Here is a 513,561-nt window from a genome sequence, read left to right as displayed (position 1 = left end):
AAATGCTTTTCTGAGCTGGAAATGCCTTTAAACGACATTTCTCATCATAAGATTGCCCCTGAAGGCATTTTAGGCCGAATTGGGCACTTTTGCATGAAAAGTCACAGTCCAACCTGAAATGCTGAAATCGCTTGAAAATGCTTTTCTGAGCTGGAAATGCCTTTAAACGACATTTCTCATTATAAGAATGCCCCTGAAGGCATTTTAAGCCGAATTGGGCACTTTTGCATGAAAAGTCACAGTCCAACCTGAAATGCTGAAATCGCTTGAAAAATGCTTTTCTGAGCTGGAAATGCCTTTAAACGACATTTCTCATCATAAGAATGCCCCTGAAGGCATTTTAGGCCGAATTGGGCACTTTTGCATGAAAAGTCACAGTCCAACCTGAAATGCTTGAAATCGCTTGAAAAATGCTTTTCTGAGCTGGAAATGCCTTTAAACGACATTTCTCATCATAAGATTGCCCCTGAAGGCATTTTAGGCCGAATTGGGCACTTTTGCATGAAAAGTCACAGTCCAACCTGAAATGCTGAAATCGCTTGAAAAATGCTTTTCTGAGCTGAAAATGCCTTTAAACGACATTTCTCATCATAAGAATGCTTCTGAAGGCATTTTAGGCCGAATTGGGCACTTTTGCATGAAAAGTCAAAATCCAACCTGAAATGTTGAAATCGCTTGAAAATGCTTTTCTCAGCTGGAAATGCCTTTAAACGACATTTCTCATCATAAGAATGCTCCTGAAGGCATTTTAGGCCGAATTGGGCACTTTTGCATGAAAAGTCAAAATCCAACCTGAAATGTTGAAATCGCTTGAAAAATGCTTTTCTGAGCTGAAAATGCCTTTAAACGACATTTCTCATCATAAGAATGCTCCTGAAAGCATTTTAGGCCGAATTGGGCACTTTTGCATGAAAAGTCAAAATCCAACCTGAAATGTTGAAATCGCTTGAAAATGCTTTTCTCAGCTGGAAATGCCTTTAAACGACATTTCTCATCATAAGAATGCTCCTGAAGGCATTTTAGGCCGAATTGGGCACTTTTGCATGAAAAGTCAAAATCCAACCTGAAATGTTGAAATCGCTTGAAAAATGCTTTTCTGAGCTGGAAATGCCTTTAAACGACATTTCTCATCATAAGAATGCTCCTGAAAGCATTTTAGGCCGAATTGGGCACTTTTGCATGAAAAGTCAAAATCCAACCTGAAATGTTGAAATCGCTTGAAAAATGCTTTTCTGAGCTGGAAATGCCTTTAAACGACATTTCTCATCATAAGAATGCTCCTGAAGGCATTTTAGGCCGAATTGGGCACTTTTGCAGAAATAGTCACAATCCAACCTGAAATGCTGAAATCGCTTGAAAAATGCTTTTCTGAGCTGGAAATGCCTTTAAACGACATTTCTCATCATAAGAATGCTCCTGAAGGCATTTTAGGCCGAATTGGGCACTTTTGCATGAAAAGTCAAAATCCAACCTGAAATGTTGAAATCGCTTGAAAAATGCTTTTCTGAGCTGGAAATGCCTTTAAACGACATTTCTCATCATAAGACTGCTCCTGAAGGCATTTTAGGCCGAATTGGGCACTTTTGCATGAAAAGTCAAAATCCAACCTGAAATGTTGAAATCGCTTGAAAAATGCTTTTCTGAGCTGGAAATGCCTTTAAACGACATTTCTCATCATAAGAATGCTCCTGAAGGCATTTTAGGCCGAATTGGGCACTTTTGCATGAAAAGTCAAAATCCAACCTGAAATGTTGAAATCGCTTGAAAAATGCTTTTCTGAGCTGGAAATGCCTTTAAACGACATTTCTCATCATAAGAATGCTCCTGAAGGCATTTTAGGCCGAATTGGGCACTTTTGCATGAAAAGTCAAAATCCAACCTGAAATGTTGAAATCGCTTGAAAAATGCTTTTCTGAGCTGGAAATGCCTTTAAACGACATTTCTCATCATAAGAATGCTCCTGAAGGCATTTTAGGCCGAATTGGGCACTTTTGCATGAAAAGTGAAAATCCAACCTGAAATGTTGAAATCGCTTGAAAAATGCTTTTCTGAGCTGGAAATGCCTTTAAACGACATATCTCATCATAAGAATGCTTCTGAAGGCATTTTAGGCCGAATTGGGCACTTTTGCATGAAAAGTCAAAATCCAACCTGAAATGTTGAAATCGCTTGATAAATGCTTTTCTGAGCTGGAAATGCCTTTAAAACGACATTTCTCATCATAAGAATGCTCCTGAAGGCATTTTAGGCCGAATTGGGCACTTTTGCATGAAAAGTGAAAATCCAACCTGAATTGTTGAAATCGCTTGAAAAATGCTTTTCTGAGCTGGAAATGCCTTTAAACGACATTTCTCATCATAAGATTGCCCCTGAAGGCATTTTAGGCCGAATGTGGCACTTTTGCATGAAAAGTCAAAATCCAACCTGAAATGCTGAAATCGCTTGAAAAATGCTTTTCTGGGCTGGAAATGCCTTTAAACGACATTTCTCATCATAAGAATGCTTCTGAAGGCATTTTAGGCCGAATTGGGCACTTTTGCATGAAAAGTCAAAATCCAACCTGAAATGTTGAAATCGCTTGAAAAATGCTTTTCTGAGCTGGAAATGCCTTTAAACGACATTTCTCATCATAAGAATGCTTCTGAAGGCATTTTAGGCCGAATTGGGCACTTTTGCATGAAAAGTCAAAATCCAACCTGAAATGTTGAAATCGCTTGAAAAATGCTTTTCTGAGCTGGAAATGCCTTTAAACGACATTTCTCATCATAAGAATGCTCCTGAAGGCATTTTAGGCCGAATTGGGCACTTTTGCATGAAAAGTCAAAATCCAACCTGAAATGTTGAAATCGCTTGAAAAATGCTTTTCTGAGCTGGAAATGCCTTTAAACGACATTTCTCATCATAAGAATGCTCCTGAAGGCATTTTAGGCCGGATTGGGCACTTTTGCATGAAAAGTCAAAATCCAACCTGAAATGTTGAAATCGCTTGAAAAATGCTTTTCTGAGCTGGAAATGCCTTTAAACGACATTTCTCATCATAAGAATGCTCCTGAAGGCATTTTAGGCCGAATTGGGCACTTTTGCATGAAAAGTGAAAATCCAACCTGAAATGTTGAAATCGCTTGAAAAATGCTTTTCTGAGCTGGAAATGCCTTTAAACGACATATCTCATCATAAGAATGCTTCTGAAGGCATTTTAGGCCGAATTGGGCACTTTTGCATGAAAAGTCAAAATCCAACCTGAAATGTTGAAATCGCTTGAAAAATGCTTTTCTGAGCTGGAAATGCCTTTAAACGACATTTCTCATCATAAGAATGCTCCTGAAGGCATTTTAGGCCGAATTGGGCACTTTTGCATGAAAAGTGAAAATCCAACCTGAATTGTTGAAATCGCTTGAAAAATGCTTTTCTGAGCTGGAAATGCCTTTAAACGACATTTCTCATCATAAGATTGCCCCTGAAGGCATTTTAGGCCGAATTGGGCACTTTTGCATGAAAAGTCAAAGTCCAACCTGAAATGCTGAAATCGCTTGAAAAATGCTTTTCTGGGCTGGAAATGCCTTTAAACGACATTTCTCATCATAAGAATGCTTCTGAAGGCATTTTAGGCCGAATTGGGCACTTTTGCATGAAAAGTCAAAATCCAACCTGAAATGTTGAAATCGCTTGAAAAATGCTTTTCTGAGCTGGAAATGCCTTTAAACGACATATCTCATCATAAGAATGCTTCTGAAGGCATTTTAGGCCGAATTGGGCACTTTTGCATGAAAAGTCAAAATCCAACCTGAAATGTTGAAATCGCTTGAAAAATGCTTTTCTGAGCTGGAAATGCCTTTAAACGACATTTCTCATCATAAGAGTGCCCCTGAAGGCATTTTAGGCCGAATTGGGCACTTTTGCATGAAAAGTCACAGTCCAACCTGAAATGCTGAAATCGCTTGAAAAATGCTTTTCTGAGCTGGAAATGCCTTTAAACGACATTTCTCATCATAAGATTGCCCCTGAAGGCATTTTAGGCCGAACTGGGCACTTTTGCATGAAAAGTCACAGTCCAACCTGAAATGCTGAAATCGCTTGAAAAATGCTTTTCTGAGCTGGAAATGCCTTTAAACGACATTTCTCATCATAAGATTGCCCCTGAAGGCATTTTAGGCCGAATTGGGCACTTTTGCATGAAAAGTCACAGTCCAACCTGAAATGCTGAAATCGCTTGAAAAATGCTTTTCTGAGCTGGAAATGCCTTTAAACGACATTTCTCATCAAAAGAATGCCCCTGAAGGCATTTTAGGCCGAATTGGGCACTTTTGCATGAAAAGTCACAGTCCAACCTGAAATGCTGAAATCGCTTGAAAAATGCTTTTCTGAGCTGGAAATGCCTTTAAACGACATTTCTCATCAAAAGAATGCCCCTGAAGGCATTTTAGGCCGAATTGGGCACTTTTGCATGAAAAGTCACAGTCCAACCTGAAATGCTGAAATCGCTTGAAAAATGCTTTTCTGAGCTGGAAATGCCTTTAAACGACATTTCTCATCATAAGAATGCCCCTGAAGGCATTTTAGGCCGAATTGGGCACTTTTGAATGAAAAGTCACACAGTCCAACCTGAAGTGCTGAAATCGCTTGAAAAATGCTTTTCTGAGCTGGAAATGCCTTTAAACGACATTTCTCATCAAAAGAATTCCCCTGAGGGCATCTTAGGCCGAATTGGGCACTTTTGCATGAAAAGTCACAGTCCAACCTGAAATGCTGAAATCGCTTGAAAAATGCTTTTCTGAGCTGGAAATGCCTTTAAACGACATTTCTCATCATAAGAGTGCCCCTGAAGGCATTTTAGGCCGAATTGGGCACTTTTGAATGAAAAGTCACAGTCCAACCTCAAATGCTGAAATCGCTTGAAAAATGCTTTTCTGAGCTGGAAATGCCTTTAAACGACATTTCTCATCATAAGAATGCTTCTGAATGCATTTTAGGCCGAATTGGGCACTTTTGCATGAAAAGTCAAAATCCAACCTGAAATGTTGAAATCGCTTGAAAAATGCTTTTCTGAGCTGGAAATGCCTTTAAACGACATTTCTCATCATAAGAATGCTCCTGAAGGCATTTTAGGCCGAATTGGGCACTTTTGCATGAAAAGTCAAAATCCAACCTGAAATGTTGAAATCGCTTGAAAAATGCTTTTCTGAGCTGGAAATGCCTTTAAACGACATTTCTCATCATAAGAATGCTCCTGAAGGCATTTTAGGCCGAATTGGGCACTTTTGCATGAAAAGTCAAAATCCAACCTGAAATGTTGAAATCGCTTGAAAAATGCTTTTCTGAGCTGGAAATGCCTTTAAACGACATTTCTCATCATAAGAATGCTCCTGAAGGCATTTTAGGCCGGATTGGGCACTTTTGCATGAAAAGTCAAAATCCAACCTGAAATGTTGAAATCGCTTGAAAAATGCTTTTCTGAGCTGGAAATGCCTTTAAACGACATTTCTCATCATAAGAATGCTCCTGAAGGCATTTTAGGCCGAATTGGGCACTTTTGCATGAAAAGTCAAAATCCAACCTGAAATGTTGAAATCGCTTGAAAAATGCTTTCCTGAGCTGGAAATGCCTTTAAACGACATTTCTCATCATAAGAATGCTTCTGAAGGCATTTTAGGCCGAATTGGGCACTTTTGCATGAAAAGTCAAAATCCAACCTGAAATGTTGAAATCGCTTGAAAAATGCTTTTCTGAGCTGGAAATGCCTTTAAACGACATTTCTCATCATAAGAATGCTTCTGAAGGCATTTTAGGCCGAATTGGGCACTTTTGCATGAAAAGTCAAAATCCAACCTGAAATGTTGAAATCGCTTGAAAAATGCTTTTCTGAGCTGGAAATGCCTTTAAACGACATTTCTCATCATAAGAATGCTCCTGAAGGCATTTTAGGCCGAATTGGGCACTTTTGCATGAAAAGTCAAAATCCAACCTGAAATGTTGAAATCGCTTGAAAAATGCTTTTCTGAGCTGGAAATGCCTTTAAACGACATTTCTCATCATAAGAATGCTCCTGAAGGCATTTTAGGCCGGATTGGGCACTTTTGCATGAAAAGTCAAAATCCAACCTGAAATGTTGAAATCGCTTGAAAAATGCTTTTCTGAGCTGGAAATGCCTTTAAACGACATTTCTCATCATAAGAATGCTCCTGAAGGCATTTTAGGCCGAATTGGGCACTTTTGCATGAAAAGTGAAAATCCAACCTGAAATGTTGAAATCGCTTGAAAAATGCTTTTCTGAGCTGGAAATGCCTTTAAACGACATATCTCATCATAAGAATGCTTCTGAAGGCATTTTAGGCCAAATTGGGCACTTTTGCATGAAAAGTCAAAATCCAACCTGAAATGTTGAAATCGCTTGAAAAATGCTTTTCTGAGCTGGAAATGCCTTTAAACGACATTTCTCATCATAAGAGTGCCCCTGAAGGCATTTTAGGCCGAATTGGGCACTTTTGCATGAAAAGTCACAGTCCGACCTGAAATGCTGAAATCGCTTGAAAAATGCTTTTCTGAGCTGGAAATGCCTTCAAACGACATTTCTCATCATAAGAGTGCCCCTGAAGGCATTTTAGGCCGAATTGGGCACTTTTGCATGAAAAGTCACAGTCCAACCTGAAATGCTGAAATCGCTTGAAAAATGCTTTTCTGAGCTGGAAATGCTTTAAACGACATTTCTCATCATAAGAGTGCCCCTGAAGGCATTTTAGGCCGAATTGGGCACTTTTGCATGAAAAGTCACAGTCCAACCTGAAATGCTGAAATCGCTTGAAAAATGCTTTTCTGAGCTGGAAATGCCTTTAAACGACATTTCTCATCATAAGAATTCCCCTGAAGGCATTTTAGGCCGAATTGGGCACTTTTGCATGAAAAGTCACAGTCCAACCTGAAATGCTGAAATCGCTTGAAAAATGCTTTTCTGAGCTGGAAATGCCTTTAAACGACATTTCTCATCAAAAGAATGCCCCTGAAGGCATTTTAGGCCGAATTGGGCACTTTTGCTTGAAAAGTCACAGTCCAACCTGAAATGCTGAAATCGCTTGAAAAATGCTTTTCTGAGCTGGAAATGCCTTTAAACGACATTTCTCATCATAAGATTGCCCCTGAAGGCATTTTAGGCCGAATTGGTCACTTTTGCATGAAAAGTCACAGTCCAACCTGAAATGCTGAAATCGCTTGAAAAATGCTTTTCTGAGCTGGAAATGCCTTTAAACGACATTTCTCATCATAAGAGTGCCCCTGAAGGCATTTTAGGCCGAATTGGGCACTTTTGCATGAAAACTCACAGTCCAACCTGAAATGTTGAAATCGCTTGAAAAATGCTTTTCTGAGCTGGAAATGCCTTTAAACGACATTTCTCATCATAAGAATGCCCCTGAAGGCATTTTAGGCCGAATTGGGCACTTTTGCATGAAAAGTCACAGTCCAACCTGAAATGCTGAAATCGCTTGAAAAATGCTTTTCTGAGCTGATAATGCCTTTAAACGACATTTCTCATCATAAGAATGCCCCTGAAGGCATTTTAGGCCGAATTGGGCACTTTTGCATGAAAAGTCACAGTCCAACCTGAAATGCTGAAATCGCTTGAAAAATGCTTTTCTGAGCTGGAAATGCCTTTAAACGACATTTCTCATCAAAAGAATGCCCCTGAAGGCATTTTAGGCCGAATTGGGCACTTTTGCATGAAAAGTCACAGTCCAACCTGAAATGCTGAAATCGCTTGAAAAATGCTTTTCTGAGCTGGAAATGCCTTTAAACGACATTTCTCATCATAAGAGTGCCCCTGAAGGCATTTTAGGCCGAATTGGGCACTTTTGCATGAAAAGTCACAGTCCAACCTGAAATGCTGAAATCGCTTGAAAAATGCTTTTCTGAGCTGGAAATGCCTTTAAACGACATTTCTCATCATAAGAGTGCCCCTGAAGGCATTTTAGGCCGAATTGGGCACTTTTGCATGAAAAGTCACAGTCCAACCTGAAATGCTGAAATCGCTTGAAAAATGCTTTTCTGAGCTGGAAATGCCTTTAAACGACATTTCTCATCATAAGAGTGCCCCTGAAGGCATTTTAGGCCGAATTGGGCACTTTTGCATGAAAAGTCACAGTCCAACCTGAAATGCTGAAATCGCTTGAAAAATGCTTTTCTGAGCTGGAAACGCCTTTAAACGACATTTCTCATCATAAGAGTGCCCCTGAAGGCATTTTAGGCCGAATTGGGCACTTTTGCATGAAAAGTCACAGTCCAACCTGAAATGCTGAAATCGCTTGAAAAATGCTTTTCTGAGCTGGAAATGCCTTTAAACGACATTTCTCATCATAAGTGTGCCCCTGAAGGCATTTTAGGCCGAATTGGGCACTTTTGCATGAAAAGTCACAGTCCAACCTGAAATGCTGAAATCGCTTGAAAAATGCTTTTCTGAGCTGGAAATGCCTTTAAACGACATTTCTCATCATAAGAGTGCCCCTGAAGGCATTTTAGGCCGAATTGGGCACTTTTGCATGAAAAGTCACAGTCCAACCTGAAATGTTGAAATCTCTTTGGAGAAATGTCGTTTAAAGGCATTTCCAGCTCAGAAAAGCATTTTAGAATGAGATTTCAACATTTCAAGTTGGAATGTGACTTTTCATGCAAAAGTGCCCAATTCTGCTTATGCCTTCAGGAGCATTCTTATGGCTTTTCTGAGCTGGAAATGCCTTTAAACGACATGTTTCATCATAAGAATGCTCCTGAAGGCATAAGCAGAATTGGGCACTTTTGCATGAAAAGTCACATTCCAATTTGAAATGTTGAAATCTCATTCTAAAATGCTTTTCTGAGCTGGATATGAAATATGCTTTAAACGACTTGTTTCATTATATGAATGCTCCTGTCAGTGTTGTGTGTAACGCGTTACAAAGTAACGTAACAGTAACGTAACTACTTTTTTGAGAAAAAAGTAGTGTAACGCGTTACTACTGAAAATTTGGTAACGTAACGTAGTTCATTTTCCAATTCAGCGCAACGTTACTTTTGGTTAGATTTGACATCGACACTGCCGGCTCGTATCAGTCTGCAAAGAAATCATGGCAAGCAAGAAGCAGCTGACGCTTACTTTTGAGGGATGGAGGCATCTTAATTTTAATCAATGTTTTATCAACCAATTGCCTGATTTTAATAAATAAGAAATAAATTAAAGAAAACGATTCAGCTTCATATTTATGTTTAAATGAAATAATTTTTTTAAACATAAATATAAAACTTAATCGTTTTCTTTTATTTATTTCTTATTTATTAAATTCAAGCAATTGGTTGATAAAACATTGATTGAAATTAAGATACAATTAATACAAAACGAAACTCACTTTAGAGAAAGGTTTCTACGAAAGAAAACTTAATAAAGTGGTAAAAATCATGTCTACCCACTCCGTTTGAAGTGAATTTCGTTTTGTATTAATTGTATCTTAGCATAGTATCTCGGAAGATCGTGCTTGTGAAATAGCTCTGTGGCTATACTGCACTGAAGCGGCAGTTTAAAATATAAACCCAGAATTCAGCGAACGTCAAGAACAAGAAAACGGAAACAACAATCAGACAGAGACGCGGAATTTACATAATGTTACACAGAGCATGTTTAAATTTCAATGTTTCTGCACAGAAATACCTTGTTCACTTTGTTTGGTATTAATAAGCTGCGCATTGGAGTGCTGGCCGCGGTGCTGAAGACGCGCTCGGACGGAGTACTGGTGGCAGCACAGATATTTACGTGCAAACTATTGGAAACTATTATTCGTTATTATATAATTATTATTCGTTATTTTACTTTATTACTTCCACTTTAGAAGAGTTCTGCACTTTTTTATTTCAATATTTCTCTTTATATAAATACTATTTTGTACTTAAGTCAATAATTTCATTATTTTACTAACCCAACTAACTCATCTGGGCTTTCCGATAGGTTGCACGTAAGGGGAAAAGTATAGCTTTCTTCCCCTTGAGAAGAGTTCTGCACATTTAAACTTCAAAAAACTTTTTTCTTCTATTTAAAAGCTGTAATTTCGTTATTTTACTAACCCAACTAATGACTTCTCCACTTTCCAATAGATTGCACGTAGATATCTGTGTATATGTGCCATCACGCGTCTTCAGCACCGCGGGGAGCAGCCAGCACTCCAATGTGCAGCTTATTAATACCAGACAAAGTTGGTATTTCTGTCCAGAAACATTGAAATTTATACATGGTCCGTGTAACGTAATTTAAATCCCGCGTCTTGGCCTTATTGTTTTTTTCTTGTTCTTGACGTTCGCTGAATTCTGGGTTTATATTTTAAACTGCCGCTCCAGTGCAGTATAGCCACAAAGCTATTTAACAATGAGCACAATCTTCCGAGACACTACAACATGCTACTAATAATTCATTAATAAGAGCTGTTTTCTTGTACACAATTAAATATTTTAAGTTAAATGTACAGTGTTAAAACATGTAAAAAAGACTTTAACAATGTCAAGATCAAATGCCTGAGTAACAGGGTATTGTGTGTATGTGTTCGTGTGTTTGTGTGTGTTTCCAAAATATTTTCAAAATACAGGCAACATAAAAGTAACGTAAAAGTAACGAGTAACGTAAAAAGTTACTTTCCAAAGGCAGTAACTAAGTAAAGTAATGGATTACTTTTTTTAAAAGTAACGAGTAACGAGCAAACACTACTTTTTTAAAGTAACTTCCCCAACACTGGCTCCTGTAAGAATTTTAAGCAGAATAGTCACTTTTGCATGAAAAGCCACATTCCAACTTGAAATGTTGAGTTCTCAATCTAAAATGCTTTTCTGAGCTGGATATGCCTTTAAACGGCATGTTTCATCATAAGAATGCTCCTTTAAGCACTTTAAGCAGACTTGGGCACGTTTGCATGAAAAGTCACATTCCAACTTGAAATGTTGAATTCTCATTCTAAAATATTTTTCTGAGCTGGATATTCCTTTAAACGACATTTCTCATCATAAGAATGCTCCTGTAAGCATTTTAAGCAGATTTGGGCACTTTTGCATGAAAAATCACATTCCAACTCATTCTAAAATGCTTTTCTGAGCTGGATATGACTTTAAACAACTTGTTTCATCAAAAGAATGCTCCTGTAAGCATTTTAGGCAGATTTGGGCACTTTTGCATGAGCAGTCACATTCCAACTTGAAATGTTGAAATCTCATTCTAAAATGCTTTTCTGAGCTGGGTATGCCTTTAAACGACTTGTTTCATCATAAGAATGCTAATGTAAGCATTTTAAGCAGAATTGGGCACTTTTGCATGAGAAGTCACATTCCAACTTGAAATGTTGAATTCTCATTCTAAAATGCTTTTCTTAGCTGGATATGACTTTAAACTAATTTTTTCATCATAAAAATGCTCCTGTAAGATTAAGGTGCTTGTATTTACATAGTCAGTACCTGTCATGCAGTTACATAAAACCTTTACATGGTGATCAGATGTTATCTGTCATGCAGTTACATTAAACCTTCACAATGTGATCAGATGTTATCTTTTGTGCAGTTTTATTAAACCTTTAACTGTCACGGTTACATAAAATCTTTACATTGTGATCAGATTTTACCTGTCATGCAGATGTATATCAAACCTTTACAATGTGATCAGATGATTTCATGTAGTCCAGTTATATTAAACCTTTACACTGTGATCAGATCTTACCTGTCATGCAGTTATATTAAACCTTTACAATGTGATCAGATGATATCCTGTCATGCAGACACATTAAACCTTTACAATGTGATCAGATGATATCCTGTCATGCAGTTACATAAAACCTTTACAATGTGATCAGATGTTACCTGTCGTGCAGTTTTATTTAACCTTGTAATGTAAAATGTGATCAGATGTTACCTGTCATGCATTTGTATGAAACCTTTACAATGTGATCAGATTGTCGTGGATTTTTTCAGGAGAATCAGAGACGGTTGAGATGTAAAATTCTCTTCAAAGTATTTCATTAAGAATTGTGTCAGACAGCTTGAAACACAATACTGGTCATAGGGTGTACACCTGGTAAAATGATAATGACCCAGCCCAGCTATGGATAATGACCCCGTTCTGAGTTTTTCAGTATATTATATAGTGGTCCAATAGTGGTCCAGTAGTGTTGGACTTTAAGGCGTCCATTGCATGTTCATAATTTAGAGGAAAGGCACAAAATACAAATATCTAAGTTCAAATATTTATTGATCAGATATGAAAAAGTTTTACAGCGCGCTGGGTCGTCTCAAGGCCACACTCGGCAAGCGGCGAACCACCAGCTCAGGAAGTAACATGCATATTTATAAAATATGTGACATCGATCTTTCTTCAGAAAATCTCCTCTCCAACTGGTCTTTCTGTATATCTGACTCCATTACCCCACCCATCTGTTAGGAAAGAAATGACACACACACAAAGAACAAACACAGGAGATTCTGTTCTTCAAGGTTGAGCTGCCATGCCCCCATTAGGTTATTCTGTATGCAACCTTTATTTCATTGGTTAATACACATTTATCAAAGACAACATCTTATATTTATTACATCAATTATTCAGTGATTAATACTGATTAAGTAAGAAATACATTGCATATTTTATCCTGTGAATATTAAAGCATTGGTTAATAACAAAGTTGTCTGTTTGCTTTTCTCCCTCAGACCTTGCTCTTATCTTGACCATTAACAGCTGTACATTCCTAGCTAATCCAACTGAAACCACGACCTTGCAGCTTTTACACACACACAAGCTGTTTCCTCTAAGTAACTTTCCACTCTCTTAGACAAACACAAATAATCTTTTACTTCAGCATGCTATAATGATTATTGAAAACCCTTCTTAAGTAAAATATTAATAAAACATAACCTAACCCTAACCTTAAAATCCCACAGTAGCCCTGCCTTTCTTTCACTCTGTACTATCCCAATGCTCAGCAGACTCCTGCCTTTAGGCCCCTTAGCTTCTTCTCATAACTCATGACAACTTGGTGATGCTGTAGCTTTATCTCTATAACATTCCAAGACATACAAATATCCTCACACTGGTGGTCAAACAGTGTCTTTGTTCTCTAACACATCATACAACTATTTCGCTATCCTTACCAAGGACACCCTTATCTCCTCCAGGCCCAGCTATGGAATAACACATATATATGCAAGCAACAGAGAGACAACTTAAAACTTAATTCATGTAGACCTTAACCATGAAACATATTAAAAGCATACTATATAAAACATAATACTAATCTGTAAGATAAAACAGTCAAAATTTCTCTACCATATATCCCCCCTTCGGAAACTAAACGTTTTCGATAACCACCCGGCAAATACGACTGCTGATACCAGAGAAGCCGGGCTAGGTACTTTAAAGAAAGAAAACATATAAAAGAATAAAATACCCCTGACAGTTCGGGCCAGACCCTCAGTCACTTTTCTAATTTTAACAGTCATTTCACACGGGTTATCCTTTAAATGATAATTAATAACCTGTAAAAAAAGAGTAATGATTAACAACACGTAAAAAAAATAACATAACATTCAATTTTAGATCAAAAGCAAGCATATCATCTTTTCAAAAAATTATTTTCACTTTCTGGTAAGCCGTGCTAGGTGGATGTTTTACCTCCACCCCCAGGAGATTCCTGGACCATCAGTCACTTACCAGGTTTGTTACACTGTCATCACACCGTGGACAGTGATGCTTAAAACCATCCCTTTCCCTATTTTACACACACTTCAGGTTTGCAACTTGCATTACTAATAAAAGATTATAACTTGTAATGAAAATAATAAATGCAAAAGATAATACCTTGTTAAAAAATGATAACAAATACAAAAAATTATAAATGTTAATAAAAAATAAAAAATTAATTAGTATAGGTGACACCCTATGTCCAGTTTAACAGTACCAGTAACATAATGATTCTCACATGAGAGTGTTTTGCTCTGGTGGGCAGTCCACACAGAGTCTTTCTAAGAAACATGAATTCTATATGTATACGTGTAGGGTGCATCTTCCAGCTTTCGACGGTCTTCAACCCATGCGGTTTGCACGCATAGAGGGCCGTGTGAGGGAGGAGGGTACTAGAGCCTCGTTGGTTCCCCATCACACATGGATGTTGTCCTCAAATTTATCTCCCTCGTCGTCTTCATTAATTTGTACCCGTTGGTACATTATCTTACCCATTCCTTTGTCGATAGTTTTCTCAATCAAACCCTTGATACATGGTGTGCAACAACAATCACACAATGCCAGGATATCAACAGCTACAGCAGCTGACATCAGTAAAGAAGTTATCAGTGTACTTCATTTCCCAAACCATTTTTGTAAACGGATCATCTATCCCAGAGTTCTCAGCCAATTCATTTGACAAGTCAGTCAAACCTTCTAATGCCCTTATAATGCTCTCATCAGGGGCAGTATTATCAGAAATAAATTTTCTGCATCCATCATCTATAATTTTTTTAAACACCATCAGTCACTGATGGTGTTTAAAAAAATTAGTCCCAATTGTGCAGTCCCAATCCACATTTTTATTGAGGGTTGACCACCAGAAAATAATTGACTCAAAACTTGCAACAATCTGATTTCTCGCTTTGTATTCATCTGGCACCCCCCTTGGAACCCCTATGGCATCTATACTGTACACTCTATATACACATATTATCATAAGATCCACCAGGCAGATTTCTTTTCTCCCTGTTTATACTCTTACCACTTATTTTATCATGTAGGCTCCCAAAATCAGGTAATGAAAACATTTTTAATGGCATTATTAATTGTACAAGGGTACAGGTTCCCTTCCAATTTACTCTCAAACTTGGCCTTAAATTCATGTCAACACACATCCACCATACGTCTGCCCTTTCTGTGGTCTGGCCAATAAACCAGTTTGCCTTGTATCCCTCTTTATCATTTGTAACATCAATTTCTCTTTGGCACCACCCATCTGTAAAATGGTTATCTTAAAACATGTATAATTACCCTTATAAGCCTGTACATTTGGTGGAAGAAACATTTTCATTATTAGAAACAAATAAAAAACAGTCATACAATCTTCATCCTCCATATCCTTAAATGCTTTGATCATACATTACCCATTCATTGTGATCTCCAAATCCAGTTTCTATGGTTCATCACATCACTAAATAATAAGAATCTAAAAAATAAGGTTACAGTGTTTATTAATTATATGGTTATTTCAACATAATGACATGGAGACAGTCGCCGGGGGTCGTCTTCTCTGGTACCTGGAAGCAATGAGTATTATAATACCACAATTTGTAACCTTTTACCTTAACAGCTGTTGGGCTAGCTTCTGTGACCTCATACGAGCCTTCTCGTCTTGGTTCATCCCACTTACGCTTGTAAACTTTAATATACACCCCGGTTTCTACAGGACAAGGTGTTGTAGTCTCGTCACCAGATATCTCTTTGTGCCTGCTTTTAATCTGTAAAATAGCTTTATGGTTTTTCATTAGTTCAGCAATATATTCATTAATATTCATTAATATATTATATTCATTAATATTCAATTAATTTTTTAGATCCTCCTCATGCTCCAAATTCATTTCATTTTGGTTAGCTTTGAACATTGGTCTCCCAGTTACCATTTCATGAGGGGATAAACGTGTTTCCCTGTTAGTACTAGATCTTATGGCCATGAGTGCTATTAAGGCCTGAACCCAATTTAGTTTAGTCTGTGCACAGATTTTGGCTATTTTTGATTTAAATAAATCATTACACCTCTCAACCGCCCCTTGAGACTGTGGATGATACACTGATCCAAATTTTTGGGTTATTCCTACCCTAGCGAGTGCTTTTCTCAACAGGTTGGCCTGAAATCCTGGTCCATTATCTGACTGTAATACCTTGGGAAGCGCAAATCTTACGACCACTTCCCTCTTAAGTGCTCCAGCCACTGCTTGCGCACTCTGCGTTCACACTGGATTGAAGCTTCTGTCCATCTCAAAAAATGTAAAACATTTTCTCCTTAATTGGGTGGATCATATCTACAAAATCCATCACTAGACGCACAAATGGTCCTTCCACACTTGGAAACAGACGCATTTGGTGTACTGCTGGTTTGACATTTCTATAAATGTCACATTCTGAAAAAAATTCGCTAATTTTGTTTTGCATATTGATGTACCAGAAACCCTGTTTTCTCAAAATCTCATCTATCATCTCCCCCCTCGCACAATGTTCACAACGCGCGTTCATCATCACCATTTTCTCCATTCTAGTTGGAATTAGTAATTGTTGTTGCTCTGTTCTCCACAAACCTTTTACATTGACAACACCTCTGCTTTGCCACTCCATCTTTTCAATTTGTGACGCTGTATTTGCATGTCTCTGATTTCATCTACAGTTACGTCTGCTGAAGTATTCACCTGTTTACTGTCAGTCTTTTTACCTGACCTTGTCACTACCATGGTCATGGTTTCAGCTCGCTCTGGTTTTGCCGCGCCTAATTTTGCTTCCTCATCTGCTTTTTAATTTCCTTTTTCATAAAATTAGTCTCCTTTTGTGTATGCTGCACACTTAATTACATTTACTTTTTTAAGCTGGTTTTTGTATTCCCTCAAATAGTTTTGTGATCTCTGTAAGATGTTTAATTTGGTGGCCGTTACTTCACTTAAACCCATTTTCAAGACATTTTCCCCCAAAATAATGCACCATGCCATTTTTTTTTCCAATTTCCCTATCCAATATACTTCTGGTCTAACTAAAAGGGTTAGCTCCTGTTTAGTTATTTTGGTTAGACACTGCAACGTTAATCCCTGTGTTTTGGTTTTGATGGTAACATCTAATTTACACAAAAAATTTCCTTCCAATTAATGTGATCGGATAATAATGTGCCATCAGAAATTGATTTACAACAGTTTTCTCTTCTATCTGAACCATAATTGGTTCTGACAGACACATTTGTATAGGTTTTCCAGAGAATCCTATTGTTCTAACAAATGATTGTGATGCAGCAACCCCAGGTACCAATTTTGGATCAATTGAGCTACATGTAGCTCCGGTGTCAATTAAACATTCAATTTTCACTCCATCAATTATGCATATTAATTTAGGTTCTTCCCAATCATTTTCGGATAATGCTACCTGTTGGTTAATGGGACCCTCCGAACACCCCTATTGCTTCCATGGGTTTGTTGGACAGTCACGCCTAGCATGAGTATTCTCCCCACATCCCCAGCAAACATTGTTTTGCCTGAAATATGGACCCAGATCAGCGGATGCCCTGTTCTGAAAATATCCCCTTCCTCTGCCTCTTGACCATTTTGAACACTAAACCCTCTACTCTGTCCATTAGGTGCCATCACATTCACAACTACTGGCTGAGACGGGGCTGCGCCCTGGGGATGCTGCCATAGGTTCCGATTTTGGGTTTGAGCTGCAGCTTGTTTTGGCAGATCAGCTACCTGTTCAGACTTTTTAGGAGGGTGTGTTGCAACCTTTTCGCCCTGAGAGTGGCTCGCTGACTCGTATGACCCTGCCCATCCCACTACATAGGTTCCCCTGGGGGCCTTACTAATGTCTTTGTGTCTTTTCTTTTCCTCCAGTCTAACTTGAGCCAGCTTTCGTTCCATCTCTTTAGCTTGTTGCTCTAAGTCTCTTTCGTGTTTCTGGTCTTTGGAAGCATGGTGTTTTAGGGTCTCCACCCACTGGCTGTGTGGAATTGCATCTAGCCCTGGGGTGTCACTTAGTTTGTTTTGCACAGACACTGGCAGTGCGTCCAGCAGTTCCTTTCTGAAAAGTCTGGTTTCAAAGTCTCTTGGGTCGGTGGGATCTTTTGTCAGCCCCTGCCCTCTTCAAGTTTGCATGTTTTTAGCAATCCACAGTGCACAGTCCTCCTGTCCCAGTGCAGCGGGGTCAGTTTGGTGCTGTCAAACTTGACAGGAAACTCAGTTCTCAAGGCACCCCAAAGTCTGCCTCTGTAACAGTCAATAGCCTGGCCGTCAAAATCAGATGAAACCACACTCTGTCCCATACCTGCTAACCACAACACATCCTCCATTTCTCTTAAATTTGTAATTTTTGCCAGTAAGGCTTTTATGTCACCCACCGCCAATCTTGTACCTTGCGTCTCTTTCTCCAACGTGCCAATCCAGGGACCAGCACCGTCTCTTAAACTTGGCAATAAGTTTATTATAGTCTCTAAATCTCTATGAGCCCATGGAACATACACAGCTGTTTTTCCTTCAATACGCAATGGAAATACACTCACACCTGGCTCATTCATTCCACCTCTAGGGGTGCTTTTCAATAATGGGGATCTTTCCTCTGTTGGGTCAAAGTCTAAAGCTAATGTGTCCCTATACTCCAAATATCTGTTTCTCTCCTCTACCAACATCTTGGCTCTGTAAGTTCTTAATCCATCAGGTCCTGACATTTTTGTCATATCTATACCACCTTTAGAGGCTGGGTACTCTTGTGTCATTTTCATATTTAGCCAGTCGTCAGTTTCTCGCTTTCTCTGTTCCATAGCATGCACTGCCCTAACCTTTTGTTGCTTAAGCACCCTTTCTTTTGCTCTCTCTCTATCCTGCCTTTCTTGCTCCAAAATCATCCTTTCTTCCTCTTGTAATCTTTTATTCTCTGTCCTGTGATAGCCCTGCTAAACCCAAAGACTTCACCTCTTTAGATAATTCTGTTATTTCCTTTGCTCTCTGTTCAATTATTCGGTCCAGATGTTCTAACTGAGTCCTGGTATACTGACTAGCTCCTCCTTCTGCCTGACTTTGTTCACTGAATGATCCTTCCTTGCCTCTATCCATCTCATCATACAGTTCCACATTTCCCTCAACTTCTAATTCCCCTTTAAGCTGCATAGTTCCTTTAATAACTGGATCCAGTGTGCTAGCATTTGGTGAAGCAACAGGAGTGGTTGAGGCTGGAGTGAGAGCTGTAAAGGGAGGGCCACTCTCAGAGAAAGTAGTGAAGGGAGGGCAGTTTGTGTGTGTGGTAGAGGGAGGGCATGGATTGAGGGAGGCAGAGGCAGTGGGCGGTGCATAGGGCGGTGGCTTAACTGTTGTAGTTACCACAGGTAATTGGTTTGCAGTGTCTAATGGTTGTTCTAGCAATCTTGTCTTTCCTGTTGTTTCGTTTTGCTTTGCCATCTCTCGAGCTCTGACTTCTTCTCTATCAGCCATCACTCTTTCAGCTTCCTTACTCCAGCAACCTCTAGTTTTTTCCCACAATTCCATTCCATCTAACAAAGCTTTACTCTTTTCTTTCTTTCCATCCTTCTTTGCTTTCAACTCCTGATTAGCTATGTAATTAGTCATCCAAATTTTCATACTCTTTGTTTTTTCTTTATTCCATGTTCCCTGTTCTGGCCAGTGAAAGGGAGGTTGCTCTCCTTTCTTATATTTGTTACTTCTGGTATACAATTTTAGATCATTACACCACTTAGCCAATGCTTTACCATCAAAGCCTTTGTCTTGTAAGTTACACCATTCCACCGGGGCCACAGTGATAGCACGCTCTTATTCTTTTGTTGCTGCTTCCGTGTTACACTGAATGGTTGTTTACTTTATTTATTTACCAATAAGTCAATGCACTGCTCTGCACTATAAAATGTTCCAGTTAGGCGATTGGGATAAATCACAAAGGGTCCCACAAGTTGTAAATGATCTCTTCTTCACCTATCACTTTATTTGTCACACAACCACTTTTAAGATTTGATTCAAATTTAAACTTAGCACTTACAATGCTCAGTTCTTTATATCCTACAATTGTCTTTGACACATTAATATTACAACTGTAAAAACTTCTTATCTCAGGCCAACTAAAACTAACACAAAATATCTCTCTGATTAATTGGGCTATTTTATATGCAGACATAACTGTATTGATCTCAGAGTCTTCTGTTTTAATTGTTAAACTTCCTTCTGTTAACCTTTCTTTTGTTAAATCACATACACTCAATAATGACTTTTCAATATTAGATAAAGATTTCAGGTTCCACCAAAATTCAATGTTTTCAGTAACAACTGACATTTAATCATGGACAATATTTTTCACACAGGATTTTTTTTTAAACTATTCACTTGTGGTAAGTCCTTACCATGCAACAATTAATAAACACTTTCTAAACTTTAAGTTGGACAGAAGCTTTTTCCCTTGTCTCTCCCGAGTTTATTTGATAGAGTAATTTATAGTATCATAGTTCATCGATAAATTACCCTTAAACACTGTGTTCATCTCAAAGAATACTTTATAGTATCAAAGTTCATCGATAAAGCACCCTTGAACACTGTGTCCATATCAGTGAGCTCTCTATAGTATCACAGTTCATCGATAGAGGCACTCATAAACACTCACTCAAGCAACCCACTGGTTTTTCCCTCACTCCAGTCTCTCTCGCTCACCCTCGTTTGCACACTCTAAGCACCTTGGTACACAAACTATGCAAACTCTTCATATTTGTTTCATAGAGCAATTTATAGTATCAAAGTTCATCGATAAATTACTCTCAAATACTCATTTAAGCAACCCACTGGTTCTCCCTCAACAAAAATCTCTCTCTTATCTCACTTTTGTTTCGTAAACTTAACCAATTACATCATAAAACAACTAACAATCAAACCCACTGGTTTTCTTTCCTTTAAAAAGATATATCCGTACTCATCTCAGATACTCTTATTTAAATCAGCCCACTGGCTTTACAAAATTTAGTTTCAAAATTAATGTTTTAGTTTGAGTCCATAAAATCAACAAAATTTAGTATAATTAAATGCCCTCTTGGCTATTAACAGTCAACTTGGCTATGTTAATATTAATTTCCATCAACTGTTTCACAGCTGGGTCCTCTTGACCCTCAGATAAGAGTACACCTACTCGGAAGACCAGGTTTCCCTATTAGAGATAATTTATCTTGTAAAATCATCCCCAAGTCCCTTCTCATTAATCGCAATCAGTGTTGGGAACGTTACTTTAAAAAAGTAATTAGTTATAGTTACTAATTACTTCTCACAAATAGTAACTGAGTTAGTAACTGCGTTACATTATTATAAAAGTAATTAATTACCAGGAAAAGTAATTACTGCGTTACTTAAAAAAAATTTAATATTTCAAATAACTTGAATGCCCCTTACAAAATTAAATATGTTAAATGACTAAAATGGATACTAAAGAGAAATCACTAATTTTGTGGCAGCATGTGACGATGTGAGGTGCTTTATTAGATCAAAATTACTTGCCACAGACGTGGAGAGACTTTTTCTTCATGGGCATAAGTTGCACATTACACAAACATTCTTGACTTTCACCTCAACAATGGAAAAGTACTGCTTTATACTTCGTGTTTGCGACCGCTACCTTTGAGCTTGTTGTACTTGCCATCGCCCTGTCGCCGGTGTTTTCGGAGTGATTGATGCGCGATGACCGGGCTGCATGTCAGTGCTTTGAGATGGGCAGGGCCGCCTTAACCTAATGTGAGGCCGTGGGGCTGAGAGGTTTTGGAGGCCCCCCATACCCTCAATTTATAGTCTTATTAAAAAAAAGTGTAATATCTAGGTAATCTACATCACAAAATGCATTAGTTTCTTTCAATACATCCAACAGTGAGTTTTCCCTCAATGACCCAGAAACCACCATAATATCACTAATTTAACATATCACTGAGCCACTTGAGCATAAACACAAGACAGTTTATTTAACAACCACACACAGCAACTTGTGGTGAAAATAAAACCAAAATGTGTGAGAGTATATATGTTTATAAGCTTTATATCTATATAGTTTTTGGAATATACAAATTTGCAGAAAATTGCCACTCACTCACTAAATGCTCAGCACAGTTTTAAAAATATAAGAAGTTAAAGTTAGTTTTAAAGTGAAAATGCATTAATGATAACAAAAGATAAGTCTTATAGACAGAATCTTGTTTTTTAATCAGTTATTTATTTTGTAGGCTATTAAAAATATAGTATGCATTGTATTTAGTATTTATGCATACTACGCATGTAAAACTAACACATATGAATATTTACAAAACAGAACAGAAGGGAACATACATGTATATAAGATCTTTAGATAAGGAGCTTATAAATATAAATGGTGCGATCAGGGGATGATCATTAGAGATGGTCTTGTCGCGCTTTGACTTGCACATTTACCGTTGCGTCTTTCTTAACCAACAGATGTGTACTGTGAGCTAACATCGCGTCAAACTACATCGCAACAGCTGCGCACGCGTCACTGATATAAACGCAAGTAAACTTAAACTTTATAACAACGAACAGCATTAATATGTTCGGGTACTCTTTTCTTTATTTGGCAGCACAGTATCTTGCGCACAGTTGGAGAGACTTCTGCATGCCAGAGACTCAGCTGCATGAGCACAGAGACCGAGCGCGCACACGAAAGAGAGAGAGACCTCAGCACCTCAGTGCTTATTATGAAATTTCAGAAATTACTCTTTCATTTGTTGGTGGATTATTTCCCGTTTCTCTGTCACACTCAGTCTAACATGTAGGAATGCCAAGTTGAAAACGCGCACATTACGCGGAATAGAAAAATCTGTTACGTCTGATATTTTATTTCACGGTAAGTTACCACGGACCAGTCAGCACCCATGTAACGTGCAGTTAGAGTGATTGACAGATAACCTGACGAGTTACAAAACAATATGAACGTGAACTTGGGAGGCCCCTGAACTTGAGAGGCCCCTGGGCTTCAGCCCAGGTAAGCCCGTGCATTAAGGCGGCCTTGGAGATGGGGCACAGTCAGCAGCAGCACCGCTGCTCGTTGAGAAGAGAAAATGACGCGTATTTTCATGTCAGTCTACAAAATTCTCCAACCATGCCAGAAAAGATAGCTAGATTTGTCCTATAAAGTCGCTAAAGTGATAGAAAGTTGCTAAATCTAGCGACAAAGTGACCAAGTTGCTCAGTTTTTTAACACTGCTGCTCGCTCCTCGGACTGCGTGTGTGAGCGGTGCTGCTGCCTTTTTGTGAACTCTGCCTCTGGTTGGCTACCGATGGAAATTAAGCCAATCATCATCCGTTATGTTTCTCAAAACACACACAAGAGAAAAACAGTGTTTGGTTGAGAGAGTGAGCATACACGGCTGAAAATCACTACAGTAAGATCAATTTTAGTAACGCGCAGCATTTTAATGTCAGTAACGATAACGGCGTTATAACGGGGGAAACAGTAATTTATTTGATTACTCGTTACTGAAAAAAATAACGCAGTTACTAACGCCAATTACTTATAACGCCGTTATTCCCATCACTGATCGCAATACTAGTTAATTTATGAGTTACAGAGAGTGATAATGTCGTGGATTTTTTCAGGAGAATCAGAGACGGTTGAGATGTAAAATTCTCTTCAAAGTATTTTATTAAAGAATTGTGTCAGACAGCTTGAAACACAATAGTGGTCATAGGGTGTACACCTGGTAGGGCTGTCAAAATTGCTCAAAAATGACATTCGAATATTCTCCCTAAAAAACCCATGAATATTCGAACTATTCGAATATCTGGTTGTCCATTTTTTCAACAACGTTTAACGATGCATTACGTCAATAACAGGACAAATTCATATAAAGAGACATAACTACTTCTATAGGTACTCTATTTAAGTTTAAACATATTTGACAACGTATATTACAAACACAAAACAAGTAAATCAAGAGACATCAAAATGATATGGTACCTCGGTTGCATTGCTTGACAAAACTCCCTGAAGCCTGCTCCATCCACGACACTGATCGGTCTCATGTCCTTACAAATGAACGAAATTAATTTCTCCGTTATGACCTCTTGTGTTGCAGACAAATAGCTTGTGGCGGGCGATGCAAAGTAAGTGTTAAGACGTGACTGTTAAGCTGGAGTTCCACACATTGTGGTCTCGTACACACTGCAAACTTTCAGGAGTGACAACCGCATTTGTGAAAATATGATGATTGACACGGAGATAACCATAGCAACGGTCTGCCGTCTTGCTTATCACTCAGAGGGAGTAGTAATTCCCAAGGAGAAGGATGCCTCAAACATCGACCAATTTCGACAAATCAATCTCCTGAATGTTGAAGGCAAGATCTTCTTTAGCATTGTTGCTCAAAGAATGAATACTTACTTGAAACAGAACAACTTGATTGACACGTCGATACAGAAAGCAGGGGTGCCAGGTTTCTCAGGATGCCTTGAACACACAAGCATGATTTGGCATCAAATACAATCTGCAAAAAGGGAAGGAAGGGACCTGCATGTTTTATTCCTTGACCTGGCCAATGCTTTTGGATCTGTCCCCCATTCGGTCATATGGGCAGCATTCAACTTCTTTCATGTGCCTGAGACTATCACAAATCTGGTTAGGAATTACTTTTAAGATCTGCAATTCTGCATAACAACCGCAGACTACACAACATCATGGCAATCATTGGAAGTGGGTATTATGACAGGGTGCACCATATCTCCTTTAGCCTTCACCATGGCAATGGAAGTGATCATCAGGGCATCTAAATGGGTAGTTGGAGGGGAGCGTCGGCAAGATGGACAGCGGCTACCTCCGATTTGTGCCTATATGGACGATATGACCACCTTGACCTCAACCATCGCCTGTACCAAGCGCCTGTTAGCGAAGCTTCACTCCAACATTACATGGGCAAGGATGAAGTTGAAACCCAATAAATCCAGGAGCATATCCATTATCAAAGGAAAGCTTACCGACCATAGGTTCAACATCAATGAAACACCCATTCCATTGGTATCAGAGCAGCCGGTCAAGAGCTTAGGACGGTGGTACAATGCAAGTCTCAAAGATGCAGAGCAGTGTGACCAGCTGAGGGAAGAAGCCCTCAAAGGCCTTGTCAGTATTGACAAGACTTCGCTTCCGGGAAAGTTGAAACTGTGGTGTCTGCAGTTTGGGTTGCTTCCCTGCCTAATCTGGCCTCTAACGGTGTACGAATTTCCTATTTCCAAAGTTGAGAAGCTGGAGAGAACAGTAAGTGCATACATCAAGAAATGGTAGGGACTCCCACAATGTCTCAGTAACATCGGGTTGTATGGAAACAGTGCACTGGAACTGCCTATCTCTAGCCTCACAGAAGAATACAAGTGCACCAAAGTGAGGCTAAGCATGACCCTGGCAGAGTCTCAAGATGAAGCCATACGAACAGCTCCTCCAAGACTCGCAACTGGGAGGAAATGGACCCCAGCTGAGGCTGTAGAGCAAGCACAATTTGCTCTCAGACATGGAGACGTAGTGGGACAGGTGCCGCAAGGAAGAGGCGGGCTTGGACTTGGGACTTGTCGACCTACATGGCACAAGGCAACATCTGCAGAGAGGAGAAGGTTACACTTTATTTTGATAGTCCACTTTAGACATTCTACTAACTATAAATAACTTTGCAACTACATGTCAACTAACTTTCAATAATTTGCAACTATACGTCAACTAACTGTCATTAGAGTATTAGTAGACTGTAAGGGTTGGGGTTAGGGAAGAGGTTTGGGTTAGTGGAATAAGTTGACATGCACATGCAAAGATACTTCTAGACAGTTGAATGTCTGTTGAGATATCATCGCAATCAAGTGTTAGTAGATATTAAGCAGACAGTTTACTAATTATCTAAAGATTGGTAGTTGATAAGTAGTTGATAAGTAGTTGCAAAGTTTCTTATAATCAGTAAAATGTCTAAAGTGGACTATCGAAATAAAGTGTTACCAATTATTTTCATCAAAGCTGTGAGTTCAGCTCATAGGACTAGATGTTACTATCCCTAGTAATCAGCACTTTCTAATTTGTGGGAGAGGGGTAAGAACGTCATCAGGGTCTTCAGGTGGGCACCCTCCTTCATTGGTGTTTCGTTAATAGGCCCACGACACCTCCAGAAAGCTCAACGGCACCACCTGGCGTCCCAGGTGAGTCCCCTTCTGCTTTTACCCCTACTTATTGTTCTTTGCAGACCAGTTGGGGTCCTTCCTCTTTATCCAGATCCACCTGCTGCTTCGCTCTGCTGCATCTGACAGTGCTCTGATGGCTTTCCTGAAGGCCTGCCCCCGAACTCCTACCCCCTTCAGGAGCCTGACTATGGATGTAGCCACAAATCCTCTGCAACCAACCTCTATCGGAAGTACCTGTGTATGCCAGCCTAGTTGTTTTGCCTCACAAGCTATATCGGTGTACTTCAGCTTTTTCGTTCGTACGCTTCTCCCACTGCAGCCTCCCATGGTACAGTCAGTTCCACGATTAACAGGGACTTCTTTGAAGTTGACCACAAAACAAGATCTGGCCTGAGCTTGGTGTTTAAAATCTCAGGTGGAAACTTGAGTTGCTGATCTAGTTCCACTTGCATTTTCCAATCCCGTCACCATCCAAGAAGGTCCTATCCACTTTTGTGGCTGGATTTGCTTGGTTACTTTGGCTGATGGTTGAGGGAGGGCATTAACGGAGGATCGTCTTCTTTCCAGAATGACTGCCTCCAGGTGTAACGACCTTGGGACAGACTGGTTTTGCAGCCGGTGAGGATGTGCCTGAGATTTGCTGGGGTTTGGCAGAGAGGGCATGCTGGATCATCACCAAACCACTGGTTCAGATTCTTAGGTGTAGGAAGAACATCGTAGGTGGCCCTTATGAGGAAGCTTATTTGGCTTCCTTCCATCTCCCAGATATCTCTCCACGTGATCTTATGGTGCTCCAGGTTTTCCCAGGTAGTCCACTGGCCCTGCTTGGCTTGTGCCACCGCCTTTGCGCATCTCTCTGCTTCCTGTTGATGCCGGATCTCAGCAACTACCAACTTTCTCCTCGGTAACACTTTATTTCGATAGTCCACTTTAGACATTTTACTAACTATAAGTAACTTTGCAACTACTTATCAACTACTTATCAACTACCAATCTTTAGATAATTAGTAAACTTAGTTGACATGTAGTTGCAAAGTTATTTATAGTTAGTAGAATGTCTAAAGTGGACTATCAAAATAAAGTGTAACCGAAATTTTTGCTTGAAGTGTTTAAGAAAAAAGAAATCTTATTTCACAATTTTTATTCTCACCCCATTGGCAGATAATTTTGCTTGTTTAAGGCCAATTTCACTTAAAGTGTATATTTTTTGTCTAAAAACTAGTATTATTTTCTTAGGTCATTGTGCTCATCAAGAAAAAACACCTTAATTTAAGACTTTTTAGATATTTCTATTGAAAACAAGACAAAAATACTTAGTAAGAAAGTCATTTTTTGCAGTGCATGCATTTATATTAAACTCGTTAAAATGTGATCGGAGGATATCCTGTCGTCCAGTTATATTAAACCTTTACAATGTGATCAGATTTTACCTGTCATGCAGTTATATTAAACCTTTACATGTCATCAGATGTTACCTGTTGTGCAGTTTTTTTTAAACCTTTACAATGTGATCAGATGATATCCATTCATGCAGTCATATTAAACCTTTACCTGTCATGCAGTTACATAAAACCTTTACAATGTGATCAGATGTTATCTGTCATGCAGTTACATTAAACCTTTACAGTGTGATCAGATCATATCCTGTCATGCAGTTATATTAAACCTTTACCTATCATGCAGTTACATAAAACCTTTACAATGTGATTAGATGATATCCTGTCATGCAGTTACGTGAAACCTTTACAATGTCATCAGATGATATCCTGTCAGGCATTTAAATAGACAGTGGTTCATGTAGGTTGTCTACAAATCGGAAGGTTTGTGGTTCAATCTCCGGTTCCACCTGACAAAATGTCGAGGTGTCCTTGAGCAGGACTCCTAACGAGCTGGATGGCGCTTTGCATGGCTGATGCCGCCGCCGGTGTATGAATGTGCAACTGATACGGTCATTACTCTTGTTTAGATGCTCAGGTCATCAGTTAACTATAGAAACGGGCAAATGGAGTAATACACCAGTTGTAGAAAGAATCTGTCATTATTGTAATTTAACAAAAATTTCTGTGATAGAAGATGAGAAGCACTTTTTGTATGTTTGTATTTTGTACATAGATTTACGTGAGAAATATTTAAGTTAACTTACTCTTGTAGGTGATGTCTGCAAAGATGTCTCAAATATTTGTGATTCTGTGTATGCATGGCGATTTGCACTGTATATATATCAAGGAATGAAAAAGAGATTGTCTGCCATGGTATAATATCTGGAATTTTGGGCCGAGAGGCCATATATTCTTGAAAATAAACCTTGATAAATCTTGGGGGGGGGGTTCTTGACAAACAAAACTTTTTATTACTTTAAATAATTCTTTATGCAAGTGCTTTACATAACAACAAACATAAATAAAAGTATTTCAACTAAATTAGTTAAATTTCTACACTGAAAAAAATTAGTCATTCAATTTACTCAATTTTTTTAAGATAAGTGGTTGCAATCAATTTTTTTAAGCTACATATTTATATTAATACAGAAAATATGTTACCATTTATTGGGCAAGAATTTGCACAACATATTGCATCAACAAACAGTTTTAATCATTTCATCAATTCAAACATTAACACATACTTAAAACCGAAACCACAGTGCACAAAAAATAGATGAGTCAGCCTGTCAGTAAAAAGGACTGACAACCATATTTACAAATATTTGTAAGACTGCTCACGCAGCAGCTTACAGTCGCAGCTGCATGAACAATTATTTTCACAATGGACTTTGATGTTATCATTGTACAACAGGTGTACGATTGTATAAATGTGAGTGCAGCAATGTTAAATGTGTACTTTTAGCTTATTTGTATGTTTTCACATGCTTTTAATGTATCTGTGTATTACAGAGCAAAGAACTAAATTTGTAAAGTACTTGGTTTACAGTGAATTTAGACCTAACAGTTCCAAATTTATTGTACAAATTCTTGGTGCTTAAGAGACTGGTTGCATTATGTGCTGCATTCTTACCAACAGTTACTTTATACAAGTTCACACATGCTCACATCTTTGCAGATGTAAGTTGTAATATTATATTGATGTTAAAACATTGAAATATAATGTAATGTTATATTTATGCCAAAAAATGTTTGTCTGATGCAGATGTATCCAGTGTTCGAATTATGTCAAAGCTTATGGGGGGCAGGGCCGGCGTCAAGGGGGGGCATTCGCGGGCAGTGCCCCCCCGAACAGGTTGTTGTGCCCCCCCTACAAAGTTTTTTATTAGTTTAATATATATCAAGAATAATTAAAATAAATTAAACATTGTATGTTTCATGACTTATAATGTAATCAAATGAGGAAAATATAGTTGATATATGTGTTCTTTAATTAAAATAGACCAGTTTCACTGATTGGATGTATTGCCACGTCTCACCCGTCTTACGTCTTTAGCATATGTGACTTGATACTATCAACGTGATTTTCGCGGCATTTTATGGATCGTGTAAAATATGGATATTAAAACATTTAGAACGAACCAGCACCGCCTGCTTCATCTTCATGCAAACACAGACTGGCTCAAACTCAGAGATTAGAGGTTGAGGTGGAATTTACAAATCTACAGGACACTGTTTTAAGGAAGTTTAATGTTCTTACACGCCGTCTTCAGCTATTTCAAAGGTAAGTTAGCGTTGTTTTAAATTACGTAAGCTTAAATGTGAAGTGTGGCTATAGACCGTTAACAGCATTACGACGTGATTATGGTAAAGCGGCTTTTTTTAAAGCTAGGACGCGGTGTACGCTGCGCTATGAAACCCGTTCATTTCAATGGCTTGCGCCGCGCGAGGGCGGTTTGTTGTTGCGTCGAGTACTTGCGCTCACGCCGCGGTAGAAGTTCAATAGTTTTGCTCATAATTTGTGGTCTTTTGCACTTTATACGGGAAATGAGCTGACAGTCTGTACCAGTTGTATGATTGTGTGCTTGCTGTATTTGTTGTTTTAATGTCTTGTTTTTCCAAGTTATTGTTGCTATTGCGTGCCCCCCGTTGGAAGCCGAGTCTGTCAATTCCTCCAGAAAACAGCAGGAGGCGCACTTGCGAGTTTATATTTATTTCAGACAGAAATCATTTGAATTTGTTTATTGCAAGATTGGAACAAATAATGGACAGTAGCCTATTGCTTTGTGACAGGGCAACATGAGAATTTTAAATTAATGTTGTATTTTAATTTTAATAAAAAAATATATTTTTGTGTTTTATGGGGGTCCCTCGAGGCTTATAGCAGGTCTGGGACCCCAGACCCCCTTCAATTCGAACACTGGATGTATCACAAATTTGTACCTCCTTGCCAAACAGGTGTTTAAAGCTTAATGTTTTGCAATGTACTGATATTCTTTTTCTGCTTAAAGATTTGTTTTACTTCCAAGGTTTGCCAGTTTTAGGATATTCAAAGACAACTGTGTGGCTGTGAGTTTATTATATGCATAACTTTTACATTCTCCATATCCATGTTTAATAGATAATACAAGAAAAAAAGTTTATTTTTCATTGTCAGCTGGACTTTTTTGAGGTGCACAAGGAAAATCTAGAGGGAAGGGGATGGGCTAAGCCCCCAGATCCAGCCTTGATAACAAATGAGTAAAATCGAACAATTAACTATCCATTGGCTAATTAAAGACATTTTTAGATGCCTGGTGTGAAATTTGTTCCCATTATTCAGTGTTTTACTGTGGAGAGCTTAAGATGGAACAAATTAATAACTACCAAATTCACATCTAACAAAAATAGTTGGCATCACTGCAAAGAATCCTTTATGAAACCGTTACATTTAAGAGTGAAAACATGGGAAAGGCCTTTCCAATGCTTTATTTAACCCGAACTGATGGATAAGCTTATTAATAAAACTTTAAAATTAAAAAATTAGGTAATTTTTCAACTGCAGGTCAAGGAATACCCCTGCTTAAAATTTTTAAAGTGCCCATATTATGAAAAACTCACTTTTTCTGGGTTTTGGGGTGTTCTTTTGTGTCTCTGTTTTGAGTGAGATACAGGTTTCTGAATGTCCTCTGCCTTGAGTCTCAGATTGCACGGTTTTAAAATCAGCTCCGTTGTGATGTAACTAGCCTTGCCGTCACATTCCTTTTGAATTTTTTCGCGATCGTTATATCAATACAAAATGTAAGAAGTCACGTTTATATTTTGCGTGTTGTCATCTGGACTTCTGTCACAAAATACTACATTTATGATGCTAGAGCAGCGTAGTTTCTCCTGCAAAGCCAGTGACTAGCTACCGTACTTTTCGAAAGTTAAAAGATATATTTAACTGCTTTATTTTACAATTCTACATGAACTTACTAAGTAATAGTGTTTTGCAAAACTAACCAGGACCAGGCCTTACCAACCCGGCTTTTCCAACCAGCCTAATGTACCCCCAAGTCTCTTATCACTTTCCCAAGATACGGTGTCATGAGTAATTCGGTCCCCCCGGGCAATTCGGACTCCCCTAGGACCCCGATTGGTACCTAGCACTAATGCCTGCTCAAAAATGTGTGATTGCGATATCTCGTCTGCGTAAGCGGTCTAGCAAGCTAATTACGTGGTACAAAATAGTAGCATAAAATTTTTTTAAGATAAAAGTTAACCAAAAAATTATATAATAAACTAATATTCATGTTGCAGACACATCAGTACTTTTGTGTCATCATCTGCTTTACAAAAACCATACTTTTATTTTTACAAATTAAAAATTTACATACCTTACGGAATATATTTTTTCAATAGTAAAAGTGTAGTAATCATGGCTTATAAATTATAATTTAAATGTGTGATTCAATTATGTAGTAATCATGTTTTGTATAAGTAATTAATAAGTAAGTAATTGTAGAAGTAGTCGACAGTAAAAAGTAGAAATGGTACAGAATATAATATCTAAATAATATGACACAAGCAATGTGTAGATCTCCCACCTATAGCCTCATTTATATACTACTATATGAAACATCATTTAAAAGACATCAATTGTAATTTTAACAACGTTCAAACTACATAAATCATAACGCGATTTTGTAGGAATTGTAATAAGGCGCTAAGAAAACTACCCATGAGGAGTTTTTCCAGCCAATGGAATCTCGCGGGGTCCTAGGGGAGTCCGAATTGCTCGGGGGGACCGAATTGCTCATGACAACGGCGAACCTCCCGCTAGCTTCTAGCAATTAGCATGCTGTCCACAAGCAGTATACATCCCCCGCCGGGTCTTAAATAATCGTTTGAAAATGTTTTATAACTGGAATTTGTTAGCATTGTCCAGGGCAAACGAGTTGTTGAGACTGCTACATCTCAATTTACCCTGGAATTATTATGTGTCTTGAGTTTCTTCTCCTGGATTGTACTTATTAGTGATACTTTTATGCTTGATTTGTCTGTTGGCAATACATAAACCGTTAGTAATAATTTGTAATATATAAAAATAATAATACAGTCTTTACTGCTCGCGATACCATTGCGCATGCTCGCACATGACATTAGTAGTGGGGCGTCATCAAAGGAGCAGCAGCTCATAAATATGTAAGACTAGCTCAAAACGGCACAATCTAAAATGCACTAAAACAGAGGCTACTAAAGATGGGTAACAATCTTTTCCTACAAGCTATTTCGAGCAAACAACTTTTAAAACATGCTTTATGGAACTCATACACCTATTTAACTTGTAGAAAAGCAGTCATAAGATGGGCACTTTAAAAAGCGATGTCACTTAAAAGATGTTAGAAAAACCCCATGTGTTCCATTTTTGCCTTTTACCTTTAAATGTTTTAAATGTTAAAAAGTTTAAAATCACTTCAAACAAAGAATGCATATTCTCTTCTGTCATATATGTAGATACTAAGATGTATATATCATTTTTTTATAATATTGTTTTATTATACTTCACAAAGAAAACATTTTGGGTAAATAAAATAAGTGCAAAATACGTTTTTAATGCATTAAAACATTACGTAATGTGTGGTAGGTAGTAAGTGTTAGGGGAATGTCACTAAAAACACAACACCTAATAACACCTCACAACCAGCAAAAATGTACACTTAACTCGGACTGGACAAACAAGTCGAAAACTATAAGAAAGGTGTGTTGTTTGTCTGTTTGCATGCATGCATGCATGAGACATCAATATATTATACATTTTGGCTACCCTCATCATCTCAAACACCTCTTGTTTCTTATCCTTTTTTCATACCCCTTTCCCTTCACTGGTCTGGGAGGGAGATCAATCTATATTTGCAAGAGTGTCGTTTATCTCTTCTTCACTGGGACTGGGCTCTGGCCCCACACCTTCTGTTTTGGACAACTCATCAAGCAGCTCTTTTCCTGCCTCTCCAGCCTGAGACGCCCACAGCACAGCTCCCTGTTTCAGGCCAATAGAGTGAAGCAGTTTGGCATAGTTGACAAAGACTGCACCTATGAGCTTATGTGGAAACGGCTTGGTTAAGGAAGAGCACTGCCAATAAGAATATGATGTTTTGGATAAATATTAGAGCTAATACAAAAATGATTACTGATATATTTATAAATTTCAAACAAATGTCATTTTTAAACAAATGTTGCAACTGGGTGATTTTTAGATGTAAAATGTCAGTCCCTCTTAAGTTCACATACAATGTTACCTTTCATATTAAGGACACTTATTTTTTATTTACAAACATTTTTAATGCTGTATAAAATAATATTTTTTAAACATGAAACAAAACATTTGCAAATGCTTGAAATGCTTTTATTATTTTCATTCTTTTTCAGTGTTGTTGCCATATAAAGGACTAGTCATTTTATACAAATTGCTAAAAATCTTAAGCTTATATCACAGTTCAACAAAATTATGATTTGCTAGTGGGTGGTTTAAGTGGCATAGGGTGATTTTATTATAGAGAGTTTTTGATTGGAGAAATGAATACATGCCCCTATAGTACATTATATACAATATGCCATCCCTGTTCTTGTTTTTTTCCCGAAAAATAGAAACTGTATTTTACTGAGCGAACTTTGATGACAGCATTAATATAAAAAAGCCATAGTATTACGTAAATGAAGTTACATTATTTAGAGAATTTGTAATATTACAGGAAAAACATCAAAGTAAGAAGCCTATCAATGTGAGAAAAGGATTTTAAAGATTTGGTAAAATCCTACTTAAGGATAAGATTTAGCAAAAAAGAAATCTTTAGTCTCTTTACAATTTATAATAATTTGTTACTGGTACATAGTTAATTTTTGCTCTTAAAACATTAGTACAAGTAACAGATTGTTACTATATACATAACACATTTAAATAGACCTATACATTTATGTTTGTAGTTTCAAGCCTTGCTTGTCTAAAAATTATTTAAACTTAATTGGTTAATTGGAGCATGGCAATACCAATTCCAGATTTTGATTCTTAGGGAACCCACAAATACAATGTATACAGTACCTGTACAGCACCTTAGCACCTGCAAGTGTCTGCCAAATGGAAAAATGTAGAAGACCTTAAAGCTAACAAACAGAACAAATGTATTCAAACAAATGGTATGCATCATTTACATTTGTAAGAAATTATGTATAAATACTCAAGCATTTTCGCCTTTGAGTCTTTAAACATGCTTTCAAAAGAAAGAGAAATACTTTCAAAGGATATTAACATCGTCATTGACCTCCATCACTCCGTATTTCAAACAGGCGTCGATAAAGAGTGCAGCACGGTCAAAATATCTCATGCTGCAAGGAAATTCAAAGAAAATCAAAATCAGAGACACATCTAATCCTGTACATGCAAATGATAAAATTTACAGAACATCTGGTTTTATTTCAAGAAAAAACATATAATCAAGAACGTAGGAACCACGCAAAAAATTATACCGCAAAGGAGAAAAATATCTTATTTTGAAATCTTTAACTTGCATGCTTTTATTTTGAAAATTTGCGACAGGTCGTCAGAGGTTAGGATGAAAAGACAGCAGCAGCTCAGTTTAAGTGTTGTTAAGTTCTTTCTCATGGTGAAGAAAAGAAAGAAAGAATATGGGAGCTGGTAATAATTTTGTCCAGGAGGATAATTATATTTTCTGTCTAACGTTAGACCATGGATTAAAGTTTTCTGTCGCACAACGGATTTCTGCCAATTGCAAAATTCTTAAATTCACTTTTCATAAAGACGACTTGTGAAACACTCCGGGTTTTCTGATTGTAGCATGTTAAACTGAGGTATTACTTAAAACATGGACATACTTTTAATGCAGGAAGGCTCTGATGTATCAGAGGTCAATAAAGGTGTAAAAGACAGATGGAGATTCACATGGCTCAGCGAAATGGGGAAGATTGGCAAGCATTTTAGTTCAGGGGATAAAAAAATTAAACAAAACATACAATTCAAGAAAACATACAGAGGAGACTGCTATCGAAATGCTCTCGCGGTACTTTGATGTCATCTGCCTGTTGTTTCCAGCAGTGCTGATCACGACACATAAGAATGATCACCTGTCATCCATGATCAATGGCATGAACGATCAATTGCGGGAGGCAAGATGGCGCCAGTGTGGAGTTCTCTGTATGGATTATATTTGTCTTGTTTGTGTCTTCGTTCGCACATAAAGTTACTACAGTGCTTGCTTATGATCGCTCAGTTCTTCTTAATTTATGATGGTCGGTAGGAACTGTTTCTGATTTTAATCACGGAGGTTTTAAGACCTATGAACCCCCGTTCCTCTCTTTGTTGCTCTACTGTGAGAGTCATCGGAGGAGGAAGACAGGGATCACGCAGCGGTGTGTTGATACGCGTGAGGAGGTACCTCCACGCATCTTCGCCTCAAGGTCGGAGTCTTGTGGTCTCTCGGAGTTTGCCGTTCAGTTGTGACCGCGGCCGCATTTCGTATTAATGGTCTCTCAAGCGTGACGCTGGGCCTGTTTATCCGAAACAACTAGGATCAGTGCTCTCATTAAGGAGTACTTCTCCTAGACTACGCGTCCGCAGAAGAGGAGTAAACCGCTGTAACCTTCGTTTATTGGATTATTCTTCATTGTCGTAATCTCAACATCCTACAACATCTTATCACCGATCTACTCATCACGAAACGGACTCCACTGAAGTGAAGATGGCGCTGTTAAACGTAAGATCAATTTCAAACAAGACATTTGCAATTAATGAACAAATTTTATCTCATGAGTTGGACCTTCTGTTTATGACTGCGACATGGCTAAGTGCCGGTGAACTTGGTCCACTCTCTGAAACTTGTCCTAAAGACTATAACTTTTTTAACACGCCAAGGTCAGTTGGCCATGGTGGGGGCTTAGCTACTATTTATAGAAATAATTTAAATTGCCGTCTACTCACCTCAGTTTTGAAGTTCAGATATTTAAGATGGATGGCTGTAATCCACTGCTATGCTTACTTGTTTATAGACCCCCCAGGTATAATAAGGATTTTATAAGTGAGTTTCCATATCTTTTATCATCTGTCGTGCCACATGCCGATAGACTCCTGATACTGGGAGATTTTAACATACATGTTTGCTGTCCATCAAAGCCCATGGTCAAAGAGTTTCTTCAAATTATTGACACTTTTAATCTTACACAATCTGTTGTTGGTCCCACTCATAACCAAGGGTTACTTGATTTGGTGTTATCCTGTGGTTTTTTAGTAAATGGTATCAAATAATTTTTTTTGGTCAGATCATAAGTCCATTATTTTTAACATAGCTGTTTCTAGTCTCGTAGCACGTACCGCATCGGTTGGTCGGTATGTTCGTTTTTTAACTCATCTACATCGGAACAATTCTTAGATGCCTATATTACTTCCCCAATAACCTATGTTATAGAGTTTAATTGTCTCATTTAGTGAATAAGTTTAATGGTCTATGTTCAAATATACTGGATGCAGTCGCACCTTTTAAATTACAAAGACCTAGAAGCTGTTGGTTTAACCTTGGTTTAACTCTTTCACCGCCAGCGTTTTTAAAAAAAGTTGCCAGCCAGCGGCCAGCGTTTTTTCATGATTTTCACCAAAGTTTAATGCCTTCCAGAAAATGTTCTTCTTTAAATATATAAACATACAATATACCAAATGAAAGAACAGACCCTCTGCTTTCAAAAAAAAAAAAAAACGTTTCATCCTACCTTTAGTGGTTCTTTTGTAATCAGCTTCTGAATATGGGTAGGTTTTTGCCAAAACACCACATTTTGAGCAAAAAGCAGAGATAATTCAATTTTTGTGACGGACTTTTCATAGAGATCCCATTCAGAGCGATCTTTAAAACAGACACGGACATGCAGCCGCTTGCCATAGGGCAATACTTCCGGGTTTAAAAAGTTGCGCAACCTGGTGGATAATAGCGGTATTGCGGAAAGACGGAAAATCTTGTCATTGGCGGGGAAGCGTTTTCTCTTAATTGACGAGATATCTCATGCATTGTCCCCTCCTTTTTAGACATCCCTCTGTCCACCTTCAATTCTACACAATTTTCCAAATTTACTCCAGTGTCTCACAGTTATATGGTGGAAATTATTCATAAAATGAAGCCCATCTCTTGTTCGTTGGATGTCATTCCTACTTGTCTCTTATTAGAGACACTTGACACTATTTGTCCTAATCTACTCTCAATAATTAATAGTAGTCTAATTAGTGGAATAGTTGCATCCTATTTTAAGCATGCCACCATACAGCCATTACTTAAAAAAACAAATCTTGATCAGACAATCTTAAAAAATTACTGTCCAATTTCTAAATTGCCGTTTTTATAAGTTTTGGAGAAGGTTGTTTTTAATCAGTTTTCGTCTTTTTTTTACTGGAAAATGGTTGTTTTGATAAATATCTGTCTGTTTTCAGACCTCAACACAGTACAGAATCTGCATTGTTAAAAGTTTTAAATGATTTACTGTTGATTGTTGACTCTGCCAAGTGTGCTGTTTTAATTTTATTGGACCTTAGTGTGGCATTCGATACTCTTGATCATGGTATTCTTATAAAACGCAAACAGCTTATTGGAATACAGGGACATGTTTTAGATTGGTTTGTTTCCTATTTAAAGGATCGAACCTTCTCCATACAGACTGAAAAATATAAATAATCATGTGCACCAGTTTTGTATGGGGTTCGACAGGGCTCAATTTTGGGTCCTGTTTTATTTTCCTTATACATGCTTCCTCTGTATGCTATATTTCAGAAGCATCATGTCTCATACCACTGTTACGCAGATGATACTCAGTGTTATGTCCCCTTGCATCCAACGGATGTTTCTAGTTTATAGTTTTGTATGATTGTATGAGGGATGTAAAAGAGTGGATATCTGATAATTTAAAGCTGTTAATTAACAAACTATTAATAAACCTATCATATGTTGTAGGCATAAAGTTATAAATAGGAGATTAGCTATCTTTTTGACAAATGGCTTAAATCAATTCACTGTATATTCACACAAAACCATACCCGCACTGTTGCTGTAGCCTGTATTTTATAGTGACAGTTGGCAACCTTTTATATATATATAGACTTCAATATTATTGCATTAATGGCAAAAAATGTATCTCAAAATGCATCAGATGGATGCTTTTAAATATGGAATTTTCAAAATTCTCTTTCGGGGAGCACGACCCCAGACCCCCCTAGAGCGGTAATATCCTTTTCATCGTTTTCATCCCTGGCCATTTTCATGCCTAAATAAAGTAGAGCATACTGATGACTTAGTAGATACAGTGGTGGGCATCATAAGGAGGTAATTTTCCTTACTGTTCCTTATGGTTTTTTGCTAGTTTCAGCCCAGCGCAGATATAGTTTTCATGTTCAGCACCACGTTGTTTAAATAGTAAATGCATTTTTGCACGCATGGCTTTTAAAGGGGATGGGAGATGAGACTCTCATTGGCAGTGATGGGCAATAATGCATTAGAAGTAACGAGCTACTGCAATCAGATTACTTTTTTGAAGTAACAAGTAAAGTAAGGGATTACAATTGCAAAAACAGTAATCAGATTACTGTTACTACCCAGTGGCGTGTTTAACCACCACGCAAACCACGCAATTGCCTAGGGCCTCGCGGGCTTGCGGGGCCCTCTACTGACCACAAGGTGTGCGAAAGTATGTTACGTTTATTCAGACCCAAATCTAAGGCACGAATAAAGCACGCGCGAGCAAGAGATGTGCAAGTATACACGCAGAATAATATATGCACATTATAATATATGCACGCATCCTCGCGAGGGCACATATAGTATGGGAAGCCGAACTCATCAAAAGAAGGACGAAAATGCGCCACTCGAGTGATCTGCTCTGCGCGAACCAATTATATGCGCGGCTATGGCGTTTAATCAGACCCAAAAGTCACGCGCACAAAAACCACGCGTCCTCGCGAGCGCGCAGATGAGCGAACTCCACGGGACAACGCACCTCTGCACAGCGCGCACAAAAGCAGCCACACAAGTGCTGGAATGAGCGCTCGCTCGACTCTCTGTGCTCTCGTAACTGCACAACATTCACTCGATGGTCAAGTTTACTTTAAAGACTTTGGGCTTCACACCTGTGATTGGTGGTTTGGTTTGATCGGTGACACGCATCTTTTGTTCCACACTCGTACAGGTATAAACATGATAAAGACACCACGCAGGGGTTTAAATCATGTCTAAAATACATAAATCATATTCTGTATCTCATCATTGTCATTAAAATCTCATCTTTAGTGTATGTCTAGTCTATATGCTTGTTGTATCTCACAGTAAGTTTGTTTTTACAATATGAACATGAGAGCTATGTGATTCCCATCCATAAATTCAAGCAATAACCAACTTACAATGTTGTTTGCTGGTGTTTGTTAGTTCAGTTTGTTAGATCAGTAACAAATAATAATCTAATGCTTCCTCTTTTTCCTGATTTAGTTTTTTTAGTAAGATGTAAGACACTGTAGTTGCAGTATTAATTACATTGTTTTAAATACATATATCTCACTTAATTCTATATACTGAATATTTTTGTTGTGCAATTCAATTGAAAAACCTTGGGCAATGCTGGGACATGGGGGGCCTTGGTGCTTGGACTTTGCATAGGGCCCCCAAAATGGTAAACACGCCACTATTACTTCCCCATAAACATGATACATTACTGCATTATTTAACCTTGATTTTGTTTTGTGAGACTGTCTCATGTCTTGAGTCGAGTGACAATGACTAATGACTCCGCGCCGTCAGTCAGTGTAGTGTTGAACATGAAGAGACAACATGGAGCGCGGAAGAGAACAACCATGCAGCGTTTAATGCTTGGAAGTACCGACATTACTGAGTTTAACTCAGTTAAAAGTGATAAAAACATCAGTGTCCGCTGTACACTCTGCGCGAGAATAAAACTTTTATCTAGAGCGAAAAATTCCACCTCAAATCTGAGCAAACACTTAGAAAGCCGGCACAGGAATGTGAAACTTACTGAAAAAAAAACATGAACCCCCAGCTGACATGAGGGCTGGGGCTCCATCTCATATATAGTCCTCAGATTGCATATTAAATTCTATTACAAGACGTTCACGCGAAATCTGATGTAAACAACAGACTTTATATCTATATTTTTTGGATTATACGCATTTGTGGACAAAAATGGTCACTGGATGTATTATATTAGACTGTTTTCATGGGTTATTCACACATCTGAAACAGACTGGATTCGACTCGCTAACGTTATATCAACACAAGGTAAGAAGTCCCATTTGTCCAGTTGTCATCTGGACTTCTGTCTCAAAATACTACATTTATGATGCCAGAGCATCTGTATCTCAAAACAGAGACCATACACTGATACTAAACCCGTAGACATTTTAAACAATGTAATGTTAATAATATTAATGTTTGTAAACAGAAGGCTATATAGATGTTGTTAGCAGCGTTAAAAAAACAGATGTCATCACGCCCACGAATTAGTGCCGGGAGGTTAAGGCGGAATGCACAATGTTTGAAAAGCAATGTTGACATTTGAAATCACCGAAACATACATGCCCCTACCCCAATACAATCTGGACCTTCTTTTGATAGACCTGCCCCACACATACGCAACCCCGGCAAGGATGTCGGTTAGTAGACACGACCCTTACTGCTGATTGGCTACAAATGTGTTTTGGTAGTCAGCCTGACTCCCTTTTTCAAAGCGTTTTTCAAACATTGTGCCCTCCTATGGAATACATTTCCTGCCTAATGTATTGAGGTCACGGATCAAAAAATAATATGCATGAATAAAATAATAATAAGCGCAAATCAGAACTTTAAACAGATTTAACGTTATATTCCACAAAACTGAAAAACGAATGCAAAGTTATCCAAATTGCATTCAAAATGACGTTTGCTTTGTTTATATTTTTCTTTTTTTTTCTTCTCTTTAATATATTCTGCTCATATAAAAAAAATTGTATGCTTGTGCTGTTTTTCCCTTGCTCTTATTTCCACAATCTGCGCTTGCATTTTCAAAAGTTGCCGTTAGAGTTTCATGCAAATCAGGGCAGACTTTAAGTGTTGCCATTGGTCCGCTAGTTTTAGATTGACAGCTCCTCCTCTAGCCAATCAGTCGAAGAGAGGGTGTTGACGTCAAAGCTGCAACTCAAAAGCTGGTGATCGTGCAGGTGAAGATGGATAACTGTCAGATGGGCTTTGATAATTTCAGATAACTTTTTGTTTATTCACAGGTAGTGAAGTATAAATGTACAGTTTCTTTAAGTATAATTATTGGCATTTATAGTGTCAGTTTTGAGAGAAAATGTAATTTTTTTTTACTGTTATTGAGCTTATTTAAACTTAGCGGTTAGCGCTTAAGAAAGTGTATTTACCTCAAAGTTTACTTCAGTAATATTACCTTTATTTAAGTAATAATAGTACAGTTTGCATATCAATCCTGCTTCTTTATATGTTTATTCATGAATTTATGCTGTTATGTGAAGTCATGAGAGCTATATTTATTGTAATACGAGACATTAAATGCCGTTATATGAATACTTTTGCTTTTAATGTGCTCACTCACAGTGGCATTTTTGTGCTGGATTTAAATGCATGTTTATATATTTGTTTTTACGTTTATATTGCAAACTTTTTGGCACAATATAACGTGGTCTTATTGCAACAGGTCCTATAAAACGGTACACTGTACACGTGCCTTCCCGTGTACAGTTTGAAACACATGTAGCCTTTCTACAACCCTGCCTGTCGCCTTAGTAATCCCTCGGATGAGACGTTAAACCGAGGTCCTGACTCTCTGTGGTCATTAAAAATCCCAGGATGTCCTTCGAAAAAGAGTAGGGGTGTGCCCCGGCATCCTGGCCAAACTTGCCCATTGGCCTACTAATCATCCCTCATACTAATTGGCTATATCACTCTGTCTCCTCTCCACTAATAAGCTGGTGTGTGGTGAGCGTTCTGGCGCAATATGGCTGCCGTCGCATCATCCAGGTGGATGCTGCACATTGGTGGTGGTTGAGGAGATTTCCCCCGTTCATATGTAAAGCGCTTTGAGTACTGAGAAAAGCGCTATATAAATGTAAGGAATTATTATTATTATTATTATTATTATTATTATTAATATATGTGGAGATAAATAAACCTTTGCACTAAATCTGGCTACTTTGATCCAGTTCTGTAGTGCCCCAGCTGTGTTTACCTCCGCTTCACAAATGCAGAAGTGTGAAAAGGGTTAATATTTTCAGATCTATCAGGTGTTCTAATCATTTTGGCGACCAATGTAAGTAGTAGTAAAATACTTCAATAATTTATACTTCTGGATTAAACCACAAAACCCAACAGAGTGAGCAAAAACAATGTTTAAAGTTAGGACTCCTAAACATTAGATAATTCACCCTTTAAAGCAAAGTTTTAATTAAGCAGAGTATGTCAAAATTATTATCCGTCATCATTTCAATAACATTAACATAATTTCATTGTTAATGAAATGATGACGAATAATTTTGACATAAGCCCTATTTGGACGGGATTAGTTTTACAAGGGGACCTCTGAAAAAAATCGAGCTTCTCAGAGGTCCTCTGTGTTTTTAATCCCGTCCGAATCGGCCATGTCTGTGTTTTTCTCTGACGACCTCCGTAAGAATTCCAGAGCAATTTACCTACTGTTTTTTGCCGAACTCAGAGGTCCTCTGAGAAATTTAATCCCGTCCCGATGCAAATGTCTGTTTACCCGCAATATCTTTTGAAAACGCGGTTCATTTCGTGTATACAAAGAGAAACTGAGAACCTCTGTATTGTGTGGAACTACTATTTGATTGCTGATAGCGCACGTCTTAATTTTCTGTTTGTACATTGTTTGCTCTATTGTTGAGCAAATTGTTTGTACATTGTTGTACATGGGTGTGCTTGTGTCTTTTTAAAGATGTCATTCCACCCATGTGTTTCTGGATGCAGTTGAGATTTGGCCTGGGATGGTCAAAATAGCTGAGGCACTGTTTATAGGTGAGATACGATCCCACTGCAAACTGGACACTTGTGCCCCGCCCAGGTGCCACATTGCGTGTGCATCTGTAGTACCATTGGTCCTGCTGGTTTGGTGTGTGGGAGCGTGGTTAACAATTCCCTGCCAACGTCACAGTCAGTCTCGGCTATGCAATTCAATTCGCCCGGTGTCCTCCCAAGTTCAAGGGCATGTACTTCACTGCAATAAAAAACTTTAGAAGCTCATGTCTTGCATGCGGAGAACGCAAGAGCAGTTGTGTGAACACAGGGACCTGGTGCTCAGGCACCTCACCTGACTGGATCTTTTGGTCAACAGGGAGAACTTGCCACTGTGCAGCAGATCACTTAATTTTTTATGGAACTGGACTAGATTTCGCAGACAGCACACCTTATGGAGGAGCGTGTTCAGTTGATGATTCATTCAAATGCAGGACAGTGGGGGCCCACTGAAATTATTTTAGAGGCTCCTGGGGCATATGGCAGCTGCTGAGGCAGCAGTAGCACCACTCGGGCTGCTCCATTTGAAAACGCTTTAGCATTGGCTGCATGGCTAAGTGCCAGAGATGGCCGTGGCTGCGCGGCACTCACCGAGTGAACATCACACCAGCCTGTCTGTGAACCTTTACCCCATAGTCGGAACCCTTGCTTTGGACCGATTTACCCTTAGAACAGGTGTCCAGGCATACTCTTGTATTCATGGATGCCCCTCGCATATTTTCACAGACATTGTGCAAAGTCATGGAGGGTGAGAAGCAGGTCACGCAAGTAGCACCCTACTGAACCAACCGGACCTGGTTCCTAAAACTTTTACTTCTTGCGACAGCCCCTCCCTAGTGGATTCCTAGTTTAGCGCTGGGCCTGTGTTTGTTTGTATTTTTGTTAAGTGGGTGTGGTCCAGAGTATGTGAGCATTGTGTAGTGGGAGTTGAGCGAGGAGTGGCGTGATTTTGTTCCAAATGCTCAATCACAAGAAAGATCCAAAAACACTGTGGGACAAGGGAGGGGCACTGAAAATGTTTCTAAACATATATTTTGGCCCCAATTAGGGTTAGCATTTGTTTTGTATTGTTTAACTACACAAACATTAATATAATATCATGTTATTTTTTATGTTTTTCATTATATTTTACTGACCCCCTCGTGATTTCCGCCTTATTCATAAGTTATTAATAAGAAAAGTTAAAGGCTCTCTAAGCGAATTCACACGTTTTAGACCATAAAACATTTTTTGTTACATACAGCACACATCTCCTCACTATCTGCTTGCTGCCTGTCCGCTGATCAAACTGTAAAAAACCGCGATCTCTGTAGACAGCCCAGGCTCTACAAACTTCAATATAAACACAGTGGCCAAACCTGCACCACAAAACAAAGTGTTCCAGCCAATAAACGCCAAGAAGGATTTGGGGGTTGGGTTTGGGCGCATTCATGAAAGCACGGAAGGGAGGGGAGGGGGAGAAGTTAACTACGCTCAGTTTGTTTGAAAACACATTTCAAAAATCAACACACCGATTCGCTTAGAACGCCTTTAAAGAAAGACAGAAATAAAAAGTTTCTGAAATACTACAGTGCAAGCGGGGAAAATACAAAAATACTATTTTAAAAGGTAATGATGACAAAGAAGAACGCGAGTGGGGGAAGGTAATTACAACATCAAAAGATTCCTTGTGTAATCTTAAAAGGCACGTGTCAAGAAAACACGAGTTTTCTGCTTACACTTGGAAAGAAAATCTAAAGGTCGGTATTTATACAGCTTTAATAACCTAAACCACCAACACAGAAAAAAAGAAAAAGTCTAATAATAATTTGCGGCATTTACCTTGATACAGCGCGGTCCGTGACACACTTATGCCATATGCTTTATTAGAGTTGAACAATAAATTGCGCATTCTGCTACAGAGCTGCAATGGACTCTGATATTTTAATGAGCCAATGAGGTTGGTGTTGTTTCAAAAGAGAATTAAAATTTACAATGGAGCGAACGCGGAGCGAGGCGTTCCTACGGAAGGCGTGGGGAAGGGAGCGAGGAGTGGAATATTGTACATCCGGAGCTTGAGCAAAGTTATTATGAAATGCTTTGAGTGCGGAGGGCAAATTCTTGCAACGATGTGACTGCACCTGACCGAGCGGCTTCTTTTGTGTTCTTATGATGTGTTAACATTCATGCAGACCTTCATTTTACAGTCCTATTCCATGCACTCTTCACTACTGACGTTCACATACTGATTAGAGATTGTTTGGTTATCTTTTGTTAAATTTATTTAGTTAAATAAAATAACTTCTTTTTCTATTTACCCGTCTGTGTTGCCTCTTGTAATGTTGCACCCACGAGCCGGTTGTAACATATGGGGGCTCGCCGTTCGTTTCTTTTAAGAGGCACATGGTGATGATGATGAAGCTTTATTTGTCATTGTACAAGTACAACGAAATTACAGCCATCAATCTGCCCATACATACACTACATAAAAAACAAGGGGGTAGACAGAACAGGTCGACAGAGCATTGAGAAGAAATACAGCATTACATGAGGGAGGGGAGGAGAAAAAAACAAACCCCCAGACTATGCTGCAAAGGGAGTACAGTCTGGGAACAGGGAAAAAACACCTCAGCAACATAAGCACATAGTACACCTTACATCATGAACAACACAACTTGCAACACGTAAGGGGGGAATGGGGGTGGAGATAGCCCAGCAAGGCAAGCAGCCATCTGGTCCTGCAGCCATATTCGGCGCTGATCACAGACCCGTCTGTCAGGCTGGGGGGTACAAAGCAGCGAAGGCGAAGGATTTTGGTACTGGGAGGTGATTGCATATTTATATGTGTGTGTAAGAGTTCGTGTGTGTAGGCCTTGAGAGAGTCGCTACCCGGCATCCAAATCTCGGTGCCTCAGTCCACAGCAAATTGCCATGGAGACAACCTTGATTAGGTCCAAACAGAGTCAACAATCGTCAGGTGTCTGTGGGAGAGGGGGTAGGGAATGCAAGAGCGTCTCGCTGCAGTGCTCGTCCGCGGGGGAGTTGTTGTTCCAACAGCGGCCTTGGCCGAGGCCTGTGCTGGATAAGGGGGGCCAAAAGCAGATAAGATTGGAATTATTTGGTCTTCGGGCGAGTAGCCACATGCCTTTATACAACTACTCTCTTAGTCCATTCTGGTCCATCAGCTTTTTTAAATCCGTGAGCATCTCCATGATGTTATCCATATTGCGGGTCATTTCCAAGTTGTTATCAAAAATGCGGTTAATAGTCCCAGCCTGAGTGCTGACCGCTCTGCCCACTGCTTTAATCATCCAGGGCAGCTTTTTTGGGCTTTGGACAGCTGTCACAGTCTTCTTAATTTCATGATAAACCAGGGCAATGCCTAATCCAGTCAGCAAACCCCATCCGAATAGATAGATATCTTCAATGTCGTCCACGGAAAGAACCGCCAGACACACGACCCGCCACCTCCCCCATGTGTCCATTGTGTAGCCAGCTGCAAACGTTCTGGCAGGGCAGACAGGTTCCCCCGAACCCAAGCTTCTCGTCGAGAAGATGTTGTCAATTGCGTTGAAAGACCAGTTGATCAAATCCATGATTTTTAGTTTCCAGAGCAGTGCGGAGGGAGTCTCTCAAAGTTAAGACACAAGACTATACAACACGAGTGGAGCAAAGCAGGGAAGGTTACGTGGAAGAGAGGAGATAAAAAGGTGACCGCCTTCGCTGAGAGCCAAACGAGAAGAGGTGTAGTAATTAGTGTAAAAGAATCAGGTGCACACAGGTAAGCAGTTTGTTTGTGTTTGGCTTCGGGCATTTAAGTCAATGCGGCTCAAAAATAATTAGTTATGCTCCCCAGATAGGTTGTAGTGTTTTTTTTTTGGTGTATTCCTGAGTTGAGTGCAGGGCCGTGGTTGCAGGTCTGGACTGATTGTTCAGCCCTGTACCAGCGGTATTGGTTGCTTAAAGAGGCTTGACTTTTGGGAAAACAAAGATGAGTTAGGGTTGAGTTAGCTGGGGTTATGGGATGTTAGGGGGAGATTTTGGTTATGAGTCGGATTGTATCTTATCGTGTCTGATGTTTGTTAATGACATTGCGTCTTATTTACCGGTCACTGTGTTTTGTTGGGAGTTTGTGAAAAATGACTTTGCTAGAGGAGTTCATTAATTTCCCGTCAGAAGAGAATTTGTGTTCAAAGAAACATTTGTGGGGGATTGTAGGAATATTTTGTTGGAATCGATAAACATTTGCGATATGGGTTTCAAACAACATGAAAGTAAGTTTCTAACTACAGAATTTAACCAGAAGTTACAAAGAGCTGCAGGATATAAAACAGTAAACAAAAAAGGGATAAATGTCTACAGTAAATGAATGAAAGAAAGAGAGAGAGAGAGAGAGAGAGAGAGAGAGAGAGAGAGAGAGAGAGAGAGAGAGAGAGAGAGAGAGAGAGAGAGAGAGAGAGAGAAGGCAAACCTGTGAAGAATCTCGCCCACTTTATAAAAGCATCCCAGCGATAACAGGACCAGGATGGCCTTCGACTTCTGATTGACCTGAGGAGAACACAGATGCTCTGCCCAGCGCTTCAGCACATCTGAACTCTCTGCTGGGTTCAGACGTACCTGAGACAGAGATCAAGATAGTTTGATACATTACTGAGTACATTATTTTATGTAAAAAGATTGTCATCTGGAAAACATGTAAATAACTTCTGAAAGGCATTGCTTAATGAACAAAAAAAGTTAATAAATGTTGAAATAAAAAATAAAATAATTTTGGCTGATTATTCCATTCAAAAGTTTATATGGCTCTCAACTCTTTCCCTGCGATTGACGAGTTATCTCATAAATTAAGAGAAAACGCTTTCTGCTAGGTGGTGCTCTTACCCACCTTATAAAACACTATAGCATCTATGGATCCAAAAACAGTAAATAATCTGTGTATTAGTGATTTGCAATGCATCTCCATAACTGAGTCCGATGCAACACGCATCTCAGTGCATAACCTACGATGCGATAAATCAAAGATACATATGAAGCAGCTATCAATGCGATTCACCCCTATGTTGCCGTGCAGTCCAGCGCAATGAAACAAAAATATAATGCTATGCAATTCAATATGGTACACTCTTAAAACGGTACACTCCGCAAAAAGCGGAGATAATTACATTTTTGCGAAGGACTTTTGATAGAGATCAGATGCAGATGAATCTTTATAACATACACAGAGTTCTTTCTCTTTCAAGTGAGGCGCTGCTTCCGGGTTGTATAAATTGCGGAAATTATTGTCATTGGCAGGGAAGTGTTTTCTCTTAATTGACGAGTTGTCTCATCAATGGCAGGGGAAAAGTTTAAACAACACATAATGGGGCAGTTTCCCAGACAGGGTTTAGATTAATCCAGGACTAGGCCTTCGTTAAATTAGGAAATTTAAGTAGTTTTTACAAAAAGAATCTTACAGAAAACATTACTGCTGTTCATCTTAAGACAAAACAATGTTGAAATATTTGTTTATGAGTCTTTCAATTGTCCTCAGTGTGCAAAAAAAAAAGGATCTTGACATCATATAACACTGTATAATAATTAAAAAGCGTCAAATATGTAGATGCTAAAAAGCAAAAAATGTGCAGGACCTGGACGAATTTCTGAACAACAATGGGCAGTTTAATGGCTCAGAACAAATACTGGACTATCACAAAACATAAAAACTGTTGTTGATAGTCCACGTAACATCCCTCAGTATTAAGAATCAAGCAGTGGCGGCTGGTCAAGAGGGGGCGCCGCCCCCCAAAGTTGACCAGAGAAGAAAGCTATTTTAGCATGTTACACCAAAAAGTTAAATATATACTGCCAGTTAATAGAAAATATAATCAATTAGTTGTAATATTTCACTGTTAGTCATGTTATCATTTATTTAAAAAAAATAAAAATTAAAACAGAGTTAGTTGTGTGTGTCATGTTTGTGTGGTGTCTGAGGCGCACCCTAAACAAGTGTCTATGTAGGTTAGAAAAAGCGTAAAAACATATGAGAAAACTTTGCAGTAAAAAGTGAATAACATCACAAAAAAACCCAACAGTTTTACATCAGAATTAAAGCACACTTTCAGTTGTGTAGACGTAGTTACACTAATCGGTAAACAGACACAATGTGCCGTTGAACTTTTGTATAAAAGCAATTTCGCTCTCGGAGTCGTGTGATATTGCTCTATATTATCACGGTTGTGATTGCCTCTGGCAAAAATTTTCATATTTTTACACATTTGTTGCCATTTTAATCGCAATCGTATTTTGTGATTAGATCATATTTGTCTGTTCAGCACAAAGTTTGCGTGTTTTTTTGCCTCAGCTGTCTGTCAATGCGAGATCATACATTTATCTGCTTCATATGATGTTGTACATGTAAAATGATGCACAGCCTCTGCTTATCTGTTCTCTTCACAAAAAATAAACAAACATATTTTAACTTGCTACTATGCTTGTCTTGTAAGTTCATGATTAGAAATAAACATGTGAACAAAAACAATTATTATCAGTAAAACATGAAATGATGGAAAATAATTGATGGCAGAATTTTTGTGAAAACATCTAATGCAACCTCTGGTGTGTTTGTGTGTGTGTGCTTGCGTGTGTGTGCGTGTGTGTGTGTGTGTGTGCGTGTGTGCGTGTGTGTGTGTGTGCGTGTGAATGATTACATTGATTAGTTCATTACTGATATACTGTAAACCCATATTAAACACAAATACACAGATTCATAGTACATTTATTTCATGCTTTAAGAGTTGACTTCAACTGTAACATTTTTAGCGTTTTAGCTAAGCAGTATGATATTCATCACCTGATAAATGGCTTTTTACAGTCATACAGTTAAAGTTTGATTTTAAGTTTATTTGCGCCCCCACAAATAGTTTTAGTACCAGCCGCCACTGGAATCAAGTGTACATAAGGAAGGCATACAAACATTAAAATGGCCAGTGCTGGGCAAACTACTTGGACAATGTAGTTAGCTAAGCTACCAGTTACTTCACATTAAATGAAGCTTCACTACACTGAAGCTACCCCCCTGGGAAATGTAGCAAGCTAAGCTACATCAATAGTAGCTTGCTACATCCAAGCTACTTTTTTATTTTTAACCAGTTTTATTATGTAATTATTTATTCAGTTTCAATTTATCACTTTGGTAATTATAGGCTATACAAGCATAATGTAGGCCTAGGTACTTCACATTCTGGGGCTGTTTGCTGGACTTATCCTACTCCCAGAGTAAAATGCATGTTTGAACTGCCTTTATTCAAAAACACCTGGCCCTGACATATCTTAACACAAGGGTCTCCAACGTGGGTCCGCAGGCAGCAGGTAGCCTGCACAGAGTCTGTGAGGTGCCTGCCAAAGCACATTCTATTAATAATTTCAATTGTAATATTTATTACATGTTTTTATATTAGCTTGGCTTGGTGACATAACCCAATCAGAGGTAGAGTACAAGTCTTCACAGAATGCGAGTGGTAATGTTTTGTATGAATGAAGGCTGCACAACTCGAAAATACGGAACAAACGACGTCCTGTGTCGATTCAAATGACGGGCTTATTCTCAAATTCAGGACGACTTCAGAAATGTTTGGAAAATTGTAGCTTGTGTGGAAGCTACCTCACTACTTGGTCAAAAAATGAGCGTAGCTACTGAAAAGCTATTTGATTTAGAAAGCAGCTAAGCTACCGCCAAGCTACTGAAAAATGTAGTTAAACTACTAGCTTCGCTACTTGTAGTGAAGCTACTGCCCAGCACTGAAAATGGCTTATTTATGTAAAATTAAGTATAATTTAGTTTATATGTAATTATATGTAGAAAAATGTATTCCACCACACTTCCTGTCTGCCATATTGAATTATTTACAAAACATAATTTTTCGAACTCCTCATACAAAAGTTGTCAGATTTACCCAAAATTTGGTTTTAAGCATCTGAACACAGTCCTGACAAAAAGTTAATAAAAGCTTTTTTGGTTGATCAAATGGTTCTGGTATACAGCGAATTCTAAGGCCTATATATGCGACACTTATGAGAATTGGCACAAAACTTAGTATGTATCATCACTAGCACATCTTTTCTTCCTCATAAAAACTGGTGACAGACCCAGTGGTCAAAAGTTATACACAAGTTTATTTCTTTCTAAGTGCCTTTCCCTGTGTTTTTAAACTTGATTTTCAAAAGCTGATCATCTGACATGCCCCAAAGATTTCAATTTGGGCCACTGTTGGGCTTGACCCTGTAATTGCTGCTTGCAGCTCTGTAGTTACAATTACAGTCATGTGAACAAATTAGGACACACCATTACATTTTCTGTTCTTTATTAAGAAATATTTACATATCACTGGTTTTCATCTTGTTTTTATTTTTGTCTGTAAAAGAAAGTGATTAAATTGCAGGTAATGAGTTTTACTCATTAAACAAAAGATTGACAAAAATGTGAATTGTCACGAAGGAAAAAGTTAGGACATCCCAACAATTATTCCCACGTATATTGGCTAAAATCACACATAGGTGTATCATAACAGGTACACATGATTAGAACATTGATACGAGGAGGCTTGCCCTATTTAAATCTACTACATTTGGTTTGGTGTGCTCTTGGCTGTTGAAGTGAGAGTGGACACCATATTGAGATAAAAAGAGCTATCCGAGGCCTTCAGACAGAAGATTATAGAAGCTTATGAGTCTGGAAAGGGATTTAAAAAGATCTCCAAAGACTTTGAAATCAGTTATTCCACTGTCCGTAAAATAGTCTACAAGTGGAGGACATTCAAAGCAACTGTCAACGTGCCCAGGTCTGGCCGTCCAAGCAAGTTCACCCCGAGAGCAGACAGCAAGATGCTAAAAGAGGTCACCAAAAACCCTAAAATTTCATCACAGGACCTACAGCAGGCTCTTACTATTGTTGATGTGAAATTGCATGCCTCTACAATTTAGAAAGAGACTACACAAGTTTAACTTTCATTGTAGGTGTGCAAGGAGGAAACCCTGCTCTATAAGAAAAAACATAAAGGCCAGACTGAAGCATGCAAGAGAGAATGTAGACAAAGACCATGACTTCTGGAATAATGTTCTTTGGACAGATGAGTCTAAAACTGAATTATTTGGACACCACAACAGAGGACATGTTTGACATAAACCAAATACAGCATTCCAGGAAAAGAACCTCATACCAACTGAAAAACATGGAGGTGGAAGTGTCCTGGTTTTTTTTTTTTTTGTTGCAGCAGGACCTGGCCTGCTCACCATCATGAATTCTACTGTGTATCAGGGGTTGCTTGAGGAACATGTTAGAGCATTTGTAAAAAATAAAATTAAGCTGAAGCGTAACTGGATCCTGCAACAGGACAATGACCCAAAACATACCAGTAAAATCCACCAAGAACTGGCTTAAAACAAAAGGGAGAGTACCGGTTGCATAAAACTTTAAGACTAGTCTTAAAAGTTAGTCATGATTTTTTTTCTTCAAGACGGATCATAACTGTTTTAAGTATGTTACATAGAAAGGTAGATTGGTCTAATTTAAATCCAAATAATAAGACTGATTAGCCCTAACTAATTGCTAGTTAGTAAGAATCATTCTTAAGACGGAGTCTTAAGGGGTTTTCACACTGCGCTTAACCCTGGGTTATCTTCATTCTAAACCCCGCTTTTAACCCTGGGTTAAGGAGCGTTTCACACCTGTAATTTGAAAGCGGTGTTAGCACCGCTTTTTACCCAGGGTTATGAAACCCTGCTCCGGAGCAGGGTTAGCACCGCATTTGTGGTGTTAACCCCGCATTGCGGTGCCAAACGCATGCAGTGTGAAACGAAGCAGGGTTAGAATGTTATGACCCTAATTAAACACAGCTGAAGTAGCTAATCAAGGTGTTCAGGGTTGCTTGATAATTACAGACAGGTGTGTTGGAGCTGGGTTGGAGACTCCTGACCAGGGTTTAGGAATGCACAGTGTGAAACGTCAAATTATGAATACCCAGGGTTACCTCTTAACCCCTGGTTAAGTTTGAACAGTGTGAAACATGAAAAAAATATCCCAGGATTCCGTTAACCCTGGTTTTAGAATAACCCAGGGTTAACAATTTCAGGTGTGAAAAGCCTATTAATGTCACGGCTATGTTTATGCAACTGGCCACGGCCGAGCCAAAGCCCAGATCTGAATCTCATTGAGATGCTGTGGGCTGACTTGAAACAGGCTGTACATGCAAGAAACCCATCAAATATCTCACAGCTAAAAAATGGCATTGAGGAGTGGAGCAAACTTTCCTCAGACCAATGTCAGAGACTGGTAGATGGCTACAAGTAGCGTCTCACTGAAGTAATTTCTGCCAAAGGGGGTAACACTCGCTATTAGAGGGCAGGGTGTCCTAACTTTTTCCTCTGTGACAATTCACATTTTTGTTAATCTTTTGTTAAATAAGTAAAACTATGTCAGTTTTTCTGGTTTACCTGCAACTAAATCACTTTCTTTTCCAGACAAAAAATAAAAACAAGATGAAATCCAGTGATATGTAAATATTTCTTAATAAAGAACAGAAAATGTAATGGGGTGTCCTATTTTTTTTCACATGACTGTATATGAGATTAGATTTTATATATCCAGTGAATTCACTGCAAATATACAGTGAATATTTAGCATATCATACAGCCTTAGGTTGAAGCCTTCTGTGTGAGGTACCTTTGCCAGCCAAGCAGCGCGGTTCCACTCTCCATATGTCTGCAGATAACGACAAGCATCTGCAGCTTTGTCAATCAGGCACAGCAACTGCACACCCTCTAAGAGACAGATGCACAGACAATCAGTGGGGAACCAAAAATATGAAAAGCATCTCGTCAAAAACATTTGTCTAGAACAGACTGGATGTGGGGTGTCAGCTGCTGGCACTATTACAAGCCGTTTTTCTGTCTCCGTTGTCTACCTAACCTGTACAGTTAATATTTTAAAAAGTATGTCATTAACCTCCGTCTCTCATTGGCTATTGTAAAATTACATACGTAATAACTTGATTTTAAATCCTAAATATCAAACATGTTTAGTCAAGCGTGCATATGAACAGAAGTGTGCTTAAAGTTTGCGTATGAACGCAAAGTGTGGAATTTATCAAATTGCACTTATACGTAGAAATGTGTGTAAATATAACCTCGGAGCACGCTTTTCTTGTCATCCCTAAGTGAAACAAACAGTATTTGTTATTAGGATTTAACCTCATCCACCAGTAACTCAATTTCTGTGTTGGTAAAGCTCCTCTTTTTCGCTCTCTTTGCCATTATTGCGTTGAGGGAAAAAGAACAACCATGTGACTTATAAAGGGAGGTGTTGTCACCATATATGGTTTATTGGAGGCGTTTCGGAATGCAAATGACCATGAACGTGCATGAGCATGGTGCTAAAAACACATGGGATTTATCATCAAGTATTACTTACTGATGTTCGTACGAACCACATATACACGTTTGATAAATACCAATTTTTTTTTGTACACACGCACATACAGTACTACATTTCATTTGTAGGGCAAAATATAGAACATTTCTACGCACTGTTGAATAAGGGCCCGTGGACTAGACCTGTTTGAGTCGTGACTCACTCGGATCTTTCACCCGGATCTTTAAATTAACTCATGAGTCACGAGTCTCTTTTGTTGGCTTTTGTTGTGGATTTGCTTTTGAGGAGACTTCACTCGCTCTATAGATCCACTGAATCAGCTGGAGTCGGTTAGTGGATCTGTAGAGCGAGTGAAGTCTCATGAGTCCCATGGTCTGCTAGTCTGCAATGTTTCCGCCTCGGAGAATCTCGCGTCGCGTGGATCAGCCGGTTACAAGTGGGTCTGTACTGAGTTTCCTTGGCGATTTACCAATACTGACTCAAGTGACTCACACAACCCGGATCACTTTAGTGAGTGACTCACAATAACCCGGATCCTGAAAAGGAATCGAGTTTGCCAGGCCTACCGTGTACCTTATTTTCTCATGGATTCTATGGAGAGGAAAAATTAGGTAAATTTGGGCCCAAAATCCTAGTGTGAGCACAGCTTAACTGAAATTACCATGGTTACCAAATAGATCAATTTTGAAGTTAGTATCTTTTGTAGTGTATGTTCATTGCTCTATTAACTAATGTATAAAAAATGCAATTAAATCAGTTATGAGCATAAATACAAACTGTTTGCATGACAACAAAGTGTTTAAAGAGTAACTAAACCCTAAACCAACTTTTTTAAGTTAATGGGGCTTTACTAGTGCTGTTCATTGATTTGAGTAACTTTTTTGACATTTTGACATTTTTGGCGCCCATGTTAACAAGTTACAGCATGTACACCGCACGCGTGAGCAGCGCGTACTCGCGTGGCAGGACTGTCGCTGAAGCAGCAGTGCTACGATCGTTTCGGATCTATTTTTGCTGCGCTACTCACGCTCAATTAAAGTCACAGTGCATTGTTTATGCTTTAAATAGTCGTGGATTGACGCGAAAAAGTGAAATTTTACAATAAAATCATGAATGTGAGGCCAAGTGTGTTTCTTGAACCCCATTCACACAGACCTTTGGTCCCAGAAAATTTCCCGTAAAATTGCCAGACAAGCGTCAGTGTGAACACAAACCCATCCCGTTAATCTTCTGGGATCGTTGCCGGAAAGAGGACCTAGTCAGATATACGGAAAACCCTATGTGTGAACAAGAAGCCTAAAGAATGCCGTAATGGGCGTGTCGTAGTAGACAAGTTATGGTTCAGCTCCTTACAACGAGAGATAACATGCATATAAACATTCACCACGAGAAATGTTGCAAACTAGATTGAAGCAGTTATCAGGAAAATATCAATGAGACGCTTAAACAATGACGCACGTGCCGTAGTGAGGACACGCGTGTCATGGCAACATGAAGTTGGTTCAACTCTTTAAAATGAGGGATTTACAACATTCACGACGAGAAATGTCAGCAAACTGGACTGAAGCAGATATCAGGTAAGTTAATAGCTCGTTACTTACTGCGTTGAAACGGATCATTCAGCATTATAAAAGAATATCGCGTCACATGCTCATTTGAGCTATTATAAACGAAAAATACCCGCGCGTCATCCCAACAAGATATATTGTTCAGCCAGTTTTAAATGCATATAAACAATCACAATGAGAAATGTCTGAAAACTGTATTAAAGCAGAGATCAGGGAGCATGTCAAATATCCACTCAGAAGCTGAGATCATTCACCAGCATAGAACTGTGCGTTCACGCGCTCCTTCATAGTCTTATCATAAACAAAAAATGCACGCGAGTGGTTTCTGGAGAGAGAAATAATAAATAATTTGCAAACTTCAGAGGCTGCGTAGAAGAGAAGGCGGGACTTTCAACAGGTCACATGTCTTTCCGGGACCATCAGATGCCGGGTAATCATGTCAGTGTGAATGAACAAAAAATCAAGTGGTCCCGTAAAATTCCAGGATGTGTGTCCCGTGTATTTTACGGAATGTCTGTGTGAAAAGGGCTAAACAGTCATGACTTTGAGCAATTTTTAAAGAAAAGCAAAAGCAAAGCTGTCATTCACTCTCTGCCCAGCACTGCCTCATCTATCTTAATAATCTTCAGAGAAATAGATACATCTGTAAATCTAAATCTTATGCTTAAACTGTTGAAGGGAATCCTGGATTAAACAAATCACAGTTTTATAAATTACACTGACCAACAAAAAGCGTCTTGAAGAGGTTTTGCTCATAAAGGCATGTTAAATAAAGTAATGTGAACTTGAGATTTTTATACTGTTATTAAACTGCACTGTATGCGGTACAAACGCAGCCGGTGTGAAGGCACAATGGCCACGCGCAGCAAACGCTCTCCTGACGCGCTGCTCACACTACGTACACACGCTGCTCACGCTTGCGGAGTAAAACCGGCGTAAAGTGTTTCAATGCTACAATATATGGTGTTAAAACATCTGAGTGCTGCCCTCTTCAGGTTGAACAGTGGCTACTGCAGTTGAATTTTCCTGTTGGATGTTACGGTACTGCATGATGTAAGCGGTACAAACCTAAGTAAGCAGGTTCAAGCTCACCACACTCTTGTTATGATCTCACCACACCCTTGGTAAGAGCTTGGTTCATCCCCTCTATCTCCGTTGAGGTCTGCCAACTTTTTTGCATTTTTCAAATGTTGCCAGTGGGTGGAGTCAGTTACTCTTTAACATTTGATTAACATTTCAAGTGATTTAGAAACTACCTTTGCCAAAATATTTTTAGTTTTACATAGGGAGGTGGGGTAAAGCCATTTTTTTATCAAAGCTTCTCAGTGATTTTAGTCCCATCCGAATGCTCCATGTCGGTAATCATTACAGACAATGTCAGTAAAGATTACGGCAACTTTTACCTTCTGTAAAAAAGGTCCAGAGAAATTACCTCAGGTAATACTAATCCAGTGTGAATAGACCAGCTGTTTCCATGTACATTTTGCACATTTTTTTTCAAATACTGACGTTCTCCCGACACTGAAATTAAACAGAGTGTTTCTTCTCTGGTCCAATTTCAAGTTTTTCTCATTAGCGCCGTGTTGCGTGTTTGCACATGTGATGATGAGGGAGTTGACACGGTGCGTAATCGAGTTACCCCTCGCACTTCTGAATGTTTTACTGATATTTCTAATCCTGTGCGAATTGACCATAAATATTACAGACGTCCTGTGGTAAAATTACATTACTCCACCTACCCCCGTAAAACTAAGGCCGTCCGAATAGGGCTTAAGATGTGCTCCAAATGTCAAGCAGTAATAAAATGCATACTATTTTAAGGACTACAAAGACCTTTCACATTTACTTTCTTGTTCTTGCTAGACATTTATATATTATCCCCACTTTAAATTCAGGGTTATTCAAATAAATATAAAATGCAGTAATTACTAATTTAACTTTCAGTAATGAGAAATTAATGACAATTATCACTGATTGGTCTGAGAATATTAGCATTATTTCATTGTATGGAAACCAACAGTGTCATTATTCTAAAAAATATCTTCCGTGTTCCATGAAAAAAAGAATGTGGCTAACATGTGAAAAATGTTCGTTCAATGTAGCACTACCTGCCAGTTTGCCGTTGGCAATCATGTTGGTGGCCACAAGTTTAATGGTGCTCTGAGAGGGGCCAGAGGAAGTGATGGTGGTTACCAGACAGGCTTTAAGTGAGTCACAGTAGTAGCTGGGGTTATCGGCACTTGTCTCCAGAAGCAATTGCACGGCGCGGTCTGTCTGCGGAAACAACAATTTTAACAAATCTTAACAAAACTTCAGCTATTAATTCTGATTGGATTTAGATTGTATGGTTAGGTGCTTGATTTTATACACCTGTGGCAAAGGGTCTGGTTAATTATTGAGTCGGGTGGTTCTGAAATTTTATTCCTGCACCAACTCAACCACGAAGTGAAGGGCCACCAGATCAGAGAGGAGTAAGAGTCTTAAAGTCACCAAAGCTCTGCTGTTTCCATAGCTCAAGTCTGTCATTAATATTGGCACCAAAACTGTGCCAGGGGTTTCATTGAATGAGTTTTCATGGCTGAGCAGATGCATGCAAGTCTAACATCCACAAATACAGTGCCAAGCATATGATGGAAAGATAAAAGGCGGTTTAACATAACACAAGGATGAGTAAGTAATGAATACATTTTAATTTTTGGCAAACAAACAATTATAGTAAGATATTGGGCAACAACCAGACATTTGCTGAAGGGTATGTTTAGGTAAAATCAATAAATATTGTATATTTATTATTCAGACAATATATTAGGTTCTAACACACAAAAGGTTGTTTTGTGGTTTATGAGGACTTTACACAAACAAAATATTTAGTTTGCTGACAATACAGTGGTAGGAAAAAGTATGTGAACCCTTTGAAATGACCTTTCTTCTACATTAATTTATCATAAAAAGTCAAATACAATGTGCTTAAGCAAACAACATGTAAACAATTATAATCTTTTATGTCTTATTGAACACCCTATCCCATTAAACAGTCACAGAGCTGTGGAAAGTAGGCTTACACTTAGGCACTTCTGTTGAGTTCGTCAGTTGTCCTCAGTGTGAAATGATGCATTTTAACATCATATAGTCATCGGGAAGGGTTAAAATATGCAGTAAATGCTAGAAAAGCAAAAAATGGGCTATCCACTACAGAAGCGTGGAAGGAGGAAATGGCCCAAATGCATGGAATACAGAGTCAAATACTCTCCCATTAGATGACTGCAGAACACAGTGTAAATAACGACATGTTTTTCTTATTTACTGTCTATATATCATCAAATGTCAAAGTATGGAAACACAGACATTACGCTTTCATAATTTTTACTCTCAATTTCCCTGTTATCAGTCCTAGTTACTATTATGTTACTATTGTGTTCATAACAAAACAAGCATGAAGAATTTTACATTTTCTGGCGTACATTTTATCTCAGGTGAAAGATACCACTAATTAATTCTGTGATTTTGGCAAGGTGTTAAATTCAATTCAATTTTATTTATATAACGCTTTTAACAATTGTTCATCACACCAAAGCAGCTTCAAGCAATAGAAACAAAGAAAACAGAGAAGAGAACAACAAATCATGGCAGTATTGAAATACATTATAGGATGGCGTATTTGAAACTACATAGAGTCATTTCTTATTAAGTAAGTAATGTAATAAATAGTAGGCTACTTAATTTCAGGATATTACCAATATGGAGTACATGGAGGTATTCATTAGAACAGTGTAGCACATACTGTAATACTCCAGCTATATACTAGTATTAGCGTGCTCATAAAGAAATTTGTAGGTTAAGATACTATCACATCAAAGGACAACATGAGTAGGGCTGTGCAAAAAATCGCCTGCAATTCTCATGCGTGTCTCATCAGTAAAGCCGGTTCCGTGATTAGAACTAAATTGCCATCAGCTGCTTTCAGGTGGAGCGGCATTTACTACACAGAGCCGTAGTTCACCGAGAAGCTAGGCAAAACCGTGTTCATAATCGAGGAAAATCGATTCCGATAATCTATGCAATTTTGCCTTATACGTCAAAAGCCTCCAGAGCTTTATTGATAAACACCAAATATTATCTGATTGTCAATATGGGTTCAGGGAGAATAGATGTACTCCACATGCATTAATTGATTTACTGGAAGAAATTACAGATGGTATTGAAATAAATAAATTTGTTTTAGGAATCTTTATAGATCTCCAAAAGGCCTCTGATACCATTGATCATCAGATTTTAATAAAAAAGTTGGAGGACTATAGCATAAAGGGGAATAGCAAAAAAATGGTTGGAGAGCTATCTAACCGAGAGGAGACAGATTGTTGAGATTTTTAAATTTAAATCAGGGTTCTTGGATATAACGTGTGGAGTACCGCAAGGGTCAATACTGGGGCCTACACTATTTCTAATTTATGTTAATGAAATATGTAAATTATCAACGAAATGAAATGTATTCTTTTTGCTAATGATACTAATATTATATGTACTGATGACAACTTGGAACAACTTTTGGCCTTGGTAACTGTGGAATTGGTAAAGTTAAAAACCTGGTTTAATACTAACATACTGTAATTGAATTTGAATAAGACAAAAACTATGCTGTTTAGTAATTTTACATGTAATATACCTGTTAAAATGGTTATTGATGACACTCTAATAGAAAAGGTTCAACAAAATACATTTTTGGGTGTATGAAAAGATCTCTTGGAAACCCCACATAAGTTACTTGTGCACAAAAGTGGCTGAAAGTGTTGGAATGATGAAAAGAACTGTAATAATTTTTTGAAGTTAAGGAGAGGGGACTTTTCATTCCTCCCGCTGGGTTTTGTAAATGCACATTTACCTTTTCTTTTTTATCGTAGGCTATGTGTAAACTAGAAGCATGTCTTTGATAGTTGAGGATTCCATTCGTTTTCCTTCTGAAGCTTTGCTTTTGAAATTGGAGATAGGAGGGTAAAGGATAGTACTGTGTGTTAACTGTGTGCTCTCAACTTGTATTATGTTTTTGTTTTGTTTTTGTTTTGCTTATTTGATTGATTGATTCTACACAGACACCTGTGAGTGTTAATGTGGGTGTGTACTAAATGTGATTGGAGTGTTAATAAAATCACCTTGAGTGAGCGCACTGCTGCTGTGCGTTTGAAGTCAGTCACATCGTTGCGTCTACTCTGTTAACAGGTTATGGGCCCAGAGTAAGTCAAGATACACCGCGTTTTTTGTTTTATAGTGTGCTGAAGTAGCACCATGAGTAACGCGAGAAGATCGTCAGAACATAACGGTCGCTGGTCGCGGCTTTTGTTCGATGGGGACGAGAAAAATTATGAACTCTGGGAGACAAAGTTTTTGGGTCACCTCCGGCTGCAAGGACTGAAAAGGATTATCACTTCGGAGCCCGAGGGTGTTGAGACACTGGCTATTTTAATCCTATTAGACCGCGAGTGTTGGCACCAACAAATTCCTTTATGAAGAGACTTCTGACAATGGACAATGTTTGTCAGTCACATGATTCATAGAGACTTCAGTTAGTTCCTGGAAGCTCATAGTGAGCCATTGAAATACATTGAGTTAGAGGCAAGGGGCCGTGATTTTTCTTAATTAACTCTTTCACCGCCATTGATGAGATATCTACTAAATCATGAAAAACGCTGGCGCTGGCTGGCAACTTTTTAAAAAAACGCTGGCGGTGAAAGAGTTAATAGTCAAGAAATGCATTGATTTACAATATCTATAAACACACTAATATGTCTAAGTAGTATCTTTATAAAATTCTATCAACAATGTTTTTTGACATATAAAATCCACTAATATATGATCAGTTAGTATGTTCAGCTGCTGGTTTGTGCCCAGTTTTACACTGCCTAATACAACTTGAAAGCTTTAAAATGCATCACACTGTGTATTACGTAAGCTTATGGGCCGGTTTCCCAAACAGGGATTAGACTAGTTCTAGACTAAAATAAATGTAAGAGCTGTCCAAACTGAAAACAACTTGAATTGGCATATCTTAAAATACATCAAAATGCACACAAGTAATGTTTTTTTTTGTAAGGCATGTTTGTTAAAACAGTTATATTTCATAATTGTTATATTATATAACAGTTATATTTCATAACTGTTAAAACAGTTATATTTTTATAATTAAACTAAGGCCTAGTACTGGTTTAAGCTAATCCCTGTCCGGGAAACCACCCCATAATGTTTATGCATGTTTATAATGTGCAACCAGGGGCGGAGTGGCAATCGGGAGAGTCGGGACTTTTTCCGGTGGGCCGGTAGTGTTTTAAGGCCGCGAAGGCCGGTCTGATAATAGCCGTGCTTTCAGTCTTTAGTCGTGCACTCCAGCCACACTAAAAACTACTTATCATATATTTAATATGCTTCAGCGCTCAAAATGTATCTGGCCGCACCGGTCTCTCTATCAAGCCCGTCTCCCCTGGAGTTCTATCAGCCAATCAAAAAAAAAGAAACAAAAGAGGCTTCACAATAGCCAATCAGAAAATAGGACTGTTGTATCTGGGTAATATTTAATGCAACAACCAATAAAAAAGCATAGCCTCGCACACCCATCGAGGAATGGAGCTCCGAGCATCACTTTGAGCAGCACAGAGTAGCCTAAGTCTGATCTCCTGTTTTAATGTTACAACAAATGCACAACTTTGACACAAACAATGACAACTTGACTGCTGTTAGAGAATGTTTCCCAGATAATCAGCATCAGTTTTTCACGAGTATATGTAACTTAGCCAACAGTTTACAGCCTGTTCACTGACAACACCTGCTCAGAACATGTAAGTTGCGTTATATTTTCGTTATCACACGATGACTGACATTTTGTCACATAAAACATCTCTCTCCAAACAGGCTTAATAATTTTATAAGCAACTGCTTTGCAACCATAGTAAGCTTAATCTTACCTAAAACTAGGGAACTGTTGACTTTAAGATCTTTTAAATAATAGTTATTACACTTGGTATTTCATGTTGTTGTGCAGTCATTTTATTGTAATTTTAGATTTCAGCATTTGCTTATTTTTTTTTTGACCATGGAGGGCTGGTGGTCTATGAAATTTCCCGGTAGATTTTTGGGTCCCACTCCGCCCCTGTGTGCAACTGACTGTGTGCCGTGTATATATCTTGTGCCTATTTGATTTATAAATATACAAAGAACAAAATATTACTTTCAATTATTATTAATCCCTAAAAGCATTAATATATGCATTTTATTAATACAAGTTAATAAATTAATTTATTGCTTTTAACGTTAATTGAATACAGAATCACAGAGCCAAAAACACTCCATCCATACGTTTTATGTATAAATATGCACTATATACCGCCATCATGTTTATTTGCCTCTCTAATTACACAATAATGGATTAATGTGCATTAAGAAAACAAAATTTTCCATTTAAAGGCTGTTCGTGGTTTGTTAAGGCCTCTAATTCTACCGCTATTCATTTAACCGTAACTCCTGAAGCATTTGCCCCATTAAAAAAGTTTGAATCGTTCCTAAAAGAAGACAATTGCGCTTTTTGGAAAGCTACCGTGTATTACGGTACTTTCTTGCTTTCCGTCCGCCAGTCGCTGCTGTTTGTGGAGAGCTGAAGGGGAAGCGCGTTAAGTTCGAGTGCATTGCAGCAGAGAGCAATATTAAAGTCTAAAATATAAACTGTGTAACATTAAAGTTGACAAGCTGTTGGTGGCTCGTGACTCGACGGCCTGACTGTTTAAGTTGATTTTCAATAAAGCAGTGTTGATTTTTTTTTCGCTTCTGGGTCCTCTATGTTTCAGAGCCTCGCAAATGCTTAGATAAACCACGGGCTAGTTGGTTAAATTACGTTACCCCGAAAGATTTTGCTTATACAAAACTAAATTTAAGGATTGTTTCTCGCCAAACCCACAGTATACAGTCAGATCACAACACCTTAAATATAGCTTATGGCACGATTTGCGTGGATTATGACAAAGTGCGGAACGTTTCTTTTTCAAGACCCACCATCACACTGATTAAGTTAATTCTTCAGCATTTTAAATTACTATTTTATTTTCTGCGGACAACGCTTTTCGGGAATGAACGGAGGTAAGAAATTTAACACTTGGGTAAATTAAATTTAAGACCTAGGATAAAAATCTGGCTGTTTTTAAGACTTTTTAAGGCCTTAAATTTAACATTCTGAATTTTAGACTTAAGACTTTTTAAAGGGATAGTTCGGCCAAAAATGATATTAAACCCATGATTTACTCACCCCCAAGCTGTCCGAGTTGCATATGTCCATCGTTTTTCAGACAAACACATTTTTGGATATTTTAGAAAATGTTTTAGATCTTTCAGTTGTGAAGTTGTTGTTTAAAGGTGAAGTTACGGGGTCCACAACCTTCAAGTCCAAAAAATGTGCATCCATCCTTCACAAAATAAATCCAAACGGCTCCAGGATGATAAACAAAGGTCTTCTTAGGGTAATCCGCGGGGTGTTGTTGTAGAAATATCCATATTTAAAACTTTATTAACGAAAATAACTACCTTCCGGTAGCGCCGCCATCTTAGACTCCTCTGTATTCAGGAGAGAGTATTAGCGTAGTGTATGCACTTTTCTTAGTGACGTATGACAAATTCGGAATCGGGGGCACAGAGCAGCAGCAGAGCCGGCTCCGTAGGCTGCGTAAGCTCTCATCCTGAATGCGGACCCGACTAAGATGGCGGCGCTACCGGTTTATAAAGTTTTAAATATGGATATTTCTACAACAACACCGCGCGGATTACCCTCAGAAGACCTTTGTTTATCATCCTGGAGCCGTTTGGATTTATTTTGTGAAGGATGGACGCACTTTTTTTGGACTTAAAGGTCGTGTACCCCGTAACTTCACATTTAATCAACTGAAAGATCTAAAACATTTTCTAAAATATCCGAAAATGTGTTTGTCTGAAAAACGATGGACATATGCAACTCGGACAGCTTGGGGGTGAGTAAATCATGGGTTTAATATAATTTTTGGCCGAACTATCCCTTTAAGACCCTGCAGGAATTCTGTATAAGTTTCAATTTTCAAAATAAGCCCAATATAACATTATACTCATCAAAACTGACAATGATTGAAATTATATATATTTTGTTCTGTTAGTATTTTAAAGTTAATAATAAGTCAAGTGCTGTTTTGTGCACTTATATCAGAATCATTGTCAATAATAAAGTTTATTGTTAACTTGTTAAACACACCTGCCTATATATCATATCTTTGTCATCACATTTGTGAGTGATAATTGCAAAAAAAGTATTTATATATAGTAAATTCTGTTAATGTATTATATTTACAGTAGCCTACTGTAGTATAATATACTGTTGTATATGTGTACTGTACTATAATATACACATAAAGAATATCAGCCGATATATCGTTATATGTCTTTTTTACTCCCAAATATCTGTATCGGCACAAAAAAAAAAATGCATATCGGTCGGGCTCTAGAGGAGAGTATTACTTTTTGCCAGAGGAACATACCCTTTTTTTTAAAAATATCGTTTGCCAATCCATGCTATGTTTAATTTGCTGGAAAAAAGAGGAGGAGAAGTCACGAGGAGAAGTCAAATCAGGTGTTTCAAAACTTCTTTTACCCTTTATCTTTCGTCCTCCGGTTCTTCTTAGTGTACTTTTACTTTGCATTTTCATTGCGATGTCCTGCCGAGGTCTCTTATTTGCGACCCTGTACTAATTTTCACTGCTCTTAGGAGATTGCAATGGTCATTATGGAAATTTGCTTTGTGCCTTTTTTTTTTTTTTGCACACTTGTAGTAAATCACACGCAAATTTTTCACTCCGTCATTTTGAAATTGAGCTCTCACATCCTTTTTAGTTAATCTAGCCCTAAATTCTCAACTAAAATCTCAATTTAAATTAGTGATGTTCTAGCATCATATGTAGTATGTTCGAGCATCATATGTAGTTTTTTGTGACGGAAGTCTGGATGAAAAATAAACAGAACTTTTTACCTTTGTGGGGATCACAAGTCGAATCCAGTGTGTTTCAGATGTGTGAATCATCCAATGACCATTTTCCCACAAATGCGTATAATATAGACATATAGTCTATTGTTTACATCAGATTTTACATGAACGTCTGGAAATAGAATATAATATACAATCTAAGGACTATTTACATCGTAACATGTAAGGGTATATGAGATTACACTCCGGTAATTTACTTTCCGTTAAACACATGAACCCGCCTCCAAAGTTTGTATTTAAAATAGGGCGGTAGTATATTAGGTAATCCAAACAGTGCCGTCGAAAACGTGACGTCCTTTAGAGATGTTACCAATCGCTCGCTCGTTCCTCCATCAGCCAATGACTTCATGGAAAATATTGATGGACAAAACATGTAGCCAACTATATAAAGAATTCAACGATCTCTGTGTGACTTTGTGTGTGTGTGTTTGACTTCATGCTGCGCTGCAAGAACTGAGAGACAGATGACGTCAAAATACCGGTACTTTGGCGCCGCATAAAGTCAGTGACGCGACTGACTATTATCTGTTCCGCCCCAGCTTCTTTTATTTTTCTTTTGTTTTGTGCGCCCGAGCTTCGTTTACAGTCTGGGGAGACAAACGCTGTAAATAAAAAAAATTAAAAAACTTAGCAAACATGTCTAAGGAACAGCCACGTCACTACAGTCACGTGACTTCACGTGGTTCACAACAGAGCCGGAAAAGAAGACAATGCTGAATAAAGTCGTAATTCTTGCTATTTTTGGACCAAAATGTATTTTTAATGCTTCAACACATTCTAACTGACCCACTGATGTCACATGGACTACTTTGATGATGTTTTTATTACCTTTCTCGACATGGAAACCGTACATAGACTTTGTACACTTTTAAATGCACAAAAACTGCTATCTCAAACATGGAGAGGGTTCTTCGTGATCTCAACTAACAGATTCTGCAATAAAATGAAAATCACAAATTTTGAAAAAAAAACCCTTTGTTTCTCATTATCTCGAAACTTGTGCTGCCGACTTGTGTCACTGGTTTCCATGACGGGTCACATATAGAGAAACAAAATGTGTTGAGACATTCACTATAAATACAAAAGACATCATACGGGAAAAAAATATGTTAGCAACTTTAAAAACAATGCAAATGTTTGTTTGCGTCATTTGAAAATGCAATAGCAGCGGGAATGAATATCATTATTTGAACATTAATTATAGTTAATAAACTTTTTGTCTTTAGAAACTATTCAGGTTCATTGAAAATAGTCAGATCGTTCTTGAGGTGGACATCGTTATTGCGTTTTGAATCATGCAGCGCATTTACTCACAACGGCTAATAATATTAATGATAAGATTAAAATGACATTTAAAGCAGTGCTTTTTACAATGCTTTCCTCACAAAAATCAATCAATGACTGGACAAAAGAAAGACATTTTTGTTAAAAGTTAATGAGATCAAAGCAAAATCTAAATCTTTTCACGTACCCCCTGGAAACTCTTCACGTACCCCCGGTTGGAAATCACTAGTCTAAACAATGGCACAAGTGACGTTTTTTCGGGTGCTTCCCAGGTGTTTGACACGGCTGGAAATTTGCGGTTGGTTCCTAAATTTAATGAACGAGACCCAGACACTTTTTTACATTGTTTGAACGAGCGGAAGCTAGAGGATGGCCTAGTAAGGAACATACATTACTTATACAATGCATACTCATTGGCAGGGCTCAAGAAGCTTATGCAGCTCTTTCACAATTTGATTGTGAAGATTATGATACCGCATACTTGATACAGCAACTTGATGTTTCTCGCCAGAAACTTTTCGATGATGTGATGTCGTCAGATGACATTAGACATGTTACTCATGGTTACTTTTTGCAGGATTGAGTGTTGGTGAGAAAATGGGTTCCACATGGAAATGATTTTGGTGGTGATCCTATTATACAAATAGTAGTACCTGAAAAATATCACTTTCTGGTGTTGAAAATTACTCATGACAAACTTGCAGGTCATTTGGGGGTTAAAAAACCTATGAAATAATCCTTCATCATTTTTTCTGGCCAAAATGGAAGAAGGATGTGTCAGACATGTCATACTTGTCAATTGACAGGCAAGCCAAATCAAAAAGTAAAGCCTTCTCCGTTGTTTCCCATTCCTGTGGTTAGTCAACCATTTGAGCATTTAGTTGTTGATTGTGTGGGCCCATTGCAGAGGTCAAAATCAAGTAGTACGTATTAATTGACTGTTGTGTGTGCGTCGACTCGCTACCCTTCTGCTTATCATCTTCGTACCATTACTGCTGAGTCTATTTATTTCTTTTTTCCGAATTCTAAAGATTTTGCAAAGTGATCATGGTTCTAACTTTACCTCTCACCTATTTTATCAGGTTTTGAAGTTGTTGCACATTAGGCACAATAAAGCTAGTGCTTATCACCTTCAAAGTCAGGGGGTGTTGGAACGGTTCCATCAGTCATTCATTTATTAAAACCATATTATTGCCGTTCTTGTCCAGATTCCAATTTTGAGACTAAGGTAAAAACAGCCTTAGTAGTTGAAAGAACTTCACCTGTTTTTTTTGGAGAAAATAGATGAGGGGGTTTCTTTTCCAGAGGATACAGTACTGCTGGGACGACAAAAAAACTCTGAGACTCTTAAAATTTGCATATCATGTTGGCCCATTTGCCAGAATGTTAATGTGCTGATTTGGTTGCTCTTATTGACCACCATTGTCTCTTTGTTTGGGGATGTACCTTCCCGTATGCACTGGTTGGAGCATGATAATTGATGTTGAGAATGCTGTGCCCATTCGTCAACATTTTTATCAGGTGTCTCCAAATAAACTTGCGCATCTCAAAAGTGAGTTTCAGTATATGCTGGATAATAATATTGCACGGCCATCTTTTTCTAGTTGGGCCTCTCATTGCTTGCTTGAAAATAAACCTGATAGAACTTATCGTTTTTGCACAGATTATCGGAAGATAAACAGTGTGACTAAACGAGACTCCTTTATGCTTCCTCATATTGGGTTGAATGGGTGGGGTCAGCCAGGTTTGTAAGCAAATTCGATCTGCTAAAAGGTTATTGGCAGGTCCCCTTGTCCCAGAGATCTCAAGAAATGTCTGCCTTTATTACATCTGAAGGACTATTTTCCTATAACGTCATGAGTTTTGGCCTTATAAACGTGCCTGCAACCTTTCAACACTTGATGAATATGGTTGTTTCTGGGTTGCAGGAAGTTGCAGTTAACTAGGATGACATGGTAGTGTTCAGTGACACTTGGGAGAAGCACTTGGTTTGCATAGCAGATCTGTTGTCACGTTTTCAAAAAGCTAACCTCACAGTAAACCTGGCTAAGTGTGAGTTTGCTAAAGCCACTGTGACTTAATTGGGCAAGGTTGTTGGACAGGGCTGTGTGCGTCCAGTTCGAGCAAAGGTCGAAGCTATTGACCGTTTCCCTACTCCTGCTACTAAGGAGGAGTTGGTGCGATTTTTGGGTTTAGTAGGCTACTATCGAGGATTTTGTAGAAATGTTTCTACTGTGGTATCCCTGCTTACTGATTTGTTAAAAGCTAAAGTAGCTTATGTCTGCACTGTAACAAATTGCTGTAGTTTCTACAGCTAAATTTTACAGGAAATTCCTGTTTTAACATTTTACAGATTTTTACTGTAGTTCACAATGCATTATGGGTAAAACAAAGTATTACAGCTGTTAACAGTATATTTTCATTTAAACTGTAATTGAATTTACAGGCAGGAGGTGTTGCCACTGTATATCTAGTGTTTTTACAGTAATTCATTGTGAAATGGCATCATGGGATTGCGTGGGTGTATTTATGTTTGAAATGGACAGGAACACTGAAGAGTCATCATTCAGAATTGTTGGTAAGTTCACGTAAATCATTAAAATATAGTAAAATATTAAACTAAAATACGCTATTACAGTATGGTCATTTAAATAAATATTGATATCTGGTATAAGCGACCGCTATTTCAAAAATAACAGATGTTAATTAATTTGTATTTCACAACAGTGTGTCATTAAGACATGTAGCAAAATATAAAAGTCAATTGTTTACATTATTTTAAATGTTACATTTGGTAGTCATGTGTCATTAACTTTAAGATGTTTGTTTCAGGCAGGAGCGAGGCAGCAAAAAGCGCGTTAGATCTCGTAACGGCTGGACTGCAAGGTGGTGAATCTTAAACGAACTTAAAGGTAAAAAACATTTAAAAACATTGTACATGCTGTGCATTTTATCATGGATGCGTGCTAAGGTGTTTTTAATTGAACACGACATTGAAGTGCTTGTAAAAGAAAATTATTATAAATAAATGCGCACGTTATTTGCTGCCAGTTTAGAAAATAAGATATTTGGATGGTGCGAATTTCTAGTTTATTTTGCCAACGTATAAGTAACTTCTTACTAAGGGCACGTTAAGGTGTTTAACATACAATACTCGCGTTATATCTGAGTTTAATGTGCAGCAGTTTGGTGCCTGTGAAGTGTGATTGCCTGATATTTCGACCAGAAACATTTCATAACTGTAACGTTAGGATATTGTAAGATGTAATTACATTTCTGTTTTAGTTCAATTTTCTTGTGTAGTAGTGTGTAATGGTGCTTGCTTAGTATGTTATTTTTGTATGTTACGCCTTGTTAAACGTTGTTAAGTTCGAATCCATGCGTCGCTGCAGCCGAATGACGTCAAAGCACCGCGAGAGCGAGACGAATTTACACTTACACGTATTATTTCTCGAATTGTTCTCGCGGTACTTTGACGTCATCTTGCTGTCGGTCTTGCAGCGCCGCATGAAGTCGATCAAGCCTAATGTGTGTTTCAGCACGAGACAGCAAAGAGCGTCGCGCCATATCGAGTGAACTTCAGGTTGGTGAGACTAACAAAAAGCACCAACAAAAACATCATATATGGCATTTTAACTTATTTTTTAAGTTTTGTTAAAGTATTTTTAGAGGATTGCTGTTAAACGAACGTGATATTTAGACGGAATTGCTTGTGAAAGAAAACGATCTTGGGTACACGATAAATGCGTATTTGCATGGTTTACATGGTTGGATGCTGCGTTTTTTTATTCTATTTTATTTCGTCAGTTTATTTTCCTTACTTGAGGTAGTGTTTAACACATTACTTGTGTCATGCTTAAGTTAATGTGAAGCAATTTGATGCCTGTTATTGCCTGTTATTTCGACTAGAAATATTTCATAACATTAGCCAACATAGTCATATGTAATTAATTTTGTAGTTCACTTTTCACACGTAAGTATAGTTATTTGCTTGCAGTGTTATTTTAAACGTGAAATTTTGTTTGTTTGGAGTGTAATTAAGTTTAACATTCTTTTTTCAGGCACGTGGCAGCAGAGGTCACAACAGCTTACTGCATAGGACTGGTGGTGTGAGACAAATGAGAAAAGGTGAAAAACCTACTGAAAACCCACTTTGTTCATGGATGGATGCTATACTTCACTGTTGACTTTGCTACTGATAAAGTATTTTTAGACATGTATCACTGTAAGTTGTGTCAGCATGAGAGCAATACTATTATAGGCTTTACTCAGCATATGAAAGTACACAGTAATGTTCCAAACTGTTCCTTTACATGTGGTGTACCTGACTGCTCCCGTGCATTCAAAAAATTTTCAGCATTCAAGTCTCATCTATACAGAGACCATAGAGGGTATCAGAGGTATCATAGAAGTGTCATATTTGACCAAACAGACACCACATTGACTTGCCAAATTGAAGTTTGTCATTTCACATGTACAACCCTGAAGGACTTCATTAGACATTTAAAAGACCATATAGATGAAGGCAGGGAGATAAAATGCCCTTTTAAGAGCTGTGAGAGGACATTTAGGGTTAAATCCACATTTGCATCTCATTTCTCAAGAATACACAAAAACAGTAAACCTGAACATCTACATGAAACTGTTTTTGCAAACCCATCACAACATGAGTGTCAGCCCTGTACATCTCTTGATGACAGTGAGGGGCCTGAGCCAGGTGAGGTCTTTGTAGACCTCGAGAGTGTAGATGAGGATTTGTTTCTAAAGAATTTGACTTTGTTTTACTTAAAACTGCAAGCAAAGCTTCTTTTACCTTCATCTGTTATTCAGACCATCATTGAGGAAGTCCAAGGAATTCATGATCTGGCCCAGACATATGTATTCTCAAAACTCATAGACAGATTGTCTGAACTTGGGGTGTCTAGTGACACAATAAGAAATATAACTGAGGAACTAAAAAAAAATGATATACTTAAGGCAGGCAATTCTGTGTTGCGTACAGATCAATGTCGCAAGACAGTGTTTAAGAACTCGTTTAATTATGTCGAGCCAGTGTCTGTGTATTTGGGTACTAATGACTCGGGGAAAGAATGCTTTGCGCAGTACGTGTCTGTAAAGGAAACACTCAAAGCCCTTTTTGAATCAGAGGCTTTTAAAAAGCAATATGAACAATCTCATTCTCGCCTACCAACCACTGATTTGTATGAGGACATTTGGGATGGAGATAATATCACCAATAGTACCTTATTTAAAACACACAAATCATCTCTAGCCTTGATTCTCTATCAAGATGCATTCGAGGTTGTAAATCCTTTAGGGTCAGGCCGAAAAAAACACAAGATTTTGGCAGTATATTTAACACTTGGTAATATTTTGCCATACAACAGATCTAATATTGACCATATGCAGCTTGTACTGCTCTGCAGGGAACAAGATTTCAGACATTTTGGACAGGAAAGAGTTTTTAATCAATTGATTAATGACCTTAAATTTCTAGAGGAGCATGGCATTGTACTGAAAGATGGTGAAGCTTTTAAAGCAGCTTTGTGTGCAATAGCAGGAGACAATCTGGGGTCACACGGCATCGGTGGCTTCCAGGAAAACTTCAGCAAGAGCACTTTTTTTTGTAGATTTTGTGACATAGATAGACAAACATTTGAGTCTAGTCCAATGTCAGCTGGATTAAAAAGAACAAAGCAGTCATATCAGCAGCACATTGATGACCTAAGAGAAAGCAATGCAGAATCAGTGTGTGGAATAAAATGTGACTCTGTATTCAATCAACTGCAATACTTTCATGTCTGCCAGCCTGGTCTCCCACCATGTTTAGGACATGACCTTTTTGAGGGCATTGTTTCCTGCGACTTAGCATTATGCATTAACCACTTGGTAAACACTGAGAAACACCTCACATTTAAAGAACTTAATCGATGCATAATGAAGTTTACTTATCTTGGAAACGATGCAGATGACAAACCTCCTGAGTTTTGTCCAAACAGTAAGAAGTTGGGTGGGCATGCTGTCCAAAATTGGTGCCTGTTGAGGGTCCTTCCTGTACTGATTGGAGACCGGATTAAAAGCCCACGTGAAAGCAGTGTCTGGAAGTTGATTTTGCTCCTGAGAGAGATAGTTGTGTATGTGTGTTCTCCAGCCATTACTGCTGATCAGGTCGCTTATTTAGGTGTCCTCATTGAAGAATACATCCAGTCTAGAGTGGAGATATTTCCAGAGTTCTCCCTTAAACCCAAACATCACTATCTCTGTCACTATCCAGAGCTTATAATCAAATTTGGACCTCTTATACGTCTCTGGACTCTCAGATTTGAAAGTTAACACACTTATTTCAAACAGTGTGCACGAAAATTGCACAACTTTAAAAACCTGTGTTCTACTTTGGCAGAGAGACATCAGCTCTTACAGTCATACTTAAGTGCCGGGACTCTCTTTCCACCTGTAGTTCAAGTGGAAAGAGGAAATGATTTCCATATTGGTGACTACAATGAGAGCATAAAGGCAGCAACTGCAGCATTTAGTTTCACTCATAGCTCCACTGTAGCTGCAAATGAAGTCATTTACAAAGGCACAAAGTACAGAAAAAACATGTACGTTGTACTAAAACATGATGAAGAGGGTCTACACATGGGTGAAATTAAACTGATTTTGATTCACTCCAATGAGTCTGTCTACTTTGTTGTGAGAATGCAGCAGGCTGTGGAGCTAGTTGATATGGGCATCCATTGTCTTACAGAGACCGATCAAGAGTCAAACTACATTTGTGTAAAACAAGAGAATCTCCTTGACTATTATCCATTAGTGCAGTACAAGATGAATGGCTTACCAGTTGTAGGAGCCATAAAATTAACTAAACATTTAAATATTGTAAATATAGTGTTTAAAATCTCAATGTTCATGTTCACTTGTTTTATGGTGTTTTGTGCTCCCCCTGTGGTGAATGTTAAGAATTGTACCTGCCTTGGCACTTCCTGTGGGTAGCCATATTAGACAGGAAGTGATGTGGCAAGGGTAAGTGGGAAGGGAGACAGTTTTTTGACCTACATACACAATATGGAGTTGGATGTATTTTTCACTTGTATTTGAACTCTTTCAATAAATCATCCTCATTTCAGCTATGGAGTAGTGTCAATTTTACTTTCCCACCAGAAATGGCTAGATTCAAAGGGAAGTCATTACATTAGTCAAAAAACTCCCAAGAAGGACATGCAAACATGCATGAGGTAGGCCCAAACAAGGCCTGGATTCGAAATAACTAAGCCATCTGTGAAAGTTCCCGGACAAGGAATTCATCAAGTTTGTGAGTAACCACTGGGATATTTTTCTCTATCAGAATGCTGTCACTGTTGAGTATGCTGGCTTTGATCAAGGAAATGCATATGATATAAGAAGCTGATGCTTATGTGAATGCCTGATGCCTGCTGTTTCAATGGATTTCATGTTTAATTGAATTGTCTGTGTTAAGTATGGATCACGAAGGGTCTCAAGGCGAGGTTCCTATCCAAAATGTTGCATCTCTTAGTGCTATGCGAAGAGGGAGGCTTGGTGTTTGTACTCGAAGGATGAATGAACTGAAAGCATTGTTTGTTCACTGTTACGATGCTGAATTGATGAGAAGCACTGTGGAAGCATTTTATAGTGCACTTGAAGACTTTAAGAATGCTCATAGGCTTGTGCAAGAGAACCTGCCTGATGACATTAGAGAGAATGAACGCATTGATTGGTTTGAGCCCAAAATGGCTACGTTTGAGATTTTTACGAAGGAATTGGAGACGTGGAAGTGTGGAGATGTTCAAAAGGATCCACAAGCGTTCATAGGGCCCAATGACAGTGCTTCGAATGTGTCCAATAGGTCACATAAATCTCATAGATCCCATTGTTCGAATGTGTCGTCATCAGTGTCTTCATTGAAGATTAAGGTAGCTGCTGATAAAGCAGCCCTTCTTGCCCGTAAAGCTGTATTGGAGCAGAAGCATGCTCTTGAAATGGAAAAGGCTGCTTTGAATATGAAACTGGAGACAATGAACTTGGAATGTGATCTAGCTGCAAATGATGCTAAACTAAAGGTTCTGGAGAACTTTGACATTTCTGCAAGTCCAAGTCAACAAATCAGATCTGATGTTATATCACAATCATCTGAACCTAAGGATGGAATGAATGAGTATTTTGGAAAGCACTGTATCGATCATTCTAAGCAGCTACTAACTCAGGATCAAACGTTACCTGGAACATCACCGTCCTCTGAATTTGTCCAACTTGGAGCTATTCCAAAAACTCCGTTGCAAAGAATTCTTCAAGCCCCAAAACCTATGGTTTCACAAAGAAATTATGATAACAAGGCAACAACATCCAATGACTCTATAATGAATGAGCCAAAACAATCAAGCTGTAATAATGATGTGGGACTTACCAATATGAATCTTTCAAATGTGATGCAGAGGCAGGATAATATAGCAGAACTTTTGATCCTTCAGCAAAAGCACACTTTACTACCCTCCAGAGAGATTCCGGTGTTTGATGGAGACCCGCTAAATTTTTATTCCTTCATGCAAGCCTTTGAATATGGCATAGAAGACAAGACGGATAATTGCAGGGATAGACTTTACTATCTGGAACAATTCACTTCTGGCCAATCAAAGGAACTGGTCCAAAGTTGTTTACATATGGATGCCAGAAGGGGTTATGCAGAAGCTAAAAGGCTCTTGAAACTTAATTTTGGTGATGAAGTGAAAATTACCAGTGCTTATATAGAGAAGGCCCTAAGTTGGTGCAATATCAAGGGTGATGATGGAAAGGCTCTTAATGCTTATGCACTTTACCTAAGAGGCTGTTGTAATGCTGCAGAAGATCTTCCTAATATGTTTGACCTTGATTTGCCATCCAATCTTAGACAGATTGTATCAAAACTTCCATATAAATTAAGGGAAAAGTGGAGGAACACAGCCTGTGATCTTTTTGAACGAACACACAATAGAGCCAAATTCAAGGATGTCGTTACCTTTATTGAAAAACAAGCCAAGATCCTTCAAGATCCTCTTTTTGGCAATATTCAAGACCTCACAACCATGACAAAGGGACCCAAAGCTAGGACTGAGTTTCGTCCCACAAAGTTTGGGAGCAAGAAAAGTTTTGCAACTGCTATATCACCATTGACTTCAAGTACAAGAGACATTAAGGATGTAAAAAACTTAAGTGCAGCACTACAGACCCCTTGTATGTTTTGCTCTGGTAATCATGCTCTGGAATCATGTCATCAGATAACTTTAAAGGCTCATGAAGAGAAGGTTGATTTTCTGAAAGGAAAAGGATTATGTTTTGCCTGTCTTTTGAAGGGGCACATGAGTAAAATGTGTAGAAAACGTTTAGAATGTAAGATTTGTCATAAAAGACATCCAACAATCCTACATGCTGAGAACATGAACCCTAGAGAGCATCAAGCTTACAAAGACAAAGGCAGCAGTGAGACAACTATAAATGATGAAGGTATTCCTGTTACTATTGCTGTGGTGTCAACAGAACAGGCTGGTTCCCTTGACTATAAACTGGCCATTTTGCCTGTGAAGATCAAAGCCTGTAATGGCAGTAAAATCATTGAGACCTATGCTTTTCTCGACCCGGGAAGTTCTGCTACTTTCTGTACGGAAAAACTCATGGAAGATCTTCAGGTAAGAGGAAGAAGAACAGAAGTTCTTCTTAGGACAATGGGACAAGAGAGGCCAATTTCTACATTCAAACTGGATGGGTTGGAAGTAAGCAGCCTCAATAGTAATAAATTCATGCCACTGCCAGAGGTTTTCACTCAAGCTTCTATACCCGTTGGTAAAGAAAACATTCCTACCAAGGATGATATCAAATGTTGGCCGTACCTTAATGATGTTTGTTTGAATACCATTGATGCAGAAATTAACCTGTTAATTGGAGTTAATGCTACAAAGCTTATGGAACCATGGAGAGTCATTAATAGCCAAGGAGATGGACCTTATGCAGTCTTAACTCAACTAGGATGGCTTATTAATGGCCCATTAGGCAAAGGCCTTCGTGTTACTAGAAACGACAGACGAAAGGTGTTCTGTAATAGGATTTCACTCACTAATTTAGAAGAGCTTCTTGTGAGTCAGTTTAATTATGATTTTCTCGAAAAGGCATGTGATGAGAAATCTGAAGATTCAGTTGAGGATAAGATGTTCCTCAAAATTGCAGCAGATTCTGTAATCAAACAAGATGGTCACTATCAATTGCGCCTTCCATTCCGTCAAGATAACATCTATTTGCCTAATAATCGAAGGATTGCAGAACAGCGAGCAATTAATCTTATGAAGAAATTTCAAAGGGATCATGTGTTCTTTGCTGACTACAAGAAATTCATGAGTGATCTTTTGGAAAAAGGGCATGCTGAAAAGGTGCCACAAGATAATGTACCTGGAATCCCTGGTAGAGTGTGGTACATACCCCATCATGGTGTGTACCATAAGAGAAAAAAGACGATTAGGGTTGTGTTTGATTGTGCATCCACGTTTCAAGGTACATCTCTTAACCAAGAGCTTCTTCAGGGTCCTGATCTCTCAAACAGCCTTATTGGAGTTCTCCTTAGATTCCGTCAAGAACCTGTAGCAATCATGGCGCATATCGAAGGAATGTTTCATCAGGTTAAAGTTCCACCTGATGATGTTGACTTTCTGCGGTTCTTGTGGTGGCCTAGGGGTGACACTAGTCAGCCATTGGCAGAGTATCACATGTTAGTCCATCTGTTTGGTGCTGTCTCTTCGCCCAGCTGTGCAAACTATGCACTCAAGAAGATAGCAGAGGATAATGAAGGTAAAGTTTGTGAAGAAGTTCTCAGCACCATTCGAAACAACTTTTACGTTGATGACTGCCTGGTTTCCTTACCCAGTGAGGATGTAGCCATTGCCAGGATTCGAGAATTAAGAATGATCTGTGCTACAGGTGGATTTAGACTGACAAAGTGGACTAGTAATAGTCGATCCGTTCTAGCTTCAGTTCCAGAAGAGGAGAGAGCCAAAGATGTTAAGGAGTTAGATCTTGATAGAGATAAGCTCCCTGTTGAAAGAGCTCTCGGTATTCAGTGGAGTACTGAAGTAGACTCCTTTTCTTTCAAGATAAACTTGAAGGACGAAGAACCTACTAGAAGGACCATACTTTCTACTGTTAGCTCCATCTATGACCCCATTGGATTTCTTGCCCCATTAATTCTTCCTGCAAGGAGGATTCATCAGGAACTCTGCAGAGTTAACTGTGGATGGGATGATAAGATCCCAGACAGGTTGATGCAATCTTGGGAGGAATGGTCTAAAGGCTTAAACAAACTGAACGATTTGAACATCTCTAGATGTTTCAAACCACTGGATTATGGCAAGGTACAGGAGGCCCAACTGCATCATTTTAGTGATGCTAGTGAAACGGGCTATGGTGTTGCTAGTTACCTGAGATTTACTAATATCAATGGTGCTGTTCACATTGCCCTTGTAATGGGCAAGGCCAGAGTTGCTCCATTAAAACCTGTAACCATTCCCAGGCTTGAGCTGGCAGCAGCAGTCCTTGCTGCACGTATTGATAGACTGCTCAAGAAAGAACTTGAGATTCCACTTTCGGAATCTGTTTTCTGGACCGACAGTACATCTGTTTTAAAATACATCTGTAATGACACTACGCGATTCAAAACCTATGTTGCAAATAGGGTCCGCAGGATACGTGACTTGTCTGAGAAATCACAGTGGCACTATGTGAACGGCTCACTTAATCCTGCAGATGATGCATCACGAGGCCTTTCAATCGACTTCTTTCTTGCTTCAAACAGATGGTTTAATGGTCCAGAATATCTTTCATCACCTGAATCCAAATGGCCCTGCTTTCCTGAGGACCAAATGAGTATAGCATGTGATGACTTGGAGATAAGGAAAGAAGTTATGTCCTTTACTACAGTCTTGTCAGAAGGTTTCGATTCAATTCGGACCTTCATTGAACATTTTTCTTCATGGAACAGCCTGAAAAGGGCAACTGCATGGATCCTGAAGTTAAAAAATGTACTTTGGTTGTTGTGTCAAAGAAAAAGGGATGTTAATTCAAGCCTTCATTCATCAGACCCTAATCCTCAAGAGATAGGTAATTCTGAAGACAGAAAAATAAAGGTTAAGACTCTGCTTGGAAGTGAAGATTTATCACTAGAGGATCTTAAGCATGCAGAAAAGGCCCTAGTATGTTTTGTCCAGCAACAGTCTTTCAATTCTGAAATTATGTCTCTGAAGAAAGGACAAACTGTTAAGAAAACTAGCAGTATCTACAAACTTGATCCTTTTTTGATGGATGATGTTTTGAGAGTTGGTGGAAGGTTACACAAAATATCGATGCCCGAGGATTTGAAACATCAAGCAATCCTACCCAAGAATAGTCACTTGTCTACACTACTCTTGAATCATATTCATCAAACAGCAGGTCACTGTGGAAAAAATCAAATCCTCTCAAAGCTTCGTCAGAGATACTGGATAGTTCATGCTAATTCGGCTGCCCGGAAACTAGTAAGGAACTGCTTGCTCTGTAGACGTTGGAATGCCCCAGTGATGAATCAAAAAATGGCCGACCTACCCTTAAGTCGTCTGTCCTGTGATTCACCTCCATTTACATGTGTAGGTACTGATTATTTTGGTCCAATTGAGGTGAAGAGGCGCCGGAGTTTGGTAAAGAGATATGGTGTACTGTTTACTTGTTTGGTGAGCAGAGCAATTCATCTCGAGATGGCCTATTCACTGGATACGGATTCCTGTATTCTGGCCTTGAGAAGGTTCATAAGTAGGAGGGGCCAAGTCCAGGAAATTGTGTCTGATAACGGAACTAACTATGTAGGAACAGAACGGGAATTAAGAGAATCTCTGACCCAACTAAATCACAGTAAGATTAAACATGCAATGCTGAATGTAGGAATTAAATGGAGTTTTAATCCTCCTTCAGGAGCCCATCACGGAGGAGCATGGGAAAGGCTTGTCCGGTCAATTAAGAAAACTCTGTATTCTGTTCTAAAGCAACAAGCTTTGGATGAAGAGGGACTACAGACAGCTTTGTGTGAGGTAGAGGCCATATTAAATGATCGTCCTATTACTTCCATATCCGATGACGTGAATGATCCTGAGCCCCTCACACCAAACCATCTCTTACTGTTAAAGGGAAAACCGACTCTTCCACCTGGACTCTTCAACAAAAATGACTCGTATTCAAGGCGGAGATGGAGACAAGTCCAGTATATTTGTGACCTCTTTTGGAAGAGATGGGCAAAAGAGTACTTTCCATTGATGCAGGAGAGACAAAAATGGAATGAAGTGAGAAAAAACCTGAAACCAGGAGACATTGTTCTTATCGTAGATGAAACATCACCCAGGAACTCTTGGCCTATAGGAAGAATTACAAAAACGTTTCCTGATGCAAAAGGATATGTTCGTCGTGTACTTGTTAGAACAAAATCCAGTACCCTGGAACGACCTATTACCAAGCTGTGTCTTCTTAAGGAGTAACTTCATATCATCTCCAGTACTATCATCCTAATGGACCGAATTACGTAATATTTGGAACTGTCTTGTACATGACCTTGAACATTTTCTATCTGACTTTATTCTGATTCATGCATGGACTATATTTGATGAATTTAATGGACATTGGGCTAAGCCATTTTCTTTGGCTCCTTTATATGTATTTTATAATTGCCCTAATATAAATTATTGTCAATTAAGGGGCCGGGATGTAGGAGCCATAAAATTAACTAAACATTTAAATATTGTAAATATAGTGTTTAAAATCTCAATGTTCATGTTCACTTGTTTTATGGTGTTTTGTGCTCCCCCTGTGGTGAATGTTAAGAATTGTACCTGCCTTGGCACTTCCTGTGGGTAGCCATATTAGACAGGAAGTGATGTGGCAAGGGTAAGTGGGAAGGGAGACAGTTTTTTGACCTACATACACAATATGGAGTTGGATGTATTTTTCACTTGTATTTGAACTCTTTCAATAAATCATCCTCATTTCAGCTATGGAGTAGTGTCAATTTTACTTTCCCACCAGAAATGGCTAGATTCAAAGGGAAGTCATTACACCAGTGATTACTTTTCATCACTCTTTCCCAGATTTGTAGAACCATGTCATCATTAGGGGAGGAAGTACGAGATGCTGTGTTGGCTGTCCTACCTGGGCTACCAGATGATAAACTTTCTTCTCTCCTGAACACTTTGGCAAGCATAGGAGTTGAATCCAAATCTGACCTGCAGTTCATTAAAGAGCAGGATCTCCCTGATCACATCACACCAATACAGTGCCGTCGACTCCTCAGTGCATGGAATGCAGGAGGTATGGCTTTTGTGAAACACAATTTTCTGGGATTTTTCTTACACTGTTAATGTGGACCAATACTTAAAGGCACCATAAAAATATTGCATACAGTGGTGGGGTTTAATCACTGTTTTTTAGAGCAGTGCTTCTCAATCCTGTTCCTGGGGCACCCCTGTTCTGCTCATTTTGTATGTCTGCTGTATCTGACACACTTAGCTCAGTTAATGAAGCTCTCCTCTAACAAGCTGATAATCAAGAGTCAGATGTGTCAGGTAAGGAAGATACAGAATATGCAGAGCAGGGTCCCCCAGGAACAGGATTGAGAACCACTGTCTCAAGTAATATAATCGGTTTATTTGTGAAGTCAGATTAAAAACAGAATTCTTTGCACACTGTAAATATTGATATCAGTAGTTTTCTTGGCATGATCATATATAACATTTGAATATGCTTCAATGCTTCCCTGTACAGGGAACTCAAATTAAGGATTATCCTCGCTTAACATAGTACAATTATCAAAATATCTTTATGTTCTAAGAACACTCTCTCTTGAATTTAAGACAACCATAGAGAAATGAATGAGTGATATGCTGAGCTATATTAGGATTTACAGGCTGACTTTATTTTTCAGATCAAACAAGTTGTGTCAAAGTAACATCTCGAGAAACCCCAAACCTGCTTTCTGATACCACAACGGAGGTCTTCTTATCAAAGTCTAGCTCATCAAGCACACCAAGTGTGTCCAGCACAGACAGTTCCAGTACAACTGTGGATTTATCTGTATGGCCGGAAAACTTTGAAGTTCCCTGGAATAGGATGTCTTCTGATATTAAAACAGCCATTGCACTGAGAAAACGCCCTACAGCAAAGGATCGCAGAGAAATGGTTAGAATAATTGTGGATGAGATGAGACTGACAGAGTTAAATCCATCGAAATCACAGTGCCTGATTGTGGCTAAGAAGATAGTTAGACAATATCCGGAATGCTTTGCTGATGTCCTGCGAGATGGCACAAAGATTGGCACTGGTTATGGATCTCTGTTGACTCAAATTAAAACACGAGTAGAGCATGTTAATCGTGGCTGCTCACTGTCAAGACGCAGGACACAGAAAATTACCTCAAATTCACCAGTGGAACACATTGCTCCAGGACCTGCTGACCAGTACGGTTGTGTGAGATGGCAGCCTGAGTGTCCTGTAGAAGAAACTGAGGAGAGTCTCAAAGATAAACAAAAAGAAATGAAAGACCTCTATAGTACTGAGGGACCAGCTGGAGCAGAGAGAAGACATCTCAGTCAGTTAATGGAAGCAACATACTATCTCCAAAGAAAATCAATCAATGCCTGTCCACCACCATCCTTTGCTGAGTTGAAAAATGACTGGCCATACCTTTTTACACCCAAAGAACTTTATAGCCACTTTAAATCACTCACAAACATAAGCATTCTGGAAAAACTTGAGAACTCCATGGAAGAGAAGGGAAAGATGATCATTCAGTTCTTCCAACAAAAGCAAGCAGGGTGTAATGCAAATGAGATCCAGCGCATACTTGTCAAGTTTGATGATAGTGGAGCATCTTGTATCATCCCATGCGTGATCCTTCTACTTCTATCCCATTTCAAAGAGAAACCTGAAGCACTCATTCTTCAGGCTGATGTAATCCAAATATAGTGCTTTATTATTAAAAACTTGATCTCATATATGTAAATTCATATAATGTTTCACATCATGTTTTTCTCTCATGTTATTACTTTTAGGTAGCGGCAACAGAAGCTGATGTTGAAAATAGTTTCACTCTTCCAGACTCACCAAGACTGATCGTCCAAGGTAGTGAACAATGTTTTGAACTCTTCTGTAATTGTTCAGTAAATGTTGACTGTTGTATTTTCTCTTACATTTTATATTTCTTATTTTTTTAAATATTTCTTTTTAGGTGAAATCCTCACTGCAACTCAGTGGATGCTGAGTATTGAAGGTCAGGTGGTTGTGAATCCACACCCAAACCTTGTGGCTGGATTTGCAGCCTTGTTTGCAGCATACTACAACTTTAACCTGGTTTACCAGGAGGAGGCATCCTCCACACTTGAATTTGTTCAAAGGTAATTATATTCAAATATGTAGCTATTTGTTTTATAGCAGTGTTTCTCAACCAGGGGGATGGGACCCTCAACATATTTCCAAGTAGGCCTTAAGACTTTTAAATGACAGTTATTCAAAATACGACAAAACAAGCATGATAAGCTAAAACAATCAAAAATTCAAGAGATTTCTTATTGTTTGGATGTTCTTGTAACAAATTTACATTGTGTAGAGATGCCAAGCTCTAGTGTAATTTATTTGGTACAAATAAGCCTTTTGATATTGTTGTGGACATTAGGTTGAAAAGAGAAAAGGTTGACAACAGCTGTTTTAAAATATGTGTACTTTCCTGGTGTATATGTTGTATTTATTGATAAATATGGTAACAATGTTCTTACTTTAGAGTATGGACAGGTTAATTAAAAGAGACCATTCATGTTCCTCGGAGAATCAAAACATCAAAATAATTTTTTTTGGTAAAAAACAGGAAATATGCTTTCTAAAATGTAAGCATTTTAATACTAACTTCTTCACATTTTTAGTTATATTTTTTCTTACTGGATTTATCATGTTATGTGGGCACTCTGTAGATGTTTTTTACCCGCATTATACTTGTAAATAATGTCAAATTGCACATCGTTGAAACAACATTTCCAATATTATCGCAGAGAATATAAATCGACAGCCTGATCTAACAAAATACATAAAATAGTCACAGATTATTTTGCTCAGTTTTGCGTGGCATTGTCATGTATTTCCACCATTTTACGTGCCCGTGCCACACATTTCTTTACCGTGTCAGTTTCACGAAATTTTTTTTGAGATCAGGTTGTAAATCGCACACCTATGGAAGTAAATCTGTGCCGTTGGGTTTTGAATTCTAATTCTTAGCACTGAATTTTTTTACATCAAATTTTTAACACTGAATTTTATTTTGCATCTAAATCAGACTTTGAATTTTAAAAGCCATCGAATATCTAGCACTGTTTTTTTTGCCTATGACATTTTTTTCAATGTTTTAAAAAAATTAAGTGTAAAAAAAATTCAATGTCTAAAAAAATTCAATGAAAAAAAATTCAATGTGTTTTAAAAGATTCAGTGTAAAACATTCAATGTTTCAAAAGATTTGGTGCAAAAAATTCAATGTCTCAAAAAATTCAGTGCAAAATAATTCAACGTCTCAAAAAATTCAGTGTAAAAATATTCAGAGTCAACATCCGGGGAAGCAAGGAGAAGCAATCGATCCCTGTATCAAATCATTCAACATCCAGCCAATCATTTACGCTCCATTGGTCACGTGACACCGAAACGGGAAGTGGGTGAAGTTCAGGCAAAGGGTTTATTTGCATTAACATACGAACACATTTTTCACATCTGGCAGATCGTATCATCAGTATATCAGGACACAGCCGTTTACATTTATCAACATCAAAGTGGCTTCTGTATCTGGATGTGTGATCGATCCCGTCGGGGGGACGCGCTGGATGAATAGCTGTCAATCACAAATGGCTACAACTGGCTTTAACCATGATTTAGGGTTGTCGCGGTAACTGCACTCCCGTATTGTACAGTTCTACTGAGAAGCAAACAGCAACCCTAATAACCGTGATTCACCTTTTTAGCTTTATATTTTAAGCTTTAAAGGTTTTATCTCTGCTTATTAATATTTGCAGCGTCCGCACCGCGTACTTTACCTGAACTCGACTTTCACCCACATGCTTTTTACCAACAAAATTAATGTGAAACATGAGGATGACCATCCCGACTTCCCTGTTTTAGTCTGCCTTAATAACGTGCTTTAGGCTCTGTCTGAACTTATACGTTTTTGTTCTTTAGCCTACTTTGTTCACTCACATATTTCTATATCAACCATAAACTGTTGTTACCTTTGTTTCCTGATAAGTTTAATATGATTTATATAAAAGAGCTAACAATTTCCTAAATTTCCTGTTCATGTCTCCCTCTAGTCTAGTTCGTAAGAAGTGAAGTAATGTAATTTACAAACACATTTAGGTATAAGAAACTTACTTTGCATAAAACCAACACTGAGCAAATGTATTTGGTCAATGTTATTATTGTTTGTACGTGTTTAACCTAAAACGTGTTAAATGAGATTGAAACTACTGACTGAGCAGCGCAACATTCACATAATGACCACATATGTCGCCATGGAAACTCAAACATTAAAACGATCCATTAAATTCTGCTACTAAATATTAAATCTCTACATTAATAGTTGGAACATATTAAACATATGTCTGAATAACTTAAAAATACAAGCAGTGTTAAAATGCTTTTGTATATCGATTTATTTCAAGATACTTTCAAGCTTATATTGCTCCACAAATATGAATAGTATAGACAGGATTTAAATTGAATTTCTTTATCTAACTTTTGCGAGTTTGTCCATGGTTTACATGTAGTTTCATATTGATTAAACAAATGATTGGTTTGCTTATTTTAAATAAATCTAAGGATCTTTAGATGTATTTATGTATTAAGGCAGGTAAAATATTTTCCATTTATTCGTTTTTGTTAAACCTTCTCCTTTATATAAGTGAGTCATTTTAGTAATTTATTGTTGTTCTGTTATAATAAAATAATAATAAACAAACACTAAGCATTCGTAGCAAAGGAAAATTATGTCTTTCATTTATTTGTGTTAGAACGCATACCATCCATCGAATTTGTTTTATTAATAAACAAGCTGTTTAGCGAGTTTGTCATTGTACTATTTTATTGGTTTTAAGTTTTTCGTTCATAATAATAATAAAGAAACATTTAAAAAAACTATTTTAATTCAAGAAATGGAAATATTTAATAATCTGACTTTAAAAGCAAAAGTGATCTACAGATGAACGTCTTTGCCAAATATAGGCTATTTCCTATAAAAATATGCGGTTTGTTTAGTTCAGAAGGGGTGAAAAAATCCTTACCTGTATTTCCCTAATAATAAAAATACAACACATCTATGTAAGAACGTAAGTCTCCGTGTTATTTTTACATTATGACTTAAAAGAACAATTTGGAAAATTAGATTAGAAGCGCGTGAATCCGCAATTACACTTGCTTTAAAGGCAGCTTATTTTTCCAGAGAAAGATATGGTAACATTTCTTCAGAAGAATTGCTGAAACCTATTAATTTACTGATGTTTTTATTAGTACTCCAGCTGTTTTATCGGCCTTTGAGATGGGACACGGCAGTCAAGTTCATGCTGAAACCGGGGTGAATTCCAAATGGCGTTTTAGCGCCCTTGAAAGGCACTTCAGGAAGGGGATGTCACACAGTCGATCCAAATAAAGAGAAACTGATGTGCGTTTTTCATTGCTCTATTCGCCAAGTCTATTTGAATTGACCACACCATGAGACAATTGTGCAACTTTCTCTAGAGTTTATACATCAAGTGTTCTGATCTTCGAAGGGAATATAGGGATAATAAGCTTTTGGAATACGCCCTTTATTTTTTCGTGAGCGGCAGTCGCGTAGGCTTTAACCAATCATTGAACAGATTATTAACAACAAATCATAAAATATTTTACTGACCCTAAAGTGTTAAAAAGATTGCGGGAAAATGTTTTGGAATTTCTTTTAATTCAAACATTAAAAATCTCATACATATAATTAAGAAACTAAGAACACAGGGCTTTAAATGTGATGGCGCTTTAGGCAAATCATTAAACAAAATACACAGAAGAATTTTCGTTGTGTGTGCGCAAGAATGGATAACATTCCGATCACCAACGCAGCCGAGGACGGATCTCACTCAATCCAGCAATTTAATCTGCATTTACAGGTCAACGTCACACAAAACACCGCTTACTATCATTAATCTTCTCCCTGACAGCTGTCAAAAATAAAGGAGGTCAGGTAATGGAGCGCATTTTAACACTCCTGCTCGTATTTTTAAGTTATTCAGGCATATGTTTAATACGTTCCAACTATTCATGTAGAGATTTAATATTTAGTAGCAGAATTTAATGGATCGTTTTAATGTTTGAGTTTCCATGGCGACATATCAAGGGTCATTACGTGAATGTTGCGCTGCTCAGTCGGCAGTTTCTATCTCATTTAACACGTTTTGGGTTAAACACGTACAAACCATAATAACATTGACCAAATACATTTGCTCAGTGTTGGTTTTATGCAAAGTGAGTTTCTTATACCTAAATGTGTTTGTAAATTACATTACTTCACTTCTTACACACTAGACTAGAGAGAGACATGAACAGGAAATTTAGGAAATGGTTAGCTCTTTTATATAAATCATATTAAACTTATCAGGAAACATAGGTAACAACAGTTTATGGTTGATATAGAAATATGTGAGTGAACAAAGTAGGCAACAGAACAAAAACGTATAAGTTCAGACAGAGCCTAAAGCACGTTATTACTGCAGACTAAAACAGTGGAGTCGGGATGGTCATCCTCATGTTTCACATTAATTTTGTTGGTAAAAAGCATGTGGGTAAAAGTCAAGTTCAGGTAAAGTCCACGGTGCGGACGCTGCAAATAAAAAAGATAAAACCTTTAAAGCTTAAAATATAAAGCTTAAAATGTGAATCACGGTTATTAGGGTTGCTAGTTATTCTCTGCTGTTTGCTTCTCAGTAGAACTGTACAATACGGAAGTGCGGTTACCGCGACAACCCTAAATCATATAAAGCCAGTTGTAGCCATTGTGATTGACAGCTATTCATCCAGCGCGTCTCCCCGCACGGGATCGATCACACATCCAGATACAGAAGCCACTTTGATGTTGATAAATGTAAACGGCTGTGTCCTGATATACTGATGATACGATCTGCCAGATGTGAAAAATGTGTTCGTATGTTAATGCAAATAAACCCTTTGCCTGAACTTCACCCACTTCCCGTTTCGGTGTCACGTGACCAATGGAGCGTAAATGATTGGCTGGATGTTGAATGATTTGATACAGGGATCGATTGCTTCTCCTTGCTTCCCCGGATGTTGACTCTGAATATTTTTACACTGAATTTTTTGAGACGTTGAATTATTTTGCACTGAATTTTTTGAGACATTGAATTTTTTACACCAAATCTTTTGAAACATTGAATGTTTTTAAACTGAATCTTTTAAAACACATTGAATTTTTTTTCATTGAATTTTTTTAGACATTGAATTTTTTTTTATACTGAATTTTTTTAAAACATTGAAAAAAATGTCATAGGCACAAAAACTGTGCTAGAAATTCGATGGCTTTTAAAATTCAAAGTCTGATTTAAATGCAAAATAAAATTCAGTGTTAAAAATTTGATGTAAAAAAAAATTCAGTGCTAAGAATTAGAATTCAAAATCCAGTGGCACTGTTTTACTTCGATACACACCCCTACTTACAGGTGTGAGTTAAGTGCTATAATGACAGACCCTTAAGGTGTACTTGTAATAACTAACAGCAAACACTACTGTTCTTACAAATGTTATACAGATGTGTAGTACTCATAGGTGTCATTTACACTGGGGATGCTGGGGACATGTCCCCACCACTTTTTGAAATGGCTGATTTTGTCCCCACCACTTTTTGAAAGCATTTGGTAAATATGTTCTGAAAAATAAAACAATACCTGTGCGACTTACACTGCAAAAATGACTTTCTTACTTAGTATTTTTGTCTTGTTTTCAGTAGAAATATAAAAAAATTCTTAAATCAAGATGTATTTTCTTGATAAGCAAAATGACCAAAGAAAATAAGTCTAGTTTTTAGACAAAAATAAACAATTTGAGTGAATTTGTGATTAAAACAAGCAAAAATATCTGTCAATAGGGTGAGGAAAAAAAATCTAAAAATAAGATTTATTTTTTTCTTAAACACTTAATTTAAGCAAAATTTTATCACCCCATTGGCAGATATTTTTGCTTGTTTTAAGCACAAATTCACTTAAATTGTATAGTTTTTATCTAAAAACAAGACTAATTTTCTTACGTCATTTTGCTCATCAAGAAAATACATCTTGATTTAAGAATTTTAAGATATTTCTACTGAAATCAAGACAAAAATACTAAGTAAGAAAGTCAGATTTTCAAGAAAAAAATCTTAGTATTTTTGCCTTGTTTTCAGTAAAAATATCTAAAAATTCTTACATTTTAGATGCTTTTTCTTGATGAGCAAAAAAGTCAAGTTTTTAGACCAAAAATATCAAATTTAAGTGATTTTGTGCATAAAACAAGCAAAAATATCTGCCAATGGGGTAAGCAATTTTTTCTTGAATTTTTCTTGAATTTAGTGTTGAAGAAAAATGTTCATGATTTTTTGCTTACCCCATTGGCAGATTTTTTTGCTTGTTTATGGACAGAATCACTTACATTTAGTATTTTTGGTCTAAAAACTAGACTTATTTTCTTAGGTCATTTTGCTCATGAAGAAAATGCATCTTAATTTAAGAGTTTTAAGATATTTTTACTGAAAACAAGACAAAAATACTAAGAATTATTTTTCATAAAAAATTTTTTGCAGTGTACGACTGGTTTTGTGGTCCAGGGTCACATATGTTGTGTTGTATAGTGTGTTTTCTTTTACATAATAATGAAATTCATTGTAATCAGTGACTTTACGCGCTGCTGTTTTCTACAGTATGGTGCTTTGGCACTGTTCGGTTGAGCTGGTGTTTTAGGGACTGTTACATGTACAGTCAACATTGTTGAGGGTTTTATGCTGAGTATTTTTGTGTTGTTGACTGGCCTACTACGCTATGCCCATTTTTGATGGGCCGTTATTCAATATTTTTCCCATTCTGCTGTAATGTTTTTTTCATCTGATCTTTTGTCCCCACCACTTTTCAAAACAAACTGACGCCCCTGGTAGTACTTACAGCGCATATGTCCAAACTTGGTATTGTCAACATACACATAATTTTCTTTTCATGAACTGTCAAAAATGACAAAGATGTAAGGTATTATGATGACATGATGATGTAATAGGGCTGCACGATAAATCGCATGTGTTTGTCACGCGCATCTCGTCAGTAATGCCGGTTCCTTGATTAGTATTAAATCGCCATCAGCTGTTTTCAGATGGAGCTGCTTTAACTACACAGAGCCGTAGTTCACTGACAATCTGGGCAATTTCGCATTTATTATCGCGGATGTATCGCCTGCGATATGTATGCGATATGGCCCAGCTTGTCAGGGAACTACGGCTCTGTGTAGTTAATGTTGCGCCATCTAAAAGCAGCTGTTGGCGTTTTAATACTAATCAAGGAACCGGCATTACTGACGTGATGCGCGTGGTATCGCATGCGATTTATCGTGCAGCCCTATGATGTAATATATATAAATCATTGGTATGTACAGTTTTGGTCTTTTTAATTGCCCTATTCATACTCCAAGGTAAGTACCACTCATTAACTCTTATGTATTTACAACATATTTACCATTTTATATATATCAGGAAAGTGCACATGCTACCATATTATATTTAATTGTTAATATGTACATTTGTATGTAAATGTACATATATGTACATGTATATTCTAAAATAGATTTTTGCTTGTTCTTTGTGCAGATGTTTTGTTGGAATCAACCCTACCACTGGAACCAAGACAGCCACAACAAAGGTTGGAGGCAGAAAAAGTGGAAAAGCCTCTGAGAAGAGAAACAACACCGTAAACCCTCATGTGTCTACTCTTCTCAGAAAATTAATGGACTTTGAATGGTTACGCATGTAAGTTCTTGTTCATGTATTTAGACCTTACTGGTTCTTACTGGTGACATTCCTTGTGTATATGTTGTTTTTATAGATAAATATGGTTACAATGTTCTTACTTTAGAGAATGGACAAGTTAATTAAAAGAGACCATTCGTGTTCCTCAGAGAATCAAATGGAATTATTTTTGTTGGTAAAAAACCCGGAAATATGCTGTCTAAATATGCTTTAAGCCTTTTAATACTTACTTCTTCACATTTTTAGTTATATTTTTTCTTACTGGATTTATCACATAATGTAACGTTATGTGGGCACTCTGTAGATGTTAATTTTTTTCCGCATTATACTTGACAATAATGTCAAATTGCACATCGTTGAAACGCAACAATTCCAATATTATTGCAGAGAATATAAATCGCCAATGTGAAGAAGTTGTTCATGTATTAAGACCAAAACATGTTTTAAATAGGCCAGTTCTGTGAATAAAGAATTGTGTTTTTGACATACAAGTTATGTTATGTTCCAACACAGATTTAACACTATCTTAAATGTAACACAAACTGTGTTTAAAAATTTTATAGATGCCATTGTTTTATATTGAATATTCAGGATTGAGTGGAAGATTTGCTGAAACAACAGCATATGTTTGATTGTTTGAAAGAACAGAAACTGCTGTCAGTTTTAATAAATGTTGTTATTGAAGCAGCTTTGACTTTCGTTGCATTATTCTGTAAATTACATTTCATTCAGTTTTCATTGTCATGTATTTAAAGAAATATATTGGTAAATATATTACAGTATAATGTAGTAAAAATTCTTTACAGCATTTTAATGTAAAACTATTACAGTATCATCTTGGGTTTTGCGGATTTTACAGGATTTTATTGGCAACTCTAGTTGCCAACTAAGTACTGTAATTTATTGGAATTACAAAAAAGTACTGTAATTCAAAATACAAGTTTAAATCTATATTACTGTAAAAAAACAACAAAGTATTGTATTTTACAAACAACAATTAACTGTAAATTGCTTTACAGTATAATGCTGCAGTCCATATTACAGCAATTAATAACATTTTTACAGAACTTTACTGGCAACTTTTTTGCCAGCTAAATCCTGTAAATTCTACAGTCAATTTTTTACAGTGTGGACATATGCCTGTCAAAAAGCGTTTGATGCAGCAAAGTCATTACTTACTTCCTTTGACCACCCCTTTAGGTTGTGTGTGGATGCTAGCAAGGTGGGTGCGGGAACAGTCTTGTTACAAGCTGATGATGTTATTTTTCTAAAGGTTTTTATTGTACCAGTTAAACTATTATGTTGTGGAAAAGGAATCGATGGCTTTTATTTGGGCCTTGCAACATTTTGAGGTGTATGTGGGATCCGTGTCAGGCCCATTGGTTGTATATACCGACCACAACCCACTGGTTTATTTACAATACTTGCATTGTCCAAACCAGTTTTTGACTCGTTAGTGCCTTTTCCTACAGTCCTATGCCCTTGAGATTAGACATAGTAAGGGTGCTGATAATGCGGTGGCCAACGCCTTTTTAGGATTCCTTAATCCTCTTAACTGTCGACTTTCCGAGTTTTTGTTTTAGTCTTCTTAATTCTCTGAAATTGCTCCTACAGGGCCCATAGTTGCTGGGAATACTGGGAGTCATGGTTGTTCTGCAGGATGTAAGGGTGTTTTGAGTTTTTGGATTGTGTGTGTCTTGTGTAGACACCCTTTTCTATGGAGGAGGGTGTTATGAACCCAGTGCAATACTATTGACTATCGCCATTATTTCTGGGGCAACTAACCGACCTATGAAAAGTAGCTACTATGACCAAAGTAGCTAGCCGCTCTGTGATAGCGAGGATAATGGAAAGAGTTTAATTCGACTCGCTCTCGCAGTACTTTGACGTCAGTTCTTGCATCACAACATGAAGACAAACACATACACAAAAAGTCACACAGACATCGTTGAATATGTTTATATAATTGGCTACATGTTTTGTCTATCAATATTTTTAATGAAGTCATTGGCTGATGGAGGAACGAGCGAGCGATTGGTTACATTAAAGTGTAATATCATATACAGTGCTACATTTTGCTGTTGAAAATGGGTTGTTTTTCCTGAGATTCTAGCGTGCAGCGGGGGGGCGTCATTGTCTGTGTTTATTTACATACAGCGGCTTTTGATACTTTAGTTATGGACCCGCCCCCCAAGGGAACAGCGTGGCTACTTAAGCAGCACTCTGTCAGGCTCAATCTGATATCATCATTCAATGAAGATGGACACCGCAAAGACTGTCGCAGACAGAACCGTTGATGTTATGCCGGAAGTGTTTTGAAGTACTTCTTCGACAAGCCTGATGCTTATGAACAAGGGCTCACTGATTCTGAAGACGATTTGAGCGACGATGAAAGCGACATGATATGACTGAATAATATCCCTAATCTACAACTGAGCGAAAATGAAGACGAAGATGAGGAAGAATGTATCGGGCTGGCGTCAGATGAGTTGGACCATAAAATATCAGAGGCTATATTGGTTGTAACATTTGAAGGTGATGAAGACAGAGAAATGTTGAAAATCCAAAACTTTGACTGTAAATGCTTCACGAGGAGAAAGGAGAACTCTCTGCATGGGAGACATTCCTGTAGCCAGAAGCTTTCTCCAGACATTATGTACAACATACGGCTAGATTCTTTCGCTGTGGAAAAAGAGTGGCAGGACATGCGAATAATTGGACATTTAGAGGCAAACAGACGCACAGTGCAAACTTCGGAAATGATAACATCCACAAAGAAGACACCGACAAAGAGAAGGTGTGCCCAAACGACTTATTTCATTAGAGGGAACGAGATCTGCAAGAACACTTTTCAGTTTCTTACGGGATGAGTTACCATAAACAGTTTGTCATTTTTTGTTCATTGTAAGAACATGAACATGTAGACCTTCACATTAAGTGCAATTGTTATTAGCTAGCTCAGGTTTCGATTGCCAAAACCCAAAGTTATTGTTAGCTCAGGACTGTGGTTTCCATTGCCAAAACCCAAAGTTATTGTTAGGTCAGGACTTGGTTTTGATTGCCCCCATTAGTATAATGAGCTTTTAGATGGCAATGTGAGCATCTGCTATTAATTTGAATAATGCCTGAATTGACTGATGTTAATGACTTAGCTCATGTATAAAGTATGTGTAGCCGTTAAATATGCATTATAAGTCAAAACTAAAAATATTTTTAAGGTTTTTTTTAATCAGACTTAAACCAGGTCTAACCACAAACTTTTACAGTGAATTAAAAGTAAAAGGTATTGTTCAAAATTTACTTAAGTAAAATTACCTATAATTGGCAAGACCATGATGTTAAACTTTTTTATTTCTTTCTTTCCTTTTCAGCATTGGGAAAGACACCCTGGCTGATAAAGTCAAACACTATGAGGAGAATGGGGCAAGACCACGTTTGAGGAAGAAGCATTCACTGCCACGTCCACCAGTCAGGTTCATCAGCCCTGAGGACATCAACAGAGTTGTGGACTTCATAAAAAACTATGCAGAAGACAATGCCATGTTGCTGCCTGGCCGACAGCCTGGCCATAAGGACTGGCATGTGAAGTTGCTGCCAACTCATGTGTCCAAGGCTTCAGTGTGGCGTGTCTATGTGAAGTCTGCTAAGGTACTTGGTATGTGTAAACATTGATTTAGAATTGAGTGCTTATAATGTGAAATGATGCAAAGCACTATTAGCAATTAAAATGTAACCATAGGCAATCTGTTTTTCAAGTGAGTGTGCCGTTTGTAAAACCAGCTTCAAAGCACTGTGGAACCGACTTCTCCCACACATCAAAAGTTCCAGTGCCAAAGCAATAACGAGCAGCTGATACGAAGTGCAAACCTCCCAGATGATAGAAAGTCTGAAGCAGTAAAGAAGCAACAAGATCATCTTTCCCTTGTACAGAAAGAGAGGGCTGTATACAACGATTTGAATGCTGCCTGCAGAAAAATTCTAACCTGTCTTTTGGACCGTCCCTACCAGCTAGCAAGAAGATTAGGATGCATTACAGTTTTGATTTTGCTCAGCAGGTAATTCAAACACATTTACTTCCACATATACTTACTGTTTATAAGTTTACAGTTATGAATAAATAAATAAAAATTAATCTAATCCAAGTTCCCTCTGTCTCCTACAGTTACACTTTCCCTCAAACCCTCTCCAGCCAGGACCAATGTACTTCCTGACCCCACGGAAATGTGGCCTACTTGGTGTTTCCTGTGAAGGGCTGCAGAAACAGGTGAATTACCTAACTGATGAAGGCATACAATCTACTAAGGGAAGCAAGAAGTCATCAGCTACTTGCATCATTTTTTCTGCAACTTTGGAGTTGGAGAAACAGAGGTGGATCTTCATTGTGACAACTGCAGTGGGCAGAACAAGAACAACTTCACGCTCTGGTACCTTGCCTGGCGTGCTGGACACAAGCTTCACGAAAAAATTGACATCCACTTTCTTATTGCTGGTCACACCAAGTTTTCTCCTGATTGTGGCTTTGGACTCATCAAGCAAGCCTACATGAAGACAAGAGTCAACACTTTGGCAGACATCGCTGAAGTACTTTAACTTTACTTTGCTTCAGTGACTTCAGTGCTGTCTTCTGTTCTGCTTCAACTGAAGACCTTTTTTTTTCTCCCTCGTTTCTTTTTTTGACCTCAGGTTGTGGAAAAACAGCTCTCCTGTAAGCCACCTCAATATCCCACAGCTTGTTGAAACGGCAGAGGGCAAAGTTTTAATCCAAACATTTAACTGGCAAGCACCATCTGACTCGCCACTTTCGTAGACTCCCACAGATCAAGAGTTATCAGCACTTTAGGTACTTAAATTAAAACTTTCACATTGTGTACATACAATATAACACAGCAACAAAACACACACAACACAGTTTTTTATGAGAAAATACTTTGCCATGTTTAAAATGTCTTATATGCTTATTCTGTCACAGCTTTGACGCCAAGAGACCAGGTGTGGTGCTTGCAAAAACTGCCCGTGATGCACAACATGTTGAATTTCAGCTACTGCGCAATGGAGAAGATCTGCCCCCTATTGACGGTGTTCTTGTCCTGTCCCCACCTGTACTGAACATTGACAGGCAGACATACCTGTATGAAAAAATCAGGCCATTCTGTGCTGACGAGGAAAGACACATTACATGCCCAGCGCCAAAGGTCACAACACAGAAGAAGATGCGGATGTGATTGTGGACTGTTGACTTAAAGAATTCTGCTTCTGAAAGTTTCAGATAAGTGTAGATAATCTTTAAAGTCAGTTAATGTTAATTAGAGTGATTATGTATTAATTTTATTTAAAGAAAAACTTATAATATACATTTTAAGTAGCCTAAATAAAAAAACGAATATGGTTTGGCGGCATCCAATTGGAAGGCGGAAACATTTGGCAGCAAACCAATCGGAAGGCGAAAACCTCCGCTTGAGAGGATTCAAGATAATGCATTTGAGCATCATAGCATCCACTACAATTTGTCTATAGCCGTCGTTGGCAGGGCAGCCAAAGCGTTTTTTCGTGAAAATCCATCAGGTGAATAAATCTACATGCCCTGCTTAATCTTCACGCCCACTACAACACTTGGGCCAAATACAGGAACACGTCATGTAAGTAGTCAATTGGTCAAGTACAAAGACAGCAAGGGTGGTTATTTGGACGTTTTCCCCTGTGCTAAAACCCTTTCGGAAGGGTTAAGATCCAGAATAAGATCTTTTTGGTACTAAAACAACGTCAAGGTTCTTGTCAGACGTACCTGCGCATTGAACTGCCCCACTCATTCTCTTTAGTTTCTGTTTATTTCTGTCTAACTTCTCTGTGAAAGCATCCGCTGTACTGGTGGAGCAAACACAAGCACAAGCATATCTGGTTACACCATAATAAATGAGACGTCAATACGTCATCGCGACCGCTGTTTGATTGTGTGTTGTCGCGAAAACTGACGAGACTGCATCTTTCCTCCCTGAAGATATCCCTGCTGAAAAATCCAGCATCAAATCAGCATGGACCAGCATGGGAATTATGCTGGTCTATGCTGGTTTGATGCTGGTTTAGCTGGTGGTCACCAGCTAAAGGAGTGATTTAACTCAAACTGCAACAAAAGTCGCTGTTTATTTACTTCCATCACTGCTGGTCTTCTCAAAACATACACAACGAGTAGCTGTTTCTTCATCGTTTGTGGGTTAACTTGCCAAGCTGCTTCTTCATTGACGGTCGCGCTGATACTGTGGTTACATGCGTGGATACTGCCTACCAGGGGTCTGCACGTGTTTGCACGTCAACGCGGAGGACGACGCAAAAGTATGAATGAAAACCGATGCGGAACCTATGCCTTCGTGGCTATGCCGTAGGACCTACGCACAACTATAACGAGCCCTTAAGCGGCAGCAGGGTTAGTTCACATCAAGTCACAGCTTCTAATGGAGACAGTGCATAGGGATGAAGTGCCCAGGTTAAGAAAAGAGGAAATATGAGGAGAAATGTAAAGAGGATAAAAGTATGTATACTGCTATATATAATGAAGTATAATATCCAAGTAGTTTATGTAACACTGACTACCCAATCAAAATTTAAGGATCACTTTCACTTATTAATATTTTTCCACATATAATAGCAAATTCATTAAAACTGTGGAATAACAAAGATGGAACACAATGAAGTCAATACTATGACTGAAGACAATCCTAAATAAATTAAAACAGAAACACTTAGTGGTGGTACATTTTTTATAATAGTTTATAAATGTATACAGGAATTAATTATTAATTTGTAAGTTTAGTGCAAGGTTTTAATAGGCCGAAGTTATTTAAGATAAGGTTAAGAAAAATGTGTATATGTAAAAAAAAGTATATTAAAAAGATAAAAAACACTGCTTATATATTTCATAGTATTATTATACATTAAATAATAGAATTTAAACAGTACATTTACAGAAATATTGTACTTTTTTGAATGTTAAAACAGCTCTGCGGCCCTCTGATGAAATGTCAGTCTGAGAAATGGCCCTAAGCTAGTTTGAGTTTGAGAGCCCTGTGCTTTGGTATGATGGACAATTGTTAACACAGGAGATGGTGAAGTGGTTTTATTACACACAATGAGTTAAAAACAAAACCAATCACACTTATAAATAATGAAAAATGAATAATAATGGAATACTGTATTTATGGGTGAGTAGGTGACAAATGGAGAAACCAGGAGAAGATCGCTGGAGGATTTCACGATAATAGTCCAAGAGAGATTATAGTTTATATACATGACAAGCACAAACCGTGGTAGTCTAGACAAGGAGTGCAGGCAAGTGGTGTGCTTATATGTGTGCAGGGTGAATATGTGATGAGGCACAGGTGGTGGTAATTAGGGCCCGAGAATGGCCTGCACCGAAAGGTGCGAAGCCCTATTGTTTTTGCTCGGATTTATTATTATTTTTTTTATTTTTATTTTTATTTATTTTTTTACATTTTGGGGCATTTTGGGTGCCTTAACATACTCGAAAACTCTTGGAATTTGGCACAGACGTCAGAGTCGTCGGCCATTAGGACCTGGCAAAGGCTGGAACTCGGGCGTGGCAGGGGGGATCTGTAGCGCCCCCTGTAATGCAAAAACAAACATTGTTGCACAGATCGGACAAACATGTACGCACATGTACGAGAGTTGGTACGCATATAGTTCTCATCAACCCGAACAACTTTCGCACTCTAACATTTAAGCTCCGCCCAACAGGAAGTCGGCTATTTTGGATTGTTTAAAAAATGCATGCGGTGTACTTTTAAATACTCCTCCTAGGGGATTCATGCAAATGACACCAAACGTGGTGATCATGATGCCGAGACATTGTACTTGCTAAATTGCGAAGGGATTTTTGATATCTCGAACGGTTCTGCCATGGTGAGCCGACAAATTTATGGCGAAATCAGAGAAACAGGAAGTGTCTAATATCTAAGGCAAAAAATATCTCATTGTGATGCCATGCGGGGTGTTTGTTCGTCTGAAGATTCCGATCGCATCGATGTGCCTATTGTGACTCCGGGGTATAGCGCCACCACCAGGCGCCAGGAAGTGTGTCAGTCACAAAGCTGGATTTTTTTGACAGTTCCATGCGATGTTCTTTTAAATACTCCTTCTAGGATTTTCATGCGATTGACACAAGAAGTGGTCAACATGATGCAGAGACATTGTAGATGATAAATTGCGAAGGGATTTTTGATATCTCGAACGCTGTTCCCATGGCAACCTGTCAAACTTTACTTTCATTTTAAAGGCATATTTAAGCCTTACAGTTCCATGCGATGCTCTTTTAAATACTCCTTCTAGGATTTTCATGCAATTGACTCCAGAAGTTGTCAACATGATGCTGAGACATTGTAGATGATAAATTGCGAAGGGATTTTTGATATCTCAAACGTTGTTCCCATGGCAACGCGTCAAACTTTGCTTTCATTTTCCAGCATATTTAAGGCTGACAGTTACATGCTGTGAACTTTTGAATACTCCTCGCATGGGATTCATGCGATTGACACCAGAAGTGGTCAACATGATGCTGAGACATTGAAGATGTTAAATTGCAAAGGAATTTTTGACACATCCAACGCTGTTCCCATGGCAACGCGTCAAACTTACTTTTATTTCAGGCATATTTCAGGCTCTTGGCAGCGTAGATTAAGTTTAAATTTGGCACACACATCTGATTTGTCGGCTGTTAAGTGTTGACAAAAACGTCAGATAAAGGCGTGTCTATTTAGTGACTGACTAGCGCCCCCGTTTGTCTAAAATATGGGGTTTCTTTAACCTACTGTACCTAAATGGGTCAGTAGCAACATGAAATAGTACACTGATATATACCCACTTGATGCACATGCCCACCGTGCATCGTTTTCTCGGAGGCACCGTGTAGCGGTAAACAAACGTGCGAGGGGCCGCCATCGCTGCTTGCAGCTATATTTAGAGTAGTGTTTGCACGAGGGTGGAGTCTGGCGTTTCTGTGACATGCTGATTTTATGTACAGTGGCATAATGCATTGCGTAAATATTAAATTTAGTTTAATATTTCCCATCAACTATGGTAAACAGTTTTACAGTAGCTTGTGTCTTACTGTTTTTTTGTAATGACATTGGAATTCAGTAACTAACCTGACCCAGTAGAAGGAGCTGGTCGGCACACTTTTTAGTGTGTTCATAACTGGACCTCTTAACTTCCTGTAGATGAACACGTTCCAGCTGAAACCTCTGAATAAGAGAACAGAAATAATGTTTTTAAAAACTTCAAGTACACACAACAACGCCAAAGCCTCGAAATTATTGGTTGTTTTTGCTTAATACAAAACATGGTAATTCTTTCAACACATAAAACCAAAATAAAAATACAAAATTTTGTGACGCAACAGCAAATGTCTAATGGGCCAAGTCACATTTCTGTCTCAATGCTTTTAGCTTGTAGTTCTCTATAGAACACAAGGCTGACAATCTGCTTCTATCTTGTTCTATCATTGGCAGCATGTTGAGCTCTACCCTAGGAATGATGTGTAAATTCTTTTAGTTTAGCTTTTTCAGTGTTCTGTTTTCAGTCCTTATGTAACTCCTTCTCTAACTCATTCAAGTTACTCTCTGGCCATAATATAAACGTCTCTACCACTTAAATTCCTACAGACAATTGTTAATACGTTTAATTTCAGAAAAAAATTTCATAAAGGTTTTTTTTACAATTTTACATCTTTTAGATTCTATACTCTTTAATCCAATGTATTTAAAAATTTAGTTTTAATGATTGATTATATTATTAAAAATGTGGAAGGTGTACAGCTGCATTGAAACAATGCAATATTCAAGGACAAGAGGTGTCAACAGATCATACCTGGAAAAAAGAGCTTTCACAAAGGATGTCATGGCAAATGTCCAGATGGCTGGTAGGGGCACTTTGGGGGTCCTCAGCTGGTGCTTGGTCTTCTGGGGTAGATCCGTTGGGTTGGCGAATCTGAGCAAAGAATTGTATGTAATGGGCTGCTACTGTCCAGAACTGAAGGTCTGATTCATCTCCAAATAGCCTGATAAAACAATGCAAAATTAGATCACCTCAAATACAAAGATGTTTATTTATTTTTCTTGTGGCTAATAAGTTAAAAATGAATAAAATGTTATGGTGAAGAAAGGCAAGGGAAATCCGTGCACACACACACACACACACACACACACACACACACACACACACACACACACACACACACACACACACACACACACACACACACACACACACACACACACACACACACACACACACACACACACACACACACACACACACACACACACACACACACACACACACACACACACACACACACACACACACACACTCAGATACAAATGCAGCATGCAGCACACAAAAAAATCCCAACTTAACACCCCATACCACCACGGTTTGACAGATTTTTTTCTCATCAAAGTGGAATCAACTTAAAATACTCTTCATTTGTGATCATACAATTACCTGTAAAACATCATTCAAAACTCTAAAGGGTCTATTTTTATTTGTTTATATCCATAATAACCAGTGGTTAAATTGGCTTTTGTAGGGAGGGGGAGCACTTATTTACAGTAAATAGTCATCATTCAAAATCACCCCGTAAAATTACTTAATGTGTTTTACACTAAAGGGGCTCTTTTTTCAGTATTAATGTGTAACGTAAGGTTGAGTAGTTATTCAAACAAAGATAAATACTTTACAATTCACTTACAAGTTTCAGCTTTAAAGCTGTGCCAGAGGTTGATCCAAACTTTAAAACCTGAACTTTAAATTATGCTAATCTATGAGTCTGACACCCTATATGCATTTGTAGCACATGTTATTATGCACAATTGATCAAACTTTGAAAGAAGGTATAAGACTCAACCTCCTTGACTAATTCTAAGCATAAGATAACCCAAAAGATTAACTTAACAAAAAATATGACATACTGAATCAGCATCAGTATGTCTTATAAATTAGCCATAGAGATAAACTGGTCAGCAGTTAGTAAAACAATCACTATAGTTAGGTTGTAATTGATTTGTATAACCAAAATACATTATTTTATTAAACTATACAATAAGTTCAGTCTTATCTTTTAACATATTTTAATGAGATGAGTGATATGGCTATACATACTTTAATCATTTGTTTCTAGACTTCTATTAAGTTTTCTCGACGTGTGCACCACTCTTACCTCTCTATCTCTCATCTCTACAATGTCTAATGTCATCCTGTGAGAATGCGCATTCTTGAGGATCTGAGTGAGACGCAGGGCTGCGTACCAGTGATGCGCGGGTCAATGTATAAACAACCGGCACCCGCCCGCAACTTGGACAGCAAAAAGACGTCTGTGATTTTGGCCGATTCGGACTGGATAAAAATTATCATCACTGTAAAAAATTGCCGTAATTATGCAGCTGGTTGCCAGTAACTTACTGTAGAAGATAAAGACTCATGTTCATTTAACTTTGAACAAACTGTTGCCAGTAAATAACATGAATGTAAAATCTACAGTAAGTTACTGGCAGCTAGTTTCCAGTAATACTGTCATTTATACAGAATTTTTTACAGTGATGCTATTCCTGAGATAGGAGCGTCTGTTTCATGCGTTTTGGCGTTGCAGATGATCACGTGCTCTGGATATGCGTGTTTGATGCCTAATGTTTGATATTTTGCTTTAAATGTAAAATTATTAGCCTACAGAACATGTAATTTATTAATTTAATTTTAACAAATCAAAATAACTTATACAAATCATATAAAGTAGCCTACGTGTTTTATATAACTGGCTGCTAATAAAAAAACAAATAAATTAAGAAATAATGATTAGTAACAATTTAGTATCTTTATTAATTAACATTACCATTCCAGAGTGAAACAAAATAAGGTTGAGTTCATACCTTATAACGTTACTGATATTACAGTGTTTAGTCTTAACAGATATTCAGCCCGTCTTGATTTAATTATTTTATTCCGCCAAATGGAAAAAATCATCCATATCTGAATGAATGGGACTCAAGACATATACAGCAGATTGCGTTGGCCAAAACACCAAAAGAACCGCTTTTTCAAAAGATATTGCGAGCAGACACAGACATTTGCATCCGGGCGGGATTACATTTATCAAAAGACCTCTGAGTTTGGCGAAATACAGGAAGTAAATTGCTCTGGATTTTTTACAGAGGTTGCAGAGAAAAACACAGACATGGCCGATTCGGACGGGATTAAAATCACAGTGGACCTCTGAGAAGCATGATTTTCTCAGAGGTCCCCCTGTAAAACTAATCCCGTCCAAAATTACAAAGGTTTAAATGGCATCTTTATTTCAAACGACCCGACCGACCGACCGTGACCCGAATGTCATTACAAATATTTGGCCCGGCCCAATTTAACCCTGTTGCTGAAGGAGACGGAGCTGAGCTCCAGCAGGGTGTGTTGTGGACCTGAGAAGGCGGAGCTGCGCTCCGGTGAGCTCCGGCCCAATTTAACCACTGATAATAACAACCATTGTGCTTTTGTCAAATAAACAAAATAAATACAGTGGCGGAACCAGAGGGCAAATTGGGTGGCAATTGCCACCCCAGATGAAGTCCTTGCCACCCCTGTTGCCACCCCGCTGAAAACATTACACTGTTTGATTTTTACGAACATTTCTCAAATCTCCCAGCGGACGTGAATGCACAAGCGTGCTATTGCTGCTACACTTTTCATTAGGCTTGTTTGACTTCATGCGGCTCCACAAGAACCGACAGCCGGTGACGTCAAAGTTCCATGAGAGCGACTTAACAGCAAACTCCTCCATATGATTTCGCGAATCGCTCTCGCGGTACTTTGACGTAATCCAGCTGTCGATTCTTGCGGCACCGCATGAAGTCGAACAAGCCTATTGGTTAAGCTGACACGCAGCTCCTTCGTGCTCCAAAACATAACGCGGCAGCACACACAGGATCGATGAAGAGCGTTTTGCTGGTATGTATGGCTTTTATTGGTATTAAATTAAACAACGTACTGGTTTAACGGCGAGTAAGGGAGACGTTGCACTGTAGTGCTTAGCATTGATACTTCAATGAGCCTTACTAGTCTTGTGAAACTGACTAATACTGTCACGCCTGCGTGAAGATGCTTAAAACAATAAAAACATGTTGTTAGCAAATGTTCAGCAACAATCACAGACATTAGGTAGGCTTATTAATATTGGCACGTGTAATGCAGCATATTGAACTTAATAAAACCACCGTGGACATAGTACAGGGATGTAAACAGCGCACTTTTAGGCGCCTCACGCTTTTTTCACGCCAGTTTGGGTGACTTGGGTCTGAGAGGGTTGGATTATAATTTCACAAAGTCATCTGAAGCCATTCCATAGCTTAATGTGAGGGACAGAAGTCTATTTACATCATTAAATTAATGATTAAATTAAATAATCATTAAATGAATCCCTTCTCCCTTAAAATAACATGTCTAGACGTCTTGAATGAATTTTCCTTGTGTTGTCAAATAGGCTAGACCTCAATACTCAGATCTTTGTAATGTATTACTTTAGTATTTGTATTATTAGTATCGGTGTACTTATGGTTAACAAAAACAAGCAAATTGTTCCAAATTTTGGTTTCTTCATGAGGTGTGTAAACAAGTTTTCCTTTAGGGACAGCAGAATGAAGAGAAAAAGCGATATTACCAACTTCTTTCTAAAGAAGCAAAAGTCAGGTACAGATCAGGGCCAAACAGATCCCAGTTGTTCTATTTTTGCTGTATACTTAATACATATAGGCTATAATTGTGTACATTTTGGAAAATAAACAACTTTAATTTAATCTATATACATTTTGTGGAAAATAATTTATTTTTAGTGTAATTGAACACTTTGTATATTGACCCCCCAAAATAATACCTTGCCACCCCTTTGCCACCCCTGTTTTAAAAGTCTAGCTCCGCCACTGAATAAATAGGGTGCGCTTTCAGATGTCTCTTTCTCTGCAAACATATTTCAGAAACACATAAAAAAGTCAATAGATACTCCACGAATACTTGTCACACAAACATGATACAAATATTTAAAGAAAGCATGAAATGTCTACTTTTAAGCAAACTAATTACAATGACAAACATTGAATGTGTCATGATCCTGTTCTGTGTTTCCCTAGTCTTGTCTCTTATTTTGAAGTTCTGTTCTGTATGCCATGTTTGTAGTCCTTTTGTTAATTGGTCCTTGTGTGTATTTTTTTCCAGGTGTGTCTTGTTATCTTGTTACCCATGTGTATACTGTTTAATCCCAGTGTCTCAGTTGTCTGTTGTCGGACGTTAAATGTGTTTGTAATGTGTAAGTTCCCTGTTATGATTCGGTCTGTTCCCGTTCTGGATTATATTGTTTGTGATTTAGATTTACATTCATAATAAATGTTTTGCACTTGGATCCTCTGCCGTTGACTGCTTAATGCACCAGCAATACAGAATGTAATCTGTATGAAAGTATAGAGAGGTACGGTTTCTTCTGTCTGACCTCATTATCTTTAATGTGATCACACCCACATAGAGTGCATGCTATTCATCCGGTAATAAGCTGACAAGCCATGCAAACAATCCATGACGCCCCCAAACATCAACAACAGAGAACAAAGTTTCATCAAAGACAGAGACTTTACTGCACGTTTGTATGATAACACATATATACATGTGAGGTAGATCTTCAGTTGAGTTCATCTTTACATCAAAAAAGCATTGCAACTCTGACAATTAGATCCACTGGAGGATATTATTGCTGACATGTCATTTATTTATTTGTTAAATTTTCTATCATGTTGTTCTTGATGGCAACTTTAAGTAACTTTTAAATGTTGTACAACAGGATATTTTTACATTGTGCTATAATAAAATTCCAAGATTAGATTGCGTATCCTATTGTTTACACATGGTGAGATGATGAAACACGCCATTTGGGCATGACATGTTAATAGAATAGTTGCGTGTGTTTTACGACGTTTCAATCAACACATTGGTTTTCCTGTGCATGTGTTTTGTGTCACACAAATTTTTGTCATATTTATTGATGTGAAAAAAAAGTTTGTTGTTTTGGATGTCCAGTTTCTGGATTGTCAGTTTTTACGACCGGTGCTTCTCCATCTTGTGTGCTCTCCCCACAGACCTGCATTCCTTCACAGCGGGGTGTTCAGCGAATTTGTTTCTTTAGACTAAAGCCTATTTATTTTAAAGGGGCCATGGCATGAAAATCTGACTTTTTCCATGTTTAAGTGCTATTATTGGGTCCCTAGTGCTGCTATCAACCTAGAAAATATGAAAAAGATCAACCCAGTAAGTTAGTTTTGGTAAACCATTCTCTACAAGCACATGAAAAAATAGGTCGTTGAAATTTGGCTCTCCTTATGATGTCATAAGGAGCTCTTATTATAATAAAACCACCCCTTAATCCAACCACAGCACTGCCATTTAGTGCAGAGAGAAAATAATTCACAGAACAACTGAGTTTCAATTTCAACAAACCACCATCATTGTGATCAGTGTTTGAATTTCATCCGCTCATTTGCATTTTAAGGACACACCCAAAACGGCACATTTTTGCACACACCTACAAAGTGGCAATTTTAACATGCTATTATAAATTATTTATATGGTATTTTGAGCTAAAACTTCACATATGTGCTCTGGGAACACCAAAGATTTATTTGACATCTTAAAAAAGTCCTGTGACATGGCCCCTTTAAACTAAATAAAAGTATAATTGTTCTACGAACTCCGTGAGGCTTTTCATGCCCCGCTCTCTAAAAGTTTAATCGCTTCACGAGCTCCGTAAATCTTTTCATGCTTCGTTCTCTATGTCCACTACATTAAACTCGCTCAGCAACGATGGTAGAGAACATACGCGGATGCTAGCTCATATCTGTGGTTTTTAAAGAAACTTTTAAATGTTTAAGACATTTTTATCCCATCTTCTGGTTTTTATTTATTATCTCTCCTAACCCCAAGTGTGTATATACGATAAACGAAAATCTGTCCGCATTTTAAATTTAGATTAAGAACCATGCCTCTGATTTAAACATGTCATTTTTTAAGGTTAAGGGCCCCAGCGTGTATTTTATGACAAATACTGTTGGATCTAAACTTTTGTTTGTAACATCAAAAGTTTCTTATAGACAATCAAGAATTAAAAATTTCGACGTGTCTGAGTAAACTTATATCTGATGTCACAATAACAGCACCGTGTCACGAATAAAACTTTAATAGTTATTTTAGTTTCTAATCAGACATGTGTTTAGGCTATGTGTGCATGCGCTCGTGTCTGTGTGTGTCATGTGTGTGTGTAGTATCCACTTTGACAAAAGTAAATATTTATCTTAATGTCTCGTGAACCCCACATAGATCGTGATTAAAACATATAAGCTACAGGCATGTTTTTTTAAGGGTAAAGAGCCCGTGCGTGTTTTATGACAAATACTGCGTGTTATAAACTTTTGTTTTGTAACATCAAAAGTTTCTTTATAGTCAATCAAAAAAATAAAACATTTAGGTGTGTATGGTCAGATACATATCCGATAGATGTCAGCTATGCTGCGGCCCGTTTTTAAAACAGATGCGGTGACCAAACACTGGTCTGTCAAAACTGTTTTCTTTAGGCTAAAAGAGCTATATACTTTAAACTAAATTAAAGATGTGAATAGCAAAGACCCTGACCAAAGTACATCTCCATTCTCAATGCTAGGTTTTCAGATTCTGATTAAAACATACGGGGCCTGACATGTCCTTGTTGCGAAGCGCGGCCCCCAAGCTGTGTTCATGGCTACCCAACAAACATTTCTTTAAAGACAAAACATTTAACAAATTTGACATGTCTCACAAAGACACACTAGGATTTTTTTGTGCAATTATTATGGTTCTTGTGTTAATCGTTATACTAGTCTTAAACATTTAAGAACATGAATGCTATTTTTAATTATCCCTTTAGGGAACAATAAAATGTTTGCAAATATTATTTATCAAAGATGGCATTATTATAATCTAGGTTTTCACTAACTGAACTACTCTACAGACACTGCTCTAGATGCAGTCTTGTTAAACATGATTGTGTGCTTCCAAAAAACTATCTATAACCACAACATCAGCTAGGATGTGCCTCTACATAACATTAAAATCATGTACCTACATTAAATAGGTTATGTAAATCTTAATTTTTTACTAAATAAAATAAAAATATACTATTTGAACATCTTAACCTGATATTAGGTTAGGTTTAAGATTAATCACCGTCTATAGCTTTACGACTTACAGCACAGACCCCCATGGGGTTATGTAAGGGTGTGTGTGTGTGTGTGTGTGTGTGTGTATGTATGTGTGGTTTGGTAGTTATCACGTGGTGGGGCCCAAATGACCATTGGCATGGGGTTTGTGAAGTGGAGCAGGCCCTGCTCAGCCTGTTGGGTTAGGATCAACTTAGGTTAACATGTATCATTGCGTAATAAGCAAACATGAAATTATATTTTACCTATGTTTTTTTCTGATTGCTTCAGCATTAGTATGTGTATGTGGTTAGATTTACATTCCAACCTATGACTTCATTATATTAAAGACAACAGGGTACCATTAGAACAGACTCTGCAGTCAACTTATGTCGATATTTTGTAAAATCATTAGATGTTCTTAGTTGTATTTTCTTAGACAAACTTTTGTTTTCATACTTAGACATTCTTCATACTTTTGTCTTTTTTTCATACATTGTTCATAGGTTTTCTGTGTTATTATCAACTTATGTCTGAGATTTTGTAAATTCATTAGATGTTCTTAGATATATTTTCTTAGACAAACTTTTGTTTTCATACTTAGTCATTCTTCATACTTTTGTCTTTTTCATACATTGTTCATAGATTTTCGGTGGTATTGTCAACTTATGTCTGAGATTTTGTAAAATCATTAGATGTTCTTAGTTGTAATTTCTTAGACAAACTTTTGTTTTCATACTTAGTCATTCTTTACACTTTTGTCTTTTTCATACATTGTTCATAGTTTTTCTTCGTTAGTGTCAACTTATGTCTGAGATTTTGTTAATTCATCAGATGTTCTTACAGTAGTTGTATCTGCTTAGACGATCTTTTGTTTTCATCATTCGTCTTGTTTTCTTTGTAAGTGACAACATATGTCTGTGATTTTTTTGTGAATACAGTTTGTTTCATTTCAGGTTATGTAACATTTGTCAAACTCTTAAAAAATAATACTAGTTGTTTAAAACAAGACTGCAAAGCAGTGGCGGAGCTAGACTTTTAAAACAGGGGTGGCAAGGTATTATTTTGGGGGGTCAATATACAAAGTGTTCAATTACACTAAAAATAAATTATTTTCCACAAAATGTATATAGATTAAATTAAAGTTGTTTATTTTCCAAAATGTACACAAGTATAGCCTATATGTATTAAGTATACAGCAAAAATAGAACAACTGGGATCTGTTTGGCCCTGATCTGTACCTGACTTTTGCTTCTTTAGAAAGAAGTTGGTAATATCGCTTTTTCTCTTCATTCTGCTGTCCCTAAAGGAAAACTTGTTTACACACCTCATGAAGAAACCAAAATTTGGAACAATTTGCTTGTTTTTATTTACCATAAGTACACCAAACTAATAATACAAATACTAAAGTAATACATTACGAAGATCTGAGTATTGAGGTCTAGCCTATTTGACAACACAAGGAAAATTGCTTAAAGACGTCTAGACATGTTATGTTAAGGGAGAAGGGATTTATTTAATGATTATTTAATTTAATCATTAATTCAATGATGTAAATAGACTTCTGTCCCTCACATTAAGCTATGGAATGGCTTCAGATGACTTTGTGAAATTATAATCCAACCCTCTCAGACCCAAGTCATCCAAATTTGCTAACAACATTTTTTTATTGTTTTAAGCATCTTCACGCAGGCGTGACAGTCTTAGTCAGTTTCACAAGACTAGTAAGGCTCATTGAAGTATCAATGCTAAGCACTACAGTGCAATGTCTCCCTTACTCGCCGTTAAACCAGTACATTGTTTAATTTAATACCAATAAAAGCCGTACATACCAGCAAAACGCTCTTCATCGATCCTGTGTGTGCTGCCGCGTTATGTTTTGGAGCACGAAGGAGCTACGTGTCAGCTTAACCAATAGGCTTGTTCGACTTCATGCGGCGCCGCAAGAATCGACAGCTGGATTACGTCAAAGTACTGCGAGAGCTCTCGTGGAACTTTGACGTCACCGGCTGTCGGTTCTTGTGGCGCCGCATGAAGTCGAACAAGCCTAATGAAATGTGTAGCTGCAACTGCACGCTTGTGCGTGCTGCGCATTCACATCCGCTGGGAGATTTGAGAAATGTTCGTAAAAATCAAACAGTGTAATGTTTTCAGCGGGGTGGCAACAGGGGTGGACTTCAATTGCCACCCCAATTTGCCCTATGGCTCCGCCACTGCTGCAAAGTATGTTTTAGATTTACTTACTAAATCTTTCACAGCGAAACAGTAAGGATAGCAATATGTTTGAATCTGTTTACTTGTAAAATCATCAGTATCATGGTGTACATAACAAAGTCTGCAAAATAATAAAGATTGATTAGGTTATTATTTAGTAAACCTTTTAACATAAAGTGGAGAGTCTGATGTATGTAACAGCAATGACACCATGAAACACCTAAAAACAAGAGAGGCTACGTTTGTTAAACCACATATAAATTAAGATGCAAACATATTCACTGTTTCGCTGTGAAAGATTTAGTAAGTAAATCTAAAACATTCTTTGCAGTGTTGTTTTAAACAACTAGTACTAATTTTTAAGAGTTTGACAAATGTTACATAACCTATAGAAATGAAACAAACTGTATTCACAAAAAATCACAGTCATATGTTGTCACTTACAAAGGAGACAAGAAGAATGATGAAAACAAAAGATTGTCTAACCAGATACAACTAAGAACATCTGATAAATCACAAAATCTCAGACATAAGTTGACACTAACGAAGAAAAACTATGAACAATGTATGAAAAAGTGTAAAGAATGACTAAGTATGAAAACAAAAGTTTGTCTAAGAAAATACAACTAAGAACATCTAATGATTTTACAAAATCTCAAACATAAGTTGACACTAACGAAGAAAAACTATGAACAATGTATGAAAAAGTGTAAAGAATGACTAAGTATGAAAACAAAAGTTTGTCTAAGAAAATACAACTAAGAACATCTAATGATTTTACAAAATCTCAGACATAAGTTGACAATAACACAGAAAACCTATGAACAATGTATGAAAAAAGACAAAAGTATGAAGAATGTCTAAGTATGAAAACAAAAGTTCGTCTAAGAAAATACAACTAAGAACATCTTATGATTTTACAAAATCTCAGGCATAAGTTGACAATAACACAGAAAAACTATGAACAATGTATGAAAAAGACAAAAGTATGAAGAATGACTAAGTTTGAAAACAAAACTTTGTCTTAGAAAATACAACTAAGCACATCTAATAAATTTACAAAATCTCAGACATAAGTTGACACTAGCGAAGAAAAACTATGAACAATGTATGAAAAAGACAAAAGTATGAAGAATGACTAAGTTTGAAAACAAACGTTTGTGTAAGGAAATACAACTAAGAACATCTAATGAATTTACAAAAATCTCAGACATAAGTTGACACTAGCGAAGAATAACTATAAACAATGTATGAAAAAGACAAAAGTATGAAGAATGACTAAGTTTGAAAACAAAAGTTTGTCTAAGAAAATACAACTAAGAACATCTAATGAATTTACAAAATCTCAGACATAAGTTGACACTAGCGAACAAAAACTATGAACAAGGTATGAAAAAGACAAAAGTTTGAAGAATGACTAAGTTTGAAAACAAAAAAAGTTTGAAGAATGACTAAGTTTGAAAACAAAAGTTTGTCTAAGGAAATACAACTAAGAACATCTAATGAATTTACAAAAATCTCAGACATAAGTTGACACTAGCGAAGAATAACTATAAACAATGTATGAAAAAGACAAAAGTATGAAGAATGACTAAGTTTGAAAACAAAAGTTTGTCTAAGAAAATACAACTAAGAACATCTAATGAATTTACAAAATCTCAGACATAAGTTGACACTAGCGAACAAAAACTATGAACAAGGTATGAAAAAGACAAAAGTTTGAAGAATGACTAAGTTTGAAAACAAAAAAAGTTTGAAGAATGACTAAGTTTGAAAACAAAAGTTTGTCTAAGGAAATACAACTAAGAACATCTAATGAATTTACAAAAATCTCAGACATAAGTTGACACTAGCGAAGAATAACTATAAACAATGTATGAAAAAGACAAAAGTATGAAGAATGACTAAGTTTGAAAACAAAAGTTTGTCTAAGAAAATACAACTAAGAACATCTAATGAATTTACAAAATCTCAGACATAAGTTGACACTAGCGAACAAAAACTATGAACAAGGTATGAAAAAGACAAAAGTTTGAAGAATGACTAAGTTTGAAAACAAAAAAAGTTTGAAGAATGACTAAGTTTGAAAACAAAAGTTTGTCTAAGGAAATACAACTAAGAACATCTAATGAATTTACAAAAATCTCAGACATAAGTTGACACTAGCGAAGAATAACTATAAACAATGTATGAAAAAGACAAAAGTATGAAGAATGACTAAGTTTGAAAACAAAAGTTTGTCTAAGAAAATACAACTAAGAACATCTAATGAATTTACAAAATCTCAGACATAAGTTGACACTAGCGAACAAAAACTATGAACAAGGTATGAAAAAGACAAAAGTTTGAAGAATGACTAAGTTTGAAAACAAAAAAAGTTTGAAGAATGACTAAGTTTGAAAACAAAAGTTTGTCTAAGGAAATACAACTAAGAACATCTAATGAATTTACAAAAATCTCAGACATAAGTTGACACTAGCGAAGAATAACTATAAACAATGTATGAAAAAGACAAAAGTATGAAGAATGACTAAGTTTGAAAACAAAAGTTTGTCTAAGAAAATACAACTAAGAACATCTAATGAATTTACAAAATCTTAGATATAAGCTGACTGCAGAGTCTGTTCTAATGGTACCATGTTGTCTTTAATACAATGAAGTCATAGTTTGGAATGTAAATCTAACCACATACATAAACTAATTTATTTATTTATTTAAATTTAGATCCCCATTTTGCTACTGCATAAAGACGCAGCTTTTACACATACTAATGCTGAAGCAATCAGAAAAAAACATAGGTAAAATATAATTTCATGTTTGCTTATTACGCAATGATACATGTTAACCTAAGTTGATCCTAACCCAACAGGCTGAGCAGAAGCTGCTCCGCTTCACAAACCCCATGCCAATGGTCATTTGGGCCCCTACCACGTGATAACAACCAAACCACACACACACACACACACACACACACACACACACACACACACACACACACACACACACACACACACACACACACCTACATCCTACATAACCCCATGGGGGTCTGTGCTGTAAGTCGTAAAGCTATAGATGGTGATTAATCTTAAACCTAACCTAATATCAGGTTAAGATGTTCAAATAGTATATTTTTATTTTATTTAGTAAAAATTAAGGTTTACATAACCTATTTAATGTAGGTACATGATTTTAATGTTATGTAGAGGCACATCCTAGCTGATGTTGTGGTTATAGATAGTTTTATGGAAGCTCATAAAATAAGTATGAGTTAATTATGGGTGAGAAAAGACAGATGGACCTGTCATTTTGTAATGTTTTTGTTCTAATGTGTACAAATAAGTTTAAGAGGTATACTGTTTAATGTACATATGTCTATAGATGCGAAAATCGCTATGTAAAAATTTGTTAAAACTTTAAAAGGCATCTGATAACATAGCCACATGTATCACTGAGGCACAAACCATACACTCAGATACGATTCTGATGTGGCAAGTCCTATGTTCATGGTAAAAATTTTAAAGCAACATTTGTCTTCACATTAGTGAAAACTTAGATTACAATAATGCCATCTTTGATAAATAATATTTGCAAACATTTAAAAGTTCCCTAAATGGATAATTAAAAATGGCATGCATGTTCTTAAACAGGGGCGTCAGTTTGTTTTGAAAAGTGGTGGGGACAAAAGATCAGATGAAAAAACATTACAGCAGCAAAATATTGAATAAGGGTGCATCAAAAATGGGCATAGGGTAGGCCAGTCAACAACACAAAAATACTCACCATAAAACCCTCAACAATGTCGACTGCACATGTAACAATGCACACATAAAACAGTCCCTACAACACCAGCTCAACCAAAAAGTGCCAAAGCACCATACTGTAGAAAACAGCAGCACGTCAAGTCAATGATTACAATGAAATTCATTACATATGTAAAAGAAAACACACCATAAGCACACAACTCAACATATGTGACCCTGGACCACAAAACCAATCGTACACTGCAAAAATGATTTTCAAGAAAAAGATTTCTTAGTATTTTTGTCTTGTTTTCAGTAGAAATATCTAAAAATATCTTAAAATAAGATGCTTTTTCTTGAGCCAAGAAAATAAGTCTAGTTTTTAGACCAAAAATGTCAAATTTAAGTGATTTTGTGCTTTTTAACAACCAAAAAAATCTGGCAATGGGGTAAGCAAAAAAATCTCGAAAATTTAAACACTAAATTCAAGAAAAATTCAGATTTTCAGATTTTTTTTTGCTTGTTTTATGCTCAAAATCACTTAAATTTGATATTTTTGGTCTAAAAACATAGACTTCATTTATCTTAATTTAAGAATTTTTTGATATTTTTACTGAAAACAAGACAAAGATTATTTTTCTTGAAAATCATTTCTTGACTTTCTTACTCATTATTTTTGTCTTGTTTTAAGTAGAAATATCAAAAAAATCTTAAATCAAGATGTTTTTTCTTGATGAGCAAAATTACGTAAGAAAATAAGTCTAGTTAAAAAAAGCAAAATTATCTGCCAACGGGGTGAGGAATTTTTGCTTGAATTAAGTGTTTAAGAAAAAAGAAATCTTATTTTATGATTTTTTTCTCACCCCATTAACCCCACTTAAATTGTATATTTTTTGTCTAAAAACTAGACTTATTTTCTTAGGTCGTTTTGCTCATCAAGAAAAAGCATCTTAATTTAAGAATTTTTAGATATTTCTACTGAAAACAAAACAAAAATACTAAGTAAGAAAGTCATTTTTGCAGTGTAAGTTGCACAGGTATTGCTTGATTTTTAAGAACATTTTAACCAAATGCTTTCAAAAAGTGGTGGGGACAAAATCAGCCATTTCAAAAAGTGGTGGGGACATGTCCCCAGCGTCCCCAGTGTAAATGACACCTATGTTCTTAAATGTTTAAGACTAGTATAACGATTAACACAAGAACTATAATAATTGCACAAAAAAATCCTAGTGTGTCTCTGTGAGACATGTCAAATTTGTTAAGTGTTTTGTCTTTAAAGAAATGTTTGTTGGGTAGCCATAAACACAGCTTGGGGGCCGCGCTTCTCCCCAAGGACATGTCAGGCCCTGTATGTTTTAATCAGAATCTGTTTTAGAAACGGGCCGCAGCATAGCTCACATCTATCAGATATGTATCTGACCATACACACCTAAATGTTTTATTTTTTTGATTGACTATAAAGAAACTTTTGATGTTACAAAACAAAAGTTTAGATCATGTAGTATTTGTCATAAAACACACATGGGCTCTTTACCCTTAAAAAAAAACATGCCTATAGCTTATATGTTTTAATCACAATCTATGTGGGGTTCACGAGACATTAAGATAAATATTTACTTTTGTCAAAGTGGATACTACACACACACACACACACACACACACACGCACACGCACACGCACGCGCACGCGCACGCGCACGCGCACACACACACACACACACACACACACACAGAAGCGCACGCACACATAGCCTAAACACATGTCTGATTAGAAACTAAAATAACTATTAAAGTTTTATTCGTGACACGGAGCTGTTCATGTGACATTAGATATAAGTTTACCCTGACACATCTAAAATGTTTAATTCTTGATTGTCTGTAAGAAACTTTTGGTGTTACAAACAAAAGTTTCGATCCAGCAGTAATTGTCATAAAATTCACGCTGGGGTGCTTAAAGGAACAGTATGTAGGATTGTGGCCAAAACTGGTATTGCAATCACAAAACTTGTGGCTAAAACTGGTACTGCAATCACACAGCTGGTGGCCAATACACAAAATGACAAAATAAACATCAGTTGAGGGCTGCAACTCCACTTTTTAAATGACAATATCCTGGCCGGACCACTGTTGTCAGTGATATAAATATTTGAAATGAAAATGATTTCTTAATGTCTAGTGACATATCAGGGCCATTTTATGATTAATTGATATAAATTTCTTACATACTGTTCCTTTAACCTTAAAAACATGACATGTTTAAATCAGAGGCATGGTTCTAAATCTAAATTTAAAATGCGGACAGAATTAAGTTTATCATAAATACACATATACACACTTGGGGTTAGCAGAGATAATGAATAAAAACCAGAAGATGGGATAAAAATGTCTTAAACATTTAAAAGTTTCTTTAAAAACCACAGATATGAGCTAGCATCCGCGTATGTTCTCTACCACCGTTGCTGAGGGAGTTTAATGGAGTGGACATAGAGAACAAAGCATGAAAAGATTCATGGAGCTTGTGAAGCGATTAAACTTTTTCGTTTAAAATAAATAGGCTTTAGTCTAAAGAAAGTAGTATTGACGGTTCCGGAGTTGTGGCATATGGTATATACACGTACTGAATATTTCATTAAATAAATTTGTGATGTTACAAGCAAAAGTTTTAATCAGAGACACGGTTCAAGAAACCTTTTATTTTGACAATGCGGACCGTGTTACATTTATCGTAAATACACATATACACACCTGGGTTTAGGAGACATTAATGAATACAAACCAGAAGATGAGATAAAACTTTTACGTTTCTTTAAAACGGCAGATATGAACAGGCACCCGGCACGTTTTCTGGCACTGCCGGTGAGCGAGCTTTAATGGCATGAACATAGAGAGCGAGGCATGAAAAGCCTTGCGGAGTTCGTAAAACGATTAAACTTTTATTTAGTTTAAAATAAATAGGCTTAAGTCTAAAGAAACAGATCCACTGAACACCCCACTTTGAAGGAATGCAGGTCTGTGGGGAGAGCACACAGGACGGAGAAGCACCGATCGTAAAAACTGACAGTCCAGAAACTGGATGTCCAAAACAACTAACTTTTTTTTCACATCAATAAATATGACAAACATTTGCGTGACAAAAATCCAATGCGTTGATTGACACGTCGTAAAACACACGCAACTCTGGACAACCGGCTAAAAAACATAAAAAATGTCACTGAAAACTGGACAGCTTGCACAGCTGCTCAGCCACTACCTGTCAAAACGTGATTGACAGGGGCTCATAAATCATATTTTGACAGCAAGCGCCCTCTATTACTACTAAAAAGTGTCCTACAAAGGTTAAATACGTATATTGTTAGATCTTTTTGTAGAAAATTCTCAACTTTATTAGATCCAGTACTCAAAAGTCTTGTGAATTTTTTTTTAGTATTCGGTATATCTTTAGTATATATGTTTAGTGTTGCTTGGTATTATTTTAGCAACTTATAAAATATTTTTACTAACCATGCATATACATAATTTACTTAAAATACAAACATGTACATACATGTTGCTCACATATTATTGTAGCACAGTTTGTGCTGTATAGTGTTATGTGATATTAGCCATTAATATGTTTTAAGCAATTGAAAAAAGGCCAAATCTCAGAGCATGTCAAAACTTTACCAGGGTCCCAAAACACCCTCAGAGCCCAGAAGGTTAAACAACCTTCAAGCAATACCATTTAGTGCTAAACATCACCTATGTAGAACCATACACTCTAAAAAAACAAACGGTGCTATATAGCACCAAAACAATTGCTTTGGATCGTAACGATAGAAGAACCATTTTAGTGCCATATAGCACCGGTGAAGAACCAGTGAAGCACCAGTGAAGCACCAGTGTAGAACCATATAGGGGCCATATAGCACCACATATGGTTCTACATAGCACTATATGGTTCTACACAGGTGCTTCACTGGTGCTTCACTGGTTCTTCACCGGTGCTATATGGCACTAAAAATGGTTCTTCTATCGTTACGATCCAAAGCAACTGTTTTGGTGCTATATAGCACCGTTTGTTTTTTAGAGTGTATTGTGCTATGTTGAGCCATAAGTGGTGCTATAGTCATGCTTTAGCACCACTTATGGTTCTACAGAGGTGCTATATAGGTGCGCTTTAGCGCTAAAAATTGTTCCCCTATGATTACAAGCTTTTAGTACAATTTAGCACCATTTTTAGAGTGCACTTACTTGTGAAAAGATATGAAAAATTGCTTAGCAAGTTTGCTTACAAACCTTCAAAACATTGTCTTAAATTAAAAGCGGTGTGCTAGGGTCATACCTAGTGAAATGATACCCAATGTTTCTCGGTTGACAAATATGTGTGTTACCTATTTTGAATATTGTTGTAAAATGCTGTATTTTACTAAAGCAATTGTGTATTGCTACGAAACTTAGTATGGCTCATCAGCAACATGTTCTGAGAGTACATTCAATAAGATTTTTCTTTCTTTAAGAAATTTGTCATTATCAACCATACTTCCTATCTACCGTATTGCATTTTATTTTAAATGTGCTCTGTCTAACTTCTAGAGTATTTGTCCAATTTGCATAACATTTTGTATGTACAATATCATCTACAGCAGGATTCCTCAAATTTTATCCTGGAGGACCGATGCACTATAGAGTTTAGCTCCAACCCTAATCAAACTTAACCACCTGTGATTTTCTAGTGATCATGAAGACCTTGATTAGCTTCGGGCATGAAAATGGGTCCGGGGTGAAAAATCTAAGAGGGGTGCTTGAGGGGCGATGTGGCCTCTTATGGGGCAGGGAGGTGGGGGGACTCCCCAAAATAAATATTACGGCCTCATTAGGGGACATGCTGTAACTTAACTTGTTTATTCTTCAGCATGATTGGCCAAGGACAAAAAGAAGGAAGGAACCCAACATCCCCCCCACACCCCTGCACATGCGCAGAAACAAAATGCACACCATAACATATGCAAAAAATACATTATGACCATTATTTCAATTATTTAATTTAGATACATTTAAAATGTAAACATTTGACTAGTAACCAAACCCATGTTTAATTAAATGTTTTTTATGTGGAAAGCTGTAACAAGTAGGATTCCCTTTACTATTTTATAACTGCAATCATTTCATTTTGCCATAATCTGACCATCAGTAGCAAGGCTATACATACATTTTAACTGAGTTGGTCTTGGAATAGGGTGGATCTGAAGGCCTATATTATTTAAAATTACTTAATTTTACGGTATAGTACTGGAAGCTTACCTGCTTCCTATCAGCTACCGTGTCTATATATATATATATAAATATTAATTTCTCCCTAGGGTTTTTGTCCTTCTAGGATTTTTTCCCATTGGGTTTTCTCCTAGGGGGTTTTTTAGTCCCAGAGAGACAGCCAACTTTGGCTTAACTTAGCACTTTACTGTATACGTTACATTAATAATACGCTCACTTACACGGTTTATCCTTAGCCGCTATATTCTACTTCTTATACTATGTATTGATTTTCAGTGTTCTCCTCTACATCTACTCATTTAAAGCTGCTTTGCAACAATTAACAATTGTGAAAAGCGCTATATAAATAAAATTGAATTGAATTAAATTAATTACATTATGGTTTTTGAGTCATGGGTTGAATAATTATCAGATCACCAAAAAAGTAATGTGGGGAAAAAAAGAACAAATCTAGAAAGAAAATAGAAAATAGAAAAGAACAAAGTTACAAATAAAGTAAGATCTAACAGTATTGATTAGAGAAACAGTATCAAATTAATATAACACTGTTTTCATTCTATAAATTAAATGTAATTGATCTTTTTAAAATATAAAAGTGATTTTCCTTTTGTCTTTTGTAGTTTGATTAACATAATGACTCAAACGTAAGCAATTCTTATAAGAAAAACTGTCCCTTTAACACGGGAGAAGCGCTGATCTATACACTAGACACATATAATCAACTGCTTACTTATAATAAATGTTTTTATGAGAATACTTGCATAGACTGTGGTATTACAAGATAATTTGGGCATATATCTTCTGTCAAGCCCAAAGAAATTATGGGCCCTATTTTAACGATCCGAAACGCAATTGCGAAGCGCAACGCGCAAGTGAGTTTGTGGGCGGATCTTGGGCGCTGTTGCTATTTTCCCGGCGTGAGAAATAACTCATGCGCCGGGCGCAAATCAATAAGGGGTTGGTCTGAAGTAGGTTCATTATTCATAGGTGTGGTTTGGGCGTAACGTCAAATAAACCAATCAGAACGCTATCCAACATTCCCTTTAAACGCAAGGGCGCAAGTTCCATGGCGGGTTGCTATTATTATGACGGATTTACCAGGCGCACGCCAGGAGCGGTTTACAGCCGAGGAGACCGACGTTCTTGTAAGAGCAGTCAAAGATAGAGAAGTTGTTTTGTGTGGGGATAGGAGAAACCCGCCCAAATCAGCGTAGGTTAAACAGGCGTGGGAGGAAATAGCCACAGTCTCATCAGCTGGCATCCCCATCATTGCGCCAGCATTAATCGGGCACGCCGTGTAACGGGAGGTGGATCTGCCTCTACACAGACGCCAGCAGAGGACATCGCTGCGTCCACCCTCACCGCTGAAAGGGTTTGGGGGCTTTGAAATCGGACCCAAGAAACCCAAGCAAGGTCCAACCCCAAAGTACTCTTACAAATCAAGTTCATATGGTTTCTTATGAAAACATTTTAATTATTATTTACATAAAACAAACGTAATACAGCCACACAACAAACTTATGAAAATATTTTAATCGTTATTTGCATGAGAATTTTTTAACGCAGCCACACAATAAATAAAAACTCACCACAATGCTCACCACTATGATTCCCCTTATCTCGTGTATTAATATTTTTAACCTCTTCAACCCTGAGGACCCTGTCCCGGGTCCAGAATTTCGTATTTTGACTTAATATAAAATATTCTTTTAATCTTTGATGCTCCGTCATGGACCCCAGTAACACATATGAGATACTGTTTGAAAGCTTAGAGTCTCTACTTTCTGCAGATATGCATCACTTTGACACATCTTTTACTGTAAGAAAGTTATTTACACTTAATTTACACTATCACCCCCCCCCCCCAATATTTTATTATATCATTTAATATTTACATATTTCATATTTTTCAAAAATGACAAACATGGGCAAGTCTTATATCAAATGAAAGCTCTCACTCTCAGGAATAAGGCTACAGCGTTATTTTTGTTCTAATATCAACACATATCCAACAATCATCGAATGAATAATAAGGTAAAAAATGGTCTTTTGTAAACATATGGGAAACTTGAGTGTGGACTGCCTCAGATAGCACAGATAGCCACAAATGATACACCATCTTTTATTTTAGGTCCTACTCTAAACAATGAGTCCATTCACAGCATTTTCTTTGGTTGTGTGCATATATAATCCCTTGCTATTTATTATATGTGCAAAACAAAAAATTCATATTTATATGAAAAATGTATTTTCACACCCTTTAGTAAAATAAGAATAACTTTTGAATGCGACATGCTAAAGAGTTCATTCTTTTTTTGGTTGTTTACTGTCTGCTGCTGGTAACAACCAGAACTGTCTGCAGTCTGCTAGAGCATCCAGAACCAGAGTTATACACTATCAAAGACAGTGTTTACAACATAAAAAAGAAAATTTGGTGTTTCATCATATGAAAAACAACATAAATAACAATATTTGTCACAAACAGCAGCTTTTTATGTAACTTCAAAGGGTTTTCTTTAAAATGATATAAAGAAATTGCATTTATTCCACTGTATGTGGTTATGGGGACACTTCAAATGTTTTTAGGCAGAAATTGTATACAAAAAGGGTATTATTCCTCCCTTCAGTTGGAGTAAAATAACTTTTGCATAGATTATGATAGAGAAAAAATTCCTTTTTCCTCTGTAAGCTGACAATTGCTGGAATCAAACAAAACTGTCTGCAGGGACCTGAGATACCCAGGGCCAGAGTTATATACTTTCAAATAAAAACTTTAGAAAAAAACATCAAAAAGCGCCTATTTATTTTTGTGTTTATTAGAGGACTGATATCACATACAACCATGTTGAGCACTTTTAACAGTGTTTTATGTAATTTCAAAGGGTTACCTGTAAAATGATACCAAACTTTTGTATGTAAACCTCTGCATGTGGGTATGGGATGCTTTTGAAATTGGGTAGGCCAAATCCAGGCAAAAATCCCCAAAATAGCTTCAGGGTGTTAAGTGTAACAATTTATGATTTGCAAAAATGACTTGCATCTGTGTAGATTAGATGCAAAGTGTATGCGCGTTGTGCACACTATACATTATGGTCAAGCATGCGCCCTTAAAATAGCATAATGAACGACGCACAACGCACCACTGACTTTGAACTTTTTTTTCTGGTCAGTGGCGCAATTGTTTTTTGAAACTGCAAAATAGCATCAGGGATGGTTTGCGCCGGAACACGCCTCTTTTTTTGCGCTGAACCGCCCAGGGAGCGCAAGTTCATTCGCTAGTTTGCTGACGTGCGTCTGTGGAGGGAAAAACCTGCTGTGCGCCGGTTCAAAATACGAATGATACATGCGTCACTGACAAAGTCAATTGCGCTGGGTGCAAGATAGGGCCCTACAATGACTTACAATGAGGAGTATGTCCATCATTTGTTCCAATCCATTCCAATAAAAAATCTTTCAGGTCACTTTGCCATGTCAGTCTATGTATATATCTCGTTTTAATTGATATCATTGACGCCCTCAGAATTCTACAGTTACAGTTTTACAGCGTTTTGTGTCTTACACTTGACTTTACGTCCCGAAGGCAGTCGCTCTTTCTTCAACAAGCATGTGTATGACAAAGAACACAGAAAAGGCAGATGAAATCACAGTAGCGCGAGAACGTTCCGACAGCAGAGTCCTTATGATTTCTCGATTCACTCACGTGGTACTTTGATGTCACCTGCCTGTATCGATTCTAAACAATTCACGTGGGTCACCTGTTTTGGCTTCAAAATGGTGAATTTCACTGAAAGGTGAAGGATTTTCATGCCTGTAGCTTGCTCAGGTGTGTTTGATCAGGGTTGGAGCTAAACTCTGCAGTGCTTTGAGGAATTTGAGGAACCCTGATCTAGGGGCACTCCAGACAAAATTGTAAAAAAAGCTTTTTGAAGCAGAAATCCATTCTTGTATACAGTGTCAACAAATTCTAAGGCGAGAACACCAAAATGGGTGTATATATGTATATATATATACACAGTAACTTCTGTGTATTGACATGAAACTTTACATTTGTCATCACAGTCATGATCTGAGGGTATATTTATATGGATGGTATATATTTTGTTTTGTCCCCTTTGATGTCTTGACCACATAATTGTTGATTGCAGCTATGTGTTAAACGGACCTAACAGTTTGGTACTGTTTTTGTTAGCCAAAAGCATATCAAATTATGAAAGCAAAGTTGCCTCATGCATCATGTTTTAGATTGCATTAGATTTAAATTTATTGTCATTGTGCAGAGTACAGGGACAACAGTTAGTATCTGACCTAAAGTGCAACCAGTGATGTGTTAGGCCAGTGGTCTCAAACTCCCGCCCGCGGGCCATTTGTGGCTAGCCCTCCCCCTCTCTGCGGCCTGCATCAGCTTTCAACAATATAGCATAATCTGGCCCGCAGAAAGATTTTTCATCACTTTGTTGCATAATTGTTTGATTTTGATTCAAAAGATTAAGAGTTTGTTTACATGTCCGTTCCAACAACGCGTGTTAAAACGAGTCAAGGCGTTTCTTACTTTCCAAAGTGCTCGGGAGCGGAGGTTGCGTTCCGTGGCGTCACCCGTGATAGCAAGGATAATGAAATGTGTGATCGGATTTTAATTCCTTATCTGCGTCGTCAATCATATCATTGTCACCATGCGATAAGTTAATCTGGTCGGGACTTTGTAGCGTTTGTCCAGAGAACATTTGATTTGTTACTTCCAGGTGGATATCGGCTGTTACTCTGAGAAGAGCTGCATCATCAAGTCACACCTTCTAATGGAGACACCGCAAAGGGTAGATGTAATGCAACACATATTAAACTACAAATAATAAAAAAAGCCATCAAGTGCCCAGGTTAAGAAAAGAGGAAAGATAAGGAGAAACGTAGGCTACAGAGGATAAAAGTATGTATACTGCTACATATAATAATGAAGTATAATATATTATTATTATGTAGCTTGCTATGCAATTACACACAGAGCAGTATTATTATTTTTTTCTGTCCAACAACTAGCTTATGTAACATTGACTACCCATTCAAAAGATTAAGGATCACTTTCACTTATTCATATTTTTCTACATATAATAGCAAATTCATAAAAATTGTGGAATAACAAAGAAGTCAATACTATGACTGAAGACAATCCTAAATAAATTAAAACAGAAACACTTAGTGGTGGTAATTTTTCATAATAGTTTATAAATATATACAGGAATATAATTTGTTAGATTAGTGCAATGTTTTAACAGGCCTTAGTTATTTAAGATAAGGTTAAGAAAAGATTTACTTTAATAATGTATATTAAAAATATATAAAAAATATATGAGCAGTGTTTTTAATAAGTATTAATATATATTAAATAATATAATTTAAATAGTACATTTACAGAAATATTGTACTTTTTTAAAGTTCAAATTGATCTGCGGTGCTCCGATGAAATGTTATTCTCAGAAATGGCCCCAAGCCAGTTTGAGACCCCTGTGTTAGGCAGTATTGACAACCTGTTGGAGGGCCTTTTGGAATGAGACAGTGCAGTTGTTATACCACACCTTGATGCAGTTTGTTAAGATGGTTTCAATAGTGCAGTTCAGCAGAATTGTGGGTTCAAAGATATTATTTCCTTAGTTTCCCAAAAAAGTAAAGGCATTGTTTTACCTCCTTGACCAGAGTAAATATGTTGAAGTTCCAGAAAAGATCCTGAGAAACGTGGACCCCTAGGAACTTAAAACCAACAACAGATACACTTCAGCCCCATCAATGTAGATTGTTTTTTCGCCTTGCTGATCCAGCCTACCACCGTGGTGTCACGTTCAAGTTTATAATATCTAGCCCTTGACTCCAACCAGATTACTTTTAGGTAATGATAATTAGGTTCTGAAATAATTTTTTTTTGCCAACAAAAGTTCCTTTTCTGACGTCGACTTGACAATGTGTCAAGGACGACAGTATGGGATGTGCTCTTGAGAGCCAATCTGGTCTGACTTGTGTGTAAAACGCCAATGAAATTGCGCAAATGGTATTTGCATACCAGTCTCTGCCCACACTTACATCTATGAAAGGAGACAGCATGCACCATTCAGATGCTCTTGTTCTATGGAGCTTGTTGGTCATATCTCTCTTCTCTTTAGCTGAAATCGAAGATCCTGTTTCACTGTTGGCATGGCAGCAGTTTGGCTTGTAACACTATTCCCTGGGTGCTTCAGCAGTATAGTCAGAGTTTGTCTAAAAGAGCGAATTTCCACACAGAGTGAGTGTCATTTTAACGATGGCTTTTCGTCTCTGTGTCCTTGGATGTGGCATGTTTCTCTCTCCTGCTGATGGGGACGATCCCTGTCTTGGCTGTCTGGGATGCCTGCATGCTGAGGTGGTGTTCGTAGAGGCGACATGTCCTCATTGTGTCTATGAAGACATAGCGCGTCTACTTCCCACGCTGCCAGATCAGCTGTTAAATCAGCGTCTGTCAGTGCTGCGAGTGGCGTGGGTGATATGGGGACCAGTGTGAGCTATTTGTTGCCGGATAGATACCTGCAACCCACTCGCCCCCTGCTACGCTCGTCTTCCCCCGTCAGCTCGGAACAAGAGGCGGTGTTTTAGCCTTCGGTCAGTCTCACTGTCACTATTCCGGGCAGACCAGAGGACGAGTTATCTGTTGTCAACCGAGGCTCCCTTCCAAAGCCTGTACGTTTTCTTCGGCACTCGTGTCAAGAGCTTACATTTCTCAAACTCGTGGGTTGTTACATTGTGCATCTGTTTATATACTACAGAACAGAACTTGTGTAGGTATTAATGTTTATACCTAAATAAATGATCAGACTGTCCAATGTGGGGGGAGGGAAGAAGCTTTGGGTATCAAAGACATCTGTATAAACATAACCAATTGTATTGTATTGTTGTAATGTATTGTTTCCTCTTGTTGGGCAGGAAACGTTTGAGGAAATTTGGGAAATGATATACTCAAGTTGGCGTGATTGAAATCACCATCAATGATAAAGACTCCAGTTTGCGACAGCAGAAGAAAGTTTTTTTTCCGATCAGTCAGATGTGGCCTTTAAAAATGCGCGTCTCAGAGAGCAGAATGCAGCGAGCACTTCCGAATGCTGCGGCATTCTGCAGAATGGGTGTTCGGTGGGGGACGCAGGAAATACAAAAACCTGTAGAGGGTAGTCGTGTTTCATGTAGGCCATACTGACGACAATTAGTGTGCTCGACTTCATGTTGAGCGTATACTGTATGATATTGAAGTAACATGACACGGATTATCTGTGTTTAAGGCAAAAGACTTTGATGTCATACAAATGCAAGTTTTTTGGCAAACATTTCATTGGCGAAGTTTCTTTTGCCAGTTACATAAACAGTCACATATTCTTCATAAAAATCAGACTCAAACACGCATCATTTTGAGAAGAGACGTGATATATGATAACTGAGTCTTATAACAAAATAATTTGCGAAGACCTTTGAAGAGAACGAGAGCATTTACGCAATATCATTAACTAGTTTATCTAATTTTACATTTAGTTCATTTTTGCATCTGAACGTTTTAATAGTTTTAACATGGTTGTGATGCACTTTTCTGCATTACTCTACAGTAGGCTACTTTTTATATTATCATGTTTCCCTTTATATGGTATGAAACACGATAAAAAGTATGCAATGGTGTTGAATAAATTTCACTGAGAATTTGTATAATATGTTATACTTTTGTAGTAAGGAAATAAAATCATATTGTGAGTGTAAATATTTATAAATTCGAGGAGTTTCTGAGGTGTTTGTCATCGGCATTTTTAATGCGTATACATAAAATCAAATATGCACATTTTACACAAAATTTTTACACAAAAAGAAAGGTATAATAAAGGTATTATAAATATAAATATGTAAAACTAAATAAAGATATCATATGCCCACTGTACAGTATGTATATGTTTTCTTGTTCGGTCGGGTTTAAACACAGTTTTTCTAAAGAATAATTTTTAAACTTTATTGGTGGTGGTTGAGAAGAATTCCTCTTCCATATGTAAAGTATTATAAATGTATCATATTGTTATTCTTAATATATAAGAATACTAATATATTTTTACAATTTTTTTTAACTTTAAAACATATCTTTTATACCACATTAATCTCTTTAAAATATTGATACTTTTAGAAAAGCAAAACATAATTATAAATATTATGAACAAACAATGAAACGATATTAAAATTCGACAACACAAATAATTATGATATTCATTGTAAATAAAGTCACGTGTATAAGGCTCACACTAAATTCCCCTTATGAAAATTAACCATGGTTTTACTACAATTAAAACCAAAAACCATAGTTACTGTAGTAAAACCATGGTAACCACAAAATAACCATGTTTTTGACAACCATGGTTTACAAAAACCATAGTTAGGCTAAACCATGGTTGGTGTAGTAAAACCGTAGTTTTGCCGTAGTAATCAATACACCAAAAAAACATGATTACTACACTTTTACCACAATAAAACCATGGTTAATTTTCGTAAAGGTCTCTGTTGCACTTTAGTTTAAATGCGCATTTCACATCTTATTAGTTGTATGCATTGTTATGCTGGCAAGAAGGGGTTGATGTCACTTTACTGTTTTAATAGCAATGTTAAATATTCAGCGATGCCCTTATTAACTTCTGAAAACAACCGCAATGACAAAGAATATAAACATTTAGGGCTCTATCTTACACCCGGCGCAATGCAGCGCGATGCGCGACGCAAGTGTCTTTTGCTAGTTTACACCCTGCGCAATTATAATTTTCACGTTTAGCGCCACATTGTTTAAGTAGCAAATGCATTTTGTGCCCATGGGCGTTCTGGTCTGAAAACGAGGTGTGTTCAGGCGCATTCTTGGCGCGTTGCTATTTTGAGGCAACTAAAATAGACTACGCCATTGACCAACAAAAACCTGGCGCATTATGTTTTTTTTGTTATTTAAAGAGCGCATTAGTAATATGCCCTTATAAACTGGACGACAACGCGGGTTTGCTTAACACATACATGAATGCGCAGCAGCACAAACATACTTTTAAATTTGAAAGTTTAAAGGATTGAAGATTATTATTGAGTCTCTTGGACATAAATGAGGACCGATTATGAGACGTTAGAAGGCGTAAAGAGCTGCTTCACCTGTAGCCTGGTAAGTAAATAAATGCTTTGCTTTACACAAATGCATCTGTTTTTAAATGTTTTTTTAACTCTTTCACCGCCAGCGTTTAAAAAAAAAGTTGCCAGCCAGTGCCTGTCATGACTGCTGGGTGATCGATGGCTGTGTGTGGGGTATGTGTGTGTGTGTTGTTTACCTGTGGTGCCGGTTCCTCGTGTGTTCACTACTCCGCCCCCTTGTTTCAGTAATTGTTCACCGGTGGTGTCTCGTTTACCTTTTCCTTTATATTGCACGTCTTGTCTTTCGTTGCGCGCTCATTTGTTTTTATCACAGTCTTGCTGCTCTGCCTTGTCTTGTCGGACGCTTTCTGTCTCCTCCTCTTGTTACCCCAGGTTTGGTTTTCGGCGTCCGGAGACTCGTCTTCGCCCGGACCGCTCGCTTGTGGATTACTGGAACTCATTGACTTTATTTGTCTCTCGGAACAGCTGGTTTGCTTCGTTTCTAGGCGGTACACCAGCTGTCTCTGTTTCTCATCGGTTTGCATCATCACCCGTGAGTGGAGTACACCATTTCACCATTGTGGATTACATTGACTCTAATGACTGTTGTTTCTCGGAACCGCTGGTTCGCTTCGTTTTTAGGCGATGACCAGTTGTTTCCGGGTGGCTTCATCTACATCAGGATTTCACAGTGGATTACCCCGTCTGAGAACTTGGATTTTCCACCTTCCATCTCCGCCTGTCATCCACCTTCAGGGCGGCGTGTTTCATCCCTCTGTTGCGTGTGGTGACTGTGCTGGTGTTCTCGACGGAGTGCGTGGGTCACTCTCTCTCTCTCTTCGGATCTGTACTGGACTATTGTGTAGCGCCGACTCACTCTCTCCTACTGTGGGAGTGCTTCATTCACAGTGGATTACCCCGTCTGAGAACTTGGATTTTCCACCTTCCATCTTCACCATCAGGGGGCGGCCATCGATCAACATTCCTCATTATTGTCTGCTGCGGCCAGAGACTTCAGTATTTTGTCTGAGCAACTTAAGAAGCTCAGTAATCACTTGGACCAAGTGACTCCTCACTATGAAGCTCTAACCACATCCGGAGGAGCCGTTTCGACTGAACGGGAGCCACACACGGCAACACCTCCCACCTACAACGGCGATCCCAACACCTGCAGATCCTTTTTGCAACAATGCTCTCTCGTCTTTGCGCTCCAACCCCGTCGATTTTCTTCATCCACTTCCAAGGTGGCCTATGTTCTGACGTTACTCACGGGAAGAGCGAGAGACTGGGGTATGGCCGCCTGGGGGGGTAAAGCTCCATTTACATTTTCATTCGAGGCTCTTGAGGAGGAGATGTTAAAATTGTTTGATCGGTCACTCAAGGGAGACATGGCAGCGGCTGAGTTGGTGAGATTATGGCAACATAATGACTCTGTTACTGACTTTGCTATCAGATTTAAGACTCTCGCTATCTGCTGCAATTGGAACGACGCGGCATTAAGAGTTCAATTTCTCGAGGGTCTCACACCGGGCATTCAAGACGAGATTGCACTGAGGGAGCCACCCACGTCACTGGAAGCTGCCATCGATCTGGCTCTGAGGGTTGAGTCTCGCCATCGGCAGAGAGATCTGCGTCGCTAATTTCGCCATCTGATGTCGGAACCAGGGGAGACCGCTTCAGAGACGCCCTCCGAGGAGCCTATGCAGCTGGGCAAGTTTCGTATCTCTGCTGGTGAGAGAAGATGTCGTCTGTCAAATGGTCTCTGCTTATATTGTGGCAAGCCGGGGCATCTGGCGGCTACATGTCCGGTAAAAGCTCACGCCCGCCGATGAACCTGGGAGTCTCGGTGGGCGCATCGTCATTTAAATCTCCCGTAAGCAGCACTACTCTACCTGTTATTATTAACTCTTTTCCGTCACAGGCGTTGCTGGATTCCGGTGAGGAGGCGTGTCTTGGATGCTGGGTTGGCCAAGTCCTGGGGTATTCCATTCATCTCTCTCCCCTCTCCTTTGTCTGCCTGGACATTGAAGGGCCAGCATATGGCTGTGATCACGCACCGTACACCCTCTGTGAGTTTGTTTGTTTCTGGCAATCATCGTGAGGAAATCGAGTTTTACATCTTAGAGGATTCTCAATCACCAGTCATATTAGGTCATGACTGGTTATCCAAACATAATCCTCACGTTGATTGGCAGAACAATGTTGTGTTATCTTGGAAGTCTTCGTGTTATGTTTCTTGTCTTGGTCCTGCTCCTTCTCTTGTCTCTTGATCTGTCTCGCAGGTTCCAGCTGTCGATCTCTCAGGGGTCCCGGCGGAGTACTCGGATCTGTATCAGGTTTTCAGTAAGTCCCGGGCCACTTCTCTGCCTCCTCATCGGTCGTATGATTGTGAGATCAAACTTCTTCCCAACACTTCTCCGCCTAAGGGTCGCATATTTTCTCTAGCTAAACCAGAAAGAGAGGCTATGGATAAATACATTAATGACGCTCTTAAAGCCGGTCTCATTCGCCGCTCCTCGTCTCCAGCTGGTGCTGGATTTTTCTTTGTAAAGAAGAAAGACGGGTCCCTTCGTCCGTGCATTGATTATCGAGGGCTGAATGACATTACTGTTAAGAATAAGTACCCCTTGCCATTAATGTCATCAGCATTCGAGTTGTTACAGGGAGCGCGCGTATTTACCAAGCTAGATCTGCGCAACGCTTATCACTTGGTACGAATTAAAGAGGGCGATGAGTGGAAGACAGCCTTTAATACACCCTCAGGACACTGGGAATATTCCGTTCTGCCGTTCGGTCTTTTTAACGCTCCGGCTGTCTTTCAGACCATGGTCAATGAAGTGCTGGGTGACATGATTAACAGATTTGTATTTGTGTATCTCGATGACATTCTCATTTTTTCTCCCTCCATGCAGATACACACTCAGCACGTTCGCATGGTTTTACAACGGCTTTTAGAGAATCAACTATTCGTTAAGGCGGAGAAGTGCAAGTTCCATAGGAAGTCGGTTTCGTTTCTGGGTTTTGTTATTGCCGAGGGAGAAATTCGTCCCGATCCCGCTAAGGTTAAGACGGTTGCCGATTGGCCAGTACCCGACACTCGGAAGGAGCTTCAGCGATTTCTGGGGTTCGCCAATTTTTATCGGCGTTTCATCAGAAATTTTGGTCAGATCGCTAAGCCATTTACTGCTCTCACTTCACCTAACGTATGTTTCCGTTGGAATAGAGAGGCTCAGGAGGCCTTTGATGTGTTAAAATCCCGGTTCATCTCTGCGCCTGTCCTCTCTATTCCCGATCCGGCTAAACAATTTATAGTGGAAGTGGATGCATCTGATGTCGGGGTAGGCGCCGTTTTATCACAGCGATCGTCTATTGATGGGAAAGTACATCCGTGTGCTTTTTTCTCTCACTAGTTAAACCCAGCAGAACGTAATTACGACATAGGGAATCGGGAGCTGTTGGCGGTTACTCGCTTTGGGTGAATGGCGTCACTGGTTGGAGGGAACCTTGGAGCCCTTTCTGGTCTGGACGTATCATAAAAATCTTGAATATATCCGTTCGGCCAGAAGACTAACATCTAGGCAGGCTCGTTGGGCACTCTTCTTTGATCGTTTCAACTTCACCCTCTTGTACCGGCCTGGCTCGAAGAATACCAAACCTGATGCTCTCTCCCGTCTGTTCGAGAAGTCCGATTCGGAGAGGGCGGAGACCATTCTCCCGGAGGGGAGGGTGGTCGGCGCCCTCGTATGGGGAATCGAGCAGCAGGTGAGAGAGGCCGGTCGGGAGGGGGAAGTTCCGGAGGGGTGTCCAGCGGGTCGCCTATGGGTTCCTGAGCAGTGTTGGGGAAGTTACTTTAAAAAAGTAGTGTTTGCTCGTTACTCGTTACTTTTAAAAAAAGTAATCCATTACTTTACTTAGTTACCGCCTTTGGAAAGTAACTTTTTACGTTACTCGTTACTTTTACGTTACTTTTATGTTGCCTGTATTTTGAAAATATTTTGGAAACACACACAAACACACGAACACATACACACAATACCCTGTTACTCAGGCATTTGATCTTGACATTGTTAAAGTCTTTTTTACATGTTTTAACACTGTACATTTAACTTAAAATATTTAATTGTGTACAAGAAAACAGCTCTTATTAATGAATTATTAGTAGCATGTTGTAGTGTCTCGGAAGATTGTGCTCATTGTTAAATAGCTTTGTGGCTATACTGCACTGGAGCGGCAGTTTAAAATATAAACCCAGAATTCAGCGAACGTCAAGAACAAGAAAAAAACAATAAGGCCAAGACGCGGGATTTAAATTACGTTACACGGACCATGTATAAATTTCAATGTTTCTGGACAGAAATACCAACTTTGTCTGGTATTAATAAGCTGCACATTGGAGTGCTGGCTGCTCCCCGCGGTGCTGAAGACGCATGATGGCACATATACACAGATATCTACGTGCAATCTATTGGAAAGTGGAGAAGTCATTAGTTGGGTTAGTAAAATAACGAAATTACAGCTTTTAAATAGAAGAAAAAAGTTTTTTGAAGTTTAAATGTGCAGAACTCTTCTCAAGGGGAAGAAAGCTATACTTTTCCCCTTACGTGCAACCTATCGGAAAGCCCAGATGAGTTAGTTGGGTTAGTAAAATAATGAAATTATTGACTTAAGTACAAAATAGTACAACCCCAAAACAGAAAAAGTTGGGACACTGTAGAAATTGTGAGTAAAAAAGGAATGGAATAATTTACAAATCTCATAAACTTATATTTTATTCACAGTAGAATATAGATAACGTATCAAATGTTGAAAGTGAGATATTTTGAAATGTCATGCCAAATATTGGCTCATTTTGGATTTCAAGAGAGCAACACATTCCAAAAAAAGTTGGGACAGGTAGCAATAAGAGGCCAGAAAAGTTAAATGTACAAATAAGGAACAGTTGAAAGACCAATTTGCAACTTATTAGGTCAATTGGCAACATGATTGGGTATAAAAAAGCCTCTCAGATTGGCAGTGTCTCTCAGAGGTCAAGATGGGCAGAGAATCACCAATTCTCCCAATGCTGCGGCGAAAAATAGTTTTCTGAGTTTCTCAGGGAAAAATTGCAATGAGATTGAAGTTATCATCATCTACGGTGCAAAATATCATCCAAAGATTCAGAGAATCTGGAACAATCTCTGTGCGTAAGGGTCAAGACCGGAAAACCATACCGGATGCCTGTGATCTTCGGGCTCTTAGATGGCACTGCATCACATACAGGAATGCTACTGTAATGGAAATCACAACATGGGCTCTGGAATACTTCCAGAACACATTGTCAGTGAACACAATCCACCGTGTCATTCGCTGTTGCCAGCTAAAACTCTGTAGGTCAAAAAAGAAGCCATATCTAAACATGATCCAGAAGCACAGGCGTTTTCCCTGGGCGAGGCTCATTTAAAATGGACTTTGGTAAAGTGGAAAACTGTTCTGTGGTCCAACGAATCAAAATTTGAAGTTCTTTTTGAAAAACTGGGATGCCATTTCATCCGGACTAAAGAGGACAATGACAACCCAAGTTGTTATTAGCGCTCTTTTCAGAAGCCTGCATCTCTGATGGTTTGGGGTGGCATGAGTGCGTGTGGCATGGTCAGCTTACACATCTGGAAAGGCACCATCAATGCTGAAAGGTTTATCCAAGTTCTAGTTACATATGATCCCATTCAGACGTCGTCTCTTTCAGGGAAGACCTTGCATTTTCCAACATGACAATGCCAGACCACATAGTGCATCAATTACAACATCAAGACTGCATAGAAGAAGGATTTGAGTACTGAAATGGCCAGCCTGCAGTCCAGATCTTTCACCCAAAGAAAAGATTTGGTGCATCACAAAGAGGAAGATGCGACAAAGAAGACCTAAGACAGTTGAGCAACTAGAAGTCTGTATTAGACAAGAATAGGACAACATTCCCATTCCTAAACATTGGTCCTCCTCCAGCTGTTCCTTTATATGCACATTTAACTTTTCTGGCCTCTTATTGCTACCTGTCCCAACTTTTTTTGGAATGTGTAGCTCTCATGAAATCCAAAATGAGCCAATATTTGGCATGACATTTCAAAATATCTTACTTTCAACATTTGATATGTTATCTATATTCTACTGAGAATAAAATATAAGTTTATGAGATTTGTAAATTATTCCATTCCTTTTTTACTCACAATTTCTACAGTGTCCCAACTTTTTCTGTTTTGGGGTTGTATTTATATAAAGAGAAATATTGAAATAAAAAAGTGCAGAACTCTTCTAAAGTGGAAGTAATAAAGTAAAATAACGAATAATAATTATATAATAACGAATAATAGTTTCCAATAGTTTGCACGTAAATATCTGTGCTGCCACCAGTACTCCGTCCGAGCGCGTCTTCAGCACCGCGGCCAGCACTCCAATGCGCAGCTTATTAATACCAAACAAAGTGAACAAGGTATTTCTGTGCAGAAACATTGAAATTGAAACATGCTCTGTGTAACATTATGTAAATTCCGCGTCTCTGTCTGATTGTTGTTTCCGTTTTCTTGTTCTTGACGTTCGCTGAATTCTGGGTTTATATTTTAAACTGCCGCTTCAGTGCAGTATAGCCACAGAGCTATTTCACAAGCACGATCTTCCGAGATACTATGCTAAGATACAATTAATACAAAACGAAATTCACTTCAAACGGAGTGGGTAGACATGATTTTTACCACTTTATTAAGTTTGTTTTCGTAGAAACCTTTCTCTAAAGTGAATTTCGTTTTGTATTAATTGTATCTTAATTTCAATCAATGTTTTATCAACCAATTGCTTGAATTTAATAAATAAGAAATAAATAAAAGAAAACAATTTAGTTTTATATTTGTTTAAAAAAATTATTTAATTTAAACATAAATATGAAGCTGAATCGTTTTCTTTAATTTATTTCTTATTTATTAAAATCAGGCAATTGGTTGATAAAACATTGATTAAAATTAAGATGCCTCCATCCCTCAAAAGTTAGCGTCAGCTGCTTCTTGCTTGCCATGATTTCTTTGCAGACTGATACGAGCCGGCAGTGTCGCTGTCAAATCTAACCAAAAGTAACGTTGCGCTGAATTGGAAAATGAACTACGTTACGTTACCAAATTTTCAGTAGTAACGCGTTACACTACTTTTTTCTCAAAAAAGTAGTTACGTTACTGTAACGCGTTACTTTGTAACGCGTTACACACAACACTGTTCCTGAGCGGTTACGTTCCGATGTCATCCGGTGGGGTCATGAGTCCAAGTTTGTCGGCCATCCAGGTATTCGGAGAACGTTGGCTGCCGTCCGTCAGCGTTTTTGGTGGCCTTCTATGTCCACAGACATCAGACAGTTTGTATTAGCCTGTTCGGTTTGTGCTCGTAACAAAGCATCTAATTTACCACCCGCTGGTCTGCTTAAATCTTTGCCCGTGCCCTCCCGCCCCTGGTCTCATATAGCCCTTGATTTTGTCACCGGCTTACCGGCATCTAGTGGTAACACTGTTATCCTAACTGTGGTGGATCGCTTTTCGAAAGCGGCTCATTTTATTCCCCTGCCCAAGCTTCCTTCTGCAAAAGAGATGGCTCAGGTTTTGATTAATCACGTCTTTCGGTTACATGGTATTCCGACTGATGTAGTGTCAGATAGGGGTCCTCAGTTCATCTCTCGTTTTTGGCAGGAGTTTTGTAGACAGATTGGTGCTACAGCCAGCTTGTCTTCTGGTTATCACCCGCAGACCAATGGGCAATGCGAACGGGCTAATCAGGATCTCGGTAGAACGCTCCGCTGTCTGTCGTCACAATATCCGAATACCTGGTGCGATCAGCTTCCGTGGGTTGAGTATTCTCATAATTCTCTTCCCGTTACCTCTACCAATTTGTCCCCGTTTCTAACGGTTATCAACCTCCCCTGTTTCCATCACAGGAACCCGAGGCAGCGGTTCCGTCTGCGTTAGCTTTCGTGCGCAGGTGCAGACGCACTTGGAAGAGAGCTAAGACACTCTAATTATCCAATTCCAGATGAACCAAAGCTGCGGTTGACCGTCATCGGCGACCTCCACCTCGTTACGTTTGTGGTCAAAGGGTATGGCTTTCTACCAAGGATTTGTCTCTCCGTGAGCCTTCTCGTAAGCTGGCTCCGAGATTCATTGGGCCATACAGCATCTCTAAGGTCATTAATCCGGTGACGGTAAAGCTTAAGTTACCTCCTTCTCTTGGTCGGGTTCACCCTGTTTTTCATGTATCCAAGGTTAAACCTGTGATGTTTGCTCGCTATAACCCTCCTGTCTCTGCCCCTAATCCCCCCGCCCCTCGTCTAGTGGATGGTGCCCCTGTCTATACTGTTAAGAGGTTACTAGACTCCCGCCGCAGGGGCAGAGGATTTCAGTATTTAGTGGATTGGGAAGGATACGGTCCTGATGAGAGGAGCTGGGTTCCGGCTCGGGATATACTGGATCCTGGGTTGATCGAGGACCTCCGGCGGCGACAGGGTGAGTCTCCCGGTCCGTCTGGTGCCGGTCGTGGAGGGGGGGCTACTGTCATGACTGCTGGGTGATCGATGGCTGTGTGTGGGGTATGTGTGTGTGTGTTGTTTACCTGTGGTGCCGGTTCCTCGTGTGTTCACTACTCCGCCCCCTTGTTTCAGTAATTGTTCACTGGTGGTGTCTCGTTTACCTTTCCCTTTATATTGCACATAGTCTTGTCTTTCGATGCGCGCTCATTTGTTTTTATCACAGTCTTGCTGCTCTGCCTTGTCTTGTCGGACGCTTTCTGTCTCCTCCTCTTGTTACCCCAGGTTTGGTTTTCGGCGTCCGGAGACTCGTCTTCGCCCGGACCCTCTGTTGCGTGTGGTGACTGTGCTGGTGTTCTCGACGGAGTGCGTGGGTGGCTCTCTCTCTCTCTTCGGATCTGTACTGGACTATTGTGTAGCGCCGACTCATTCTCTCCTACTGTGGGAGTGCTTCATTCCCACAGTAGTGTTGTCCTCCAGAGTGAGTCGAGGGTGTGTGCCGTGTGTGGATCTACCTGTGACTTTGATATCCAGATCTCTCATTCTATTTTTCTCAATAAATATTGTTAACTTGCACTTGACTCCGAAGTTTTTCCTGACAGTGCCAGCGTTTTTCATGATTTTCACAAAAGTTTAATGTCTTCCAGAAAATGTTCTTCTTCAAATATATAAACATACAATATACCGAATGAAAGAACAGACCCTCCGCTTTCAAACAAAAAAAAAAACGTTTCATCCTACCTTCAGTAGTTCTTTTGTAATCAGCTTTTGAATATTGGTAGGTTTCTGCAAAAACACCTAATTTTGAGCAAAAAGCAGAGATAATTCCATTTTTGTGAAGGACTTTTCTTAGAATTCCCATTCAGAGCGATCTTTAAAACAGACACGGACATGCAGCAGCTTGCCATAGGGCAATACTTCCGGGTTTAAAAAGTTGTGGATAATAGTGGATAATAGCGGTATTGCGGAAAGACGGAAAAACTCGTCATTGGCGGGGAAGCATTTTCTCTTGATTGACGAGATATCTCGTCAATGGTGGGGAAAGAGTTAAATGCTACATTTATTTTATATGATGACCTGTGGATATGGTGAGATGAGAAACATTTTTAAGTAATGCTTTTAAAAACTGTTGCTGTCCAAGTGCTGAAAGGTGCGGAGTCCCGTTTGTAAATTCTTTATCTCTTGTTTGTTACAAATAAAGTATTTTTAGAGTACAAACCCTTTCTTACATACTTGTGTAGCGTAGCCACATATGGAGATGACTATTTATACGCTGTAAATATTAGCGTGTTGTTAAATGTCTTTATTATCTCCACCTGTACTGTTTTTGTCCCTTCCGTTTAGTGTTTTGTCCCGTCCCTCGCTATCGCGAGAGTTTGCACGGCGATCTCACGTCACGTGTGAGGTTGCTGGTGAGACTTCCGTTATGTACATATATGGCGCCGGTTCCGGCGTGCGGGACAGCGTGTTTGATGGTTGGCAGGCGATCGCTGATTATACAGTATACATTTGCTGTCATAAGTGAAGATACCTTTCTGGAAGAAGCTCCGACAGCGAAGCAACAAGCTGATGAAATTCAGATGAATATTAATATTATGTGTTCAAATAAAGCTTAGACAACATGTGTGTGAATGGTCAATATAATAAATGTATTTACTCATTCAAGTGTGGCAAATATTTCAGAATAAATTAATAAGAGTTAATATTCATACGATTCAATACTGTATTTTATTGAATAATGTTCACACCCACAAGTATATGTTAGAGCCCGACCGATTTATCGTTTTGCCGATTTTATCGGCCGATATGAGCATGTCGCAGATATATCTGTATCGGCGTATAAGCCGCAGATATGCGCCGATATGAACGTTTGTTACAGAACACATTAAATGCATTTGAAAGATGTAAGTACTTGTTTGTCCAGCAGAGTGCGCCATACTGGTTGCTAATGGCGACCCAGATCACTCACTGTAGTGACACCAGCCAATCCCCCACCCCCTTCACTTCAGTTCAGTCAGTCAGTCTCTCAGTTCAGGTGGCTGCAGTCACGCAGTGTCTTCTTCACAACATTTTTACACCTGGTATTAAGACGCGCTTTGGTCGATTGGATTATAAATGGACAAGAGAGACGCATTCCCGCTTACATTTGGTGTTTTTAATCCGTCTCTTTGTCGACTTGCGAGTTAAAACGCAAGCGGGAGAAATGACGCGAGACGGAGAAATGACACGTTTAAACTACGCGCAGTCGTGCACTTATATATCACTATATGAGATTACTGCTGCTTGTGTTGTTAGTTAACACGCTCATTTCAGAGCAATTGATTCAATAAGCTAGCGCAACTCTACACCCTTGCTAAATAAAAGAGGCGGAGCGAAGACGCATTAGTTTTATTAAAGTCTAAAGTTTGCACGGAACCCTGGGTTTGTGTTATAAAAACGTTGTGCACAACATTAAACATAGTGTACATTAGTATATGCTCCGTCAAGCATTGTCTTCGTAACTGTGAGTGGCTAACTAATTTGTGAAGAACACAACTTACTGTAAAGCTAATATTAATCAATGACTTCATAAGTTTCTCTTTATAACGTTATTCTTGTCAAAACTGCAAATGATGCAAGTTTTATGTATTTTGTTCTCTTTGTGTTTTAAAGTTATTTATAATAAGTCAAGTTTACTGTTTAGTGCACTGATATCCAACTAATTTTGGATAATAAAGTTTATTGTTAACTTCTTGCCTATAGTACATATCTTTGTCACATCAATATAAGTGTTGGATCACCACATTTGTGAGTGATCATTGCATTGCATTGTATTTATTCATAGTATATTATGTTAAAGTATATAGTGTATTCTATGTACAGTACTTTAGTATAATATACTGTAGTATATACTGAACTATAATGTACACATAAAGAATATCGGCCGATATATCGTTATCGGTCTTTTTTACTCCCTAATATCTGTATCGGCATCGGCCCGAAAAAACGCATATCGGTCGGGCTCTAGTATATGTACATACAATACTATCTATTCAGTATTATGTGCGACTAAAATGTGAATAATGCAAATAACTGCTAAAAAACCTCTGGGGTTCGAACGTTCTGACACGCAAAACGAAGCGGGCACGTGACTGAGCAGAAAGTGAAGCTTCGTTTGTCACTGGTCACGTGATTTCTACGTTAACAACACAAGCTTCAAATCGATGCTTCATCTGGCACGCCCACTTTTGCTCGACACAAGCTCCGAAGCCTCGCTTCAAATGTAACATCACTGTTATTCACCTTGGAGGACACCTTCACACTCACTCTGTTGGATTATGCTGCTGGTTGCTATCATCACCGGTGGGACTTATCCGCACTTGTAAATATGCTGAACTTGAGACTTTCACGCACACACATCCACGCACATTCACGGTATTACTTGGAAATCCTTGTTTGTCTTGTATATATTTTGTTACTGTATATATTTGTGTCTGTTGTATAATACACTTGGGGAAGTTAAAAGTTATTGATGTCTGACTCATTGTATTCTGCTATCATATTTTACTGTTTTAAAGGAGAGCATCTTCCCCTTTATTATACTTTTGTACACTCAGTGATTTAAAAGAATAGCGGAGTGTTACACTTGTAAATAATTTTTTTGCTGATAGCCATACATTTGAAGCATTAAAGCCTGCTATTTTTACTTCCATAACTAAAAGAAAACAGGTTTTAAAGGTTTTAATAAAAAAATAACAATTTCAATACAAGTGAAAACAACACAATTATTTACCATTAATCTTAAACTGGGGATCTTCTTCCTCCTCTTTGTTTTTCAGTTTACAAAGTCCATCATCTAAATAGGGATTAGACATAGCACCAGCACAGCTGGCTTTTAAAGGGGATGAGAGCTGAGACTCTCATTGGTTTATTGGACATCACGCCCAAAATACTCCCATTACTCATAAAAAAAAACGACCAACCCTTTTCGACCATGCGCTCGGCGCACAAACCATTTTTCCCGTCGTTAAACTAGCAAAAGTGGATTCGGACACGCCCATTTAGACAATGCGCTTAGATCGTTAAAATAGGGCCCCTAGTTTTTTATGCGCCACCTGGTGGATATTCTGTGAAGCAAAACACATTAATATATAAAGTGCTCATTTGGTTTGGTATATTTTGAGTGTGACAGTGCCCCTATTAGCACCAATCAATCACAAATCATCACTTTATGCTTCTCCTCTTTTTTCAGTGGATGAACTGAATCAAATCTGCTGTAATCTGCAGTTTTACAGAGACCAGTATTCTTTAGATATTAATAACTTTTTTGGCACTTTTATCAGGAGAAATGTATAATAGAATGGGATAAATAGACTATAAGCTTAGGCATATAAACTCAGTAAAATATTTTATTTCAATTTATGAATAGAAGTGATATGTGCTGAGCTTACTGAAACTATGCTAAGCTCAAAAGAAGTAAATCAGCAGACTGTGGTCACAGTCGGAATAACAATATTAGGATTGTATATATTTACCGTGACACAAGGAGGCAGCGCTGCAACAGTTTTAGATTTGGATCCTGGAGAACAGTCTTGATGTCACTAAACAAGAAATGATTTTATGATGCTCATGGATAAATACATAAAAGAGAATGGCAAGCTCTTTAATAAAGCTCATACACATAACACATACCAACACATAACTCTAAGTTATCAAAGTAGAATTTTGCCCTTGCTTTATATAGTTACTTATTATACTATACTATAAATATATTATACTATAGGTACTATTTGAAGAAAATTAAATAGCTCTAAAATAGCACCATTTAATAATCTGTGTAATATTATTTTTTGTGTACATACTTTGAAAGAGAGTTGAGCTGTTCCTGGATGAGTCCCTTGATTTCGTCCTTCTCTATGTAATTTCTAAGGATGCAACCACAAAACACGACTCACCAAATAGTTTGTGACTTAAAAACAGACAGTGAAAACAAAACATTAGAATGCATTAAACATCATTTATCAGAGTTGCTGTTAAGTGGATTTCCAACTATTTCAATTAAATTAATTAAAGTTTCAAGTTTAATAAAAGGCAAAAATAAGAATAATACTAAAAAGAGAGAAAAAAATACATAAAATAATAATAATAATAGTAATAATAAAGTTAAAAGATAAAAGGTAAGGTAAAATAATAATTAAAAAGAGAGTAAGCATCACACAGTAATAAAAGCCAGAAAGAAAAAGTAGGATTTTAACAAGGTTTTAAAAATTGTTAAGGATGGAGCAATTCTGATGTGGACCGGAAAGCTGTATCATAATTTAGGGCCAGCAATAGCAAAGGCTCTGTCCCCTCTATTTATTAGCCTTGATCTGGGGACCAGGGGGCGTATTACAGAAACATTCTATCTTAGGTCTTAACTTAAGATATGATGTGTTAAGTTAAGATTTTTCACAAATTCATATTACAGAAGCAAATCTTAAATTGATTTAGGATTCTCATCTTATTTCACCAAATCTTATCTCATCTCTAGTTAGGAAATCCCAAATCGCTTAATCATGTTCGGCTATCAACTGTCATGTCTGTTACCAAGCAACCAGCAATGCGTGAGCTGCTGCTACAGTAAACAAAAGAATTGTCCTTTTAATTTCAATGGACCAGAAAAATACATTTTATTAAATTCATAGTAATCATAGTCTGTGTCTTTCTGTATTAGTGTTTTAGCACATCATCTATCAGTTACCATTCAATTTAAACATTTAGCAAATGTGACTTACAAAAATTAAAAAAAAATATTCTTCCTAAGTGCTAGGATACTATTGTACATTTCAACATTTGATAGAGACATGACAAGAAATAGATGCTGAGTCAAGTGTGTACTGTATTCTCCCGCAGCTCTATCATAATGTGATTGTTTCAGCTGGCTCTTAATAATAGTAATCATAGTCTGTGTTTTTTTGTATTAGTGTTTTAGCACATCATCTATCAGTTACCATTCAATTTAAACATTTAGCAAATGTGACTTACAAAAATTAAAAAAAATATTCTTCCTAAGTGCTAGGATACTATTGTACATTTCAACATTTGATAGAGACATGACAAGAAATAGATGCTGAGTCAAGTGTGTACTGTATTCTCCCGCAGCTCTATCATAATGTGATTGTTTCAGCTGGCTCTCATTAAAGTTTTAAGTTAGGACACCTGTGAGGTTACCCTAAAGTTAAGACTGTTTTTAGGATGTTTTGTCAAGTTAGGATGCTTCTGTAATACCACTTTCCTATCTGCAGTTAAGATAAGATAATGCATTAAAGCAACACTATGTAGTTTTAATGTAAAAATGACTTACAGCTCCCCCATGTGGTTGAAAAGCGCAACAGTGCCTGGTATCAGACACTCTTTTGCAGGCAGGGGGAGGGGCCGGGCTGTGTTTCCTACCCTCCACCGCCACTTTCAGAGTGTGCTTGTAGCAGCTAGGAGGCTGCTTGGGTTGCAGCAACAGTACAATTTGTCCAGTTAAAAGTTGTTCTATCACTGAAATAATTTTAGAGACATTATTTAAAGGTAAAAAAACTACATAGTGTTGCTTTAAGGAACATCATTCTGTAATAGCTTTTGTCTTAAATGAGGTCCTAACTGAAATTACCATGGTTACCAAACAGTTAAGATAAGATTTTAAAGTTAGGACTTTTCTGTAATACGCCCCCAGAAGAAGATTCTGATCTCCAGATCTCAGTGTACGGGATGGGCTATACAGTTGAAGGAGTTCACACAGATAAAAAGGTGCTTGATTATTTAAGGATTTGTAGACAAAAAGTAACAGCTGGCTGTGATTTAAACCAGACTTAATCGATTGTGAATTGGGGAAAACTGCATGGCTATTGACTCTACTAAAATGGTTCCCAACCTTTTTAGCCCTAAGTACCCCAAACAGCCCTATCAGTAAGGGTCAAGTTCCCCCTTCATCAAAACTAAACCAAAGTGTTTTAAATACAAATTATTAGTTATATTAATTAATTAATTAATTTTAAACATTAAAGTAAAAAGCACTGACTGATGAAGCATGTTTATTTCAACAAACCACCATCATTGCGATCAGTGTTTGCATTTTATCAGCTCATTTGCATTTTAAAAGACACACCCAAAAACGGCACTTTTTTGCTCAGGCCTACAAAATGGCAATTTTGACATGCTATAATTAATTATCTGTAGGGTGTTTTGAGATAAAACGCCAAAGACTTATTTTATCTTTAAAAAAATTTATCATATGACCCTTTAAGGGCCAGATTTACTAACAGCTTGCGCAAACCATAATTTTGGCGTTAAATAATGACTGAACTAACTAAAGACACACAGTAGATATAAAGCTCTGAAAAAGTGTTATTTTTGCGACCTTATTGCATATAGATTTGTAGAAGTTTTCATTTTAGAAGCAACATTAATGGGAGGAGAGTAGAGCCTGACTGATTTATCATTATGCAGATTTTATCGTCCGATATGAGCCTGTCGCAGATATCTGTCTCGGCGTATAAGCCGCAGATATGTGACCAGTCACGGAAAGTAGGGACACAAGTCGGATCTGGGCATTTTGAGTTATTCACAGATTCTGAAAGTGCAGTTTCTAAGCTTTCCAACGATGTGTAACACATGGAAATCTGATAAGATTTGGAGAAGTTGTGGCCATTTGAATATAGGAACTCAGAAATACTCAAACCGAGAAAATCGAGACGAAAGGGACTCTTCTTTTCAGCTGGGGGAGACAATACAGGGCTCATTTACATCTCATTTAGCTAAGCCATACCCCCTTTAAAACCCTTTTTGAGATGTTCTAGCATCATATGTAGTATTTTATGACCAAATGACAACACGCAAAAATAAACATGACTCTTTTTACCTTTGTGGGGATCACAAGTCGAATCCAGTCTGTTTCAGATTATCCAATGACCATTTTTGTCCACAAATGCGTATAATCCGTGAAATATAGATTGTTTACATCAGATTTCGCATGAATGTCTGGTAATACAATATAACAGGGGTCGGCAACAGGGGTCGGCAACAGGCGGCCCGCGGGCCAAGAGTGGCCCGCCAGCAAAATTTTCTGGCCCGCCGGATTATTTTGGAAGTCCGTTTTTTTATCAGACTATTTTTATTTTACAATAACAGTTTACAAATATGGCTCCTATAATTCCTTCATTCGTTTTTTTAAATTTAAACCAAAAAGAAAATAAAGAAAAACGACTTGTTTTTCTATTATTTATTTTCTGAACTAAAATGAAAAAAACAAATATGTCCAACGACTCGTTTTCCGATTTTCTGATTGTGCGCTCAGATCAAAAATAGAAAAAAATAATGAAACGGGTTAAGACTAATTTTTATTTAACACCTTAGCAGACATATACCAATTAAATAATTTTAAACAGATCAGGTACTATTGTGGTAACAGATTACAGCCGTTTTAATAATGGTTTGAATAGCAACCATGCACCAGTTTTATTCTATTACAGTCCGACTTTTGAACTTTTTTCATTATTATTTATTCGTAATAAATAATATGTATTACCTGATAAAACATATTTGCACTAAATGCTGCACAAAACTCTTCCACTAGCCTACTTGAGAAAAGCCTTAGCCGCGCGGCGATTTCCCCGCTGCATACTGTATGAAACGCCCAAAAGGATTCATGCGGCGCATGATGAAATTTTAAAGTATAAAGACGGTAGCGGAATACTTTGGACGGAGCGGGTGGTCTGACTGACAATAGCCCTCCTGTGACAGCGTATCCACACTTCATTCTGACCACCTGTACAGCTTTAGGAGCTGTTTGGTACTGAAACCATTGTCAGCCAACAACATTATTTTTGTGCAATTATGTTTGAAATAGTTTGTCAGAAAATAGCTTACTTCATTTGTAAGTAGGGCAATATGGTTTCCGTTTATGTTGGTTAGATATTTGAGTGATAGGCTTTGTCCTATTTAATTTATATTATTTATATTTCATAATTTTTTCTGTGACATTTTTTCTCTGCTGACAGTACAATGTTAAAATAATATTTATATTGACACGAACACAATTTTTGTATAGCATTTATAATTGTTATAGGCTACTTAATCTCTCTCTTCCAGTTAGAGACATTTGAATTTGAGATTCTGGAAATGAGATTTAGGTTTTGCGGACCCGTCAGGTCAGGAAATAAAGCGTGTGAACACAGAGTGTATTTTAAGCGTTGCTGAATAGAAACTTGTGGGAGCTGGACAAAAAAAAACAGTCCCGCGCAGACCTCCTTAAACCTTAGGTGTGTATGTGTGTGTCCCGAATAAATGATAATTAAAAATGGAATAAAGTTCAAAAGCCGGACTGTAAGAGACTTTTATGGGAGCATAAATGCCTGTAGGCTAAAATGTTACCACTATAGTACTTGATCTGCTTAAAATGATTTCATTGATATATGCCTATAAAGGTGTTAAGTTCAGGAATAAATAATGGAAAAACAAGTTTTTTTTTTTTTTTTTTTTTTTTTTTTTAATTTGAAAAAACGATTGAATGAATGATACACGGACCCATCATATTCCATGATTATAGGCCTATTGCGGGTGCAAACAGACAAAGAAACAGCAGAACAACCATGTTTTAAGCAATTTTAAATGCCGTCTTTCGTCTTTTAAATAGGAAATAAAAACAAAATTAAACAAATAACAAAATTTGGCCCGCGGCCAAAGTTACTTGCCGACCCCTGCAATATAATATACAATCTGAAGACTATTTAAATCGTAACATGTAAGGGTATATGAGCTTACACTCCGTTAAACACATGAACCCGCCTTCAAAGTTTGTATTTAAAATAGGGAGGTAGTATAATAGATCATCCAAACAGCTCCGTCGAAAACGTGACATCCTTTAGAGATGTTACCAATCGCTCGCTCGTTCCTCCATCAGCCAATGACTTAATGGAAAATATTGATAGACAAAACATGTAGCCAATTATATAAGAATTCTACGATTTCTGTGTGACTTCTGTGTGTTTGGACTCATGCTGCGCTGCAAGAACTGACATAGAGATGACGTCAAAGTACCGCGAGAGTACTCGCGGTACTTTGACATCATCCGACTGCGGCGCCGCATAAAGTCAGTGACGCGGCTGACGTACGATGCGGCTGACTGTTATTTGTTCCGCCCCAGCTTCTTTTATTTTTCTTTTGTTTTGTGCGCCCGAGCTTTACAGTCTGGGGAGACGCACGCTATGAGTTTGAAAAAAAAAAAAACTTAGCAAACATGTCTGAGGAACAGGGCAGCCGCGTCACTACAGTCACGTGACTTCACGCTCGAGCCGGAAGAGAAGACAATGCTGAATAAAGTCATAATTCTGCTATTTTTGGACCAAACTGTATTTTCGATGCATCAACACAATCTTACTGACCCACTGATGTCACATGGACTACTTTGATGATGTTTTATTACCTTTCTGGACATGGAAACCATACGTAGATTTTCAATGAAGGGGATAGAAAGCTCTCAGACTAAATCTAACGATAAAACATCTTAAACTGTGTTCCGAAGATGAACGGAGGTCTTCCGAGTTTAGAACGACATAAGGGTGAGTCATTAATTACATTATTTTCATTTTTGGGTGAACTATCCTTATTTAGTAGTCACGCTGTTCCCTTTGGGGGCGGAGGCAAAAACACAAGCTTATACAGTATGTAAATATACACACAGACAATGACGCCCCCCGCTGCACGCTAGAATCTCCGGAAAAACAAGCCTATTTTAACCGCAAAATGTACGCTTTTAAATATACAAAAACTGCTATCTCAAACATGGAGAGGCTTCTTCGTGATCTCAACTAACAGATTCTGCAATAAAACGAAAATCACTAATTTTGAAAAAAACACTTTGTTTCTCATTTTCTCGAAACTTGTGCTGCCGACTTGTGTCCCTGGTTTCCGTGACGGGTCACATATGCAGCCGATGTGAACATTTCTTACAGAACACATTAAATGCTTTTGAAATATGTAAGTACTTGTTTGTCCAGCAGAGCACGCCCTATTGGTTGCTAATGGAGACCCAGGTCACTCACTGTAGTGACACCAGCCAACCCCCCTTCACTTCAGTCAGTTGTCTCTCAGTTCAGGTGTGGCAGTCACGCAGTGTCTACTTCACAACATTTTTACACCTGGTATTAAGACGAGCTTTGGTCGATTGTATTATAAGTGGACAAGAGAGACACATTCCCAATTACATTTGTTGTTTTTAATCCGTCTCTTTTGTCCACTTGCGAGTTGTTAAAGCAAGCGGAAGAATTGACACGAGGCAGAGAAAGGACACGTTTAAACTGGCGCACAAGTCTGTGGGTGTAGCTGCTTGTGTTGTTACTGAACATGCTAATTTTTAAAGCAATTGATTAAATAAGCGCACACAACTTTACACCCTCGCTAAATAAAAGAGGCGGAGAGCAGACGCTTAGTTTTATAAAAGTTTAAAGTCCCGGCAGAACACTATGGGTTCATAAAAACGTTGTGCATTACATTAAACAAAAGCCTACTATATATCAGTATGTTGTCAGTAAGGCATTGTCGTCTTAACGGTAAGTCGCTTATTAATTTGTGAAGTACACAACTTACTATAAAGTTAATAAACAATGACTTTATAAGTTTCCATTTTCAAAATAAGCCCAATATAACATTATTCTCGTCAAAACTGACAATGATTCAAATTATTTATATTTTGTTCTGTTTATGTTTTAAAGTTATTTATAATAAGTCAAGTTTACTGTTTTGTGCACTTATATCAGAATCACTTTCAATAATAAAGTTTATTGTTAACTTGTTAAACACACCTGCCTATATAACATATCTTTGTCACGTAATTTTAAGTGTTTGAGCACCACATTTGTGAATGATCATTGCAAAAAAAGTATTTATATATAGTATATTCTGTTAATGTATATGTATTATATTTACAGTAGCCTACTGTAGTATAATATATTGTAGTATAAGTGTACTGTACTTTAACATACACAAAGAATATCGGCTGATATATCGTTATCAGTCTTTTTTTACTCCCTAATATCTGTATCGGCCCAAAAAAACTATTTGAAAGTTTTGAAGCATGCAGCGGATTTACTCACGACGGCTAATAATATTAATGATAAGATTAAAATGACATTTAAAGTAGTCCTTTTTACAATGCTTTCCTCACAAAAATCAATCTTAGGTCAACTACTGGACAAACGAAAGACATTTTTGTTAAAAGTTAATGAGATCAAAGCAAAATCTAAATCTATGCGTACCCCCGGTTGGGAATCACTGGTCTAAAGTGTAATGAGCTAGATGAAAGACCATCAAGGCTGCAGTAAGTAAACCAGCCAGACATACAAAATTAATGTACGGAAACTTGTTAATGTCCTGCTTGCCACTTGTGTCCTGCTTGACAGCTTAGGTAGGCCTCATTTATCTGGAATACGTTTGTTACTTTTCCCACTATCTGGCTCTGGGAATCTACTCTTCATCTGTCTAATCACATTTGAAGTAAGTAATTGCTTCCTCTCTGGTTATTGTAACCTGCACTTTATGCCACATAGACAGTTTTATCAGCTTTCTAAGACAATTTTATTTTCCGGACCTGTCTAAAATGCATCATATAGCAAGAAAATCTAAAGCTTTTTCCTGTACCTTAGAAATTGTTGCTCCCTTTAGGTTAAAAAGGATAAAACATAAAACACTGGCACCATGGTGTAATCATCACACATCTGCACTTAAAAAGGCCAAAAAATATATATTTTCCAATTTTATAGCCTATCATAGACAGGCCCTGAAAACCACAAAGTCTAAATATATTAGCAAAATTATTAAAGAATGTAACTTTTTTTTAACACAGTTGCAAAATTGACAAGAAATAAGGGTAAACAGAAACAGATATGAAACTACATGATAACATTAATATGGAAAATATCTAAACTATGAAACCAGTCAACAATGTATCCTTCAGTACTTTAATTAAAATAATGCTATATTGACAGATTTAATCATTTACCGCAATTTGACTGGAACTATCTAAACTAATAAAATAATCTTAATCATCATTGTGTATATTAGATCTACACACAATCTAAATTACTGATAAAGGTTTTTCCTGTGGTACCACAGCCTTTGCTTAATAATTTTAACTCATTGTTAGTTTTAGGATATGTCTGAACAGCCTTCAAACTGGCAGTTACAGTATTAGCTTGCTCATTAAAAAGCCAAACCTCAAGCAGCAAGCAAAGTTTAGACTACCGTAAAACTTCACATAATAGCCCGGGCTTTTATTTTCCCAAACCTATCGTCACACCAGGCGTCTAAAAGAGACAGGCTTTTAATTTAATTGTTCCAGCATGACAGCAGGAGGTTACCACATATTACGTTTTATTTATAATTTGAATGTGTTTAACAAATTAGTTTGTGTAAGAATAAATTATTGGCAGCATAAATAAAGCGAACAAGGATATGCTTTTTATTGGTTGTTGCGTGAAATTTTACAACAGATACAAGAGTGCTATTTTCTGATTGGCTATTGTGTAGCCTCTTTCTTTTTTTTGGTTTGGCTCGCTCGACTAGAACTCCAGGGGAGACGGGCTTGATATAGAGAGCAGTGCGGCCAGATACATTTTGGTCGCTGCAGCATATAAAATATGATAAATAGTGTTTGCGCCATAGACTGTAAAAAAAGATGGACGACGCGAAGTCGCCTTCCACCATTGTAATGAATTGAAGCCAAAAATGTCCAACCACGGTCGCCGCCATGTTACGTAAAAACGTCAGTTTGGAGCCAAGGCATGCGCAGAAGGAATCGTCCATGGAGCCAGAGGCGGAGCCGCGGTATCAAACTTCCGCCCAAACGCCCGCTCGACCAATTCAACCACGCCAATCATAACGTCACGCCCCGTTTCTATTGCATCAAATTACATGCTAAAATGGAACTTACCACAATAATGAAGACTTGAACATATACAAGCGTGATAAAAACTACTTGAAAGGACCAAAACCATCTTTCGGAAACTTTTATTGGAAGTGTAAATATTTTTTTATTTAGAGCAGAGTCCCATTCGTTTGAATGGAGAGGGCGGGGTTTATGACTTGTACTGCAGCCAGCCACCAGGGGGCGATCAAAGAGCCAGAGGCTTCACTTTTCAAGGCTTATGAAGCACACCCGGTTTGCGCGTGATATATACAATGTGTGGCGGGAGTGCATTGATGACAAGCCCAGCTATTATCAGCGGCCTCAAAACACTACCGGCCCACCGGGAAAAGTCCCGACTCTCCCGATTGCCACTTCGATACTGTCATCTTCACTTCAATCCTGGACAAACCTTGTTGTGTTGTCATAGTGATGAGAAATGGAACGACTGCGTCTGTCACGTGACATCTACCGGTAATCAAAACTTTAGCGTGACCAATCTCTTCGATCTGACGAATTTGAGAAGATTTCATACAACCCGAAACTAAAAGAACAGGCCTTTATTTGAGACAGGGGTTTATTTACCCAAACCTGTCATCACAAAAGAGACAAGCATCTATTTGGGACTCGGCTATTATTTGAAGTTTTACGGTATTTCAAATCTCCATTTTATATAAAAAAAAATATTGGAATAGGTAGTGTCTAACCAACTGTGCAAGTAGAATTTTTTTTGAATGTGTGTCAGTGGCGGAGCTAGAGGGCTATTTGGGGTGGCAATTGCCACCCCAGACGAAGTCCTTGCCACCCCTATTGCCACCCCGCTGAAAACATTACACTGTTTGATTTTTACGAACATTTCTCAAATACATGAATGCATCCTTCAGCACGCACAAGCTTGCTGTTGCTGCTATCTTTTCATTACGCTTGTTCGACTACATGTGGCACTGCAAGAACCGACTCCCAGATGACGTCAAAGTTCCGCGAGAGCGATTTAAAAGCAAACTCCTCCGTATAATTTCGCGAATCGCTCTCGCGGTACTTTGACGTAATCCAGCTGGCGATTCTTGCGGCGCCGCATGACGTCGAACAAGCCTATTGGTTAAGCTAACATGAGCTCCTTGGTGCTCCAAAACATAACGCGGCAGCACGCACAGGATCGATGAAGAGCGTTTTGCTGGTATGTACGGCTTTTATTGGTATTAAATTAAACGAAGTACTGTTTTAACGGGAAGTAAGGAAGACATTGCACTGTAGTGCTTAGCATTAATACTTCAATGAGCCTTACTAGTCTTGTGAAACTGACTAATACTGTCACGCCTGCGTGAAGATGCTGACAACAATAAGAAAAATATCGTTAGCAAATGTTCAGCAACAATCACAGACATTAGGCTTATTCATATTGTCACTTGTAATGCAGCATATTGAACTTAATAAAACGACCGTGGATATAGTACAGGGATGTAAACAGCACGCTTTTCGGCGCCTCGCGCTTTTTAAACGTCAGTTTGGGTGACTTGGGTCTGAGAGGGTTGGATTATAATTTCACAAAGTCATCTGAAGCCATTCCATAGCTTAATGTGAGGGACAGAAGTCTATTTACATTATTACATTAAAGTTAACGGAAACTCGTTCCTTCCTCCCTTAACATAACATGTCTAGACATCTGTAAGAATTTTTTCTTGTGTTGTCAAATAGGCTAGACCTCAATATACTCAGATTTTGTCGTAGTGTATTATTTTAATATTTGTATTATTAGTAACGGTGTACTTATGGTAAATAAAAACAAGCAAATTGTTCAAAATTTTGGTTTCTTCATGAGGTGTGTAACTATAGGGACAGCGAAATTACCAACTTCTTTCTAAAGAAGCAAAAGTCAGGTGCAGACCAGGGCCAAACAGATCCCAGTTGTTCTATTTTTGCTGTATCCTTAATACATATATAATTGTGTACATTTTGGAAAATAAACAACTTTAATTTAATCTATATACATTTTGTGGAAAATAATAAATTTTTAGTGTAATTGAACACTTTGTATATTGACCCCCTCCCATAATAATACCTTGCCACCCCTTTGCCACCCCTGTTTTAAAAGTCTAGCTCCGCCACTGATGTGTGTATGAAATAAAAATGTATGAAAATGTAGGCCTCATCATAGCACAGAAATGGTATGTATTGGTTATTAATGACCTTCTGTTAACAGCCTACCGCAGTGCAATTTTGCTTCTTGTTTAACAATTAAACAATTGTGAAAAGTGCTATATAAATAAAATTGAATTGAATTAACTGGACCTATGTGCAGCTTTTACACTGCAAGCAGCGATGGCGGGCCTTCTCACGTTTTTTTTATCACTATACAGATGTGGCCTTTAAAAATGCGCGTCTCTGAAAGCAGAATGCCGCGAGCACTTCCGAAATTCTGCGAGATCCCGCAGAAGGGGAATTCGGTGGGGGACGCAGGAAATAAAAACCCTGTAGAGGGCAGTCGTGTTACAAGTAGGGCATACTGACGACAATGTGTGCTCGACTTTGTGCTTTAAGCATACTATATGATATTGAAGTAACATGACAGGGATTCTCGGTGCTTTGGCAGTACTTTGATGTCACATGCAAGCTTTTTGACACGAAGTTTTCTTTTGCCAGTTACATAAACAGTGAAATATTCTTCATAAAAATCTGACTTAAACGCGGATCATTCGTCTTTTTTTGTGTACACTTACAGTAGAAGAGACGTGATGATAACGGAGTCTTATAACAAAATAATTCGCGAAGACCTTTGAAACCGAGAGCATTTGCGCAATATCATTAACTAGTTTATCTAATTGTACATTTAGTTCATTTTTGCATCTGAACGTTTTTAATAGCCTGAACATGGTTGTAATGCGCTTTTCTGCATTACTGTACTTTTTATATTATCATGTTTTCCTTTACATGGTATGAAACTCGATATAAAGTGTGCACTGATGTTGAATACATTTGTATAATGTGTTATATTTTGTAGTAAGTAAATAAAATCATGTTGTAAGTGCAAATATTCAATTCGAGGAGTTTCTGAGGTGTTTGTCATCGGCAAAAGGCGCAGTTTCTCTGTTGCTGATTAAAACCCGTTGGCTATATGGGATTTTTTAAAATTAACATTTGTTCTACTTATTATTTAATTTTTTTGCCTACATTTACTCAAATAATATCAATGTAAAAATAGTAAGTAAATCATAGTTCAAGTTAGGCGTAAAACGTACATTTTTTTAAGTTGATGTTAAATACAAATAATATTAATTTGAAGAAAGCAATTATTACAGGTTTAAAAACTTAAATATATAATTCTGACATTATCAAATATATTGATTAAAATAATCTGTAAATTAAATACTTATATTATTAAGGCGTATACATCAAATAAAATATGTACATTTTAAACCAAATATCTATTTCTAGTCATTAATTTTGGTTTGTCTAACTAAAAAAAATCACATAACTGACATTAAAAGATTTTATTAAGTTACTTTAATCATTTATTTTAGATAGCCTACATTTACAAAGCCACTGAATCATTTTTACAGTGTATACATTGTGATCTTACGGTATTATTAAATGCATATAAATAAAAATATGTAAAATTAAATAAAAGAGATGTCATACACGGACTCCATGAAAGGATACGTTTTCTTGTTCGGTCCACGTGGGTTAAACGGTCACATAGCCTATTCTCCATAAAAATCCGACTTAAATGCGCATCATTTGATTCATTTTTTTCTGTGCAATTAGAAGAGACGTGATGTATAACTGAGTCTTATAACAAACCTCTATTCGCGTAGACCTTGAAGAGACCGAGAGCATTTGCGCAATATCATTAACTAGTTTATCTAATTGTACATTTAGTTCATTTTTGCATCTGAACGTTTTTAATAGCCTGAACATGGTTGTAATGCGCTTTTCTGCATTACTGTACTTTTTATATTATCATGTTTTCCTTTACATGGTATGAAACTCGATATAAAGTGTGCAATGGTGTTGAATAAATTTGTATAATGAGTTATATTTTTGTAGTAAGTAAATAAAATCATATTGTGATTGTAAAAATTCATAAATTCGAGGAGTTTCTGAGGTGTTTGTCATCGGCAAAAGGCGCAGTTTTTCTGTTGCCAATTAAAACCTGTTGGCTATATGGGATTTTTTAAAATTAACATTTGTTCTACTTATTATTAATTTTTTTTTTTGCCTACATTTACTCAAATAATATCAATGTAAAAATAGTAAGTACATCATAGTTCAAGTTAGGCGTAAAACGTACATTTTTTAAAGTTGATTTTAAATGCAAATAATATTAATTAGAAGAAAGCAATTATTACAGTTTCAAAAACTTAAATATATAATTCTGACCTTATCAAATATATTGATTAAAATAATCTGTAAATTAAATACTTATATTATTAAGGCGTATACATCAAATAAAATATGTACATTTTAAACAAAATATCTATTTCTAGTTATTTATTTGCGTTTGTCTAACTAAAAAACACACAACTGACATTAAGTTAATTTAATCATTTATTTTAGATAGCCTACATTTACAAAGCCACTGAATCATTTTTACAGTGTATACATTATGATCTTACGGTATTATTAAATGCATATAAATAAAAATATGTAAAACTAAATAAAGGAGATGTCATACACGGACTCCATGAAAGCATACGTTTCTTGTTCGGTCCACGTGGGGTTAAACGGTCACAAAGCCTATTCTCCATAAAAATCCGACTTAAATGCGCATCATTTGATTCATTTTTTTCTGTGCAATTAGAAGAGACGTGATGTATAACGGAGTCTTATAACAAACCTCTAATTCGCGTAGACCTTGAAGAGACCGAGAGCATTTGCGCAATATCATTAACTAATTTATCTAATTTTACATTTTTTTGTGATTTGTGAATTCATGTTCTGCTTGCCCCAATTCCAAATATTCTGTTGTATTATTATTCCCATTTTTTGTTAAACCGAGTATAACTCCCAAGCTAAACACCTACAAAACTAACCGTTTTGTCCAGTCTTAACAGTGTATGATATTCAGCTCGTCTTGATTTAATTATTTTATTCCGCCGAATGGAAAAAAATCCATAGGCTATCTGAATGAATGGGATTCATAAATTAAGTATAATAGTCTATACGTGCGTTAGTGAGACCTGTCTGCAGTTCACGTTTGCCAAAACATGAAAAGAAACGCGCTTTCAAAACATATTGCGAGCAAACACAGACGTCTTCATCCGGACGGGATTACATTTCTCAGATGACCTCTGAGTTCGGCGAAAAACAGTAGGTAAAATGCTCTGAAATTTACAGATTACAGAGGTCGTCAGAGAAAAACACAGACATGGCCGATTCAGACGGGATCAAAAACACAGTGGACCTCTGAGAAGCATGATTTTCTCAAAATGATTTTTGTCGAGGGTGCCCCGCAAGCACGAGTTTGAAGCCTATGACTGAAAACCTTATTATTCGCTTTGCGCCAAACCCTGTTGCTGAAGGAGACGGACCGGAGCTCCGGCAAGGTGTGTTGTGGACCCGAGGAGGCAGAGCTGCGCTCCGGTGCGCTCCGGCCCAATTTAACCTATTACTTCCACTAACTGAGGTATCCTTCCTCCTTTGCTGTCTGCCTGGTATGATTTTATTGGTCATCTAGGAATAATTTTCACTTTATCTTACTTAATGGGGCGCAGCGCAAACCCGTTGGCCTGTGACATCACACTACCGCGAGATCTATTCAAAAGCATACTGTAGGCCTCCTGTCTCGCGGTGCTAAGACGTCACATGCCGTCCGATCGGGCTGCGTGGCGCCGCAAGTCGTCAAAGGAGCGCTGAGCATTGAGTCAAATAAGACACGCGTCAGAAAATTACCGAGGTCCGGACGGCCATGCCCTTTTTTTGCCTCAAAATGCAGACAAATAATGTTTTTAGTAAGGCATGTTTGTTAAAACTAGTTACATTTCCTATTTAAACTAAGTCCTGGCTTAAGCTTATCAAGACCCCGCAAAAACCCTGCTACAGCTCCTGAGGGGGTGCTCTCACTATTCACATGTAAATAAAATGGTTAGAAACCGGTTTTTCTGGTTCTCATTGCAGGACTGTGCAGGGGGGAGGGCATTCCGTTTCCATGTGGAGACATTTAACAAACACATTTGATATACACCAAGTTCCAGATTACAACAAAAACCAAAAACACATCACGTTTGATAGCAGTGCATGTAGGCCCTACTTATTTGAGTATAATGATAGAGTAAGTATTATGTTGGACACTATTTTGGATATCAAATTGTCCTTTTCTCCAGACAAATAAAACACTGATGTGCATGTCTATAGATCTTATCTAAAGAGTCATTGCTATCATTTTCCCTTTTGTGTTGGGTTAATTCCCTGACCAGACCTCTGTCATTTTCTTATGCTCGTCTTATAATTTGACTCAACGCTCAGCGCTTGTGTGGCTTCTTTCTGCGCCGCGCAGACCAATCGGCATGTGATGTCTATAAGCAGAGGTGGGACAAAGTCATTGTTATGCAAGTCACAAGTAAGTCTTTGCCCTCGAATCCCGAGTCAAGTCGAGTCAAAGATGAGGCAAGTCCCAAGTCGAGTCAAAAGTCAAAGCCAACAAGTCTCAAGTCGAGTCCAAAGTCCTACCATTTTAGTTTCGAGTCATGTCAAGTCCTCTTACCACAGAAATAAAATGCATGCTGTGGACAGGTGGAGGGAGGCCCCTATACTGCATTGCATTTTCAAAAGATCAAATATGCCATGATGCCACCATGGCTGAAAACTCGCTCCACTGTAGCACTAGAAGCAGGCACTGCCAAGGCTACTTGAAAGAGTGAAGGAAGAGTGCCCAGAACAAAATGGCATTCTGTCCTTCTGCCATGTCAATGTAGTGACTTAGCTGCAGTGGTATAGATCAGTGGTGTAGTCTAGATTTTTGTAGTGAGTATACTGTGATTTTTCCCTCTCATCCTTATGCTCACTCGTCCCAGCGCGACACCTCATAAGCACCACAACACTCACAGATGCATACAGTATGGATCTTCATGTAACTAAGAGCATTCTGAAAGTGTACTCATGAACACATAAACTGAATGTGTTATCAACATGTCAGTTTATTATAAGAAAAAAAAGACTTTAACAGCCAATGGGTTTACAGCTGGGGAAACTGGACTGATTTTTAGACTGGTTTAGTGTTAATCAACATCTAACTCAGGGACAAAAGTTACTTAACTGTTAATTAAAATTAAATTAACTGTTTACAATCTTCAATTCGTGGCAAACACATGCATTGAAGGTGAAAAAAATATCCACTCCTTCAATAGCTATTATCTGACAACTATTGATAACATTACAATGTGTTATTTAATGGTGTAAATGTTTTTAATTAATACACATTTAAGATGACCATGAATTAACTCTTATTTGCATAGTCATTGATATAAAAGCTTATTTTTGCATATAATATAAGCATTGTCTAAAACTGAAAATAGGCTTATACTTAATTATTATTACAAGACCATCTAGCCTAATATTTGCAAGTCTGAACTGAACATCAACGCAGACATGAATTTCCTCACAGAAGTTTAAGATCATATACATCTTGAACGTAGATATATAAAGTAACACATAGAAGGGAAGTTTAACACTGTGAAGCACAAGCAAACATGCAGAGCAACTGAAGGCAGCTAAAAACCATCAGGATATAATCACGGGCTTATTTTATTGCATTTGGAGCCTTACCTCCAGATAAAGTAATAAACTGGACTGATGATTTAAATGTTGTTTACTCACATGTGCGTTGTAAACTCTATGGATTTTATGTTGCAGTACTGCTTCACTTGTTCACTTCTTCACATGGACTGTTTGTTTACAGTGTCGCGTGAGCAGCTACACTCCAGGTTCGACTTCATTTGGCGTAAAGCAGACCTCTTGGTGATGTCAAAGTACCGCGAGAGCGATTCAAAGCAGATTTCTCCATGTGATAACTGGAGACTCTCTCGCAGTACTTTGCTATCACTCGCTTGTGGCGCAACACCAGTCTGCTCCCCAGTCACTTTCGCTTTACTATAGTAATTTGATTTCATAGAAATTAATACGCCGATCGGATCGCGCAGTTCGACAGGAAGTATATAGCCTATTATGTATTTCAACCAACCCGCTAAAGTAGCAAGTGTAGCATGCTAATGGTCAGTGCTTCACATGTATATTATGACTAAAAGTTTAAAAATGTCACAAAACCATGCTGTTCGCGCTATTTTTAGTAGGTATACGGAAATCCTTGACAATTTCTAGTGGGTATACGGCGTAGTCCTGCATATCACGTAGACTACACCACTGGTATAGATCTCTTGGTGATGTCAAAGTACCGCGAGAGCGATTCCAGTTATCACGTGGATAAATCCGCTTTGAATCGCTCTCGCGGTACTTAGCTGTCACTCCCCTGTGGGTTTTTGTAGCGCCACACCACTCTGCTCCCCAGTCACTTTCGCGCCGCTATAGTGATTTCATATGCCGATCGGATCGCGCAGTTCGGCAGAAAGTCAAACACACCACATATATAGCCTAATATGTATATGCATTTCAACCCGCTAAAGTAGCAAGTGTAGCATGCTAATGGTCAGTGCTTCACTATTACTAAAAGTTTGAAATGTCACAAAACCATGCTGTTACGCATCCTCACGCTATTTTTAGTGGGTATATGGAAATCCTTTACAATTCCTAGTAGACTACACCACTGCTGAGCTGTACTGGTACGGTCCCAACATCCAAACCAACGTGGGACTGCAGTGATTGGATGTCGTGCAGGCAGCGCGCGTGCTCTCTGCATGCAGGTGGTGCACATTTTTTTCATAGATGCAGACACACTGAGAGCGGCGCGGCCGTGTGCATTTTTTGTGTAATGGGAGGGTTGCTTCACTGCTGATTCTTGCCATACCTCCGTTGCCTAAATGCGCACGCATACGGTGACATGTCATCATGGTGTACAAACAGTTAAAGGGTCTATTAAGTAAGATAAAGTCAAAATGAAACCGAGATGACCAATAAAATCAAACCAGGCAGACAGAGGTGCAACACAGAGGTCAGATGCGCAGTTAGTGGAAGTGCAAGAGAGATGTAAGTAATCAAACACTGACTATTATACAGCAGTTTATTGACGAGAAAAATGAAACCGTAGTGACTGTCAAGGTGACAGGACAAGAAACATTAATGCCGCTGAGCACTTGGGTGTCCAAATTTAATGCGCTGCTTTCTCTCCCTCCAGTAATTCACTTTCCGTTATTCAGCATGTTTTAATGCATGTTAATTGCCAAATATGGTCGGTTTGCAATTTTGGCCTTTTTCCCATGGCCTTAAAATAGTATGTCATACAGAACCGTTTGTCACTGTACGTTAGTATTAACGACGGCAGTGGGGCCTCTGGCCTTAGTCAAACGAGTTCTGTTTCTGTTTCTAAAATCATCAACTATATGTAATACACTTATTTCCCAATAGCTAGCTTGTACAACCTAATAAATAAATAAATAATAAATTAATGAATAAACTAAAACCTTTTTTTCGTCAACATTCCAAAACATGGTAAATGTCATCAATACTCTTTAGTAATATGCTGAAACTTTGCATTGGTTGTCGATTGAGTCTTAATTGCCAAATATGGTCGGTTTGCAATTTTTGGCCTTTTCCCCTGGCCTTAAAATAGTATACAGAACCGCTTGCCACTGTACGTTAGTATTAACGACGGCAGTGGGGCCTCTGGCCTTAGTCAAACGAGTTCTGTTTCTGTTTCTAAAATCATCAACTATATGTAATACACTTATTTCCCAATAGCTAGCTTGTACAACCTAATAAATAAATAAATAATAAATTAATGAATAAACTAAAACCTTTTTTTCGTCAACATTCCAAAACATGGTAAATGTCATTAATACTCTTTAGTAATATGCTGAAACTTTGCATTGGTTGTCGATTGAGTCTTAATTGCCAAAGATGGTCGGTTTGCAATTTTTGGCCTTTTCCCCTGGCCTTAAAATAGTATACAGAACCGCTTGCCACTGTACGTTAGTATTAACGACGGCAGTGGGGCCTCTGGCCTTAGTCAAACGAGCTCTGTTTCTAAAATCATCAACTATATGTAATACACTTAACCAGCAATAGTTAGCCTGCCCGGAACCGAGCTGACTAAAATCCACATTACTGTGTAACACTTGCTTTTTATGTGAACGGCCCCTACGCTAATAAGATTTTGTTTCTCTCTCCCTGTCTCGTCCTCGATCACGAGGACAATAAGACAAACAGATCCAGTTCCGGTAAATGTGAAAGTCGGCACACCACTGATCTACTGGCTGTTCTTCAACGTGATGTCCAGCTGATGCCTGACCAAAGACCACCGGCAGAACCCGCTTAATCTCCGCTTAATCTCCTTCCGTTTCAATGTGTATATATATATATCTCCCAAGGGTTTTTTCCTCCTAGGACTTTTTTTTTACTTCCCCGGAAAAAAATTCCGGGGATTTTTTTTTTTTCTCCTAGGGGGTTTTTCAACCCGGGGAGGCAGCCTTTTTGGGCTTAACTTCTATACGTTACATTAGTAATACGTTTGCTTATAATGTTGATTTATAGCCGCAGCAAATTTAGCTGCTTGTGCTATCGTGTATTATGTTATGCTATCTGTCGATTTTCTGTGCTTTTCACTACATCTATTATGTAAAGCTGCTTTGATACAATTACCAAATTGTGAAAAGCGCTATATAAATAAAATTGAATTGAATTGAATTGTTTATTAACAACATTCAACGCCACCCTTTAATTCTTGAAGATATGTTTTTAACTGTATAATGATCCCTGTGTTGCACTGGACTTCTGCTAAGCTTGAACTTGAAAACGCGATGCATCACGTGCGCGGTACAACGCTTCATCCACCCGTAGCGCACGTGCACGGAGTTTAAATGTTCATATTTTGGCTTGAACATTTTATTGCATTCAGTCTTAAAGCCTAATAAACAGTACCTGTTGAAGTCATTAAAGTTAAATAAACAAATAAACAAAAGAAGAGAAAGTGTGCAGCAGTGTGCCCAGGATGGTAAAATAATTATTACAATGTATTCCTAATGACCAACACAAGTCTTCTGCATACTGACATGGTTTGAAATCTATAGGTATTTGATTCTTTGGTTTTCTGATGTATTAAAATTCATATATGTAGAGCAGGGAAATAAGAAGCTTTTTTTCCTGGGGTGCATGCCCTGGAAAATACTTATATGGACCTCGGTATTTATAAAATCATGCAATGCGGCGTGTTTGTCTTTACAGTTATGAAATTTATTATTTTAAACACACATTTAACAAAGTATATATTGTAAGTGTAAATATTCATAAACTCAACACTTCGGAGGCGTTTTTCTAAAGAATAATGTTTAAACTTTATTGGTGGTGGTTGAGAATAATTCCTCTTTCCATATGTAACGCATTTTAACGCAATATAAATGTATCATATTGTTATTCTTAATATATAAGAATACTAATATATTTTTTACAACATTTATAACATATATATATATATATATATATATATATATATATATATATATATATATATATATATATATATATATATATATATATATATATATTTATATATATAAAGATGCTTAGTACAATAGCTTTGCTTCATATAAGTTTCTGTAATAAATCATTAAATCAATCACAAAACGTGTTGACAGTGGCAAATAAAATGCTTGTTAATTTAAACAAGGCAGAAAGGTGTATAAAACAACTTTAATTAACAATATCTGAATTGGCTCTTTTGCACACTTCTAATTTTCTCATGTCATAATTTATAATTATTAATTAGATTGAATATAAATAAGTTTTGAAAAGTGTTGAATGCGAACGTGTAAGATATCTGGAAGGCGATGCGGCGTGTTTGTCTCTACAGCCACATGTTATAAAATTGATTATTTTACACACACATTTCACAAAGTACATATTGTAAATATTCATAAACTCAACATTTCGGAGGTGTTTTTCATCCGCAAAAGGCACAGTTTCTCTGTTCGCGTCAATTATTTTGGTTTGACCAACTAAAAAAACACATATGTGACATTAAGACATTTTATTAAGTTACTTTAATAAATTATTTTAGTGATATTCTATTTTACAATAATATTTTTTACAATTATGAATTACGTAGAAACACTGACTGCATATGCGCAAGAAAGGTAGCCTATTATTAAAGATTTTATAAATATAAATATTTAAAAACGAAATAAAAAGATATCATATGCCAACTGTACAGCCCGCATGGGTTTAAACGCCTTTTTTCTAAAGAATAATTTGTAAACTTTATTGGTGGTGGTTGAGAAGAATTCCTCTTTCCATATGTAAAGCATTTTAGCGCAGTATAAATGTATCATATTGTTATTCTTAAAATATAAGAATACTACAATATTTTTAACAAAATTTTTAACTTTAAAACATGTCTTTTTTATACCACATTAATCTCTTTAAAATATTGATACTTTTAGAAAAACTGACAATTATAAATATTATGAACAAACAATGAAACGGTGTCAAAATTCGACAACACAAATAATTAAGATATTCATTGTAAATAGAGTCTCGTTTATTAGGCTAAAACTAAATTCTCTGTTGCACTTCCTATAAATTCGAATTGCACGTATCTTAATAGTTGTATGCGCTGTTATGCTGGCAAGAAGGGGTTGACATATCACTTTGCTGTTTTAATACAGTAGCAATGTAAAATATTCAGCAATGCCTTTATTAACTTCTGGAAACAACGGCAATGGAATATTTTTATGCGCCACCTGGTGGATATTCTGTGAAGCGAAACACATTAAGGGAAAATGGAAAGTAGCCCCCCCGAAAGCACTTGCAGAATGCTGCGAGACTCTGCGAGACGAATTGGCGAATGCCGCGGGAGAAAACGCGCATTTTTAAAGGCCACATCTGTACGGTGCCTCAGAGAAAACGATGCACGGTGGGCAAGTGCATCAAGTGGGTCAATTTCAGTGGGCTATTTAATGTTGTTACTGACCCATTTGGGTACTGTAGGTAAAATATATCCCACATTTTAGACAAATGGGGAGCTAGTGAGTGACTTAAGAGGCACACCTATGTCTGACCTGTTTGTCCACACTTAACAGTCGACAACTCTGATGTGTGTGCCAAATTTGAAGTTAATCTAAGCACGCCAAGAGCCTTAAATATGCCTGAAATTATAGTAAGCTTTGATGCATTGCCATGGGAACAACATTCGAGATATCAAAAAGCCTTCCCAATTGATCATCTATAATGTCTCTGCATCATGTTGACCACTTCTGGAGTCAAATCACATTAATTCCCTAGGAGGAGTATCTAAAAGTTCACTGCATGCAACTATATGGCTTAAATGTGCCTTTAAAATGAAAGTAAAGTTTGACGCATTTCCATGGGAACAACGTTATCTATATACGTACCAACTTTCAAACATGTGCATTACAGGGGGCGCCATTGGTTCAAGGGCCATGGCATTCAAGAGTTTAAGACTCCAGCTCTACACTCTGAAAGTAGGTACCTTCTGAATGTGGAAAACAAGGACAAGCATACAGTAGATGATCTCATCCAGTGTTGTGCCTGAACGGTAAATGGTACAGACACTGTAATTCTTCAGCAAAAACGTGCAGACATAAACAGTCAAACACAATGTGGAACAGACTTAAAACAATGACAAGAAATATTGTGATGCTTTAATATTGTAAAATCTTGTGACACAGATCTCGTCACCACCCCTAACTGCTAACACAGTAGAATGATAACAAAACCCCGGTTAATCAATATGCTCTACAATACTCGTCTGACTATCAATGAAGAACCCTCTGACAAGACACCCTGGATAACCAGGACCTTTAAGTCAGATAAAAGTCATGCTAGAACCCCAACAGATATGGCAAACAAATTAAATGATATACTTAAAGTTAAGCTCAAACGCTCTCTCAAAGTTAAGCTCACTATGACAGTTAAAGATCTCAAACAAACCATGCACACTCAAATGATCTCTCCTTGAGAACTTGAGAATGACAAAGACACACACCATGTCATTAACTCCAGCATATTTCCTTGCATTGCCCTAATTCGTAACGGAAAGCTACATTTGACTTTAACCCACATAAAGAAAATAACTATGCAAACAACTCTCTATAATAAAAAACAGCTAAAAACCAATCTTCTCAGGGAATACTTGACAGAAACATCTTGAATGTTCACTTTTCCCTCTTTTCTTTCACAAGTACTTTCTCCCTTTGTAACTTAACATAGCACTTTTTATATTATTGTTTTGAACGATAAATCACTTTATATAGAAGCAAAAGTTAGAGAATGCATTGCAGCTAATACTGTCTGAAACCGAGTACACCTACAGTATAGTAATGAATCACAAGTAACACTATACACTTAATACTGCACAGAACATTTAACTTGTACATTATTGATGCACCTCTGCTAATAGGTAATGTGTTTAAGTGGAAAATTTTGATTAGAAAGGTGTGTGTTTAAGTGGAAAAATTGGATTAGAAACCTGAGGTACATGTGATGCGGGTAAAATATGTACTTTAATAAAAAGACTTTCACGCACATTTGAGAAATGTCCATGGTAAATGTTTCAGACCAGGGTTGAAGCAACAGAAAAGCCTTAAGCGTGAGAGCAGCACGTGGTAGAAGAAGATACGGACACCACACCGGATCTGAAACACATAATAATGTCACACATACCTGTCTGGAAAAAATCTTACCATAATTTTTTTTTGTTATTTTAGCTGTTTACCAAAATGTATTCCAGTTACAGTCATATTATGAATATTGCCTCACTCTCAGCTTTATTTTGAGGGTATTCACATCCAAATTGGCTGAAGGATTTAGGAATTACAGCTGTTTAATATGTAGCTCCCCCTTTTTAAAGGGGTCAAAAGTAATGGGACGGTTGATTTTAAAGCTGTTTTATGGACAGGTATTGTCTATTTGTTAAATAATTTCCTCATGAATGACAGATGTTAAAGGTATGGAGTTGATTTTAAGTGTGGCAATTGCATTTGAAAGCTGTGGCTGTAAACCCAAATCATTTGGTTCAGGGACATCTCCATGCAAGTAATACTGACGATATTTAGCTTTCAAAAACACAAAAAAATCCATCAGAGGGATAGCAGGAACATTAAGAGTGGCCAGATCAACAATTTGGTACATTCTGACTAAAAAACACAAAATACTGGTGAGCTCAGCAACATAAAAATCCTGTATGTATATATAGGATAACAGTGGTGGATGATCGCATTATCCTCTCTATGATGAAGAAAAGCGACTTTACAATGTCAAGACAAATGAAGAACACTCTACAGGAAGTAAAGATGTCATTGTCAATCAAAACAATAAAGAGAAGATATTACAAGGAGAAATACAGAGGGTTCACCACAAGATACAAAAGCCACAAGAATAGGAAGGGGAGATTAGACTCCAAAAAAGTTAGACAAGCTCTCAAAAAGCTTTATTTGGAGAGATTAAACTACTATCAACCTGTATAAGCCTAATAAAAATAAAAATAATGGAGAAGGCCAAGAACATCTCATGATATCAGCAGACAACATCTTCAGTAAAATACTGTAAAAAAGGCAGTGTGATTGCATTTCCATGAATGGTTTCCTACGACACTGGGTCGCTGGTGTTTCTTGGTGATGTAACAGAAGACAGAAGCATTCAGATTAATTTTCAGATTCTCTGGACTTTGTGAAGGGGTTTTTCTTTATCATGGAGAGGATAATGCGATCATCCACCACTGTTTTCCTATATAGACTTACAAGATTTTTATGTTGTTGAGCTCACCAGTGTGTTCTTCTTTAGTCAGAATGTAACAAATTGTTGATCTGGCCACTCTTAGGGCCCTATTTTAACGATCTAAGCGCATTGTCTACAGCGCACAGCGCAACGTCTAAATGGGCGTGTCCGAATCCACTTTTGCTAATTTAACGACGGGAAAAATGGTTTTTGCCCCGAGCGCATGGTCGAAAAGGGTAGGTCCTATTGTAATGGGAGTATTTTGGGTGTAATGTGCAGTAAACTCATTTGTTCAAAGCAAAGCATTTATTTACTTACCAGGCTGCAGGTGAAGCAGCTCTTTGCGCCTTCTAACGTCTCATAATTAGTCCTCATTTATGTCCAAGAGACTCAATAATAATCTTTTACATTCAATCCTTTAATCTTTCATATTTAAAAGCATTTTTGTGCTGCTGCGCATTCATGTACAACCCCAAAACAGAAAAAGTTGGGACACTGTAGAAATTGTGAGTAAAAAAGGAATGGAATAATTTACAAATCTCATAAACTTATATTTTATTCACAGTAGAATATAGATAACATATCAAATGTTGAAAGTGAGATATTTTGAAATGTCATGCCAAATATTGGCTCATTTCGGATTTCATGAGAGCTACACATTCCAAAAAAAGTTGGGACAGGTAGCAATAAGAGGCCAGAAAATTTAAATTTGCACATAAGGAACAGTTGAAAGACCAATTTGCAACTTATAAGGTCAATTGGCAACATGATTGGGTATAAAAAGAGCCTCTCAGAGTGGCAGTGTCTCTCAGAGGTCAAGATGGGCAGAGAATCACCAATTCCCCCAATGCTGCGGCGAAAAATAGTTTTCTGAGCTTCTCAGAGAAAAATTGCAATGAGATTGAAGTTATCATCATCTACAGTTCATAATATTATCCAAAGATTCAGAGAATCTGGAACAATCTCTGTGCGTAAGGGTCAAGACCGGAAAACCATACCGGATGCCCGTGATCTTCGGGCCCTAAGACAGCACTGCATCACATACAGGAATGCTACTGTAATGGAAATCACAACATGGACTCAGGAATACTTCCAGAAAACATTGTCAGTGAACACAATCCACCGTGTCATTCGCTGTTGCCAGCTAAAACTCTGTAGGTCAAAAAAGAAGCCATATCTAAACATGATCCAGAAGCACAAGCGTTTTCCCTGGGCAAGGCTCATTTAAAATGGACTTTGGCAAAGTGGAAAACTGTTCTGTGGTCCAACGAATCAAAATTTGAAGTTCTTTTTGAAAAACTGGGATGCCATTTCATCCGGACTAAAGAGGACAATGACAACCCAAGTTGTTATTAGCGCTCAGTTCAGAAGCCTGCATCTCTGATGGTTTGGGGTTGCATGAGTGCGTGTGGCATGGTCAGCTTACACATCTGGAAAGGCACCATCAATGCTGAAAGGTTTATCCAGGTTCTAGATCCATATGATCCCATTCAGACGTCGTCTCTTTCAGGGAAGACCTTGCATTTTCCAACATGACAATGCCAGACCACATACTGCATCAATTACAACATCAAGACTGCGTAGAAGAAGGATCTGAGGACTGAAAGGGCCGGCCTGCAGTCCAGATCTTTCACCCAAAGAAAAGATTTGGTGCATCATAAAGAGGAAGATGTGACAAAGAAGACCTAAGACAGTTGAGCAACTAGAAGTCTGTATTACACAAGAATAGGACAACATTCCTATTCCTAAACATTGGTCCTCCTCCAGCTGTTCCTTATATGCACATTTAACTTTTCTGGCCTCTTATTGCTACCTGTCCCAACTTTTTTTGGAATGTGTAGCTCTCATGAAATCCGAAATGAGCCAATATTTGGCATGACATTTCAAAATATCTCACTTTCAACATTTGATATGTTATCTATATTCTACTGTGAATAAAATATAAGTTTATGAGATTTGTAAATTATTCCATTCCTTTTTTACTCACAATTTCTACAGTGTCCCAACTTTTTCTGTTTTGGGGTTGTACCTTGTGATAAGCAAACCCGCGTTGTCCTCCCGTGTATAGGCGCATTTTACTAATGCGGTCTTTAAATAACATAAAACACATTGCGCCATTGACTTTAGACTTTAGACCAGGTTTTTGTTGGTCAATGGCATAGTCTATTTTAGTTGCCTCAAAATAGCAACGCGCCAACAATGCACCTGAACACACATCGTTTTCAGACCAGAACGCCCATGGGCGCAAAAGGGGGCGCAAATGCATTTGCTATTTAAACAACGCGGCGCTAAACGTGAAAATTAGGGTGGAAACTAGCGAAAGACACTTGTGTCGCGCATTGCGCTGCATTGCGCCGGGTGTAAGATAGAGCCCTTAATGTTCCTGCTATCTCTCTGATGGATTTGTTGTGTTTTTGAAACTTAAATATGGTCTGTATCACTTGCATGGAGATGTCCCTGAACCGAATGATTTGGGTTCACAGCCACAGCTTTCAAATGCAATTGCCACACTTAAAATCAACTCCAGCCCTTTAACATCTGTCATTCATGAGGAAATTATTTAACAAATAGACAATACCTGTCCATAAAACAGCTTTTAAGTTAACTGTCCCATTACTTTTGACCCCTTTAAAAAGGGGGAGCTACATATTAAACGGCTGTAATTCCTAAATCCTTCAGCCAATATGGATGTGAATACCCTCAAAATAAAGCTGAGAGTGTGCACTGTAAGCCAATAGTCATAATATAACTCTAACTGGAATAAATTTTGGTAAACAGCTAGAATAACACAATATGTGCCTCTGTCTTAACTCTTTCCCCGCCATTGACGAGATATCTCGTCAATTAAGAGAAAACGCTTCCCCGCCAATGACGAGATTTTCCGTCTTTCCGCAATACCACTATTATCGCAACTTTTTAAACCCGGAAGTATTGCCCTATGGCAAGCTGCTGCATGTCCGTGTCTCTTTAAAGATCGCTCTGAAATGGATCTCTATGAAAAGTCCGTCAAAAAAATTGAATTATCTCTGCTTTTTGCTCAAAATATGGTGTTTTTGCAAAAACCTACCCATATTCAATGCTGATTGCAAAAGAACCACTAAAGGTAGGATGAAACGTTTTTTTTTGTTTGAAAGCAGAGGGTCTGTTCTTTCATTTGGTATATTGTATGTTTATATAATTAAAGAAGAAAATTTTCTGGAAGGCATTAAACTTTGGTGAAAATCATGAAAAACGCTGGCGCTGGCTGGCAACTTTTTTTAAAAACGCTGGCGGTGAAAGAGTTAATATTTATGCACCTGACTGTATGTCAAAGTTCGCCCGCCTCTGGAGCAACTATGGGTTAAGTGTCTTGCTCAGGGACAAAGTGGTGTATCTCAGTGGATTCGAACCCAGGTCTCTCACACTGAAGGCGAGTGTCTTATCCACTGCGCTATCACCACCGCTATACCCATTTGCACAAACCTGTCAGGTCCTGCTCATCCATTCTGTAACTGGCAGACTTCATGGCCATCTCTAGCACTCTGACACAGCCATCATCTGATGCCAGCACCACTTTATCTGATGTGCACCAGTCAATATCCAGAATCCTGTAATTTACATTCCGGCCTACTCGGATGCTGCTTACCATCTGCACCTGCAAGAGTGTGGGTAAACAAAAATTATTTATGGATTTTGAGCTTAATTTGATGCAAACAATTGTTAACTTTTTACTGGTAGTGGTGTCCTTAAGGAAAACGTTTGGCAACAATAGGTTATCGTAATATCTAAACCTTTTGGATCTAATGCAATGATTGGCAAGGTAATGGTTTGGCAAGGTACAAGTTTATTTATATAACACATTTCACACACAAAGATAATTTGGTAACACTTTACAATAAGGTTCATTATTTAACATTAGTTAACTACATTAGTTTACATTAGTTAACTACATTAGTTAACATGAACTAATAATGAACTGCACTTATACAGCATTTTTTAATCTTTGTTTATGTTAATTTCAACAATTACTAGTACTTTATTACAGTGCATGAAAATGCAAAGCAAATTTATGAAGAGCATCACTATTATTATTCCTCAGGGATATTATTATTATGTTGGCTTGAAAAAGCATGAAAAAGCCAACATACTGTTCTTCATCTTAATCTTATTATTAGTGGTGCTTGCATGTATGCAAAGAATCACTCTTACTCTTCCTCAAACTCTGGACACTTTTTTTCGGAACGTAACTTGTCCCGCACGCTTTGTCATACACCCCTGAAAGACAGCTCAAATCACCCGGCTTATTGAGAAGAGGTTTGCTATGACTTTTTTAAGCAATCGGGTGCAGGATTTCCGAAAGTGGGGCGTAAAACCACCCGAAAAATCCCACTGACTTAACTTTGGGCCCAACTTTGACTGGTCATAGCTCCGCTCGAGAATTTTGTAGAAACATGTGTGTTACAACATTTAAAGAGGATGGTAGATCTGTAAGAACATACATCACATTGGGGTGTAAAAGCTGTACCTATAGGTCATAGGTCCGAGCGAGGATTTTGTAGAAACATGTGGGTTACTAAATTTGAAGAGGGTGCGAGACTCTGTCAGGATGTCCCCCACAATGCGGTGTAAGGTTACCCTAGCAACCATTTTGGGCACCCTAGCAACCTATCCCATAGATTATAAAATGACCAGATGGATATCTTTGCACCACAGTGTCATAGAGACATGGGGGTGGGCTTATTTTACTCAGGCATCCAATCAGTCTCTTAAGATCCTTATTGAGGTATTAAGCCATGCCCCTAGCAACCACTTTTGAACACCCTAGTACCATAAAATTCAAAAACTTATATTTTGGCATCAGAACATTGTAGAGACACGGGGGTTGGACCGTTTTATTTGTGACTCGGAGTGTAATCACTGGCCACATCATTGGCCACTCCCAAGCCACGCCCGTAGCAACCAAATATGAGCGCCCTAGCAACCGAATAAACAAAGCCTTATATCTCCGCATCAGAACGTCGTACAGACACGGGGGTTGGACCGCTTTACTCGTGATCCGGAGGGCAATCACTAGTGGATGCCAAGAGGTATTAAGCCACGCCCTTAGCACCAAATTTGAACACCCTAGCAACGGAATAAACAAAGCCTTTTATCTCTGCATCAAAAAATCGTAGAGCCACGGGGTTTGGACCGTTTTACTCGTAGCTCGGAGTGTAATCACTAGTGGGTGCCAATTTTCTCCATATACAGTACCCTAGCAACCGAGTAAACAAAGCCTTATATCTCTGCATCAGAACATCGTAGAGCCACAGGGTTTGGACCGTTTTACTCGTAGCTCAGAGTGTAATCGCTAGTGAATGACAATTTTTTCCCTAGCAACCATATACAGTACCCTAGCAACCGAGTAAACAAAGCCTTATATCTCCGCATCAGAACATCGTAGAGACATGGGGGAAGGAACGTTTTACTCGTTGCTCGGATTCTAATCACTAGTGGGTGCCAATTTTCTCCCTAGCAACCATATTCAGTACCCTAGCAACCGAGTAAACAAAGCCTTATATCTCCGCATCAGAACATTGTAGAGACACAAAATTTGGACCATTTAACTCGTAGCTAGGAGTAGGGCTGTAAAGGATACCAAATCGAATCGAGGTAAAATGTAAATCGATAACCATGATAAGCTCCAGACATTTTTACTCAATATGGATTGATCAGTACTTTTGTGTAATGTTGGACTTACGTCTGTTTCTCGTCATGGATCGCAAACAATGATAAGCGCCTTATTAAAGCACAAGCAGATTGCATTAAAGTCTGGATCATAGCAGACAGAAAAGGTACAGTACTTTTTTCTCGCATCCATCTTGCACGTGCACATGTCTGCACTGCTTTGAAAGTATATTTACAGAACATTTACAAATTTAGAAAAGATGAAGAACAGTAGCCGATCCACCGCTGCAGTGAATATACTGTATATGGGGTTGTGCACACCAAAACTTTTAAATGCGGCTGAAAACGCCTGGACAATGCCGAATGCCAGGTGTTTTTTCAGCTGAGTGCCAGCGCTTTGGTAGCTGTGATACTTCAGCTGTGAGCTGGTTAGTTGTTGTGGTAATGTCCCGCCTCTCCTCCACTGTGATTGGACGGCCGTGTGAGAACTGACATTGACGAGCGGAGCTTTTCACTCGAAGTTAAATATTTTTCAACTCTCTGCGCTCAACAATTAAAAACATGCTCTGAACGCGGCCGTAAAAGCTTTGGTGTGCACGCGAGTGTGTGACTATGCATTTCCACAACGCGACGCGCTTGACATCTGTTTACCAGCGTGTATAGCTCATATATGTTCCTACTCTGATACGAGGGCTCACGAAAGCAGGCAACATATGGGTGATCAATAAACTAGGTTTTCTTTCTAGTTTAAGTGAATATAAACAGCTGTATGTTTATCAGTATATTCAAACAGTGCAGTCTTAAAGCTGTCTTGGGTCTTAAAGTGACAGTAGCCTGCTGCTTTCTGTGTCAGAAATGTTCATTACACACAAAAAATTAAAACTCATTCAGTGAGGACTGTGCAGTGTATTATTTGTATTTATTGCTATTGTTAAATCATGTTGACAGACAATTTCATAACTAATATATTTACATTTAATACAGATGCCTGAAAAGTAAAACAAGATGAATAAAGTATTATGATTAAGTGGAAAAATTTAAGATTTAGTTGCTTGTCAATAGCATTGATGTAGTGACAGCCAAATTACATCGGCCTATATGTAATACATAATTATCCAAAAGATGATTAAATTGTTGACAAAAAAGGTAGCACAAATTCTGTTATATGGAAGTGGTCTAAAAAACAGACAAGGTGCAGATTAAAATTTGATTTAATGAACCCTCTTATTTTTGTGGCTTGAGTCATTGTTGGCATACTCTTTTAAAGCTGGAAGCATTAGCATCTTATATCGAAATCGTATATTGTTATCTGTCAATATGGATTTTTTTCGAGATCACATTTTTGCCATATCGCCCAGCCCTAGCTAGGAGTGTAATCACTAGTGGATAGCAATTTTTTCCTTAGCAACCAAAAACAGTACCCTAGCAACCGAATAAACAAAGCCTTATATCTCCGCATCAGAACATCGTGGGGACACGGGGTTTGGATAATTTTATACGTGACTGGGTGTATAATCATTTTTAGAAGTTTTGTCCCCCGAAATTTGCCACGGCAAGCACCACTTCACATTTTCTTCAGGAAATGTACCTATCTGGTTATTATTATTATTCTTCCAACCAAATTTCTGCATAATACAGCTTCAAACTGTTTAACATAGAAAATTCATTCAAACTTTAAAACGTGCGGATTATTGGGGAATAGTGTGCAATGACTTTTATAAGCGATAAGGGGTACGATGTTCGCCCCAAGGGCGAAAAAGCAGCCGAAAAATCCCATAGACTTAACATTGCGACAAACTTTGACGAGTCATAGCTCAGACCGAGGATTTCACAGAAACTTGTGACTTGCAACATTTGAAGAGGCTGGCAGGCTCTGTAAGAACATACCTCACAATGGGGTGTAAGTTGTACCCCTGGCGTGTAAGAGGCCCCCAAATTTCCCCATAGACTTGTGATGAGGCAGGAATCATGCCCATATATGGAAATAAAAAAATTCAGATGGGTTATCTTTGCAGCACAGTATCATAGAGACATGGGGGTGGGCTCATTTTACTTTGCATCCAATCAATCCCTTAGGATCCTTATTAAGCAATTAAGCCATGCCCTTAGCAACCATTTTGGGCCCCCTAGCAACATATCCCAGAGACTGCCATTATAAAATGCCCAGAGTGATATCTTTGCAGCGCAGTGTCATAGAGACATGGGGCTGGGCTCATTTTACTCAGGCATCAAATAAGTCTCTCACCATCCTTAATGAAGTATTAAGCCACACCCTAGCAACCAAATATGAGCAGCCTAGCAACAGAATAAACAAAGCCTTATATCTCTGCATCAGAACATCTTAGAGACATAGGGGTTGGTTTAGCTTCATGCTAAATCATGCTGAAACCATGGTGGCTTCATGTTAAACCATGCTAGCTTCATGCTAAATCATGTTAGCTTCATGTTAAATCTTACTAGCTTCATGTTATCCTCATGTTAACATAATTCTAGCTTCATGTTTAATCATACTAGCTTCATGTTAACATGCCTAGCACCAGAATAAACATGCTAACGTCATGCTTAATCATGCTACCGTCATGTTAAATCATGCTAGCGTCATGCTAAATCATGCTAGCTTCATGATAAATCATGCTAGCTTCATGCTAAATCATGCTAGCTTCATGCTAAATCATGCTAACTTCATGCTAAATCATGCTAGTGTCATGCTAAATCATGCCAGCGTCATGCTAAATCATGCTAGCGTCATGCTAAATCATGCCAGCTTCATGATAAATCATGTTAGCTTCATGTTAAATCATACTTGCTTCATGGTAAATCATGCTGCATCATGTGAGCTTCATGCTAAGTCATGCTAGCTTTATGTTAAATCATGCTTGCTTCATGCTAAATCTTGCTAGCTTCATGCTATCTTTATGCTAAATGATAATTATGATAATTCCTTATTGATGTAAATGCTGCTTGATAATGACTTCCGTTTATGCTTCTTTATCTTAATATTAAGTATTACTTTAATTTAGTAGTTTTTTTTCCTGTATTATTTTATGTTTGATTTATTTTGTTTGATTGTGAATTATTTTAGGCAGTTACTGGGGCTAGGTCTTGATAAGCCTAGGGCTTCTACCTATCCCTTTTGGAACAGGGTGTTTATTATGCAAAATTTGTTTTATTTAATTTTATGTATATTTCGTACGCATTGCTGTCTTTTTAATTGTTGATTGTTCGAAATAAAGATTTCATTCATTCATTCATTCTAAATCATACTAGATTCATGCTAAATCATGCTAACTTCATGTTAAATCATGTTAGCTTCATGCTAAATCTTCCTAACATCGTGTTAGCTTCATGCTAACATCATGTTAAATCATGCTACCTTCATGCTATATCATGCTACATGTTAACAGCCAGGTAGATTACTAAACTAAAATTATTTTACATTTCTGTCATACATTTTTTTAAACTTTCTTAAATGTTCATGCAATTTCTAGTTAAAATCTTGTTAATTTTAGTTAATGCATTGTGAACTAACATGAACAAACAATGAACAGCTTTAACTAGTTAATTAGTTAATACATTAACTAATGTTAACTAATGACCCTTATTGTAAAGTGTTACCAATAATTCAAAGTGCTTTACAAAGAAAGAAATTATTTTAAAGTAAGAAAAAATAAAGAGGAAAAACTGTAAATATAAGATTTAAAATCACAATAAAATGTCACAATAAAAAACAAAGATACAAAAGAATTTAAAATAACAATTAAAAATAAAAATAAATTTGATTTCCTAAAAAAATGAAACTGTTTACACAAAGAATAAAGCAGAAAAAATGCCTGGGATAAAAGTGGAGTACGTGGGAAGCAGTTGAATGCTCATTCAATAAATGCAGTGTTAAACAGACGTTTTTAATCTAGGTTTAAAAATGTCTATTATTGAAGCAAATCTGATCTCTTCTGGAAGTTGATTCCACGATGAGTGGCATGATAGCTAAATGCTGAATCACCTTGGTCTGAGTAAACTCTTGGTATCTCTAACTGACCTGGATCCTAATAATCAGAGTAATCCCCACAAATACCATTGATTCCCAGCCTCTTTCTCTCAAATGCCAGATCTGTTGTCAATAAGATCGGCAATCTGGAGTTACTGTTAGCCGCAAATAATTAAATACAGAACTGCAACTTAATGATAATCACTGAAACTTGGCTTACTTCTTTGATCCCTGATAACGCAAGTTGAATGACAGGAGTCTGCACAGATAGGACAGATCCAGAGACACCAGTAAGAAAAGAGGTGGGGGGCTATGTGTATATGTGAATGACAATTGGTGCGAGCAGAGCCACGTTATAGACAGTCACTGTTCCCATGATCTGGAGTCTTTGTCAGTGTTAAGCCTTGTTTATGGTCACGATTTGGTCCGCAACGCAAGCCTCCGCAGATCGCGCGCGCGTCTCACCAAACGGACGAGGCATTTATAGTTGACGCGCTTGCTGTTGCACAATTTTTTGAACCACCAGGGGGCTACGCGAACAATTAAGTCAAAAACAAACACAAAGAAGAGGATAGAAGAAGTTGTCCGCTGGAACAACCCTGGTGCTTTTAACATTAGAGTTTGATATATATAAATATGAGAACACGAATAAAACAACAATCTTTTAAATATGTCTTTATTAAACATTATCATTTCATTAACGTTTTTACTAAACAAACAGTACAGACATCTTAAGGTTTGTATTTTATTCCTCGTCCAGTGGTTCATTCAATACAAATATAAGCCAAACGTTCTGAATCATGTAAAATAATTTGTGTTTTAAACTGCAAAGTTTCCATACTTTACTTCCAGAGTGTCAGATAAATATATACATTGTTTTGCTTGGATTGATCAAAGAGATACGTCACAGGCTTGCCTGCTCGGACAGAATCGCCTCGAGTTCGGTCATTTTCGGATGCGGAGCCGCGCAGAAAGTTACAAAAAATGCTGTGCACAGTGCCACGCGAAATGGGGTCTTGCACACCAAACGCGCGTGACCGCCCACTCCGCGTTGATGTCATTTTTGCTGCGCGCACCAACGCACTCATGCGGACGCAGCGAGCATAAACATAGCTTAATGCAGACCTTTCTACCTACCGAGAGAGTTAACTGCAGTAACTGTGACAGCCGTCTATATTTCACCGGATGCAAATGTTAACTCATCTTTGGCTTACCTTTACCAAACCATCAGTAAGCTGCAGAAATCTTACCTGGAATCTGATCTCTTCATGTGATTGCGGATGATTTTAACCAGGCATGTTTAAAGTCAGTGCTCCCCAAATTCACTCAATATGTGAATTGTGCCACCAGGGGAAACAACACTCTTGACTATGTCTACTGCAACCTAAAACATGCCTACAGGGCAGTGCCCCTTCCTCACCTGGGGCTTTCAGATCACCTCTCTCTGCTCCTCCTCCCTGCCTACATCCCTCTTAGGAGGACAACAAAGCCATGTATCAAAACCATTACAACTTTGCCAGATGGGGCATTGTCACAACTCCAAGACTGCTTCTCAAGCACTAAATGGTCCCTTTTTGAACAAGGGGATCTTCAGGAGTATACAAAAACAGCATTTTTATATATAAAAACCTGCATTGACAATGTTACTGCAAATACACCATAAGGGTATTTTCTAACCAAAGCCATGGATGACTTCAAAAGTACACAAACTTCTCAAAGCACGGGAATGGTCCTTCAGGTTAGGGGACTTAGCCCTATTGTCATGCACAGTGAAACGGGTTAGATCCAAATGCAGGTTTATTGAAGGAAATCCACATACAAGCAAGTTGCAAAAAAAATTGCAAAAACAATGTCAGACAATGTAATATGCTCTGGTCCCCTTCCCGCCTACCGGGGGGATGAAACTTACAGTAGATTAGTGTCTCTTCATGGCTGGATGTCAAAGTGGTGCCCTCAGCATAACGTAGGGTTTATAGACAATTGAAAGGAAGTGCTATACTCTCTAGAAATCTGACCAATAGTCTTACTTTGATATTGTCTGACTATCCATGGCCCAGGTCAGGAAACAGACAGATCAGCTTACCCATCAGTCTGTTAGCTGCCTTGACATGTCAAGATCACATATATCCCAGCACATAGAGCCTTTTTTACCAGAGTATCAACACATTTCGACTGTGTCTGTTCCTCGAACAAAAAAATTCAGAGCACCGTTTACCTCGTCTCGTACAAATCTTATTAACATAAAATTAGAACACAATACATTAACAGATGAAACTCAAATGTTAAAATTTGGCCTTCTTAACATTAGATCGCTTACCAATAAAGAACCTATTATCAATGAAATAATTACAGACCAAAACTTAGATGTGCTCTGTTTAACAGAGACCTGGCTTAAAGCAGATGACTACATCAGTTTAAACGAATCCACCCCACAAGACTATTATTATAAACACGTACCCCTTTTAAAGGGACACTTCACCCATTTGCATTAAGCTTTGTATAGTTAGAACCCCAGTCATGTTTTTGAATGGTCATGCATCATTTCCTCAGTTGCCGCTAAGACAGGAGAAATACAAATTTCAGTGTTGCACTTCCTTCTTTCAATGATGTAAAAATCATCATTTTGCATCATTGAAAGAAGGAAGTGCAATGTCTTTGTTGAGGGAGTGAGACTACAAACACCCCTTTTCTCTGTCAAATAGGCACCAAATTCTAAATGTATGGTACATTTCGACTACAAATATGACACACTTTCAATAAAGATTAATGTTTCTACGGGTGAAATGATCCTTTAAAGGGGAGAGGGGGTGGTGTAGCTACAATATACAACAAAACATTTTAAGTAAACCATAAATCCGAACTAAAATTGAATTCATTTGAAATAATACTGTTAAATATGGAAATAAATGATCGTAACAACAAACAGCTTTCGTTCGTTTTAGCTACCATCTACAGGCTTCCGGGCCACCACACAGATTTTCTTAAAGAAATAGCAGACTTCCTTTCTGAGCTTACAGTCACTGTAAATAAAGCTCTTATCGTTGGTGACTTTAATATCCATGTGGATAACCCAAAAGATGCATTAGGACGTGCGTTTATGGATGTTCTAAATTCTCTCAGTATTAAACAAAACGTGTCAGGGCCCACGCATACTCGTAAGCACACATTAGACTTAATTCTGTCACTCAGACTCAATATTAATGACATCGAAATATCACCCCAGAGCGATGCCGTTTCAGACCATTGCCTTGTGTCATACACAATACTTCTAGATAGGACCGCTCAGTCTACAACATGCTACAGATGAGCCAGAACAAACATGTAGCAGATAACCGTGAAGATCTGGATATTATAATAGACAACTTGAACAACGTTTGTTCTAGCACGCTGGATGCCATTGCTCCCATTCGAAAAAAGAGAATCAAAGAAAAAACGCCAGCTCCATGGTATGACCATCATACTGCAGCCCTCAAAAAAGTAGCTAGAAAAATGGAACGAAACTACCGAAGCACAAAGTTAGAGGTATGGCGTGCAGCCTGGAAAGATAGTGTTCACGACTACAGAAAGGCTTTAAAAACCGCCAGATCTACCAATCTCAGTACGCTTATCAAAGAAAATCATAACAACCCACGTTTCCTATTTAGCACAGTTGCGAAACTGACTAGAAACAAAGAACAAACAGAAACCAATAGTAAACTCCAACACAATAGTAATGACTTCATGAACTTCTTTACTAACAAAATTACGGTTATTAGGAAAAACATAGAAGCTACGCAAACAGCTACCACTCTACCCAATAGTACATTTAACACTAGATTACCATATGAATAGCTTGACTCATTTAAACCTACTACAATAAAAGAGCTCTCTAAATTAGTAACATCTCCTAAATCATCATCCTGTATATTAGACCTCGTTCCCACAAAATTACTTAGAGGTATTTCCTGTAGTGTCAGTGAAGAAGTTTATTTTAATCCCAATCTACATGAATATTAATTTACCATTATATATTATGTGTATCAATCATTTTACTATTATATATTATGTATCAATCATTTTACCATTATATATTATCTGTATCAATTAATTTAACATTATATATATTCATTGCAATCATGTGTGGGAAAGTTTGGCATACATTGTGAAAGCCTACTGCATAGTTTGGGGTCTTAATATGAGTAGCCTGAGGGGGGTCTAAGTATAATGAGTAGCCTAGGGTCAAATAGGTCATAGGAAGGAGACACTGGTCTGAGGAGCAATGACCTATGGTGACCCTTACAAAAGTGATGTCATGTGGTTCTTCATGTTACAAGCCTGAACAGAAACATATTGTATGAAGCATGGAGGGGGGGCAAAACCTATATATTTACAAAGCCATGGCTCAGAGGGTCAAACTGATTTTGCAGGATCCTCCCAGGACCACACTCTGGTTCTGGGGGGATTCACCAGGGTGGTCTCGGCTTTTTATTTGTCCGGATAATAAAAGTCTATCTCTTGAAATCAAAACCTAAGACTGAAGATTGATTCATTTGAGGAAAAGGAAAACCACAACATTTGGTGCCGAAACCCGGGATAGAAAAGAGCTGGACAGTTGCACCACCTGGGCGATATTATAAAAGGTAAACAAGAAAAAGCAGTGAGAATAGAGAAAAGAAGTAATTAATTATTGTAACAAACTTAGCATATCAAGCAAATAAATCTAAATTGTATCTAGTCTACGATTTAAGAGCAATTAATGACAAGAAAAGATTGATGTTCCAGAAACCACATACTTTGCTGACAAGTGTTTCTCCATTTGATAAACATTTTTACTGTGAATTATGATTTGCATAAGAAGTAGATACTTGCATTTACGTATTTACTTATGAGGGAAAACATTATACATGTTTAGAATGGATGAACTACCATTCCAACATGCTGAAAGGTTAATTTGGTTGATTAACACTCTGGGGTCGACGGTGGCACGGGCGCCGCAAACTCTTTATTTTTCAATCACTCCGCAAAGAGACTTAAATTACTCTGCTGATTTTTGACATACAGATATGATTTATACATCATTTCAAACGTTAAAGTGTCTAGTTTTTTTCTGTCCACTCCCAATAAAAACAGAATGTTGTGCTTTTCGCAAAATTAAGAAAATAAACATGATGCACGTTCTGTTCTCTCTCCCTCAGTGAAGTCCTTTCAGAAACGCGTCAGAAAAATAAACTGTAACTTAACGAATACTTGGTGTAGAAACAAAAGATAAATGTCTACATAATGCTTGGAATGTCTCCTTTTAAATGATATAAGTGAAATTGAAAACAGATATTGTCATTCGGTGTAAACTGTATGAGAAGGAGGAGAAGTACCGTATTTCGCCAGTTACCTCATTATCTGTAATGAGATCGGATCGCCACACCCCCGCGCCATTGAAGTGAATGAGCAGAAACATCCATATACATGACTCGTGCCTCCTGCAGTCAATGGATACGCAATCCACAATCCAGTCTCTCCATTCCTTGTTGTTCCATCCGATTGCACCAAACATGACATAAATCCTTATTTCCTTGCGTATGTGTGTCAGTATCTCCAGACGCGAGTGTTTTCTTTGTTCTTCCGTCAAACAGTTCACGCGATTGGAACACACATACACAAACACGCGAGTCAGGAAACTCGACGCGCTTTTTGGTATTCTTATATAATGCGCGATTCCAAACAGTACAATCCTTATTTAGTTGCGTCTAAGCGCATATCTCCGCACAGCAAGTTTATTAAACACAGGATCACTCGCGTGTGCACACATTCACTGCTTTCATGATCAACACGTGAGGTAATGGCGGTGGTTGTAAACAAACATTGATACGTTTACCACGCGTGTCCCTTGTTGTGTTTCTACTATAATGATTACAAATACACAAATAAGAGTCCAGACAACGATAGGCAGTTGTTCTTTTGAGCTTTTTACTGCACAGAAGTAAACCTCTCGCTGGCCAACCAAACACTAACCCTGGGTTGAAGTGTCTTCATGTTAAGATGGCCAAACAGTATCTTTACCATGATTAAGCTACTATGGTTTTTAAAAGGTAACTTATACTTGTGAAATTAATAGAAAATATTTCAATAGAAATATATATAAATATATATAATGTGTGTGTGTGTGTATTTACATTATATTGAAAAGTAAACCTTATCATGGTTTTACTACAGAGAAAGTTATTCCTGTTGAACATCCACACAAGGCTCATTAGTGGCTCATTATTCAACTCTTTTGTCTCTCAGCTGTCAATCACTGATTATTCAGGAGCTTTCCCGCCTCCATGCATACAGCCTTTCCCAAGCAAAAGTGTCTTAGAAATTGTAAATCAATATCTTGCTTTATGTGATTGAGTAGGCCATATGATTTTCACATCATTTTGAAGAAAAAACTCTAGACTACTAGATCCAGTTTGGAAAGTCTTGGGAAAACATGTTTAGAATGAGTTTTGTGGAGTTATATCAGTGACTTAAAAATTTTGCTTTTTCAAAAACCACGCATAAACATTTTTCTCTCAAAAATACAAACATGTACATACATGTTGATTATATGATATTGTAGCCCAGTTTGTGATGAACACAGTGTTATGAGACTTTTGCCATTAATATGTTTTTAAGCAACTGAAAAAAGCACAAATGTCAGTGCATGTCAAAACTTCCCAAGGGCCCTAAAAACCCCTTAGACCCCAGAGGGTTAATGCTAGAAGGTTGATCAAGTGATTGGTTGTCATTGAATAATAGGCTCACAAGAGAACAGTTGATTTTGCCAGCACGGGAAAACAGATGTGGAAGCTAAAAAGGGCCTCAGAGTGTCAGGAGATCTTTTTAGATTGTATAGAAGTGAAAAATCTCAGTCATAAATATTACTATCATAGATGTACATGGGGTGAATAAGTGGAATGAAAATGTAGTATTTGTTTCGTGATAAGAATGAAGATTTTGAGTTCTGATAAGAACGAAAAAACTGATTTGACGGATAAGAGTGAAGAAAAATTTGACTCATCTATAATTGCAAGGGATGGTAGATAAAAAGGTATAGAAAAGGAATTATCATCAAAGCCATACTTAAGAAAATGTGTGAAAATACTAATCTTAACAGAATTGATGTTTTACCTTGTATTAATGAGCATGTAAACTAACAAAAGTACACCTTTAACACTGCATGAAATAGTCGTCGATCGACCTATGTGTATTGAGGAAATATGGAGTTAAGTGTTATATAAAGAAACTAATTGTCTATCTATAGAGCTATTTGTGTACAGAAAATAAAAGGAGCAGGAGGAGGAGGAGATGAGACAACATGCCTTATTGTGCGAGATGATCTTGCTTATCTGAGGGTCGATAGGTCGGAGGAGCCTAAACACGACCACAGGGGCCTAAACGGGGGGAGACAGAAGGATGAGAGCAACCAGAGAATGTCCAAGTGGGAGGAGCAACCAATGCATCAGAGCTCGAAGGATGGCAGTGGGAGAGAAGGAGACGGACTACATTTTATGAAAGAAGAAACATCAAAACCAAATCAAATCAAAAGCAATTCAAGTATACCGACGGATGGAGAGCAAAGTTTTGAGCACCGAGAGGAAGAAGTGAAAAACAGAAATTGTCAACGGAAATTGAATTGAAAAGAACGAAGCTGATTACTACAGAAGATTTGCATTGCTACAGTCAATTAAACTTCCTGGCGATGGACTTTTGCCTTAAACGAGGCCCAGTGAAAGATCTGCAACAATATCAAAGGAACAGAATCTGAAAGAAAGACTGAAAACATAGAGACATTGAACTGAGAACATAAGGTGGACATTTTATGGGAAACATTCCAAAGATAACAAATGATACAAATGGGGACTATTTAAATTCAAGGAAATAGGTTTGCAAAGTTGCTTTTTATGCTAAAACTAAACCAGATTTTAATAAGGTAATAACATTTTCAAGTCCACATAAATATATAATAAGGGTTCAATATTCAGAATTCAACAAAAATTCTAATGGATAAGAGAAAAAGTTAAGGTCAGAATAATATTTAGGTCTTTTGGGAAATTCTGAGTTTAAAAATACATTTGGCAGGCCACAATTTAGAAATTTGTGTCAATGGTAGTATGTTCACAAAACATTAAAATAAAAAAGGAAGGATAGAGATTTTTTAGAACGGTACAGTAGGATTACAATCAAGAAAATTTAAGCCTTATGGAATTATAGACTTAAGAAAATTCAATAGGAAATGCTTTATAACTCTACATCTATTATGAAGACATCAAAGAGTCTAACTTAAGTGTAAAAGTGAGAAGAGAAATGCTATTAGAAGAATGCTATAATCAAATCAGAGCAACATATAAAATGAAGATATTTGAAAATCAAACAATATCGTTTGGAGAATAATTTTGGATTTGTAGAAAAAGAAAATGTTTGACCTCGTTATCATTAGGATGGAGAGAAAATGTATTTAAATATGATGTAGACATGGAAATCACTACAATAGAAGGGAATTTAGAATACTCATTAAAGGATGAACAAAACAATTAATCATAAAATTATATGTAGATTCTGTCGATCAATCAAATGGATATCAAATTAGATTAAGGCATGGGATTAAGCTAAATAAAGAATTTAATAAAGTTTTGTCAGAATAAAAATACAGAATAAATAAATTATGTACAGTACTACAATTAAAAGTAGATTATTAAGTTTACCAATAAGGCATTAATTTATCTTAGAATAACAACTAGATGCAGCCAATAGAAATACATGACAACATATACTGAATCAATTTTAATTAGAGGTTAGTGGGTAAATAAGTTGTAGGTATCTTTTTAGAAAACCAAATGTAAGTTAAAATATTAGGATTGTACTGTTCTCATTGCAACTACCAATGCAATTTAACAGCCAGCCAAACTCCATCCATAAAGTACAGACGAGTCAGGATTCATCTTAGTCTTTGACGTTTAATAAGATGCCAGGTACATTATGAATTAAGAGTAAAACTGCAAAAAACAGCAAATAAACAACAATCAGAAAAATTAACCAATGACTAAAGAGCATTCATGCAAGTATGTCTGAAAATAGCCCAAATTAAATCAATGTCATCAATTCACTTAAATGGCATTATCAGATGACCAAGAAATTGATAAAACATACAAATATTGACTCATACAAAAGTTATCTTATCAAAGTAGATTGAGATTAACACATTGAATGCTGTCAAACAAAGGTAAGCTAATAGCTAAAGGCTGTCATCACAAAAATGACATTAAATCAAAGCCCTGAATAAACTTATCACAAATATATGAAAATATGTATCATCAAGCATTATGTCAAGAAGAATTAACTTACAGATGATGCTTTTACAAACACAAAACAAAGGATGGCATCTGAAGATTCAGGAGCTGACTGCATGAGAAATGTGATCACTTATTTTATCTGGAGAACTGCCACTAGGGGGCTCCAAACTAAACAACTATACATACAATACAAGTGACAAGTAAACTTGGAGCAGAACACTCCCCGCCAGACATCCTAAGGATGTCTCATTTAAGTATTAATTGTCATTAGACAACAGAAGAATAACCTCTGTAATTGGTCTAAGATACTTTACATCCTTTCCAGATCTACTTTTTGTAACTTTCAACTGAACTTTGCGTACTCTCCCATCAGCGCTAGGAAAAACTTTGCACACAAGAGCCATAGGCCACTCATTACGAGGGCTCTGATTGTCTTTAAGAAGGACAAGATCACCTTCTTTAATGCCAGGTTGAGTACTAGTCCACTTGCGACGACTTTGTAGTGTTGGGAGATACTCGCGTCTCCAGCGATACCAAAAGTTGTCAGCGAGGCTCTGCACCTGCCTCCACTGTTGCCTGAACATGTCACTACCTGAGAAGTTGCCAGGAGATGGTGGAACACCGACCTTCTGAGTCAGAAGCATTGCAGGAGTTAGAATGAGAGGAGAGTCAGGGTCTGAGGAGATTGGAACTAAGGGCCTTGCATTAATTATTGCAGAAATTTCAGCCATGAAAGTGCATAGGACTTCATGTGAAAGGGGACGAGATTTGTACTGCAGCAACATTGAGTCCAGAATCCTCTTTACTACACCTATCAAACGCTCCCAAGCTCCCCCCATGTGTGAAGCATGGGGCGGATTGAATTCCCATGAGCAAGAACAGTTTGTGAGGTATTCTTGGATCTTTGGGTCCTTCATGATTTTGGAGAATCCCATTTCTTTGCTTGCAGCTACAAAGTTAGTTCCACAATCGGACTGAAATTGTTTCACTGGCCCTCTAATGGCAAAAAATCTCCGTAGTGCGTTTATACAGCTGGAGGTGTCAAGGGATTCAATTATCTCTATGTGAACAGCACGTGTGGACATACAAGTGAAGAGAATGGCCCAGCGCTTGCTCTCTGCGTGACCTCCTCTTGTACGACAAGCTGATACTGAAAAAGGACCAAACACATCCAAGCCAACATAAGTGAAAGGTGGGGATGTACTGAGACGTTCCTCTGGAAGGTCAGACATCTTCTGAATTTCTGTACTCCCACGTAACTTCCTGCACACAACACACTTATGTATGACACTACTAATAGATCTCTTTCCATTAATCAGCCAGTATCCTCCAGTGCGCAAAGCTCCTTCAGTGAAAAGACGTCCCTGATGCTTCACTTGATCGTGGAAATGACGAATTAGTAAGGTGGAGATATGATGACGTCCAGGTAAGACAATGGGGTTTCTCTCATTACTGACCACAGGTGCATGTGTTAGACGACCCCCGACTCTGATTAGTCCATCTTCACCCAGAACAGGATTCAACTTGATCAGAGGACTGTTCTGAGAGATTTCAACATTTTTCTTAAGAGCACTGTACTCTTTAGGAAAAACAGACTTTTGGACAGATAGAAGAATGACCTTTTTAGCTTGGGCTAACTCACTCTGGCAGTAAGGCTGATGACACTTATGCCAGCCTATATGTGTGCATGTCTGTCCTTTAGACTCAGAGTGAAAGGAACTGGCAACGTGGATCAAGCATGTCACTCCTCTCAACAGTGACTTCCATGTTGAAAAGCGTTCAAAACGTTCTGGGTTAAGTGATTTCTCAGTTATACTAGTGGCGGCAGTGCTTGCTTGAGGTAAAGGACGAACCTCTGAATCTGTCTCTGGGTTCACCAGCTCAAAGTTCTCTTGCAAGGTTAGCTCACTTTCCGAAGGTTTAGAAAGAAAGTCTGGTCCTGTCAACCACATGGATTCTGTAAGAAGAGAAGCTGGAACAGACCTGGACGCACAGTCGGCTGGATTGTGCTCGGTAGGCACATAATGCCATTGCTCAGCCTTTGAGGATTGCCTGATTCTTTGAACACGATTGTGCACATACACGTAAAACCTCCTACTTTCATTGTGTATGTAACCCAATACGACTTTGCTGTCACAGAAGAACTTTACAGAGTCTGGTTCGAAATCAATCTCGTCCAAGATTAGATCTGATATCTCAACAGCTAATACAGCTGCGCAAAGTTCTAATCTAGGAATTGTAGGTTTGTCTGGAGGTGTCAATTTAGCTTTACCCAAGACAAAACCAATGTTGATCTGTCCATCTTCATGGATTATCCTAAGATATGCTACTGCTCCAATAGCCTTGAAGGAGGCATCTGAAAATATGCACAGCTCCTTAAATTTTGCCTTTGAGAGTGACTTCAAGCTATATGTCCTTTGAACATGAACTCTTTCCAGGTCTTGCAATGAATTTCTCCACATTTCCCACTCCCTGCATTTCTCTTCAGGGAGAGGCTCATCCCAGTTTTCTATTCCCTTTGACAGCTCTCTTAACAAGAATCTACCATGAATTGTGACAGGCGCTGCAAAGCCCAAAGGGTCATACAAGCTATTAACAGTGGAGAGAATGCCACGACGTGTCAGAGGTTTGCTGTTATCTGGTGAGTGAAATGTAAAGGTGTCTGTTAATATTTCCCAGTTCAGGCCGAGACTACGTTGAGCTGGTATGGTTTCATCTCCAAAATCCAGATCTTTGACACCTTTAGCGCAGTCTTCAGGTGGAAAGGCTGCCAGCACTAATGGGCTGTTTGACATTATCTTGTGGAGCCTTAAGTTCGATTCTGCCAGGGATGCTTGTGTCCTGCGAAGTAAGTCGACAGCTTCAACAGCAGTCGGAAATGACCTCAAACCGTCATCCACATAAAAATCTCTCTTCACAAAGTTGTAGGTGTCAGTTCCATGCATAAGCTCTCCTTCTTTGGCAGCCCGATGAAGTCCGTAAATCGCCACTGCAGGGGAGGGGCTATTTCCGAACACATGGACTTTCATCCTACATTCAATTACATCCTTTTCGAGATCATGATCACGGAACCACAGGAACCTCAAATAATCTCTGTGATCTTCTCTCAGTGTGAAACAGTGGAACATTTGCTGTATATCGGAAGTCACAGCAACAAGCTCCTTTCTGAACCGAATCAGCACACCTAACAAACTGTTGTTTAAGTCTGGTCCTGTCAAAAGGACGCTATTTAGTGAGAGACCCTGATATTGAGAGCTGGAATCAAACGCCACTCTAATTTGGTTGGGCTTTTTTGGGTGATAAACCCCAAAGTATGGTAAATACCAGCGTTCCTGGTCAATGCTTAGGGGAGCAGCATACTCTGCATGATCGTTTTCAAACAACCTTTGCATGAAGTCTATGAACTGCTGATTCATCTCTGGTCTTTTCAGCAAAGTCCGACGAAGAGAGTAGAGACGAGTAAGAGCATGCTCTCTGTTATTGGGAAGAAGAGGTCTAGGGTGTCTGAAGGGAAGAGGACCCACCCAGCTATTGTCGCTGTCTCTGAAAAACTCATTGTCCATTATCTCCAGGAAGATATGATCCTCAACAGACAGAGCAGGTTTGTCGTCATCTCTTGTGCGTTTAAACACGGAACAGCCAAGGAGATTTTCTCTGCTTGCACATGCACCCTTGTAGATATGAGGGATACCTTGTGCTTCAGCTGTGAGACATAAGCTATCCTTCAAGTTGATGTGACTTTGACATGGGGGAAAGTACGAGGTTCTACCTAGGGCTGGGTTTCGATTCAAATTTCAAGAATCGATTCGATTCCGATTCTCAAGATCTTGGATCGATTATCATTGTTCGATTCGATTCAATTCGATCCGATCCGATCTGATCCGATCTTCGAGATTTAGATAAGTGTTTTTGAAAAAAGCCCGAAATGGTGCCAAATAGGGGTGCATGGCATGACCAAAAATCTATTCCATGAGTCATTTTATCAGTATATTTCATGCTATACATGTTTTTCAGTTTTTTGGATTATAAAAATGTGCAGTTATTTGCCACTCACTATAGCTTTTAACTGCTCACCACAGTTTTAAAATATGGACAATTTAAAGTTAATAATGTTAAAGTGAAAATGCCCAGATGATAACAACAGATTAAGTCTTGATAGACAGAATCTTGTTTTTAATTGAGTTATTAATTTTAAAGACTATTGAAGCTATAGTATGCATTGTATTTTGTATTTATGCATACATTACATTAAAAATAGGCAGTATGTAAAATGAACAGGTATAAATTTATGCACAAACCTACAGACAGGATAAATACCTGTATATGAGAGACGGACCTCTTTATAGATATTATGACGGGTGCTATGATGTGATGAAGTCTGTTTTGACGCTCTTTACTTTCTATTACACGTTAACATTTTCGTCTCTTTCTCGTCTTTCTGAACAAAGATGTTTGTACTATAAGCAAATTAGGCGTCAAACTACAGCGCACGTGTCACTGATATAAACGTGAGTTTTGTAATTAGCTTGCTTAAAGTTCAGAAACCTTTACAACTATTAGCATTATTATGTGTAAGAAGAACTCTTTATTTGGCGACCCGTTGCGCGCGCCTCAAGAAACCTCTGCCCGTCAGAGACCGGCTGCATGAGCACAGAGGGAGGGAGAGAGAGAGAGAGAGAGAGAGTTTCACTGGAGACCCGCGGTGGATTCACTGCATGGCGCTTATTATAAAAATTACACAAATAACTCGTTCAATTGTTATGAGTGGATTATTTTACATGTAGATCGCAGCTTTGAGCGTTTCTAGAGTTTTCAAAACAACCGCTTGCTTAACGTTCCTGACGGCTACGTTCGTTTTTTTAATGTCCTTCCACCTCGCGCGCATGCGTAAATTCAATGACGCGGCAAGTTTAAGTTATTAATTATTAAATCGATTCTTTGAGTTACGGATCGATCTTTAGAGATTAACATGAAAATCGATTCAGAATCGGTGAATCGATTTTTTCAACACAGCCCTAGTTCTACCATTGTCCAGCACATGTGTCTTGCAACTTAACACACTTGGCTTGTGAGAATTACCCAAGCACACATCTCCTATTATAAAGCCAGCCTAAATCTGTCTTAATGGCAAAGGGATCATTGTGAGGCCCATTTATCTGGCGTCTCACCTTATGAACAGCATGAGGATCTGGGCACGATCATCCATTTCTGGAATCTCAGAGGCTATTCTTCTTAGATGAGGATGATTTTGAGCAACCTCTGGAGTAGGTATTTCTGCCCTGTTATCTGGAATATTGTTGCACTCGATTAGAGTAGGTAGTGTCAGGCTAATATTACCACTAACAGGCTCTATCTGAAATCCATCGGCTCTCCGTCCAGAAGCTTCAATAGTTCCGGCACAGGTTTTGAGGAGATATGGAGAAGTCTGACTATTTATGCTGAAAAACTCGAAAAACTCTGATCTTACTAGTGACCTATTGCTCTGGTCATCGAGCATTGCATACATTTTTACAGCGGCTTCTGGACGGCCCTTGGGATACACTCTAACTAAGCATATCTTAGAACAAGATTTAGCTGGCAATCCTTCCCCACAGACTTTAGTACAGGCACTGTTCACAGGAGGCGATGAACGTTCTTCTTCCTCCCCGCCATGATCTGAAGAGCTTTTGGAGACCCATGGTGCGGGTCCTGGATGGAGAGCAGTGTTGTGGTCTTCACTGTCACATTCCATACACTTTACTGCAACTTTACAATTGCGTGCGATGTGTGAAGAAGATGCACAACATCGAAAACAGATACCACGTTCCTTCAAATAGGCCTTTCGTTCCTCCATTGGCTTCATTCGAAAACCACGACATTTTTTCAGTGGATGTGGTTTATTATGTATCGGGCAGATCTTGGGGTTTTCATCACTGGTGCTCGAGTCCTTGCTGGGGTAGGCCTTTTGAGAGACGTCAATTTTATGAACAAAAATGGGCATCCTCTGTGCTTGTTTGCTCAAGAATTTCTCACTTTTAGGAGGACCAGCAGTCATGAAACTTGGATCATTTCTGGCCTTTGCCTCGTAACAGACAAAGTTAACAAAATACCAGAAAGGAGGAAAGGTAGCATCATACTGTTCTTTATATTTCATGCCATGAGAGAGCCATTTCTCTTGAAGGAAGTATGGTAGCTTTTCCACTATGGGATTTATTCCTCTAGCAGTATCCAGATAGCCATCTTGCTTGGCCGCCTGTAGTTCAGTCAGGAGATCGCCTAACTCTCTCAACTTGATAAAGTCCTTATTAAGAACTCTGGGAAAATTTTCCAGCCTTTGCAGAAGTGCATTTTCAATTATCTCAGGTGCACCGTAGCATTCTGTTAATCTTTCCCAGGCATCGTGTAGTGCTGCCTTGGGATCACTGACATAAACTGACCGTAACCTTTTCACGTGGTCAGATGATTCTTTGCCGAGCCATCTAATAAGCAGGTCCAGCTCTTCACCGGCTGTCAGGCCCAAACCATCTGTGGCTCCAACAAAGGCTGATTTCCATGCTCTAAAACTCTCAGGTCTGTCATCAAACTTGACGAGACTTGTATTTACAAGCTCACGACGTGCTAAATATTTTGCTAAGTCTAGCATACCTGAGGATTCTGGCTGGTGAAACGGAACTGAATGTGACCATCCTGGGATAGGTGTCCTCTGAGAGAAACATGATGCATGAGGATTATATATTTCCTGTTTAACTTCATCTCTAAATGACTGATCAAGCGGCTGAGATGGCAGTTCAGTGAAGGCATCCTGTTCAGAATTCATTTTAATGAGACTATGAGCAGAACAGTTGGGGTCTGAGGTCTCAGGATACAGTTTGTTGCTGCAATTTGAATTCTGAATGTCTGTTTCTTTTGGCTTATTTAGTTCCACCCCGCTTTGCATTTCAACATAGTCTTTGGTGCGCTCCACTTTGCTATGTGAAGACACAGAGAAGCTAGCACTTGAAATACTATCCTCAATTGCTGCTACAGCTGCTTCTAACACTTCTGCCTGGGCCAGAGCAGCAGCTTGTTCTTTTTCATGTTGGAGGACCTCCAAATCTGCCTCCATTTTGGCTTTGTCCAGTTTATGGGACATTTCTAATTTAATCTTGTCCAGTTTGATTGCATTTTCTTTCTTTACAAACGATACACGAGTTCGTGCCGCTTCTGCTTGAGCCCGTGCAGTGGCTGCTGCCATGCTAGCTGACATTCTTGATGACCGCGATGATCGTGAGAATTGTGATTTTCGTGACGATCGTAATGAATGGGAGCGTTTTGAGCCCGCCTTAGAAGCTCGGTCTACTACGCTCATGGTTTCCTCTGCGTTTTCCTCTGCAGAGGCTGTAGGCTTCTTGTCGTGGTTCATGGTACAAATGTGACTGCAATCTTCTGCCATGTAACTTGATTTGCTTGTAGGATTAACATCTTTTTACTGTACTGTTCTCATTGCAACTACCAATGCAATTTAACAGCCAGCCAAACTCCATCCATAAAGTACAGACGAGTCAGGATTCATCTTAATCTTTGACGTTTAATAAGATGCCAGATACATTATGAATTAAGAGTAAAACTGCAAAAAACAGCAAATAAACAACAATCAGAAAAATTAACCAATGACTAAAGAGCATTCATGCAAGTATGTCTGAAAATAGCCCAAATTAAATCAATGTCATCAATTTACTTAAATGGCATTATCAGATGACCAAGAAATTGATAAAACATACAAATATTGACTCATACAAAAGTTATCTTATCAAAGTAGATTGAGATTAACACATTGAATGCTGTCAAACAAAGGTAAGCTAATAGCTAAAGGCTGTCATCACAAAAATGACATTAAATCAAAGCCCTGAATAAACTTATCACAAATATATGAAAATATGTATCATCAAGTATTATGTAAAGAAGAATTAACTTACAGATGATGCTTTTACAAACACAAAACAAAGGATGGCATCTGAAGATTCAGGAGCTGACTGCATGAGAAATGTGATCACTTATTTTATCTGGAGAACTGCCACTAGGGGGCTCCAAACTAAACAACTATACATATAATACAAGTGACAAGTAAACTTGGAGCAGAACAAGGATGATGGAAACATTTGAAATCAACAAGAATGTTATCAGGACTTACGTTACAGAACAGTATTGAATTTACAACTAGTAAATGAGAATTCAGGCACCTCTGATGATGATGATGAAGAAGAGGAATAAGTTGTATTTGAATTTAAACAAAAATTTAGCAGTATGAATGATTTACTTTTTGTTTTATTTTTAGTAATTTTAGTTTTTGGGTTTCTTTGCTTATATTTTGTTTACTTTTACGTTATTTTATTATATTCTACATAATGGTTACAACCAACAGCAGGTGCAGAACCAATTGCACACCAATTGTTTTACTTTTACAAAATGAGAATGGAAAGATGTTTGTTCTTATTGTCCATAGTTCGAAGTGCAGTGGCATAATTTGGTAATTAGTAATGTATAGTGGCTTTCTTTAGTCACAAGTTAGTAATAACTGAGAAAGCTGAATTATGAAACTGCACTCCGGATTAAAATAAACAGGAAAAGTGAGGCTAAATTAACCCTCAGAGCGGGGATTATGAAGAAGTTTATTTTAATCCCAATCTACATGAATATTAATTTACCATTATATATTATGTGTATCAATCATTTTACTATTATATATTATGTCTCAATCATTTTACCATTATATATTATCTGTATCAATTAATTTACCATTATATATATTCATTGCAATTATGTGTGGGAAAGTTTGGCATACATTGTGAAAGCCTACTGCATAGTTTGGGGTCTTAATATGAGTAGCCTAAGGGGGGGTCTAAGTATAATGAGTAGCCTAGGGTCAAATAGGTCATTTGAAGGAGACACTGGTCTGAGGAGCAATGACCTATGGTGACCCTTACAAAAGTGATGTCATGTGGTTCTTCATGTTACAAGCCTGAACAGAAACATATTGTATGAAGCATGGAGGGGGGCCAAAACCTATATATTTACCAAGCCATGGCTCAGAGGTTCTGGGGGGATTCACCAGGGTGGTCTCGGCTTTTAATTTGTCCGGATAATAAAAGTCTATCTCTTGAAATCAAAACCTAAGACTGAAGATTGATTAATTTGAGGAAAAGGAAAACCACAACATCAGACCCAGTACTAAATATCTTTAACTCATCGCTAGAATTAGGATACGTTCCAACAGCTTTCAAACTAGCAGTTATTAGACCACTCATTAAAAAACCAAACCTTGACCAGGGAGATCTTAATAACTTTAGACCAATCTCAAACCTACCTTTTCTTTCTAAAATATTAGAAAAAGTAGTGGCAAGCCAGCTACGCACATTCATAGTGAATAATAGTACATATGAAAAGTTCCAATCAGGATTCAGGCCCCACCATAGCACAGAGACAGCATTGCTTTGTGGTGAAATCTCAATCCTTATATTACTAGACCTGAGTGCAGCCTTTGACACAATAGTTCACACAATCTTACTTAATAGACTAGAAAACTATGTTGGCATCAGTGGTCAGGCATTAGCCTGGTTTAGATCGTATCTAACCAATCGATATCACTTTGTTTATGTAAATGAGCAAGAGTCATATCGCTTCCTGGTTAAATACGGCGTACCACAGGGATCAGTTTTAGGCCCTATCCTATTCTCGTTATATATGTTACCTCTAGGAGACATTATCAGGAAACATAACATAAGTTTTCACTGCTATGCGGATGATACCCAGCTTTACATCTCATCACATCCTAGCGAAACCCACCAGTTTTCTAAGCTAACAGACTGCATTAGTGATATTAGGGACTGGATGGCACATAACTTTCTTATGCTAAACTCCAATAAGACTTATTATTGAATGAACCAAATCGCTCCAAACATAATATGTCAGACTACAGGTTGCCCATAGATGGCTGCACGGTGATGCCATCTTCCACTGTTAAGAACTTAGGCGTGATGTTCGACAGCAATCTATCTTTCGATAGTCATTTTTTCCAATGTCTGCCGCACAGCATTCTTCCATCTTAGAAATATCTCAAAAATACGCCATATGCTGTCTGCACCAGATGCAGAAAAGCTTATCCACGCTTTTATGACCTCTAGAATAGACTATTGTAATTTGTTACTCGGGGGATGTCACGCAAAAAAATCAAAAAAGTATGACCACATAACTCCAATTCTGGCATCTTTACACTGGCTGCCAGTTACACATCGCATAGAATTTAAAATATTACTAATCACCTACAAAGCCTTAAATGGCCTAGCACCCTTGTATATTAAAGAATTACTGTCAGAATACAATCCATCACGTACACTGCGATCACAAAATTCTGGCCACTTAATTATCCCTAGAATATCAAAAGTGTCTAAAGGTGGTAGATCCTTCTCCTACTTAGCCCCTAAACTCTGGAATGATTTACCAAATACTTTTTTTGAGTATCAGACACAGTCAATCAATTTAAAACTAAACTTAAGACATTCTTCTTTAACAAAGCATTCACATAAAATGTCCAGTAAATATACTTATACCGCAATAGTTAGTTTGTCTAGAATAAAGCACTCACATACCTCATATTGGGTAATATACTTATGCCACAATAGTTAGCCTGTCTGGAAACGAGCTGACTTAAACCACTACACTTTATGACACTTGCATTACATGTGAACAGCCCCTACGCTAATAGGATTCTGTTTCTATCTTCCTGTCTCGTCCTCGACCCTGAGGACAATGAGACAAACAGACCCAGTTCCTGCAACCGTAAAGGTCATCACACCGTTGATCTACTGACCATCCTTCTACGAGATGCCCAGCCGTTGCCTGACCAGTGACCACCAGCGGTTTTTTCATCCCCTGGAGAGTCCGCAACCTTTGGCTTAACTTACTACTTTACTGTATACGTTACATTATTACTATGCTCGTTTTTCTATGCTATTAATGTAAAGCTGCTTTTAAACAATTAACTATTGTGAAAAGCGCTATATAAATAAAATTGAATTGAATTGAATTGAATTGAAGGGTCATACACCAGGCAAACAACAACATCAGAGGCAAATCTAAAACCGTAGTCAATATCCAGGCAAAGGTCAGGGCAAGCAGCAAACAAACATATATGGTAAACAGGCACGGGTCAAAAACAGAGAGACAGAACAGAATGACTGGAATAAGTGCTCGGTAATGCAGGCAGGCTAACAATACTTTGTAAAGAGTCTTGAGAGTGAGCATGGTTAAATAGTCCAGATTATTACAAACAGGAAACAGGTGTGGTGCTGATCAGACTAGTGAAATGGATTCTGAGTGATGGAGTCCTGAGGGAGATGTAAGGGAGAAGCCTCTGAAGGGCAGCAGAGGAAGCCATGATGGCTCTCATTACACCTATATTCCAACTTAAAAACTTTTTTGCACACTTTGAGACAAAGAGCTCATTTAACTCACTCCCATCTGTGGTCTCTGCTTTGCCTGTCCAACAGCACGAGGTGAGACAGGTACTTAAAACAGTGAACCCCAGGAAGGTGGCTGGCCCTGATGGGGTATCCGGGAAGGTACTAAGAGCACGTTGTAATAAACTTTAGGCTGTCTTTACCACCATTTTCAACGTATCTCTCACTCAGGCCATTGTCCCTTCCTCTTTGAAATCAGCAACTATCTATCTCATCCCTATCTAAGAAATCAACATCAAATAGCCTTGCAGACTACAGACCCGTGGCTCTCATTCCTCTCATAATGAAGTGCTTTGAGAGACTGGTACTCAAACATGTGCAAGCTAGTCTACCTCACTCCCTGGATAATCATCAGTTTGCATATATGCCTAACAGATCTACAAGTGATGCTTTATCCATTACTCTCCATACTGTCTTGAGGCATCTCAAACAAAAAACAGCTATGTCAGGATTTTTTTTGTGGATTATAGCTCCGCCTTAAATACAATTTTCCCCGACATCCTGATAAACAAATTGCTGACTCTCGGCCTTCCCTATCTACTTGCAGCTGGATAAAGGATTTTTTGTCAAACCGCCCACAGACTGTCAGAATTAGACCTCACTTCTCTTCCATCATCACACTTAGCACCGGCTCACCCCAGGGCTGTGTGCTGAGCCCTCTCCTCTATTCATTATACACCTTTGACTGTTTACCATCAACTCCCACCACCTTCATCATAAAGTTTGCAGATGACACTACTGTGGTAGGGCATCCATATTACAGAACGATCTCTCATGGACAACTAACACCATTACAGTTGTAAAAAGGCACAGCAGCGCCTCCACTTTCTGATAATATTGAAGAAAAACAACATGAATTATAAAGCCACTATTGAGAGCACTCTATCTTTAATACATCTCTGTGTGGTTTGTTGCATGTTCTGCTTCTGACAAAAAGGCTCTACAAAGAATTATAAAGATTGCAGAAAACATCAATGTTTGCCCTCTCACCTCCTTGTCAGACATTGCACTTAGTCGTACTCTCTCAAGAGCTAAGAATATCACCAAGGACAATACTCATCCTGTACACCATCTGTTTGAATTGTTGCCTTCTGGTAGGCGCTATAGGTCCATACAATTGTGGTGCTATTACCCACCTTATAAAACAAAGAAGCATCTAGGGATCCAAAAGCAGTAAAAAATTATGCATTATTGGATCATGGTTCTGAATCTAATTTTTAACTAAGACTTTAACAAAAATTGAATTATATCAGCTTATATCAGCAAAATATGGTACTTTTGAAGAAACCAACCCATACAGGTGCTGGTCATATAATTAACCATCTGGGGTCTAAGGGGTTTTAAGGGCCCTGGGGAAGTTTTGACATGCACTGACATTTGTGCTTCTTTCAGTTGCTTAAAAACATATTAATGGCAAAAGTCTCATAACACTGTGTTCAGCACAAACTGGGCTACAATATTATATAATCAACATGTATGTACACGTTTGTATTTTTGAGAGAAAAATGCTATACGTGCTTTTTGAAAAAGTGAAATTTTTAAGTCACTGATATAAGTCCACAAAACTAATTCTAAACATGTTTTCACAAGACTTTTCAAAACAGGATCTAGTAGTCAAGACAAAAGTTTTTTCTTTAAAATGATGTGAAAATCAGTCGGCCTACTCATTCACATACTGTACTGTTTGGCCATCGTAAAAATAAACACAGGGTTAGTGTTTGGTTGGCCAGCGAGAGTTTTACTTTTGTGCAGTAAAAAGCTCAAAATAAGAACTGCCTATCGATGTCTGGACTCTTTTTTTGTGTTTTTCTAATCATTATAGAAGAAACACAACAAGGGACAAGCATGATAAACTTATCAATGTTTGTTTACAGCCGCCGCCATTACTCCCTCACGTGTTGATCATGAAAGCAGTACAATGTGTGCCACGCGAGTGATCCTGTGTATAATAAACTTGCTGTGCGGAGATATAAGCTTAGACGCAACTAAATAAGGATTGTACTGTTTGCAATCGCTTATTTTTTAAGAATACCAAAAACCGTGTTGAATTTCCTGACTCGTGTGTTTGTGTATGTGCGTTCCCGTCGCGTCAACTGTTTGACGGAAGACAAAAAAAAACATTTGCGTGTGGAGAAAGAACAAAACGATCATCATGTTTATTTTCTTAATTTTGCGAAAAGCACAACATTCTGTTTTTATTTGGAGTGGACATAAAAAACTAGACACTTTAACTATTTAAATGATTTATAAATCATATCTGTATGTCTAAAATCAGCAGAGTTATCTAAGTCTCTTTGCGGAGTGATTGAAAAATAAAGAGTTTGCGGCGCCGGCGCCACAGTCGACCCCAGAGTGTTAAATTATCATTAAAAAATTGGGGGGAACCACAAAGAGTGGACTGCAGCTGGAGTCAGTGCTTTAAGAACAACTACGCACAGACGTATGCAAGACATGGGTTTCGGCTGTCACAATCCTTGTGTCAAGCCACTCAGACAGCTTCAGAAGCGTCTCTCCTGGGCTGAAGACAAAAAGGACTGGACTGGTGCTGAGTGGGCCAAAGTTATGTTCTCTGATGAACATAACTTTGGACAGCTCAGCACCAGTCCAGTCCTTAGCATTTCCATTGGAAATCAGGGTCCCAGAGTCTGGAGGAAAAGAGGAGAGGCATGTTGCTTAAGGTCCAGTATAAAGGTTCAAGGTCCACGCAGTTGTATACCAGGAAGATTTTGAATACCTTATGCTTCCTGCTGGTGATTTGTTATTGTAACAAAGGCTGTTGCTTACACAAAGCGACGGAGAACGAGAGACGAATCAATGTGCAGAGAAGTTTACTATAAAATCCCAAAAGGGCAGGCAAACAAATCCAAAATAGGGAAATCCAAAAACGTAATCCAATAAACAGGCAACAGGTCAAAATCCAGAACATCAAAACAGAAACAATGAACAAGAGACAGGATACACAATAAAAAAAACATGAACGCTTGGCAGAGATGCTCACAAGTCTCTCAGCCGAGTCCAAGTCAAGTCTCAAGTCTTTGAGCTCGAGTCCAAGTCAAGTCTGAAGTCTTTGAGCTTGAGTCCAAGTCAAGTCTCAAGTCTTTGCGCTCAAGTCCAAGTCAAGTCAAGTCTCGTTGTAACAAATAAAACTCTAATAACAAATAAAGAAATTACAAACAAAGTTGCACATTAAGTAAGGTCTAAAATTAGCATTAGGTACAGAAATCGAATTAAATGGATAATAACACTGTCTTTATTGTATAAATTAAATATTATTATTATTATTATTTTTAGAGCAATAGAAGTGATTTTCTGTTTGTCTTGGGTTGTTTGATTAACATAAATGACACAGACTTAAGTAGGTTAATTGAGGTTACTGTCTCTTTAAGAACAAATAAGCCCAGACTGGTTTCTGACTGGTTTCTTAAGACATAAACAAATGTTTTTATTAGAAAAAGAATACCGTGAGATAATTTTGTGTGTATGTGCCCTGTCAAGAAAACAAAGATTTTATGTTGGCTTACCTTTTGAAACACTTCTCTCTGTATGTGCACTACTGAGGGCACTTAAACGCGTGCTCACACAAAGGCGGATGGCGAATTCCAAACAGTGCTTCAGGAAGAAGATGCAACAGTCGCTTCACATAAAAACGTTACGTTGTTTTTCATTGCTCTATTCAGCAAATGTATGTTAATGGACTACAGTATGACACAAAGTAGCGCAACTCTGGACCTGACTGGAGCTGGACCGGACACATTTAACCGCATGTGCGTACAGAAACCTGCTCACTTGAGTGCCTTTTTGCGGTTAAATTGTTTAACCATTTAAACAATTGCAAGCCTTAGAAACACGTAAATGATAAACTTACCCTATTTAAATAGCATATTAATCCGCGAATTGCATGCGAGCCGAACCGCGGATCCGCCCACAGCACTACCTAAAGCTTCAGATGAATGTCACAGCAGCGGCCGGCGCAGTCGACATGTCTGTTTGCTAATGTGTGGCCGCGCATGCGGAGCAGATACGTCAAGTGTTACTTCGTGGGCAGGTTGTAGGTAACGGAGGGAGGAGAATAACAGCAAGCTCATCAGACGTTTCCTAAAAATAAACATTGTTCACGAGTCATGCAGCTCGAGTCCGAGTCGAGTCTGATGTCTTTGAGGACAAGTCTCAAGTCGAGTCTGAAGTCAATTTGTGTGCGACTTAAGTCGCACTCGAGTCCGAGTCTCAAACTCGAGTCCCCATCTCTGATGCTTGGTAAGGCAGGTATACTGACAATACTTCGCAGTGTGACATGGTGACTGTATAGGCTTAATACAAGACAAACAGGAAGTGAGCCGTGAAGTGTGACATGACATTATATCGAAATAAAGGACCAGAAACATGACTTCAAAATAAAAGACCAAAACAAACAGAACACAAGACAAAACTATTACAGAACCCCCCACCCCCCTTAAGGGTGACTCCTGGACCCCACAAAACAGAACACAAGACAAAAAAACATACATACAAAGAGTCCATTTCTGGACCTTGAGGTAGGGCACCGACAAATAACAGAGGCGGTCCCGGAGCTTGGAGCGCAGAGTGAGGCAGACGTGGACCTGGATCGTGAGGCAGACATGGACCTGGATCGTGAGGCAGACGTGGACCTGGATCGTGAGGCAGACGTGGACCTGGATCGTGAAGCAGACGTGGACCTGGATCGTGAGGCAGCAGCGGACCTGAATCGTAAGGCAGCAGCGGACCTGAATCGTGAGGCAGCAGCGGACCTGGATCATGAGGCAGATGAGAGGGAGGCTGGCATAGCCAGGTTAGAAAAAAAGAGGTATATGAATGTAATTAATTCAGTGAGTTCATTGATGTCCATTTTGAAGCAGGCAGAGAGTTCAGGGTTGGTTATCTTGGGCAGGACAAAGAGTTCAGAGTTGGCCATTTTAAACAGGGCAAAGAGTTCAGAGTCGGCCATCTTAGGCAGGCAAGGCATCTATGGGAGTCATGCACCGCCATTTTGGAAAGGGCAGAGAGTCTATGGAGCTTAGGAGTGACCATCTTATCTGACCTACAGGACACAGGGAAATCAGGAGTAAACATCTCTTCCACTACAAAAAAACTCAGGGAACTCAGAAACAGACTTTATGGTCAGGACAGGAAATTCAGGAAATATAGGCTCAGCAGACTTGGTTGAAACAGATAGCTCAGGAGACTCAGATTCAAACTTGTCAGCCATAAAAGAAAGTGCAGTGGACTCAGATGAATCAGGTGAACCAGGCGACTCAGGTGAACCAGGTGAATCAGGCTACTCGGGTGAAACAGGCGACTCAGGTGAACCAGGTGAAACAGGAGATTCAGGTGATTCTGAAAACAGCAATTCAGGTGACTCAGACGATTCACTTTAGACAGAATGTGCAGGAGACACAGGTTCGAACCTTCTAGTCGTGACAGGAGTATCAGATGATTCAGATTCATGGGCTTGAGAATCTTCACATGAAACAAAAGAGCAGAGAACAGACCACGCACACCATAGGGCCATTGCAAATACAGGAAGCACAGAATTCAAAGAAAATACCTCCGTTGCCATAGGGACCATGGAAATGGACATAACTGGACTTAGATTCCTAGCTGTCCATACAGACATCAACTGGGCCTCCATCAAAGTACACATCAATCGTCGGGTCTTGGAATAAACTAGAGAGGTTGGTGAGGCAGCCATTTTGTGAAGTGGCTCGGGTGTGACAGCCATCTTGTGAAGTGGCTTGGGTGTAGGCATGGTGGCTGCCTTGATAGCAGGTCCAGGGATGATAGTGGCCCTCTGGAAGACAGGTGTGGTCGTTGTACCGGCTCTTTGGACTACAGGTGCAGCTATGGCGGTAGCCATCTTAAAACAGGTACTGGCATAGTGACAGCCATCTTGGGCACAGATACAGGCTTAGTGGTGGCAATCTTGGAAAAAGAAACAGGCATGGTGGCGGCTATCTTGGAAACAGAGACAGGCATGGTGGCGGCCATCTTGGAAACAGAGACAGGCATGGTGGCGGCCATCTTAGAGACAGGAATGGTTAGTACTGGCTTAGGCAAAACAGGCATGACTTTAGCTGGCTGTAGTGCTCCTCATCTACAGCTCCCACAGTGAAGGGAGAGCCACTCATTTAAAATGCAAAGTCTATGTACCTCTCCAAAGTCCAATGTGAGGCATTATGTGGCGGGCGTAATATGGTTTTGTATCAACTAGTTTATTAAAAGTAGAGAGATTGATACATGTATTAGATAGAACAAAGCTTAAGAGATACATAACGGTTTAAAGCATGATTTAAAGCGTAACTAAACCCCTGGTCAGAGCCTGACTCCACCCACTGGCAATATTTGAAAAATGCAAGAAAGGTGGGCAGATCCTAGGGCTGTGCCGGTTTCAGAATTGGTGATGACGGTTATGACGTGAGTCAAATGTGACGGTTCGTAACATAACCGTCGGTGGTTGGGGGGGACGTTTTGCTCGTTTAAATGCTCGTGGATTGACGCGAAAGTGTCATTTTACCATAAAATCATGAATGTGATGCCAAGTGTCTTTTAAACAGTGATTACTTTGAGCAATTTAACAGAAAGTAATGAAATATTTTAACAGCACACTGTTGCCAGAAGACTGCGCTGTCACTCTCTGGCCAGCATAAATTACTGTAATCCTTATCTATCATCTATCTTAATAATCTTTAGAGAAACAGATTTGTGCCATTGGCTTTTTATGTCTGTAATTGTGTCTATATCTGTCATTACACGGACCAGAACAGCACGAAAACAATGTGGATTAAAAAGCGTATTGAAGAGGTTTTGCTCATAAATGCATGTAAAAGAAAGTAATGTGAACTTGAGATTGTTATACTATTATTAAACTGCACACTATGTGCTGCAAACGCAGACACGCTGCTCAGTGCTCAAGCTTGCAATGTGAAACCGGCGTTTGAATAAACTACACACTGATTAGCTACTTGCTCTACGTTTATTTAAAATTAACAGCAAGACAACTAGCAGTGAATGTGGTTTCAGGAGAGTTCGTAGATTAGCAAGGGAGGATTTGAACTTGAAAAGCGGAGTGTACTGACGCCTTTCCGCGGTTAAAACAACATTCCTTCTTATGGTCGTTTATTTGATGCTATAAATTAACTAGAAGGAAGAGATGATTTCATCTGAAAGGTGAGACTTTGTTTAATATGTTTAATCTCAAAAGTAACCAAAAGTAAACCTGTTCTGTCCTGTATGTCAGCGCGTTGTCAGTGTCTGCTCCGCTCTGTATATTTCACTGCGTGAGAACATGGTGAGGCGTGTAACACAGACTGTTAACAATTGTTTTAAATAGTATTTTAAAATTCTTCATGATAAAAAATGTTTTAAAAAATATTTTAATAACACGGTTTTGGCGGTTATAGAGTTCTAATGACGGTGTTCAACTATAACCGTCGGTCTCAAGGTTATATAATGACCGTCACACCCCTAGCAGATCCCAACAAAGATAGAGGGGGCGAACTAAGTGTGTGGTGAGATCGTATTAAGGGCGTTGTGAGCTTGAAGTCACAAGGCATTTTTTGGACCCAACATCCAATAGGAAAATGCAACTGCAGTAGCCACTGTTCAACTTAAAGAGTGCAGCACTCTTTACATGTTTTTACACCATATATTGTAGTATTAAAACTTTATATCCAAATGTCAAAAAAACTTACTCAAATCAATGAACAGCACTAATAAAGCCCCATTCTTACAGATCATCAACTAAAAAAAATTGGTTTAGGGTTTAGTTAATCTTTAAAGACCTGTCTTCGTTGGAGAAATCACAGAAATCGCAGAGTTTGAAGAAGAAGAACAAAGAGACTTTGTTGTATATATAAGAAGATGTTAGGGGAATTCCCCAGTAAACATAAGGATCGAAGGCGTGTCATGAGGCTTTGAACATGATTCCTGGAATTTGGCCTTGAGACCTTGCCTATAAATTGATGCTGCTGCAGAACTTATTCAGATCTGGATGCCGCAGCCAGCATCTCCATTGTCTGTAAGCACTGTAAGCCAATATATGACTGTAACTGGAATACATTTTGATAAACAGCTAAAATAACACAAAATGTGCCTTTGTCCCAATATTTATGGACCTAACTGTACATATCTCGCAATAGTTAGCCTGTCTAGAACCGGGCAGATATTAAACCATAATACTGTATGACACTTGCTTACATGTGAACGGTCCCTACACCCCTATAATATATATATATATATTTTTTTTTAATTAATTCCCATAAAATTGTATAAATATTATAAATTATAAATTATATCATCTATAAAATTAGCTATGTCTGGCTCTATCTCAAGGGTTTTTTCTTTCCAGGACTTTTCCTCCTGACTAAAAAGCAATTTTTTTCTCCTAGCAATTCTTTTCAACCCCTAGGGAGTCATTCTGCACAACCCACTTCTCATGCATTCATCATTCTGCACAACCATCAAGCAGCAACATGGTACTAGCTCAAGCTACAAGTAATTTGATATTACAAAATCAACCTCTGTATGAAATTCTGAAAAAACAGGAAGAGTTAACTGACTATTTGGTACATCAAGTTCAACCTAATACTCTTCCTAAGAGAGAAATCCCAATCTTTGATGGTAATCCTCTTCATTATGTTTCTTTTATAAGAGCATTTGAAGATGGAGTGGAAGATAAGACTTTCAACGAAAGAGACGAAAGAAAACGCCTTCTGAAGGACCAATTTGGTGATGAATATAAAGTAGCTACTGCTTATATGGAGAAAGCATTGGGATGGCCATTAATCAGAACTGAAGATGCACAAGGTTTAAATGCATATTCATTATTTCTACGTGCATGTTGCAACATAATTGATGATGTCTCATATATGCAAGAGCTTAACATGCCAAGCAACATGAGAACTGTGGTTATGAAACTACCTTTCAAATTGAGAGAACAGTGGAGAGAAAGAGCATGTGAAATAATGGAATTGAAGAACTGTAGAGCCAAATTCTCTGATATTGTAGAGTTCACTGAACGTCAAGTAAAAATGGTGTCTGATCCTATATTTGGATGCATTCAGGATAAACATCAGTCTGTAGTTAAGACACCTGTTACTAAGACACCAAGGGGAAAAAGCTTTGCTGCAAATGTTGTTGCTCAAATCCCAACTAAAAATGTACAGCAACAGGGAACTCAATTTGTACCTAAGACGAATGCTAAGAGAACATGCTTGTTCTGTCTGGGAAATCATGTCCTTGAAAGGTGTTATGCTTTAAAGAAGAAGTCACAACGAGAAAGGATTGAATTCTTGAAAGCAAAAGGCATTTGTTTTGGTTGTTTAATGTCAGGAGGACATGTAAGTAAGGAATGTGAAAACCGCCTTGTTTGTGAAGTGTGTGAGCAAATGCATCCTACAGTTTTACACATACATCAGAAGACACCAACTGTAAATCCATCTAAAGAAGATGCTGAAAGGAGAAGCAACCAAGTTTCTGCTCAAACTTGTGGACAAACAGGGGCCGGTAATGATAAATGCTTAATGCCAATCGTTCCAGTTCAGGTGAAATCAGTCAAAGGTGACAAATTGATTCAAACGTATGCATTCTTGGACCCAGGGAGTTCAGCCACATTCTGCTCTGAGAAGCTGATGAATGACCTGAACATCAGAGGAAAAAAGGTTAACATTTTTTTGCGCACTATGAGTCAAGAGCAATCTGTGTCTTGTAATGCTGTGACCAGTTTGGAGATACAGTAAGTGGTATTGGCAGTAATCATTTCTTTGCCCTTCCTGAAGTATACACACTGAAATGCCTGAAATGAAAAAAAAGAAATGCCTGTCAATTCTGACAATATTGTAACTCAAAGGGAGTTATCCAATTGGCCATATCTGGACAGAGTGAAAATTCCACACATTGAAGCTGATGTTGATTTACTGATTGGAGCTAATGCATGGCGAGTAATGGAACCTTAGGAAATAATTAATAGCCATGGTAATGGACCATATGCCTTTAGAACCCTAGTAGGATGGGTAGTCAGTGGACTTTCTGAAAGGGGAAATGACTGTGGGGATGAAATTGGTTCACCTTCTGTTGCAATCAACAGGATTTCAATCAGAAAGCTTGAGCACTTGCTTCACAATCAGTATAACCAGGACTTAATAATAATAATGAAGGACTCTGTCAAATTACAACATGGTCATTATAGTTTGAAGCTACCATTTCGTAATGATGTCAAATTACCTGACAATTTGTGTGTTGCTAAACAGCGTTGTAATGGTTTGAAGAGGAAGTTGGAAAGGAATAAAACACTTCATGAAGAATACACAAAGTTCATTGCTGATGTTCTGGGGAAAGGTTATGCAGAAATGGTGCCACCCGACCAATTGAAACGTGATGATGGAAAAGTCTGGTATGTTCCTCACCATGGAGTATTTCATTCAAAGAAAGGAACCCTAAGAGTGGTATTTGATTGTGAGGCAACATTCAAAGGAACATCATTGAACAATCAGTTATTGCAAGGTCCCAACTTTACAAATTCACTTTTAGAAGTTTTGCTACGATTCAGACAGGAGCCCATAGCCTTAATGGCTGAAATTCAAGCTATGTTTCACCAGGTCAGGGTGGCAGAAGTCGATGTAGATTTCCCTGCGATTTCTGTGGTGGTCTGATGGAAGCCTAAATCACGAACTCGCTACTTACAGGATGATAGTTCATCCATTTGGAGCTGTGTCTTCTTCAAGCTGTGCTTGTTTTGCATTAAGGTGAACTGTTGAAGATAATCAATCACTTTTCCCATCTGAAGTAGTTGAAACAGTCTTTGATTGTTTCTATGTGGATGATAGTTTAAATAGCATATCTTCTGAGGGTGAAGCTATTGTTTTGATAAAGGATCTTATTGCCTTATGTCAGAAGGGTGGGTTTCTGCCTGACTAAATTAATCAGTAATGATCGTAAAGTGTTGCAATCAATTCCAGAAGAACACCGAAGCAAAGACATCCGGTGCTTGGATTTAGACCGAGACAAATTACCAGTGGAAAGAACTTTGGGTCTTCAGTGGGATGCAGAAAATGATACGTTTCAATTCAAGATGCAGTTATAAACCATGACCATTCCCCGTCTGGAATTAACAGCTGCTGTGCTTGCTGTTAAGGTAGATGAAATGTTGAAGAAGGAGTTAAAGATTCAGTTAGACAACTCTGTCTTTTGGACCGATAGCATGACTCTGCTCAAGTACATCAAGAATGAGGATAAACGTTTTAAGACTTTTGTTGCTAATAGAGTGTCATATGTAAGAGAAATAACACTGTTTCAGCAATGGAGATATGTTTCCACAAAGGAAAATCCTGCAGATGATGCTTCTCGTGGAATGCAGATCAACACCTTTATACACTGTAAAAGATGGATTGAGGTTCCCAGTTTCCTATGGAAAACAGACGACTATCAGATGTCTCCAACAGAGGAAAGCATAATTCCAGCAGATGATCCAGAAGTCAAACAAGATCTTAACACTCTGGGGTCGACTGCGGCGCGGGCGCCGCAAACTCTTTATTTTTGCAATCACTCCGCAAAGAGACTTAAATTACTCTGCTGATTTTTGACATACAGATATGATTTATACATCATTTAAAACGTTAAAGTGTCTAGTTTTTTTCTGTCCACTCCCAATAAAAAGAGAATGTTGTGCTTTCCGCAAAATTAAGAAAATAAACATGATGCGCGTTTTGTTCTCTCTCCCAGTGAAGTCCTTTCAGAAACGCGTCAGAAAAATAAACTGTAACTTAACGAATACTTGAATTACTGCATTCATGATCAACATGTGAGGTAATGGCGGCGGCTGTAAACAAACATGTCATTATATATATATATATATATATATATATATTATGTGTGTGTGTGTGTGTGTGTATTTACATTATATTGAAAAGTAAACCTTATCATGGTTTTACTACAGAGAAAGTTACATTCCTGTTGAACATCCCCACAAGGCTCATTATGTGGCTCATTATGTGGCTCATTATTCAACTCTTTTGTCTCTCAGCTGTCAATCACTGATTATTCAGGAGCTTTCCCGCCTCCACGCATACAGCCTTTCCCAAGCAAAAGTGTCTTAGAAATTGTAAATCAATATCTTGCTTTATGTGAATGAGTAGGCCGAATGATTTTCACATCATTTTGAAGAAAAACTCTAGACTACTAGATCCTGTTTTGAAAAGTCTTGGGAAAACATGTTTAGAATTAGTTTTGTGGACTTATATCAGTGACTTTTATCATTTTGCTTTTTCAAAAACCATGCATAAACATTTTTCTCTCAAAAATACAAACATGTACATATATGTTGATTATATGATATTGTAGCCCAGTTTGTGATGAACACAGTGTTATGAGACTTAGCCATTAATATGTTTTTAAGCAACTGAAAAAAGCACAAATGTCAGTGCATGTCAAAACTTCCCCAGGGCCCTAAAAACCCCTTAGACCCCAGAGGGTTAAGGTAAATGCTGTCATCCTGCAGGACAAACAAAATGCCACTAGCCAGTTCATCTCTTATTTTTCAGATTGGAAGAGAAGTTGCAATTGCTTGGATTCTTAAGTTGAAGAAGCTATTAAGGAAGTTATGTCTCAAAAGGAAGGAGTTATTGGGTACAAATTGCACTGCTTCTAAATCCTCCATGGATGCACAAATGAACATGTTCAAAACAACTCTGGATAAACAGTCATTGTCATTGGAAGATCTCTTAGAAGCTGAAATGGCTATTGTTTGTTTTAGTCAACAACAACAATTCCAAGATGAGATTGAAGCATTAAAATGTGGATCAAGTGGAGTCAGAAAAGGGAGCAGTCTATACAGGTTAGACCCTGTTCTGGATAATGACATCCTACGAGTTGGAGGGAGACTCCGTAAGGCAGCTATGCCTGTTCAAACTAAACATCCAATCATACTACACAATGATCAGCACATTTCACGTCTTCTACTTCGTCATCTTCATGAACAACTAGGTCATTGTGGGAGAAATCATATGCTGTTTAAACTGAGACAAAGCTACTGGATTACAAATGCTAATGTGGCTGCAAGAAAGGCCATTTCTAAATGTGTTGTCTGCAAGCGTTACAGAGGAATGGCAAGTGAGCAAAAGATAGCTGATCTTCCCCTTGAACGAATAACTCCTGATCATCCACCATTCACAAATGTTGGAGTAGATTATTTTGGCCCCATCAAAGTCAAAAGAGGTTGTACTAATGTAAAACGCTACAGAGTCACCTCGAGGTGGCTTATTAACTGGACACTGATGGATGTATAAACGCTTTAAGGAGATTAAGAGGTCAAGTTGTACACATCAGATCAGATAATGGGACAAATTTTATTGGTGCCAACAGAGAACTAAGGGGAGCTATCTCTGCATGGAATGTTCACCAAATTGAAAAGGAATTACTTCAAGCAGGAGTTCAGTGGAATTTCAATCCACCATCAGGTTCCCATTTTGGAGGCGCATGGGAGCGCATTATTCGTATGGTCAGGAATATTCTATGTTCTGTACTTCGCCAGCAGACTTTGGATGATGAATCCTTCCATACTATTCTGTGTGAAGTGGAATCTATTTTAAATGGCCGTCCTATTACAAAGTTATCTGACGACCCCAACGATCTTGAAGCTTTAACTCCTAACCATCTTCTACTCATGAAAGGCAAGCCTGCTTTACCACCTGGTCTGTTTGAAAAGGCAGACATGTATGTAAAAAGAAGATGGAAGCAGATACAATATATAGCTGATCTTTTTTGGAAAAGATGGCTGCGTGAGTATCTACCTCTTCTACAAGGGCGTCAAAAGTGGACAAAAAAAGACCAAGTCTTAAGCCTGGGGACATTGTACTTCTACTGGACCAAGCTGCCCTACGTGGTTCATGGCCACTTGGCAGAGTACTGGAAACTTTTCCAGATGAAAAGAGACTTGTGCGTACAGTAAAGATTAAAATCAAGAGCAGTGTTCTAGAAAGGCCTATAAGAAAACTGTGTCTTCATTTAGATTCTAATGACTGATTTGAATGGTGTGTAGCCATATACTGTTTCTGTAAAAGGTCATGAATTTGAAACTAATTAATAATTAAAATGTCGCCTTTATGTGAGTTTGTAATTGTTATGTTATGCTTCCATAATTAATTAAGGGGCTGGTGTGTAGGAGCCATTTTGTTGATGTCCACTAGGTGGCACTTGGTGAGCTATATAATTAAGCACAAGTCTAATGACTGACAGGTGTGTAGTTGGGGAGGAAGCATACGTTTTTTTACCATGACAACTGGTAGCGTGCGAGGAGATAAGTTACATTGTTTGTTTTTGACGAAATGGCTTTTTGGAAGATATGGATTATAAATTGCTGTTCTCGAAGAATGTTTTGGATGAAGCAATAAAGAACTGTCTTTAATTTTATTCCAGACTGCATGGACCTTTTAATCACGCGTCAAATACCTTCTACATTCCCCAACGTTACAGCTTATTCAAAGCCGTAACAACAAGTATTCGCATTTTGCGCTAGTGGATCATAAGCAGGTTATAAGTACTTCTTTAAAATCTTAAAAGAAGAAACAGGAGCAAGAGACAAAAAGTATAGAGTATGCCATTTATTGAAAACTGCATTTAAACTCAAATAGGCTGTTTATCAGCTAATCAAAAGTTTATGACCATGACTTAAAAAAGTTTAAAAATGCACAAAAAATGTTTTTTATGTCAATGTCCTTCAGACAGTCAAAATGCAATGACAAAGGCAAAAAGGCTATCTGACTTTGAGCATGGCAAGATTGTTGAGCTGCACAGGCAAGGGCTCTCACAACGTGCCATCGCTGCTGAGGTTGGACGCACTAAGACAGTAATTTTAAATTTCTTAAAAGATCCTGAGAGTTACGGGACAAAAAAGTGAAGTGGTCCAAAAAAAATTCTCCTGCACTGAGCCGGAGGATCCGACGGGCTGTTCGTGAAGACACAGGCCGATCCTCAACCCAAATTAAGACCCTTACTGATGCTGACTGCAGCCCAATAAACATAAGACGGCATCTGATGGCTTCAAAAACAAAAAGCGTCTTCAAAGACCACGTCTCCTTCCCCACCACAAACTTACTCGCACCAAACATGGGAAATTGAGAGGTGGAAGAAAGTTTTATTCTCTGACGGGAAATTTTTTTACCTGGATGGTTCTGATGGCTTCCAACGTTACTGGCATGACAAGGAGATCCCACTGGAGATACTTTCTATGCAGCACAGTGGAGGAGGCTCCATCATGATCTGGGTTGCTTTTTCCTTCAATGGGAAGATGGAGCTTCAGGTTGTGCAGGGGCGTCAAACGGCAGCTGGCTATGTGGACATGTTGCAGCGGGCATCCCTCTTGACTGAGGGACCTCGTCTGTGTGGTAATGACTGGGTCTTTCAACAGGACAACGCTACAGTTCACAATGCCCGCCTGACGAAGATTTTCTTCCAGGAGAATAACGTCACTCTTTTAGACCATCCTGCATGTTCCCCTGATCTAAATCCCATTGAGAACATTTGGGGATGGATGGCAAGTAGGGCTGTCACTTTTGAGAAAAATCAAATTCGAACGGATTTCGAATATCATGCAATGTATCCGAATATATTCGAATATCTAGTCACCGCCCCCCCACGCGCATCAAAAACCCACCGTAATTGAGATTCAATCACAAAATTATTAACAGTGACAGTCATAAACAGGGTTGTGTGGATTACTTTCTTACTTAATGTTTGAAACAGCAGGTTATCAACTTATGAATAACAAACTTATATATATATAAAAATGATTCAGAACAGTTACAAACAATAACGTGACAACTTAAATAGCAGCAGGAGTACATAGGCAGACGCAAACGGAATTCGCGCCCGCAGATTTCGGCAGAAAACTCCACGGAATTCCGAGGATTTATTGCCCGTCATTGACAAGCACACATATCCTGCGCTTGAGCGTGTTTGTGACCAGAACTGTCATTGACAACAAGCACACATACAAAGCCTATCCCGCGCGTTTGTGAGCCGTCATTCACAAGTACATTAACCCTGCGCGTGCTGTTTGCTTGCCCGTTTTCAATGATAGAGAGCACAAACCCTTTGATACTTGAGATGAAATTAAACTTACCGCTGAGTTAAGCAGATCTCACTTGACTCTGTCGTCTATGTGACGCGCGACAGTCAGCACATGATCATTTCAAATCCGTTTACAAGACAAATGCTGTTGTTGTTTAATATAAAGTTTACATTGCGTTGTAAACATGATGAAATGATCTTCATACATGCTAATTTCATAACGCGAACGTATTAACACAAGCTTTTTATTCTGCTATAATAATTAACACTCTAAACAATATGTAATTTTATATACAAACTATAATTCTATCTTGACATGCACATGAGGTTCATTTTGGTCCCATTTGATTCCCTCTCTTGCGCACAGTTGCCGTCGTCGGTCTCACTCTCAGCCTCCTTCCTATTACGAGGTGTTACTGTACAAAAACGGACGTCAGTTCCCGACTGTAGAGGCCCTTCGTGAAGCCGACTTCACCAACTGGAGCAATGTTCCCACAAGCCTCTTGGAAACAGTCCCATCAAGCATTCCGAAAAGAGTTTTTGAATTGATCAACAAGAATGGTGGGGCTACTCACTACTGAGTCCCTTTTGACACTTTTAGTTTTGTTATGGGGTATGTTTGGGTTATGGTCTTAAACTTTTGATCAGCTGATAAACAGCCTGTTTGAGTTTAAATACAGTTGTCAATAAATTGCTTACTCTCTACTTGTTTTCTTTTGCTCCTGTTTTTTCTTTTGGGATTTTGAAGCAGTAGTTACTACCTGATTATAATCCACCAGCGTAAATGCGAATACTTGTAATGTTTTCCCTGGTCTTAAGATTTTGTTCAGGAGTGTATATGATCATAGGGTTGCTTGATTTCTAAGGTTTTGTTCAATTATAACACCAACTAGTAGTGCAAGCAATCAAACAATCAAATCAAATTTCTTTGTGTAGCCTCAGACTGTGGTCGTACATCATTGTATCATATCTGGTAAAAAAATTATCTTTTCGTTGCAAAGTTATAACAATTTATGTGTAAAAAAACATTGAATTGAAAAACAAAATTGAATGCTAATTTTTAGTTTTTTGCAATTTTCGGCCATTTCTGATGAAAATTTTTATATAACGCCAATAGATCTTTTTGTTCAGAAGGTAATGTCATGTTCTTCCTATGGTGTGTTCGAGTCGATCGGAATTACCCTCACGGAGATATTCGCGCGTGTATTTTAAGTGCTGTTTTGCTGCGCAGGGCTAACCGTAAGGCAAAACCTGGCATGTTTCGTATTGTTGGACTCGGCAACTATTCAGGACATCAAAGAAACAGGTCTCGTGAAGGTACGTCGATCGGAGCCAAGGTTATAGGCATGTAAAGCATAAGTCTGACCACTAGTCGGCGCTGCGACGAAACGGTGCATGCACACTCAGTTCCTGACTGGGATCACAACTACCAAGTGTTGTGTCAATAGGCATAAGATTGCCGAAGATACAGACTAAAACCTGTTTTTTTTTGCACTCTATGTAAAATTTGTTGATGCGCTATCCGACAACGGATTGGTTTATCAAAATTCTTTTAATAACTTTTCGCCTTGAGTGTTTCTAGATGCTACATACCGATTTTCGTGGCAATCGGGCAAAAGCTCTAGGACGAGTTCGCAAAAGTAGGTTTTACAAATTATTCAAAATGGTGGAAAATGCCGTCCAATCGAAGAATTTCGTTTCTAGGACTTACAGATCAAAAGTTATAAGCAAAAACGTAAGTGCAACTTTGGACTGTTGGTGGCGCTAGCGGGTTAGAGATAGAGACTCCAAATTTGCTGTGGGGACACATTGGACTGTGTGCCAAATTTCATAACTTTCCTACATACGGTTCTATGGGCTGCCATTGACCGCAAGGGAACAGGAAGAAGAATAATATGAATGAAACAGAAAACTAACAAATACATGAGAAAACTTAACTGTGACACTTGTGCAAAACAGAGAAATAAAGACGCACCTCTTTGGTATCCCAGACCTCAGCCCCATCTGTGTACATGACCAAGAGTTTTTGGTTACCTTTCCCTGGAGCAAAACGAATCTTTTTCACCCATCCACGGTGTGTAGGTACACCCCTGGACAATACAGAAAACACATAAATCAGACATAAAGTACTGTAGCATTTTCTTAACCTAATGAGCTGGATTCATATGTGCATTTCCAATAAACTTTCTTTGGGATGAGAAGACAAATTCAGAATGCACTGTGACAAAAATAGGAATGCTGTAATGGGGCCTTTCACACTATTCCTACTATACCAAGAGTTTTAAAAATGGTTCTACATTAAAGAGATTAGTCGAGTTCACACCACAACTATAACAATAAAGATACAAGGAACAATATTGTTGGGATCACATTCAAAGGGTTTTTCTTTTTTAACTGGTGAACAAATTTATTTGAATTTAAAGTGCTCACGTATTTAAAATGGCTGATGCCACTGTGGATAAGCTTATAGCTGAGGTATATAAATATGACAATAGATTAGATTAGATTAGATGATAGATGAACCAAATTAGATTCACTGTTTAGAGATACACCCAACGTGCTGAGAACATCTGCTGAAACACTATTTTATTGTTTTAAGTAGCCTAATGTTTTAAAAGTACACATAAATGCTGCGGAATATCACGTGACCCCATTAACATTACCTTAATAATGCGTGTTGCCATTGCCTTGCTATTTCATGTTTCTGTGAGGAGAATCATGTGATATAAGAGGTAATTATAAGACATGAACTTGAGCACAAATGTTCTGTGCATGTTAACAATGTATTTTTGCATCCTATTAAGAAAATACAACGATTCACACATTTAAATCAGGCATGTGATTGGCCAAGGAAAAAAAAAGAAGAACCCAAACTGCCCCTGCGTGCAGAAATAAAATGCACACCATAACACAAACAAAAATACATTATAACCAGGGTTCTAAATTATTATTAACACCCGCCAAAATGAATTTTAACCCGCATTTGTTAATAAAAACTTACTAGCCAGTTTGGCCGGTGATTCAATTCAATTCAATTCAATTTTATTTATATAGCGCTTTTCACAATTTGTGATTGTTTCAAAGCAGCTTTACAGTAATAGAAGCAGTGGAAAGCTTAAAAAAAACGACAGATAGCACAACATAATACACAATAGCAGCTAAATTTGCTGCAGCTATGAATCAACATTATAAGCGTGCGTATTGCTAATGTAACGTAAAGAAGAGGGTGCTAAGTAAAGCCCAAGAAGGCTGCCTCCCCGGGTTGAAAAACCCCCTATGAGAAAAAAAAAACCCAGACTCAGCAGGGGAAGTAAAAAAAAAGTCTTAGGAGGAAAAAACCCTTGGGAGATATATTTATATATACATTGAAACGATTAAGGAGATTAGGCGGAGGTAAAGCGGGTTCTGCTGGTGGTCGTTGGTCATGCATCAGCTGGGCATCACGTTGACGGTCTGCCGGTGAGTCAGAGGTGTGCCAACTTTCACATTTACCGGAACTGGGTCTGTTTGTCTCAAGTGTCCTCGGAGACGAGGACGAGACATGAAGAAGGAAAAACAAAACCCAATTAGCGTAGGGGCCATTCATATGTATACACATGTACATATACACAAACATACATATATATATATATATATATATATATATATACTTATACATACATACATACATACATACACACACACATACATATACGTATTGAAGATACGTCATCCCAGTGACAGACTCTGCACAGTTCGGTTTAGGGAGAACGAGAAAAATGCACGGGACGGCGAATGTTTTTAGGAAATGGATGCAGTGACGCCCTTTTAAGGACTGAAGTCCCGCCCCCGACTAGTGGGCTTAACACCACAAATCTATACCCACCGAGCTTTATTAAAATCCGGACGAGCAAGGGAGTAAAGGGGAGACGGGGACGTGACTGCGCCAGTCATCTCCCTGATGCCTGTCTAGGCTTCACAGTACTCCCCTACTCGACTCAGAAACCTCAGGTGGAGGGCCGAACAAGTGATAACATAATTCCATACATAATTTTCAATCACTCCTCTGCGCTTGGCAATTAATGGCCCGATTCGGGGTTTTATTGGTCTAGTGTTGAAGTTTTGGCCTTGTATTGTGGTTTGTATGTGCACAAAGTAGCGTTTCTTTTCCTTATATGTAGCCTTTTCTATTTTATACGTGAAATTTGTTTTTGAAAGTTTATGCCTCGGCCCATGGTTTGCTGCAAATATGTAAACAAGTAAGGAGAGATTAAACATTTTCTTAAGTTTATTAATAGCATTTACCATGCTTTGAAATGTTGACGAAAATGAGGATTTAGTTTATTTATTTATCAGGTTGTACAAGCTATCTATTGTGAGATGAGTACCATTACTAAAACAAATTATGTGAATGCCTTGTTAAAGAGAAAAGTTTTAAGTATAGATTTAAAGGTATCTATTGTGTCTGATTCTCGGACAACGGTTGGTAAATCATTCCAGAGCTTAGGGGCTAAGTAGGAAAAGGATCTTCCACCTTTAGACACTTTTGATATTTTAGGGATAACTAAGAGACCAGAGTTTTGCGAACGCAGTGCACGTGATGGATTGTATTCTGATAGTAATTCTCTAAGATATGAGGGTGCTAGGCCATTTAAGGCTTTGTAGGTGGTAAGTGATATTTTAAATTGTATGCGATAATTAACTGGTAGCCAGTGTAAAGATGCTAGAATTGGGCTTATGTGGTCATACTTCTTAGATCTAGTAAGCACTCTAGCAGAAGCGTTTTGAATTAGCTGCAGCTTGTTTACCTGATTTGCATGGCATCCCCCAAGTAGCGAGTTACAATAGTCTATTCTAGAGGTCATAAAAGCATGAATAAGCTTCTCTGCGTCAGATGTAGACAGTATATGGCGTATTTTTGAGATATTTCTAAGATGGAAGAATGCTGTGCGGCAGACGTTGGCGATATGACTATCGAAGGATAAATTGCTGTCGAACATCACACCTAAGTTCCTAACTGAGGAAGATGGTACCACAGTGCAGCCATCTATGTGCAACTTGTAATCTGACATATTATGTTTGTAGCGATTCGGTTCAATAATAAGCATCTCTGTCTTATTGGAGTTGAGCTTAAGAAAGTTATATGCCATCCAGTCACTAACATCGCTAATGCCGTCTGTTAGCTTAGAAAACGTGTGGGTTTCGCTGGGATGTGAGGAAATGTAAAGCTGGGTATCATCCGCATAGCAGTGAAAACTTATGTTATGTTTCCTGATAATGTCTCCTAGAGGTAACATATATAATGAGAACAGGATAGGACCTAAAACTGATCCCTGCGGTACACCATATTTAACCAGGGAGTGATATGACTGTTCCTCATTTACATAAACAAAGTGATAGCGATTGGTTAGATACGACCTAAACCAGGCTAACGCCTGACCACTGATACCAACATAGTTTTCTAGTCTATTGAGTAAGATTGTGTGGTCTATTGTGTCAAAGGCTGCGCTAAGGTCTAGTAATATAAGAATTGAGATTTCACCACGATCGGATGTTAATAGGAGGTCATTTGTAACTCTAAGCAACGCTGTCTCTGTGCTATGGTGGGGCCTGAATCCTGATTGGAACTTTTCATACGTACTATTATTTGTCAAGAATGTGCGTAACTGGCTTGCCACTACTTTTTCTAATATTTTCGAAAGAAAAGGGAGATTTGAGATTGGTCTAAAGTTATTAAGCTCTCCCTGATCAAGCTGTGGTTTTTTAATCAGCGGTTTAATAACTGCTAGCTTGAAAGCTGTTGGAACGTATCCTATTTTTAACGATGAGTTAAAGATATTTAGAACCGGGGTTGACACTACAGGGAATACCTCTTTAAGTAGTTTTGTGGGAACGGGGTCTAATATACAGGACGATGATTTGGATGATGTGACTAGTTTAGAGAGCTCATCTATTGTAGTAGGTTTAAATGAATCAAAATGTTCATATGGTAATCTAGTGTTTAGTGAACTAATGGGTAGAGTGATGGCTGCTTGGGTAGTTACGATGTTTTCCCTAATAGCCGTAATTTTGTTAGAAAAGAAGTTCATGAAATCGTTACTATTGTGTTGAAGTTTACTATTGGTTTCTGTTTGTTCTTTGTTTCTTGTCAGTTTTGCAACTGTGCTAAAGAGGAAACGAGGGTTATTATGATTCTCATTTATAAGCTTGCTAAGATATGTAGATCTGGCGGTTTTAATAGCCTGTCTGTAGTGTTTAACACTCTGTTTCCATGCTGCGCGCCATACTTCTAACTTTGTGCTTCTATAATTTCTTTCCATTTTTCTAGCTGCCTTTTTAAGGGCTGCTGTGTGATGGTCATACCATGGAGCTGGCGGTTTTTCTTTTAATCTCTTTTTTCGAATGGGAGCAACGGCATCCAATGTGTTAGAACAGACATTGTTTAGGTTTTCTATTTCAATATCTAGATTGTCACAGTTATCTGCTACATGTTTCATTTGGGACAGGTCTGGAAGAGTGCTAATAAAGCTATCTTTAGTGGTGGAAATTATTGTTCTGGCTAGTCGGTAGCATGTTGTAGATTGAGTGATCCTATCTAGAAGTACAGTGTATGACACAAGGTAATGGTCAGAAACTGCATCACTCTGAGGTGATATTTCGACGTCATTAATATTGAGTCCGAGTGACAGAATTAAGTCTAATGTGTGATTACGAGTATGCGTTGGCCCTGTCACGTTTTGTCTAATATTGAGAGAATTTAGAACATCTATAAACGCACGTCCTAATGCGTCTTTTGGGTTGTCCACATGGACATTAAAATCACCAACAATAAGAGCTTTATCTACAGTGACTACAAGCTCAGATAGGAAATCTGCTATTTCATTAAGGAAATCTGCATGGTGGCCCGGTGGTCTATAGATTGTCGCTAAAGCAAAAGAAAGCTGTTTGTGGTTACGATCAGTTATTTCCATATTTAACAACATTACTTCAAATGATTTAAATTTTAGCTCAGATTTTTGGTTTACTTTAAACATTGTGTTGTATATTGTAGCTACACCACCCCCTCTCCCATTTAATCGAGGTTCGTGTTTATAATAATAGTCTTGTGGGGTGGATTCATTTAAACTAATGTAGTCGTCTGCTTTAAGCCAGGTTTCTGTTAAACAGAGTACATCTAAGTTTTGGTCTGTAATTATTTCATTGAGAATAGGTTCTTTATTGGTAAGCGATCTAATGTTAAGAAGGCCGAATTTTAAGATTCGAGATTCATCTGTTAATGTATTGTTTTCTAATTTTATTTGAATCAGATTTGTACCAGATGTAACAAGCGGTGCCCTGTATTTATATGTTCGGGGAACAGATACAGTTGAAATGTGCTGATATTTCGGTAAGATTGACTCGAAGTGCTGGGATATATGTGATCTTGACATATCACGGCAGCTAACAGATGGACGGTTAAGCCGATCCGTCTGTTTCCTGACCTGGGCCCTGGATAGTCATACTATATCAGAATTAAGACTATTGATCAGATTTTTAGTGAGTATAGCACTTCCTTCCGATGACGGATGAAGGCCATCTCGGGTTAGGAGAAATGGTCTTCCCCAGAAATGCTTCCAATTGTCTATAAACCCTACGTTATGCTGAGGGCACCACTTTGACATCCATCCATTGAGAGACACTAATCTACTATGTGTTTCATCTCCCCGGTAGGCGGGGAGGGGACCAGAGCATATTACATTGTCTGACATTGTTTTTGCAATTTCACACATCTCCTTAATATTATCTTTGTTGATTTCCGACTGGCGGAGCCTAGTGTCATTCGTGCCGGCGTGAATAACAATCTTAGAAAACTTCCGCTTAGCATTAGCCAGCACTTTAAGTTTGGATCTAATGTCAGACGTTCTGGCTCCCGGTATACAGTCGACTATGGTGTTTGGTGCCTCAATGTTAGTGTTCCTGAGTATAGAATCTCCAATGACCAGGGCACTTTTAAAAGGTGTTTCAGCTGGTATACTCCTTAGGGGATCGAATCTGTTAGAAATTGTCGTTACGTTATGGGTCTTAGAAGGACGCCTTATATGACTATGCCGTCTAACAGTCACCCAGTTTGACCGCCGACTTGACTCTGATGACGGAACCGAGCCATGTGTATTTTGATAAACACTATGCGCGCTCGATACAGTATTTGTAATATTTATATTAGCATCTGATGTCGGAACCGAGCCATTAGTCTTTTCGCTCGATAGATTATTTGCGACAGTAACATTAGCGGTTTTGCTATCCTCAACTAGCGTTCGGATGCGCGATTCTAGTTCAGCAACCTTCTCAGTTAACCTTAATACTTCAATACACTTAGTGCATGTAAACCCCTCTATGCTAACAGCAGAAGCTAAACTATACATGTGGCAAGTAGTACATGTTACAATAACAAGCGGAGTCTTACCGCTTTCATGCTGGGCGATGGCGTCTTCGTTTACCCGAACGCGGTCCCCGGAGCTGCATCGCGTGGGGTGTTCGGTTGTGACATGCCTCGGTCGCCTGCGAACGTCTGGGGCCAGGGTGATGTTTGGCTTGCCGAATCTGCGAAGGCCGGGCAGCGGTTCCTCCACAGCTTCCCGATCGCTTTCATGTCGTTCACGGTCCGTGAAGCTGCATCGCGTGGAATGCATGTTTGTTGCTCGCTTGTGGACGTCGGAAGGCAGGGTGAAGTGGGCGCTGTACCTCGCCTTGGATCTGCTAAAACCGGGAAACAACTCCTCCACAGCTTCCCGCTCAGGTGAGGATAGGTCAGAAAAGCATATATCAGATGAATCCGCCATTAGATCGGAAAATGCTAGCTTCAGCCTCCACCGTGTGGATGCTAGCGGGCTATATGCTAACAACACTGGGTGTTTATTAGTGATAAATAGTTTCACGTGGTAGTACTGCTCAATAATCGTCACGGTAAAGTATTCCTATGTAAAACTAATAAGTTATATTATATAAATAGGAATAAGATGGTAAAAAAAAGCTTTTAGATGATGCAAGAGGCATTGCCTGCATGATACATAAAGCTCTGTTCTCGGTCATTTATCCCTCTGGCAGTACTTCCTACATTTCTTATGAACACTGTGCCGTAATGCTACGTGATGATGTTTCATACGGCAATTGGCTGTGCGCAGTTTGCCGCGAAACCAGCGCGAGAAACCATGGAAACGAACTGAGCGCGTCCACCAGAAAACTAGGAAGAATGAGAAAGAACGGGCAGACTGAGCAGGGAGGATAAACTAAAGACAGGGGTGTCGCCAGACGCCTTTACTGAGGCACATGCCCCAGTGTAAATCTTTTGTGCCCAGGTGTAAATCTCAAGTTTAAATTTTAGCAGTTAACTAGTGTATTCCTTTACAAAGATAATAGCGGCAAAAGCAGATCTATATGCAATGTAGTTACCCAATTTACGCTTGTAAAAGCGACGAAGCAGTCGCACTGACGCGTGCACTGATGTATCCATGTCCACGCGCGTCTTTCATCCGTGCGGGAAACTGGATCCAAAAGGGGACGCCACGCAAGTGAGTAATTATGAAAACATGACGAGAAGTAAGTTTCTAAATAATAATACAATTTTATTTTGACTCGATCATTATTGGCTTCTGTAGATGGACATCAGAAATGTTTTGTGCCAAGCAGGGAAAGGGAATCAGAAAGGAGAGATGATGAGTTTAAGGGAGGTAAGACAAACTACCGATATATCTTCACCCTGTCAGGTCTCAGACATTAGAGGAAAAATCTCAGGAAACCTCTTGTCAAGTCTATAGAATTGCATTATTGCTGAGAAAATCAACAGATGTATGTATTATACTGTTCTGTATTTTCAGATATGAAATTAATATTTAGTTTACTAAAATTTAACTCTAGGACACTACATAAACAGTTAGCAGTAACTGTGACTGAGATTATTCAGTATAGCACTCATAAAAAAGACTGGTTTCTTGTAATATTCTTTTAAAAATAAGTTATTAATCATTGCTATCATTGTGTAGTGTAGAAAATATTTCTCTTTTGTCATTATTACCAAACATTTTATGCCATTTATGCCTCCAAACATGTTAATAATGTTAGGTATGATGAAGATCATACTTAAATATTTTTAAAGACATATTTAATCTTTCGCAGTACCTGTTGCACTGTAGTATAGTGGGTTAAGCAAAGGACATTGTATAGAAGTGTTGCACACTTCTTGCACACAGCAGGCTTTCAAAAAAAGTCAGCAAAAAATGGGGGGCCTGTGCCCCAGTAAATTTTCTATTGACAGAGAAACGAAGAAAGCTTATTTCATCATTGGCACTCATAATTTCTCTTATTTTCACTTGAAAAAATTTGGCTAGTGGAAATGCTGATTAGCTGGTAACTTTAGAATGTTTCCAGCCACATTGGCTGGTGGTCAAAAAAGTTAATTTAGAACCCTGATTATAACCAGTGTTGGGGAAAGTTACTTTTAAAAGTAATGCATTACAATATTAAATTACTCCCCCAAAAAGTAACTAATTGCATTAGTCACTTTTTATGGAAAGTAATGCTTACGTTACTTTTAAGTTACTTTTGCGTTACTTTTTCTTACTTGGTTGAGGCTTGATCTCTTTCAGGTCTTGCAGGTGTTTTTTATGATCGCAAAAATGTCAAGCTCTGGCCTGCCATCTGTGTTTCTGATTTAAACTGTTCCCACTCAGGCGCACAGAGTGCGTAAATCTACATTAATATGTTCAGTTTAGTTCAGTACATTATTTTATTTTTGAATTGAATTAATTAAACTGAAAAGTAATTCGCATTACTTTTTTTAAAAAGTAACTCAAATATTAATGTGTTCATTTATAAAGTAATGCGTTACTTTACTTGTTACTTCAGAAAAGTAATATTATTACGTAATGCACATTACTTGTAATGCATTACCCCAACACTGATTATAACCATTATAGTTATTTAATAATCTGTCCATCAGTGGCAAGGCCTTACATTTTTAACTTGGAAAATAAATTACTTAATTTTACAATATAATAAAATAATAACAAATTACAAACAATACAAGAAACAAATAAAGAATTGTTTATGTGGTAGCATGCTACACTTGCTACTTTAGCTGGTTGAACTGCATATTGCATATTGTTGATATTAGGCTATGTATTTGCTGTGTTTGACTTCCTGCCGAACTGCGCGTTTCAATCGGCGTATGATATTAAATTACCATAGCGGCGCAAAAGTGACTGGGGAGCAGACTGGTGTGGCGCCATAAGAACCCACAGGCGGTGACAGCAAAGTACAGCCACAGTGAGTTATCACACTGAGAATTCTGCTTTGAATCGCTGCCACGGAACTTTGACATCACCAAGCGGTCTGCATATTGCCAAATGCAGTCAAACCTAGCTCATGCGACACTGTAAACCAACAGTCCATGTGGAGAAGTGAACGAGTGGAGCAGTGCTGGAACATAAAATCCGAAGAGTTAACAACGCACATTTGACTAAACAACATTTAAATCATCAGTCCAGTTTATTACTTTATCTGGAGGTAAGGATCCAAATTTACTAAAATAAGCCCATGTTGATGCCCTAATGGTTTTTAGCTGCCTCTAGTTTCTCTTTCAGCATGTTTGCTTGTGCTTCACAGTGTTAAACTTCCCTTCTCTGTGATAATTTATATATCTACGTTCAATATGTATAGGATTTTTAACTTCTGTGAAGAAATTCATGTCAAGTTGATGTTCAGTTCAGACCTGCAAATTGAAGATCATTTTCTTCACTTTGGTTTGGGTGTCTAATATTAGGCTACATGCTGGTCTTGTAATAATAATTAAATAAAATATTAAATATTTTCATTTTAGACACTGCTTGTTTTATATACAAAGAAGAAGCTTTTTATATAAATGACTATGCAAATGAGAGTTAATTTATGGTCATCTTAAATGTGTATTAATTAAAAACATTCACACCATTAAATTACACATGGTAATGTTATCAATAGTTGTCCGATAATAGCTATTGAAGGAGTGGATAATTTTTTTTATCCTTTAATGCATGTGTTAGCCACAGATTGAAGATTGTAAACAGTTTATTAAATTTTAATTAACAGTTGAGTAACTTTTGGCCCTGAGTTAGATTTTGATTAACACTAAACCAGTCTAAAAATCAGTCCAGTTTCCCCAGCTGTAAATGACATTGGCTGTTAAAGTCTTTTCTTGCTTATAATAAACTGACATGATGATAACACATTCAGTTTATGAGTTTATGAGTACACTTTCAGAATGCTCTCAATTACATTAAGAATTTTAGTGTATGCACCTGTGAGTGTGGTGGTGCTTAGGGGTGTCGCGCTGGGTCAAGTGACCATTAGGGTGAGAGGGAAAAATCACAGTATACTCACTACAGAAATCTAGACTACATCACTGCTTCATGGCAACTTTCAGTTAGGCTGCACTACAGGATATTTTAAGTGTGTGCGTTAATATGATTGCATACATTGCGCTAAACATGCAAAGTTATTGTTTACGTGTGGGGAGACGCGATGCCATATGCAACAAGTTTTTAAACAGTTTATATGTGCTTACAGAAACACACGTAGTCAATGGGCATCTGAAAACCGTAATCTGAAAACGCTTAGGTTACTCACGTAACCCCGGTTCCCTGAAATAACGGGAACGAAGCATTGCGTCAGTTTGCTGACGCTATGGGGGAAACTCCTGTTTACTCCGTGATTGAAGCCTATTGGTTAACGTCTGTAGAAAATACAGACCAATGACGTTTGAGCCCGCGCGGGGGCGTGGCACACGTCCCTATATAAGCCGGTGAAATACGTCAAGAGCTCATTATTATTCGACTGAAGCGCGCAGCCGAATAACACTCGCTGCGTAGACGTTTGTAGCACGGCCAGCGACGCAATGCTTCGTTCCCGTTATTTCAGGGAACCGGGGTTACGTGAGTAACCTAAGCGTTCCCTTTCAATACGGTTCACTTCGCATTGCGTCAGTTTGCTGACGCTATGGGGGAACGTAATCCCATCCCGCCGTGCATACACAACGGACTGAGGTGCCCTTACCGGAGAGACACTGCATGTGGCCCTAACCCAGCATATACATAGCTCTAGCGAGCGCAAGTGTAAGCACCATATATGAGACAGTAATACGCATACAGTGAAGTTTCTAAACGCACCATGATGCATATACAATAGAGCACGAGACGGCGGGTTCCCTGAGCGCGCCGCGAGCTGTGCGTGAATTATTAATAGGTAGCCATGACGGTGAGCTAGCAACGCACCGTGAAAGCATACAGAAACGCAGTCGCGTGAATCATTAAGCCGATAAGACCTGTGCTTGTAAGGCAGGGACATCCAGGCTATAAAATCTGACAAACGTAGACGGCGAGGACCAGCCGGCCGCGTTACAAATGTCAACGATAGAAATCCCTGTAGACCAAGCCCAAGATGAAGCCATACCCCTTGTGGAGTGAGCTTTTAAACCAACTGGACAATGTTCATTCAGGGAGGCGTAAGCCAAAGCAATGGCTTCGACGATCCATTTAGATAGCCTCTGTTTAGTGAGCGGCATACCTAAGGAATGTTGCGCGAAGCTTACGAACAGCTGATCTGACTTGCGGTATGAGGCAGAACGGTCCGTGTATATTCTTAACGCTCTGACGGGGCAGAGCGTGTTCGGGGTTTGTTCGCCGTCCGCCGTCGGAAGGGCGAGAAGTGAAACCACCTGAACTCTAAATGGCGTGGTCAAAACTTTAGGAATGTATCCCGCTCTCGGTCTAAGGATCACTTTGCTATCGTTAGGACCGAATTCCAGACACGACGGGTCAATTGAAAACGCGTGTAAATCGCCCACTCGTTTAACCGATGCCAACGCCAGGAGGAGAGCGGTTTTAAACGAGAGAGCGCGCAGGTCAGCCTGTTCGAGGGGCTCGAAAGGGGGGCCGCGCAGCGCTTTCAGGACCGTGGACAGATCCCAAGACAGGACCGTGTTAGGTCGCGGTGGGTTTAGTCTGCGAGCGCCTCTGAGGAATTTAATGATGAGATCATGTTTTCCCACGGTGCGACCGGCGATAAGGGCGTGATTCGCCGTTATCGCCGCCACATACACTTTAAGCGTCGAGGGCGCGCGACCGCTGTCCAGCATTTCCTGCAGAAAGGAGAGAATATGCTCCACTTCACAGGTGTTTGGGTTTAAGTCTTTCGTCGTGCACCAATCAGAAAAAATAGACCACTTTTGAGCGTAAAGGCGCCTGGTAGATGGGGCCCTAGCTTCAGTTAGAGTATTTAACACTCGTCCTGAAAGGCGTGATGGTTGCCGTTCAGAGACCAAACGTGTAGATTCCATAGCTCCGGCTGTGGATGCCATATCGTCCCTCTCGCCTGAGATAGGAGGTCTTTCCTCAGCGGTACTGGCCATGGTGCTGATGTTTTCAGCTGCCATAGGTCGGGGAGCCATGGTTGATTGTGCCAAAACGGGGCGACCAGAATTATCGCGCATTTCATCTCTCTTATCCTCTGAAGGACCTGTGGTAACAGGGCCACCGGAGGAAAAGCATACAGAAGACACGCCGGCCATGCTTGCGACAGGGCATCGTGATGTCTCGAGAAGAAGATCGGGCAATGTGCGTTCTCGTCTGATGCAAACAGATCGATCTCCGCCCGGCCGAAGACGGTCCATATTCTCTCGACCGTCTGAGGATGCAGTCTCCATTCTCCCGGCGGCGGACCGTTGCGCGAGAGAATGTCTGCACCTGTATTGGCTACACCCGGTACGTGAGTCGCTTTTAACGAACGTACGTTCGCGTGAGCCCATAATAAAAGCCGTTTCGCCAGCCTGGATAGGGAGCGAGATCTCAGCCCTCCTTGGTGGTTTATGAACGAAACCACCGTCATACTGTCCGACCGCACTAGAACGTGTTGATGTTGGAGTTTCGGTCGAAAGTGTCGTAGCGCCAAGATAACCGCCCACATCTCGAGGTGGTTGATATGTAGCTGAGACAACTGGTTGTTCCACGCACCGAAGGCGAGCTCGCCGTCGCAGTGAGCGCCCCAACCCGTCGCAGACGCATCCGTAGTCACCACTTTCCTCCTGCTCACGGAGCCGAGCTCCGTGCCCGAGAGGAAAAGGTGAGGGGATGTCCATATCAAAAGCGCTTTCACGCAGCTGTACGTGATTTTGATTAATAAGCGGCCCGACAACCAAGCACGGGGCGGAACTTTCGCTTTCAACCAAAACTGAAGCGGCCTCATGAACAGCATTCCCAACGGTATTAGTGGGGATGCTGCTGCCATCAGACCCAACATTTTTTGGAATCGTTTGAGAGGGAGATGTGAACCCGCTTTGAACGATGCCGCCTCGCGTCTGACCGTGAGCGCGCGTTCCTGTGTAAGCCATGCCCGCATCTTTAATGAGTCGAGCGTCGTGCCTAAGAACGCGATTCGCTGCGTGGGGGTGAGCAAACTCTTCTGGAGGTTGATTTTGAACCCCAAATTCTCCAAATGCTGGAGTACAACGGTCTTGTGCGCAGTAATTTCCCTCTCTGACTGTGCTAGAATAAGCCAATCGTCGAGGTAATTCAATATGCGGATGCCGCTCTGTCTGAGAGGGGCGAGAGCCGCATCCGCACATTTGGTAAATGTGCGTGGTGCCAGAGATAATCCGAAGGGCAGAACTTTGTACTGGTATGCTGTCCCGTCGAGCGCGAATCTTAGGAACGGCCTGTGACGTGGCGCTATCGGAATGTGAAAGTAAGCGTCTTTCAGATCCACTGATATGAACCAATCGCCCGGTCGAATTAACGCCATGATTCGTCTGGCTGTAAGCATTTTGAACGGCCGTTTGGCAAGAGCGCGATTCAAAACGCGTAGATCCAATATCGGTCTGAGGCCGCCGTCTTTCTTTGGAACGAGAAAATAACGACTGTAAAAGCCTGATTCGCTTTGATCCGCCGGGACCGTCTCTATCGCGTCTTTTAGTAATAAAGAGCGCACCTCTTCCCTGAGGATCTGCATACGATCGTCTGGGACAGTGGTGTAGAGAACGCCGCGAAACCGGGGTGGTCTCCGGGCGAATTGGAGTGAATAACCGTATTGGATTACGTTTAGAATCCAGCCCGGCATACCGGGGGTGGATTGCCAAACGTGAAATTTGACGGCGAGCGTCGATATGCTTATGGACGTTAAGCCGTGTGTGTGTGTTTGTGTGTACAGAGGAGGAAATTTGCTCTTTTTGTGAAAAGGTAAAAATTTGTGTTTCGCTGTTACAGCGAGGGTGTGTCCAGCGCCCGAGGGGACTGAAACACGCAGAACTTTCGAGGGCGGGCCGGCCGAAGCGGGACCAGAGCCTCTTTTCCTCCTCAGACTCTCTTCAGGGAGGCGGCGCCGGCGTCGGGTCCAGCGTAATCCGAGGACGGGGACCGCGGCGTCGAGGCGGGCCAGTCGGTCGTGCAGGACGCTGGCGCTTGACCTCCGGTTCAGCTCTCTGCTGGGGCTGAGCTGGTGCTGGCTTAGGGCGTTGAGCTGGCGGCGGTTTTGGGCGGCCGGTCTCAGACGCTGAGGCAGATCGTTTAGGTAGAAAATGCCGCATAGCCTGCGACGATTTCTGTGCCTCAGTGAAGCGCTGGGTGAACCCCTCCACAGCGGAGCCGAAGAGCCCCGACGGTGACACGGGCGAGTCAAGAAGGGCAACCCGATCCGTGTCCTTTATCTCCGTCAAGTTCAGCCACAGATGTCTCTCCAGAACAACCAGGCTGGCCATGGCTCTTCCTACAGCCTGAGTGGCGACTTTAGTGGCGCGAAGGGCCAGATCAGTCGCGCTGCGCAGGTTCTGAAAGGTCGACGGGTCCGGACCTGTCTCGTCCATGTCACGGAGGAGCTTTGCCTGGTATACCTGCAGCACCGCCATCGTATGGAGAGCGGATGCAGCGTGGCCGTCAGCGGCGTAAGATTTTGACGCCAGGGTCGATGTCAGGCGACAGGGCTTTGATGGATGGTTCAACTTCGCCCTCCATCCGCCGGCTGAAGACGGGCAGAGATGGGCGGCGACAGTTTCCTCGAGCGGCGGCATCTTGGAGTAGCCGTGTTCGTCGGCGCCGTCCACTACGGAGAGGACGTGGGAGACGGCGCTCTGAGCTCGGGTGGAGTGGGGAGCACGCCAAGATTTGGTGAGCTCCTGGTGAACCTCAGGGAAAAACGGCGCCGGCCGTTGGCGGGACGATTGACGGCGCCCGGGCTGCAGAAACCACTCGTCCAACCGGCTGAGTTGAGGCTCTGACGGCGGCGACCACTTGATGTTGAGCTCCGCCGTAGCTTGCGTCAAGATGCGGATGAGCTCAGAGTCGTGAGGACGCGACTCTGTAGGTTCATCAGCGGCGGCTGCGTGGGCGTCGTCATCCGAAGCCGCCCAATCCTCTAACTCCTCAGAGGATGACATCACTTCCAAGTTGTCACCGGACCCAAAGGAAACCATGCCGCTAGCACTCGGCAGGGGGCGCAGGTCTTCATGGGCGAAGGTGACAGGGTGACGGCGGGGAGACAGAGCACGCGGGGGATGAGCCGGCGTGGACTCGGTCTCAGGGCGTCTTCCAGCTTCACGGCTCCGCTGCTGTTTAGGCGGGAGAGCACGGGAAGCCTTCCGTTTAAAGATCTCGAGGCGGGAGCGCAGCACCGCGATAGGAAGGAGCTCGCAGTGGGCGCAGCCCGCCTCGGCGAGTACGGCCTCGGCGTGGGCAGGACCCAGACAGATGACGCACTCCTTGTGGAAATCCTCCACAGGCAAAGGGGCTCGGCAGGAGCCGCAATGCCGAAGCGACATTATCTCAACGCGCTTCTGCTCTTTTAGATACTCTCTTTTAGGCTCACCGGAAAGCGGCAGGGGAACACGCTGGTGTGTTGTAGTCCGCTGCAGTGCTTGGATCGACGGCGAGTAAGGGCTTCTTCTTCGGAGCAGCGAGAAGGTTCGCGCTGAAGGAGAAAAGTAATGAGCTCTTGACGTATTTCACCGGCTTATATAGGGACGTGTGCCACGCCCCCGCGCGGGCTCAAACGTCATTGGTCTGTATTTTCTACAGACGTTAACCAATAGGCTTCAATCACGGAGTAAACAGGAGTTTCCCCCATAGCGTCAGCAAACTGACGCAATGCGAAGTGAACCGTATTGAAAGGGAACCGCTTTTTATATAACTAAGCACTCCAGATGTTCATCTCAGGAGATGTTCTGTATTTAGTTTATGTACATGATAGTTTATCTAAATTTAGTGTTATCAGTGATATTTACCCATCAGTTATGCATGTAAGCTTATGTGATAGTTCTATGGACAATATTTGCTAACAACTGTTTGTAATTTTCTTACAGGTCTGCAGATCTCAGCTGTTACATTACTAAAAAAATTATTAAAATTATTAAAACTTTCTGGATATTATGTTATAATGTAACTTTATATGAACCATATTAAGTTTACTTAACAGCTCATAGCAGAGCTCGTTGTGTATCGGTTTCTTAGCATTGATTGGGAAAAAGCTTTGCAATTGCCAGTTATGTGATGTTTACTTGTATCTTCAGGAACTGTTTTCCAAACTGACAAAAAAGTTGTCTGCTAAAATGTATGTGTACAAAATGTACATTTGATACTTATAATTTATATATTTTGCTCTTATTGTACGATATTTTGTTATTAAACTACAAGCAAAACATGTTCTCTTGAAGTCTCCTCAAATTCATTCTAGCACAACATTCCAGATAGAGGCATAAGGGGGTTGGGTCTTTATCTCCTCAAGTGTGAATCACATCAATATTAATGACCATTGACCCTCCCTTGCATATTGTCTTTACACAACAAAAAGTGTCTTACAAAAGTTAAATTGTTTCATGTGAATGAGTGTCTAAATTGGTTTTTACATCTTTTTGTAGCAAATTCTCAACTCCCAACAAGATCCAGTACTTTTTTGATTGTGAACAAATGTTTAGTATGCGTTCCTTGGCCTTATTTGAGCATTTTTTTTATACTTTTATTTTTTACTAACCATGCATAAACATCATTTACTTAAAAATACAAACAGGTACATGCATGTTACGCACATAGGCCTATAATTGTAGCACAGTCTGTGCTGAATACAGTGTTATGTGATATTAGCTAATAGGTTTAAAGCAACTGAAAAAAGACCACATTTAAGAGCATGTCAAAACATCTGCAAGTGTCCTAAAATGGTCATACCCCAGGGGGTAAATGATGGAGTATTTTAAGTTGATTCTGCTTTGATGAGGAGAAAACACGCCAAAACGCGGGCACCGTGATTTTGAACCCTGGGGAGTAAAACATTCTGTAAGATTCAGAACTGAAAACGTCCTTGTTACTGAAACATCAACTGTTATTTACACCAAGCCCAGCCAACGCTAGGTTCTGGAATGTCAAATTTTATACACTGCCTCCAAAGAAGAATATCAGCGTCTACTTCGGTAGCCCCGCCCACTGGTTAGCACAAAAGAACACAGTCGCTGCATAAACTTCCATCGGAATCTAATATTAGGAGTGTGTGGTTGAAGTTTATTTTTTAAAGAAGTTCCAGTATTTGCAGAGAGAGTGGGATTTAAAAGCAATGCTGTTTCCTCAGTATTGGATCCAGACAGGAATGCCGCAGTAGTTATGCGAGTAAAACATTTTGGTACTACAATAAGTGACACTATTGCTTTGTTAGAGATCGCTTGATGTGTTAACAACAGATAATAGACTGTTTAATTGTACTAAAAACGTTGAACAAATAATAAAAGTCCAAACCTTTTTAAAATATAATTGTAGTCAGTAACATTATGTGTTATTAAAAACAACCTCACAAGTAATAAGCACATTAGTAATATACAAAGTTAGTGATGTGACTTACCATGCTGGAGCATCCTTGGTATTATCTTGCACTTACTGCTTTAGCACTTCTGGTTTGATGTAAACTGCATTTTGTTGCATTGTACGTGTGCAATGACAATAAAGTTAAATCTAATCTAATCTATCACTGCGATCAAGCCAGTATCGATTTAGAGTCTGATGCGCGCTTACAAGGGTTGCCCCCCATGTCTGATAAAAACCTGGACATATCAATGACGCGACCAATTGGTTTGCTCACAAACAAGATTTAAAAAAATTGCTTTATAAGTGCAGTTCATTATTAGTTCATGTTAACTAATGTAGTAAACTAATGTAAACTAATGAGCCTTATTGTAAAGTGTTACACAATTATTTGTTAATTATATTGAAATATTTAAATCACTTTTACAATTTATATAAGCTGCTTATACTATTTATGTAAACTGCTTTTTATTTAAATTCTATTAAAACAGGTCTAAATAGCAACTAGTCGGCCTGAAAAATGCACATGAAATTAAATTAGTTGAACTCACCTCAAGGGCAATGCTGAAGTCTGTTACAAACTGTACACCGTGCAAGATTGGCATTATTTTTAGCTCTTATAAGACATGGGTACACTCGTGTAGTCTGGCGTAAAATGTGTCTAATATCGTTTTTGGGGCGCTCCTGTTTCTAGATAATTCGTTTCGGGAGAAGAGATAAAAGCCTGTCCACACTGACAATTCAGTGTCCTGGGAGAGTTTATATATTTCCTGGGACAGGTTATTAAAAAGAAGGACAATCCCGGTAAAACCAGGACGAGTGGCAACCCTAGCGCTTACTGTGTTGTTAACAGTCATTTCTAGGCATGTCGTGTGTTTGAAGATTTGTTGTTTGGTACTTCACCAATACAAATTGTTGTTTATCTGCATCATCTCTTGTGCTTGCAACCTCTTGCAGCTCGAAAATATATAGGTTGATCCTTCCAGCTGCCATTTTTCCACATTAGAAGTTTTCAAAACAATTCCCCACATGTAATGACGAAGACGTTAAAAGCTAGTTTACTACTCAAAACTGTTATCCATCACAGAAGAAACCAGCCTCAAAACCAGGGTACAAAATTGCCTTTAAAACTACTTTTTGCTTTTAATGTTTTTGTATGTAAGTAGACCTCAGACAACAGTATAACATTATAAAAACGGTGGATTCACCACACTTTTAAAGATAAATGAATTACACACGCACTGCAGCGTGCGATTGGATAAACAAAATTATCATTATTGTTCAGTGGTGGAATGCTAATATAGTGGTAATAGTTAACAATATGGTTATCATTAAAGTGTGAATGACCCTTAATCATGACTACAAATATAATTATATATATTATATATACACAATGGGTGTAACGGTTCAAATTACTCATGGTTCGGTGCGTGTCACGGTTTTAGGGTCACGGTTTTGATACGTTTCTGTGTTTATGCGGATGTCTACTGTCAAATTCAAAGAAAATAAAAGTATTCATTGGGTTACAAACACCTAACACTTTGGTCACAACAGGCTTCTTTACAAAAATAAAAACCTACTGTAAGCGGTTTTTAACCTCTGCCAAAATCAACATTTTCACTTAAGAGCACTTGCATCATTATACCACATGTACAAACATTACTGTGCACTTCAAAATGAACATAAAATAGCTTAGCACACTGGGTAATTTTTTTATATACGAGATTTTTAGATTTGAACCATTACACCCCTTATATATATATATATATATATATATATATATATATATATATATATATATATATATATATATATATATATATATATATATATACCCTTAATCATGACTACAAATATAATTATATATATATATATATATATATATATATATATATATATATATATATATATATATTATATATAAACTATGAGTGTTTATAAGATATACTTTGTACCTTGAAAGGCGAGCTTTTAAGTCCCAAAAATTGAGGTTTCCGTCTACATCTCCCAAGACTAGAGTGTCTCCTTTCCAGGCAATACAGGCGATACTCCCCATACTGCCCTAAAAGAGAGTTCAGTTTTAGGGAACTTCATTTTCTTGTATGCAAGACACACAGTCATTACATTATGACTACCATCAGCCTAGAGCAATTACCGTACCTGACAAACGAACAGGTAAATGCACGCTCTCAACAACACCGCATGAAAGGCCCCAAGATAATCAAGATTTGACCATGGATGATTGGAAAAAAGTGACATGGCCTCATTTACCTGATTACCAACAGAATCTATTGCACATGAATAAACTTTTGGGCAGACACATGTGGGTGGTGGTAGTATTATGCTGTGGGCGATATGAACTTGCTGATGTCTCCCCGTCAGGAAGTCCCGGATCCAGTTGCAGTGAGAGGTGTTCAGACCGAGCAAGCTCAGCTTATCAATCACGTGGTGAAAGATGATGGTGTTAAATGCTGACCTGAATTCTATGAATAGCATTCCTTCATAGTTTTCTTTCCTGCTGAGGTGGGTAAGGAAGAGATGGAGGGTTATGGTAATGCCATCATCTGTGGAACAGTATGATGATACGGAAACTGGGCCATACAGTAGGGTCTAGGCAGGGACGGATTGGCAATCTGTGCGTTCTGGAAAAGTCCAGAACGGCCGTTCAACGGAGGGCCGTCGCCCGGCCGATGGCAAAAAAAAGTCTAATAAATATGAACAGCCAACAGCAGAGGCACTAATACGATCACTTATATGCTGCTACGTGTAAAAAAACGAGGGAGAAGAGTCGGCCTACTAGTCATGATTGGTCCACGGATTCCCGGAATTCGCGAGCGTCTATGTTTGCGAGCCTGAGCATCCACAGCCTGGTCATGATGAGGGACAGACCGAGTTAACTTCACATCAGCAAGAGCTAAGTGCCAGTAGTAGCAGGACACGTGACATTATAATATAATATACACGATATAAAAATAAATAAAACTCGCGTGAAAATTAACGTAATGCGCAACTAGTGTTAGAGAAAGATGTGATGTGAGTGTGCGCGCACGCGCGCGTGTGTGTGTGTGTGTGTGTGTGTGAGAGAGAGAGAGGCGCGGGCACGATTGAACAGTGGAAACATAAAAACAATACATACTCTGTCATTTTGTTCATATGGGACATAATTCAAACGGCAAAGTGTTTGCTTAAATTTGTATACAGTCGCAATAAAACAAAACATTGTGCTTTTGTCAAACTGTAAACTCTTGTCAAACTCTAACCTACTGTACAACCAACTGTCATCTAACCAAAATCACACACATCAAAGCAAAAAATATTTATCCAACCCCGTTTAAAAACAGTCTGTGGGTGGACATTAATCGTATTGCATTGGTTTTCATTTCTTTCATTGACTTTAATGTATATGAGAGGTTGTAGTGAGCTCACATTTTCTGCTACAATGAAGACTAAGGTATTGAATTAAATGGGTAAATATCAGGCATGCATTGCAACCACTCTAAACGTGCTAATAAGAAAGGGGGCTAAATAATTGACCAAATATTAGTTTAACAAAAAAATCCTAGCTTGCCCTTTCTGTCTGTCTTGCATCAGAGTACAGTTTTTCCTTGTCTTTCATATGTGTTTAGTATTGTGGAATTGGCAAAGACCTGGTGGTTGTTTGTGAAAGCTGTACAGACAAAATTAATAGGCCTAGCTATTTTCATTATTTCACAGCCTTATTATACATCAAAGTTTAATATGACATGGACAAAATATTAAATATCCTTGTCTAATAGTCTGACAGTATTGTGGCATAGTATCAGGACATCCTTGTGTCTGTTGTGCACGGCTAGGGCGAATGGCCGGATGATGGGCCTATTTGGGAAAAAGTCCAGGGCTGTTTTTTAGTCCCAGTCCATCCCTGGGTCTAGGGAAGGTGGAAGCAGGATTTTGATGTGCCTCACCCTATGAACACTTCATCTGTAAAGATATTTGCTTACCGGTCTGCACATTATCGGATCACAATTGTCGGGTCCAGCAGGCTACCGTGAGTTAACTTTGAGTAGAGTTTCTCTCGCATCAGCTGTGGTTAGACAGAGCAACTTGTATTTTTGGAACATCACACTTTGTGTTTTTTTAACACATCTTGTGTTTTCCCATTTATTTATTTAAAGAATTTCTAAGAACTAACCAAGAACTTTCTTCTATACGTTACATTATTATTCTGCTCGTTAGTACGGTTTAATCGAAGCTGCTGTCCTTTGCTACTTTTGTTGTCCCGTGATTTTTCTTTGTTTTCTCTTGCTTTTATAAAATGGCATCTATTTCATTGCTAAATAACAACGTTTGTTTGTATATTTGGTATATTACAATGTGTTTGGGTGGTAAATGGTTCAAAATACACATTCTTTTCCACATAATGTACATTTTTGTAGCTCCAGATATCCCTGCCTTCCTCAAATGCTCTAATTTTGTACAAAGCTCACCGATATGAAAAGCGCTGTGTCCCTGATTGGCCAGCTTATCTTTACATTGTGATTGGCCTAAATACCTCTAACAGCAGCAGGAAATGTGACACTCCATACCATGTTTGAAAGATTAGCTCAAAATGCAATGCTGACAGGAGTTAACTTACAGGCTGTATTTAAGAAGTAAAAATAATAATAATAATAATAATAATAATGTTTATTTTTAAAGCGCCTTTCAAGAACCCAAGGTCGCTTCACAGTGTGGACCTAATAGAAAAAATAAGACAAATATACAGGCCAACTGCTTATTATGACAGACAAACAACCAGCAGGCAGATGGAGACAAGCAAACACTGATCAACATAAATCAAAGAAAACAAATAACCTATTTGTCGAAACATACATTTTGATGAAGTATTGAAAAGTAGAGAAAAGTAGAGAAAACTGTGTTATCTATTGAGCATTGTGAAGAGATGAGTTTCAAGTTGTTTTTTAAAGGTCTGGAGGTTGTCGGACGCACGAAGATTAGGTGGCACCTTATTCCATGCCGTAGGGCCTACAACACTAAAAGCCCTACCACCCAGAGTCGAGTTTGAACCTGGGTACGACGAGCAGATTGTCAGTGCTAGATCTAAGGGCCCTAGTCGGAACATATGGTTGTACTAATTCAATGAGGTATTTGGGTGCCGGGCCATGACAAGCTTTATATACCAGGACTAGTGCTTTGAACTGGACGCGATTTACGACAGGAAGCCAGTGAAGTTGGTGAAGGATCGGAGTGATGTGGGCAGATTTTTTATTATTTGTGAGGGCTAGTGCAGCAGAGTTTGTACCATTTGAAGTCGATGGATTTCTTTGGTGGGTAGGCCAATGTATAATGAGTTACAGAAATCCAATCTTGAAGTGATGAAAGCATGAATGACAGTTTCCGCATCTAGAAAGGTAAGAGAGGGGCGTACACAAATAATATTCCGCAGGTGAAAGAAACATGATTTAACGATCTGGCTAATGTGGGAATGAAAGCATAGCGTGGGGTCAAACAAGACTCACAGATTACGCACAGTTTTTGAAGGCCTAAATTGAACACCATCTATATCAATAAAATTGTCATGTTCAGGTGATCTCAATGATTTGGGGCCAATCAACAGGATTTCAGTTGTGAAGTGAGAGGAATTGTTGTGTCCATGCAACGGTCCCAGGAAGTTAACTGTTGCCTACAATCGATGTGTTTGTTGTAGACCAAGAAAAGAGATTCACATTGAAAATGATAACTTGCGTCATCATTAACTTTAGGGTTTGTACCTTTTGCATATCGTTAACGTGCTAACACACACTTTCACACCATAGAATGTAAAATCGTGAATCGGACCATAAAAGCGCTATATAAATAAAATCGAATTTAATTATTACTCTGCACGATAAGTGCCAGCGATGTTTGTGAAAACAAATTCAATGTGATAGCTCGTTTTGTTGCAAAGTCCACATTGTGCAGCGATGAAAAACGTCGGGGTGGGCAATATGCAGCCAGCTAATAGCCCATAGAGTTCACAAAGTGCCTTACTCGCCTTAGAGCTGGGGGAATGTACACTCCGATGCTAAAAACATTGTGAGTTTCCAATGGTTCTGCATCTAACCATCACAAACTCTACTAACAAAGAGTTGCATTTCTGCTTGCAAGAAACAAGGTTAGCCCATCTAGTTGAATAGTGGCATCCAGAACTCTGTCGCGAAGCCATATCTGTAATCTGCTGGAGTTGGATGCAGTCCAGTTTCCCAGGGAGCATATGTTCGATATTAAGATGGACGGGAGAGACAGCCAGCTTGGGTTTGTTTTTAACCTCCACTTCCTCGCTCACTATTTTCACTGCCCTTCCTCCTGCCCACTGGCATCAGACGACACTGACGACTGAATGCCTGGTCTCTATAGCAAGCCAAGATTTTGTACATTATGGTGATTATACCACTTTCAATTTAATGGTCCAACTATATTCTTAACGATTTCACTACTTCACTTTCAGTATGAACTGTTATTTATGGTCCTACTGCAAATGCCACACTCCTGTTCTTAGTAGATTTCAACATTATTTATTACATATTTATTACATTACTCCTTGAGGAAATACATTTGCAATAGTTAATCAAAAATTAAATGTTTACTTTTTCCCTTTTCTTTATTCCATTTAAAGCTGCTTTATAACAATTCCAAAATATAAAAAGCACTACATACAAATTGCATTTAACTACATTAATATGATAGATACTACACAATGTACAAAGATGTAGTAGAAGAAAAATTTGTGAAGCACACTTACATCAGGTGGGATACGTGCACCGTCCTTCACGGTGTTACCTTCTACGGTGATGTGATATACCTGGCCATCCGTGTCGGTAAACACAAAGTGCTCACGGGCTGAGATGCCCTGACACATTTCAGACTTGCTTTCAGCATCCTGCAACAGACTGGGAAAAAGAGCAAACATTGTTTAAAACAGCACAAGTGCACTGTAGCGCCAATATCAATTTAACAGTGATTAAAATATTGTTTACATGACTAGAGAAACTGCTCCAAATCTTTTACACTGCTGAACAATTCCTTTAAACTTTTAAGTCAAACCTGATTACGGAGGACTCTACGCTGCTCTGCTCTGCATCAGCGAGGGTGGTCTGTCTTGCCATGGCCTCTCGTGCTGCAAGCTGCTTTTTTTTCAGGCTTTTAAGGTTATGTGATGGAGACCACTCCTGTTTACACACACACAATGTCAAACCTGAGGGAGTCATCGAACAGATTTAGTCCAAGACATACATAGTAGGGGTGAATTAGGCACAAACTTACGCAGGGTTAATTGTAAAAAAAGCAATTTTACATAAGGTGTTTATCAATCAACCCACTTGCCCCCGAGGTCGTGAATCAGTATATCATGTACACAGGTTTGAGCACTGGTAAGGACACTAGCTTCCTTCACAGTGAGCTCCTTTACATGTACACCAATAATGCGATTATTTCCAATAATCAGAGTAAGGACTTAATCGCAGTAAGATGTTTACATGACTGGAGCTAACCTCTTCACTCCTGTTTACATGCAGTTTTTATTTTCAAATTATTCATATATAGCCCAATGCAGAGCACGAATGATGAACTCACATATATGGTCCACTGTTTTAATTTACTTACGTTAAATTACAAACACGTTGTTATTGACGTTTTTCATTATCCGGTGCGTGATGAAGACAGAATATTATCAGTGCCTGTAAGGGCGTTCACATTATAATGATAACTATAACTATAAAAATTTAGTTTTGAAAATCTTTTTATATTAAAGATATTAGCGGAGTTCCACAACAACTATCAGGGTTCCCACACCTTAGTTAACTTCAAATTCAAGGACCTATTAAGGGCTTTCCATGTCCAATACCCTCAAATTCAAGGACTTAATGTGGAGACACATTTCAAGTAAGAGCAAGGTTACATCGTGTTACCTTTTAAGATAGATTGTTACAGTTCCCTTTCGAGGGAACTTGTGCTGCGTCACTGCGGTGACCCTTTGGGCATGCCTCCAGCAAGAAATAACTAACAGCAGAGTTCATGCGTTTTGACAGAAGTTGTGGCTTTGGAGAAAGCTCTGAAGGGAGGGTTCAAATCAATTGTAATGTTGGTAACTAAAAACATCCAAAAAAACCAAAACTCATTTTATCAAAAAGCTTCTTAAAGTTTTAACTTATGATGATTTTTTAAGAATATCGAAGAAGTTCAAATTTAATATGGGCTCTAATGGGCAGCTTTTCCTTCAATATTCAGACTAACAGACAGTAATTATAACTATGCTAATTCCCTTGCGAGGCGCAATACATTTACATTCAATGGCAATAAAGTACAACCCCAAAACAGAAAAAGTTGGGACACTGTAGAAATTGTGAGTAATAAAGGAATGGAATAATTTACAAATCTCATAAACTTATATTTTATTTACAATAGAATATAGATAATAAATCAAATGTTGAAAGTGATACATTTTGAAATATCATGCCAAATATTGGCTCATTTTGGATTTCATGAGAGCTACACATTCCAAAAAAAGTTGGGACAGGTAGCAATACGAGGCCAGAAAAGTTAAATGTACATATAAGAGACAGCTGGAGGAGGACCAATGTTTAGGAATAGGAATGTTGTCCCATTCTTGTCTAATACAGACTTCTAGTTGCTCAACTGTCTTAGGTCTTCTTTGTCACATCTTCCTCTTTATGATGCACCGAATGTTTTCTATGGGTGAAAGATCTGGACTGCAGGCTGGCCATTTCAGTACTCAGATCCTTCTTCTACGGAGTCTTGACGTTGTAATTGATGCAGTATGTGGTCTGGCATTGTCATGTTGGAAAATGCAAGGTCTTCCCTGAAAGAGACGACATCTGAATGGGATCATATGGAGCTAGAACTTGAATAAACCTTTCAGCATTGATGGTGCCTTTCCAGATGTGTAAGCTGCCCATGCCACACACACTCATGCAACCCCAAACCATCAGAGATGCAGGCTTCTGAACTGAGCGCTAATAACAACTTTGGTTGTCATTGTCCTCTTTAGTCCGGATGAAATGGCGTCCCAGTTTTCCAAAACGAACTTCAAATTTTTATTCGTTGGACCACAGAACAGTTTTTCACTTTGCCAAAGTCCATTTTAAATGATCCTTTCCCAGGGAAAACGCCTGTGCTTCTGGGTCATGTTAAGATATGGCTTCTTGTTTGACCTATAGAGTTTTAGCTGGCAGCGGTGAATGACACGGTGGATTGTGTTCACTGACAATGTTTTCTGGAAGTATTCCAGAGCCCATGTTATGATTTCTATTACAGTAGCATTCCTGTATGTGATGCAGTGCCGTCTAAGGGCCCGAAGATCACGGGCATCAAGTATGGTTTTCCAACCTTGACCCTTACGCACAAAGATTGTTCCAGATTCTCTGAATCTTTAGATGATATTATGCACTGTAGATGATGATAACTTCAAACTCTTTGCAATTTTTCTCTGAGAAACTCAGAAAACTATTTTTCACTGCAGCTTTGGAGGAATTGGTGATTCTCTGCCCATCTTGACTTCTGAGAGACACTGCCACTCTGACAGGCTTTTTTATACGCAATCATGTTGCCAATTGACCTAATAAGTTGCAAATTGGTCCTTCAACTGTTTCTTATATGTACATTTAAATTTTCTGGCCTCTTATTGCTACCTGTCCCAACTTTTTTTGGAATGTGTAGCTCTCATGAAATCCAAAATGAGCCAATATTTGGCATGACATTTCAAAATATCTTACTTTCAACATTTGATATGTTATTTATATTCTATTGTAAATAAAATATAAGTTTATGAGATTTGTAAATTATTCCATTACTTTTTTACTCACAATTTCTACAGTGTCCCAACTTTTTCTGTTTTGGGGTTGTAATAGTCTACCCTTTTGCCATATTAAACTATGTTATTACCTCAACCTAGATTAATTAATACATACCTATATTTTTTCAATGCGTGCACTGTACAGCGTGTCGTGAATGTGTTAGCATTTAGCCTAGCCCCATTCATTCCTATGGTACCAAAAAAAAAGTTTTATTTTGTAACTAACTATAGTGATTGTTTTACTAACTGCAGACCAGTTTAGGGAATCTCTATGGCTAATTTATAAGACATATTGATGCTGATTTAGTATGTTGCTTTTCTTAATTGAATCTTTTGGGGTATCTTATGCTTAGAATTAGTCAAAGAGGTTGAGTCTTCCTTCAAAGTTTGATCAATTGTGCATAATGACATAATTAATAACTAATGCATATAGGGTGTCAGACTCATAGATTTGCATAATTTTAAGCTCAGATTTTAAAGTTTGGGTCAACCTCAGGCACAGCTTTAAAGCTGAAACTTGTGAAAGTGAATTGTAAAGTATTTATCTTTGTTTGAATAACTATACTCAACCTTACCTTACACATTAATACTGGAAAAAGAGCCCTTTTGGTGTAAAAAACATTAAGTAATTTTGTAAGCGCGATTTTGAATGATGACCATTTACCGTAAATAAGGGCTCCCCCTCCCTACAAAAGCCAATTTAACCACTGCATATCATTAAATAAATATGTAAACATGCTGTTATTGTTGCATTTACAGCAGCTATAACCAGCAGATGTCCTCAACACACTGTGTTTGTGTAACTCTAAACAGTGTATCTAGTTTGTGTATCTTACCTTTTGGTAACTGAACTGCGACTTAAAAACTGAGGTACGTACTGAATTGTAATTTTTGTGTGTACCATTACACCCCTAATGCACAGACATCATTTGTGGGTGTTAAGTGTTGTAGTACCAGGGCAGTAACAGTAGGGAAGTTCTTGGCCATCTCACGCAACAAAGTTCCTGTGCGGACGTCCCAGAGTTCCAATGGTTTGTTTTGGAACACCACAACCAGGTACTGCCTAAAGAAAAACATACACAAACCATACAAAATTCAAATGTGCAAATGGCATGTGCATACAGTTTACAAAGCACTGCAGCTAAATAGGAAAAAAAAAAATTATGGCATATGACCACAAAACACTCCTGATTGACAACTAGGACGACCAAAAGTCTTGATGATCCACCCGGAAAAAGAAAATCCTCCACAATACCTTAAAGTACAGTGCCAATAAAAGGAAACCTTTCAGTAAATATCACCTGAAAGTCTCCGAAACATTAATCACAGCTGAGGGAAAGACCTAAAACTAAGCCATTTAGGTGCTCACCGTGTGGGTTGAAACAAAGGAGAAAATGTGTGTTACTTACTTGAGATGTGATACTTTAATCATTTCAATGGCTGGTTCATCATTTCCACGCTCACCACGAAATGCAAAGCTCCGCCCTGAAAGACAGAGAACCCAAAATATTCAATTAATGAACAAAAGCTAAAAAGTAGAATTGGTATACATCCAATTGGCAAAATTAGCTTGATGTTTGTTGACAGCTTTGGTGTGCTCTGGGTGTGGTCATAAAATTGGTGTTTTCTTATTTTTATTATGCTCCCTGATATGTTTGTTTTTCCCAAGATAAGCAAACAAACATATAACTATTTGTGCACCATTGTCATTCTCTGACTGAAACATTTGTTTTTGTGTGTTTCCTCTTTAAGGCTTCAATGTATCTGCCAAATTCTATGATTGAGACCAGGAACTTTACTAAGTTTTAAAAACATACAGGGGCTGAGCCAAAATCACCAGGGGCTGGGGGTTTGCAAGAAATACAAACCAACACAGATTGTTTAACTGTATTTATTTATTTAGTTTTGCTTCATGTTTATTACCCATCTATCATTTTGCTGTCTTTTTTTTACTGGGAAAATTATATTTTCTCTTGCTCACAAGATAAGTTACTGCATGTGCAGTTACTTTACTAAAGCCTCTCATCTAAAGTGCAAGTTATAGTCATGCGTAAGGTCTATGCCGTAGCTACGCCATAGTTATTCATAGGCTTTGTGAAGCTTCGCGTAGCCTGACGTGCACCTTGCCAAAATGTTTAAAGTGCATCAGTTCTACAGTACGTGGACCACAAGCACTGTGATTGCTCCACTAGAACCCCTCCTGTTAGGTAAAAAACTGCTTATATATGACGTATATATGAAAACCCACACATAGGCTACGGCATCGAGGCTTTGCCATAGGACTTTAATGAGCCCTTAATGGGGACATATCATAAAAGTCTGTGTTAAAGTGCCATAATTGGGTACCCAGTGCTTCTATCAACCTAGACACCATAAAGAAGAACACACCAGTAAATTAGTTTGCACATTGCGTTTATTACTAACGTTACCTCTGTCTCACATGACAGTTTCTGTTCAAACATCGCGGCGTCAGTCGACAGTGCTCCGCTGAGCCTCATTGAAGTTGCATGCAAGCATAAAATGCTGCCGTGCTCGTCGCGAATGTTCCGCCACAAACTGCAAGTTTGGAAAAAACTGTTATGGTGTCCCTGATTCTCAACATGTGGATGTTGTTCGTGAGTTTGGGAACTTATAGCAGAGCACAGATAACAAAATTTTTCTCAAGACAGCGCAAGCTAGCACAGATAAAGCTAATCTACATTATAGCGATGTAGTGACGATTCTCTCAGAACAATCAGTGACCTACAGTGTTTTCGCATCACGTTTGGTATCAGCTCGGGTCGCTTGGAACCCCAACCAAGGTGGTACGAAAAAAGTATCGGGTACTACGTACTGCACCCAATGGTAAAGCTCCCAAAAGTAAGCTGACCCAAACCAAACTAAACCAAACCGTGGAGTACTATGCAATGGAAAAGCACCAAAAAAAACCCCTGGCTATATTTAAGCGACCACTTTCCAATGACGCGAAGCGAGTGTTTCATACCTATGAAAGGTAGGATTCTTGCTCTTGAGTACGGAACTGCAGACCGGGTTTTTACCGCTCATTTGCACGACGCTTTTTTAATACCATGCGCATTGTCTTCCGAGGTCTAGCAGGTTCCCGTCAAGTTAAACACAACTTAGGAACGTCCTCGAGAATGAGCAGGTCATTACACATTGCAGAGAGAGAGAGGGCTGGAGAGGGAGAGAAAGAGAGAGGGAGTGAAAGAAGAATAAAGGTCTTAGACATCAGGTACCCAGTCAGGGAATCTAGAAGACAATAAACGTGTAATGGATAAAAGTATATAGCCATGGCACTCATATCATTATATGCTCATTTAAACTATAGTTTAATAAAATAATGTCAATACATCAATTACAACCTTACTATAGTGATTGTATTTCCTAGCTGCTGACCTCATATTATTTTTGCTTCAAAAGTGCATAACTCACCTGTAAAAATCATTCAACAATTCCATAAATTTTTCTTAGTTTAAAAAAGCTTTTTATTGTATAAACTTTTTATTATTGCACTTTAATTGTAAAGATGTTCCTACAATTTAAAACAACTAGTTTGAGATTTATAGTCCCTTGTCGTTTTTTGAACTATATGCTACTAGAATCCTCCACCGCCTCTCCCCGCTGTAAAAAAGTGAAGTTAAAATTACTTACTTTTTTCTTTTACTTGAGTAGATTTTTAGACCAGTAAATTTACTTTTACTTGAGTACAATATTTTATTACTCTTTCCACCTCTGGGCAGGTTAAATATATATTTTTTGTTTTCTTAAAAGTTATGCAAAATGATAAACAATTCATAATGCGACACTGGGAAACGACAACTCCCATAAGCACTCGCAGCACCCAGCACAACGTGCAGTAGGGGTTATTTACCATAGAAAGCTGGAGCGCATACATGCACACTTCAGGAAAGATAAAACAATTGCATGGAAGTGATTAAAAAGATTTAAAGTGTGTGAACACTCTCTGGGCAAGAGCGCACACATCCCAGTTTTGTCTGAAGTCAAAGGATACCTGCAAGCGCCCAGGTTCGCATATCATAAAGGCTACTTTTTGGGCAACAATAATGCTCTCTTGACATTTGTCAGTAAAAGAGCACCTTGAGTTCTTAAATCACTTTTAACAGAAACCACAATCAAGCTTATAAAATACAATCTGCATAAACAAGTTGACAGTAAAATTCATGTACATGTCTTGACAGTATTTACTTCTGTTGCTAATAAATATTTAAAGGGGAAATTCCACAAGACGATTTTAAGATATTAAATAAATCTTTGTCCCCAGAGTACACATGTGAAGTTTTAGTTCAAAATACCCTATAGGTATTTATTAATACTTTATGGGGCTGAGCAATAATCCACCGTTTTTGTGTGTATCCCTTGAAGTCCAAATGAGCTGCTCAGGTGGGCGGAGTCATGACAGAGCATCGAGGGAGATTCTCTCACGAAGTAAGTTACTAAGCGATGTTCAGCATTATATATTTTAACAAGTTTAAAAATTCAATCATCTGTTTTATGCATACTAAATACATGTTTATCAGCAGATGGGGAACATTGTGGAATAAAAATAAAGACTTTTAGGTCTTATGCTGCCAGTGTTTTAAACAGGCACAATGATTTTCATGCATGTTACAATAAAATACACTTCCACAAACACTCAGAAGTTTACTTTTTGACCAAACCACACGAGCACATTTATATGATCTGTAATAAAAGAACACGTTTAATACTTAAACTTTAGAGAAACAGATCAAATGACATGTTTAAGTTTATTGTGTACACATATTAAACACATTCATGTTTCTGTCAGTCTCTCACTCTCTATCTTGTAACTCCTCGTATTCATTTGAAACTTCAGAGAAACATTAAACAACATATTTACGCTTATTGTGTATGAAAGTGAATACACGTTGTTCCCTCACTCTGTCTCGTGCAGTGCATTAATCCTCGTGTTCATTCATATAAACTTTAGAGAAACATATTAAACAACATACTTGTATTGATGAAATTGAACCGTCACGTTGCTCTCTCTCTCTCTCTCTCTCTCTCTCTCTCTCTCTCTCTCTCTCTCTCTCTCTCTCTCTCTCTCTCTCTCTCTCTCTCTCGCACTAAGGTAAAGTTAATCCTTCAGAACGTTAATTCAACCTTTAGAAAGATTATTAAAACTACAAGTTATAAGATTGTATGCTACTGTTTGTGTTTGAGGGAATACAAACGTGTCGTGCTGTCAGTCATTCTTTCTCTCTGACTCTCGCACTCGAGGCAGTGTCATGGTTGGATAGCACAGATGAAGGGGCGGTATCTTTATAATAAGTCATGGGGGAGCGAAATCCGAATAACCTATATATTCACATGCTTGCAAAGAGAGCCTTACCAAAACAAAGTTACAGGGTTGCTATTTTTCGTGTTTTCTGGGTTTTTAGAAGCACTGGGCACCCGATTATAGCACTTAAACATGGAAAAAATCTGATTTTCATGGAATGTCCCCTTTAAAGTGTTTGTCTAGGGTTTTTGTGTTTATCTTTTTGGTTAATCTTCTACACCCCTTCACCACTTTTAATATAATCATTAGAAGTTAATTCAGCATTACTAGCATGTTTTTCATGCATCTAAATATATGATATGATTTATACTGATATCCCTGCTATATACATCTGTTTTATACATATTAAATACATGTTTATCAGCAGATGGGGAACATTGTGGAATAAAAATAAAGACTTTTAGGTCTCATGCTGCCAGTGTTTTAAACAGGCACAATGATTTTCAGCATGTTACAATAAAATACACTTCCAAAAAAAAAAATCAGAAGGGAAAAATATATGATATGATTTATACTGATATCCCTGCTATATACCCAGCTAATAAATGTAGTCTTGATTTGGGTGGTCAATCTGCATTTGAAAGTCAAACTGCATCTAATCTAGCTAAATCAAGTAAAATTACTCAAATTGAAGTTATTTTAGGATGCCAAAGTCACATTTAATCATATAAAATTTATTTTACCAACAACAAAATTGTTCCCAGTAAAAATGCTGAGTGGCTAGTAACTTTGGAAAACAAACAACTAGCCACTTTGGTTGGTGAATAAAATGTTAATGTCAAGGCCTGATCCCTAGAATATCAAAAGTGACTAAAGATCCTTTCCTACTTAGCCCCCAAGCTCTGGAATGATTTACCTAACAATGTTCCAGAATTAGACACAGTCGATCAATTTAAGTCTCAACCTATTTAAGTATAAACAAAGGGATATACCGCCCCTTCAATCTGCTAATGATTTTATTCACACATTTTTGGAATTTGTGGGAGAATAAATCTTTACAAATTATGACCACTTCCTCTTGGTTGGTGATTTTAATGTACATGTTTGCTGTGAGTCTAAGCCCTTAGCGCTGGATTTTGTTAAATTTATGGACTTTTAATCTGCTGTGGTGGGTAAAGGACCCTACACACACTAATGGCCACATACTAGATCTGGTACTTTCGTATGGTCTTTCAATCTCTGATGTGGAAGTATTTGACACCCTTCTTTCGGACCATAAACCTATTCTATTTAGCCCATCTCTTACACAAATAAAACCTAAACCTATTCCTGCTGCTAAACTGGGTCGATCATTCTCTTAAATTTTAATGAAATCCTCTCTGCTACTTTTAGTCGGTATACCATTGTCTCTGGAGACATCTCAAAAGGACTTAAATGCCCACCAACATCTAAGGTTACTAAGTTCTACGTGGTTGATGTACTAAATACTAGAGCTCCCCTCAAGATTAAAAAATCCAAACGTGAACCATGGCACAATGTCACAAAGTTAATAGCTCAAGTCTTGAGACAACTATGCAGGAAAGCTGGACGGAAATGGAAAAAGGACAAACTGCAGATATCTTATGAAATCTTCAAAGACTCTCTAACAACCTATCAAAATGCTTTAAAGCAACACCATGAAATTTTTCAACCTTCATAATACATTTTCAAGACCCTTGTGATAGTACATCGACTTTAAATAGGTTGAATGGCATGTCTACCATAGCCTGACGGGGTCTGTATCGCTTTTACTCGTACTTTAAAACTTAGGGTTTCGGGTAGTAACCAGAGCACAAAAAAAACTACAAAATTCGACTGCTTTACGGCATACGTCACTTCCTCCACACAATTTTTTTTTTACGTGAATTTTGCTGGAGGCTACTTCAGGAGAGTAGAGAGCAACTTATATTATGTGACTCTGTGGCACCATGTTACAGTCATAGACCTATGACACGGGCGACCCGAGTTCGATTCCCCTTTAAGGCAATTTTTTTATATAAACTCACAATCTTGATTCATACATAAATGGACCCCCTCGAAAAAGAGATGGATCATCTCAAGGGGCTATCCTTAAATAAATAAATAAATAAATAAATGCGATCTTCTTTATAAATGATGGCCATTATCTTGCATATTGTTCCCTGTATTCAGATGCTGCATTCACGTGTGCATTCAAGTATTTACCTTTCTTTTACTGTTTATGGTATTTACATTACAATCCAGGATGCTATAGCAGTCAAACTTGCTCAAACTCACACAGTGTAAAACCAAACCCTATTCATTCACCAATCAGATCCGAGCGTTTCTCTCTTCTCTCTTCCTCATTTGCTGCGTGACGTATTACAAAGCGGCAGACCTAAACACATCGGTTTACTTGGATTTGGAGCGACAATTTTCACACAAAAGAGAGGAAAAACATGCGCCATTGCGGAAATTCCAGCGGCAAGGGAGAGAGAGAGACGCTGCAACATTATTTGTTTTGAAAAAGGCAAGGAAATACTTCTGATCGTTTCTCAATTGGAAGGCTGCAGTTCTGAAAAAAGTTCTGCGGTGTGCCTTTAAAGTCTGCCAAGTCGAATTATTATTCCACTCTCATTGTGAATAACCATCAGAGACCTAGAGTTCTGTTTTCTGTTATAAATGCTGTTTTGAATCCCTCTGTCAAGATCTTTTCTGAACCCTCTATGTCACTATGTGAAGGCTTCTTGAAGTTTTTGTTGAGAAAACATCACTGAGGTATCAGATCCAGCCATTAAATACTGTGCTGTCTGAGTCTCCATGCCATCAGTCTCATGGTGCAGTTTTGCACTCCAAAAGATAATAAACAGCCTAAAACCATCCTACTGCCCATGTGATGTTACCCCCCCTCGCTGTCTTAAAGAAAACTCTTGCACTATTGGGCCCAGTCTGTTGTCTTTTCTAAATAAATGTTTGATTTCAGGGACTGTCCCTGATGATTTAAAATTGGCCACAGTCTCCCCTCTCCTTAAGAAGCCTTCACTCAATGCTTCTGATTTTACCAATCTTCGACACATTTCTATTTTACCTTTCATCTCTAAAGTATTATAAAAAGCTGCATTTAATCAACTCCAGTCCTTTCTCAGTAATAATAGTATCTATTTAAAATTTTAATCTGAAGTCAGCACTTCTATGGGTTTTAAATGATATACTGTTAGCAACTGACTCTGGTGAGTCTGTGGTGTTAGTACTTTTGGATGAAATGAAAACAAAACTGAAGCTATTATCTTTGGTCCCAGTGATAAATCTAACTCTAGCAATTTTGATATAAATAGTCTTGCTGTTTCCATCACACCCTGTGCAAAAAATCTTGGCATGCTACTTGATAATAACTTGAAAGTTGATAAACAAATCAATGCAGTAGTTGGTTCCAGCTTTTCTCAACTACGCCTTCTTACAAAGATAACGCCATTTCTTACAGAAAAGACACTGGAAGTTGCCACCCATGCTTTCATTACATTACGTTTGGAAATCCACAAAAAGTATCCAAGCAAATTGCCAGGGGAATCCAGGTGCTGAAGGAAAAGATGCAGCAGGAAGTAGTAGGAGTGGTCGGTTGTGGTTAAGCTCCTTGGGCTGAGGCTTCTTAGGAACAGGGATTATGATGGACATTTTCCATATGGAAGGTGTGGTGCAGTAATTCTTCAGCACGTGTCGTTGGGACAGGGGTCCTTTCCCAGCTTACATCTGCTAAGCGGACAGCTCACATTTTCCATACTGAAGGGTGGTGATTCATCAGGGTCTGGAGGAGGGATGGCTCTCAGATGTTTTCACATTCAGTTGAAAAATCCTCCTTGTCTAAACAAGCGTAAAATGCTTTAAGTTCTTCTTCAAATGATGCAACTCAGGTATGCGTCTGCAGGGGTTAAATTGGGATTTGTTATGTGGGGGTGCTCTGCGGGGAGGGGTACTTCAAGGGGTAACATGTTTAATACTGATAATAGCAAAGCCACTGGTGTGTTTCAATGACATTCTGGACCTCTGATAGGATTTGATAAGTTTCAGCTTTAAAGCTGTGCCAGAGGTTGACCCAAAATATTTTAAAAAGAGCATCTGAATTTTAAATGATGCAAATCTATGAGTTTGACACCCTATATCCATTTGTTGCACATGCCATTATGCACAACTGATCAAACTTTAAAGGAAGTTAAAAGAATCAACCTCCTTGAATAATTCTAGGCATAAGATAGGCTACCCCAAAAGACTAAATTAACAAGAAAAGGTACAACACACAGTACTGTATCATCAACATGTCTTATAAATTAGCCATAGAGATTCCCTATGCTGGTCAGCAGCTAAAACAATCATATAGTTAGGTTTGATTTGTGTAATCAAAATACATTATTTTATTAAACTATACAATAGTTATATCCAGCAAACACCGAAAAGTTTATAGGATTAGATCTGGAAGTAAGATTATGAAGAAAACAGCGGTCTTGACTCCTGGCTTTTTTCTATAAATTGGGCGCACGCAACATTGCTGTTTGGGGTTACATTCAAATAATTTTCTTCAAAAGAATTATGGTCTGGCTCTGACTGGATTGTAAGAAGCTCATTACCTAATTCCGTCTACGGGTTCGGACCAGGGCTGATGTGACGGGAGGTTGATGTCAGAGCATTGGTTATGATCTTCGGACGGATCAGGCATTAACTTAACATTCTTAACGAAAAAGTTGTCAATCGTTCTTTTCCTCTTCTCTTATCATCCGCGGCTCTGTTAATCTGACGGACCAGGCCTACTCAACTCTCTCTCTAACTCTAACCCTAACTCGCCACAGATTCTCAATAGGATTGAGGTCTGGGCTCTGTGCGGGCCACTCCAGTACCATGGTTTTGGTATCCTTCAGAACCAATTTCGATGTATGCTTTGAGTCATTGGCTTGTTGGAAGACCCAACGACGACCTATGGCTAGACTACGAGCAGATTTCTGCATATTATCCCTTGAAATGTCAACATAATTTTCTTTTTTCATGATGCCATGCACCAGAACAAGGCTCACTGTGCCTGAGAAAGCAAAACAGCCACACAGCATGATGCTCCCACCACCATGTTTAATTGTGGGAACTGTGTTCTTAGGGTTGAAGGCCTCACCCTTTTTTCGCCAAACATAAGCAACATCCATGTGCCCAAACAGTTCCAGTTTAGTCTCATCAGACCAAAGCACAGACTTCCAAACTCATCTTTACCTTTCAAATGTTCGCGGGCAAACCTCAGTCTGGCTGTGATGTGCCGCTGTTTTAGTAAAGGGGTTCTTCTGGGACGATGACCCTGAAGCCCACCACGATGAAGAGCACTCACAACTGTGTTCCTTGAAACATCAACTCCAGAAAAGGCCAAGTCAGCAACAATCATCTTGGCAGATGTCCAGGGCATCTTGCTGAGATCTCTGACTATTTTCCTCTCCAGAGTTCTTGAAATCTTGCGCTTACGACCATGCCCAGGTTTGTTTCTTACAGAATTTGTCTCCTTGTACTTGGCAATGATGCAACGAACAGCGGTTCTAGACACTGTGAAATGCTTGGAAATGGCAGTATAGCCTTCCCCCTTATCATGAGCCTCCACTATCATCTTTCTGAGCTCAAGACTGATTTCCTTAGTCTTTGGCATGGCGAGTAAGTAGTCTCTCCCAATAATGTGTTCAAGTGCCCTGTTCCTTGGAGTTATTTTATGCTGATTGAATGTTCAGGTGTTGTTAGGAAGCCAGTTGACTGCACAGGTGTGGTTTGAAAGCTGATTGATTAATTAGGTGTGTTTTGAAAGCAAAACTTCACATGGGGGCTAATATTTTTGACCACCTCATTTTCACTATATTTGATATAAAGCAAGCCTTAAAATGTATTTTATATTCCCAAATGTTCCAAAAGCTACCAAATAGCACTGGTGAATGTTTGATTACATCAAGTTTTATGCTGCAAACATTGAAAAGATCTTTAGGAAAATGTTCAAAATTTCATGGGGGGCTAAAATTTTGGCCTCAACTGTAATCATGTTAGTACAAACACAACAAGGGATGAGCGTTGTCAACTTATCAATACTTCGTGTTTGTTTATAGATGTAATACTCAGTTGCGTCTTGTTTGTGAAAGCAGCACAAAGTAATGCCTGGCCAGACATAAGATTGTTTGTCTTATAAAAATGCAAAATGTACACACATATTACTTACATATTATTTTAGCACAGTTTTTTGCTGAATACAGTGTTATGTGATATTAGCCATTAATATTTTTAAAGCAACTGAAAAACGACCAGATGTAAGAGCATGTCAGAACCTCTGCCAGTGTCCCAAAATGGTCGGACCCCAGGGGGTTAAGAAGGTTGTGGTCGTGACAGTGATGCCAGCTGCCCCTACAGTAAATCAGCTTTTGTTTTTTGTCCACCAGTGGCTTGTCATATATGAGTAAAACATTTAAAAATAAATAAATGGGTAAACTATTGCCCCGCCCTGTGTACTATCTCGTATCAATAATTTCACAGGCTGACAATAGGACAATTTCACTATGGGTCATATCGCAGTAACGACATGGCAGCAGTGGCAACACTAACTAAAGCTGTGCCTTCTTTCGTTTGGATTGCATTTTGTAAATATTCCTACATTGTGACCTATTCACGTGGGGGTGTGTCTATCACACTTTTTTAGGCAGGCCTGGATCAGCAATCTCTTTTTGATAGAATTAGTTGTTTGGTTTGGGGGCTTTGAGCTTTGTAACTTTGCAGATATTTTACATGCAGTAACAGCATGGCAAGCTAAAGAGAAATGAAAACATGATATTGCATCATATGACCCATATGATTTTATAGGAACGTTTTAGTAGCTGTATGTACATATAAAACTTGCAACACCTATTCAGTGCGTCTCTTTATATCAGTGCCAGCTGGTGACAGACATATTAAAATATGTACTGTAGGCTGTCAATAATACATTGGGTACACTTCATTCCTAAAGGGAGACATGTAGTAGGGGTGAGCGGGGCACAAAATTATGCTCGGTTAATTGTAACACATATTTATACAGGGCCGAGCAATCTGTGCTTTTGGTGAAAAGAGTGTTTTGGAGGCATGAAAGTAAAATTCTTTATCTTATGATTTTATAAGATAGTAAGTCTGTTATTAGGAAGTTATTAGTTTTAGCCGAGTCTTAAAGACAGCTACAGTGTCAGCAAATCGTGTCACGACCGGCAGATCATTCCACAGTTGTGAAACAGCTCCTGAGAAGGTACGCGCTAGTGTTTTTTTCCCTTTTTGAGATGGCATCACAAGCCGTCACTCGGTGGCAGAGCTTAGGGATCGAGAGGGTACATAAGGCTCTATAAGTAAGTGAAGGTAAGGGGGAGCTGATCCAGTGGTGGTTTTAAAAGCTAGGAGCAGAGCCTTAAATTTGATGCGAGCTGCTATAGGAACCCAGTGTAACTTGACAAAGAGAGGAGTGACATGCGCCCTCTTTGGCTCATTGAAGACTACTCTTGCCACTGCGTTCTGAATATCAGGAATAGTGTATTACATGTGTTAGGTCCTAGTTTAGTGCTGGGCCTGTGGTTGTTTGTTTTTTTTGTTGAGTTTTAGGTACAGTATGACGTTAGTGGGGGTGTGGTCTTTTCACCTGCATCTCATCAGCGGCCCTATAAGAGCTCCAGTGCTGTGGTTTGCCGGGCGCACAACTATGGCGTTTAATCAGACCCACAAGGGAGAGATACGAGCGCGCAGAACACTATTCACGTGCCAACAAGCGTCCTCGCGAGCGCGCAGAACACTATTCGCACGCGGAAAAGCGTCCTCGCGAGAGCGCCCCACCGCTCAGCGCACACAAATGCAGTCACGCGAGCAAGGGCTTGGATGAGCGCTCCCTCGACTCTCTCTATGCTCTCAAAGCTGCACTACACGCGCTCGCTCGATCAAGATGACTTTGGGACTTTGGGAGCGGGACATTGACTGATGTCTCCACATCTGTGATTGGTTGTTTGATTAATTAGTGACACGCATTATCTCTTGTACCACAATCCGTCTCCAGTTAATCTAGGTAGAGAAGACATGTTTTAATATGACCATTATGTCAGAGTAGGTAATTTATGTTAAAGCATTAGTCTTGTTTAAAGCATGCAATAAGCTCCCCTTACAAAAATTAAAAATGCTTTTACTACAGTTAAAAAAAACATAACCAAACAATAATGCTAATTTTAAGGTATTCATTTTGTTTGTTATTTAATATGTGGATATTTTAACAACCATATTATGGCAAATGAAACAGAAACCACTCATTGGGAAACTCAAATACAACAACAAAGTAAAATTAAATTCTATTGTGACCCTGAAAAGATACAGAATGGCTACAGAATTAATTCAGAATATATATTTAAAAAACTAGTATCTAGTTTTTTTAGTCCAGTTTTATATATATACATATACACATACACATTTATACACACCAACACAGAAGTCCATGATTTCTTTATAGTGAGTTTGTATATGTATGTATTTATGTATGTATGTATGTATGTATGTATGTATCATTTCTGGTAATCTTTGTTTACAAAATACTTTTTACACTATTTTGTTTTGTATATTTCAAAAAATCTTACTGTTCCATTTGACATTTTTAACTATCTTACATCTATTTCTTCTTATTTTATTTGTACACAGCCCAACTGAAAATGTTATACATGTACAGTTTTGTCATGCTGATAAGGTACACTAAAATTACAATTGTTAGATAATATCACCTTTTTTTGTACAGGACTATACTAAAGTTTAGAACCAACTCTGTGACCTGACAATGTCAATATGTAGCCTACAGTATATATTGCAAGATGATAAACAGTAAACAAAATATATAATAAAATTGGCATTATTGTTTGGTTTGCAGCCTATTGCATGGATCAAACAAGACTAATGTTTTAAAATTACGTGCTCCGATATAATAATCATATAAACGTGTCTTCTCTACCTAGATTGACTGGATAGGAATTGAGAACAGAAGATTATGTGTATCACTGATTAAATCAACCAACCAATCATAGGCACGAAGACATCAGTCAATGTCCCGCCCCCAAAGTCCCAAAAGTCATCTTGATCGAGTGAGCGGGTGTAGTGCAGCTGTGAGAGCATAGACAGAGGCTGTTTCTCAATTCCAAGAACGCAAAGAACGGACTTGCGTTCTCGTGGAGATCGGTCTTGCCAGGCGACCTTGGAAGAATGAACTCAGAAGGTCGCAAGAGAACACAGAACGCACCTGTGACAATTGAGATGTGTGCGATCTTCCTGCTGGTCACCTGACCTCCCCAGATTTCAGTGCGCAAGTCTGCACTCGATGCATCCTCGATATCAAGAACCCATCCGGGTATTTTCATGCGTCCTCTGTACTTGTGTTCTTGAGAATTGGAACTGAACTTCGACTGTTAATGATGACGTAGAGCGAGGACACAAGGACGCAAGATCGCTGAAGAACGCATATTAATAAAACACTTAAAATCCTCCTTATTGCCCCTTTAAATATATTATTTTGTTAAATAAAATCAATAATCTTTTTCCTACTTGCCTGCCTGTGTTGCCTCTCGTTAATGTTGCAACTCTGAGCCGGTTGTAACACATAACTTAATTCATCTTCGCTGTGAAACCTCTGTGAGATCTACCAGACTATCACTTGTGAGTAATTTTCTTTTTCCCTTTCGTCGTTCTGTATTTGGACTATCATCTTTCGCAGTGAAAGCCACTAAACAGCAAAATGCCCTACCAGAAGATATAAAAGGGTGTAAAGCTCATGGTCTTTTTAAATTGAAGTTAAAATCTTTTTTTAAATTGATCCAATTATGTAACCATTGAGATTGTAGTAGTTAAATTGATTGACTGATCTATTTATTTATGTTTTTTTATGGCCCTGACAGTATGTGTGCATGTATGTATTTATTGTATGTGAACAAAGGTATTGTCTGTGTAACGTTATGTTAGCATTGATCTGTCTGGGGGAATACAGATGAAAATAATCAAGTACAATACATGAAATGGAAATTTTATGTTAAAAATTGTGCATGATCCTATTATAAATAAATAAAACCACAATGATAATGAAATGAAAACAATCTAAATACTATTAATCAAAATCATAACTGTTAATAATAATTGTGCAGCCCTTTAAAAAAAATCTATTAATATGCATATATTTCTACAAAATGTTTAGTAAATCACAAAAATGACTTTAGCTGGGTTTTCACTGACTGGGTCACATATACAAATCTAAACACAATAAGGTGTTTTTTTTACCTGTGCATAGGTCTACATGCTGTAGTTCATTTCTTACAAGTCCAAGGTTGTTAGGAACAGAGGTGGCGAAAGACAGAAAACTAGTTAAACTGACCCATTCAATCCCTCTGTGGGAGACAAGAATAAAGAAAGAAAATAAGAGAGACCAATTATATACCAATTTATAGGTACAAATTCCTACTTGATACTAAATGTATACAATGATTTTTTATTCTGCATAGTAAAAACTACATTCATTTTCATTATAAAGCCCTTTTCACAATTGTTCATTGTTCGAAATCACTTTTAGATGGAAACAAAGAAAATACAGACAATCAAGAAACAACAAAAGCATGGCAGTTCTTAAATCTAGTTTAGAACGGGGTACATGGAGTTATTCAAATGCATTTCTTCTTATTTGAATAATGTAATATGCAGTAGGGGAAAGCATGGGCGAAAGTACCATTTTTCAGATAAACTTAATTTTAGAGTAGGGATGCACATATACCACTTTTTTTCATTTCCAATCCAATTCCGATACCAGAATCTGAGTATTGGCCAATACCCATACCTACCGATCTGAAACTACTGTAATTTTCTTGAAAAATTAAAAAAAAATGTAAATGTATAGTGCTTTCTGCTACATCTAGTATCATTTTAAATGTAAAAACCAATAATTTAAAATGATTTACAAGTTACAAGAACATTATTAATTATTAATCATGACAGTGTTTAAGAGAACATATAATAGGTATGTTTGATCATAAGTATGCTTAATAATAATATTATTTTCCTTAATTGCGCAAAACTGTCACAGTAAAAAGCTTTAGTGTGCAGATGGTTATTTTGGGATTTTGAAAACAATATCTTTAAATGTGCGTTTGTTCCTGCACCTGAAGCTATCCAGTGTATTAAGAAGACATTGAATATAGTGCATAAAAAGGTTTATGGTGTTTTATAATCAGTGTTGGGAGTAACGCATTACAAAATATAATATATTACAGTAATATATTAGTTTTTGCTGTAACGCAGTAATATAAAACATTACTAATAAAATTTGGTAATATTTTACTCGTTACAGTCTTAATAACGCGCGTTACAACAATGCATTTCAAAATTATTTTTACTTATTTATTTTTGACCAATGTGCGCGACCAGCATAAATACACACTCTAAAAAATATTGGGTTGTGTTTAACCCATGGCTGGGTAACTATTGGACAGAACACATTTCTGGGTTAAAATGCCCCAAATAATGGGTTGTTTTAACCCAATTGATGAGTTGTTTCAACATTGTTGATTAACAATAACCCAGCAGTTGGGTAAAAACGACCCATTATTTGGGTCATTTTAACCCAGAAATGTGTTCTGTCCAATGGTTACCCAGCCCTGGGTTAAAAACAACCCAACATTTTTAGAGTGCAGGAAAAAGCTGCGGGTAAAGTAGTATATCTGTTTCCGGGTGCTGTATGCAGCATGTTCACTTTTACTTTAATTTTGTATTTGAACTGCGATTTGGACGCGGTGCGCGTCAAATCTAGACACGTAAATTAAACAGCCGAATCTGGGAAGTCCGTGGCTGTATAAGCACTGACTAAAGTGGTAGCAATCAGGTCCGGTAGCGCCGCACACGCATAATTCTGCGAATGAGAGCATTAAGTAAAAGCAACAGATAATTCCTATCGGTCTCCTTTGCTGCTTGAACCTCAGAAGTAAAGAGACTTTTAAAAAGCTTGCCAGTAAAATCCATATAAACACCAGGAATGACAAGGTAAGCTAACGTTGCTATGGTTACACTCCATATACATAATAGATTGCTAGCCTATTCCTATGCTATCTACAGTTTTATTACAAACAGCAACCTAAACTACAACGTAACATTAGTGTAGACTTAAACATGGTTATCTAAATAGTACATTTAAACATCACTGTTTAAAGTTTTTACCAGCCTTTGTATAGGAGCTGTGAATCTGAATTAAAATTGAATTAAAGAATAGAAATGAAAAGAGGTTGCATGTCTTGCCATGTTATTAGTCTATAGGTTGCATTATAGTGGGCTCTAGCTCTATTGTGTTTGGTATGTGTAACATAATTTACCAGGGCCAACACATAACTTCTAGATTTATAAGCAGCAATAAACTACATTTTAACATTTTATAATGTCTAGTCATACTTCTGTTATTTTGATGAAACTAACTCAAAAGTAACGCAAAAGTAGTGTAACTCATTACAGTTCAGAGACAGTAATATTGTAATGTAACTAATTACTTTCAAATGACAGTAATTTGTAATATATAATGTATTACACTTTGGAAGTAACTTTCCCAACACTGTTTATAATACTTTGTCCTTTTAATAGCTTGTCAGTAACAACCACGGGTAACACACAGTATCAGAATTAGATCAGTCCTGTTAGTTCAATATCCGATCCAGCAAAAAAAGCCTGGATCGTCCCCGATAACGATGCAAAATATCGGATCAATGCATCCCTATTTTAGAGATGGATGATGTTTTACACAGATATAAACAGCTTAACATTAGTAGAAGCAAAGAAAAGCACAGAAAATCAACAGATAGCAAAACATAATACACGATAGCAAAGCAGGTAAATTTGCTGCGGCTATGAATCAACATTATAAGCGAGCATATTACTAATGCAACGTATAGGAGAGGGTGCTAAGTTAAGCCCAAGAAGGCTGCCTCCCCGGGTTGAAAAACCCCCTAGGAGAATTTTTTTTTTAAATAATCTTTAATCAAAAATGCAAATCTCCTCCCCTCCTTAAACGATCTCTCTTTACTTCCGGTCATATGGTATGGCAGGTTGGCGGAGTCCGGGAAAAGATCGCAGCGTTAGCAATTAACAACATGACACAGGTGGTGTGCGCGCGAACCAGTGGGCGGGGCTACAAAGTAGTCGTAGATATTCTTCTGTGGAGGCAGTGTTTAACCTATCAATTATAGGTACATTCCGGGACCTTCCGTTCATTTAATATTTGTTAAAGGAATATTCCACTTTCATAAATCAAAAATCCTAATAATTTATTCACCCCTATGTCATCCAAGATGTTTATGTCTTTCATTGATCATTCGAGAAGAAACTAAGTTTTCTGACGAAAATGTTGAAGCTGCTTTGAAACTGCAATTTTAAACTTCCATTGAAGCTGTAAACTGTTGAGTTCCATTAAAGTCTATTAACTTGAAAAAAATCCTGGAATGTTTTCCACAAAAAAAAATTTTTCTCGACTGAACAAAGAAAGACATAAACATCTTGGATGACATAGGGGTAAGTAAATTATCAGGATTTTTGTTTTATGAAAGTGGAATATTCCTTTAATATTTGTTGCAAATACAGTTTTATAATGCAAATTCTGGTGTTTATTGTTTCCTCACTGCTTCACTGTGTGTTACTAACAGCTGAAATTATGATGAAATAAATCACGATTCACAAGCACATGTATGAATGTATATGACTACAAAATATAAAGGTTTCTTACCTGACCTCACAGGAATGAACACTTAGCTCTTTGTGCAGTAGACCACTGGTCAAGTTGTACACCAGCACAGACCCATTGCTTGTACCTAATGGGCAAAACACAAATGGATAAGTCATCTAGGAATTGTGCTCAGAACGGATAGAAAGTACTCAGGTGCGTAAAACAAAAGTAGAAAGTTAAAAGGTACCCCGACTATGAAGACTTGTATGATTTAATACTTTATATTTGCCTTCAACTACTAAAATTAATTGTTAGAAACAGTTTTCATTGTCGGAGCCGATGGTGTAGTGGGCAGCGCTCCGACATATGGTGCAAACGCACTTCCGGCGACCCGAGTTCGAATCCCGGCTCGAGGTCCTTTGCCGATCCCATACCCCTCTCTCCACCCTCTAATTTCCTGTCGTCTTTAAAAAATCTACTGTCTATCAATAAAAGGCAAAATGGCCCCAAAAAATAATTATAAAAAAAAAAAAAAAAGAAACAGTTTTCATTACTTAACAAAGTAATACTCATTGTAACCTATGGAGGCTGCCATTATGTTTCGCGTTTTGAAATTGATGACGTGTAATGGTTGCTGTAAAATATTACTACAGTTTACTATAGTAAATACTATGGTATCATCTTAAGTTTTTCATGTGATTTTTTTTATTTTCCACTCACACATTCTTACCTCTCAGATCACTTTTATTTTGATCTTCTTTCATTAGTATGTGTTCTGTATTATTCTTAATTTATGTTACTCTCTGTGAAAGGGCTGAACAGAAGACCTGATTCTGTATTTTTAATGAATTGCGGACCAAATAACACCACCTGCTGTCTGTGTGCATTTATAATATAAAAAAATCTTCTGTTTCACATCATTTTATAATCTACTGATTGAAGACTTGTTTATCACATTTACCTTGCCATGATTACCTTTTAAAAATGTAAAATGTAAGTTTATTTAAGTTTATTAAAACTTTGAAATTTGTACTGTTTTCATTTTCACATTCATATTTCTAATCCTAGTGTGAATCTATTAGTAATTTAAGCGCCACATCTGAGAACCTGGGACAAAACCAGTCACGGTTTGTTATAGAGAAGAAGATACAAGGCTGCAGACCCCAAGTAAAGTGGCCAAAGTCCAGCAGCAAGAATGAGTGGGCAACAGTCGATGCAGACCTAGGCGCAATCCTGGAAGGAATCCGAGGAACAGAGGAGAAGCAACTGCAGAGAATGAAACCCCATTCACACAGACCTTTGGTCCCAGAAAATACCCATAAAATTGCCAGACAAGCGTCTGTGTGAACACAAACTCGTCCCGTTAATCTTTTGGGATCGTTGCCGGAAAGAGGACCTAGTAAGATACACAGATAACCCTCTGTGTGAACAAGAAGCGGAAACAATGCTGCAATGGGCGTGTCGTAGTGAGGAGGCGCACGTCATCACAACAAAAGTTATGGTTCAGCTCCTTTAAATGAGAGATAACATGCATATAAACATTCACCACGAGAAATGTTGCAAACTAGATTGAAACAGTTTTCAGGAAATGATAAATGAGACGCATAAACAATGACGCACGTGCCGTAGTGAGGACGCGCGTGTCATGGCAACATGAAGTTGGTTCAACTCTTTAAAATGAGGGATTTACAACATTCACTAAGGGAAATGTCAGCAAACTGGACTGAAGCAGATATCAGGTAAGTTAGCTCGTCACTTACTGCGTTGAAACGGAGATCATTCAGCCGCATAAAAGAATATTGCATCAAGTGCTCATTTGAGCTATAATAAACTAGATGCCCGCACGTCATCCCAACAAGATATATCGTTCGGCTCCTCAAAATGCGGGATTTTAAATGCATATAAACAATCACAATGAGAAATGTCTGAAAACTGTTTTAAAGCAGAGATCAGGGAGCTTGTCAAATATCCACTCAGAAGCTGAGATCATTCACCAGCATTAGAACGGCGCGTTCACGCGCTCCTTTATAGTCTTATCATAAACAAAAATGCACGAGAGTGGTTTCTGGAGAGATATAATAAATAATATGCAAACTTCAGTGGCTGCGTAGAAGAGAGGGCAGGACTTTCAACAGGTCACGTGTCTTTCCGGGACCATCAGATGCCGGGTAATCATGTCAATGTGAATGAACAAAAAATCTAAGGATTCTGGAAAAATCCAGGATGCCTTTTCCGTGTATTTTACGGAATGTCTGTGTGAAAAGGGATTGAGTGATCTATTTCTATGGGATAGAAAGATTCTGAACAAAATAGTAAAGAAAGGAAACACCAACCCCTTTCAAGTCTAGAAGGCAACAGGAAATTGAGCACCTTATCAAAGAGAGTAGGGATTTGAGAAAACAATGGAAGAAATCATCACTGGAAGAGAGAGAAGGTATTGACCTCCTGCAAGCAGAGCTAAAGGGGTGCCTGGGAAGACTGCAGAAAGAAGAAAACCTCCAAACTTAACATAGGAAAAAGGAGAAGACAAGAACATCCTTCTACAAGGATCCCTTCAAATTAAAAAATGTATAAAAGGGCTTTTTACAAGGAAAAAGAACGGATCTCTTAAGGTACTTAAGAAGGAGCTGGAACACCACCTGGAGAACATCAACATAGTAAGGAAGGCAAGAGCAGCCTCTGCACCAGGACCAAATGGAGTTCCTTACCGGTTGTATAAGAACACCCCAGGTGTCTTGCGGTTTCTGTGGAGGCTTATGAAGTTGACATAGAAGAAACAAAACATCCCAAAAGCATGGCAAAGAGCATGGGGAAGTAGTAATTCCTAAGGAGAAGGATGCCTCAAACATCAACCAATTTCGACAAATCAATCTCCTGAATGTTGAAGGCAAGATCTTCTTTAGCATTGTTGCTCAAAGAATAAATACTTACTTTACACAGAACAACTTGATTAACATCTCGATACATAAGCCAGGGTATCAGGTTTCTCAGGATGCCTTGAACAAACAAGCATGATTTGGCATCAAATACAATCTGCAAAAAGGGAAGGAAGAGACCTGCATGTATGGCTGCACGATTCGGAGAAAAAATCTAATTGCAATTTTTCTGATCGAAATTGCGATTCGCGATTTAAAGTGCGATTCATTAGTTTATAATAAAAAAGCTACATCCAGGTTTGTTGTGGTGGTTATAATAGCACCAAAGAAAGATGCTGTGCTACTGTTTATTTAAGACCTCTTAAACATTGTACCAAGGTGTCTGCAGGACTTTGCTCTTTTGCAGACACACTTTTATTTTTAAATCTAAGAACATTAAGAAAATACAGTTTAACAAAAATGTATTGAAAGTTTTATTTAAAATAACATATAGGCCAATGTATTTTGGCTGTCACTACAACAATGCTTCTGACAAGCAAATGTTTAGTTTTTTCTTTTAATCATAAGACTATACTCATCTTGTTTTACTTTTCAGGCATCTGTAATAAATGTAAATATATTAGTTATTAGAATCTATGATTTAACATAAGCAAAAAATACAAATAAAACACTGCACAGTCCTCACTATACGATTTTAAATGTGGAGCTGCAGAAGCTTGTTCAGTTAAGAGTAAGGAGTGATTTTAATTTTTGGTGTTTAATAAACATTTCTGACACAGAAAGCACCAGGTTACTGTCTGTCACTTTAAGACACAAGACAGCTTTAAAAATGCTCTGCTTTAATGTACTGATAAACATCCAGCTGTTTATGTTCAATTAGACAAGAAAGAAAGTTAAGTTTAGTGATCACGCGTGTGCTGACTGCTCTCTGTGTGCGCGCTTCATGAACCCTCGTGCCTGTAAATATTCAAAGCGGTGCAGATGTGCGCGTCCAAGAAAGTATACTGTACGTCTTTCGTCTGCTTTGTTCCGGGCTTTAATGAAACCTGCTTATAGTCTGATGAGGCGCTTGTCATTGTTTGCGATGCATGACGAGAAACGGACGTATATACACCTTTCTTCAAGTCCAACATTACACAAAAGGGAAATGTTTTCGCGCATTTCTGTCCTTTCATTTGCCGATTAATGTGTTATAATGGGTTTTTAAAATGTCTGAATCCAAAATCTGCCAACTTCCATGACATTCCGCGTTGTGCAGTTAATTCCATTTGTATGCTTGGATTTCGCGATTCTGTACGTGTTTTCCGCATCGTGGAAATCATATGGCCGTACACTTTGTTGGGGAGTTGAACTGCTGCTCGCGCAATGGCGTTATCTGACATTTCAGTCAGCACCTCAGTGTTAATGCCCTCTATTGGTTTAAACGGCATCAAACGTAAAATGTGCATGAAGCGAACTGTCAAAAACTGCGTACTGGATGATTGTTATATTTGATAGTTCTGAATCGAAATAATCGCCGCTTTTGCGATTCGAAAATCGCACCCATCCAAATCGCGATTTCGGTTTAAAAACGATTAATCGTGCAGCCCTACCTGCATGTTTTATTCCTTGACCTGGCCAATGCATTTGGATCTGTCCACCATTCGGTCATATGGGCAGCCTTTAACTTCTTTCATTTGCCAGAAACCATCACAGATCTGGTCAGAAACTAATACAAATAATTGCAATTCTGCATTACAACCACAGAATACACAACATCATGGCAATCATTGGTAGTGGGTATCATAGCAGGGTGCACCATATCCCCTCTAGCCTTCACCATGGTAATGGAAGTGATCATCAGGGCATGTAGATGGGTAGTCGGCCTAGTTGACCTACATGGTACAAGGCAACATCTGCAGAAAGGAGAAAGTTGGTAGTTGCTGAGATCCGGCATCAACAGGAAGCAGAGAGAAGTGCAAAGGCAGTGCCACAAGCCAAGTAGGGCAAGTGGACTACATGGGAAAACCTGGAGCACCATAAGATCACTTGGTGAGATATGTGCCCCGTCATGAAAACCAGTGACACAAGTCGGCAGCACGACTTTCGAGCTAATGAGAAAGAAGCGTTTTTTTTTTCTCAAAATTCACGAAGAAGCCTCTCCATGTTTGAGATAGCAGTATTTGTATATTTAAAAACGTATATATTAACACTCTGGGGTCGACGGCGGCGCGGGCGCCGCAAACTCTTTATTTTTCAATCACTCCGCAAAGAGACTTAAATTACTCTGCTGATTTTTGACATACATATATGATTTATACATCATTTAAAACGTTAAAGTGTCTAGTTTTTTTTCTGTCCACTTCCAATAAAAACAGGATGTTGTGCTTTTCGCAAAATTAAGAAAATAAACATGATGCGCGTTTTGTTCTCTCTCCCTCAGTGAAGTCCTTTCACAAACGCGTCAGAAAAATAAACTGTAACTTAACAAATACTTGTCGTAGAAACAAAAGATAAATGTCTACATAATGCTTGGAATGTCTCCTTTTAAATGATGTAAGTGACATTGAAAACAGATATTGTCTTTCGGTGTAAACTGTATGAAAAGGAGGAGAAGTACCGTATTTCTCCAGTAACCTCATTATCTGTAATGAGATCAGATCGCCACACCCCCGTGCCATTGAAGTGAACAAGCAGAAACATCCATATGCATGACTCGTGCCTCCTGCAGTCAATAGCCGTGTTTGCACTATCGGGCTTCAAGCGGGCGTGCTAGTGCCTGCCGAGGCCTCTGGCGTTTGCATTGTCACTTCCGGGGCATGATCGCACTTCACTGGTGCTTCGTTGGGGCTTAAGGCCCGGCTTTTCTGGCCCGCCGAATTCCTTGGGCCAGAGCGGGCTTCTCGGGGCTAGGGGAGTGGTAAAGGTCAAAGGCGGAGTTTATCTGAGTCTCTGGCAAGATGCGCAACCATCTGTCTGCAGATTTAAAACTTTTAAAAATTATCGGGATCACCAGTAATTTACTGTTTAACGGAAGATGCCTGCTATGTTTGTACTTCGGACTGAAGAAAATGATCTGCATATGTAAAAAAAAACAAAGACGCGTTACAACGCCGAATTTGCCACGCTAAGGATCCGGCGCACACCGCTACCGGTTCGGGAGAAGTTTATAAAGTTTCGGGCACAGAACAAAGTGTTTAAAGTGCAACAGTGCTGAGAAATTAAAGATGTGTGTTGGATCATCATTTCATCGTCCATGTATTAAAGAAGCGATCACTCGAGTCACGATGGTATCTACAGTCGGTGAGTTAACATGCTACATAACGGTTGGAATTAACGATTGCATAAGTGTCTTACATGGGTGTTTGTTGTGTTTTTTTGTGTTATATTGTCATCTCTGTTGAATTTTTTAGTCAGCCCTTAGAAAAAGTAACCATGGTTTTATTATATTAGTCATAGCCATGCTTTCTGGTATTTTGGAGATTAATTTGACTCTTATATGAATGTAGCAAACTTATGTGGGTATACTGTATGTGTATTTACAAACCCTTTATACAAAACATCACATGTGCTGCTTTCTTTTGTGTCCGTTTTACAGAAAAATGCCAACGTAAAGCTTTCAATTTGTCATCCAGCAGTTTTTATTTTGTATATGAGAGATGACACAGCAACAGATGAAAGAGCAGGAGATGAAACGAAGATGATGATGATGATGAGACGACAGGAGCCATGGATGTTGAAATCCGTCCGGAGGAGATGTCTTTAAATACACCTGTTTGTGCACTGATATAAACTTCATATGTAAATAAAGTACCGCGCTATTATTACTACGGCTGCTTGTCAGTTTATTGAAAATGATTGCTTAATAAGGATCACATCTGAAACACAGAAATGGTATGCAACAATATGGTAAATATACAGTAACCATCATTAAAGGGATACTTCACCGATTTAACATTCAGCTTTGTATCTGTAGAAACCCGGCAGTATTACTGAATGACCATGTTTCCCTCCATCATTTCCCCCTGAGAGGAGAGATATCTGCATTTTGGTTCTGCAAAAAAGTCCTCCGATGATGCAAAATTCGTCATATTACATCATCGGAGGACTTTTTTGCAGAACCAAAATGCAGATATCTCTCCTCTCAGGGGGAAATGAGGGAGGGAAACATGGTCATTCAGTAATACTGCTGGGTTTCTACAGATACAAAGCTGAATGCTAAATCGGTGAAGTATCCCTTTAACTTAACCACTGTAATATAGCTTTTTAAATACTTGTGTATATTCAGAGTTGATTCTTAACGAGTACATTTTCTAATGATTTCTCAAACGTTTTGAGATGCAAGTAAAGTGATTTTCAGTCTTATTCAGCTATTCGAGGCAGTTCTTTATAGACAAGTATTTATTGATTGACACATTATTGAAATAGCTATTAGACAGTTACCTTGTGTTTCATGTGATGCTCAACTATTAACGTTTTCATGATTAAAGATATCACACCTCTTATAATGTGTAAGTATGTTTACATCGCCATAGAACTATAATTACAAACTTAACGTTACATATTTAGACACACGTGCATATTTTAAAATAAGATTATTTTATATAAATGTAAAACTATGACTCGTTATATTCTTTAAAATATTGTGTATATAGTATAATGGCACATTAGGTAGATGAACGCTTTATTTGTAATTATCCTACTTCATAAAGTTTACTATTGCTTATTGATCTGATATTGTCTCGTCGTGAGATCGCTCGTGTGCAGCCAACATAAACTTGAAGAGTAACACCGCGGATGGAGCAAACATCTCTATCTTCTCATCTTGGCTTTCACCGTGCAAACAGCCTCCTCAGTTATGTTCTTTATGTTTGTTGTATGATGATGCGATCTCACTCCCGTCTCCTGTCAGATTGAAGTGACTTCCTCACGGTAAAACAGGGGGGTTGTGTGACGTTACATCCAGGTAGGCGTATTAAGGGCGGGGTTTTCTGAAGCGCTGCGGCGCTATTGGCTTGACAATGCAAACGCGTCATGATTTTGGCTACACAGCTGGAGGTCTGAGGCTATTGGCTCCGCGAGGCCCGTTTGAAGCCCTGGCTCGCACAGGCCCGATAGTGCAACTGAGGCAACCCACAATCCAGTCTCTCCATTCCTTGTATTTCCATCCGATTGCACCAAACATGACATCTAAATCCTTATTTACTTGCGTATGTGTGTCAGTATCTCCAGACGCGAGTGTTTTCTTTGTTCTTCCGTCAAACAGTTCACGCGATTGGAACGCACATACACAAACACGCGAGTCAGGAAACTCGACGCGCTTTTTGGTATTCTTATAAAATACGCGATTGCAAACAGTACAATCCTTATTTAGTTGCGTCTAAGCGCATATCTCCGCACAGCAAGTTTATTAAACACAGGATCACTCGCGTGTGCACACGTTCACTGCATTCATGATCAACACGTGAGGTAATGGCGGCGGCTGTAAACAAACATTGATAAGTTTACCACGCGTGTCCCTTGTTGTGTTTCTACTATAATGATTACAAAAACCCAAATAAGAGTCCAGACAACGATAGGCAGTTGTTCTTTTGAGCTTTTTACTGCACAAAAGTAAACCTCTCGCTGGCCAACCAAGCACAAACCCTGTGTTCATTACGATGGCCAAACAGTACCTTTACCATGATTAGGCTACTATGGTTTTTAAAAGGTAACTTATACTTGTGAAATTAATAGAAAATATTTCAATAGAAATATATATAAATATATATATATATATATAGTGTGTGTGTGTGTGTATTTACATAATATTGAAAAGTAAACCTTATCATGGTTTTACTACAGAGAAAGTTACATTTCTGTTGAACATCCCCACAAAGGCTCATTATGTGGCTCATTATTCAACTATTTTGTCTCTCAGCTGTCAATCACTGATTATTCAGGAGCTTTCCCGCCTCCACGCATACAGCCTTTCCCAAGCAAAAGTGTCTTAGAAATTGTAAATCAATATCTTGCTTTATGTGAATAAGAAGGCCATATGATTTTCACATCATTTTGAAGAAAAAACTATAGACTACTAGTCCTGTTTTGAAAAGTCTTGAGAAAACATGTTTAGAATGAGTTTTGTGGAGTTATATCAGTGACTTAAAAATTTAGCTTTTTCAAAAACCACGCATAAACATTTTTCTCTCAAAAATACAAACATGTACATACATGTTGATTATATGATATTGTAGCCCAGTTTGTGATGAACACAGTGTTATGAGACTTTTGCCATTAATATGTTTTTAAGCAACTGAAAAAAGCACAAATGTCAGTGCATGTCAAAACTTCCCCAGGGCCCTAAAAACCCCTTAGACCCCAGAGGGTTAAGATTGAAATCTGCTTGTTTTTTGCAGATTCTAGCATGCAGTAGGGGGTTGTCTTTGTCTGTGTTTATTTACATACTAGATAAGCCGGCTATTGTTTCTTTTGTTATCGCCCTGCCCTCCAAGGGAACAGCGTGGCTACTTAACCTCTTGAAAAGCACCACCACTGTAGCCCAAACCATTAAAATACCCACTTTTAAAGTGTTGTTTTTACTAAAGAAAAACTCACGGTTAGGAGTCCTCATCGTTTCATATTGCAGAATAGTCCGCTAATCTCCGATATAATGTCATCGTTACATGATGAAATACAACCCCAAATCAGAAAAAGTTGGGACACGGTAGAAATTTTGAGTAAAAGGGAATGGAATAATTAACTAATCTCATAAACTTATATTTTATTTACAATAGAATATAAATAACATATCAAATGTTGAAAGTGAGACATTTTGAAATGTCATGGCAAATATTGGCTCATTTTGGATTTCATGAGAGCTACACATTCCAAAAAAAGTTGGGACAGGTAGCAATAAGAAGCCAGATAATTTAAATGTACATATAAGGAACAGCTTAAGGACTAATTTGCATCTTTTTAGGTCAATTGGTAACATGATTGGGTATAAAAAAGCCTGTCAGAGTGGCAGTATCCGTCAGAAGTCAAGATGGGCAGAGAATCACCAAATCCCCCAATGCTGCAAAAAAAAATAAAAAATAGTTTTCTGAGTTTCTCAGAGAAAAATTGCAAAGAGTTTGAAGTTATCATCATCTACAGTGCATAATATTATCCAAAGATTCAGAGAATCTGGAACAATCTCTGTGCGTAAGGGTTTGGGCCCTTAGACGGCAATGCATCACATACAGGAATGCTACTGTAATAGAAATCATAACATGGGCTCTGGAATACTTCCAGAAAACATTGTCGGTGAACACAATTCACAGTGTCATTCGCCATTGCCAGCTAAAACTACATAGGTCAAAAAAGAAGCCATATCTAAACATGACCCAGAAGCGCAGGCGTTTTCTCTCGGCCAAGGCTCATTTAAAATGGACTGTGGCAAAGTGGAAAACTGTTCTGTGGTCAGAAAAATCAAAATTTGAAGTTCGTTTGAAAACCTGGGATACCATTTCATCCGGACTAAAGGGGACAAGGACATCCCAAGTTGTTATTAGCGCTCATTTCAGAAACCTGCATCTCTGATGGTTTGGGGTTGCATGAGTGCGTGTGGCATGGGCAGCTTACACATCTGGAAAGGCACCATCAATGCTGAAAGGTTCATCCAAGTTTTAGAGCAACATATGCTCCCATTTAGATGTCTCTTTCAGGAAAGACCTTGCATTTTCCAACATGACAATGCCAGACCACATACTGCATCAATTACAACATCATGGCTGCGTAGAAGAAGGATCCGGGTACTGAAATGGCCAGCCTGCAGTCCAGATCTGTCACCCACAGAAAATATTTGGCGCATCATAAAGAGGAAGATGCGACAAAGAAGACCAAAGACAGTTGAGCAACTAGAAGCCTGTTTTAGACAAGAATGGGACAACATTCCTATTCCTAAACATTGGTCCTCCTCCAGCTGTTCCTTATATGTACATTTAACTTTTCCGGCCTCTTATTGCTACCTGTCCCAACTTTTTTTGTCTCACTTTCTACATTTGATATGTTATATATATTCTATTGTTAATAAATTATAAGTTTATGAGATTAGTAAATTATTCCACTCCTTTTTTACTCACAATTTCTACAGTGTCCCAATTTTTTCTGATTTGGGGTTGTAGTTCCTGCAACACAACCTTCTCAAAAATAAAAACTTTTTCATTCAACAAGCATCCATTCTGTACCAATTAAAATTAAAAGCCACTAAAGATAGCTCTGGACAAAAACAGACACATATCCATGTGAACTAGGAAATAGGCCTGTTCAGGTTTATGCAGCGCCGCAAGAATCGACAGTCAGGTTATGTCAAATTACCGCAAGAGCTATTCACGAAATCTTACGGAGTAGTCTAACTTCGACACTCTCTTGCGATACTTTGACGTCATCCACCTGTCAGTTCTTGCAGCGCCACATGAAGTCTTAACACACCTTATAAAACGTCACACAAAGATTGTTGAATTCGTTATCTAATTGGCTACATGTTTTATCTATTAAAAAACAACAAGGGAAGCAGGTGGCGGACCTGATGAAAAGACACCAGATCGAGTGGTATTTAAATGTAGTATTTTGTGACAGAAGTCCAGATAACAACATGCAAAAAATGTATGTGACTTTTGACCTTTGTGTTAATATAACGATCGTGAATCGAATCCAGTCTGTTTCAGATGTGTGAATAAACTCATGAAACCCGTCTTATAGAATACATCCAATGACCATTTTTGTCCACAAATGCGTGTAATCCGTGAAATATGGATACAGTCTTGTTCAAAATAATAGCAGTACAATGTGACTAACCAGAATAATCAAGGTTTTTAGTATATTTTTTATTGCTACGCGGCAAACAAGTTACCAGTAGGTTCAGTAGATTCTCAGAAAACAAATGAGACCCAGCATTCATAATATGCACGCTCTTAAGGCTGTGCAATTGGGCAATTAGTTGAATTAGTTGAAAGGGGTGTGTTCAAAAAAATAGCAGTGTGGCATTCAATCACTGAGGTCATCAATTTTGTGAAGAAACAGGTGTGAATCAGGTGGCCCCTATTTAAGGATGAAGCCAACACTTGTTGAACATGCATTTGAAATCTGAGGAAAATGGGTCGTTCAAGACATTGTTCAGAAGAACAGCATACTATGATTAAAAAGTTGATTGGAGAGGGGAAAACCTATAAAGAGGTGCAAAAAATTATAGGCTGTTCAGCTAAAATGATCTCCAATGCCTTAAAATGGAGAGCAAAACCAGAGAGACGTGGAAGAAAACGGAAGACAACCATCAAAATGGATAGAAGAATAACCAGAATGGCAAAGGCTCAGCCAATGATCACCTCCAGGATGATCAAAGACAGTCTGGAGTTACCTGTAAGTACTGTGACAGTTAGAAGACGTCTGTGTGAAGCTAATCTATTTTCAAGAATCCCCCGCAAATTCCCTCTGTTAAAAAAAGGCATGTGCAGAAGAGGTTACAATTTGCCAAAGAACACATCAACTGGCCTAAAGAGAAATGGAGGAACATTTTGTGGACTGATGAAAGTAAAATTGTTCTTTTTGGGTCCAAGGGCCACAGGCAGTTTGTGAGACGACCCCCAAACTCTGAATTCAAGCCACAGTACACAGTGAAGACAGTGAAGCATGGAGGTGCAAGCATCATGATATGGGCATGTTTCTCCTACTATGGTGTTGGGCCTATTTATCGCATACCAGGGATCATGGATCAGTTTGCATATGTTAAAATACTTGAAGAGGTCATGGTGCCCTATGCTGAAGAGGACATGCCCTTGAAATGGTTGTTTCAACAAGACAATGACCCAAAACACACTAGTAAACGGGCAAAGTCTTTGTTCCAAACCAACAAAATTAATGTTATGGAGTGGCCAGCCCAATCTCCAGACCTTAATCCAATTGAGAACTTGTGGGGTGATATCAAAAATGCTGTTTCTGAAGCAAAACCAATAAATGTGAATGAATTGTGGAATGTTGTTAAAGAATCATGGAGTGGAATAACAGCTGAGAGGTGCCACAAGTTGGTTGACTCCATGACATACAGATGTCAAGCAGTTTTAAAAAACTGTGGTCATACAACTAAATATTAGTTTAGTGATTCACAGGATTGCTAAATCCCAGAAAAAAAAAATGTTTGTACAAAAAAGTTTTGAGTTTGTACAGTCAAAGGTAGACACTGCTATTTTTTTGAACACACCCCTTTCAAATAATACCCCAATTGCACAGCCTTAAGAGCGTGCATATCATGAATGCTGGGTCTTGTTTGTTTTCTGAGAATCTACTGAACCTACTGGTAACTTGTTTGCCACGTAGCAATAAAAAATATACTAAAAACCTTAATAATTCTGGTTAGTCACATTGCACTGCTATTATTTTGAACAAGACTGTATATTGTCCGTTGTTTACACCAGATTTCGCATGACCAGCTTGTAATAGAATATAATATACAATCTGAGGACTGTTTATGTCGTAACATTGTGTATGAGATAACACTCGCGTTCAAACCCGTGTTCAAACTTTGTTTTACAAAGTAGGCGGGAGTATAATACATAATATCCAAACGGCGCTGTCAAATAGGGTGACGTCATCTGACTCGCTCGTCCCTCTCCAATGATTTCATGGAAATAATGATAGAGAGAACGTGTAGCCAAGTAGACAACGAATCCAACGATCTTTGTGTGACGTTTTATTTTTGTTTTATTTTTGTGGAAACTGCATTTTATACGTGTATGGATGTAAACAAACGACTTTTAATTTGGGGCTGAATGGCACTTAGAAAAGGCACTAGCCTTACAAAAACCCTTGCAAGAACCTCATTTTTGGGCCCATTGAACTCAAACGTGAAACAACTTCTTTAGACTTATGGCCTTGGCATCATTACATTTTTAGGTTTCATACACATATTTATCATTAAGATTTTTAGTATTAAAAAAGTATAAAAAAAATATTACAATGTACTTCAGCCTCTCTAATTTTTTTAATTTTTAACTTAAAGGTCACGTTCTTCCTGATACCCTTTTTTAAACCCTAGATAGTGTATAATGTTGCTATAATAGCATAAATAATACCTGTAAAAGGATAAAGCTCAAAGTTCACTGCCAGGCAATATATTTTCTTCAATAGAATTCCTTTTTAAAAGGCTACAACGAACGGCCGGTTTGGACTACAACCCTCTATTTCCTGCTTTAATGACGTCAGTAAAACAGTTCGTTGACTAAACTCCGCCCACATGAATACGTCAGTCACCAGCTTTGGCTCAAACGGCTCTGCTAAGCTAAGCTGCTATCGAATCACAGCACACTAAGCAAACTACACAATCAGAACTTGTTACGTATTTCTGAAGGAGGGACTTCATAGCACAAGGAAGACATCAGCCTGTTTTGAGGACAGTGAAAACAGCGCTATACAAATAAGTAAATTGTGTGAAAAATACCGCGTTTTTTTACACGTGAAACATGAACACATGTTATATTGCCCACTATAAACACAATCAAAGCTTCAAAATCACAAACAGAACGGGAGCTTCAAATAATTTTGAAACATGGAAAATGAAGCTCAAAGTGTATTCTTTCTAATGATACCATAGTTATGCTTATACTCTAAAAACAACCCTTTTAATGAAAGTAGGTCTTTTCATGGTTTGGGCCAGGTTGGGGGTGCTTTTCAAGAGATTAATAGTTACATTCTCTTGATATGTTGTCTTATAGATAAAAAAAAGTAAAGTGTTACATTTTGGTTACAAAAATGTCTGCTGTTCTGGTGCAAAACTAAACCCTTTGTTTAACCCTCAAAAGTTCCAGGGGACATTTTGTGCATTCTGATTCTTATTTTTAAACCATCTTGACTGTGATGATTGAATATTGCCCAAAATTGCCAGCGGTTAATAATTTTTGATAAATTTTAGCATTTTGGCTTCAGTTTTTTTATTTAGCTTAAAATGTCTACGCTACGCATATTGAAAACCATTATAACTTCTATTTTTGACCCCCCCCCCCCCCATTTATCTTAATATAAACTTATGCATACCTTTATGTCAGTATATAATTTTGAACTACTAGCCTTTAAGTTTTAAGGATCTGCCCTCGACTTCACACGTTTGATAAGGTTCCCGGCCTGAACACATCAACATGGCATTATTCAGTAACAGTTATAGCGCCACCTATAGGCAGCAGGAAATGCCATGTTTAATGCTGTGACTTACTGCTCTTAGAGATTGAACCATATCAACATCATATTTCATCAGTCTAATCTCAAGACCTTGTGTGATGTTAAAAAGCAACTACCTTGACTTTTCGTTAAAGGGCGTGTCCGTTGCGGCCTCGCAAAGTATCACTAAATGAATCACATTTTTGACAGCCTAAACGGGCTCAAAAAGTCATGCAACGTTGCACACGTGTCAAAGGTGGCGAACATTGTAATATAGGCTTCAAAACTTGGGGTGTTAAAATGGCTCTATAGCGCCACCTACAAAACTTCAATAGAGCAGCCCCCCCCCCGCTACGTTAATCGTACAGATACAAAATGCAGTAGGATCATGTATCACCCCAAGACCTACAAAAAAGTATCTTGGAGCAAAGCTCTAAACCCCACAGGAAGTCAGCCATTTTGAATTTTCTCTGTATTTGAGTGCAAATTTTGCCATTTCTGGCCTTCGTATTTTGACGAACTCCTCCTAGAAATTTAATCAGATAATCATCATATTTGGTCCGTGTCATCTAAAGGGCTTTGCAATGCTAAATTGCGGAGATCTTGACATTTCAATGGAGGGTGTGTCCGTGGCGGCTTGCCAAATTGCTGTGTTTCTCAATGAAACAGGAAGTTGTTCTAACTCAGGTTTAAAATGTCCAATCTGACCCACGCTTCACAAGTTTGATAAGTGTCCTAGCCTGAACACATCAACATGGCAATATTCAGTAAAAGTTATAGCACCACCTGCTGTAAGCAGGAAATGACATGTTTTACACTGTGATTTACTGTTCATAGAAATTTATTCAGATCATCATCATATTTGGTCAGTCTGAACTTACGGACTTTCACAATGATAAATTGTGAAGATCTTGAGATTTCGTTAAAGGGGCGTGTCCGTGGTGGCCTGGCAAAGTTTGATGTTTCGCCATGAGAAAGGTGTTGTAACTCAGTAACTCCAGCTATTTCGAATTATTTCTCAGATTTTGGCTCAGTTTTTATTATTTCAGCAGTCATACTTTAACAAACTCCTCCTACAGTTTTCGTCGGATCATCTTCATATTTGGTGAGTGTCATCTTAAGGCCTTTGTAATGCTAAATTGTGAAGGATTTGACTCTACGTAAAAATTTGTGTCGGTTCTGGCCCAACAAATTGGATGTTTTGTCATGAAACAGGAAGTTGCTGGAACTCAGGCATACAATGTCCAATCTGTCCCAAATTTCACATGATTGCTAAAAGTCCTGACCTGAACACATCTACATTCCAATTTTAATTTATAGTTATAGCACCACCAGCTGGCAACCTGAAGGGGCACGTTTCAGCGCCACTTTCAAATATTCAACGAAGCAGCCCTTGGACTGTGTTTAACGTACATGTACGAATTTCGGTGTGCTCATGTATTATTGCAAGCCAAACAAAAAAGTATCTTGGAGCAATGCCCTACACCAAACAGGAAGTCAGCTATTTCTAATTATTTCTCAGATTTTGGCTCAGTTTTTATTATTTCCAGCAGTCATACTTTAACAAACTCCTCCTACAGTTTTCGTCGGATCATCATCATATTTGGGGAGTCTCGTCTTAAGGCCTTTGTGAAGCTAAATTGCTAAGGATTTGATTCTATGTTAAAATTTATGTCTGTTCTGGCCCGCCAAAATTTGATGTTTCGCTATGAAACAGGTTGCTGGAACTCAGACATACAGTGTCCGATCTGTCCCAAACTTCACATGATTGCTAAGAGTCCTGACCTGAACACATCTACATGTCAATAGTCCCTTATGGTTATAGCGCCACCAGCTGGCAACAGGAAGTGACAGGTTTACAATGATTATGCAATGTCCGATCTGTCCCAAACTACACATGATTGACAACAGTCCTGGACTGAACACATCTACATGTCAATAGTCACTTATGGTTATAGCGCCACCAGCTGGGAACAGGAAGTGACATGTTTACAATGAATATGCAATGTCAGATTTGTCCCAAACTTTACATGATTGACAAGAGTCCTGGACTGAACACATCTACATGTCAATAGTAACTTATGGTCATAACGCCAACAGTTGGCAACAGAAAGTGACATGTTTACACTGATTATGCAATGTCCAATCTTTCCCTAACTTCACATGATTGATAAGAGTCCTGGACTGAACACATCTACATGCCAATAGTCACTTATGGCCATAGCGCCACCAGCTGGCAACAGGAAGTGACATGTTTACAATGAATATGCAATGTCAGATCTGCCCTACATTTTACATGAACAATAAGAGTCCTGGACTGAACACATCTACATCACTTACTCAAACACTCACTCACTCACTCACTCACTCACTCACTCACTCACTCACTCACTTTCGCTCACACTTGCTCGCACGCACGCACGCTTGCTCGCTTACTCACATTCTCTTACTCTCTCACTCTCTCACTCATGAGATACATGCTTAAATGCCTATTTACTACTGTTCCCTTTAATTCTTATGCCACGGCGTGGCGGTGTCATGTGTGCGAGGGCCCTTCCATCACTGCTTGCAGTTTTAATGATTTTTATTCTTGTCCACCAGGTGGCGCTACTTTTTACCATTTCATGCATGCATTAAAATTTCGAAATTTTTGCTGTTTTCTGCAGGCCGCATTGCTACTGAAAAGATAAACCTTTGATGTTGAAAAATGGTGTGTGTGAAAAAAGTTGTGTCTGAGGGGTAAGGGGTGGGGGTGATGTCGGGGTGGGGTCAGTGTTGAGTGGGGCAGGGATATCCAAAATATCCAAAGTCTTCTCTCTTTGAAAGCCACATTCTGCGTTCTAAACTAATTCAGTAATAAAAACGATGAGAGGCCAGAACTGAAACAAAATCTAATTTATTTTGGTTCTCACTCATGTTGTTTATGGAGGTAGAGCTGTAATCGGGCCTTAAAAGTTAGGCCCGAAATGTCCGGAGCCCGACAGAATGCAGCCCGAACCCGAACGTACATTTAGATTGACAGCTATTTAAAAGCCCGAACCCGTTTACAGCCCGACATTATTTAAATGTGCGCACACACACAGCTTTTGTCAAGAATGAGAAATTTACACAGGTTTTAACATTATTTATTCATGACTAATAATCTACACGCCACTTGGAAGTTGAAACAAAGAAATAAAATAAGTCATCTGTAACATTGTAACATCTCATTCTAAATAGGCTTATGCAATGCACTATAAATATGCCAATAAAATTATTATTTCTTAACGAATTAAATTAAGATAATACATTCTGAATTAAGATGGGTATTTGGCAATAACGAAATTAAGATAAAGGCTCCGCGGGATTTGCGTCGGCACTTCTCTCCATTACTGCCAACATTAGTCTATATCCTCTGTCTAAATTATGTATTTAAGACTCGATTCATTTTTAGTTATACATTGAAAAACCTACTCACCAAGATTGGGCTACATGTTTTTGATGAGGAAAATCATTAAATCCAATCCACTGTAAATGAATTCAGCGCGATCCTGCGCTACTGATTGAACTTGACCGCTCATTTACCTCACAAAGCCGGAGCGTAAGCCCGAGCCCGCCCCGAGCCCGTGTAAAATGTTAGAAAGGAAGCCCGAACCCCCCCGAGCCCGAGATCTTCAGCTCTATATGGAGGTACACTGTTATAAGCATGAGCAGAATAGCAGGAGTAGTGAAAATGGCAAGGCATTACAGCACACATAAGGCACTAGAAATAATCATGCACTCCGAGAGCGAGGATGGCTCCTCATCTTCCTCCGAGGTAGAAGTAGACTAGCTGAAGTCTAATTCATAAGAGGGATCTTCAGAAGACAAAGTTGTAAAGTTTGTTGTAAAGTTAAATATGGAACTGATCAAAACAACAAACAACTTTCTTTCATCCTAGATCCTATCTACAGACCTCCAGGCCACCACACAGATTTTCTTAATGAAACAGCAAATTTCCTGTATGAGCTAGTAGTCACTGTAGATAAAGCTCTTATAGTTGGGGACTTTAATATCCACATTAATAACCCAAAAGATGCGTTAGGACTAGCATTTATTGACTTTCTTAATTCCCCTGGGTATCAGACAAAACGTAACAGGGCCCATGCATACTCGCAAACACACATTAGACTTAGTTCTGTCACTTGGGCTCAATATTAATGACGTATAAATATTACCTCAGAGTGATGCTATTTCAGACCACTGCTTTGTCTCGTACAAGGAACTTCTAGATAAGGGTGATTATACTGCTGGAAGTACCCATCAGAGGATTGTTGTAAAAGGACGGACATGGTCAGAAACAATACTCAGGTAGGCCGTGGCATTTTAACGATGCCCAATTGGCACTAAGGGGCCTAAAGTGTTTCAAGAAAACATCCCCTACACCATTATACCACCACCACCAGCATGCACAGTGGTAACAAGGCATGATGGATCGATGTTCTCATTCTTTTTACGCCTAATTCTGACTCTACCATCTGAATGTCTCAACAGAAATCGAGGCTCATCAGACCAGGCAACATTTTTCCAGTCTTCAACTGTCCAATTCAACTGTAGCCTCTTATTCCTATTTGTAGTGGAGATAAGTGGTACCCGGTGGGGTTGTTTGTTGTTGTAGAACATCCGCCTCAAGGTTGTGCATGTAGTGGCTTCACAAATGCTTTGTTGCACACCTCGGTTGTAACAAGTGGTTATTTCAGTCAAAGTTGCTCTTCTATCAGCTTGAATCAGTCAGCCCATTCTCCTCTGACCTCTTGCATCAGCAAGGCATTTTCTTTCCCATTCTGAGATTCAGTTTGGAGTTCAGGAGATTGTCTTGACCATGACCACACCCCTTTCTCCTAGGGGTTTTTTCAACCCCGGGAAGTCAGCTGACATTGGCTTAACTTAGCACCCTCTTCTATACATTACATTATTAATATGCTCGCTTGTAAAGTTTATCCATAGCCGCTGTATTTTGTTACTTATGTGGTCTGTCGATTTTTCTGTGCATTCCCCTGCTTTTATTAATGTAAAGCTGCTTTGAAACAATTACCAATTGTGAATATAAATGCGCTATATAAATAAAATTGAATTGAAAAAAAGTCATCAAAGATTACGCAGAGGTTTCTGGCAGTTTTGGAAGGAGTAATGGTTGTGTTGCCCAGTTGAATGAATAGAGCATGCTTTATCTTGGGTTTTGTCAGAAATACAAGCAGCTCTATCTTCCCAAGGTTCAGCTGAGGAGGTGGTGTTACTTTATCCAAGCCGAGATGTGGGCTAAGCAGGCTGTAATGCATGCTGCTATGGTGGTATCATCTGGGTGAAATGAGAAGATTTGAGTGTCATCAGCATAGCAGTGGTAGGAGAAGCCATGTACCTGTATGATAGGTCCTAATGGTGTCATGTAGATGGAAAGTAGTGAACCAAGCACTGATCCCTGAGGAACCCCAGTGAGCATCTGGTGGGCTGTGGACAACGTGCCCCTCTATGACACACTGAAGAGAGATAGGATCTGAACCATTGAAGAGGAGTACCTGTGATCCCTAGCGACGAAAGGTTGGCTAGTAGGATCTGATGGTTGACTGTGACAAAGGCTGACGACAGGTCTAGCAGGATAAAATGTACAAAATAAAACAACGGGTCACAAGTAAAACAACACGTGATATATATAATTTTGTGATCCTGACCTTTACTGTATGTTGGAAAAACAAACATGCACTTTATAACATGCACTAGATTTGTTAAGCGTTTGAGTGCTATCAGGAGACGGGATCACATTTCTCATTTTTTCGTCATTTTGAGTCTGCAAAAAAAAAATGTTTTACGATTTTAAATTCCTAGGCATTGAAAGGGTTTATTTGCATAAGAAAGTTGGTAACAGTGATGAAAATTGTAACAAAGAGAGGCTTCTTGGATGTTTGAGCTGAAACCATTAACTCCTAAAGAATTAAATGAAGAGATGGATCTTGCATGATTTTGTAAAGGGAAAAAGCTCCCATTACAAATGTTCTTTATCGATTTAGATATTGTGCCTATATAAGTGTGATGTTGTTGCTTACAAATTGTAATTGTGCCTATATAAGTAAAATTTCTGTTTTTGAAACACTTTGCACTTTTGCAAATTTGCATACACAAAATAAATATATTTTTTGACAGACCTTTTCTGGTCTGATCACATATTTTAATGTGGACAAAACACACATAGAAAAATGTATCCCCCATTGCTTAGGCACAAGTTATAGCACAATTTCTACTGGTTAAGATAAAGTGCCCATCCCATCTTTTAAGCATGCCCTTTAGTGAACCTAAAAAAATAATTCTTGCATTCATTTGCCATCCATTCCTACACTTTCTCATATAATGATTTTCAGAAACCACAGAAAAATACATCGTTTCCCTCACAACATAAACCAAAGCGGTCTCAGAAACATATATTCATCTAGTTCCTCTCTGGTGGAATGAGCTATCACCCTCTTAGTCATTTTGAATAAAAGTTTTTGCTACAATAATTGAAGTAATGTACATGTAAAATAGTACCATTGTCTGGTTTTAAACATCACCCCAGCAGAGTCAACAAATGGTTTTCACTGAAATAGTATCATTCATCAACATATTTTTTTTTCTTTAAAAGCTTACGTAAAACACGCTGTTTCTGCATTTCTGATGTTAATCTGGAGTACCTATAGAGTAGTATGACATACTTTATATCTCCGAAGAGTCTTTATTTTAATCAGATTTATAAAAGAAAGATTAGCTTTACCGAATCTTTCCGATAACATACGAAAAAATGAAGAAGGAGGAGTTATACTGCGGGAGGAGCGAGTACGAGTCATGCAACACTATACAACACTGTTTTAACTTATGATTCACTACATGTTCGTGTCATTTATATAATATGCACGCGACTATTTACAACATAAGACAAAAGTCTTACTTACCGCGTGCAACTCGTGACTCGGTTGGGAAAATCCACCGCATCAAACACACACACAAAACTCCGCTGCTATCCCAGATAATAAACTATATCCATCGTTTTCATAAGGCTGGATGTCTTCTCCTTACATTCAAAAACACACTTAATCTTTCGTGCCATTGTTGACTTTTGAAATTAAACAAAGCTGAGTGGCGTGATTAGCTGTTTGCAAGCTTTAGCGTTTCCCGCTGATTGACGGCCGGGTGGGCGGGGTTTTCCGGGGGAAGTTTCCAAAAAAGAAGTGATACGTATAGAAAACCCCTGAAACATCCGTTGGACCTGTAATTGAAAAAAACTTTCCGAAACTTGTACGAACCATGGCGAAGTGCATTCGGCACAGAAATACTCTGTAACATGTCCAACTGCTTTTTTGACACTTTGCCTACGTTTAGCATGAGGAAACAACTCTATAACTGTGTTAATCAGCCAGAATACCATTGAACCCCCCCTTTAAGCAGGTCTCAATGATTACATATTTATTTAGGAGCATGTGTCATCAATAATGTAAAAAAATATTGGATGTAAAAAAAGGGGCTTCTGTATAGCTCAATTTTAGAGCATTACATTAGCGACGCAAAATGTAATGGGTTCAGACCCAGGAAACACATGAAGAATTGAGACGCAAAACCTGCTAAGTGCATCTGGAATGATTTCTTGTTACCTGTATTTAACATTTTTATCAGACTCTTACTGGATTCTGCCTAAAACCTGGTATTTCTGAATGGCCTTGAGGGTGGGATTAAGTGGATTTGACGCAAACGTATTTGATGAACATACTGTATAGTACGTGTTGAAAGCATTCGGTTACAATCATTATCTCATTTTTGATGGAGGTGGTGTGTAGCAGCTGTTGCATTGGAATTCTTTAAACATTACTGATAAAAATGTATACCTTGTAATTTACTGTAAGTTGCTTTAAATAACAGCATCGGTCCAACTCATAAATGTAATGTAACTAAATAAGAGATCAAAAACAAATTCTTGTCATATATTGTATGCTTATTAATTATAAGTAGCCTATACTTGTATTTAGAAACAGAAAGTATAAAAACTACTGTCTGTCATATTTATAAAATCTGTTGTTTTAAGTAGAAAATAACGAAAAACAAGAACAAATACAAGTGTGTGTCGCCGTTCTGACTCCACTCAAGACAGACATTTCACTTTGAAACATGAGATATTGCAATTTGGCAAGGTTTGAGTTAACTGGGTGAATAACGTACACAAATTAGAGTGCACTGTAGGTAAATAAGAGTGAACAAATACAGGGAATTAAGTTGTGTCCCTCAGCTTTCAGACACATGAGCCCATGGCAGCTGAGGAGCCACCAATTTCAAATAGTGAATAAAAAATACTGAAAAACTATGAGCCAGGCAGCAATTTTTAAGTGTATGTGAAACATGTACTGGTTTGACAACACCAGAGTAAATTGTGTTTGCTGTTGTTGTTTCTTTCATAGGATCACGTGAGTATGCATTATGCATACTGCACTCACATATATTACACCGTGTGCACAATTATTAGGCAAGTTGTAGTTTTAAGGATTACAGTACACCTCTCTGAACAGTGTCTGGGAGGCTGTAAAAAATGTTGATTCTGACCAAATCAAGAAACTGACTGACTCTGTGAATGGAAGACTTGTGACTGTTATCGAAAAGAAGGGTGGCTATATTGGTCAATGAGGTTTTTTTTAAAATTTCAGAAATGTTTATTTGTAAATTTAGAGTTTGTTTATTATTCTCACTTTAACAGGAGAAAATAAACAAGTGAGATGGGAAAATCTTTGTTTTTCATGTAGTTGCATAATAATTCTGCACAATAATAGTTGCCTAATAACGGTGTACATATAAATATTCTCTTAAGAAAGCCAAAACTTTACGTTTACTACTTAATAATTCATTACATTTATATAGCACTTTACCCCACCACTCAAAGCGCTTTACATATGAATGGGGGAATCTCCTCAACCACCAACAATGTGCAGAACTTAAATGTTCATGTTTGAGGTTTGTTAACATTTTGAATTGACCAAGAGCACTGTAGTTGTACAATAACAAAAGTAATCCTTAAAAACACAACTTGCGAGGCTTCCGGTTATGGCCGCCATAGAGTAAGACGCGTAAAGCATCGCTCCCGCTGAAAATCCAGTTTATATTGCATTAACTTAAAGTAAAACGCGGCTACACTTGTATTTTTCGCTTCGAAAAATATGCAGTGAGGTCTATTAATGCAATACGTCGAGTTGATAATACTGTTATCAGAGACCCTATTCTTATTAATCAGGAATTTATGCAATTCTATAAATTGCTATATACCTCCCAAGGTACGGATACTGTAACAATACACACCTTCCTGGATAATTTAGATATACCATCTCTAACTGAAGTTTCCAGGGACTGTTTAGAGGGGGAAATCACTGAGGTTGAAATACAAGAGGCCATATCATGCCTAGCTGCTGGCAAGTCGCCTGGTATGGATGGTTTCTCTATAGATTTTTTTAAAGCATTTATACCCAAATTAATTAGGCCACTGAAGGACATGTATGTGCAGGCTATAGAGTCTCAACGTTTACCAGATTCCCTTGAACAAGCTATGATAATTCTCCTGCTTAAACCTGGTAAAGACCCTTATTTGTGTGGCTCATATAGGCCAATTTCACTACTCAACTCAGACTACAAGGTTTTTGCCAAAATTATTGCCTTAAGACTGGAAAAAGTAATTTCACAGTTAGTACATATGGATCAGACAGGATTTATTCAGAATCAATGCCTATTTGACAACGTTCGCAGGCTTCTAAATGTCATCTTTCCGCCTCTCAGGTGGCCTATCCTGTTATTGCCGTCTCTTTAGACGCCGAAAAGGCCTTTGACCGAGTCGAGTGGCTATATCTGCTTTCAGTCATCCAAAAAATGAATTTTGGTCCCAAATTTATTAATAAGGTTAAGATGCTTTATAATCACCCAACAGCAGTCATTCAGACAAATAGTGAAATCTCAACCCTATTTTCCTTGGAGCGGGGCACGAGACAGGGTTGCCCACTGTCTCCCCTTTTATTTGCCCTAGCAATAGAGCCTTTAGCTATCGCAATCCGCTCGCATGATGTCATTAGGGGTTTTACAACCCTTCAATCTCGGCATGTAATTTCTTTATACGCAGACGATATCATGTTATATTTGATCAATGTAAACTCCTCTATACCAGCACTGACGACTCTACTGCAAGATTATGGAAATATATCTGGTTATAAAGTTAATGTAAATAAGAGTGTCTCCATGCCCCTTAATATAGCTGCTACTCAATTACCCCTTAGAAATTTCCCCTTCACCTGGAATATGGATACATTCACATATCTAGGACTACAAATATCCAGAGATCTATCTCAGTTATATAACTTAAATTATGTTCCTTTACTTAAAAGAGTAGAAGGGGATTTAGATAGGTGGAAATCTCTCCCTATTTCATTAATTGGCCGGGTAAATTCTATCAAAATGACTATACTACCAAAGTTTTTATATTTGTTTCAGGCACTTCCCCCTGTTTTACCAAAGTTTTTTTTAAGGACCTTAATAGAATTATCTCGAGGTTCCTATGGAAGGGAAAAGTCCCACGGGTCAAGCTAAATTCATTATTTATGACATTTCGGAATGGAGGACTAAAGTTACCCAATTTTTATTTGTATTAGGGGTGCTCCGATCGATCGGCCGATAACGGCATTAAATGACGCGATCAGCATTCGCTAAATTTGCCGATCTCAAGAGCCGATCTTTCTGTTTACTTTTGTCATCATAGCGTTCCTGATGCGGCTGCAATTAGAAACCATTTTACACAGTGCGAGCATTTTGTAACCCGTTGCTCATGTGTGACGTGCAGATTTGGATCTCTCTCTCTGCCAGAGATATGCATATTTTCTATGAGGACGCGAGCCAGTCCTCAGCGCGATGCGTCTTCACATCCCTATCAAACAGCGTATACAACACATATCTATCGCTGACAATTGCATCCTCATGACGAAAGTTTATTACTTGCATTCGTTTTAAAGTTATGAAGGTTTAAACTTCCATTTTCCTCACAGCTGCTCTTGTTTGCGGACACCCGCCGCACGCATACACAGCAGCCTGTCATCAGTGCACATGAAGAGAATGATCTCTCCCACGTCTTAAAGCTACAGTATCCTAATTCATCTCTCAATAAAATTACTCTCTGCTCATCAGTGAAAACTGTTGTACTTCATACGAATGTGTGTATATGTAATTCATACAGTAAAGGTTGTGAATTGTTTTATTTTAATTACTTTTAACATACATAAACCATTTTAAAGGCATATTACATTTCTCTTTGCAAGAAGAAATATTTGCTGTGCTTATTTATTTGATTCTCTATTAAAACAATAATATACCTAATTTACAGTTAGTTTCATTTATACAAATGGTGCAAACTCTGCTAGATTATAGATAAAAGATTCCCATTCCACTGCCATTCTGTGATCGGCACTGATCGGCGATCGGCAGATCATGATCTTGGTGATCGGTAATCGGCCCCAAAAATGCTGATCGGAGCATCTCTAATTTGTATTACTGTGCAGCTCAGCTACGCTCAATTTGGATTTGGAGATCAGAATGCGCCTCTCCTCCGGCTTGGCGACAATTAGAGGAAACACAAGTACAGGGTATAACTCTTGCTGCAACACCTTTTATTCCTCTGAAATCCTTAAAGAAATTGACCTCTAATCCTCTGATCGTTGGTACCTGTAACATTTGTACAGACCTCTATTTAGATCCACTGCATTTTATTATAATCTTTTCCTACCCCCAGTTCTTAAAGATGGCATAACCAACAATGGTATGACCGCGGTATTCAGACTTTCGATAAACTTTATGAGGGGGATACACTCATGTCTTTCGAGCAGCTACAACAGAAATTTGATCTCCCTTCAAAATTTTTCTTCAAATATCTACAAGTTAGACACTATATTCAAACTCAGCAAGGTGGTCGCTTATCCAATCTCCCCCTCTCCCCCCTGGAGGACATTTTATCTGGTAAAAGCAACCCTAAGGGTCTCGTATCATTTATCTATGGCAAGCTATCCCATTTGATGGCTGGTGATCTTTGCAATGCTAAATCTAAATGGGAGAAGGACTTGGAGTGCTCGTTCGATGATAATGAATGGGAAATCATATGTGAGAAAGCTCAGACTTTATCTATCAATAGCCGGCATAAACTCATTCAATTTAATGTAATACACAGAGTCTACTATAACCCAGTAAGACTACACACCTTTAAAAGTACCTACTCGGAGCTATGTCCCAGATGTAAAGTGCAGAGAGGGACACTTTTACACATGTTGTGGTCTTGCCCTGACCTAGAGGTATACTGGGAACGAGTCTTAGAGATCATTGGCACAGTTGTCGGTACTAATATTCCCAGGGAGCCCAGGCTAACCTTATTGGGGGACACTTCATTACTGGATGAACACAAGGGGATAAATCTGAGGTTTGTTAGACTAGCTCTTTTAGCAGCAATAAAATGCATAACATTGAGGTGGAAGGACTCTAAACCACCTACTACTTCTATGTGGACTACAGAAGTATCATCATATGTACCTCTTGAAAAAATAACATTTTGTTTGAAGAAACGTCAAGACCTGTTTGTAAAATACTGGGGCAGTTTTCTTTCATATATGGGTATAACAATAGCAGGACAAAATACTTAAACCTCATGTGACTTTAAATTCCTTTTTCATATTTAATTTGTTTATGGTCTCTCAGTGGCATTGTGGGAGGGAGGTCTGGGGTGTTATATTGGGTTGTGATATGGAAAGAATTATTCATTTTGTACTTTTTTATTTTATTTGATAGAAAAACCCAATAAATATAATGTTCCAAAAAAAAACACAACTTGCCTAATAATTGTGCATGCAGTGTATACTTACCTCTTTTAAGAAGCTATCTACAGTATGTACTTCATTTAATATACTATATTCTGTCACAGTATATGTGTAAGAATGGTAGGAGACCATTTGTCCTGCCACCAGGTGGCATAGTCTTCACTAGCCGGACTATGGACTCTCACACACTTCTTCTGCATTCACTTCCTTTTTTGTATGTATTTAACCTTGCCATTTACTCATTCACATTGCTAAGTATTGCCAGCTTACCCCTGTCTTTACCAAGCGTTTCTATTTACAATAGTCATTGCCATTGTTTCATGTTTCTGTTCCTGTTATGACCTTTTTGACTGTTCAATGTATTGCTGATTTGGATTACCCTTGTGTCTTGTTTGCCTGGTTTTGCTAATAAAATTCTGCACTTGGATTCTACCACAGTCTCAGCACAGTACAAAATGATTTAGGATGTTGGACTAATTACCTCAGACCACACAACTCTTCACTTTAATGTTTATTATCATTTCCTTTCATCCAGGGGTCTTCCACAATGTTCCTACACTGTAAAAATATCCTTGTTGCCCTTACATTTGTAAGTAAAATCAACTTAGATTTACAAGGAATTTTAACTTATTTTTCATCTTGTGATGATTTGCTGTAACTTATAAAATAAAGCTGAAAGTTAAACTAATTCAAATTTATTTTCCAGTTACAGCAACTAAAAACTGGAAAATAGAATAGTGAAAAACAATGGAAAGTATGTAGTACATTTTTAAGTAAATCAGTAATTTTTTATAAGATAAAAAGAAAACGTCTCGGTTACGGATGTAACCCTCGTTCCCTGAAGGAGGGAACGGAGACGTCACGTCGTGACCGACGAATTGGGAACTCGCTTAGAGAGACCAATCTGCTTCGAATACTACTAAAACGCCAATGAACTTGGCATTGAGATATTTGCATAATGCTGGCGCCGCCCCGCCAGGTGCGTATATAAGCAGCAGGTGCAAATAGGGAAATTAGCTTCTTTTTCGCTGAGAAAGCCGGAAAGCGTGACCGGCCGTAACAGCAGGTGGCAGCACCTGTGGCGACGGGACGTGACGTCTCCGTTCCCTCCTTCAGGGAACGAGGGTTACATCCGTAACCGAGACGTTCCCTTTCAGTCGGTCACTACGACGTCACGTCGTGACCGACGAATTGGGAATCCCTATCAAAACGCCACTAGGGGCTGACCTCTTCCAGTGACTGCGTAAAAGCCCTCCGGTTCCACTTAAGGAGGAGGAGGTAGGTTTTAAGGCAGAAGGCCGGGCACTAGATGTTCCTTTAACCCCACAGAAGTGCCAGCGACTGGGAAGCGCCCTACCTGAGCGGGATAGGAACGCTGCGGAAGCCACCACCCGTCTTAAGGGCTAATGGTGGGCGAAAGTCAACCGTAGTTGAGAATAAAGACAGCCGTGGCTGTGTAAGCAAAGCAGTGCTCTGCTAAGGGAAACGTGGGCTGGTAGGATTAACCCCACGGAAAAATACTCACAAAGGAACCCGGTGGGACACAATGTGGAGCCCGAGCCAGACACGTAGGTTCGCGAGGATACAGCTAGTGAAAGGCTGACAGCCAATGCTCCGCAACAAAGGCTGCCAAGGCAGCGGAGGAAGAGCAATTCAAACCATTACGCATTTTTGCTCTGAAGGCCTTCCATACTGACACAGTTATGAAGCATCAGTTGGAGGCTGCAAGCCGACATGCGAGTCTGCTCTCCGTGCCCTCCCTGGTGAGGAAAGAACACGAGAGGATACAGGCTCGATACGAACACTGTAAAATCTAATGAACGTATTAGGTGTCGCCCAACCAGCAGCTCTACAGATGTCTGTTAGCGAGGAACCACGAGCTAGAGCCCAAGATGAGGCAACACTCCGTGTGGAGTGCGCTCTCAAATTAAAGGGGCAAGGAATACCCTGAAGATTATAAGCCAGGGCGATAGTATCAACTATCCAATGAGACATCCTCTGCTTAGTGACAGCTTTCCCTTTCTGCTGGCCACCATAACAAACAAAGAGCTGGTCTGAGGTCCTGAGGCTTTGCGTGCGATCCACGTAGAGTCGCAGTGCGCGTACGGGGCACAACAAAGCCATGGTTGGGTCTGCGTCCTCCGGAGGCAGCGCTTGCAAGCTCACCACCTGGTCTCTGAAAGGAGTGGTGGGAACTTTGGGCACGTAGCCTGGTCTGGGCCTCAATGTTACGCTTGAGGCAGCAGGACCAAACTGAAGGCACGAGTCGTCAACAGAGAATGCATGTAAATCCCCTACTCTCTTTACTGAGGCCAATGCTAGCAGGGTCAGAGCTTTCATTGATAAAAGCTTCAGACTCGCAGACTGCAAAGGCTCGAACGGGGGGGCCTGAAGGGCTTTCAGCACCATGGACAGGTCCCAGGGAGGAATAGAAGGAGGGCGCGAGGGGTTTAGCCTACGAGCGCCTCTTAAAAATCTAATAACCAAATCATGCTGGCCAACTGTTCTGCCGTTGATAAGTGAGTGATGAGCAGAAATAGCAGCGATATCAACTTTAATGGTGGAGGGTGACAGCCCACCGTCTAACCTATGTTGAAGATATAAAAGCACGATGTTAATAGGGCATTCTCTGGGGTCCTCGCGTTGCGAAGAGCACCAGGTGACGAAAAGGTTCCATTTAAACGCGTAAGCCCGTCTCGTAGACGGGGCTCGTGCCGCGTTGATTGTGTTAGATACCGCTTGCGGTAAATCACCTAAACCTTGCGCGCGCTCAACGACCACACATGGAGATCCCACAGGTCGGGGCGCGGGTGCCATAATGTGCCCCCTCCCTGAGAAAGAAGGTCCTTCCTCAGGGGAATCCGCCAGGGAGGGGCTGTCGCGAGGAGCATTAACTCTGGAAACCAATTCTTGCTCGTCCAATATGGGGCGATCAGTAAAAGGCTCTCCTCGTCCTGCCTGACTTTGCACAGTGTCTGCGCGATTAAGCTCACTGGGGGGAATGCGTATTTGCGCATCCCCCGAGGCCAGCTGTGTGCCAATGCGTCCACGCCGAGGCTGCCCTCGGTTAGTGAATAAAATAGGCGACAGTGGGTATCGTCCGGCGACGCAAACAGATCTATCTGCGCACGACCGAACTTCTTCCAAATTAGCTGGACCGTCTGGGGGTGGAGTCGCCATTCGCCGGGGCGCGCAGCTCGAGAAAGCGCGTCCGCCGCTGTATTGAGCGAGCCCGGAATGTGAATGGCACGAAGGGACCTCAGATGCTTCTGACTCCAAAGGAGGAGATGACGAGCGAGATGCGACAGGTGACGGGAGCGCAAACCGCCTTGACGGTTGATATACGCAACGGTCGCAGTGTTGTCGGTGCGTACTAGTACATCCTTCCCTCGCAGCTCCGTAGCGAAGCGTACAAGTCCCAGATATACTGCCCACAACTCTCGGCAATTGATATGCCAGTGCAACTGGGGTGCTGTCCACACCCCTGAAGCTGTAAGCTCGTCGTACGTGGCACCCCAGCCCGTGTCGGACGCATCTGTATGTACAACAGCATGCCGAGCGATCTGTCTCATGGACACACCGGACCTGAGAAACGCGGGGTCCGACCACGGGGGGAATGTTAGGCGACACGCAGGTGTAATGGTTACACGATGGATGCCGGCGCGCCACGCTCTCCTCGGGACTCGATCGTGAAGCCAACGCTGAAGCGGTCTCATATGGAGCAGCCCGAGCGGTGTCACGGCCGCTGCTGCTGCCATATGCCCCAGGAGCTTTTGAAATTGTTTCAGCGGGACCGCATTCTTCCCTCGGAATGAACCGAGGCAAGTCAGAATTGACTGGACGCGCTCTTCTGTCAAACGCGCCGATAAATCGATCGAGTCCAGTTCCATCCCGAGAAAAGAGATCCTCTGCGTGGGGCAGAGTTTGCTCTTTTCCCAGTTGACCCGAAGACCCAAACGGGCGAGATGCCGAAGCGTTAAATCTCTGTGTTCGCAAAGCGTCCGTCGAGAATGCGCTATTATAAGCCAATCGTCGAGGTAAGCCAATATGCGAACGCCGCTCTCTCTGAGGGGTTTTAACGCCGCCTCCACTACTTTCGTGAACACACGGGGAGAGAGGGATAGCCCGAACGGTAAAACTTTGTACTGGTATGCCCGTCCCTCGAATGCAAACCGGAGAAACGGTCTGTGACGAGGGAGAATGGACACATGAAAGTACGCGTCTTTCAGGTCTATAGCCGCAAACCAATCTTGGGGGCGAATTGAATTGAATATTTGCTTCGGTGTTATCATCCTGAAAGACCTCCTCTGCAGAGATTTGTTCAGAACGCGCAAATCCAAGATCGGTCGTAACCCCCCGCCCTTTTTGGGTACTATAAAATACGGGCTGTAGAAGCCCGATCTCATCTCGGTTGGAGGGACCGGCTCGATCGCGTCCTTCGCCAGCAGGACTTCGACCTCTGCACGCAGTACATGTGCATCGGACGCTTTCACCGTGGTGAAACGAATGCCCGAGAATTTGGGTGTGTGCCGGTTGAATTGTATTTCGTAACCGAGGCGGACAGTGCGTAAAACCCAACGAGACGGGCTGGGAAGCTGAAGCCAAGCCCCCAGGGACCGTACGAGGGGAATTAACGGCACTACCGGGGTACCCGCGGGGGGGCGGCGGAGCGGGACAGGTGGTACTGCCGGTACGTCTGCTGGGACAGCATAAGTATCTACAGTATGTGTGTGTGTGACACTGACCTGAGCCCGCTGAGGGTGACGGTCGTCTGGTCTCCTCAGCGGAGAGCACAGACTCCGAAGAGGGTGCTGGTGGTCCCGTCTCCTCAGCGGAGAGCTGGAACTCCTCAGAACACCCGCTGGCGATAGAGGAGAGGGAGGAAGAGCATGTGAATGCCCGCTCACATCTCTCTCGATCCTCTGAAGACCTGGAGAAGGAATAGGAATGCACTCTTCTTGTGGTTTTGTGGGTGCCGGCTGAGAAGCCGGCGGAACAGAAACAAAACGAAACCAAGGATTCTCCATCCGGCCCTCTACCGGTGGAGGGAGCGATGCCGTCACCGTCTCCCGAAGAGTGATCCCATCCAATTCCAGGTCGCCCGTCTCAGGGCCGCTTCGATTTCCGTTTACCACGGGAAGCGGGTGGGGCGGGCGGGGCGGGCTGCCGACGGCTGTTCCCCCTCCGTGGCCTGGAAGATGTTCTAGTGGGGGGGGTGGAGGCAGCCGCCGCAGGGCGCCCTCGGCGAGGAGCAGACGGGGCCGCCGGCGCTGGAGGGCGAGATGCAGGTCGCTTGCGCCGGGGCATGATCTGAGCGATCGCCTCCGTCTGCTTCTGGGCGGCGGAGAACTGCTGGGCAAAAGACTCCACCGACTCACCGAAGAGACCAGCCTGGGACACGGGAGCGTCTAAGAACTTGTTCTTCTCCGCATCCGACATATCCGCCAGACATAGCCATAAGTGGCGTTCCTGGACCACCATCGTGGACATGGCACGACCAATCGCCTGCGCTGTCACCTTCGTAGCGCGAAGAGCCAGATCAGTGGCAGCCCGGAGCTCCGAAAGGACAGGCGAGTCGTGTCCTCCCTCGTGCAGATCCCTCAAGGCCTTCGCTTGATGAACCTGCAGCAACGCCATTGCGTGCAGGGCTGAAGCCGCCTCTCCACATGCCTGGTGGGCAGCGCCCGTTAAACCGGAGGACTGTCTGCAGGCACGAGAGGGGAGGGTTGGGCGGTCCTTCCAAGAGGGAGCGTGTGCCGGACACAGTTGCATCGCGACAGCGCGCTCCACGGGAGGGATCCCCGTATAACCCTTAGCGGCTCCGCTGGTGAGGGAGGTGAGGGGGGAGGGCTGAAACGGCCGTAATCTCGTGGAAAACGGCGACTTCCAGGTTCTAGTCAGCTCCTCGTGCACCTCGGGGAAGAAAGGCACCGGTGGAGAGGGTTGTGAAACCCGGGCAGCTCCAAAGAACCAATCATCCAGGCGGGACGGCTCGGGCTGAGGGGGGGGAACCCACTCTAACCCTACGGTCTCCGCCGCTCGAGCGAGCACGGCCACCATCTCTGGATCGAACTCCGGCGTCCCAACCCGACCAGAGGGAGGAAGGGCGTCGGGGTCCACGTCAGGGGGAGGAGGCCCACCCTCGGATGCTGCGGCGTCGGTGGACCCGGAGGGCGGCGCGATGGATTCTAGAGACATCGTAGAACACGACGCTGAAGTCTCCATCGGCACATCAACCGGCTGTGGATGAGGAGGCTGAGAGCCTGAGGACGAATCCCCCGCTCGGCTCAGCACAGTGATGCGCAGGTCGTCCTTAGAGAGCTTCACAGCCGCACCGTGGCGGCGTTCAGCACTCGCATGACGAGGGTTGCGTTTTTCCCGGAGGAAAGACAACCGTCTGCGCAAATCCACAAGGGACATGTTCTCGCAGTGAGAACACTTACCCCCAGCGAACGCTGCCTCTGCGTGCTCGATGCCCAAACACGAAAGACAACGCTCGTGACCGTCCTTCGGACCCATGTATTTGCCGCACCCAAGATCGCACGGACGAAAAGCCATCCTGAAAAGGACGCTGATGTCCGGATATACGAGAGAGTGGCTGCCTTTAACAAGGCACAAAGCTCTCTCGTATCACTCTTTTAGGGAAATTCACTCAGATGCTCAGTTGATGATGCGCACAGGGAAAGGCAACGCACACACTAAACTCAAAACAAAAAACAGGTGTAGAGTCGTGGAATTAAGCGAAGCGTCCGCTGTGGTACTGCTAGTCCAACCAACTTCAGCAATCGAATCCCACCAGAGTAAAGTAGCTTCTCAGTAGCAGATACTGCCGGCTTTCGAAGCGATAAAAAGCTAATTTCCCTATTTGCACCTGCTGCTTATATACGCACCTGGCGGGGCGGCGCCAGCATTATGCAAATATCTCAATGCCAAGTTCATTGGCGTTTTAGTAGTATTCGAAGCAGATTGGTCTCTCTAAGCGAGTTCCCAATTCGTCGGTCACGACGTGACGTCGTAGTGACCGACTGAAAGGGAACAACCAAAGCTCTCCTGGATTTGTTTTAAACATATAATATTGAAAAATACCATGTTTTTATCCCAGAAATATTGAGACTTCTGACCTAGAATCAGACCAATTCCTGATTGCTGAACTCCAAATACAGTATAGAGACAACATGTCAAAACCTCAGACAGAGTTGAATAAGGTTTAAAAAGCATTTGTCTGGTCTTTTTCACAAGAACATTTATTCTATACCAACGCCGGTTAGTGTGTAAATGTCAGGCATAAAATGGGAGAAAGTCTGTCTGGTCTTTGCATTAGCAGTACTCACCCACGGCTAGTAAAGGCTGGTAATGGTTGATGTTCTTAGTAGTGAGTGGAGGGCACATGCGGAGGGAAAATGGAGGCAAGGGCAGGCCAGACAGTAGCCCTGTCAACAGGAACTTTAGGTGTACTTCTTGCTGACCTGCTGGTCGTGGCGGGTCCACCCCATAAATCAAACTATGACCTGAAACAAAGACAGATCAAATTACAGCTTGAACTCCATACAGAATGAAATACTACTGAAGTTCTGATACGCTGTAACAAAATTATGTGTTAATTTTTTACACATTGTGTGTGTCATGCCATTTAAGGCGTTATTTCATGTTCAACTAAATGAAAGGGACAACACAAGTTGTGTTAAAAACAGTGATGGGAGTAACGCGTTACAAAGTAATTCCGTTACTGTAATTTGACTAATTTTAGCGGTAACGAGCATGTAACAAGGTTTTTTTTAAAATCAAGTAACGCAATTACAATTACTGAAATTTAAATGAGTTCGTTACTCGCGTTACTCTATTTTGTGAAAAATGAACACTTACCGCTAAAAGTAGTGGAATTACAGTAACGGAATTACTTTGTAATGCGTTACTCCCATCACTGTATTTAACACCACTTGTGTTGTCCCTTTCATTTATTTTAAGATGAAGTAACGCCTTAAATGGCATGACACACACAATGTGTAAAACATTAACACATAATTTTTTACAGTGTAGCTTTGATAAGAGAGAAGGCACCTGCTATGTAAATATTGGATTTTCATGTTCTTTTAAAAAATTGAAGGGTTTTGTATATCATGTAGGTAAAGCAAACTCTAAGCACACATTAAGAACCCATAAATATACAGACTCGTGAAGCCACCACGCCACCATATTGGTATGCCCAGACATTCTATTAAATGAACAGGACCTTATCAGATTTTCATGATAAAACATATTTTACTAGTCTTCGTTTTTAAATATGAAGTCTCCCTATACATTATTACAATGCAAACTTCATAATCATGTACATAGTTATTTATTGAAAGTTGTACATTTTACTTTTTAAACAATTAAATACTATACATTCATCTTCATTACAGTATCAGATAAGCGGACAGAAAGCAGCATATGTATTCCCTACTGAAAAATCCAGAAAATACCAGCATAAGCTGGTACCTGGTTTCAGCTGGTTTAAGGTGGCAATAGCTGGTCTAAGCTGGTGGGTCAGCTGGTCTTCCAGCTAGACCAGCTTAAAAAGTTACCAAAACACAGCTAGACTGTTGGTTAAAGCCTGAGCCATCTACCATTGTGCAATGGACACAAAAGAAAAGACAAGTTTATTTAATAGAACGATTGACAGCATGGCCCTGTCCCAATATTCACACTAAGCCCTAAGGTCTTCCTCGAAGTGGACACTTGTTGAAAGTGCACTTAGCAGAGTAAGCGGTGAAGAGCAGAATTGGGACAGTTTGGCACACGTCACTATCTACGTCACTTCTGTCGTGATTTGGGGCTGGATTCACGAAAACATTCTTAAGACAAAAAAATAGGAAAGTAGTTTAGATAAATTAAAAGAAATTTGTAAGAATGTTTCTAAGTGCAATTCTCAAACACTTCTTAATATTCTCAAATATTTACATAAGAATATCTTAAATCAGGGGTGGGCATCGAGGGCCACAGTCCTGCAGAGTTTAGCTTCAACCTTAATCAAACACACCTGAATGTCATTTCCAAACAGTCCTGAAGTCTCAATTAGATTTTTCAGCTGTGTTTGATTAGGGTTTGAGCTAAAATCTGCAGGGCTGTGGCCCTCAGGACCAGGAGTTGCCCACCCCTGCCTTAAATGTTTGTCTTAAGAGTAAAATGACAAGCTTTGAAATGAATTATTCTACCCTGCTCATGAGGTTATTCGTCCATTCATCTTTTTACCACCTTGTAATCATTAACGCGATATATACTACATAAATGAGTGATGTGTTAAGACTATAGAACAGGGGTTCTCAAAGTCCGAACTCCGGTCCGGATCCGGACCCGACGGCAACTTGATCCTGACCCGCGTCCACTTCATATTACAAGTGCATTAATTTCTATGTGATTGATTAAATGTGCGCATTTGCTATTTTACAAATGCATATTAAACGTGTAAACCATTCGTTTAGTTTTTTTTTCTTTTTAGATTTAAGAGTATTCCTGGTCCGAAAATAAAACGAGTTATTTAAAAATGTCCTGTGTGACGCTGTAGCCATCAAACCCAGATATTAGGGACTTTAAGCAACAGCTGGGAATGGAACGGCTACAGCGACCGGAAGTATGCTGTCAGACCGCCGTAGCCAAGAACGTAAAAATCACTAAGCAACCGTAAACAGGACAGCGCAACGCGGTATTAATTATTTAATAAAATACAAAAATATGTCATTTAAAAAAGCAAGAGAAGGATTGCTTTTGTCATTAAATGACAATCTTTTGTCAGAAGAAGAGTTTTTACTATTGTATAATGTAAATAAGTCTTAAAACCTAGATTTAAGCAATACTGAAAATGTTGAATACTTAAAAATCTTTCAAATTAGCTTAAATTTAAAACATTTGAACACATATTATATAAAAGACTTTTGGTACAATCATAAACTGATGCAATAACAATGTCATATGCCATAAAACATAACATTTATTTACATAATCTCTCACGTTGTAGCGACTACGGCAAATCAGCTGTTCTCCCGTCGTAGACCGTTACAGTAGAACAGTGTTTCTCAAACTTTTTCTGCCATTCCCCACTTTGGAGGTAGGGAAGGGTTCCGAGCCCCACCTGTCCCCAATCGCCCCAACAAAATGGTAATCAAGTAGGCTTTAAAGGAAAACACCAAGGTTTTTCAATATTTTACTATGTTCTTACCTCAACTTTTTTCAATGCGTGCACTTAATCTTTGTACAGCGCGTTGTGAATGTTTTAGCATTTAGCCTAGCACCATTCATTCCTTAGGATCCAAACAGGGATGAATTTAGAAGCCACCAAACACTTATATGTTTTCCCAATTTAAAGACTGTTACATAAGTAGTTGCATGAGTAAGTATGGTAGCACAAAATAAAACATGGCAATTTTTAAGCAGATAAAAAATTAGAACTATATTGCATATATACCTCGGCGCGCAGTAACTAATCACTCCTGACTACTCCCCCTCTTGCTCAAACTTCCGTCAATATTACTGCGCCCAAGGTCGAAGTTAAAGATAATAATGCAACTATGTTTGCATTTTGTCTTTGACAAAATTCATCATACTTTCTCTTCAGCTGGCTTTTTAGTTGATAAGGTCCACTGTCTGTCTTGGTTTTCTCTGCAGGTGCCGAATGTCCAGTTCTTTCTATTCCATGTCATAAACGTATCCATTGTTAACTTTTATTCCCACTACCGCCTATACCGCCTACACATTAAAGTTTCTGTTCCGCTTCAATTAACATTCCGACGTTAATTTATTGTTGTAGGCTATAGCTCAGTGTGACATTTTCTTCACAGTCTGATGTTGTTTTAAGTTAGGCTTATTTTTAAATGTGTCGTTTTGAGTGATTAGTCAATAAATAAATGAATTAATAGAGATCACAAAAATTACCAAATTTCCTCCAGTTTATCACGCCCCACTTGTAATGTTCCTATTCCCCACCAGTGGGGCCCGCCCCACACTTTGAGAAACGCTGCAGTAGAACGTCGCAAAGTAGCAGTTAAATTCGCGCATGCGCAATACAATGCCAGAATGCCGTTGCCTTTCCACCAGAGCTACTTCATGTACTACGGCTTTTGATCAGTCCTTACTCCTTACCAATCACTGTTGGTTTGAGTCGTTTAAAACATGCATTTAAAAAAGCAACACTCGTCAAACATAATCCTATTCATATTCTTTATTAACCTGAAAATACATGAAAAGGTTTGAAGAACAGCAATATAAATATATCCTTAAGATATTTCCTGGAGCTCCGTGTGTCTGGTTCTTCGTCTGCAGCACATATTAAGTTTCTGCCCAAGAACGCCCACTGGCTTTTGGATGTAGTGTCATTTCACCTTTATTCATTGAGAAGCATAGCAAGCATCATCAGCCAATTTATAGGTGCACCCCTAATTTTGGTCAGTGTCTCTGCCTACCAACCACACTTTTTTTTGCCATGGTTTATGCATCTGATGGAGAACAAACTGTGCCATTTCTCTAATTAGGTTGCTCTGTATTTTGCACCTGGTTACTTTTGTCATATTTCTTGTGTTTATTTAAAAAAAAAAAATTTACTTTAAATGCAAAATACACTTATGTTTTTCCCAAACTATTTGTGTTGATTTGTTATATAAACAAATGATTTACATAAAGTTTTTCCGGACCTATGAAAATTATGGAAATTCAGATTTGGACCTTTGAATGTAAACTTTGAGAACCCCTGCTATAGAAGATGTAATTTGCTGTTGCAACAGAGACCAGCTACTGTATGAAGGCGGTGCAGTGAGTAAATATCATTCCCTAATCTCCCAATCGGTCCATCCTGCGGGTGCTTCACTCCACGTGCCCGGTTCTATCTCCCACACGTCCGCATGACAGAGATGGACGTGGAGGGTGGTGAAGTTTGCCCGGGCTTTCAGAGCGTTCGACTCACATGGCGGATCGATTGCTGGTTTGACTCCCGCTCAGAGCGTTTTCCAGCTGTTAGTAATTTCACAATAAATGTACTATAAAGTAAAATGTTAGCTAATATTATCACTAATACGTATGTGTTTTGTGACACAATAACTGAAGTAAGCCATTAAACTCTATTATTTTATGAGTATGAAATTCCTCATTAAACCAATCTTTGTGAAGTAAACATATTAGTAAACGAGTTTTGCCGGCATCCGACCATAGCAACCGTTTTGCTCCCTCATTGGTTAGCTGTTCGAAATGTCAGGACACTACAAGGATTCTGGGTAATAGCCCATAGCAAAGTGCGGTCTGATGCGCACTTGCGAAAGGGGTGCATTAAGTGCACTTATGATCACCCCTGGAGAGCACCATTAGAGAATCGGGACACCCTATGGTCTTGCACCCGTTAGCGAGAGCACGCATTGAGGGGCACAAGGGCAGAAGTGCGTATATTGGGACAGGGCCTATAACTGCAATTAAAAACCCTAGGTTTTGAAAGAAGATGGGATCCAGTTATTGACTTTCTGAATTAAGACATGAGCCTATGCATTAAATTGTATATGTTTTCTGATTGTATATAATGTATGAAGCCCAGTCTCAGGACAATATTCATGTGTGTTTTTTCTCCCTTTTTTCTTTCTTTTGTGTGTATTCACAATAAAGTAAAAAAAAAATAGCTAGAGCAGCTTAAAAAGTGACCAAAACCGCTAGACCAACTTGCTACACCAGCAATAATAGCTATAACCAAGCTGGGAGACCTACCATTGTGGTTATTAATAACAAACATGCTCATTCTAAAATCTAAATAAATAATCATGCTTTCAGTACCGTATGTGCATGCAATAATTTGCTGGTTTTGTAATAATGTTATACAGTATTGTTTTTGTTTGTACAGTAAAATGCGTTAACGATGTTAATGGCATGTATTTTGAAACAGTTAAGACAATGTTTTAAACTGTGGTTAAACTAACATTTGATTCAGCAATATAAAAATAAGATCCAATTTCGATGCCGCTGTGCTTTTAAAAAGGGATAGAATATATGTTCTTTACTTTACAATTTAAACTTATTTAAAGAAATAACGCTGACCGTGTAGCTTAACTGATACAATGTGAACTGAATTTATGCCCTCGGTTTATCGGTTGGGCATGGGAAAGATGGCAGCTCGAACTCTGCGGTGACTTCATCTCTAGCTGTTACGTGAAGCATTTTATGGGCAATGCATTTTATGCGAAATACATGCGTCATGTATATAGATCAGTGGGCTCAACCCTTCAAAGTATTTTTGTACTATAAGTGAATTAGGCGTCAAACTGCATCGCTCCAGCAGCGCACGCGTAAATAATATAAACGAGAGTTTTGTCTTAGCTTGCTTAAAGTTCAGAAAACTTTACAACTATTAGTATTATATGCGAGAAGAACTCTTTATTTGGCGATGCGTTAAGGCGCGTCTCAAGAAACCTCTGCCCGTGAGAGACCAGCTGCATGAGCACAGAGGGAGGGAGAGAGAGAGTTTCGCTGGAGACCCGCGGTGGACTCACTGGCGCTTATTATAAAAATTACACAAATAACTCAATCATTTATTTATGTTATGAGTGGATTATTTTACATGTAGATCACAGCTTTGAGCATTTCTGGAGTTTTCAAAACAACTGCTTGCTTAACGTTACTGACCGCCATGTTCGTTGTTTAAATGTCCTTCCACCTCGCGCGCATGCGTGAATTCAATGACGCGGCAATTAAGTTAATATTAAATCGATCCTCTGAGTTACGGATCGTTCTTTAAAAATTAACATGAAAATCGATTCAGAATCGGTGAATCGATTTTTTCATCACAACCCTAAAATTTATGAATGAAAGTGTGAAATGTGTCACAAAACTATGCTGATATTTTCATGCTATTTTAAGTGGGTATATGGAAATCCTTGACCTTTCCTAGAGCGTATACGGCGTAGAGGAGAGTGGGGCACAACCTAACGCTTTTTGAATTTGGCTCTATTATTCAAAAAATATTTAAGTTAGACTTATCTTTTTTTTTTACACAATCAACACACACATCTCTGCTACAAATGAACACTTAACGTTTGTTTGTGGGACCCACCGTTATTGTACAATTACACCAAAAGTGACAGAAGTGCAAACGTAACAACTTACCTTATGGGTGGGGTTCTTTGTAACAAATAGAGGGTTTGTTGTAGAAAGTTAAGTTTAAACACAAATAATTCAATCAAATTTTGTCTATATACTAAAGGTGGATATTGTTCATATATCTGCCTATAATAGATAGATATCCACACATTCATCCATCCATGATCCTTCATCTAACCATTATTGCATTAAGCATCAATAGATAGATTTTTTTGAAAGGGCTTCACAATTAAGACAAAAAATCATAATTGTCAGTTATTTCCCCTGATATTTTATTAACAGTTATCGTTTTGATGATTAGTACTTACATTGTTTTCATTTCATTATCATTTTATACTTGAGGCTTAGTTGTAACACTGTAACAGTTGTATCACTGTTACAACTAACCCCACTGTGTAAAGATGTTTTCAGCAGCTATCAGTTACTAAGGGTTGCTGACATGTTTCAAAATTATGTTTTAGGTAACAAGACAGTGATTGAAATAATATAAGGTTGGATTTGGTGACTTACACACCCAACTCAGAAATCGGAAAAAAATATCTTAAAGAAATAGTCCATTTTCTTAAAAGAAAAATCCAGATAATTTACTCACCACCATGTCATCCAAAATTGTATTGTCTTTCTTTGTTCAGTCGAGAAGAAATTATGTTTTTTGAGGAAAACATTGCAGGATTTTTCTCATTTTAATTAGGTTAGGTTACTTTATTGTCCCCGAAGGGCAATTATTTGTACAGCCAGCAGATAAGAAAAAACACATAGTCACAACACACAACAATACAACCTAATACACACACATAATAAAATAAAAGTACCTTAAAACAGATCTGACAAAGTGTTTAAAATCGAGACAGAAGTCGGAATGAACGAATTTCTTAATCTGTTTGACCTGCATCTGGGCATGGAGTACCTACGGCCTGAGGGAAGTAGCTTAAACTGGCAACACAAAGGATGACTAGGATCGGCTGCAATAAATTGGGCCTTCTTTGCTACTCGTTTGGAGTAAGTGAGAGAGAGAGAGGGAAAATTAGTGCCTGCAATTTTACTACATGTCCTCACAATACTCTCTAGTCGTTTTTTGTTTTTTGTGGGCAGGGAACCAAACCAACAGATAAAACAAAAGGTTAAAACAGACTCAATAAAACAAAAGTAAAACATTCTCATCAAGGTATGGTCAATATTAAAATTCCTCAATCTACGAAGAAAATACATGCGTTGCTGAGCTTTGGAGCAAATAGCGTCAGTGTGTGACTCAAAACTTAGCTTGCTGTCAATTATTGTGCCAAGGTACTTGTATTCTTTAACTATCTCAATCGGTTGACCATCAATAATAGTGTAGGGTAGAGAGGGGCTCTGTTTCCTAAAATCAATAATTAATTCTTTTGTTTTAGAGACATTAATGTTTAAAAAGGAACGCTTGCACCAATTATTAAAATCACTCACTATTGGTCCATGGTCAATCACACTTCTATTTAAAAGAGACACAATAACCGAATCGTCTGCAAATTTTAAGATCTGTCTACCATCATATTGTGAGCGGCATTCATTGGTGTATAAAACAAAAAGAAGAGGAGAAAGGACACATCCTTGGGGAGAGCCGGTAGAAGATAAAAGATTGCCAGATAAGGCACCATTGACTTTAACCCTTTGAGATCGAGACGTTAAAAAATCAACTAACCAGGCTATTAACCCTGGGTTGATATTGTGATTTTTTAAAAGTCTATCAGCTAAAATGTGGGGTTGAATGCAATTAAAAGCTGACGAGAAGTCAATAAATAATAATCGCACAAATTGATTTGACCCTTCCAAGTGATTAAAAACTGTATTGAGCAGACTGCCCGTCGCATCCTCCACTCCCCTACCTGCCCTATAGGCGAATTGTAAAGGGTCCAATTGAGACTGTGTTAATGCTACAATCTCTTGTTTAATAATTTTTTCGAAAGATTTCATAATAAGTGAAGTAAGAGCCACTGGCCTAAAATCATCCAATGATTTGGGTCCTTTGGTTTTCGGGACAGGCACAATCACTGACTCTTTCCAGAGACGAGGGACCCGATGTAATTGCAGTGACTTATTAAATATAAAAGCAAATATATCCGACAATGGCTCCGCGCAGCTTTTAATAAGACGACCTCCAATATTATCTGGTCCAGGACTCTTCCTTTCCTGTACCCCCCTAAGAATTTTGTGAACCCTGTCCTTGCCTATAATGATAGACACGTTTTGTTCTGAGCATGGTTCCTTAAACACAGATAATTCTTTGGTGAAATCGTAAACATTGAAGCGGTTATAAAAAGTATTTAATACATCAGCGAGCTCAGAATCTGTCTTACCGTCAAAGGAGAGTTTTTTTTTATAATTAGTTTGTAAACCTATCATAGATTTAACTCCGTTCCACGCGGGGCGAGACTGGCCACTGCTCAGTAGAGATTCAACTCTATCCTTATATTTAAGTTTGGCTAATTTAAGCTCCATCTTAACTTGCTTCTGCAAGTCATTATACACTAAAACATCCCCCTGCATAAAGCTAATATTCCTCTGGTTGATAATATTTTTAACAGATTTTGAAACCCATGGTTTATTATTGGGAAAAATAGAAATGGCCTTTTTCGGAATTATTTCATTTTCACAAAAACTTATATAAGCAGAAACAGTGTCAACAAGTTCATCCAAGTCTGAACACTCTTCCTTAAATACATCCCAGTCTGTGCATGAGTAACAGTCTATTAGCAGTCTATAATGGACTTTAATAGAGCCCAACACTTAACTCTTTCCCCGCCATTGACGAGATATCTCGTCAATTAAGAGAAAACGCTTCCCCGCCAATGACGAGATTTTCCGTCTTTCCGCAATACCGCTATTATCCACCAGGTGGCGCCCTTCCGCAACTTTTTAAAACTGGAAGTATTGCCCTATGGCAAGCTGCTGCATGTCCGTGTCTGTTTTAAAGATCGCTCTGGATAAGATCTCTATGAAAAGTCAGTCACAAAAATTGAATTATTTTTGCTTTTTGCTCAAAATATGGTGTTTTTGCAAAAACCTACCCATATTCAAAAGCTGATTGCAAAAGAACCACTAAAGGTAGGATGAAACGGTTTTTTTTGTTTGAAAGCAGAGGGTCTGTTCTTTCATTTGGTGTATTGTATGTTTATTTGTTTAAAGAAGAACATTTTCTGGAAGGCATTAAACTTTGGTGAAAATCATGAAAAACGCTGGCGCTGGCTGGCAACTTTTTTTAAAAACGCTGGCGGTGAAAGAGTTAATAATTAACTCAACAATTAACAGTTTTTTTTCAACGGAGTTTCAAAGGACTCTAAACGATCCCAAACGAGGCATTAGGGTCTTATCTAGCAAAACGACTGTCATTTTTGACAAGAAAAATATGCACTTTTAAACCATAACTTCTCTTCTCGTCTCTTCTCTCCTGTGAAATGCCAGCGTGACGTCACAACGTCAAGAGGTCACAGAGGACGAACGCGAAACTACGCCCCAGTGTTTACGAGTGTGGAGAAAGAGGACCGTTCTGACGTTGCTGTATGTGGAATGATACTAATTAATGTCTTTGTGTCAGTTTATTGTTTACAATGGTCCGCAAATGTGCGTTTCACATATGTAACACGTGACCTCTCTACCTCACTACGCATTTACGTTAGGTCATGCTGGCGTATCACAGGACTGGACCTAGACGAGAAGTTGTGGTTTAAAAGTGCCTATTTTTTTATTTATCTTGTCACAAATGACAATCTTTTTGCTAGATAAGACCCTTATGCCTCGTTTGGGATCGTTTAGAGTCCTTTGAAACTCAGTTGAAAAAAAACTGTTAAGAAAAAAACCACAAGAATGCTTTACTTTTAAGTTAAAGGTGCTCTAAGCGAATTGACGCATTGTAGACCATAAAACATTTTTTGTTACATACAGCAAACATCTCCTCACTATCTGCTTGCTGCCTGTCCGCTGATCAAACTGTAAAAAAACGTGATCTCTGTAGACAGCCCCGGCTTCACAAACGGCAATAACAACATGGTGGCCAAACCTACAAACAGAAACCATAAAAAAGGTTTTTTAACCAATAAACGACAAGAAGGATTTGGGGGTAGGGGTTGGGCGCGTTCATGAAAGCACGGAAGGGAGGGGGAGGAGTTAGCTACGCTCCGTCTGTTTGAAAACAATTCAAACGTCAACAAAAACTAACGTCTCGCAGATTCGCTTAGAACGCCTTTAATATCTGTATTTTGCCTTGTAACATGAACAATACAGACCAAAAATTAAGGTTCTGAAGAAGTTTAAAAAACACCATTTAGTAAATTTTTAAGCCATTTGGTTTATGAGGACAAATGTTTACATTGTAATACCCATGTCATACAAATTTGTGTCCTCATAAACCATTTACAAAACACACACACGCACGCACGCACGCACACACACACAAACACACACAGTAGTATGTCACATGTTATGTTGTTGGCAGGTTATAGGTAATGGAGGGAGGGGAATAACAGCGAGCTCATCAGATGATTCCTAAAAATAAACAGTCCGAGTCGAGTCTAAAGTCTTTCGAGGACAAGTCTCAAACTCGAGTCCCCATCTCTGATAACTGTGTATTACGTAGACTAAACCACTGTTGGTAGAAGAGAAAGGGTTCAGACTCAAGAAAAAAATTAAAACAGTTGCAACGAGAAGTTGTCTGTGCAAAATTTAATGACAATAATCTTATTATGCTTATTAGGCACAGGAGAGCACCAAGTTTAAGTCAAAGTGGATCAGGAGGTGTTTGCATTTAGGCAGATACAATGTCATACAGGATGTGGTTTGAGTTTAGTTCAGTTCATGTGTTGTTCAAATTCGCCTTTTGAGCGCAAAGGCCAGGTGTTTCATGGGGGGAATGTTAACCCAAAAATAAACAATCCATCATCATTTATTCACCATAATGTTGTTACAAACCTGTATAAATGTCTTTGTTTTGATGAACACCAGACCCATCAGAAGCCCCATTGACATCCATAGTAGGAAAATATCTCCCTTTGTTTTCATCAGAACAAATACATTTATAAAGGTTTATAACAACGTGAGGGTGCATAAATGATGACAAATTGTTTGGGTGAAATATCCCTATAAATAACTAATTATACTTAACTCTTTCTCTGTTATTGACGAGTTGAAGTTCATTTGATACATTGTATATTTATATATTTAAAGAAGAACATTTTCTGGAAGGCATTCAACTTTTACGAAAATCATAAAAATGCTGGCACTGGCTGGCAACTTTTTTTTTAATAGCTGGAGGTGAAATGTTAAAGGGGACATTCCACAATACTTTTTTAAGACGTAAAATAAATACTTGGTGTCCCCAGAGTAGGGGTGAGCAGGGCACTAACTAACGCGGAGTTAATTGTAATGCAGCTACTTTACATATTTATACAAGGCCAAGCAATCTGTGCTTTTGGTCTTTTCTCTTACTGTCAGTAGATGATCTTGTGTGAATTTGTGAAAAGTTTGTATGTGTTTTGGTTAAGATATTGAACAAAGAGTGTTTTGGAGGCATAAAAGTAAATTTCTTCATCTTATGTTTTTTTTTCTTCGATTTCTGAGTTGGGTGTGTAAGTCACCAAATCCAACCTTATATTATTTTAATCACTGTCTTGTTACCTAAAACATAACACCATTTTGAAACATGTCAGCAGCTCCTAGTAAATTATAGCTGGGGTTGAAAACATTTTTACACAATGGGGTTAGTTGTAACACAGCGTTACTACTAAGCATCCAGTATACAATGATAAAGAAATGAGAACAATATAAATAATATTTATCAAGTTGATAACTATGTATAGAATATCAGGAGAAATGGTGGAACATAGTGGAAACATAGGAAGATGGCGCCGTTGTGTTTGGCTGGCCATCTGCAGCTCGCATGGTTGATTGTGTTTGTCCTCTCTGTCCCCTCGTTTTTTCAACATTCATTTACACTTCTGATTTATGATAAGCAAACGTTGCTGTTAATCCGAGACTCAGTGGAACTCTGGTCTAATCATGACCTTAGTAAGCAGTAATCATCTGGAAATCTATTAATAATTAGAATAGAAAATAAGTAACAAGTTTTCTATTATTTCTTTTTATTTCCTTATGTCTTCTTCCTGTTTGTTCTAAAATTATTATGTTTACATACTTAATAAATATAGCCCACACACACACACAATGTAAAGTGTTATTTATATACAACCCCAAAACAGAAAAAGTTGGGACACTGTAGAAATTGTGAGTAAAAAAGGAATGGAATAATTTACAAATCTCATAAACTTATATTTTATTCACAGTAGAATATAGATAACATATCAAATGTTGAAAGTAAGATATTTTGAAATGTCATGCCAAATATTGGCTCATTTTGGATTTCATGAGAGCTACACATTCCAAAAAAAGTTGGGACAGGTAGCAATAAGAGGCCAGAAAAGTTAAATGTGCATATAAAGGAACAGCTGGAGGAGGACCAATGTTTAGGAATGGGAATGTTGTCCTATTCTTGTCTAATACAGACTTCTAGTTGCTCAACTGTCTTAGGTCTTCTTTGTCGCATCTTTCGCTTTATGATGCACCAAATCTTTTCTTTGGGTGAAAGATCTGGACTGCAGGCTGGCCATTTCAGTACTCAGATCCTTCTTCTATGCAGTCTTGATGTTGTAATTGATGCACTATGTGGTCTGGCATTGTCATGTTGGAAAATGCAAGGTCTTCCCTGAAAGAGACGACGTCTGAATGGGATCATATGTATCTAGAACTTGGATAAACCTTTCAGCATTGATGGTGCCTTTCCAGATGTGTAAGCTGACCATGCCACACGCACTCATGCAACCCCAAACCATCAGAGATGCAGGTTTCTAAAATGAGCGCTAATAACAACTTGGGTTGTCATTGTCCTCTTTAGTCCGGATGAAATGGCATCCCAGTTTTTCAAAAAGAACTTCAAATTTTGATTCGTTGGACCACAGAACAGTTTTCCACTTTGCCAAAGTCCATTTTAAATGAGCCTTGCCCAGGGAAAACGCCTGTGCTTCTGGATCATGTTTAGATATGGCTTCTTTTTTGACCTACAGAGTTTTAGCTGGCAACAGCGAATGACACGGTGGATTGTGTTCACTGACAATGTGTTCTGGAAGTATTCCAGAGCCCATGTTGTGATTTCCATTACAGTAGCATTCCTGTATGTGATGCAGTGCCATCTAAGAGCCCGAAGATCACAGGCATCCGGTATGGTTTTCCGGTCTTGACCCTTACGCACAGAGATTGTTCCAGATTCTCTGAATCTTTGGATGATATTTTGCACCGTAGATGATGATAACTTCAATCTCATTGCAATTTTTCTCTGAGAAACTCAGAAAACTATTTTTCGCCGCAGCATTGGGGGATTTGGTGATTCTCTGCCCATCTTGACCTCTGAGAGACACTGCCAATCTGAGAGGTTTTTTTATACCCAATCATGTTGCCAATTGACCTAATAAGTTGCAAATTGGTCTTTCAACTGTTCCTTATTTGTACATTTAAATTTTCTGGCCTCTTATTGCTACCTGTCCCAACTTTTTTTGTAATGTGTAGCTCTCATGAAATCCAAAATGAGCCAATATTTGGCATGACATTTCAAAATATCTCACTTTCAACATTTGATACGTTATCTATATTCTACTGTGAATAAAATATAAGTTTATGAGATTTGTAAATTATTCCATTCCTTTTTTACTCACAATTTCTAGTGTCCCAACTTTTTCTGTTTTGGGGTTGTATAAACAGGCCTTTTTAATTTGTGTGTAAACATAATACTTTTATAATAGTTTTAGAACAAACACGTAGGCTATAAATATAAGGAAGAAATAATAGAAAACAGGAAAATGATGAAATATTTAATAAACGTTATTATATAGAATACATGATAGTATTGCTTTACTTGTACTTTAGCGATTCAGACTGTAAAAAGAATTGATTTAGCAAAAAAGAACAATACATATACATTACATACATGCATATCAGTAGCCAAGCCATTTAAACTTTTTATTTATCTAAAAAAATAAACGTAATGTGATTAAAACGCTATAAGAAACATTGCACTACAGGGAAACATAGGGGAATCAGACTTCTACAGAATACTGGATCCATAAGAGTCACGGTTTAATTCTAAAACACTTCTCACCGCTACTGCTGAGATATCACTTTCTGCAACCAGTTAGGCTCCGCCCACAAAAAACATCATCTCTGTTTGCAAACACGAAAGTGGTCTATACATAGCGTCTTTGAATGGAACACGGCGCCCGTCGTCTATTTCCCGGTGTGGTATGATCCTCGACTGCTATGAGCCCCTGGATCACTGGATTGTACCTGTGGTGCCTGATGCTAGTTCTTCAACCTCTCAGGTATTTTTGGGTATCGGCTAAAATGGCCCTGATTAACCCAAGGTCGATGGTAAACAAATCATTCATGCTTAAATGACTTTATTACTACACACTGCCTGGATTGTTTATTTATAATGGAGACTTGGCTAAGGGTGGATGATCTCAGCCCATTTACAGAGATGGTGCCACATGACTGTAACTTTTTTAGTTCTCCTAGCACCACGGGCCGTGGTGGTGACTAGGCATCTGTTTTTGCAAGGAAATGCTTATACAATTACTAGCTTTGAGGTTCTGTTGATGTTAATTGAGGTACATACCCCTGTGCTGTGTGTTGTGGTGTATCGGCCACCAAAAACCTACAAGAACTGCATTGATAAGTTTACAGAATTACTTAGTGGACTAATGCTGAAGTATGACAGACTTTTGATCGTAGGGGATTTTAACATCCATGTCTGCTGTCCAGCTGAGACATTGTCAAGAGACTTTGCTAATCTCATTGATTCACATAATCTTGTGCAATATGTAAATGGTCCAACACACATACAGTCTTGTTCAAAATAATAGCAGTACAATGTGACTAACCAGAATAATCAAGGTTTTTAGTATATTTTTTATTGCTACGTGGCAAACAAGTTACCAGCAGGTTCAGTAGATTCTCAGAAAACAAACAAGACCCAGCATTCATGATATGCACGCTCTTAAGGCTGTGCAATTGGGGTATTATTTGAAAGGGGTGTGTTCAAAAAAATAGCAGTGTCTACCTTTGACTGTACAAACTCAACACTATTTTGTACAAACATTTTTTTTTCTGGGATTTAGCAATCCTGTGAATCACTAAACTAATATTTAGTTGTATGACCACAGTTTTTTAAAACTGCTTGACATCTGTGTGGCATGGAGTCAACCAACTTGTGGCACCTCTCAGCTGTTATTCCACTCCATGATTCTTTAACAACATTCCACAATTCATTCACATTTCTTGGTTTTGCTTCAGAAACAGCATTTTTGATATCACCCCACAAGTTCTCAATTGGATTAAGGTCTGGAGATTGGGCTGGCCACTCCATAACATTAATTTTGTTGGTTTGGAACCAAGACTTTGCCCGTTTACTAGTGTGTTTTGGGTCATTGTCTTGTTGAAACAACCATTTCAAGGGCATGTCCTCTTCAGCATAGGGCAACATGACCTCTTCAAGTATTTTAACATATGCAAACTGATCCATGATCCCTGGTATGCGATAAATAGGCCCAACACCATAGTAGGAGAAACATGCCCATATCATGCTCCATGCTTCACTGTCTTCACTGTGTACTGTGGCTTGAATTCAGAGTTTGGGGGTCGTCTCACAAACTGCCTGTGGCCCTTGGACCCAAAAAGAACAATTTTACTCTCATCAGTCCACAAAATGTTCCTCCATTTCTCTTTAGGCCAGTTGATGTGTTCTTTGGCAAATTGTAACCTCTTCTGCACATGCCTTTTTTTAACAGAGGGACTTTGCGGGGGATTCTTGAAAATAGATTAGCTTCACACAGACGTCTTCTAACTGTCACAGTACTTACAGGTAATTCCAGACTGTCTTTGATCATCCTGGAGGTGATCATTGGCTGAGCCTTTGCCATTCTGGTTATTCTTCTATCCATTTTGATGGTTGTCTTCTGTTTTCTTCCACGTCTCTCTGGTTTTGCTCTCCATTTTAAGGCATTGGAGATCATTTTAGCTGAACAGCCTATCATTTTTTGCACCTCTTTATAGGTTTTCCCCTCTCCAATCAACTTTTTAATCAAAGTACGCTGTTCTTCTGAACAATGTCTTGAACGACCCATTTTCCTCAGCTTTCAAATGCATGTTCAACAAGTGTTGGCTTCATCCTTAAATAGGGGCCACCTGATTCACACCTGTTTCTTCACAAAATTGATGACCTCAGTGATTGAATGCCACACTGCTATTTTTTTGAACACACCCCTTTCAACTAATTCAACTAATTGCCCAATTGCACAGCCTTAAGAGCGTGCATATCATGAATGCTGGGTCTCATTTGTTTTCTGAGAATCTACTGAACCTACTGGTAACTTGTTTGCCACGTAGCAATAAAAAATATACTAAAAACCTTGATTATTCTGGTTAGTCACATTGTACTGCTATTATTTTGAACAAGACTGTACATGGTCACACTTTGGACCTGGTTCTTTCATATGGTTTGATTGTTTCTGACCTTGAAATTATTGACAGTGGGTTTTCCGATCATAAAGCAGTCATTTTTAATATCCCCCTCCTCTGCCCTAAAGAAACTTCACATGTGTCACCTTCTAAACATCGCAAGCTGAATTCTAAAACATTTGATGACTTTTGCACTATATTTAATGACATGGTGGCATTGCATTTAGATAGTGAGGGTTTACATGCGAATGTGAATGGGGATCAACTACTCTCTTATTTTATGTCGACATGTACTAATATTTTAGATCAGACTGCTCCACTCCAGACCATATGTCCTAAAAAGAAATAGGTACCCTGGCTTAATGAGTTGACGCGTGCTCTACGCCGTCTAGTCAAACAGGCTGAGCGGAAATGGACAAGGGATAAATTGCAAGTGTCATTTGAAATTTTTAAAGGGCTGTTATTCGATTACCAGAAATTAGTTAAGGCAGAAAGAATTAAATTCTTTTCTGATTTTATCCAGAAAAACCATGGTAATCCAAAAGCCTTATTTAATACATTAAAAACAGCAATAAATAGACCGGCATCATCTGGGTTTGAAGGCTCTGTACAGTTATGTGATAAGTTCCAAAAGTTCTTCATAGATAAAGTTGAGGATATTACACCTTCCATTCAGTTGTTAGATTATGATAATCAAACTTCTGGGGCTTTATGCTCAACTGTCTTCCATCAGTTTGAGCTAGTTTCCATGTCTGATTTGACAGAGATTGTCATGCGTATGAAACCTTCTACTCAGGGCTTAAATTGGGCCGGGGCCGTCCGGGGCTTAGTCCTGGCACATAGACTGAAGGCTGGTGCGTGTGTACTTGCTGCGCCAGTGCATGTGCACTGACGCAAAGGGAATAATGTGTTTCCATTCATTATGGGGCATACTCACCAATGCAAGTTTAACGATTTGTGCGAGCAGATTACATACAAAGTCAATGCAAAGACGCAATCAGGCGCGTCCTCGCATGGGGCGATGCAAATGACGTGAATCAGGCGGAGCAATTGCAGCGAAAACATGTGCTTTTCCCTTTAAACGCGTCTTCTGGCGCAAGTTATGCAACTCCAGCGAAAAAAACTCAACTTTAAGAACGCGCTCTCACGCAGACTCATTTGACATTGTAGAGAGGAAATAGAGAGGTAAGAATGGTGCCCACGTTGAGAAAACTTAATAAAGACTAGACACGTGTAAAGGATTAAAGTATGTATGTCACTCATCTAATTACAGTATGTTAACTGGATAATACTGGATATAACTCCTTGTATAGTTTAATAAAATAATGTATTTTGATTACACAAATCAAACCTAACTATATGATTGTTTTAGCTGCTGATCAGCATAGGGAATCTCTATGGCTAATTTATAAGACATGTTGCTGAAACAGTACTGTGTGTTGTACCTTTTCTTGTTAATTGAGTCTTATGGGGTATCTTATGCCTAGAATTATTCAAGGAGGTTGATTCTTTTAACTTCCTTTAAAGTTTGATCAATTGTGGATAATGACATGTGCAACAAATTAATACGGGGTGTCAAACTCATAGATTTGCATCATTTAAAATTCAGATGCTTTTTTTTTAAATATTTGTGGTCAACCTCTGGCACAGCTTTAAAGCTGAACCTTATCAAATCCTATCAGAGGTCCAGAATGTCATTGAAACACACCAGTGGCTTTGCTGTCATCAGTATTAAACATGTTACCCCTCGAAGTACAGTACACCTCCCCACAGAAACCCCCACCCCACAAAACAAATCCCAATTTAACCCCTGCTTCTACTAGCCCCCAAGATGTTATCCAGACATGGTTCTTGAAACAAGCTTTTAAAGTAGTGGGTCCCTGAATTTAAACTTCAATAAATAATTGTTTGAAATTAGGAGTAGTTCCGACCAAGTTTAAATTTGCTATAGTGTAACCAATATTATAGAGAACTGGTTTGGACCCTACTGACCTAGCCAACTTAGCCTTTTTTTTCTAAGGTCTTGGAGAATGTAGTTTTTACTCAAATACAATCATTTTAGAAAATAACTCAGTTTTTGAAGTCTTTCAATCAGGTTTTAGGCAAAAACACAGCACAGAAACATCCCTTTTGAGGGTTCAGAATGACATACTTTTAAATGCTGATACTGGAGCCCCTTCGATCTAATGCTGCTCGACCTTAGTGCAGCGTTTGATACGGTCGATCATAATATTATGGTTTCCCGATTGGAAAACCATGTTGGGTTATGTGGTACAGCCCTGAAATGGTTTAGGTCTTATTTGGTTGACAGGACTTTTGCAGTGAAACTGGGTAAATGCATGTCAACTTCAGCTCCACTAACATGTGGCATTGCACAAGGGTCAATTCTTGACCCCCTTTTGTTTTCTTTGTATTTGCTCCCTTTGGGAACAATATTTTGGAAACATGGTGTCTCGTTTCATTTTTATGCTGAAGACTCACATATCTATCTGCGACTTAAAAAAGATACGGGATCAGATATCTCTCCTTTGCTGAACTGCTTCGCTGACATTGGGGACTAACTAAAAAAAAAATTACAATTTAATGAAAGTAAAACCGATATTATCGTATTGTCGAATTAAATACAAACTTTTACTATTTGTATTTAAATCTCTGTATGGGCTGGCTCCAAAGTATGTGGAGACCTTGGTGAACCGCTATTTCTTTGTCAGGCCTCTGAGATCCTCTGACCAGCTTCTTTTAGTGGTTCCCAGATCCAAACTAAAATTACGAGGAGATCGGGCTTTCTCAGTAGCTGCTCCAAAGTTATGGAACTCACTGCCCCTTGCTATTATATCTGCCCGGACAATTTCTAGTCTTAAGTCATTGCTAAAAGCTCATCTCCTAATTACAGCTTATCCTATATAGGGGATTAACGTCTAGTTGTGTATATGTTTAATGTTGTTAGTGCTATGTTTTATGTTATGTATTTGATATTTTATTAGATTTTTATTAGGAATTTTATGACTATTTTAATGTACATCACTTTGGACCAGGGGCGTCAGTTTGTGTTGAAAAGTGGTGGGGACAAAAGATCAGATGAAAAAACATTATAGCAGGACGGGAAAAATATTGAATAAAGGCACATCAAAAATGGGCATAGCGTAGGCCACACTGCAAAAAATAACTTTCTTGCATAGTATTTTTGTCTTGTTTTCAGTAAGATATCTAAACATTCTAAAATTAAGTTGTATTTTCTTGATGAGCAAAATGACCTAGGAAAATAAGTCTAGTTTTTAGACCAAAAATATAAAATGTAAGCGAATTTGTGCTTAAAACAAGCAAAATAATCTACCAATGGAATAAAACATTTTTTTATTAAGTGGTTATGGAAAAAAGTAAACTTATTTCAAGAAAAATTTCCTTATTCCATTGGCAGATTTTTTGCTTGTTTAAAGCACTAATTTACTTAAAGTTTATATTTTTGTCTAAAAACTAGACTTAATTTCCTAGGTCATTTTGCTCATAAAGAAAATACATCTTAATTTAAGAATTTTTTAATATTTTTACTGAAAACAAGACAAAAATACTAAGTAAGAAAGTCAGTTTTTGCAGTGCAGCCAACAACACAAAAATACTCAGGATAAACCCTCAATGAAACTCATTACATATGTAAAAGAAAACACACCATAACCAAACAATGCAACATATGTGACCCTGAACACACAAAACTGTAAGTCGCACGGGTATATTTTTAGCAATAGCCAACAATACATTCACAGAGAGAGAATGTAGAACTTGCACAAGAAGAAACTGTGTTAAGAAGTTACTGATCGGTGCATGCATGTTTTTGGGTAATTTTAGAATCAGTAATAGTTTATTTAGTTTAAGTTACTTTTTTGGATAATGTACATTGTTTCTATCTGTATCTAAACGGCATTGCATGTTTTATTTTGTGCAAATAAACCTTTAAAATTTCTTGGTTCGCTTGATTTTTCAGAACATTTTAACCAAATGCTTTCAAAAAGTGGTGGGGACAAAATCAAGCATTTCAAAAAGTGGTGGGGACATGTCCCCAGCGTCCCCAGTGTAAATGACACCTATTCTTTGGACAACTTGGTTGTATTGAAATGTGCGTTATAAATAATAAATACAAATAACTCACAATTATGATTTTTTTTTTTTGTCTTAATTGTGAAGCCCTTTCAAAAAAATATATTTATACACTCTAAAAAATATTAAACCTCGGGCTGGGTAACTATAGGACAGAACACATTTCTGGGTTAAATTGACCCAAATAAGGGTTGTTTTAACCCAACTGCTGGGTTATTGTTAATTAACCATGTTTAAACAACCCAGCAGTTGGGTTAAAACAACCCATTTATTGGGTCACTTTAACCCAGAAATGTGTTCTGTCCTATAGTTACCCAGCCCAGGGTTAAAAAATATTGGGTTGTTTTTAACCCTGGGCTGGGTAACTATAGGACAGAGTGTATGCATTGATGCATAATACAAGGATGGTTAGATGAAGGATCATGGATGGATGAATGTGTGGATATCTATCTATTCTAGGCAGATATATAAACAATATCCACCTTCATTATATAGACAGAATTTTATTGAATTATTTGTGTTTAAACCAAATTTTCTAGCAGGTGTTACAACAAACCCTCTGTTTGTTTTAATGAATGGGGTAAGTTTTAACGTTTGCACTCCTGTTACTTTCGGTGTAATTGTACAATAACGGTAGGTCCCACAAACAAACTTTAAGTGTTCATTTGTAGCAAAGAGGTGTCCGTTGATTGTGTAAAAAAAAATGAATCTAACTTAAAAAAAAATTTGAATGATAGAGCCAAAGTCAAAAAGCGTTATGTTGTGCCCCGCTCTCCCCTACATATGTGAAGGTTTAGCTAAAAAAAACCAAATAGATCATTTATTGTAGCATATCAAAATAGGCACTTTATGGGTATAAAAAATAAACAGTTTTTGTGTGTGTCTCTTTAAATCCAAATGAGCTGGTGTTCCCCACTGCCTTTACGTGCTAGTGTTTTAAACACTCACAATGATTTTCAGCATTTTTCAATAAAATACACTTCCACAAACACTTTTTTTACTTTTTGACCGAACTACACAAGCAAATTTAATTGATCTGTAATTAAACAACACGTTTAATGCTCAATCGTCAGAGAGACAGATAAAACAACATGTTTATGCTTGTGTATGATTAAAGTGAATACAATTGCGATGTTCTTTCAGTCTCTCACACTGCCTTGTGACTCCTCGTATTCATTTTAAAGTTCAGAAAAAAAGATTAAACTACATACATATGCTTATTGTGCATATATATGTATCACTTAAACATGGGGAAAAAATGGTTTTCATGGAACGTCCCCTTTAAAATATGAAATGATGAATACTAAATTAATAAAATTTTGCAAGTACAACCTTATTGTAAAGTGTTACCAAAAACATTATGTTATACAGAAAGAGTAATACATGGAGAATGGTAAAATATTGAATTTCTATTAAAGGAAGAGTAATATCTGTGTTTGTCTGTGTAAAGATTGCCATCTCACCAATCATTGTGTTCAGCGAAAGATCCGGGATACATTTCTGGTTTTGATGTAAAGGTGCTCCACAGAAATTTACAGAAGAATACAATGGAGGAAACCCAGAACTGAGTGATAGAAAATACTTGATTAGATAAATACTGTCAAACTACTATAACACATCCAATTGTTTAACCTTTGTTTAACCTTTTAATTTAAAAACATGCTTTATTTAAAACAGTGGTTCACAAATCCAGTCCTGGTGCCTCACTGCTCTGCAGATTTGTATTTATTTAACACACCTGATTAAAATCATCAGCTTATTAGTAAAGATCTCCATTAACTAAACCGAGTCTGTCAGATGAGCGAGATACAGTATACTAAATTATAATTAATAAAAGTGGTACTCCAGGACTGGATCTGAGAACCAATGATTTAAAACATGCTCATATGTAAATTATTGACCTATGGCTAAGCCACGCCCTCAAACGGATTGAGCCAGTCACAGTGCGCATATCAACCCAATACACTCGGACATTCTTTCCCTCCATGTCCATAGAGACAGAGGGCAGTTATGCAACTTTGAAAACCACGCCCACCGGGGTGGAAACAATCCAACCGTCTCCATTGACTTTGTATTGCGAGAGGCCGCCTTCTTGTCATTTCTGCCTTATAACAAAAAACTGAATAATGCCTAAAAGCTGCTGTGTGACAATAGGTACAGCTAACAAGCCAAATAACCCAGAAATAAGTTTTTATAAGCTGTCGAGCCGTAAAACTCAGCCTTTAAGGAGAAAAAAAGTGGATCGCCGACTAAGTTTCCCCCTAGTGGACACAGTTCTACTAATAGGAGTACTATGAAAAGTTGCCTCTTTAAACGCTAGTTTTTTGAGGTAGACAGCTTATAAAAACTTATTTCTGGGTTTTTTGGCTTGTTAGCTGTACACCTTGTCACACAGCAGCTTTAAGGTATTATTCTGTTTTTAAGTTTAATCTGTAAATAAGTTTTTATAAGCTGTCGACCCCAAAAAACGAGCATTTAAAAGACACAAAAGTGGAAACAGGCAACTTTTCAAGGTACTTATATTAGTAGAACTGCACCCACTAGGGGGAAACGTAGTCGGCGATCCACTTTTTTCTCCTTAAAGGCTGAGTTTTACAGCTTGACAGCTTATAAAAACTTATTTCTGGGTTTTTTGGCTTGTTTGCTGTACATATTGTCACACAGCAGCTTTTAGGCATTATTCTGTTTTTGTTATAAGCCAGAAATGACAAAATGGCAGCCTCTCCCAATACAAAGTCAATGGAGACGGTTGGATTGTTTTCCCCCCGGTGTGTGTGGTTTTCAGGTTATGATGGCTGCGCTCTGTCTCTATTGAAATGCATTGCAGTTAGTCAGTTTTAATTCGTTTTTATATGTTTTTTCTTGTCATTTTAAGTTTAGCTTTCGTTAGCTTCTAGCTGCGTTGTACAGTACATCATGTCACTTAGCTTCATTAACGTATCTGTAAATAACGAGTTACAAATGTTATTTGTTATTTGTAATAGCAATGTTCAGCTGAATGATTTGAATGCTGAAGCTTTTCATCGAACTTCTCAACCATAAAATTATTAATATAAACCTCCAATGCTGTGCTGATGATATATAGTCTTTCTGTCTCCAAAAATCATCAATTGCTTCCTGTGAAATGTCTCCTACTGTGACAGCTGCCATAGCGCCTATCACCAAATGTTGATTGTTTGTCCGAGTGGAGGGTGCTTAGTCAATTGGATGAAAATGCAAAACACTACGAAGGTCCAACAAATAGGCTTTATCAATCTAGAATAAATTTATTGGTTTATCTGTTAATACTGCACTTTTCTGTAAAAATTGTTAGGATCAATAAAAACAATATATGTGAGTACTGTAAATGTATGGATGATATATGGACCATCTTTTTGTGCCCTATAACAGGGGGCGCTTAGGGCCTCAAATGAAGCTCAAAATGCCCAAATGAAGCTTTTTTGAATCTGATTCTGACTGAAATTAACTTTGAAATTCGACTAAAAGTATTTTTCTTTAAAGCTGTGTTGAATCAATACATTTTAGAAAAAGGAATATGCCTTTTATTTTTATCATTTTTGTACTGAGGTTTGAAGAACTGTACCTCAGGTTGGATGAAGATCTACTGGCATGGGCTTTGAGTTCCCATAGCATTACCCTGCCATCACTGACCACCAGGGCAGCGCTGTTCTCATTAACAGGACAGATCACCACTCTATAAGGCCGCACGGTCTTAGTGATGCGTATTGCATCACACTGGGCACGCAGATCATATACCAACTCCTGTACACCCTGCTCTGGATCCGTCACTGAAAAAATACAAGGAAAAATACCAAAACACATTTACCATTGTTAAATGAGATATAATTCATAACATTATTACTGTAACTACTGATTAAAAATTTAACACTTTCCTCTTGAAACTTGAATTAAAATGTTTTAACAAAAATAACAATATTGTGGTGTATACCATTCTAGCGACTAATGAAGCAATCTCAGATTTTTGTCAAATAGCACAGTGGTTCCCAACCTTTTTGCTAGGGGCCTCAATGCATACTGTACCTATTTGACAGTCTAAACCCCCCTCCACAAACACACACATTATATCAGGGTTTCTACAGAATAAAATAGAATCTAAATTTGCAAAATGTAATGCAAAATAATTTTTTTTTCAAGACTTTGAGCCAGGGGCGATTCCAGGATTTTATAAATGGGGGGCACAGGGGGGACCAAGAACCAGTCAGGGGGGGCCAATCAGAAAATTCAAATGAAAATAAATACTGGTTTAGAAAATATTAAGCAAGGTTCCAAAATCTTGTGCAATGCCACGTGCTCTGATATAGACGGTATTATTTTTTTTGTATTTTGCATGGATTAGACAACACAGTTCTGTTCCAGAATAGTTCACTTTAAATAAATTGTCATAATTTACTCGTCCTAAAGTTATTTCAAACATGTATGAGTTTTTCTTCTGATGAACACAAAATAAAATATTTTGAAGAATCTTAGTAGCCAGAAAGTTGATGAACCCCATTGACTGCCATGTTATTTTGTTCCTACATATGAAGTCAATGGGATCCATCAACTGATTTTGGTTACCGACATTCTTAACTCTTTTCTTTTTTGTGTTCAGCAGAAGAAAGAAACTCATACAGGTTTGAAACAAGTTTAGGTATATGACCATTTAAATTAAGTGAACTATTCCTTTAAGTAGGTTATCTAAATTACACAGAGTTGCGTGTAGCTGGCATTAGTTAATGTTCTGACATATCAGGATTTTGGGAAAAATATTAGCCCTACTTAAAAATGTGTTTTTCTACTCTGTCTGATCTGACTTTCATTGTTTATTATATTGTATTTTAACACAACTGAATGCTATTTTTACATATTATCTGTTCTGTTGTCAGACATAAAGAAAGAGTTTAAAATAGTGACTAAACACGACCCAATAACACCTCGTGTTTAATCCAAACAGCTGTTACTTTATACTGCTAAACTCCTGATTTAAATGCGACATTGTCTGATACAATTTACATTGAAGAGCTGATACGAGGTGATTTCGGATTACCTGTGCGTCTTCTCATCTGATTGTGTTTATGAGCGCTTTTCATTTTAAATTAAAATTGCTTTTTAGTTTAATTGTAGATCGCGTATAGCGCAGACAATTCAGCGCAAATTCAAATATATCAGAGAATACTGTTACGCGTGCGCACGCAAACCGCACCATAGGGAGGGAGAGAGAGCTTGTGCACAGAGAACTGGTGTGTGTCTGTGTGGGAAAACACTACTAACCTTTAAGTCATGATACTCGATCAACAGTCTTCTCTGTCAGTAACATCTGTTTACTGTTAACTTTTACGTGAAAAGACAAGAACACGGACGAACCCAGGTGGAAAACACCGCCAACTTTTAACTCCTTCATATGGGGTGTGAAAGCTGAACTTTCTGCTGATTGATTAGCTAACAGACATGAGAGCTAACGTGTATACGCTCGCCTGCCGTCTGGCCAAAATCCTATAGTATAGAGCCGTCAGACGTATAATTTAATGCACGTCACGGTCACGTGTTGGAGCTGCGCCAAATGTCAGTGGCGGGGGCGTAACTGAGAAATTGATATTTTGTAATTGCGTCTGGATGACGTACGTGTGAATAAGCGTCTGAATAACGTACTTGTGGATAACGTACGTGTGTATAAGCGTCTGAATAACGTACGTGTGTATAAGCGTCTGTAAAGGATTGCTATTATAGCTAGCTGCATTTCTATTGTGGCCTAAGGAAGGTTTTCAGATCGTAAATGATCACCATGGAGTCGGCATTGTTTCTCTCTCCCTGTCTCGTTCTCGATCACGAGGACAATAAGACAAACAGATCCAGATCCAGTTCCGGTAAATGTAAAAGTCGGCACACCTCTGATCTACTGGCTGTTCTTCAACGTGATGTCCAGCTGATGCCTGACCAAAGACCACCGGCAGAACCCGCTTAATCTCCGCTTAATCTCCTTCTGTTTCAATGTGTATATATATATATATATATATATATATATATCTCCCAAGGGTTTTTTTCTCCTAGGACTTTTTTTACTTCCCTGTCTAAAATTCCGGGGTTTTTTTCTCCTAGGGGGTTTTTCAACCCGGGGAGGCAGCCTTTTTGGGCTTAACTTCTATACGTTACATTAGTAATACGTTTGCTTATAATGTTGATTTATAGCCACAGCAAATTTGTGCTATCGTGTATTATGTTGTGCTATCTGTCGATTTTCTGTGCTTTTCACTACATCTATTATGTAAAGCTGCTGTGATACAATTACCAAATTGTGAAAAGCGCTATATAAATAAAATTGAATTGAATTGAATTACAAATATATCTTCATTTAGGACTATGATTATAGAAGGCTGTAGTAGTATGTTCATAACGCAGATCTAACAGAGCAGCATTAATGAACTTGGACTATTTAATTTTAGGGTAAAAATAATATTTCCAAGCCAAAGATTTCGTCCCGACATATTATGCTGATTAAATATTTTTTTATTTTATAAATCACAAAACTTCACCAATAAATGGCATTTCAAAATTATTGCAGCTAGAGGGCAGTTAGATCCTTCTGTCCCCAAACTTGTGCCAGCACCATGCGTGCAACTGCGCAACATTTATACAACGAAAAGAAATCCGAATTTAGGCTTCTCGAAGCATCAAATCTTCGACTATTGTTAAAATGTGTTGTTATATTATTAATATTATAAATATATTTATGTTGTAATATATATTTCCAAAGTATTCGTCCATTCAGAAAAACTGCTAAGAAAATCAGACTCATGTGTAGCCTAAAACATAAATTCTAAAGGGTTTTTGATCAAACTGCTGCAACTGGTACACATTAAGTAGGCTATTAAAAAATGTTAACATTTAACACTTTATGCTACACCAAAGTTTGGGGACTGAAGGATCTAACTGCCCTCTAGCTGCAATAATTTTGAAATGCCATTTATTGGTGAAGTTTAGTGATTTATAAAATAAAAAAATATTTAATCAGCATAACATGTCGGGACAAAAAATGGTTTATACCTTGGGTAATCTTTGGCCTGGAAATATTATTTTTACCCTAAAAATAAATAGTCCAAGTTCATTAATGCTGCTCTGTTAGATCTGCGTTATGAACATACTACTATAGCCTTCTATAATCATAGTCCTAAATGAAGATATATTTGTAATGCCGACTCCATGGTGATCATTTACGATCTGAAAACCTTCCTTAGGGCACAATAGAAGTGCAGCTAGCTATAATAGCAATCCTTTACAGACGCTTATACACACGTACGTTATCCACAAGTACGTTATTCAGACGCTTATTCACACGTACGTCATCCAGACGCAAATTACAAAATATAAATTTCTCAGTAACGCCGCCGCCACCCCGCCACTGACATTTGGCGCAGCTCCAACACGTGATTAAATTATACGTCTGACGGCTCTATACTATAGGATTTTGGCCAGACGGCAGGCGAGCGTATACACGTTAGCTCTCATGTCTGTTAGCTAATCGATCAGCAGAAAGTTCAGCTTTCACACCCCATAAAGTTCAGCTTTCACACCCCATACAAAGTCAGACAAAGACTTTGTTCATGAGACCTTTCTGTGGTACACTCCCACAGTCCAAAACATGTAGATTAGTTAAATTTGGATATACTAAATTACTCTTTACCCAACTTAGTCACTAGTTGAGTAAACATAGAAATTTGCTTATTACCTAATCAGTTTAGGTCTGTATATGAAACAATTATCACTCATAAGCACAAATTTCAAAGTCATGATAACGTGGATCTAATGTTGATGTTGAAATGAAATGTGTGTGTTGCATCAATACTTGTCACATTTACTTTATTCAAACTGATTCAGTTTACTACCTCAGCCTCTGTGTCGCCAATTCCCCTTAAAGCAACACTAAAGAGTTTTTGCTCTTTGCTCCCCCTACAGGTTGGTAAATAATTTAGCCTACTGCAGCAAAGCTGGGTCTGATTGGATTGTAGGTCTGCTGTAAAGCAAGTTTTTGTAGTTTTCACTCAAACTACAGGACCGCGACCCGACGGTTGGAAACTTCTTTAGTGTGGTTTTGGCCGATAGAGGGCTTCAAAGCGAATGTGAAAGTGCCGTTCACCCTGTTTCGAGTGGATGAACGACTGAAACTTTTTTGGAAACGTTATTTTAAAATTTTTTTACCTTAAAATAACATTTCTAAAAAAGTTTCAGTTTGGTGTTGCTTTAATTGTCTTTAGAATATGTGTATGCATGGGCCAGAGTTTGCTTACAGGTGAGCACATTCTCCCGTCAAGTTTGTTTCTATAGATCACAACCTTTGCGTGGGAAGTGGGGTGTTTATGTTTTCAGCCCTGTTTTTTGCGTACGCAGGCTTTCTAAATGAGGCCCCTAGCCTGTAGCATATATGGGTTCACACAGCTCGCCTATTCTGCGATGATGAGAAACAGCTAACATAAGTGTGGACGGTTATTATTGAGTGTGACAGTGCTTATACGTTAAGTATCAATATTATCTTTACTATTGCATGATATATGATAATAATCTGTACAATTTTGTGATCTGAGCACAGTGTTACATCTTGTTAGCTAGTGTAAGTTTGTATAAACACTGGTCTCTCGGCAAGAAATCGGTCCTGTTCTCCTCACACAACACCTCAATTTGTCTCCTCTGACCGTTCGGTTTAATCCTGACCTGTCCCTGCACTCTTGGCTGCATAGCAGACTCATAATTGTATGGTTATGGTTTATCATATGAATTTAAATAAACATTTAATATTTCCTCAACGTCCAAACTGCCATGGCAATCCATTGTTTTCCTAGTGATTGAATTGACCACACTCCCTCTTGTTAAAGGGACCCTTAACCCATTTAGATTAAGCTTTGTATCGTTAGAAACCCAGTCATGTTTTTGAATGGTCGTGCCATTCCCTCAGTTACCCCGGAGAAACACGGATTTCAGTGTTGCACTTCCTTCTTTCAATTATGTAAAAATCGTCATTTTGCGTCATTGAAAGAAGGAAGTGCTATATCTTTGTCAAGAGTGTAAGAATACAAACACTCATTCCTCATTTTTCCAAGGGGGGACCCACTAACGCTACAGACCTATTACAGATCAGTGGGTGGGACTTATGAAAATACACAAATAGAAATAATCAGCCGCCATCTTTATGCTAAGCTAAGCTAACAGACGCTGTGGAGCGAGCCAGACATGTTACAATAATAGCGGAAGGTAAATCAATATGATATGGAAGAGGGTGATTTCGCAAGCGTGATGCGCTAATCCGATGTTCGTGGCTACCTTTATGAGCCACAATACAGCAAAGAGCTGAGGCAGATGGAGGAACAGAATGCAGAGAAGCCCGGGGAAGATTCAGCAGGCTCTGCTGTGTAGAATAGCCCAGATTGGTGCGAGCTTGGACACACTAGTAGTGCCTGTACTCTCCCTGTGTGCCTATTGTACAACATTTCTTAATCAGATCAGGATATGGATGTTTGTGTGGTGAATGGTCCTGAGGAAGAGAGGTACTTTGCGTACGGTCGTGTTTGTTTCAGACGTGCTTCGACTCACGAGCACAGGCGCTGAGCTGGTGCGCCTTTGGAGTAAACATATTGTGTACGGTGGACGCGTCTGTGTGCAGGGTGCGGCATTTACTCCTTTCAAATAATTTACACGTTTGGCCAAGCACTCCCAAAAATGAATAAGAAAATGAGTGAAGCCTGCTCCTACAACACAATTCGTTTGTGTGGTGAACCAACCACCAAGCTTTGTACCGTATATGGACAGTGGCATCCTGGATACATATTGTAGAATCCTAAACTGGAAGCGACCGCCAAAGCCTGCAGGGATAAATGGATGGCTGAGTTTAAATTGAGTGTTTCTATTTTCATACAGCTGAGCAGTGTACTGGATTAGTGGGAGTGGCTTGCAGAGCTGTGCATTGTGGGAGTTGTAGTTTTTCATACAAGTGCACCCTAGTCACATTCTGTCTTTTCTAGGTCAAATATTTGACTTTTATTTTGGGAATGCTTTTCTGGGTCGTGGTCTTTCACTGGGATTCAAGTGTATAACTATCTTACTCCATTTTCTGTTTGTAGTGTGTATGGGAAGAGGGGGGGAAATAAGCGGGACAGCTTACTTTCTGTTGACCGCATGCGCGTAATTTGCACGGGGGTTACGGGGGTCATGACCCCCTCAAAAATCAAATCCAGCTAATATAACCCCCCCAATATAATCACATCATCCAGATTAAAATAAATATGAAATGTTCCAAATGAACACGTTTGTTGGTTTTCTTTATTAATTTCATTTGTCAGCATGAAAGATAGTATTATATTTTAAATAATCTGTAATGTACCCCCCCGCCCCGACTACTTGGTATGACCCAGTGCTGTAGTCCAGGGTATACGCAGGTAATACGGCGTATTTCACTTCTTTTTCAGTCGGATTTGCGTATACCCACTTCTAAACAGTGATTTAGTGCAGGGTATATGCAGGTATACAGCGTATTTCCACTTCTCTTGCAGCTAATCCAATCGCATGATGTGAATAAACGCAAATATACCCTAAAACACTCAATAAAATAAGTTACTAAGCGAGAGGAGGACCGAGGCACCGGATTCCCTTGAAATATGATTAGCCAAAATGCCATTGGGCTAGGTTGCCGTCAATCTGACAATGTCTAACGCAATTGGATTAGAGAACTGTCAATCACTACCTGGTTCACTGCCTGCCATCATTAATAGAAAAGATGAAGGGAACTACTGAAACATTTTTTTTCAGATTTACAAACAACATCGCAATGCTACATCCCCGTTTTTATCTAACAGTTCAAGCTAACAATAGTAATCAACATCAGTGTTGTTAACCAGCAGCTCAGCTAACGATTGCCAAGCGCCCTCGTCCGCTCCATCCGCCTTCCACACCCCAAGTCAGCGAGGATGCCGACAGAGATCCAGCCCGTCCCGCTACAGTTTCCAGCAAAGACGTCAAACAAAGTGAGCACTGTTAAATAACAGGAACTTTTAAATTATGTTAATAACTTATCGCAGGGCTCGAAATTACAATTTGCCCGGCCATCGTTGTATGTCAAAACTGCACTGACAATGAATCTGTTTAAAATCACTAAATCAGTTATTTGTTATGTCATATTTAGAGCTGCACTACCCAACTACAGTACCTGACATTAGGTTCCTTGACTAAAATATACTATAAGCATCAATTTAGAAACCCTGTATTGGGTTAAGATTGTCATATGTTGTAAAATGTATTTAATTTCAGATTAAATACTATTATTTTTATATTTTTATGAAAATATTAAGGCTTTTATCCAAAGCGACTTACAGTGCATTACAAAATATACAGAATATTAAAGTTTGTTAAAAAACTAATAAACTATAACTAATAACTATAAACTCATCTCTTAAAACATCATGCTTCTCTCATCTTTTATGTTTTAGAATATAGTATTAATATATTTTTTATACATGTATTAGGCCTACCTGCAATATTTGTAAATGGTCCCCCAAAATATATAATGTTATCATACTCTGGCCTACACTATCTGTTGCAAATCAGCTGTTCCAAAAGATAGTTTACAAGAGAAACTACTAGACCAGATTATGTGGAAGGTGAAAGAATAGTCTAATTATAATGTGTGAACAGTTTCTTATCTGCTATTTCTTATCCTAGACTGAAAGTATCACTTATGTATTTCTAATACAGGAAAGGCAAATTAGCATGTTACCTTTTACACAAGAAAATGATTCAATAAATAAATAAATATGCCGCGAGTTTAACCCCCCCAATGGTAGACCCAAAGTTACGCCCTTGGTTGACCGTAAACTTTATTTGTGGATTTTGATGTGGATCTTACTGTGGCCTTCTACGTAGACTTCAACATAACCAGTCACAAGTGTCTTTCAGTGTATGCATTATTGTATGCTTTATTGTTTATGAGTTTGTGGTCTTCATCTGTTCTGAACAACATGAATGTCGTCTAGTCAACAAATGTGAACAAGGAAAAAGTGAAACACTTCAGCAATGTTTCTTCCTGCTACTTCGCCCCTCGGCATTTATAGTCTGCCGCTATATCACTAATTATTTTGTAGAAATCTGTTGCGTATGAAACGATTTCATGAGTGTAAGAAATTGGTAAGGAGGTCAGAGTTGTCTTAATATATTTAACGTTTGTTTAAAAAACTCTTAAAATAAATAATTATAAGTAGTGCCCTTTGTCAAAGACAAGAGATGAGGAATAAACACAAGAGTAGTAAGCTGCTTTGTAAGCTGAAATCTTTTTAGATTTACGTATAAATGTGTATGCGTAACTTCTTGTGCAAAAGTGTAGTCAGTGCTTTAACTTTTTAAACATGAGTATCTGCACTTCTACTTAAGTAAACAATGTGTTTACTTCTCCCATTTTTGGTAAAGTGCAACGGGGCCGACTGTTGAGTAGGTTCTACATCCATATTTGTATTTGATTTTGCCATTACGTTGACAAGCACACAAGCATAATTGAAATATGCTTAATTATTTCATATAATAGAATATTTTAACTACCTTATCTTGGTATTGTGAGTCTATGAATTTTAAACATTTTTAAAATATATTTATGTAAAATTTTTATTAGAACATTTTATGCATCTTTATTTGATCTCAAAGCATATCAGATCCCCCCCCTTCTGTAGCCCACATTAAGTAACAGATCCTGTCTTAAAAAAACAGTGTGTAGATTTTTAGTGGCATCTAGTTTTAAGAATGTGAATTGCAACCAACAGCTCAGTCCACAGCTCACCCTTCCCTTTTAAAACGCATAGTAAAGCTACGGTAGCCTCCACAGGACCAACATGTCATTGTCTGAGACAATGTAGTAAGCCATCTACAGAACAGTTTGTCCATTTCAGAATCAAGATGCCGCAAAATGGCGACTTCCATGTAAGGGGACCCGCTGTGTATGTAGATAAAAACGGCTCATTCAAGGTAATAAAAACAATACAGCTCATTTTGTAAGATCTTTATAAACTAATGATAATATAGTTTACATTTAGACATTTGGCATAATTCAAAGTGACTCATTCAAAAACTAATTTTATTAGTATGTGTATTCCCTGAGATTATAACCCATGCCCTTTGTGATGTTAATGCAACATGACCAACTAGAGAAACGTCTTGCCTGTTTCATCTGGAGAAGATGTTGTTGAGCGACACACACGGAGTGTGACACACCCGTTCTCATGAAGGCAGTACAAAGTATCTCTCTGTGCACAAGGAATGACCTAAACAGAACACAAGAAAGCATGCATGTTAGACTGCAATATTTTTCCCCAAAACGTATGCAGTCAGGACTTCGGCACCAAAAAATCTCCTGCCTTCACAACAAATTAAAAACAAATATTGCAGTAACTATTTTTGGACATTCTCTTGACATTTAAATAGTGCATGGTGAAATATGCGTAACAACAGATGCAACTCGCCATTTTGGCTTTTGTGTAAATAGATTACATAGGTGCTTAGGTACAAGGCAAACTGAAAGTTTCTCTCCAAGCAACAGAAAAAATATTATCTAAGATTAAGAAAGACTTCAAATTTTATAAAGAGAAAATTAAAAGTTTATGGAATATTCTTTTCACAGTGTCTGGAGATACTTCCAGATTTTATAAGTTGTGGAAGATATAATATCAGTATTACGGATTGCTGGAAATATTCGTCATTGGCAGGGAAGGGTTTCTCTTAATTGACAAGTTAACTGACAGCAACTTTAACTCACAAAAGCTGTGTTTGACTTAATGCGGTGTTGCAAGAACCAACAGGAGTATGACATCAGAGTACCGCTAGTGCGATTTGAAATTAGGCGAATCCATATAATTGTTTGAATCATGAGAACAGCGAAGAACAGCCCCAGTGGATCTTACTCAAACCCATGCACTTGTAAGCCACACGTAAGCCTCTAATAAGTGGGTCTTTAACAGCAACTTAAACACAGCCAGCGACTTTACTGATCTAATCGTAAGTGGGAGTTCATTCCACAATATAGGACCGACTCGAGAAAACGATCTGTCTCCTTTACGTTTAAAATTTGTTCTTACAGTCACCAAGAGATTTAAATTTTTCAATCTCCGTGACCTAGGCTGGATGTACACTAGACAACAACTCAGAAAGATATGGTGGTGCCAAATTGTGTAGTGCTTTAAAAACCAGAACAATGATCTTGTAGTGTACTCTATACTGGACTGGCAACCAATTTAGGGATCTCAATAAAGGTGTAACATGATCCATTTTCTTGGCTGACTTAATCAATCTGGCTGCAGCATTTTGTATGTTTTGCAAGCATGCCAGAGCTTTTTTTCAAGAGATTAAAAAAATTCCAGCATACAGTTACAATAATCCATTTTAGAGAAAATAACCGCAGATAAAGCTCTCTCAGAATCTGCCGGAGATCGAAATGGTTTGGTTTTTGCTAAAAACTTTAAGTGAAATAAACTTGATTAAAATCACAGAATTGATTTGTTTATCCATTTTTAGCTCAGAGTCCAAGATAAAACCAAGGCTTTTAACCTTGTCGGAAATTGCAACTGCCAGGGGGTTTCTTTTAGTCCCTCGGAGATTAACTGAGAGTTAGGACCAAAAACTATAACCCCTGTTTTCTCCTCATTTAGTTTTAAAAAATTAGCTGCCATCCAGTCTTTCATCTCCTGGATACAAGCTAGTAGGTTGCCGAAAGCATTAAAATTTGACCGTTTTACCGAAACATACAACTGAACATCATCTGCGTAGCAATGAAAAGACATGTTGTGTTTCCGAAAAATAGAGGTAGCATATATAAGCAAATAAAACAGGAGCTAAAATTGAACCCTGGGGGACCCCACACAGTAACAGGGACCTCCTGGACATGCAGTCTTTTACACACACAGAAACAGATCTGTCAGCAAGATAGGATTTAAACCACCTAAGGACATTCCTATTTAGGCCAACACAGGATTCTAAACGCTGCAGTAAAATATTGTGGTCCACCATGTCAAATGCAGCACTGAGATCAAGAACCATCAATTCAGCGTTTTCCCCTTTATCCAGAGATAGGAAAATGTCATTAAGCACCTTCACCAGAGCTGTCTCAGTGCTATGCCTTGACTTAAAGCCAGATTGAAACACCTCAGTTTTGGAATTTGACCGCATGTGGTCTTGAAGTTGATTAAAAAACAGCTCTTTCTAGCACCTTTGCTAAATATGGCAAATTTGAAATTGGCCTAAAATTGTTTGGGTCGTCTATGGAGAGGTTTGGCCGTTTTAACAAAGGAGTCACAACAGTATGTTTGAAATCCATTGGACAAATTCCCTGGTTAAAGCATTTGTTGATTAAGTTCACAATATTAAAACCCACAGTGTTCGCGATCTGCTTAAAGAGCCGTGGTGACATTGTCATCTTTTGAAGAGGAAGGTTTTAAGTGTGCAATAATATCTGCTAGATCAGATCGAATCATTGGATAAAAGTCACTGCAGTTCCTAGGGGAAGTCGATAGTGACGGCGAAAGAACATCAGCCCCCACCTGTGGTATATGGGCACGGAGGTTCTCTATTTTCCCTTGGAAAATTTTTGGAAACTCTTCACAGGTGATAGTTAAGGAGTCCGGGTGCATATTTTGAATAGGATTTATAACCGCATTGATTGTGTCAAATAACACTTTGGGATTGTTAGCATTCTTTAAAATAGTCTCAGTATATAATTTGTGCTTGGCCTCCTTTGAGACCTTCTGAAATGTAACCAAAGATTCTCTGAACAAATCAAAGTGTACTTGAATTTTAGATTTTCTCCATCTCCTCTCCGCCTGCTTAGACAGTCGCCTCAGCGTTCAAATGTCATCATTTACCCATGCCGGGGAGGTATGACTAGTTTGTTTAACTGAGGGGAGCAATAACATCAAGAATTTCAGAGCAGACAGTTTTAAATTTCAGAAGATGTTCTTCAATACTTAGAGAGCAAAGTGCAGTTTCAGAGCATATGGTGGCATACTTTCTGTCATAAAGGTCTGAAAACTCACCACTCATTGCTGGCATTAGTTTTTTGTCCGAGGCCTCATTAAGGTCTTCGCAATACACAGATAAAAAAAACACTGATTTGGGATCTGAAAAAGGGACTTCATCGACATTAAGTCCTGAATGGGCAAATTATAAGATAAAACCAGATCTAACATGTTGCCCAATCTATGAGTTGGCCCGTTTACCCATTGTATTAAGTCATACGAGTCCATCACATTCACAACCTCCTTTGAAACTGCGTCCTTAGCACAGCAGAGATGTACATTCAAGTCCCCAAAGATTAAAAAACGATCAAACTGCATTGTCAGTCTGCCTACAAGATCCAAAAATTCCGAAATAAAGTCTTTGTTTGCCTTGGGGGGGGCGATATACAAGTGCAATGGTGATTGGATTTATTGACATAATTTGAAATCTTCGGAGCTCAAAACTACTGTAGGGTGCAAACATTATTTGTCGACATTTAGAAACGTTCTTAAAAATAGTCATAATGCCACCTCCACGCCCGGTTTCTCGCTGCGTGTTCTGACATTGGTGAAATATCTCCTACCTTCAGCCATGTCTCAGCCAAAAACATGAAGTCTAGCTTGTTTTCCACCATAAAGTCAGGTATAGCCGGTACAAGCCAACTACCCAACGCTTCCCACGACCGCCACAAGATTTTCCGCCCCTTTATTTCAATCATAGTTTGCCTGAAAGACCTGATGAAGTTCCGGGCTCCAAAACTCCGCTTTAGTTTGGTAATAATACTGCCACGCTTTCCACGCTTCCTGCCGCGTCTACATTGTTTAATGACAAAGGGAAGTCGCCGCAGGCTGCACGGAATATCCTCCAGTAGTGGTGGTGGAGGAAAGTGTGAATCTTTGTAGTCATTATTAAAGAGGGTCTCAACCGTAACTTGGATGGATAACAGCTGGGAACGGTCATAAACCAGTAGAGAAGAGGTATGTTGAAAAAACCCGTTATTAGCAGTAGCATAAGTACAAAAACATAGACAGACAACGCAACAGGCAGACGGCATGCCACATACACCGGCGCCATCTTTGAACGCTAATCTTCTCTACTCTTCTTTGTCCACCTGTCCCCCTACCTTCATCTGACTTAACGGCTGATGATTTTGCTTCCTTCATGAAGAAAATGACTACTATCAACAGTCATTTCTCAGAGCCGTATGGAGCTTTAAATATGACAAAACGATTTGAATTTGAAATCCATAAACTTGAACTATAGACAAGTGTAATTTAATAAAACTGAATAATTTGATGCCGTATTTGTAAAGATATGCATTTTCAAAGAGTGAATTTACAGTTTTGAATATGACAAAACGATTTGAATTTGAAATCCATAAACTTGAATTATAGACAAGTGTAATTTAATAAAACTGAATAATTTGATGTCGTATTTGTAAAGATATGTATTTTCAAAGAGTGAATTTACAGTTTTGAAAAATACAGCTTCAGGTTTTCAAGATAAAGAGAAAATTCAAAACACCAAATTCAAATTCAGTTTTCTAAAATTCTTTTAAAAAGTTAATAAAAGAGGAGTCTCTATGAGTCACACAATACCAGACGTTTCAAAATTTCTTGTACACCTTCACTTTCTAGTGTGAATGGCTTCGTTATCTGATCCATGTTGAACTCAAGCCCATCATGCGTTAAATTATCAGCTCTGCATATTTGTGACCCTGAACTAATTTGCGCTGCCCTAGTAGATTGCGTTATGAAATTCAGCTGTTGCGCCTGTATTATTTAATTTGCAGGCTTTTTTTGTTAATAACCTGCAGATATTACATTGGCGCATTTCTGTAATTGGTATGCTGTAAATTCTGTAATCTAAAGCGTTACCCTGTTTTTACTGAAATTAATTGAATACTGTTTTACTGGGTAAGAGCAACACTTGGTGGATAATAGGCAGGGAAGTGTTTTCTCTTAATTAACGAGATAACTCATCAATGGTGGAAAAAAGAGTTAAATGCGACAAATCCTCTGAACGTGTTAATCATGCATTTAAAGATATCCATTTGAACAAATGCCTTTTAAAAATTAATTAATTTTCCTGGAGTGATAGCAGAAGGGTATCAAAGTCAAAGCATATTAGCATTTGTCTGCATGTAGCTGTCTGTTGGACTTTTCCGAGATCTACTACTCTTCCCTGTGCACACCGGAAGCTTGACCTATGACCCACTTTCTGCACGATCTGAATTCCTGCACTTTGAATTTTAGAAAATTGAATTTGAATTTGGTGTTTTGAATTTTCTCTTTATCTTGAAAACCAGAAGCTGTATTTTTCAAAACTTTAAATTCACTCTTTGAAAATACAAATCTTTACAAATACGGCATCAAATTATTCAGTTTTATTAAATTACACTTGTCTATAATTCAAGTTTATGGATTTCAAATTCAAATCGTTTTGTCATATTTAAAGCTCCATAGAGCCGAAGCTTCTTGCGCATGCTCAAACCTCTAATGCATGCTTGCTTCCCTCCTTCTTTCTCCTATCTGAAGGGGATGTTTCCAAGGTCTTTGCTTCTAACATCTGACTCCCTGCCCGCTAGATCCCATACCTACAAATTTCCTTCAGTTATCCTTACTCTCACCCACATTATCAATTCATCTCTTTCCACTGGTACCTTCCCTGCGGCATTTAAAGAGGCTTGGCTAACTCCACTGCTGAAGAAACCCACACTCAGTCCTTATATGCTAGAGAACTACCAACCTGTTTCACTTCATCCCTTCATTGCCAAGACTCTTGAACGCGTGGTGTTTTTCACACAAAATAACCTCCTGGATAGCAATCAGTCTGGTTTCAAAAGCTGAGTCACTCCACTGAGACTGCACTACTCTCAGTCATTAAAGCCCTAAGCAGGGTCTCCCGCAGCATATTTCAGTTAAGGCGGCCCGCCTAAGCTTGGAAACCCTAACCGCCTTAACTAGGTCGTCTAAAAAAAAAATTGCTGCACAAAAGGCCGTCAAATGCAGCTCGGAGAATAGCGGGGACGCGCACCACACGGCCGCAATGAGAAAGACGTGATCCGGACAGTCACTGTCTGGAGGATAACTTGCAAGTTGATAAAACATCTCGGAGAATAGCGCAGACGAGCTTCACACCGCGAGCGTGCACGCGCACCACATGGCCGAAATGAGATAAGACATGGTCTGTCATGTCTGGAGGATAGCCAGTTGATTAAAAGCGTTTCCGTGAGAACTGTAAGTGGACTTATGTTTTGGGGTTATTCAAGCCAGCCTGTTATTGTATTAGTCTATAGTTCTTGCAATTTTAAAGTAAGTTAGTTGGTGATTTTGTTGTTTGAGCAACCTGCTAGGGTTTCACGTGCCTGTTGATGAGATATAATTGTTGAACGCTCTTGCTCACTTTATTTATGTGCATTATTTACATGCTACAGTAGTTCCACTCCTTTAAGATAATGTAATTAATAGTGGGAAATAATCAGTTTTTACCATTTTTGCGCTATCTATCATCGTTCGGCAGACGATCTACAACACCTGCTTCAGTTTTGTGTTTATTAACCCTTTAGTTTCACTTCATCACAGCTATTCCCGTTAGAGGTAAAAACATTTAATTCATTTATAATCTAGCATGTGTTCAAGTTTCATTTGAGTGTTTTAAAAATAAATATTTTATTTATTTATTTTATTAAAATGTTTTAATTTTCATCATGAGGCATACGCCCCCCTCTTTGATTGCCACGCCCTTGGCCCCGCCCACCCGTCCAACCCTACCAACTTAGCTAACAAATTTTCTGCGGGAAACCCTGCCTAAGGCAGGCAAGGGCAGCCTCCAAATCTTCTGTGCTGATCTTACTTGATCTAGCTGCCGCTTTTGAAACGGTCAATCACCACATCCCGGTGAACCGTCATGGCTATGGGTGTCTCTGACACAGCGCTTATAATGTTCACGTCGTACCTCTCAGGTAGGTCATTCAGGGTATCCTGAAGAGGTGACGTCTCGGGACCCCAACAACTTGATACTGGGGTGCCTCAAGGCTCCGTGTTTGAACCACTCTTTTTGATATACATGACATCTCTTGGTTCTGTCATTCGAAAAACATGTCTTTTCCTACCACTGCTATGCGGATGACACTCAACTCAGTGTTTCCCATACATTGATTTATATGTGGTGGGCCGCCACAGAATCAACCACAAATAGATTTTTCATGATTACATCTTAATTTTACTATGTAAAACGTCTTAATTCATTGTAGCGAGTGCTCAGCACGCCTCCCTCCTCTCTCTCTCGTTGCGTGCAGCGCCTCAACAGCGCGCGCCTCCTCCCCTCTCTCTCATGTTGCATGCAGCGTGCCTCTCTCACATAACGGTGAAAAGTATTTTGACTCTGCGTTCCTCTGTGTACTTTCTTTTTCGCGTAAACGTCACGGATGTTACTGTCAGAGAAGACGGCTGATCGAGTTCCATTCAATTCAATTCAATTCAATTTTATTTATATAGCGCTTTTCACAATTGTTAATTGTTGCAAAGCAGCTTTACATGAGTAGATGTAGAGGAGAACACTGAAAATCAATAGATAGGATAAGAAGTAGAACATAGCGGCTAAGAATATAGCGGCTAAGAATAAACCGTACAAGCGAGCGTATTAATAATGTAACGTTGACAGTAAAGTGCTAAGTTAAGCCAAAGTTGGCTGACTCTCCCTGGGACTAAAAAACCCCTTTAGGAGAAAACCTGGTGGGAAAAACTCCTAGAAGGACAAAAAACCCTAGGGAGAAATTACTATATATTTATATATATATAGACACGGTAGGGATAGGAAGCGGGTAAGCGGATTAAACTGGTTCAGCCGGTGGTCGTTGGTCGCGCAGTGGTGCGATGACCTTCACAGCTACAGGAACTGGGTCTGTTTGTCTCATTGTCCTCGGGGTCGAGGACGAGACAGGGAGACAAAAACAGAATTCTATTAGCGTAGGGGCCGTTCACATGTAATGCAAGTGTCATACATTATAGTGATTTAATTCAGCTTGGTTCCAGACAGGCTAACTATTGCGGCAAGAGTAAATTACCCATATGAGGTATGTGAGTGCTTTGTTCTAGACAAAATAACTACTGCGGGAAAAGTACATTTACTGCACATTCTTATGTGAATGCTTTGTTTAAGAAGAATGTCTTAAGTTTAGATTTAAATTGCTCGACTGTGTCTGATACTCGAACATTTTTTGGTAAATCATTCCAGAGCTTAGGGGCCAAGTAGGAAAAGGATCTACCACCTTTAGACACTTTTGATATTCTAGGGATAATTAAGTAACCAGAATTTTGTGATCGCAGTTTACGTGGTGGATTGTATTCTGATAGTAGTTCTTTAATATACGAGGGTAAAGATGCCAGAATTGGACTAATGTGGTCATACTTTTTAGATCGAGTAAGCACTCTTGCGGCGGCGCTTTGAACCAGCTGTAGCTTGTTTAGCTGATTTGCATTGCATCTAACGAGTTACAATAGTCTATTCTAGAGGTCATAAAAGCATGGATAAGCTTTTCTGCATCTGATGCAGACAGCATATGGCGTATTTTTGAGATATTTCTAAGATGGAAGAATGCTGTGCGGCAGACGTTGGAGATATGACTATCGAAAGATAGATTGCTGTCAAACATTACGCCTAAATTCTTAACCGTGGAAGATGGCACCACCGTGCAGCCATCTATGGGCAACTTGTAATCTGACATATTATGTTTGGAGCGATTTGGTTCAATAATAAGTATCTCAGTCTTATTGGAGTTTAGCATAAGAAAGTTATGTGCCATCCAGTCCCTAATATCACTAATGCAGTCTGTTAGCTTAGCAAACTGCTGTGTTTCGCTAGTATGTGACGTCATGAGTGACTTAACAAAAGGTTAGAAGTAGTGTTTCCCACACATACCTGTTCTGGTGTCAGTCTTTAACCGAGCTCTCTCCCTACCCATGATGCGGTATGCCCGTGCACGTGTTCTGTAGTAACAGCAACCGTGTATTCTCTCATATTTCTAAATTTGCAACAAATTGTCTGCGCTATACGCGATATACAATAAAGCTACCACTTGTATTTAAAATTAAAAAGTCCTCATAACGCAACAACACTGAGAAGAGCAACATCAGTACAGCCTCAATGTAAATGTATGATGATTTTGTCTGATGAGGGCGCGTTTTTAGCAGCAGTTAAAGAAAGAGCTGATTGGATTAAACAAGGATTTACTGGGTCGTGGGTCGTTGCTGGGTTGTGTTTAGTCACTATTTTATAGACAACAGAACAAATAATATGTGACCAGTCACGGAAAGTAGTGACACAAGGATCTGGGGCATTTTGAGTTATTCACAGATTCTGAAGTTATTCGCAGTTTCTAAGCTTTCCAACGATGTGTAACACATGGAAATCTGATAAGATTTGGAGAAGTTGTGGCCATTTGAATGTAACACATTTAAGAAAGAGAATGCCGAGAAATTTTATAGAAAGAAGAGTTAGCACTTTTCCCTGGCTGGAGAGACAATATGGCTCATTTACATCTCATTAAGCTAAGCCATACCCCCTGTAAAGCCGTTTTGAGTTACAGATGTTCTAGCATCATATGTAATATTTTATGACAGAAGTTCGGATGAAAAAAAACAGAACTTTTTACCTTTGTGGGGATCACAAGTCGAATCCAGTCTGTTTCAAATGTGTGAATAATCCAATGACCATTTTTGTCCACAAATGCGTATAATCCGTGAAATATAGATATATAGTCTATTGTTTACATCGGATTTCACATGACCGTCTGGTAATAGTATATAATATACAATCTGAGGACTATTTACATCGTAACATGTAAGGTTATATGAGATTACACTACGGTACGTTCCGTTAAATACATGAACCCGCCTTCAAAGTTTGTATTTAAAATAGGGAACAGCGCCTTCGAAAACGTGACGTCCTTTAGAGATGTTACCAATCGCTCCCTCGTTCCTCCATCAGCCAATGACTTCATGGAAAATATTGATAGACAAAACATGTAGCCAATTATATAAAGAGTTCAACGATCTCTGTGTAACTTATATGTGTTTGACTTTGCGCTGCAAGAACTGTTAGAGAGATGACGTCAGAGTACCGCGAGAGCGAGTCCAAATTAAACTACTCCATAAGATTACTTTACTTTTACTCGCGGTACTTTGACGTCATTCGACTGCGGCGCCGCATAAAGTCAGTGACGCGGCTGACGTACGACGTTATTTGTTCCGCCCAAGCGTCACTACAGTCACGTGACTTCACGCTCGAACCGGAAGAAAAGACAATGCTGAATAAAGTCATAATTCTTGCTATTTTTGGACCAAACTGTATTTTCAATGCTTCAACACATTCTCACTGACCCACTGATGTCACATGGACTACTTTGATTATGTTTTTATTAACTTTCTGGACATGGAAACCGTACATAGATTTTCAATGAAGTGGACAGAAAGCTCTCGGACTAAATCTAACGTTAAAACATCTTAAACTGTGTTCCGAAGATGAACTGAGGTCTTCCTAGTTTAGAATGACATATGGGTAAGTCATTAATTACATTATTTTCATTTTTGGGCGAGCTATCCTTATCTAGTAGTCATGTTGTTCCCTTTGGGGGCGGAGGCGAAAACACATGCTTATACAGTATGTAAATATACACACAGACAATGAAGCCCCCCGCTGCACACTAGAATCTCCGGAAAAACAAGCCTATTTCAACTGCAAAATGTACGTTTTTAAATATACAAAAGCTGCTATCTCAAACATGGAGAGGTTTCTTCGTGATCTCAACTAACAGATTCTGCAATAAAACGAAAAATCAAAAATTTTGAAAAAATGTTCATGTTCAATGCACATGTTCATGTGTTGCTATAATTGCTTCTAGGGCTGGACAATAATTCGATATCGATATATGTCGCAGTATATATTTGTTCAATAACGGTGATATGGCTTTTAAACACATATCCGATTATTTCGATACATTACAGCGTCCCATGGCCATTCGAATGTCACTTCTAAAAACACGTGTTAAACGCCAGTTCATGTGCTTCTTCCTTCAGAACGCGTGGCATCTTTCGCAGCTAGAAAACCATGAGCCGCCAATTCCGGAAAACGTAATGCCTGATCGTATTTAAATCGCTCATCTGTGCCTCGCGTCAAATCATATCATTGTTATTATGCGATCAATGAATCTGGTGTTCGCTCAGAGAAGAGCTGTCACTCAGAATATGAGAAGGAGGTGCGGGGTTAGTTCGCGTCAAGTCACAGCTTCCAATGGTGGAAGGTTCTATCTGGTTCTACCTCCCTATACACCATATAGGGAGGTAGAACCAGAGATGTAATGCAACGCAAACTGAACTACGCATGAGAAAAATCAGGTTCACCTGTTATAAAAGGGGGAAGAAACCTGCAATAGATACAAGTATGTAGGCAGCTATTGGTCTCGTTATGAGTATATGTATATGATGTGTATGCTAGTATCTAACATATGATTATGTAGCTTGCTATGCAATTACAAATCGAGCTTTGATATAAATGTTTCTGTCCAACTATCTTATGTATCATTAAATAGTCTACTACCATTCAAAGGTTTTAGGGTATCTTTCACTTAGGCTATTTAATAATATTTTTCCACATATTACTACAATAGTAAATTGATCAAAATTATGGAACTATGAAAGTTAGTACTATGACTGAAGAATTTGTTATTAAAATGATCGATTAGTTTTAGACCCCTACATTACAGCATTTATCACTGACTGACCTTCAGATGAACCTTATTAATGTTAAAGGTGAGCCCTAAAGTCTGATAATTTGACAGTGAGTTTACATTTAATTCAGTATGAAAGCTAAATACAAATAAAAAATGAAAATTTATTTATACAATTTTTATCTTTGTAAATATTATATATTTTTTAGGAGGGGCTTGGTAAATTCATTTGTTTAGAGGTTTTTATGTACAGACATTTGTTTTGGGCATTCTTTGCAGTTAAAGGAATATTCAATTTTCTTAAAAGAAAAATCCAGATAATTTACTCACCACCATGTCATCCAAAATGTTGATGTCTTTCTTTGTTCAGTCCAGAAGAAATGATGTCTTTTGAGGAAAACATTGCAGGATTTTTCTCATTTTAATGGACTTTAATAGAGCCCAACATTTAATAACTTAACTCAACACTTAACAGTTTTTTTCAACGGAGTTTCAAAGGTCTATAAACGATCCCAAACGAGGCATAAGGGTCTTATCTAGCAATACGATTGTCATTTTTGACAAGAAAAATAAAAAATATGTACTTTTAAACCACAACTTTTCGTCTAGGTCAAGTCCAGCGCGACCTAACGTAAATGCGTAGTGACATAGGTAGGTCACGTGTTACATATATAAAACGCACATTTGCGGACCATTTTAAACAATAAACTGCCACAAAGACATTAATTAGTATCAGTTGGGAACAACGTAGAAACGGTCCTCTTTCAAGACGCTTGTAAACACTGGGGCGGAGTTTCGCGTTCGTCCTCTGTGACCTCTTGACGTCATGACGTATTGCGTGGGGTCAGCTGGCGCACGACCGGATCTACATGACGAGAAGTTTTGGTTTAAAAGTTTATATTTGTTATTTTTATTGTCAAAAATGACAATCGTTTTGCTAGATAAGACCCTTATGCCTCGTTTGGGATTGTTTATAGTCCTTTGAAACTCCATTGTAAAAAAACATTAAGTGTTGAGTTAAGTATTAAATGTTGGGCTCTATTAAAGTCCATTAAAATTAGAAAAATCCTGCAATGTTTTCCTTAAAAAACATAATTTCTTCTCGACTGAACAAAGAAAGACATCAAAATTTTGGATGACAAATTTTGGTGAGTAAATTATCTGGATTTTTCTTTTAAGAAAATTGACTAATCCTTTAATCCCAATGTTTTTTTTAACATTCATACCGTTATGGGATTTATACCATATCGACCGAAATTTAGAAGTATACCAGCGATAAAAATTTTGGCCATATCGTCCAGCCATAACTGCTGCTATTGTTTACCTCACTTGTAAGTCGCTTTGGACAAACGGTCTGCTAAATGACTAAATGTAACTAGGCTGCCGTAAAAATCAAGAAATGCAGCGCAGAACTTCACCAGCTGTACAGTGACGCTGTGAACTCCCAAATTGTACTATACAATGCACAACGTAGACCAGCGTGACCAAGTAGCGGTGTGTCCTCTGCAGGGTGCGTGTACACGTGTCTAGGTACTAAGTGTAGTAAAACTATGGTAACCACAAAATAATCATGGCTTTGACAACCATGGTTTCAAACACCATAGGAAAACCATGGCTGGTATAGTAAATTATGGCTTGTTGATAGCAATCAATACCCCAAAAAAACATGGTAACACTTTACCACAAAAACATGGTTAATTTCGTAAGTGTAGTGTCTGCAGCTGTACGCTGCTTGGACAGGGCCAGACCCAGCACTCTGACAAAAAGGTGAGATATCTCCTTAACACAAAAAACACTTGCAACAGTTCACCACGTGTATGCAGGGTGCCAGTTACGTTTGTTTGTGCGGGGTAACCGCTGTATATCACAGGGGCGTGAGGTTAAATATTGTCGAATTTAAGGGTACATTGTAAGCTTCACATACTTCCTGCAATCTGCACCGACGTGCAAGACATATAGTTAGCCTGTATGGAACAAAGCATTCACATAGCTTGTCTGGGTAATATACTAATGCCGCAATAGCTTGCCTGTCTGGAACCAGGCATATATTAAAGCACAAAACTGTGTGACACTTGCATTATATGCGAACGGCCACTACGCTAATAGGATTTAGTTTCTCTCTCCCTGTCTCGTCCTCGAACCCGAGGACATTGAGACAAACAGACCCAGTTCTGGCTGCCGTGGAGGTCAAAACACTACTACAGTCGTAATATATATCTCCCAAGTCAGCCAACATTGGCTTAACTTAGCACCCTCTTGTATAGGATACATTATTAATACGCTCGCTTGTAAAGTTTATTCATAGCCGGTGTATTTTGCTACTTATATTGTCTGTTATACTGGCGTTGTTCTATAAAAAAGCTTCAGAAAATTGGAAGGATTGGGAGCCCCATAGTGTCAGCTTCTGCAATGTTGAGAGACCGTTCTTGTAGGGGAAACGAATTGTAAAGCCGCCTTTCCACTGCACACGATATACGGAAACGACAGTCGGAGTTCTCCCCCTAGTGGCAGTCGTAACGAAGTTTCAGTTTAATCGTATATGGGAGAGAAGCTAATTCCAGCGCAAGAGGCTTAATTCTAATATGTTTACCATGGTGGGATAAATAAATGAACGCAAATGAATGAAACAATAAACAACGATGCATATATGACAAAGATTGCCAATATTTTTTGGAGAGAACATATAAAGACAAGATTAAAATAATAACGTGCACAAATTAAATTAATAATGTATTGTCAGTAATCAAAAGTGTTTTTTTAAGGATTCAAGTGTTACTAATAAAGTTAAAACAAAAGGATTAATAATTTTCACCTCACACACAGTTTGTGATTGGAATACAATAAAATACATAACTTCCGGTCGGCATCTCGCATGCGGTTTAGTCGCACAAGTTCACATTTTTTAACGGATCCAACGCTCAAAACGATTCAATATTTACGCATCCGCAGATGGTCGGCACCTCACGCAACCCCTTTGCGACTCTCCATAGGAAATGACTTCCGGCTTATCGGCCGTCATTTGTCGTGTGCAGTGGAAAGGCGGCTTAAGGCCCTACATAGCTTACATAAAACGTTTTCGTTTTCTTCCAAACTAACCCCTGTAATACAGTGGTGTTAAAAAGTGTTGGTGCCCCTCCAGATGTTTCAGATCATCAAACTAATTTAAATATTAAACACAAGTGAACACAACATGCAGTTTTAAATAAAAGTTTTCATTATTAAGGAAAAGCAAAATCCAAAATATGGTCCTGTGTGACAAAAGTATTTGGCTCCTGCTAAAACTGTTAACTGTGGTTGATCAGTGGTTTAAATTTGCTTGGTGATCTGAAACATTAAAGTGTGACAAATATGCAAATATGCTTTTATAAAGCCTAATTTTAAGCATCGTCTACTGTCAGAGAGTGATTTAGAGTTTTTTATTTATGTTCATTTGCTAATTAATTAATAATACCATAAAGATCTTTTATTGTAGCATGTAAAAATAGGCACTTTATGGATGTGAGCAAAAATGCACAGTTTTTGTGTGTATCCCTTTAAATCTAAATGAGCTGGTGCTTGCAGCTTAGGTGGCCGGAGTCTCAAGAGCTCAAGTGCTGCAGACACAAGAGGTGTTTCTCAATGTCAAAAAAGGATGCTACGTCATCTACATCCGTCGAAGGACTGTTCCAATGTCAAGGATCCTCCGAATTTCAACCAAGGACTGAGTCCTTCTTTCGAAAAATATCCCTTATACAGGAAAGGATGCATATGTGTAGCCTTCGCGCTCTCAAATCACCCACAATCCTATGTGGGTAGCGCCGAAAGCACACCTTTTCACTGACGTAATGACGCAATGACGTGCACTTGCTAGCCTGTTCCATTTACATGTTCTCAGAATGCTAAAGTGGATCCTCGTCTATCCTCTGAAAGAAGTGACTTTGAAGGGCCAGTCCTGCCAAGGAAGTATCCTTGATATTGAGAAACACCTAAGCTGTGTCCCAATTCGAAGGCTGCGACCTTCTAAGGACGTATTTTAAGACCAATTGCGATTTCTCCACGCTGTTAAGGATAGAACAAATGGATCCTTAACAAGGCGAGGCTATCCCAAGATTCATTGCGCGCCTGCAATGGCTGCATATAGCAGCTGGATATTCTAAAATAAACCATTAAAATCTTTATTAAATATAAGTGTGTATTTAGCAGAAAACATTTTTCTTGTCACTGTTTTAGTGTTATAAGTTATTTTGTGTGTTGATTTTATTCTGTTTATGTTACGTATAAGATTTATCAATTTGATATACTGTGTAATAGTTTAATCTACATCAACGTGTCATATTTTCTAAAATAAATTATTATTTTTTTTCTGATTCCATATTTATTTTAATAAGTCAGAAATGTCTCCGCTGTGAGACGCAAATTATGGGTGCTCCGAAGGTTAGACCGTCTCTTTCCAGTTCTCTTTGCGGTTTTCTGAGGCTGCCACCTTGAAAGACAAAGTGCTCACCTTTTAAGGTGGCATCCTTAGAAGGTCACAGCCCTTGACTTGGGACACAGCTACAGTAGTATCAGGAGATTCTCATAAAACAAGTTAGTAAGCAGTGTTCAGCATGATATATCTGAACCAGTTAAAGAAAGTCAATCATCTGCTCTATGCATATTAAATACAAGTTCATCAGCATAGAAGGAAACATTGTGGGATAAAAAATTAAGACTTTTAGGTAGGGATGTCCCGAACAGGTTTTTTTGCCCTCGAGTCCCGATCCGATACTTCTATAATACATTAAAAAAAAGAAGAGCGAAAAAACAGAACCATGATGTTCCTTATGTCATGCCGCACGCATTGCTGTTTTTGTGTGGAGTCAAAAGGGTCTAACTCTAAGAATGAATATATACTATATATGTTCAGGGGTTAAATTGGGATTTGTTTTGTGGGGATGCTCTGTTAGGAGGGAGGGTTCGAGGGGTAACATGTTTAATCCTGATGACAGCAAAGCCACTGGTGTGTTTCAATTACATTTTGGACCTCTGATAGGATTTTATAAATTTCAGCTTTAAAGCTGTGCCACAGGTTGACCCAAACATTAAAACCTGAACTTTAAATTATGCACATCTATGAGTCTGACACCCTATATGCATTTGTTGAACATGTCATTATGCACAATTGATCAAACTTTGAAGGAAGTTATAAGACTCAACCTCCTTGACTACTTCTAGGCATAAGATAGACTACCCAAAAAGACTCAATTAATAAAAAAACAACATACTTATTCAGCAATGTGTCTTATAAATTAACCATAGAGATGCCCTAAGGTGGTCAGCAGTTAGTTAAACAATCACTATAGTTAGGTTGTAATTTATTTGTATAATCAAAATACATTATTTTATTTAACAATACAGTTAAGTTGTATCCAGTTATCTAGTTAACATATTGTAATAAGATGATTGATATGGCTATACATACTTTAATACTTTGTTTCTAGACTTCTATTAAGTTTTTTCGACGTGTGCACCCTCCTTACCTCTCTCTCTATCTCTCATCTCTACAATGTGTAATGTGATCCTCCTGCGCGAATGCGCGTTCTTGAGGTTCTGAGTGAGACATGGAGCTGCGTGCTGATGTAGATTAACTGAGCACATAGTGACAAAAACGATCGACGCGTCGTTTAAATGAGCGGTAAAAACCCGCTTTTGTGTGCACCGCATGCACGAGTGTGTAGTGTGTGAAGCCTATGAATGAAAACACGTTTATTATCCGTGTCAGTTCACACACACCAGCGCAGCGCATACACTGGCGCGGAGCAGAGCGAGACCTTCAGTATGTGTGCTTGCCCAATTTAAACCCTGCATATGTATCCGAGTCCTGATCGGAAGGTAACGTCCGATTCCGATCGAGTCTGAAACCACGTGATCGGGGCCGATTTCCGATCACGTGATCGGATCGGGACATCCCTACTTTTAGGTCTCATGCGGCCTTCACGTGCTTGTGTTTTAAACAGTCACAATGATTTTCAGCATTTTACAATAAAATACACTTCCACAAACACGAAGTTGTTTACTTTTTGACCAAACCACACAAGCACATTTAAATAATCAGTAATAAAGCAACACGTTTAATGCTCAATCTTTAGAGAAACAGATAAAACAACATGTTCAGCTTATATTGTGTATGACTGAATACATTTGCGTTGTTCTGTCTTGTAACTCCTTGTATTCATTTTAAACTTCAGAGAAACATATTAAACACCACATTTAAACATGTATTGATGAAAGTCTCTCTCTCTCTCTCTCTCTCTCTCTCTCTCTCTCTCTCTCACACACACTAAAATAATCCTCATCTTTAACCTTTAGAAAGAAAATTAAAACTACAAATTATAAGATTGTACTGTATGTGTTTGAGAAACTACTGTACAGATGCGTTGTGCTTTCAGTCATTCTGTCTCTCTGTCTCTGCACTAAATGGCCGCATCCTGGTTGGATAGTGCAGATGAAGGGGCAGTATCATTATATCTGAATGAATGAACTATTTTTTCACATGCTTTGCAGAGAGAGGTTTACCAAAACAAAGTTACAGGGTTGCTATTTTTCATGTTTTCCTGCTGCTCTGTGACGTGATGCGTGTTCAGCTCCGCTGAAATGACCCATTCAGTGTTTGCTCTCTCTGTAACTAAACTAAATGATTTAATTACAAGAAAAAATCAAAACAACGGTAGAAGACGGTGATGCGTGGGCAAGTGATCTAACCTGTGAGAGGCTGAAGCACCGTGGATCACCGGTTATACCGACTTTCGCAAGCAACAGGCCTAGTTGGTATAACTGGAAGACCCAATTATAGCACTTAAACATGGAATACGTCAGATTTTCATGGAATGTCCCTTTAAGATAAAACAATCAACTACTGATGCAACATGTATGCACATCTTTTAAAGGCGCAATCACTGAAAGCCAATGTTGACATTTGAAATCATCCAAACAAACATGCCCCTACCCCAATAGAAACTGGACCCTCTTTTAAAAGACCCGCCCCGCACATATGCAACCCATGCAGTGATTTCGGACAGTAGACATGGCCCTTACTAATGAATAGCTACAAGTGTGTTTTGGTACTCGGCCCGACTCCATCCTCCAAAGCAATAAACATCTTGTTTATTTACTGAGTGATTCCTGGGAATTTGGATAAAATTCTGAAAATATATCATTATAGACCAAGGTCTTGGCCGTTGAGCAATTTACAGGTGCAACCTCCCCTGTTTGTATTTTTTTCATAAAATAGGTGTTTTTCCAGTTATTACTCTAGAAAAATAGAAAAAGGAATGTTTTTTTTATTTAATAAACATATTTTTGTATTAAGAGAGTGTATTAAGATTAATTTAATAACTCAACAGCACTGAAGAAACATATTGTAAGCATATTCATTTAAAACAAATAAAACTCCATCTGAAGGTGGTGACTCTAAGCTGACGGTGGTGACAGTGGCCTCATCACAACATCCAATTCCAAAATGTAGACCACTCAAGTCAATGGCTCCTTGCTTAAACTTTATGTAAATATTTGGTCCAAAAAATAACAATCCTGAGCACTGTGATGAACAAATATCAAATCATAACTTCCTAAAATACATAAAACCTGACAGAAAAGACAGAAAACCTGACGGTGGTGACAACTGACGGTGGTGACAAAAACCTATTCTTTCACATGAAATAAATGTGTTGTTCACATTAGCCATCTAGTTTCCCCTCTGTTGCTAGCTTCTTCAGACCTCTTCTTAAAAATTATACATTTATTTCATAATCTAATCTAATATTTTTTATACAAAGATGACGATGTTATGGTTGTGACAATAGCAGTGTCCAAAAATATGAACAAGTTTAAGAGAAAATAGCAAACATACAGGAGCATGAGTGATCTTGAAGCATGCAGTAGAGCTGAAGGTTTGAAAATGGGGTCCACAGGAATGCAGTTGACCCTGTAGTTGTCTGATTTTATTGCTTTTTATAAATATCTGACGGTGGTGAGTGACGAATATGTGGGACACATTTTGAGCAATCACAAAATAATAGTGACATTTTTTCAAAACTCACTGTTTGTATTTTTTAATACATATTACAATGTACTCTTTCATGTGGTAAATATATTATTCAATTCAATTATTACTTTTGGCTTTTTTTATCAAGTTGAAATGATTATCTCTTAGCCGAGGACAGCTGATTTTGTAGGCAATGGGCCAGCATATAATCATTAAATTAATAAAAAAATAAACCTATAAAAGAACCTTACATATGAGCAAAGGACCCCCTCATTATAAAATTGATTCTTTTTCTTCATGAAAATGTATTAAATTTCCAACAGAATTAGCACTTTTCTTAGTGGGATATGTTTTTGCCAAAGTTTCAAGAACCAGTGTACTGTTTCTTTCTTTCTAGACTGTTGCTTAAAGAAAAAATCTGGCCATTTGCTTTTAAAAAATCAATCAGAATCGGCCATCAAAAATCATGGTCACTGCACAAAAATCATGCTTGAGTCGTCATCTGGAAACATGTTTGACAACGACTCCTCTTTACTACTGGTTAAGGCAAAGATTAGGGATTGCTGGGATGCTGAAATAATGAAGGAAACCCTTAACAACAACACAGATGCACAATGTTTAGACAATTAAATCATACTGCAAATGGCTTACTTAACGCAAAAAAACCATACAACCTGAATGAAATGAATAGGCATTCTGATTTGCCCTACCCTACACATACCTGTATAAAGGGCACACCAGAGCGCTCGATTGCCACCACTCCCACGGTCTGGCTGAGCTCCAGGTCTAGGATGAGGATCTCTCTGGAGTAAAGCAGCAACATGTGGTTCCTCTTGGATGGCAGATATGACAACTGGAGACAGTCATTTAAAGTTACAGCTTCAGCCCTGAACACACACATAGACAGATTCCATTAAAAGGAGGGGTTCAACAGTATTTCATCCATTCTGACTTATTAACGCAGTTTAAGTGTTGGATTTCTCATGCTAAATGCAGGCAAAGTGTCAAATAAACAGTTGGACGTGAGACAAAGTATTTCTGTGCCGAATGCCAAGGTTCTTACGTCAGGGTTCATACGTGTTTCTGAAAGTTTTTTTCGAACACGGGGACATCTTGCGTAACATGGATAGACCTTATATATTATTTCTTTTTATGGGCACTTCCCCAGGAAAAGCCCACCACACGTCAATCAGCAGGAGAGCGAGAACCGAGGACGAAGTCACAGGCATCACTTCACGCGACAGCTTTGTTTTATACCAACACTCAACAATGGCATGAAAGAAGAAGTGTGTTTTTGGATGTAAGGAGAAGTATGCCAGCCTTATGGAAGCAATGGATATAGTTTGTTTATCTGGGGTAGCAGCAGAGTTTGGCGTGTGTGTTTGTTTAAAGCTGGATTTTGTTGAAAAGTCCCAACCGGGTCATGAGTTGCAGGCGGTAAGAAAGACTTTTGTGTTATGTTGAAAATGGGCATGTAAGTGCATATAATGTTTTTTTATAAATCTTAATTAAAGACTCTTCAGAGATAATAATGATGTAATACTACTCTATAGGTACTCAAGATTAACATTAGATAAGCAGAAACAGTGTGTGTTATGGGAGCTTTAATGAAAAAAAGAGAGTTGTTTGATTTCTTTGCCCTAGCCCAAGCAGCATTTATCTGTTTTATAAGGCTGAAAACAGACTTAGAAATATTTAAGTTACATTCTTTGCTACAAAAACTTTGTTTTTTAAAGTTCCATTCTAACTTTCAAAGTCATCCAGAACTTTGTGGTCAGCAAATCACCTCGTGCTATACCATGACTAAAGGGCAAAAAAACATCCTGTTTTTCATTATTATTTTGAAAGCATGAAGCTCAAAGTAACTTTGTATGGTGCTTCTCATATTATTGCTTTCTTTCTGTAAGTCGCTTTGGATAAACTAAATGCAAATGTGGAAAGCACATCAAATAAATAATAAATAACAAAAACTGATACACTACTTTAAAATCTATAATGCGGTTATGGCAGAAGATGTTGTACGATTCATTTAATCTGCTGCACAGAACAGAAATGCACTATTATGGTGGTCTGAGGCACAAGACAGAACTTACGTGGGTTTCTCATTGGTGATTAGCACTTTGACCTTATTGAGTGCTTTCTTTGCACCTGTGGGTTGAGTAGCAGCAGGTTTGCTGTGGGCAGGGCTTGAATGAGGGCTGGCAATGTAGACCTTCTTACCTCCACTGCCTGGTGGTTTTGAGTGAGAAAAATCTGTGATAAACACTATACCCTCACTGGTCAGCACTGGTCAGAGATGACAAGGAGAATAAACAAAAGAGAAATAGTTAGCAGAATGCCTCTACAATTTAAAAAACTAATTAAATGATTTGAGATTTATACAAAGTGTGTTATAAATAAATACTTATTATTATTATTTATTAGTATGCCACCTTTTTTGGTAAGCAAAATAAATGTTTAGTGAAATACTATACAGCTGTATATTACTATAACTAGAGTGTTGGTTGGATTTATTCATTTAAAAAAATCTTAAGTTTTAAAAAAGTTTTTTCTTACAACAGCACTTAAATCAACTTAATACACACATGCCAGATTAGAAGGGTCAAATGGGTCAAAGGAGAAAGACAGAATATTCTCAGCATAACTCTTCTTCCAAAGCTTGGTGCCAGTATCACCGTTCCACAAAACAATGTAGTTGGGAGGGTGGACAGCCAGCAAAAGATCACGTGATGCATCCTGAGCCCACAGCCAGTCCATATCTGATACAACATTCCCATGTAAAGAGATATATATTTAGTGAACAATTTTTAGATATTATATACAACCCCAAAACAGAAAAAGTTGGGACACTGTAGAAATTGTGAGTAAAAAAGTAATGGAATAATTTACAAATCTCATAAACTTATATTTTATTCACAGTAGAATATATATATATATATATATATATATATATATATATATATATATATATATATAACATATAAAATGTTGAAAGTAAGATATTTTGAAATGTCATGCCAAATATTGTCTCATTTTGGAATTCATGAGAGCTACACATTCCAAAAAAAGTTGGGACAGGTAGCAATAAGAGGCCAGAAAATTTAAATGTACATATAAGGAACACATGAAGGACCAATTTGCAACTTATTAGGTCAATTGGCAACATGACTGGGTATAAAAAGAGCCTCTCAGAGTGGCAGTGTTTCTCAAAAGTCAAGATGGGCAGAGAATCACCAATTCCCCCAATGCTGCAGCAAAAAATAGTTTTCTGAGTTTCTCAGAGAAAAATTGCAAAGAGATTGAAGTTATCATCATCTACTGTGCATAATATCATCCAAAGATTCAGAGAATCTGCATCAATCTCTGTGCGTAAGGGTCAAGGCTGGAAAACCATACTGGATACCCGTGATCTTCGGGCCCTTAGATGGCACTGCATCACATACAGGAATGCTACTGTAATGGAAATCACAACATGGGCTCAGGAATACTTCCAGAAAACATTGTCAGTGAACACAATCCACCGTGTCATTCGCTGTTGCCAGCTAAAACTCTGTAGGTCAAAAAAGAAAACATGATCCAGAAGCACAGGTGTTTTCCCTGGGCAAGGATAATTTAAAATGGACTTTGGCAAAGTGAAAAACTGTTCTGTGGTCCAACGAATCAAAATTTGAAGTTCTTTTTGGAAAACTGGGATGCCATTTCATCCGGACTAAAGAGGACAATGACAACCCAAGTTGTTAATAGCGCTCAGTTCAGAAGCCTGCATCTCTGATGGTTTGGGGTTGCATGAGTGCGTGTGGCATGGGCAGCTTATGCATCTGGAAAGGTACCATCAATGCTGAAAGGTTTATACAAGTTCTAGATCCATATGATCCCATTCAGACGTCGTCTCTTTCAGGGAAGACCTTGCATTTTCCAACATGACAATGCCAGGCCACATACTGCATCAATTACAATGTCAAGACCAGAGGTGTAAAGAGTAGCTGAAAGCCATACTTGAGTAAAAGTACAAATTCCTTACTGAAAAAATTACTCCACTACAAGTTACAAGTCACCAATTTAAATACGACTTGAGTAAAAGTATTAAAGTAACCCAATTTAAAAGTACTCAAGTATTTTTACTCGTACTGAATGTTGGCTCAAAGATGCACTAGTCCTCAACACAAAGAGACATTGTAGGTCTGGGCAGTGAAAACTAAGAAAGTTTATTTATGAGGTTTTATTTCCTAATATAGAAAAGAAATCAAACACCTCAAAATTTTGACCTGGCAGAACAAACACAGATTAAACATAGTCATAGTCTTTTGACTAAAATTTTATTTAGTTTTAGTCATATTTTTGTCATCTGAATTGATCTAGTTTTAGTCTAATTTTATTCAACTAAATGCCATGAGATTTTAGTCTAGAAATCTACATTAAATTAAATTTAAACCTATTTAATTTTAGTCTAGTGTCATTGTGTACTTGAATGTGCCATGCTGAAAAATATATAGCCTAACTTTGTGATATAAATATATGGTAACACTTTACAATAAGGTTCATTAGTTAACATTAGTTAGCTACATTAGTTAACATGAACTAATAATGAACTGCACTTATACAGCATTTATTCATCCCTCTTTACAGTAAATACATTACAGCATACTTGATTAAATGTGAGGACAGTGAAATTGTACACTTATTATCAATCTTATAATGTACTTAAGTTACTTGGGCAATCAGTACAGGACCTCGCTGGTTTATTTTGGCTTATATCGTAAGATATATCAAGTTATGTAACTTACCAGCTCAGGTTAGCTGATAAAGTAGCATCAGAGTATATAAACATTTGTGCTTGCCTTTGAGTTGCGGGATGACCCTCCTGCAATCACGCGTCACTTTTGTTTTAATTGTAGCATCACATGTTTAACAAAGGGTCCCTTGACTGAAGCAAATGTGATTTGCATCCATATGTTCGCTCTTTATCTCTTCTCTCAGACCAGACGCGAACTTTTCTCTACAGTTTATGACATACGCAGCACGCAGATGTCCCGCTACGGTGGCCCAACACAAGCCATTCAGCGTTTGACATCAAAGTAACGCGAGACCAGACTTCTCCATATGCATTTGATTCGCTCTCGCAGTACTTTGCTTTCATACGATTGCTCTGCGCAGCGCCAAATGAAGTCCTTCTGTTGTCGTGTTTGTGCGTGTTACCTCGCGACCACAGATTATATCCATCATCACCCTCTGACACTTTCGTCTCGTTTTTATTTGATGAATAAACAATGTAGCGAGTAACGATAAGTGTCATTTCAAATGTAGTGGAGTAAAGAGTACAAATACCCAATCAAAAATGTAATTGAGTAAAGAGTAAAAGTTGCCTATATTTTTGATACTCAGTACAAGTACAAAGTAGCCCAAAAAATACTTAAGAACAGTAACGAAGTACATTTACTCAAGTACTTTACACCTCTGGTCAAGACTGCGTAGAAGAAGGATCCGGGTACTGAAACGGCCAGCCTGCAGTCCAGATCTTTCACCCATAGAAAAAATTTGGCGCATCATAAAGAGGAAGATGCAACAAAGAAGACCTAAGACAGTTGAGCAACTAGAAGTCTGTTTTAGACAAGAATGGGACAACATTCCTATTCCTAAACATTGGTCCTCCTCCAGCTGTTCCTTATTTGTTCATTTAACTTTTCTGGCCTCTTACTGCTACCTGTCCCAACTTTTTTTGGAATGTGTAGCTCTCATGAAATCCAAAATGAACCAATATTTGGCATGACATTTCAAAATGTATCACTTTCAACATTTGATTTGTTATCTATATTCTATTGTGAATAAAATATAAGTTTATGAGATTTGTAAATTATTCCCTTCCTTTTTACTCACAATTTTTACAGTGTCCCAACTTTTTCTGTTTTGGGGTTGTATAAAAACACACATATAATATGAAAACACAAAGAACAACTAAGCATTGCTGTTTTTAAATGATAGTTTAGGATGGCTAAATATGGAGCCATGATATGGAGTTTATTTCTTATGTAATAAGTCGTAATCCATATCAAACTATATTACAAACACAGTCTAGGATGGTGTACATGGAGGTATTTAATTTTGTAAGTAATAATCCAATTCCAAACTATACACTAGTATTAACTCAATGAACAGTCATGCTCAGGATTATTGGCATCCCTGGTTAATATGCTTAATTTGTGAAAATAAATCTGCACTGTTAATCATTTTGATCATTCATAAAAAAATATGGTAAAACAAATGTACCCACGGCTACTTGATGGAGAGAACGAGATGTTGGGTCGATGACGACAATATGGGGTGTGCTCTTTAGAGCCAATCTGGTCTGACTTGTGTGTAAAACGGCAATAAAATTGTGCGAATGGTATTTGCATACCAGTCTCTGCCCGCGCTTGCGTGTATAAAACGTCAAGGCGGCAAACGCGATTCACTGTTCGTGTCTGAACAGCTCAATATGGCCCACGTCAGACGAGTGGAGCAGCGTTGCGACACGGAGGACACAACATCTCATTCCCTCCATAAGGGAACTTTGGTTACATAGGTAACCAAGACGTTCCCTTTCTGTCGTCCACTCAACGTTGTGTAGATGAGGACAGTATGGGGTGCCTATGTAAAGCAAGCATAGGCATGTACAATGTGCCGTACTGGCCGCTTAATGACATCACAACCTTCCAGTAAAGTGCAAGGAGGTCCTCATCTGAGGAGGAGGAGCAGACCCCTCAACAGTAACACCAGCTGGTCCTTACAGCAGGTATTATAGACTTAGCCACAGGGTACTGAAGTATACTGAGAATGTGACAAAAAAAGGATATAGAAAAAGGGGCCATACGGAGACCATCCCATACCCACTTGGGAAGCCCGTATGGAGATAGACAATGGTCTCAGCTGTTGGGGAGAACACCTGTCAAAAAATGTGTCTAGAACTTACAACATGGAGGAGACACTGAACGTGCGAGCTGGAGAACACTATTAATGCGAGATAGTGGAGAAAAATGACTGGATATAAAATCACCAACCTGATCTCACGAATTTCCGTGGCATAGTCACAGAATTTTTGGCTCATTTTTCCGTGACATTCTCACGGATCTCTGCATATTTCCGTGTCCCTGCCACGGACTTTCTTTTCCGTGGCATTCTCACGGATTGGTTACTCAACTGTTTTGTCCTATTTTCTTACCATTGTCGCTTCGGTTTAGGGTTAAATTTACATAAAATGACATCCCTACCCAAACCCAACTCTAACCCCAACGCCATGCGACAACTGATTAAAGTTTAGAAAATATAAAAGAATACATCAGAAAAAATAGTATAAACCAATACTTAAAGTGAAATACTAACGCAAACACCAAATCTAACCCTAAACCGAAGCGACAATGGTTTGAAAATAGGAAAAAGCAGTTGAGTAACCAATCCGTGAGAATGCCACGGAAAAGAAAGTCCGTGGCAGGGCCACGGAAATATGCGGAGATCCGTGAGAATGCCACGGAAAAATGAGCCAAAAATTCCGTGACTATCCCACGGAACTTTGTGAGATCATGTTGAAAATCACAGTACTGGCATAATTCAGACAAAAATACTGAACCAATAAAGACTGCTCCGCTTAGTCTGTCTCGGAAAGACAATGATGGAAAGGTACCAACGCAATTATCCAAAAGGACATGTTGGCATAGGACCCTACTCTCCTAAGAAGAGGAGAGGGTGTTAAGGAAGATTGTAAAATCGTGTGAACCTATCAGGCGTCACCCAACCTGTAGCTCTACAGATGTCTGTTAGAGTGCCCAAAAGGGGGAAACACCTCTAGTGGTGTGCCAACCTCTGTCTGGAGACAGCATTCCCCGTCTGCTGTCCTCCAATAACAGACTGATTAGAGCTGATTAGAAATTCTAAAGTTCCAAGTGTGTTCCTAGTAAAGGCGCAGCATGCACCAAACACAACAATGATCAGGCTGGGTCTTCCCCCCAGGAGGGGAGCACTTGCAAGTAACCAAGTGATCCCTGAAGGGAGTGGTAGGAACTTTGGGCATGTAGCTGGAACGAGGTCTCAAGATAACATGAGAGTCGCCCGGTCCAAACTCCAGACACTCAAGGGAAACAGAGACCGACCGCCAAAACAGAGGTTCCCTGCCTTCTTAATTGAGGCGAGCACTACTAAGAGAGCACCTTCATCTCAGGATGAGAAATAACGGATACTCTTCAGGCTTGAAGGACCACCGAGAGGCCCAAGAAGGGATGAGGCGCGGTCTGGGTGGTTTAAACCTCTACGCGCCTATCAGGAACCTACAAATCAGTTTGTGCTGTCTAAAAGGCCTACCCACAATATATAGGTGACAGGCTGCGATAGTAGCCATACACAAGACCAAGAGTCAAGACCTGTCGTGAGAGCATGGCAGCTGCACAATCGAGGTCGCCCAGCATATGAGTGGTCCGCAGAGAGCCAAGTCTCCACTGACTCCATTGCAGGAGGGGCCGGGTGAACTGTGACATGCGGCGTGAATGTATGCCACCCTGAAGTTATATAAGCCATTGCCATATGGATGCCATATGCCCAAGGGGCCTGAGCGGGATTGCTGTGCTAAATCTGAGAGGTTTCAGACCTGCCAACATTGACTGCGCATGTTTGTCAGAGAGCCATGCCAAATACCTGAAAGTCAAATTTTATCATGAGAAAAAAGAAGTTCTATGCTAAGGACCGCAAGGAGGGGAGGGACCTACACGTCTCCCTCGAATCAAACCATAGAAGGGGTTTAAGTTGAGGAGAATGTACATGCCCTAGGTTAATGACCACGTCAAGGTAAAATATAACCTCCCTCTCTACTTCGGCACTATAAAATACATGCTACAGAAGCCTAAAAACATTTCGGTTGAAGGGAAAGGCTAAACATGTGCCAGATTTATCAACCATGTGGGCATCGGCCCCTGTGGGGACCCAGCTGAAAATAAGATGTGAAGGGATCAGTCTCACAAAGGCTTGAGAAGGATAAAAATGGTTCATAAGGCCAGGCCTGCTGGTCGAGATTTCCTTGCTAGGACGGGACCGTCAGGGCTGGTTGGAAACCAAAAGGTCCCTTACAGTCACCTAACGGCCTGTCTTCCTGCGGGTAGATCTTCCCAGGGGCTGGCACCTCCGATCTGATAAAAGGCTAGGCCAGCATCGCAGGAAGCAGAGGCTTCCTGGGAGCAGACGACACAGGTAACGCCACGTAAACAATTTTCACAGCCTTCATCTGCTTCCTTACCACGCAGTATAAGAGCAAATCCTGTGCAGTATACCAAACAGCCTTATTCGCGAGATGCATCTGCGCAAGATAAAGCCAGAGATGTCTCTCTTGGACCACAATAGTGGACATCGCTCGACCCAGAGGGTGCGCTGTCATGTTCATCACAGAAGGGCGAGGTAAATGACAGCGCAAAGTTCCTGCAACATCTCTGAGTCTGACCTACCCTCGTGCCATGGCCGGCACCCAAAACCACTCATTAAGATCAGGACATTTAGGCAAAAGCAGTGCAAGCAGTGCAACCTAATATTCTTCAGCTACCTAATATTCTTCAAAACACACACTGCTGTCATCTGAGTGTTGGGTTCACCAGGGACACAACCGTTGAAAAACAGGAGCTTTATGGGTTCATCCACCATCTCAGATAGCAAAAAAAAAAATTGATGCTGCAACAGCTAACTCATCCTCCATAGTGCCCAAAACAGTGGCAGTGAATTCACCTGAAGAATTCACCAACTCTGTTTTAAATAGACAATGAGAGCGTGACAGGTTACAAATGCAGCCTCAGCATATTGGTGTCCCAGAGAGCTGAGAGAGTGAATGTGCCTATTAGCAGGGGAGAGAAATCTGCCACTCCAAGAACACAGAGATGAAAAAGCCGTCCTTAAAAGGATGTTCATTCTGAGTGGAAATTGCTCTTTTAGACAATGCTCTAACACTCTGCTAAAGTAGCCAGGGAATGTTTGCAAGACAGATCCACTGCCACTGTCACTGTCACACCAACAGTAAACTTCATATTTACTGAAAGATAAACCAAACCAGGGAGCTCCGTAGAACAACAGAGAGTGAATGGTGGAGACTGGTATGCAAATACCATTCGCGCAATTTTTTATTGGTGTTTTATATACAAGTCACACCAGATTGGCTCTCAAGACCACACCCCATAATGTCCTCATCAACACAACTTCGAGTGGAGGACAAAAATGGAACTACTGATATGTGTCTAGATGCATATCGGTATTGGCAGATGAAAGTAATTTTTACCACTATCAGACATTGGCTAATTGTTTAAATTTTTTGATGATCAGGACAGATTATATTCTGGAGGGGAACACATCAGAACTCATACTCTGCAATTATTTTTGGGTGACAACAGCCCTATTCGGAAGGGATTCGTTTTCTAAACAACGTTTTAGTTAAAATGATCCTGGGCATACTAGGGAGCAATCACACTATTCAAACGACCCAGGCTTTGGGGCTAAAACATGGCGAAGCAAATCCCCAACAAATTTTGATTATTTGACTGATTACTGATTTTATGATTATTTTGATACATAATTTTTTTCTTTTTCTAGATCCTGGTTTTGTACTGAAACATTGTCTCTAAAGCTGCTAAACAACAGTATGAAAAGTGCTACAGAAATACAATTAAGTTAGAAGCAGGACAGATTCTGACCCTGAATTGGCTTGGAATGCTCCTGGATCTCACAGTGTGCCATACCGCTCACCACATCCCAGACTATGATCTTTCCTGCAGCATCTGCAGACGCCAAACGCAGAGAGTAGGGTGAGCCAAGACTGTGATGGTAGTTTTCTCTGGACCATTTTACCTAGTGGAGCAGATACAGGACACAACAACAAACCTAGATTTCAGTTTTCTCTAAAGAAATGCTGTTCCATGCAAAAATCACTTGCATGTCATGAGTGATTGTTATGTATGCTTTGTCGTTGGTATGGTTGGTTGCCATGACAGTGTTTTTCAGTTTATTTCAAGCGGTTTCTATGGTGTTTCGCATATGGTCTCAAATAAAAATAACTCTGTGATATTCTGATATTAAGATATGGCTCTGGCCCCTCTTTGAATGCAAGTCTATGGAACTGTTTTGCTTTTTTATTGTCTGGCAGGTGAAAGTGAGACCTGCAATGTTGTGCACGTCACAAACTATGAAAAATATAAATTACAATCTCGCTCAGCAAGATGTCTTCAAGTTTGTGTAAACCAGAGTATGTGAGCGGAGTGGAGTGGAAAGGATTTGCGCTTCGCGCTCAAAGCATTTCATAGTTACTCCGCTCAAGCTCCGCTCTGGGTATACAATTTTCCGCTCCTCGCTCACTCCCCGCGCCGTCCTTACTTACGAATCGCTCCGTTTTCGCTCTACGGCAAAAAAATTTTTTTTTAAACAACAACGAATATGCAGTACTAAGAGAAGAACATCATATACTTTATTGGAATTTGAAACAGTAGCTAATATTAGCCGAAATTAGGCTATTATTTAGCTCACTTTTAAACAAAGCAAAACAAAAAATGTGTTGAAATTAAATAAATTATTAAATGAAAACCTCATATAAAATAAATAATCAAACGAAAAACATCACATTAAATCAAAGAAAGAAATCACAAACTGAAATATTAATTTAAACAAATAGCCAAACGAAAAAATATAGAGCTACTGCCTTCACTTTATGCCAACTTTTATAGGCTATTAATTACAGAACTATTCTGAACAAAACAAATGCTGGCTGGTTGAACATATTTTTTATTTTATACGCAGTTATTAACTGAAGAACATCACATACTGAAATAGCTAATATTAGCACAAATTAAGCTATCATTTAGCTCACTTTTAAACAAAGCAAAACAAAAAATGTGTTGAAATTAAATAAATGATTAAATTAAAAACCTCATATAAAATAAATTAGCAAACGAAAAACATTACATTAAATAAAAGAAATAAATCACAAACTAAAATATTAATTTAGACAAATAGCCAAACGAAAAAATATAGATATAGTCTACTGCCTTCACTTTAAGCCAACATTTATATTAATACTAGAACTATTCTGAATCTAAACAAAACAAATGCTGGCTGGTTGAACACATTTTTTATTAAAGCTATATCTCCAATGCTGTATTCACTTTAAGAAAAACGAGCTTTTGCCGAGTCGCAGGTGCCAAGCACTTGCGCTGAATTTCTATCCGCTCTTGCCCTGAGAGTGTGCACGCAATTTATATCTCTTCAATCACTTCCATGCAATTGTTCTATATTTCCCGAAGTGTGTATGCGCTCAGACTGCGTCCTCTTGTGCATTCGCAAATCCATCAGCCCTCGCGCGCTCTCTGGAAGGTGGTGCTTTGGTCCGCAACGCTCCGCTGATCGCGCGTGCGTCTCAACAAATGGTCTCTTTGCGTTGCGCTTGGTGCAGAGTGCTCATGGGAGTTGTAGTTTCCCAGTGTCGCGTATATTAATGTTTGTGAAAGTACTAGTAAGACAACAATACAAATGCAAACGAATGCAAAATATGTTAAGAAACATTTTAAGTTCCCCTCCGTTTTTATTCACAGTGGTTTGGTCCGGAGTCTGACGAGTCCTGACTCGTAATTGAGCGATAGTGGAGCGTTTTCGGAGCGAGAGAACATCACAACGCTCCGACATAAAAAAAAACGCTCCTCGCTCCTGGCAAAATTACGCCACTCCGCTCCTCGCTCCGCTCCCACTCCGCACCGCTCACATACTCTGGTGTAAACGTAAATGGACAGCAGACTAGTGCGCTATTTGCAAGGGAAGGAAACTGATATTAGTGATGACCCACTGCATGGGGGCGGAACAATGAGGCAAGATATTCTCTCTAGGTCGCACAAGGTTTTGAAAAAGTCTCAATATGCGCTACCAGTACACCATCAGAACTCGCTTTCAGTGCTTCTGAAAACATTATAACCCCAAAAAGATTTCTCACTTGAACCGAGTGTTGTTTTATGGATGGAAGTGCTAAAGCAAGCACATAAGCGGCGATCCTGTGGGTGCTCCGGGGCTGGGCTCGGGCAACCATCGAAATGGCCAAGCACATATGCTCATTTGCTTTACATTTCGCGTCTAAAACCCATGCAGAAAACTTGACCACAGCAATTTCCTAATTTTCAAAGCGCGTGGGCACTTCAGATCAAAGTAAACTAAGCATTGCTTGGCGTTGTGACGAGGACCCACCGGCACCCACCCACTGTCAAAGAAAGCGGCACCTGTGAACATATATCTGATCCCCATTTACATTTTTATATTTCAAAATATATGTATGCATTATATATAAGCCTTAAAGCCTATATGCACCAATGTGCCTACACACACAGATTCTATAGTAAAATACTGCCACTGTCACAGCCCTAATTCATATCTTTGTGTAAATGGTGCCAGTTATGTGCCATTTGATGAATACTTGGGGTATAAGGTTTGCTCATGAGCAACCGTAAATTATGACACTATGGCACAGAAAATAAGTATAGCTTGCACAAATAAAAACATTTTTTTTTTTGTCAAATGTTAAATATGTAAATTGTGGGAAAAGGTTAAAACATTCATTTGACGATATTAGGTAAAGTTCAAAAGGTTAAAAGTAAAAGTTTAAAGGGGTGAAGATATGAGGTGTCAAAAATGTTCCTCAAGCTTTAATATCATCTTTGTATAATTAATACATCTTGCAACATAGCATAAAGGCACAATATGTAATTTTCACCACTAGAGGTCACTACACAACAATAACAATGGCATAGCTGTGAAAAAGCGTGGAACAATAGGACTAGGAGCTAGAGGCTGCATCCGAAACACCCTACTTCCATACTACAGTCGTGCTCAAAAATTTTATACCCTTTGTAAATATGACCAAAGAAGGCTGTGAAAATAAATCTGCACAGTTAACACTTTTGATATTTTATTTTAAAAATCTACAAAAATCCAACCTTTCATTGGAGAATAAAGCAATAAACCGCGAGAAGCAGTGGGTTACCAGTGCATTTTATAACAGCTAAGGGGCGTTGTTAGGCACGACGCGAAGCGGAGTTCCTAAAACCCCCTTAGCTGTTATAAAATGCACTGTAACCCCAGTGCTTCGAGGGGGTTTATTGCGTTTATAAAACGGTAACTTCATATGCATAACGTTAGAGGGATTTTATAAAATAAAACACAAATAAGTTGTAATTATATTAGTACAAATATTACTCTTCCGCCAAACAAAGTAGTTCCTAAGAATCAAGTGTGACTGACACAGAGCACAGTTCACAATCCAACACAGATGCAGCAAAGACACAATGAAAATATGATTTAAGACTGTGGTGTTTATTTGATAAATCACCATTCATCTAATTTATACATTACATTGATATTGTGCAACTGTTGAAGTGATGATCCAATATGCTTGGAAGCATGCTGAACTCTTTCCCCGTCAGCGTTTTTATTTTTTTTAAAGAAACATAAAATATCAAATGAAAGAACAGACCACCCGCTTTCAAACAAAAACAAACAAAAAAACGTTTCATCCTACCTTCATTTGTTCTCTTATCACCTCTCAAATTTTTTAGCTAAAAGCGGAGATAATTCCATTTTTGTGAAGAACTTATGTAAGAGATCAGATTCAAAGCCATCAAAACTTACACGCTGTGTTTTTAGTGTTGAGTGAATGCGTCAGTGTTTAAGTTGGGTAAGATCGCCACCCAGTGGATAATAGCGGACGTATGAACTTGAGTTATAAACTCCTCAGACAACGTTTTCTCTTTATCGACAAATTGACTCAACAATATTTATTGACCGTTATCTGGATATCGGCATTAATTGTGCAATTGTAGACAAATTAAAAATATGATTAAAGACACTGTTGTTTATTTTCATAAATCAGTACGCAGAAACAGTGGCGCAGTGATACTTATGTGATGTGGTCTGAACCGTGAGGTTACCGGTGTATTTTATCACAGCTTAGAACGCGTTTCAACCAATCAGAATGAAGAACCAGAACTGCCCGTTTTATAATCAAAATTTTAAATGGGGGGAAATCTCATTATGAGAAAAATATTTTTCTCTAATACACACTGCTCACAATTAATCATAACTTTTTATTATGATACCTTTTTGCAACCTCCTTTTTCCAAGAGAACACCTATAATGCCTGAAGAGTTTGGAGAACACCTGACAAGAGATCAGAGACCATTCCTTCATGCAGAATCTCTCCAGATCCTTCAGATTCCATGTTGGTGCTTCTTCTCTTCAGTTCATCGCACTCATTTTCTCATTTCCAAAGAACGCATCCCATTGAAGTTCCAGTAGTGTCAGTTACTTTGCAGATTTATTTTCACAGCCTTCTGTGTTTATATTTACAAAGGGTATGAATAATTTTGAGCATGATTGTATATCAGTGGTGGGCCGTCAGGACCAGCAGGGCCTTCTCTGCTGGCCCTAAAATAAAATCAAAATAATTTTTTCCCCAACAACAAAGTGTTAAATGTTTTTCTTTAGTATGCTATTTTTTTTTCATTGGTGTAATGTCCGCAAAATTCGTTAGTTTTGTTGATGTTGAACCGGAGTACCCTCACAAATTCACATAAAAAGCAGCTTATTCAGCTGGGGCCAGCTCTACAGATACTGCTAGGCTTGTGTTGAAGGACAACACATCTGATTTGTTAAAATCATTAGTGACAGAAACATCAACCAATCAAATTTTGACGTTTATTGACAGCACGTCCTCCGGGACTAGCGACGTGCCCAGCGCTACCCCTGACGTCTGTCGTCAATTTCCAACGTGAGCGCGAAATTCAGTTATTAAAGAAAATGACATCCGCTGTTGCAGATACACGCGATCTTTTTGCCCCAGCACAAGAAGTTATTTTGTTGGCCGTGTTTACTTTTTAATACGAGTAATGGGACATGGAATGATTCTGGCTTTGACAGTCTGAACAGCTTCACGAAGGCAGCTCTTAAACACCAAGCTCCGAGCGCCATAATAATGTCAGTCATGCATTTAAAAACTTTTGGTGAAAGTCTTGTGGATTTGGAACTTAACGAGTAGAGAAAACGGGAGATCAGCGTCCACAATGAGAGGGTCAGAAAGAACCGGGACATTCTGAAGCGTCTTAGTGAGTGACTGTGTTCTCTTTTTGGGAGACGATGAAGATTCGCTGAACAGGGGTAATTACTTGGAATTGTTAACGCTATAGCGGAGCATGATGCTGACTTGCGACATCATCTTGCCACGGCCACAGTTTTTACAGGACCGTCAGGAAAAAATCAAAACCATATAATAAATGCAGTGTCAGAAGTGTTAAATGATCACATCAAAGAAGAAATAATAAAAAAAATATTCTGTGGCAATTATGGTGGATGAGACGACTGACTTCAGTAACACAGCGCAGCTCTTATGTCCTCGGGTATGTGACTGAAAAGTGACGGGTGAGTGCTTTACTACTTGTCGAGTATTGTATCATGCAGATTGTGGTTTGTATCTGATAATAAGCATTATTAAGGGCTTATGCACATTGTTATTGAGTGGTTCGTGTTGCACTGATAGTAGCCTGTAGCATGTGGATGTGACACTATGCACACAGTGTGCATAGGGGGATTACATGATACATGCAGTGAAATGTAGTCTGAGTTCAACCCACCCTTACCTAGCATACTGTTTTAGGCTTATTGTTGATAAGCTGTCATGTTGCTGAGTGCCTGTATGTGCGGCCGAATATATGCATTATTTGCATATGGGTGTGTTAGCTGTAACAGATGAGTATGTGGTTTACATGCTTACTGAAGGCCCTGACTGAAACCCCACGGCACGCCACTGTTGTATATAGTAGGCAAAAAGCAGTAGATGAACAAATAGTGTGTCCAAATCCTACCCTTTAAAATACATAAAAGGGTAGACAAGAATTACCGGGAATTTGGAGGCACATATAACTAAAGTTGCGTCTGAAACCGCCTACTTACCTACTATATGGTAGGAGAAAACAGTACGTGAACAGAGTAGTATGTCCGAATCCTCAGTATTCATAAAATGAGTAGGCGAGAAACCCTGGATACCCTACTGCGTCCGCCAAAATTCCGAAGAAAGCATTGATCGATACTTTCTATCCCTGCTTTCCCAGGATGCCACGGGAAAGCAAAGCAATCATCATATAGACCCGAAACCAGCAACTCGGGTGTTTTCAAATGTATCAAATAAAAAACCGTGTGGTTCCTTCTGTTAAAATAGCATTTTTTGAACTTCTGAACATTAAACTGTAAATTGTTGAAGGTGTAAAGACTGTATACTATAATATATTTGTGATTTTGCTGTAAAACACGTATTTATAGCTAACAGGAGAGCTTCATTAAGCTCATATAAATTTTTTAAAGTGGATTTACACACACACACACACACACTAAATCACATCTTAAAGACACTTCTATTTAAAATTATATCTTCGGTACATTTTTGCGATATAAATATATAACCTTGTATGAAAATACCATACGAAAATTGAATGCAAAAGTTAATTTTTTGTACAAGACTGGTCGCATAAATTTAGTAAAAAATGTGACCGTTTTTTCAACAACACATCATATTACGTCACCAGAGGGAGTCGTCTCGTAGGCTCTACATTGGCTCAGTGCAGAGTAGGTTGATATTCAGTAAAATTAAACCGTTTTTGCCATTCGTAGGTCAGATTGTCGAGGTAAGTTCATGTTATCAAACACACATATCATTATCACCCATCTAATGTTACACAGTGACATGATCAAATGTTTTTAACAAGTGGCAGCTGGTGTGAATATGAGGGTCTAAAGCGCAGCATAAGGTTTCTGACTAAGCAAAAAATGCAAGTGTCAGCCCTTAACACAACACGTAAAGACACGCACATGTACAAACAAAATATCATACCCTATTCTGCTGAATATATTTAAAACTTATAATCTATGTGTTGTGTCATACGTTTTAGGTTGCCAAGTGGGTGCTGGAGGAGTTGTGTCCAAAGGGAACAAACCATTTCTTTGACATCTGGCATATTGGTAAAAGTATGTATATTGATGAAAGTAGTTTTTTTAGGTTGCCTATAATTACATTTTACTTTTTTAACATTTTGTAATGTTGCATGTTTCTGTTCTGAAACAGGTGTTGGGAAGGCTTTGAATGCTGCTGCAAAGGAAGATCTGAAGCTGTTGAGGCCAGAAAATAAATTGTACTTTAAAAGTGACAGATTTTTTATTTTTCTTGCCTAAAATGAATTTAAAAAAAATTAACTGCATTGAAACTGTAAATTGTTGCGGTCCAATAAAGTCGATTGAATTGAAAAAAATTCTGGAATGTTTTCCTAAAAAAAAAAACTGAATTTCTTCTTGACTGAACAAAGAAAGACATGGGGGTATGACATGGGGGTAAATTATCTTGATTTTTTTATTTTTTTTATTCCTTTAACCATCTCTACGTTATAAAGTTTCGCCGAAGTTTGATGAGGCCAGGCCGTACGAGTGCTGGAAAAATTAAGTTAATATCTGGAAGTTGGTCACTGACCTCAAAACTAAAACAAGCCCTTGCTGTTGCTTTGGGGATTGAGGGAAGACCTTGAGGGAAAAGCTTTTGAAACGGCGATCGAAATACCTATGGTATTTCCGTACTAAAACCTATAGTACCACAGGCGGGAAACTGATCAAAAACAAAAAGAGAGAGAGAAAAAAAATTATTTCTCTATCAGCAATATGAGCTGATCAGACATTCTGGGCGATTTTGAAATCCTAGACGGATACATTTTTTTAAGATCTAAAAAGAGGACATTTCACACCTGCCCAATCTGTCTTCTGTTTTGGCCAGCTGAAAAGCTATAAAATATTTAGTGTGTCACAAATAAAGGAACAGAATTGTAAACTTACTTTGACCACATTGGCTTTGTGTCTCTCCAGGACCTGAATAGTCTGAGATGTCTTTGGATCGATGATGAGGATACTGGAGTGACAGCCCTGAGCAATCAGACCCTGCCATCCCCTGTGTGGAAAGAGACCGAGAGAAAGAAAGAGAGGTGCTTTGTAATTCCTAATAATTGATGTGCTGCATCATGCAACATATTTAAAGGGCGTGTTGCAGGGTACATTTTTCAACAAATTTGTGCAATTTGCTTGTTGATAATAAACATTTAAACTGTTATCCATTGTATTTTATGTTGTTGGGTATCACAAAATGAAATATAATACGAAAAAGTACAGCGGTTTGCAATGAATCTCCTTTCCCTCACAACGCGCTGCATTACATCACAGGGAGAGAATTTACCAAAGCCGCCTTCAGAGCATTAATTGAGAGCGTTCTTGGAATTGAGAAACAGCCAATGACAACTCTTTAGGTCACAAAGTGTGCCTTCCAGCATGTCATGTGTGATATAATATAATTTCCTGGGTTTTATTTTAATCAAAATCCATAATCCTTAGCCAAAATCACATAGCTCACGTTTACAAGCCAGTTGTAACGGTGGTCGCTTGGTTAAAGTTAATATTTAAAAAAATATTTCCCTAAAGGGGAATCGAACCCAGATCGCCCGTGTTGTAGGTCCATGACACCACCACAGCGCCACAATGTCACATGATAGAAGTCTCTCTCTAAACTCTCCAAGTAGCTTCCACTAAAAATTCACGTACAAAAAAGTGTTCGGGCACCAGACAGGACTTATATATGCAAGCTTAATAACATTACTTACTAGTACAAGTCAGCATCGGTAAGAAACCCCTCCTCCTTCTTTAGTTCACGCCAGCCAGCAAACGCAGGCCCAATATAATTGATCCTCGTCCTTCATTTTATTCTGTCACTTTCCCCTTTTTTCTTTCTGGTCTCCTCTGACAAAACCTTGGGTTTCTTTTTTTTAGTTGCTGCTTCGGCCATGACAAAAACATCAGTAAAATAGACAGTTGTGCTCTCACGTCCGAATTTTAGGAAGTGGAGGAAGTGACATAAGCCGTAAAGCAGATTTTTGTAGTTTTTTGTTTTGTGCTCAGGTTACTACCCGAAACCCCAATTTTAAAAGTACGAGTAAAAGCGATACAGACCCGTCAGGCTATGGTGGACATGTCATTCAACCTATTTTAAGTCGATGTACCATCACAAGGGTCTTGAAAATATATTTTAAAGGTTCACTTTAACCTGCAACACGCCCTTTAAAATTAAAACATAATTACGCTACAATTTGACTCAGTTGATAGCGATACACCAGACGGACATAATTGTATTGTTATGTCCCACCCACTGGGGTTCAGTTGTTTAAAGCGTAACTAAACCCCGGTCAGAGCCTTACTCCACCCACTGGCGATATTTGAAAAATGCAAGAAAAGTGGGCAGATCCCAACGGAGATAGAAGGGACGAACTAAGTGTGTGGTGAGATCGTAACAAGGGCATTGTGAGCATGAACCTGCTTACGTCACGGGGCATTTTTTAGACCCAACATCCAATATGAAAATTCAACTGCAGTAGCCACCGTTCAACCTGTTGAGGGCATCCCTCAGACTTTTTACACCATATATTGTAGAATTTAAACACTTTATATCCAAATGTAAAAAAAACTTACTAAAATCAATGAACAGCACTAACAAAGACCATTCTTACAGATCATTAACTAAAAAAAAGTTGGTTTAGGATTTAGTTACTCTTTAAAATCACAATAAGTTTGTCCAGCGGCCATCGGGCAAGCTGGTTCATCATCAAAGAAAATGTGTTAAATTAGGTGACGTTGACGGCTGACAAAGTAGGGCAAACCAAAACTGATGTGAAGGAGAGGGAAGCAAAAAAAGTAAACGGGGTTGGAAGAAGTAAAAAAGATTTTACTTTTTCAAAATTCTATTGGGGTAGGGGCCTGCTTGTTTAGGTGATTTTAAATATCAAAATTGGCTTTCAGAGATCATGCACCTTGCCTTTAACTCAACAAACACAAGATCTAATTTCACCATAATATTGTGATTTGCAACTAAACTGTCAGTGTAACAAAACTGTTAAATCAGTGAAATTTTTTATTTTAATCGGACTACTTTCAAATTAGGGCTGTCACAGTTATGAAATTTGGATGACGGTTAATTGTCTAATAAATTGTGACGATTATGACGATTAATTGCCTGTTTAAGGGCTTTGCCAATTATGATGATTAATTGACTGTTTTGTTGCTTTGAAATTTAATTCTCATACTTTTTTTTTTTGTTGTTTGTTCATGAAATAATTTTCACACATTGAAAGTGTCAGAAATTATCACAATGAGGTCAAACAATCGCGATGAGACAAATATTTAAACATTGTGACCCTATAGACCCCTTCAAGGTTTGTAAACATTGAATGACTATCGGGTGCACACGCAGCATGGGGTCAAACTGTTCATACCATTAAGGCTTTCTAGTTTAATCTAACAGGGCTGAAAAATGATGACTAACCTGAAATGAAGTGAGCACTACAAACACAAGCCTCTTTGATCTTTGCATTGTCCCAGTCTGCACGTTTAATTGCTTGCAGCCACAGATGTTGTATTTTTTGAGATTCTGTAGGAATCCCGAAAAACTAAACGGCAGACCTGGTGCGATTTCAAAGCCCACGACGCAAGTAGGCAGTTTTGACAATCAATCTGCTGCAATGACTTTTCTGACCCCGACACAGGGAACCACCTGTGACGTGAACTATGAAGGGGTCTATTTCAAATTGGTTTATTTCATAAACCAACATCTCAGACGTTATGTCAAAACATTATGATATTTCAAATCAAAAAATGACTTTCTGTTACAGAACAGGGCATTAATTCACTGTAGAAGACATTAGGACATAAATAATGTTTATCAGGCATTTTGGAAGACAAAATAAGTGAATATGGAAATAAATTTGACATCAATATGCCTATAAAATACTAGAAAAAAATCAAATATCCACTACAGATAACATAGCATAACATAACATATAGTTTTTACCATTTGTTTCTTATGCTCAATGTGATGACATGAAAAAAAAATTCCAAAAACTTTTTGGGGGGTCTCAGGAGGATAGCGTGTAATAATGACAGACATTTAGTGTGTGTAAGGGCATGTTTATGTAATCCTTATAAAAATATAACTGTTTGTGCAGAATCTCACAGTGCGGAGTGAACTTCACAAGAGAGCAAGGTGTGTGTATTTACTGCTATTTGCTATGATAACTGCATATGTGCACTTCCTTACTATAAATGCAGTTTACACAATGTGACGCTGGATCAATACAATGTAGTTTTCTTTCCACTGTAATAAGTATTCGCTCTGTTCACCTCAGTTTAAAAAAACCCACAAGGTGATTTATGTTCCCTGTTTTGTGTTATGATTCTAACGCGAAGTCAGCCCTTATAAGCCGTTTAATTAACGTAGCCCGTATACGCTAATTAACATAAACTAGAAATGCGATCAGTTACACACCAGTTTTGTAACGCAATATGCCAAGGGAAGTATTTTTATGCAGTCGTGAATCGAGTTGGTTGTGATAAAACTGAAATGCAACTAAGGCTAAACTAGCCCAGTTATGTTATAAAGCTTCTCAACTTGCAACAGGTTTAAGAAATCAATGGAAATCTATGTCGTAATCTGCTATAGTTGTCATTCATTTCATTTTAGAGCCCTTTTGATTAAAAAACAGTCTGAAGAATCATTTAATAACAGTATAGCTGTTTTCTTAAAGAGTAATAAACCATAAACCAACTTTTTTTAGTTAATGATCTGTAAGAATGGGGTTTTATTAGTACGGTTCGTTGATTTTAGTAAGTTTTTTTGACATTTGGATAGTTACAATACTGGTGTAAAAACGTCTGAGTGCTGCCCTCTTCAGGTTAAACGGTGGCTACTGCAGTTGAATTTTTGTATTGGATGCCTCGTGATGTAAGCAGGTTCAAGCTCACCACGCCTTGTTACGATCTCATTACAAACTTAGTTTGTCTGTCGTGTGTGTAACAGCTCAAGTATACAGTATGTCACTGAGACTGCCTGTGAAAATCAGAAAAGTCTCAAATCTTATTGTGAGATAAAAAGCATCACAGTTTTATTTCAAGCATTAATTTCAATCGCTGACATGACATTACTCAGTCAGTATTAAAGATATCAAGTTTACATTTTCACAAAATGTTCTTTACATTATATAGGATGATTTTATGTGGAAAACAGTAAATTACAAAGAAATACTTCAGCTGGGTTTTCACAGGCATGATCACATTTATCTTTAATCTTTAAGAATGTTGCATTTTCTATGAATATTTGATTTAATGTACTGTATTTTTCAATTAAATTAACATTGCACTATAAATTATCTTAGCTGCAGACATTTTAGGTTTCTATAAATACTAATAACTGTGGTCAAAACAATAGCAAAATAAATAGTTCTGTATTATTAAATTACAGACAAAGATTTTGAAAAGCTACAGTAGGTTGGATTGTATGTTTGGTGCGAAATGGGTATGGTGGGGGCCCGACCCCCTATTTTTTCATAGGGCCCAAAATTGCTAGCGGCGCCCCTGCTCATAGTATTGCTTCCCCATGATTAATTCCTTTGCCGTTTTCCCCATTTTTGTTAGTGTTTGCTAAATGCCTGAATTTAAATTTTCATGCTAAACTGTGTTGCTTATGTTTAAGTAAATGACCTTGGATAGTTCGTAAGGAGGTAATGCAGTTTTATAAGTGTACATTTATTAAGTGTAACGTTACTGTAGTGCAGACGACTTATTTACATGGATTGTGATGCTGCGAATACAGTAAGTGCTCAATAACAAGCCTGTAAAGTCTTAAAATTAAAAGTGAGACTAATCAGTTGATAGTCGGTTGGAATTTGGTCTTTTAATACAAAAAGCCACATAAGTATGTCTGTTAACACACATTTTTAAAACTGTAGAAGTAAACTAAAAATAACTAAAGCTTAACGCAACTCACCAGTCCACTGCTGTCTTGTTCTGTAAATTAAGGGTTCCGGTCAGGGTCCGGGCAGCTAGTTTAATGTTAACAGTGTAAGGAATCATGTTGAAAACCATATGGGTAATCTACAAGTAAAATGTAAATATTTTGGGTAATGAATGGTTGAGCTGCTTATTAGCAAGTGTTTATGGTTCGTCGTTATAATGTTCCGAAAGAAACGGTTTCGTCAGATGTTTAGTTCCTCTCTTCACAAATGAACCGGTTTTGGCTAGAGAGGATACAGCTACAGTCAAATCTCGCGAGATGTTGGGTTTAGGATTAGGATGAAAACAGCGCTCATCAGGCGAGATTTCACAAGATTTTGGCCGTAGTTGTATCTCTTCTAGCCACAACCTAAATAACCATAGGCTGCATCATAACCACACTTGCGGTCTTTGGACTTGACAACTTGAATACTTACATGACGTATTTCCTGTATTTTGCCCAAGTGTTCTAGTGGGCGTGAACATCCCAAGTGTGCATGTAAAAATTATTCACCTGATGGGACCAAAGAGTATAGAAGCCCAAGAGGCGAAACTCTGTTGTGTTATGGGTAACAGCATAGATATGTATATAAAGGCCTTTATATACATATCTATGGGTAACAGTCTGTAGATGGCGCTGCGAAGCCACGGCCGCCATTATGGACTGAAAACTGCTGAAATCGTTAGCGCGCCTCACAACTGTTCCACACTCTTCCATTCTATGTCAGTGCCTCTTCTCTCACAAAAAGAAAAAAATACAACAAAACTTCTCATACACAAATGTTCACACAATAGATGGTGGTGTCTGATTAATTACTGAGATCTTATGGCATTCAGTCAAAATACATGACAATGGCTCAATTTTAGTACTGTTTATAGTTCATGTGTGCACTTGCTAGATTGCACATCTTTTTTGTACCTTTCCGCCTGTAATAGGACATTCACAGATTGTTTTTGTTCTTGCCATTGAAACGTTCACTGTGTGCACTTTCACTGAAGATGTTGAAAAAACTTGTTAATATTTTTGTGATATTCTATGTAAAAGATTAACTCTTAAGAAATGTTCATTTATAATTTTATTTATTTATTTTTCCAAATCATATATATGGTGATGTTCACTTAAAATCAACATTTGAATAAATATCTTATTACTGTGTGTCTGCCTATATATTATTTCATGAATTTCTGTTATTCATATAACAAGGAAAATGCATAATAGAACATAAATATTGATAGATTAAAGGTTTGCAGTAATTTTATAATTGTATCTTTGCAAACCGTAAGTGGGAGGCTAATGAAGCCGATTAGGTAGGGGAACATACCCTTACGAAAAAGTATTATAGGAATCTTATAGTATTTTGGGACAAAATAGTAGGAATCTTATAGGAATACTATAGTAATTTGGGACATACTATAGAAGTACGATAAGACTACTATAGAAATACTATAGCAGCTTTAAAATGTTATAGAGGTATTAGAACATCACAGAAGTATGTTATGTTCTGTAATACCTCTATAATATCCGAACCGCTATAGTATTTCTATAGTAGTCTTATCGTACTTTTAAAGTAATATTTTGTCCCAAAATATATTTTCCTAAGGATAATTAGGCCATGCATAAACACGTTGTTTTCGTATTTAGATATGACGACCAGAAAAAAAATAAGTTATGCCAAGTTTTTGGTTCAGTGCCATTGACTCTCATTATTTTTCGGCGTTTTCCTTCAGTTTTCAGGCCATAATGGCGGCCGTGCAGTCACGTCATGGGGGCAACTGTTGCTATGGAGCGTTCTATTGAGTTTCGCCTCTTGGGCTTCTATACTCTTTGATGGGATTCACCAGTGGTGTAGTCTACGACGTGATACGCAGGTATACGCCGTATACCCACTAGGAATTGTCAAGGATTTCCGTATACCCCCCACTAAAAATAGCTTGATGATGCGTAACAGCATGGATTTGTGACGTTTCAAACTTTTAGTCATAATTTAGAGATGAAGCACTGACCATTAGCATGCTACACTTGCTACTTTCGCGGGTTGAAATGCATATACATATTAATCTATATATTTGGTGTGTTTGCCGAACTGCGCGATCCGATCGGCGTATGAAATCAAATTACTATAGCTGCGCGAAAGTGACTAGGGAGAATAATGGTGTGGCGCCACAAGAACCCACAGCAAAGTACAACAAAGTACCGCGAGAGCGATTGCAGTTATCACATGGAGAAATCTGCTTTGAAACGCTCTCGCGGTAATTTGACATCACCAAGAGGTCTGCTTAGCGCCGAATGAAGTCAAACCTGTAGTTCCTCTTTCAGTGTTTGTTTGTGCTTCACAGTGTTAAACTTCCTTTCTCTGTGTTCATTTATATATCTACGTTCAATATATATATAATCTTAAACTTCTGTGAGGAAATTCATGTCTGCGTTGACGTTTAGTTCAGACTTGCAAATTAAAGATAATTTTCTTTACTTTGGTTTGGGTGTCTAATATTATGCTACACAGTGCTCCATACTAACTTTTTTCACTAGGAGCACAGTGGCCCCAACTGAATTTTAGGGGCGCAACCAGAAAGTTTAGGGGCATGGGCACATACCGTAAATCAACATGCTAACCAAATATTCACATTTCTACTAAGGAATACCCTGTATTAATGATAAATACTTTGATGATAGATGCAGAAAGTACAATGTGCTGTTTTAAATTCAGTGTCACGTCACAAAAAAGGACCAATTTACTGGTCGCACATGTGTGACTGGATGTAAAATTCAGTGGCACATTCTCAAATTTTGGTGGAAAAATGCAACCATTTGGTGGCCGTCTGGAGCCCTGCTACTACATGATGGTCTTGTAATAATAATTAAGTAAAAGCCAATATTTTATTTTTAGACACTGCTTGTATTATATGCAAAAAAAATAAGCTTTTTATATCAATGACTATGCAAATTTGAGTTAATTCATGGTCATCTTAAATGTTTATTAATTAAAAACATTTACACCATTAATTACACATGATAATGTTATCAATAGTTGTCAGATAATAGCTATTGAAAGAGTGGATATTTATTTTCTTCTTCAATGCATGTGTTAGCCATGGATTGAAGATTGTAAACAGTTTATTTAATTTTAATTAACATTTGAATAATTAAATTTAATTAAAGAGCACCTATTATGGGATACACGTTTTTAAACATCATTTTGTGTGTAAGTGTGTATTAGTACATGCTAACGATATTCAAAAAGTACATACCTCAAAGAAAACGATGACGCGAGTTATCGTCTCTAACGTTCGAGGACTACAAAAAACACTCGGATTGTAGGCAACAGTTTACTTCCTGGGATTAGTGACGTAGATAAGACCAACATTATCATAGTTCAGCCCTCTCTGCTTTGCTTGGGTACGCCCTCAAAGACGAGGGTGGGGAGCGCCGAGTCAGAAGAGAGCTAAAATGGCGGAGGTTGGGAGTCCCTGCTTTTACTCTGTTTGCAAACTCTTGTTTCATCGTTTAAGCGATTAAATCTCTCGAGTAGACGCTGTCTCTTTAGATGCAAGGGCAAAATAGCACTTTATGGACTTCCACAGAGGACATCATGTTTAATACGGTTCCGGAAAAATCCAGTCAGAAGTTGTTCACGGAGTTTTCACAATAACTGCTTCTCATGAACCGAAGCTGGATTTGCGCGACGTCTCCTCCTGAAAGTTGGATTACTGTGCACTTCTGGATCACAGGCTGTAAGTATTCACGTTTATTATTTGCCTTTTACTGTACATTACGTAACCGGTAACCGGAGATTAACATAATGTGCGTGTAGAGCTAAGCTTGCAAGCGAACTGTTTTGTGTTGTAATACTGTATTTCATAAACAACGTACCATATTTACACACGTGTATGTTGAATTATGCAGACTATCGTTTTTTATCAATGTTGGTTAAGACATGTTTACAAACTTGCTAAGTTACCAGCTTAACTGTTACCGGTAAAATTTGTTCTCATGATCAAACTCAAGAAACTCTAAGTACAGATGATTTGTTTAAAGTTATATGTATTTTACTGTTGTATTTACTTGAAGCTTTCTTAGATTTTGAAACGAAGTAAACACGTAATGTGTGTTGCTAATGTTGGGCCATGTAATATGTAATACATTAACGTTTTAATGAATAGTATAACGATTTATAGTCATGGTACTCTATTGTTATAATATGTCTTTTTGACTGAATACATGTTTGTTTTATTTGTCTATATCCTAGATTCGCAGCTGGACACATCCTTCTACACTGTATGCAAACATGCAACATCATAACACACAGTACAAGGAGTCAGACTGGCATATGAGGAGCAAAGGTGTGTAACACAAATGATGTATTTAGCTAGTGAAACCACTACCAGTCTTAAATGTATAACTGATGATGACAAAGTTTTTTTTCTCTGCATAATCATAGGAACCCAGACAGTAGCATCGTTTCACAATGTTTCCATCACCATCATCAGTGGATGCCTTTGCCGTCCGTAGCCTGAGATTTCAGATTTGCAGCAAAAAAATTTGATTTTCTCATTTATTGGAATGCTATGCAGGTATTTAAGTATTTTAGTAACTGTGTTAAATAAAGTAGTATTTACTTTTACAATAAATTTATGCTTGCTTATATTTTTACAGGTTGTACCTTGCAGCCATCCATTACAATGTCACCAAGCCGTAACAAAAGCAGGAGAGGGAAAGTACAAGGCTATGTTCCCAAAACACACAAATGACATACCGTAAGCAGTAATGTTTTATTTCAAATACATTCATAATTAAAAACTTAATGTATGAAGCAGGGAAATAAATGATCAAAACAAAAGATTTATTGACTGCAATATTTCTACAGTTATGTGGATGATGTGATCAGGCTTGTGTTTGATGAGGTATTTGAAGATAAGCTGAAGGAAACCCCGATTCCAATGGACCTGGCATCACAGTTTGAGAAACCTTCAAAGGAGGACGTGATTGCATGCCATCTTCAGTGCAGGGGTCGTCGGAAGCCAACATTCCAATCAGGAAGCTCCAAGCATATCTGGAGAACAACACACGACAGGATGATAACCCTAAAGTGTCATCTTAGATAGCACCAGCTGACAAAGCTTTGATATGCCATTTATCTCAATAGATAGCTGTAAGAAGTGAATTGAACAATTTTTGAAAGAATAGCACAATATGGTTACTAAAGTATGTTTATTTGTATATTGTTTAACATTTAAATATATATTTGTAATAAATAAACTTTTGACTGACTACTATATTTTCTTTAAAGTTACATCTTTTGTTCTTTTGGGTACTTTGTTACTATAATAATACTTTAGTGTTATTGGTTTAAAAATGTAATAAAACTTAATCTAGTCCTGCGCCTCAAAGGCTTATAGTCGGTACAATAAATGTTCTGTGAGTAGGGATTTAGACAATTTGTGCAAAACCTGGATGATGAATCACGCAGGTAAGAGGCCCTGGAACCTGTTGCATTCTCCTTAAAACCTAGTAAGTAAAAACATAGCACAGTCTTTCATAATAAAGTTTACCATAGTGAAATAATGTAGAACTAACATTCATTTCAATTAATACTTTCTTTGTGCTACATTTGGTGTTTCCATATAGTTTGCACAGTAAAATAGTATGTAAGCAGTATTTTATAATTAAGTTTACTATAGTAAAATAATGTAGAAATTACCAAGTGAAATCGTTTTATAATCATTTCAACAAATACTTTATATGTGCTACATTTGGTGTTTCCATATAGTTTGCACAGTAATACAGTATGTAAGCAGTCTTTTATAATAAATTTTACTAGAGTAAAATAATGTAGAAATTACCAAGTGAAATCGTTTTATAATCATTTCAACAAATACTTTCTATGTGCTACATTTGGTGTTTCCATATAGTTATGTAGTACGTTATAATTACCTTTTGGATGTCTTTGCAACACATTTTCGTCTTCGTTTAGCATTCTGGCAGAGCTAAGGACACCTAAAAAAGTTAAATCCAATCGCATTCATTGACGGAGATCGTTTATATCGTAACGGCCTTCTGAACTCTCTGGATCGAGCTCGAAGTGGTAAGGCAGTACAGACACCATCGTTTATAGAGAAATATAACGCTTGTTTACGTTGCCTCTGAGGCTGTGACTCTCAGTCAGAATCTGTGTCAACCCACGCGTAGTCAGGGGCGTAACCTTTCAAACACACGCCGAACCCAGCTGACCAATAACAGTTGAGTAGTCATCTGACCAATCTGATTACACTAGACATTTTGGGAGGCGGAGACAGGAACTAAACCGAGCGTTTTCCAGACAGTGGGAAATCAGTGAGGTATGTAAGCAATTTATAAGACTCACAATGCATTAGTTCAAGTTTTAATAACATGTATGTACTATGGGATATTGCAATAACGTGCTAACGTGCCAATTTATTAGCATAATTGGTGCTCTTTAACTTTTGGCCCTGAGTTAGATGTTGATTGACACTAAACCGGTCTAAAAATCAGTCCAGTTTCCCCAGCTGTTAACCCATTGGCTGTTAAAGCCTTTTTTATTATAATAAACTGACATGTTGATAACACATTCAGTTTATGTGTTTATGAGTACACTTTAAGAATGCTCTCAGTTACATGAAGATCCATACTGTATACATCTGTGAGTGTGGTGGTGTTTATGGGGTGTCTCGCTGGGACGAGTGAGCATAAGGGTGAGAGGGAAAAATCACAGTATAACCACTACAAAAATCTAGACTACACCACTGGGACACACTTAGCAAGTGTTAAAATGCCAATCAGGTAATGGCAGCAATCTGCACCAAAACATATTCGTTTTTTTTTAATTAGGCTACTTAAAATATATATTTTTAAGGTTTTCTTTAAATAAAATGAACACATAAACAAATGAATAAAATATAGCTGCAAGCAGCGATGACGGGCCCTCGCACGTTTTTTTACCGCTACACGGTGCCTCCGAGAAAACGATGCACGGTGGGCATGTGCATCAAGTGGGTAAATATCAGTGGACTATTTCATGTTGCTACTGACCCATTTAGGTACAGTAGGTCAAAGAAACCCCATATTTTAGACAAACGGGGGCGCTAGTCAGCCACTAAATAGACCCGCCTTTATCTGACGATATATCATCTACAATGTCTCGGCATCATGTTGACCACTTCTGGTGTCAATCGCATGAATCCCATACAAGGAGTATTTAAAGGTTCACAGCATGTAGCTGTTGTTTTGATATGATGCAAAGAGAAGACCCGTGAAACGGTTTAGGTTTTAGCCATGTTAGTTTTATCTGAGTTAGCCCCGCCCTTACATTTAGACTTCAGGGGTAGTAACAGGTGACTCGTTTATGACGTATCATGACATCTCCCTTTTTTTTTTTTTTACATACTACAAATAACTTCAGTCACCTTGTATATCACCCAACATTACAAAACAAAAGTGTATCACTGTACATATAACACAACAGCTTTTTTTTTTTTTTTTTTTTTTTAGAACATTTCAAGTGTCCATATAACATAACACTGTCCTTTGAACTGTGGCTTAGTTTAACTTAAGGAAAATTTAATCATAGAACTACTCTTCAATAAGCCTTCTTGGTTTTGAGACTACCCGTCCACTGGCAGTTCTCACAGGTAAACTTGAGAGCTCTGTGGGACTAGCATCTCTTTTCCATGTTTGAGTGTCCATTTCCTGTTTTTCTTCTGCGTTGTCACAACTGTTTTGTTCAGTCACTTTTTGTCTATCTGTGTCCTTCTTTGGTGTGTCACTTTGTTCATTTGTTTTCATTAAAAACTTTCTGTTCCTTCTGTACACCTTCCCGTCAGATGTCTGAATAACATAAGATCTCGGCTGCTCAGAAAGTTCAGTAACTTCAGCTGGATTCCATGTGCCATCTTGCCATATTCTTACATTGTCACCAACCTGAAGCTTCTGAAGAGGTTTGGATCTTTGATCGAAATATTCCTTCTGCTTCTTTTGCCTGTTTTCTAACACCTGTTGTACTGGGTTAGTTACTATGCTAGGCTTAAGCAACTCTGATGTGATTGGAAGTCTTGTTCTTAGTCTTCGACCCATCAACAGTTGAGCTGGCGATGCTCCAATATCCTCCATGGGTGTGCTTCTCAGGTTCAGCAGAGACAGGTAAGGATCTTTTCCATCAGCCTTTGCCTTTTTTAGCATATTTTTAACAGTCTGTACTCCTCTTTCCGCCATCCAATTCGATTGTGCGTGATGGGGGCTTGAGGTTTTGTGTAGGAATTCCCACTCTTTCGCAAAAACTTGAAATTCATGTGAGCTAAACTGTGGCCCATTATCTGAAATTCCTGTTTCAGGAATTCCATGTCTGGCGAATTGGGACTTCAGATGGGAGACAACTGTTGTACTTCTTGTATCTGTTCTCAGCCACTCGACTTCTATGAACTTGGAGTGATAATCCACTAAGATTAGATACTCCTTTTGGTCAAAGGTAAACAAGTCAACTCCTATCTTCTGCCAGGGTCTTTCAGGAACACTGTGTGGAAGTAATGGCTCTTTGCTTTGACGTTTCTGGTATGTGCTGCACACATCACAGTTGTTTACCATCTCTGTTATGCTTTGTGACATTCCAGGCCAAAAGAGAACATCTCTCGCTCTCCGTCTACAGCTTTCTATGCCTAAATGACTTTCGTGGATTCGCCTTAACATCTCTGCTCTCATTGATGTTGGAACTATCAGCCGTTCTCCTTTGAACAAAACTCCGTCCACAACTGAGATTTCCTCTCTGAAGTTCCAATATCCTTGTATTTCTTTTGCTGCTTGGCTCTTCATTTCAGGCCATCCATCCAGCACTGTTTTTGTGAGTTTTGTCAGAATCACATCGTTTTTTGTTTCCTTTTTGAATTCATCTAGTTTCTCATTTGACACAGGTAGGTTTGACATTACCATATGCACCTGAGCTTCTATTTCTTTATCAGGAGAGTCGGTCACAGGTAAGTATGCTCTGGATAATGCATCCGCTATATACATCTCCTTACCTGGCTTGTACCGTACGTTCACTTGATATTTTTGTAATCTCATTAACAGTCTCTGTATTCTAGCTGGAGCACTGCTCAAAGGCTTTTTCATAATTGCTTCCAGCGGTTTGTGGTCAGATTGTATGTCTACCTCTCTTCCATAAACATACTGATGAAAACGCTCCGCTCCAAACACAATCGCCAACATCTCCTTTTCTATTTGCGCGTAACGCTGTTCTGTTTCAGTTAATGCATGCGATGCGTAAGCCACTGGCTTGTTTTCTTGAAGTAAAACAGCACCCAGTCCGCTTTTAGATGCATCGACAGAAAGTGTTACTGGCAGACTGACATCATAGTATCTGAGCAAAGGGGCCTCAGTGAGCATTGTTTTCAATTTGTTAAATGCGCGCTGATGTTCCTCCTCCCAATGCCAGGCTACATCATCTCTGGTAAGTATACGCAAAGGCTCCGTGTGTTGTGACATGTTTGGAATGAACTTTGCAAGGTAAGTGACCATGCCTAGAAATCTCTCAACATCCTTTTTGCATTCCGGAGTGGGCATTTTTCTGACTGCCTCTATTTTGGTCTCATCTGGTTTCAAACCATCCTTTGCGAAGATGTGACCGAGATATTTAATTTCCTCTAGGCCTATCTTGCATTTCTCCTTATTCAGCTTGAAGTTCTTAACCCTTGCTCTCTCAAGCACTTGCCTCAGTCTGTAATCATGCTGTGCTTTTGTTTCTCCCCAGATCAAAAGATCATCAATGTACGTCTCAACACCTTCGATTCCTTCAAAAAGTTGTCTCACCGTTCTGTGGAAAACTTCTGGGGCTGAGTTGACTCCAAATGGGAGACGGAGGAATTTGTAGCGGCCAAAAGGAGTATTGAATGTACAAAGGCGAGAGCTGGCTTCATCTAATTTGAGTTGCCAAAAACCTGAACTTGCATCCAACACTGTAAAGTATTTGGCTTTTGAGAGACGGCTTGTTATTTCTTCTACCGTTGGTAACTGGTAGTGTTCTCTCATAACCGCCGTGTTGAGATCTCGGGGGTCTAAACATATTCTTAATTTCCCATTAGACTTTTCCACAATCACTATGGGGTTGACCCACTTGGTGGGCTCTTCAATTCTTTCTATTACTTTCAGTTTTTCCATTCTGTTCAATTCTATTTTCAGGTTTTCTCTCAGGGTCACTGGAATTTTCCTGGGTGGATGGACTCTCGGAATCACATTTTCATCTACTCGGATCGTGTGCTCGCCCTCGAGGCAACCTATGCCCTCAAACACATCAGCAAACTCTGTGAAGATATCCATCTTGTCACTTTTTCTCAATTCCATCACTCTCTGTATGAGCCCCATTTTTTCACATGCATTAATTCCTAATATTGGTTTAGCATCTGATTTCACCACCATGAATTCCAGTACATGAGTTTTCTTTTTATATTTCACCGTCCAGTTACATTTTCCTTTCACAGGTATTTTGTCTCCGGTGTATGTTGACAGTTTCACACTTGTGGGTCTGAGTATATTCTTTTTTCCAATTTTTTGTAATAGGCTGTACGGGATTACATTGGCTTGGGCACCAGTATCAAGTTTAAATTTGACATGTTTCTGCTCCAGTTTCAAGTCAACTGTCCATTCATCTCTCCCTCTCTGCGTTTGCACTGCACCAACGAACAGAGGTATCTGTTCTGTGACGCCATCATCAACAGCATGCACTTTCTTCGATTTACACATCTTAGCAAAGTGATTCATCTTATCACAGTTCTTGCACTGTTTGCCGTATGCTGGGCAATTGCGTGATGTATGCTCTGTTCCACATCTTTTGCAATTAAAAGTGCTTGCTTTGTCTTTTTCTTTCGGTTTGTATTTATTTCGTTGCTCGTTTTTACGTGTCTGTTTATGTTTCACTGCATCAACGTGCTTGCTTTCACGTGCAGAGGCCTGTGCGTTATGATCTTCGTCATGCATTTGCTTCATCTGAGCTTTTGTCATTTCTGACGCGATACACAACTGGGTAGTTTTTTCGAGACTAATGTCAACTTCTCTTAAAAGTCTCTCTCTCATGCATCTGACGTGATTCCACACACAACTCGATCTCTTATCAGAGATTCCTGCAACAGTCCAAACTCGCATGATTTCGCTTTTAGCTTTAGTTCGGTAATGTACTGGCTTATTGGCATGTCCCCTTGCACACACGTGAAAAACTTATATCTCTCATAAGTTATGTTTTTCTTCGGGTTACAGTACTCTTCAAATTTCTCCATTATTTTTGACAGATTTTGATTATCATCGTCTTCTTCAAACGTGAAGGTATTATACACTTCAACCGCTTCCTCTCCAGCTACATGAAGAAATAGCGAGGACTTTACCTTGGCTGGTTTGCTAGCGCTTCCAGTTGCTTCTAGATACAGCTCAAATCTCTGTCGAAATCTCCGCCAGTTTTCCGACAAATTACCGTGCAGTAAATCGAGTCCTGCAGGTGGCTTTAAACCTTCCATCTTCGTTACACTTTCCGTCGCGTTATCTTCAGAACTTAACTTCTGACACCATGTTTTGATATGATGCAAAGAGAAGACCCGTGAAACGGTTTAGGTTTTAGCCATGTTAGTTTTATCTGAGTTAGCCCCGCCCTTACATTTAGACTTCAGGGGTAGTAACAGGTGACTCGTTTATGACGTATCATGACAGCTGTAAGACCTGTAAACCCTGACAAAAGGTATTTCTAAAGCCCACAGCAAATGGCTGGATCCACAGGGAACCGCTTCCTAATTCCTGTTGAATTATCATCTGAAACCTTTCTCAAAGAATTCACTTCTACCCCCCAAGACAGTTACCCCATGGAGTCACACACCCTACCACACTTTCTCGCCCCCCTCTCCTCATGTTCTAAAAGCAAACTGTATACATTCTACATGCACAAAGAATCTGAAATTGGTTTTGTTTGGTGTTATATGAAGTGTTTTAATGCAAGTGGTACATTTGGGTTTATTAATATGACAACAGGATTCAATGTTAATCTGTGACAATAAATAAGTAAACTTAACCTAATGTTGGGAGACAACTCCTACCTTAGAGATGTTGACGAGTCACCCACTGTATGTTTATTAGGCAACACCCCTGAATTTTACAACAACCAATCAGTACCAAACTCCTATATGCTTTGTCTCTCTGGATATTTAAAGGAGCATTTCACCCATAGAAACATTAATCTTTATTGAAAGTGTGTCATATTTGTAGTCCAAATGTAACATACATTTAGAATTTGGTGCCTATTTGACAGAGAAAAGAGGTGTTTGTAGTCTCACCCCCTCAACAAAGATATTGGACTTCCTTCTTTCAATGATGCAATATGATGATTTTTACATCATTGAAAGAAGGAAGTGCAACACTGAAATCTGTATTTCTCCTGTCTCAGCGGCAACTAAGAAAATTATGCATGACCATTCAAAAACATGACTGGGGTTCTAACTATACAAAGCTTTACGCAAATGGGTGAAGTGTCCCTTTAAGGGAATGATGTAAAATGGTTCGGCTGGATTTTCAATATCTAGAAATGCACCCCCATGATGCTGTATCTTTGATATAGCATCATGTATTTCATTTTACTTTGAGGAATCTGTAACCAGATTACCATCTCTGTACCAGGTATGCATTGGTTTTTTGTTTGTTTCATATTTGAATTGGAATGTAAATTGGCTTCTGAATTATGTTTTACCTACCTGGTTAATAAATTGTTATGTTTGGATTTATTCTGCGGCTACGAAAGTTATTGACATGATTAGTAAATTACGATGTATCCTTGTTTCCGCAATGTCTGAAAATCAGGCTAGTTTCCGGACCAAAATCCCAGACTAGATGGCATAGTAGTACATCAACGGAGGATTTTGGAGATCCGACTAGCACTTGGCGTTAGTTTAAGTTAAATTAGATGCGTGGAGGCTAATTTCCTGTTTAGAGTAACAAGTAAATGTTGTCTGACCACTCTAAATCAGATGAGCCTCAACCTCTGGTTATTTCAATATTAATCTATCTAAGTTGCATATTAAATTATGGCACAACTATACAAAGCTATCATTGGAGAAGGCGGTCAGTTTGTTTTATAATAGTGGTCGTGAGCCTCTGGTTAGAAATAAATATTGTAATAATTAAGTTGCACCTCTATGGGGACTAAATAAAGTATGTTCAGAGATGAGCACGCATAAAAGGCAGCCTTCTGAACATATGGTCAAACCTCTAGCAGCGACCAAGCCTGATTGGGTTGTGATCGTGGGCCCGCATGATTATTAGATATTAATAAACGGCCGGTGCGTGAGTCCAAAGCGACATGAGTAGCCGAATGAATGGATGCAATAACAAGTAGGGCTAAACCAGAATAACCAAACATCCACCCAAATTCTGCAACTGTTAAAAGTAATTATCAATCCGATTTATATTAACTTTATCTTGGAGTCAGATCATAATAAAAAAATCGCATAAATGCCAAAACGTCATCTGCAAGCGCTGGAAAAGACTGAACGTGTTAAAATCCTTGCCATGCCGATTGGATTCCGTCGTTGGGCCAAACGGATGGATGGGGTCATATTTGGACCCCTTACATAACTGTCAGCCTTAAATATGCTGGAAAATGAAAGCAAAGTTTGACGCGTTGCCATGGGAACAACGTATGCTCAGGCGCCGATACAGGATGGCTGCCTCCGTGACGAGCTCCGCATATGTTTTTGTGTTTTTGTTAGTTTGTCCTGTCTTTAGTTATATTCCTGCCATCAGTTTCACTAGGGAAGAACTGCTGAACATTCGGCAGAACGCACCACAAGATGTTTTTCCGGATTTCAATTATTCAGATGTTTTAGTGAACGTTGTTATCGGAGGAGCGGCGGCGCTGATCAAGCGCTTCAGGACGCGCAGACGGGGGAAACGAGCGGGAGCGCTCGTCAGACTCAGGAAGCGCGGATTTCGAACGCCGTTGCCTAGCATCATTCTGGCAAATCTCCGCTCTCTACCCAACAAAACGGACGAACTCCTTCTGCTTTCTCGGACTAATAAGGATTTCACACACTCTGCTGCTCTGTGTTTCACGGAAACCTGGCTGAATGACACCATACCGGACAGCGCGCTCCATCTGCCGGGCTTTCAGCTGTTCAGAGCGGATCGCGAATCAGAATCCACGGGGAAATGGCGCGGCGGCGGGACATGCTTTTACATCAATGAACGGTGGTGTACAGATGTAACTGTGTTAAAGAAGACGTGCTGCTCAAATCTCGAAACACTCTTCATTAACTGCAAGCCGTTCTATTCGCCGCGGGAGTTTCACTCGTTCATTCTGATCAGTGTTTACATCCATCCTCAAGCGCATGTGAGCTCAGCTCTACAGGAACTCGCTGATCAGATCACAGAGACAGAACAACAACACCCGGACTCTGTTTTAATCATTCTCGGGGACTTTAATAAAGCCAATCTGTCCCGTGAACTGCCAAAATACAGACAGCATGTTACATGTCCCACAAGAGACAGTAATATATTGGATCACTGCTACACCACAATAAAGGATGCATTTCACTCTGTTCCACGTGCAGCTTTGGGACGTTCTGATCACCTTCTGGTTCATCTTATACCGTCCTACAGGCAGAAACTAAAATCAGCTAAACCTGTATCAAGGACTGTAAAAAGATGGACTAATGAAGCAGAGCAGGATTTACAATCTTGTTTTGACCTCACTGATTGAAGTGTTTTTGAAGCTGCTGCCACCGATCTGGATGAACTCACAGAGACCGTAACATCATATATCAGTTTCTGTGAGGATATGTGTATTCCTACAAAGACTCAAATAATTTACAATAATGACAAACCGTGGTTCACTGCAAAACTCAGACAGCTCCGTCAGGCCAAAGAAGATGCTTACTTGAAGGGGGACAATGTCTTGTATAAACAGGCTAAATACACATTGGAAAAGGACATCAAAGTGGCAAAGAGGAATTATTCTGGAAAAATAAGGACTCAATTCACTTCCAACGACTCCGCATCAGTGTGGAAAAGTCTAAAGAAGATCACCAATTACAAGACACCACCCCCCAGCACTGTAGAGAATCAACGACTGGCAGACGATCTGAATGAGTTTTACTGCAGGTTTGAAAGAACACCCATCACCTGCCCTGAACGCCTCCCCACAAAACCATTCACACCCTCCACAACTCCTGCAACCAGCCCTGAATGCCTCTCCAAACTACCGTTCACACCATTAACAGCTCCTGCAACCCATCCTGAACACCTCTCCAATCAAGCACTCTCACCATTCTCACCTCCTGCATCCCCCCTCTCCCCCACACCTGCAATTCAGATCAGCGAGGATGCGGTGCGCCAGGTCTTCCGGAGGCAGAAAAGGAAAAAAGCACCAGGCCCAGATTGTGTTACACCAGCCTGTCTGAAATCCTGTGCTGACCAGCTGGCCCCCATCTTCACACAGATCTTCAACAGATCGCTGGAGCTGTGCGAAGTCCCTTCATGCCTCAAACGTTCCACCATCATCCCCATCCCTAAGAAACCCAAAATTACAGGACTAAATGACTACAGGCCTGTGGCTCTAACGTCTGTAGTCATGAAGTCATTTGAAAAACTGGTGCTGGCCCACCTGAAGGACATCACTGGACCCTTGCTGGATCCTCTTCAGTTTGCCTACAGAGCAAACAGGTCTGTGGACGATGCAGTAAACATTGGACTGCATTATGTTCTGCAACACCTGGACAGACCGGGGACTTATGTGAGGATCCTGTTTGTGGACTTCAGCTCGGCCTTCAACACGATCATCCCAAACCTCCTCCTGCCCAAACTAAATCAGCTCTCCGTGCCCACCTCCGTCTGTCAATGGACCAACAGCTTCCTGACAGACAGGCAGCAGCTAGTGAGGCTGGGAAAATACACATCCAGCACCCGTACAATCAGCACCGGAGCTCCCCAGGGCTGCGTTCTCTCCCCACTGCTCTTCTCCCTGTACACCAACGATTGCACATCTAAGGACCCCTCTGTCAAGCTCCTGAAGTTTGCAGATGACACCACACTCATCGGCCTCATTCAGGACGGTGACGAGTCTGCTTACAGACAGGAGGTAAAAGAGCTGGCTGTCTGGTGCAGTCTCAACAACCTGGAGCTTAACACCCTCAAAACAGTGGAGATGATCGTGGACTTCAGGAGAAACCCCCCTGCACTCCCCCCACTCACCATCATGAACAGCTCTGTGACTGCAGTGGAGTCACTCAGGTTCCTGGGAACCACCATCTCTCAGGACCTGAAGTGGGACATTCACATTGACTCCATTGTGAAAAAGGCCCAGCAGAGGTTGTACTTCCTTCGCCAGCTGAAACAGTTCTAATCCACCATCATTGAATCCATCCTCTGCACTTCAGTAACTGTCTGGTTCAGCTCAGCTTCTAAATCTGACCTCAGAAGACTACAGAGAGTAGTCCGGACTGCTGAGCGAATCATCGGTTCAACTCTCCCATCTATTCAAGAACTGTACTTATCCAGAGTGAGAAAAAGGGCTGTCAAAATCTCTCTGGACCCCTCACATCCAGCACACTCCCTCTTTGAACACAGGACCAGTTTCTTCCCTCAGGCGATCCATCTTATGAACAGCTGACAATAACGGCGAACACACTACACTTTATATTTATATACACACACACTTTATTTATCTAACACCATACTTAGTATACTACAGTGGCCCTGAGGTGCAATTTTATTTACAAGATTTAAAACAAATTTACAAGTTTTTTAACAAATTTACAAGTTTTTTAACAAATTTACAAGTTTTTTTTTAACAAATTTACAAGTTTTTTTTTTAACAAATTTACAAGTTTTTAAATAAATGTACAAGTTTTTCAACAAATTTACATGTGTTTAAACAAATTTACAATGAGCGAACAAAATTACATGTTGTAAAACAAATTTACGTTTATTACGGAAAGGGTAGGTACAATACGCTGACGTCACGCATCCGGGACTCCGGTCACGTGGGAAGAAACCCGGAAGTATCGCCGTGAATCACATGAGAGTTGCAAATGCGATGTTGTGTATTAGGCTGTACATCATATTAACGTAAAGAGAGTGATAATATATATCCTTTCATCTATTCCCGAGTGACTCAAAGGGATATTGGACCTTATTTTCAGGTAAGTGAAATAGCTTTAGTTAGCTAACGCTAGCTTTCCAAGTTGCACACGTTTCGGATGGCAGTTATCAAAATAATTCACTGACTTTCTCATTAGATTACAGACAACACGAGAGGGTGCTCCAAACTTTTTAATCAGGACTGCATTGTTTGTTCGCTCCCGGGGTTACATAGACTGAAACGGGGAAGCGTGACGAGTTTGTTTACATGGTGCTGTAAACTCCAACCCAGGAGGACACTTCAGAGGAATCAAGGGTGCGTTAACTTGTTCGATGATATAATCTGAATAATCTTTAAAAGATTAAGATTTTATGTAATGAGACGATTTGTTAAAATTACCAAAATTTATACTATGAATTATATTTTCATTTAATCCTCTCTAAATGTGATAGTACTGTAATGTTTTATCATATTACAAATACTCGAATGGTGCCTAAGCAAACTGACATTTATGTCAGATAGATAGATAGATAGATAGATAGATAGATAGATAGATAGATAGATAGATAGATAGATAGATAGCCAAGACTGAAATCATGATTATGTTAATTTCCAGTGTCTGTGATGTTGAAACACTAAAGGAAGAAGAGGAGGACCACCATTTGTTTCCTGATCAGAACACAAGAGAAGAGTGAGAAAAAAATTAAGCAATTCATTGATGAAAATTAAAACATGTAAATAAATCTTATGACCTCCTTGATATTTCTTTTTTTACATGCAATTTTCTCCTCTTTCTCAATACACAGATCTAACAGTGGTTTGGGGGCATTGCAAGACCATGATTACCTGGAAACATCTCCTATTATGGAAGAGCACAACATCATGCTCGCAACATTTGTGTCCTGGATCAGTTTTTCTTGTTTCTCTGCTGTATGAGGCAGGGGCTTCTTTCCGCAGATTTAGCTGTAAGGTTTAAAGGTCCCGTTTTTCCTGATCCCATTTTTTAAACTTTAGTTAGTGTGTAATGTTGCTGTTAGAGCATAAATAATACCTGTAAATTATAAAGCTCAAAATTCAATGCCAAGCGATATATTTTCTTTAATAGAATTTCCCTTTTAAAGCATACAGCAAACGGACGGTTTGGACTACAGCCCTCTACTTCCCGATTGAATGACATCCAAAGAAGAGTTTTTTTTTACTAACTCTCACCCACAGGAATACGTCAGTCGCAAGCAAAGCTCAAATGGCTCTGCTAAGTTAAGTTGCTGTTAAATCACAACACACTAAACAAACTACTACACAATCAAAACTCGATATATATTTCTGAAGGAGGGACTTCATAGAACAAGGAAGAAATCAGCCCGATTTTAGGACAGTGAAAACAGTGCTATAGAGATAAGTAATTATGTGAAAAATACTGTGTTTTTTTACACACAAAACATGAACACACGCTATATTGCACACCATAAACACAATCATAGTTTAAAAACACAGGAAAAACAGGACTTTTAATCTGTCCAAGGCAACAGTCAGTCGAATATGCATAACATGGGCTAATGTCCAAACATCTTTTCACTTCACAAGAGGTGCAAAGTTTGGACTCTCATTCTCACGGCACCCATTCACTGCAGAGGATCCAATTGTAAGCAATGTAATGCTGAATTTCTCCAAATCTGTTCCAATGAAAAAGCAAATGCATCTATATATTGGGTGAAAAATTCCTTTAATCCCAAAAACAGACTTTTTTCATTTAAATGTTTTTACTTTGCTTTACTATTACAATTTGTACAGTAAATAGAAAATATACATTGGAACAAATTTATAAACAGTGGTGTGAAAAAGTGTTAGCCCCATCCAGATTTCTCATGTTATTGCATATTTATGTCACACTTTTATGTTTCAGATCATGACGTCAGCGTATTGTACCTACCCTTTCCGTAATAAATGTAAATTTGTTTTACAACATGTAATTTTGTTCGCTCATTGTACATTTGTTTAAACACTTGTAAATTTGTTGAAAAACTTGTACATTTATTTAAAAAATTGTACATTTGTTAAAAAAAACTTGTCATTTTGTTTGCTCATTGTAAATTTGTTTAAAAAACTTGTAAATGTATTCACTCATTGTAAATTTGTTTAAACACTTGTAAATTTGTTAAACTTGTAAATGTGTTCACTCATTGTAAATTTGTTGAAAAACTTGTACATTTATTTAAAAAGTTGTAAATTTGTTAAAAAAAAACTTGTAAATTTGTTAAAAAACTTGTAAATTTGTTTTAAATCTTGTAAATAAAATTGCACCTCAGGGCCACCGTAGTATACACTTAAATTTTGCACACAATATATATGTACATACATAACTTCACTTTGTAATATACCTGCCTACAATTGTCATTTGTATATTGTCATTCACTGTCTATATATTTGTATTTTTTATTCTTTATTATGTGTTTTTTTGTTCTGTCACTGTCATTCTGTTGTACTGCGGAGCTTCTGTCACGAAAACAAATTCCTCGTATGTGTAAACATACCTGGCAATAAAAGCTCATTCTATTCTATTCTATTCTTCTATATATATATATATATATATATATATATATATATATATATATATATATATATAAATGCAGTCCAAAAATTCCTTCGGAATTTAGCATCTACAATGTCTCAGCATCATGTTGACCACAGATCGGAATCTTCAGACGAACAAACACCCTGCATGGCATCACAAGAAGACATTTTTTGCCTTAGATATTAGACACTTCCTGTTTCTCTGATTTCGCCACAACTTTGTCGCAATGTTAGAGGGCGAAAGTTGTTTGAGTCGATAAGATCTTTATGCGTACCAACTCTCATACATGTGCGTACATTTTTGCCCGATCTGTGCATCAATGTTTGTTTTTGCATTACAGGGGGCGCTACAGAGCCCCCCTGCCACGCCCGTGTTCCAGCCTTTGCCCAGTCCTAATCGCTGACGACTCTGACATCTGTGCCAAATTTCAAGAGTTTTCGAGTATGTTAAGGCACTCAAAGTGCCCAAAAGTGTTAAAAAAATAATAATAAATATAGCTGCAAGCAGCGATGGCGGGCTCTCGCACATTATTTTACCGCTACGCGGTGCCTCCGAGAAAACGATGCACGGTGGGCAAGTGCATCAAGTGGGTAAATATCGGAGGACTATTTTATGTTGTTACTGACCCATTTGAAGATTGAAGGTAAAAGAAACCCTACATTTTAGACAAACGGGGGCGCTAGTGAGCGACTTAAGAGACACACCTATGTCTGACCTGTTTTTCTACAATAACAGCCGACAACCCCGATGTGTTTTGCCAATTTCTATTTACTCTAAGCACCCCAAGAGCCTTAAATATGCCTGAAAAATGAAAGTAAAGTTTGACCCGTTGCCATGGCAAGTTCGGGCCCTAAAAAAATAATCCTAAGGAAAACAATAGTAGTTATAGTGGGCCACCATTCGTCAAACTAATGATTTATGACCCCCTTGACAGGTCGTGTTCTGACAGGTCGTGTTTTATGACCCCTTGACAGATGGTGTTTTGACAGGTCATGTTTTATGACCCCTTGACAGATGGTGTTTTGACAGTTCGTGTTTTATGACCCCTTGACAGATGGTGTTTTGACAGTTTGTGTTTTATGACCCCCTTGACAGGTCGTGTTCTGACAGGTCGTGTTTTATGACCCCTTGACAGATGGTGTTTTGACAGGTCGTGTTTTATGACCCCTTGACAGATGGTGTTTTGACAGGTCGTGTTTTATGACCCCTTGACAGATGGTGTTTTGACAGTTTGTGTTTTATGACCCCTTGACAGATGGTGTTTTGACAGTTTGTGTTTTATGACCCCTTGACAGATGGTGTTTTGACAGTTCGTGTTTTATGACTCCCTTGACAGATGGTGTTTTGACAGTTAGTGTTCTGACAGGTCGTGTTTGACAAGGGGGCGGGGCTATCAATCAAAAGTTGTACAAGCTGTCTATTTTAGACAGCGAGTGTCCGGACTGTGATCGTTTTACGACATGTCATTTAGCGGGTTGTTTTTCCTGTGTGTGTTTTATGTCAAGCGTATGCTGTCATGTTTATTGCTGTCAAAAAAGTTTTATTGTTTTAGACTGTTCTGGACTGACAGTTGCCGCCAGCGTCTCTCTCCCCCTCCCTCCCTCCCTCCTTTCTAGCTCGTGCGCGTCTCACCACTGAGTGTCTCACAGCGGGTGCGTGTTGTAAACTAGTAAAGATTTCTAAAAAACTCAATGTTGGTAAAATAATTCACCATTACGGTGACAAAAAGTAAATGATTATTTTAGATTTAGACAAATCATGAACAAGGCTCTGATTAAAACTTTTTGATTGTAACATCACAAGTTATTTAATTAAATATTCCGTAAACGTGTATAGGTTAAGCATTGACCTAAGCCATAACCTTCGGTGCCGTCAATACTACAATCTTTAGACGAAAGTCTAAACTAAATAAAATTTTAAACGGTTCATGAGGTCCGTGAATCTTTTCATGACCTGCTCTATAGTTTCACGCGTATTAAAGATCACTCTCCGGCGGTGCCTGACAACGCGCGGGGTGAGCGTACATATCTGCCGTTTTAAAACAAACTTAATAAATGTAATTCTGTCCACTATGGCAAAATAGGGGTTTATTTTAGATTTAGGGGATTCTTTAACCAAGTCTCTGATTAAGAAATGCACCGATGGTGACAGAGAACTTATATCTGACGTAAATAAACTTTTAAATGTTTTTAAGACGTGTTCATCCCATCTTAGGCGTTCATTTTTAATTATATGATTCTTAAAACTGTATTGGTAAAATGTAATATGGTAACTCTGACAAAAAGTAAAAGGTTTATTTTAGATCACAACCTATTTTATGAAATATTTAGTATGGGTATAGCAATGAACTGGGGCCAAAACCACCGGGGGCCGCCAATAACACATTCTTTAGAATAAAGTCTATTTATTTAAATAAAAGTTGAATATTTTCATGCCCCAGTATTCTGATCACGCCAATAGATCGCGCTCCTGCATTTACAATAGAGAACATACGCGGATGTGTGTTCATATCTACCGTTAAGAAACTTTTAAACGATTAAAGACATTTTCATATCATCTTCTGGGGTTTGTTTTAAATTAATGACAGCTTAAAACCAACTGTGAATATGTGTTTATTACACAATAAATGTAATTCTGTCCGCTCTGACAAAATAAGGGTTAATTTTAGATTTAGGGATTTCTTTAATCAAGTCTCTGATTAAAACACATGAATGCGCGAACCACCGTTGCCAGAGAACGTACGCTGATGTGCTCTTATGGCGTTAAGAACCTTTTAAACGTTTTAAGACATTTCAGCCCCTCTACTGGTTTGAATTCATTAATGTCATCTAATATCCAAGTGTGCACATGTGTATTTACGATAAATGTAACACGGTACGCATTGTCAAAATAAAAGGTTTCTTGAAAATGGTATTCCAGTGTTTGTTTCTTGTCTTGCGAGTGCTCGTCATATTTATTGATGTGAAAAAAAAGTTTGTTGTTTTGTGTGGTCGGGTTCTGGACGGACAGTTTTTATGAGTCTCTCCTCACCATACGTTATCACCCAGCGGCCCTAGTGTGTCTGAACAGCGGTGGTGTTCAGCGGACCATACTGTTTCTAAAACTCTGTGTTGGTAAAATAAGTGTAATTCAGCCCCCATTGACAAAGACTAAAAGGTTTATTTTAGATTTTAGGTAGAGCACCAGAGCCTATTTTAGGGGAGACACTGCAGGATCTAAAAGTTTGTAACAGTACAAATTTATTTAATGAAATATTCAGTAAGTTTATATTTAAGCAATGAATTGTAGCAAAACCACCGTAGGTCGACAATTCTTTAGACTAAAGTCTATTTACTTTAAACTAAATAAAAGCTGATTCGCTTCACGAGATCTGTGAAGCTTTTCAAGCAGAGGGTTCTGTTCAGGCCATTAAAGATCGGGGCTCCGGCGTTTACAATAGAGAACATACATGCGTGCACATATCGGCCGTTAAGAAGCTTTTAAACGATTAAAGACATTTTCATCTCATATTCTGGGTCTGTTTTAATCTAATGACACCTTAAAACCAACTCTGAATATGTGTTTATTACACAATAAATGTAATTCTGAGCGCTCTGGCTAAATAAAAGTTATTTTAGGCATATCATTATCCCATACTCACAAGATAATGATTAAAACACGTTATTGCATAGAACAATAAACACATGCACTCACGTATCTATGGTTTTAAAAACAAACTTTTTAATGTTTAAGACATTTTGATCCCATTTTCTGGTTTTGTGTCCACTGTGGATCCCAACCTCTAAGTGTTTATTATACAACAAATGCAATTCTGTCCGCATTTCTAGTTTTAGAACGTCTCTGATTTAAACATGGGTTTTTTTTAAATGAAACGACCATGTGACTTTTATGACAAAAGCTATTCGATCTTAATTTTTTTGTTTTTAACATCCAAAGGTTCTTATACACAATCCAGAATTAAACATCTAGGTGTGTATGAGTAAGTTTATATCTAATGTCACATGAGCAGCACCGAGTCGCGCTTGTGTCTGAGTGTGTGTGCATCCTGTCTGTTTATGTCTGTGCGTGTTTATGAGCCCGTGTCTTTGCAAGGTGTGTGTGTGTGTGTGTGTGTGTGTGTGTGTGTGCGTGCGTGTGTGTGTTTGCATGAGGGTCTATGATGTCTCTGTTTGTAACTAAAGCTTTGATATTAAGTCTGTGCCCTCATTGACAAAAAGTAAAGGGTTTTTAGATTTAGGCTTCATTACACAGATACTGATTAAATCATGTTATCCCTTATTTGCGATTTAAAGAAACTTAAAAGGTTTAAGACATTTTATCTCACATTTTGGTTTTGGTTTTTAATTAATGTAGCCTTAAACCCATCTGTTATCCATTTAGGGAACAATAAAATGTTTGCAAATATTATTTATCAAAGTTGACGAGGTTATAAGCCAGGTTGTCACTAACGTGACAACAAACATTTCTTTAAAGACAAAACATTTAACAAAATTGCCATGGCTTACAGAGACACACTAGACTTTTTTTGTGTGTTTTGTTAAACATGATTGTGTGCTTCCATTAAACTATCTATATCAACAACGCCAGATAGAATGTACCTCTACATAACAGTAAAAACATCGGGTTGCGATGTTTTTGGCGTTTTCTCCTGGTCCTGTAAATGGTATACAATATAGACCCGTTTGCCACTGAACCTGCATTAACGACGACAGTGGGGACGTGCACTTATAATATTGAGTCATAGCCGCAGCAAATTTAACTGCTCATGCTATCATGTATTTTGTTGTGCTTTTTCTGTGCTTTTCACTGCTTCTATTTATGTAAAGCTGCTTTGAAACAATTGACTTTTGTGAAAAGCGCTATATAAATAAAATTGAATTGAATTGAATTGAATTAAAATCATGTACACATATTAAATAGGTAAACCTTAACATTTATTTAAAAAATAAAAATATACTATTCGAACATCCTAACCTGATATTAGGTTAGATTAGGTTTTAAGGTCAATCAGCGTCTTTAGCTTTACGACTTACAGCACAAAACCCCCAATGACAGGAGCAATGACAGGATTTTTATGAAGTGGCGCAGACCCTTGGTTTGCCTGAGGGGTTAGGTTCAACTTAGGTTGACATCTATCAATGCATAATAAGCAAACATGAAATTATATTTCACCTATGTTTTGTTACTGATGTTCCTAGTTTCGCATATTTTTCTGAAACAAACTTTTCTTTTCAAACTTAGGCAGCATTCATATATTAGCCTTTTTCATACATTGTAAATAGATTTCTTCACTAGTGTCAACTTATGTGTGAGCTTATGTAAACTCATCAGACGTTCTCAGGTGTCTTTTCATAATTTGTTCACAGTTTTCTTCGCTAGTGACATCTTGGGCTCTATTTTAACGATCTGAAACGCAAGTGCGAAGCGCAACGCGCAAGTGAGTTTGTGGGCGGATCTTGGGCGCTGTTGCTATTTTCCCGGCGTGAGAAATAACTCTTGCGCCGGGCGCAAATCAATAAGAGGTTGGTCTGAAGTAGGTTCATTATTCATAGGTGTGGTTTGGGCGTAACGTCAAATAAACCAATCAGAACGCTAGCCAACATTCCCTTTAAACGCAAGGGCGCAAGTTCCATGGCGGGTTGCTATTATTATGACGGATTTACCAGGCGCACGCCAGGAGCGGTTTACAGCCGAGGAGACCCACGTCTTGTACGGGGGAATCCCACGCTTGCCAGCATAAATCGGGCACGCCGTGTAACGGGAGGTGGATCTGCCTCAGGACTTGACGCCAGCAGAGGACATCGCTGCGTCCACCCTCACCGCTGAAAGGGTTTGGGGGCTTTGAAATCGGACCCAAGAAACGCAAGCAAGGTCCAACCCCAAAGTACTCTTACAAATCAAGTTCATATACATTAAGGTTTCTTATGAAAACATTTTAACTATTATTTACATAAAATAAACGTAATACAGCCACACAACAAAGTTATGAAAATATTTTAATCGTTATTTGCATGAGAATAAATAAAAAATATCACCACAATGCTCACCACTATGATTCCCCTTATCTCGTGTATTAATATTTTTAAGTGTAACAATTTATGATTTGCAAAAATAACTGTTGCATCTGTGTAGATTAGATAAGCAAAGTGTATGCGCGTTGTGCACGCTATACATTATGGTCAAGCATGCGCCCTTAAAATAGCATAATGAACCACGCGCAACGCGCCACTGACTTTAGACTAGTTTTTTTTGGTTAGTAGCGCAACTGTTTTTTGAAACTGCAAAATAGCATAAGAGATGGTTTGCGCCGCAACACGCCTCCTTTTTGCGCTGAACCGCCCAGGGAGCGCAAGTTCATTCCCTAGTTTGCTGACGTGCATCTGTGGAGGGAAAAACCCCGCTGTGCGCCGGCGCAAAATACGAATGATACATGCGTCACTGACAAAGTCAGTTGCGCTGGGTGCAAGATAGGGCCCCTTATGTCTGAGATTTTTTTTTTTTTGTAAATTCATCAGATGTGCTTACTTATGTATTTTCTTAAACAAACATTTTGCTTTTCAAACTTAGGCAGTCTTCACACGTTTGTCTCTTCATACACTTGTTCAAAAAATGTTCTTCGCTAGTGTCAACTAATGTCTGAGATTTTGTAAATTCATCAGATGGTCTTACGTGTGTATTTTCTTAAGCAAACATTTGCTTTTAAACTTAGGCAGTCTTCATACATTTGTCTTTTCATAAGTTGTTCATAGTTTTTATTTGTTAGTGTCAACTTATGTCTGAGATTTTGTAAATTCATCAGATGTACTTACCCATGTATTTTCTGAAACAAACTTTTGCTTTTCAAACTTAGTTAGTCTTCACACTTTTGTCCCTTCATACACTTGTTCAAAATTTTTCTTCGCTAGTGTCAACTAATGACTGAGATTTTGTAAACTCATCAGATGTTCTTAGTTGTATCTGCACAGACAATATTAGACTTATATCATTCGTCTTGTTTTCTTTTGTAAGTGACAACTGTTGGACTTTAAGGCGTCCAAAGCATGTTCATCAATGGAGAAAGACACAAATATCTAAATTGAATATTTATTGATCAGATATGAAAAAGTTACAGCATGCTGGAGTGTCTCAAGTCCTACAGCAGGATTCGACAAACTCCCAGCTCAGAACAAAAACATGAGTATTTATCGCCGTTCTTTCTTCAGAATTCTCCTCCCCCAGCTGGCTATTCTCCTTATCAGATTCCATCACCACATTCCTGTGGGCGTTGCATATCACACACACACACAGACAGAGAGACATACACAGGCCATTCTGTTCCCTAAGGCATTATGTCCTTATTTGGACATCTTTGTAACTTTAACACTTCTGGCAATCATCATGAAATGTAGGCAGTAAATATGTAAAACATAATTATTCAACAACACAACAATACTCCATTGTTCATAAATTGGTTAAATGCATTCATTGGTTAAACATACTAATTTTCACTTTCTCTAAATGTAACATAGTTATAAAGCAAGCAACTTGTTTATTGAAACCATCTGTTCTGTGTGTTTTCTCTTCAGGGCTTTGTTTCTACCCCCAACTGAAACAGCCTTTCCACTCAGACAGACAGTCTCTCACATATCTCAGCACAGAAAGCATAATGGCACATATGAATTATAACATGACATACTGATTAATAAAACAACATAAAAATCCCACAATTCCCTCTCTTGACCTCTGAAAGAGGTCACACATTTTCTTCTTCATCCTCATCCAGGTTCTGTAAGCCTAATAGGGGCATGCTATATGGGGTGCATTATTCTCTTTTTTCTCTATTGCAGACACTATCAGCCTATTACACAGGGATCTGAGACAGGGGATACAACAACATCCACAAGTGACCAGGATAGCCACAAATACACCAATGGACACTACTATAGAGGTTACTATTGCCCTCCACAGTCTATCACACTGCATAAATCAAAGGTGTATGATATCGTTGAATTTTTTGTGTAATTCAATTCAATTCCCCCATATCTCTTTAAGCACTGATCTTGTGGTGTTGTCTTGGACCTTTTGTCAATTTTCAAATTACCTCCATTGTTTATGCTAAATATTACGGTAACTATAATTGCAGTTATAACCCCTAGGGCCCACAGAACCTTCCAATTTCCATATAGCTTCATCTCTGTGGAAAAATACACTTATGTCTATTGGCTAAATTCAAAAAACACTCTTAAACTTAATACTTGATAAAAGGTAGGAGTATAGTGAAAGAAGTAAAACGATGGAAAAACATACACTTGATTGATTGATTGATTGATTGAATTGATTGAATTTATTTAATTGTATCGACAACAATGTCTTACACAAAAACACAAAAAGACATCAAATACAATTGAGGATAAAAACACAATAAAGTCCAAGACTTATTTCCATTGTGGTCCTCATTACAAAACACATAAACACTTAACAAAACATAAAAACAAATTCTCATTTATAAACAATAAATAAAATTATCACGTCTAATCTGCCACCCTGTCTTGTAACCAAGATTTGATGCTCCTTTTAAAATTGTTCAAACTAGGAATCAATTTAATTTGTTGATCTAACTTGTTCCATTGAACTGGCCCTATATAAGCAAAGGCTCCTTTCCCTAACTCTGTCTTACATGAGTAAGGACGTAGGTCAGATATACTGCCCCGCGTATTAATATTGTGTGTGTCCTTTACCTTAGTTATAAGACACCGCAGAAATGATGGGACACTACCAAACTGAATTTTATGCATCATGGTCAGTCTTGACATAATAACGCGAGACTCAACGGGAAGCCAGTTGAGCTCCGCAAATTGTGATCGACCTACATGAGACCTGTGTCCCAAGTTCAAAATAACTCTTATTAATTTATTCTGTGCTGTTTGCAGCCTACCTTTAAGTCGGACCGTAAGGCCTTCAAACCACGACGTAGATGCAAATTCAAAATGACTTAGAATTAAAGCATTAGCTAAAATAATCATTGTTGATCGTTCTAAAAATTTGGAATTTCTAGCTAAAAACTTTGTAAGCCCGCTTACTTTATTCAAAACCTTGTTTGCCATATTTCTGCCATCCAAGTTATTTTCTAAGATACACCCAAGGTATTTCACTGAGGTTTTTGTACTGACCACAGCATTATTTAATATGACCCTTAATTCCGAACATCTATTCAGTCTGTATTTTGACCCGAACAAGATGGCCTCTGTCTTACCAACATGTAAAGACAGCATATTGTCAATCAGCCAGTTGTTTACAGAGGATAGTTCTGAACTCAGGGTACTCTCTAGGATAGATTGAGATTTATGAGACATTAAAAGTGCTGCGTCATCGGCATACAAAAATAGATCACATGAACAGGAATCTACCATATCGTTAATATAGGTTAAAAATAAGGATGGTCCAAGAATACTTCCTTGTGGTACGCCGCATTCTACTACGCAAGGATCCGATAGTGTTCTCCCCAGGGTCACCGATTGTTCCCTCCCTGATAGGTAAGATCTAAACCACCGACAGGTTGAGTTGTCTGCTCCCAAGGCCTCAAGTTTAGCTATCAATCTGTCATGGTTTACTGTGTCGAAAGCCTTGTGTAAATCCAATAACACCATTCCGCAGAGATTTCCACTATCTATTTCCCTGCGTATGGTGTCTGATAAGTAAAGTAAGCATGCTTCGGTAGAATATGACCTTCGAAAACCAGATTGGAATTTATACATTAAATTATTTTGGTTCATGTATTCATTAAATTGATCATTCACTATTTTTTCAAAAATTTTCCAGACTGTACACAGAATGGACACCGGTCTATAATTTCCAGGATCGTGGCTGTTCCCTTTTTTAAATATGGGAACTACTTTTGCCTTCTTAAAATCATTGGGGAAAATTCCAGATTCAACTGACAGGTTAAAAATGTGGGAGATGTAAGGGGCTATTTGGGCAGCTGTATCTCGTAAGAACCTAGGGGATAACCCATCTAACCCAGGGCCCTTTGTACAGTCCAACTTTAAGAGTTTTTTTTCTATCTCCATAACCTCGACCTTCCGTAAAGAGAATGAATTGGGTCGTGCTCCAAGTTTATTATAAAATAATTTCACCCTATCAATACTAAATATCCCAGAGGACTGCTGAAGATTTGATACCAGTTGTTCTGCTATCGAAGTAAAATATGTATTAAAATAATTAGCAACCTCCTTCTTATTAAAATTCAATATTCCCTTAATTTTTAGTCCAATACTTTTTGGTTTATTAGTATTTGTCTTAATGGCCCCCAATTCCTGTAAAGACCTCCACAACTTTTTTGGATTATCTTTATTATTTAATATATCATTCTTATAATAGGTAGATTTTGCATCTCTAATAAGCTCCTGAGTCTTATTTCTTGTTTGCTTATATAAAATAAAATCATCATGTTTGTTAGATTTCTTAAAAATTTTCAATGCTTTTTCCCTAGTTTTGATTGCATCATATATAGCTTCATTAAACCACCTACTAGAACGCTGTTTAACTCTAATCTGTCTCAAAAGGGTTACCTTATTTATTATATCTAAAAATCTATCTTTAAACTGTATCCATGCCATATTAACACATTTACAATTTACCACCGATGACCAATCTGCCTCTATCACCAACCTCTGAAAAGTTTCCTGTGAGTAATGTTTTAATGATCTGGATAGTACAGACTTATGAGCGTGAAAGATTTTTTGCATACCGGATGTTCTTGTACAAAAAATTATATTATGATCACTTATACCATAGGTGATAGTACCACTTTGAGATATTTTTGTTTTGTTTGAGACTAATATCAAATCAATAGTAGTCTTACTAGTCTTGCCTATCCTCGTGGGTTGATGTACAAGTTGTTCAAGACCAAAAGAATGACACAAATCCTCCAGCTTTTTACCAGTAGGATGAGCACATCCCGACACATTTGTATTAAAATCCCCCAATAAAATCAGTTCAGCGAAATCTTTGTCTGATAATTTTAAGAGAGCTTGTTCTAATTTGTCATAAAAAGTAACATGACCTGGTGGTCTATAGCAAGCCCCCAATAAAATAGGGTTTGTTTTTGGTAAATTTATGTCCATCCAAACAATCTCTAAATCACTAGCAATGTCCTCTCTACAGTTAAAAGCCACGTCTGAGCGCACATATACACAAACCCCGCCACCTTTTCTATTTCTGTCATATCTAGATATACAATAATTATCAATAGCAATTTCTTCATCACTTATAGTTTGATCTAACCAACTTTCCGTCAAACAAATAACTCCAACCTCTGATTGTTTTACCAGTTGTCTGATTTCATCAATTTTCGGTAGCAGACTTCTAACATTAAGATGTAAAAAATGTAGACCTTTCTTACTAAAAGTTGATTTTAAATATGATTTAAAATCAATGTCCTTATCCTCCGGCAACCGGCCATCCTTTGACACATTACCAGTTGACGCCTTCACATGCATGTCACCACCATTCCCGTGCGAAGTTCCAGACACACTGGAGCTCCGGGCATCTGAGTCTGAAGACGAAAAGGACGCAACACCCCTCGACTCCAAACCGTTAGCTGTAAGATCACCAGGAGCCGTCACCATGACCCCTCCGATCTCCGTGGTGTCACCGCTAATGCGACACGCTGTAAATCCATCCCTCAATTCGCCGTCTCCATCACCACGTCGTGCCTCAAGAAGCTTAGTCATCTCACCGACAGTCCCATCCGCCGGCGAAGTCGACAGCAGGCACCGCACCATATGATCAACAGCGAGCTCCATGCTAGCAGGTTCCGTACTCGACACTTATATGTAGGGGTGACCCCGAATAGTCGAAGATTCGATGCATCGATAGGAGAAGCCTGATTCGACTACCAATCTCATAGTCGAATCGTCGCAGATGTGTTATGAAATGAGGATCATTCAATTTTGGCCGTATGGGTGCACACATTATCTGATTTCACATATAACAGCTTTCTCACAATATATTAATATACTGCATATTATGATAATGCTGCAAATAATATGTGAAGTAGCAGCTTTCAATAAATATTTTTTTAATGCGTTAATAAATCCAACAACCCCTGTGACCGGGCTTCACGTCCATAAGAGGTCTCTATGTTAATAAAGCCTTGCCTCTTTGTTTCGACATTTAAAAGACAAAGCTGGCAAATTAAACTATGACTTTCGTTCTTTTAATAATTTCTATATTTTATTTTATTTATAAATCACTTTGGGTTATCTGATTTAACTATTTGGCTTGTGTTTTGTTTCCGTGCACTTGAGGCATTTTGCATATTTGTTCTTCACTTTGTTACTTCTGACCTTATTTTATTAAAAAATTGTATTTATTATAAACGTAAATTCCGATCTAATTTAGTATGTAAATTTTGGATAGCTTTTCGTTGTATCGATGTTGCGCTATTGCGTGCTGGCCATGCTTGCGCATGTAATTTAGCCGAACGGACTAGGTGCTCTGCATGCGTCTCATATTTAGGAGTTCATCAAACTAAACATTAAAAAACGGATGTTTTTCGACGAGTATAAGTTTTTAAAATGTATTTAAAACAGAGTGGTTATATTGTCTATCTTAAAGTTAGACTACAAAACAGGTAAGCCGTTTTTTTATTTCTGTGATGAAACGGAAATTAGTATCTGCACCGAAACTATTTCTGCCTGACACGAATGTCTTTCTTGTGATTTAATATTATGGTCAGTCGGTGTTCACTTTCAAATGATAGCAAAGAGATTCCTGAAATAAATAATATCATCCGGTCTTTCTGTATCTAAAGTGAATACAGAGATGATCAAAGTCAAAGCAAGCAAGCAGGTATTTCTGTGCTAAATAATAACGCGTAGTGTCTATAAAATCATTAATTTCAGTGTTTTTCTTGTTATAAATTAAAGTTTAATGAATTGTATATAAAGATTAGTTTTTATCATTTACAGTCACAATCACAAATTATTTGTCATTTCTCATTTCTCGGGTTTTTTTGGTCATGACTGCTTTGACGCGCTATCTCCAAATTAAATAAAAACACTTAATTGTAGCCGGAGTTTCCAAGGCAGGATCACCTTTGTTATTTTTTTAGGTTTAGTTATCAAATGTATTTTTGTGTGATGTTCTGTAGATCGTGGCTTTAAAATGTTATGAGGAATAATTAAACAAATGTTGCCTTACATTTTACCTTAAAATATATATATATATATAAATGCATCCTCAGTTTTGTCTTCGTTTATTACTTGAAAGACAGTTTTGGTCTCTTTATCAGACAGTTGTTTATGTGTGCTGCTTGTGAAAGAAAATAAAAGTTACCAATTTGTACCTGGTCTGGCCCCCTCCCAACCCATGCACACAAACATAGATGATTCGACTATCGGTCGACTATGGAAAGATTCGAAAATTCTGATTCGAATATGTAAATCCTTAGTCGAGGACACCCCTACTTATATGACGTTTACAATCACTTCTGTCAGGATCTCCACCACCTTATGGAAATCCAATTTATCTAACCCACACCCTAGCCGGTGCGTGGATACACCTGTTATTCCTTTTTTCTCACACCAATCTTTCATACATCTGAGGCTGTTGGTAAAATTCCCATATGTTGGTAAATCAGTACAGTTTTGTTTGGTTATTAAATGAAAGATCAGTCTGCCGTCGTCCTCATGAGTAACTGCACATTCACCTGTGTGTTTGTTTTGACTTACAACCTTTTGTATTCCGTACTTGGCCTTAAATTGTATGGCTATACCTGCTCCGTAGGCACAGTCTGCACTTATGCAGTGTGCTAAAGGTTCTGTTGCTGGGCTGGGAAAAAAAATGTCACCTGGGAAAAAAAATGTCACCTTTTTTATGTACAATCTTACAACCTGGTTGTTGGTTCTGTTGATGATGCAGTGTTGGTGTATCTAATTCTGTCTGTTCACCACCCTCCCTCTCTTGGACCTGAGTCCTCAGGTCCACACCTGTGTCTGTTAGAGACCCAATCATCATTTTTAACAGCTGGGTCGTTGTCACAATGTCATTCTGTGGTAGCCTGGCAGGAAAAATGTTTCATCATAGCAGTTAGTTTGTCAAAATAGACAGCATGAGTTATTGGCAGGATTGGATCCTGCACCAAGGCGTTCCGTAGGCCTGGAAACTGTCGACCTGTAAGAAATTCAAAGGGTGTGAAACCAGAAATCCTGTTAACAGAAGAGCGAATAGACATTAATGCAATTGGTAATGCGTCAAGCCATGTTATTTTTGTCTGTGCACAGATTTTGGCAAGTCAAGTTTTAATGTCAAAGTCAGGTTCAGTATTTCAGCTTTACTCTAGCATTGGGGTGACAAGCAGCCCCGAAACTATATGTCAATTCCAGTTCGTGTTTGTCAATTTTGTCATATCAAACTTTGTCTTGGGAAACCATGGTTGGGGATATAATTGGTCTATTAGGCAGTTGACAACAGCCACTTCATTAGGTACCTTCACAGCCTGTAGTATGTGTCAGGCTTTGCTAGCATTTACTATAGGCCGGCCTTTCCTGGTTTCAAACCCACCTATCTGCCATATGGCAGTTCCATATATACTGCACCAATCACATATGCAGAATCACTAAAAATGGTCACCCTTTCTTCACCAGCGTAATGCAAGGCTTTAATCACAGCTATCATTTCAGCTCTCTGTGCTGACTGCTTACCCTCCAATTTACTACTCACTCTAGTCACAAAATCACCCTCAACCTGTTCAACCACTGCAAAACCTGCCTTCAATGTGCCATCTGCTGCTCTGAAACAACAACCATCTGTAAACAGTGTGATTACCGGTCGGGGAGTTGTCAGTGGTACCGGAACAAACCATCTCTCAATTTGTTTGTTTTTTCAGTCAATGGTATGCAGTCATGTGGCTCACCCTCAGTGATTAGATCTGCCATGTGAACACCTTCATGCACATATATGATGTCTGGGCTGGCAATTTCCTTAAATACAAAGTTTGTTACAATAATCAGTTATTTTTCTATTCCCACAGCTTTTCTTGTTTACCTTTTATAGTGTTCTATGGTGTTCTCTTTTTTATTTTTTATTTTTTTTCTATTTTAATTTCCTTTCTGCCATAGCTGTTCTATGCCATTTATATTTGCTTTTTAGCTTAATACCATCATTGGAGTTCTAACTTCCTCTGTAGATACCAAATTCAATTATGCATTTCTTCCTGTCAGATTAATAGGAGTCTGATTTGATTTCAGAACAGGTAGTCACACCTAACAACAAAGTTCTTTATCAGCCTTTAAATTTGTCTAGCTGATTTTCTCATAAAGATTGTCTGTGTCCCTATAGTAACAAGGTCTTTACTAAACATTGAACGGCTGTTTACTCTTTCCCCTTTTTCACTCAAAGGCTCGTATGAAGATGAAAAAGTTCAGTGTCCAGTGAAGTATTGTCCAGTTTCTCTTGCCTCCAAGAACATTATTGTCTTTGTGAGTCTTTCTGGACTCCACTCAGTCTTTTTTTCTGAACATTGTGCAGTGCCCCCTTCACTGCTTCATATAGTCCCATTCATATAGGATGTGTCCACAGTCCAGTTTATGAGTTACTTCTCTCTTTGCAACTCCAACACTTTGATGTCACACACAGTTTTTGCCATTGTCTTTTCATCGCCAGCTTTTATTCACTTTCTTGAATGTCAAAGGATGGGAATGATCAGCCCACAAGGTTTCAGCTTGACCCATGCAAAATATTGCCTTTTGATTTAAAATAAAATTTATTTTGTGACCACCTTCCATCATCAGATGAAGACTCCTCTTCATTTTGTAATAATTTATCTTTGTATAATTTATCTATGTCATTCACCTTTTAACAATTTTTCTGTCCTTTTTTATTTTTCATCTTTATTTCCACCTTTAATAACTTGGTTTATACTCTTTTTCTCTAATTTGTTGTTTTTTCTTTCAAAGCTTCGCTTCTGTCTTTCTGCTAGGTTTTGCTTAATCCCATTTATGGTTTTAACAGACTCATTATATCACAGACACACTACATTTTCACACAAATAAAATCTACATCTGCATTCAATTCACCGCTATTGATTTGAAAAACAGGCTGTTGCATTGGGGCTTTGGCTTCCTCATAAGGAGGAGGTGTGTGCAAGGAGGGGTAGATCGATTTCACTGGGGGTGGAACTGGAGGAGGAGCCGTAGGTGTCACACTTGAGTCTGGCTGACTGTTTCCTTGTTTAACTTCCTTTTGCTTTGCAGCTGCACCACTGTCAACTTCCCCTTTTTTCTTTGATTTAATAGCCTGCATGGCAGCAGGAACCAGAGCTTATCTCTTCCAAATTCTCTACTCTTTCTCTAAGCTTGTCACATTTGGCCCTTTGCCAAACCACTTTTTCCTTCTGCTTTTAAAATCTTAATTTTGTTTACCAGTCTATGTTCCATGGCAAAAAGAATAGGCGTGAGAGGAACTCTCTTTTTCTCCTCTGCCTCCCAACAGTTTTCTTCTCTCAACGTGTTCCACGCTAATGCAACCTCTTTTTGTCTTTTCTTTATATACAAAAGCATTTGGATCTGTTCGGACCATCCTAAGCCTCACAATCTTTTGCCATTACACATACACTGGTGGACACTCATACTCATCACATTCTTTCTGAAATTTAGCCATTTTCACACAATTTACAAGCATTCAGAATTTCAAAAAAGCACAAAACGTCACTCTTATCTAGCAAAAGAATATATACACCAGTAGTTTTCAGGGGTTTCACCCGCGCGACTACTGACCCGTCTTTTTAGCGAAATTTGAACGCGATTAAAAAATATCCGGATTAAAATCAGAATTTACGGATTTTGCATCCGAGGGACTTTAACCCACTTGGTACTTTATAATGTCTAATACATTTATGGACTCCGACCACAATTTACTTTTATGGGGCTTTCACCCAAGGGACCATTCAACCCTGCTGGTACTTTATAATGTCTAATACATTAATGGACTCCAACCACAATTTACCTTTATGGGGCTTTCACCCAAGGGACCATTCAACCCTGCTGGTACTTTATAATGTCTAATACATTAATTGACTCCAACCACAATTTACCTTTATGGGGCTTTCACCCAAGGGACCATTCAACCCTGCTGGTACTTTATAATGTCTAATACATTAATGGACTCCAACCACAATTTACCTTTACGGGACTCAAACCCGAGGGCCTCAAACCCAAACTTATTACTTTATAATGTCTAGTACATTAAAGGGCCTCTAACCCAATCTTACATCTCTTATTCTTTTAAGTTTTTCAATCTGATCTTGTATTCAATTATTACTTTCAGTTTGGATCTCAGGTTTCTGCTTACCTTTGTTTTAGAAGACCGGTCTTTTGTGTTGAAATGGAGCCCTCCCTTACTCGATCTTAGGCAATTCGAAACTTCTCTTAATCTCCTTTTCCCTCCAACAACGTCGAGGATCACCAATTGTTGGACTTTAAGGCGTCCAAAGCATGTTCATCAATGGAGAAAGACACAAATATCTAAATTGAATATTTATTGATCAGATATGAAAAAGTTACAGCATGCTGGAGTGTCTTAAGTCCTACAGCAGGATTCGACAAACTCCCAGCTCAGAACAAAAACATGAGTATTTATCGCCGTTCTTTCTTCAGAATTCTCCTCCCCTAGCTGGCTATTTTCCTTATCAGATTCCATCACCACATTCCTGTGGGGGTTGCATATCACACACACACAGACAGAGAGACATACACAGGCCATTCTGTTCCCTAAGGCATTATGTCCTTATTTGGACATCTTTGTAACTTTAACACTTCTGGCAATCATCATGAAATGTAGGCAGTATAATTATTCAACAACACAACAATACTCCATTGTTCATAAATTGGTTAAATGCATTCATTGGTTAAACATACTAATTTTCACTTTCTCTAAATGTAACATAGTTATAAAGCAAGCAACTTGTTTATTGAAACCATCTGTTCTGTGTGTTTTCTCTTCAGGGCTTTGTTTCTACCCCCAACTGAAACAGCCTTTCCACTCACACAGACAGTCTCTCACATATCTCAGTACAGAAAGCATAATGGCACATATGAATTATAACATGACATACTGATTAATAAAACAACATAAAAATCCCACACAACATATATTGTTTTTATGAACACAGTTGGTTTCATTTCTGTAGTTTATGTAACACTTTGTCAAACTCTTAAAAGTAGTACTAGCTGTTTAAAACAACAATGCAAAGTGTTTTAGATTTACTTGCTAAATCTTTTACATAAAAACAAACTAGGATAGCAATATGTTTGAATCTGTAACTGGTAATACCACCAATAGCTCGTTGTACATAAAGTCTGCAAAATAATAAAGATTGGAGAGTCTGTTGTATGTAACAACAAAGATGCGATGAAACAACGCAAAACAAGAGAGGTTACGTTTGTTAAACCACATATAAATTAAGATGCAAACAGCTACAAATGGGCAATGTTTGAAATAGTTTGGCCGTATAGCCTTTAAATTCGGGACCAATAGATTAAAAACATTGCCCATTTGTAGATGTTTGCATCTTAATTTATATGTGGTTTAACAAACGTAACCTCTCTTGTTTTGCGTTGTTTCATCGCATCTTTGTTGTTACATACAACAGACTCTCCACTTTATGTTAAAACTATGTACTTTATGTACTAAATAAAAACCTAATCAATCTTTATTATTTTACAGACTTTGTTATGTACAACGAGCTATTGGTGGTATTACCAGTTACAGATTCAAACATATTGCTATCCTAGTTTGTTTTTATGTAAAAGATTTAGCAAGTAAATCTAAAACACTTTGCATTGTTGTTTTAAACAGCTAGTACTACCTTTAAGAGTTTGACAAAGTGTTACATAAACTACAGAAATGAAACCAACTGTGTTCATAAAAACAATCACAGATATATGTTGTCACTTACAAAAGAAAACAAGACAAATGATATAAGTATAATATTGTCTGTGCAGATACAACTAAGAACATCTGATGAGTTTACAATATCAGTCATTAGTTGACACTAGCGAAGAAAAATTTTGAACAAGTGTATGAAGGGACAAAAGTGTGAAGACTACCTAAGTTTGAAATGCAAATGTATGTTTAAGAAAATACACGTGTAAGAAACATCTGATGAATGTACAAAATCTCAGTCATTAGTTGACACTAGCTAAAAAAATTTTGAACAAGTGTATGTGAAGAGACTAAAGTGTGAAGACTAACTAAGTTTGAAAAGCAAAAGTTTGTTTAAGAAAATGGGTAAGTACATCTGATGAATTTACAAAATCTCAGACATAAGTTGACACTAACAAATAAAAACTATGAACAACTTATGAAAAGACAAACGTATGAAGACTGCCTAAGTTTGAAAAGCAAATATTTGTTTAAGAAAATACACACGTAAGACCATCTGATGAATTTACAAAATCTCAGACATTAGTTGACACTAGCGAAGAAATTTTTTTGAACAAGTGTATGAAGAGACAAACGTGTGAAGACTGCCTAAGTTTGAAAAGCAAAATGTTTGTTTAAGAAAATACATAAGTAAGCACATCTGATGAATTTACAAAAAAAAAAAAAAATCTCAGACATAAGATGTCACTAGCGAAGAAAACTGTGAACAAATTATGAAAAGACACCTGAGAACGTCTGATGAGTTTACATAAGCTCACACATAAGTTGACACTAGTGAAGAAATCTATTTACAATGCATGAAAAAGGCTAATATATGAATGCTGCCTAAGTTTGAAAAGAAAAGTTTGTTTCAGAAAAATATGCGAAACTAGGAACATCAGTAACAAAACATAGGTGAAATATAATTTCATGTTTGCTTATTACGCATTGATATATGTTAACCTAAGTTGAACCTATCCCCTCAGGCAAACCAATGGTCTGCGCCACTTCATAAAAATCCTGTCATTGCTCCTGTCATTGGGGGTTTTGTGCTGTAAGTCGTAAAGCTAAAGACGCTGATTGACCTTAAAACCTAATCTAACCTAATATCAGGTTAGGATGTTCGAATAGTATATATATTTTTTTTAAATAAATGTTAAGGTTTACCTATTTAATATGTGTACATGATTTTACTGTTATGTAGAGGTTCATTCTATCTGGTGTTGTTGATAAAGATAGTTTAATGGAAGCACACAATTATGTTTAACAAAAACACACACACACACACACACACACACACACAAAAAAAGTCTAGTGTGTCTCTGTAAGCCATGGCATTTTTGTTAAATGTTTTGTCTTTAAAGAAATGTTTGTTGTCACGTTAGTGACAACCTGGCTTATAACCTCGTCAACTTTGATAAATAATATTTGCAAACATTTTATTGTTCCCTAAATGGATAACAGATGGGTTTAAGGCTACATTAATTAAAAAACAAAAACAAAATGTGAGATAAAATGTCTTAAACCTTTTAAGTTTCTTTAAATCGCAAATAAGGGATAACATGATTTAATCAGTATCTGTGTAATGAAGCCTCTAAAAACCCTTTACTTTTTGTCAATGAGGGCACAGACTTAATATCAAAGCTTTAGTAACAAACAGAGACATCATAGACCCTCATGCAAACACACACACACACACACACACCTTGCAAAGACACGGGCTCATAAACACGCACAGACATAAACAGACAGGATGCACACACACTCAGACACAAGCGCGACTCGGTGCTGCTCATGTGACATTAGATATAAACTTACTCATACACACCTAGATGTTTAATTCTGGATTGTGTATAAGAACCTTTGGATGTTAAAAACAAAAAATTAAGATCGAATAGCTTTTGTCATAAAAGTCACATGGTCGTTTCATTTTAAAAAAACCCATGTTTAAATCAGAGGTGTTCTAAAACTAGAAATGCGGACAGAATTGCATTTGTTGTATAATAAACACTTAGAGGTTGGGATCCACAGTGGACACAAAACCAGAAAATGGGAACAAAATGTCTTAAACATTAAAAAGTTTGTTTTTAAAACCATAGATACGTGAGTGCATGTGTTTATTGCTCTATGCAATAACGTGTTTTAATCATTATCTTGTGAGTATGGGATAATGATATGCCTAAAATAACTTTTATATAGCCAGAGCGCTCAGAATTACATTTATTGTGTAATAAACACATATTCAGAGTTGGTTTTAAGGTGTCATTAGATTAAAACAGACCCAGAATTCATATTGAAAATGTCTTTAATCGTTTAAAAGCTTCTTAACGGCCGATATGTGCACGCATCCGCGTATGTTCTCTATTGTAAACGCCGGAGCCCCGATCTTTAATGGCTTGAACAGAACCCTCTGCTTGAAAAGCTTCACAGATCTCGTGAAGCGAATCAGCTTTTATTTAGTTTAAAGTAAATAGACTTTAGTCTAAAGAATTGTTGACCTACGGTGGTTTTGGTACAATTCATTGCTTAAATATAAACGTACTGAATATTTCATTAAATAAATTTGTACTGTTACAAACTTTTAGATCCTGCAGTGTCTCCCCTAAAATAGGCTCTGGTGCTCTACCTAAAATCTAAAATAAACCTTTTAGTCTTTGTCAATGGGGGCTGAATTACACTTATTTTACCAACACAGAGTTTTAGAAACAGTACGGTCCGCTGAACACCACCGCTGTTCAGACACACTAGAGCCGCTGGGTGATAACGTATGGTGAGGAGAGACTCATAAAAACTGTCCGTCCAGAACCCGACCGCACAAAACAACAAACTTTTTTTTTCACATCAATAAATATGACGAGCACTCGCAAGACAAGAAACAAACACTGGAATACCATTTTCAAGAAACCTTTTATTTTGACAATGCGTACCGTGTTACATTTATCGTAAATACACATGTGCACACTTGGATATCAGATGACATTAATGAATTCAAACCAGTAGAGGGGCTGAAATGTCTTAAAACGTTTAAAAGGTTCTTAACGCCATAAGAGCGCATCAGCATACGTTCTCTGGCAACGGTGGTTCGCGCATTCATGTGTTTTAATCAGAGACTTGATTAAAGAAATCCCTAAATCTAAAATTAACCCTTATTTTGTCAGAGCGGACAGAATTACATTTATTGTGTAATAAACACATATTCACAGTTGGTTTTAAGCTGTCATTAATTTAAAACAAACCCCAGAAGATGATATGAAAATGTCTTTAATCGTTTAAAAGTTTCTTAACGGTAGATATGAACACGCATCCGCGTATGTTCTCTATTGTAAATGCAGGAGCGCGATCTATTGGCGTGATCAGAATACTGGGGCATGAAAAGATTCAACTTTTATTTAAATAAATAGACTTTAGTCTAAAGAATGTGTTATTGGCGACCCCCGGTGGTTTTGGCCCCAGTTCATTGCTATACCCATACTGAATATTTCATAAAATAGGTTGTGATTGTTGTGGATTTTTTTTAGTGATTATGAAAAATAATTTTCAGCAGAGGGTTCCATTGCCAAAAGATGACTTTATTGCATACAACAATAAGGCCGAGTTGGTGGCCAGGCAACTAAAGAGTCTTTTTCAGAATGCAACCTAATATACAGTTCTCTAAAAGTTGAAACCCCTCCCATGTAGTTGTTTTTAGCATGTTTTTATGTTTGACAGGTGTTGTGACTTCATTCCTTAAATGTCAGCCTATGCATTTTTTTTTAGCTCTGCTCTCAGTTACCATATTTTAAACTCTGCATACATTGCAGTCTTTAAGACTGCTAGTCTTCAGCTTACAAGCATGAGACATACATTCTTGCAAAACACATTTGAATCTGAATACCATGTTCACCAAAGATATAGTTCTGAATTAAAAAATCTTCTTCATTCCACCCTTTGAGACTTTCACAAGTCTCACCCAAAGTGCAACTTCATAATCCAGTTCAATTAAGTTAAGCTAATTAATGGCCCAACTAAGCCATCTTTCCCTTACCAATGACTAAATCATGCTGCCGCACTTTGGTGGAGTGTGGAACAAACATCTTCTCTTGGAGAAGTAAAAGAACCTGCTCCCTAAATTAACAAACCTTTATGATCATGGAATATACTTCATTATGTCATTGTTGCTGTAAAATCAGAATTCATAAAAATATTCATCATAAGAGTGTAAATTAGTCAAATACCTTTTCAATTCTTAATATTTTCATTATCTTTTTCTGATGTGATATTACCATTTTCTAACTTTTGCAAAACCCATTTTGATGCACTTTGTAATTTCCTATATGAAGTAACTTTTCATCTTGATATTTCCATTAACATTTGTTTCAAAATAGGGAGTACACAATAAAATAACAATCCATCCAATTAAAATCACAAATCCTTATCCTCTGATAATTTGCATCCTTTACCTTTTGATAAGATTCATCCTTTAACCTATACCTTTAATCATTTGACATACAAAAATATGTCTGTGAGAATTTGACAAAAAAAATCACCCATTTTCCTAATTTTAAATCACACCAATTCCACATTAAGATTCTTTCTTCCTGTATTTGCCGCAGTTTCTATCCTAAACTCTTAAGCTTATTGATAGCTTCAATGAATATCTATGTTGTATTTTTAGCATAACATTGATCTCCATACAATAAAACTATACCCCTTTGTAGTATCAAATTGTTTTTCTAAAATTGTTAAAACATCATTAGTTAAATTTAATAAACCTTTGTTGATTATAGTAGATATAATTTAGTAATTCTAGATTAAATCAATATTTATTCTAACCATGATTTTATCTCATCTCTTGCTTAAATTGTAACATATGGTAATATGTTAATATGGTAACCAAACCAATTTAGGGATAAACTATTTTAGTTTTATAATTTGTTTTTTCAGTATTTTGTTCAATATACTTCAATATAATCATGATGATTTCTTAAATTAACTTTAGTCTTGCACATATATATTTCTTCTCTAATTGCAAAACCACCATAACTCTTTCCCCGCCATTGACGAGATATCTCGTCAATTAAGAGAAAACGCTTCCCCGCCAATGACGAGATTTTCCGTCTTTCCGCAATACCGCTATTATCCACCAGGTCCGCAACTTTTTAAACCCGGAAGTATTGCCCTATGGCAAGCTGCTGCATGTCCGTGTCTGTTTTAAAGATCGCTCTGAATGGGATCTCTATGAAAAGTCCGTCACAAATATGGAATTATTTTTGCTTTTTGCTCAAAATATGGTGTTTTTGCAAAAACCTACCCATATTCAAAAGCTGATTGCAAAAGAACCATTAAAGGTAGGATGAAACGGTTTTTTTTGTTTGAAAGCAGAGGGTCTGTTCTTTCATTTGGTATATTGTATGTTTATTTATTTAAAGAAGAACATTTTCTGGAAGGCCTTAAACTTTGGTGAAAATCATGAAAAACGCTGGCGCTGGCTGGTAACTTTTTTTAAAAACGCTGGCGGTGAAAGAGATAAGTTATCATTTCCCATCAAATCAAAATTAAACCAAAAGAATTCTGCTAACATTACTGTTTGATCTTCATATGTCCACTGCTATGATCTGATTCCCACATTCTTTTTACTGTATACTAGCATTGTCCACCCTTTCCATACCTAAAGCCAAAATTATTAAGGATTTATAATAGCTTTTGGAATTTTATATTTGATTTGTTCAAGTTCTATGTTATAGAATATTCCCTTTAAATATTTTTTCCTATTCTGCCTTTTTTCTATTTTAATGCTTTTATTAACTTTCCAAAATTGAGACTATTTACCAAAATATGCCCTATAAAATGGATATTTAAACCAGAATTTGTCAATTTGTTAAATTGAACACCCCTATAATATCATGTTGACTTTTGACTATTATTACCTTTCATGATTTAGAGCATAATAAGCAATTGTTCATACCAATTTCTCTTAGCTTTGAAAGTTACCCATTTGTACCATTCATTCATAATGTTTTTTTTTTTTCCCATAAAATGTCCAACATATTTTTTTCCTTCCGTTGACCTCCTTTTTCTTCTGTTGATGTCCTTGTCTCCTTTTTGTTTTGGTATCTTCAGTATTTTATCTAGATTTTGTTCTTCCTGAGATTATTGTAGATTACATTCTCACTGGTGTTACTGGTCCTCGCTGAAGTGTTACTGATCCTTGCTGATAGGTGAAAAGTTGATTGAAGAGAAGTTTGATTATTGACTGTAGTCGTGTGAATTTACCACATGTTGCTGATAATTGTCAAACTGGTTATTAGCTTTATTTTTCAATTTTCATGGCTAATTCCTTGACGTTTTCTTTGTGTGTCCTTTACACATTACCAGCAACTTTGTCTCTGTGTATTGCTTGTGAACTCCACTGCTTTGCACTCATTGGTTGTTGCTCCTGAAAGTCTCTTCTCATTTACATGTTTTTCTTAATTTTGTTGCCATTGCTTGATATGCCCTGAGTGGTCATTACTTCGTTCTTTTATCTCTTTGTAGGCTTGAATTGCTTTAAATTTTTCTGTTGTTGTCTTCTGTATCATGTCTTTTATTATTTTCTTTTCCTCAGCTCTCCTCTTCTGTATCGTGTTTTTGGTTCTCCTTTTCTCCCCAGCTCTCCTCTTCAGTATCGTGTTTTTGTTGTCCTCTTCTCCGACTGGTATTTTAGGAACTCTGTGCAATGGCTCAGATAACATCAGATGTGCTCCTTCCCCCTGGCCTGCTGTTAGGGCAGCTCTCCCTGATCCTTGTTTTATGTCAATCTCTCCTGAAGACCCTCAGATATACTAGATCCCATGGCATAATATGGCATTTTATCTCCATCTCCTCATCAGGCTCCTTTTCTTTTTTCCTGCACACAAATAGCTTATGCATACAGTTAGTTTTATCACATAAGATCTCATCTTTATTTGTAATTGTTCCAAAAGCTCCATCTGCAGTCGTTCCAGAGGATGTCCTTTTTGAGGATGAATTTTTGTTATATCATATAGCTCAGACATTGGTATTGCCATTGGTCGACCAATAAGCATTCCATGCAGTGTTAGTTTGCAGTCTTTCACTCGTTATTGCAAGAGACAAAGCATCCAGTCAGTTCAGTTTCATGCTTTCACATTTTTTTTCTGAGTTTGACGTTGAAGGGATGGTATACTTTTTATGATTAAGGATGGTAAACACATCTTAGTCTTTTCTTTGTTCTTTATTGTTGCAGTATTCACTTTATTGTTTTTAAATAAATGCTGATCTTGGGATTACTTCTTCTATCATTCTTTTTTTTTATCATTACTCTTGGCACAAACTTTACCTGTCGAACAGAAATTTAACCAGTATTGAATTTAGATATGGAGACCATTTCTCAAATATGGAGAATAATACCCATTTTTTTTTTAATCTTTAATTTTAATTTGTTCTTTAATACCTGTTTTTAATTTGAAATTAAAACCACCCATCTGGAAAGGTAACATTTTACTGTACAATAGAATGATTTATCCCCAATGTGTACATTAGATGTCTTGAATGTCTTTCTTTGTCCCCCTTTAGGTGCCACAAAATATTCCTAACATCCAGCATGTTCTTTTTTTTCCTTATATCTTCTAAGTAAGGCTTTTGTATTAACACTATAGAAGCACTACTTCTGTATGGCATTCTGAGGCTTCTTTAGCTTCCAAATCTGCTGTGTTGTTACCATTAATAAATTATCATTCATTTTTATATAAGTTTAATCTTTTTATGATTGCCAATTAATTTAATAATATTGTAGCAGAAATTAACCCCACTTGTCCAGTACATTGAATATATATTCCCTCATTATTTTGAAAGCCTCTTTGTTCCTATACCAAATTGTATATTGTTTAAATAAAAAACATACAAATATTTCTTCTTTTTGAATACTCAAATATATAAAGCAAAGATCAATTACAATATTTGTCATCTGGGAAAACATTTGTTAGCAATGTGGATCTGGATATCACCTGGTTAGTCTTACAATGTCATTAATTGGATACTTCAATTAGTACTTTGTTCTCTACATCTTTTAACAATTAATACATCTTCTTTATCTTGCATGTTGTTATCATCTGTATTTATTCTTTGCATTTACAAATTATTTTTACTTTAGCACATAAGTCTAATGTTATTCCTAAGCATAATTGATTTATCCCCCTGGCTTTGTATAGCTTTTTGTTTTCATCATATCCCATAAATCCTTTTCTTCCCAATCTTTTCCAGTATACAAGAGACCTGTGGAAATAAATCAGTTACATTAAGTCATTATTCTATTAACTGATTTTCAACCATACTCTTAACTACTTCTTATTTACCTTCCTGTGATGGTATGTCAATTTCTTGTCCTATATTTTATTTTTTCCACTTTTTAAGTTGAATATCTTTCTCATGATCATATTATAATACACTGAAGTTCCCACTTTGATAACTTTGCATTAAAAATGTGTGCTTTAATACATTTCCCCCTTATTCATTGTTTGTTATACATCACTATTTATTACACTAATATACATTTGCTTTGATTCAGTTAATATCACTTTAATATACTTGTACCCTTCTGGAGAACACTAAATCCAATGGCTTAATTCAAATTATGCATATCTTCCTAACCAGTAAACAGGAGTGTGATTTTGATATGAGAATAGATATGGTCATGGTTTTGTTTATTGTTTATAGACATTGAATTAGCAATACTTGTCCAGAGAATCATATTCTTAACAAATCTTACAACTGGACCATAAACTGGACTTTGAAAGGCTGCTGTCACCCTCCCCCCTTCACTCACAGAGCTGGTACATGGATATAGCGAAAGTCTCTCTTGGCGTGGCCAGGTTTTTTGTAGTCCTCAGCATGTTTTCTTTGTCTCTCCCAGTTCAAGTTGTTTTCTTTCTGAGATGGTGATGCTGCAAAGTCATTTATGATGGGTACAGGAGTCTGGTTTTTTGGAGGAATTGCTGAAAGTAGCTGAACACAAGAGTCATCACTGTTATTCACTTTGCATTTCAAAACAGTGTGGTCATTCCTGGGTCTCCTTCTGGATTTCCCTCAGTCTCTTTTTTATTGTCTCTGAACAAAACTGGATTCTCTGTGTCTCCAAGTTTTCTCTCTGTGCTTTTAGAGTCCAAGCAGTGGCTGCCACACTGCTATGATATGTTCAAAAATAGTCCCTCCTCATGTAACGTTAGTCCACCGGTCAAAGGTTTGTTTCATTTCTCCATTGCCACAACTTAGTCCTTTTCCCAGTCCCATGAATGCCTGAGGGTAAGTGATCAGCCTCCCAAGGTCCTTAATACCTTCATTAAACTAAGAAATTGTAAGGCCAATGGCCTAAGCCAACCTTTATCTTTTTTCCCCATATCCACATTTCTCCATCAGATAAAAAACTCCTTCTTACTCTCCCACTCTACTCTCTTCTTATTTTACTTCATTAATTCTTTTTAATGTTTTTCTTATTTTTATTTCTTATTTTTTATTTATATCTTCCTACCTCATCTTCTTTTTCACATCTTTGTGTAAACAATGCCACTTGTCTTTTTACTCTACACTCTTCACACTTATACTTTTTCTGATAATAATTAAATTTCTTTCATTTAGGATATTTCCTCATTTGTAAGATTCACTCCCAAACCTGTTTAATTTTCCTATTCTATAACTACTGATCATTTCATTTACATTTTACCTATACTTTCCACAGTGCCCTTGAGTACTGGAAATCAACCTTCTACAGTATGCATGATAAATATAGATTAACACACTTTTCTTTTGTTCCATTATCAATTTCCTTTAACATTCTATCATATATATCTCCTTTATTCATTAATAATGCCAATGCTTTTTTCTTCAAATCCATCCTTCTTTTCTTTTGATATACTATAGATTTATTTACAATATCCATTTCTTTACACATTGCCACATCAAATGTTCCCTTCATGACAATTTCTTAGACACATTTTTTATTAGATCTCTGCCCAATAGATATTTCCACAAGAATAACAACTATGACTTTTCACTACACCTGTTACTTCTCCATTCAATCTTTTCTATCATATTTAGCCATTTTTTAGCTTTTTAAAATTAGAAAATTAACAAATAAAAACACTTTTATTCCAGTTAACTTTCAAGCTAAGTAAACATCAAGCTTACCATTTTCTCTCCAATATTACTTTTTCTACACTGCAAATGTTTTTCAAGCAGTTCCTTACTTAATTAATGTTTCTCTTTCAATTCAATTTGTTTCATTTGTCAAGTAATACTATTTTTTCCTTTAGTCTTAAGCACAAAGATTTTTCATTGGATTAAGATTTAAAATATTGATGTAAAAACCTCCTTTCAACCTTTATATACCATTTACTTATAGTTTTACCTATAATCTCTTATTACTTTATTATATAAATAATATATTATTATTATTATTTTACTTATATTATTTCACTTCACTGCTAGCTCCTTTCATCCACAGCACTCAGTCAGGCCTGCACTCACTCTATTTATAACATACACCCAGTCATTCACACTTTAAACATGACACCACATGTTTTTCACGGTTGAGGATCCTTTCCACTTTTACTCACAAGTCAAACTTTTTGTCATGCATTAGGGCGGTATCCACAGAATAATATTTTATCCATTCAGACCTCTATTATATAAACATATATAAAGAGCTGTTTCATAAATATCAATTCTGCCCGTGCAGACCCCTGTCCACTTTTTAACACTTTTGTTTCATGATCTATTTATTTATGTTTTATTTTTTATATCATTTTTATCCATACACTGTAAAATATGCAGCATTAATGTCAAATTAACATATATGTTTGTTACCTTAAAATAACAAAATAAAGCATGAATGGCTTGCAAAACCAAAGAACTTTTCCTTTATGCTATCATTCTTTTACAGTGTATCCGCTTATTCCATAAGCATTTTTAATAGTCTGTTCCAGTCTACCTGTATCCGTCAAGGCCCTCTTACAGAGTAAACACAGATTATTTAATTTTTTCTTATTTTTTTCATACACTGTAAATAAAATGCAGTATTGATGTCAAATCAACATATGCTTAAATACTTAACCTATCAAATTGAAACATGGATTTGCTTCCAAAACCTCGTTACTTTTTCTTTATACAAATTATTCATTTACAGTGTATCAGCTTATTACATCTAATCAATAGCCCTCTTGCAATAAGCATTTTTTATAATCTGTTACAGTCTATTTATTCGTCAAAGGCCCTTCGTCAAAGGCCTTTTATATGTTTAAAAATAAACACAGATTATATATTTCATTGCCCCTCAGCAATTTAACTTTTTATTGCCCCTTAGCAATTTATCAATCTGTTCCAGGTTAATGCTAAAACAAGGCTTACTTAGCAAAACCACAGATTACACCTTGAGCTCAGGCTGTTTTAATCCCTTCTTCATCATAAAAATATCACACCATGCATCAAAATCCTTGGAAAGGAACCCTTTTTAACTTGTATTACTCTTAGTTCTTATGTTGGAAGAGCATTTTGAAAGTCTGTCCACCATGAGCCAACCCAGATGAGCAACACAACAGTACACCAGTAAATAAGCAAAAACTGCTTACCTGGTCCTGTGTATGCCGCTCATCCAAACTTAGCCCACAACGGTCATCCACCTCCATGCTCCTTTCCAGTCCCTGTTCGGGCGCCAAATGTTGTGGATTTTTTTTAGTGATTATGAAAAATAATTTTCAGCAGAGGGTTCCATTGCCAAAAGATGACTTTATTGCATACAACAATAAGGCCGAGTTGGTGGCCAGGCAACTAAAGAGTCTTTTTCAGAATGCAACCTAATATACAGTTCTCTAAAAGTTGAAACCCCTCCCATGTAGTTGTTTTTAGCATGTTTTTATGTTTGACAGGTGTTGTGACTTCATTCCTTAAATGTCAGCCTATGCATTTTTTTTTAGCTCTGCTCTCAGTTACCATATTTTAAACTCTGCATACATTGCAGTCTTTAAGACTGCTAGTCTTCAGCTTACAAGCATGAGACATACATTCTTGCAAAACACATTTGAATCTGAATACCATGTTCACCAAAGATATAGTTCTGAATTAAAAAATCTTCTTCATGATCTAAAATAAACCTTTTACTTTTTGTCAGAGTTACCATATTACATTTTACCACTACAGTTTTAAGAATCATATAATTAAAAATGAACGCCTAAGATGGGATGAACACGTCTTAAAAACATTTTAAAGTTTATTAACGTCAGATATAAGTTCTCTGTCACCATCGGTGCATTTCTTAATCAGAGACTTGGTTAAAGAATCCCCTAAATCTAAAATAAGCCCCTATTTTGCCATAGTGGACAGAATTACATTTATTAAGTTTGTTTTAAAACGGCAGATATGTACGCTCACCCCGCGCGTTGTCAGGCACCGCCGGAGAGTGATCTTTCATACGCGTGAAACTATAGAGCAGGTCATGAAAAGATTCATGGACCTCATGAACCGTTTAAAATTTTATTTAGTTTAGACTTTCGTCTAAAGATTGTAGTATTGACGGCACCGAAGGTTATGGCTTAGGTCAATGCTTAACCTATACACGTTTACGGAATATTTAATTAAATAACTTGTGATGTTACAATCAAAAAGTTTTAATCAGAGCCTTGTTCTTGATTTGTCTAAATCAAAAATAATCATTTACTTTTTGTCACCGTAATGGTGAATTATTTTACCAACATTGAGTTTTTTAGAAATCTTTACTCGTTTACAACACGCACCCGCTGTGAGACACTCAGTGGTGAGACGCGCACGGGCTAGAAAGGAGGGAGGCAGGGGGAAAGAGACGCTGGCGGCAACTGTCAGTCCAAAACAGTCTAAAACAATAAACAAAACACCATCTGTCAAGGGAGTCATAAAACACGAACTGTCAAAACACCATCTGTCAAGGGGTCATAAAACACGACCTGTCAAAACACCATCTGTCAATTTCTTTGTTTTTCTTACTAATCTTCTACCCTCCTATTTATCCATAAGTGTAGAATTGTTATAACTTTGTTCTCTTGCTAATGACAAGTAGACAACATGTATGTACTGATGTCATTCATCTCTTTTGTCATTATACAGATGTTGGACAATGCACACACCTCCCCAAACACGTTCAGCCAAATGAATGAATGAATAAAAGTAATCAAAAGATTCACAAAGCAACAAAAGGAAGGCACGAATCATGCACAGTATTAAATCTTAGTAATGTATGTAATTAAAATAAATGTAAGGTATTAAACATGATTACTTGAAATCTTATCCACACATATTTATCAGAATTTTACAAACATCATTATAATCATCTCTACCCTCCAATCTATCCATAAGTGTAGATAGAATGGTTATAACTTTATGAATAGTTTAAAGCTTTGTTAGAAAGAAAAAATAAATATTAGTTAGATTAACTCGGCTTTAGATTGCAACTGGTTGATTTAACAACGTTTCACTCTACAGTAGCTGGCACCAATCACTGCAAAACCCTGGATGGGTGTTTTTCTGAGTAAAACCCTGGCATTTCTCATTGTTTTCCTCTTCCACCATAACCTAGAGGATTCATAAAAAAATTGTGACATTAATATCCAAATTACCTTATTACCAGTACACATGTACTGCTTTCATGAGCACTGAACACAGAAACAATCAATTGTGAAATGCAAAACCGATTTATTTAACTACGTTACACTGCGGAAAAAACACGAGATGAACTATACATACAAACAAACAAACAAACGAGAAACATACAGAAAACATATATGACAGAGAAAAAGAAAGCATGGAATATTAAGAGAGTAAAAGAAGGGCAAATATCATTTTAGGCTTTACTTCTGCACAAACCATCAGAAACTCTACGAATCGCCTTAATTAAAATGGGTAATAAAAACTTAGCACAGCGAATGAATATGCGATACTTGCGTTGGCTATTATGTGGCGCTTGTGCGGAAAACACGTGCATGCTAGAAATGGAACCGACGGCTTTTTTTCACACGACACGCAAGCGTGTTGGAAGCGTTTCCAGGCAAAATAGAATAGAAAAAATATGTTTATGTCATTTTGTACACAAATGCATATTAATTAATGACATTTTGTCTATAGGTTGACATAAATTCCGATTTAAATGTAATAAATTTTTTTTTTTTTTTTCAAATATTGTACCTGTCAAACATAGTCTATTTTGCCGTCAATACTGTCGTCCTTTATCAGTAGGCTTTATATTTATGCCTGGTCTGTCTGCGGCATTCCTACAACAGCAGCAGCAGCGCGCCAGCCCCACGTCAGGCACGGTTCTGATGTGTAAAGCATGGGATACACTGCACGATTATTTGCTGTCCCAGACAAAAGATTGCCATCGTGAAACAATCGTTGCGATTTCTGTGATTGTGGCTCTTCATCGGTGGTCCTATGTCGTACAATGAGAGAGGTTCAAAGACGGTCGTTTTCCCGGTCTTGCATCCAAAGATAGCCTACGATAGTTTTCTGACAGTGTCAGCAATTCGCCATGATCACCGCACAGTGTGTTTGCTGCTACGACCTGCGCGCCGATATTTGTTTACCACGAGCGCATGCTGGTGACGTTGCGCGACATGTGACGCTGACACCGAAGCTTCCGTGTCATCATCGTACAGTCTACATGCCTGTCTTAACTAAAATAACTACCTTCCGGTAGCGCTGCCATCTTAGTCGCGTCCGGATTCAGGATGAGAGCTTAAGCAGCCTACGGAGGCTACTCTGCTGCTGCTCTGTGCCCCCGCCCTCTGAATTTGTCATACGTCACTTAGAAAAGTGCGTACACTACGCTAATACTCTCTCCTGAATACAGAGGAGTCTAAGATGGCGGCACTACCGGAAGGTAGTTATTTACGTTAATAAAGTTTTAAATATGGATATTTCTACAACAATACCACGCGGATTACCCTCAGAAGACCTTTGTTTATCATCCTGGAGCCGTTTGGATTTATTTTGTGGAGGATGGACACACTTTTTAGGACTTGAAGGTCGTGGACCCTGCAACATTACATTTATTCAACTGAAAAATCTAAAACATTTTCTAAAATATCCGAAAATGTGTTTGTCTGAAAAACAATGAACATATGCAACTCGGACAGCTTGGGGGTGAGTAAATCATGGGTTTAATATCATTTCTGGCCAAACTATCCCTTTAAGACACAGCAACTGACACGCAACAGAAACGCCCCCCTCATGCCACGCAGCCAGTGTGTCACTGGCCTAAGAGTATGAGGAAGAGAGTTCCACTGAGTTGAATGGCGTGTCGTTGAGTACTGTAGGCCAAGGTGAGCTGGGGGAGAGGTCTGTTTCACATCTCAGCTGTTCAACCCCCTGAGGTTGAGATGACCAATGTGAGAAGCTGTCGATTGAGCGGGAAGACAAGTCTTTGTTCTTGACAGACTTAATCTGCATAGTTTGTTTAATGCAGAGATGTTGTTTCAATAATAACTTAGATTAATCTTAAATGAGTTTAATATCAGTAAGAATAACATGAAGCATATTATTGATCAGGAAAGAAAAGGGGATTATTTAGAGTGTAGACAAGATATTATTTAAACACACATCAAATAATAATTTCATAAATGTGAATAATGTGAATACATCCTGGGATTGTATTACAAGAAAGTGGTACAGGCAGATACGAACATGCAATATATACTTTTAAAGCAGCTTGTGATCTTTAAAGTAGAGCAGGGGTTCCCAAACTTTTTTTCCTGCGCACCCCCTTCTATGTCCCAACTGGGTTGGCGCACCCCCAATCCCCACTTAAAAAAACAAACATACAAAAAAACGCTAAAAATATTTGTTTTTAAAGACTTTTACTTTAAAAGTTTAATCATGCGCAAATAACCAGGGGCCGGTTGCAACAGCTGGATGTTAAGAAGTTGGGTGTAAGTCCTACGTCGAGCTTAGCTACGTCTGACATTGTGAAAAGTATTTACGGGTGTTGCACCATCTGAAACTACGACCAGATGCAGCTCCGCTCAGCATAGATGATGCACTGTAAAAAGTGAACATGTGCAGTTGTTGACTTAGTGAGCTATTTTTACCTGATTCTACCTATAAAAGTAATTTTGTAGCTGAAATCTACTTAAAGCAAGTTTATGTAACGTAGAACAAGGGAATGCTGTTTAAACTCAATAGGGTACATTCAACCAACATACAATTTCAATTTCTAGAGCTTGGGATGGACACATTTAACACAGCCCCAGACATAGAGGGCGGTATAGAGTTGTGTCATCTACAAGACAACTTCTCTTAAGGACAGAAAATAAAAAGAACACCTGAGGGATCGGCGGATTGGTAGTCGGCGGCGTGGTGATTTTTGAACTGCGACAAAGATAATCTGTTTATTTATTTATTAGTAGTATTATATTTTTCTTCAGTTAGATAGTTTAGTGAGACTGAATAGTAAGAGCTTTGGTGAGGATTTTAGCGGAAGTATCGGCCGACGGCCTGTATAGGTCCGGTATACGATACTCTTGCTTATAATCTTTATCATGGCAGATGATCAGGAAGATAGTTGCTGTAGTATGGATGAGTTAGAACAAAATGAAGGGAGTTGGCAGGTAAGGAGGACAAATAAAGCAAAGAGGAGTAGAGGAATGAGGGATAGTGAGGAGAAGTGGAATATTGTAGTGAGGTTTGAAGAGGTAGGAGTAAAGGGTATGGATCCAATAAAATTGACCAAAATAATTAAGAGTCAGGTTGGAGAGGTTAAATATGCTAGAGTTCCAAATGATGGGAATGCAGTAGTAGGAAAGGTGGTGAAAGTGGGTGAGCAAGGAAGTAAAGGAGTAATATATGGGATTCCTTTTTCAATTGGGATGAATGAGTTGGTCAAGAATCTAAAAGAAAAGTGTGATGTTGTTCAGAGTGCAAAGCGGTTAACAAAGGGAATTGAGAAAAGAGAGTCGGAATCAGTGATGATACAGTTCAGTTCAAAAGAATTGCCAGCAGAGGTATACTTTGGGTATATGAGATATAGAGTGAGAGAGTTTAATCAAAAGCCAATAAGATGTTACAATTGTCAGAAGTTTGGTCATGTAGCTAAAATGTGTAAAGGGAGTAAAAGGTGTGCTAAATTTGGTGGGGAACATGACTATGGGGAATGTGGAGAGGGGGATACAATAAAATGTTGTAATTGTGGAGGAGGGCATAGTGCAGCCTACTGGGGATGTGAGGTAATGAGAAGGGAGACTGAGATTCAGAGTGTGAAAAGGAGGGAAAGAGTTCCTTATGCAGAGGCAGTTAAAAGAGTGGAACAAACAAAGAGGGTTAATAAGGGAAGTGTCAGAGAAGAAATAGTAATAAAGAATGTATGGACTCAGAGACAAGAACTTAGACAAAAGGAGGAAAAGGAATGGAAGGAAAAGAAGGACTTGGTTGTATTTATTGCAGGGGTAATAAATGCAACAGCTGAGGTTAAGTCTAAAACCGAAAGGATTCAAATTGTTACAAAGGCAGCAATTCAACATTTGGGTATGCTGGAGTTAAAATGGGAAGAAGTGAGGGATTGTCTTACTGTGCATGCAAGTCAAGAAGTAGGTAAAGGATGAATTTATTTTTTATGCTGCTCATTTTACAATGGAATGCAAGGAGTTTGTTGGCAAATGGTCAAGATTTTAAGAAATTCATAGATGATAGAAGTTTAAAACCAGATGTAATTTGTATACAAGAAACGTGGCTAAAACCTAGATTTGATTTTGTCTTGCTTAACTATGCTGTTATCAGACGAGATAGAGAAAAAGGAAGTGGTGGGGGTTGTGTTACTTTCGTAAAGAAGGGTATACCTTATAGGGTATTGGGTATAGGGAAGGAACAAGAATATGTGGTAGTGGAGGTATGGGCAAACAAGAAGAAAATAGTAGTAATAAATTATTATAACCCTTGTAAACAGCTAGAATTAAATAAACTAGAGGAAATAGAAGGCCAGGATAGAGCTAATGTTGTTTGGTGTGGAGATTTTAATGCTCATAGTACATTGTGGGGGGGAGGGAAAACTGATAGAAATGGACAGCTGATTGAAGAACTAATAAGTAACAAGAATTTAGTTTGTTTAAATGATGGTAGAGGGACTAGGATAGATATTAGAACTGGTAAAGAATCAATATTAGACCTCACGTTTTTATCGAGTAGAATGGTTTCAAAGTGTGAATGGGGAGTATATGAAGAGGGTACTATTGGAAGTGATCACTTCCCAATTATGTGTAAATTGGAAGTTGATGTGAGGTTGAGCACAGAAGATAGACAGGGGAAATGGATTTTTAAAAAGGCAGACTGGGAGAAATTTAGGGAAGCAAGTGACTTGTATATAAGCTCAATTCAAGAAACAAATGATGTAGAAAGGAATGAAATTGAGTTGCGACAAAGTATTCAAATGGCTGCAATGGGTGCAATACCAAAAAGTTCGGGAAAATTAGCTAAAAAAATGGTTCCATGGTGGAATAGTGAGTGTGATGATGTAGTTAGGGAAAGGAATAGAGCTTTTAGATGGTTAAAAAGAACTCATAATTTCCAGCATTTGATTAAGTATAAGCAAGCACAAGCAAAAGTGAGAAGGACTATAAGGCAAAGGAAAAGATCATATTGGAGGGAGTTTTGTAACTCAATTGGAAATAGTACTGATTTAAATGATGTGTGGCAAATGATCAAGAAAATGGAGGGCAATAGAAGAGAGTGGAGTTATCCAATTCTTTCAGAGGGTGATAAGGTGGCTATAACGAATCTAGAGAAAGCAGAAATGATGGTGAATACGCTGAGTAAAGTTCATAGCTCTTGTAATCTTTCAGAAGAAGAGAGAATGGGTAGGGAAGAAATTAAGACTTTATATGCTGATGTTATTCAAAAGAAGGGGAACATAGAGGATAAGTATAATGTTCCATTTACAATGAGAGAATTAAGAAATGCATTAGATAAGTGTAAGACTTCAGCTCCTGGTAAAGATGAAATCTGTTATAGCATGTTAAGAAAGTTGAGTGATAAGGGAATTCAAAAGGTTTTAAATGTATTTAATAAAGTTTGGGAGGAAGGAAAGATCCCTACAGGATGGAAGGAGGCAGTTGTTATTCCAATAAGAAAACCGGGAAAAGACCCTAGTAATCCAACAAGCTATAGACCAATAGCGTTAACCTCCCACTTAGGTAAGCTAATGGAAAGATTGGTAAATGGTAGGTTAATGCATTTTATTGAAGAAAGGGGACTGATGGCAAGTTGTCAGAGTGGTTTTAGAAAGGGGAGAAACACTATTGATTCTATTATATGTCTTGAGGATGAAATAAGAAAAGCACAGATTAAAAATGAGGCTGTTGTAGCAGTGTTTTTAGATGTGGAAAAAGCATATGATATGCTATGGGTGGAGGGTCTTTTAATCAAAATGCATATGCTAGGAGTTAGGGGAAATATGTTTAACTGGGTAATGGACTTTTTAAATAATAGAAGTTTTCAGGTTAAAATAGGGGAAGAAACATCAAGAAGATGTTTGGTAGAGAATGGGACACCTCAAGGCAGTGTTATTAGTCCACTACTGTTCAATATAATGATTAACGATGTTTTTTCTAAAATTCAGCCAGGAATTGGAAAGTCCCTATTTGCTGATGATGGTAGTTTATGGAAAAGGGGGAAAAATGTGAAGTATACTGTGAAGAAGGTACAGGAAGCATTAACCCTAGTGGAGGATTGGGGAAAGAAATGGGGTTTTAGATTCTCTATTGAGAAAACTAAGGTGATGATTTTTACAAGGAAGAAAGTTGATGGAAATATTCAAATGAAACTGTATGGTAGGAATTTGGAAAGGGTTAAAAGTTTTAAATTTCTTGGTGTGATCTTTGACATTAGAATGACATGGAGAGAGCATATCTCAAAATTAGTAGATAAATGCAAAAGGGTAATGAATTTAATGAGATGTTTGGTTGGAACAGAATGGGGAGCAGATGTAGGTTCCTTGAAACAAATTTATATTTATTTAATAAGAGCAAGAATTGAATATGGGTGTTTGGTATATGGATCTGCAGCCAGATCAGTTTTAGCTGAATTGGATATAGTTCAAGCTAAGGCACTGAGAATATGTATAGGAGCTGTGAGATCGTCTCCAGTGTGTTCTCTGCAGGTAGAAGTAGGAGAAATGGCTCTCCATTTACGAAGGAAGCAGCTGCAGGCTAATTATTGGGTCAACTTGATGAGTCAAAGGGATGATCATCCAGTTAAAATAGTAATCCAGTCAAGTTGGGAGAGAGAGGTGGCAAATCTTCCAAGTTTTGGATGGACGTGTGAGTCAGTGGCACAGGAAATGGCTGTATATGATAAGAGATTTTGTTCAGGAATAATATGGCCATTAATTCCTATATGGCAGTTGGAGGCACCAAAAGCTGATTTAGAGATACTTGAGATAAAATTAGAAAATCCAGAGTCAAATTTGGTACATGAGTTCCAGTGTCGAGTAAGAGAAAGATATCAGGAACATGTATTAATTTTTACGGATGGGTCAAAGGATCAAGAAACAGGTGCTACAGGAGCAGCTTTTGTGGTTCAGAGGTGGAATGCCCAAGCATTTAAGAGAACTTCAAATTTTTTAAGTGTATTCACAGTTGAGTTATATGCAATTTTAATGGCAGTGCAATGGACGGAGCAAATAAAAAATCATAAAGTGTTGATATGCAGTGACTCTGTGTCAGCTATTAAGAGTATTGAGAAAGGGTCATCAAGGAGTCGACAAGATATTGTATATGAAATTCTTTTGGCAATTAGAGATGTGAAAATAAGAGGGGTAGAAATATTATTGATATGGGTGCCAGCTCATGTAGGTATTGTATCAAATGAAAAGGTTGATAAGTTGGCCAAGGAAGCTGTTCAAAAGGAAAATATAGATGTCATTATAAACCTATCCAAAGCAGAGGGCAAAAGTATTGTGTGGCAAGAAACCATTTTAAAATGGCAACAGCTTTGGGAGCAGGAAAATAAAGGGAGGCATTTATTTTTAGTATCTAGTAAGGTATCTGACTCCACTAATGCATGTAAAAGAGGAGGAATGAGTCGGAAGGAGCTGGTGATTATGTCTAGAATGAGGATTGGTCACACATTTTTGAACAGCACTTTATTGATTTTAGGAAAGCATCAGAGTGGCATGTGTTCCTGTCAGGAACTTGAGACGGTTCAACATGTCTTGATGTATTGTAGAAATTATGATCACCAAAGACAAGGACTTATAAAGAGAGTTGTCTGAAGTTGGTTTGGAAGAAATATCATTGAAAAGTATTTTAGAAGTAGGATCAAGCGGGAGGGGAAAACATTATTTTTTCAAATTTTTGATAGACACTGGGCTGTACTACCGAATATAGTGCAGTAAGGTGTTAGTCCCGTAGATGGCAGCAATGCAACTTTTTTGGATGCCGGCTGCCGTAAAACCTCAAAGAAGAAGAAGAAGAAGAAGAAGAACACCTGAGGACATTTGAAATGAGAAGCAGCTGGAAGTGGTGTTTGTCGTTTGGTGCAACTCATTTAGCCAGCTTAAAAGTAAGTTGTGATTTTCCTTTTAATTTTAGTATAAAATACATTTATTAAGATTGTTAGTTGTTAGATGTGATTGATACTTTACTGTTGTTGGCAAAATGCAACACACAAATCTGTTTTGTTGTCATCATGACACCAACATTTCAGTTTAAGAAATTATTTTGGGTGTCAAAGACAAAAAACATGTAAATGGTCAAATTAAATGGGTCTTTTTCACCAAGTATTTTATGCACAAGTGAGAGGTGTGTATGACTATTAATAGGGGTCATTGAGCTTGAACTGGTTTTTGCAATGGCACACTTACAGAGGTGGTACATTTATTTCGTTAACGTGCATCTACCTAAATACAATTTTGGAAAATATGCACTCTTAAGAGTACATTTAAAAAAATGGTACTTTTACGCTCACTTAGGAAACTTTTTACTTGTAGTTCATTACACTGTGCGGCATTCCTTCGTTACTGTATTTTAATTAATTATGAAATGTGTATTTTATTTTAACATTGCTGTCTCGTGTTTATGAGTCATTCGCAAATGAATAACTCGTTTGAGTCGGTTTCTTTACTAAGCAAATGGGCCAATTGTTTTGAATTGGTTCGCGAATCAGTTTGAATGAATTGTTTAGATCACTGCCAAAACTGAATCGTCATATAGGCACAAACTATTCGTCGTCTTACACAGTTAAACTCGCACAACCTCCAGAAATATTGTATACACGTGACTGAAACACAGAATGAAGAAAATCCATCGATGATTGACGTCTGATTCGCTGTATACTGTACTGTATGATGTAAGTGCTTCTCACAGCACACACGTGACATGAGATTCACAACAAAAGACAACGTGAGTTTTGTCTAAAATCAGTTTTAAGTATTTTTAAGTTAAGTGTAAGCTGTCGATGTCCTCAGACCATTTTAGAAGATTCTCTGAGTTAACTTTAATATGCAAAACTCTACTTGTCTGATATTTAAGCTTCGCTACATCAACATTGAGACTATAGTTAATTTTATAGATATGCTTGTCTATTCGGTATAAAATATATTTTTAATCTCTACTGTTTGTGTATGTTGCAATTTTATACATGCTGTTTAAGTGTCCTTTATATGCATTGGCACAATACAGGTCAGGCAAAATTGCTCTGTTTGCTGTGGAGTTAAGCAATGTCTAAACATTAAAAGGTGAACATGACACAAAAGTACAGAATGTCACATTTATTTTGAATGTTTTAACATGCACAATATTCCAGCTCAATGACACGACAACACGTTTGTATTTTAATACTTCTAACTAATGTGGGCATAGTAAGACCATTGGCTGATGATCTGTGTCCTGATACATTCATTGTTCACACATAAAAAGCAGAGAATGTGTATTGTCAGTTTGATCCTTGAGTCTTGCATTTGGGTACAACACACAAGTCACCATTAAATGGTTGTTGTTCTTTGTTGGTAAAGCATATATGTGTTGATTGAAACATAATCAAATGTTAATAAAACGTGACATTCTGTACTTCTGAAATACTGGTTCATCTTACCAATTTCTGGTCTCCACAGCAAACAGAAAAAATGTATACTGATGGAGGGCACTGTATATACTGTGTGTGTGTGTGTGTGTGTGTGTGTGTGTGTGTGTGTGTGTGTGTGTGTGTGTGTGTGTGTGTGTGTGTGTGTGTGTGTGTGTGTGTGTGTGTGTGTGTGTGTTTATACAGACACAGACGCACATGCACAGACGCACAGACACAGATGCACATGCACAAGATGCATACACAAGATGCATGTGCACAGACACGCACACGCACAGACAGACACGCACAGACACACACACGCACGCACAGACGCGCACGCACAGACGCGCACGCACAGACGCGCACGCACAGACGCGCACGGACAGACGCGCACGCACAGACGCGCACGCACACACGCGCACGCACACACGCGCACGCACACACGCGCACGCACACACGCGCACGCACACACACACACACACGCACAGACACACACACACGCACAGACACACACACACGCACAGACACACACACACGCACAGACACACACGCACAGATACATGCATGTGTGTCTATTCTCGTTGTCAGACATATTGCTGCTTATCCTGTTGTTTAGTTACCCGAAGCAGCGTGTACATTTTAGCAGCATCTAGCGGTGTGGTTGCACATTGCAAAGTTAAGGTTAAATTGAGTATGATTATTGAACGTTTAGGCAATTTTGATTGCAAAGCATTTAGTGTTGTACATAAAATAAATTTATATTGTTGTCTTTTAGGACATTAATGTGGACATGCAAAGATTGTGATGCATCTTTTCAAAGAAGATCTGTTCTCCTGAAACACTACAGACTGGACCATAAGCACCATGGAAGAGGTCATTTGTATCCATGCACATATGTGAACTGCCCCTGCCGCTTTAAAACTTGGAATGCTTTAATAAGCCATTTATCAAGAGGCCATCCATCTAAGCAACAACATCAAGCTGTTGCAACTGTTATATACACATGTTATGTTTGTGGCTGCAATCAGCTTTCATCAGACAAAGAGTACTTTCAACACATTAGTGTGCATCTTAAAAACTATGAGACAATCAATTGTATGTTTTTAGGTTGCTCTTATGAAACCAACATTTATAACAATTTTAAAACCCACAAATACAGAAAACACAGACATTTCCGATTGGAAGACTTCAAGCCTGGAGTTGTTGAACAAAGGCCAATTTCAGGCTTGCCATTAGAAAGTGCTAATACATCAGAATTTGAGGAATCAACCAGTAAGGAATGTACAAGTCCAGGCTTTGCCAATGAAGACCAAGACCAGTTGAATGACATTGAAGTAAACCTAGCTTCACTTTTATTAAAGCTAGAAAACATATATCTTGTATCTAGCTCAGCTATTAATGATCTTCTCTGTGAGTTACGGTACTTAATTGGCTCACTGAGTGTGCCAGCTACACGGAGCATTGTTAGTCAGGTCTTTCAGCATCACAGCTACCAGATAGAGGAGAGTGTACTGCAGGAGTTGGCATCAACACTTTGTAAGTCAAATCCGATTCATTGTGCAATTGCAGACAATGGTCCACTGTCCACTTCATGGAGACGAAAGGCTTACTATAGGAGTCATTTTAATGTGGTTGAGCCAACTGAATATGTGTTAGACCCAAAGAAAAACAAAACATTCCAGTATGTACCATTATTGAAATCTTTACAGCAGGTGTTAAATTGTCAACCCATCTTGGATAAAGTGATAAACTTTACAGAAGGAACATCAGAACCACACACTGAAACACCAGTGTATAAATCATATCGTGATGGACTACATTTTAAAGAGAATCCTTTACTTTCAGAAGCCTCAGTTATTTCTTTGATACTGTATGTGGATGATTTTGAAATCTGCAATCCTCTTGGCACATCAAAGAAAAAACACAAAGTTTGTGGAGTTTATTGGGTTCTAGGAAGCTTACCCTCATATTGTCAGTCATCTTTGTCATCAATTTATTTGGCTGCTTTAATCCAATCTGAAGATGTTAAGAGTTATGGGTACGAGAAGGTGCTGGAGCCACTGATAAATGATCTTGTAAACTTGGAGCAGCATGGTGTGTTCATTAGCAAGTTGGGCAGGGTTTTAAAAGGTACAGTTCAATTTGTGGTTGCTGATAATCTTGCTGCACATGGTATTGGAGGATTTGTTGAGAGCTTTTCTGGAACTCATGTGTGCAGGTTTTGTACTGCTGAAAAGTCAGAAATACAGTCACAAGAAGTTAGAAGCGGTACATTTTGTTCCAGAACAAAAGAAATTCATGAAGAGCACCTTGAAACAATCAGACAAAAGTCATTGCCCAGTTACTGTGGTGTGAAGAAAAGTTGCATATTGTCAGAAAAACTGTCATTTTTCAATGTAACCTCGGGATTTCCACCTGATATTGCCCATGACATATTTGAAGGAATTGTGCCAGTTGAAATTGCCCTGTGCCTGTCTGTACTTATCTCCAAGAAGTATTTCACTTTGGATGATCTAAATCAGTCAATACACAACTTTACTTTTAAGTGGACTGACAAAATAAATCGCCCTCATTCTATCCCTCTCAACTTTGCATCAAAAAAAACTGTGGGTGGAAATGCTCATGAAAATTGGGCTTTGATAAGATTTTTGCCTCTGTTGATTGGCAGTAAGGTTCCCTATGAGGAAAAAGCATGGCAGATCTTGACAGACTTGAAAGATATTGTAGACCTTGTTGTCACTCCAGTTCACACTGAAGATTCTATAGCATATCTTGATTTTAAGATCTCGGAACACAGAGTGAGATTTCAAGAGGTATTTCCAGATTCAACACTTCGGCCAAAGCACCATTACTTGGAGCACTATCCCCAACTTATTCGTCAGTTTGGTCCACTGGTGGCAGTTTGGACGATGCGTTTTGAATCCAAACATAGCTTCTTTAAGAGAGTAGTCAGACACACAAGCTGCTTTAAGAATGTGCTCCAGTCATTGTCAATGAAACATCAATTTCAGATAGCATATTATTTGCATGTGAGCTCTGTCCCCAAACCATCTCTTGAAGTTACAGATGTTTATATACTACCACTTGATGTTCTAAATGAAAACATTGCACAAACACTGAAGCAAAAATATGTGCATATTGAGGAGGCATGTTTGTCGAAAAATGTAACATACAATGGCCTAAATTACAAGACTGGAATGATTTTGGCACATGGCTCCCTTGCAGGACTCCCAGAGTTTTGTGAAATTGTCCAAATGGTTGTTGTGCTAGACGGATTATGTTTTATTGTCAGGAAGCTGAAGGCGTGGTACTTTGAACACTACAGATCATTTGTTTTGGAAAAGTCTTTGAATTCAGAAGTGTTGCTTGTAGAGCCTCATGAATTAAGGGATGTGTACCCACTTGCAGATTACTGTGTTTCAGGGATGCATCTTACAACAGTTAAGAGATACATACATGGTTAGGTATGTAACCACTTGTATATAAGGAATTTGACTGATGTATGTCACTTTATTTAGTGACTTATTAATGTTATGTCTTTTCTCTCTTTAGATTGTCACAATGGCTTGCACAAAGAACATAGGGCTTCGAGTACTTTTTGGAAAAGATGATGCACACAAAATGATCCTTCCTAATGGCTTGCCTGCATCCCTGGATGATATGCTTGAGAAAGTAAAGACGACTTTTAATTTGAGAGGAAACATAAGGCTGCAGTACTTGGATGCTGATTTTGATGAATTTGTTAATGTAACTGACATTTCTGAAATACAACATCTTGGCACCATAAAGGTAATTCAGCTACAGGATGAAATGTTTCCAGTGCAAGAATTAGGCTCTCCAGCCACCTCAGGATTGACCATGGAGATGGATGACGTTACATCTGAAATTTCATGCAATACAGAATGCAGCACAGAAAGCCCAAACATTTCCCATCCTGAGTCTGTTTTGTCCAGAACCCATCCATGGCCAACAAATTTCCTAATCCCGTGCTTCTCATATGAGACTGAGCTTCAATTAGAAAGGGGAAATGCTGAATATCAAGCTAATAAGAAGGTGTTGACTGTTGGGTCGAAGATGAAAAATGACATTCTACAAAAAGTGGCAGAACAAATCTACAAATTTAAAGCATATCCATTAGACACTGATTTTAGTGAGGTAGCAGAGGCATTAGTGGAGAGACATCCTTGCCTAAAGGAGCTCGGTTCCTGTTGTGGATCCTATGGATGGAAGCAGAGGCTAAAATTTAAAATGGCCAACTACAGAAAAATGCTGAAATTACATGGCTGTGCCGAAATTAATATTAATTCACTAAAAGCTAAAGGTAATGAAGATGCTCACCCATCTAAGAATATTAAAAGACCAAGACGAGCAGAGGCAAACTACTGTCCTAGTCTGCCAGTTGGTGAAACGAGAGAGCCTTGAAAAAGCTTTGAAGTAATTCGTGAAATTTTGGCAAAGACTTTTGCCTATAGGCGTTATGAAATCGTCACAGAACAGCCAAAAATAGCAGATTTTATGAATAGATGGCCTACTCTTTTCCAGGAGAATAAGGTATGTTTTTGGCATGTAAAGCTTATGTTTGATTTTACTGTAATTGCTATGTTGTCTAATGAGAACAAACTTCTGTTTTTTATCTTTTAGATCAATGCAGAATTTCTCCGCATCACAACAGTCCCCCTTCAGATTCGATTCTTTGCAGAGTTAGACAGACTTTCCACAAATCTTGTAAAAGTTATCAAAGGCAGAGGTGGAGCCATTTGTTCCAAAACTAGCCAATATGTGTTGGCATTTGATGAGGTACACTAAACTTCACAGTTCAGTTTTTGTTGTATTCACAGCCTGCTTTAGTTTACATTTTTGCTGCACTCCCTTTATTTATTGGTATTTACTGCTGATAAATCTTTAAATAATTTTCAGACTAGTGACATAAATATAAGGAGAGAGTGTATCCTTAGATCCATCATTCTCTACCTTGGTGAGGAGGACAAAAACCAGATAAAAGACTACATGGTAAGGACAATTAATATTAATATTGATGATGGCCACTGTTCTGTGCTAATATGGTAACTTGTTTGTAGAATATTTTAAGCATTTTAGAGACATTTTAAATGTATAACATTTTCTATTAAAGTTACATAATTTTTAAGATGTGCTTTAACATTAGAAATGCTTTAAATGTCGAAGTCCTGTTGTGTAGCTGAAGTGTTTAACCATTTTGTGTGTGTGTGTGTGGCACTGGTTTTGGCAGGTACAACTTTTAATTATTATAATGTGTGGTGTACCCTTTTTTTAATTTCTTTTGCAGGATATACAAGATGAGCAGGAATCAGATGACCTCTCTAAACCGACAATGGCCATCTTTGTGAAACGAAAACCATGTGAGAGACCCTTTGAAATGCCAGATGACGTGGGAATCGTCATAGAAGGAAATGTGGTGTTGAATAATTTAAAATCAGTTGCATCTGCCTTTTTTTTTTGGCCTAATGTATTGTTTAAACCTCAGCTACCCACGAGATTTAAAATACACATTTGAGATGATACAAAAGTTATTTATGGACCTTGAAGGTCAGAAAAAGTCCAACAAGGTGCACAATCTTTATGTGAAGTTGCTACAAACAGAGTAAGCATTTGGGTGGGAGGACAAGTAATTTATTATAATTATTTGGCTGAAATATTTTTGATATCAAGGACCGATGGTTTAACATTATGTAGCATCTACACTGTTTTGGTTTGTCTGAAGTCTTTATTATCCAAGCTTTTCTTCTCTAGGTTGCTGATTAATTTTTATTTGTTGTGACTCAGCAAAGGAAAAAAAATGGCATTGATAAATTGATTATTAAAAACAAGAAGTTATCAGTTACATGAAGTTGTGATTCATTGTGTTTGTCTTACATTATTTTAAATAAAACCAAGTGTTATGCGTATGGTGTCAAAATATAGTTATTAGTAGAGCCGGATCCACCTTTGAGGTTAACATGGTCTGAACCTGTTTTTCCAAGGTGTATCACAGAGATTCAGACCATTGGAATGAAATATGCAAGAAGATTAATATCCTAGGTTCACCACTGAACACTCTTAAAACAAATTTTGTCTTGTTAAGGGCAACACATCTTTGTTATTTTTGGAGGAACAAACTTTGTGTTGTTTTAACGGATCTTGTGTTGTCCCTTTAATTTATTTGAACTCAAAATCCACATGAAATTACACATAATTTGTTAAAATAACACAATGTGTTAAATAGGATAACCCAAAACAATGTGTTAGAATGAACACATCCTTGACTGAAGAAACATCAGAGCCAGCTGCAAATTTCATGTATATTTGTTTTGACGAGATCTGAGGTGCAATTTCTGGGCAATCATCTGGCTCGGTGCCACAGAGAACCGCATGATCTCTGCAAATACACAGAAAAATTGCAGTTGGCTTAGATGTTTCTTCAGTGGTGAAGCTAGGATATTAGTTGTCTTGCATATATCTAATTGCCATTGGCAGTCTTTGGTCTAATAGAATGTAATATTTGTTTGACATCAGTCATAATTATTTGTCTGCAGAGTTTAATCATTTTATCCATGCACTATAGCTATATATATTTTCACTTCAATGTTAGCTTGGAGCACTGCCTGTGTACTTTTGATTGAATCTTTTTCCCTGTTACAAACTTTTTATATTTTTCAATAAAATGTTTTGTATCACATTTAATTTTAGTAAAAACATAAAGATAATCCGATTACATGCCCTTTAAAACATATAAATGCATTAACAATAAAATGAAAAAGCAGGATTGTGTTTTATCATATTTTGCTTTAGTGTAAATGTAAAATAAAGGTAATCCTGGATTGTTTTGAAGTTTAACTATTAAGTGGTGTGATATTCAGGGAATATCAGGGTTCTATTTAACTGTAAGTACATGTAAACCGAGCACCAATGATAAACTTTATTGCATGACATGCCACCTACCTTTCGCCACGCCCATTCCGACCTGCAGCAAACCATAATTGAGTGCGACTGCCTCCTGCGCTAACTGCCAGGGCACAGCTGACCCTACTCAGGTAATCAGGGAGAGAGCGATATAAAGGCCACAAGAAGCAGCAGGGACTGTTTACACGAGACAAGTTTCAACTGGAATCTGAAACAGTTATTTTTTTATGGAAAACAAGGTTGTGAAAACGGGTTTCAATGTAAAGGTTTAAAAAAAAAATATGTTGCTATCTTGCTATGCGCTGAGTGTAGACTACAAAAATGAATCTGTAAAAACTGACGGTGTGCGTGCGCTTGTTCGTGTTGACTGTGTTTGTATGCAGATTTAATGAGGCGTGCAGTCCATACTGTAGCTTGTAAGCACTAACGACGGGTCTGGCATACATCGTACAATGATAGTCGTTTTCGCGGATCCGTGTGATCAGATTTTTTGTCTATACAAAGAAAACAATTTTAGTACATCGGTGTCGTATGAACGTATCAGTAAAATAACCTGTCTAATGTGTGTTCCCCTTTTCCTAGGAAGCGACTTAATGCTGCGTTCCAGGCATGTTTTTGAACACGTGAACTACGACTTCAAAACCACGACTCACGACTCTGAACTGGGAGTATGCATTCCAGGCAGCCTGTAACCCGTGTTTTTACAACCTTCTACCTGTGAAAGTGCACTGGAACGGCAGTCAAATCCGTGACTTCCTACCCGTGAACTCCTATTAGATCATTGTACTCCCAGTTCAGAGTCCTGAGTCGTGATTTTGAAGTCATGATTTACGGGTTACAGGTTGCCTGGAACACAGCATAAGACCCAGGCTGAGCTGACATAACTATCCAGTACTGCACGAAGCAAGCGATTCCCCGAAATTCCCCAGGATGCCCAAAATCACGAGGCACCCACAAAGCCCAGGAGGACATATCAGCCCCTCACTGCCCCCCATTCCCTTCACTATTTTTAATAAAATGCCCCACTTGGGCATTTAAGCATCTGTCTGTGTCCTGCCTCCTTACTGCCCTGCTAAAATAAAAACTGATTAAAGTGCTTTTTAAAGAATATATTGGAAGCTGTAAATGAGATTTCACTTTGTAACATAATTTCTGTACTAAAGTAAAAATTAGTTTTATGCTATGCATAACGTTACATAAGAGTGAAAACATATTTTAATTTTATTAAATAAATAACCTTGCATCAAAGTAAAATATTGATTTGAGGTTATGCTACATATGATGTTACATGAAAATAAAACTATATTTTGATTTTATAAAAGAAATTACCTTACATGGAAGTAAAAACATGATTTGAAGTTATGCTACACATGAGGTTACATCAAAATTAAACTGTATTTTGACCTTATAAAAGAACATACCTTATATGAAAGTAAAAACTTGATTTGAACTTAAGCAACACATGAATTTGCATCAAAATGAAACAGGAAATTTACATTATAAAATAAATGACCTTACATCAAAGTAAAAAGATAATTTCAAGTTATGCTACATATGAAGTAACAACAAAATGAAACTATATTTTGACCTTATACAATAAATTACTTTACATCAAAGTAAAAACATGTTTTGAAGTTATGCTACACATGAAATTACATTAAAGTCACACTGATATTTGCCTCTATACAACACATGAGGTCACATCAATGCAAAATTGGTATTGCAGGTAATACAAAATATGAAGTGACAGCAGACTTAAATTTAGATTTCAACTAATATAACATACATATTTACATCAAAGTGGAAATAAAGTTTCAATGTGTAAGACAAAATAGGTAATGTCAAACTTGCAATCTGATTTAAAATTGCAGGACAAACCAAGTTACAGCCAATGACAGTTATGCCTTAGTAAAACCTTGGCCAGGCTCGGACTGGTAATCTGTACAACCGGGCAAATGCCCGGTGGGCCGCTCGACATGTGGGCCGGTGGCCTCCGAGATTTTTTTTTTCATGCCAAAATGTTTAAGTTATTTATTTTCGGCCCGTCATGTATAAATGCAGTTGCATTTGGCTTTGGGGGCGGGTGATAGGAAAATATTTTCGGCTTCTTCATGACAGGTTCAGTGTGTGTTACGATCGCGCACCCATGCCCCACCCCTCAAATGGATTTGTCCAAGCAGCCGCTAGGTTTATGGGGAAATATACAGTGATGATAGCGCATCATTTAGCCTTGCACTTAAGAAAAATCATTATGGACAACAGAGGCTCCAAAAAGAAGAAAGGGGGAGCGGAGAAGATCCGCGAGAAAAAGTCACCCAGGTATATTAACAACCGCCCAAATATATCTGGCATAACTTTTTTTTGTTCTGCCGTGATAATGACACTATTTGATAATGACATTTGAGTGCGAGCACGTGTCTCTTCCAACGAGACACGTTCGCGTGCTCTCTGTTTCTCTATGAATTGGGTTTGAGCCGAGGCAAGCTCAGTGTCACGTTGTGTCCATGTTTCTGAACTTGAGCAGAGTTGTATGCATTAGAGGTCTTCAAAGAGGACCCGTACAGTTCCGGGTCTATGTTTTAAAGGGGCAGTTGGGTCTGGGTCGGTCCCAGTTTAATTATGCTACTTCGGGGTCCTGGGTCTGATCGACCAGTCGGCGCTAATGCGTTAAAGCTCTGGTTTCTATGGCTATAGCAACTGGCTCTTGTTTTGAAAGTCACAATGCACTTTCTTTCTTATATTTTTATAAATATTATTAATTAACCATCTTTGCTTTCTGAGCAAACATTTTAGATAAAAGAGATGGTAATCTTTTAATCTGCAAGAGAGAAATAGAAAGAGAGGCACTTTTACTGCTTCTGCTCTATCTAATATAAACTGAAGAAAGCTACATAAACCATTATAACACCGGTCACATTTATAATCTATAGACCTATTTATAATCTATAGACCTGCACTGTCTATCATTAATATACTTTACATATTATTGTATTTTGTGGTGCATCGACAAACAGTGTCAGCTTTGTTCATGGCAAAGAGAGTTTGAGGTGGTTGAATTTTAACTATACTGTGAAATTAATATAAATGTTCAATAAATCAAAGCATTGGGTTAGAGGGGCGATTTTGGTATCGGTGGGCTTGTGTGTGGAGTGGGGGGGGGGTGTCGTCGGTCCAGTGGTGGGCCGTTCCACGAGGAAATTGCCAGGGCCGAATTTTGTTCCCAGTCCGACCCTGACCTTGGCATTTCGGGTTGGTTGAATTGAGTTATTCTCAGTCATCTAAAATGAGATATTAACTTCAACAAACTCAGTTAATGCAGATGTTACCAAATGAAGTACAATTTCTAAGTTGATCTGACAAAACATTTTTTACAGTGTGCGCGTCCCCGTGTATGTGTTTAACCACTGTGATATTTAGATGCCATTCGAGTTTACTATGGTAAAAAACTTACACTTACTGCCGTCAGCTAATAGATGATAGAGTTTCCTCATGTTTACCAGTGGGCTCTCCCTCTAGATGCGTAACGTGCAGACTAGAGCTGCAACTAACGACTATTTCTTCTGTCGACTAATCTAGTGATTATTTTTCCGATTAGTCGACTACTCTAACGACTATTTTTTATTATTAATACAGTGTTCTCTTTTTTTGATTAGCTATTTAATCTTTTGGATAATCTGTTTTCTACTCTCTGTCTGATCTGACAGTTATTGTTTGTTTTATTGTATTTTAACACAACTGAATGCTATTTTCACATATTATCTGTTCTGTTGTCAGACATACAGGGGCAGTTTCCCAGACAGGGATAAGACTAGTCCTAGACTAAAATAATTTTTAAAAATGGTGGGTCTTGAGATTACCTGTTGGGTTGAAAAAGTTTAGAAACTCCTGATATAGAATACACAAGCAAGATTTATCAAGTATGCAGAGGAACAGGAGGAAAAAAAATCCTTATCTTAATTTTTAGTACTTGGATCATGTACATTGCCAAATACCTTGTGTCATAAAAGAACAAATATTGAATGGACTTGTTTTACTTAAGAAAACATTATATTCATATGAAACGTTTTAAATAAACTGATGAGTTTTGCATCAAATAAGTTTTTGTTATCAAAAGACGATGAATAATAATTCATAGATCATTCATTATTGCATCTATGACTTATATTTTTAAAAATTATTTTGTCTCATTTTCATTTAATTGGCCGTTCGTATCAGGTCGCGCATCTAGATGTGCGGCAAACGCCCTCAAATACAGACGCATCTGAATCAAAACTCGTGTTCACAAAAGCAACCCGTGCGTCTTGGCTAACATTTTTAAAGCCGGCAAATTACGCGAGTGGGGCTGAATAAGTGCTGGCAGCAGCAACCTTCAACCCGGTGGCATGACAACTCACAATTCGGCGCAAATTAACCCTCAAGAGTTCCTTTAAAAAAACTTCCTTAAGTGTTCCTAAGGCTACAAAATGACACCTTCACAAAAACTGCTCTAAAAATATCATACGTCAATATTTTTTTTTCATTTTAAACGATGCAGTCTTTTAGAACTACTTCTGCCTGAAACATAGATATCAAATATTGATAAAATTTGTGGAAATTTTAACCATTTATATGCCTGTTTGTTTACATTAGCCCATGTTTTTTTAACAGAAAAAACAAAAAACTAAATATTTTCCAAAAAACACATTTGAACCACCATGTGATTATTATTATTATTATACCCTGAGATGGGTCAAAGATTGGTGGCAACATTGATTTTCATGCATTGTTATTTTTTTAACAAGCCAAGGTCAGATTTTATAAAAAACTTCCTTAAGTGTTCCTAAGGCCACAAAATGAAACCTTCCCAAAATTGCTCTAAAAATATCATACGTCAATACTTTTTTTCATTTTAAATGATGCAGTCTTTTAGAACTACTTCTGCCTGAAACATAGATATCAAATATTGATAAAATTTGTGGAAATTTTAACCATTTATATGCCTGTTTGTTTACATTAGCCCATGTTTTTTTTAACAGAAAAAAAACAAAAAAACTAAATATTTTCCAAAAAAAACACATTTGAACCACCATGTGATTATTATTATTATTATACCCTAGGATGGGTCAAAGATTGGTAGCAACATTGATTTTCATGCATTGTTATTTTTTGAACAAGGTCAGATGTTATAAAAAACTTCTTTAAGTGTTCCTAAGGCCACAAAATGACACGTTCCCAAAAATTGCTCTAAAAATATCATACGTCAATATTTTTTTCCAATTTAAATGATGCCGTCTTTTAGAACTACTTCTGCCTGAAACATAGATATCAAATATTGATTACATTTTTGGAAATTTTAACCCTTTATATGCCTGTTTGCTTACATTAGCCCATGTTTTTTAACAGAAAAAAAAACAAAAAAACAAAATATTTTCCAAAAAACACATTTGAACCACCATGTGATTATTATTATTATTATACCCTGAGATGGGTCAAAGATTGGTAGCAACATTGATTTTCATGCATTGTTATTTTTTGAACAAGGTCAGATTTTATAAAAAACTTCCTTAAGTGTTCCTAAAGCCACAAAATGACACCTTCCTAAAAATTGCTCTAAAAATATCATATGTCAATATTTTTTTCCACTTTAAACGATTCAGTTTTTAGAACTACTTCTGCCTAAAACATACATATGAAATATTAATTAAATTTGTGGAAATTTTTACCCTTTACATGCCAGTTTGTTTACATTAACCCATGTTTTTTAACAGAAAAAACAAAAAAAAACTAAATATTTTTCCCCAAAAAAACATTTGAACTACCATTTGATTATAATTATTATTAGACCCTAGGATGGGTCGAAGATTGGTAGAAACATTGATTTTGATGCATTGTTATTTTTTTAACAGGGTCCGATTTTATAAAAAACTCACACTTCCTAAGGCCAAAATGATCCTAAGGCCAAAATGACACCTTCCCAAAAACTGCTCTAAAAATATCATACATCAATAATTTTTTCCACTTTAAACTATTAAAAGGTTTTAACACTACTTCTTCTTTAAAAAATATACTTGGAGTTAAAGTTCTGTGCAATTTTTAAAGTATACTAATTTGAACTTATTTTAAAGTTTAGTTAAGGTATACTTTATCTGTTAAAGTTATCATTATAATAATGCACTGACAGCATATTTATAAAATACATTATTTAGCATCCTTTAGAAACAGTATATTTTAAGTAAATTTTGAAAGTATATGTAGTGTACGAATGTATATTATCTTTATGGAGAATCTTACTTACTAGTGTTAGTAAACTAGTAAGTTATTAATTTTGTGCTGCAGGTATACTTGCAAGTATTCATTTACTATACTTTTAGTTAATTAGTGTACTCATACTGAAAGTGTACATGCAAGTGTTCTGTTTGTGTACTCTTAGTAAACTAGTAAGTTATTAATTGTGTGCTGCAGGTATACTTGCAAGTTTTCTTTACTATACTTTTAGTTAACTAGTAGTTTACTTCTCAACTTTACTTTAAGTGAACTTAACATCATACTATAAATATAAATATATTGCACTTAAAGTACAATACAATGTTCCTGTGTATTATTTTTTTTCCTTTTACCTTTTAATTGTACTTTCAATTTGAAGCTAAATCTTTCGTATGCTATCAGTGAGCTAATCAAACAAAAATAATACATACAAAAATTATATATATATAATGGGACACTACAGTGGGACACTGTAGAAATTGTGAGTAAAAAAAAGAATGGAATAATTTACAAATCTCATAAACTTATTAAACTTATTAAACATATTAAACTTATATTTTATCCACAATAGAATATAGAATATCTCTGCCCATCTTGACTTCTGAGAGGCACTGCCACACTTTTTATACCCAATCATGTTGCCAATTAAGTTGCAAATTGGTCCTTTAGTTGTTCCTTATATATACATTTAACTTTTATACTCTTATTGCTACCTGTCCCAACTTTTTGGGAATGTGTAGCTCTCATAAAATCCAAATTGAGCCAATATTTGGCATGACATTTCAAAATGTCTCACTTTCAACATTTTATATGTTATTTATATTGTATTGTGAATAAAATATAAGTTTATGAGATTTGTAAATTATTCCATTCCTTTTTTACAATTTCTACAGTGTCCCAACTTTTTCTGATTTGAGGTTGTATATCTATATATATGGCCGAACCCCCTGAATATTAACTTTCGTTCTGGACTCCATTTCCCATAATCCTGCATGCCTGGATTGATTAGTTTGCCACCTGAAACGCATTGGACAGCCTACATAAACTCGCTGGAAACATTCAGTCAGTGCAAAGTCTTGATTTGTACCGGCTGTCATTGCTGAGCGGTTTGCCTGCCTGCTTATCTATCTGTATTTATTAACTTGATCTGTTTTACCTGGTTTATGAGTACTGTATGTACTGACCCTTTTGCCTGTTTCATGACTATGAGATTTGCCTGCCCTACATTGCTGTGTTTGCTGTTGTTTGACCTTGCCTGTTGGAATATGAGTGGGTTTAATAAAAACCTGCAGATGGATCCTCAGTGTCAAAGTGCTTTGTTACACAAGCAGTATACAATAAGTAACCTACTAGTTTACTAAGAGTACACTAACAGAACACTTGCATGTACACTTTCAGTATATGACTAGTAAACTACTAGTTAACTGAAAGTATATTAACAGAACACTTGGAAGTATACCTGCAGCACACAATAACTGTAAAAAGATTCCGTAGAAATTACAGTATTACTGGGAGCTGGATGCCAGTAACTTACTTTAAATTTACATTTATGTTATTTACTGACAACAGTTTCTTCAAAGTTAAATGAACATTAAACATTAACAAGTCTTTGTCTTACAGAATACAAATTTTAAATAACAGCCTCATGCAAAGCATTCTGGGAACCAAAAATCCTCATCAACCTTTTTCAGTTTTTTTCCTTCATATTTTGTTTCCCAGAATGATTTGCTTGAGGCTGTTATTGTAGTTTTATTCTGTAAAGATAAAGACTTGCTAATGTTTAATTTTCATTTAACTTTGAACAAACTATTGCAGGTAATTAACATAAATTTAAATCTACAGTAAGTTACTGGCATCCAGCTGCCAGTAATACTGTAATTTCTACGGAATCTTTTTACAGTGTACTAGTTTACTAAGAGTACATTAACAGAACATTTGCATGCACAATTGAAGTATAAGTCTAGAAAAGTACTAGTATACTCATGAGTTCACTTGCAGTACAAATGAAGAACTAATTGTGCACTAGTTGAACACTTTGGGCCCTATCTTGCACCCAGCGCAATTGACTTTGTCAGTGACGCATGTATCATTCGTATTTTGCAACGGCGCACAGCGGGTTTTTCCCTCCACAGACGCACGTCGACAAACTAGGGAATGAACTTGCGCTCCCTGGGAGGTTCAGCGCAAAAAAAGAGGCGTGTTCCGGCGCAAACCATTCCTGATGCTATTTTGCAGTTTCAAAAAACAATTGAGCCACTGACCAGAAAAAAAAAGTTTAAAGTCAGTGGCGCGTTGCGCGTTGTTCATTATGCTATTTTAAGGGCGCATGCTTGACAGTATAGCTTGCACAACGCGCATACACTTTGCATCTAATCTACACAGATGCAACAGTTATTTTTGCAAATCATAAATTGTTACACTAAAAAATATTAATACACGAGATAAGGGGAATCATAGTGGTGAGCATTGTGGTGATAGTTTTTATTTATTGTGTGGCTGCGTTAAAAAATTCTCATGCAAATAACGATTAAAATATTTTCATAAGTTTGTTGTGTGGCTGTATTACGTTTATTTTATGTAAATAATAATTTAAATGTTTTCATAAGAATCCTTAATGTATATGAACTTGATTTGTTAGTCTACTTTGGGGTTGGACCTTGCGTTTCTTGGGTCCGATTTCAAAGCCCCCAAACCCTTTCAGCGGTGAGGGTGGAAGCAGCGATGTCCTCTCCTGGCGTCAGGTCCTGAGGCAGATCCACCTCCCGTTACACGGCGTGCCCGATTTATGCTGGCAAGCTTGGGATTCCCCCGTACAAGAACGTGGGTCTCCTCGGCTGTGAACCGCTCCTGGCGTGCGCCTGGTAAATCCGTCATAATAATAGCAACCCGCCATGGAACTTGCGCCCTTGCGTTTAAAGGGAATGTTGGATAGCGTTCTGATTGGTTTATTTGACGTTACGCCCAAACCACACCTATGAATAATGAACCTACTTCAGACCAACCTCTTATTGATTTGCGCCCGGCGCAAGAGTTATTTTTCACGCCAGGAAAATAGCAACAGCGCCCAAGATCCGCCCACAAACTCACTTGCGCGTTGCGCTTCGCACTTGCGTTTCAGATTGTTAAAATAGGGCCCTTTAAGTTGACTACTCTTACACTTATAGTACACTTAGAAGTTTACTTCTATATACTAAAAGTGGGCCAATTTAGTCCCAAGCAGTATTCAAGCAGTACACTTTCAAGTATACTACTAGATGATAAATGTTAGTACAATTACTACCTAAAGTATACTTAAAACTATAGTCCAACATTACTTAAGTATTGAACTTGAAGTATACTTATTTTTCGTAAGGGAATGTATGGATAACACTGTCAATTGCAGAAGATGCCATTACGCGAAATGAATGTAAACAGCGACGCGTCAACGCATTTTAATTATGTCGACGTATTTTCATAGTCGACGTAATCGATGACGTCGACGCGTCGTTGCAGCACTAGTGCAGACCAATTATTCACCAAAAGCCTTTACTGTTTGCACAAAAGGTGTATAATAGTTTGCAGATTCATTATAACAGCTCAAGTTTAAAACAAAATTAAATGAAAGCTTTTAATAAGTTCTTTCATTTGATATATTATGTTTATATATGTTTTTTGTTTTTTGGCATTAAACATTTGTGAAAATCATAAAAAATGCTAGCCTGACTTCGTACTTCCGATCAATTTCATTTGGCTTTGTTGGACTTTAAGGCGTCCATTGCATGTTCATAATTTAGAGGAAAGGCACAAAATACAAATATCTAAGTTTAAATATTTATTGATCAGATATGAAAAAGTTTTACAGCATGCTGGGTCGTCTCAAGGCCACACTTGGCAAGCGGCGAACAACCAGCTCAGGAAGTAACATGCATATTTATAAAATATGTGACATCGATCTTTCTTCAGAAAATCTCCTCTCCAACTGGTCTTTCTGTTTATCTGACTCCATTACCCCACCCAGTTTCTATCTGTTAGGGAAGAAATGACACACACACACAAAGAACAAACACAGGAGATTCTGTTCTTCAAGGTTGAGCTGCCATGCCCCCATTAGGTTATTCTGTATGCAACCTTTATTTCATTGGTTAATACACATTTATCAAAGACAACATCTTATATTTATTACATCAATTATTCAATGATTAATACTGATTAAGTAAGAAATACATTGCATATTTTATCCTGTGAATATTAAAACATTGGTTAATAACATGGATGTCTGTTTGCTTTTCTCCCTCAGGCCTCGCTCTTATCTTGACCATTACCAGTTGCACATTCCTAGTTAATCCACGACCTTGTAGCTTTTGCACACACAAGCTGCTTCCTCTCAGTAACTTTCCACTCTCTTAGACAAACACAAACAATCTTTTACTTCAGCATACTATAATGATTATTGAAAACACTTCTAAGTAAAATATTAATAAAACATATGACCTTAAAATCCCACAGCTTCTGTACTTAGTCTGAGATATCTCCCATTATAACTGTTTTCCTCTGACTCCAAAACGGCCGGCCCAACCAGCAAACAGGGCGGGCTGAGAGCCGTGGTGTAAACGTTAAGTGCCGAATGTAAGATTTCTAGTTTACAGCGGACATGGAGACACAGACAGCTATTCGCTCTGTTGTGGAGAACCGGCACTTGCCAACTTAAGCCCGAACAAGAAGAGTGTTTGTTAAACATTATGAATGGAGATGATGTTGTTGTTGCCCTACTCCTGACAGGTTTTGGGAAAAGTTTAATTTATCAACTATTACCGAGCGTCGGTAAGAAACTGGGGAGGCCAAACGGCCGACAAGGTGATAATTGTGATTGTGTCCCCCTTGGTTGCTCTCTTGGAGGATCAGGTTAGCAAAACTCTGTCTGTGTGCTGCACAGCTTAGGGTGCCCATGATTGAGAAATTATGGAGGGGAATTTCATTGTTCACAGTTAATGGTGGGGGACGCGTGGGCAATCATTCTTTGGTGACATTCCTGATTAACCAGAAAATAAGGCAGGAAGATTTAACTTAATTTACATTATGGTTAGGGCTGTCTGGTGGAAAAGGTTTTGAGTTTGGGTGGAGTGAGGGGGTTCCTCCACTTAGACATGAATGGAAAGACACCGTAAGGATAGTGTTCAACTAGCTCTGGCCTGATTTACTTCTCATAATCTGCAAAAGTCGTTCACATCTATGTTTATATGTTTATGTTGCTTTATTAACATCATATACAAATGGTAAAACTTTAATCTTATCTTGAAACCCAGGGCCTGGTTGCCTAATGCACCTTAAGTGTAATTTTCCCTTAAGTTAAACCTAACGTTTCCTTTAAACTTAAAAGCGCTCTAAGCGAATTGAAGCGTTTTAGACCATAAAACATTTTTTGTTACATACCGGAAACATCTCCTCACTATCTGCTTGCTGCCTGTCCGCTGATCAAACTGTAAAAAAACGCGATCTCTGTAGACAGCCCAGGCTTCACAAACGGCAAACCTAGCATCACAAAACAAAACAAAGTATTCCAGCCAATAAACGACAAAAAGGATTTGGGGGTGGGGGTTGGGCGCGTTCATGAAAGCACGGAAGGGAGGGGGAGGAGTTAGCTACGCTCCGTCTGTTTGAAAACAGTTTCAAACGTCAACAATAAATAACGTCTCGCAGATTCGCTTAGAGAGCCTTTAAGGGTGTTGCAGAAAAAAACCTTACATTTTGTCTGTTGCGTCTTCATGGCAACAATAGTATTTTATAACGACAAACCTGGGTCGCTGTCGTGAAACACTTAACGATTACCCTTACCTAAGAGAACCGTTTAAGGGATTATTCTGTATGCAACACCCTTAAATTATTCTCTTAGATAAGAGGAATTTGCCTGTTAAGTGTCATACTTAAGGGAAAAACTTAAGGTGCTTTATGCAACCTGGCCCAGGCCCTATATTATGTTTGAGGCAGCTGGCATTGTTGCTGTGAAACCAGCTAACGTTATGCTAGATGTAATGTTTGCGTTAGCCAGTTATTTGTTAAAAATTAGTGGGATGAACTGAAGAGAAGAAGCACCAACATGGAACTGGAGTCTGAAGGATCTGGAGAGATACTGCATGAAGTAATGATCTCTAAACTCTTGTCGGGTGTTCTCCAAACTCATCCTGCATTATAGGTGAAGACTTAGAGCTGTTCTCTTGGGAAAAGGAGGTTACAAAAGAACTGAATTAAAGGGTATCATTTTGTATGCAGTGTGTATTAGGGAAAAATATTTCTCTCATAATGAGATTTCCCCCCATTTTAAAATTATTATTCTCCAATGAAAGGTTAGATTTTTGTAGATTTTTTAAAGTAAAGATCAAAATTATTAACGATGCAGATTTATTTTCACAATCTTCTTTGGTCATATTTACAAAGGGTATGAATAATTTTGAGATTGACTGTATGTGGTATATGACAATAAATAATTAATCATTCCACATAAAACAATTTTCCATCCTTGCAGCAGCAGTAACTTAAATAAATAAGATATAAGGAAGCAGGATGGACTTATAAATCGTGGTAGCCTATTAATACCAAAAACACGAAATATGAAAAACTCTGAGGTAACTCTGAGGTAAACCGTGCCAAATGTGCTATTTTAACCGGTCACAATAAATCTAAATACGCTTAAACATGATAAAGAAACATAACATACACTGAAACAGGTTTTACAATTGACAAAGATTGTATTTAAATTTGGTGTATACTTACATTCATGCATTGACGCACACAAAAACAGAAATATCTGTACGAATGCTGCTGTTCACAGCGCACATCTAGCCCCACTATGCAATAATGATGATTGACAGATGTGCTAAAATTCGTCTTTCCAACATTTGGCCAAACATAAAATATGTATATAAAACTATAAGACAGTATTGTCTATGACTCGACAAAGAATGCTAGACAACTTCTCTCCACTCCTCAAATACATGAAAGCCTTAAATATAAGTACTCACAATTCTCTTTTTGGTCACTGTTAGGTTAAGCTAAATTTTTTATTTTTTGAACATATACAAATAATAAACAAAATACAGTTCAAAGTGCTTGTGAAGGCAGACATGCTTTTGCGTATATAATCATTCTTTCAACAAACTGAATTGGCATGCCATGTGTAATGAGTTGAAAACTACAGTTTTATGTCTAGTGTCTAAAAGATAATATTGAAACGTTCGTAAGTTATAAACAAAGGATAAGTAGGAATGTTGTAGAAACTGTAGGGCACTCTGGTGGCCACATAAACAAGGGATATGTAAAATCTACAAATATAGTCGAGCAATTTAAATCTAAACTTAAGACATTCTTCTTTAACAAAGCATTCACGTAGAATGTCCAGTAAATGTACTTTTCCCGCAGTAGTTATTTTGTCTAGAACAAAGCACTCACATAGCTCATATGGGTAATATACTATTGCCGCAATAGTTAGCTTGTCTGGAACATAGCTGACTTAAACCACTATAATGTATGACACCTGCATTACATGCGAATGGCCCCTACGCTAATAGAATTCTGGTTTAGGCCTGGCAAACTCGATTCCTTTAAAGGATCCGGGTTATGAGTCACTCACTAAAGTGATCCGGGTTGTGTGAGTCACTTGAGTCAGTATTGCTAAATTTCCAAGGGACCTCAGTACAGACCCACTTGTAACCGGCTGATCCACGCGACTCGAGATTCTCAGAAACATTGCAGACTCGCAGACCATGGACATGAGACTTCACTCGCTCTACAGATCCACTAACCGGCTGAGTCGTGTGGATCAGCCGGAGCCAGTTAGTGGTTCTATAGAGCGACTGAAGTCTCCTCAAAAGCAAATCCACAACAAAAGCCTTTCACTTCTAAAACATGCTTATAGGTTTTAGGTTTGGTGTGTATGGTCGACCATTTAAAAAATAAGTCTAATAACAATAGCATAATAATATAGAGAAAATATAGAAAAAACTGTGTCCTGCTTATGTAGTCCCCAGAGCCAGAGAGACAGTTCGCGCAGATCAGCCAGTTACGGATCAGCCGGTTACGGATCAGCCGGTTACGGATCAGCTGGTTACGAGTTGAGAGATTCTCGAGTCAGAGCAGATTTGCATGTCTCTCGAGTCCGCATTGTTTCCGGCTCTGAGTGAGAATCTCGAGTCAGTTCGCGGCTCGCGCGGATCTACAGGTCTCTCGAGTTCAATTCGCGGTTCGCGCAGATCCGCAGGTCTTTCGAGTTTGCAATGTTTCCTGCTCTGAGTGAGAATCTCTGGTCAGTTCTCGCGCAGATCAGCCTGTTACGAGTGGATCTGTAGTGCGAGGGAAGTCTCATCAATAATGTTGAAAGAGGTTTGTGTGTGTGGGGGCGCTGTTTATGGTTTTACATTGAATTGAAGTAGGACTGATCCGGGTTAATGACACTAGAGACTCGCGACTCATGAGTTAATTTAAAGATCCGGGTTAAAGATCCGAGTGAGTCACGACTCAAACAGGTCTACTCCCTGTCTCGTCCTCGATCCAGAGGACAATGAGACAAACAGACCCAGTTCCTGTTGCTGTGAAGGTCATTGCACCACTGATCTACTGGCTGTCCTTCAACGTGATGCCCAGCCGATGCGCGACCAACGACCACCGGCTGAACCAGTTTAATCCGCTTACCCGCTTCCTATCCCTACTGTGTCTATATATATATATATATATATATATATATATATTAATTTTTCCCAAGGGTTTTTGTCCTTCTAGGAGTTTTTCCCAATGGGTTTTCTCCTAGGGTTTTTTTTTCGTCCCAGGGAGAGTCAGACAACTTTGGCTTAACTTAGCACTTTACTGTATACGTTACATTATTAATACGCTCGCTTGTACGGTTTATCCTTAGCCGCTATATTCTACCTCTTATACTATCTATTGATTTTCTGTGTTCTCCTCTACATCTACTCATGTAAAGGTGCTTTGCAACAATTAACATTTGTGAAAAGCGCTATATAAATAAAATTGAATTGAATTGAACATATAAAAAGATTTCTCCACATCACAAATTAATAACATTAATCGACATAAATTGAACATGTTACCTCCAAACATTTTTTGTTACACATCCCATCACATTGTTACACATTTCCTATATACATCCAAAGTTTTTCTTAAACATAGTGGTTTCCACAATGTCTCTAGAATACTCTGGTTTTCTCATAAACAGAGATATGTCAAATGTATTAATACATACAAAAATATCTCTCCACAGCCTCAATCAGTAATATTTTACATAAAGTGAGTTACCTCTGAAAATGTTTGTGTCATAGATATTCGTTCTAACATCCTAACTAAAAATGAAAGCATGCCAAACATGTTTGCTATTGAGACAACCAAACAGCAACAGTGAAAACGGATCTTTTAAAACCTTACCGCTTTGTTCTATTTTTGTCTTCTACTATTCTTCACACCCCTAACATTAGATCTCCATCAAATCTTCATCAAAGCAAGTAATAAAACACTTTGATATTGCAATGAAAGATGTGTGATTTTGACTCTGAGACAGCCGAGACATTCTTGAGATTAAGCACCATGTTATTATTTTTTACATTTAAACATTGGCAGATGATTTTATCCAAATTGACCGTGCATTATAGAAGGCATACATTTTTATCAGTATGTGTGTTCTATCACTCTAAAAATGGCTGGGTTGTTTTTACCCATAATGGGTAAATATTGGACAGAACACACCGCTGGGTTTAAATTGATGCTGGGTTGTTTTAACACAACATTGGGTCATCTTTTAACCCAGCATGGGGTCATTTTTAATCCAGCATGTGTTCTGTACAATATTTACCCATTATGGGTAAAAATAACCCAGCCATTTTTAGAGTGCTGGGTTCAAACCCATAACCTTATGCGCTGCTAACACAAAGCTCAACTACTGATCTATACAGGAGCATATTATATGTTGGTTACTATGTTTTGCATTGTGAAACAGTGAATGTCAAATTAGGCCATAGGAAAACTTTATATGTACTGTATCAAACAATGCATCCCAGGTCAAAAAGACGTAGTATTTAATGTATTAAAAATATACTTAAAATACAAATAGTATGTTTATAATACATTTGTATTTCCAACATACTTATTTGAAGTGTATTAAAAATACGTTAAATTGCATTTAAACGTATTTTTTAAAAGTATACTAGAAGTACACTGGTAATAAATATATACTTAAGTACATTTTTAAGAAATATGCTAAACTTAAGAATATTTTTAATGTTTTTATATTAAGTGTACTAGAAGTACATTGGTAATAAATATATACTTAATTACATTTTTAAGAAATATGCTATATTTTTAATGTATTTATATTAAGTGTACTAGAAGTACATTGGTAATAAATATATACTTAATTACATTTTAAAGAAATATGCTAAACTTAAGAATATTTTTAATGTATTTGGTAATAAATATATACTTAATTACATTTTAAAGAAATATGCTAAACTTAAGAATATTTTTAATGTATTTGTATTAAGTGTACTAGAAGTACATTGGTAATAAATATCTGCTTTATTACATTTTTAAGAAATATGCTAAACTTAAGAACATTTTTAATGTATTTATATTAAGTGTACTAAAAGTATGCTGGTAATAAATATATGCATAATTACACTTTTAAGAAATATGCTAAACACAAATGTACTTAAAGTGAAGTTTTAGTATATTTGGATAAAACATACTTTTTTCAAAACATGATTCATTAATTGTAATAAGCTAACATTGAACTTTCCTCAAGCATTTCAACATTATATCATTCCGATTGCATTCAAAGATTTGCTTAAAATCTTACGTTTGCTAGTGTTTGTTTTCAAACAACACACGTGACTAAACCTGATTGGTTGTTGTCATAGTAACACGTCATGGCGCTATTTGAAAGCTGTTGTTCAGTTCGGTTCACGAGGTGCATGCGATTGCTTGCATTAAACGTATAAACTGTTAAATTAGATGGCGACTCTGCATTAAACGTATTTATTTAATTAATCGGCGATCATATTTCACCAGAGGACTAAGATAAAACAACTCGATTTAAAATGTGAGCAGTTTTAGTGGATCTGACGTTGAGGGAAAAAGTATTTCGCTTTTTGTTTGGAGATGAACGAGACAACACGAGGGTAAGTGATGACAGATTTTCACATTTCTTTATTTAGTTAACTATTAAGTAAGTAAAACATTACATTACATTTAACCCAGCTTCTTTATGTAACGTTATGTCTGTGTTGCGTGTGGTAATTGGAACATCTTTATTTTCTGACTAACGTAAGGCATTTCTCTTAAGCATTTCAGAAATCATTAAAACCTTTCATTTTTTTAGCACAGCGACATAAATATGACCAACCAGATCCCAAGTAGACAGGAAAAATGAAGATATAGCGCATAGAAAGACTTATTCTTGGTGGTAAGTTTGTTGTTGCTATTTGTTTTCACGTTTAAGTTTTTCTAATGTTTCTCTTGCAACGCTAACGTTAGTTTAAATTGAATGTTTGAGCTGTCTTACCTGAAAATACCATGATATGACCATATGGTTATTATAACTCCAGTAATGTTCAATGGCTAATGTTTATATCAGTTCAATCTTGACAACCTTATTGTCTTTTTGTATATTTTTAAATGTATTTCTAATTACATATGGACACAAAAATGACATTGTAAGAAGGGTTACTTTTATGAGAGATTGTAAAACTGCCGAGGCTGGGTTTGATTATATTATATTGTCTTAAATATATTGTACTCGGGGTAAGTAAATCTTAAAACGAAAACAAATCATTTATCATCATTTACTTGCCTGTTGTTTTTCAGATCAACTGCTATTGACATTTTTGAATCGGGGCAAATGTGGAGTGAAGAAAAACGTTTGCAACACATCCATTCCAGGTGGCTAATTTCTGTCCTTTTGAATTATTCTTGTAAAAACCGTTTTTTTTTATTGTAAAGCTGTAAGGGACTTGGCCTAGTCATCCTTGCATATACCATTTGGCAGGGCACCAGACTAACTTTTTTTAATAGGAGCACAGTGGCCCCCAACTGAAAATTTTAGGGGCGCAACCAGAAAATTTAGGGGCACACACGGTAAAACAATATGCTAACCAAATATTCACATGTCTACTAATTTAGACTGTATTACTAATAACTACTTTAATTATAGATTCAGAAAGTACAATGTGCTGTTTCAAATTCAGTGTCATATCACAAAAAAAGGTCAAATTTGCTGGTCGCACATGTGCGACCGGATGTAAAATTCAGTGGCACACTCTCAAATTTAGGTGGCAAAATGCCACCATTTGATAGCAGTCTGGAGCCCTGTTTGGCATCATTTCTGATTTCCTTAAATCTCCTTAAACAGAGGTGAACCTTAAGTTTGCAAGACCACAATAGACAAACAATGGAAAATTATCTAGGTTCAAATAAAACACAATTATCAATGTAAAACATATCCTGTAATACACACAGGTTGCTTTATTTCATGAGCGTGTTCTAATCCTATCTTCATTCCCACTTGTAGAGTGCTCTGACAGATAAAACTGACACGCTTGACGAGGACACAGTCAAAGCTTTAAAAGGTAAACTGAGAAGTTAACAAAACTTCCATACATGCATATCTATGCCAATTTATTTTAAACATGGATATCCAAATGTTCATTCATTATTGGTTAATTGGTATATTCTGTTTCCTTTTCACAGCCCGTGTGATAAAGCAGTCTTCAATTACTACGGTGTCTGAATTGCAAGAAGAAGTGACCCTCCACTTAAACATGTGACATCTAAACTGTTTTGTGTTTTAGTTCAGCTTTTTATAGGTTTATCTTAAGTTGGTTAAAGGCGGAGTGCACTATTTTTGAAAGCCAATGTTAACCAGGGACGTCGTTAGGCCTATTTTAGGGGGGCTGAAGCTACCCCAAAATGTTCCTAAGCCCCCCTAAATGACAGGGCTCTCAAGTGTCACGCATTGAGCGTGACAGTCACTCATTTCGGTCTTTTGTCACGCACTCCCGCCACACATTGTATTTCTCACGCAGAAAACTATTTATAATATATTTAATATATGCCGCAGGCCCGCAGCGCACAAAAGTTATCTGGTCGCGCCGCTCTCACTATGGAAACCGGCAGGAATCAAGCGCGTATCCCCTAGAGCCTGCCACTTATCAGCCAATCAAAAAAAAAGAAATAGGCTACACAATAGCCAATCAGAAAATAGCACTATTGTATCTGGGTAAGATTTAACGCAACAACCAATGAAAGGCGTCATGCTGCGTCAAGTTTCGTCTCCTCCCCTGATCTGAGTCAGCAGCATGGATTTAGCGCGTTTATCAATCCGCAGGGGGCCGAGCAGAGCGAACATCAGTAGTACAAGGTGTGTGCAGGGCGGACTGGCCATGTTGACCTGGCGGCTGTTCTGACCCGCCGTGCAGTCGTCTCAGGTTGACATGTGAAAGAGAGAGAGAGACAGACGCAGCGAGATGCTGCAAAATCAATCACAGAAATATTCTCCAGGAAGGGAGCAGGTCAGTCACCAGTAAAAGCACGCGTCTATATATTGCTTATTAACGTAACAGGTTTTAAAGTCAGGCAGATCATTTCATGCAGCGAAACACCAGGTGATTGTGAAGTGTATCCTTTTATAAAACTAGTTTTTTTTGTGGAAAAACTGGATCAAACGTGCAAATTGAGCTTTTAATGGGCATTTCACCTTATATTTGCAGTAAAATAGCTTTTTTAAAATCTATTAATATAATTAAATTATAGCTTATTAAATATGTTTGTTTCATTTCATTTAAAATATTAACATTTTAACATTTGAACTCCTTCCTTTTAAAAAGTGTAAGGCACCTGTGTATTTGTCTTTGGTATGGTAGTATAATGTGTATTCCTAGTAAGTTTTTGAGGGTTCAACATGGTATTTTTAATATTAGCTTGGCTTGGTTTACCTATCTTAACATTTTAAACAATACTAAAACGTATCAACAAGTAAAGTAAAATAAAACAACAAGTAAAAGAAAAACGTTTTGATTAAACTATATCAGAAAGTAGTAAGTACCCATCCAGATTGTTTTATCCATTGTGGTAGCCCTTGCTTATAAAAAGGTTGGAGACCCCTGACCTACAGTATAGACATAGGGGCTGTTTCCCAAACAGGGCTTAAGTCTTGTTCAAGACTAAAATGCCTGTTTGAGTTTTAGTTCTTAACTAAAAGTAGCTTGCACTAACATATCTTAAAATACATCAGTCACGTTGTTTTGTCTCAAGATGCACACCTGTAATATTTTTGTGCTTGTAAAAACTACATAAACATCCTAATATAACTAAGGCCTTGTCCTGGCTTAATCTAAACCCTGTCCTGAAAACCACATCATAATGCATCTTGACAACTCAGTATTAAGGTAGATCACTTGTTGGTCATTCCCCTTTTCTAAATTTTAGATCTGTATAATTTCCAGATTAACACAGTGGCTATCAACTAATAATATTAACCTATAAGATTAGCAAATCCGGTTTATGCTTACATTTATGTGAACACACACATTTATCTTATTTTCTGGTTAAAAGTTTATTTTGTCAAAAAAAATCCTTGGCTAAGGTTTCTATGTGAGCATAGAAATGCAAACAGTAAAATGATGTGTTTGTACTGGAAATGTGTACGTGTATTTACACAGTGAATAATGAATCAGGAAGTCTTCATTGTAAAAAAATCTCCATTCCCAAATGAACATTTTCTAGTCCCATATATGACACACAGGGAATACAATGGAATAGTGGATTGCAATAAGGTTAGTAGTATACAACCTAATAGTTAAATAATATTTGGGGTGGTGGGGGGGGGGGTATTTGGAGGGGTGTCACTCTTGCCTGTCTTCAAAACTTGAGAGCCCTGGTCAATAGCTTACCTGGTAAAGTATGCAGTGATGCCAATTTTTTTCTATTTCTTGTACTGCTTTTTCTCATTTGTTTAACTTACCAACTTTTTAGCTGTCTGACCTCTGTTTATGGACATTTTGGATGTTTCATGTGACCAATTTGCAGATAGCATTTAAGTCATTGCTTATAGAATAACTAATCAGGAGCAAAGTCTGGCCTAAATTCCCCCATGCAGCTTTGATGTGTCTAAAAGCTAACATTACAGTAACTTTTATTTAACAGAGTAGAAATGGAAGAGGAGGATATGTCTGTCATGTTTTACTTGTTAACATCTTGGTTTCTTGACTGGTTGTTGACATAATTGTAACTCAGATGTGAGTGCAAAAATTTTGCAAACACAAGTTACAAATACTCTGTGGGCTGAGCCCCCCCTGTCTTCCAATCCTAGTGACGTCCCTGATGTTAACATTTAAAATTACCTAAACAAACATGCCTCTACCCCAATAGAATCTGGACCTTCTTTTGATAGAGCCACCACACACATACGCAACCCCGGCAAGGATGTCGGTTAGTAGACACACCCCTTACTGCTGGTTGGCTACAAGTGTGTTTTGGTAGTCGGCCCAATTTCCTTTTCCAAAGCGTTTTTCAAACATTGTGCACTCCGTCTTTAAATTGCACTTAAACATTTTTTTTTCAGTAACTTTTTATGCAGAGAATTACATTATGATTATTATATAATCATTGCTTATGAATATTTAGTGATTGCATATTCATAGTGTACTTTTCATTAATAAATTTAATGTTAATGTTGTACAATTTGATAGAAGTAGCTCTGTAATTGCATTTCTCTGATATTTGTTTTATATTGTTTCTCTTTGGTCAAGAGATTATGTATGTCTCTGTGCTTGATTAATTTACTTTAGATATTTTTGTAATGTACACAACACAATATGAAGTATATTAAATTGTTCTGTATTCAAAATCTGTGTATGTGTCTTAATATTTAATGATTTTAATATAACATTTTAAATATTAAAAACAGCTTTATAATAAAATAGTAGTGTAATGCTAATACATTTCTATTAATGTAATGCTAGTATATTTCTAATATGCTGAAGTACTATTAAAGTGTTCTTAAAGCACAGTTAAATTAAGCTTTAAATGTATTCTAACTGTATTTTTAAGTGTATGAGAAGTGCATTTCAAATGAATTTTAAAGAAGTACACTTAAATTGCACTAAATATATTTGAAGTTGTTCCAATTTAACACAATTTCAATATATTAAATATAATGCAAATAGATTAAAATTGACTTTAAATATATCTTGAAATGCATTTAATATATTTGAAGTGGGTTCAATATAATACATTTAATATGCATTTAGTATAGTAGCTTTTAAATATATTAAGTATGTCCCAAAAAATACTATTTAAATATATTTCTTTTTCACCTGGGATTATAATATGATGTCATACATTGACAGCATGTTTAATTTAATAAGTGACGTCTAGTTTTTATTTATAAAGAGCCCCTATTATGTTGCTAAAAGAACGCTATTTTTTGTATTTAGTGTAATGCAATATGTTCACATAGTTTATGGTTAAAAAAACATTATTATTATACCATATATTATTGTTGCTCCGTTATGCCTGCCTTTATAAAACATGTTGATTTCTACAAAACTCATTATTCTGAGAAAGCCCGGTGTGTTCGGATTAGCCAGCTGTCCAGTGCATTGTGATTGGCCGAATACCTCAAGTGTGCTGCTCTACAATGCTTAAAACTCATGTTTGAATTATGGTTTGAAAAGTCAGAAACAGTAAGCGTGCTTATTTTAAAACTAAGTGTACATAATGACGAATCAAATCATTTGAATTACAGCACATGTCGGCTCCTGTGTTGGTGCCTTTTAACTCTGTTTAATTAACTTTATGATGGCTGACTCCCTGTATGCCAGGGCACTGGGGGCAGTTATGACCGCCGTATGCCGGTGTCCTTAAGGTGTTGTGCCTAGCTTAAGATAAGCGGTAAGTGCGTAACCCGCAACTATAATTGAGAGTGGTAATAATGTGTATTAGTAATGTTTACATCTTTATTCGCTTTAGGATTCTCCCTCTCGTTCCCGGCCGTGAGGACGGTTGCTGTTTAACTTTACCTCTTCCCGCTCTTTTAGCCCTGTTATATAGCTGGCTGTGCGGACGACGTGTTGTCATTATTAAAGGGGTGCTGCTGGTGTCTGGTCTGTCTTCCACCAGAGTGCTCAACTCCCTATCCATGTGTTTTGGGGACATGAACATTTGGTTTTAAAGATAAAACGGTGCTCTGTATGGGCTCCGAGTTTCCCAGGTCGATGTATTAATTGTGTTTCTTTTCTTTGTGAATTTTTTATTTTGTTTCATAACTTGTCAGCTGCAGATGATTCTTATTACAACATGCCCTTGTATGTGGCCCATTGGTGCGAGTAATACCATGTGAGTGTGGGGAGTGGTATGTGTACCTTACCATCCCAATGTTGTTGTTTTTCCCTGCAACTGTGTATAATACTAATGGTGTCTACTATGGAGGAGTTGTGAAAATGTGCATGTGAGAAGCAGTTTAATCCATTTATTAAATGTGCCATGGGTGACAGGAATTTCTGCAGTGGTGGTGGTGTTTCTTCATCATGTGCTTTGTAACATCTTGTTGTTTCGTAATGTGGTTTGAGTGCACCTTGGTGTGTGTGTGTGTGTGTGTGTGTGTGTGTGTGTGTGTGTGTGTGTGTGTGTGTGTGTGTGTGTGTGTGTGTGTGTGTGTGTGTGTGTGTGTGTGTTGCAGGAATGCTTTCACTTATTGAAACCAAAATTTGTACATGAACTTGGGACTCCAATGTGAGGTGCACAAGATAAAAAAACATTCTAAAATTTTACATTTCACAAATCACCGCACCAGAGCAAGCACATTTTTGCAGTTCCTCCGGAAATGCATTTTCTAGTATCTTACTTACAATTCAAACGTGAGTTTTGTACAGTGCAGAGTAGCGATTGTTTGTCATTTCTACGATGCAGACGTGGTTTTATTTTAGTATCCTTACCTTACCAATCTGTTACATTCTGCATTTTCTGGGTCAGATTCAGGCTCGTATTGATAAGGTAGTAAATATGATAATATCTCCTGGCTTTCATCATTGCTTTGGAATCTCATCTTTCAAAACATGGTAAGCAATGTCACATTTCCGTTTGAGTAATTCGGCCAATCACAACGCACTGGATAACTGGCCAATAAGTTCACACCTGTTTACACAGGGCTTTCTCACAACAATGAGCTTTGTACAAAACAACCTGTTACAGTTGGGCGGAACTTAAATTGAATGTTGAGGCTCATGTTGGCATCTTTGCATTTATATATCAAAAGATGACTCGATATGCCTAAGTAGTCACCTTTTGTAATTTCAGGGAAAGCTGATGAATACAGAGAGCTCAACAGTGGTTTCATTGATAGGGTGAGTGATCATAACCTTGCATTACTTTAGTTACTCTAATTGCATTGTTGATTACAAAGGAAAATGGTAAAAATACAAATATTTGGAATATATGGAATATGTAAGGGATAATTGACAACGAGCCATTGAAGTAATTCAAAGGACCGGAGTCAATTATTCTGCTTATACCACTTTACCACAAACATTGCTCTGGTGCCTATTTTTAAGACATTTGACAAGTTAGGTTTGCGGTTTACAGAAAAATAACACCCAATGAAAATTTCTCAGCCAATCAGAATCAAGCATTAAACAGACCCATCATATAATGTGGATACATTTTCCTGGTAACCATTTGCTGTGTTTGCTTCAGGTAAAGAGGTGGGAAAAGAGGATGCTGACAGGGCAGAAGGAGGTGACATTCAAGTTAGTGACAGTACATCATTATCATTACATGTTAATTTGTTTGCTTGCTTTTACTTTGTGTGTTTGTGTGTTATTTAATATTTAACTGACACTCCGGAATCAATACTTGACAAATTTTACAATTATAACTGCAAAGCTGATTTTCTCATAGGTGGATAAACTATGACAGTAATTATGATGACCATAGACATACAGCATACGCTTTAAAAACAAACTGTGCTAAATAGCGCTAAAATGGTTCACTGGCTCGTAATCCTATGTGAACCATTTTAAGTGCTATTTAGCACCAAGTATGTATATGTGTATATGGTCCTACTCACAAATTAATGTTTACTCACTCCTCTTTATATTGATTAGATTTTTCTTGGTAAATAATAATGGGGACATTCCTCATATATTTTAACTACATGGTCAGAACATATCTCATTTGCTTTTAATTGCCTGAATAAAAAGTACATCTTCAAGGTCTAAGCTATTTTTCATACTGTTTAGGCATTTAGCGCCGACACTTTCATCCAAAGCTTAAGGAAGAAAACAAGAATCAGTTCATCCTAAAAGGTTCATCTTCTAATTGTCTGTCTATCTGTCTGTTTTAAAACGTTATGCTTTTAATTGCTTTATTATATGGCCTCTGCTTCATAACAAATATTCATTTGCATCTGTTTTCTTTTCTTTTATACAGTGGGCTGTTTACGTCTATGGAAAAAGGGGCTGAAAAGAAAAGAGATGTTGGAAAGCAACATGTTGATGACAATCCTGAACACTTTCTCATACACACAATAATTAAATTAAAACAATACAATTAATAAAAAATAAAACGAACAATTCAACCCTATTAATAATAATAGTGTTGAAATGTTTGTTTAAATTTTTATTAATTGTATTGTTTCCATTTAATTATTTTGATACATTTGTTCATTTACTAAGAGTAAATTACCTAACGGTGCTCTGTATGTATATCTTTAGTTTGGTTTAAACTTACATTTATGGTAATTTATTTAAATTTCAAATCATGCTAATATGTTCATTTTAATTAAAACTTATGTATTTGTGTATAGCTGGTAATTTGGGCTATGTTTCACATGTTACCAATTTAACTGTCACAATTGTTTTTTATATTTTATCATCAGGTTAAACTTTTGTTTGTTTACTAAGGTTAAGATTGCTTTGTTGTTCAAGTTGTTGCTGTTGGATTCATGCCAATAATAATGTATTTGAACAAACTAGTATTTTTGTTTATTGCTGGCAGTTTATACTACCCTTACGAAAAAGAAGTTTATTCAAGTGTGATATAAGTATACTACTTTAAAACTTAAAATAAGAAAGTATACTTTCAGTTTTACTTTGTATGTACTTCTCTAAAATGTACCTGAGGTACTTCTCAGAAATATACTTAAATTTTACTAAAGTATACTTGACCTATACTGACCGAAATGTCGAAGTATATTTGGCCTATACTTGTTTACTGACTTAGGGCTCTATCTTACACCCGGCCAGTGGTGGACAGTAACGAAGTAAATGTAATTCGTTACTGTACTTAAGTAGTTTTTTTGCGTATCTGTCCTTTACTCAAGTACTTTTATTTTGGGAGACTTTTACTTTTACTTTACTACATTTTAAAGTCAAATATCTTACTTTTTACTCCACTACATTTTAAAAAAAAATCGGTCGTTCCTTTTTATTTATCAGTGGATAAAAACGTAACTGGGCAAACTAAAGCTGCACAAAAAAACTAAGATGCACACGTGATGCGTCAAACCACCAATCAGGGTACAAGCATGCGCTTCGTTTTAAACTTGTTTTGGTTGCCGCGCTGTTTCACGTAAGCTACGCGAGTCACGCGAGTGCAGCAGCCAGCCAATGCATCGTTTGGAGAATGAAACTGCATTCAAAAACAACGGAGGAGATAACTGACCCGTCACAACAACAATGGCCTTATTTACGCGCGTTTTTTTAAGTCCTTGAATAAAAGAACGAGTCCTTCGTGTCTTCTCTGCCTGCCTTAAAACTGTGCTATTTCGTTTTAAAAGAATAATCTTTCAAATCTAAGGAAACGCGTAGAGGTAAGCCATTTTTATTCTGGTTATATTTTTAAATGAGCAATCTTAACAGTAGCTTGCAGAAAACTGTTAATTTTGTTGCTAAAATATATACGACGTTATTATGAATGAACTTTAAGCTATGCAGGCTGAAGCTATTTTTAGCCGTATAGTTAGCTGTTTCACTTAAGTTCATTGTATTTGAAGCTCAGTGCTCTGTTATTTTGAAATGACAATCACTATCAACACTGTTGTAAAATATAAATGACATTTTGACTAGCCATGCAGTGTATGATGCTTAAACAGGCAGGTGGATTGGAGTGCTCCCTATTAACTGAGATTGTTATTAATATTTTCAAAAGTTTTGCTTCCAAAATATATAAATACATTTATTATGTATTACAATATACATATGACATGCTAAAGCACATGAAACGTTTCTGAAATTATATTCTGGCTTGTTTTATTTGTCAAAGAAAGGGAGACTGATTTCTAGATAACGTTATGTATTTAATGTTTTGAAAACTATTGTGAACCTGTGCTTAAGTCAAGTTTTTATTACACTTAAACTGTTAAATTATTTAACAAATAAATCTTGAAATGAGACTTACTGTTCTCAAATCCTGTTATTTCATTTGATGCTAAAGGAAATTTTTTGTTTTTAAGGTTTTAGGCTTATGATAATTTTAATAGACATCAGTGTCTGATTTATTAATGTCCTTCTATTAATTGATTGGTTAGCCAAGAGAGTTATTTCACATAATTTGAGTTTTGTGACAAAAATGATACGGCCATAATAAATCACAGTACTTTTGTACTTAAGTAAATTTTGAGGCAGATACTTTTGTACTTTTACTCAAGTAAAAATTTTAAGCAAGTACTTCTACTTTTACTTGAGTAATATTTTACCCTGGGTATCTTTACTTTTACTCAAGTACACGATTTGTGTAATTCGTCCACCACTGCACCCGTCACAATGCACGACGCAAGTGTCTTTTGCTAGTTTCCACCCTGCGCAATTTTAATTTTCACGTTTAGCGCCACTTTGTTTAAATAGCAAATGCATTTGCGCCCCCTTTTGCGCCCATGGGCGTTCTGGCCTGAAAAAGAGGTGTGTTCAGACGCATTGTTGGCGCGTTGCTATTTTGAGGCAACTAAAATAGACTACGCCATTGACCAACAAAAACCTGGTCTAAAGTCAATGGCGCAATATGTTTTTTGTTATTTAAAGAGCGCATTCGAAATATGAGCCTAAACAGGACGACAACGCGGGTTTGCTTATCACACACATAAATGCGCAGCAGCACAAAACGCTTTTAAATATGAAAGATTAAAGGATTGAATGTAAAAGATTGTTATTGAGTCTCTTGGACATAAATGAGGACTAATTATGAGACGTTAGAAGGCACAAAGAGCTGCTTCACCTGCAGCCTGGTAAGTAAATAAATGCTTTGCTTTAAACAAATGCATCTGTTTTTTAAATGTTTTTTAAATGCTACCTCACAGATTTATTGTATATGATGACGCTGTACCTGTGGATATGGTGGGATGAGAAACATTTTTAAGTAATGCTTAAAAAAAACTGACACTGTCCAAGTCCTGAAACGTGCAGAGAGCCATTTGTAAATTCTTTATCTCCTGTTTGTTACAAATAAAGTATTTTTGGAGTACAAAACTTTTCTTACAATTATTTTTTTATTATATCGGATAGCCATATATTAAAAGCCTGCTTTTTTACTTCCATGACTAAAAGAAAACGGGTTTTAAAGGTTTTAATAAAAAAATAACAATTTCAATACAAGTGAAAAACAACACAATTATTTAACATTAATCTTAAACTGGGGATCTTCTTCCTCCGCTTAGTTTTTCAGTTTACAAAGTCTGTCATCTAAATAGGGATTAGACATAGCACCAGCGCAACTGGCTTTTAAAGGGGATGACAGCTGAGACTCTCATTGGTTTATTGCACGTTACGCCCAAAATACTCCCATTACTCATTAAAAAAGGACATAACCTTTTCGACCCTGCGCTTGGCGCACAAACCATTTTTCCTTTCGTTAAATTAGCAAAAGTGGATTCAGACACGCCCATTTAGATCGTTAAAATAGGGCCCATGTACTTAGTAGTATAAGTATAAAATAAAGTAAAAATGCAACAACGAAAGCTACATCAAGAAAGCTGCAAAAAACCATATGAATAGCCCTGGTGAAAAATAAATATAATTTATTGTATTTCAAGGATATTTAACTTTGCAATAGTACATTACAAATATACTTAGAAAGAAATGTACCATCTTTAAATATATTGAAAGTACTGTATGCTTACAATATATTTGCTTACAATTTAACTTTTAACATATTTCAAAATAATTATAGTTTAGTATATTTTCTAAAAGTACTTTAAAAAAATAAACTTGGAGTTAAAGTTCTGTGCAATTTTTAAAGTATGCTAATTTGAACTTATTTTAAAGTTTATTTAAGGTACTTTATCTGTTAAAGGGAAACCAGGCAAGTCTGCGTAATATTTCTCTACGAGCTCCCCCTAGTGTCTGAAAGTAAATGCTGCTTTCAAACAAACTGTTGTAATAAAAACGAACTGTAGTCCCTCCCCCCTCGGAACCAAGTTTATCAGCTTATTTCCAATCCAGATATGTTTCCCTTCCGTCAAGAGTTTTCAATGCTTCTTCCTCGGCTCTGCCATTTGCAACAATTGCTAGCCGTGTTTAGCTCGCCTGCCTCTGTGTTGTTTGTCGTAAAGATGATTTATTAATATAAAAATGCTGCCTTGTGTCCCTTCAAAGTTATCATTATAATAATGCACTGACAGCATATTTATAAAATACATTATTTAGCATCCTTTAGAAACAGTATATTTTAAGTAAATTTTGAAAGTATATGTAGTGTACGAATGTATATTATCTTTATGGAGAATCTTTAGTGTTAGTAAACTAGTAGGTTATTAATTTTGTGCTGCAGGTATACTTGCAAGTATTCTTTTACTATACTTTTAGTTAACTAGTAGTTTACTACTCAACTATACTTTAAGTAAACTTATCATACTGTATACATATATATATATATATATATATATACACTTCTACAGTGACACTGTAGAAATTGTGAGTAAAAAAGGAATGGAATAATTTACAAATCTCATAAACCATAAACTTATATTTTATTCACAATAGAATATAGATAACATATCAAATTTAGAAAGGGAGACATTTTGAAATGTCATACCAAATATTGGCTCATTTTGGATTTCATGAGAGCTACACATTCCAAAAAAGTTTGGACAGGTAGCAATAAGAGTATAAAAGTTAAATGTACATATAAGGAACAACTAAAGGACCAATTTGCAACTTAATTGGCAACATGATTGGGTATAAAAAGTGTGGCAGTGTCTCTCAGAAGTCAAGATGGGCAGAGAATCACCAATTCCCCCAATGCTGCAGCGAAAAATAGTTTTCTGAGTTTCTCAGAGAAAAATTGCAAAGAGATTGAAGTTATCATCATCTACAGTGCATGTCATTCAAAGGTTTAGAGCAGGGGTTCTCAAAGTTTACATTCAAAGGTCCAAATCTGAATTCTCATCATTTTCATAGGTCCGGAAAAACTTAAATAATTTGTTTATATAACAAATCAACACAAATAGTTTGGGAAAAACATAAGTGTATTTTGCATTTAAAGTATTTTTTTTTAAACAAACACAAGAAATATGCCAAAAGTAAACAGGTGGAAAATACAGAGCAACCTAATTAGAGAAAGGGCACAGTTTGTTCTCCATCAGATGCATAAACCATGGCAAAAAAGTATGGTTGGTATGCAGAGACACTGACCAAAATTAGGAGTGCACCTATAAATTGGCTGATGATGCTTGCTTTGCTTTTCAATGAATTGCGGTGAAATGCCACTACATCCAAAAGCCAGGGGGCGCTCTCGGGCAGAAACTTAATATGCGCTGCAGCCGAAGAACCAGAAACACGCAGCTCCAGGAAATGTCTTAAGGATATATTTATATTGCTGTTCTTCAAACCTTTTCAGGTATTTCATGATATTAAAGAATATGTATAAAGATTATGTATGACAAGTGTTGCTTTTTCAAATGCATGTTTTAAACGACTCAAACCAACAGTGATTTTAGATTGATAAGGACTTACTGATCAAAAGCCGAAGTAGCTGTGCATAATATCTGGGTGTGATGGCTACAGCGTCACACGAAATTTTTTTTAAAATCGTTTTATTTTCGGACCAGAAATACTCTTAAATCTAAAAAGAAAAAAAAACTAAACGAATGGTTAACAAGTTTAATATGCATTTGTAAAGTAGCAAATGCACACATTTAATCAATCACATAGAAATTAATGCACTTGTAATATGAAGTCGACGCGGGTCCGGATCAAGTTCCCGTCGGGTCCGGATCCGGACTGAGTCCTGACATATGTTACTAGTTACATAGTTCACAGTTTAAATACATGCATTAGCTTGTTAATTACATTTAAATAACATACTATTACACAGGGATAAGCTACGTAAAATAAAGTGTATCAAGAGTGTACTTAAGTGTACTTCATGTGTATCTACATACCTTATTCATCTGTAACGTAGTTTGAATCAACTCACTAGTTCACAGTTTAATTACATGAATTAGCTTCTTAATTACATTTAAATTACATAATATTACACGGGGATAAGCTACGTAAAATAAAGTGTATCAAGAGTGTACTTAAGTGTACTTCATGTGTATCTACATACCTTATCCATCTGTAACAAAGTTTGAATCGACTCACTAGTTCACAGTTTAATTACACAAATTAGCTTCTTAATTACATTTAAATTACATAATATTACACGGGGATAAGCTACTTAAAATAAAGTGTATCTAGTGTGTAGGCTACTTAAGTTTGAAACGACTTACTAGTTCACTGTTAATTACATGAATTAGCTTCTTAATTACATTTAAATTACATAATATTACACGGGGATAAGCTACGTAAAATAAAGTGTATCTAGAGTGTACTTAAGTGTACTTCATGTGTATCTACATACCTTATCCATCTGTAACGTAGTTTGAATCGACTCACTAGTTCATGGTTTAAATATATGAATTAGCTTCTGAATTACATTTAAATTACATAATATTACACGGGGATAAGCTACGTAAAATAAAGTGTATCAAAAGTGTACTTAAGTTTGAAACTGTAACGATAGAACACGCTGGAAGCAGATGCAGGAGAATAACACAGGTTTATTTATAAGATGTAGACAAACACAAGGATTTAAGCAAACACAATGTCCAGATGATGGTAATGGTGCACGAAGGACTACGGTGGTAAAGCGGGTGATGGTGGTTGTGGTGGTCGTTGGTGGTGTAGGTCTGAAGTGGAAAATAATCCTGAATGGAGACCGGAACATCCAACACGAAGACGACACGAAACAATCCACACGCGCTGTACAAACAATCCAAAGACACGGAGGCCAAACAAAGAGTGAGGATCTGACGAGGAACAGAGAGCAGAGTGAGTTTATATGGAGAGTCTGTAATGATGAGCAGCTGGAGTGAGACAATCAACACAGGTGAAGGGAATCGGGATAACGAGCACATGACATCACAGGTGAGTAAACACCATACACAAGACACAGAGAGAGCAGTGTATTTACCCACCGTGACAGTACCCCCTCCCCTAGGACGTCACCTGACGTTCCTAGCCTGCTGTACCTGTTGATGGTAATCATCAATAAGGGAGTGATCCAGTATGTCCCGAGCAGGCACCCAACTTCTCTCCTCCGGACCGTAACCTTCCCAGTCCACCAAGTACTGAAATCCGCGTCCCCTCCGCCTAGAGTCCAGAATACGATTCACCGAATAGGTGGGTTCCCCTGCTACGAGACGAGGCGGGGGGGGAACCGGGACTGGCGGGTTAAGTCGTGAACGAAAAACTGGTTTAATCTTAGAAATGTGAAACGCAGGATGAATTCTCCTGTACGCAGGAGGGAGGTTAAGGCGAACTGTTACCGGGTTAATAATCTTGGCAACAGCGAATGGGCCAATAAATTTGGGAGCAAGTTTGTTCGAGACGGAACGCATCGGAATGTTCTGAGTAGAAAGCCACACTTTTTGACCGACGACGTATACGGGAGGCTTAGACCGGTGGCGATCGGCTTTAGCCTTGGTGCGCGCCCCCACCCGGAGTAGAGCCTCACGAGCTCTAGTCCAGGTGCGGTGACACCTCTGGACATAGGCGTGAGCGGAGGGAACCGCAATCTCGGATTCCATACTGGGAAAATTAGGTGGCTGGTAACCTAGACTACATTCAAACGGAGATAGGCCCGTAGATGACACTGGCAACGAATTGTGTGCGTACTCCACCATAGAGAGATGTTGGCTCCAGGACGAAGGATTCTTGGAGGCCAAACATCGTAACACTCTTTCAACATCTTGGTTGGCTCGCTCGGTCTGACCATTGCTCTGGGGATGAAACCCGGAGGACAGACTAACAGTCGCTCCTAACAACTTACAAAATTCTCTCCAAAATTTTGACACAAATTGGGGACCCCTGTCGGAGACCACGTCTGTCGGAAGGCCATGTAACCGGAAGACGTGGTCTACGACAGTAACCGCTGTCTCCTTGGCTGATGGTAATTTGGGCAAGGGGATGAAATGAGTCGCCTTCGAGAATCGGTCCACTACGGTTAAAATCACCGTATTCCCCTGGGAGGGTGGGAGGGCGGTAATAAAATCTAGCGCAATGTGGGACCAGAGTCTCGAAGGGACTGGCAGCGGTAAAAGTAACCCGTCAGGAGGGCGATTGGAAGTCTTACCAGTGGCGCAGACCGAGCAAGCCAAAACAAAATCGTGAATGTCACGAGCCATCCCTGGCCACCAGAATCGTTGTTTGACTAAAAACTTAGTGCGACTCACCCCTGGATGACAAGCTACCTTGGAACAATGACCCCACTGGATTACGTTGGACCGTAACTCCTCCGGCACAAATAAGCGGTTCGGTGGGCAACGAGACGGGGGCGTTACCCCTTCTAAGGCTGTCAAAACCTTCGATTCGACCTCCCATGTGAGCGCGGAGATGAATAGAGTCTCCGGTAAAATACGCTCGGGAGTAGAAGTGCGATCGGAACGCTCAAAAAGTCGAGACAAAGCATCGGGTTTGATGTTTTTGGAACCCGGACGGTATGAAAGAGTAAAATCGAAACGTCCGAAAAATAAAGCCCACCGAGCCTGCCTGGAGTTAAGTCTTTTGGCAGTTTTAATGTATTCGAGGTTCTTGTGGTCGGTCCAAACGATAAAAGGTACACCCGAACCTTCTAACCAGTGGCGCCATTCCTCCAAAGCCAGTTTGACTGCCAATAACTCTCTGTTACCAATGTCATAATTACTTTCCGCCGGAGATAACCGATGAGACAAAAACGCGCAGGGATGAACCTTTCCGTCTGAGGGTGTGCGCTGGGAAAGCACTGCTCCTACCCCCACCTCTGATGCATCGACCTCCACTATGAACTGACGTGTGCGATCAGGGGACACGAGAATGGGAGCTGAAACAAAGCAGCTCTTGATTTTGGCAAACGCAGCCTCGGCTGCGTCTGACCACCTGAACGCAGTACTAGGGGAGGTCAAGGCAGTCAGAGGAGCGGCTAGTTGGCTGAAATTGCGAATGAAACGCCTATAGAAATTGGCGAACCCCAGAAATCTCTGCAGGGTCTTGCGAGAATCTGGGGATGGCCAATTCACCACAGCCTTAACCTTATCAGGATCCATGCGGACACCCTCAGTCGAAATGATGTGCCCTAGAAAAGAAACAGACTGTGCATGAAAAACGCATTTCTCCGCCTTGACAAAAAGCCCATTCTCTAGCAACCGCAGAAGCAGATGCAGGAGAATAACACAGGTTTATTTATAAGATGTAGACAAACACAAGGATTTAAGCAAACACAATGTCCAGATGATGGTAATGGTGCACGAAGGACTACGGTGGTAAAGCGGGTGATGGTGGTTGTGGTGGTCGTTGGTGGTGTAGGTCTGAAGTGGAAAATAATCCTGAATGGAGACCGGAACATCCAACACGAAGACGACACAAAACAATCCACACGCGCTGTACAAACAATCCAAAGACACGGAGGCCAAACAAAGAGTGAGGATCTGACGAGGAACAGAGAGCAGAGTGAGTTTATATGGAGAGTCTGTAATGATGAGCAGCTGGAGTGAGACAATCAACACAGGTGAAGGGAATCGGGATAACGAGCACATGACATCACAGGTGAGTAAACACCATACACAAGACACAGAGAGAGCAGTGTATTTACCCACCGTGACAGAAACGACTTACTAGTTCACTGTTAATTACATGCATTAGCTTCTTAATTACATTTAAATTACATACTATTACACGGGGATAAGCTCCGTAAAATAAAGTGTATCTAGTTTGTACTTAAGTTTGAAACGACTTACTAGTTCACTGTTAATTACATGAATTAGCTTATTAATTACATTTAAATTACATACTATTACACGGGGATAAGCTACGTAAAATAAAGTGTATCAAGAGTGTACTTAAGTGTACTTCATGTGTATCTACATACCTTATCCATCTGTAACAAAGTTTGAATCGACTCACTAGTTCAAAGTTTAATTACACGAATTAGCTTCTTAATTACATTTAAATTACATACTATTACACAGGGATAAGCTACGTAAAATAAAGTGTATCTAAAGTGTACTTAAGTGTACTTCATGTTTATCTACATACCTTATTCATCTGTAATGTAGTTTGAATCGACTCACTAGTTCATGGTTTAAATACATGCATTAGCTTCTGAATTACATTTAAATTACATAATATTACACGGGGATAAGCTTCATAAAATAAAGTGTATCTAGTTTGTATTTAAGTTTGAAACGACTTACTAGTTCAATGTTAATTACATGAATTAGCTTCTTAATTACATTTAAATTACATACTATTACACGGGGATAAGCTACGTAAAATAAAGTGTATCAAGAGTGTACTTAAGTGTACTTCATGTGTATCTACTAGGGATGTCACGAGAACTGAAACTTTTGGTACCAAGTCGATACCAACATTTTTTTAAACAATTAACCGGAGGTACCGAGGCTGCAATACTCTTCCGGGACTGATGGGGGCAGCATATACGCGCGTAAGTATTTGACGCTCCACAAGAGTTAAAGAAGAGGAAGAACGCCTCTTACAACACACGGGAATCTCTCTAAAGTAGTTTGTCGCTATCAAACATAGAATTTGGCAAAGCTCTTGAAAGACAGACACTCCGATTTCTTAAAAAAATTCGAGGTAAGTTTTAATTCACATTAATATTATATACAAACTGTAAAATTTTAATTTTATTCTGAAACCCAGACCCTACATTATGTTTGTTTGAGGCAGCTGGCATTAATGCTGTGTAACCAGCTAACTTTATGCTAGATGTTAATGTTTTGTGTAAATCAGTTATTTGTTAATGACGCTGCATTTGCAACTTTATAAACTATCTATAAATGGGCGACCATGCATCGCCATTTAGTCATCCTGTCAGCAAAATGTAGCCTAATGTCACTGGATGAAGTATTAAAATGTTAAGGGTTTTTAATAACTACTGTCATCCTGCAACAATGTGAGTGATATTAAACTAATGCTTGCATTCAGAGTATGTGTATGTGTATGCGCACGTGCATGTGTTTATAAGTGCACCTTAGCACCTGTAGCTTTAGCTGATTTATTAGTCATTGTCAGACAGTATGTTAAATAAATAAAATGTATTTCTTATTCTCTCTCTTTTTAACAGTATCAGCCAGAGGAGGATGTACACCAAAAGAGTCAGGAGAAAAGTCAACAAACATTAACTCAGATAACCTAAACAGAAGCTCTTAAAAGTCTTCTATAATGTTGAAATGTTTTAATAAAAAAAAATATTTAAGTATAATTGTTTTTTTTACACACTGCGGTACCGACTTAGTTACCGAGTACCGTGTACTTTTTGTGGTATTGGTACCGACTACTAGATTTTTGGTACCGTGACATCCCTAGTATCTACATACCTTATCCATCTGTAACAAAGTTTGAATCGACTCACTAGTTCAAAGTTTAATTACACGAACTAGCTTCTTAATTACATTTAAATTACATACTATTACACGGGGATAAGCTACGTAAAATAAAGTGTATCTAGAGTGTACTTAAGTGTACTTCATGTGTATCTACATACCTTATTCATCTGTAACGTAGTTTGAATCGACTCACTAGTTCATGGTTTAAATACATGAATTAGCTTCTGAATTACATTTAAATTACATAATATTACACGGGGATAAGTTACGTAAAATAAAGTGTATCAAGAGTGTACTTAAGTGTACTTCATGTGTATCTACATACCTTATTAATCTGTAACGTAGTTTGAATCAATTCACTAGTTCATGGTTTAAATACATTAATTAGCTTCTTAATTACATTTAAATTACATACTATTACACGGGGATAAGCTACGTAAAATAAAGTGTATCTAGAGTGTACTTAAGTGTACTTCATAAAAATTTGAATGCTAAAAATATTTAATTTTGATATACTTCAGTATACTTGCGCTCACACTAATGACCAGTATATTTAAAGTGTGCTATTGATTACTTAGTGCTATTTCTGAACAACAAATTTTTTACTTCATATATTTTACTTTAAGTGTATTTGGTGTACTTTTGTGTGCTAAAGTGGAACAACTTCAAGTGTACTTAGTACAATTTAAGCATATGGCTGTTTGTGCTAAATGCATGCTTGATAAGTGAATTTAGAGTTTATTTTTGTGTTTAATTTTTGTTAAACGTACAATACAAATGTATTATGAGTGTCTTGCAAACATACACTCAGTATAACTTGAATGGATTGTTTGCACACATTTTATAGATCTATATTTTTTGGCTAATCCAAAATTCTTAAAACTACCCTGGTAAAAATTAATATGGTAAGTATATTAAGTTTTGTATACTTAAGCATACCTGCAGCTAGACCAGTGACCAGTATACTTCAAGTTTGTTTATAATTAGTTAACTTAAAGAGTGCTATTTTGGGAATAGATGACTTCAGCTGATAACTATCCAAAATTATTTTTTTGAAATAAATGTTTCCAATTAAATAAAAGCTGATTAAAACAGTCAAAAAAATTGTTATAAATATATTTAAAATATATGTTTATTCACAGCATTCATAGTGTACACTATTTGCGTAAAAATGGAACAATTACTCATTGAAGAATGTCAAGATGTTTCAGAGTTTTCAACATCTTTCTCACGCAAAATCAACTTTAGTCTGGCAGGTTTTGATTCAGCCTAATAGTAGTTTGAAAAAGAGAGACAATACGCTCAATTAACAAGTGTTTAATTTTAAGACATTGCATTTATTTAAGACTTACTGTTTTAAATCTATAGTTTACTGGCTAAAGAGAACAATGGCAACTGAGCAGAAAGTATATTTTTACGTAACTTGAGCTTGACTAGAATGTCCTCATATATATTTAGCACTCTTCATTAAAATAACTTCCCAAAGTAGGCATATGAACATACTCAATTACCCCAAAAAGTAACATTAACATTTCTTTAGACTCACAGTATTCACATTAGATTATCATTTCACATTAGATTATCTTTTGTCTTTTAAAGATTCTTTTAGAAACCATAAATTGTCTATTTAAGCACTAATTAAATGCTCAAAACATATTGCATGAAGGTTGGTGTAACAACAGCAGTATTTTGGATAGACACTGTTCCCCTGACCTGGAGTTCATGTCGGTGAGATGCAGACCCTTTTAACTGCCTAGAGAGCTAACCAGTGTTGTCATTATTGCAGTCTACATACCACCAGACGCTAATGTAAACACTGCTCTTTCTGTGCTGCTAAACACCATTAATACTTACCAGCTTGCCCACCCCAATGGTTTCCAAATTATCGCGGGGGACTTCAATAAAGCAAATCTCAAGGCTGTATTACCAAAATTCCACCAACATGTAAAATGTTTAACAAGAGGGGAAAAAATTCTGGATCATGTGTATACCAACATCAAGCATGCTTATAGAGCCATAGCGCTCCCTCACCTGGGCCAGTCAGACCACCTTTCCCTACTTCTCACTCCAGCATACACCCCTCTCAATCGACAAACAAAGCCCATAAAGAGGACCATCACCACCTGGCCTGAGAATGCCATCCACTGTCTGCAGGACTGCTTTGAACACACAAGGTGGAATGCCTTATACCATGATGACCTGGCTACATTCACAGACACAGTACTGTCTTACATCAAGTATTGTATGGGGAATGTTACTGTGGAAAAATGCATCCGGGTGTTCCCAAACCAGAAACCCTGGATGACAAACCAGGTCCGCACGCTCCTCCGTGCACGTGACTCAGCCTTCAGATCAGGTGACAGAGCATTGTACAGCATCGCGCGGTCCGACCTAAGGAGAGCCATCAGGTTTGCAAAGGCAGAATATAAAAGGAGATTAGAGGAACATCTCAACAACCCTAGACAGGTATGGCAGGGTATAAGGATCATCACCAACTATAAAGGCTGTGCTGTGACACCCGAGGACTCAGATGTGGAGTTGGCAGAGGAGCTAAACAGTTTTTTTGCCCGCTTTGACTCTCAATCGCAGCACTCAGCCACGCAGCTCCAACGACCATTACAACCCCCACCAGCCCCCAGCACCCCCCCCCCCTCACTCACTCTGGATGGGGAGGATGTAAGGCGGGTGTTTTCTGCAGTGAACGCTAGGAAAGCTGCAGGCCCAGATGGGGTACCTGGGAAAGTTCTCAAGGTATGTGCTAACCAGCTATCACATGTCTTCACTGACATTTTTAACTTGTCTTTGGAACGAGCCATCATTCCACCCTGCCTGAAATCTGCCATAATCATTCCAATCCCAAAAAAGTCACCCACAACCTGCCTCAATGATTTTCGCCCCGTAGCACTCACCCCAGTTGTCACTAAATGCTTTGAAAAACTGGTTTTAAGACACATCAAAGCCTGCCTCCCCCCCACCCTGGACCCGTATCAGTTTGCATACCGAACGAACAGATCAACTGAAGACGCCATAACCATTGCTCTTCATTCAGCGGTGACTCACCTAGAACAACAGGGAAACTATGTAAGGATGCTCTTCATTGACTTCAGTTCAGCTTTTAATACAATAATACCGGACATTCTGATCCCCAAGCTAGTCAACCTGGGGCTGCCACCATCCACCTGCTCCTGGATAAAAGACTTTCTGATCAATCGCCCCCAGCAGGTGAAACTTGGTCATCACCTCTCATCACCCCGCACCCTCAGCACTGGCTCTCCTCAGGGATGTGTACTAAGCCCACTTCTTTACTCCCTCTACACTTTCGACTGCAGACCCGTCCACCCAGATAACATCATTGTCAAATTTGCTGATGACACAACGGTGGTGGGGCTGATCACAAGGGGAAATGAGGTGGCCTACAGAGATGAGGTCCTGAAACTGGGGCAGTGGTGCGCATCAAACAACTTGGCATTAAACATCACCAAGACTAAGGAACTAATCATGGACTTTAGGCGGAACAAACCCCTTCCTGCACCCCTATACATCAATGGCGAATTTGTAGAGCAAGTGAAGTCCTTCAAATTTCTCGGTGTCCACATCTCTGCAGACCTCTCCTGGTCGATCAATACCTCAGAGTTGGTGAAAAAGGCCCAGCAGCGGTTACACTTCTTGAGGGTGCTCAGGAGGGAGCATCTCAACACTCAGCTACTGGTTACCTTCTACCGCTCCTCCATTGAGAACCTGCTGACTTACGCTGTGACAGTGTGGCACTCCAGTTGCACGGAGGCTGATAGGAAGAGACTGCAGAGGGTGGTTAACAACGCACAAAAGATCATTGGTTGCTCTCTGCCTTCCATGTCTGCCATCTATAATTCTCGCTGTATCAGCAGGGCCAGAAACATCTTGAAGGACACAACCCACCCTGGTTTCCACCTCTTTAACCTGTTGCCCTCTGGCAGACGTTTCAGGTCCATACGGGCCAGAACAAACAGACTCAGGGATAGCTTTTTCCCTAAAGCTGTGACCATATTAAATACAACTTTGCACTAAAGAAGAATGAATATTATAATAACTTGCACTGATCCCTGCACTATTATACACAACCACCTCATTATTTGGCTAATTTACACTGTGATTATTATGTGTGCACTTTATATGGAGTAGCTCTTTAAAAATCTCATTGAACTGAGTATAATGACAATAAAGGCTTTCTATTCTATTTCTATTCTATTCTATTCTATTGCTACTGCAGAACTCTTTTACAATGAAAAGTGTGTCCCTGAAGTACTTTAAGAAATTCAGTTCAGGCAAATTACCTTTTTATCATGTTCTTATTCTTCTGAAAAAAAAAAAAAAAAAAATTATATATATATATATATATATATATATATATATATATATATATATATAACACTCAAAATTTAAATGGGGGGTCTTCCGTTTCCATATCTTTTATTTAACTAGTACCACATATACAAACATCAATATATGAAGAGTTTCGTTGCAAAACGAGATAACTTTTTTTAATTTAATTGTTTTTTGGTTGTGCATTCCAATTAACATCAATTCAACTGCAGTTGGGTTGTTTTGATTTAAACCTTCATAACTTAAAAAATACAGCTAAGTAGCACCATAAAACAAAATAATAACCTGATAACATAATAATAAACATGTTTTGACAAAAAAAAAAAGGATTTATCTCGTTTTCAGTGTTGGGAGTAACTCATTACAAAATATACACTGTAAAAAAATCCGTGGAAATTACAATGTAATTGCAGCTGGGTTGCCGTTAATTTACCGTAGATTTAAATTTATGTAATTTACTGGCAAGAGTTTGTTCAAAGTTAAATACATTTTAAATATTAACAAGTGTTTATCTTTACAGAATAAAACTATAAAATAACAGCCTCATGCAAAGAATTCTGGGAACCAGAAATGATCATCAACCTTTTTCTTGGTTTTGCTTCAGATTTTGTTTCCCAGAATGTTTTGCTTGATGCTGTTTTTTTTTTGTTTTTTTTTACTCTGTAAAGACAAAGACTTGTAAATGTTAAATGTCCATTTAACTTTGAACAAAATGTTGCCAGTAAATAACATAATTTTAAATCTACGGTAAATTACCGGCAATCCAGCTGCAATTTCTACGGATTTTTTTTACAGTGTAATATATTACAGTAATATATTCGTTTTTGCTGTAACGCAGTAATATAATGCATCACTGATAAAATTTTGGTAATATTTAACTCGTTACAGTCTTAGTAACGGGCGCGTTACAACAATGCATTTCAAAAATAGACCGTGTTATTTTTATTTATTTTATTTTTGACCAATGCACGCGATGGTAAAATGGTATGTCTGTTTCCGGGTGCTGCATGCAGCATGTTCATTTTTACTTTAATTTTGTATTTGAACTGCAATTTGGATGCGGTGCGTGTCAAATATAAACACGTTTCTTAATGAGCCGCTTCTGGGAAGTCCGCGGCTGAATAAACATTGACTAAAGTGGTCGCAATCAGGTCCGGTAGCGCCGCACACGCATAATTCTGCGAATGAGAGCACTTAGTAAAAGCAACAGAAAATTTCTATCGGTCTCTTGTGCTGCTTGAACCTCAGAAGTAAAACGAATTTTAAAAAGCTTCCAAGTAAAATCCATATGAACACCAGCAATGACAAGGTAAGCTAACGTTGCTATGGTTACAGTCCATATACATAATAGATTGCTAGGCTATTCCTATACTATCTACAGTTTTTTACAAACAGCAACCTAAACTACAACGTAACATTAGTGTAGACTTAAACATGGTTATCTAAATAGTACATTTAAACATGACTGTTTATGTCAGGAATTTGGGGAACACAGAACACGAACCCAGATGCGGACGTTTACAACAAAAGGAATTTATTAAACATGAGGGGAAACAGGAAAACAAAACCCACGAGGGGGCAAAACAAGACAGGGAAAACACGACGCTAACTAACACTAGGCTTGACAAAACTAACATTAAACTTATCAAACACAAAACAGATCTAAACTAGGATATAATACAAACTTACAGGAACCGACAGGGCATGAGACAAAGCATCAAACAAGGCAGGAAACAAGACGAACGTGCACTGGACAACAAACACAAGGACTCTTAAATAGGGAGAAAGTAAATTACATACAGCTGGAAATAATTACAAGTAAGGGATCGGGGAAAAAGTGACGAGACCCGGGAAATGCGTGGTCGGAATAACCCAATACTACAACCACACATTTCCCACATAGAACATATGTACTGTCAGAACCCTGCCATGCTAAACTAGACTGACTGCGCACACGGCTGGGGTAGCGCTGGGGTCTGCGTCGACGCCTCTGTGCGCTGCGGCGTCTGCGTCGGCGGCTCTGGGCGCTGCGGCGTCTGCGCCGGCGGCTCTGGGCGCTGCGGCGTCTGCGTCGGCGGCTCTGGGCGCTGCGGCGGCTGCGTCGGCGGCTCTGGGCGCTGCGGCGGCGGCTCTGGGTGCTGCGGCGGCTGCGTCGGCGGCTCTGGGCGCTCCGGCGGCTGAGCCAGATCCCCCTTCCTCCTGTTCTTCTTCCTCCGGTTCTTGGATACAGGAAGTGTAGCAGGAAGAACAGGAGTAGGTGTGGGTGAGACAGGTGTGAGCGAGCCCCTCGGAGTCGGAGAGGCGGGGACCAGACTCCCCAGTCTAATCGATCCCATAACGAGACCCCTTGGAGCGGATGACTGTGGGCCGACCCTCAAACTCTCATCCCGGGGTTGTTGCTGTTGGCCGAGACGATCCACCAGTTCCCAAAATGGTAAACAGATGAGTCCCGCTCGTTCCGAGATTGGAGGAGGCTTATCGAGGCCGGCCAGGAGGTACCGGTTGACCATCCGGTCTGAAAAGCAGGCCCTCCTGTCCATGACCTTCTGGGCATAGACCCGCAGATCCAGTCCTCTTTGCGGTGGAAAGGACCCAAATCCGGAACGTGACTCCGCGCTTAGGGCATTCCACCAAATAGGATCCTCTGCCATAGTCCGCTGGGTTCTATAATGGCACGTTCGTTCTGTCAGAAATTTGGGGAACACAGAACACGAACCCAGATGCGGACGTTTACAACAAAAGGAATTTATTAAACATGAGGGGAAACAGGAAAACAAAACCCACGAGGGGGCAAAACAAGACAGGGAAAACACGACGCTAACTAACACTAAGCTTGACAAAACTAACATTAAACTTAGCAAACACAAAACAGTTCTAAACTAGGATATAATACAAACTTACAGGAACCGACAGGGCATGAGACAAAGCATCAAACAAGGCAGGAAACAAGACGAACGTGCACTGGACAACAAACACAAGGACTCTTAAATAGGGAGAAAGTAAATTACATACAGCTGGAAATAATTACAAGTAAGGGATCAGGGAAAAAGTGACGAGACCCGGGAAATGCGTGGTCGGAATAACCCAATACTACAACCACACATTTCCCACATAGAACATATGTACTGTCAGAACCCTGCCATGCTAAACTAGATCTAAATACCAACAGGATCTGGCAGGATTCTGACAGTTTAAAGTTTTTACCAGCCTTTGTATGGGAACCTATATTAATTCATTCATTCAACCAAGTGCATGACAGGTTTATGCTGTGACTCTGAATTAAAAGTGAATTAAAGAATAGAAATCAAAAGAGGTTGCGTGTCTTGCCATGATGTTATTAGGCTATAGGTTGCATTATAGTGGGCTCTAGATCTATTGTGTTTGGTATGTGTACCATAATTTACCAGACTTTTACCAGATCATTTGTCTTTGTTTATGATTATGATAGTGATTGTTACTGTATTTTGCCATAAGTCTTCACTGTGCCTATTCAAAGCTCAAGGGCCGAGACATAACTTCTAGATTTATAAGCAGCAATAAACTACATTTTAACATTTTATAATGCCTAGTCATACTTCTGTTATTTTGATGAAAGTAACTCAAAAGTAACGCAAAAGTAGTGTAACTCATTACAGTTCAGAGACAGTAATATTGTAATGTAACTAATTACTTCCAAATGTCAGTAATTTGTAAAATATAATGTATTACACTTTGGAAGTAACTTTTTCCAACACTGCTCGTTTTGCAACGAAACTCTTCATATTTGACAAAACAATCGCACATTAATTTGTCGATATAACAGGCTAACAGTTAGGGCTGTGACGGTCATTATATAACCGTGAGACCGACGGTTATAGTTGAACACCGTCATTAGAACTCTATAACCGGCAAAACCGTGTTATTAAAATATATATAAAAAAATGTATCATACAGAATTTTTAAATACTATTTAAAACAATTGTTAACAGTCTGTGTTATACGCCCCACGGCAGGAACAAAGGGAGAACCCAATTCATGATTTTATGGAAAAATACAGAGCGGAGCAGACACTGACAACGTGCTGACATACAGGACAGACCAGGTTACTTTTCGGTTACTTTTGAGATTAAACATATTAAACAAAGTCTCACCTTTCAAATCATCTCTTCCTTCTAGTTAATTTATAGCATCAAATAAACATGAATGACCATAAGAAGGAATGTTGTTTTAACCGCGGAAAGACGTCAGTACACTCCGCTTTTCAAGTTCAAATTCTCCCATGCTAATCTACTAACTCTCCTGAAAGCACATTCACTGCTTGTCTTGCTGTTAATTTTAAATAAACGTAGAGTAAGTAGCTAATCAGTGTCTTGTTTATTCAAACGCCGGTTTACTTCGCAAGTGTGAGCACTGAACAGCGCGTACTGTATGTGCAGAGCGTTTGCCGCGCGTGGCCATTGTCGGCTGCGTTTGCTGTGCATACTGTGCAGTTTAGTAACAGTATAAAAATCTCAAGTTCATATTACTTTACTTTACATGCATTTATGAGCAAAACCTCTTCAAGACGCTTTTTAACCCACATTCTGGTCCATGTAATGACAGATATAGACACAATTAAATCTGTTTCTCTGAAGATTATCAAAATAGATGAGAGAGGATTCATTTATTCTGAGCAGAGAGTGACAGCGCAGTCTTCTGTCAACATTGTGTTTTTAAATATTTCATTGCTTTCTGTTAAATTGCTTAAAGTCATTACTGCTTAAAACACACTTGGAATCACATTCATGATTTTATGGTAAAATGACACTTTCGCGTCAATCCACAAGCATTTAAACGAGCAAAACGCCCCCCACAGACGGTTATGTTATGAACCGTCACATTTGACTCACGTCATAACCGTCATCACCAATTCTGAAACCGGCACACCCCTACTAACAGTACCGTTAGCTATAAGCTAAAGCCACATTCAGACAGCCAGTGATGTTATCGCTGTGTGTCGCCCGTCTCTTTCAATTAAGCATTTCTAAATCTGCTTGTCATAAACAAATGAGTACCATCCATGCCAGTAACTGACGAGAGAAGGATGACATGAACTCCACTGCTGTCACGGCAGGAACAAAGGGAGAACCCAAACGCAGACAAGACGTAAAAATAAACTAAAGGTTTATTTAAATAACAAACACAAAAACCCACGAGGGGGTAAAACAGATGATAAACAATGAGGAAGTAAATACAAAACCAAGAAACAAACACTGGATACAAACTAACAGAATACTGAGGATACGATTCAGGGAACACAAAAGACATGAACTACACACTGAATCAAGACGAACGAACGAGCACAAGACAGAGAACGAGAGGGCATAATAAAGACACAACACAAATGGGGAACAGGTGCACATGATTAATTAATCAAGACGAGAGCACATAAGGGAGTAGGGTAAAAGTGACAAGACACTGGGAACACGCGGAAGCCACATACACAATATAACTCCACATGTCCCCACACAGAACATAGTACTGTCATGGTCTTGCCAACTGAACTCAGACCTGAATCTAGCACCAAGGTCTGGCAAGACCATGACAACTGGTTTATTCTTATTGGTTGTCGCTCCCGAAATTCGCTCGACATTTGCATAAAGTGCCCATACGGTCGCCAACAGTCACTTTCGCTCGTGCCGCTGGAAGTCACCCGGTTTCCATTGAAATTAATGAGATCACGTCGCTCTGCTACACTCTAGATACACTTTATTTTACGTAGCTTATCCCCGTGTAATAGTTTGTAATTTTAATGTAATTAAGAAGCTAATTCATGTATTTAAACCATGAACTAGTGAGTCGATTCAAACTACGTTACAGATGGATAAGGTATGTAGATACACATGAAGTACACTTAAGTACACTCTAGATACACTTTATTTTACGTAGCTTATCCCTGTGTAATATTATGTAATTTAAATGTAATTAAGAAGCTAATTCATGTAATTAACAGTGAACTAGTAAGTCGTTTCAAACTTAAGTACACACTAGATACACTTTATTTTAAGTAGCTTATCCCCGTGTAATAGTATGTAATTTAAATGTAATTAAGAAGCTAATTTGTGTAATTAAACTGTGAACTAGTGAGTCGATTCAAACTTTGTTACAGAAGGATAAGGTATGTAGATACACATAAAGTACACTTAAGTACACTCTAGATACACTTTATTTTACGTAGCTTATCCCCGTGTAATATTATGTAATTTAAATGTAATTAAGAAGCTAATTCATGTAATTAACAGTGAACTAGTAAGTCGTTTCAAACTTAAGTACACACTAGATACACTTTATTTTAAGTAGCTTATCCCCGTGTAATAGTATGTAATTTAAATGTAATTAAGAAGCTAATTTGTGTAATTAAACTGTGAACTAGTGAGTCGATTCAAACTTTGTTACAGATGGATAAGGTATGTAGATACACATGAAGTACACTTAAGTATACTCTAGATACACTTTATTTTACGTAGCTTATCCCCGTGTAATATTATGTAATTTAAATGTAATTAAGAAGCTAATTCATGTAATTAACAGTGAACTAGTAAGTCGTTTCAAACTTAAAGGGATACTTCACCGATTTAGCATTCAGCTTTGTATCTGTAGAAACCCGGCAGTATTACTGAATGACCATGTTTCCCTCCCTCATTTCCCCCTGAGAGGAGAGATATCTGCATTTTGGTTCTGCAAAAAAGTCCTCCGATGATGTAATATGACGATTTTTGCATCATTGGAGGACTTTTTTTGCAGAACCAAAATGCAGATATCTCTCCTCTCAGGGGGAAATGATGGAGGGAAACATGGTCATTCAGTAATACTGCCGGGTTTCTACAGATACAAAGCTGAATGCTAAATCGGTGAAGTATCCCTTTAAGTACACATTAGATACACTTTATTTTAAATAGCTTATCCCCGTGTAATAGTATGTAATTTAAATGTAATTAAGAAGCTAATTTGTGTAATTAAACTGTGAACTAGTGAGTTGATTCAAACTACGTTACAGATGAATAAGGTATGTAGATACACATGAAGTACACTTAAGTACACTCTTGATACACTTTATTTTAAGTAGCTTATCCCTGTGTAATAGTATGTAATTTAAATGTAATTAAGAAGCTAATTTGTGTAATTAAACTGTGAACTAGTGAGTCGATTCAAACTTTGTTACAGATGGATAAGGTATGTAGATACACATGAAGTACACTTAAGTACACTCTAGATACACTTTATTTTACGTAGCTTATCCCCGTGTAATATTATGTAATTTAAATGTAATTAAGAAGCTAATTCATGTAATTAAACTGTGAACTAGTGAGTTGATTCAAACTACGTTACAGATGAATAAGGTATGTAGATACACATGAAGTACACTTAAGAACACTCTTGATACACTTTATTTTACGTAGTTATCCCTATGTAATAGTATGTAATTTAAATGTAATTAAGAAGCTAATTTGTGTAATTAAACTGTGAACTAGTGAGTCGATTCAAACTTTGTTACAGATGGATAAGGTATGTAGATACACATGAAGTACACTTAAGTACACTCTAGATACACTTTATTTTACGTAGCTTAACCCTATGTAATAGTATGTTATTTAAATGTAATTAACAAGCTAATGCATGTATTTAAACTGTGAACTATGTAACTAGTAACATATGTAGGTACTTGTTATTACATAGTACTACACAAAGTACTTTCAATATGATAACATTGTAACACATATGTAACAAGACCTTTTATTACACCAGTAGTTAGCTTTGTAACAGACTCGACCTGTTACATATGTGTAACAGTTGCAGCTTATTACATGTGCATAATTACAATCTGTAAGTACATGCTGTTCCATAACTTAGTTAAATATTAGGTACATTTAGTTGCATGTAATTACACCATCTACTACTAAGTACTTAATGAGGTAATACTCTTTATTAAGGACACCTTAAAATAAAGTGTTACCCCAGAGAACATTGTCAGTGAACACAATCCACCGTGTCATTTGCCGTTGCCAGCTAAAACTCTATAGGTCAAAAAAGAAGCCATATCTATGCGTGATCCAGAAGCACAGGCGTTTTCCCTGGGACGCCATTTCATCCGGACTAAAGAGGACAAGGACAACCCAATTTGTTATTAGCGCTCAGTTCAGAAGCCTGCATCTCTGATGGTATGGGGTTGCATGAGTGCGTGTGGCATGGGCAGCTTACACATCTAGAAAGGCACCATCAATGCTGAAAGGTTTATCGAAGTTCTGTAACCACATATGCTCCCATTCAGATGTTGTCTCTTTTGGGGAAGACCTTGCATTTTCCAACATGACAATGCCAGACCACATACTGCATCAATTACAACATCATGGCTGTGTAGAAGAAGGATCCGGGTCCTGAAATGGCCAGCCTGCAGTCTAGATCTTTCACCCATAGAAAACATTTGGTGCATCATAAAGAGGAAGATGCGACAAAGAAGACCTAAGACATTGGAGCAACTAGAAGCCTGTATTAGACAAGAATGGGACAACATTACTATTCGTAAACATTGGTCCTGCTCCAGCTATTCCTTATACGCATATGAATGTGTAGCTCTCATAAAATCCAAATTGAGCCAATATTTGGCATGACATTTCAAAATGTCTCACTTGCAACATTCATATTTTGATATATTTTATTTACAATAGAATATAGATAACATAAGTTTATGAGATTTGTAAATTATTCCATTCCTTTTTTACTCACAATTTCTACAGTGTCCCAACTTTTTCTGATTTGAGGTTGTATATTTCTATATATATATATATATATATATATATATATGGCTGAATCCCCTGAATATTATCTTTCGTTCTGGACTCCATTTCCCATAATCCCGCATACCTGGACTGATTACTCTGCCACCTGAAACTCATTGAACAGCCTATATAAACTTTCTGGAAACATTCAGAAAGTGCAAAGTCTTGATTTGTACGGGCTGTCATTGCGGAGCGGTTTGCCTGGCTGCATATCTATCTGTATTTATTGATCTTTATCTGTTTTACCCGGTTTATGAGTATGTTTGTTGCCTGCCCTGACCCTTTTGCCTGTTTCATGACTACGAGATTTGCCTGCCCTACATTGCTGTGTTTGCTGTTGTTTGACCTTGCCTGTTGGACTATGAGTGTGTTTAATAAAAACCTGCAGATGGATCCTCAGTGTCAAAGTGCTTTGTTACACAAGCAGTATACAGTAAATAACCTACTAGTTTACTAAGAGTACACTAACAGAACACTTGCATGTTCACTTTCAGTAAATGACTAGTAAACTACTAGTTAACTAAAAGTATATTAAAAGAACACTTGGAAGTATACTTGCAGCACACAATAAGTAACCTACTAGTTTACTAAGAGTACACTAACAGAACACTTGCATGTACACGTTCAGTAAATGACTAGTAAACTACTAGTTAACTAAAAGTATATTAAAAGAACACTTGGAAGTATACCTGCAGCACACAATAAGTAACTTACTAGTTTACTAAAAGTACACTAACAGAACACTTGCATGTACACTTTCAGTATATGACTAGTAAACTACTAGTTAAATAAAAGTATATTAAAAGAACACTTGCAAGTATACCTGCAGCACAAAATTAGTAACCTACTAGTTTACTAAGAGTACACTAACAGAACATTTGCATGTACACTTGAAGTATAAGTCTAGAAAACTACTAGTATACTCTTGAGTTCACTTGCAGTACAAATGAAGAACTAATTGTGCACTAGTTGTACACTTAAAGTTGACTACTCTTACACTTATAGTACACTTAGAAGTATACTTTTACATACTAAAAGTGGGCCAATTTAGTCCCAAGCGGTATTCAAGCAGTACACTTACAAGTATACAACTAGAACATAAATGTTAGTACACTTACTACATAAAGTATACTTAAAACTATACTCCAACATTACTTAAGTATACTTAATAAAATGAAACTTGAAGTATACTTATTTTTCGTAAGGGTAGAATAGTTTTAACACATAAAATGTGTCTGTTGTGGTGTTTTTGTCTTGCGCGTGATTAATTAATAAAAAGGCAAACATTTCAGAAATATTTTTTCTTGTGATTATAATTATGATCATTTATTATATAATTTGGTCAAGATTAGCTTGAGTTATATAGCTCAGTTTTTGAGGTTCTGTTAAAGGGGCAATGAATCTGTCGATTGTATTGTTTTATACTGTTGTCTGAGGTTTACTTATGATGTTTGTGTGGTTTTTACATTCAAAAACATCAAAAGCAATAAGTAATAGGCTATTTTGTAACATGGATTAGTGGCTCTCTGAAGAAATGGTTCGTTTGAAGGGGCGGGCCGCATTGAAGACCTGGACGTAAACGCCCACTGCTATGATTGGATAGTTTCATTCCCTGTCATTACATGTGGGGAAATGTTTTAAAAACATTAATGTGTAAAAATAGCAGCCGAACACATATATGTTTGAGCCACAAAAGATTTTGGGTGCTAAAGATGATACACATAAATGACAATACGTATAGTAAAGTGTAATGCTTGTTCTTTAATTTAATAAACTTTGTCTGACATACATATCTTTATTTCAGAACAATGCGCACATGGTGCAACTCTAGACCACAACAACACGACAACTCGTCTTCTTCATGCAGTATCAACATATACCGGTAAGTGCTTCACTACTGACATCTAGTGGTTAGACTAGGTATATATAATAGGTAATCATGAAATACTCACTTATCATCTCCCTTTTTTTTTAGATTTAAGGTTTCAACATTACTGCATTTCAATTCTTACACACTTACTGGACAAAACATATTATGTGACAACGTCGAAATTATGTACTTTATGTAAACCATCTCTCAATTAACATTCAATTGTCATTACTCTCTTTTGCAATTCTAAATACTTAAATGTCTGATCACTTTACTAATGCCTCTTTTACAGATCAAGTCTCTCAGGTGGTTTAACTGTGTGTTTGGATCTTCTCAATTCAGGTATGTGTGTTTCCTTTTCCTGTTCTGTATTGTCCATAATTGATTCTGTTTCAGATTCTACAGGTGGTGTATCCTGTGGCACTGTTTCTTGTGTTTTCCGCAAACTTCTATTTCTCCTCAGGATTTGACCATCCTCTGTTTTTACAGTGTAAGATCTCGGATAAATCTCCTCAAGGACTGTGGCTTTTCTATGCCAGGTATTGCTATCCTCAAGTCTTACAGTGTCATTGTTAGCAAGAGATCCAAGACTCCTGGAGGTCCTGTCATAGTTTATTTTCTGTCTCTTTTTCAGTTGCATTTCTTTCTTTTGCAGACCTTTGTTTCTCTGTGGCTGCATCTCAGCTGGAGATAGACCATGTTCCAGTGGTGAAGCACGGTAATTTAACAATGCTAGATACGGGTCAGACTTGCTGCTCGCTGCTTTCTTCAGTAGCATTTTAACTATATGTACTCCCTTCTCCGCTTTCCCGTTAGATTGCGGATATAGCGGGCTCGATGTCACATGTTCAAAATCATACTCCACTGCAAATTCCTGGATGCTTTGCTACTATTTGATTACACTGGCAGTAGATGTATTTGGAAGCAGAGTCATCTCTGGATAGTTAGACAGGTAGTCCAAAACTAGTAGTTATTTAGTTATTTTCATCTAGGAAAAACAAATCTGTTCCAATTTTCTGCCACAGCTCACTTGGCATGTCAGTGATGATCATTGGTTCTTTTTGCTGTTTTGCTCGATGACTTAAGCAGGTATCACAGTTTGAAACCATTCTGTAAAAGTCAGCATTTATTCCTGACTCTGTGACATTTCACTCAAATTTTTCTTGATGTTGGCTATTATTGGTTTGTGATCTGTCTCTGCCACAAACTTTGGAAGTCCATAAACATAACTGTGAAATTTCTCCATGCCATATACCAGTCCAAGGCCATTCACAATCGATATTTCCAGTCCAGTTCACAGCATCAGGTGCGTCATCTTAGAAATATCTGAAAAATACGCCATATACTGTCTACATCTGACGCAGAGAAGCTTATTCATGCTTTTATGACCTCTAGAATAGACTATTGTAACTCGCTACTCAGGGGATGCCATTCAAATCAGGTCTACAAAGCTTCAGCTAGTTCAAAACGCTTCTGCAAGGGTACTTACTCGATCTAAGAAGTATGACCACATAAGCCCAATTCTGGCATCTTTACAATGGCTACCAGTTAAATATCGCATACAATTTAAAATATCACTAATCACCTACAAAGCTTTAAATGGCTTAGCACCCTCATATCTTAGAGAATTACTATCAGAATACAAACCATCACGCACACTACGGTCGCAAAATTCTGGCCTATTGATTATCCCTAGACTATCAAAAGTGTCTAAAAGTGGAAGATCCTTTTCCTACTTAGCCCCTAAGCTCTGGAATGATTTACCAACCGATGTCCGAGAATCAGACACAGTCGATCATTTTAAATCTAGACTTAAAACTTTTCTCTTTAACAAAGCATTCGCATAATTTGTCTAGTAAAGGTACTTAACTCGCAATAGTTTTTTTTACGGAACAAAGCACTCACGGTCATAACACAGACCAACCAAATAAATAAATAAAAACTTTTCTGCATGAACACTTAAAATGAATTGCATTACATAGTTTGCCACCGTTTGCCACTGAACCTGCATTAACGACGACAGTGGGGCTTCCGGCCTTAGTCAAACGGTTTGGCACGTATGGTTGGGTTGCGATTTTGGTGCTTTCGTGTGTCTTGTGAATAGTATGCCATACCGACCCGTTTGCCACTGAACCTGCATTAACGACGACAGTGGGGCCTCCAGCCTTAGTCAAACGGGTTGGCACGTATGGTCGGGTTGCGATTTTGGCACTATCGTAAGTCTTGTGAATAGTATGCCATACAGACCCGTTTGCCACTGAACCTGCATTAACGACGACAGTGGGGCCTCCAGCCTTAGTCAAACGGGTTGGTATGTATGGTCGGGTTGCGTTTTTCGCGCTTTCGTGTGTCTTGTGAATAGTATGCCATACATACCCGTTTGCCACTGAACCTGCATTAACGACGACAGTGGGGCTTCCGGCCTTAGTCAAACGGGTTAGCACGTATGGTCGGGTTGCGATGTTTTGGCGTTTTCTCGTGGTCCTGTAAATGGTATACAATATAGATCCGTTTGCCACTGAACCTGCATTAACGACGACAGTGGGGCTTTAGGCCTTAGTCAAACGGATCGTCAGGTTTCATTTTCTCTTAAAGCTCCACTGTGTAAGATCTACTCCCATCTAGCGGTGAAAGTCTATATGACAAGCAACTGAATATTACTTTCTAGCCCCCCCCATTCGGAACGCGTTTTAACTCGTACGGTGGCCCGGCCGTGTCATGCCAAGGTTAACATGGCTTCCAGTAGCTACAAAGCAAAAGCAATGAGCAAAAAATGAACAATTTGCAATATCCTTTGCCTGTGATCCATCAAAGCACACAGATTTATGTTTAACATGAAAAAAGTCTGATTGTCATGATATGTCCGCTTAAAAGCACATACAAAAAGCAACCATGACGGGTTTAAATGGACGCGAACTAATATTATGTCAGAGTACAATGCTTATGTTTTAAGTAAACGTTACATGTCCGTGTATATGTAAGAGCTTTCTCTCATATTGGTGAAAAAAGATCGCGCAACTTTCACAAGCTTGTAAAATGAAACGAAAGACGCGCAGATCAGACGCTTTTATCAGAGTATTACATCAGACATTATGTCAGAGTACAATGCTTATGTTTTAAGTAAACGTTACATGTCCGTGTATATGTAAGAGCTTTCTCTCATATTGGTGAAAAAAGATCGCGCAACTTTCACAAGCTTGTAAAATGAAATGAAAGACGCGCAGATCAGACGCTTTTATCAGAGTATTGTGTCAGACATTATGTCAGAGTACAATGCTTATGTTTTAAGTAAGCATGTTACATGTCCGTGTATATGTAAGAGCTTTCTCTCATATTGGTGAAAAAAGATCGCGCAACTTTCACACGCTTGTAAAATGAAACGAAAGACGCGCAGATCAGACGCTTTTATCAATGAAAGCCTAAAAATAGGGCTGTCACCGTGTGTTTGTGCTAGAGGTCAGAAAAGATGAAAAACATTTATCTCAGTACCTCAGATTACATAAATGGGCGGAGAGACTGCGTGTGGCTGTTCAAACACATTAAACCACATGCATGTTTACACTAACAAGTGTTATGCATAATCATGCTAAAGTTAGCCAAGGAACTATAAAACTTCAAGTTTACAACATGGACTGTATCGATGTAAACGAATATGCTGAATTACCTGTGGAGAAGATATAAAGTGCAACTTCAGTGTCCCTTGAGCCCCATCTTGGAAAACTAACTCCAATATTGACTTTGGTCTTGATGTTTTTCCTGTCGCGTTGTCGTTTAAAATCCCCGTTTCGCTTCCTTGGCGACTTGTTTTAATGTCCTCGAGAATATGTCTTTAACAGGCTTTCAAATCAAAGCATTAGATCGCAGGTTAATTACTGTTTGCAGCTGTCGCAGCCGAAGGATTCAGCTACGCAGGTCACAGGCTGGATACGTCATCAAGCCTGGTTTATTTAAATCAACTGAGCATTACATTAGCAAGTCATAAGCATATTACATCAATTTACAATTAACTAAGAATAATTGTTAGCTTTATAATTGTTAATATTCTGAAATAAGACTGTCTTGATGACGTATACCGCCTACACATGCAACCTCCGGAGGCTTCAGCTATCGGCCGGCGTGAGTGTAGAGTGAAAGCGCGAAAGGCGGAGCTTGAATTTCAGGAATGTCCCTCGTCGGCGAATGTATTTCAAAGATGGAGGCACAACATGGATTCAGCCAGAGAGCGCTTCGACGGTATGCATTTTAAATAGCAGATTCTACACTTACGAGAATACTTTGATTAGTGGGTGGGAAGTAATTACACATGAGTGAGCACATACTTTTGAAAGAAAACATGCGTTTTTGTTAAGAATTAACTCAATAAAGTACACAGTAGAGCTTTAAAGATCGGAAGGTGACCCTTATTTACCATATATACCCTCGCATTGGGCCCCCAATTTGCAAAATCCTCAACTCTGGATAATATAATTATGCCGCAATAGTTAGTCTGTCTGGAACTAAGCTGAGTTAAACCACATCACTGTGTGACACTTCAATACATATGAACGGCCGCTACGCTAATACGATTTTGTTTTTTTCTCCCTGTCTCGTCCTCGACCCGAGGACAACTAGATGAACAGACCCAGTCCCGGTAGATGTGAAAGTCGGCACACCTCTGATCTACTGGCCGTCCTTCAACTTGATGCCCAGCTGATGCCTGACCAACGATCACCGGCAGAACCTGCTTAATCTCCGCTAAATCTCCTTATCCGTTCTCCCAAGGGTTTTTCCCTCCTAGGCCTTATTTTTCCTCGGATAAAAGCCCGGGGTTTTTTTTCTCCTAGGGGGTTTTTCACCCCGGGGAGCAGTGTTGTATAAAGTACTAGAAAGCAATACTTGAGTAAAAGTACAAGTATTGTACTAGAAAAAAACTTTGGTAGAAGTGAAAGTTATCTTTTAAAATATTACTCAAGTAAAAGTCTGAAAGTATCTGATATATACTGTACTTAAGTATCAAAAGTAATTTTCTGATATTTAAGGTACCTAAGTATTTGAAGTAAAAGTAAAAAGTTTTTTTTTTTTAAAGCAAGTGGTTAGACCTTAGATTGTGGCTTTCTTATTGTAAAGTATATTCAGTGTTCCCATTATCTTCTTAATCTCAATTATCTTTCCCAGGACTTTTCAGGCACAATTCTCTTAAGTTCAAAGAGCAAACAGCATATTTTTTAGAGCTGACATCAAATAAAAAAGCAGAAATTTCACTTTTGTATGAACTTCAGGTAAAAATGAAAAAGAAATAATAACTTATTTCTTTCAAAACATGAGCATATTAAAGTGGAGTATCCCTTAAAGCTGCTCTACTAAGAAAAAAATGCCAACTCGTTGTGTGGCAATGAAAGCACTGTGACTTTGATCAACAATGCATTCACAATGTATAACATTAGCACAACATTATCCTATAACCACTGAGTTTTGAGTTAATTAACATAAAAGGAAATCTCAAGTTTGACAAAACGTATGATGCTTTTGAAGACGTGAATACAGTCCTTAACACTTTTTTTCTAACCAGCCACTGATGAACTTAGTGTGATACACCTATGAGTATCACAATGTTAATGTCTATTGTTTTGATTGTAATTTATTTATGTATTTACTTTTTTTTATATAATTTAATGATGATATTGCACTTTTCATGACTTTAATATTAAAGCTGAGTTTTAAAACAAAACAGTTCAGCCAGTAGGGGGGAGTAACAGTTGCAGGTTACCATGGTGATGCGTTGTGTGTACTCCAGAAACGTCTCGGTTACGGATGTAACCCTCGTTCCCTGAAGGAGGGAACGGAGACGTCACGTCGTGACCGACGAATTGGGAACTCGCTTAGAGAGACCAATCTGCTTCATATACTACTAAAACGCCAATGAACTTGGCATTGAGATATTTGCATAATGCTGGCGCCGCCCCGCCAGGTGCCTTTATAAGCAGCAGGTGCAAATAGGGAAATTAGCTTCTTTTCGCTGAGAAAGCCGGGAAAATGAGACCGGCCGATAAACAGCAGGTGGCAGCACCTGTGGCGACGGGACGTGACGTCTCCGTTCCCTCCTTCAGGGAACGAGGGTTACATCCGTAACCGAGACGTTCCCTTTCAGTCGGTCACTATGACGTCACGTCGTGACCGACGAATTGGGAATCCCTACCAAAACGCCACTAGGGGCTGACCTCTTCCAGTGTCTGCGTAAAGCCCTCCGGTTCCACTTAAGGAGGAGGAGATAGGTTTTAAGGCAGAAGGCCGGGCACTAGATGTTCCTTTAACCCCACAGAAGTGCCAGCGACTGGGAAGCGCCCTACCTGAGCGGGATAGGAACGCTGCGGAAGCCACCGCCCGTCTTAAGGGCTAATGGTGGGCGAAGTCAACCGTAGTTGAGGAATAAAGACAGCCGTGGCTGTGTAAGCAAAGCAGTGCTCTGCTAAGGGAAACGTGGGCTGGTAGGATTAACCCCACGGAAAAATACTCACAAAGGAACCCGGTGGGACACAATGTGGAGCCCGAGCCAGACACGTAGGTTCGCGAGGATACAGCTAGTGAAAGGCTGACAGCCAATGCTCCGCAACAAAGGCTGCCAAGGCAGCGGAGGAAGAACAATTCAAACCATTACGCATTTTTGTTCTGAAGGCCTTCCATACTGACACAGTTATGAAGCATCAGTTGGAGGCTGCAAGCCGACCTGCGAGACTGCTCTCCGTGCTCCCCCTGATGAGGAAAGAACACGAGAGGATACAGGCTCGATACGAACACTGTAAAATCTAGTGAACGTATTAGGTGTCGCCCAACCAGCAGCTCTACAGATGTCTGTTAGCGAGGAACCACAAGCTAAAGCCCAAGATGAGGCAACACTCCGTGTGGAGTGCGCTCTCAAATTAAAGGGGCAAGGAATACCCTGAAGATTATAAGCCAGGGCGATAGTATCAACTATCCAATGAGACATCCTCTGCTTAGTGACAGCTTTCCCTTTCTGCTGGCCACCATAACAAACAAAGAGCTGGTCTGAGTAATAAAAAAGTAATGGCGACTAATAAAAGGCTCTCCTCGTCCTGCCTGACTTTGCACAGTGTCTGCGCAATAAAGCTCACTGGAAGGAATGCGTATTTACGCACCCCCCGCGGCCAGCTGTGTGCCAACGCATCCACGCCGAGGCTGCCCTCGGTTAGTGAATAAAATAGGCGACAGTGGGTATCGTCCGGCGACGCAAACAGATCTATCTACGCACAACCGAACTTCTTCCAAATTAGCTGGACCGTCTGGAGGTGGAGTCGCCATTCGCCGGGGGCGCAGCTCGGGAAGCGCGTCTGCCGCTGTATTGAGCGAACCCGGGATGTAAATGGCACGAAGGGACCTCAGATGCTTCTGACTCCAAAGGAGGAGATGACGAGCGAGATGCGACAGGTGACGAGAGCGCAAAACCGCCTTAACGGTAAATAACGCAACAGTCGCAATGTTATTGGTGTCGGCTAATACATCCTTCCCTCGCATCTCCATAGCGGAGCGTACAAGTCCCAGATATACAGCGCACCGCTCGCGGCAGTTGGGGTGCTATGCACACCCCTGAGACTGCAAGCCCGTCATACGTGGCTGATCATCCCGTGCTGAGGGCATTGCAATATACAGAATGCCAGGAGACCCCTCAGGGGCATATCTTCTATCGGAAATGCCGGGTCTACCACAGGGAAAAATTTAAATGACACGCAGGTGCAATGTTTACACGGTGTATGTCGGTGTGCCACGCTCTCCTCGAGACTCGATCGTAAGCCAATGCTGAAGCGGTCTCATATGAAGCAGCTCGGGCGGCGTCACAACCGCAGCATGCTGTCATATGTCCAGGAGCTTCTGAAATTGTTTCAGAGGGACCGCGTACTTCCCTCGAATTAAACCGAGGCAAGTCAGAACTGACTGGTTGCGCGCTCTTGTTAAACACGTCAATTAGTCGACCGAGTCTTATTTCCATACTGAGAAAAAGGATCCTCTGCACGGGGCAAAGTTGCTCTTTCCCAGTCGACCTGAAGACTTAAACGAGCGAGATGCCAAAGCATTAACTCTCTGTGTTCGCGCACGTCTGCCAAGAACGGGCTATTATAAGTCGACGTAGAAAAAAGCAGAATGCGAACAACGCTCTCTCTCTGACATTTTAATGCCGTGACTAGCACATGGAGACACGGAGAGAGAGAGACAGCTCGAATGGTGTACTTCGTATTAATATGCCCACCCCACGACGCAGAGCGAAAAACGGTCTAAAGCGAGGGGAGATGGACACATAAAGTACACGTCTACAGGTCTAAGGCTGCAAACCGATCTGAATATTGAAATACGAGCCTCGGCGTTATCATCCAAAAAGAACACCTTCGTAGAGCCGGTGCGTAAATCAAATCGATCGTAACCCGCCGCGTATTTTGGGTACTATGAGATAAAGGCTGGAAAAACCCTATCATCATCATCTCGGTAAGAGGGACCGGCTCGAACATCCTTCGCCAACAGGATATCGACTTTTGCACGCAGTACATGTGCATCGGACGCTTCCACTACAGTGAAACGAAAGCCCGAAATTTTGGGGTGTGCCGGATTCGTAACCGAGGCGGATCGTGCGTAAAACCCAACGAAACGGGCTGGGAACTGAAGCCAAGCACCCAGGCACCGTACGAGGAGAAATAACGACACTACCGAAGTACCCGCGGTGGGGCAGCGAAGCGAGACAGGTGGGACTGCCGGTGCGTCTGCTGTGACAGCATAAACATCTACAGTATGTGTGTGTGACACTGACCTGAGCCCGCTGAGGGTGACGGTCGTCTGGTCTCCTCTGCGGAGAGCGCAGACTCCGATAAGGGTGCTGGTGGTCCGGTCTCCTCAGCGGAGAGCTCGGACTCCTCAGGTCACCCGCTGACGATAGAGGAGAGGTAGGGTGAGCTGGTGTGTGCCCGCTCACGGCTCTCTCGATCCTCTGGAGACCTGGAGAGGGAAGAGGAATGCACTCTATGTGTGGTTAGTGGGTACCGGCTAAACAGCCGGTGGAACATATGCAAGCCAAGGATTTTCCACCCGACCCTCTATCGGGGGAAGGAGCTCCATCTCCTGAAGAGTGATCCTCTGCCAATCCGGCCGGCCGCAAATCACGTCAGCTCTTCGTGCCGTCGGGGAAGAAAGGCACAGGAGGAGAGGACCGAGAGGCCCGAGCAGCTCCGAAGTACCAATCATGTGGGCGGGACGGTTCGGGCGGAGAGGGGTTAACCTTTCCAACTCTACCGTCTCCGCCGCTCGCGGGCACGGCCGCCATCTCCGGAACGACTCTGCCTCGGAGGAAAAATGGACACCCCTCTGATGCTGCAGAAGTGACGGGACCAGAAGGAGGTCCAATGGATTCGGCAGACATCGTAGAACACGACTCTGCAGTCTCCACCGGAGCCTCAACCGGCTGAGGATGAGAAGGCCGGTAGGTGGAGGACGCATCCTCCGTCCTACTCAGCGTAGTGACGCGAAGGGCGCCCTGCGAGCGCTTGACAGCCGCACCATGGCGGCGTCAGCACTGCAAAGGCGCGGACAGCGTTCCCGTAGAAACGACAGTCGTCTCCGCAATCCAAGAGGGTTATGCTCTCACAGAGAGAACAGAAACTCTCCACGAACGCAGCCCCGGAGTGCTCGATGCCTGAGCACGAAGACAGCGCTCGTGACCGTCACTGGAACCCTTATACTTCTCGCATCCAAGATCGCACGGGCGAAAAACTATCCTGAAAAGGACGCTGATCCCCGCATATACGAGAGAGTGGCTGCCTTTAACAAGGCACAAAGCTCTCTCGTATCACTCTTTTAGGGAAATTCACTCAGATGCTTAGTTGATGAGCGCACAGGAAGGCAACGCACACACTAAACTCAAAACAATAAACAGATGTAGAGCCGTGGAATAAGCGAAGCGTCCGCTGTGATACTGCTAGTTCAACCAACTTCAGCAATCAAATCCCAACAGAGTAAAGTAGCTTCTCAGTAGCAGATAAAGCCGGCTTTCGAAGCGAAAAAGCTAATTTCCCTATTTGCACCTGCTGCTTATAAAGGCACCTGGCGGGGCGGCGCCAGCATTATGCAAATATCTCAATGCCAAGTTCATTGGCGTTTTAGTAGTATATGAAGCAGATTGGTCTCTCTAAGCGAGTTCCCAATTCGTCGGTCACGACGTGACGTCGTAGTGACCGACTGAAAGGGAACTACTGAGCTACGCAGAGGAAAGCCACTTAACTCTGTTTCTCCTTGCTTTGTTTTTTCCTGTTAACTCAGGTATGTGAATTTACTGTACAAAATGAAACCTGGTTTTTAGTCATGAACAACAACTACATGCAAGTGCATATCTTGATAGTATATAAATTTTAGTAAATTGATTTCTAGTTAGTTTATAGCGATGGGGAATCTGTGTTATGTTTGTCATTCAGTTGGACTGTAAAAATATAAAGGGGTTTAGGATACAAACAACAGATACAGAAATTGTGATTTTATTTGTATATATGTATATATTTTAGAGACTTTCAGCATACAATAATCAATTTTGTAATGTAACTTGCAGTTTGAGTAAAAGCAAACTAACAGCTGTATCACAATGCAGGAGATACAAAGTATCATTTTGACTGGTCACATTGAGCCAGTGTTTAAACAGATTTATTCTGGGTTGAGAAGTACTTTTAATGTGTATTAAGAAGATGCATCTTTTGAACATTTTATTGTTTATTGTAGTAGTGCAGAACTGTGTGTTGATAGATAATTGTGATTTATGTGTGACATGTGATTGAAGATATTAAAATAGGATTTATTGTATGCTGTTAAATTATAGATATGTGTTAATAAAAGAAACTACTGAGCTACGCAGAGGAAAGCCACTTAACTCTGTTTCTCCTTGCTTTGTTTTTTCCTGTTAACTCAGGGCATTTCAACTATTTAAATTTAGTAATCTGTTCGCGAGTCCCACGTGACCTGGGACCCGTAACAGATTCTTGGAGGTTCCACCGAGATTTCCAGATTGCGATCTTGAAGCTCATACTCCACGGACGAGACTGACAAGTGGGCAGGTGCATGCGATCCTGAGACAGCTGTGGGTGTCCAAAGCTGAGAGAGGAAGAGAGCATTGTTGCACGTCATACTGTCTGGAGCTGAGTCAAGATGACCAACGAGAGGAAACGACTGATCTGGAACATCAAGAGAAGTCTTTACACCCTGACTGCTGGTGAATTGTTTCAGATTGCTAGAAACATCATACCACCGGCAGGTCTGGACTTTTCCACCATTTCCAGAGACGACGAGGAAGGATGTTTCAATATTATCTCTTCCTACATGCACAGTGATACATTAACTGAGCTAGAAGATCAAGGTTATGCACAGTTACTGTTTTTAAATGACAGTATCGAAGAGATTATTCAGCAGCGTATAATTGATAATGTTAATGATCAGGCTATGTGTGATCTGATTGAGACTGATGTGTATACACAAACACCTTCACCAGTCATACAGAACCATACACATACAGTAAAAACACACATACAGACATTTACATCACCAGTATCTACAAAAGATGATGGTGATACACGACATTTAGAGTATCAAAAGCTTCTTTCCAGCTATGAGGAGTTAGGAAGGAAACTGTCAGAGTTTAAAATACCGACCCCTATTGACAGAACAGAAAAACCCCAGAATAATATGCAGCATACAAGACACTTACAATCCCCTCAGTCTGATAGTAGATCGTACATGAGAGATTTGTCATACATACCACACAGAGAGTTCAAAATACATGGGGGTCAGGTAGGTGACAACACTTCTGACATCGGATACAATAGTTTGTGTAAGCAGATCGACGAAGGCTACAGAACAAACTATACTGAGAGTGAGATCATTCAAGCGGTTTTGCGCATAATAAAGCCAGGACAATTCAAAGAGATGCTCATTAACAAAGATGATTTAACTGTGACTGAGTTTTCTGCAATTCCACATGAGTGAAAGGAGTAGCAGTGAACTTTTCCAAGAGTTGATGAGCACCAGACAACGTGAAAATGAGACCCCACAGCAGTTTCTATATCGGGTCATAGGATTAAAACAAAAAGTAATTTTTGCATCAAAACAGAGTCATACCAATATTGAGTATGAGCCACACACCGTTCAGAATGTGTTCTTGCGCACAATCCATCAGGGCTTTCTGCCAAAATACAGTGACATTCGAAGTGAATTAAAACCTCTTCTGTCTGACTATACTGTTTCCGATGAAGCATTGTTAAAACAGGTGACGAAGATTTCAAGTGAAGAGAGTGAACGTCAGCGCAGACTAGGCCAGAGCGCACAACGAAGACAAACTCATGCTCACAGTGCACAGCTTGATGCAGAATCATATGAAAGTGAACAGAACTCAACGACTCAGAGGAAAAGCAAAACAAAATCCATTCAAGAACTAAGTACCCAAGTTGAAGCTTTAACAAATGCTATTGACTCCTTAAAACAAAACAGGCATATTGAGTACACTTGTCACTGTTCATCAAACGCTGGACCACGACCAGGCGTTTCAAATCGTACAACATCTACAAGAAGAAGAGGAAGACTGAGTGTATGTCCCAAATGTAATGAGAAGGGCCGCAGCAGATGCAATCACTGTTTCGTTTGTGGAGAGGAAGGACATAGAGCAGTTGGATGCTGTAACAGAATTAAAGATGAAGGAAGAACTTACCAGTCAGTGGAAAGAGGATCGGCAGCAAACAGGCCACACCATGATGAAGCAAGGTCAGCAGATAACAGGGCCCGTGATGTCAATGTGGATGGTGCAGTTTGTCCTCACAAATCGAGAGAAACAGGTTCAGCACAGAACAAGGTTGCAGCATTAGTTGGAAACAAGTGTTTGTTAAAGTGTTACATAAACGGCTACTCTGTGACTGCTTTACTTGACACAGGTGCTCAAGTCAGTATTCTTGACCACAGTTGGAAGAAAACATACCTACCTCATCAACGACTTTGACCTCTAAGTGAGTTGTTAGGAGGCAAGCCTCTTAATGTACTGGCTGTTAATGGAGAGACTCTGCTGTTTGATGGTTGGGTTGAAGCTACTGTGAACTTACCTGGAAACAGTGATCCTGATTTGGCAATTCAAGTTCCCTTTTTGGTTGGTAGCATGGTTTGTGAACGACCTCTGCTTGGATTTAATGTGATTGAACAGTTGATTAAGGGACAGACAAGTGGAAAAATAGTTATGTCTACTATCACAACATTACTTAGTGGAGCAATGGAAATAGAAGATGATCAAGCAGGCGTAATTGCGAACTTCATTCAGACTCAAAAGCCATCTAATGTACCATGCTGTGCTGTTAGGGTGGGGCTACAGGAAGTTATAATTCCCTCAGGTCATGTGACCAATGTTAAATGTAAAGTACCTACAACTTTTAACTCGCAAGATTCCCTTCTTCTGTTTGAGTCTAATCAAGAGGACCCTCAGTTTGATCAGCTTGAAGTTGGCGATGGATTGTTGGAAGTTTGTGGGACAACAAGGCCATTCATTCAGGTCCCCTTAGTAAATTACACCAAACATGATATTGTGCTGCCTCGTCGAGCAACACTTGGAAGCATACAACCAATTGCAAAAATTGTAGAGACAGACCAAACAGTTGAACCAGTTGAAATTGAAGTAAATAGTGCTGAGACCATGGAAGAACTGGACAGGAATCAGACTGAAGCAGTGTTGTGCTGGGATCCTCCTGTGGACATTAGCCATTTGACTGAAGAACAACAACGCATTGCTAGGAAAATGCTCTATGAAGAATCTTTAGCTTTTGCTCGCAATGATGAAGATATGGGCTGCATTCCAAGTTTACAAATGACTATCAATCTCACAGATGAAATTCCAGTTCAGAGGTCTTATTCTGCTATCCCAAAGCCTTTATATAAAGAGGTAAAAGAATACATACAAGATCTTCTTGCAAGAGGGTGGATTGTCAAGTCAAAATCTCCCTATTCAGCACCAGTTGTTTGTGTCCGAAAGAAAGATGGAACACTAAGACTCTGTGTTGACTATAGGCTGTTAAACCAGAAAACAATCCCTGATAGACATCCTCTTCCTCGAATTCAAGACTTAACAGACACCCTAGGAGGATATCAGTGGTTTTCTATACTGGACCAAGGCAAGGCTTATCATCAAGGTTTCATCGCTGAAGGGTCACGACAACTTACAGCCTTCATTACGCCATGGGGTCTCCATGAATGGGTTAGAATACCATTTGGATTGACAAATGCACCCGCTGCATTTCAAAGATGTATGGAGGACGTGTTAAGTGACCTGAGAGATGAATGTTGCATTCCATATTTGGATGACATACTGTGCTTTGCCAAGACTTTTGAAGACCATGTTGAAGGGCTTCGGAAAGTACTACAAGCCCTCCAGCAACATGGAGTTAAGCTTAGACCAGCGAAGTGTGAGATGTTTAAAAGGGAAGTGAGATATGTTGGACGATTAGTGTCAGCTGATGGAGTGCGCATTGACCCGAAGGACATTGATGCAGTGCGTGTACTAAAAACCAAGACACCTACCACTGTTGGAGAGGTACGAAAGATTATGGGTTTCCTGAGTTACTATCGTTCCTATGTCCAGGATTTCTCTTGCATTGCAAAACCTATCTATGACTTATTACAAATGAAGAAGAATCCTGCAGAAACAGTTAAAGGAAAAACAAATAAAGAGAAAAAAAAGAATGTTCAGCTGCCTTCTCATACATTAGTAGAGTGGACTGAAGAACACCAGAGGGTCTTGAGTAGACTGGTAGATGCACTTACCTCCCCACCAATTTTGGCCTATCCAGATTTTGATTTACCTTTTACACTTCATACTGATGCTTCGGAAATGGGCCTTGGAGCCGTTCTCTATCAAAGACAAAATGGGAAACTGAGAGTTATTGCGGTTACACTTTATTTTGATAGTCCACTTTAGACATTCTACTAACTATAAATAACTTTGCAACTACATTTCAACTAACTTTCAATAATTTGCAACTATATGTCAACTAACTGTCATTTGTGTATTAGTAGACTGTAAGGGTTGGGGTTAGGGAAGAGGTTTGGGTTAGTGGAATAAGTTGACATGCACCTGCAAAGATACTTATAGACAGTTGAATGTCTGTTGAGATATCATCACATTAAAGTGTTAGTAGATATTAAGCAGACAGTCTACTGATTCTCTAAAGATTGGTAGTTGATTTGTAGTTGCAAAGTTACTTATAGTTAGTAAAATGTCTAAAGTGGACTATCGAAATAAAGTGTTACCGTTATTGCATATGGGTCAAGAACGTTAACACCTGCAGAGCGAAATTACAGACTTCATTCTGGGAAACTTGAGTTTCTTGCACTGAAATGGGCAGTTTGTGATAAGTTTAGGGATTATCTGTTTTATGCACCTCATTTCACAATCTATACAGATAATAACCCGTTGACATATATCATGAGTACAGCAAAACTTAATGCAGTGGGCTACAGATGGGTTGGAGAACTCTCAGATTTCAGATTTAATATCAAATACCGACCTGGGAAAGTGAATGTTGATGCTGACATGCTCTCCAGATTTTCACTAAATATTGACCAATACATCACAGAATGTACAGAAGAACTGTCCTGTGAAACAGTCAAGGCCACTTGGGAAGGAAGTAGGTCTGCAGAGCAACAGGATGTAGCTTGGCTTGTTGTTCTCAACATGGCTCAGAAAGACTTACCTGAGTGTAGTATCCAAGAGGTCCTAGAAGAGAAAACACAGGATGAATTGAGAAAAGCACAAATAACTGATCCAGATATTGCAGAGATCATTAAACTTAAGGAGTCTAATGTCATACTTAGTAGTGACATAAGACGAGGAGCCAGAGGAGCTGTCAAGAAACTAATGCATAAATGGAGGAAACTATGCATGGAAGGAGGACTTTTATATTGTAAGACCGAACATAGACAGCAATTTGTTCTTCCTGGCCAGTATAAACATACAGTCTTTAAGCATCTACATGATAACATGGGCCATGTTGGAGTGGAGAGAGTCCTCAACCTTGCCAGAGAAAGATTCTATTGGCCATTCATGAAAAGGGACATTGAGGCATATGTTACTTGATAATGTCCGTGCGTAAAGCAAAAGAAACCAGCCGTTCACACAAGAGCTTCGATGGGCAGTATAACCACCAGTTTCCCCTTCGAGCTTGTATCAATTGATTACCTACACTTGGAACGTAGTAGAGGAGGTTATGAGTACATTCTTGTTGTTGTCGATCATTTTACAAGGTTTGCTCAAGCCTATGCCACCAAAAATAAGTCAGGAAAAACAGCAGCTGAAAGAATTTTTAATGACTTCATTCCTCGTTTTGGATTTCCAGCCAAATTGCACCATGACCAAGGAAGAGAGTTTGAGAATGAGCTGTTTAAGACATTGCAGCAGCTATCTGGAGTGAGCCATTCTAGAACTTCTCCATATCACCCACAGGGAAATCCTGCTGAAAGGTTCAATAGAACATTGCTACAGATGTTGAGAACACTTGAGGAAAAGGAAAAAGAAAGATGGAGGGAACACTTACCACAAATCATCCATGCTTATAATTGCACACGACATGAAGCAACAGGTTACTCACCCTTTTACTTATTGTATGGGCGGCATCCACGTTTACCAATTGACTTTTTGTTTAAGTTAAAAACTACTGAAGGAAGTAAGGAACCAACCAGTTATGCCAAGAAATGGGCTGAGAGAATGCAGGAAGCATACTGGATTGCTTCTGAAAACAGCAAAAGCTCGAGTGCACGTGGAAAGAAGTACTATGACCAACACTTAAAAGGAGTGGTTCTTCAGCCTGGTGACCGAGTGCTTGTGTGAAATTTGGGTGAAAAAGGAGGCCCTGGGAAATTGAGGTCATACTGGGAAAAAAACATCTATACAGTGAAAGAACAAGTACATGATA

The 513,561-nt window shown here is 38.4% G+C and overlaps 2 protein-coding genes and 4 long non-coding RNA genes across 7 annotated transcripts; 4 read left to right on the top strand and 2 right to left on the bottom strand.

The window, feature by feature from the left end:
* Positions 1-28,463: 28,463 nt before the first annotated feature.
* wdr11 (WD repeat domain 11) lies at positions 28,464-376,110 on the bottom strand. The gene is made up of 29 exons (XM_073812844.1): positions 375,899-376,110; positions 370,876-370,987; positions 362,676-362,829; positions 354,573-354,746; positions 354,081-354,273; positions 352,709-352,874; positions 332,433-332,535; positions 322,833-323,037; positions 320,713-320,813; positions 297,856-298,032; positions 262,705-262,789; positions 259,233-259,339; positions 245,074-245,149; positions 244,619-244,727; positions 240,898-241,022; positions 240,596-240,743; positions 235,791-235,897; positions 215,994-216,108; positions 171,009-171,180; positions 166,357-166,465; positions 142,645-142,707; positions 142,318-142,383; positions 101,548-101,737; positions 100,827-100,922; positions 58,366-58,531; positions 53,982-54,079; positions 47,757-47,902; positions 34,537-34,616; positions 28,464-33,338 (listed from the first exon to the last, which is right to left on the bottom strand). Exons 1-29 carry the CDS (start codon positions 375,994-375,996, stop codon positions 33,136-33,138), a joined length of 3,744 nt encoding a protein of 1,247 aa, XP_073668945.1. The 5' UTR covers positions 375,997-376,110; the 3' UTR covers positions 28,464-33,135.
* On the top strand, positions 81,728-91,678 carry LOC135731199 (uncharacterized). The gene is made up of 5 exons (XM_065249154.1): positions 81,728-81,935; positions 82,549-83,573; positions 83,675-83,744; positions 83,851-84,016; positions 91,516-91,678. Exons 1-5 carry the CDS (start codon positions 81,728-81,730, stop codon positions 91,676-91,678), a joined length of 1,632 nt encoding a protein of 543 aa, XP_065105226.1.
* A 2,899-nt stretch (positions 376,111-379,009) lies between the features above and the next one.
* LOC135730106 (uncharacterized) lies at positions 379,010-380,909 on the top strand. Its single transcript, XR_010525879.2, has 5 exons — positions 379,010-379,635; positions 380,151-380,244; positions 380,343-380,475; positions 380,558-380,658; positions 380,769-380,909. It is a non-coding gene; the product is annotated as an uncharacterized lncRNA (long non-coding RNA).
* LOC135730098 (uncharacterized) lies at positions 380,660-382,144 on the bottom strand. Its single transcript, XR_010525873.2, has 3 exons — positions 381,836-382,144; positions 381,352-381,409; positions 380,660-380,954 (listed from the first exon to the last, which is right to left on the bottom strand). It is a non-coding gene; the product is annotated as an uncharacterized lncRNA (long non-coding RNA).
* A 10,717-nt stretch (positions 382,145-392,861) lies between these two features.
* Positions 392,862-394,349, top strand: LOC135731206 (uncharacterized). 2 transcript variants are annotated; one of them, XR_010526224.2, is made up of 5 exons: positions 392,862-393,075; positions 393,172-393,329; positions 393,631-393,705; positions 393,821-393,979; positions 394,136-394,349. It is a non-coding gene; the product is annotated as an uncharacterized lncRNA (long non-coding RNA). The 2 variants fall into 2 exon arrangements; XR_010526223.2 differs by having other exon boundaries at positions 392,881-393,075; positions 393,821-394,349.
* Positions 394,350-461,436: 67,087 nt separating this feature from the next.
* LOC135731213 (uncharacterized) lies at positions 461,437-463,573 on the top strand. The gene is made up of 4 exons (XR_010526225.2): positions 461,437-461,846; positions 462,047-462,130; positions 462,532-462,606; positions 463,235-463,573. It is a non-coding gene; the product is annotated as an uncharacterized lncRNA (long non-coding RNA).
* Positions 463,574-513,561: the final 49,988 nt, after the last annotated feature.

This window comes from Paramisgurnus dabryanus, chromosome 20 (genome assembly GCF_030506205.2).
Source record: "Paramisgurnus dabryanus chromosome 20, PD_genome_1.1, whole genome shotgun sequence".
NCBI lineage: Eukaryota > Metazoa > Chordata > Actinopteri > Cypriniformes > Cobitidae > Paramisgurnus > Paramisgurnus dabryanus.
Note: the sequence above shows the minus strand (reverse complement) of the source record. Positions and strands in the feature narration are given on the sequence as shown.

Excerpts from the sequence above, each read along its gene's own strand:
- LOC135731199 (XM_065249154.1), top strand. The coding sequence starts at position 81,728 with ATGTCATCATTAGGGGAGGAAGTACGAGATGCTGTGTTGGCTGTCCTA. Across the intron at positions 83,574-83,674 it reads CACTCATTCTTCAGGCTGAT|GTAGCGGCAACAGAAGCTGA; the intron begins GTAATCCAAATA and ends TATTACTTTTAG. Across the intron at positions 83,745-83,850 it reads ACCAAGACTGATCGTCCAAG|GTGAAATCCTCACTGCAACT; the intron begins GTAGTGAACAAT and ends ATTTCTTTTTAG.
- wdr11 (XM_073812844.1), bottom strand. The coding sequence starts at position 375,996 with ATGGTTTTCAACATGATTCCTTACACTGTTAACATTAAACTAGCTGCC. Across the intron at positions 370,988-375,898 it reads AACAAGACAGCAGTGGACTG|GGGATGGCAGGGTCTGATTG; the intron begins GTGAGTTGCGTT and ends CTTTCCACACAG. Across the intron at positions 58,532-100,826 it reads AGCTCCTTCTACTGGGTCAG|ACAGACCGCGCCGTGCAATT; the intron begins GTTAGTTACTGA and ends TTGTTTCCGCAG.